Genomic DNA, 481,507 nt, shown 5'->3' on the forward strand with positions numbered 1-481,507 from the left:
TCTTAAGAAGTATTATAAGAATATGATTGAGGCGTCCTATATATGAATGTTTAATTGGCATATAAATCTTCATTTGCATTATGGTTGACACTTTTCTGATGCCCTGTTGGGTTTTTTTTTTGTTGATGTAATCGAATACTCGACGCCATCTATGGCAGGAACTGTTTCCGTTCTTTCCTTGGATTTAGTTCCTCCATTAAACTTTTGGTTCATTTGAGTTGTAGCTTTGTCTCAAAATAGGGCACACTATTCCTATAATGGGTGTCAGACACTTTAAGTCGGCACGGGATATATTTGCCCGCGTGTCTATGAAGGTACATCGAATTTATTTTCTAGCGGAAAAAGAAACTGTGCATTATAAAATTTAGTATAATTTTTCCATATCTATTGTTTGTATTTATAAAATTTAAACAACCGTTAATGGTAATGTTTTTGACAATATCGGATGGTAACCGTCCGGGTGCACGGACTTTTTCATGGTTAGTGAGCACACCTGTTGTTTATTGAAGAATTTGTACGCACGAGTTTTACGGGCCAATACTGTGGAATAAGAACTGTAAAGGATTTGTTTAAACTTTTTTTGTTAAGGAAATCACTTTAGTTTCAACAAAATTTACCCCTATGTCATGGCACGACTCAACGAAAACCAACGAAATCGTGCTGATGGGATGCTGCAAGCTGGAATGGCACAAAATACTGTAGCAAGACACTTTGGAGGTCATCGGAACACCATCCAGTCATTATGGAGACGTTTTCAACAATCAGAGGCGTGTTCAACAGAGGAAGCGCTCGCGAGCGCTCGCCAAAATTTGTGTTGCGGGTATAGGGAATTTTGGTGAGCGCTCGCGAGCGCTTGCTCTGTTGAACTCGCCTCTGGCAACACCCAGGATCGACCGCGCTCTGGGCGACCTCGTGTGACGTCACGTCAACAGGACAACCACATTAGACTTGTGCATCTGAGAAATCGTTTCCAGACCGCAAGTTTGACTGCCCGTAGCACTCCAGGGCTTCGACCAATTAGTCCGTGAACTGTGCGTAATCGTCTGCGCGAGCAAAACATCAGACCAAGACGTCCAGCGGTGCGCCCAGTACTGCTTCAACGTCATCGTATCGACAGACTAGCGTTGTGCACACGACATCTGCGATTCAGAATACAGGACAGGGCCAATATTCTGTTCACTGATGAATTCAGATTTTATTTGGATAGCAGTGACGGCCGTTGTAGGGTGTATCGTCGCGTTGGGGAGCGTTACCAGTACGCTTGTGTTGTGCAACGTCGACAATTTGGTGGAGGTAGCGTTATGGTGTGGGGTGGAATGTCAGCACGTGGAAGGACCCCTTTACAAATTGTCAATGGAAATCTCACCGGCGTACGCTATCGAGATGAAATTATTCAGCGTCATGTGATACCCTTTCATACAGAGACATCAAAATCACATCACTCTGCAGCAATTAATTAAGACAACGCAAGGCCACACGTTGCACGTGTAGTCAGGGACTTATTTGTTCAACAGAATGTCGATGTCTTGCCTTGGCCAGCTGTTTCCCCCGATTTGTCGCCGATCGAGCACGTCTGGGATGAAATGGAAAGACGTTTACGCCGTTTACCAAATCAGCCAGTGACATTGGTTGATTTAGACCAGACTTTAACCAACATCTGGAACAACATCCCTCAAGCATTTTTGAATACTTTAGTGGCATCAATGAGGCGTCGCTGTCAAGCATGCGTGAACGCAAATGGTGGTCACACGCGTTATTAATTTTGTTAATTCAATTTCAAATAACAGTAACTTTCGAGTGTGCTGAAATTGACGTTATTCGACGTTGACATTTTAAAATGTGTTATGAGATGTTGTTACGAATACATGTGTAGTATTACAAAAAATAAAATTTGTTCATTGTAATTTTTAAATGTTTTCTCATATATTAAATAATGCAGAGTTTCTTTTTTCCGCTAGTATATTTTCATTGAGAAACATGTTAGTACATGTTTGTACGTATATCTTATATTGATTTTTTTGGACCCCTTATCCATCTAAAAAAAATACTTCAATTTATATGTATAGAACTGAAGATTAATTTGGGGCTAGTATAGAGATGTCTGTCACAATCTCTACATATTGTTGTGAATTGATATATTTATTTTTTTATGAAAATTTAACGTCAATGTGCCTCCATAAACACAGGAGGTCTAAGTGTAGACTGGATTTTTCTTGTTCTAAAAATAAATCTAATTCCGATTAATAAGAACAGGGAACCCTATTTCGAAACAAAGCTTGAACAACTTAAATGTGCAATGTGTTTTCTCAACAAATGGTTGTAGAATGGACACCAATGACCCACTTGCATATTCATTTTTTTTTTTTTTTAGATTTTTTTAAATATTCAAATTAAGTATGCAGCTGCGCAGTTATATAAGTGATTAAAAAGCATTGTTCTGTACTTGTGTCCGCAATGTACATACAAAACAACATGTAAAACCTCATATTTATTGCTTTTTTATAATTTGATAACAGTTTTGGTCAGTAGTTGGTATTAACACGTCAGTTCAAGAAACGTTTACATGTTTTATTTGGTCTACAAGTGTACAAAATGGCTGGCATCCACCCGAAAAAAAAAATGATACGCTTTCTTTGGCCAAATGTACACAGACATTATAATCAGCCTGAACACGGTATTATAAATCACGGGTCGACTCAGATAACTTGTTGAGATGTTTGATTATGAGGATAATTGTTTATAAAGATATATAAATTTTCTTTATCGCTTTAATTCCTAGCATTTATTTATTTAAAACCTAACTTATTATACATACTATACTAACATATGGACCCTAGCCATTTTCTTTATGTTGGTTGCTTTGAAGCGCTCTATAGTTTACCGATGGTTTCTCCAGCTGCAATCACGTCGAAACACTCTGTCGCATCTCTCGGTCATTTCAAAGGGACTCATCGTTTCTATAGGTAACTTCAAAACGACCCCACGATGCATCCTTTACAACAAAGGTTAATCAAGCAATGCTCACGTAGACCAGTTGCTTCTACAATACTGATCTGCAAATCGCTGAACAAAATTGATTACCGAACTGCTAGTATTCTTGTCTTCTTGCGTTCACTTCGGTGTCTCAACTACAACTTTTCACAGAATCAAGATAGCTGCGTATTTATTCCTTTTGAGTATCAAGTGATATAAGACAGGCACGTAGTATCGTTTTTGAAAGTGGGGGGGGGGGCCAGACCCATCCAAAAAAACTTGACAAGCTAAAAAAAAACAAAAAAAAACGGGAAATTTAAAGTTTCCAAAAATCTTCAAAATCCTAATCCGTGGGGGGCGGGGGGGGGGGGGCTCAACTATGCTTCCAAAAAAATTCTTCCCTACTAAAAAATTTTTCCTCCAAATCATGAAATTCCTAATCCGTGGGGGGGGGGGGGGGGATGTAACTTCAATTTGACTACTCATTTCCTTATTTTCATATCAATTTTTTACTAACTTCCAAAAAAATGGGGGGGCCAACTCCATTATAATTCATTTTTTTATATGTAAATTATAAAAAATTTGTTGCTGCGACAAAAAGTGGGGGGGGCCGGGCCCCCCCTGCCCCCCCCCCCCCCCCCCTGATGCTACGTGCCTGTAAGATACTCGCTTTTATGAAAGAGGGCTTTAGCGACTTTAGGAAGTTTCTCGGTATTCACCATCCATTTTATTTACCATTTAATGAAATACCTACGCCTCCGTCTCAAGCGTCCTCGCTTGCATCCAGAAATTAAAATAAGAACTAGCATGGTATAAAAATTTTCTTATTTTACAATGATTGTTGATTATGAATATCTTTTTACAAAAAGATTTACACAAAAATGGTTATCTACCAGTTTCTTTACAAAATACACTGTCTCTACGCCATATTCAGGCTCTTTTTCTTCTCAATCACCTTCAATCCATTCTCCCACTTTGTTGTTAATTTCTTCGTGTAATGTACATATAAAATTGGTTCTATTTGTACAGTTACATCTCTTGTAAATTGCTCCATCGTGTTGCTTTCGGTACGAACCCTGTGTTTCATTTCTTCAGATCTGCGTCCAGTGAACAAAACAGGTTGAGTTTTCTTCCTCACTATTCTTCCGACTTCTGTATCATTGTCTTCATCCCTTGCCTTTGACTCCTCCTCTTCGTTTGTTCCACTAGAAGATCCCAATAATACTTCTTCCAGATTGCCAGGGTTTTGCAGTTCCCATTCACTCGGGCTGTCGTCTTCCTCCAAACTTGATGTCGTTATTGTCGATTCAGTAGACTTTATCCTTTCTGTAGGTTTCTTTATCGACTGGGAAGGACTTAACTTCTAGATCTGCTTCATTGTCTGTGGTGTTACAGTAGCTGCGTGTCTCTTCATGTGCTTCAGGAAACAGCTGTTCTTCTTAAAGTGAGGTCTACACGTCAGATATTTGTATCTCTGGCCGGAGCATAAGAAATCGTGATCTTCCCAAGGTCCGTTCACTGATTTGTCGCAGAAAGGACTTTCTCATGTTGCTTAGCTTTAGATATTAACTTTGTGTTAGCCTGAAAGCCTTTAGGATTGTAGATTATATTGTATAGACAGTCGATGTGGTCTGCTCTGTTTCATTCTAGGGGAAATGTCTGCATCTACAAACACATCGATGGATTTTTACTTTGGAAGCGTATTTCTCACGTCGTTGGGTGCCGTTATGCGAGATAAATGTGTCAATTTCCTTATTGTCTGGCCCAATTTTGGAAGTGTTTCTGTTGATTTCTTTCTTTGCTCTCTCAACTGAACCCTATATAACTCTGTCTGATTAGTAGGTCCAAAGCCCTTAAGAGTTCATTGTAGTCTCTACCTTATTCGCCAGCAAAATTGCTTAACATTCCCTGTGCGTTTTCCCTCAAAGAGACTGCAAAGTAGAGACCCTTTACCCAGTCCGTCTAAACACTTAAGGCTGTGCATGCCTCAAAGTGTGATTTGTTTAATCGAGCCACAAAGCGCTGCCGTCAGATGTCGTTGGCTTGATAGTGTTGGATGGCTTCTTATGAGAAGCATCGGTATTTTTATGTCCCCCTATATCCTCTTCTTTGGGTGCTAAAAGAGGTCGTTGAATCCTCACAATGTCAGGGGTCCTCAGTCCACTCGTGGACACGAGTGGACTCAGGACCCCTGACATTGTGAGGATGAGGTTGTTATTGCTTGACAGTAACTCTTGCTTCATTCTCTCTCATATCAATTCGGTTCTTAATACGAAGTCATGGCGATGTCGTTAAACTTAGATCCTCTGGATAATCAAGGTTTTCATTTGGTTAGATTCCCATCTTTTATATCTAATATCTGTTGGTCCTTCAGGCATACTCAGTAATTCCAGATTCGCTTTTTCCGAATATTATGATGTGCTGGAGTCGAGGTCTGTCGATAAATATCCTCCTGAAGTCTCGTCGAGTGTTCAAGCGTTGTCCTGCTAAGTTCGAGCTCCGCTTCAATTCTCTCTGTTTACTCATTAATGGTATCCAATGCCATTTTACACAATAAAATCACATTGTCAAGTTGTTCTCAATGTTTGATAAACAGGAATCATATAATTAAACGTGGTCCCACATTGGGCACCAATTTTGTAACGTGTCTGCCTGAACACGGTATTATAAATCACCTGTCCCTTCTACTTGCTGAGGTGATCGATTATGATGAAAATTGTTAGTTAAGATAAATAAATTTTCCTTATTGCTTTCTTTAGGTTTATTCATTCAAAACCTAACATAATATATGCATGTATATACACGCGTGCACACTGAAATATAGGCCCTAGCCGATCTCTTTATGATGGTCGCTTCAAAGCGCCTTATCACTTCCTTTGGGCTCTCCAGCTGCAGTCGCTTCGAAACACCCTGTCGTTTCTCTCGGTCATTTCAAAGTGAACCACACATTTCTGCATCAATGGATTGCAATTATAACAAGAGGCCCATTGGCCACATCGCTCACATGAGTGCTAAATGTGAAAAGTTTACAGAGAGACAGACAGACGGGCGACAGACAAAATGTGATGAGAAAAGCTCACTTGACCTTTTAGCTCAGGTGGGCTAAAACATAAAGAAGAGCTTATTTCGGTCTTTCATTAATGAAATCTTCTTTCAAAACAGATGCTTTAAATGTCCATTATATAAAAATTAGGGTGATTAATCCACCTCAAAAGACATGCATATCAATATGTATTTTTTTAAATAAAAAACATGAACTTGGATTTATGTTCCAAAACAACAGAGTCACCAAAAAACCGGTTTAACACACTAAAAACTCATAAGATCTAATATAAAGAGTGGTAGATCTAACTATGTCGATAAAAAAATATGTACAAACAAAATATAAAGCATATTCAAGAAAATGTCTTTTTAAAAGCATCTCGTTCGCCCAGTCTTTCCAGATATGATCGAGCGACCGGGTGGTTTTTGAGAAGTTGTCCCCCTTGCATTACGTTGGCCCACCACACGTTGTATCCCAGAACACAATCTGCTGCCGTGAATCTGTTAATGAATTAAAAAGAACAACAGTAAAAAGTTGAATTTTTTATGTTTAGCTCGGGCATCTCCATAAAATAAGGATTCACGACCCATGCACTCCGTCCTTTTAAGGATATAGGGGAGGATCGGATCAAAACCATTGGCTATAACGAAGCTGGAGATCGGGCGGGATGTAACTCTATATCAAATATACGCAAATTAAGTATTGACGCCATGTATGCGCAGATTTAGGGGGGTCTGAACTGGGGTCCGGATTCCCCCTGGAAAATTCATTTCTTTTAAGTTTACATTGTAAATTTCAAGAAAAAAATTACTAATTTAAAATATGAGGATAAGTTTGGTCAAAAATGTACTAATTCAAAATAGGAGGACAAGTTTGGTTTATCCACGGTCTAGATAGATACATGTACATCGACATACAGGTAATGTATCTATGATATGAATAATATCAGCGCCATAAGTATGTTAGTTTAGGCCACAAAAACTATATAAAAGCCTATACTCTGAATCTGATTAAGGGACTTTTTGTCCCGTCCTTATTCAGTCAAGTTATTTTTGTTTTCCAAAACGATGACATTAAATATCTTACTCGTCTCCACAAATAAACGTTCTGTCGCACAGAATCGTCTCAATGTGGCTGATGGCAACGTTAAACTTGGCCGCCATATTTTGGATTAGGTCGTTGTCCCTGTTTTCGAGCTCCACAAACATCCATTGGACAAACAACTGTTCTAGGATCTCATCTAAGGTGGCACAGCAGAAGAAAATGACACTACAGAGAAAAGGGAAATATAGGACAAAATAACAATTTAATATTCAGTTTGATTCGTCTGGATCACAGTAAAATTGGGCATATAAGCTTACTGGGGACGAAGCAACGAGAGATAGGCAGGAGCGCCTTTCCTAATCAAAAATTAATTTTGGAGCTAATGCTCCCACGTTTTTGTGAGAAAAATTTGCATTTGGCAGTTGAAAGTAAAGTTGAAATTCATATTGAAGAAACACAAAGTGACACTCCTTTCAACCTAGTTCAACAGTGTTTAAGAGACGAGGTTTGGAGTTTTGGGGGACTAAAATTAATTCAGCCAGAACTCTCAGTGTAAGCGCTATGAGAGCTGGACTAAACCAGAATAGAGCCAAGATACTTGGTGATTGGTCTTCGATCGAGTTGTTAACTCTACTATAAAATTATTTTGACAGATTAAAGACCTAGCTACGAAATCCCCCACCACCTCTTCTCCCAAGGGTAGTTTTTTTTTATTTGCGAACTCATTAATTATGCTGGGTGTATATATATGCAACCGAGAAAGTGGCGTCTTAAGAATAGAAGAGAGGCACAGAGAACAGAACAGAATCAAACAGAACAGGGGACAGGAGCACACGGAACATAACGGAATCATACAGAACAGAGCTTGTCTTACTTGAAATAGTCTGCTATGTTGTCTTTTTTTGGTAGAAGTTTCTGGTATAGCTCCGCCAAATACATACAAATGGCCCCTGATTCTATCAAAGGTTCTCTACCTTCAATCTCCAAAGCTGGCACGGTGCCAAGGGGATGGACAGTGTTCTTATAATGCTTCACTTTGGATTCGTCTGGATCCCGAGTATCGTATAATTCAAAATGCACATCCTTCGTAGCAGATAGTTCTGAAAAAATGCAATAAAAATTTTGTGTGTGCTTGTGAAATATTTAAATACAGGTAGTTGTATTTTCCATATATGTATCCATTTGAGGTATGGATATTATTTCTTGTTTTTTTTTTACTGAGATATTTATTCAACTGCTGTATTATAAATAAAAATATTGGAATTACAACTAGTACCTAAATACTCTATGGTTCTTTTTGGGAGGATAGGGTCTTAAAAATATGTGCCAAGCAATAGAAATTTGATGTCAAGACGGCGTAGCGACAATACATCAATTTGGTGGCAATCTCGGAAAAAGACCTTTTCTGGCCAAGAACACTTTACGATGGAAAGGGGTCAAAAGCTTCAGTTTTCCGGGGTTTATTTACTGCTTGTTTAACTAGAATATTAAAACTAAGGGACTAACTATCATGTACTTCTCACACACACAAATTGAGTTTTAAGATATACCGGTATATATATACAGCTTTTGAATATAAGAGACGTTTGATAGTAAATTGACTTTTGGGAAGAAATTACAAGAACAAAGAGAATATGTAACTACATGTATTACAATTTTGAAATAAAAAGAACAGATGAAAAATGTAGAATAGTTCGTGTTTTCCATTCGTAGGTAAAGTGTTTAAAACATAGTAGCAAGGAGAAATGTATTTATTAAAGGTATGATGACACGTGTGTCTATCGAACACGTGTTTTTGTTTATTTATATTTATACCGGAAACCAAATTTGATTGGTTTCTATAATAAGTATTTCACCTGTTATACAGGTATTTAAATTAGAGAGGCGCGACTTCTCGTGTGAAGTGAATAAAGAATTTAGCGCCATTCGAAGGCTCTCTCTCTTCGTGCAGTAAGACGTGGCCCCCACCCACACACCCTACTTGTTTTCGTGTATCATTTTATTGTAATTAACAATTTTTCTCATTATTGTAGAGAACTGAGGAGAACTGAAGATATTTGTCTATAACTTTATTCGAATAAACTGCACTCTTGAGAGCGCTTCTGTACCTACACACTGTGTTTATTTATTTTATAAATTATTTATGTTCGGTTGAGTGTAACGAATTAGAACATAAACGCTAAAATGACGTTGCGTTGAGTTTGTGGTTTCTGCGGGTCAATGAATAGAGGCAAGTTTGTAATGATGGCATTAACTTTAAAAAATTTACGATAATAAAAGGTACCCTGGTTTTCTTTCTGGTGATATTTCAATGGGTTATCTTTTTCCCAAGTTTCAACAATTTCCACACAGCCCTCGTATATATGTTCAAACAATTCTGATTGCAATTAAGGGCTTTATAAATAAAAACAACAACGTTTTACATCTATTTAAAGAAGATCCATCGACACTTTGGAGTCCTACATATAATAAAGGACGTATGGATATCGTTAATCAGAGTTTCTTATGACGGTCAATTTTCTTATCTTCGCCTGGTCAAAACTGACAACACCCAAACAATTCAAAGAATACTGTGGAATCGTTTAAATTCGCGGGTGCCAATTTTCGTAGATTTTGGGTTTTTTGCTCATTCGCTGGGATATGATTTCGTTGATACGTCGGTTTTTAGTTTCAGTAAGAAAACCAACATTCTCCAAACTTGTTTTCGACGAGAATGTAAATTCGTGAGGCAGGCTACGCACGATTACCTCAAACATTTAGCCACTATGAATTCTTATGATTCCACAGTAGTTAAGAACTTAAAAAAACCATGGTCATCCAGTAACTAATTCTTAGTCACTATATACAAACAACAAAGTTTCATATCTAATGAAAGAAAATTGTTGCTCTGAAAAGAGAGAGAGAGAGAGAGAGAGAGAGAGAGGTTATCTATAAAAAAGGAAAAACAACAAAAGGCAATTTTAGCCTTTTCTTTAATTTTTTTATAATTCTTAATCAAAATACCAGAAATATTTGGGAATTTGCATCTTCTAAATGTTTATTTCTAAATTCATTCAATTGATATACTTTTAACCTATTTTTGGTTTTAAGAATAAGTTAACACAATTTTGTTGTTTACCTGATGCTTTCGTAACATTGGTACCAAAAGTATTTTTAAAACTATATCTATTTTTACATCCAAAGACTTGATAGTATTTTAATGCTAAATGATTGAATAAATATGAGAGAGAGAGAGAGAGAGAGAGAGAGAGAGAGAGAGAGAGAGAGAGAGAGAGAGAGAGAGAGAGAGGTCAGTCAGTGTCCGGTTTTTATATGAAGAAAATTGTTTAAAACTGAAAGACAACACAGAGTAATACGTTAGCGATTTTATTATCACCGTGTGAAATGAACACCTTGGACATGACACATTTTGCCTTGTCACTGGCGTTGAGTGACTTTGATCTCTAAATTGACACTCAGTTTATATAAGTAATCCGTTAATTGAAGTAACTCTTTATATTTACTATTCTATTATTCTTTATTGTTAAACGGTGTTTTGTTGTCTTTAAGTAATTGTTGTTCAATTATTCGGCAGTTGGAGAGCGACGGTCAAGGCGCTCGTACCACCGACTCCCGACCTGGCGGAATATTGTAATAAGTTTGCGGAGTTTTTAATAAATCTTGTAATACGTATACCGACTGACTTGTACATTTCCCGTGGGTCACATTACTATTTAAAAATCTCCAAACGTCTGAAGAATTAATGAAAGCGCTATAACGTTTTACTCTGTGTTGTCTTTCATAAAAAAAAAAAGAATTTTCAAAAATACTTACCATGTACAAGCCATATACATCTGTTCGATCGAAAATTTGGAAAATAATACAAAGTCATCTTTGGTTTGTTCGTAGTTGTGGCCATTGTAACTCTTTATCAATAGCATATAAAGGCAGAGCGAGAGCGAGTGACAGTGAAAGTTAATCCAAAACCTCATAAACCACTGTAACTGGAGACATTTGTATGGAACGCCATAGCTGCCTTATGTGGCTATTTCATGTAAAGATGGTGCCTTTATTATATAATGCTGTGGTTATTTCATGTGAAGATGGTGCTTTATTATATGAAGATGGTGCTTTTTTATATGAAGATTGTGCTTTATTATATGAAGATGCTGCTTTTTTTATGTGAAGATGGTGCTTTATTATATAAATTTTGCTTACATGGGTTCAATATAATACATGTACCAATAAAAAATCCTTTGCAAGCTGACTTTATTATCTTCTTATTCATCTTAAGCATAGACAAACAGTTCCTACCGTTTAACACATTCATTTAAGGTTTAGAACTGGAATTTTTACTTAAACATTCAAAATGTAAACAAAGTTTTGTTTACATAGCAAAGAATTGTAAGCTCTCTAAAACTCGCATATAACTCAACGAATGACACTCACGATCAGATTTTGGTTACATATTAAGAATGCCTCACCAAAATATTGTAAAAATTAAAATCGGAAAAATAATTTTTGACCAAAATCGTGACCATGCATAGCCTTTTAATGTTTACAAGTAGTAATTTTTTATCAGTCTGCCTCACAGTAATCTTTAAAGGTTATCAAACTTAACTGTAGATCTGCTCATTGCTCTCAACTAGTAGGTACAGGTGATTTCGGTAGTTCAGTGCGTTCTTAATGTCAGTACTGGTGCGAAACACGATACACATTCATGCGCGGATCCAGAAAATTTTTCCAGGGGGGGGTCCGAAGGATAATTGTGTTTGCCAGGGGGGGTCCGAGGCATATTTTCGCGATAATTTTACTATGTAAATTCAATAAATTTTTATTTTCCAGGGGGGGTCGGGACCCCCCCGACCCCCCCCCCCCCCCCCCTCTAGATCCGCGCATGCACATTCACTATACACGACACACTTTCACCCTATGAGGCCTGTGAGCCTTATCGCTCACAAGACTTAGGATTTAATCAAAGTTTGTATACTTTACGCCATAAAATAAAAGCGTCAGTCCGCTAACATTTGATAATCCCTCTCACATGTCACTCATTTGCCAATGTGAGGATCGAACTTATAAAGCAAATTATCATTCGTATATTTATATACGTGTATTCTTTTTTTTTTATATAAAAAGTTTAAGAGACACAGATCATATATCAATTCAAAAACTTTATATATAAAATCTAAACTATTTCCGTATTTTTAAAAGAGGGTGATCATTTATTAATTGGCCATGATTTGATTTTTTTTTAAAGTCCAAATGTTTGCCTGTTTGTTTGCAAGTTAATTATGAAGACAACAACAACAAAAAGTTTTAGTAATTGTCACAAGTTTTTTGCACGGTATTTTCTACTAAGCATTTTTTCTGTAAGTAAACAGAGCAACAACCTTGTTTACATATATCAAAGGATTGTCATCTTTGTGTATCGACCAATAGAATTTTAAATGATCTTATCATTTTTGTTATATCTACATGTATATGTATAAACGTCTTGTATTTGGCTGTTTGGTGTTTTTTCTCCGGCATCACAAAATCCTACGAAATTACTCCAGTCTTGTTTAATATTATTCAAAATTACACTGTTGTTTTGAATTTGACATTTGTTCTAATCTTGTTTGACTCTTCCGCACCTGTTCACTGACCTCAAAGACGTATATACTGACCTACTTGGACTTCCTGTATACATAACCTGGTATATATGTGCTGATTACACATGGACAAGAATGTTGTGGACGCGACACACTTAATATCTCACGATACATATTCATCTTTAGAGGCCTGTGAGCCTTATCACTCACAAGACTGAGCAACAATGTCCAACTACATTTCACATGGGCAAGAATCTACAATCAGTCTGTTGTAGACGTGACACGCTTATATATCTCACGATGCCGATTCATCCTTAGATGCCCGTGAGCCGTATCGCTCACAAGCCTGAACAACAATGTCCAACTATGACAATGCAAAACATTTATTCAATAAAGTACATTATTTTAATTTAATACAAAAAGGGCATTGTGTACCTTTGCAGATGTACATTTAATTAATTTTAAAAGTTTTTTTAAATTCTGGATGTGGCAGCGCTAGTTTTGCAAACTTCAATTTCAATTCCACAGAATCATTTAAATTCTAAATTCCCTTTACACATAATATGAATACAAAAAAAATGCCAATGAAGGATCTCCCTGAATTCTGATTGCAGCTTCATACTTGCTTCAATTTGACGAAAGCTGCAGTGTTACATTCATATCTGTATCTATTAGAACTAGCAGAAAATGGGATAATTTTTACAGGTCCATACTTTTAAACGACCTAAATATGGCTTGTTAAACGGTGCAATTTTCGATCTTTTTCATTTGTTCTGTATAAATTTTTATTTGTATTTTAATTTTCTATTTCGTATTGTAACAGATTTCATTTGTATTGTATATTTTTCCTTAAATCTAAAAGATTGTTTATTTTGGTTTGTTACGAAGGATTTTATTAGTTTAATGTTATTCTTTATCGAACTGGGTAATGCTTAGGTGCCTGGAATCGGTTTTAGCTTTTTTAAAAGGTTAATTAGATACATGTACTACGATATTTTCAGTAGACCAATTTTAGTAGGAGTTTCAGCTGTGAATGGACCGAAAGTTTTTTGAACGATGTTTTTCATCCATTAGACATTATTAAGAAAATACAAATATCAGGAAACTCTTGTCTGTGATAGTGTTATTTTGTATTTACGTTGAAATTTGATTGGGTTATTATAAATAAAATTAGATATATTAACAAACAATAATCCAAACTATGACAATACTTGGTTAGGAACAGGTAATAAATACAAGTACTCCAAAATTTAATCCAATGAAATGAAATTATTGCCTCGTGAATATATATACGCAAATCATGTGCAGCATGCAGACTGGTATTTTATGGTTTATAAAAGTATTCAATCCATTAAATTACATCGTCGGAAACACATGCACCTCCCTTTAAATGATTCACCTTGATTAGATGTAAAAAATTAAATGTGAAATATTATGTAAAAGGAATATCAAGAGTACTTCACAGGGACTTACATGTATGTTTTAATTTAACTATGTTGGTACGAGATAAACTTTCGGGTTTCACATTTGATATATAACCACGTGACCTACCAACTTAATCAATATTCCAACGATGTCTAAATTTACTTTAAAAAATGTTTTTATAACTATCAGCTATAGAGATATCGAAAGTTATTTAAATGGTGGATTCAGTCAAAGTTTATTGAGCTAATGGGGGGGGGGGGGGGGGCGGCTAGCTCAGTGAGCATGGTGGGGGGGGGAGCTGTTGTTTGAATTCTTTATGGCCAAAAGGGGGATCACAATACAATCATGAATGCTCCACTGAAAACTCATTTGATACTCCAATTTTATAATATTTATGCCGTTACACATTTCGTACCTTTGATTATTTCATTGACCATTAATTGAAAATTTTGGTAAATTTTGCAAATACAATTCATTATCCCGAATTCAAGGGGATTTTCATATGATTTCCAATAGGCTTTCTGACACATTTCAAATTACATAGGCTAGCTCTTGCAATACGCTAAAATTGAAGTAAGTCCGGATATTGGCACTTTTCTCTCGTATGCCAAATTGACCCAACACCGCTTACATACTGGACCTTCGGAAATGAATGTCGATGTAGTGGTGGTGGGAGGGGGTATATCGGGGCTGACTGCAGCTTACCAGCTTCATAAAAAAGATTCATCGCTGCAGATTGTAGTGCTAGAGGCCAAAGGTAACGAACGTATCCGTTGTTACAAGTTGTCAACAACAAATTTCTGTGTGATGAAGTCAAATACTGAAATAGCTGCACTGCTGTACTGTAAACCTTACTTTATTGGGTTGTAAAAAGTCTAAAAAGAGAACGAGTGTCGATGGATGATCATGTATAATTTGCAAAATATTATTTTTTTCATAGGGAATGTTAATATTCAGCTTATGACGTATATACTAACTAGTATATATCTGCTTATACATAATTTAAAAAAGAAGAAATTTATGACTTTTGTTGAGCTGCAGCTGAGTTGCTGAATCTTAAATATTGCCATTACATCTTATTCAAAGATTAATATAACTATGATTCATGTTTCAGACAGGGTAGGAGGGCGCACACTAACCTTGCCATTGAAGACAGCGAACGGGACGGATAATTTTGACCTTGGAGGTCAATGGGTCGGAAGGTTAGAGGTTGTATTTTAAGTTAATTTTGACCTTGGAGCCTCCGAGGTCAATGGGTTGGAAGGTCAGAGGTCCTGTTTTAAGTTAATTTTTACTTCGGGGTTATAAATAGCCAGGTTCAATGGTCAGATCAAGGTCATTTAATTTATTTTGACCTTTTCATGTTATAGGTGTAATGGTATGGGAGAAATAATGATGGACCAGACCGGGATTCAAACCTGAATCTCTAGTCTGGTGCTTTACCAACTGAGCTATCTGGCACCGGTATTCGAACCGATCTGACTGTCACTTTCCTCCCCCCTTAAATGATCTTGGCCCTTGAAGATCACCCCAGGCTCTTCCCCTGGCAGGAGTTACAATTTAGATATATTTTTTGTAGTCGTATGTATTCCTTCGCCAGAGTTTGATTACAGCAGTAGCCACAGATTATCCAATCTAAAGATAGAATCAGTACTTGCGTAGACCTCATAGTCATATATTTATATTCACTTTCTTTCCCTCTATTAAATTGCATTAGTTGATTTGAGTGATATTTACGCATAACACAGAAGACACAGAAGACCCAATCACCAAATCTGGTGGGTATGAATACATTCAGTATTCCTTTAGTATTTCTCCAAGAACATGAACTGACTCTTCTCGCGACATCAAATGATATTATACTTACGCTGATTATTATTTCATCGATGTAAATATGTATTGATGGTTGAATGAATTCAATTGATTAATTTCTTAGTATACCAAAAGTAAATTCGTGAAATTACAGAAATAGAAATAAAATTGTGTTATTAGAATTTAAAATGCTTTGCACTATTTTTGTCAGCATAATTTGGCTGTTCCAATGGCTCTTCTGTTAATTTCGCATTACTCATTGAATAAGACAGAGCTTTTTAAAATAAATGTAATTAGTAGGAAGGTAATAAATGATTAAAAATGTAAATATAAGCATTAAATCATTATTTTTTTTAAGATATGGTCTCATAACTGCAACGGTGTGTGCATACAAATTATCATAACGCGCTAGTTCTTCAGTACTTCAGCTAAATATCATTCATAACTTAATGATCTTCATTTGTTGAGCTGCTCTCTTGGCCCTTAAATTTTAGTGATATTATTATTATTTGTTGTAAGTTAACAATTAACTTTGTTGTTTTATTATTACCACAGATGTCAGCCACACATTATGGCCATGTTAGAGGAGTTAGGACTATCCACCTGTGTCCAATACCTGGAGGGAAAGAAGTTCATGCAGCTGGGTAGTGACCAGATTGGGAGCTATAGCTCAGATATCCCCTCACTCTCACCCCTAGCACTCATAGACCTGCAGAGATTAATATACAAGGTTAGAAAAAAATATTAGAAAATGAAAACCACCACACTTCCATTTTTATAATATAATTTTTAACTCTGACACAGACATGTCTTTATAGGGCAACTTACTGCAACAATACCACTTAGAATTTGGTCAGCTAGTTATGTCTGCTCAAATTAGGAGGAAAAAAGATAAAAAATAAAAGTGGTGTGAAAATTAGTAAATCTTTCAAGTGTGATTTAAAGGGGGGGGGAGGGGGAAGCAAATGGTACATGCAATCTAATTAAAATTAGACTTGTAATTTCACTCCTCTATGATACGTTTCCTAGAGGAGCAGAATTACAAGTCTAATTTTAATTAGATTGATGGTACATGCAATAATAACCTTTAACACTGTGTACTCTTCATGGTCTGATTGTTTCTCATCAATTTTCTACATGTATATCATTACACTGAGGGAGTTTGTGGACTCAAAACTGTGGTTTGCAATGATGTATAACTCTTTAACCAATTTACTTGTTTGATAGGCCTATTGTTAAACACATTCTGTGCCTTATTAGTTCTAAATTTCACACTTTTATTCAGTTCTTAATTAGGTTTTAAGTAACATTTGTGAGATGAAAATTGACTGTATTGACAGCTGGAGTGGATGAGGAAGCAGGTGGACATCAGGGACCCCTACCAGAGTGACTATGGGGCAGAGTGGGACGCCATCACTATGGACTCTTTCTTGAAGAACCAGCTGTGGACAACAGGTTCAGTGAATAAACTTTCTTCAATGCATCTAATTTCTCAGTAAAGAGAGCTATGGATAAAAGACATTAGACCCTTCTGGGTCCCTAATTTGAGGGGCCAGTCTTTTTATCTTGTTTTCAAATGAAAGCTCCCGTAAATATAAACTAAATTTGACTTAATTTTATGGCAAGACAACAGATGTTATGATGAAACAGTATTCAATGTTGTGTACAAAGCTAGTTTTGCTCCCATTTCATTTTTCTTAAAAATAAGTTTTTGTTTTTGTAAATATTTCATGTAATATCAGCACGTGTGCATGTTTGTTACTCATATCTGCTTTGATGTGATCTTTGCTAGCTGCAAAAGAAACCATTGAGGCAGCCTGCCGCTGTATGTTTGGGGTGGAGGTGTCACAGATATCTGTGCTGTACTTCGTCAGCTACATGAGTGCCGCAGACAGCCTGAAAAGTCTCATAGAAGCCACCGAACACACCGCACAGGAGTATAAGATTGTGGTTGGCAAAATTAACGTTCATTTTAAAAGAGATAATAGTGCTTTGCTTTGTTAGCTACATTTGTGCATCAGACAGCCTTAAAAGTCTCATAGAAGTTATGAAACATGCTGCACAGGAATATAAGATTGTGATAGGAAAATTTGGCCTTCATTTAATGAAAAGTAGTGGTAGAAGTGTTCGTTGTGCTGGCATTAGGGATTGAACCTTGAGTAGATTGTCATGATCAATACTACCTCTTCTAGTAGCAGAATATAAATTACTGTTGATTAATACTTGTAAAAAAGAGTAATCATAACAACTGATTACAATTCTTCAATTTTTATAACTTATGCCTGATTGCTACATCAGACAAATAGTATAAATGAGGAATACAGATGTAATGTTGTATCTTTGTCATTGAAGGGTGGAGCCCAACAAGTCAGTCAGAAGCTGGCAGCTTGTTTGCCCCAGTCTTGTGTTCTCCTGGATCACCCAGTCCTAAAAATCACACAGGTGAACGGATTTCCCACTTATCACAAAAATTGTCAGCATCCTTGGAAAGTAGATAATCAAGCAACTCAGATAATGGGTTTTGTTAGCTCCTAATAATGTAAAGTACATGTACATATCTATATATCCTTGGTAATTATGGCAAATGTTATAAAGTTCTTTTGCAAGAACATGGAGGCACCATTTTCAGATACATGTATTAACTTTTGAGGGGAATAATGATAAAAAAAATAATCAAAGAGGATTAAAATATTGCAGCTAAATTATCAAGTTTCTGTGAAGAATGAATAATTTTTTTACAGAGAGACAATGGTGTGACTGTAATGACCGAGAATGGAGACATCTTCAGCTGTAACAGGCTTGTGCTTGCCACTCCCCCAAACATGACAAGTAAGCCCACACAAAGTTTGTTTGTCTCTCTGTGTAGATCAAATTTTGCACAAGGAGTTGGGCCAAGTTTTTTAGCCCAATTATTTCCACAAAAGTGTCTTGTTCAGTTTGGAGGAAAAATCCCTCTAGTTGTCTTTGTTAAATTATGATATTTATATTTTTATCATATACATGTATATGCATGTAGGATCAGAAGCAACAGTTATTATAGTAAATTTACTGTACTCCTATACCGGAATAGGATTTTTAAAATCCAATATTTAAAGAAAGTAATTTATAACTTTCAAAATTCACAGTTTCAGTGATGTTGTTTGATGTTCTGTAGATAAGATACAGTTTGATCCAGTGCTTCCCTCCAGCAGAAGAGAACTGATGAAGAGAATGCCAGCTGGAAACCTGACCAAAGTCATCATCACATATAAAGAAGTGAGTGGGAATGAAAATCTGGTAGATGGAAATTTCAGACTTTCATTTGTCTGCAGTTATTTTCAAGTTTTGATCATCATTTCTAGGCTTTTTGGAGAAAAGCTGGGATATCTGGAGAATTTGTCACCAATGGAGGCCCCAGTCTGAGTTCTGAGTGTGACCGAGGACCACTTTGTATAGTCTACGATGGCACTTCAGCCCAAGGAAATGCTGCCATTGTGGCATTTTTGGGAGGTGCACCAGCCATTCAGTGGAGAAATCAAAAGGTGGCATACCTTATCAAGTTTAATGTTGCACAGTTCTCAGCAAGGTTCAGTAACTCTTTAATTTGGGTATTCCTTGTCTATATTATTAATCTGTTTTAATTCTTTAAAAAATGCTGGAGTCTCATAAATGTCTTTTAGAGAATTAAGGTACATGTACCTGTGGTCATTTTAAATGACTGTGGCTCGGTATAGTCAAATGGTGAACATGTTAGAAGCTTGTGAGCTCATCCCTCTTTTCCCAATTTTTTATTACAAGTCAACGAGGCAATATGAATTTTATAACAAAGGGGGTCTAGGAAAATGCTAGTAAAATTTTGATAAAAAATTGTTCAAAATTCTTAGAGCTTACGGGGTCAGTGTTAGAGAGTTCAAGAGAAATATTTCATTGATAAAATATGAAGTAACAAAATCCCATGTACCGACTGGTTTGTCATTTACTGTTCACATGTATTTCAGAAAAGTTTACTTTTGAGTTGAATTAAAATTAAAAAGTTCTTTTTAGGATGAAAACAGAAAATCTGCAGTGTTGAAGTCCTTATCTGATTTTCTTGGACCAGAGGCTCTGAACTACCTGGACTATGCTGAAAAAGACTGGGGCCTGGAGCCCTACAGTGAGGGCAGCCCTGTGTGTTCAGTGGGGCCAGGGGCAATGGCATACTTTTCCAGGGGTCTTAGACTACCATTCCAAAGGTATGGAGATGAACAGAAAGGACAAACAACACTCTTCTGTAATAAAATTAAAAATCTACCTGTAAATAATAATCATAGTGTACCTAGTACATCCCATCTTCACAGTGTCAAGGGTTCTAATACAGGACTGTGGACCCTTGATGATGTGAGAATGACTTTCCACATGCAGTTATACATGTAGTTCAACCCTAAAATAAGTCGGACATGTAGATGTTATTTTTGATTTTCGATGTACAAATGAATAATTGGAATGTATGTGATATACAAATGAATAACACGGTGGAAATTTCTCAATAAATAGTAATCAGTGAACTTGTTTTTATCAAATTTGAGCCTGGTCAATTCATGATACAAAACTCTGGCCATCATAATAAAGCAGTAATGAAATGTGAACAGTTGCTTCATACTGTAGGTATTTTCTGCATAATGTAATAAAATAACAGTAGCAGAGTCTGTAGAATTTGATTTTGCTTCAAGTTCAGTATAACATTTTGGTGTTTAAGGATTCATTTTGCTGGGACAGAGTCCGCCACAGCTTGGTGCGGATACATGAGTGGAGCCGTCCAATCAGGAATGAGGGCCGCCAACGAGGTTCTCTTCCATCTGCGACCTCAGGCTTTGACTGCACAAGAACTTGCCATGACAGCTTATGGACCATCTACTCAACTGCTGCGAACGAAACGAAAACAGAGGTCAAGGACATTAATCAAGGTCACTCTTGGCATTGGATTTGTGGTTGCTGTGGTGATAGTAGGGAAACGAATTACTAACCTTGTTAATGAAAAGTAAATATTCTAATCATTATTTTTACTTTTTAGAGTTCTGGGCTTTATTTCATTTTTACATTTTTTTTCAAGTGCCATTTGTTTATTTTAAAGAGTCCCTATTTCTTTTCACCCCTCAGGTTTACAGATTCAGTTTCAAAAGTCATGATCATGTAAAATGGTGACTGTATCTTTGTGTTTGAATGATGTATCTGAAATTGATCTTGAGGTCTTGTGAATGTGATTGACCAGTCGATCAGGTAATGTGTGATTTACCATACCTTCCATGATTTAAATTCATGTAATAAAATGATGTAGTTGTACAGAATACCTGATTTAAAAAAATAGTGCCAAATCTTTTATTCTGTTGTGAAATAAACATGTCAATGTATGTAATACCATTCCAATTTTTCAAACCAAAAACTTCATCCATTTAAACCATCATAAGTTTTTTTAATATGACAATTATGGTTTTTTTTTTTTTTAATATGACAACCATGCACTTTTCTGTGTGCAAAACAAAGATGTACAATGATAATAACTATAAATTATTTACAACTAAATTTTCTCTTTTGAAATTTTGCACATATTTAATGGAAATGCATACACGTACAGATTATGGAAATTAAAAATGTTTTAGATCATATATTGTATACAAAAATCTGTTGTATGTTCTGTTTTCTTGTGCTGTCTACCATCTTGAAGTCAATCATTTTCTCTTGCTGCGAGTCGAACAGATGAAATATATTAAATGCTGAACCATATATAGTAATTGATACAATAATGTAATTTGTGTTGATTTAACTATGATTGTTTGTTTTTTAAATGGAGAATTAAATATGTTAATATATCGGTATTTGTATGCTATGTTCATACTGTAAATGCAAGTTGGTGAATAAATTAAATGAATTAAAACATTTTTTTTGAAATTGATGACTATATACTGTTGAATTATTAGAATTCATAGTGGCTCAATTTTTGAGGTAGCCCTTCCCCACGATTTACATCCTCAATGAAAACAAATTTAGAAAGACTCATCTTTGTTACTGAAATTGGAAACCAATGCATCCACGAAATTACATTCCCACAAATAAGTGAACAAGAGGCCCATGGGCCACATTGCTCACCTGAGCAACAATAGCCATTATAAAATCAGCTTAACGGAATAATATACCAAAAAAAATATTGACAATGTAATCTAACAGATCCTGTATATCAAAAATTCAATTTTTTCCCCAGGATATTCTGTTTATCATTGATCCCTTTTTGTCACAGTATAGCCATTTCACATATTGAGCATTACAGTTCTCAAGAAGATCAAAATCAACTGGGATATAAACCTACATCAAACTTGTGTCAGCCCAAGAATTGTCCAGAGGCCAAAGTCTAAACAATTTTAAAGAATCAAATATATGTCAAAATGCTTGCATATAAGTTACACCATGTATTATAACATTTGAACTTTGGTGAATTGAAACTGTTTTCTTTTGTAAAATTGGACCCTCCACCCCATGTGGCTCCATCCTACATGTACTCCTAAATAAAATATGATTTTGCTACCTGATGATACTTCACACAAGTAACAGCTTTTCTGGCCAGTCTTGATCTGTGTAGAAGATTTAAAAATAAAATTTCTCTTTATATTCCTATGTAAAAATTTGACCCCCCATTGTGGCCCCACCTTACCCCCTGGGACCATGATTTGAACAAACATAAATCTACACCATCTGAGGATGCTTCCACACAAGTATCAGCTTTTCTGGCCGAATGGTTTTTGAGAAGAAGATTTTTAAAGATTAACTCTATATACTTCTATGTAAAACTTTGACCCACCATTGTGGCCCCACCTTACCCCAGGGACCATGATTTGAACAAACTTGAATCTACACTATCTGAGGATGCTTCAACACAAGTTTCAGCTTTTCTGGTCAAATGATTTTTGAGAAGAAGATTTTTAAAGATTTATTCTATATACACTATGTAAAACTTTAACCCCCCATTGTGGCCCCACCTTACCCCAGGGACCATGATTTGAACAAACTTGAATCTACACTATCTGAGGATGCTTCAACACAAGTTTCAGCTTTTCTGGTCAAATGATTTTTGAGAAGAAGATTTTTAAAGATTTACTCTATATACTCCTATGTAAAACTTTAACCCCCCATTGTGGCCCCACCTTACCCCTGGGGACCATGATTTGAACAAACTTGAATCTACACTATCTGAAGATGCTTCCACACAAGTATCAGCTTTTCTGGCCAAATGGTTTTTGAGAAGAAGATTTTTAAAGATTAAATCTATATACGTCTATGTAAAACTTTGACCCACCATTGTGGCCCCACCTTACCCCCAGGGACCATGATTTGAACAAACTTGAATCTACACTATCTGAGAATGCTTCCACACAAGTATCAGAGTTTCTGGCCAAATGGTTTTTGAGAAGAAGATTTTTTAAAAATATCACCAAATTTTCAATAAATCCTAATTATTTCCCTTTACAGTAGGGCGTGGCCCTTTATTTTAAGAAACTTGAATCCCCTTTACCCAATGATGCTTTGTGCCAAGTTTGGTTGAATTTGGCCAAGTGGTACAGGAGAAGAAGTCGAAAGTGTTAAAAGTTTACAGACAGACAGACGGGCGCCGGACAATAAGTGATCAGAAAAGCTCACTTGAGCTTTCAGCTCAGGTGAGCTAAAAACCGTGATCCACGAAAACTGGCCCCAACGAATATACATGTAAATGATTACACAGTTGTACAAGTACTTTTAATTAGGCCAACCTAAGAATTTTTTCCCTAGGTACAAACAACATGTACCAGCCAACATTACATGACCCTGAACCAGAGCAAATATAGGTCAACATTAATTCCCTTGATCAACCAAATTTCTGTAAATTTTCTAGAATCCCTTTAATTTAACTTCCACCACATAAAAGAAATCCTTTGTCAGCCCAATTCTGTCCATTACACAGTATATAAATAAGTTTTGGTTTTGGATGGGCATGATAAAATTTCAAAATTGTATGAGCTTTTAATCAGAGTGAGCACAAACGCACATTCATTATGAACCGACAGTGTGTTGTCACCTTCTTTAGATAGGCTTCTTCAATTTGAGAGAAACACAAGAAAAATTTATTAGGGCCCCGCTCTGTAGGCGCCCTATAGTGATCAGTCTGTCCTTCCATCCTTCCTTCCATCCGCTGGTCCGAAATCTCGTCCGGAGAATATGGAGACTTTATAATTTGGACCAAGTCAATGTGAAGGATAAACCAGATATCTTTATCATCGGTTTTAGACTGTAAATCATTTTCCATTTTCTTAATCTTGCTCAGATTGAACAAAAAAGCCTGTATGTAAGGGGTAATGAGATAGAATTTGAAGTTTTATGCCAGCTGGAAAATTTCTAAGTTGAAGGTCAATGTGGAAGCAAAATTCTTTAAAATGCTTTTCATCCTTTGTCCATAATTTAAGCAGGCACATTGAGATGGTCACCATCTCAATGTTGTCTAGTTGTAGTACAGTACTACAACAAAATGATCATGTTGCATGTGATCCAAAAAGTTTGCCTTTAAAAGTAAAGTAGGAAGAAGCAAACAATGGTCTCTGTATTGGAGGTCTTTTTTATTGACAGTGAATGCTGCAAAGATTTAGATTATATTACTAAATGGACAAATAGGCAAGTAAAAAAAGCTCATACACATTGAAAACACAGCTACATATGATATCTAAACAACAATGAACACATTCTTATTACATGTACAAATACATATGTATGACCAATTACAATAAACAACACTTTTATATACCCTTAATTTCACGAAGAGAAAACTTGTCAGAAAACTCTTATTTTTCATCCAGAATTTGAATGACTAGAAATTGGACATGTGTGCAAGTCCTGAAAGGTTTGTTAGGAATCTAGATTTTCATTAAAAAAAAAGATGTCCCAACATTCTGCATTGAAAACAAAATCATGAACTGACAGTCTGACACCATTGTTGACAAGCCTCTCTTCCACCTACATTAATATGCATATTACAGGCCTTGTTTCTGAACAATCCAATATATACTTCCACTGAATTCATACCTTTGAAATTTTTTTAAAGATTTTTTTTAAATGGAATATTTCAGCCATCATTACATTTGTATAAATCTGCAAGTACACATACTGTGGAATCATTAAAATTCATGGGGGCCAATTTTCATGGATTGCTTATTTTACAGGTTCATTGGGATGTTATTTCATGTATTATTTTATAAGCCTACCTACATGAGAAATATGACTTTATAACAATAATTAATTTGTGGATGAATTCAATTCCTGGATGAGAGGTTCCCACGAATTCTACAAAAATCGAGCCACCATGAATTCTAATGAGTCCACAGTACCTGCTACATGTATATATCTCAAATCTTGTTTTTTTCTTTTATTGAGCCTTTTTCTTATCAAGGCACATGAGATCTATTTAGCTCCTACTAGTGCTACTACAGAAGAAAACTCTACATACATGTTAGTACAGTTATTACATTGGTACCAATACACGACAACAACAGTTGATTTGGGTTATTATATGTACAATATCCCTGAAAGATTATATTCAAAACACATTACATTGCATTTGGTCTCTACAAAGCACTTTGCATATCAAATGGCACTAAAAAAAAGTGCATACTCAACATTTAATAATATCTTTGTAACAAAATTCATAAAAGCATTTAAATTTGTTCATTACTTTGCAACAAAATCTTGCTCCCTTGGCCAATGCCTCTGAGTGGTTCTCTTTCATTCTATGAATTTATGAATTATGAAAGGAATAACATATAATCCCACTTCATTATTCCTATACATACTCAGTATGCTGTAGATTCCTTGTTTTATGCGAGTACTTAATTCCCCAATTAAACCTATTTCCAATAAAATGCAGATATATAAAATCATTAACGCCAAATTTTTATCATAGTTCCTTTAGTGTAGGTCTGTCAGAAAAAGTAAGGCGTGATTTTAAAATCTGCGAGATGTGATTCTCAAGATTTAACGATAATATTAATTCGTCTCATTTACTGTATGCTTGTTTTGTCAGATTTTCTACATACACTGTACTGGCACACTAAAGATGAATTCAGCAATATTACATGTAAAAAGAATAAACCATTTTTCACATTTATATTTTTAACAACCTACTGTACAGTAAAACTCGGTTATAGCGAAGTCCAAGGGACCAATTCATTTACTTCATTATATCTGTAATTCGTTATATCCGTATAACGAATCCATAATAATAGCTATGGCGAATTCACTATATACATGTTTTCTTTCACCAGACTGTAATTTTTACTAATAAAGGCTTAGAATAAAAATATATTACTTTGATACCTATAATGATCGGATTAGGAGTCGAAATATTTATATGAAAAGAAATTTATTCAAAATATTATGTAAAATAGTAGTGCAAACTTTATTAAAGTTTGAGCACTTGGTGCTATTAAAGAAACTCGTTATAAAAGTGTTAAATTTCGTTATTATTAACTTCAAAAGGACTCAAAATCAGTTCGCTATATCCGTAATCCGAATTCGTTATAACCGTAAAATTTTGCAAAGGTTTGTTAAGAATTTATTCGCTGTATCCGAGAATTCGCTATATCTGTGTTCGTACTAAACAAGTTTTACTGTATAAATAATCTCAATCAATTTTAACTAACAGAATGGATTTAAAAAACAAGAGGCCCATGGGCCACATCGCTCACCTGAACAGCAGTTCCTTGTAACATTACATTTCGTAGCATAATTATGCTTTTTCTATTTTAAACATTGAACCCCTTTCTGGGGACCCAGTTATGATCCGAGGTTTATGGTTGGCTTGAACAACATAAATAGTAACATAGGAATGAAAATGTGAAGCACTGCGGTGGGACCGCACGTACACAACCTGAAAAACTGAACATAACATTCCACTTCAAGAGGAATAACTCTCAGACTGTACAGAACACAAGAAAGATAACTCTTGGTTCCACTACATTAGAGTTTACACAATTTGAGGATCCTTGCATAGTAATCTCACAAACTGTAGCATTATAGTTCTCGAGAAAAACTTTTTAAAAACATTTTCAATATATCTTTCTATGTTAAACTTTGAACCCCTCTTGGGGCCACAGTATTAGTCCAGTGCTAAAGTTTTAATTATTTGGAATCTACATTATTTAAGGATGCTTGCCTAGTTATCTCACAAGCTGAAGCATTATAGTTCCCTAGAAAAAGATTTTTCAACATTTTCCCTCTATATTTCTATGCTAAACTTTGAACACCTCTTGGGGCCCCAGTATTAGATTGAGATCACGGCTTTTATAATTTCGAATCTACACTATTTGAGGGTGCTGACGTAGTTATCTGACAAATTGATGCATTGTAGTTCTCGAAAAGAAGATTTTTAAACATTTTCCATATATACCGGTACTTCTACATTTAACTTTAAACCCATCTTGGGTCTCTAGTATTAGTCCAGGGGTCACTATTTTAAAACTGTCGAACCTTCATTATCCAAGGTTGTATGCATGATAGTAATCTCACAAATTGAAGCATTGTAGTTCTCGAGAAGAAGATTTTTTAACATGTTACCTTTATATTTCTTTAATAAATTTTGACCCCATCTTGGGGCCCCAGTATTTGTTCGGGGGTCACGATTTTACCAATTAGGAATCTACATAAGCGAAGGATGCATGCATAGAAATTCCACAAACTAAAACATTGTAGTTCTTGAGAAGAACATTTTTAAACTTTTCCTTTATGTTTTTTAAAATGTTTAAATTTTGAACCCCTCTTGGTGCCCATCAATTGTCTGGGAGTTACAATTTTTTGAATCTACATTATTTAAGGATGTACATGTATGCATAGTAATATCCCAAACAGTTGCACTATAGTTCTTGAGAAGAAGATTTTAAAACATTTTCCTACATATGTTAAAATCTAAACCCCTACTGGGGCCCCACTTTTTGTTCGGGGGTCACGATTTTTACAATCTTCACTATGTATACAACCTTTTGTGTATGTATTGGCATTTTTGGTGAAGTGGTTCTTGAGAAGAAAATTTTTAAACATTTTTCATATGTAGTTCTATGTTAAACTTTGAACCCCGCCTGGGGCCCCAGTCTTGGTCCGAGGGTCACGATTTCTACAATTTAGAATCTTCATTATACATACAAGCTTTTGTGTAAATATTGGCATTTCTGGTGCAGTGGTTCTTGAGAAGAAAATTTTTAAACATTTTTCATATGTAGTTCTATGTTAAACTTTGAACCCCGCCTGGGGCCCCAGTCTTGGTCCGAGGGGCACGATTTTTACAATTTAAAATCTTCACTATATATACAAGCTTTTGTGTAAATATTGGCATTTCTGGTGCAGTGGTTCTTGAGAAGAAGATTTTTAAACATTTTCCTATGTATTTCTATGTTAAACTTTGAACCCCGCCTGGGGCCCCAGTTTTGGTCCGAGGATCATGATTTTTACAATTTAGAATCTTCACTATGTATACAAGCTTTTGTGTAAATATTGGCATTTCTGGTGCCGTGGTTCTTGAGAAGAAGATTTTTAAAAAATTTTCCTATGTATTTCTATGTTAAACTTTGAACCCCGCCTGGGGCCCCGGTTTTGGTCCGAGGGTCACCATTTTTACAATTTAGAATCTTCACTATATATACAAGTTTTTGTGTAAATATTGGCATTTCTGGTGCAGTGGTTCTTGAGAAGAACATTTTTTAAACATTTTCCATATGTTGTTCTATGTTAAACTTTGAACCCCGCCTGGGGCCCCAGTTTTGGTCCGAGGGTCACGATTTTTACAATTTAGAATCTTCACTATATATACAAGCTTTTGTGTAAATATTGGCATTTCTGGTGCAGTGGTTCTTGAGAAGAAGATTTTTTAAACATTTTCCTATGTATTTCTATGTTAAACTTTGAACCCCGCCTGGGGCCCCAGTTTTGGTCCGAGGGTCACGATTTTTACAATTTAGAATCTTCACTATATATACAAGCTTTTATGTAAATATTGGCATTTCTGGTGCCGTGGTTCTTGAGAAGAAGATTTTTAAAGACATGCACCCTAAACTTACTGTTTCGCAATTATCTCCCTTTTGAAAAGGGCTGTGCCCTTTCTTTTAACAATTTATAACCCCCTTTCCATAAGGATGCTTTGTACCAAATTTGGTTAAATTTGGCCCAGTGGTTTTTGAGAAGAAGTTGAAAATGTGAAAAGTTTACAGACGGACGGACAGACGGACGGACGGACGGACGGACGACGGACAACGGGTGATCAGAAAAGCTCACTTGAACCTTCGGTTCAGGTGAGCTAAAAACAAATTTACAATGTAGTTTGCAACTATGTCCAATTCTATTGCTGAAATTATATTTCCATTACCATAATTCTTAAGGTTTAAAAATTTTTAAGTGAAAAATGAAATTTTACTTGAATTTTCAGACACTGACATGTCCTGATAGCCATTTTTTCTTACAATCAACAAAAAAATCATATTTTGGGGTTTTGAAAACATGCACAAATATGAAAAACCATGCTGATGGGGATGAATATTACGAGTATCCATGACAACAAAACTGTACGAGAAAAAAAAATAACAATAACAGAAATAGTCATCTAAAGTAATCAATAACAACACAATTATATATAAATAACACTAAACAAAAACTAAAAACTCCATACGGACTGTATTGTGGGATTGCCTCTTCACATTTCTGAAAACGGCTAAAAAAAGGTACAGTAATTGTTGGCAAGATGCTGTTACTTACAGGTAGATTCTTCTTCAAAAGATTTGCTGAACAAATTTTTTCAATTTCCTTTATAATTTTTTACAAGAAGTCAGAAACGATGCCTGCTGTCCAATTCTATTTCATTTCGCAATACAATATTGTTTAAACTAGAAACGATGTTAATGTGCCATTTACATCACTCAACAGGAAGACAAAGAAAGTTTTTCCATCAAAACCTCAGTTCTCTGATGATTTGGGCACATGTATGAGTAATGACAAAAAAAATCATAACTGCCTGGATTTCATACTACCAGTAATACAAATAATTTTCTGGACAAGCAAATAATGGACACAAAGAAATAAATTTCATATGATTATGCAACAATTACAAATCATAAACAAGAAAAAATATTGATAAAAGAAAGTAATAAAATACTATACATGTAATATGCTTCAATGCTTTTAACAATATTTGACTTCAAGGAAGTTATTTCATACGGTCTAGGAAGCAAAAACACAGCCCGGAATAATCATAATGGCACCATTTAGAGAAGGAAAAAAAATCTACAGGTTAGTTTACACTCGTAGACACTATGCTGGTATTGCATTCTCCTTAACTGTTTGCTGTGTCTAGCTTGATTTCATTTTCTTGGGTCCTTTTCCGACGAGGGATTTGCAGACGTTCAGAAATCGGGCCAGGTATTTCTGGAGAACGGCATGCTGTCTTATCCCTGGGATCAGCAGAATCAAGTTCACTTTGTTAAAAAAAAATAAAAATCGGATCAACATTTCTCACAATCTTTTATTTGAAAAACTATTTTACAAACTGGTAGATGGAACAGATAATATTTATTTTGAATACTTTTTTTTTAAACTGAGGCTATTTCAATATGATCAAATTTATTTTAATAAATGTCAACAAAAAATCTCTTTAAAAGCAAAATGTATGTTGCATCTTCAATTTGTATCTGATGTTTAAAAACATGTAATCTTACCCAGGAAATAGGTCATACAAAGGTTGTCCATCCGACTGCCAAGCCAAGCCATAGCAACCAAGGTTCCCATGACGATTAGGAAATACTAGAACAGAGTGTATACATGTATTTTGAAAACTGGGACAATCAACCAAGTTTATTCTATTGTGTCTTCTTTTTTTTAATATATGTAACTCCTCTCTAATAAAAAGTTTTGAAAAGATTCATAAAGGAACTCTTTGCAAGTTTTGACGAGTTAAGGTCTAAATTTCTTACAATTTTTGGTTTTTCTGCCTTCAGTGAACTCATGGTGGTCTTGGCATTAGCGAAATGAGTCTTGGCATTCATAATGCGGCAGCAGATTTCCTGGTATTGCTCCTCTTGTTTTCTGGTCCTAAACAAAAAAATTATAACCATTTATTAAAGTAAACTTGAACCAGTATAAAAGTATATGTGTGCATTAGCTAGAACATTGATAGGATGTGTGCCTTTTCTTCAATCCTTTCAAAAAAAATTTACATTGCTAAAGTTTTCACTTTCAAATATATCATACTCTTGTGAGGCCTTTACCTTTTCAGCTAAACAACCCAGTCAGAAGACTTGATTATAATGCAGTAGATATAAATAAATGAACAAAAATAAAAGTGTCCAATGTGCTAAAACTGTTTACCATTTAGCGGTGACAACACTTGGTCCAATTATGGGTACCAGGAAATCGATCAGGCTGACAGCTAGTCCTATTAGAGCGAAGGTTGTAAGGACTGAGGGATCAAAGTACCATATCAGACTGTAAAAAAAACCCCAAAAACTGTAATAACTGCTGTTTGCAAAAGAGCAAATACTGTAAAAGAAGTAATTTTTTTTGATAAACCATAAAAGAAATCATTTCAAATCATGTTTATATACATTGGTGTATCTTTATTTGAATAGCTCTTATATTGAGTAAAAGTTCCCAAAAATCTTTTTCATGTTGTTTAACAATCAGAAATACTAAGACAAAGAAGTCAATGTGAATACTTTAATAGTGTAACATTTGCATGCCTCTATCTAGTATCTACCTCATGGTCAGAAGACTGCCTGGACAAATTTAAACGGTAACATAATCTTGAACATGTGTGATTAGCAAAAAAAAAAAAAAAAAAAAAACTTGTCAAAGATAATAACCCTTATAATATACTGTATATTCCTCTCCTCACTATTATCAAAATGCGACAATAAAAAAATGAAGAAACTTACGAAAAAATAAAGGTATTGACTCCAACTATGATGGCAGGATAATACGGTTTTTCCCAGTGCAAAAGTCCATTTAGTGGCAGCAGAACTTCCCTCCAGCCCTCTAAATCCCTTTTAATCTGTTGCAGATTATAACTTGGATTCTGAAAAACAATTATTCATATTAGGTCTGCAAGTTAAGGATTCAAATTCAAATAAAGTATTTACTACATGTATTAGCTAGGAGGTGATGATGTTTTGGGTAAAGGCAAGTCAAATTGACTATGGGGTAGTTATCTGGGTATTTTTTGCTGCCCTCACCCCTAAGTGTCACACCGTAAAACATATCACCTTAGAAGAAAACTAAAAAATAAATTGTAAACTAGAGGTACTGTGAGCAAGCTCACAATTGATACCCCCCGCTAAGAAAAAAATCAGAACGCGCGTATTTTTGCTATCATAGAAAATATTGGATGAATCTATTTCACTGTCTATTTTCTATAAATAACAACTGCTCTATTTTTTAAAACTGTTAATGCTAATAGGAGTAAACAAACCAATTTTTATCCTTTAATTCCATTTTAATTTATTATAAGTTAACTGTTGATGCATGAGGACATTTGCATCCTTCCGTTAACAACCATGACTCGAATCAAATGAAATCCACTTGTCAAGCAGCCATTTAATATTTAAACAATTTGAATTATTGGTATACTAGGTCCGATTTTTTCCGCAATTTTTTTTCCACATATTTTTCCCCCCAAAATTTCATCGGGGCAGGCCATTTTCAGAGAGACGGGGATGAGAATCTAAAAATAATTTTATGTGGCCTGAGAAGAGCAAGCTTTGTGTAAAATTTTAGCTTCTAATATTTCCATTAATACAATACATGACACAGAGAGAATTTAGCATTTTTGAAACAATGACCTTGAACTTCCTCAATTTACCTTGGGTAAAGGTCATGACACACCCTTTGGTCATAAGCAATCTTTGTGTGAAGTAAGAATGTTTCTCCTAAGAAAGATATGGACCGGACACAAATTTTGCATTTTTTCTGCCAGTGACCTTGACCTTGCCCAAATGACCTTGGGTCAAGGTCATGACACACCCTAAGGCCATAAGCAATCTTTGTGTGAAGTAAGAGCTTCCAATGTTTTTCCATAAGAAAGATATGGACCGGACACGAATTTTGCATTTTTTCTGCCAGTGACCTTACCCTTGCCCGAATGACCTTGGGTCAAGGTCATGACACACCCTTAGGTCATAAGCAATCTTTGTGTGTAGTAAGAAATTCCAATGTTTCTCCATAAGAAAGATATGGACCCGACACAAATTTTGCATTTTACCTTGACCTTGCCCGAATGACCTTGGGTCAAGGTCAAGACACACCCTTAGGCCATAAGCAATCTTTGTGTGAACTAAGAACTTCCAATGTTTTTCCACAAGAAAGATATGGACCGGACACGAATTTTGCATTTTTCTGCCAGTGACCTTAACCTTGCCCAAATGACCTTGGGTCAAGGTCATGACACACCCTAAGGTCATAAGCAATCTTTGTGTGAAGTAAGAACTTCCAATGTTTCTCCATAAGAAAGATATGGACAGGACACAAATTTTGCATTTTTTCTGCCAGTGACTGGAGGTTTTTAAAGGTAAAACCCCTGTTTACGAGATATCTATACTTACCTGCATCAACTTTTTGCATTTTCCCCGAGCTGCCTACGATCATGCCTGAACTTTTGAGACCACCCCTGTGGTATCATCTAGTGTTTACCCATAATGCACAAGCATACTTCCGTTTCAGTTTTGTGAGGGCCTACACAACTAGGACCCAATGAACAGGGGTGGGTGATGCAGGTAAGTATAGATATCTCGTAAACAGGGGTTTTACCTTTAAAAACCTCCAGTTTACATCAATATCTATACTTACCTGCATCAACTTTTTGCAGAATTTGTAGCAGAAATATTGGGCGGGATTACAATCACTATCATATAATAGTAAAATAAAGAATACACTCACCCAAAAAGATATTCTATTTTTGTTCTTTTTCTTTTGCCCATCTCGATGTATCAAGAACTGATGACTTGGCAAAGCGAGCTTCTCCTTGAGGAACATCTCTCATATAGAATGAAGTAAAGGTGTTTTCTGTTGCCCAATGAGCTGTCTGTAGAATTTCTTCTAGAGTTGCACCATTGAAAAGGGCCCATGAAGTTGCCAATCGTCTTGTATCATGTGCACGCACATGAGATAAGGTCTCACTGTTATGTTCATACACAAACTTTACTAGTGACACAATCCATCTTGAAATTGAATTCTTGGATGCTGGTTTTTGCGAGTCCGATTTGTAAGTCAAGAATAAACACTTTTCATCACCACGAGAAGACTCTGTCCTTTTTAGGTACATTTTAAGTGCTCTACAAGGACACAAAAGCAAGTCTCTACTGTCTGTTGCAAAGCTATTAAACTCTGGTATGAATATTGGTTTCCATGGCTTTCCTAATCTCTGAGTTTTGGCTAAAAACTGTATATTTGGTAATAAACGTATTCCATTCTGCTCAAGACGTAAATGTGACTCTCCAATTGAAAGAGCTTGAATTTCGCTTACTCTTGATGCTGTTGCCAGAGCCACAAGGAACACTGTCTTCCATGTAAGGTACTTCATATCGCATGAATTCATCGGTTCAAATGGGGAGTCACACAACTTCCAAAGAACAGTCGGCAAATCCCAATTTGGAAGTAATGGTCGTACATTAGGTTCAGAATTGTATATTCCTTTTATTAACTTTGACAGATCAGTGTTGTTACTGACAGAACTATTGCTCCAACCCTTATGCATAGATGCTATCGCTGACCTATAACCCATTAAAGTATTTGGCTTACAATTACGTTCTTCATGCAAATAGATGAAGAAGTCTGCTAAATCAGCTACAGTGGCCTCAACTGAATCCTTTTGGTTCTTGGCACACCATTCCTTGTAGATTCGTATTCTAGCATCATACATTTTTCTTGTTGACTGTCTTCGTGAGTTGAAGATAAATGACTTAGCTTTCTCAGAAAATCTATTCTCTGTTCTTTGTTGTTTGAAATTTTCCAAACCGCCAGATGCAGACTTTCTGGACTTGGATGAATGAACTGCCCTCTTCTTTGAGTCAACATGTCTCTTATTATTGGAAGTTCCCTTGGAATGTCGACCAATAGATGTAGTAGGTCTGGAAACCATGACTGTCTTGGTGAAAACGGAGCGATGAGGAGAAGAACACACGACTCCTGTTCCACTTTCCTGAGTACTTTCGGAATTAATATGGGAGGCGGAAATGCATATGCAAACATTCCTGTCCAATCTACAGCTAGCGCATCGCATTCCCATGCCAAGGGGTCTGGAAACGGAGAACAAAACACTGCCAGTTTCCGGTTTTCCCTTGTTGCGAATAAATCTATGTTTGGAGTGGGAAAAACTCGAAAAATCTGCTGAACTATTTCTTGGTTGAGACTCCATTCTGTCATCTTGGGAATTTGTCGCCCTCTGGACAACTGATCCGCTATTACATTCTTTTTCCCTGGAATGTGAGCTGCTTTGAGCTGTATCCCGAGAAGGTGACACCAATGCAGAATCCTCCATGTCATCACGCATAGGGCTGCAGACTTTGTCCCCCCTTGGCGATTGATGTAAGACACTACTGTTGAATTGTCTGTCCTCAGCAAGACTTGCCTGTGTTTGACATTGTCCCTGAAGTGATGAAGTGCATTCTCCACTGCACTGAGTTCCAACAGATTTATATGTGATGACTGTTCTATCACCGTCCATTTCCCCGACACATTGCGATCCTCTAGGTGGGCTCCCCACCCGTAAGTTGATGCATCCGTCCACAAGGTTAGGTCTGCTCTGAAGCTCAGAATAGACGTTCCTGCCAGAACATTCCCTCTCTCTATCCACCAGAGAAGATGTGGGATGAGGAAACTGTCCATTTGAATCAGATGATCCAGTTCGTCCACATGTGGACGCCACTGGGACAGAAGGCAGAACTGAATGGGACGCATCTTGAGTCTGGCAAGAGGTACCAAATCTATACAGGCTGCCATTAAACCAAGGATTCTGAGGAATGTACGTGCTGGGATAAAAGATTCCATAACCATGGTAGAAATTGCCCCAAACAGACTGAGAAAACGGTCCAAACTGGGGTAGACCATACCCTGTTGGAGGTTGAATAGTGCTCCAAGATAAGTTATCTGTTGCGTTGGCTGCAGAATTGACTTGGATTGATTTATTACCAGGCCCAAGTCCATCAGCAGAAACAAAGTTCTCCTTAGTTGATGAACTAATGTCATTCGATCTGCATTTTTGAGAAGCCAATCGTCCAGGTACATATAAATGGAAATCTGTTGACTTCTTAGATGTGCACCTATTGCCCCCATTAATTTCGTAAACACTCTTGGGGCTGTTGCTAGACCGAAGGGCATTGACCTGAATTGATAATGGATATTGTCTATGCAAAACCTGAGGTATTTCCTGTCTTCTGGATAAATTGGAACATGTAGATATGCATCCTTTAGATCTATTGATGCCACCCAGTCTCCTACATTCAGAGCCTGTATTACTGACCTTAGAGACTCCATCTTGAAATGTTGATTTTGGAGAAATATATTTAACGGTTTCAAATTGAGAATCGGACGGTAACCTCCGTCTCGTTTTGGAACAACAAAAAAGGTGCTGTAAAACCCCTGACCTTCCTGGGTCTTGGGAACAATCTCTATGGAATGCTTTTCTAATAAACTTTCTATTTCTTCTAAAATACATTGTCTTTGGACGACATCTTGTACATTTGTTATTCTTACTCCTGTATTTGGAGGGTGTTTTATGAACACAAGTTTGAGTCCTTCCTGGACTATTTTTAAAATCCAATCGTCGGATGTAATTTTCATCCACTCCCTGTGGTACGAAATGATCCGACAGCCTACTTTGGCTGATTTCTGCAACTCGAGTCGAGTCTCTAATTGATCCGTCAAAATTACTTTGGGGGATGAAACCCCAAACGATCTTGTGCAGAGCCACGAGTTTGACCTCTGAAGGAACCTCTTGAATTGAAATTTCGTCCTCTTCCTATAGTAGTCTTTTGATTCTTTTCTGCAGCAAACTTTCCCTTCTTTGCAAAGGATGACTGCTGTTCTTTCGGTTCCGAGGTGCCCACTGAATCATCTCTCTTTCTTTTCCTTGCAGAACTGAGGGCTGAACCATCTCTCTGCTTTGAACCCCTCAGGTGCTGTGTTTCTTTAGCATCGCGCATACTTTCTGCACTTGCGTGAAGAATATCAAAATACTTCCCACAAAAGAGCTTAGGATTCAGAGTTGTCTGTACAAGGAGTTTGTTTTCAGTTGCTTTGTTTTTAAAAGCCAAATCCTCAATGTGAATGGCTCTGCGGGCTGCAACTGCACCCACTAACATGCGGGAAGTAACATCAGCCATTGACTTGAACACCTGCATGAGTGCTTGTAGGGCCTCTGTCTTGTCCTCATCAGATACAACGTTATCAACGTAGGACGTAATTAGAGAGGCATATGTCAACTCTCTTAGAAGAAGTCGAGATCCTTGATCTATCTTCCATAACTCATTGTTGCGTGAATGCAACATAGGGTTGCGGAAACGGTAAGAATTTTTGTTTCCTTTTCTCCCTGTTGTAAAACTGCTGTCCTCAATGTTGTCATCAAGGCGCGGCGTTGTGCAGTACTTGTCAAAGTCGGAAGAAGCGACTCGGTATTTTTCATCATCTGATGCTTTATAAGTCCGAATCGCACCTTTTCGCTGGAATTCTTCATCAACATCTGTTAATGTGTTTAAAATGTACCCATCCATAGGCAAAGACTGTTGTGGGGTAGATGATTTTGTCCCAATCAAACGATTTGACATGTATGATTTGAAGTCTCGGCTCTGAGTTTCAGAGGCATCAACTGAGTTGATGTTCAGTTCTGTAGACACTTTTTTAACAAAATTTTTCCAGTCTACCATGCATGAACCATTAGAGTCTGTGTCATGCGTATGTACTGAACCCAAGACAGAGTTATCAAACTCTGAACGATTATCCTCGTGAACATCAATAACATCATCAAGTGAATTGCTTATGACTTGATCAGTTTCACCTCTGTGGCTTACCAGATCATCGTCATCCGATTCTCTGGAGCGTTGATCATCTGACGGTCGAAATCTATCGAACCTGTTACACGCCCTGTCTGAACGAACATCAGACGTAATAGCAATAGTCGGTTGTTTATTCGAATCCTGGACCAACTCTTTAATTCTAGCGTCAATCAACCTTTTCATGCAATTCTCTTGATATTGCTGCCATTGGGCTTCGAAATTCCCCAACACGAAAGGCGGAAAATTACCTACTTGAGGTGGGACTGAACCATGCGTCAAGTCGCCGCCATTTTGACTCATTTCTGTCGGAGAAAGAATTTCTGACGCAGCTACGTTTCCCGCAGAGGAAACTTGACTATCAGAACGATTGCCACTATTCCCCACAGAGGGAACTTCTGGATTTGGCAATGTAGCTGACTTTCTCCCCGCTTCAGATTTCTTTCGCTCGATCAACGTCCGTTTTTCCTCTGACCACTTACTGCAAACTTCGCATGGAAATGCTTCGTTGCAAACTCTGTGTCTATAGCACTCTGCGTGGTCATCCAAAACGGTCATTTCTCTATTACATTTTACGCAAATTTTAAATGAATCAGACATTTTAAGACCGCAGGCTTAAGAAATTTTAATCGAAGAAAAACACGCGGCTTTTCTTCTCGAATGCCCGAACAAAACTGAAACGGAAGTATGCTTGTGCATTATGGGTAAACACTAGATGATACCACAGGGGTGGTCTCAAAAGTTCAGGCATGATCGTAGGCAGCTCGGGGAAAATGCAAAAAGTTGATGCAGGTAAGTATAGATATTGATGTAAACCTTGGCCTTGCCCAAATGACCTTAGGTCAAGGTCATTACACACCCTTAGGTCATAAGCCATCTTTGTGTGAAGTAAGAACTTTCAATGTTTCTCCATAAGAAAGATATGGACCAGACACGATTGCACAGACGGACAGACAGGAAGGACGGACAGACGGACAAGGTGATTCCTATATACCCCCCCAAACTTTGTTTGCGGGGGGTATAAAAACCTTAACGACTGACATCTTTTCATAGTCAAGAGTACAGAAAATTTTATTATACTACTAGCTTAAGTAAGATAACAAGTTTCAACTCATTTATATCAGTTGTGAAGCCACAATTAAGCAGTATGATCTTCTAGTAATTAAGGTAATAATCCATACATCACAAAACAATCTGACGTAATTCACGCGTTATTACGTCTTGTCCGTGCCCGATCTAATTTAGTGCTCACATCAAAACGTGTATTTCAAAACAAAGAAATCAAGCTGACCTAGAAATTGATTCAAAACAAATCTAATAAAAATCCTGACATCTGCAATTAATTAGGCCTATTAATCAGCGAAATGAAAACATGACTGGGTTGTGTCGATTGCGTACTCGTTTTGAAATATAGACCGCTTACTTCAATGCATTTTAAGGTTGAATTAAATCCAAATCTTTGAACATTAATCCCTATATTTGTCCATAAACATCCAAAATGAAATCCTGACCGAGATCTATTCCAGTGCATAACGTTAAGGGAGATAAATACACAAGGGGAAATAATTTGACCTATATCATCTTTATCCTGTTCGCTTAGCTACGAGCATAGATATATTTTCCACAACATAATGTTTTTAGAATTAAAATCATACGCTGAAGAAAAGTTATTTCATTTTAAAAACAGTCTTTAAACCAGTAAAAAAGGGTTGAATAGACTGAATGGAGGTTTTGTCTTGAAGGCATATATCAGGTAGTTAGCATTATCCACGCGTGTGACTGCAATTTCTAGATACCGATCTCGATCCATAATACTTACCAGTTTCAAAAGAAACCAACTTTTGCAATTTAAATAATACAGATTAATCAACAGTTTGTTTAAATCATGTTTTCTATTTAACAATAATCTAAACATATTTTTTAGAGTGATGAAATAATAAACCTATGCACAATTTTATTTTTACGGATCTTTTTTCAAAATATATGTTTTGATGATTTTTACCAAAAATACGCCCATTGTGATCTTGATAAGGCCGGTCCTTTGGGAAGTTTTATTTCCAATTGATTATGGACGTTATGGGGTAAATGATATCAATATTTCAGAGAATTCTGTACGTAAATAAAATTAAATGAGCTTAAATTCGCTTTGAAAATTTATTTCATTTTATCTCATTTGTAAGCATATTTCTCTGTTTTTTTAATAAATAAGCAAGTGTTACATAATATTTTTTGTTTTGAAATAATAATTCTTTCCTTTTAAATAGGATGTAAGTCAAAAATTTATTTTGTGAAAGTCAAATTTCAGGCTTAGGCCTATATTCTTTATGTATGAAAAAGCGCCATTCTCCGCAATCGGTTCTATTTTTAGCAACTGCCCCAGCTTTAATAATACCGATGGACCAGCCAACTGAGTAAAATTTGATAAGAACATATCCTCATATACATGTTTGAAAAATATGAAAAAATTCTGTACAAGTTTTACTTTTCTAGTGGGGTATGGACCATTACTTAAGTTTGTCCCCATGTGATCCTTATTAATTCCAATTTTTTTCTGTAGCATAAATAAAAATTAATATGCCTTATCTTTTCCTTCATATCTTGAAATGAGACATGATTCTAGTTTACAGCATATTCACACATAACACAAATATATACACCCAGTCAGAACTTAAAAATTCCAAGTAATATAAAAGTTGTCAACAGTCAAATAAATCCAATATTAAAAGGAGATGTTCACAATTCAAGGTGCAAATCAAAAGTTATCTCATTACAAATTTACTGCACTCTTTAAGCCATTGATCCGCTCCTGACAGTAAGGAGCATATTTTTTTATCCTTCAGATAAGGAGTAAACAAATCAGTTACATAATTGAGTAATAATCAAATAGTCAGGATAAGTTAGATAAGAAGGCTGATTAAGATTCACATTAAGAGTGATAAGACAGGTATAGACAGAGTGTGAACATATTATAAATAATGTAGAATAAATGAAGGTATTATCAACATGACAGTTCACATTCTACTGGCTTTTAAGGCATTTACAAATTTTCTCAGTTCTCTAACATAATAGCAGACCTAATTGACTGCTAAATTGTATGACTTGGTGACATTTATTGCTTGAACTATGAATTTTGAAGGTTAGAACATTTTTTGTACATGTGGGCAAGGAAGTCTACTTTCACTTTAATTTTGGGTTGCATTATGCACAACTGCAATTTTTTATACTTGTATTTGATAACTTAATGCAGCAAAAAATCATATTTATTTCATCAGTTCTTTTAATTCACTTACGAAAGTCTGACAGTTTTGATGGTTAATAATGAGCTTTTTCATTATAATAAAATATTAACACGCACACTTTATCAAGAAGTCTAGAGAAGAAGGCCAAATGTGCAATCAAAATTGTTAGTCAAAAGCATAACAAGTTGATTATCAAATACTAAAAAACATGCGTGGAACTTATTGTCAGTAAAATTTAATTAGAACTTACCTCAGTTTCTGGATTAATAATTTCGTTCTCCATTTTTAACAGTGTTAAGAACCAGTTTCTGGCCACCAGTCAATTCGAATTCTAGTTATCTTGATCATGTTTTTTTCGTAAATATATAGAATTACTTTTAAGGTATAAAACTGACATATAAAGACATCCACTGATAAAAATTTGAATTATCTTTTGTTGAAAATAATCATAATGTTTGTTAATGCTTATAAATTGTATATAATATTTTTGTCCGAATCAATTATCTGCGACTTAGCCATCTAAATCAAATAATTTTGAAATAAAATTATAAATTAACCTTTTAAAAAATTTGCCAACTACAAAATATAAATGTTAAGATAAAACTGAATTTAATTTAATTAATTTGTAGTTGTTCTCGAAAACACGTTGCATCACGAGAACTTAAAATTAGGTCAACTACGAATTTTGTATATTCAAAACGATTGACAACACAGTCAATCATTTTTTTGAAAGAAATTGTGTGTACGATAGAAACAATGTCCTCAGTAAGTATCGAAGGTGTTTTAATAAGTTGAATGTATCCATTTTGTGTAGAAAGAAGAGTGATTTTCCCGTGAAATTCCCGAAACACTTCTATAGAACGCATTTGTATTTTAGACTTACTCACCCTGTCAAATATTGTAGGTACCTATCCTGTTAAGAATATTGAAGAGTATTTTGAAAATGGGATGATCTTAGTTGCATTTTATTATATATTTATATACATGCATTTATAAAAATTTAATGTCGATAATGGACGCAGGATGCCATATCTATCATGTCTATTATCCCCAGCTTAAAATTAAAAAAAATCTTAACTCTGGAAATGAGTGGAAAATGATGATTTTCGTCCATATTAACCAACAATGCATTCAAAGATATACAATTTTGTATATATATCATAATAAATGAAATACTTAAAATATATTAAAATTAATATTCTTGACAGCCAAATAGCTATTGTAGAGGGACAGATTCACATAACTCCATGGTCCAGAATTTCCTTATCATACCGTATGCACATGACTATTCAGTACTAAGCATGATATTTATTAATCACAATAATTGCCTATTTCTTCCCTATTATTCTGTTACCCACAATCCCCATTTCCCTGATTTATTGCAAAACATTCAAGTCTGAATAATGCATACAAGTTAAGTTAGATTTCCTCTGTCAATCTGCTGTGGTATTAAAATCTGTCAATAGTTCTAAGAAAATTCATTGTAAATAAATAAGTCATTAAAAGTTATTTGTCTGTGATTCATCGGGGATGCTATAGAAAGCAAAGTTGCTGTCTAATTGAAGAATGTAGGTGGGGCTAGCCCATATACATAACGTTAAAAGGCATTAAAAGTGTCTAAAATTTGGGTTACAAGTTTTAATAAGGACTTACTGCATTATCTCCACTAATTCTGCCATTAATTTGAAATAGGAGATACTGTTTACTATTGTTTTTACCAAGGAACAATAATTTTCTATAGTGTTAAGAGCTGTAACATCAAAACAAAGGACATGCATGTTAAACATATCCTGGTTTATTCTCTAATGTAATCCATGAATGATTCAATTTGTTTTGTTACTTTTTAACATGATGGGGCTTTATAGCACATAGATTTAACATTATAACTCTTTTTATCAATTGTCTTCAGTTAATTCAGGTGGAATAGTTGATAGTTAAAATGTTATGATATTTTTGTTTTGAAACCCAAGAAAAACAGTGTAGTTGAATATCTGATTTATATTCTCTTCATGTCAATTTTTTTTCAGTTCTCAAATGTAGAAAACCTTTCCCCACAAATCATTCGCCAAGTATCGAAAGAAATCGCTGATCTATGTAATGATCCTCCAGAGGGCATCAAGATATTTCCAAATGAAGAAGATATAACGGATATACAAGCTCAAATTGAAGGACCCTGTGAGTATTAAATAAACAAATAAAAATTGAAAATTCATTTTTGTATTCTGCTTGAAAAATTATGAATCAAGGTAATTAAAATTAGATCCTTCATGCTCCTAATTTTATATAAATATGGGAGCATGAAAGATCTAATTTTAATTAGATTGTTATTGAATGTTCTGAAAAAAAAATTAATAAATGGGATCTCATCACAATCAAACAATACATTGTGTATATATATTTTTAATGGAAAATTCAGAAATTTTGTAATCTGTACATATTTTGCAGCTGGAACTCCATACGCAGGTGGATTATTCCGCATGAAACTTGTTTTAGGAAAGAACTTTCCCTCAGAGCCCCCAAAAGGATTCTTCACTACAAAAATATTTCATCCAAACGTTGCAAGTAACGGTGAAATCTGTGTGAATACATTGAAAAAAGACTGGAAAGCAGAGTTGGGAATTAAACATGTGCTATTGGTATGGAATACTGTGTTAATATTTGGAAAAAAAATTAAATTGTGTTACCAAGAATCTGGGAAGTTCCTATGGATATTTAATGGCATTCATTTCAAAGTAATTCATTTTGCTAAGTATACTGAAAACCAAGGTTTCTTTGCAAAATGGAAAAAAAGCCAGAAAAATTATGGATAAATTATGAATTACAAATAAAATAAAATATTACCGTACTTGTTGATGTAGGAGATTTCATGAGAATGCATCAATAATTGTGCATAACATGGTGTACGTTTTATCAAATGGTTATACTATAATTACGTGCAGCGATTTTGTCCTGACTGGAGCTCTTTTATGCCACACCGCGCACAAACTCTGTCAAGCTTCCCCCATGTATCAAGAATTTTCCGGGAAAACATTTTTACAATTTAATTTTGCAAGTTAAATAACAACGGGGATAATAAATTGGTTTTTTTGGGGGGCAATTAAGCTTTTTAAACTACCAACATTATATTAAAATGTTGATAATTTTTAACAAACACAAGAGACATTAAAGGACTGAGTAGCAACAAGAAACATTTTCATGTGTGAATAAAAGTTGGTTTGCTGATTCACAGTACATGTATATTGTATTGGTTATCACAAAACAGGTTTTGACAGGCAGATCTTTAGAGCCAAGGTGTTTCGTTATAATATATATATTTTATTATTTTATCCATCACTGAACATTGGTTTTTGCAAACCAGGAATGGTACAGGTAAATTACTTCTGATTTTACATTAAGATGAATTCTACTTATCTAGTACTTGTGATTTTTAATCTTTCAACCATTTATTTTTCAGACCATTAAGTGTTTATTAATTGTACCAAATCCTGAATCTGCATTAAATGAAGAAGCAGGAAAGCTTTTATTGGAACAATATGAAGATTACTCCTCAAGAGCAAAGTTATACACAGAAATACATGCCAAACCTCCAAAGTAAGTGAATAACTTTAAGAATTTTTAAAAATTCTAAAGAATGGAATAAAATTGAATTTAACTCTCATCAGAATAGATGGCAGAAAATTAGGATTTGTCAAATCTTTGAATGAAGTGCAAATCATGTTGTTTTTTGAGTTTGTACAATGTTATGATCTGGAGAAACATTGCCTAAATATATATGTACTTTTGAGGTACATGTACATACCAAATCTGCAGACATACATTACAGAAATCCTTAAAAAGTTTAAGTTTTAAAATTGCATCTAATTCTTAGTACATGTACTTTAATGGTATTTGGTTAGATCCTAGTATAAGAATGCTATGAAAGTTGCTTAGAGACAATGAATTTTCATACAAAAATTACATTTTCACACTCTTTTCTTAGGAGCTTAAAGGATACTGCAGGAATACTGGAGGAGACCAGCAAAAATGGACAGGACGGACCAATGGCAAAGAAACATGCTGGTGATAAAAATGTGTTGGACAAAAAGAAAAAGGAAAAGAAGAAGGTGCTGAAGCGGTTATGACAGAAGACACTAGGGGTGTCCACATCTCAGAGACTTAAAATTATCACCCTCATCTTCATTACAGACTCATTGCAAGGTTGTCAGAAACAGCAAGCCTCATTTTCATGTAGTACATGATCTGGTTTTCAGATGTACAACCCTGGAGGGGTAGCAGCATGCCGGTGAATATTACTGTAATGTACATATATTTATGGTATTTAAAGGTGTAAATGAGCTACCCCCCAGGTGAGTGGAGGATGAATTTGTTCCATACCTGTAGACTAGTCTTTTTCTCTTCTTTTTTCTTTCTATATTCTTTTTAAAATAAGAGTGTTGTCAGCATCGGTTTTGTTCTTAGTCCTTCTGTTTTCTAAACTTTTTTTATTCTGACACATTTGGACCTCATATTATGAGAATGCTTGAAAGCTGTATCACAAAATTGGAAGAAAAAAAGATGAAATTTCCTTACTTCTTAAAAAAGAAGAATGCATGAATGTTATGTTCGAATGAAGTGCTTAAAGCACCTGAAGTTTCTTCTTGGGAAGATGCAAGCAAGCTATTTTCCTTTCCTTCATTGTGTATAAAGAATTTATTTATTTTATGAAAGTTATCAATTTTTATCTTTTATTCTTTATTTTACTCTTGCATGTGCTTTGTGAACATTTTTTGTGATATTTGTCCCAGAATCATGTAATATATGAAAAATATGTGTCAAATAAATGTCTTGAAAAAAGCTTTTTAAGATTTCTTTTATATACATTTTCATGAACAAAAATACTCCTGTCTCTTTTATCATATAAGTTTTTCAAGTGTGGTATATTGTACAAGACAACCAGTTTAACCTGCTTGAATTCCTAACATCATATGTGGTAACTACGTTAACAACAAATACTGTGGTTTCATTAATATTTGTAGGTATCAATTTTCGCGAATTCAGTGAAAATCAGAGTTACAAAGGGGTACACAAATTTGTGGCTATAATGATCCTATCAATACAAAACATTAGTAGAAATTGCACTTTTGTGAACATGAAATTCTGATGATCATTTTAACAATGAAATCGACGAAAATTGGTATTCAACGGATATTGATGATACCGAATTATGTGAAACGTGATTAGACAATCAAAAGTCAATCTTCATAACCATGCTTTACATTGTACTTGGATTGGTCAATTTAGAAAGAGAATAAGTATTACAAAAGGTACATGGATAAATGCAAAGATAAAAAAAAAAAATGACTTACACAAGGAATATACATGTATAGGAATTGCCTCTACATTTACAGTTTCTTTACAAGTAAAAAACCAAATGAACTGATGCATGTTTTTTAATGGTATTTTTTAGTGTGCTTACGATTGTGATGAAAATATCAAGTTTAAAGAAAAATAAACTTTTAAAGAATTTTGGTTCACAGATAATTGATTGAAAGTGGTTCTCCCAAAACAGCTAATTAATTGTTTCACTTCATATTGGAGAGGGGAGATTAGAAGCAAAAATCTACAAGGAGAGGTCATTTAAGTGCAAGGATCAATTTTACTTATTTGGCACATAGAGAGGTTGCAGTAAAAAAGTTTGTCCAAAATGTATTGACTGAAATTGCATGGTTGGAAGATGGTATTGTCTTGCTTTATGGTAAGCATTGTTGCTACCATTATGAGTTTGAGAAACAGCACAAGAAACTTGCATGTATATAAGGCCTGCAGACAACCTAAATTGATTAGCCTGTCTGTCCACCTGACGTCACTTGTCTGCAGAATATTTCTCTCTTTTTGGCCAAGAGTGCCTTTGCATAAAGTGGTGTACATTGACCTCGACCCAAGTTTCTGGGACAAAGTTCAAGCTTCAATAAGCAAGTCATTTATTAGTTTGATAGCTTAATCTCTTACAACTTTTTTGTTCAGTAGTCTGTTTATGCTAAGATAAGTTTTTCTTGCCAAAAGTGTATAAGATTCTGTACCATTTTCTCTTCTTCCAAGAATCATTACAATAACACAATAAAACAAACTGAAAATTGACACATGCAGTTAACTACATGGATTACCTCAGGGGATTGGGTTCATGGGAGAAACACATCTCAACTACCACTCCAGATATTGATAGCAGCTATTGGCTATTTGAAAGGTTGCTTTGAGATGACCCAGCTTGTAAGGGCTTGTAAGCATATTGTAGAGGAGCAGTTTTTCAAGTCTAATTTGGATTATGTTAGATTACGGTAACTGACAGATTTTGGATGAAGGGTGTGCAGTGATCTTGAACCAAGTTTCAAGATCAAAATTTATATCAGATCTCTTTGAAACCTTGAACTTATCTGGCTTATACTTTACATTGAGCATCTGTGGATAAAATTTACCTTGATCAAAGTTTCTATGTCAAAGGTGAAAGTCATACTAGATCTATTTGAAATCCAGTTTCCAACTACAATTTCTTTCTCCTTGACCCAATCTTGCTAAGAATTAACCATAACTAGACACCACTAAGATCTTGACCATCTCTAAGGACCCTGCATAAATAATGGAAGATAGGATAAAAAGCATTTCAGAGGATTTTGCTTTGACCTTGCCCTATGAATTTTTCAGTTGGCATCAAACTCAAGCTCATAACCTTTCACCAACAGGCATTTTTTGGTTTAATTAATAAAAATTAAGTCGATAGGAAATAATATACGGTCTAAAACAGGATTTTTATAGAGATCTACTATGACCTTTAAATTTGACCTTGAAACTTGGTTCAAGGTTGCTGCACACCTCTGTTCATATGACAAGCCTGTGTCAATAAGGTATTTACAAGATAGGGCTAAGGAGAGATATATGTTCTGAAAAAGCATGAAGGATCTCATATGACTTTGACCAAGTCATTCAAGGCATTTGTCTGGTTTTTGAGCTAGGACTTATAATGTAATCCATGTACATTTCGCTTGAAACCAGCGTCATTAGCTCACCTGAGCTGAAAACTCAAGTGAGATTTTCTGATCACTTTTTGTCTGGTGTCCATCCGTCCGTCTCTAAACTTTTTACATTTTTACTTCTTCTACTGAGCTGATTTCAACCCAACTTTGCACAAAGCATCCTTAGGTGAAGGATATTCAAGTTTGTTAAAATGAAGGGCCAAGCTTCCTTTCAAAGGGAGATCATTAAAAGTCATTAAAAATTTGTTAGTATTTTTCAAAAATCTTCACAAAAACCATTTGGCCAGAAAAGCTGAAAGTTGTTTTGAAGCACCCTCAGGTTGGGTAGATTCAAATTTGTTCAAATTATGATCCCAAGAGGAAGAAAGAGGCCACAATGTTATGGGGGGGGGGGGGGGTGTGAATGTTTACGTAGGAATATATAAAGAAAAATCTTTAGAAATCTTCTTCTTAAAAACTAATTGACCAGAAAAGCTATAACCAATATTGATGATTCTTTAAAATTGTTTAGAATTTGGCCCCTGGAAGTTCTTGAACCTCACAAGGAGTTCAAAATTTGATTTGGTTTATAATCAACATATAAACAGTTGTTTCAGATCTCGATAGAACTCCAATGCTCAATATGTGATATAACTGTAAAATCATCTGGTTACAGTGGGGCTAAAAGATAAACATATTAAGAATATGCAGTGGATTTTTTTTTACATAATTGAGATAATTCGTATACATATGACTCCATAAAGCTGATTTTATTGTCTATTGTTGCTCAGGTGAGCATTGAGGCCCATTGGCCTCTTGTTTTTCACTTCCTTTGGCACAAGAAATATATAGTTACGTCCTATTGACAGTCCAAGGCCTTGTTAAAATGGTTATATCAATAATCATTATTTTTGGACTGTAAATACATATAATGTTGTTCCAGACTTATTTCTCTACTGTATACATGTATAAGATCTAAATCTCTACATTATTGGTTTCTGTATGTAAACATTTTCTGGACCACAGCGTCAAATAGCTATGTAAACTGATTGTGATAAGCACTATGTATTATACTTAGAACAGCTTTTTGCCACTAAGTATACAACTCCAGTGGGCAATTGCAGAGAGAATGTAGGTTACGGAATCGGCCGAGGTTTGCCGGATGTCAACTCCCATAAACATTTTGGGTACTTTAGCACACCTTCAATACTTCAAAATTCCTTTAATTTTCTGACATTCTCTTCATACACCAAAATACTTGTATTAAATTTTCTAAGAATTATTTATTTGTATAATGAATACACAATGACTAAAAACCTGAACAAAAAAGTCATCAGTACAGAAAATGATACCCCCTATCAAATATGTAAATATACAACATAAAATATATATTATATATACATGTATATACTATATATATTTAAATTTTGTGCATTTATATGATGAAAATTTCTAATACATGTTTCGCTACATAATAATTAACATGTATATATTTCAAATATTTATGAATCATCCAGTTAAATTACAAAATAGAATCATATTTATAATAAGAAAATTGCAAAGGCATAGTGATACATCAAAACCAATGCCATGTTAACTGCACAACTAATATTATGTGATGAACAGATTTGAAAGGAAAAGCTACATCTTTTAATGATATGAACATCAATTAATTTGCAACTACCGGTAAAACATGCTATAACAAAACACAAAATACATGTACATCAGTGATACTCAACATAAATCTACGACAAAACTAAATTTGCTTAAATATTTCATGAAAGGAACATTGGTATGAATATATTTTTATCTTTGTTTCTCAAACTCACAAAAATTTGAACATTTTATCATAAATATAATTCAACAAGTCCGGCAGCGATAAATGGTCTGTAATGCGGTTCATTTTGCACTCTGCGGAATCTGCGGTAGTCCGAATTCATCTACAGGAACGTTTCCTTCCTTCATGCTCTCACCTCCTGGCTCACTGGTCGCCACACTTGGTAGGGCCACATCATCAAGGTAAGAGGAATCTTCATCGAGGGCCAAGTCATCACCCAGAGCATCTAACTCAGCTTCCAACTCATCATCGTCGACCTCGGGCATGCCATAACTTCTGCCCATTACTTCTTGTATTTCATTTGCCTGTTCCGTTAAATCTTCCAGATCATCTTGTAGATTTTCAATACTATCAATGTTTACATGCTTGTATGCCTTCTTGAATTCTTTCGCACCAATCTTCATAGCATCAACTGTTGTCTTGGTATCCTTCAGCGATTGGATAGCATAATTCTGTTGTTCTATGTTGAACGACTGCTGCATTAAGTTGTCTCTCTGGTTTTCGTACATCTTTTTCTGTTTCAAAATCCTCATCGCCTTTTGTTTTACCATATTTTTGGACGGCCCGTCCCTCATCTTCTTCATTTGATCTTTGTATTTTTTCAATTCTGCATCAAGTCTACCGATCTTTTTGTCAATCGATTCTCCTCTGCTGTCAATACTATTGACACAGTCAGTAAGATTTGGTGGTGGTTGTTTTTCTTTACCTCTTCCAAAAAGACGGTTCATCTTCGCTCAATAAGTTGGTACGTTTTCTCAACAAAAACAAATTGTCAGGTGAAATTGAGTCAAAAAATTCTTCCGGAAGTGGAGATTTCCAAACTTCCTAATAAATCTTGGTTATTTGTGTGTTTGTTTATTTTCATTCAACGTCAAATAAACGCATGGATAAAACAGTGCATGTGTTGTCTTTTGAAAAAGCATGTTAAATATGAATTGCTTGACGCCTCTTCAGCAAAGGAAGAAGGAAATAAGAGCAGATATAGCATCTGAACTCATAGTTTAAAATTACGGTATAAAAATTTTTAAACGTTTGAAAAATAATAATATATTTTTAAATCATTCTGGGATGTCAGATCTACATGGATCTCTTTGGATCAGTTGATGATGCGTGAACACAACCCCCATAGCAAAAGTACTCAAACTATATGTTTGCATTTCCACACCATATTTTTAGGGGGAGCTTTATTTTTCTTATGAGAAGAGAACATTGTCATATTTTTTACTTGATGTTGAAACCTTATGATCTTTGTAGATCACTTAATTTTAGTCAGTTATTCAATAAAGTATGTTTTTTGTTGTTGTAGAAGTGAGAATGCCAACAGAACAGTATAACTTGGAGGCTTCAGTCCTCAGAGATTTGCGGACTGGACTGAAAGGAGTATTCAATTCGGAACAATACTCTGATGTTACTCTGAAAGTAGAGAATGAGTGTTTCAAATGTCATCGAGTAATTCTAAGTGCCATGTCACCTTATTTCAGTCAGATGTTTTCTGCTGGAATGAAAGAAACTACAGAAAATACCATAGAAATTATAGGATTCCCTCCAAGTATTGTCAAAGACTGCCTACTATTTATATACTCTTTAGGAGACAAAACTGCACAACTTTGGAATACATGGGAAGAACTTCTTCACGCTTCCACATATTTCCAAATTGAGAGTTTGCAAGCTATATGTGAAACAGAGATCAGCACAACACAGTTGACTCTGGACTCTGTGTGTAACTTTTATGAAATATCTCAGCAAGATCCCTCTTACGTCTTGTTGAAAAGCAGCTGTGAAAAGTTCATCATAAAAAATTTTGTGCATTTAGCCTCATTAGAAGAATTTGGAACTTTCAGTGTGGAAACTTTCCTCTCTATCCTTGAGGATGAGAATCTCCAGGCGGAAGAATATTGGGTTGGGGTTGCTGTCCTTAACTACCTCACAGCAAGAAATGAAAAATTGGATGAAGAACAGGTATTGGAAATCCTATCAGCTGTTCATTTTCCAATGATTCATAAAGAACATGGTGCTCACCTGCAGGAACAATTCTTAGACTTGGTCAAATCTAAGTACGGTGAAATGGAAAAGGTGCAAAGGTGCATGGAAGAGATCATTTACGAGACAGAGAGTTACCATAGTGATCCATCTATGCAGATAGAGCGGATATCTAAACTGCGTTCTCCAAACAAAGAGTTGAACTTCATCACTATAGGAGCCACTAGGACTTTTATGATGGAGTCTGAAAAGCTGCAAATATTTGATGCTTATGGATTTCCTTTGGCGGAGCTTCCATTTAGCAAAATTTTCTGCAATTATGGAGAGTCCTATATTTTTATGGCCGATTATTTTGGCAATCTCTATGAATTTGACTTTTTGAATTTAAACTTGCAAAAGGTTGTAGACTGTGAATTTTTGCCCAGAAAACACATGGGAATGATTGCGTTAAGAGACAGTGTCTATGTATTTGGAGGAATTGACAATGTGACATGCACAGCAAGTGACAAAATCAACCAATATTGTTTTGCAGACAAATCGTGGAAAGAATGTGGGAAGCTTCAAGAAGGGGTCCAAGATGCCATTGCTATTAATTCCAATGATAAATTGTACATCTTTGGGGGGTTTAACGACAGTATGGACATTCTCTGTCAAAGCTTTCAGTGCTTTAATCCATCGACAGGGGAGACCACTCTAGTGAAGCATGAATGCAATGACTTGTTCACCAGAGAGCATGTACGGGTTGTAGGGTATGGAGATAAAATTTATGTTGTGAGTTTTGTAGATGGGAAGATTCACCATTTCAACCCTGAAAAATTGGAATTAGAAGAGTTTTATGAGTCTAGTTATGCAAAAGAATGCAAGGATGTTGTTAAGTACAAATCATCTCTGTTGTTTGTGGGAAGTCCAATTGAATCAAATGGAGTAGCTGCTTTAGATTTAGAAAATAAAGTAGAAACAGTGACATCCATTAAAATATATGTTCCAGCGGAGATGTACAGGTGCATGAAGATTGTTCAGTGGAAACCTATACGATTCTCAAGAGAAAATAATGAAGGAAGTGAAAATTCTATGGATGACTTTGTGTCAGACATAAGCAATGATGATGATGATAGTTTTAGTATCAATTCTTAATACCAGTACATGTATATTTCTGATTTTAGTCTTTGTAAAGCAGGAAATTGGAAGGCTTTTAAGTAGTCAATCATATTAATTTTATCAATAAAAAGAAATATTTATAGATCTTTGCTGGTTTAAAGTTTTTCTTAAATTTTCAAGACTTTGAAACTGGATTCCCATTAGTTATGTGATATGTAATAAATCAGTGCCACAATTATGAACTACCTGGTACTTTTATCTTGCTCTTAAAATTTTGAAAGCTGAGCATTTGTCAGAAATATACTTAAATAATATAGACATGAAGAATTGTTCTTTTTTGGAAGAAAAAAATACCAGTAAAAAGGGCAAAACAGCCAGTAAGAAAAATAGAAGTGAAATTTCCAGCAAATATGCACATTTCAACTTTATGCTTTACTTACTGTGCAAAGTTCTGTATATTCTGATCACTGGTTAAGAGGAAATGCACAGAAAACTATTCTTTTGTACATGTATCGGGGGTACCGGTATGTTCCATCATCAACCCAACTTTAAGAGCATGTACACATCATGTCTTTATCAACTACCATTTTTTAGTTTCAAGAAATTTTGCTCAGTATTTGAGAGAAGCTTCACTGACTGTTTTAGAAGTATATATTTGATATTGGCCAAGAAGGGCCCGGACTTCAAGAAAAATAAATTGGTATTCATGTAAATATTGTGTCCTTGTTATCGATATACAGTTTCATAAAATGCTGTGCAGCAGTACAACAGAGGGAAATTCTAAGATTGTTCAAGATATTACTGAGAAGTAGTTGTTAGGTTGTATTACAATCTCAAAGGGTGTACAATTATTTTTTCATAAGATATTTAAATATAAATGCTTTTTCGAAATATGCTCTTTATTTTCTCTGTGTAGAGAGGTACCGGTAATATGGATTTTCTGAAGCATAAATTTGAATGCTTTTTAAAGGTCATATGAAACGATTTTTAACACTATGATTTTCTTTCTTAAATATAAAGCTTGGTATAAACAAATGTTAAAATACGTGATGTAAAATTTCATTTTTTGAGAGAAAAAATACTGACGTGGTTGATTATTTTATAATTATACAAGTTTTTATATAAAATAGTATTTTTTTCTTTTCAAATGCTGCAAAATGACATGGATATTTGTATTCACAACATAGCTTTATAAGGCTATTGGGTCTTACTGACGTCATAAGCAAGGGAGGTAAGCCGCGTAAGTCAATGTTCCTATTCCCGATTAAGTGATTTTGATCAACTGTGGCGCTCACATTTTGCATAAAATATTCAAAAACAATGTCAGTCTTATTAAATAAACACTTATGAACTCATTCCCGTATATAACTCAATATGGTCAGGATATTGTTTCATATGACCTTTAACCAGGTTTTCCAAAGGAAAAATCTGGTTATTGAAATGGTGAAAATGGTGGGCGTGCGGGCATCTGCCAAAAGGGTAACCCTAATTGATAATTAATGAAAAAAATTTCAGCTGTTGAACTTGGTCATTTTCTCACAGAATATTGCATGAAGGGTACCCCCATAATATGGATAATTCCTCCTACAGTTTTCAAGATGGGTAGTTGTTGTTTTGCAGAACAATTGTACATATATCAGAGATGTGCATAGTATTGGGATTTTGATTTTTGATAATTATGAAAACAATACTGGCTGTTAAACTTGTTAATTTTTTCGCAAACAGATTAATTGTTCATTTAACAGAGAGGTGCATATTCCTTGAATTTAGCTTTTTAATAATTAATGAAAAAATGCTACCCATTGAACTTTTTTTGCAGTTAATTACATATAGGGCAATTCTTTTCTATGGATGGGTAGTGTTTATCAATTCAGGGTTTACAGGTGGATTATGGATACTGTTCACATAAAAGAAAACCCACTTTGCTGTCACAATGAGAGCTTTTCACTTGTTTACATTTAGAAGAAAAGCTGGTTTCAAGTTGCAAGAACATTAATGCAATAATGGTCTACTAAGATCATATTCTGATCACACTAGTTTCATGAATTCTTGGTCCTTGCATTTTAAAGATCCTCGACAATGCAATAATGGTCTACTAAGATCATATTCTGATCACACTAGTTTCATGAATTCTTGGTCCTTGCATTTTAAAGATCCTCGACCATCCGCGAGTTCTACTTTTTATGACGGTACCTCACAACATTGTGATTTTAACGCATTGTGAAACAGCTTATATTGCCAAAATTTGGTGTCTATCTCTGTGGCGCAATGGATCTAGATTCGACCTACCGACCCGCAGTTCCCAAGTTTGAATACAGCAGAGAGTTTTATTTTCATGAATAGCGGTAAAATTTAAAATAATTTTTTTTCCCCAAAATTGAATTTTTTTCTGTCATTTTCAAGTTGAGCACGTGCTACATTTCCACATCTTTAAATAATTTAGAAGAACGAGCTTGTATGCAGAACTTTTCCCAGGTGTGTGGAGGACCCTTTAATTGCATTTCAGTAATTTTTCATGGAATCAGGATAGTCAAAACTTTGACAATGTATGTTTAAAAAAGCATTAACTTTGCAACTAAAAGATGATAAACTTTATTCAAATGAATTTTCAATGATAATGTGCAATAATGGTATATACTTGCTAAAATCATAAAAATGAACTATTACACACCACAAAATTGGTGGTTCATGAAAATTCTCAAACTTTGTTGTAGCTCATTTTCAAAGTACACCAAGTACAGAATACATTAAATGTCGAATTGAAAGCTTGCAACTTTCACGGTGATGAGAATTTGTAATCTGCGAAACGTAAGACAAACACACAAAAAATCTTCAACGTGATGAACTCGAGCTTGACCGGCTGTATCGCCGCCTCTTGGCAGGGGACCGCGACCTTGATCTAGAGCGTCTTCTGGGTGGGGGGCTTCTTCTTCTTGGAGGGGGTGTCCTTAAAGTCAAAATGATAAAACACTCAATATCATGATCCAAAGTTACTTAATTCCAAAAAATTCAGATACAGTAGACAGATTTTAAAAGTAGTTTGTCTATAGATCATGATTGAATTGATGCTTACCTTCGCCTGTCTCTGTATCGTGGCGAGGCAGGTCGTCCCCATCTAGCTGGTGGCCCTCTGCGGGGTGGACTCCGACGTTGAGGTGCCCGTACAGGTCTAGCTGCCAGCACTGCACTTGCTGATATTTCTTGTCCATCAATTTGTCCTGTCATATTATAATGCATTGATATTTAGAATTAATGGATAATCAAGAAAAAATAATAAAACTCAGTTTGATGAATTGAAAAAAAAAAAATACCAATATGACCTTACTGAATGATTGATCAGTTTTTGTAAATAAATTGGCATGTCAGACAGAGGTGTTGGCATGAATATATCCTTTCAGTACCAGGTATTTTAAGTGAGAAAACATGTGAACATGCTTGTCACAATGACTGAACAGGCTTTAAAAAAATTGCTGTGACTTATTAACTTCCTTAGCAAGACTATAGCTACAAGAAATATTCACTATTGTATCATTACACACAGCCCTGCTACCAGAAATATTCCTCACAGTGGAATGAGGAGACAATACATTTCTCAACACATCAAAAGTATGATTTCCCTCAACAATTAATTTCATTTTCAAATTGAAAATTAATTACCTCCATCCATATACTTTACAGCCTTCTCCGCTTCCTCAGGCGATTCATACTCAATATATGCAAATAATTTACTAAAGTTTGAATGCACTCTGTCCATCGGCATATCTATGTTCTTTACGCTGCCATAGTTGGAGAATATCTCCATAATGTGATCCTTGTTTACATTCCGAGTCAGCTTCCCAACGTGAACTTTTGTTGGCTTTGGCTCTGGACTCTTCTTTCTTCTCTTTGGGGAACTAAGATCAAAGATCAGATTTGTTATTTTTCCATTATATTTTGTTCCAGGTTGATAAATTACTTTCATACTGGCAAGACTTTACAGTTGTATTTTTTCCCCCTTATAATATTAATCATTCATCAGCAAACTATAATATCTGGCATTAACTGGTTAACTTTCAACATAAAATCTGTTTCTTTCAAGGCATACTGAATTTTAACCACTACATTTAAAACTTAGTTAATTGATCTTAAATGTACAATGTTACAGAACTACTGGCAGACAACTGGTAACGATTTACTCACTCTGACTGCTGCCTTTTGGAGGCTTTCCCTCCCCGCCCCTTCTCACTTGCACTTGAAGACGAACGACTAGAACTGGAACTTCCAGACCTAGAGGAGCTGCTGTTGGAACTTCCACTGGAACTGCTGCTGGAGGAGGAGGAACCAGATCTACTTCGGGAACGTGAAGAACTGGATAGAAAGAAAAAATTCTTGGAAGTTGTATACATTTATCATTTACCTGTAAATCAGTACATCTCTTTGAAATTCCTTTACATAATATTTTAGGTGTTGAAAAAATTTAGCATTAAAAATGTAATATTAATACATTTTATCATGTAATGCACAATTGGCAATCAACATGTAATACAAATTATAAAATTTTTTTCAAATTCATTTTAATTATTCAAATAACATTTTACAGTCTTGCACCTAGCATTAATATCCATTCCTTTCCTGATTTGAAAAAGTTTCATACCTAGAGGACCCAGATCCACTGCTAGAGGAATTTTTCCTCTTTCTCTCCCTCCCCCGCTCTGATCCGCTCTTCTTCCTTTCCCTACTTTTGCTTTGACTTCGGACCCTATTATGATAAATCTCAAATATACATTCAAATAAGCAAAGCAGTATATAGCATATTAAAATTATGAAATGTATGTTTGTTCACTCTAAAATGCCTTTGCCTATAATGCAGTCAGCCCTAATTTCTGTTGGCCCAGAGTTTGTTTGCTCAAGGTCTGTTATTTAAAACATTGATTTTCAAAACAATTTCTCTCAGTATCATTTAAATAGGCCTACAACATCAAATATATAAAAATAAAACTGCATGCAATATATGAATCAACACATACCAGATTCTGACTGACATATGTAAATATGAAAAGAGTACAAAAAAAATGAAAAAGCTTTCAAAAGCAAAAGATATTCTAATAAATACACATTATATGGTATGTGTACATGTTTGGAGCTTACAAGGTAAGCACATGGGGCAAATGATGAATGCTGGAGAAAACGTACCCAGGAGAAAACGTACCCAGGAGAAAACGTACCCAATTTATAGGGTACGTTTTCTCCAGGAGAAAACGTACCCTATGAAAATAATAAATAATGTTTTTTACAGATATTCTTAAATGAAACAAAATAAAATATACCATGAACATTTGTATCATTTGTTGCTGTTGTTCTTATTAAATGCATACCGGTACAGTACAATAATTTGTAACATACACGAACATGGCCTGAGCATTTTAATTAGTCGACAATTAATCCACCATAAGCGGAACTGTTAAATAATTAGTTTTTATAGCAATCTCATTTCGAGAACTAAATGATGAGTATCTGCATGAAGAAGTCGATATCGCGTTTTTAATGCATTGAAATATGCATAATAGTAGCATTTGAAAATTATTTAAAAATATTAAAAACTATTAATTAGTATAATTATGATTTTCATAGGGTACGTTTTAGGAAAACGTACCCTGGGTACGTCTTCTCCTGGGTACATTTTCTCCCGGGTACGTTTTCTCCTGATACCCAAATGATAATTATAGCAAACAGACTAGGGGCAAACAAACTAAAGGAAAAGAAATAAGGACAAGAGGCATCAAGGGCTAACGCAAGAAAATACATTCTACAGTAATAGTAGGACATGTTTGATCAGTAGTAACTAGTATCAGGGACGTAGTATATACGTCCCTACTCCTATAGTAGTACATTGTATGCTCAAACTTAGCTAGGCTCTACAACTGTACAACTTCTTGTGAAAAGATTTGTAGTTAACCCCTTCAAACACATTGAACTATATTTTCTATAATTTATGTCACTGAAAGAACACTCTACAAATTTACACCTATTTTGTTTTATTTACGTCAAAACAATTTTTTTGTTTACGTATTTTCCCTATTGAGGAAATTCTAACTGTCAACAACAATAAATGCAACATCTAAATATCATTTACATAAAATAAAAGGGCACAATAGTTAACATTGAAACAAATATTTCAATAAAATGCCTAAATGTAAGGTAACTATACGGATGTTTGAGATATTTGTGGATTTACTTACATTTTCAAAGCAAAAAAGGTTTATACGACGCCGACAAATTCCTTCACGTTATAAAACGACAAATTTCATTGGTCAGTTTTATGGTCTCGGCCTAATCGACCAATCTACAACGAGAGTACAATAATCATATTACAAAGATGGCGACGTCCATAAGTAATTGTATCGACAAAAACAATGAACAGACTTTACATCTTATTTCGACGCAGTTCTTTCAAATGGTTCCTGTTAGACGGATCCAGTGGGGAGTATGCATTATACATTCATACGATCCTTTCATTTTGCTTTGAAATCTGAAGAAAATGCATTTTCTTTCAGATTAACAATGATTAAAGATGTTCATTTAAGCAGTGAATGCTTATTTTTGGATGTCGTCGGTCCTAAAACACGAAGGCTTTGAAGACAAAATGAGTACTGCGCTAACGCGTGGTGTGGTGATCCTGGCGATAGCCTGGCTACCGCATGAACTTGCTGACACGCGCGATGATCTAGCTGTGTCTGTTTTGTCATATATTAACTATTCTATCTGTGGCGGTAATCGCCAATAAACATCATATACAATACCCATAGACTTTTCTCTCTGCGGCATCACCAGCGATATACAGTAACAATTAGGGAGAGACCCTATATTGGGGCTGCAAGCAGGGTGCTTAGCGGGATATTTTGGCGGATTGTATTTGAATATTTGAGATGTAACTTAGTTAGGTTAGCTTTTCTTGTTTTTTTGCATGTTTTGCTTTGTGTAATAATAATTGATCCATCGTATGGCGGATTACCCGCTACATGTCAGACAGTTGTGAGTTTATATTCTCCTTGTTAGAAAGTATCGGTAGGTTCGGGAGAGATGTCTTGACAGCTTGGGTTAGGCTGCAGTCGGGGTTTTAAGAGGGACTGGGATGATTGGTTGGGATCAGGAATGTACTCCAGATAGTTTTGCTCCAGGTGTTTGTAACTTTGTAGTACACCCATGCCCTGTGGGGAGAGCGCCCAGTTTAATGTCACTCGGTGTGGGTAGGAGGAGAAGTCGCTGACTCGGGGAGCTTTGGGGGACCAGTCTCATGATGCACCGGGGTTTGAACAGTTCTATGCCTTGATCTGGGAGAGACCACGGATCCTTGAGGGGGTTGTTGACCGGATACGGGAAAACTTGTGCAGGTTCAGGGGAATGTGAATCAGGTACAGGGGGACCTCGGTACCATGAACCGCAGGGTCTATAGCCTAGGTCAGGACATTGGAGCTCTGCGGGGAGATATAAGCACACTAGAGTCTAGTGTGACGTCCCAGTTAGGCTCCAATGACAGGTATATGGGTACTCAGCTAAGTAATATTACCCAGATGTTAGCAGGCATGTTAGGGAGTGATAAGCCTCAGCTGCAGGAAGTCAGGGTAGCTGGTAATCAGCAGGCGGTAATGGGGAGGCCCTGTCCTCCAGGTCCAGTGCTGAACCTTTGCCTTCCTCCAGATCGAACTATGGTGTCTCAAACTAGTTACGCTTGCGTTACAGGTAAGCCCACTCCTCATCAATCAGTTTCATTGCCTCAAGGACAGCCTCATTTGTCATCGGGATACAGCGGTATGACATCGGTACCATTAAGTAATATTTGCTCAAACTCTATTTGTCCTGCGAAAATGCGGTTTATCCCGCAGTAACGGACCGAAGCTTGGGAATTCCAACATCCAATGTCAGCAAGTTCAGGCGGTAGCCAGACAATTTTTACCCGCTATCGCCAGGACCACCACAAATGAACATCTTTAATTTGAAAGAAAAATGCACTTTCTTTAGATTTGTTAATTTATATTCATACTGTTTTTTATTTGTATGAAGTATTTGTTTGTACATGGAACAGCTTCTGCGACCAAAAATATAGTGCCAGAAACTTTGTAGAGAATTTTTTTTTTTAACAAATAGATATATTTAATTTAAAGATTGTTTTCATAAGTACATAACAAATTGGTTATGTATTAATGTTTGAACCTTTCATTTAGTCTTACAATGATAAATACATGTATATTCCAAACATATATATTTGTGCTCATGGGTCGTGTATAGGCAGGGACATATATACTAACGGGATTGGCAAGTCCCCCTAAAGTCACGGTGTACATGATTTCATAGGTCATTTTTAACTTCATATATCTATGATGTAACCTGATACTAGTATATCGTTATAAAACTTTAAAAAAACTATCTTGAAATTATTCTATATGAACCGTGGATATTGGCCTAGGTAGCTCAGTGGTAGAGGTCCTGACTAGAGTTGCAGGGGTCCCGGGTTCAATTTGCAGTCCAGCCATATGTTTGAATTGTATTTATATGTTCATTCTTCCATTCCTATTACAATTGTAAATATCATGTACAATAAACATCTGTAATGGGATGGGAGAAATAATGATGGACCAGACCAGAATTTGAACACAGGCTCCTTGTATCTCTAATCGGGTGCTCTACCACCTAAGCTATCTGGCACCGGTATTCAAACAATTACTGTTTTTGAGAATGTTTAAGTTGAATTGTCAAGTACATGGTATTATTGTTTATTTTCCATTTGAATATTATCTTATTTATGGTGAATTGTGTTTGAAGGAAAAATCCCTTTGTCTTGGGAATATAGGGATTGAGGATCAACAAGCTGTGCTTGAGGCAACTGTCTCCAGCACCCTATGTAATAAGTACCCAACATCTCTAAGCTATCGGAGGGCGTTTGTGAAATACCTGATTCAAAAGGTAAGCATTTAAGAATGCATTGCAGTTTGATTTTATCCATACATCTTGTGAAGGAAAAATAAAACTGTTAAATTTTTAGCTAATTGAATGTCCCCTCTTGGCATTATTTGTTTGCAAGTAATTCTAGTTTCAATTAATGGGGTTGTGTTTCTGAACTATAATCTTTCAACACTTGTGTTTCAAAAAAGGGTCTTATTACAGACACTAAATACAACCTGAAATTGTTTTAGGTTTTGGTGAAAGGCAAGGGAAATTTAACAAATCTTCACTTTTCATAAAAAAATGAAACATTTTTCAACTAGAATCAATACGGCATGTTTCAGCTTGAGGACAGTGACGTTGAGCTCTGTGATGAGATCTACGAGTTGTACACCGATCTTCTTCAGGAAACGGAAGAAGAAGAGGACAGTCTCTGTTACAAGTCATACTTCTTGGTGAGGGGGAAAACTCCTATTTATGAGAAGCACAGGCTTTCATTCTCCCCATTTATTCTTCTTTCACGAAGTCCATCCTGCATGTACTTTAGGTGGTTTTTCCCCTGAAAATTGAGAATGGTTGGCAACTTGCTGCATATTATCTTATTGGAAAACTATAGATTAAATTTCATTTTTTTATTTAGCACAATAACATTTGATAAGATTGGTGCTTTAGTAAGGTAATGAGATTTACCGTATTTATTCATGGGGCTTTATAAAAGCTATTTAATGGTACATGTAGTTTGTTATTTTTTATGAAGGAATATAACTTATGTGTATTCTAGCCCAACAAGGAAATAGTGAATCTCCAAGAGTCTGTGCACATCATCTCACAGGGTACTACAGGACTTAGCACCTGGCAGGTACGTCAGTGGAAAATCCTGAATTCTGGGTGATTTTACTCAACTGCAGCTTCATCTGTTAACATGAATAAAGGCCATAAGTAATGGAATCATCAGCTGTTAAAAATGTTTTGTATTTTGAGCACCAGTACTTATTATTATTATTATATGTATTATTATATGTGTTATATAATGTTTATTCGAGATATATGTGTATAACTGAATAATTCTGACTTAACATGGAGAATTTTACATATACATACATGTATATATTAAATACTGATTTTTTTTTCAGGCTGCCCTGCATTTATCAGAATGGTGTTTTGAACAGGAATCTCTACTTAAAAACAAGTAAGGTGTCTTCTTTAACCACATGTGATACCTTAAACGGCAATTATGTACCCATTTACCCTCACTGCACTGTCTCAAGCCACATCAGTAAAAATTCACCCTGCATATATACAAAATGCATAATGATATTATCCTTTTTATCATGATTATCTCTTGCTAGATCGAAACGCATATTAAAAAAAAGTTCAATATGTATGATTATTGTATTACTAAAGGTTTTTATTTGGGGTGCAATATTTCAAGATTTGATGAAATATTTTGTAAACATGTGCTTCTTCAGGAATGTGTTGGAGCTTGGCAGTGGACTTGGTTTTCTTGGAGTAGCATTATGTAAACAGTGTAAGCTAGACTCCTTCACTTTTAGTGACTTTCATCCACAAGTCTTATTCCTTCTGATGAAAAACATTGAAATCAATTTCCTGAATGAACAATATTCTTTGGAATGTCCTACTTTTCTGGAAAACAGTGAGTGCAAAGACAGGAAAATGTTGAAAAAGATCAAAAGACAACTGAGTGTGAGCAAAGAATTGGTGATGGAGGATAGTTGTGAAATCATGCAGATCAGCTACAATTCCATGGTGTCATCAACAGACACCATGGAAAGGGAAGTTGATGAACAGGAAGTAGGTTCAGAGCAGGAAGAGGAAGTGAGTAACAGTAATGACCATTTCCTTTCCTCCAACTCCCATTGGTCACCACTGAACAATTCTAATGTATACACTCTGAACCACAGTGATTCAATCAGACTAATGAAGTTTAATTGGGAGTTCTGTAATCAGAAAGATTTGTGCGAGATTCAGCCAGATGTCATACTTGCTGCAGGTAAGGGGAATAACTCCGAATTTACTAATTCAATTTGCACTCTATTAAAAGGTAAAATACAAAGCAGTATTCATATGGTTCTTGAAACCCTTAAAAACCACAATTAAACATTACCCGGTATTTCAATTTTTTTTTGGAAAATGTGTTCTTTTGCAGTACTGGATCTTAAACTTCTTAATCTATAGTGGATAGCTGTGCATGCAGCTAAGTTATTTTGAAGGCAAAAAATTAAACAACCTATAATATTGTTTTGCAGATGTGGTTTATGATAAATCGATCATTCCATTCCTAGTACAGGTGTTGTATCAGTTTTTGTCAGGTACTTTTGGGTCTTGGCCGGTGGCATACATTGCCTCCACTGTAAGAAATGAAGACACAAGAGACCATTTTCTAGTGGCACTGGGTAAGAATTTTGAAGACAAACGATACATATCTTTGAAAAGAAATCACTGCTAAAATATTTGTTTATCCATTTACAATAAGTTTTCAATTTCATGGTTTTTTTTTACAGGCAATAAAGGGCTTCGGTATGAAATATTGGATCCACCCTCTGAAAAAATCTTTCATTATGATGACATCATTCCAATTGAAATATTGAGAGTATGGCACCCTAGTAATAAGACACTCTAAAATTGATATGTTTTTATCTATGTGCTCAAACATCCAGAAATATTTTCTTTATAAAAATCTGACATGTTTTTTAGTAGACAAGCTTTAGATCATAATGCTTGTTTGTTTTTTTTCTATCCTTCAGAGATATGATTTATTAACAGTTCATCAATAAGATTGATATTTGTAAACAACTTTGTGATATTGACTGTAATTAATTAGAATTATTTGGGGTTGTAAATTGATGCTGGCATTTGAACATATATACATATGAAAAAATAAAATCAAGAGCACTCAAGGATGATTTTCTTGATTCGACAGCTAGTTTCCATCACATGTATTCAAAGTCATATCAACATCATGAGAAATACATATAGAAGACAACAATTTTTTTTTTGTGCCAAGTTGATGTTCACAAAGATTTTTTATATTGAAAATTGCTAGTCATATTTGTTTATTTTTGTTGTTGTTGCCTTTTTTGAATATCGTTAAGTTTATATCTTTTCATTAGTACAGTGTATTAAGAATTTTAAAAGTCGCTGTTTATTAGGAATTTTTTATAAAATTTGTAATACTGCCTGTACATTTTGTATATGCATTATTTGGTAAATTCCAACTCTATGAGTCCAGAATGATAGTTAATTGGTCTACAAGATCATATTCAAACTTACAAGATATGTGTGTATTTAATTATCAAATTTGAGATTAAAGACAGTAAATATATCACTTATATTCCGAAATTTTTGAATACAAGTCTGTAAAATTGCCCTGACTCCTGAGTCTCATATTATTTTTCTGGCAGTTAACTTTATAAAATTATAATGGAAGTTTGATGCTGATGATTTTATTTTCTCAAGATTAGATAAAAAACAAAGGAATTAATTAAGTACTCGTGTTAAATATGGAATCTACAGCATATACATGTTGTATAATGAATTAGGCATACATGTACTTCAAAAAGTAAAATCTTACACTGAAGAGAAAGACCAAATCTTATACTTAAATCTCTTCACTAAAACAGTTTCTCTGACCCTATTACTTTAATATTTTGTTTTAGAAAATTAGACTTTTTCAATGGAATTAAGGATTCTGAAAAGAGAAAATTAATGTTGATGAGTGTTTTAGCCAAAGAACTTGTTAAATTAAATGATGAAAGCTTCTATATAATTTTATAATGCTAATAGATTCATTGTACTGTAATATATTTTACTTGTATCAACGGGCATACTTAGAAACTTGTAAATGGAGCAGGGATTTGAACTGAATTGTATTTTCTATGTGCTTAAATGCACATTTTAATTTTTTTCGTCTTATATTTAGATTAGCTTACCATATACAATATACATGTATGGAAGTGAAGAAAGATAAATCACTGTAATAAAATTTGCCACATTTTCTACAGTTTCTTTTTATTTTACTATCTGCATGTAACATGATGTAAATTACATGTAAATATAAGGGTAATGATTCAAGAATTGTTTTAGTTTAAGCTACATGATTCTTTGATATGATTTTTTAAAAATTATTGTGGAGTTCTTGAAATGACCCTGATACCTGTAAATGCATGTCAAAGACAGCATAGAAGGGATTCACCAGTTTTATATTACCAAACCCCATTTTCCAAAAAAAAAAATATTATTATTAATAATGATAATTAAAAAAATATTGAGTTTTATTTAGATCTTTTAATATTGAAAAGATGTTACGAACTGAACGTTATCTACAAAATATAACAAAGTAAAATTTTATTTTTATTGACGTCGGGTGTGATATTCCTAACGAAAATTCCCGCCAAAAGTCTAAAAAGCATGAAAGTAGGCTGTCATAGATGCTAGATGTTAAGAAATAGAGTAAAATTTCCCAGGTATTTAAATCCTAGATTATGTTTTATAAGTGACATTAAAAGGGCTTACATATTGCTTAATTTTTACACGAGATAATGACTTCACACGATGTGCATTCATTGCATTGCACTGAAAGTTAGAATGTAGCACTGTCGATGTTCGAACCACCACTATAGCGGGTCCTCATGTAGAGATTAAATTTAAATGTATGACAAGAATCGAAGCTGGATTATTATATTGTTGGGATTTCTATGAATTTATAAAACGCTGCAGCATTATACCTGTATAATTTTTATTTCTTTGTGTTATTTACTTGAATCAAGAATGTTTGGCTTTTTGAACGATTGTCATATAAACCACAGTCAATGAATGTAATTAATTATAAAAACACTCTAAAATGCATTGTGTATGGAACGAAAATGGACAGGAAATTATCCATAAATTTTGCTAGAAGCTGTATGAATGGGATGTTTTCAGTAACCCAAGCTCTGGTATGAAAAAAGCACCATTTGAACTGTTTGCACAATTGACCATATTTTTTTTTTATTTTTTTTTTATACACAAAAAGGGACTTTTATGCTTTATAAATATAAATGATTTTTTGTTTCATATTTCCTGTGGATATCTGAGAATGGCAAGAGATTCCTATTTCAAGGGAAGAATAACATATACTTTGGAATCATCATTGTTCATGTGGGACCAATGTTCATGGCTTTTGTGGAAAACCCTTGCCCATGAATGTATATGCAAACATTTGTTTAATACTATGGAATCATTAGATTTCGTGGTGGCTCAATTTTCGTTGAATTCATGGGTACCTCTCATCCACGAATTAACATCCTCCACGAATAAATAAATTAGGGTAATCAAGTCACATTTCCTTTGTAGGTTTTAGAGAATACACGATATAACCCAGTAAAATTTAAGCAATCCACGAAAATTGGCCCCCACGAAACAGTACTTAATTATTTTATCATGAACTAATTACCAATGAAATTATACACATGCACGTCCCCTTGAACTAGGAAAATTTTGGCTGACCACCCACAAATAAAAATGATTCCACAGTACAATGTAGTTACCAAATTTATAATATGAACTTAACTAGTAAAGTTTACATTTTATTATTTTTTTTATTTAAACATTTTTGGTAAGTCTTTATAGACTCTAAGCAATAATAATTTTTATGAATTTATGGGTTACATGTAGATAATCACGTTGAAAGTTATGCATATTGAAACAGTATGACTTTATTTATGTATTTTTTGAAAGTCAAGTCTCGACCAAAATCAGTACATGTATACAAATACAATTTTTTAATGACAATTGAATATAATTTTCATTCATTTCTGTCAATTGATTTGAACATGGAAAATAATAAAAAAATCAAACTCAATATTTATTCCATTTAAATTTTTTGTCCTTTTAAAAGTACTGTTTTAAAGTTAAATAAAAATATACTTGAAATGGGACAATTAAAGGCAATAATAATTTATTTCACTTGCTTTAAAATTGTTTACCTTAAAGGTAACCTGGAATTGATTTGAATTGATTTTTAAACTCTAGGTCAAGAACAAAACTAAGTGTTTGTCTGATAACTTGACAATTATCGAACATTTAGGTAGCAAAGTTGAAAATAATATTTCAATATGGATTTTGGGTAAATATTTGCTTTACACTTTTTGTAGAGATATGAAATTCTGAATGTAGTGGATGCCAAGTATCATCCACTCGATGAGGATGTGATTATCTTTTAAAAATCAGGAACGGTTAAGGTAAGAGCTCTGGCTAATTTTAGATGTTACAAATTTAGAAAGCAAACAAACAGGGTACTTCTTTTTTCAGGTATAATGTATGCAAAACGCACTTTTGAAAGAAAGATTTGTTTTTGAAATCATGGCCGTTGGTATTGATACATTGAAGTATTTGCACTATTGAGACTATCAAAATTCAGCAGTCTGTACTCTAGGTGCTACCTCTGTTGATAAAGAAGTGAAGTGTTCATTGAATGTATGAAAGTCAGACATGTATTTGCAAAGTACTTGTTGTTCTAAGATATCTTGGTAAAAAGAAAGAGCCCTTTACATTTGTCACCGCTTATCTTCAGGTAATACAAGTCTGACTGTTTAAAGAATTCCAGAAAGAATTTTTTTTTTATCCATGCCCAAGTCTGATATCCTTGAAGTTTGCACTGAACTGTGCCAGTCCAGCAGAATCTTGGGATGTTTTGCACTACTTTGGTAAATAAAAGGAGTAAGTTGTACAGGTAAGCAAATTATTAGTGCAGGGAAAAAAAACTTACCGGTACTTGTTCAGAAGAAATTGTTTAGATGAAAATAATTGCCATCATTGGTTAGGTTGTGCAAAGCTTGCCAAATTATTTAATACTGTTGTATATACTAGTACATGTATTGCAATGCAGTTTTCTCAAACAATCTTTATTGAAAGAAACTTGCGTGCTTGTACAATTTGTTGCTGGTGATTTAGTGTTGAAATGAAGAAGTAGCTATAATACTTGGTCAACACCACATGTACTTAAGATTTTTCTGGTGTATAAAAAAATTAAGAATGCAAGTAAATCAGTTGCATTTTTATACGTTTTGATTTTTATTAGATTTTTATGTGCCAGCAGTGATATTTACTAAGCAATAGCTCTTCTAAAGGATGCGTATAGTCATAGGTAGATTCAAATTTTGATATCTGAATGCTATTTAGTGACCAAGAGAAATGATGTAATTCAGAAAATAAATGTATGACCTACTGGTATTATGACCTTTTTAATTTGGAAGAGGAGGGGCGAGAGATGTGTTCTTATTTCTTTAACAATTAAGTGGCATATTGGTTAAACTATAGTTGGTGTGATGTATCTGCATTCAGATGTTTGCACATAAATATAAACAGTAAGTTATATTATTTATAAAGTTTTGACATTTTGCGTATATGTATTCTCTTGATTTCTACTTGATTTATTTGAAATGCCAAGACGGCAAAAACTAGACCAAGGTCCTTTTTTTCTTTTAAGACACATCAGAACTCAAGTTGCATGTATATTCCAAAGAAAGTGATAGGTTCATTTTAGAGTTGTCCATGTCCATTATTTGGAATGCAGATTTGTTGCAGCGCAGTGTTGAATGAAGGTGTTGAATGTGATGTTGAATGCCTTATCTTGTCAAACTAGGACTTTCACACTGTGGACCAACACCAGACTTTGTGGTCGCTTTAATTATATTGCTGATGCAGTCCTTAGACTCCTGCATCATGAAATATTCATGTGTGATTTAATTAACAGCAGGTATGATTGGGTCAGTCCAATTACCAATACCTGAAAGCATACCTGCATTCAGGTATGGCAGGTATTGAAATTGTCTTTTTCTCTTTGCTGCGTGTGCGTGTGGATGGCGATTTATGTCTTTTAACACCTGCTTGCTGGTATCTGAGAATATCTCTTCTTCACAACAAGAAACCTAGATTGTCTGTAATTGACTAAATTGAGTCTTCAATGGCTTGGGCTGTTTGCTTTAATGGAGTAGAGGTGTCGGAAAATGGTTCTGATTAGGTTGACTGACTGAGAGATGGCCATTTATGGAGGTTTAAGTTAGCCTCTCCAATTGTGTACCTCCTGTCAGTTGATAGAGCTTTGCCAATCTTTGAATGAATTATTGCCGGAGTTTTCATTCCTACATGTGGAAAGGAACATAACTTCTAATCAGGTAGAAGATGAATTTTGATTTGCTTTCTGATAAATATTGTTTTTTCTTAGCATATTACAACAATATGATTTTCATAAATCAATAGTAACAATTTTTGCATGAAATAATATGATTGTAAGAAAAAATAGGTTTTCCAAAATCTTTTGAAAAAGATGTGACAGTTACTTCCATTAATTCATTTGAATGAAATTTTGCTCTGAAATAAATATTATATTGTTGCACTCTCTCTCTCTCTCTCTCTCTCTCTCTCTCTCTCTCTCTCTCTCTCTCTCTCTCTCTCTCTCTCTCTCTCTCTCTCTCTCTCATATTTAGTTGTTAGTTGTTCCTGAAGCAAAACATTAAACAAGCTGAAATTGGATATAGAAAATGAATACTGTATATATCAGACAGAAAGAAATATAGATTGTTTATGCATGATTGTCAAAAGTTTCCGGAATAAATTAATTGATATAAACATCATACTGAGTGTCCATTTATGTGGATTTGGAACACTATGATAATTTGTCAAAATTGTTGGCCTTTGCCAGGCATAAAAACAGCAAATGTTAATATTTGGAAGTCATTGACTCAAGTTTTTAATAACATTGCATTTACCAGGCATGTTAATTAAGCAGGACTGTCAGTCGGATGCTTGAGGGTCATCTCATTGTAAAATCTCAGAAAGGTCTCAATTTCCTGCAAATATATCACATTCCTTCCTGTGATTCACACATTGATCTTTTTACTCTGGGCTTAGTGGGTAAAGGAAGAATAAATCTTCTGCCATTCTCTCTGCTTGTTTATCTAAGTAGACATGCATATATCATCACTGTTAATTTCTATGGAGATCATCATCAGAATCATACAGTTCTACAATTTAATGAAAAACAGGAAAAAGATTTATTTATTACAGTTCATTTCTGGAAGGAAATCGAGATCAGATTTATTGAATTTTCCCTTTGGTTTTAATGTAAAATTGTTGATAGTTGGATGACATTTAGTAATTTTTATTCGTGTTCAAAAGAATGTTGCATTGTGACTTGCCTAAAGGCTGCAGTATTAATGGGATGAAACAGCTTTGTACTTTGTGAGTTGGAAAATCTCTTCTTGAAATCAAAAAGCATTTAAATATCAAATAGTAGTAAGCCCACAGCATACTCCCCCCCCCCCCCCCCCTTCAATCCCCCCCCCCCCACCCCCACCCACCCAAACTCATAATACAAATGAAACAATCATTGAAAAAGAGATTCAAAGAAAAGGCAATCCCTCTAACCGACTTCATAAATACCTTAAATTTTAGAATTATCAATGCTTGTTAAAATTTTTCATTGTTCCCTGGATTGAAAGAGTAAAAATATACATGTACATATACCAGTATTTATATTCTTTCAGTTAGGACCAATATTTCATTTACTATATACTACAACAGTTGTAGCATAATATATGATATAACATTATTAAAATATAATGCAGTTGTTCGTGTGTTAAATCTTTTTCTCAGAAATTTGACAAAGTTTGGATTTGGTGAGCTTACAGAAATGGGCCCGTTTTAGGGATGATAATATGGTATGTATTTTATATCTTTAAATGAAAGCATTAGTTGTTGAGATACAGGATTTCCCTCGAACCTAGACTTAATTTTACAAAAAAGCCCACAAATTTATGACGAGGAAAGGAGATTTGCCTTTGACAAGATAAAATCAGTTAATGTTGCACTCTGCATTCTCTTGATCATCTTGAGATTGAAGGTGTATTCTTTGAGTCACAGGTGTGATATTGAAACTTATACAGTGGTATCTGAACAATGTACATCCAATTTTCTGTGACAAGGTGAGAATTTTCAAAGATAGATTATGATTATATGATAAAAATATTATGTTTCTGTCCATATTAAACTAAATGTGTGTGTTGTTTACATTTCAAATGATTTTCATATTTTTTCTTTATTCTGGTTTTGAGCAATGCTGGCAATTTTTAGCCAATGTATTCTGAACAATTGATCCACTATAAGTTTAGTACATGTAATATGAAACGAAGTATTGAAATGTGTACAATTCAGTAGGTTACAGATAAATACAGACAAAACTGAGGTTTTTGCCAAATTTTAAATGAGAAACCATGCATGTTCATAAATTGAACAACAGCTAGTATGTGGTATCTTCTTGACATATGGATTATTAGAAGCAAGATTTATGGTCAAGCAGTATATTATAGATTATGCCAGTATGCAGCAATCACTGGGTGATTCTGTGTCATGGCTGAAGAGCTGTGTTCACAATGGACGTATGAATTTAGTGGCATTTTACTTACCTAGTGCTGTAAAAGGAGAGAATCTGTCAGATAACAGTTTGTGTATATATATGTTATATATCTTCTTGTGTATCAGGCAAAATTTGAGCGAAATACCTGCAGATCACAATAAAGCTACCACTTTATAGCCATATAGTGCATGTACTGAGGTGAATTGAAGAGGCCTAGAACATTTTGTTTATAAAAATCAATGCATATGGACATTAGCTATATGATACTTTCACATTTCTCATATTAAATTGTTTTTCACTATTTTTGAACCTTACAAGTCTAAATCTGTCATGACTTACTTAAAAATGAAACAAATTTAGATGTTGTGGTATGAAATATAGATGAAAAATTAACACCACCCTAGGGCAGTCACTTTTTAGCTCTCCTGAGCTGAAACCTGGGCTTTTCTGATCACATTTTGTTTTGTCGTCTGTCTGTCTGTCTATAAACATTTTACATTTTTAACATCTTCTCAAGAACTACTTTGCCAATTTCAACCAAACTTGGCACAGATCACCCTTAGGCAAAGGATCTTGCCTTTTTTTCAAGGGGAGATAATTAGGAAATTTTGAGAAATTTTTCCAAAAATCTTCTCAAGAATCATTGGGCCAGAAAAGTGGAACTTGTGTGTGTGGAAGCATCCTCAGGTAGTGTAGATTCAAAGTTGTGAAAATCATGACCCTTCATGACATTCAAATGTCTCAAATTACCTCTATTTTTAGAAAACTTTGTCTTGTGTAATTCAAGATTAGGTGAAACTGTTTGCAAGTGTTGAAGGGTGAAAATATATGGGGCACAAAAAACCCCTTTATACAGTATTTCAGGGTAAGGGAATTGAGGTAATTATTTAATAGGGTATATATGAAGTACAAGCTCTGTGATCATTATGGTATATAACAGTGGGATAATCATTCTGTTTTCCTTCGTTTTTGTCCTTCATATTAATCAATAATGAAAAGGAAAGCTGTGACCTATGAGTAATAAAATATCAAAAGATGAAACATCTGTTTGTCTCTTCTTGTATTCAGTTTTGTATTTGATGGAAAATTGATTGATTTTCGGTATTTTTCATTATCACAGGGTTCATTTCTCCATTTCAATACAAACAGTTGATTTCATTGTGTTGAGCCTGATGTCTCTGAATAGCTAGGATTCCTTATCAGGCCATAAAATGCTTTAACAGTCATTTAAAATTGAATGGGAAACTTTTGAAATTGTTTTGCAAGACTGATTATTGACAGTCTTAGAAGCCCCTGTGTTTTATGTGGAATTTTCAATTTTATATTTGATCAATTTTTTTTAAGGTGATCTCTATTGGTAAACTGTTTGATAGGAGAATTTTGAAAGCAAACATAATCCCTGAAAATGACTTGCTGCTCATTGCATATATTGTGTCATGAGTGCATGGTAGAGTTTTGTACCAATTCTAATCTCTTTAGAAGGAAGATTGATTTGAAATTTAAGTCATATATTATGCCTGTTTTGCCCTGTATGAAATCGCCGAAAACAACCCCTCATAGATTCAGTCGAGTTTGTAGGTGGGAAATTACATTTGTAAGATGTTTATCATTGACTTTTTTTTAAATGAAAAGAAATGAATTATTGTGTATAGGTCAATAGATGTTGGTAAATTGTTCAATGTTCGTCATATTACATCTTGGGGTTGAAAACGAAATGAAACAGGTCGACATTTAATGGTCTGCATAAATGAGAATTATAACCGTTTAATGAGAAATTATATGCTTATTATCCTGTTTTGTGTGTGGATTATTACTGAAATATGATCTAGTTTTAAATATTTTGAGTGTATGCCCTCGATTGAGAAATAGGAGTTTGTCATGCTAACAAGTAGATGGTTCATTGCATGGTAACAATGATCATGCTATTTTGCCTGTCAAGGTGCAATTTCTTCATCATTAATTCATAGATTTCTGTTATATTGAGTACATAAAGCAAGCTGTATTTTTTTTGGCCAACAAGTAAAAGTGAATCAAATATCGCTAAACTTGCTTAGCTTTTGAAGTGTTGAAATTGTTTTGAAATTTCATGCCATTATGCAATGAAATATGACAAAGCCAGTTTCAAAAAAGCAAATGAATTATTTTAGTTTTGAAATTTAATATGATATGCTAGAAAAATTCTTATCATAGAAAATTGGCATTTTAAAATGGTTATTGCGATGTTAAATTAATAATTTTAATATGTGAAATGCTACTATCATATATCATCTTTTAAATTAACTGTGGTCCCAGCCAATCAGTGGGAACCTAGGAGAGACAGGTCTGTGTTTCTGTCCATAAAAATCACTTGTATGTAACTTTTCTTCTCTCCCCTTGGCCCAATATGACATTAACCTTAGTTACCCACAGAGTGCATTTAGATTAGAGGGTCTGCATTGACCTTGATCAAAGTTTCTAGGTCAAAGGTCAAGATCATAGCAAACAATGAATAATCTAGTGAAAAAAAAATTCTTTCCTTATGGATCAGTCTGGCTCATACTTCACCCACATAGTGTTTGTTCATGATAGAGTGTGCATTGACATTGAATTAAGTCTTAAGGTCAAGGCCATGGCCCTCTGTAAAATTCGTGTCTGGACCATTTTATCTTCCTTTGGTCCAATCTGGCTCATACTTTTCCCACACAGGTTTGTGAGAAAGGGTACATGTGAATGGATATTGAATCAAGTTTTAGATTCAATATCAGGGTCTTTGAATGTTTCTGTATACACTCAGGTTTCATACTTTCTCTTCCATAGGCCAAATCTGACTCACAAAGAGCTCTGTTGTATGAAGTGTTCTTGTACCAAGTTTCAAGGTCAAAGGTTATGGTCGAACAAAGTCCTTCAAAATTGTTTTCATTCTAATGTTCTTTACTTAGTCTAATGAACTCTTTAAAATGGTCTCAATCCCAATGATGTTAGCTTAACATGTTATTATATGTATCAGTAAATATTTCTATGATTGGTCACAGAAAAAATGTTTATACTTCATTATTAGTTTTGTCAAATCTGCCCTTTGAATTAACCTGACATAATAATGTTCCATGGCCATTTCTTTATAAGTAATATGGTTATTACATTTATAGATTTGAAATAATAAAAAAAAAATGAAATTAATGTGCCTGACAGAAGTATCTCTTTATGTTGCTGTTTAAGATAGACACATATACATCTTTGTGTCAACAGTGAACAGGGCAACATTGTCCTGGTATGCCTTGATTAATTTAAGAAAGTGGAGGTTTTGACACAGGCAATGGACAGAGCTCTCGTTAGGTGTCCTGGCACAAAATTAATGGAGAATTTGTTAACTATTTCACAGATATGAATAGATGTGTATCCCACAGAGTATTTGACTTGCAACACAGGTGGTTCAGAAAAAAAAGAATGGTGAGGAATTTGCTTGATATCTGACATGAAAATGAAACATTAAAGGAAGTTGCCACCCAAGATAGAGCAGTGAGGTAAAAGGAAAAAAAGAGGTGGCTTATGATAAATGTTGTTCAATTTTGCAAGAAAGTTTCAGATGGGAATCTAGAATGTATAGTAAACAGTAATTTCCATCCATTTGAGAGAGAAGATTTATTAAGCCATATATTCTAATGGAGTGATACTGATCTATTAAGTGATGTGTATTTTTTTTAACAGTAGCTAAGTACAGTCATATTTCTCACATATAGTTGATCAAGCCCTGATCTGACCTTGAGACATCAAGGTTTAAAATTGTTTGTTCTGCATGTTAATTTAGACCTTGAAGAAAATAATAAAAATTCATAATTTCTCCCTGCAGTCGAATTTCTGACCATTAAAGGTTAAATGCAGAGAAAATAAATCATATTAATAACCATACAGGCCTGTATCTCGGATATTTGGTTCACATTATTAAGGAATTTAATAGATATTATGATCTCCTGAATGATTGTAGTATTATGTTTAAAAGCATTATGCAATTTGATTTTTAAAAGAGATGGAAATAATTGTACATAGTGTATTTTGAATGAGATAGGTTTGGAATTCGGCTGTATGGAAAGAATTTTGCCAATAGACTTGTGAACAAGTCAGGTCTCTGCAAGAGTGGAACGGTTTTTGACCAAAAGAAGCCATTAAGGGGATTTTCCTTGGCAATTCAAATGGTTTGCACTTGAGTTGAGATATTTTTAAATGTTATTTAGACAGATGTAGTATTAATAGGAAAAGATTTCCCGTAATCCTTTCACTAAGTTTAGTAAGACTGAAATGTCTGTCCCCAAACTGTTGACTCTCTCTTTTTGTAAGATGACCCACTCTTACACCATTTCAGGTGGCCTCTAGTGTCATGGAAAAATCGTTTGTGTATACATACACTTTCCAATGTGTCATGTGTTTTATAATGGCTTTCCTTTCTAATCTGCTTATGCCATCGAGAGATCTGAGGCAAAGGGGTATTAGTCATATCTCTTTGATATGATGGCAAGAGATTTTTCATAAAAACCTTTTTTCAGATTAGACAATAAAAACTTTATAATAATGAAATGGAATAGAAATGGAGAGGTTTTGTTATATATTTGCGTTTTTAAATGACCTCTGATTTTAATAGCTGGATTAATCTAGGGTTGCAATCTTGACAAATGATTATCTGTGTATATAGGTAAAAGTGGGTAATTTACTTCCCTCAGTGGAAGGCATTTAAACTTATGATCATGCTGCAAGTTCAAATTGGAATGATTTTTTTTCACATTTGACGAAAGGCCACAAATTACATGGGTACAATCATTTAAATGGTTTTGTAACACTTTGACAAGGAATGGCAATGAAAAGTGACTGCACAAGGTGTCTTTACAGGACCTTTAGGTTTTTTACAATGGAGCCAAAACAATTGTCACGGCATACCGTGAGGAAAATTAAATAATTATTGTAAGCATAAACAAAAGAGTGTTTTGTTTGCCACGCGACAAATTTCTTTCTGACTTTCACCCTTCAATCCCTGGAAGTTCTAGAATAATGGAATAGACAATGGGTTTTGTTGTGGACAAGACTAATTTCTTTGATATTTCTTTTTCTTCCCCCCTGACTGTCTGATTGTGCATTTGACAAGTCACTGAGAACTGACGTTGAGATATTTACTGACTAGAAATATAAGTTTGATATTAAAAACTGTTCTTTGTGCAAGACACAGTAGTTTTTACTAGGGATTAATAAAGTTTTATTGAGTTTATTTGGACATTTAAACTGGAATCGGGAATCATTGAAAAGGGAGACTCTACAGTGGCCATATTAACAGAACCCTGGGCCCTTTTGATGCTTTGGATTATATATGTATGTGTGTCTTCTACCTATCAATCTGTCCTGGATCTGAGGAATTTAACCGTATTTGTTATGTGTTTTGGAATATACTAATTAAGGAAGAAAGTCCCTGGATTTAAATCATTCTGCTTATTTGGGTAAGTTGGTCCATAGTTTTTCTGGAAAGAAAATGAGTTAGCTGCTGCTAATTCTAAAATAAAGCAAACATTGTCCATGCCTGACCTGTTGATGTGAGATCCAACCTTGCAGAGTTCAATATCCTGCAATTCAAGAAGTATTGAAAACATACCGTAAATCTAAAGTTTCTGTCTCTAGTTTATCAAGGGATAATGTCTTGTTTCATCATTGCAGATACATGTATTGAAAACTTGTCCATATAATTGTGAATGGCATATTTAAGGACAGTCTTCCTCTTGCCCTAGGATAAAAAATAAAACCTTGAATGCCTTGTTTAGTGTCCTCTTGCAATGGAATTTTATAATTTGTGTTCTTAAAGCTTAAAAAAATACCCATAAATCTTTCATGTAAAAATCTTTAGAATGGAAATTGTAGTAGCTGAAAAAATCCTTGCTGTAGAGATATTGTTGATCCATCATATATATCAAATGGAATCCTGAATTATTAGCAACACGCTGGTTATTGACGGGTTGAATGCTTTACTACTGGGAATGGAAACATACTCATTTGTAAATCCGATGCAGACACCTGCAATGATCAGTCTCTGAGTCAGTACTTTAGGGGCCAACCTTGGGATTTCCAATGGATTTAGATACTGGGTATATGCTAGAGGGAATTCAAACTTGCTAATGTAATGTTTTTTTTAATTAGCTCACCTGAGCTGAAAGCTCAAGTGAGCTATTCTGATCACATTTTGTCCGTCGTCCGTCTGTCCGTCCGTCTGTCCGTCTGTCCGTCCGTCCGTCTGTCCGTCTGTCCGTCTGTAAACTTTTTACATTTTGAACTTCTTCTCTAAAACCGCTTATCCAATTTCAACCAAATTTGGCACAAAGCATCCTTATTGGAGGGCAAATATAAATTGCAGAAATAAAAGTCCGATCTGTATTCAAAGCGGAGAAAACCTTGAAACTGTAGAAAAAGGTGGGTGCATTTTTAAAAATCTTCTTCTCAAGAACTACCGAGGCAAATTCAACGTAGTTTAGCATAAATTATCCTTATGGGAAGGAAAATATAAATTGCAAAAATTAAGAGGTAATTTTGTTTCTAATCTGAGTTATTACGAAAATAATAATAAAGGAAAGGCGTGTTTCAATCAGTTTAATAGCTTCGGGTTCGGCATACGGTAAAATGATTCCGTACTTCTAAAACGAGGTTCTTTGTTTAAAGCAGCCATGACATTATACGAAAAAGGGTCGATCTGACTATGATGAATTTGCTTGTTGTGCAACAGTTCGCGTATGAAGGGAAATTTTTAAACATGCAAAATATATTGGTGCCGATTTTGTGAAGTAAATTGAGGCTAAATATTTCAATGCGTTGACAGTTTTCACACATGACGTTGGTGTTAGCTTGTTCTGATTTTCGTTTCGTTTTCATTATTTATGCTTTGTAACCTGGAAACTATCGTCTGTATTTCGTGATTTTTACGTATCAAATCAAACAGAGACTTCGGTAAATCAAACAGTTAACTGTTTTCCTGCGCAAATTAAGCAAAATCTGATGTAGGGGTACTGAAATACAATTCATTCTATCGGTAATTCTGCATTATCTTTTGCGTAATGGTAGATTAATGCAATAGCCTGAATAGGTTTTGTTGAGATGCTCGGCATTTTTCTCGAGTTTATTCAGTTTAAATAGAGTTTGATATCGCTGACGGAAATATGTAGGTATATACATGTATATATATGATTCATTTCGAAAAAATAAATTGTGTTCTTTATTTGTTTTACATGTAGTGCATGTTTCTTGTGTTTAATTGTTTACAATTTCTATTTACTAACCATATTTGAGTGTTAAGCTTCGAATTATAAGCAAGATACATAGATTTGCTCACAATTCTATGTTTGTACACAGATCTTAAAAACTAAAGATTAAAAAAAGTAAAAAAAAAATGTCAATATTTATTAAGAAAATTTTCAAGTCTGTTCTTCCAGAAACCAAATTTAACAACTTACTGTATTGTAAACTTAACCTTTTTAGCTCACCTGAGGGTGGGGCCACCATGAGGGGTCGAAGTTTAACATAGGAATATATAGAGTAAATCTTTAAAAATCTTCTTCTCAGAAACTAATCAGCCAGGAAAGCTGAACCTTGTGTGAAAGCATCATCAGGTAATGTAGATACACATTTGTGAAAATCATGACCCCCGGAGGTAGGGTGGGGCCACAATGAAGGATCGAAGTTTTACATAGGAATATATAGAGTAAATCTATAAAAATCTTCTTCTCAGAAACTAATCGGCCAGACACTTGACACTTGTGTGGAAGCATTCTCAGGTAGTGTAGATTCAAAGTTGTGAAAATTATGACCCCCGGGGGTAGGGTGGGGCCACAATGGGGGGTCAAAGTTTAACATATGAATGTATAAAGTAAATCTTAAAAAATCTCCTTCTCAGAAACTAATCGGCCAGGAAAGCTGACACTTGTGTGGAAGGATCCTCAGGTGGTGTCAATTCAAAGTTGTGAAAATCATGACCCCTGGGGTACGGTGGGGTCACAATGGTTGGTCGAAGTTTTACATAGGAATATATAGGGTAAATCTTTAAAGATCTTCTTCTCAGAAACTAATCGGCCAGGAAAGCTGACACTTGTGTGGAAGCATTCTCAGGTGGTGTCGATTCAAAGTTGTGAAAATCATGACCCCTGGGGTACGGTGGGGTCACAATGGTTGGTCGAAGGTTTACATAGGAATATATAGAGTAAATCTTTAAAGATCTTCTTCTCAGAAACTAATCGGCCAGGAAAGCTGAAACTTGTGTGAAAGCATCCTCAGGTAGTGTAGATTCATAGTTGTGAAAATCATGACCCCCGGGGGTAGGGTGGGGCCACAATGGGGGATCGAAGTTTAACATAGGAATATATAGAGTAAATCTTAAAAAATCTTCTTCTCAGAAACCAATCAGCCAGGAAAGCTGACACTTGTGTGGATGCATCCTCAGGTAGTGTAAATTCAAAGTTGTGAAAATCATGACCTCCGGGGGTAGGGTGGGGCCACAATGGGAGATCGAAGTTTAACATAGGAATATTTAGAGTAAATCTTTAAAAATCTTCTTCTCAGAAACTAATCAGCTGGCAATGCTGAAACTTGTTCGGAAGCATCCTCAGGTAGTGTAGATTCAAAGTTGTGAAAATAATAACCCCTTGGGGTAGAATGGGGCCACAATGGGAGGTCGATGTTTTACATAGGAATACACAGAGTAAATCTTTAAAAATCTTCTTCTCAGAAACTAATCAGCCAGGAAAGCTGAAACTTGTGTGAAAGCATCCTCAGGTAGTGTAGGTTCAAAGTTGTGAAAATCATGATCCCCAGGGGTAGGGTGGGGCCACAATGGGGGGTCAAAGTTTAACAAAGGAATATATAGGGTAAATCTTTAAAAATCTTCTCAGAAACTAATCAGCCAGATGATTCTTTATAATTGTTAAGACTTTGGCCCCAGGACAATTCTTTGGCCTCCCGAGAAGGTTCAGAGTTTGATGTACATTTATATCCCATATATAAACTATTGTTAAGGATCTTTTGGAGAACTGCAATACTCAACATATGATATGACTATAAAATCATCCTGTTAGAAAAGGGACTAATGATTATAAACATAAGAATATCCATGGGAAAATGGATTTTATTTATACAGGATCTACATGTATTATTGTACATTGTCCAGATAGTTTGTATTATGACTCCATTAAGCTGATTTTATCATACCTATTGTTCCTCAGGTGAGCGATGTGGCCCATGGGCCTCTTGTTTGAATTTTGTAATCTTTTTTAATCTTGTGCATTTTTACTTAGTACCAAGAATGCTTTAAATATTTGTATGAGAAATATTGATTCATGTTTTTTTCTTCATCACAATTTAGTTTACATCCTATGAAAACCTCTGGTACTGTAATTTCATGATCTTCAGTACAAAGCTAATTTTTCAAGTTGTTTTTGGTGTGATAGGGACAAATTGGATACAAAAAGGTTGAGTTTAAAGATTAGCATGTGAAGTGGAAAGCAAACATAGACGTTATATATAGAAACAATTTCTCTCGATCATTGTAAGGCATTGAAGACACACTGGTCCTAATGAAGTTCATTTTCAAAATGGAGTCAGTTTAAATGGTTTCACAGGGGTTAACATTCAATATTATTCCAATCTCAAATACTGTACAAAGAATGCTTTATTAAATGTTGGAATTCAGTAAGAGAACTGTTGAATTCATTATTGTTGTGCTAAAATATTGTATTGGTAAATATTATTGAAGGAAATTTTGCCTTTACAAAACCATGCTCTACAGATAAATATAAAATGGTGATTTAATTTTAGACAAATCAGAATGCTTTACTTTCTCTTGTTATAAAAAAGGACAGGAACGGTTTAATCGTGCATCGATTTTATGCTCAAAAAGTATCTAATAACTATCTGAGATCATGAATATTTCTTCAGTCATTTTGGAAAATTTTGAAAACAGTCTCTCTTTTGTTTTATTAACCAGGTTTTCCAACAGAAAGATCCGGTTATTAAAATGGTGAAAATGGCGGCGGGTGGGTGGGCGGCTGCCAAAAGGGTACCCTCATTGTACGGATAACTCCTCCTACAGTTTTCAAGATAGGAAGTTGTTCTTTTGCAGATCAATTGTACATATATCAGAGGTGTGCATATTGCTAGGATTTTGATTTCCAATAATTTATCAAAAAAATACCAGCTTTCGAACTGTCATTTTTTGGCAAAATACATGTATTGCATATAGGGTACCCTCATTGTACAGATAACTCCTCCTTCAGTTTTCAAGATAGGAAGTTGTTCTTTTGCAGATCAATTGTACATATATAAGAGGTGTGCATATTGCTAGAATTTTGATTTCCAATAATTTATGAAAAATATACCAGCTTTCGAACTTAGTCATTATTTGGCAAAATATTGCATACAGGGTACCCTCATTGTACGGATTACTCCTCCTACAGTTTTCAAGATACAAAGTTTTTCTTTTGCAGATCAATTGTACATATATCAGAGGTGTGCATATTTCTAGGATTTTGATTTCTGATTATTTATGAAAAAAATACCAGCTTTTGAACTTAGTCAATTTTTTGCAAAATATTGCATATAGGGTACTCCATTTCACAGGATACGGGTTGACATGGATTATGGATATACAGTTCACATAAAAGGAAACCTGGTTTGCTGTCACATTGACAGCTTTTCACTTGTGTGTAACATACTACATTTTACACTGATGTTGTGATGGCTTTATATCATTTACTGTAAACATGTTGAAACTTTTAGTTTTTCATATAACAAACTTCTCTAAAGAAACTTATTTCTGCTGGTGGTTGAGGTTGTATTTTCTATAGTCAAACAATGCGCGTTGGTATTAAATATGCTGATGCATGATGTACCACACTAAAGTTATGTTTTTTTACCATACGCACTGGGGGTTTTTACAAGGTTTTAAGCTTGCTGCGTAAATAGTGTAAGTTTCCCACATGCTAAAATAACCACATTTACAGTATTTGCCATCATCTGAAACTCGTGGCCAATTCAGATTATTGCAATTGGTCACTAAAGGTTTCAGAGGATAAGTACTTGTATTCAAGTGAGGGGTTATAATTGTGGAAGTAGGAAATTCTCAAAATGGGATATTTTTAGTACACTATTATGCTTTAATATGTGATGATCAATAGTTGCTGGAAAACTTGTTGAAAAAGCTATGAAAAACCACAGAAATTATATTTCTATTCATTAGAACAATTTAGTGGTAATAGAAGCCCCACTTATTAGGTCACTTACTTTGAATGATTTTTTGTTTTGAATGTGTCAAAAGTCCAATATTCGAAATGATGCTGAGAAGAAATAAGAAATAATGCAAAATCAAGAGATTAATCAAGAGATTATTGTTTTATTAATATTTCATGTTGTTTACAACTGTCTCCTACCACTCTTTGCCTCAATGTCTGATGAGTACAGGGCAATGACTGTTTATGCAAATAATAATTGTGATGACTTATCTGCACAAAAAAAGAGATTTCATCGATTTCCGAACGGTGTTTTCAAGTCATGAGGTACTGAATTTTCATGATTTACAAACAGTTGTAAATAACCTATAATTTCAATATAAACGAGAAATTGTGTGCACAAAATAAGATGCGGGAAATATGATAAGAAGAAACAACACGAAAATTATTAGGTCTTTTGTTGGAAACGGAAGACCTTAAGTGATACATATAAGGATTAATATTAGTACAACTCAGCTGAACTTTTTTCATCCTTCTTAACACCTAGCTCAAAAGACTAGGGTTTTTTCTCCTGTAGTCCAGAGAAGCATCATATATAATATTATTCTTTGGCTTTTTTTATTGCAGTATTCTTCAGTTTTGGGGGGGGGGGGTTTCACTGCAGCTTAAATGAAATGACCATTACTGATTAGAGAAGCAAAATGCTGCACTAACATTCTAACAATAGAAAAAAGGTATGTTTCTATGAAAATATACCTTTCCGGCTTAATTGTTGAATGATTCATTACATATTTGGAGTTTACCATCTCTGCAATATCTAAATGCCACGTCAATAATGCATTTCTTTACAATGTGTCTTTAAGTGAAAAGAATTTCTCAATTTTTTGATTGTTTACATGGGAATCAACAGTTGCAGTAGGAAGGTCTGTTTTATTTTCGTCAATAATAGGGTGTTAAGTAGTTGGAAACTATTTATAAAAAATAATACAAATTTTAAAGGCTGTCTTTATGAGAGTATTGGATTTAAACCATTAATAGTGCTGATGTATTTGAAGAGGGCAGTGAATTTCAATCAATATTGAACTAAAGATTATTTGAACAGCAGGCAATACTGCTCCCTCTGACACACACAAACGAAGTATATCTTTTGAAGGAGTCGTATCGCGGCAAGTGCAGGGTGGCTGTCTTCAAAAAGGGCCTTATTTACTAAGTTTCTGCTGGAATTTAAACATGAAAATCACACCCAAATTATAAAATTGAACAAATAATAGCTTTATTTACACAAGTTTGCTTTCCTATGACTTGGTTTCGGATGCATAGTTTAGTGAACTCTCTCTCTCTCTCTCTCTCTCTGATTTTCGATGTTTGATATATAGGTAAATAAACGGTAATTGTGTACAAAAAGAGATGGTGGGGGCCACAGAAGAACTCAACATGATAAAAACAAACACTGGACTTATTTACTGAAGAATTTTTCAATGGAAATCAATAGATAGAGGATCAAATGCCACAGTAATTACAAAGAAAATGAAGTCCCAAACTTATGGCATTGTTTTCTCGTGGGATGTTGCCTGGGAATAGGACACCAGGGTCCTTGAGAAACTGTGAATGTACATTCTTTTTTTTCTGTGCAAGTGCTTGACAGGGGGCACTATTTGTGTATGGATTGACACTTAATTGGATTTACTCCTTCTCGTTTCTGTCTCATTGACTTTTTCAGAGGTTACAAGTAAGTGTCAATTTGTGAACAGTTTTATTCTTTCCAGTGTCTGGAGATTTTGTTGAAACAAATCAAGGATTTAGTCTGAAATTTTTAACGAATTATTTAACATTTACCCAGTACATGTTGGAAAGGACTCTATAGCTTTCAATGTTTGTTTTAAACCATTTAAAGGGTATTATAAAAAGTACATACATGTAATACAGAAAAATTCCACCAACCCTTCTCTGCAGAGAAATACCACCTCGGAACAAAAACCCCCAGCCATGCATTATTGTTCAGGATAGTAATTATATATAGGAATGACAATGAAACAAGAGAAATAGCTTTAATTAAAGGTGTTTTTCTAAAAATCACTTCTATAAAATTAATTGAAGTAGACTGATAACGAACGATTTGATCAAAGGAAGCTCTATCCCTGAGTTAGCCATTAGGAGTGTCCTATTTATTTATTATAGAAAGTTTTATTAATTGGATGCACTAGATGACACACGGCACAAAATTTTTCAAAGATTTAGGAGAAGATGGAAAGAGGCTAATGGTGCTGACCTTGTATTAGTTAGCTCACCTTCATAGAGTTGGAAGGCTTTTATTGATTATTTTCAGTTAATGTTCCATTTTATTTCAAAGGTATATGAAAGATTTTACACAGTAATTATATTGTGAGGAGTATATATGCTGTTTTATTGAATACTGGCTCAGTAACTCCCCCCAAAAAATGAATTGTGAGATTTTGTTTAATTCTCAAAAAAAAAGTTATAAAAAATTTGATTTGAAAGCAAATTACCATATACATTTGTACATATAAGTCATCTCTATTGTCTATATTTTCATATTTTATGCTTCTGTTAGCCAACTTTTATTTGCAACAACTTTGTTTGCGACGACTTATTTTTGCAAGAAAGGTGTTGAAGGTTATCTAAAAATTTTAATATCAAGGACATTTGATGGCTGGTTCGTGGGGTATTAGCGATGGTGAGGCTGTTGCGAACCTCACTGAAAATTTCTTGCAAGCTAATAAAATTTGGTTTACAGTATTGAATTTTAGTAATATTAAAAGTAATTTTAAGTTTCCAGTTGTATTTTTTAAATTATTTAAATCTTGGTATTTTAAAAAAGTGCTTAAATTGCATTAATTGATTTAAGCAATGGAAGACTTTAAATTGTTTGAATTAGTGTTTGATATTTGATTTGTTATATTCTCTCTCAGTAATATTCCACATTTTGTACAGATAATTTAGTAGTATATGTACAGGAAATCCAGTATTGAATACATGAATGGACAAAACTGATTGATTGTTGTTTACGTTCCTTTCGAGAAAATTTGACTTCCAAAAATGTTCAGTCATCATTAGTGTTGGTTGAAAGCTTTATATTTTAGTAAACCAGTGATGGGTGCTTATATAAGAACATTAATAGGATCAGGGCTCTTTCTGCAACCCTGGGTATTGTGTTCCTTTTCTTTAATTTCATTTCGGTGAAATCAAAAAACTACAAACTAGTCTTATTAGTCAGCCTGTAGGCTGACTTATGAAGTTTGGATTAAACTTTAATTGTGCTTGCGTAAATTGGAATTTTGGGAAGGAATTAGACAGACAATATTAGAGAAATTCGAAGATACTATAAAACTGGTCAGTTTCTAGGTCAAACTGCACATCTACGTTTTGAAAGACTGCCCGTGGGTATCGTCTGCAGCCATGGGCCAGAGTCCACATGTTGATTTACAGTAAATCACACTTATAACAAAGTGCCAGGTACAGAGATTTTTCTTCGCTCAAAGCGTAACTTGTTATATCTGTCAACAAGTTTGCAACATGTAATATTATTATACTTACATGTTGTTCTGCCCCAATAAAAGTCGGACTCACAAGTGTCGGTGAAATCAGTTTATTTGGGAGACAGATAACCGTCTCAGACGACGGTAAAAAGCTGTAACAAAAAAAATGTAACAATCAATGACTGGTACAGGTTTCCATACAAAAAATATTAGGACAGAGTTTGCAATTAGATTATGAAACCTTACACATATGATTTAAACAGTTGAATTCAGTCTATTCATATGATAAACAGCAAGTTAAAGTAAATTAATCAACTGCAACTCGAAATTAAATGACCAGAAATATGATGGACAAAATGGCGCCCCATACACCGAGCACATGGTAAACATAAAATACAAGATTTCAAGAATATGCATCGCTTAGCATTACTGACATGAAACATACAGATAATTCACATAAAAATATGTTGAAATAACCTAGTTTACAAATGTCAAAAGACTTACACTGTGGATTACAAGCCTCGATACAGAGAATCAGAGTTGTGCATACATCGAGTATGGCGCGGTTTTCCAACATAAAAAATTAAGTCGTACGACAAATCTTTCGTAACAAAAAATAAAATGTACACGAAACATGACACTCCCCGTCTGATATATAAAATTATATCACACAAGATTTGAATACAATTTAGTACAGAAAACATTCAGTTCTCCAATAATAAAATGAGTTCCGTCACTGGTCTGACGTAAGAGGTGGTCTTGCCGTCCTTGCTGACACGTACTTCAACCTTGCGAACCAAGTTGTCCTTGCCAGGAAACGTTGCAGTAATGCGTCCAAGCGGCCAGTTGTTGCGATGGGTTTCGACATCCTTTAACAACACTATGTCACCAACACTAATGTTACGTTGACCATGATGCCACTTCTTACGCGCTTGCAAGGTATGCAGGTATTCCTTCTTCCATTTGTCCCAGAACATCTTGGCGAGGTGCTGTACTCTCTTCCACTGTACCTTGAAGAGGTCCTTAGCAGTTGTGTCGCATACAGCTTCGGTCGGTACATCCGTCTTCTGAGTAAGCAAAATGCTTGGGGTAAGGACAAAAGGCGAGTCTGGATCTGACGAAACGGCGGTAAGTGGGCGAGAATTTATGATCGCACTTGCCTCGGCCAGAAAGGTGGTAAGTACCTCGTGCGTAAGACCCTGTGCTGAATGATCCTTCAACATGTTGTCCAATATGCGCCGTGTCAACCCTATCATGCGCTCCCAAGCTCCACCCATATGGGATGCATGGGGCGGGTTGAAAATCCAGGTTGTTCCCCGAGAGTGCAGGAAATCCTTGACCTGACGATCTTCCACGTTGATTGCGTCGATCTGTAGAGGGTCGGTAGCGCCAACAAAGTTGGTTCCTCTGTCGGAACGGTACTCCTTTGCCTGTCCTCGTATGGCTGTAAAGCGCTTCAGGGCGTTGATGAAGGATGATGCGGACATCTCCTCTACTACCTCGACATGGACTGCGCGTGTCACCAGACATGTGAACAGTGCTGCCCATCGTTTGCCGTTGGCTGGAACTCCCCGAGTGCGACGAGTCACGACGTCCCAGGGCCCAAAGATATCTACTCCCACCGAAGTGAACGGTGGCTCTCCTGGCAGTATGCGGTCTGTAGGCAAGTCAGACATCTTCTGGGTTGCGAAGCTCCCACGTTGTCGCCGACAAGTAACACACTTGTGAATGAGGGACGAAACAAGGCGCTTGCAGCCGGTGACCCAGAACCCACAGGACCTGACCTTTCCCTCCGTAAAGTGGCGCCCTTGGTGTTGCACCAGTTGATGGTACTTGCGTACAAGTAAGGTCGCAATGTGATGCTTCCCCGGTATCAGTATAGGGTTCTTGCAGACAGTCGCATCGTTGAGATGTCTTAAGCGTCCACCAACTCTAACAATACCATCGTCGTCGAGGAACGGACTCAATGCAAGAATGCTGCTATTCTTCGGCAATGGTTGTTTGGACCTCAGACAGTAAATCTCCTCACAATAGACTTCTCTTTGCACTGTCTTGATAATGTAGTTTTCTGCTCTTTGAGAGTAGTCTATGGACTTCGGTAAAATCTGTGATTTACCTCCCTTTCTGCTTATGATGAATCGCTGGAGCAGGGCGATACCCTCGACCAATCTGTCCCAGCTGGAAAATCTCTCATATCTCTGAGTTCCAAGCATAGGTTCACACTCAGTCTTCAAACATACAGGTCTGACTTCTCTGTCTGACAGAGGTTCCTGTAGGGGAAACCCTTCTGCCTTGGTTTCGTCGTCAATGCGCTGCAGGTGAGTAGTTCCTCTAAGCCAAGCACACTCTCCAATGTCCTTAGGAACTACGCCTCTAGTGCCCTCGTCAGCAGGGTTGAGGTGTGTCGGCACAAAGTTCCACTGCGACGGCTCACTAAGGCTTCTGATTTTCTCGACCCTGTTGGAGACGTAAATAAAAAATCGTCTCTTATCATTGTGGATATACCCCAATACCACACGACTGTCGGAAAAATACTTCACCGAGTCGAACATTATGTCCATGTGATCCATGACTATCTGCGATATCTCAATGGCTAGAACAGCTGCACAAAGCTCTAAACGGGGTATGGTATGGCCTGATACTGGTGCCACTTTAGACTTCCCTAGTAGAAATCCAGTCATCGCAGAGCCATCTTCGTAGTACACCTTCATGTAAGAAACGGCAGCTATGGCTTTCTCTGACGCGTCCGCATATGTCCACAGTTCCTTTCTTACTGCCTTGCTAAGATGTACCACGGTTGTTCTGGGTATGTGGATCTTCTCCAACTCCTTCAGAGATGAACTCCACTCTTCCCAGCTTGCCAGAATATGGTCCGGCAGCGGCTCATCCCAGTCTGAGGTACAGGTCACTACGTCTCTAAGAATGAGTTTCCCGCTGATGATAACAGGTGAGAGAAAGCCTAATGGATCGAAGAGGCTGTTCACTGTCGACAGTACACCTCTGCGTGTTGTGGGCTTGTCATCAGTAGAGATGCGGAACTCGAACATATCACTCGACAAGTTCCATCGCATACCAAGACTCCGTTGCACGAGCTGGTCCTCATCAAGGTTCAGGTCGTAGATGTCCTGTGCTAAGTCTCGTGGCTCAAACGCCTTCATGACATCCGCGCTGTTTGATGCGAACTTGTGGAGCCTTAGGTTCCCGTATTGCTTCAATGCGTCCTGGGTTCTGCACATCAGGTCTACTGCTTCTTGGCTTGTTGAGCATGATGTCAGACCATCATCAACGTAGAAGTTCCTCTTGATGAACTCCTTGACATCAGGTCCATGGCTTTCCTCAGATAGTTCTGAGATCTTCCTGAGGCCCAGTGTCGCTATGGCCGGAGAAGGACTATTACCAAAAACGTGGACCTTCATTCGGAATTCTGTTAGTTCCGTTCCGATCTCGTTGTCCTTGTACCAAAGGAAGCTGAGAAAGTCTCTGTGCTCTTCTCTGACGGTGAAGCAGTGAAACATGTGCTGCACGTCTGCTACGACAGCAATCATCTCCTTCCTGAAACGAAGCAACACTCCAAGCAAGCTGTTGGTGAGGTTCGGGCCAGACAGCAGTTGGTCGTTCAAAGAGGTTCCCTTGAACTTCGCAGAGGAATCAAATACGCCCCGGATCTGGTGAGGTTTCTGAGGGTGGTAGACCCCGAAGAGAGGAAGAAACCACTGCTCCTGCGTTGACTTGGAAGTGGGTGCTTTCTCAGCATGATCGTTGTCGAACAGCTTTGTCATAAAGGTCGCAAAGTGTTCCTTCTTTACTGGATCTCTCTTGAGACTTGCGTCCAAGGCTCGTGCACGTCTCAATGCAACCTCATAGTTGTTTGGTAGTCGTAATCTTGGTTGGCGGAAGGGTAGGGGAGCTACCCACTTTCCATCCTCACCTATCAATAGTTCTTTGTTCATGATGTCCATAAACATCCTATCTTCCACTGATGATCCCACTTTGTTATCATCTGGTGTGCGTCTGAATAAGTGTTCATCAGATGAAGTGTCAGATACCCGTAATCTGTTTGTCACATCTCTGGTTGGAAGCTTCTCTCTCACGGATAAGTACTGGGCACATGGTTCAAGAATAGTTCCACGTCCGCTGTCCGTGATGAAGGTCTTGTACACATTCGCAGCTCTTGGTCTGTGTTGTCCAGACAAGCATGTGTCGCCGATGATCGTCCAACCAAGGGGTGACCTCTGTGCAAATGGTTCGTGGTCACGTCCTATGCGCTGCTCAAGAACATGGTGGACTTGAGGAAGGTCTCTTCCTATCAGCAACAGAATTTTTCTTGAAGCGTCAATGGGTAGGATGTCGCCGGCTATATCCCGCATGTGCTTGTGCTGAAGAGCAACGTCAGGTGTAGGGATCTCTTGGTAGTTGTTCGGTATTTCATCACACTCTAACGTGCACGGCAAGGGTAGTCTGGTCTCACCCCTGGCTGATTCAATATAGAGTCCTGAGGCAGTTCTCCCGAAGGTTGTCACTTGTCCAGAACATGACGTCATCAGGTAAGGTATTGTCTCTGTATTGATGTTCAGCAAGTCAAACAATTCCTTCTTAGCCAAGGTCTTGTTACTCTGGTCGTCAAGCATAGCATACAGAGAGACAGCTCTTCCATCATAGGTGACAGTCGCGGGAACAATTCTTGCACAAGATTTTCCCTTAAATTCCTTCCCTACTTCTGTGCAGTTGCTGTTTATGGTTGTGACGTGCTGTTCTTTTGTTACTTGCTGACGCCTAGGAGCCTCCTCCCCGCCATGAACTGATGAGGCCCTTCCAGTGGTAGGAGCTGGTGACGAATCAACATGGAGAGACGTAGTGTGGAACTCACTTCCGCATTCCTTGCACATGATGGCCTCTTTACAGTCTTGTTTCCTATGACTTGCGGAACAACACCGAAAACAGAGTCTGTGTTCACGGAGCAACTTCATACGTTCTTCAATAGGCTTGGCCTTAAACACTCGACAGTTATTGACACTGTGTTTAACACCCGGACCGGTGTGAATTATACACACATCAAGCTTCGGCTCGCTCAGATTTCCGGATCCTGTTGGTTGATACACTGTGGTTTTCTTCGTGTTCACTCTTCCCCTTGGAACGTTCATAGGCTGCTTTTCGTTGTGGTTAGCGTCAGTGTGATACGCAAAACTTGGGTCATTTTTCACTCTGCTCATCTCCTTCATGAAGTCAACAAACACACCAAAGGGTGGAAACACAGTCTGATGTTCAAGCTTGTACTTCATGGCTCTGTTGGTCCATTTCTCCTGCAGGCCATACGGAAGTTTTGAAATGATGGGTCTAATCCCTGAGGATGAGTCTAGATAGGCCAACATTGCACTGTACTTCGGATCCTCCTTCAAAAACTTCATCTCCATAAGAATGTCTGACAGATCGTAAAGTTTTTGATGATCTCTGTTGCCAAGCTTTGGGAAACTCAACAGTTTGGCTCTTACGGATGCTTCCACATGTTCTGGTGCACCATAGCGCTCATCCAACCTTTCCCAAAGTCTTCTTAGTCCTCTTGAGATGTCGAAGATGTTGGATGTCCTCATGCTTGTTGCGTGCTTCTTAGATTCCGGACCTAAGTACTTGATAAGAAGGTCCATCTGCTCGGAGTCCAAGACTTGAAGCTCATTCACTACACACATAAAGCTGTGTTTCCAGGCACTGTATGATTCTGGTCTATCGTCAAAGTGAGTAAGTCTGGAGAATAGCAAGTCCTTCCTCAGGAGGAATCGGGTAACATCAGTTACTTGTGGTCCCTGATCAGTCACAAGTGGTGATAAGGGGTGTGAGGCAGCCACATACGGTTGTGCGACAGGCACGTGAGGGTGTGCGGTAGGCACGTGAGGGTGTGCGGCAGGCACATGAGGCTGCGCGGCAGGCATGGATGGCTGTGCGGCAGGCACGTGAGGTTGTGCGGCAGGCACGTGAGGTTGTGCGGCAGGCACGTAAGGTTGTGCGGCAGGCACGTAAGGTTGTGCGGCAGGCACGTGAGGTTGTGCAGCAGGCACGTAAGGCTGTGCGGCAGGCACATGAGGCTGTGCGGCAGGCACGTGAGGTTGTGCGGCAGGCACGTAAGGTTGTGCGGCAGGCACGTGAGGTTGTGCGGAAGGCACATAAGGCTGTGCGGCAGGCACGTTGGGCTGTGGGGCAGGCACATAAGGCTGTGCAGTAGGCACGTACGGCTGTGCGGCACGCACATAAGGCTGTGCAGTAGGCACGTACGGTTGTGCGACAGGCACGGACGGCTGTGTGTCAGGAACCAAAGGCTGTGCTGCAGGTACATAGGGTTGTGCATCCGGGTCAAGTTGAGTCGGATCGGAAGTACCGGTCAGTAGTCCTGGCGATGCAGAAGGTTGACGTGGAGTGGATTGATCCTGTCCTGGTTTAAAGTTGCTGACTTCGCCTAAGGAACTCGTTCGTCTCTTCATAGGTGACATCTGTATCATGGTCGATTCAAAGGCTTGACAATCAGCTTCAGCTTCTGCAGCCTCTCTCTCGAGATGTAGCATTTCCATTGCAGCATCGAGTTCCACTCGTTGTTTCCTGAGCTCCAATTCTCTGGCGGTGTATGCCATCCTAGCCTTTGCTCGGCTTACATCAGCCCTCTTCTTCGCTAAGATGTCGGCAAAGGAGTCCTCATCCTGATAGTACTCTTCCTGATACTCCTCTTCATCTTGTGTGACGTACTGCCTCTTGCCATCAGTCGTCTGTGATTCCCGGGCATCCTCTGTAGGGTCAGGAGTGACCTGGGTGCCCTCTGTTGAGTCGGGAGTGATCTGCTCTGCTGAGGTAGACATCCTAGTCTTTTTACTGTTCTGCCCCAATAAAAGTCGGACTCACAAGTGTCGGTGAAATCAGTTTATTTGGGAGACAGATAACCGTCTCAGACGACGGTAAAAAGCTGTAACAAAAAAAATGTAACAATCAATGACTGGTACAGGTTTCCATACAAAAAATATTAGGACAGAGTTTGCAATTAGATTATGAAACCTTACACATATGATTTAAACAGTTGAATTCAGTCTATTCATATGATAAACAGCAAGTTAAAGTAAATTAATCAACTGCAACTCGAAATTAAATGACCAGAAATATGATGGACAAAATGGCGCCCCATACACCGAGCACATGGTAAACATAAAATACAAGATTTCAAGAATATGCATCGCTTAGCATTACTGACATGAAACATACAGATAATTCACATAAAAATATGTTGAAATAACCTAGTTTACAAATGTCAAAAGACTTACACTGTGGATTACAAGCCTCGATACAGAGAATCAGAGTTGTGCATACATCGAGTATGGCGCGGTTTTCCAACATAAAAAATTAAGTCGTACGACAAATCTTTCGTAACAAAAAATAAAATGTACACGAAACATGACACATGTAAAATACTGAAATCTGATTGGTTTAGACGTTCTATTACCCTCAGCATTAGCAACACACTTAGCAACGGGTAACACAACTAATTGTTACAGGTGCGTAAATTATGCGCGTACGGTTTGCCGTAGAATTCACTTCATTTCTATATAAAAGAGGTAAAATTCTCTTTAAAAATAAGACATTCAGTATAATAAAATAAGTAGTGCCTGTTTGGGAGGGTAACTGTTGAAATTGACACCCCTCAAAAACCATTGTCAACCTCCGCTTGGCGTGGGTTGACAATGGTTTTCTGGGGGTGTCAATTTCAACAGTTACCCTCCCAAACAGGCACTATTTATATAATGTCATGGGGAATGAAAATTACTTTGCAGTAATGGTTAATTCAATATAAGTGTGTTCATTATAACCGTGATTTACTGTATATCTTCCCGATTCTCTTAGTGAGATTGGAGAGAAAATATATCGGCAGTGGTTTGTGGCAGGACCATGAAATTCAGAGAGCAATATCTGCAAAGTTACAATTTTAAGTAGTAAGTAGATTTGCAGTCATACATTGTATATACAGGTACACTGCTGCAAGCTTGTTTCTGCACAAGTGCATATAGTCATAAAAATAAGAGTGCAAAACATACACTTGCATATTATTATTGTTTTGGAAACTATATAACTTGTTTTTTGATAGATTGTGTATTCACATTTGACCTAGAATTAATATTCCGCTGGCAGACTTTCTTAGCTTTATAAAATGCTAACCTTGTACTGTAGTTGCAGAAGATGAGATTTTGAGTATTAATTAAGGATGTTGTTAATAAACTCAATAATAGATAACTTTCATATCTTATTAAATATTTCTTTAAAAAGTGTTGCAATCTAAAGATTAAAAAGATCTCTGAAACTAGTTGTTAAAATCTTTGGAATTAGAGTGGAGATATCAATTCAAAAATGTATGCCAATGAATTAATTTCATTTGAAATGAATTTTTTTGAAAATCTTGTCTTATGAAAGGAAGCATGATATAGAACAAAGAAAATTAAAAAGAATTGTATATGAATGAATGCAATTTCTATTTGTTTAAATTATATAGTGTGTGAAAATGATAAATGCCAGTATTGTAAAGAAGATATTGTAGAATGGTATGAGACCATGTAAATAGTTATACACCTGATTAATAGTAAATAATCTACAATGTAACAATGTCTACAGACCATTTTCCCTTTCATAGGTTGAACTCTAAATATTTTAATGGATTAGTATAGGCATTTAAAAAGTCAGATAGATTGTTCTGTAAGTTAATTTGATGTTGCAAGGACTGAAAATCAGTAATCTCTCAATTATGTCTTAAATACCTGCTTATTTAGCATTAAGCTAATCCATGTCTTGAACTCTGCGGTAACCTCTCTTTAAAACTCCTGTCTCCAAAAAATAGTAAGCGTAATTTGAGCTCACTCGTTGACTTAATGGAAATTATGAGCTAAATGTTTACATTGGGCAGGTCTTATTTCTGATGTAACAGTTGGATTATGGCAGGTGTCTTTTGAAAGCTCCATTAATTTTTCATTTATTTTTTCCTCATGAAGTGAGAGAAATCATGTGTCTGTCCTTGGTCAAGGAATAAGAAGGTTAAATGAAAAGAAAGAAAAGAATACCACTTATCTGTTAAAAGAAGTAGATTTAAAAAAAGTTATGCAGTTTTGCCCCCCCCCCCCATATCTATTTACCCCAGTATCATAGATATTGATGTGATTTTGAATTATTGTTTCAGTTCACTGCTTTGAGCACTGCAGATGAAATATCTTTAATGAAAAAATTATTGTGTACAAACATCAGTTTAGTTTTACATGTATCACAGTTGGGTAAAAATATGAATTTCTGTGACATTACATTCAAACACTGCAACAATTAAAAGAAATAGAGGGGTAGGGGCATATTTATGTATTTCATGTTAATAATTATTGAAATAAATGTTCATATTATCAGCCTTATTATAGAATTTGCCATGCAAAATTAATACAAATAACTTTTCTACAAGTTTTAATTGAAGGATTACATTTTATGCAATAAGTCAGTCTGTCAAGAAGGCTGTGGGCTTTATGATTTTTAAACATTAATAGGATTGCTCTACATTCTGTGAATAAAGTCTTACATATAAAAGAGATAAATTTGCTGGGAAATATATTAAAAATTTATGCCGAAATTTATCTGTCCGTGTCACTTGATTAAATTTTTTCTTGGCCCTATCAGGCTGGTGAGGTTGTTGATAGTGATGGGCAGGGCCTACATATGTTGGAGATAAATGTCTTTATGATTCTGTATGTATTAACTGGGACTGTGTCACCCTTCAGGGTTAACTTGTAGTATTAGGTGTAACAGCTTGGTGCAGTGTTGGACTGTATTAGTACTGAAATCGTTTGACACTCTCACTTTTGGGATGGAATGGGGTTTTTTTTTTCATAGGAGAAAATTTTAAACTATGTATATCCGGTATTTAAGGTAAATTGTTATTATTTGCTGCAATTTTTATTGAAGAAATGGGTTTTATTTTTTCCCCATTATGTACAGTATTATTTAATAATTCATATGAGTAACTACCTTCACTCTTCAGATGTTAAACATGTATAAAGGGACAGGTATCTTTAGAGAAATCAATAGTGGGAATATGAAACACCAATATCTTGAGTGCATGCAGCCACAAGTTGAAAAGAAATTGATTTTGGGTTATTAATTTTCTCTTTCCAGATTATGAGACTAATAATGTTATCTGACTCTGTTTTAAAAACATGTTTTGTAATTACCTTTGCTTATGATTTGATATTACCTGTCCATCTAAGCTCCATCTTTGGCCTTTATTAAGTTTGATTTTTAGGAGTTCATTTCTGGGAAATCTGTTTGATTATTCCTCTTAAAATCTTTTGACTGCCATATTAAGCTGATAGACATTAGTTTTTTCTCTCCAAATTACTGCTAGATCTTTGCATCAGCTGTTTTCTGTTGTCTGGCTAAGACGACTCCAGTATTAAGCTAATGAATCCCTAGGGCAGACTTGATCATCCCTTGATTTCAAATAGATTACCAAAGCATCGCTAAGAATATTCTTGCAGACTTCAGCATATATAGTATTATTTGTGCTCTGTCAGCATCCGGAAAATACTTATTCCAGACTTAAGCATCTAAAATTCTAATTGCAGACTTAAGCAGTACTAAAACTTCATCATCACTAAAATTCTTGCTGCAAACTTCAACTTCACTAAAGTACATGTACTTATTACAGACATCATTATTATTTTCCAATGAAAAATTCTTCATGCAAACTTGGGCATCCAAGATATGATTTGTGTTGACTTATTTATGGGTTTTTTTCAGCATCACTAAAATTCTTTGTAACCAGACTTTAATATTATAAGTGTCAGTAAAATTCTTATTGCAGACCTCAGCAGCAGCACTATAGAATTAATATTAAAGACTTCAACATCACTGGTATTCTCATTGCAGACTTTAGCATCACTAGATGGATAGACCATGTCTGCAGCCTGTAGCAGGGCAAGTAGTCACACCACCTCCCTTCTGACACTGACCATGCCCCCTACCCTACTGCAGAGCCAGTCCCCTGATGCCACCACGCTGGAAAACTATGATATAGAAAGCGAGCTGCCAGAGAGCAATGAGTAAGTACATTGAAATTTATAATAAATTCCTGGAATGTACCATTCCAAGATGAGGTTTGAAGATAACTGAAATGATCATGTATAATTGGATGACAGTCAGACCTGAGATAGCTCAGTTTGGTAGACAACTGACAAGAGATTAAGGACCTGGGTTCGAATCCTGGTCTAGTCCATCATTTTTTTTTACCCTGTTACATTTGGTTCACTTGCCAACCCCTGGAACCGACAGGTTAACTCCTACCAGGGTGAAAAACCAGGGATGTTGATTTTGGAGGATAAAGATCATTAAAGGGGAAGAAATGTGACTGCAAGACCATTTCTATTGCAAGCACCAGGTAGCTCAGTTGCTAAAGCATGTGACAAGAGATTCAAAGGGGGGAAGGGGGTGGTTCAAATTCTGGTCTAGTCCATCATTATTTACCCCATCTTGTGTATACAGTATGAAAATAAACTTACCAGGTAATGTATATATAACATACCCCTTCCCACTTAAAAAAGAAAAAAAACTGAGAAAATAAACATTTATTAATAGAAAATGCCCATATATTGAAGAGATTTGAAAATAATGTTTTCTAGTGATTGTTACTCACAGTCATTGTAAGAAAGATAACTTTTTACAGCAAAAGGAGAAAAAGAACTACAAAATCTGTACGCTTTGCAAGGTAGTATTGATTTGAAGGGAGAGAACTTTAAATATCTTATAGCTAAGTAGACTGCTTGAACTACTCTTGGGTGATGTCTTTGATACTTGACACTGCATGGAACTGGTTAATATATTAAAGGTTGTACAACCCTCATAGCTCAGTGTATAAGCTTCTTATGTGAGGAAACAATGAACCTATAGAATTAAAAATCAATTTTTTTCTGTACTATGCAGTCTTCTAAATCTTATAAATGTTTTTTTCAAAAGATTTATCACTTAACAGGTAATTTTCAAGATATAAATAAAAATTTAAAAATTCAAATTTAAAAAGTGGTATATGTATAATTTATTATTACATGTAGCTAATTCTACATAATACTTTAAGATGGACTGTAGAATGTTAGCTATATATGAAAATTCCATGATAAAAACAGATGCACTTGGTAAAATTTGAACATTAAGTTCAAGCAGACTCCGTGTTTAAAAGCATTTTATAAGTATTTTTTTCATGTGTTTAGTAATGAAGGCCTGCAGTGTCATACTTTCTCTAATTATTGGTTCTATCCAGCACAAAATACTATGTTTATAGAAACAACATGACATCAAACATATATAGACACTAAATGAGAATGAACAACCTTCACATAGATGAGTTTATGAACACTGCTCTCTGAGGGATAAATTTGATGGTTTTGTAGAATTTTTTTTTTTTACCAGAGTGGTACATTTGTTCTTACTAACCATACAGTATGGCAAACTAAATTGGTTAATATGGTGAAAAATATCTTATTTGTACAATGCTTCTTTTTATTGAAGAATTATTTCAGAATTCATTGTATGTTGACTGTTGAGGTCTAATTTAACACTGTAAGGCAGTTCAAAGTTATTTCTTTGTTTAATGTCACCCACATGTTTTTAAGGCTTATAAGAAAAATATTTGTGTTTAATTAAAGCAATATGGGCTGTATTTTTTAGAATTTTATTTTGCTTCAAAAACCTGCTATTATGAATAGTCTACATGTAACGTAAACTTTTATGATAGACAAGATATGTAAAAAAAAAAAATAAATAATAATCAATTTTTGTCGGAGAAAAGATTTCTCTTCTAAGGAATATATAGCAGATCAATTTTTGTACAGGACGACAAAAAGTCAATTTTGCTCCAATTAAAGCTTTTTAACGACCTTTTCCACAAAAATATGGCTAACAGAAATTCAAAAACCATTATATTTTTTGTAATCTTAGAAGAAAATAACATTTTCGTAAAAAAAAAAAAAAAATTTCAACATAAAAATTGCAGCTCATATTGCTTTAAAAAATAAACAAATCTTTTTTCCCCAAAATTATCCTTCAAGTTTGGTTTACTTTTTGTAACTAAAAGAAATGCCATCTGTAGAGATACATAATATTTAAGAAGACTTATGGATTTTTATTGATTGCTCACTGGAATTGTTTTTATAATACACAAGACAGATAGTTCACTAATTTAAACTCAAAATATATTTTCATACTGTTAATTAATAAAAAATAACTTGTTTGAAAATTTTCATTTTCAGTTGACCAAAACTTTTCCAGGCTTTATACCCAAGTAGCAGTTAAAGCAATAAAAAACAATATGGTGACCAAATCCCTTTATGAAATAATGTCAGCTTTAAAGTAAGAATTAACATCAACCAGCCTAAAATGGGTACTGTGCAAAATATACATGTTCTTGAAATACCTTGAAGTTAGTAAAGCTGTATATATGCACATTTATTTATTGTCTCACAAAGAGATGAAAAACATGATTAACTGCTGACAACATTACCAAAGTTCCCCCAAGGAAGTTTCTTTGTTTAGAAATTTCTAGTTATGGACTATCAGCTTCTAACACTGATGAGAAAAAAAAATTGGAATGACTTTCACCATGCTGTTGCCAAGCTTCTTAATTAGGTGTCTTTTTAGAGCTTATACTACTGAGCAAGAGTATAGCCAAAGGGCCTAGCTTTGGCTTGATGTTGAACCAGTTCCTATTTTTGAAAAACATAATGAACATATTTTGATACATAGAAAAGGTTTTATGTCAGCATCTTATATATGAAGATTTAATAGGATTATTTTCATCATTTCTTATATTCCAAGATTAATGGTTCCGGCTTTTCTTTGAATAAAAAAAATGTTATTAACTAGCTTTTGGTGAAAGCGTTTCTTATTGCACAGATCTTGCATGATGTTCAATCCCTTATAATGAGGAATCTATAATTTATTCCTCCTTGTCCCTAGAACAGGGATTGGTTGTGATATTCTACAGCCCGAACCTTCTAAAAAGGCATCATGTTGATTTTGTGCTGAAGAAATCAAGACTATCTTCTTAATTATACCCCCGCTCCGAAGGGGGTATACTGTTTTACCCTTGTGTGTGTGTGTCTGTCTGTCCTTCTGTCCATAACAAAAAAATTTGCCGCATTTTTCTTAGCAACTATTCATCGCAGATGCTGGAAATTTTAACACACTCTTTGCTTAGGCATGCCATATGTTGGGATGTATTTTTGCACCAATTAAACGTCAACTTCCTGTTAAATGAAGACTTTATTCATTTCTTGCCTAAATTTTCAAACAAATTTCGTCAAAGATTTCTTAGCAACTATTTATTGCAGATGCTAGAAATGTTAACACACTATTTGTTAAAGCATGCCATATATTTCGGATATATTTTTGGACCAATCAGATGTCAACTTCCTATTAAATAATGACTTTATTTATGTCTTGCCTAAATTTTCAAACAAATTTTCGTCAAAGATTTCTTAGCAACTATTTATCGCAGATGCTTGAAATGTTTACACACTATTTATTTAAGCATGCCATATATTTCGGATATATTTTTGGACCAATCAGATGTCAACTTCCTATTAAATAACGACTTTGTTTATTTTTAGTCCAAATTTTCAAACAAATTTCGTCAAAGATTTCTCAGCAACTATTCATTGCAGCTAGATGCTGGAAATTTTAACATATTATTTGTTTAGGCATGCCATGCGTTAGGATCTATTTTCATAATTGGACATAAACTTCCTGTTAAGTGACGCCATCGTTTATTTTTAGCCTAAATTTTTAAACAAATTTTTGTCAAAGATTTCTCAGCAACTACATGTATTCATTGCAGATGCTTGAAATTTTAATACACTATTTGGTAAGGCGTCCCATACGTTAGGATCTATTTTTGTACCATTTGGATGCAACTTCCTGTTAAAAGTTGACTTTGCTTATCTTGTATAATCACATTAGTAAGGGTATTACTAGTGAGCATTGACTCTTGGATATTTTGTTGATTTATTTTTACAATCATTGTATCGGATTCGATGTCTATATTATTTTTCATTTGTTTTGTATAACCTAAGACATGGTTAAATGAAGTAAATTTTGATGTTGTTTAGAGTCATGCTTTTTTAATTATTACAGTTTATTTATGCAAGTCATTTTTTTCTATCACCAAGAACAGCTATGATCTCTTGGAGTTTCATTAATTAAATTATCTTATGTGACTCATGACAATATGAACAAAATCTTGTTTCTCTGACATTAGTAATTGCTTCTGCGGTGATGTAACATCCACTTCAATGGATTTTTTTTAAGGTGTGAGGAAGGGGAGGAGGCAGAGCCTGAACTCTACTGCTTTGAGGACTTCATTTCATATGACCTTCAGCCTCAACGACCTCCATTAGAGAGGACAATTAGTGTAAACCCAGAAGTCTATCATTCCCTGACAAGGTAAGAAATAAACATTTTTGCCTCAGAGTAAAATGCCAAACTTCTCACCAAGTTGTCTTCAAGCTGTTATACATACATGTATCTGTAGCAAAAATGTCACCAAAGGCATCTCTATAGCAATACTGTAACACAGGCCATCTCCATAGCAATACTGTAAACTAAGCCATCTCCATAGTGATATTGATTTAAGACAACCTCACAGCAAAACTTTCACCCAAATCATCAACCATAGCAGTATTTTTTCCATAGAGAACCCAATAACAATATTGTCTTCATAACAATTCTGTCAGCCAATACATATCTATTGCAAAACTGTAACTCAAGATATTTCTAAAGCAGCATTTTCACCAAAGACATATATGTATATCAAGAATGTCACATAAGATACATGTATCTCCATAACAATACTGGCACCTTAGACATCACCAAAGCAACATTTTTGCCCTATACTTTCCCATAGCAATACAGGCACCTTAGACCTTACCAAAGCAACAATAATTGGCCCTATAAATTCCCCATAGCAATACTGGCACCTTTGACATCCCAAAAGCAACATTTTTGCCCTATACTTTCCCATAGTAATACTGGCACCTTTGGCATCCTTAGACCTTACCAAAGCAACAATAATTGGCCCTATATATCTCCTTAGCAATACCGTCACCTTTGACACCCCAAAGCAACATTTTGACCCTACACATCTCCTTAGCAATACGGTCACCTTAGACATCCCAAAGCAACATTTTGACCCTATACATCTCCTTAGCAATACGGTCACCTTAGACATCCCAAAACAACACTTTGGACCTATACATTCCCCATAGCAATACTCGTACCTTAGACATCCCAAAGCAACATTTTGGCCCTATACATCTCCTTAGTAATACATGTACTGTCACCTTAGACATCCCAAAGCAGCATTTTGGCCCTATTCATCTCCATAGCAGTACTGTTACTTTGGACATTGCCATTGCAATACTGTCACCTAGAAATTTTCATAGCAGTAGTGTCATTCAAGATATCTTGAAAACGATGCAGACATTATATAAATAGTGCCTGTTTGGGAGGGTAACAGTTGAAATTGACACCCCGAGAAAACCATTGTCAACCGACGCGAAGCGGAGGTTGACAATGGTTTTCGAGGGGTGTCAATTTCAACTGTTATCCACCCAAACAGGCACTATTTATTTTGTTATACTGAATGTCTTTTTTAAAATTTTTAAGAAAATTTTACTGCTTTTATATAGGAATAATGTGAATTCTACAGCGAACCGTACGCGCATAATTTTCGCACATGTAACATTTTTTAATGTTACCCATTGCCAAGTGCGTTGCTAACGCTGAGGGTAATAGTAAATATTATTAACTGAGTCTTAACCAATCAGATTTCAGTATTTAACATGAAAGTATAACAAATCAAGCAATACCAGGCTACTGTACTCCAGATAGCAGTCTTGAAAACGTAAACTTTGATACAAAGGGCTTTATTAAGACTGATCCTATGCTAGAATTTGATTGATCCCTCGTTATACACAAAGGAAAGAGATATCAACATTGAACCAAATTTACATAGGTTTTGATAGCCATTTTGATGCATTTTAATATTTGCATGTTGATTTAATATTATTGACTGACCATATATGTTCAGTGTTAAAGAGAATAGCATGTCTCCAAATTGATAACAGAGACAACTTGTTTGTCATCCGGGCCTTTCATGACCATCAGGGCAGTTAATTTGACAAAGCAATCCTCTCTGTTATGAGCAGATAAGTGATAATTTACAGATCATAGAACCCTCTGACAAATTTGTAGGGAATCACCTTTTATGATTGGAGAAGCCAGGAAGAAATCATTATCATCGCTACAATTGCTGTTCCTCATCATATCTAAGACAAGTAATTCTCTGAAATGAGGAAGATCTCTATTGATTTTTAAAGTTGGTATCATGATATTCCATTACTGTTAATTAGCACACAGGACTTTCTTAATTGTGCACTTGGTATTTTACTGAATGGTAGAAAGAGAACCAAGGTACAGTTTGTAAGCTTGGTTCACATTATAGCAATTTTAGCATCATTATAGTTTATCTCTTTGATTCACTATGACGTACTGTTAGATAAAAAAATTCTTTGATAATTGTTCAACAAATTTAGTAAGACCAAAAAAAAACCAACCCATCCAATGTGTTCTTCAATTCTTCATGATATGTTTATAATAAGCAGACTTTTTGTAACTGTATATTGGAGAAGCTCCTGTTTTGTTTGCAGCAGCATTTCCCAATAACAGAATAAAGTCCAATTTTGACATTAGAAATCCACTCTGTTCTGTACAAGTAATAGATGAATGAAAGAATTTTTTGGGTCAATCCCTCTTCTCCTTTGATCAATAATTTCAATCTTGGTGACTTTTCTGAAAAGGGGGTGGGGGGGGGGGGGGGCAATGTCACATGTATATTCATAACTTACATTTGCTCAACTTACGCATTTATCAAATGCGTAGTTTTACATATCCCAATAAATCAGCTAGTTACCAGAGAAGCATAGATTTATAGTGGAAATTTGATAACTACCTATATTGCAATTAGAATGTTGTGAAGTTGCTTTTGCTTACGCATGGTTTGATGTTTGAAATCAGCAGTTTAATTTATAATGAACAAAGCTCCTTTTTTGTCTTCATTAATTCAAAAATTTGCTTTCCAAAGAGATTACATAAGCCTTTGGGTTTATTTACTCAGAAGAAGTGAGATACAGTGTTTTGCAATTTATGGAAGAATGTCAGTCTGATGTAGTGTGGTTGTTTTTTGTCTCTGAAGTCCCAGTTTTGTCTTCATTAGAAGATGGCACCAAAGAAATCAAAGAAACAAATAAGGGAACATTTTCTCTGAAGGAGTAGACCATTATCGGTTCCTTTTTATTCAAGCGTTTTTTTTTCTATTGAGACAACACCAGTTGATAAATCCACAAGCAGGTTATTTTGGTCCTTATTGGTCTAAAATACATATATATTCAAAAATGTAATGCTTAAAGTTTTTAGACATTGATTTTAAAGAATTATTTTGAACTGTGTGTAGGAAAAAAAAAACAAGGAAAACTAAGCATATCATCGCAATTACTTTTGACTTCAACCAATCATGAAGTGTGGATTTTGTACCATTAAGTTGCAGGAATAGAACTTTTATTCTCATTTTGCATTCATTTTCTGTGATCAAATGTAATTTGTGTTCTGTTTAGTTAAAGCAAACTGGAAGCATGTTCTTACCAAAAAATAAAAAAAGAGAGATATTGCTGAAGGGAGGTGTATCTTTAATGAGGATAGGGAAAAAATCCATAGCTGAATTATAAAATCTTTGCACATCAGAGCTTCCCAATTAGAGAAGTATAGGGTATTGCAAAAAGAGCACCTGTGACACTAGTCTTGTGGCCAACTGCTTTAATGATAGCCTTATGTAATTAGTATTGCTTAATATCCTTGGGCCAGAAACCAATTTTCTGATCCAATCAAGATTCAGCTCGTAGCTGTGAGGACTTTATTTTCCAAGATGAATGAATCTTCCTGCAAGAGTTCAGGCAAAGTTTACTCATGGGTTCTATATTTGCAATGCAATCAATCTCAAAAAGAGAAACCATTCAAGTTTCTACTTCACTTCATTTCAGTGGTCTTTGATGATGAACATTTTTGCCATAATAATGTGTATCCTGTTTTTAAACCAAACGCTGCAGAAGTTGTGGTCTTTGAACTAACTTTACCTTCAAGTGGTATAAACTTGGTCCCTGCTTTGTTGGTGAATGGTCCATATTATTCAATGCCTCAAGCCAAATCCTATTGTTTCACAAGGTTAAAAACAAATATCAGAAGTGTTCTAGGTGACAGATTGAAATTCAAATGTTAATCTGGCTTCCATATCTTTTACCATGGGAAAAATAAGTGGTGTATTGGTGCAAAAAGAAATTCGTTGAACATCCCAGATTGATGGTCATGCATCTTATGAACGGTCAAAATTGAAAAATGCAGGGAAAAAAGGAGGAGGGGTGATGTTGTAATAAACACTATGTGGGGGGTAACTTTGAAGAGCAGAGAAACCTTCAAGTGATAAGTGCAACTTCTTTTGCATGAAAAAGAGGTATTTATTGTTTTGGCAGTTAGTTGACAGTGCAATGAGGTAATTGCATTCTTATGTTCTTAAACATTGTGTTTATTTTGGAATTGTTGAAAAAGACAGCCCTCCCTTACAGATGGCTGGAAGTTTCCTCGGCTCGGGTTCATGGGCTGGCTTGTGGTCTACATCAGGGGGCCTGCACTCTGTCTCTTCAAATCGCTTCAAACATGCAAGTTGCATTTAAGCGCTTCAGATCCCAATCATAAATGACAGCTTTGATTAAAACTTATGTCCCCAAGGAAGCTCGGAAAACCTACGAAAAATCAGTGGGGAGGGGTGATATCAGTTCATCTCCACTTGTATGATATTGTTTACCAAAATAGCTGCAATGTTTCTGTTAATTTGTTTAATCTTAACATTTTTTCAGTAATTTTTGCCCCACACTTGCTTATGCTCCTGCCTGGTGCAAATTTATTTTTCAACAAAGAAATGCTGCAGAGGTTTATGAGCAATAAAGTTATTGAGAAATGCAGTATATGCAATCCATGGCCAGCTAAAAGCTATGTAGCTGCTGTTTGTCTTTTAAACCAATAGCATGTCTTTATATATGCATCATTAGACCACCTTAAAATTGATCCACACTGAACTGATGGTATATGTAGAAAGAAGAGAGACACAGGGGATAAGGTGCAGTATCGTCTAATTCAGAAATTTAATTTAAATTACATTTCTTATTTTTAAGAAATTTTTCATCATTTTTGTACTTGTAACAAAGTGTCATTAGACTTTACTGCCCTTAATGTTTATAAAACAAACAAACCAAGGAAAACATGTTTGAGTCCATTGGTTTCTACTTTAAGCTTTGTATTGTTTGTCATATAACTTTTTGAACAATACCAGATGGAAACACCGGTCAATAAAAGTTCAAGGTCAGAGTTATTGAAGGCTGAAGTCATATATCAAAATCTTTTATAATTGGCCTAAACACCATTTTCAATGCTTAAAAAATTTCATTCTGAAGATAAATTACAGATATTTTAATTTATATATTAAACCAGTATTAAGTATCTATGTTGTTAATTCATTGTGAAAAAACTGAAATTGAAATTAAGGGGCACCAACAATTAACAGTGACTAAGACCACCTAATGAAGGTGTTTTCAGACAACCCCAGAAACCCATCAAACGATGAGCCATCCAAATCTGCATCTTGAGAATTCAAAAATACATTTAAAAAATCCTTTGAGTTTCAGAATCTAGAAATCATAATTGCAAATGGCTAGACACATTGAGTATTGTGAAATATTTAGAATAGATTCTATGATCCCATGATTTTTGAACACATGCAAGGTTGTAACTCCAAAGTCTCTAGGGAAAAATCTGGCCCAGAGACTTTTAGACTTCTGCTTTGCATGACCATGCACTGTTTTTATTTTGCTGTCTGGAGAGTAGCAAATCATAATACTGGCATATATCAGACCATTAGCTAACTAGGCTAAGACTGTATGAACACTGGGGATACTTTTTCAATCCCTCTTCATCGTCTGCAATGAGTTCCTGGTATGTTTAATTAAATTGACCTGTTTTATACCATGCTTTGATTAAGTTTGTAAAATATATTACAATGGTTAATTCGTAATGGTGTATTAAGCAGTACTTGGAGACTTATGAAAAAATAATGTTTACTTCTCTAACGGCTCAAAGTGCAAATGCCATCAATTTAATGATTTATTTAGTATGCATTATAATGCCTTTGCAAAGCAAACATTTTTGTGAACTCTAGTAAAGTTGTTGCACGCAGACTTGCAAATTTGGCACCGATGTTTGGCTGAATCATGTAATGACTTTGTAATTCAATAATGGTTGTGGTCACCAAGCAGTGTCACTGTATCGAATGACACCTCCAGATGAAGATCCATACAACCAAGCCTCATCTGGTTGAAACCTTCCGGCTGATGAAGGTAACATGAGACAGTAGCGCCCACTTGGATATTGGGACTGGATGGTCATTGGTTGGATCTCAGGGCCACATCTTACTGTAGATCTTCCTTTGGGTTTTCTTTTTTTGGGTGACATCATTGTTTTAAATGTTTTCAAGAAGACTGTCACTATAGCAAATGGAACGTTAGAAGAAAAACCCAATGGAAATTCTCGATCATTAGAATGTTTTTTTCTTCTTTGATGTTAATCTTATTAATGACCTAGGATGGTAGACTGTTCAGTAATGTCACCTGCCTTTGAATAATTCAAATGTCTTCACAGTTCTTGTTTCTGTTCCATTTAGTCTTAACTACTCATCGTTAAAGAACATCTGCTAAAAGTACAACACCATTTTTAGCTTACTTCAATGCTGCTTCGAATGTATCCTTGCATTGGCATTTAGGTCACCTTCCAGTTTACTTTAAGGTACTCTGTGATATCATATTTGAATGGATTTACTTGCATTTATATATCAAAGCAGCTAATGAATGCCTTTATAATGCAAAGTGTGGTTGCATATCATCAGGTCTGTGTGCTGCATTCAAAAGTATGGGTATTACATCCATCTAGAATCCTTAATACCAATTTTCATTCGATTAGTACATTTGCACTTTAGTGTTCACTAAAGTCTTTCTCCTTTTTTTTAACAAATGCAACATCTAAAGGTAGTCATATGTCTGTGGTTTTCTATTCTAAGTACAGTAAAAGAAGCTTATATCTAAGCTTATTTCCATGAATTTGTTGAATTCACTGATAAATTTAGACAGGATTTAGTTAATGTGTTGAATTAGTATGATTTTTTTTTCGGGTTTTATTTTGTTCAATGAGCATCCATGCTTAGGGTATTAATCTGTGATCACAGTGTCAAACTTCTTATTCATAGTAAAAAGATACAAAGGAATTAAATAAAGCTTAATAAAACCGACACCCAATGAAACCAATGGTGACATATAAATGATGCTTCTTTTTTTTTAAGCATTAGTAATGATGCTTTTTTTTTTAAGCATTAGTATTATCAGAAAACAAATTATTGACTTTGAGCTAGACAGCATAATTTGTCAAGATTTTGTCTCATAACTTCAGAGCTTGATTAGAGACCCTGTTCAGATTGCAAACTTTCAAATTGCATAACAGTATTGATGGAGGAAAAAGTGCAATGCTGCTTTGTTTGAAAACTAGTCTGATCATATTTTGAAGAGATGAGTAATGTTGGCCTGGAGTCACTATCTGGGCTCTAACAAAGTTGCCAAACTTATTACTGAGCGATTGATTATGAAAATTAAGTATAAAGTTGATGAAACAATACTTAGTGAGAAGAGATATATGATGAAGTGTTTTTCATTGATCCAAAAATAAGTTTAATCAGTTCATATTAAACATATTAAGCTTGGCTGGGATATCTTAATGTGTCCCACAATAGCACAAAGAAGCCATGCCGTATCAGTTTTGATTCGTTCCATATATAGCCCACAATTCCTACTTGTTATGTAAGTATAAATCATCCCAGAGAAAGCTCATATTTGCATGGTATAAGTTGCAATTTGGCCAAAAATCTTAAATGGAGTTCCTTAATAAGAAGTTGATTTACGACTGGAAATGCGTAATCTTGGTCATGTGGTAACTGTCATATTACCATTGTATGTATTTCTTTGGGAGTAGCATGCTGTGTCTATAGATACAGAGGGTGTCCGCCAAAGTGGCGAAGCTCATCAATAGCTCAAGCACCACTCTGACGGATTCATTGAAGCCGATCAAAAGCCCAGATCAGATCGTAGCAGAGTTATTGGATATTGCAGCTTGAAGGAGACAAATGCTAGAGTTTAGCTCTGAACAGTCAGTTTCTGATTTGTCAGTGGAGGTGTGCGTAATTGTATAATTACACGACTGGCTTAAAGTTTGTCTATACTCATCGATGAACTGTTCATAATATTGTATCATGACTATGGCATCAACCCATTCTTAAGAAACAGGATTGAAACACCGGACTTTATTTAAGGATATCAACCTGACTTTTTAACTTCATTTATCAAACTATTTCTTGAATTTTGATCGTAACAAATTGAAAAAGCTGGCTGACTTGAAAGGTTTCAACATGAGTTTGCTGTGGCAAAAGTTGTACAAAAAGTGGAAAGCATGGAAAAGGGCCGAGTTGGCAGTGACCACAATGTTAATGAACATTCAAAATAAGAAGCAGAATTGTATTCAACAGCCTCAAAAGTCGTGAGTATTTTACAGTTTCAAGGTGTGTTTTTTTTCTTGTTTATTTAATGAATCAAACAGTGAAAGTTCTTAAGGCAGTTTGATCTCGATGCTTAACAAATTGACCATCAAATCTACGTTCAAATTTAAGTAAAATTCAAAATATTTTCAATTTAAAATTTGAATTTGAAGATTTTTTAAATTAAATACACAGAGCTCAAAGTGATAAATACAGCCTACAAATGGCCATGACCATCAAGCCGTCTTTTAAGAATTTTTTTAAAATTTTTTTTTATATTTTTTTTCAATTTTATTTGAAAGAAAGTAATTTGATTAGGGGAAAGAGGGAATTGAAAAATTGCATTGAAATGAAAACCACTAAATAGCGAAAAATATTTATTGTGAAACGCGTGTCCAAGCTGCTTAAATTATCAGACAATTTACAACTTCTGTAGTGTTCTTTGATCATGACCATAAAAGAAAGTAGTATTCACAATAAAGTGTCCAATTATGGCTACATTATTGCTGCCATCTCATTGTTCTGTTATTGCCTACACTGATGGCTATGCATTGTGTCTGCAGTCTGTAATTGAAAAGGCGTGACTGTGCTGGGAAACCGGGAATTCACATCAAAATATTTGCCGAGATTGAGTTGATGACACCCCCCCAAAAAAAGTTTTATATTATGAAAAAAGTAGACTGTATTATCTTCGCATGGAGACTTATTTATGGTTGATGACACCAAAAAAGAATAGCTTGATACTCTGAAAAAAAGATGGAGACAGTATCTTCACCAAGATTAATTTACATTCCATTTCTAAATCTGATTGCTGGATGCGCAATATCCCCTGCTATAATGATATATTAAATTAGAGATATCCTCTCCTCTTCCATACTTTAATTGTATCTCTGGACTTCATTTCTGCTCTCAGCTCAAAAGCTAAAAGACTAGAATTAGTTTTGTGTTGAAGTGGAACAGTGGGATTTCATTTTATCATCATTAGTATAAAACCAGTGGCGGGAGGGGCATGTTTAAAATGAAGTACTGGTGGCTAATTGGCATGCAACCATTTCTAGAAATTTTGCTGTGTTAAGAGTTTTGAGTAAAAGGTAAAAGAAATGTAATAAAGATGTACGATTTTAAAAATTTTATTCCCTCAAGAGGACATCTTTGCCTGTAGCATTAGTACTGAGACATAGTTTACTGTGAACGCAGCAGTCATTTACTGTGAGTGCAGTAACACGTAAATCTGGATGACTTGTTTACAGAGATGTTGACATCAGCTGAGGCATGTCACCGAGTCCTAATAACATTATCTCGAGGATGGATATCCATATAAGGCCAGTGACGTCAGTTTTACGATCTAACTCTAACTTCATGACAATGATCATGAAATGTATATATGCATGTGATAAATAAATAACGTTTCATAGAAACTTTGGGCATTGCACATGCATTTTGGTTTTTGATTTATAGTTTTTTATAGGAGGCATGACAAATGTTGATTAATGCTGTTTGATATCTGCAGCTGCAGATCTGAGGGTACAGGATTATTGACGTCATTTGGGTTACTCTGGTATAGAAATCGGCAAGATTACAAATGGACGATAGCACTGTGACGTAGTGATTGTATTTAGAAAAACAGAATGTTACATTGTTACACTATGTTGTTACAATAACATCACACCCTTATAAAAAATATAGGAATCTGGTATGAATAGATTGTATTACTTTGGGCCACACCAATATAATTTGTTGTTTGCCAGACCCTGCATGCTCTTATTTAAATAAAACTTTACAAGTAATATTATTATTAATTTCCTGCATCCAGGAAATTCTGTGATGTTTTCTGTTCTATTTCCGCTCTATTTTTTTCATATTTTAAATAGTTTTAATTTATAAATCAGACACAAGTAGAAGAAATATAACTGTCAGCTAAAATTTATTTATGCACCTCCTAAAAATTTTGGCTACAAAAAATAATAACTTTATTTTTTAATCACTTGCCCGCTCATACCCTTTTTTACTGAATGTCTGACGAACAAGAAATTATATTGGTGTGGCCTTTGGCAGAAAATCTGTTGATTTACAGAATTCTTAGAATCAGAAAATTGGGATGATCAGGTTTTTTTTTCAGATTTAAAGTTCAATGATAAAAAAATCACCAAAAATCATGTTGCGTATTTCAAACAAATACAATTATTAATCTTTAGGTCGTGCAGTTGATTTTTTCAAACATTTTAGCTATTTTATGTAATGGGCAAAAAACTTGAAGTACTTGGAGGAGATGGAAATACCAGACAAAAAGGCTATGTGTGTGTTAATTGTCAATTAAAAAGTTGTTAGTTTAACAATGAAAAATATTTTGTATGCAGTATAAGTGTGAAATTTGAGTTATGCTAAAGAAGAAAAAACATACATGTAGCCCATATTTTTTATGTTAAAAATTGAGATTGTGATTGTAAGTTTAAAGCAATATGAGCTGTGATTGTCATGTCTTAAATTTTAGATATAAAATTGCAATTTACTACTTAAATGCCCTAAAGGTGTTGTTCATAAATTTCTATTTATCTTCTTTTTTTGTGGGAAAAGCTATTAATCAACTAATTGAAGCAAATCTACATCATTGTCATCCTGTACCTGTACAAAAATTGTTGTTGTATTTTCCATTATACGAAGGAAATCTTGTAATAAAGTTTAGGCTTTGTTTGAGTTTTATTTGTCATAAATGTTGAGCTACATGCATAATAGCATGCTTTTTGAGCAAAATAAATTTCTGGGAAAAAATACAGTTCTAACTGCTTTAAAGAATTTCAGAGTACAAATCAGCAGAAAATAAGTTGATTATGAAAGATAGCATGACGTATAAAAAGTATATACTTGGTAATTCAGTAAATTTGGACAAAAGGTCCAGGCAGATTCGAACTTGTGATCTGGGGTTCACAAGTATGGTACTTTATCCACTGAGCACTGATGAAATACACCAAAATCAATTGATAAACAAACAGTTCACCAAAACATTTAAATCACCATCTCGTAATGTAGGCTCTAAATAAGTAAAAGTCTTGCTGTAGTGAGGTTCCTAAATACAAATTCTGTTTGGATTGTTAGCACTTTCAATGTCCTAGTGAGATTCAAAATTCATTTAATTTATGATGCTAAAATTTCACATACAATTGGTTATTCTCCCCTTTTTTTTTAAACGAGAGAGTTTTTTGAATGATAGTGCAATTATTGACCGGTTATTTAATTTATTTTTCATTATTAATTTTAATGTACAGTCTAGAGAAAAGGGTCAGTGGTGAAAACAAAAATGGAACTTGATCCAAGTCTATTTTTTAACCATTTGTATAGAATGTTTATAGATATTAAAAGGGTAGGATTCAGAAAATTGTCATGTGTTAATGAATAATTTAAAAATACACTAAAATAATCAATATACTCATATATTTTTTTAATATAAAAAGAAAAAGACCACACCCTGAAGAAAATTTTCAGATTCTGAATGTTATAAAAGTTTTCCAGTAATATGAATGTAAAAATATGGTATATGATATGGATATTCTGTCTTTCCTTCCAGCAAAATTTTCTCCAAGTTTTGGAACAAGGAATTAGAGACGGCAGTTCCAAAATAACTCAATAATAACTGTAATTTAGAAAATTTATTGTTACAGAATAGTTAAATGACACTCTGGCTACATACATGGTCAATTAAAATGGTTGCTGATATGAATTTTGTGCATTTATTCTTTATTTGCTGATCAGATTTCTTCAGTTCATTAGCCATCAAGAATCAAATATCTCTTGGGGGGTGTCAACGGCAATTAGGTGATTCGCTTATAAAAAAATTTATTGGAGGGATATTTCACCAATATTTTTAGATGAAATAATATATGTTTTGGGCTTACTCTTGTCTGTATGATGTGAATGCCCTAGGATTTATTTTTATAGGCATGAATTTTATGATTTACGGCAGCTGAGTCGCAGGGTCAATGTAGGGATTGGACCAAGGAATGGATACGAGTAGTTCGCAGTCAGATAAGGATAAAATTAATAAAGCAGCTGATCATATGATCAATGACCTTGGGAGCTAATGCCCCCCCCCCCCCCCCTCCCCCAAATGATAAGTTTTTCAAAATAGGTGAGGACAAAATTGTCAAAAATATACGTGTACTTATATATTTTAAAAAGGGAGATGTTATAATTAAAGGTTATGTATAATTATGCTTTTTTAATGAATTTTATCGGCAAAAGAATTTAGGAAAGCAACATGATGATTTTCTTGACTTTAAGCTCCTTAAATATTCTCAGCTGCTTGTCAAGCAACTCATTTTAGAAAATCATCTGCACAATAAATAATGAATATGGTCCTTCATTTTAAGCTTGATCCCTCAAATGAAATGAATTCTGAAAACGCTCTCTTTTTTTTTATTGGTATGATATAACAGTTACAATTTTTTTTTTGCAAATGAGAGCGACTGACTGATTGCACACAGAGATTAAAAGGATGTCTGAGGTTGAGAATGCATTAGGGGATTTAATGTGCTATCCGAGTCTGTAAAGTCTTTTGTTGATGGACTTAACATTACTCGGTCCGCAAGCTTCAGACTGAAGCAGTAACAGGTACTTGGCTACCTTTTTGAGGAATCAATGAACTCCTGATGAGTGTCCTTTTCTCCTAGGGTTTGCTTTAAACGACTGTCTAAGCCATTAGAGACATTAATTCATCAGTAATTTAGGTTTGCAGCAAATGTACTAATTGTTTCAGTTCATAGAATTTAATTTCCTCTTTCCAGTAGGATGATCATGGTATATAAGCATATTATATTGCATTTGTTTTAGGGGTAGAATTTTTAATCAGTATTTTCTGCCATTTTCGAAAAAAAATGTTGGTTTACAGAATTTTATAGGCAAAAACATGTCTGCCTTTTTTTTAAATTATGAACTTCAGAAATAGAACTTTAAAAGAAAAATTGTACAAAAAAAACATTGTGAACCTTATTATGCACTGGTTTTGTAAGAAAGTTTCTGTCCTTTAATGGATTTAGCGTTTATGCGATTTATTTTTTATCCTTTGAAATGTATGATTATATTTTGTTCATTATACATAAATAAATAGGTGGACAAAAATTATAGATTAGACATTTCCAATGTGAAATTTCATCTATGGACTTTATTTTTAGGGTTATAGTTGAAAACATAAATTTAATTAGTACATATTTTCAAAACATATTTCTGCCATTTATCTAGCTGCAGCTTTCAAGAGCATCTAAAAGTATATCTTAAAACTATCGATACAAAAATTTCTAACATATATAGTAGCTGGCAAGTTTTTCAGTTGCACCACTTTATAGATTTATAGTAATTACTTTTAGCCTGAAATAAACCCCCAACAGTAGCCCAAACCCACCCACACCCCCCTCCCCCATTCCTGACATTTCCATTTAATTTTTGATGTGAGAATTTAAAGTGATGTAAAAATGTTTTTTTTTACATTATATTTTATATTAATTAAAACATAATGGAATGGTGGACTGCATTGAAAAAAAATTAAATTCAACCACAAAGAGGAGTAGACAAATTGTTACTTTACATAGTTTTTAACAAAATTATGACAAGATCAGTTTTGCACCATTATTGGAGATCAAATAAAAAAAAATACAACTTACTTATTTCTTTGAGTTCTTGCTCTTTGATAATCACTACCAGTAACAGGAGGGAAACTCAACAAGGCAGAGCATGAGAGATAACTCTTATTGAAATATGTAGAGAAAGGCAAATGTTAAATATGAAAAAAAAAAATCAATGGTTTTGAAGTTAAATTTTCAGTTTTATAAGGTGTCTAAATCAATTTAAACATTATTGCCTACAGAATTTAATACTCAAACACAGAGTTAATTTCAGTGAAGGTGCAAATCTAAACATCTAATGTGAATTTCTGGCAATTAGTGCAAGAGCTCTTTCATTTTGTCCATGACCCAGTGTCATTGTATCATCATCAGTAGATCATATACTTCAGTAGAAATGTTATACCATTTACAGACACTTCCTTGAATTTTTTTTTTGGGGGGGTGGGGGTGGGGGGGTATTCTTATGTGACAGTTACCAGTATACAGCTATGCTAAAATATTGGAACATAATGCATAATGGCAGTCTATGTTACATTGGGCTGTATATCTGGTGAATGAATTGGACATGTGCGTAACTGTGAATATAATTGACACTGGTCATTGAAATGACACAATGAACAAGTGAGTATGAGTGTAAGTGTAATTTACATGTAGATGAAATAAGAAAAATTATACAGATGACTGTGATGTAAGTGTGACTGTGCCATGAATCTGCAGGTTGAGTGTAAGTACACCCAACTGATATTCACCTTGATATAACATTATAATTTAATATGTACCATAACCCAATATAATATTATTTAACAATTATACACATGTTTAACTCGTGATGAACTATAATTATTGATAAAACTTACTTACTGACTGACTGACTGACTGACACACACTGAACCCACACCTGAATCTACAGGTGAGAATGACATGGCGACAGTGTCACAGGTGAGAGTGAATAGACAGAAAATGAATAACTGGGTATGGCTTAATGGTATTAAATTAAAAAGTACCGTATTTTTCGAAAATTAGGTTGATACGGTTTATTGGGCGAAGGAGGCCGTTTTTAGCCAAAAAATAAAAAAAAGTATAAATAGGTTGACATTGAAGAATTGGTCGAAAAAATTACCGCTAGTTTTAATGAATAATTGGTTTAAACCAATAACGTTATCATATAGTAGCCTTTAATCTTATTTCACAGTTTTAAACAAAAGGGAAATAAAATGTATTTCTTGAAAACATCGTAAGAAAATGTCTGAAATTGTATCAAAATTTTCAAACCAATTAATTCAGTACGGCCGGTTTTAATTTAAGATCGTTTTTATTACTTCCCTGCCATGTGTACAAACTGGTGTTAACCGGGGGATAGTAACCTAGCCTGGAGGCATGACTATGGTAGCACATGCCACCCGTGTCTCTGTGTGACTTTTTACTGTGTATATACACACGAGTCAACCTCTGATCTTATTGAAGCCTGCGGGCATGAGTAGCATGTGCCGAGAGTTCAACTGTGTATAAACAAAGTAAGTGCTACCTAGACTGATTTCAGAGACACCTGGCTAAAATTTCATCGAAAGTTTTATGTTGAATATACAGAAAAAAACTTATTCATGTATTCTTTTATGAAAACAAATTGGTTTTTTTTTATTTCTACCCGACGATATTTCCCCCCCGTAATTACCCTTTGTACGGTTCTCATTTTACTTTTACCGCCCGAAATCGATTTCCTGTTTATCGTAAGCATACGATCAAAATGCATGACAGCATGTAATAATGATCGAAAGATGATTCAGTGAGTGATCTAAGTAAGAAATGTAAGAAGAAATGAATCTATTTACATTTAATTTTGTTTAAATGATAAATTACTACATTATATTGATTAAAATCCATACGATTTTTACATAGAAATTCAAGCAGTATTATAGTAAACACTCATGATTTTATTGGAGGGTTGCATACATTTTTGCAAAATTTCATATCAAATTTTCCAACCAAAAAAAAACCATAAATTGGGCGAAGCGATGAATAGGGCGAGGTCCACGTGTCTGGGAAAAAAAGTATCGACCTAATTTCCGAAAAATACGGTAAGTACAAGATGACAATATATATTCAGATTTGTATAATGTGACAATGAATCTAAGGATGTTGATGAATCTACAGGAGAATGTGACAAAGACAGTAAGACAGTAGATCTACAAGTCAGTGTGAGTAGACAGTTCTTTAGGTAGATGTGACTGGACAATTAGTCCACAGGTCACTGTAAATTCCTTATTGAACGCAAGGAATTGATATCCTCGAAAAATCGCAAGAAGCACATTGCGGGGATTTTAAAATCTTGCCTTAATTTTTTGGACTGATGTAGACTGTTAAGAAACATATTGGAAAATCGGTGATTGCGATTTTATATTCTTGCAATTTGATGCAAAACGATTGAATCATAGAATTAAGTACTCACATAAAATACAGTCAAACTTCGTTATCTCGAACTAGATGGGACTGTTTAAGAACTTCGAGATATCCAAGTTTTTGAGATATCGAGGGTAAAATACTTCAAAAAATGAGTGGTTGGGATTTACAAATCACTTTTATCTATTGTATTCGAGATAATCAATATCAAAGTTCAACTGTATTAGGAATTTACAGTGCTCAATAGTGCACATGAGAGTGTCATCAATAAATCTACATGTGAATGCTAATAGTCCATAGATTGACACATGAGTTGTCACTAGTCAGTATATCTACATGTGATGGATACAAGCCAATGGAGCAATTAACTGGTAAGTGATACTTAGTTTATCAGTCTACATGTAAGTGAGACTATAGACAATGAATCTATTGGTGGATGTGACAGAATAGATTTGACAGTTGTTGTGACTTCAGACTAAAATCATGTGGTGATGAAACATTAGGCAGCCCATTAGTTGAAGGTCGCTCAGATTTATTTTTAGAAGTCTTTGAAAAATTATCCTGATTTATGTTGAAATTGAAATTAGGAAGACATGCATATACTACAACATTTTGGGTCATCCTGGTGCTGTGTGGCAGAGTATAAATCCAAGTCCATGGAAAATTTGATTCCATGTGCTTTATATTTCATTAGATTCAGCGTCACTGGGATCTGCGATCAATTTTTATAGGTTTTGAGGGTGAAATTAGATTTGAAAGAAATGCATATTATGTTATAGGAAAGAGATAATGCTTGGGTAATTGTTGCAGTGCTGATAAGTGGATTTGGTTGCTATATTCAGTCTTATCTCAGAGATGCACTGGGTTATTCTTTGTTAATGTTGACATATATTCATGACTTTGATCAGGGTCATATAATACCAGTAAGTATTTTTTATGAAGGTTCTTGAAGTGCAGTCTCAACTCTCTGTATGAAGGAAACTTGCAATTTACATTTACTTTTATTAAAATGTCTTATTAATTGAACCTGTTCCGTTGGGAGTTTCACAAATGTGATATTATCATTTGAAAATGTTGACATTTATGATTGCATTGGTGCATATATTCCCCCTGAATGAGGGTTTGTATATAACCATGAACTCTTCAATACCTGTGCATGAACAGGAATGCTAATCTATAAGCAGTTGTTTTCAGCCAGTGTATCTCTAGCATGTCTATGGCATTAATTTATCTACTCGGGGTATTTCACATCTCTTTTACAACATTTTCCTCAAACTATAAATGGGAAATCAATGGAAACAGGAAAATTAAGCTTCCAGGGACATGTAAATCTTAATTTGTGGCAAAAAATTAAAGGAAGATTTTTATAGGTTACCGCTACAGTAGGGCGCATTCACATATTTGTAAACTGAAATTCATTATCATGAGAGAGAGAGAGAGAGAGAGAGAGAGAGAGAGAGGAGAGAGAGAGAGAATATTAAAGGAAGATTTTTAGAAAGCTAGGTTACCGCTACAGTAGGGCGCGTGCACATGTTTGTAAACTGAAATTCATTATCATGAGAGAGAGAGAGAGAGAGAGAGAGAGGTCCAATGTGTTCAGATTATAAGGTTAACAGAGGGTTATTTGAAAAATTGAAGCTGAGAATATCCACAAGGTGTATTTGAAATTCCTTTAAAAAAGGGGGGTGGGGATAATAATTATTGTACAGCATTGAAATATTAGCTAGATTTGTCAGATCATAGTTCAATATTGATGTCACAGTTTTACCGTCAACAGGCCAAGGTGACATGAAATAAATGTAAAATTTTTAGTACTGGTATTTGGTGGAAAATTGATTTTCTTTGATGTAGTTATTTTTCTGTTTGTGTCATTTGGTGTTTCAAACTGGGTTTGTCTGTTTTAAGTTTACCTTATATTGTCCTTAGGTATAGAAGTAATGGTTAGATGGTGATGAAGTGCTAGTATTTCAGTATCGTCATATTTTTGGGGGAACTATCAATTTGCAAAGTGTCAAGATAGCAGGCTTGGTTCTGATAGAGTTAAAACCATTTTGACAGTAGAAAGTGAACTATCATTTCCCCTGTTAAACATTTTATGAAAAGTCACTTAGAACATTTTCTTTTAAATTAATGGAAATGCAAAATTTTCTGCGGAATATAATTTTCATTAAATAAATGTATTTTTAGAGCAACAACTTTTAGAGCAATTAGTGGATGATTGAGATACATTATCTTTTATAGCCATTCAATAAAGTAATTCTGTTACTGAATTATCAGTCTAAATAAACCCTTTGCCATCAGCGTTTTTCTAGAGTAATCGGATTGATTTGCCGATTCTTTGATGATCTGCTGTTAGATGATGTAGGAGTTCACTGCCTCCTTGAGGTGCAGGGTATGCGAGTATAGTACATAAAATGATGTAGAGTCCCGTGTCGTCCTGATTTACGATCCTATACAGGCCACTGTTTAGTTCTGTCAATTCGGAATCAATACAAGCAACCAAAAAAATTATTTTTTTCTTTGGGAAGCTGTAAATTCTCGTCCTGTTTTTTTTTTTTACAAGGAACTTGTTAACACTTGACAATTCTTGATTTGTGCTTTCTTCAAGTTTCTGAGGGAATTTTCTCGAGGACAGTCTGTGTTGAGCAGGCCTGCATTTTATCGGAGTAAGTTGTAGGTCTTTTTGGATTTAAACAAAAAACTTCCATAGCAAGAGAAATGACCACTCTGCTGAATATACCATTACTTAGTCGGATAAGAACGTCTTTCAAGAGGGCTGTGCGGTAAGTGCATATGAACATTGACTTTATAAAAGAAACGAGCTTTTTATTTATTGATACAAATATTTAATTTTTTGCTGATTTAGCAGATTATGTTTTAGATGAGGGCGTTAACCATTACCTTTTTTTAATTTGAATAATATATTTTAGTCCAATTCCTTTGGTTTTGTGTCACAAAGGATTTCTTTTCTCTGCAATGCATAATTTTTTTTTTAAATAGATTGATTTGTTTTGTATGCAAGTGATCTTTATAGCAAAGCACTGGGAACAATAAATGATTTCTTAGTTTCATTGTGGGTTTCCTTTATTTTGATTACCATAGAGAATTAAATGATGCAAGGTAGTAATTTATTATTTCCTCTTTATATGCATTAAATTGGGCAAATGCTACTGTTGAATAACTATGAGTAAATGTCAAATGCAGTATGGAATGAAATAAAGTACATTAAAATAACTTTTAAAGGAAGAAAGATTCACATTTTGATTGGACTATGGTTTTTTGAAATTCAAATGTCGGCTACAACTGAAATTTGTTGTCTAAGCACAATTTAAGAATTGTGATTTCGTATTAGCTAATGTGACTTAATGTGCAGACCTTTTAACTTAAGTAGTCCATCATTTTAAAACAGTTTGACAGTTTATTCCGTTGTCATTGTTTTAGGGTTTGCCAGTGGAGTTCACTTAGTGGGTTCATTCCACTATGGGTACCACTTGAATAATCAGACTGGGACCACAAATTCCAAAGTTGTGTTCTATTTATGACTGGGTCTAATTTCCTTTGAGAATTTGGTTTTCACAGGCAATCAGTCTATAAAATATTTTGTTGCAATCCCTAGTCTAATTTCATGTTCTTGACACATTACGATATGGTTGATTTTTTTGATATTGATAATTAGACCGCTCCTCTCGTGGGAATCGACTTCACACCAATATGCACCTATCTGTGAAGTTATTGAATTTATTGATACCCTTTTTTCTCCTTCTTTCAACAAATTATGCCTTCCTCAAATGTTGGAAACTGTTATTTACCAAATGGAAACAAATAGGAAGGCGATTGGTCATTTGTGGCCTACGTGCTGAATCTCACTTTGGTGTCTGCGTCAAGGAGAGGTCAGAATTAGAGCATTGCCAAATCTCAAGTTCATTTATAGATCATCCATGGTACCAGCTTAAAGACCATGGACCTGAGCTCAGTCCATATGAAGCTTAAGGAGATGGCCAAAGTTTGTCCTGGCTGGTTGTTTGTTTGTAGTTGTAATAAATAAAATGATTAGAAAGTAATTAAAAAAAAGGATAATACTAAATTGCCCGTGGTTACATCAGTATTGGTTGAATACTGGTTTTTGTGGATTTCGCATTGTACAGTTGATCTATGAAATTAAATTTTATCGAAGTACAATATCTAATATCATCCTTATGATAGGATCATTGGTCACAAATTTACTGATTTTCACTATATCCACAAAAATTGATGACCCTGCATGAATAGAATTTCTGAAATAAAACCACAATAGGTATTGAAGAATTTTTCCCTACTGCCATTCTGGTGGCAACTTTGGACTTGAGAGTATTATATTGCATGTGATAGTGAAAATGAATATATAAGAAGATTTGGTAATCTAGAGTGAATCCCAACCACCTCATACCCTTAAATAACCCATTAGCATGGGGGTGTGTTGATACTTCAAAAACCATGCACTTTTGATACGGATGTTGCAAGGTTTATGGCTATTTGCAAAGGAACTGTGTAGGATTTGGCTTTGCGTCTTAATGCACAATTCCTTCCTTTATAAATTTGTCTGTAATTGGAAGTAGTAGAACTGATGACATCACTTGAAGCCTGTCCAAACACGTGCCTGAAGATTGGTGTTAGTGATGCAGTGGCGCTAACTTCCAGTCTGCCATTTCCCATTATCTGCTGTTTTTCTTTTTCCATGTGGAAGAGTAATTTTTCATAGACAAGGAACCAATGAACAGATCAGGGAAATCTAATTGTGTGCGTTTCATGATTGGAACTGCTTATAAAAACAGGCCCTAAATTTAGCCCAATTTATCCTGCTCATCACCAAGACGTGTCCCTCGGTGGGCCAACCACCAGACAAAATGATAGAAAAAACTGCCTTGTAATTGGGCTCTCCAAAAACCAAGATAAATCCCTGGGGTCTGTTGTCATCATGGTTGCTGTAAAATGATTGTTGTCAGCCTGTAGATCATTTGCTTTTGGAGGGGCAGGGAGGAGGAAACTGAACAGCTAAGAGTAGTTTAATGATAGAACTTTATGCAGAAGTAGGTGATAGGCCATTGTTCCTTTAATCCAGTTGCTGGCATTTCCTCTATTACTGTATTCCCCAGTTCTTCATTGTTATGTAACATGATCAACTTCTATCAACTTGTACATCACACATCTCCTTGGGATTCTGAAACAGCTACTTAATTTTTGAAATGACCCAAAGGAATCGAGTTCAGGCATGGAATTTGGACATTAACCTTCAATGTAACATTTCCAATTTAAAGTTGTTGGTTAACCTTAAATTGTGCAAATCTGACTCTGACTCTGACTCTGACTCTCTCTCTCTCTCTCTCTCTCTCTCTCTCTCTCTCTCTGTAATAGTCCTATTCTTAATAATTACAGTGTATATCAAGGCAGCAACATATATTTATATGTTAAGAAATAACATCAGAGGGCTAAAAAGTCAAATGAAAAGACTGTAATGTTTTTTTTTTAATTTAAAGGCGGAGTAATCGGGAGCTTCAGCGTTCAAAGACCCTTCCAATAATCCGATTATCTAGCGACAATGGAGAGGATACTGTGCTTGATGCAGGGAGCAGGTGTAACGATGACATTAGATGGATGTCACAGAGTCCAGTCAGCTCAGGTAAAGATCAGTCATCAACCTCACAATTTGAGTAGTCAGTAGCCCTAGCAGTACTTAGCCCCATCCCCTTTTGTACTTGAAAGGAAATAATTTTGCTTGCCAATGTTATGTGCTCTATAGAGCAAATATGTATGAAGAATGATGTGCCAATTTTTATGTCTAACATGAAATATGTAAGAAAATTTATATAAAATGCAAGAATTGTGCATTGTAAATCACACAATAATTTATTTATTTATAGACATATGTTACTATTTTAAAATTGACTCTGAAATTGATGTTCAGATTGATTTAAAGAAGAGAAGCTGTGAACCAAAAGGAAATATATTTCAGTACAAATCGGTTACTGAGAAAATCATATGAAAAATGATACCGGAGTAAATATCAGTATGTACTACAGAACATTGTTACAAAACTTGCGGTTGCACCGTGACAATCCGATAGCCAAACGTTCTTGACATTCAGAGAAAAAAATTGCCTAAACTTTGTATGGAAGCTTTTTTCTCTAAGACATAACTGATTGGAGGTCGTGAAATAAAGGAGAGCTATCAAAATCCGACAGATTTAGTAACCCCGATGTACGTAGGATTTTTTTTTAAAGCAATTATTTTAGGGCATAGAAGACTTGCAGTGGGCAGAAGAATAATGACTCTTTCTGAAATGCACTATTACACAGTTCAGTAATGAGATGTGTTCCAGTGCTTTATGGTTTTTCTATTGCCGAATTTGGAAGAAATTTCACAAAGTTGGCATCCCCGATAATTTTTTTTTTTAAGAACTTCCATACATTGCAAATGGATGCTTCGCTTCTTTTATAGTTCAGACTCCCACACAAGCCCTTTTTTATTTCATCTTTAGTAGGAGTCAATGAAAATTTGTAAGATTGAAGTGTTAAGAATACAAATATCTATGTTGGAGCTTGTACATATAGGCTGATAGCATAATTTTAATGTAAAGTAAAGGTGATAGGGGCTTTTTGGTTTTAATTCAAAATAAGTCTGAAAACTGTTATCTCTGTTTATGGCAGAATATTCAGGATCCTGTGGGAGTGAGGATGCTGGAAGCAGAAGAAGAAGGAGTCTGTCCAAACTCCAGAAGCAGGGAAGGGACAAGAGGAGAGAGGGCAACAACAAGGGGAACAACTCTAAGAGTATGTAGCATGATATCAATCTAAAATTGAGTTGTCTCCCTCTCTCTGTTCTCTTGGTATAGATGTTGTGGACAAGGCCATTGAACTGTGGTTTAGTACATATTAAACATCAAAATCAATAAAGCATAATTAAAGTAGTATTTCATTTGTTTCATGAAGATATTTTTTAAACTCGCCGCTCAGTAACAAGTTATTCTCTCGATGGTGAATTATTTAAATATTGTTTTATAATTTAAGTAGATCATTACGAAATAGAAATTATTTATCCAGAAAGAAAAATAATGAAAGGCAAATTCTCATCAAACTTAACGTAGTATATTTTTGGTATTGAGTACTAGTAGGAGGGGGCTTAAGGTTTATAGTTTCAATTAACAGTGCTCTTGCAGTGAAGTAAACATCTCTTGATGACGTCTGGACATTGTTTTGGAAGGTAGGCTTGGAACCGAAATGGATTTATTGGCATTCACAGAAAGAGTGCATAATACACAGAGACAAAAAAAACTACTACTACAACGTAATAACTAAAAATTGCCATCGATGGCTTTAGTGGTTTCTACGGCTATAGATAGGCATGATGCGCTTAGGAAATCACCATTTAATGGCTTTTCTAGCAGAATAACTAGAGTTGATTAATTCCTCTTTCACTTGTTTTTATGGAAGTCAACATGCACATATACTACGATGTCATCTTAGTAATTCGGTTATTCAGAACGTGGTAAACACAAATAAAGTTTTATTTTGAGACAAAAGGTGTTGACATATGAGCGCAATAAGGGTTGAGGATTGCGATCTCAATATAACCGTTCCTTTGCGTTGTTTTTCCCCTTATCATTCGTAGAAGGTGTGTATTGTCAATTTATTATCATAGGTTTGAAAGGAACGACATAACCTTATAAAAGAGTGACATTCAAGGTATTTCCGTCAAATCAAGCGGGTTCATGATGGTGATTATTTTCTTCCAATATGTACCCACAATATGTATTGTTTAAAGAAAACTGTGCTATTTTTTTGTGTTCATTATTGAGGTTATTTTTGTAACAGGAACTAAAAGTATATCCTTGTATATTTTCGCTCTCTCTCTCTCTCTCTCTCTCTCTCTCTCTCTCTCTCTCTCTCTCTCTATGGAGACCAGTCTGACATGTGATGGATTGATCAGGTGTTTTATAACAGAAGCGAAAGAGAAAATTTACTTTTATTAGGGAGCTTCAGACATCTTCTGCCCTTATCTAGTAAATCAGGCTAGAGAGCCATTGAAACGGCTCGCGATGGATCAATACAATCTTTTAAAAAGTTTTGGAACAGATCATGAAGATCGGGTTACCTCCGATCACTGTTTCAGGTAAAAAGCACAGATTTCATACGTGAAATGTGGGTGTTCTGAAATTGTTTATAGCCTAGCAAAGCAATAACACTCAGGTGAGCAAAGTGTCCTGGAGGCAATTTAACCTTCATATAATGTAATGTAGTGTGTATACTTTATCAAATATTTTTGCACCCATCAAATTCATAGCTGTCAGATTGCTTACTAGTTTTATGTCTTCACTTTTCATTCTCCCAACATTTGAGACAGAAGTTTTTATATATATCACATATGTGTTCCCTTTCGGGCTATCAATCCCTATCTGATCTTTTCTCATGGTTGACTGAATGAAATACCTACACCTATACATGTGTCATTTTCTTTAGAGACATTATGAACATATAGCAAAATGTCAATCATGAAGCATGTTGCATTCTCTCTCTCTCTCTCTCTCTCTCTCTCTCTCTCTCTCTCTCTCTTTCTCTCTCTCTCTCTCTCTCTCTCTCTCTCTCTCATTGAAGTAAATAATTAAAAATCCATGAAGATTTTTAGGGATACTTTAACCTACTCTTCATCAGTCCATTTTAATTCCATTTATGTACTTTTTTGCAACTTCATGATTGACTTGAGTAATTATCAGGTGTTTGAAAGAAGCAAGTCAAGGTCATTAGGTCACCTTGTGACTTTGCTATATATATATGATGATCAAAAACCATTGTTGCACTTATTGTTTATTTTAATCTCTTCTGGATTATAAGAATCTTCCATCTACTTTCTGTGGAGTAATGAGAGTTAATTGGGTTCAAGCGATCAAGGTTAGACATCTGATATTTGCACTGCCCATGTTGAAAGTGGAGTTTTGTTTCATCACGAACAATCACAGAAGTCTAAGAGAAATGTTACTTAAATATCAAAGTGCTATAGCATTGCTCATCACCATAGAACCATTTCATTTTGGCTTGTCGGATTGGTATAATCTGACATTAAAGAAAAAACAAATGCATGTACATGTACTTTAGTCCTTATCAAGTTCCCCAACTGACAGAGCTGCAGTATGCATCTAGCTTTTGTTTTCTGAACCTGCATAATCCATCAGTGAAATGAAGACCAGTGCAGTCCTTTGTCATTGAAATAGGACTTTTGAAATCAATAACAATATTTGGTATGTTCTCCATCTTTCTTTGAAAGACTGCACTCATTGTCTTCTGGTCCCATTACTGTAACAAATATTGACCTAGTTGGAAATCAATGACCAGACAATGCAATGTCTATGGAGAGGGCCCTTGTAGGTATCGATTTCTGCTGACTAATTTGATAGGTTTTCAATTTTGAAGTGGCAAGGTTTTCAGATAAAATGGATAAACGGTTCCTCCAATTTCAAGTCTCCTCCATGGAGAATTACACTACTCTGCCAACAAGTCTTTTTAAAAATTGAAAACTGGAGCTCTTGAGCATATACAGTTTTCTAAAATAGGAAATGTAACATTCAAAGACAAAAAAAAATAATCTAGAATACCCATTTAAGAGTCTCCTTACAAATCTTTTAAGAGTGGTAGCCAATTTCTTTATCCATGATAGATCATCATCAAAAAAAATTGCTTTTAACCATCTCATAAAGACTTGTAAGTGATAAAACACATGACACTATTGTAGCGATCATTAGCCTCCCTTTCTCCGGCAGCCCTCAGCTGGTGTCAGGCTTTATGTGGTCAGGACGGGAGGCCTGATGTCATTTAGGTTGATTCCGCGGGAGCCCAGTATTCTAGATGACATTGATTCTCTAAAACAGCGGGACAGCATTTCATCCCAGAACATTGCTCTGTTCCAGCTTTTTTTATTTTTTTTGTTTGTTTGGAAATTGGGTTTTTCTTTCCTTGTCTTTTTTTTTCCAACATTAATTTTTTGAAAAGGATAACAGGAAAGATAATTGAGGCAAGGAAATAGTGTATTCCCAGCTGTGACACATTTATGTATAATGGTATAGAATAAAAAGCATTTAGCTTTTCTCCTCCTACTGATGAAAACGGGCTTAAATTTGGTTTAATAGGATATTGAAAAGAATAGGCAGAAAAATTAAGATTCAATTTCCGATTTCCATTTAACAAGTTTTAAAATGGTTCTTGGAGATGTGAAAATTGTAGAAATTACTGGATTGTGTTTTATTTAGTAAGTGGTTAGGCAATGAATTCCAAAGGTAACCTTTTCAACCTTCCATTCAATTTCTGAAATGACTTTGGTGACAAGATTAAATTCACCTCCTGTTGTTCGGAGTTTGGCCTTTTGCCATCAGAAGATGAAATGACGGGTAAAGGAAATTCATGTCGCAACCTGACCATTTATCTTTGGAAAATTCATAAAAGATGATTTAATAAGGTTCCAATTTTGGAGAAAGAGAAAAAAGAGGGTACTGAAAAATAATGGTATTGGCTCCAAACCTTTTGCCGTGGTAATTGATATTCATAATTTGATCAGGTGTGAATTGAAATTAAGTTCTTAAAAAATTCCAGCTTAATTTTAGGTTAAGATTTAAATCTTCAAATATTTTATGCAGCTATATTACTGCTAACAAGCTCTATTAAGCAAGCAGTAAACAATATTTGTGTGTGACTTTAATATATGCATTTATTCAGAAATATCGATAGGAGATCAACTTTACATGAGCATAGATGTATTTTCTTGAGCTGAAGTACAAAATCAGGTTTTGTGTTTAAGGTACACAGACAATAGAATAGGGGGTGTTTCGTGAGGCTCCTTTTATTGCTTAGGGTGATAAAAGTCAATTTAAAACACCACAGGATTTTATGATGACTTCATAAATAAGTCAAGTAGACAAATACCTTCAAATATCAGTGGTTACTGATCAAGGGAGGAGGAAAAGATATTTCATCGAAGAAAACCAGTTATGCAACTGATTGAATATTGATTTTGGAGATAAATCTGATTTTTATGACATGTTCTAATGATGTTGATGGCAGTCATTGAGCTATAATCATTGATATCACATTGTGGAGGTTACAACACACATTACGAATGGGTTTGATAGATAAGTAGGTGTCGGGGACAAATTTGTTCTCTCAGTACTGCTGAATCTGGCAGATTTTTGGTTAATTAAATATAAATTGACTTTTTCTTTTTGGTGTGAAGAAGAGTGTACAGATTTTCCTTTTATTTTTGCTTTCACCAATGTTTTGTCTGGGGAAGGGAACAAAATCTGAATGAAGTGTCTCTTGATTGGGCCAGCAGACGGAATGGAGTCGTCTTCTGTAATCAAATTCTGACTGGGAGTCTGCTCGGGATACAGTTAAAGTGTCAAAAGGAGGAAGGTTTACTCCTACCACACAGGGAGGCACAAATTGGATTGGCTTTCCATAGTGTGAGATTTTAGCAGGTTTCTAAAAAGCTAGCTGCTTCATATATATATGAGACTGAAGGAATTTGCAGAGACTTGCTAGTTTGATATGCCTATTGTTTGCTTACTTGAAGGATTTAAATGTTAATTCTAATTGTTCCTTGTTAATCTCTTGTGATCTAAACAAGATTATGCAACAAAATAATGACTCAAGGAACAGGTAGTTTTTAATTCTGTGAAGGATTAATGGAAGTACGCCTTTTCTCAATATCAAGGGAGTAGCAGTCTCTTCATTTAATTTAGACATATTATTGGAAAGGGAGAGATTTTGTGAGTAATCTTCACAGAAAGCGATATAATTGATAATAATTGATTAAAATGGACTTGATACCTGCTCATGAATGTAGGTCTGTCCTTGTGGCCCCAGGTAATATCTCACCTGAAGTTAATGATTTCTCATTAAAGGTAGAGGGATCATTATGCTGGGCTGATGATTAGCTGTGCAAGGCATATAGATCGCTTTATTTCAGTGGAATGCCTCAATATAGATATATTTGGCCAGTGTATTAGTCTGTGAAGGACAAGTTTGGCAGCGTTGGTAAATTCTTTCCAAGCTTGTGTCGCATGAAGACAACGTTTTTATTATGGAGGACAGGGAATGATATAGCATGGAATATTGAGAATTTAAATTCATTGAGATCTATTGCAAATGACCTAAAGCACAACGATGGGTTTGTCTTTATCGAACTCTAAGAGGCGATCAAATTTTTTTCTGTGACATAGAAAAGTAATCCTGTATATTGTAGTGTGGACTTTGGAGGATAGATGTTTACCGAACAGCTTAGGAATTTAAAGTTGCCTCTCTTATTCAGAAGTTTAAAGGAACTTTTTGCCGTATTCATGTGAGCTGTTATTTATTTCTTATACCCCCATTTGTAAATAAAAGGGAAGACTGCCATATAGAAAGATATATGTCAAAACACCTGAAAGTTTTGGATGTGTTCAAGCCTAGTATATTGAGATGTGTATCGGAAGATCCATATTAGGAATTTACAGCCGATTAAACATGGAGATATGAAATATAGCTGTGGTTTTTACTTATATTCATCATATTAAAGCTCAGTTGTGATGTCTCGATCTGTATACTAAACAGAGTTGTTGATAGTTTGTCTGTGCCAGAAATGGAAACCATGCATGTTGATGAAAATTTCAAAGGTTATTTTATAATAAAATACCAGTAGTGATTTACCCATTTATTGCCAAAATGAAACTGCCAGTTTTCCTTTCACTGGTATTTTGTCTGTGAGTCATGGAAATACAGAAGTTTGCCAAGAGTGTTCTACACAGGAAAACGAAAACCGAGGATTTACGACGGACCGGCTCATGGAAACCAAGTAAAAAATCCACGCTGCGATTTTTGAGTAGAACTCGCAGTGAGCCAGAGAGAGAAGATGTGGGGATAGAGGAGGAGGAAACGGAGAGCTGGGTGGCGACTCTGCCAGACCTACCCCCCATGAGACCACGTAAGTCTCCGTTAATAATGCAAACCCTTGTCGTACCAGTAGGTCCTTAATGTACTCTACTTGGTTTCATGAGATACAAGCCCCTGTTCATAATGAAGACAAAAGTAATGTGTATCCCTTATTTTCTCCTTGTATTTGCCCATGTCTTATAAAATTTAGACCAAGTACCCTTCTCTCTCTCTCCAGTCTCCCCTCTTCCCCCCCCCCCCCTTTACACCCACTCAAAAAAAGTGAAAGTCATCTAATGACAGTGACGACAGTGACCCTTTAAGTTGATCTGTCTTCGACCATTCACATTCTGGAATTCTCTTTTTTGAAAATCAAGTGTATAGTTAGGTTTAAAGTTTCACATTTATCAAATGTAGATTGGTCTGCTGTATGTGTCACAAAGTTAAAGACTTTTCATTAGGCGAGGACAAGAGTTTTGTATGAACCTCTTTTGAAAGCTATATGCTTTAAAAACATATGTTCATTTCTTTTGACATACAGTTTTAAATGCTTTTTCTCGTGTTTTAACATCTTATTTGTCCAAGATAATCATATGAAGAAGTAAAATCAAAGACCTGTTCAAACAGTTTTAGTAGTCTATTAAATTATCATGCACATCGTGAATGAATCCATTTCCTTAGGACATACTGTTCAAACAAAATATTTTATATAGACTTTTTAGAAAGATATTAAACTTACAATCTGCCTCATAGGATATATACATGAATTTAATGAGGGGTCAAAACGTGTTTTGGTAAGGTGCCTAAAGTTTCAGTATTGACAACTTCAGTGTGTTCCTGAAAGTTTATGTAAACACAGATAAAACAAGCTCAGGCTTTCAATGGTAAGAATGAGATAGCAAAAAAAAGAAATCGGCCCAATTTTAAAAGTTGAACAAAAAAAATTAGAAGGGTGTCTGGATGAGACTGTCTTGAGTAGAACGCTATATGCTGATTATACATATTGAATAAACAATTGAGGAACTGACTGCTTATAAATCATCCTATATCATAATGAATAATTCACTGTCGAGTGGAAGAGTCCGTACAGCGCACTACGTCCGCTGAGGCTCCATTGAGCTGTCGCGGATCATAATGAAAGCATTCCACCGAGATCAAATTTAGCTAAAAATTCATTCAGCTCTGAAAGTTTTCGAGGTTTGATTTCCAATTTGAAGACTAAGTTGATAATGATCAAGATTTTTAATCAATTTTCCAAATCAGAATAGCGCAGAGATGTATTTGATCAATTTTTCACCAGCACTCCTCAGTGGCTGATAATTATGTAGACTCAAAAGGAAAAGATACAAATATGCAACTTGGATGCAATTCTTTTCTGATTCTTAATGAACAAAAAAAGTTTTATTTTGATGAAATATTGTATACAGCATATCAAGATAAGACTTAATTAATATTAATCAGGAATTATATGCATGTTAAAACTCAGCTGCCATTTTTAGGAGTTTTGTTCGATCATGGACTTTTATTTCTGAATAGTCCATCTCAGCTGTCTTGCTTATGGATTCTGCAGCTTCTTTTTTTAAATTTGGTGGACTGCCTGAAGAGAAAGGGAGGCCTCTAATAGCAGTAGGAGAGAAATTTGTGAAATGATGAATGGCACCTACTCTGACAAGCTGTGAGCACTGGGTCTCATTAATGAAGAGGTTGTAGGATTTTTTTTCCTCTTCTGCTGTATTGGAGACAAAAAAAAACTAATGTGTCCTGAATAATTGATGCGCTTCACCAATAACCAGAAAAAAAGTCTAGTTAAGTTGTTGGGGAAAGTCAGAAAGTTCAGAGACTTCAAGGCTTTTTTTTTTCATTTTGGGGATTCTAAAAATTCAATCTTAAATGTTTAATCATGTAGAGCAACTTATTTTAAATAAGCGTGTTTTGAAAGAGTTTGAAAATTTAGAAAGGTCATGATCTTTAGAGAGGAAAGATAATGGATGTTTTCCAGTTGCAATGTGAATATTGATTATTTTTTTTTCAGTGTGAATTGTGTTTTTCTTATCTTGCAAAGAAAAAATATTTCAATCAAAAAACATAAATGTTAAAAATTCATCGTATGGCATCTGTTTTTAATGTTCTGTATCAGAATGTGTGAAATTTGTTCACTTGGATCATGATTGAACTGCTCAGCATGATATTGGGGGGGGGGGGGGGGAACTTTGTTTTATATACGAACAGGAAATGGAAACGGCAAATCATTACGCAACTTTAATGTCACACCTAAATGTTAACAAGCTTTCATTCTTGTAAAACACAGAGAATATTAGGTAGAACATATTATAAGATAACTGCTTTACAATGTTTCCATCAATGGATATTTCGTTTGTAGAATCTGCGTAGTTTTTATGCATGATTGTGTTTATGGAAAACAACACAAATTTCTGTCTTTATGAATACCTTATCATGTTGAGTTGAATACAATATCTTTGAAGCTCTGTAGAGATATGCCCTTAATTAACTATTGAACAACTTCTGTTTGAATGGGGAGGATATGGCTGATCAGTAATTCTATAGTATTACTCCCACACCTTGTAAAACAAATCTCGTCTTGGATGGATCATTTTATGTTGTGTTTTGCGGTGAATTCCTGTTGATCCCTACTCTTAACACATGAATTCGCTGTCCAAATCACCATAAAAAAAACGGCACCAAGCAGACTGTCGTTAGTAGATAGCTGATTGATCTGTATAAAGTGCTCTTATAGGTATAAAGAGACGGACCTTACTCCCACTTTATGGTGTGAATATCTGTGATCTACAATATTATTACATTACCGAATTCTTTTGTAAAGAATTTGAAGCATTGGAATGTTGAGAGAAAAAATAATAAATGCACCTTTAATCTGTTAAACTCAATTTGCAGATAACACAGAAAATTTCCTTTTGATTTGATATTTTATGTAATGATATTGGGAAAAAAGTCAACAAAAGATGCTCTTGAAAATTTTTATCCATTTGCCAGAAATGAATGAGTTTTTGGCTAATTTTCTTAATAGGTTGAGACAGTTCTGATATCTCTTTATTGGACTAGATCTTGGGTATATTTACGTGGTTTTATTTCTCCCGTAGAGATTTGTAGGGGAAAGTAGTGGGCACATAAACTGTTTAAAAACTTATCTGTGTTAGAAATGGGACCAAATTTTGTGCTAAGGTCCTTGTGATGATATCAAGGGGCTGACTTATTTTTTCTGACAGATTTAGGGATCGCATGCCAAGTCCTAAGAAGAGGCTTAACATTTCTTCTTTTGTCAGCAAGTTTACATGTAACATCTCAGCACTTCTGCAATGTGTTGTACTAACAGTTTCATATTCATTCTCTCTCTCTCTCTCTCTCTCTCTCTCTCTCTCATTCTCTCTCTCTCTCTCTCTCTCTCTCTCTCTCTCTCTCTCTCTCTCTCTCTTATTTTGATTTACCCCCCAAAGTACAAAAAGCCTACTTCAGATCAAGGATCCACTTCTAAAGATGGCTCTTGAAAGTGATTTCTTCAAGAATAGAAATAACTCATAGTGAATGTGTACTTTGTAATTCTAGTAAGGCACATTAGAAAAGACTGGTGATGTAATTTAAGCAATCACCTAATTGATGACCTGATATTTCTGTCAAACCAGATGAACATTTATAGAAGGAACAAATTAGTTATTCCATATGAAAATATATAGATATATATGTATGCCTTCTATGATCAAGACTTGTAAGCTTGATCAAGACTTGTAAGCTTCATCAAAATACTTAATTAGTACAGTGATATTAGCACACAGATAATCAATACTTTGAAATCTGTTTAAATTGATAATTTCTTGGGGAATAAACTTTTCTGTCTGGAGATTGAAATGAATGAATTTGACCTTTTTTCATTTTACATTATAATCATTGGTATGTCTTGAAGATGACATATATTAACTCAAACTTCATTAAAAAAAATTGAAAGGTAAAAATGAAATATGAGAAGATTTTCTTTTTGTATATGTTTCAATTTGTTAGTGAACGTTTATTCATTGAAATGGTAAAGCATGATAGCTTATAGCAAATATTTTGATAAAAAATTACTGCTACAATCAGTGGAATTTGTATGTTTATAAAGGTGTGTTAAAAAGTTATGTAGATATGAAACTAGGTGGGAATCTCAGATCAATCTGTTCTCAAGACTGAATCGTTCAAAAATTGGAATTCATTCTTGGATCCATTCTTGAGTTTAAAATAGGTTCAAATTTTAAATCACTTGTTGAATCTTCACAGTGGCCATAAATATTTAGCATACCATCCAATAATAAACATGGTACGGTACATTATTGACATTTTATGTTGTCGATTTTTAAATTTTATTTTAGTTTTCTGTCAGTACCAAATAATTGTGCATTAATTGACATTAAAATAATTCTTAAAAACCATTAAATTCTTACTTTGTTTTAATACAGAAGTTAATGATTGAAGTATATATTATGTCATTGAATATAGGTACAAGTGTACTTAAAAACAATTACCGGTATTTCATAGATTTTTGTTTTTTGTAATAGTTTTTTACCATTTGCAAAATCAAAAGAGCTGGTTATTGAAGATGTAAAGTAAATGCAAATTCATGATAACGATAATGGGATAAAAATTGACTCTGGTTGCATAAGAGTTTCCATCAATTTAACAAAGGCCATTTTCTGTGACAGTGCGACTCCATTGATCTGACTATGTGTTAAATGCTCAGGATCCTTTGATACTTAATTAATGAAATACTTTCCTTGCTAGGTTTACTATTGTCAATCTGTGTATGATAGGCAAATCAATTAGTGCCCAAACTCTGATTATATCCATAGAGTATTGATGTACTCCAGAAATGTCCCTGGTAATCATAGATTTTGCATATATACTTCAATTTGTATGGATAATTAATTTGATGAGCCGTTGGACTGTCTCTAAGGTTTGAGATCATTAAAAGTTTGAATTTTCAACTTATTTTCACTGTAATCTAGATAAAACAGTTAAAAAATTGTACTTTTAATGATAATAATAAAATATGATAGATTTAAAGTGTCAAATAGAGCAGAGACATTTTTTATACCTGTCCAATAGAACTGTCAACGCAATTGTATCTTTGATTTATGAATTTTTAACCATTTGATATATATAGTATGATTAACACATTGAAAGATTTACATGTATGGTATAGTAAACATATTGAAAGTGAAACAATGCAAAAAGTTTTGTATTTCAGTCCCAGCAGATTTTTTTCTTTCCATAGGACATGGTTAAATAACAAGAACATATTGTTTATCACAAAACAATGCCTTGATAGGTGAATATTGAAGCTATGATTGACAGATTGGGCACAAGGTAAATTATGACGCGTGGCAACACTTTCTTCAGATCTGATTCAAGATAGCAATGTATACATCTGTTCCGAGGTTGTCGACTCTAGTTTAAAAATATGGATCACAGAGATTAAAGTTGTCACCTAGCAGAGGTGAGGCTGGAGAAAAATTGCAATGTCACAGTGATATTCCCATAGGAACTGAACGTTATTTTGAATGAACCTTGACTGAAGATAACATTTGCGAAAGCCTTAATTGGCGAGGGAGAGAAAAGGTTGGAGCCTTTTTATGAAGTGTTTTGTTTTGTAATTATGGGTGAAAAGTCATTTGGTTTTTACTGTGCTGTTGGACAAAATTATCTGTCTCCATGCAACGTCTGCAGTTTAAGGATTATAGATTGGAAAACAAGAGCTGGTTTAATGACTCTAAAGTAAATTTCATGAGTCGAGTAAACTAATAAGATTTCCATAATTATGTGGGTGTTGTACATTTTTTGTGAAAGTGCTGTGTCCTGTTTTGGGGACATAAAAATTTTAAAGAAGTGATTAAAAAGGCTACTAGTATGACCTTAAACAGGCAATGAGCAGCATGTAGCAAACAAATTAAAAAGCTCCAACAAGTGTGGTATTTATGTTTCAGATTTGTTTAAATAATGAAAGAAGATAAGATGTTTAAAGTTGGAATTTTCTGTTACAGATTTTTTGATTAGATTGGAACTTGTGTATTTCAGGGTCGGCGTGGAACTTTGAAGATGACACCGATTCTACGACTTCCTCAGAGACCATGACCAGCGTGTCTGATGACGGTTCTATAACGCCAAAATCCTCCACCCAGCTCTACTATACCACCCCACCCAAGGCTGTGAGTACTCGCTAGCATAGACCCCCCTCTGATAACATGTGTATCATTACAACAAAGTTCTTTACAGTGGTGACATCCATGACATTCAAACATGCAAGTCATATTAAGTCTTTTATTTCATGATCTGATGACATTTATGAAATACGGACAATCAAGAGTTGCATGGTTCTTCAGAATAAAAATATAAAGAAATCGTTATTGGTTTGAAATCAGCTATTATAATTTTGGGCCTTTTTAGATTTGCAAAAGGCACATTTCTATTTTTGGTTCAGTGAATCATTAAAGAAGATTTTCTTTTTTCCTGATCAGCTGTTCAGCTGTCAGTTAATTATTCTTATTAATTACGGAAATCCTTCCTAAAAAAGAAAAGAAAGGGTTAGTCATAGTAGTGAGTACGTGCTGGTCAGAAGCTATATAGCTAGAGCATGGCATGACTAAGAAATGCCAGCAATGTTTCTTATAGCCAGAGCATCTTCACGATCTCCCCATAGTCGTGACTTGATGGTGAATGTTTACATTGTGGATATCCATAGATTACAGTGTCAAGTCAGGCAAAAGAATGATCAGCCCCCCAAAAGAAACACTGATGGGATAAATGTATATATATATATATTTCTGTCTATCTCCCATGAAGTAGAAAAAAAAAGGTTCATGGAGGTTCATAGAGCACAGATATATTTTCAGATATCCGACTTTTTTCGCCCTGAGTATTGTAATCTTTGCTCATCATGAAGGGATCAGGGCTCTGTTTTGTGCACTTCATCGTGGTTTTTGGGGATGCACTTGATGGCATGTTTCATAAAATGATTGACATTCTCTAAATTAATGACGTATCGGCATAAAGGGATATGTGTGTTTTGTCCCTGATAATGCGGCCATGTAGTAAAGTTGTGATGAAAAGTGTTCACATTCTGTGAGATTTTGCGTTAAGGCGAGTGAAGTATGCACCTAATTCATACTAAGTGGATTTTTTCTCATTTTCAGAACATGGTCAGAAATCAAGATGAGAAGAGGTAAGAAAATTTTCTTCTCTCTGCCTTGTCAAATAGAAAAAAATACATGATTGTTATTGAGTATTTGTAAATACAGGAAAAATCTTTGGCTAAAAAATATGAGATAAGGAAATTTGTTAGGAGCTTTGTAATCTGAGAATCAGCTATATATTCTTTTCAATTTTAATGAAACCCATCTCAGATGAAATTCTAAGGTTTTAATTCTCTATCCTATTGAGATATAAAAAAAAATTATTTGCATAAAAACCTCCAAACCATGTGAAGCTATTCAAAGAAAATTAGTAGATATTGAATTCTTTGAGATTCTGCATAAATTTAGATTATTAAATGTACTTTACATTTAAAAATGTTTGCAAACTTTTGGATGACAAAAACAGAATAAATGTACTGTATTATTTTTACTCAAATTGTCTCTCTTCAAATAAGGATCAGTTTCTCATTCCATCTCACCATTGTTGAATCAGAGTTACTCCCCTTTTGTTAGCAGCCAATATGTTTTGGATCAAAGCTTATCAGAATTTAAATCATCAGTTTTCTTGGGGTGTTTATGGGCTCTCTTTAACACCTCATTGATTTGTAATGAGACATTCTGCTAATGTACCTCGATCTGCAGTTTTAACTTGCTTCAATGCACCACTTCCTTGGGGAACTCCTTGCAAAATTAAAGTTAACAAACTGTTATTGATGGCCGTCAAAGCCTTTTAGAGGGTACAAAAAATCATTTTGCATTAAGATTTGAGAAAAAAAAATTAATGAGTGCATGTGAAAAGATGTTTGCTAAAATTGATCTTCAAACTGTCAAAATTTAATTTTAAAGGTGAGGCACTAGGTAAGAGGGAGTCTTTAAAGGGGGGGGGGTTAATTTGTTCATTTATGATAAGTGCATAGATGTGTCAAACCATCTGCATGACTTGTCAACATACTCAGATATCTAGAAGTATACAGACATCGAGGTAAAACAAACACTTTCAAGACCATAGTGTCCCAACTTCATCGGCGACCCCCCTCCGGAGATATTAAATAGCTCACAGTTCATCTGAGTAAATAACACACTTGAGTGTGAACATTTGACAGTCTACATGTCTTTGATTTTCTCCTGGATTTAGATTGGAAGGTCCCGGTTCTTCGCTGTACAGAATTCCAAGAAGACTGAGTCAGAAGGATCGGATCCGCGAGGATTTGATGCACGACAGGCAGAGATCTGTGAGCTTAGACTGGTGAGTCTCCTCTTTACACTCAAACTCAGCTATCATAAACTTATAATGCTTAGATATGTCCCGAGCTCAGCTTTAGGCAGCAAGTAGTAAATTTAGGTTTCTAGTCAATGATAATGATATTTCTGAGAAACAATGCATCACCAAATAAAAAAAGTATGGATTAACCTGTTAAATTGGAATACTTAAATAGATATCATTCTGTCCTAAATCTAATATTTTGGTTTTTCTTCATAATTGTGTGTTACTATGCCAATGTTTATCGGAGGTTCGTACCCTTGTACAGAAATATAGCAGAACTTGTCAAATCGAACACAGTAGTTCTATTCCTGCATTCCAACCATACTCCTAATTCCAACTGTACTGGTACTATAGAATTCCTTTGCTGTGGTACCATTAGATTTGACACTGACTGTTCACTTCTTCAGAGAATCCGTGTTCTAGTGTGAGAGTGAATAGACAAGCATCACTGTAGATAAATGTATTTAGAAGGGAACTGTAAGGTTGATTTTCCCCTTATTGCAGACTATATATGGAAAAGAGAGAGAAAAAATTCAAAAAGTATTCCTTGATGTGTTTTCAAGCTTTAAATCTGCAACATTAAAATTCTATTCTCCCTACATACCAATAATCTGAGTTTAAACTTTGATCTTGAATTTTGTCAAATATTTTAATGGGGGCTTTGGAGTGGATCAGCGATATAAAAAGAGAACTTGTCAGCTACGCATGTAAATTGTAATGCTATGTTAAGAACTATGCAACAGCAATCACAAGAATTCATGGAAAAATTTCAATAATTTATTATGACTTATCATAATCCATAGAAAAAATCAAAAATTAATTTTGTTCCCATCATGTATGAAGAACTAAGTAACAAATATACCTATTCCCTGGATAAACAAGATACAGAAACCTTTTACCTGGGTAGATTAGCCAGGTAAAAAAGCATTCGAAATTGAAATTGTGATTGAGATGAAAAAACTCTCTCGGGCCTGTCCACGACAGATTTAGTTTCTGTAAGGGGTGACAGCGAGAGCATTAAACTCGGGGTGCAATATAAATTAAAGTTCGAAGCCTTATCAGAATTTAAAGATTAATGGAGAGAATTGAATTGAAGCTTTGTTAAATTCCTGGGCATTATTTTGCATGCACAATGCCAATATGGAAGACATATTCAAATTTGTTGATATTACGAGCAATGTGTCTCAGCACGTCTAGAGTATATACGTACGTCTATAACGTGCTTTTCTTGGGACAAGAGATAAATAAAGTCTTCTAGCCGGGGCTTACCTGGCCATAACAAAATATTATTAAAAGTCGTGAGCTGATCAGATCCTTTTCTATCTGTGAAATGAAAAGTTGTCGCTTGTTGGAAATTGATAAAAGGAGATGTTTATTTAAAGTCAGTTGTCATTATGTAAAGATGGGATTTTAATAAATTCAACGATTATGTGAGTATATAATTGTGAGGAAGTGTTGGATGAAATTATTGTAAGGTGTCTGGCAGAGCCTGTTTGAACATACAATTTTTTTTTTTATTATTGAAATAAGGTTCAGTGTTGCTCCTTAGGAATACTGAGGTGATCTGATATTAGAAAAGATAAGCTTCACTGCCAAGAGATATAACCCAAAGTGCAATTTTCATTATAAAAAGGTTATCTAAAAATTGCATGCTAACAAATTTGCACTTTTAATTACAACCAGACCCACTATGAAGGTGTTATTCCGAGCATCTTGGATTAGCTCTGTTCCCTCCGATTCAGAGAATCCCTTTGAAGTTGGCGCACTTTCCTCTCGAAAATCTCTGCACTCTGGCTTTTCAAAAAGTGTTCTGTTCATTGTTTCAAATCTGCTGTGATGGTCTTACAACGATGAAGTCTCTTTGTTTCAGTGGGGATGGAAGAACAATTAAAGTTTTCATGTCCAATGGGGAGGGACTTGTAATGGACGATGCACCCGGAGGCCTACCCCACAATAACACCGCACCTGTCCAGTTGAGGAACATGAATGGAATCAATTCTCCCAATCGATCATCTAGGATACTTACAAGTGCGTGAAATCTTTTTTTTAAATTTCGTTGACTCATTATTAACTGTGAATGTGAATTTATGCTTCAGTGTTTTTATCCAACTTAAGTTTGGGTAGATTGGTGTCAGTGATTTCAACTATGTTAATCCAATTAGAACTGCCTTTTTGGGGTGCGATTTAATCGTATTTATATATTGTCAAATAATTTCTGGGTGCTACAGTCATTCAGACCTAGAAGATGAGGTACCGTTTAGAAATTAGTAAGTTCTTGGATGTAATTTTCTTTAAATATTCCTTAATGAATACCAATATTTGATGTTTCAAAAAGTTTTCATTTGTTTATTTTAGCCACCCCAAAGAAGAGGGGATCTACTAGTAATTCCTCCAACAGTGATCCCGATAGTTTGTCTCCTAACAAAATGTACGATAAAAGAAAATCGGATAAGGACAAAAAGTCTGTTGATGTCAGTGGTATGTACAAGTCTTGTTTTTAAAATATTAGGAACTTCTGTTGAAGTATGATACTCAAATTGATCGTTTTGTAAGGGTTTGATATCTGCATGTACAAGCACAGATCTTGATTATTATAAGACAAAAATCCAATCCTTCTTTACAAAACGTGTCTCTCCCATAAAAGAACAAAAAGACCCTGGTCATCAAAAGGTTTTAAATAGTTATATAGGTAAGGTAATCCAAACGTTAAAACAAGATAATCTTTATCTGATGGTTTTATTAATCCTGGTCATTATCTTTTTGGGATACATACCCTTCCTAGAAGGGAGGGCTTGTAATCATGCATGCCCAGATCTTGATTCCCGGAGATTAGCAGAGATTATCACAAACATTGTAATCCCTGTTGGTCATTTCTTGAACAAATATGGCAAAATCAGTTTTTATGGAGGTGATAAAAGCCATCAAAGGGTTTAGAGCCCTCCCTTTGTCGCTACATTGACATGTTTTATGTTTGCCTTAGACCTTTAGTCTTCACACTCCCTTGTTTCGCACTGCCTAGAGGAATCCCCGTGACCAATCATGCAGTGTTAGATCACCAGGTAGTCCAATCATTGGCTCTCGAGGTAAATTCAAAATTCTGTCCCGAACAAAAGCATTGAATGGAGAACTTGTTGTTTTTTTTTCTTTGATCTGTGTAGGGAGGTGTTTGTGTCCTCATATTTTTCTGTCATATATTCAAGATGTCTTACTAATGAAGGTCATATGAGAAGGTATGTTTGATATGAAATTTATTGCATTGTAATATGTGTTTAAAAAAAGATTTTTAAAACGTGCGTCATTCTTTTGTGAAATTTAATAGCTATGAGTAATTTAAAGATATTTATCATTTGGTGATATTTGAAGGGTCTTGTACCCTTTTATTAGACTTTGTCTTGGCCTGATGTCACTTTAGTGCACAGTACATTGTGAGGGCCCCGGCCCTGCAATTAGGAAGTTGACACTGAAAAACATAATGCATTAATGTGCTAGTCATATAACTCATGATTTATCCCATATATATATCAATTGTCTTTGAATTCAAGGTGTAAAATTTCTTGTATACCTTTTCCCTAAAGGTTTTTTTTATGATAATGGTTCGTGGTTTGTACAGAAACATAATTATAGGACTTAATTTTGTATGGTAATCTAAGTGTCATGTCCAGTGATTTATAGGTGTATGTTTTCCTAATTGTCAATTATTAACCATTAAGATTACAAGAAAGTGTTAATAATGGTATCTGTCTAAAACATATACCAACGCTCTTCTTTTGTGTTTATCCATCGGACACTAAATTGTTAAGAGCTTTTATTTCTATGCTAGAAAGGAACCCATTTGGGGAGATGGACAATTATTAATTAAGTATTAATGAAGATGTGCATTAATTGTTAATGGAAATTGAAACACTACAGTGTGAAATAGAATGTGCATAAAATCATGTGGTGTATTGAATTTCTGTCTTAAGTAGGTCTCATCTTAGGTAGGTCTCAAAAATTGGTTAGTAAAAATGTTAGCTATTAATATGAAATATTTAAATTAAATGTTTTTTTTCCAGCTTTGTTTGAAGCAGTGGAACAACAGGACTTGGACTTGGTGAAGAATCTCCTGGAAGTAGATGGACTAAATATTAACAGGTAAAGGACCTCGGGCTCATTCATTAGAGGAAATCTTATTGAAGAGAGGTGCCTCAATCATTATTACCAGTAGGCCTTTGATAGGTCTGGTAGGGGTTTACACATAAGGCTGTATATTACAGGGGATGTTGACCTTATAGCTTTATGTATATGTAAGCACTATTAATAGGTCTTTTGTTTTTAATTCAAGAGATAGCATCAAACCACAGACAATAATCTTATGAGTGCAGTATGATATTGAACTAAATCTGATTAAAACTGCATGATGAAAATTAAAAAAAAAAAGAAGTCGTTAGTATAATTGGTTTGCCTGTAAATTTTGAAAAATTATCCAAGTTTATGGAGTTTAAACTATTTCTATTTTCGAATATTTATCTAAAGGAAAAAGTCTGCATGTCTCATAGGAATTCCAAGAGAAAGATTAATGAATGTCTAAACGGGAATTTCCTAGTAAATTGCTATAGCTTTGATTAAATTTTAAAGGGAAGTGGCCAGGGGATGTCACTGCAGTGTTGTTTGTTGCTAAGTTGCATAACTTTAATAGTATTTGATAAACTAAGCCCCCCATAAGGCCCTGTTTGACAGACCTTATACTCTAGGAATCGTAAACTATGGATAACTTTTATCTCGTGAAAAGTTTCGAGATTCCTAAGTATACATCTGTGCTAGAAAAATCGATAGTTTTAGATAAGATGTTGTTTAGAATGGAAGTAAAAATGTCAGATCAAACTTCTCTTCTTTGAGTTATGGTTCATATTTATATATGAAGTGTATCCGAGAAAAAAAACTCCACTACTTGTTAGAAGGGGAATTGAATTCTCCAACAAACACTTCAAAGTGAAGAGAGAGGGAGAGAGGAACAATAAACTGATATTGAATGTGAATTTTTTTTTTCACTCTGCTTAGTAACTTCATAATCATTGCAAGAGATCTTGACCAATTTTCAAGAGAATATTACCATAAATTCCTATTGTATTTGTTCTTCTGACATCATTTTGACTCCAATTTCATACATTTTTATCAAGGGTTAGAAGGGTTTTCATTATTATTCATTTTAAAGACGTTTGTTAAAAAATATTTCAGTTGTGAATTTTTAGTGAGAATCAAATAAAATGGTTCTCATTATTTATAATACTTCAATAAAAATTTTTAAATAGTTTTTTATGATCATTTTTCAGTGTGAATTCTGAGGGTCTGACCCCCCTGGATGTAGCTGTGATGACCAACAATATCCCTATGGCCAAGATGCTGCTGTTCAATGGCGCCAGGGAAAGCCCATTGTGTAAGCTCTTGCAATACTGATAATCCTCTGTAGATAAGTTAAAGGAGCCCACTGTCAAGTGATACAAGAGAATTCAGTAGCTATAGTATTTCATCTAGCTGCTCCTCCTCCTTAAATCTTGTCAAGAAATTCTCTTTTGTTTATCAAATAAAGCAAGGTTACCTCAAATATGTGCCAATTTTTAGCACAGATTCCTGCATTCTGTTGCTTGCTCAATATCAAGGCCGAGTTATGCATACCACGCGGGATTAAACTACATAGTTAATCATTTTGCCCTTAAAGATGATGGTGCCACTTCATCCTCAGCCATTGATGTCCTTGAGTAACAATTTCACAATACACAGCCTCTACAAGAGCTCACCAAGTGTTTTCAGATGAGCTATCGGTTTCATGAAAAATGAGAAATGAATTTGGCATACACTTCAATTGTTTTGTTTTGTTTGTCAATGCATGTGAAGTTTTGTGAGTTGGTATTTAGTCAGAGAATTAGAGCTGAATTCCCCCACTCCCTGCAACAGTGACTTCAGATCTATCTGATAGTAAAATTATATAGGAGAGTTTTGGGATATACTATTTGAAACACATCTGAGACAACTAATGATGGGCTTACTCAGACACTTTTCGTCTACAGTTTTAAAAGAGGACACACGCTCCGCCCGGCTCGATGCCTTGGTTTCTGATGCTGAGAAGAGGGTGGTGGATTTATCAGCAGCTATTCTAAATGCCTCCTCAGGAAGCAGCTCTATGTCCAACACACAACAAAAGGTCTGTTCTGTCATATTTAAACTTTTTAAAACCCCATTGTTTTAAAATTACATCATGAAGGAGATTTTTAATTAAAGTACATATTTATGAAAAACTATTTAAGAATACACAAGATATATCAGTCCAATCTCCAAAATACTAGGTTCCTTTTAATTAATTTTTGAAGTTATGTAGACCTTATGGCACTAGTCATATTGAGAAAAAAGATCATGGATTAAATAACAAACAATACTGTTATTTATAAAGGGACAAAAAAATTTGTGGAAAGGAATTTTAAATAGATACGGCACGGATATATGCCACCTGTACTCGAGCATTGTTCTTATTTGTCATAAATCATAAACCTTCATAAGGGGCTGAATAAGGACCCAGTGAAACGCAAGGGTGTAAGGAGGCTTTGTTAGTGGGAACCTGACACTAGAAGTAGCCAATGTAATGTTTTGATTGAATATTTTGTTAGGGGATTAAATAAGAAGGGATTTACTGGTAATCTTGTTGAGAAGCCCAGAAATGGATTGGCACAAGAGGTTTTTGGATTACGTATCTGGAGGCGGATTAATGGTCGTATTTTAGTCATGTTAAGGGCTAGATGACCAGTGAACTTCACAGTTGGTTTTCCCTTTGAATTGTGTCAAAATGTTTTATTTTATGTAAATGGAGAAATGTGGGGAATGTCATAAAAAGGAAGATGCCCTGTTAATTGATGTGAAAATGAACTCTGTTCCCTTTCATTATTTGAACAGGAAAATGAGAAACAGTTAAGTCACTGGGAATTTCGACACAAACTCCTAAAAAGAATGAAAGCAGGATACGACCATGCACGTAAGTCCAATTACAAAGTTATATAATTATGTAAACTGCATTTAAATTAATTTTACATAAAGAGAAAGAAACACTGAATCCCAATTAAGTTTTGTCATTTATTTATAATTGGTTTTAGAAAGTCATATATTTTATATAGTGATCTTATTTAGTTTGACTGAGTTGCATGTTAAGGTATAACATGTTATTATATGATTTGTGTGTTTGAACAGGTACTCCCGACCCCCCAAGCTATGTCAGCCTCACCGTGGCGAGCAGCTCTTCCTTACTAGTCAAGTTTGATGAACCTCTCAATCACAATGGCGCTGTGGTCACCCGTTATAAAGGTAAGGGAAACTTTCACATTAATGGGGAACTCAATTGTTGTGACTAAGAATTGGAAAGACTATGTCATTAAAAGACAAAATGTATTCAAAATTAACAGTGAAGTACTAAGTAGACGTCAGAGACACCTTTCACTTTCCAATGTTTTCTTCTTCTTCTTTTGAACATATAAAAATGAGTTATCTTTTTTTCTCCTGAAGTAATCAATAAGTAACTCGACATAAGAAACAGAAAACTGTACTAATGCATGAACAGATTTTTACAAAGTGATCATATCCAAAATTTTTTTTTATAAATTTGTGAGGAAAGCACTCAGTTAAGCCTTGCATGATGCCAACATTTTTATGGGAATAGAAAATATATGAACAAAAAACAACCATTAATTAATAATTAATTGGCTGAAACCATTTAGGTTCAGTATGTGCTATATTAATTGAACTGTTTACCTCTGTCTGTCTAAAATTAGCCAAAGTATACTAAAGATTAGGAGTCACGAGTGCACAAGTTGATCATTCCATCAGCACAGGTTTTATTGTAACATCTGAACCCTGAACCAAAAAAAAGCCAGCTGTAGAAAACTGCATGTGTTAATTAGAAAACATCAGCAGATCTCCCCAATGGTACAGTTAAGGGATGTGGTTTTAGCATCCTTTGAATTTTTGTGGCCATATGGATGTAAGAAATGAACAATGCACTTACAATTTATTTTTATGATGGATATATGACAAACTTACAGACAGACAGAAATTAAAAAAAAAAGTAAATAATGGGGATTGCAAGAACAAAATCAATAGGAATCTTTATCAGCAATTTGAAAACAAAGGAGTGGACAAAATAATCTGTAAATATTTTGAAAATTATAAATTATAGGATTGGAAATAAATGATCTGCTATTTGGAGTAATGGACAAATTATTGTCTGAATCAAATGAAGCAATTTACAAAACTGGTAGGCTTGTTGGTTCAATTATCAGAGATTGTAAATATGTTTATCCCTAAAATGAAACAAATTTTGCGCAGTGTTTTTATTTATTTTTTTCCTTGTAAACAAATTTAGTGTACTGATTAATTTTTATAAGCCCACTGGGATTACCTGCATTAATTATTTATTAAAGAACACTCTAATATACCTGAGTGGATGATGGCATTGCCAGTGTGTAAGAGAGAGAGAACAGAAATAAATGCAAAGAAGCATAGCCACAATGTCATTAAAATATTGCGCAATCTCTGCAACTGAATGGGAAGGAGAAAATAGCCGTCTATTTATTTATCCCAACCTGATACAAACACAACAGAATCCCGCACACTGTGGTGGGTTCCCCCCGTTGTCTGATCGCTGATGTAAACACAATCAAAACCTCTCGTAAAAAATCACAGTCTCTAAAGTCATCTTGCATGATTTTCATCAGTTGAAAGTAATTGCTGTTTATACTGCAGTGGAGGTATAGAATCGTCTCTTTCTTTCATTTTTTATTCTACAACATGCACCGGCGCTCTTAGTCAGCATTTCAGGGACCTGAGTAGATGATTACGAAGCAGTTATATAAATCACAGGTTTCTTGTTTAGAATAAAGGTAAAAGGTTCCTGTGCTTGTTCATTACAGTCGAGTGGAGCTGCTTCGATGACTTCATCCCACTGGCGGGGGAGGAGCTGGTGGAAGACATGAGACACTTGGAGCACGAAATCAAGGGCCTGGCCAAAGGCAACAAGTATTTCATACGGGTGGCCGCCTGCAACATGAAGGGATACAGTGGCTATACGGTCGCCAAACCTGCTTATGCTGTTCCTTCAAGTGAGCTACCTCCCTTGAAGCATTTTCTTTTACATTAATTTTTCTGAAAGTTTTGGGAGTATATATTTAAATTAAATTTATTTTTTTTTAGTGAAAAAGAATCTTGGCCTTTCGATTCACAAAAATTTAATGAATGATGTTTGAAATTGTTTTAGGTTGGAGGGACGTGGACAACTCCACTTTATCCAGAACAGAAGGAAAGCTGAAGTTATTAGACGAGCTCTTCTCTCAAGTAAAACATCTGCGGCCAGCAGATGCATCAGAATTAAAAGGTATCCTGACATGTTAGTCTGGTAACATCTGTATGAGATTTACTTCATTATTTAATATCGAATAAGTCTAGCCTTTTACTGTAATCCTCTTTGTTTTATTACAGATAATGTCGGAGACTCTCCACTACAAAGGAAGCGAAAAAGCTTAAAAAACCTCTTTACCTCTGCTCCAAAATTCTACAAATCATTAAAAAGGTATGACATTTGACAAGTGTTCCTTCAATTTCTCATATTCATCCCAAAAATCTAGGTGTAGAATGAAGTCTTTTAAAATATGTTCTGCTTACTGACAGTTTTCAAGCTCAATAAGTCAAAATTTAAATCGTGATACAAGTCCTCTCTCTATATTCAATTCAAAGTTAATTCCCATTCATTTTTTATTGATATTTGTATTATAGAGGAGTGTATCTTGCCTGTTTGTTGTACCATGGAGACAAAGTACTTGTGACCTCTGATGACCAACTTCCTGTCGTAGAGGTCGATGAAAATTTCTCCGGACCTTCAGTCAATGCAGACTTGCACTGGCTGATGAAGGTAAGATAGGAAAGGTTCACAGTAGTGTATCAGGACAAGGACATTTATTAAAACCACCAGCTACCGAGAGAATTTTGGATTGAAAGTATTTGAATATTTTTAGATATGTACATTATATGAAGGATTTGGTTGATAATTAGAATACTGATTCCATGTTGTCTCTCCTCAGATTTCCTGTACATGGGACGATGTGAAATCACTGCGTCAAGACATGGAGAAGAATACTAGTGCTGGCACGATGCACTTCAGATACAAACTTCTACAAGCTGTCTCAGTGCTACAGGTAACGTCAAGAAGATTTGTATGAAATTCGATCCTGTTTTTGTCATGTTTCCCTCGGGACAATCGAAGCTGTTAAGACAACTGGATATATCATTTATTGACAATTTAATCTACTTTGCAGGGAGCATTAGGAATTTATGATTTGGGCCAGTTCCATTTCAAGCCGCTGAAAGACTCCAATGGCTGCATTGTTTTAACCACTGTGTGTAACGTGAAGGATCCCAAGGCCGTTATCCTGAGTTCATCCAAGTGGGTGAGCTTCGCCAAGTTACTACGGCGATCTTCAGGCACGGGATCCGAACCCCAAGAATCTCTGGAGGTCCTAGTCAGTTCTGTCTCGGTGAGTACAAACCTAGGGACACAACTTTAACAAAGCTTACAGATGACACCAAGAAATCTTCAAGTGTTAAAGGGGAGTTTACAAGGGGATATATTCTTGATGCTTCCAATCTGTTTAATATTTATTTTTTTGAATCGGCCATACAGTTTTTTAAATGACTTTGTTTTATACTATTCAACAGGAAATGATTTTGTATCATCAAGTAAGCAGCATTCGCCTTGCGAAAGGCCTATACCTCGGCTACCTCAAACTTCAGGCGTCTCTAGAACTCAATCGAGTGTTGGTTCCCAAGAAAGCCCCAAATATTCTTCCCAACATCAAAGTGAGAGATTGTCCAAATGTCTCCAGGTACATTTGCTGTTTTCTGATTTTGTCCTCAATAGTAAACTAGTGAATTTGAAATATTTTTTCATTGGAATCTTAACCTACATGCACTGATAATTTGTTTAATGTGAGCACAACACTTAACATCAAAAGTACTTTAATTAAGATAATTGCAAGACAAATTTGAAATAAGAAACTTTGTAAAGAAGAAGTGAGAGAAAAATGATTAACATTAACAGCTCAGTGGCATAAACAATGAGAGAGCTTGTAATTTCTTAAGTGTATCCTTGTGTTGTAGGGAGGAATGGGAATGGCTGCAGTCATTGAATGCGGATCAACAAGTGGCTCCACCTACCCAAACACAGGAGGAATTCCGTAAACAGCTCGCTCAAGCCACTCAAAAACTCTTTAATATTCTAGGTAGGTTTGCTTTGTAAGTAATTATGACAGATGTATGTTAAATATGCTATCCATTTTTATGTTATGAATTGAAACATTTAGGCCATTCATGTGCCTGAATTATTTACAATTCAATTACAAAAACTAGGAAATAAGTTTTTCGTAGTGTCTAGGAGGAATTAAAGGTTTGTTGTGTTAGGATTTGTTTATAGTTTTATTAATTAATTGTTGTTTGTGTTACAGACATATCAGAGAACTTTGCTGCTAGTCACCGGATCTACGACGTGGAGGTGATCGAGTTCAGTAACGACGTGGCGTTTATCCTGATCCTGCCGCCAGTGGAGGAGGTTTGTCTGGTCCCCGGTCAGAACGACACCATGACGGAGAAAAAGGACCTCACACTGCTCCCTGTCCAAGTCTTTGAAATGAGTAAGTGGATTTTGGAATGTTCTCTTTTTTTACCATGAAATCAATAAGGTTTTTTTTTACAAAAAGGAAATTGTAAAGCAATTCATTTTTTTTTCCTGGACATCCCTGAGATTTTTTTTTTAGAAAGAAAATTTCCAAACGTAATTTGATGATTTAATTTCCTTCCCACAGTTCACATGTGCACCTACCAGACACAGCTCATCAACAGATACTCCAGACTGTCTTCAATACTGGAAATGGACCTCTGTCTTGCCCAACAAGTTCAGCGTGAGGTATAGCATCTTTGCAACTCAATTATTTCATCACAATCTGAAACTTATGAGTAAATGTGAGTCTTATGGATATAATTTCAATTGCTTTTTTTATAAGAACATTTTTTTTTTCGAAAGGCTTTCTCAACAGAAGAACTTGCACCTGCAAAAGAAAGAGTAGAGAAACTTTCCAACATACAAACCACAGTGGACAAGAACTGGAAATCCACACGGTGGATAATGGACATTATTACATATGCAAGAGACAAGAGTATGCGAGGAGGCATACTGATGAGTGAACTAACCTCACCACCCAAAGATGTGTTCAATTCTGAGCTGGAGAATCCCAGTGAAGATGGTCTGTTTGACAACAACAACTCACAGACTGGCTGTCAGTCTGTCGCCTGTGACTCAAACGAAATCAGTGTTGGAAAAGACAACATCAAAATTGCCAAATTCTACGATCCAAATGATGAAGAGCCAAAGACAAATGGACATGTTAAAAAAGAGACAGGTGAACCGAGTGGGCCAAACTCGGGTATTCTACAAGTGTACGCTGCTTACGACACAGGATTGTCTCGCGGCACTCGTGTGAGATTACATGTGACGGAGAAAACAACTTCAAGAGAAGTGATCAATCTGGTGGTGAGACAACTGAACAAAACAGTGACCCAGAAAGGGAAGACTGGTCCTCAGTACCGGGAGGACCAGTTAGACGAGTTTTGTCTGGTGGCCGTGATTGGTGCTCGCGAGAGAATTCTGAGGGACGACTACCAGCCTCTCCACCTTCAAAATCCCTGGACCAAAGGACGGCTTTATGTGCGAATGAAAAGTAACTTGCTGGCTGCCATTCAGCAAGGCCATGCTACAGAAGTGTGAACTAACAGTGCTTTATGATGGACCTACAATCAGTGGACACTAGCTTTACTGTCATGTGATCATTCCTCTTCTGATAAATGGGTCATGTTTTTCAAAATTTATCCATTCCAAAACTCACAAAAAATCAAGTCCATTGTCATTCATTAAATAATCACTATTCATTGAAATTAACTAGTCAGTACACACATTGGGTAAATTGTGTTTAAATTAATTTTTAACTAATTTATTAATGCAAATCATTTCTCTTTTTTACCAATGATATTGTATTTTTTTCATGGCATGATTTTTTTTTCTTAACTTATAAAATATATCATACCGTTTATCTTGAGAATCTCTTGTGTAGGGAAAAAGAAAAAACGTCTTCCAGAAATGGCATGTAGATGATGAAAATATTTTCTTCTTTTTAAGCATATTGTGCAATTTCCTATTTTAAAAATGGTGTTCAACTGAATTTCAAAAGAAAAAAAAAGTTAGGAATGTTATTTAATTTATAATTTTGTTTTTGTTCTTCATTGGTGTTGTGACTACTATTCTTAAATGTTTATTGTTATAAATATTTATTTTATTTTAACATGGTACTCAAAAATCCTGATCTTGACCTTTTATAAGTAAATCGAAAACCTAATTTAAACAATGTACAAATGAAGAACACTCCAATCCTTAAATGATACTATGAAACCAAGAAACAAGATTTTGACAAACCTTTTTTTCTGGGTCAGTTGGTCAATCCTGTCTGTGAGGTAGATGTGATAAGCCTACTGTGATATATTTATTTTGTACATCTTTTTTCTGTTGGCTTGTGTTTTGAAAACAGCTAATAAAAACCAAGAATATCAATATACAGGTGTTTCTCTCTTGTTGAGTATACCGTCATATATATGATGGGTCCATATTTGGATTCATCAGAATAGTCGGAAACATCAAAATTTTATCATTTATGGATCAAGGATGGAGCAGAAAGAGCAATGATAGTATGGAACTGAATGTACTGATGATTTAAAATTTTGGTCTTTCAATATTAATTAGCGATCTGTCTCTTCTTTTTATTAAGAAAGTGTAAACAGTTTATACGTTTCTGAAATTGCTCTAATAAAATCACGTGGCGAAAAAAATTACAACCTCCAAAATATAGTCACTGTGTATTTCATATCGGAACTATACAAAAGATAATCTTCTTTGGCATTCTGATGATGGAGTTCTATTCGCTTTTCGCTATTCACTATTCGAATGGCGAATATAATTCTGTGGTCGGTTCGCTATTCAAATTACCGTAAACATGCTAATAAACGTAAATTCAAAACTTCATATAAACTTTCCGTTTGAATTGGGAAAAAAAAACCAGTATTATAGTAAAAATTATTACTTGCTGACCTAACCTGAACATTGACATAATGAACACGACCAGTAAGAGGCTTAGCTAGACTGGCGAAAATGGGACATTTTGTATAATACAATTATAATTGGATATCTTTCAAGGGGCTGGCTAGCACCCTGTATCCAATATTTGGTCCTTCATATTAGGTGAGGATGGGGCCCCGGCAACGCCCAGTCAACTCTTATAAGGAAATCGATAAACGGGGCGTGAAGATTTCAGTTAATTAAGCTGTTTCTATAGAGTTAGTGTAAGTTTCCGTAAGAAATAGAGAAAATAATATTTGTAGATGTAAATACAGCAGATTTTATTCCCCGATACAGTAAATACTGTAAGGAGTGAACCAATTTTTATTTGCGGTGGCATTATTTCGGGATAAACTATATAGTGATAAAATGGTTCGTTGCAACAAAATTTTACATTAGGAAGTCTACATTAAAGATCTTGAACAAATTAGGGCATTAATAAATTGTTTTGCTGCGAGAACTATTCGTAACAACGTTGTTCTTCAAACCATAGTGAAACTTTCTCGCACGCGAATAAAGGTTGTTTTGTAGCTTTTCTTAAAACACAAGTAATTTAATGTCTTTAACAAGACACTATCCATGTCATATTTGCACGCCCAGAGATCCATTCATACTTCATACGATAATTGTAACAGTAAACAGTAAACAGTTGGCATCCGACAGTTGGCTACACCATGTGAAATTCCATAGCTGGTGAACACAGTTTTGTTTATTTGTTTGCAAAATCTCGACTTTTTTCATTTAAATATTTTTTTCTTAAAAAGGAAAAACAACAAATGGATTGCGTTTTTCTCATGTCCACTTTTGTTTTAAAATGATTAGATTCATGGTAGATTTTCATATTATTTTTTTTTAATGGGCTACTCATACTTTTTAGGGATATCCTCTTTAAAATGGTCAAAGCATGGGCTAAAGTAGAGAAATAATACGAATTATTTTGGCAATAATATCATTTTTGTCAGACTGCTTTTGCTAGCCTAGCTACTGATTTGAAATACCCTTGATACCAAATAATCAGATATAATTTTACATTTTGTATATATATTTTGCCACTAAGTTGTGAAATTTGATTTAGAATACCCTAAATTAATATGGCTCGCCAAATTCACAAAAATGAGCTAAACATAGTTCAAGTCGATAAACTTAATCTATTGGTTGTCTTTATATTGTTTGGGGACCGTAAACTTCACGAGGTTATTCTATATTTTGCATCTGTAAACCACAGTTTACGTGATAATCTATGTTTAAGAAGTGAAAACTACAATTAAAACAGAAAATAATCATATGCGATTGCAAAACATACTAATTTATCTGATAAATGTATACGGTTTCACGGTATTTAAACTATGGTTAACAACTCTAAACTAAAATTACGCATGAAAAATATACCGGTAGTTTCACGATTTGTGAAACTATGATTTACAAATCTTAACTATACTTACGATTGTAGATTATAGTTTTCAGTTGTGATTCTGTATTATTTAGCAAAATCTACTGAATTATAACCTAACATGATTATTTTTGCACGTAAGAAACATATTACAATAATGCAGAATAATCTTTTTCCATTTATATACGTTTTGTTCGCTGACTTGCGCTTCTGGTCCGAATAGTTTTGTGATCAACTTATCTAAGATCCCCACTTCCGGAGTCTAAAAGCAAAACGAGGCTACGAAAACGAAGAAAGTTTTCGATAAACTCATGGAAAGCCTTTATCGTAAAATGTTTAATGCTTTCTATCTGAGCGGAAGAAAATAAATTAGTTAGATCAATATTTTAGTTATAATATTGTTCAAATTTCTCGTCAGAGGAAGTGTATGGTAATGAATGAAACATCTGGGGACGACTGCATCTGCTGAGTGCTCGGTAGACGAGAGATGTAGGGTTTATGCGATTTAAATAAATCTAAATTGTTGTTATTTTTTATGCTTTAAACGACATTTTTTGTGTGTGTACCAACTAACTATATTGTAGGTTGTATCTGACAATCCTTTTTTTTTTCATTGTGAATGTTTAATGCAGTATTTTTAAACAACAATGATGGATTTCATTTCAGTTTAAAGAAAGAAGATAACTTCCTTGACATTTAAGTTATAACTTAAGTTATCATGGAAGACGAAACAAACTTTATGGAGTTTTCTGTGGTTGATGAATGTGGAAGTGATGAAGGAGATGATCCTGATGATGAAATACAGGTGCTTGACGAAATAGGTTCGTCAAATCCTTCAAAAGAAAGTGACTTATTTGCTGACATGGTAGTTTTGGATATAAGCACAAGTCCAACAAAGGAGCTTGAAGAGGTAACGGAGAAGTCTCGTAATTCCCACAGATCTGATCGATCTAATCGGTATAGAGACAAGAGAAGTCCTTACAGAGAGAGATCCAGCGGGGACAAGAGAAGCTCAAATAGGGAAAGTTCCAGAAAAGATGAAGAAAAAAGAAGTGATAGAAGACGAGACAGGAGTAGATCAAAGGATAGTAGACAAGACAGGAGTAGATCAAAGGATAAGAGACAAGACAGAAGTAGATCAAAGGACAGTCGATATAAATCAAGTTCAGACAGACGTAGATGCTCAAGAGAGAAAGAACAAGAGAAAAGTTCTAGTAGTAAAAGGAGCCAAATTACACCAACTAAGGAAGCATCCAAAAGAAGCCAGTCGTCAAAACAAACAGAAAAGAGGGATATCAAGAGTTCAATTACAAAATCCTCTTCAAAGGTGCATTCAAAAGAAAATCAGAAAACTGTTAAAGAGAAAGACAGCAAAGAAAAACTTGAAAAAGCTACAGTGGAAAAACCAGAAACAGATGGAGAGAGCGAAGGGGAAGGGATTTCAATAAGTACTGATGACAATATTTTTTCTGGAATACACGCCTCAGACATGAATAAATCCGACTTTGTTACTTTAACAGTGGTTGATGAAGATGATATTGAAGAAACAAATGCCAAAAAAATCCCTGAAAAGAAAACCACATCAAAGAGTTCAGATTCTTACCCAGCAAAATGTAGAAAGGCAGATGTGACAGAAAAGACTAAAACCCAGAGTCCTATAATCACAGCGAGTGATGATAAAAGGAAAACCCAACAATCGCAAAAAATCATGAAAACAGTAAATAAGCCTGCATCTAAAAACACTATACAAGAAAAGGAAAAGGCACCGTTGAAAATTACAAATAGATTGACTGAAATATTTAAACCTAAATCTGACTCTAATAAAGAGGTTGAGATGGTGGTGGTGGAAGATATTGATAAACTTGACAAGCCTTCACCCAAACCACGAGCCACATCTACATCCCAGCAGAGACCCGCCAAAGAAAACCCCAACAAATTTAAAGTTACTGAAGAGTTATTCACTGTGGAAAATGTTGAAGGTGCTGGAACAAGAAAAGTAACAAAAGAAGACCCAAACAAGTTCAAAGTCACTGAAGAGATGTTCTCTGTGGAAAATGTAAAAGATACTGGTAAGAGAAAACCAACAAAAGAAGATCCCAACAAGTTCAAAGTCACTGAAGAGTTATTCACTGTCGAAAATATGGACAAAGCCAACAGGGAAGTCAAAATCATTGGAGTTGATGATTTACTGCTGAAGAATGCAGAGAAGGAGGAGAGTAAAGATTCAAGTAACAAAAAAGAGACTTCTGCTTTAAAAGCTGAGGAATCAAAATCTGTAAATAAGGCACAAGTGGTTGTTGTAGAGGACAGTGCAAAGACAATAAATCCTCAGAAAAATCAAGGTGCTTCTCCTCCCTCACCAGTTCAAAGAAAATCTGTAAGAGAGGTTTCAAGTAAGGTAAATGTAACAGAGAAAGAATTGGCTGTGGAAGCCCAAAAGAAGACAGAGCAGGAGGTAAGCATTGTGAATGATGGCAATTCCCTTGAAAAGAAGGAAGAGAAAGCAATAACTACTGTGGAGATAAAGGATAAGGAATCTGAGAATTTGAAGAAAGACGACATTGTGAAATTGAAAGATAAGCCTCTGGAGAAAGAGCCTGAGAAAGAGACAAAATTGTTTGAGGTTCCTAGTATTGATGAAGAAGAAGGAAAAGAAATGGAAATTAGTATTATGGATGATTTAAATGTAGAATCTAAATCATCAGAAATATCAGGAGAAACTGATGAAGATGTTATTGAAGTGATATTCAGCAACGGTGAGGAAGAAGAAGAAATGCTTTTGAATTCTAAAACAGAATTTGAGGACAATTTTTCTAAAGGCACAGATCAATCTGACAATTCATTCTCAAGCAAACTGGCACAGGACCAAGAATCTTCCATTTCTTCTTCCACCAACAGAGAGCCACTGGCAAAAGGAAATGAGCAGATAGATGAAAATCAGGATTCTGATAGCCATAATAAAGACAAAATCCCTTCACCACAGATAGCAAATAATGAACAAAATGCAGTTCAAGAACAAGAATTTAAAGAGATTGAAAGCCCGATCGAACCTGATGATGTAATTGAAGATGGAATGGAAATCATTGTGTTATCGGACACAGAAGATGAAGATAGTTACCATGAACATGAAATGCAGTACAAAGATGAAGAAAACATTGACCATAATGATAATGAATATGCAGATACGCTTGCTGATGATAAAGACAAAGATGAAAGTACTGAGATTGAAAATACTGGTAGAGATGCAGAGGTAGACGGGTTCATAGAAGATGGTACAGAAATAACCATGGAAGATGAAGGATCTGGAATTGAAGCGGGGGATGAAGACAATCTAGGAGAAATTGATGAAGATGCTTTCCTTGCAATGATGCAGAGTGAGGGTCTGACTGTGGAAGATGCAGATGATGCAGAAGACGAGACCAGAGGAAATTCAGAACAAGTGGATGAAGCCACGGATTCAACACAATTAATTATAACCGTCAGCCAGACATCGGAAAAGAGGGATGTCAAGTCCAGCGGAGATTCCCAGGAAAAGTCAGAGTTAAAGTCGCCTATTGACAGAATTTCTTCAAATCTGGCAAAAATACGAAAAGAAATGGATAATGCATCCAAACAGTCCAAGTCAGGTAGCAAAGAAGGAAGCAGTCATGAGAAGGACGAGGCCAGAAGTTCTAGGGAGAGAAGTAAAGACAGAGGTTCACGTGAACCAAGCAAGGACAAGGAAGGACAAAACTCCAAATCAAGTGAAGGGGATCTCAGACAAGTTCTCAAAAACAAAAAATCCCAGGGCTCCAGAGATCTCAGGGATGTAATAAAAGAGAGAAAATCCAAGGAGATTGATGATGGAGAACCAGAACAATGCCTGAGTGAGGGTGAGTTTGTAAGAGGTTCTAGCTGTGATCTAGCTGTGAGCTTTTGTTGACATTCACTTCAGTTTACTTTTTCCTGTAATAGTGGTTGTAACATACTGTATATGGGTGTTAGAATGATTAGTATAATTGTTTATTTCAATTGTAGATTCACTTTTGGAAGTTGATGAATATTTTGAAGAAGGTAATTCCTTTTACTTAAACAGGTTTCAAAGCATATGGGAGTTAGATAAACGAAATACTGGCTGGTTAAAGAAGATCATTTGGTGCCCCTTTTTTGCAGTGTCCTAATATATGATTCATACAAATTGACCATTGCTGTCTAACTGAAATACAAAAATGTATCCATGTGTATATAGGATCTCTCATGATTTGTGATGGTACATGAATATGATCTTTTTTCATGAGTTGTGAGTATTCTATCCATGAACCCTGGCAAAGGGATAGAAAACACACAAGTTGGATAAAAATCATATATGCGATTGCAAATCATGAGAGATTTTTACTATCCCATGGTGTTACCATGTCCTTTGTAAAACTTTGATTTTTTCAATGAACAAAGTTCTGAGCCACATAACACATTTACTACAAGTTGTGAACAATTTTACCTCATTTTGGTTATACACGTACTTGTACAAGGGATAGAATAAGATTTACTTGCAACGTAGCTTGAAATGAATATAGTTATTATATACAAAAATAGCGTTTTATTTATATAATGCTGAATGAATTGATGACTTTGTAGAGGAGCTGGTGGAGATCGACACATTTTACGACGATTACCAGGAGAAGAAGCTGGAGACGGTGGTTATTGTAGACGAGACTTTGTTGCCCAAAGAGAAAGAACACTGGGGATTTGACACAGTGGGAGAAGGTATTTTTTTAACAGTGACTTGTAGTGGAGAAACAAATATATATCTGACAAGTTTGCAATAGATTTTCTCTTTATTTATCGGATAGGTATTTAGATCGCCTGTCATTTGAACTCTGCTAAAAATAGTTGGAAATTAAATGTACAGAATGTGTGCATGTTTTGACCATAAGCTTTACAAAATTAATAATGCAAGTTTTATATTTTGTTTCAGTTATGAGACTTCCAATGAAGATGACTAATGTATCGGTGGAAGATTTGGGGAGGGAGAGTGCTACATTTATGCTGGAGGCCTGTGATGCTTTCTTTGTAGACCTCAATAGCGGAGATGGGTAATTTTTTTCTACACATTACAAACTAATGTCTCGATCTGTTTTTATACTTCAGGCTCATTACCGGTAATTCTTGATTTGGTATGTGAAAGTTAAACAATTTTTTGATTTATACGTATATTTTGACAATATCCAAACCCTGAAAAGTAGAAGAGGATAGAAATTCTTTAAAAAAAATTTCAAAGGATGTTTGATAATCCACTCTACTATAAGACTTGTTTAAATTTTCTTTGATAAAGAGCGTTGTACATTGACAATTCGGAGCTGAAGACCATGCGACCCTTCATAATGATCGGTAAAATCGCCAAGTTCCTGAAGGAATGCCCACATGTTGATGTGGAGTGTGATAGAGCAATTTCCTTTCTGTTAGGTAAGGTTTTACAATTCACAAAAATGTTTTATTTGTTGTAAAATTCTGAATCCTGTCTATGAGAAGACTCACAATTGACAGTTATTTCTTTAAAGCTTTACCATAAAATGTAATATTAAAAAGGGAAAAATCATTAGATTAGTTGATGCAATATTGTATTGAGAAAACATTAGATATTCCCATGGCATAGCATTTATTGTTGTATTTTGTTTTACAGAGGAGAAGTTGAAGGCTGTCGGCATAAAGAAAAAGAGTACGTATGAGTGCATCCTGTTTAATTTTTGTTCTGTTCTGGTTTCATTTCAGGATATCCCGTTGATATGTTAAAGGAGTGTCAAAAGCCAAAGGTTTACATTAAAAGCTTGAACAGTCATCTTATCATTTATATCATTTTTCCATTTGTGTTTATTATTTTCAAGCTCATATTTTCATTTTATCATTTATTTCATTAATTCACCATTTCATTGTTCTTGTTTGTTCTTTTTAATTTGTGCATAATATAATTTTTGGGGCATTTTCAATAAATTTCAGTTAAATTAGTTTTAAAACTTTTGAAACTTTACAGTCCTTCATTTCTGTTCTAAAAATGTTTAGTGCAATGTTTATGTTTAAAGAAAAGTGTTTATACATGTATATATAATGAATGAATGCATAAACAATTTCCAAAGATAAAATACATGTATGTATTTTTGCTGTTTTTTTTAGTTAGGGCAACTTAATATTTTCGATATAGTGAACAGGGTATATTTATACTCTAAGAGTGTACCATATTCTTTTACATGTATATATATTTTTAATTGAATGTCCTGGTATTCTGATTGCACTGTGATCTTTGGATTTGAGATAGAACAGCGTACTGGTGATGTTCATTTTCTGATGGTCTGAATACTAATCAGTTCATACATTTATAAGAAGAATTAAAAGTGGGCAGTAATGGTGGAGGCAGAATTAATCAACAGTGCACAGCATTGTCTTACTTTACATACTCAGTCCTTTTCATGTTGGTTAGCACATAATGCAGTACAGTAATTTGGAATGTGGTATCCATTTCATCCTGCTTTATGCTGTTGAATTTCAGGAATTATTAACATTGAACAATTTTTTATTCATCGATTGTTTCTACGTGATGCAAAACCTGCTCTAACCAGAAGGATTCTTGCACAGACAGCCATTGAAGAAGAACCTACCAAGCTTCTTAAGAAGGTTTTGAAGATCTGCAAAGGAATGGTTAGCTGTTGTGACCATGATCAACAGAGTTTCAGATTACGAGGCGAAGCCTGGTTTACATGCAAGTCTTGCCAGATATTTTAAAAGTCTCGAGCAACATTTATCTGACTTGAATATACATGTACTTTCAGGTGGGAAAAAATATTTACTACTGGGAACATTTCATATTATGAAAGATCTGAGTTTAGTTTACAGGTTATGTTCTTCTTTATGTCTGGGGATTTTTGTTGGTATTGGATCATTTGAAAATTAAAGAATGAAATGCTCTCAAAAGATATTAGATGTAGTGAAGATTCAGGATCAAGCTATTAGAATTTGAGAATGTACCATGCAACTTCTGCAATTTCTTCAGGGAAGGAATCTCCACCCAAAAGATGTGAAGAAGTCTCTTGGTTTCCTCAGTTGCTGTACATGGAAAAACACTATGTTTTGATAATGTCCTGCCTGGTGGCTGGAGTGACACAATTAGAAGAATATTCTGATCTGCTGTAAATCAAGCACCATGATCTTCCATGGGGCTGTAGCTGTAATCTGTTGTTTGCAACTGTAAACTTGACAGAAAATGAGATTTTTCTTCACTTTAACGAAGAGTTTCACCTTTCTGATTTGGAACACAACAGAGCTTTATCAATATTGGCTCAATTTCTGTATTATTGACTAGAGTATCAAAGTTTTGTGCGTGAATAGCAGTATATCAAAGCTGTAAATGTGATAGGCCAGTGTAACCAAGTTCGACCCAGTCTACATCAGTTACCAGAAATAAGTTACAACTAGAAACAGTTCCTGTTCTGCTGATCTACAATTAGATGCTGTGTTTTCTTCAGATGATGCAAAAAAGGAGTTGGCAGCGTACTCTTAGTTATGAGTTGCAAAAGCACCTCCTTGCAATAGGCAAGACAAGTATCTTTATGAGTGATTTTTTGAAAGTGACCTAAGAGTCAAACATTAAAATCAAAACGCACACACATTATTATGCATATTTTGATTGCACTTAAGAATTTTGATAGTGTCTATACCACCTTTTAATGTTCAGTTTTTGATTACATGTATTTTCAGTTTGTGTTTTAAATAATAATGCACAGTTGTGTATGAGGTGCAATGGACAAGATGTAAATGTTTGCAGTACATGTATTGAAAACTTGCACTTTTTCTATCATGAAAGTTGTATGGAAGTTAATGGATGTATTGTTTTAGCAATACTAGCGAACAGGCGTCTGAATGCCACGGCTTCTCAGAGACACCATCGCTGCATACAGATAATGAGATTGTGAGCACGAACAAAAACACCAGCTTAAAGTGCACCATCCTGAATATATGGCCTGAAGCAAGACATTCGGAGGGAAGAAGAATTTGAAATAAAAACCAAAAAGGAAGCATTTTCCTCTATACGAAAGATTTCAGACCTGCTGCCTGGACATAAAAGACAGAAGATACACATATTCACTGAGGACTATCTTATGATACGTCAAATGAACAGTATGCAACAAAAAGAATTGCTGCAAAAGTTGAAGCCAGTCGGATTTTAGCATTTTAAAAGGTTTATATTCCCATGACCAAAAGGGTAGTTAGAGCCAGTTAGAAGATACAGTTTCCAGCAGGTTGATCTCTGAGGATCGTGATGTGACAGATGCCGCAGCCGAATGAACTGATGAAGCCATGCTTTTTAGTCCTCCTACTTGTAATGGGCTTAGATTATCAGTGATCCTGATAGTTGAACTTACGAAGATTTTGTGACTGCTCCATTGGTTGTTTAGGTTTTGTCTTGGAGAGTATTGGTAATTATGCCTTACCAACAAGATCAAGAATAGTTGCTGATTATAAAATGTCTAAAAATGTTCTCGATGTCTGGACTTGACATGAGATTTGCGGTTGCTCGCGTTGATTGAATTATTACAGACTGACCGAATAAAGAAACAGTTGGAAAAGAGAAACAGATTAAAGAGAAGATTTCACCAAATATTGATTTTTGCAACATTTGGATTTTGCCAATTTTGAAAAAAAGAGCCATTTGCAAAATTGGCGAAACCCAGCTCGAGCACTGTGATAAGACAGTGTTAGTATACCTTCCATTTCAACACCTTGAAATGCTTTTGACACATGAATTGGTGAGACAGTATGTTGTTTAGGAATGATCCTGTTTCTGAAAAAAAAAGATAGTTTAAGTACCAGTAGATTTTAGTAAAATGAGTTCACAGATGATCTTGATTAGAAGAAGCAGTTGATCGTGGAGTACCCTAGGGAGTGAAATGAAATATTCTGATGTGATCCTGATTCCTGAACTTGAGAAGCACTTGTACTTTGAACATCTTAAGATTCACAGTGAAATTTGTTCATTTGATCCTGATCCCAAACTATAGGAACAGTTATCCTTGGAATTCCCTGAGAGTCTTGGTGGAGTATCCAGAGATATAAAATCGAAATGGCTCCAGATGATACTGATCATTGAACTAGAGAAATTCATTTGAGCATATGTACCATTGTGAAATGAAAGAGATGATCCTAATCCCTGAACCTAAGCAGTTAATTGTCCAAGTACCTTAATGAATACATTGAAATGTTTTAGTTTGATTCTGATCTCTGATCAAGAGGAAATTTTCCAATGCAATGAACTGTGAGTTGTGAATTGAAATGTTCTCATTTGATCCTGATCCCTAAAACTCAAAACAATGGGCCTTGGAATACTATGGTGTTTGCAGTAAAATGTTTTGAACTCCAAGATGATCCTAATCCTTAAAATGGAGAAGGAGTTGTTTTTTGGAATAATCCAAGACATGATAGATGATCTCGATCCCAAAATTAGAGAAGAATTTAACCTGGAGTACCTAGAGGTCAGAAGTGAAATGATCGCAGTTGATCCCAATCCTTAACTAAGAATTAGAAGACTTTGAAATAGAAAAGCTCACTGGAGAAGCAGTTGTCTTTGATGTACCCTAATTGGGAAGTGAATAGGTGATCCTAATCCCTAAACCGAAGAAGCAAATGTTCTTGCTGGGCTGTAATATTTAAAGTGAAATGATCTCATTTGATCCTGATCCCTGGACGAGAGAAGCTATTTTCCTTGGAGTAACCTAAGGTGTAAAGGGATATCATCCCAAATGAACCTGATCCCTTAAGTTTTTTACCTAAAGGTATAGCAGCAGTTGTCTTTAGAGTACCCCAAATTATAAAAAATCCCAGATGATTCTTACACCTGAACCGGAGAAACAATAGACTTTGGATTTCCTTGGTTACAATTTTCAGATGATTGGACTCCTGAACTTGCGAAGCAAATTGAAGAAGCAATAACTGGCGGAATAAAAATGTAAAATGACTTGTTTTTACTTGTTCCTGATCCCTGAACTAGAGAGGCAATTGTCCATATATGCCTAAAGATGTCAAGTGATATGTGCTGTGATTTTATCTTGATTCCTGAATGGGAGAACCCGTTGTCCTTGGAAGTAACATAGGATGTGAAGTGAAATGATCCCAGGTGATCTTTAGCAGCAAGTGTCCTTGGAGTACCCCAAGGTATAAAGTGAAATGACCCACATGATCTTGAAGTCCAAACTACAGAAGCTTGAGGCACACTCTTATTCCTGACTTACTTTTTTATCAAGACAAAAAAAAAATCATCTCCTGGAATCTAAGCAGTGGAACCAAAGTTTGGAATTTTCCATTTTGTGAATGCAAACATTTATGATGATAATGCTTCTAAAACTTGCCATACTGTTACCTTGCAGTGTTTCTTTATTACTGGCTACTGTAAATTGTATGTATTCTCGGAAAACCATGACAGAAAAAGATGTAAATTGAACAGTTATCAATGCTATATTGTAGAGAAGTTGATGATCTTTTAAGAGGCAAAGAAATATGGAGGCAGAAATAATTTAAGCTGCAGAAGACAAAAGTAAATATTCTGGAAACCATGGTGTGACAGTATTCCAATGCAATTCAACAGAAAATATTGTTTTTGTCTATTTGTAATAACCATGATCCATGTAGCTCCAGAGTAGAAGATCTTCCTCATGGGTGATGAATCCTAATTAATGTCTATCCTGCTTTGAACCTTCCAGCCAGGATATATTATTTATGATAATGATGTGCTTCACTTCTAATCAGTGTTTGTCTGCCTTAAATTTAGACTGAACTATGTGTGATGACAGACCACGAAGGATCATTTGCTGAGTTGTATCATTTTAAAGGACCAAACAGTTTCAAAAAAAGTAAATAATGTTGAGATTGAGGATAGATTTCTGCTACCTGCGCACAGCTGAATTTTGCTTTCCAGTGCTTGGAAAGACCATTGATACTGGTAGTTCCGATCCATATATCCCAGTCTTCAAAACATGAGAGAGGGATGAGATGCCTGCAAGGGGACTATACTGATGTGGAGGAGAGTTGTCATCCTGTGTGATTTTTTTACAAGCAGAGAAATTGAAGCACCATTAAAAGACGTTACAGAAATTAAACAAAGTCTAATAGATGGATTGGTTACAGAGAAAGGTTTCAACTCCATAACGTTTGAAAGAGTGGAATGTAGTAATGTGTGCTGTTGGTTTATGCAAAAGTTGTATGCTAGAGTATGACTGTAGAAATGGTAAAAACTATGTTATAATGATGTAATGTCTTGAGATTTGTTGTTGCTCTAATGCATATTTGTTACTCAAGACAAATATTATTTTTTTTAGATCAAATCCCAAAGAGAGGATTGCTGTATATTCGTGGAATACCAAAGCATATATCTGAGGAGAAACTGGCTAATTCTCTTAAGGCTATCGAAGCCATTATACCCAAAAATCTCATGGATAAAAGAATAGGGTGAGTATTTCCGGTGCAGGGTTCCAAGTCTTGCCGAAAGTCCATAGATTTGGGGAATGTCAAATATGGTAAGTAGTCAACATAGCCAAGGAAAGGTGAAGAGAAACCAAAGCCAACAGGGTTTAAAAAACCAGAGAGATGGGGTTGAATAGTTCTGGAAAAGAACAGGACGGGTGTTGATGTTGAAGATCAAGGTCCAATTGGATGTCCAAAGAGCAGCCAGCAGTTCTGAGAAGTCTGAAACGAAGAGTTTATCTGCAGTCCTTGCTTCAATGGATGTCGGTTCACTTAGATACGAAGTGCAGGAGAGAAGACAGAAAAAAATCCCACTTGCCAGTTTTACTATTTCAGTTTGATAACAACAAGCCTGATCAAAATTTTGTTTTTGATGATTTTTGTGTTCACTGTTGTCTTCCTTTTCCAAGCAGATGATGTTGTATATATGTTTTGTAACATAACCATGCACAGTCTCTGCAAATTGAATCCAAACCACTGTTTGAAAACAGTTTACAGGAGGTGTCATTTTTTATTGGAAAAAAGTTTGCAATTTCATAAAAAAAAAAAGCCCAAAATAATACATGTACTTTGAATTACAAATTAAAAATGTAAAGCTACTATCCCAGGACTTCTTCAATGAGCTTCACTTCTACACACATTATATAATGCATGAGAGTTTATAAACCCTTGCAAACAATTGCCTTTTATGTAGTAGCAGGGAAGCAGTGTCTTTGAAGGTAACTCCAAGCATTCTGCTATATGTTCAAGATACCTGTATATTATTTTCCTCAGAATATTTTAGAAACAAAACATATAAACACATAATGTGTGTTTTTCACATGAAATGATAAACTATACACAATAACAGTTTTTAAAAAATCCAAATTTTCATACAGTACAGTTTAAAGTCATGATTGAAGGGAAGCATCAGATTTCCATTGATGAGGCCATTTATGATGAAACGGTGACTACAGAGGCTTGTCATTGTGCTTGATTCAATTGAAATCATTCAAAAGGTGTACATGCACATACAGTGACACTCACTTTGTAGGATCTTGTTGTGTCGTGAACTGCTTTTTGTCCTTGTCATGAAATACTAGTAAATGCCAATGCATACTGGTATTATGGAATCCTCTTCTGTACTGAATTGTATCATGTAAAAAAAAATAATCAGAATCTCTTTGCTTACATTAATCTATCATGGTTTTATGTTTATGTCTTGGGGGGGGGGGGGGGGGGGGGGAAACCCAATGCTTCGACTTTAAGCCTGTTTTGCTATATACAAAAGCTATCAATAAGGTGTATGAAGTGTTCCAGACTTTGAATTTATGGTTACCATAGTATCCGAGATCCCTGGTGTCTGTTGGAACCATTGAAATACTGGTGTTCACTGCATTGTACATGTAATGCATGTTATCAAAAATTAATTTGAAAACTGCAGACACAGTTGGAGTTACATTGAAGCATGAGTGAATTTGCATTTTCACCTGCACTCAAACTTAATTTAATATACGAACAATAAATACTACACATTCCATAAGCCAGGTTTTTATTTATACACGTGTATGAAAATGTTATCTTTAAGTGTGGATAGATTCTTGCTGGGGTGTAGATCTAAAAAAAAATTGGAATAAAATCAAACAAATTCTGTTTCCTCACCTGGACTTTTTATACATAGTGGTCCAAGGTTCTTTATGCCAGAAGATTGAAGGATTGTCTTTCATGAGAACTCATCATTTCAGACTATGGATAAGTTTTGGATTTCTAAAGTCTGATGGTGAATATTCCACAATATTTATCCATTTTATAGCATGGTGGTCACCAAACTGTAGGACAATTTGTGGCAGTACATATTCCTAAAGTATTCGTGGATCAAAAGAAGCAGCTAAATTTTAGACTGTATAGTTAATTAACTTGTATTTGTATAATTGACAAACATTTTAACACACTTAATGATGATTTGTACTAAACTCAGTTCATTTGTAGGTTTCAGGAAATATATATGCCTAGATTAACATTTACCATTGTTTATTCACTCCACATACTTGTTTTATTTGTGTATGGTTTATAAGATATATTCAAAGCATGTCACTGATATACTTGTACATTTCATTTTAAAAACATTATAATAAGGGTTATAAAATTCTGGTGAATTTCAACCAACAGAATGTTGATTACTAAAAGCAGAGAAGAATGTTGAAAATTGCATTATTTGTACTTCATTGACAGGTTTGCTATGGTGGTCTACAACACGACAGAGGAAGTGAAGAAGTTCCTAGCCACGCTGAAGATCTTTGACAAGACCTGCATCAGCTACCAGGAAATTGCCAAGAAACGTAAAGGTATGGTAGGTTTTCCAAACTGTTTGAAAACTTAAACTACCATCGTCGGTGACCCACGTGTGATTCACATCGATTCTCTCCATCATCACATTTGAGGAAACTTGTGGACTCAAAACTGCGGTTTGCGACGATGTTATTTCTTTTTAAGATGCACCCCGATAGCAATTTTTCTGATTTATTAAATAGAAAAAGTCACCAATGATGAGCTTTTTCAGAAGTTATTGTGCTAAATTAGTGCAATATGCAGTGTTATTTTGTGATTGATGGCTTGATCTGTTCTGTATGTTGCAGGACTCTTCAGAGAGCTACAGGAGCATCCAGAGGCAAAGGAAGCTCTGCTGGATGGAGACACACAGCTGCAAGTGCATAAACGACAGGTTGAAGCACGGAAGAGACTGATGGCCATACAGGAGCAAATCATGAAGAAAAACAAAGAAAAGGTCAAGAAAACACGGAACAAAAAGCTACAGAAACAGAGGGAGCGTCAGAAGGAGAAAGAATTACGAAGTCTGATGATGAGAGCAAAGAAGATAATGGAAGAAGAAGGCCTGGAGGAAAACCTGGAGATTGTCACAGATACATTTCCAGGGAAGTACAACAAGGGAAGAAGTATGGAAGAGCATGAGCAGCTCAGGAGTCCTCTGAAAAACGCAGAGCTCAAGACGGCAACATGGATTGTTCCGATAGAGGGCAGTGTAAGAGATGCAGACTACAACAGACTGAGGAGAGAGGTTCTGGACGAGCTGAAAGATGATATCAGTAATGGTAGATTTAAGCACCAAAATCATCTTGAGGATGCTATAAGGAAGGGTATAGAGGCGAAGAGGAAAGCAGAGGCCAGAATTAGGCTGACCAGATGGGGCAGTGGGGGAGTAGGGGGTGTGGTACAGACATCTCAACCAGGTGGGACAGGGGAGGTGTATTCCATCAATCAGTTCAAAGAGGATTTTAGGAAGACCAGAGTCATGGTTCAAGGAGTTCCAATGCCAGATTCTAGTCTGCCCAACATGGTGCCAGATAGTATTGAAATTATGATTCCAGTCCAAGAGGGTTCTCTTCCCATGCAGGGTATGCAAGGTCAAACACATATGATGCCCATAGGAAGTCAGGTTTTGCCTGCTCCTCTCCAAATGGTGCCCAGACCTGACATTTCAAGCAGCCAGGTTCCTATAAGCAGCATTCCTGGTGTTCCAACTCTGGCTTCTGTGCAACAACCATTTCCCCTCTCACAAGCTCCACAGATGACAATGGCCTCTGTCCAGCAACCATATCTGCAATCACAGGCTCCACACATGACAATGACTTCTGTCCAGCAACCATATCCACAATCACAGGCTCCACAGATGACAATGACTTCTGTCCAGCAACCATATCCACAATCACAGGCTCCACAGATGACAATGACTTCTGTCCAGCAGGCTCCACAGATGACAAATATCTCTGTCAATCAAGCATTTCCACAACTACAGGCCCCATACATTCAAAATTTTCAACACCATCCTCCCAGGCCACCTGTGAGTAACTATGTTCAGACAACTAGGGCTCCAATGCCTGTTCCTTCAACCATTGGACAACAGGTTCCCATAATGCAGGGAATGCAGCAAGGAGGAGTGGCCATGCAACCTCGTGGTGTAGGAGGCACACTGCAAAGACCCCCAACTGGACTCCCAATGCCAGGGTTATCACAGCCAGGACTTGTAGGTTATCCAGGCTCCAGGCTCCCTGGTGCAGTTCCACCTGGTAACATTGCTCCTCGGCCTGTTCCAATCAGCAATCCTCCGGGCACAGTTCCTAGGGCACCTGTTCCACAGGCACCTATTCCAAGGGCCCCAGTCCCAGTTGTTAACCCTGTAACACCATCTGTCATTCAATCCCAACCAGTTCTGTATAAACCTCCCACATCTAATGCACCAACTGCTGGTCCGACAAATCCAACAAAGAAACCTGTGGATGATGCACAGAACAGAAATAATTCCCAGCAAGAAAAGTCAAACAAGGATGATAGAGTTTCAGACACACAATCCAGATCCAAGGGAAGAGAAAATGCACCAGCAATTAAGATTAACGTCGGAAGTCAATTCTCCAGGAAGTCAATGCAGATTCTGAAGCGAAAGAATGAAGACATTGATGGAATGCCAATGTCAGAGGGAAATTCAGCTAAGAAATCAAAAACAGATGAAGTAGGACCGAAATCAATTTTAAAGAAAGATGAGCAACAAGGGAAGATTGACATGTTTGAAACAGAGGCAGGGAATTCTAAAAGCAGTGGATGCAAAACCACTCCCAGCCAGTCCAGTGAGTCTCAGTTTAAAAGGAAAGGGAATCTCATCAGTGTTCCAATTCAGCAGGGAACCGTTCAGCAGCAGAGGACTACATCAAAGCCAGCACAGCAACAGGAGGTTGGCAAGAAGATTCAAGTTTTACAGAACAGGATAGCTCAGAAATTCCCATCAGCCGTTTCCAAAAAGGCCTCAGAAGAGCCTCCTCAAGAGGACACAGAACATGGCAACGTGTCTCCTCAAACTCTGTCCTACCTGAGATCTCACCAAGTGAGCCAGCAGAAAACATCCTATTCTTCCAGTGAATCAGAGGATGACTCGACAGATTTCATGCAGAGGCTGAAGGGCCCGGAGGGCCTCATGTCACTGATGGATGTGGATGTGTCTGGTGTTCAGCCCAGCGGTCAGGGCATTCAGGACATGCTCAAGAAATGGGACTATCTGGCTGAGAAGCAGAAACTTCAGAGAGAAAAAGAGAAACTAGCAAGAAAAGGTACATGTAATATAATGTCTTTCGAATATTTCTTGTTTATTAAAAAATGTTAAGTCTTTCAGATATATGTATGGTTTGGTAAAAAAAATGTTATATACTACGGTATAATTTCTTGTTTTTTTTTTCAGAGGCAAAACTGAAGAAGTTCATGGAGAAAGCACCCATTCTTGTATGTATTAACATTTTGTCACTAATTTTTTTGTTTGAATAAAAATGTTGATACTGTTTGATAATAATACTGTAATAATCTGGGTTTTATTTTCATTAGATGCAAGAATATGAAGAAAATGAGAGAAAAAGGTATGTTTTATCAGTTGGTAGTAAACTTTGTATTCAGTTGTTGCACGCACTGCATAAAGCACTGTAAACTATTTGATATTTTAAAAAGATGTTTATATCAATTTAATCTATAGACAAGAGAAGAGGAGAGCCCAGGAGAATGATCCTTTAATAAAACTGTTACAGTCAGCTCTTGAAGCTGCTCAGGAAAAGGCAAATAAGAGGTAAATGTAACCAAGTCATGGTCTATGTCACTAGCTATGCAGTTCATTCATTTACATATTCATTTAATGTCTATATTATCATAAATATCATTATACATGTATTATCATCAAAAAGAATTGTTGTATGTAAATTATGTTAAGAAATACTTGTACATGTATTGCATATGAAGTTGTATTGATTCAAATGGAAATTTTAAAAAAGAGACACGTAATTCAAACTTTCTTTTGCAATCTTGTGTACCATACTAGCTGTATACGAGAAGTATTCTCCATGTTCTTAATTGTGAGGGGGTGAGTTATAAACTGCTATTTATCCTCTCTGTAGACGCTCGCCCTCACCGGTCCTCACAGACAACGAGGAGGAGGACATGTCCTTGTCTGAGGATGAGGAGAAAACCTCAGCCAGCGGAGAGTTCATCATCGACTATGGACACAGGTCTCTGACTGGACAAAAAGGTAAAGGAGGAGTTGATGAATGGCTGAAAAATATCATAAATTTACCTACATGTATAAGTTTGCAATTTTATGCAATAGATATAGATTTAATAAGTAGTAATTACAGTATGTATGGCTTGGTGGTGGGTATGTATAGCAGTGTGATGGAAATATTACATTGTGGTCATGGAGAAACGTTATTTAGATATTGTTTTGACATTTAGATAAGCCACAGAAATTGACAAGGAGGCAGAGAAGAGAAAGGAGAATGGATCAGAAAAAAGCAGAAATGGAGTACAGAAAAAAGATGGAGGTATTTATGGAGCATTTTATGTAAAGAAATCTTAAAAGAAAATTGGTGTAGTTTTTGTTGTTGAATTTTTTGGTTTTTCTATTTTTAGAGTGAAAAAGGCCAGAAGTCAACAAGGTAAAATTTTAAAGATTTTTAGTATATGTTGAAATGCAACTATTGAGCTAATTTAATCTTATATTACCCAAATAGTATGCTTTATCATTCACAATCATCTGTGTTATAGCAAGATAGCTGTTCTATCACTTCTATGTGTATTTATCATCCGAAAATGTTTTAAAATCTTTGTATTTTAAAGTGAGAAAGACTCCAGAGATGAATTGACAGACATGCTGAAATCTTCCTTAAAAGCTGTGCAAGATCATCTCGAGTAAGTTGTTCAGGTGTTTGCACTATCACAATCTAGATTTTTTCCTTAATTTAATAATGGGGAATTGACAATGCATTATTCAATATTGCAGTGAAATGAAGAAACAGAAGCCTCAGTCCCAGCAGGAGCAGGCATCCCAGAATCCATTCCTGCAGGACCTAATGTCTCGAGTCCACACTCACATTCAAGCTCAACAAGGCGGAGGCGGCACTTCTACAGCTCAACCGGGCCCACAGCCTGGAGCCGCTACATCATCAGGACTTCCCCAGAAATCATTCACTCAGACTTCAACTGTCACCAGTATGGAAGCTGGATCCAGGGGGCCGGGAACCAGCTGGGCCTCTCAGATGCAGCCCCAACATGGAGGACCCGTTTCCATCACTCCTTATGTACCTTTGTCTAGCAGTGTGTCCAACTTGCCCTCTAATACATTTGAATATGGCCATAGCAGTAAGAGTGTACAGCCAAGCTGGGCTGGAGGATATGGAGGCGATTTCAGGGCTGAAGTGTCATCTGCTGCTCAGGATCAAATGGGGGAAAAGCCTGTTCAGGAGAGGACAGAGGTGTTTGATTATGGGCACAAGTCAAAATCTGAAACAAAAGGGAATCCCCCAGCTTCTACAAAAGGTAAGAAATAGACATTTTGTTTAAATGGTATAAACGATTTTGCTTTTATTTGGACTGCAAAATATTTCAATGGATTTATCTTGTAGACACTGCAACTGCATCCTCTACCCAGCCACAGTCCCAGACTGACATCCACAGCTTGACGATTGAGAGCATCAGTGAAATTTTACAGGTGGCCAAAACCCTACAAGCTTCACAGGCCAAAATTAAGGATACCATAGGAAAACCAAACACCACTGCACAACAGCAGAAGGTTACTCAGGAAAACTTGAAGAGGAACAGTGTTGGTGAACTTCTGAAAAACATCTCACAGAGTGGCGGTAACAGTTCACAAAGCAATAAAGGTCCCGGGAACAAGAGTGTGTCTGGCCAGGCTTCCTCTGGTCCTACTGGGACTAGAATGCACTTCCATGGAAATCAAGGGAAAAATCAAAAAGCTCCATATGTCGGACATCAAGGGAATCAGAACAATTTACAATCAAACAATGCTGCACCACAGCAGAACAGAGAGAAGTCGGAGTCCCCGCCTGTAGAGATGTTTCTGGGAATGGAGGGATCCAGGTATGAGCGACAGAAACAAAGAGAAGAGGAAGAAAGGCGAAAGAGGATGGAGAAAAATTCACCTGTTGGAAACTTTGGCAGGCAGCAAAGTAGGGGAAATAATAGTTCCTCTCTTCAGGGAGTGGGAAGAGGATCGGCTCTCCCTGGTGGACGGTCGTCTTCTTCATCATTTGGTTCAGGGCAACGGAATTCCAACCAATCGGCTTTTGGATCAGGTGGTTCACATTCACAGCAACATTCCCAACAGCAGAACAGGCAAGGTCATAATCAAAACAGACAAGGGCAGAACACAATGAATATGTCCAGTCATAACACAATGAATAGACCAGGACAAAACACAATAGGTGGTTTTGGTCAAAACACAATGAACAGACCAGGGCAAAACATGAATAGACAAGGGCAAAACAATATGGGTGGAAGAGGGCAAAACATGATGAATAGACCAGGGAATAATGCAATGGGTGGGTCAAGTCAAAACACAATGAATAGACCTGGGCAAAACAGTCAAATCAGCCCTGGACAAATGCAAAGTAGGCCTGGGCAACCACAGCAACAAAGATACCCGGGTATGTCCCAGTCATCCATGCAGAGTAAAAGAGATGCCGAGTCTATAACAGAACTGATGACGGAGAATGAACTTCAGTCCTGGGAGAACCTGCAGAGACAACTACGGCAGTCCTACCTGGAGGATCAGATATCTGGACCCACAATGTCTGCCTACGACCAGCGACTGAAGCAGAGCAATCAGCAGGCTGCATCTTCACAAAACCAACCCCAGGCTGGTTCTCTTGACTGGTTCCAGCAATCCAAACAACTACAAATGCAGGACAGACTGAGAAGACAGGCAGCTCCAAAGGGAATCCTCAAAGGAGGTAGGATGCTAGCTTTAGCTTACTGTTCTACAGTCTAATCAAAATTAGATGTTAGATCCGCTCGCTTATGTGAAGCAAGTAATCGAGCAGATCTAACATCTAATTTAAATTAAATTGACTGTTCTACTAGTTCTTTTTATATGGTAAAGGTAAAGAATTAAAGATTCATGAAAATGAAAGGAGTCTTTTTATTTTGTATAGTAAAACATGTTTTAAAGATCAACAGCATTTCTTGCTGATTTCAGTGTACATGTGTATTTTAATTGAATTCTGAATCTCTATTTTAGCACCAACTAAAGCAAGTAAGATTTGGGCAGAAGAAGACATGGAGTTCCATTCAACATCTCAACAAGTAGCAAACTGGGGTCAAGGTGCTAAGTCCTTCAACCAGGGCAACAAGGGACCTAACTCCACTCTAGTGCATTATGCTAATTCAGACTCGGACTGACTGAAATAACTGGAAATTTCCAGTGATTTAATTAAATGGGTTGTTTTTAATTTCAAAGTGAGGTTACCATAACGTTGAAGAGAAACATGAAAGTGTTTGAAGATCTTACTGTATGATTTTTGAATTTACATGTGAAAATCAGTTTTGTACATACTGGTAATTCTTTTTAGCATGGGTCTTAATTTACATGTATTTTTTTTCTAAAGAATACAAGATGAGCAAAAGATTTTGTAAATATGTATGAAATAGATAAAATGTTGTGAAATTAATTTTATACAGAAGTGAAATTGATTTTAATAATGCCTAACACCCTGTATTTGTGCCATTTTCATATTTAATCATGTGAAAAATTCTTGTTGAGTTTTCCGGGCTCTTGATTTGTTACCGATATACATTTGTTGATTTTATTGTTAGTTTATTTGAATTTTTCATAGAGGTTTCCCTTATCTTTGGAACATTTAGATGAATTAGCCACCAGAAAATACAGTAATATCACTATAAGATGCATGTGATCTAGTTTCTGAAGGAAAAAAACCTGATAATTGATTATTATCTTTATTATCCGTGCAATTAATTTGCATTAAAATCATCCGTCTAAGATTTGTTGTAAATTGAATGTTTTAAATAAAAGATATAAATATGAACATTTGACTTTTTATCATCAATTGTGATTAGCAAGAGTATTAATGTATTAATAATACGGTCAATAGCTTTTAGTCTTTGAATTATGGTCAATCATTTTTGAATTTGTTTTTTCTATGTACATGGTTGAAAACATGGCTATAGTTGGTTGATAAACCTGAAAAAATTGGTTATACTGTCAGTGGCTTTTGGTCTTTAAATTATGGTCAATCGTTTTGAATTTTTTTTTTTTTGGATACATTGTTGAAAAACTTGGCTAGTTGGTTGATGAACCTTAATACTGAAAGAATGGGTTTTACATTTTGACTATTTCTTATATACATTGTACTGCTAAAACTGCCAATTCCTATGGTTTCTTTTACTCTGGCCTCTGGATCATGAAGAAATTTCAGACTTAAGGGTGTTGTTTACTCAGGGTTTGAGATCTCAAATTCGGATTGTTATAAAGTTTAATATAATCAGTAAAATTTGTTCTAAACACAAACAGTATTTATGAAATGAATTATTATTGGCAAATCATTCGATATTTTTTCTTTATTATGGAATTAGGCTCAAACAAAAATTGACTATTAGCCAAACAGAGGAAATTCGGACTAAATTTTGAAGATTTTGTTTTTAGCTAAAAAAATGTTGGCAGTACTCTAATAGTAAAAGATAGGATGTTATATTTCAGCATATGTAATTTTGCATATTTTCTGTTGGTTTTACCTCACTTATTCATTAAAATAATCTTTTGGCACGAATTGCAATAATATTGAAAAATGCTTAAAAATGATAAAAGACACCATATCTCAAAATTTTGATCATTGACCTTATATAAATTTTATGCCAACAGAATAAGGTTAATATAAGTAGTTTAATACCATATATGTTTTTGTATTATCATCATTCAATTTTTTGTAAAATTGGATTTAAAATAGGTAGGGATTTGAAAACTGATAGAGGAAATTCGGACTGGAATATTTTCTAAAATTGTTGTAGAAATATTAATGCTTTGTGATTATTTAGTGCCACTACCATTCATAAACTGTATTTTATTTTTTAAAGTGTTTTATTATTTGTAGTATTTTTACAATTAAGAAAATCTCAATCGTAGTGTAAAATTTTATGGGATTTTTCTTGATTTTCCAAAAAATACGCAATGGCCATTAACTCGAAAAGTAGGTCATTGACCTACTTTTCTGAAAGTGAAAAATAAAACTACAAGCAAAGGTCTATAACACACAATAGATGGTTTTTCATTATCATCAGTGGATTTTTTTTTCATTTTGAGTAAAGGTCATCCTTAAGTCAAAACTTCAGTCGGTCATAAAATGATTGTTTGATATCATAATATGACAATTGAAATTTGTAATTAACAGCATTATATTAAGACACTTTTGATAGCCTATGAATTATGTCCGAAATTTTATTCAAGAGACACTGTGACAGTATACAATTTTAGACTTAAGTCTAAGATTCTTTCATGATCCTGGAGCCTGTATGTACAAAGACTGAACCTCCAGGATTTTGATGATGAACCTTTGTTATAATGTCTAAAAAATTTACTACATCGTATTCATTAATTGTACTGACTGTTGTCATCCCAAAATGTTTGATTTTTTTCACTAAAAATATATAAAAGTCAAAATTTCTCTCCTCTTGGTTTTGACTGGGTGAAACTGAAGTCAAGATCATAGCAGATACCAGTAAAAATCTGTTAGCATGATGTTTATGATTTAAAATTATGTTCATGTTCACATACTGAAGGAATATCAGCTCTCCAAAGATATATATGCTTGTTCACTTCTTTAAAAAAAGAATAATCGGCAATAAACAACCTATCGAAGATTTTAAAAGAAAACCACCCATTCCCCTGAAAAAAAAAAAATTAGTGGCAGCGGTGGGATTCGAACCCACGCCTCATTGAGACTGGTGCCTAAAACCAGCGCCTTAGACCACTCGGCCACGCTACCTTGCAATAATGGTTTTTAAATGTTATATATAAAGTGTACTGTGATTGGTGACCCCGGCAATCGTTTACTTTCGGAACTCTCCCGAAGATGTGCCAAGGACGTGTTTACGACAGATTTGCAGTCGGAGTATTCTGAAAGTTGGAAAAGAAGGAACAGTGACAGCTGAAAACTTGAGGTTTGTGAAGTCCATTCCCTTTCAATTGTTTATAGGAATGACTCTCATTTTGCTGGTCTCATTTTTAACACGTTTAATTAACACGCGGGTACAACGAAAACAAAAAAATCATATATGATATATTGTAAAGGCTGGTGTAATATTTTTATGTGGGATTTTCCCATGTTTACAACAATAGACCCAACGAATGTAACGTTAGAGGGGTTATTTATGGAGTGTCAAAACTTTAATTAAACGTATTTTATATATTTTATTATTTCTTTGTGTTCAGGAAAAAAAACCACAGAGGAAACTTGCATACTTGGCGAGGTGTGGACTCAGCATGAACAAAAATCGTCTCTTATTTGGAATTCCAAACGACAGAAATTGCTTCGTTGCAATTTTTACATTACATCTCAAAGTGGATAGAGTTCTCAATTTTTGAAAGACTAGAGAGTTAAGTGTTAACAATGTCGCATTCAATTTCATCCACCGACGATGAATTTGGAGACATTGTTTTGTTTCCACTTACCTTCAGTGATGATGAAGAAGAACAAGAAGATTTAACCGAAAGTTCAAACGATGCCTCTGATGAGAGGGAATCGGAGAATGAAGTGGAGGAGATCAAACCGAAAGCTCATATGACATTGCGACAGAGGCGACTCTCAAAGTCTTACGCCCCTCTCGCCAATTTGAAATTGAAAGTAAAACCAGGCCAGTCTCGTGCACAGAACCACTGGATTATGGCCATCAAAAAGGCAAGAGACCTTTCTGATCCCTGGGCTAGCTTTCATATTGAGGACATTAAAACTGAATTCTGCATTAGACATCGATACAACCCTCACAAAAAGACGTGGACCAAGGATGAAGTTCAGGTCAAAATGATGCAGAAGGTATCTTTTATAACTTTGCCTTGATTGTTTCTTTTTTTTTTTCTTTATTGTTTCAGTTTGAATTATTGAGAATTAAATGAGTTGTCGAAATACTTACTACCGGTATTTAATGACAAAAGAGAGATAATTTAAAAAAATATTTTACATGCATTTTAAATTAGCTTTGCGACATATTTATCGATTGTTTTTTTTGTTTTTTTAGCCCTTTAATAGAGGTGCAATGAGACAATGCTTCAGGCTGTAAGTATAGAGATTATTATTTTATGTACCGGTATATAAAATTTATTTTCCTATTTTATTAATTATTGGTACATCAAAATGAGTTACAGCTATCGCAAAATTGCCTATATACTTGTCACATTAATTTCCAATCATTTACATTGAAATGCTAATTAAGAAAAATCAAATTAAATATGTAAAGCCTGGGGAGCATTTCATTGTTGGCTGATGTGCAGTTCTTGTGAGATAGGATTTGCCAATTCTGGTGACAAGGAGCTGTTTTTGATGTTGCTTGTTGCTTATGTGAGAGAGAGAGAGAGAGAGAGAGAGAGAGAGAGAGAGAGAGAGAGAGAGAGAGAGAGAGAGAGAGAGATAGAGCGAGATTGTTTTCATCTCACCAAATAGATAGGTGAAAGGATGTAAGCATTTCTTTGAAAAAATGTTTTATATCAGTTAAATTGGTCATATCATTGTGTCAAGTCAAAAGTATTATAACTCTTAGGACTGTTCATTTTATACCTGACACAGGGATGTTTTTTTTTCTTTACAAGGAAATAGATGATGCATGTGCATGCATGCACATAATGATTTACAAGCCAATACAATGTTTCCTGATTTCATACAACATGAATCAAGGAATACACATAGCTCTGCTTTTAAGGTCTTTTGATGATAAAATATTGAAGTTAGAATGCACAGAATCTCGGATTTTGAAACCATCTTTTTAATGTTACACAGATCAAAATTTTAAGGTGGCCTTTGAAGACAATTTATATACTGGCATTGAAAAAAAGAATCCATAAAAGTTGGGTATAAATCATTGGAAGTTGCAGCCTTGCCAAGTTGTGACATTCACCTAGTTGATAGATGTTCCATTTTGGCAAACTTTCAGCTCTGGACCAACTTGATATTGATAGATTTAAGAGAGAGAGAGAGAGAGAGAGAGAGAGAGAGAGAGAGAGAGGAGAGAGAGAGAGAGCATTCCTTTCAGAATCAGCCAATATTGTTCAGGAACTAATTCAAAATGTCTTTAATAAATAATTCAAAGGTGCATGCCAACTTGAGATTTGGATACATGTGAAAGAAATTGTTTTTAATTTTTTGATTGCAATCCTGTACCTTGTTCAAATGAAAAGTTCATAAATATCCAGGAAATTTTATATGGCTTTCTTCAGTGTCATAAAATTTAAATGTGACTTGTCTGATCATGGCTTTTTAGTTTTTAAAACAAATTCTGACTGTAGTAACACAAGGATTCATGCATTAATTTATACATGTATCATCATCTACTTCTATAACAGTTTCTTGAACAAGTCTAAAAATGCTTGGTATGCAAAGTTGCTACAAGTTAAAGTTTTACCGGGTACTAAGTAAGTATTCGAGAACTTTACCTTACTTAGTTTAAAGAGGTGCTCAGTAATAATAAGTAGTTTTCAGTTTTGCAATAACATTTACAATCAGTATCCCTGTATGTACACATAAATGACCTAAAAAAAAATCGGACCTTTTAACATGGTTATCATAATAGCTGAGAATACCAGTGTGTAAATAAGTTTACAAATCAACCTTTGTAAACTGAAATCTATTTTCCCTCTTAAATCCTAATTAGGATCACAGTTTAATCTTTTTGTATGTAATCCCATCTGAAAATTGTTTAAGTGTGTATGTATTCAGGTGTATTTATATTTACAAAAAATACAGGTATATAAAGGTACATCTATAGCATTATATTGGCAGCAGGGTCTTTTTCGATCATTAATACCAGTAATATAAAATTTAGTGTTTATAGTCTTTTAGAATGCAGAATATATTAAGGTAAAAGAATGATTAGTTTTGGTGTTTTTTTTTTAAATCAATACCCTTTGATTTTTTCTTTTGCCTTGGACTTTTGATATATTCATGCTGGTATCTCTCAAAATACTGTGTGTATTTATAACTCTAAAGTTGTTTCATTTATATGGTGGTATACTGACTTATTTTCAGCTGACATTAAATTGGTCCCAGTTTGTTTTGAAGTGAATATTGTTGTATGAAGAACAACTCCCACTCTTTTGTGGATTTTTGGATGCTGGTAATATTACTATGCAATAGCTTTTTAGCTTGTTTCCTTTTGTATTTTTTTTTATTTTGATATCATTGAGTGATAGAAATTTTCACAGCAATAGCATTACATACAAGACACCAGAATGTAATACTAATAAAAAATTCAAACAATTTATTCTTCCCGTCGCTCTAAAAGATTAAAAAGATATTGGATTGTTGTGTTGTGTATATAGGGCAGATATTGAGAGAGAGAGAGAGAGAGAGAGAGAGAGAGAGAGAGAGAGAGAGAGAGAGATTTTTATTGTCAATACAAAATTACTTTAATTCAGTCAGTCACTTGAGGTTGCAAATATTTTACAGTGTGATGTGTGTAGATAGCTCTCCTTAACAAAGAACCTATATATACATACACCGAGGAAAGCACACATACACTGATGTGTCTTTTGTTGATTCTGTGAAGTGCAGTCAGTGCAAAAAACAACCACAGTGGTTAATCATAACAAACAACGCACTTCCCTATGTTTACGTGTTTTGCTTTTTTACACAGTCGATTGTTTTTTGTATTTGATGATGTCAGAGCCTCGTTGACAAGAGTGACTTCTTCTTCAATGCATATATAGGGTTTTTGTTTTCAGTGCAAGATTTCCAATTGACTATTGTTATGGTGGGGCGTTAGAATGAATTGTCACTCTCATGATGATATATTAATTAATTGATAAAAGTAAATTTAGTGATGACTCTCTTTTATATCTGAATTAATTTATGACTTCGTAACTGGAAGAAGAAAAAAATTAGTTCAATTGCTATAAAAATTTTTGCTGCAGGTCTGTAGCTCCCGCTCTGAAGAAATTCTAATGAATAATCAAAATTTTTTCAGGAAACGGAGCTACAGACCTCCAGCTATAAAAATGAATGGATTGAATATTCTAGATCTTCCTATTCTTCAAATGCTATTATTAAACATAAGATTAAGATATGGATCAGTTGAAAGGGATTGAAAGAAAATCTAAACCACCTAAGTACATGTATATGATTCAGTTGTTTGGAGACTGTTATTCAGCCAGTAGCATTCTATAAAGCATATAAATGCATGCTCAGAAAATCTCTGGATGCATGCTGCATAGTGCTGTCACAAATGGTTTAATTTGCTGCACCTGTGCAGCTTGGAAACTTTACCATGTAATATCATATACATGTACTGAAGTACATTTCTATACGTGTACCTAAATCTGTGATACCTACCAGTAGTTTCCCCATCTGTTTACAAAATAATAGAGGAGATTGACCTCCATATATCTACTATAGGATTACCCGGTACATGTTCTGTTTTCCCAAATTGATTTTTTATTATCTCAGACCCTCTTGTAATTTGTTGTGAAACTAAAGGATAAACTTCTATCTATTGCCTGTCAGTCTGGTATACAAGAGTTTTCATGCACAATTAGTCTTTATAGTTCAAGTTCAGTATAAAGGTCTTTGACCAGTTTGGGGCCTTTTGATAAACAGCCCGCAAGTCCAAGACAGTAATCTTATTATCCAAGAACTGGCACCTTGACTAAGTGTAATAATGCCAAGCGTCACGTCGACCAGGCATCGCTGTATATAACAGTCAACAGTAAACAAGTTCGGGTGACCCTGTTACTCAGGATATAGGTAACAGGTGAGATAGATAGGCCCCTGCTTACCTGATTTGTATACATACATATACTGCTGTCAGATAGATTGCCTAGTCTTACAGCATAGGGTTTGGGACATGGGATTTGCGAGCTGTTCCAATTGCATATTGATGACCAATTGTTCAGCGGTTTTTTTAGTTCTTGCTGAAAGGGGCCTTCTGGGATGTTTTTTTTAATGATGCAAAGCTGTTTTGTCTAGTTTGTGTATTGATTCATAAGATGAATCTCAGTGCAAAACAGAGTCCAATTATTTCTGTTTTTGATGGATCACATTCATTACAAATATGTTGGTGTCAAATAACAAGTTATAATCAGTTTTCCTGATAATTTAATGTATGCATTGGGGTCAAAACAGAATACATGGATTAACATTATATGGGTAATTTCCTGTGACCAGCTAGTATTTTGCTGAATAAACAATGTGTTGGTTTTAAACAGTAAATATATTAAGCATGCGTCCTTTTCATGACCTCGTGTTACAAGCAAATTTAGTCAACCGATTCACTCACCAAGATTGATGGTTATAGCTATATAGTAGATCCAATGGAACGATCCATTTATATACAGGGTCATGGTCATTAGAATCTGCAAAACTAGAACTAACGGTATTTGAAAGTGTTGATGCATGCAAGTTTTAAAAATAATACATGTAGCCAAACATCAAAAGAATAATGCATTTGTTCACTCGGGGATAGCCTTCATCAGAAGAAAAAATACACAGACAGCTGCTGGCATTATTATCAGGGTGTCATCTATATCACTCGGTGTATATTAAAGCTTAGAACTGCATTGTTTGCATGTTTAGTTGTTTTCAGTCTGTGTATTTCTGTGCTTTCAGCAAGAAGATATCCACATTTTCCCGCAGCGGCGACTGGAGCCATGCACAGAATTACGTTGCTAAGCGATACATCGAGAAGGTGGATCGAGACGTGTACTTCCAAGATGTCCGTCTGCAGATGGATGCCAAAGTGTGGGGGGAGGAGTACAACCGACACAACCCTCCAAAGAAGGTTCAATCAGAGTTCTTATGTTGGTTAAAATTTAGTTTTGCACGTGGATGAAACTTACCTGTTGTGATAGACAAAAAATATCATACAAATTTTTTTTTTAAAGATATGTTTTAGCTTTGGGGCCATTAGGAAGGTGGGATGGAGCACCTTGAGATATTAATGTGGATGAAAGTACATCATTTTCAAAACATTATCATCATTTCAAATTTTTCAAATGGTTAAAGTGTTTTATGATAACATACATTAAAAAATTAGTAAAATTTGAAATGACTCTAGTGGGTCTCAAACTCATGACTTGCAGCTCAGTAACTTACTGACACCTTTACTCATTGCACTACGCTGTTCGACAATATTTTTCTGAACTTTATTTTATATTTTGAAAGGAAGTACATCATAGCGTTCCTATCCCTTCTTAAGATACTCAATGACATAACATTTTAGATATTTTAGACAATTATTACTGTCAGATCTACCGATAAAAGAGTTTCCTTATTGAAAGAGAAGAAAGAGAAAAAAGAAAACTTGTAAATAACTTCTTTTGTTTTTGCACTATTTTCATTGACCTTTGTGTTGTGTTATGCAGGTGGACATTTTCCAGATGTATATTTTGGAGTTCAAGGACAGGCCTGGGGAGCCCCTGTATCACCTGGAACACTTCATCGAGGGCGAGTACATCAAGTACAACTCAAACTCGGGCTTTGTGGACGAAAATCTAAGATACACTCCCCAGGTTAGTTTCAATGATGTCATGATCATAATTTATGTTTGCCGATATATATTCACTATTAAAGATAAAACTGGAAAGTATTGCTGACTAATGACGTACTATTACTGATAATGCAAAAAGCTTGATTTAAAGTTTTTTCTTACAAATTTCAAACATTGATATCTAAAACACCATGAATATATTAAATATATAAAGCCCTATCACTTTTTATCATGCAATAATTATGCCTTGAATTCTCATATATCAGGAAGTGTTTTTCTGATCCCATCTAGTTTGAGATATGATTAGGTTGTAAATTTACCAATATAACAGTACATGTACCAAATTTTGATTTAAATTGATATTATATTTCCAGGCTTTCAGTCACTTCACCTTTGAGAGATCGGCTCACAACCTGATTGTTGTGGACATCCAGGGGGTGGGGGATCTGTACACTGACCCACAGATCCACACGGTTGGGTCTTGTGAATACGGGGACGGAAACCTTGGGGCCAAAGGCATGGCCCTGTTCTTCCACTCCCACATCTGTAATGACATCTGCAACAGCCTCAATCTGACCGAGTTTGACTTGTCTCCCAGAGAAATTGCAACTCATAAGGACTTCTTAAGAGCCCAGGTTTTTACTACCGTAATCCGGTGAATATAATACGCAGTAGTGTACAATACGCACCCCCCACTTTGTGACTGAAAATGATGAAAAAAAGCTTGTGGGGATGTATAATACGCATCAAAAAAATTGACCAAACGGTTATCCTTAGTATCAACAAAGCAGTTATACTTTGTATGCACGCTCAACTTCATCGCGGGAATACGCTACCGGAAATAAGAAAAACCAATATTTTCTTAGATACGGATTTATTGTAACTAATACATCGCGGTAATATCTTTAATTCATAATCAATGTTTTAAAAAGACCTAGTATTAAATATTCTACCGTGAATAAAATCAACTACTTTTAACAAGCGTTATATAATTGTTTAGTCATTACAATCCATGTGAAGTGAAAAACGGACAATGTACAGGTATGGAGATAACGGACGATGATGATCAAAGTGATCAATTAGAGGCCTGGAACTTAATAAAATATGTGCACAAATAGTTGTGTTGTGTATAGTACACTTATAGCCTAAGGGGAGTGTCTGAGATACCCAAGGTGTCAAGCGTTAGCGGAGGGGGAGCACAACTGTTTCAATGGCTTCAATTAACGGAATAGGTTATAGAATTATTTATATTCATAATCATTTGCAATAAATCAGTTAGCATTACATGAAAATGGTTAAAAATGAGCCAAATGATGTGTAAGCTGTTTTCAAAGATCGGTTACAAATAGCACGTGGCCATCCAAGTCCGCATTCTATTAATAACATCTGTAATGGCGGCGTACACGGAGATAAAGAATAGGCAGTTCAAATTAATGTTTAAAGGCCATTTTGAAACAGTTTATTTATTAACAGACTCCAAGTATACATTTTCTTTAATTACATGCCTCAACAATGATTTCATAAGGGTTAAATAATAATATATATGTGATGATGAAGGAATGTTACGATGTATAGCGGGGTATCGGTCCTGTCTGTGAACAGCATAGGTAATACGGCAGTATAATACCCCGTGCTTCAGCTAGGGAAAAAATATGTCCAAATCCTATAGGGATGTATAATACGCACCCCTTTCTCACGGTAAAAAATGCAGGGAAAAAAGTGCGTATTATATTCACCGGATTACGGTACTTAAATTCTTTAAACTCTTAAAGGGTACCTGCAGTGCCGGTCAATTTTTGATATAATGGAGATCTATGTGTAAAAACATCATCCTGAAAATTTTACAGCGATCGCATAAGTAGTTTTCGAGATATTTGGGAAAACCCCGATTTCACACCTGAACGAGTTTTGAATCAAGCCGATTTGGCGCGAGATGAACTGTGACGTCACGGGGTCAACGCCGCTGTATGAGAAACAGGAATATCGTATGAAAACTGTTCGTTTTCTTGCATTGTTTTATCAATATATGAACAATTTTTTCTGTTGTTTTATTTCCTTATCAACCCTGGATGACTAATTATACTGTTGTTTGAGTTTAACCTGTATTTTATCGAACAAAAATGCCGAATTCGGATAATTGTTTGCTTCATGAATTTCGTCAAATGTGTAACACATTTTTACATATTAATGCACACCATATGTAGCAAAATGACAATTATTCAAAGCATTATTGTTATAAGAAACATATTTTGTTAATATTGTCATTCTTTCGAATGATTTCTCAGTGATATTATTAACTGATTAATAATATTGATAATACATAATGATATTTCGTAAAAGGTAACTCGGGGTCTATTCCTCGTATAAGGCATAAAATTACAAATGATGTCGCCTGATTATTCAATAATATTGATATCGGATCAATAAAAATCAAAATAGTGTGCATTCTTTAACAAACACACACGGGATTATTAACGGATCAAGGCGAAAGTCCAAGATGGCTGCATGATTAAGTCTGTCTCATATTCTTTTAAAAATACGATAATGGAATTTAATTTTACATTTATTTACATCCTTTGATGAATTGTAACTTTGGTCATTATTAAAGTGATTAGATAAGTAACAATAAAGGCATTTACTTCGAACATTAGTTTTACTATTTAATAGTATCATGCATGATTCTTTAATCACTGATTGACGGACTATACACGTTTTAACTGACGAATGCTTGATTTTACACAGTCTTATTTATTTTTCTGTTTTATCTTTTAACAATTGAGAAGCTAATTATACACAAATCAATTTACCAGTCTAGAGGTGTGAAACTCTCTCTTTGTTCACCAGACTCGTGTACCTTGTGTATACATACCCCAGATACACGTGTGTCTGGAGCAGTGGCTTCGTTAGTTTACCTGTTTACCTGTGTCATTGTCTCGGATCACTCGTGTGTGAAAGATATTATGTAATCAAAAAATGAATAATGAACATAAATCAGCCCATGTAAGCGTTTTAAGATATCGTATTCATCGGTAAAAAGGCGACGAGAATAACAACTTTTAAAATCCTTAAAAAAGAAATCTGATTGTAATTAAATAATAACGGATACAAATTTCTAGATCTACAATACTTAAAATAACAAGATACGTCAAAACATCAGACCTATATCAATCATTTTGGCTTAAAAATCGAATTTAATTTGTATAGCTTTGTAAGGAAATTTCCCTCCCGTTGACCTCGTGACGTCACTTCCGCTGAAGCCTCGTTATCGCCTAATTCTGTTTTCTATTGATTAGATTTCCCAAAGCAGGTAAAAATAGCCACTTTGAAGAGGCGTAACTCCGTTATTTTTGCACCGATTTCGATGCGGTTTTTTGCATTAAATTTTGGTAAATAAACTCTTTAACATATGTTTCACATCGGCTGGGCTGCAGGTACCCTTTAAGTTTTTTTTTTTGTACTTGATTAATTCTTGATGAAATCTTGTTATGTGATTAAACCTATCATTCAAGAATCATTCCACAACAGGAGAAAATTAGGCCAAGTGTTTAGCCAGATATACATTTGCTGATACATGTATAAGGACATTTTGAACAATTATGTATTGTAGAGAAAGTCCATCATGCAGACCAAAGTTCGAGGAGAAATTGAACAGTGTCTGTCCCTATCTCCCTCATCTGAGAAGATCGACATCACAAGATTCCTGGACTACCAGAGGACCTGTTCCACTGGGGTCAGTGATGGTCACACCCCCACAGACCTGGACAGCCCAAGCATGGACGACGAGGAACCCATGTCTGTAGACAGCCCCAGTCCCTCAGGGGTCCCGTACGGGGTCCGCTTTAGGTCACCAAGTGACACTGATAGCCAGTCATCCATGACCAAAGAGGTGAGTGATGCAGTATTTGAACAACAAAAAGATGAGTCAGTGTGATTTTGTAATAATAAATTTTGCCAATTACAGGTATTTAGATGTTTTAAACTTGTGCAAGAAACAAATTTCAATGTATTTGATGTTTTGGCTTTTCGTAGTATAAGATTAGATGAGACCAACTTTTTATTATGATATTTGTTGTTTGGCTGAATTTTTGTGTGTAGAGAATGTAAATTGTATTAATTGTGATTGTAAAGGGATGCAGAAGTAGCAAGGAAAGGTCCCCTATATACGAGGTAGAAAATGGCATGAAGGAATTGTTTTTTGTGATGATAGTGAATTTAACAATGATTTTTTCACTGAGTACATTGGAATGAATTTTAATTACCTCATCTTGTAGCAATGTCATGAGTCATATTTGTTTGAAAACAATAAAAATATAACCTTCATGTATCGATAATTTTGATCTGGTGTGACATCTTACAACACTAACATTAATATATAAACAAATCAGTCCCAACTTTTCAAACCTATCCACCCAATGAGTGAAATCATGAATGAACATGGAAAATAAAAATTAGAAAGGAATTTTTTTTTTTTCAAAATCTTTTTTCGTCATCTACACAATCAAAAGTCTGAAAAATCGAATCTTGTAGATTTCAATGGCCGATATTGTTTTTCTGTGGCAGACCCGCGCTTTATTGAATTTTTTGATTGACAGTTACTGTTACCCATGCTTTGCATGTTCAGAAATGAAACTTTTTTAGAGGAAAATTAACAGGCAGATGGATCATATAGCTATTGCTCATTAATAGTTTGTGTTTTAAATCCTCATAAATATCAAATGGATGTAGAATCAAGATAGAGGGGTGGGGTATGCAAAGATTAAATTGCATTTACAAGCATTTACAAGTTACAACATGTTTCAATATATCCACAGCCAGATGATCAGGTAGTATGAACAAACACATTGATAAAACTTTCTTTCCCTAGTCATAGCTTGTATCCAGCCATAGAAAAGAAATAAAACTTAATTTCCTTTGAAAAGCCGGCTAATATTCATTTCATATTCTTGTTTTTGCACAATTTCTTACTTTTTCTGAGTCATATTTAGCAATTTCATTAGTACCATCACATGAAACTTAAAAATGCGACAGTCTACAAAATTTGAAATCTGTTGTGTATTAAAGTTTATCATCTGTTATCATACAATCTGACAAATCTCTCTGATGCTTTTCTTGAACCAACTAGAGGACGACTAACCGCTCCCACTTTCGATTTGACCACCACCAACTAACACTCACTTACCACTTACCCACCTTACACACACTGGTAATGTATCTGGCGTATACATATGTAGTACATTCCACAACTATGTTCTTTCATATATTGATGAATATGTTATATGTTCCTTAATAGAATCTTTAGTGGTAGTCAACCCTATATGCACTTCTCAAAGTATTATACATGTATTATAATCAGTAATTTTTAAAGACTTGATGCCTCAGTAGATGTTTTGTTTGCCTGTGAATTGGTATTTCTATCATGACTGAAATTTTTCTCATCCGATTCCTAGTATTTCTGAATGAGGGAAATTTGTGTTTTGCATGTATTTATTATGTAGATACACATATTTGTCAGAGTTGTTGAGAAATTCAATGAAAATAGTACATTTTAAAATTATAAACTGTTTATGAAGATATGAAAAAAAATGTGAAGAGAATTGATAACCAATTCCTGGCATAAACTACCAAAAATCTGTTTTATCCCTTAAGTTTTTGTTATAATAAAATGAAGATGTTAAATAACAAGGAACCATTCGAGTTACTGGTAGTAAGACCAGTTACTGAAATGAACACAAATGGCTTTGCAATTTCTCCTCAGCTATAAGTATTTTTAAAGTTATCAGTACAGTGACTTTTACATATTATATATATTAAGGACCTTTGCTCTTCTGTAGGAGGAGGAGGAGGCATTCAACAGGATGGCTGGATCACAGAACGCCCGACCCTCCTGTGTGGCCCTCGAGAAAGACTTCCGCAAACTGATGAACCACAAGATCGGGGACTCCATTCTAGGAAAGGTAAGGCAAAGAATACTCTAAAAATCTGTGAAGACCAAGCAATATGGTATAGGTAGGTGGTACAAGTTACCAGGTTATATTACATGTATCAGCTTCTTGAATAGTAGTAAATAAATAAAGATGTATAAGAATGATATGAAGGAGAGGGCTTCCCAAGTTGTTTTTGCTCTCAGCAACTAAGATGTGAAATATCTTTAAACCATCAGAAATATGATGAAAATCATGTCTTGATTGTTGTTAACGAGAAACATTGGGCCCCAAGGATTAGTATTCCTTTCATGACATGAGAATTTTTGAGAAAAAAAATCTTTCTTTTTTTTGATCCAGGTTCACCATGAAATGGCAAAGTACCATGAGGTCGGGCGATTTGTATTGGGTGATTCCAAGGATGAAAAGTTAATTGATTGGGAGTCGGCCATCTTTCATGAGGAGCACGCAGCAGAACTTGGGGAGCTGGAGGCCATGGTGACAATGGCTAAGCTGTATCTGGGTCAGGATAGGGAAGTACTGGTCAACTGTGTGGTAGAGGTACGTCGAAAGCTGAACTTTTATTTCCACTTGTCTGGAAATTGAACATTTAAGAATTGAAGATTTAGTGTTTTATCTTCTATATGTTTTGGTTTACCTTTTCAGCCATCTGATGAGCACACTAATCGTGGGGTCGATTTTATGGTGGAAGCAGCAGAGGCAGGGGACCGAGGAGCCATGGTCTACATGGGCCGCGCTTTTGAGACAGGCGTTGGGCTTGGTACCCTAAGGTAGGAAAATATCCAATTTATCCTATTTTAAAGGTCTTGACATATTATTATATTATAAATATATTATATTACACATATATTATGTATATTTACATTACACTACATGATATACATGTAACTGGCAATGGAGGATTGAATAGGGTACTTGGCCCCCTCTCAAGTTAGGCCCTGGGTCCCTTTTACAGAATGATATTGAGGCCATATCTTTTACACATAAAATCTTTCTGTACAATTCATACTTATTCTTTGCTTTATATCAATTATGCATTTTCTTAGTTCTTGATTACTTGGGAAAGGTTTCAGGGTTTCTGGGCATTTTTAAAAGGGGATATTATTTATAAGAGGATACATATAGTTAGAATCAAGTGAGGTTGTGTCTGATTTCTTCACCATTAAAAATTTGACATGATTTTAAATTACTATTGTGAGAATTGTGGATCTTATAATCTATATCATTCCTTCATTTTGATAGAAAATAATGGCTGCTTATTAAATGGTTTGATTTTTGTTGTGAAAGTATTGTTTGAAATGGCATACATTGAATTGACTGATGATTTTTTCTTTTGTCTGTATCTTTGTTTTGCTAATTGGTTCATGTCGTCCACATATGTTTATAATTATATTGATTCTGATATTTTGCTGCTTTCAGTCGGGATGGCCAATGTAGGGGCTATTCTGATAATAGCTAAATCAACCATCAACTTATTAATAGTGAATTTTCTAAGCTATCATTGCTAATAGATGAGGTTACAATGTACAATGTACTAGAATATTGCTTACAGCATGAAAATGAAAATATTTTTTTTCCCTGGATTTGTACTGTCATACATATAATTTGTCAATCTGTTCATTCCTGTGTCATATTATTCCAGTCAATTAATAAAAAACAGAGACAAAAATGCAAAATAAATGATAATTATGTGTAAAAAAAATAGTATACCAACTGATTGCCAGTACCGGTAATAATGAACCTTTACGACATAACCTTTCAGTGAATAGACAAATCTGAACCTTGCATTTATGATAAATGTGTAAGACCGACAGACTATAATGATGAACTTATATGACACGTGGCCTGTCTATGAATCAACAGGTCAGTTTCCTGGGAGGATTCTGTTTACTGGTATGAGCAGGCAGTGAAGACACAAGACCATGATGAAGGAGGGCAGTTTGACTGCACCATCAACGACCCCTCCTACACGCTGATGGCCAAACAGGCAGAGATGTACAGACAGGGGGGACACGGTCTAGATAAGGACCCCCAGAGAGCAGGTATGTGGGAGACCTTTGTATAAGATGGAGAGGAGATATATACAAGGGGAAGAAAAGGTCTAGATTAGGACTGTTACCATAAATGGGATCTCACTGTATGTGAGAGATGTTAGAAATGTGTATGAAAGGGCAGGGTTATAACATTTTTAAAGGCTTGTGTTATTTGATTTGAATTCGAAAATAAATATATAACAAATTTGAAGTCAGGGAGTGTTTTAAAAACCTATTTGGGTGGGTTTTATCAAAGCAGTTTGAAAAGGAATTTTCAATAGAATAGAATATTGGAGTGATTGTGAATTAGTGATGGCAGGATCTCTCATGTTCTCATTTCTGTTGACTAAAATATATGTACTAAATATGAATTTGCTTAATATCTTGTAGGAGATTTATATAATGAGGCAGCAGAGGCTGCTATGGAAGCCATGAAGGGGCGTCTTGCCAACAAGTACTTCGCCTTGGCTGAAGAGGCATATGGCGAAATGGAGGAAGAAGAGGTAGAGACCACTGGATAGTGGAACTGTGAAGAGGGGGCCCCACAAGGGGCAATGATGCTACAATATATACTTATGAAGAGGGGGCCCCAAAAAGGGGGATCAAGTTCTGGAGAGAAATAAACTCGGCGATGCTGGAATATGTACATGTGCATGTATATATAGGTTGTAGACAGATTTGTATTGACACCTTAAAAAGGATCTCATTTACTAATGAAAAAAAAACCATTGATGCAACTTGCTGTTTTATTATGTCTATTAGTTTATATTCCTGAAATTGTGATTCCTCACTGTATATCTGCAATGCTGCTTTGAAAGAAATTATGCATAGCAAAAAGTGAAAAGAAACCAACCCAATGTTGTAAGTTAATGCTTAGGAGTGGAAATTCACCCTAGTGTTGAGATTATTGCTATAATGCTCTCTATGTTACCAGGTATAATAATCTGCTCTTAGTTTACTCTTTCATGTTTGCATATAAATTTGAATGTTTTTTATAGCAAAACCCTTAACAAGCAAAGTTATTCTTATGGTTTATTACCATATTGATTTTTTCTATACAATTTGATATGTGTATTATTGTGTTGAGTTTATGTACATTATGTCTTTAATGTTGGTGTTTGCCTGTAAAAAAAAAAATTACCTCTTGTGCTCCATTGAAAATTTTTTTCAAGTCTTATATAGGCCTATGTGTGAAAAAAATGTTAAAGCTGACAAAAACCAGAATACAATATTTTTAAACTCATATTTATGCAAATTTTCAATATGTAGTAACCCAAGAAATGTAGTTTTCATAAAGATGTGGCTTCATTGGATAAGTGGATGTTGAAATAAGAGCAAGACTTCAAAAGTCACATACTGTAGATACAAATACCTCTATACATGCTACCAACTTGTTGGAATTGTTAAAGGTTGGTTGCAAGGTTTTTTTTTCAAATTAAGTTACAATGTCTGATCACTGTTCTTTGGATGTTGTTTGAGAAAGATGTCATAATTATGCTGAATATTTTTTATGGAAAATACAGATATTCATAAAAACCTTTTTAATTTTTTAGCTCACCTGAGCCAAAGGCTCAAGTGAGCTTTTCTGATCACAATTTGTCCGTTGTCTGTCGTTGTCGTCGTTGTCGTTGTCGTTGTTGTCGTTGTTAACTTTTCACATTTTCATCTTCTTCTCAAGAACCACTGGGCAGATTTCAACCAAATTTGGCACAAAGCACCACTAGGTGAAGGGGATTCAAGTTTGTTCAAATGAAGTGCCACGCCCTTTTTAAAGGGGAGATAATTGAGAATTATTAAAAATTTGTTGGTATTTTTCAAAAATCTTCTTCTCAAAAATTATTCAGCCGGAAAAGCTTAAACTTGTGTGGAGGCATCCTCAGGTAGTGTAGATTCACGTTTGTTCAAATCATGGTCCCTGGGGGTAGGGAGGGGCCACAAGAGGGGGATCAAGTTTTACATAGGAATATATAGAGAAAATCTTTAAAAATCTTCTTCTCAAAAACGATCAGGCCAGAAAAGCTCAAATTAAAATGGGAGCATCCTCAGGTAGTGTAGATTCAAGTTTGTTCAAATCATGGTTCCCGGGGGTAGGGTGGGGCCACAATTGGGGGATCAAGTTGTACATAGGAATATATGGAGAAAATCTTTAAAAATCTTCTTCTCAAAAACTATTAGGCCAGAAAAGCTCAAATTTAAATGGAAGCATCCTCAGGAAGTGTAGATTCAAAATTGTTCAAATCATGGTCCCCGGGGGTAGGGTGGGGCCACAATTGGGGGATCAAGTTTAACATAGGAATATATAGAGAAAATCTTTAAGAATCTTCTTCTCAAAAACTATTTTGCCAGAAAAGCTCAAATTAAATTGGAAGCATGCTCAGGAAATGTTGATTTAAGTTTGTTCAAATCATGGTCCCCGGGGGTAGGATGGGGCCACAATTGGGGGATCAAGTTTTACATAGGAATATATAGAGAAAATCTTTAAAAATCTTCTTCTCAAAAACTACTAGGCCAGGAAAGCTCAACTTTGAGTGGAAGCATCGGCAGGTAGTGTAGATTCAAGTTTGTTTAAATCATGGTCCCCGGGGGTAGGGTGGGGCCACAATAGGGGGATCATGTTTTTAAAAGGAATATATAGAGAAAATCTTTAAAAATCCTCTTCTCAAAAACTATTTTGCCAGAAAAGCTCAAATTAAAATGGAAGCATCCTCAGGTAGTGTAGATTTAAGTCTGTTCAAATCATGATCCCCGGGGGTAGGGTGCGGCCACAATTGGGGGATCAGGTTTTACATAGGAATATATATAGAGAAAATCTTTAAAAATCTTATTCTCAAAATCTATTAGGCCAGATAAGCTCAAATTAAAATGGAAGCATCCTCAGGTAGTGTAGATTCACGTTTCTTTTAATCATAGTCCCTGGGGGTAGGGTGGGGCCACAATTGGGGGATCAATTTTACATAAGAGTATATAGAGAAAATCTTTTAAAAAATTTCTTTTAATAACTATTTGGCCAAAAAATCTCAAATTGGCATGTAACCATCCTCAGATAATGTAGATTCAAGATTGTTCAAATCATGGTCCCTGGGGGTAGGGCGGGGCCACAATGGGGGATACATTTTTATATATAGAGAAAATCTTTAAAAGTCTTCTTCTCAAACGTATTAGACCAGGAAAGCCCAAATTTGAGTGGAGGCATCCCCAGATCATATAGATTCAAGTTTGTTTAAATAATAGTCCAAGGGTAGGGTGAGGCCACAATGGGGGATGAATTTTACTTAGGAATATATAGAGAAAATCTTTCAAAATCTTCTTTTTAAAGACTATTTGGCCAGAAAAGCTTAAACTTGTGTAGAGGCATCCTCGGGTAGTGTAAATTCAAGTTTGCAAAATCACTAGTGGTAGGGCGGGACCGTGATGGCGGTTTGAATTTTTACAAAGGAATATATAGAGAAAATCTTTAAAAATATTCTGGGAAAGTTTTTGGTCCAAAACTCAGTACTTAGTGTGAAAGCACAGATTATGAGATTAAAGTTAGATTTAAGTTTGATGAAACCATGATTCCCTAGAGAATAATGGGGCCACGAAATGGAGGGGGGGGGGTATATAGGAATAGAGAAAAATCTTAGAGGTACAACAACAAAAGGGGCTTGGTATTTACCAAAAAATAAGAGGTGGATAAAAATTGGCAGATTTTCAATTTTTTTTAGCAAGATCTACTGTACTTAGTTGTCAAGATATTTTGATACTGTAATGCTAATTTGATCAGAATTAAGGCAATTGTTGCTCAGGTGAGCAATGTGGCCCCTGGGCCTCTTGTTTTTTCTTAATTGATGTTTTTAAAAGAACCTCGTAATTTTTTTATTCTTTTTTTTTTAATGTTAGTCATTGTTTGGAGGGAAAATATGCACATTTCCTGTAATATTTGTATGTTTAATTGATAAAAGTTTGCTTCGAAGATATTGTGAACATATGCAAGTGACAGTTTACACCATAAATGAGGGTACATTGTATTTAATTTTTTATTGCAGAAGACTTTGTATTTGTTTTGAACATATTTTATTGATTAAACAAAAGGATTAGAAACAAGTTCTAACACTGTACAAGTTCCTCTCCTTAAATTTAGCAATAGTTGTCGTGCATATGAATTTAGAACAAAAGAAAATATAATATTGATATACACAAAGAAATATTATTTAAGTGTCAAGGATTCGTATATAAACTTTTGTACAGAAGAGAAAAATTTTTTTTTATTAGTAAAGGTAGTTTGTTGTTGCCATATAAAAGTAAATTAGTATCAATATTGACTAAATCTAACATAAACAATTGATCAAACATGGTGTTTCTCGCTCTAGAGTAGTTTTAACAAGAAAAAAAGAATTGATACACATCTTCTGTTTGACCACATAAACACAACGGATTATTTATAATATTACGTTCACAAAGATCATAGTTTATTACACAGTTATGTCTCAGCTTTGTATAAATAATGTTGATACAGCGTTTACCAAAAGAAAAATAAATAGGGGGTTTTGTAACAGTAGGCATATGTTTGCAAAACAAATTCAGTGAGGTGGCTGTTCTGGCTTCTATATTTAGTGAATTCCATTGACAGCATTAAGTACAACGCAGCTGTACCTTACAGTAAATTCTACATATGCCAATATCATTTACTAGTGCTTACAAGAAGGTTTAAGCTTGCATACCGTAATACAAGAGGTTTACAAGTACTGCAGTAGGCAACTTTGAAATCTTCATTACGTTTGATTATGCCAATATACTTTTAAGTTGTAATAATAACATTGATTTTACAGAGTATGAAAAGAGAGAGTGCTAATTACTAGTCATAAATATCTTCTTTTTTTTTTGCTGTAGATCAGAGGTCGTGTTCATTAAATTTTGTACATACTAATTATGTATTTTTTGTTTTTCGCTCATAAATGTAATCAATAGGGATATGTGTTCAAAACTTATATGCATCACAGAGCTCATGAAGAATGTATTAGTTGATTCAACCTTATTATATTTGTGAGAAATTTCATATGCTAGCCTCTTTGCTTGATGGTATTATCTAATTTAGCCTGTCTTTTTAATAACAAAAGTTCTATTTTTAAATTTATACTTTAACAAAGTCCCTATTTTTTTTTTAATGGATGATAATTGTTCTGTGCATATTACGGTAAAAATTAGAGGCAAGTAATATTCATTGGTAACTGGACATTGTCTGTCAATTTTATGCATGAACCGTGATACTTTAAATTCCTTATTTTACGCGAGTACTTAATTCCGCTATTTTGTATCAAATCGAGAGAATATAAATTCGCGAGCACCAACTTTTTGTTATGATTTCCTTTAGTTCAAACAATCTGGAAAATAAAAGCGAGATTTTAAAATCTGCGAGGGTTGCTTCTCGCGATTTTATGCGGAAATATTATTTCCTTGCGTTTAATTAGGAATTTACAGTAGTGTATTGTTGGTACTTGTTTTATTTTCCTGCTTGGGAGCCCGGGTTTTTTATATCTGTGATTAAATTTTTTCCATTTGTTGTGATTTTCAATTTCATTTTCAACGTCAAGGAATACTCCATTGTATGATTTTATAAATATGTGCATTATAACTTTACACTTTTCAAAGCAATTTCTCTCAGAAAGTCAGCTATTTTTTTATAATCTTTTTTTTTGTCAGTTTTGTTGCAGTGGTGGTTTTAGTGCTTTTGTCATGATGTTAAAAAGAAATGGATATTGTCATTATTAGTCAATGGTGTGAAACCATTCTTTGTGACTTGTTTTATTTCAAATGCACCTATCACAAAAACCAGTGGGTCTAAATTGTCATGTTAATGTACATTTTTTCCTTGATGGGTTGATTATCTGCTGAAAAATCAGGGAAAATGTACATGAATTATGCATATGATTAGGATATGATCCCTACTGATTCTTTTCTTTCTAAATCAGCTTTTAGTTATCAAATTTGAAATCATATCAGGAATTTGTCAATTAGTTAAGTTAACCCCATACGAACTTTTCAGCTCAGCTTTGCTTAAAGAAAATACATGCAGTCATTCCATTCAAATAAACACTTGTTGAAATACTGTAATAATCTTTTTATTATGAAATGTATTTGAATTCATTTAAATTTTTTTTTTTAGTGTATTGTGCAAATCATGTAAATAATTATAGACTTCTTCAGGTTTAAGTCTTTGATAATTAAACTGATTGGTTTATTAGTTGTTAAAATATCATATGATTGTTTAATTTATGTCATCCACTAAGTATTTAATCTTGATAATTTTCATCTTGTTTAAGAATTGATAAATTCCATCACGATACATGTGTATGTAAAGATGTTTTGTTTTGAAGCAGTTGTTTGACTTTATTTCAATAAAGTTCTTAAAAAGAAATTGAAGGGTTTGACTATTTTTCATTTATCAGATATCTTGGGGAAAATAGTAAATAGTTCCGCACCTAAACATATATTGTGGTTTGGCAAGTACTCTTTTGGTAATTCCAAACCCCCTAATTATACCCGCACTCTGGAGGAGCAAATTTTCGTTGCATTTTTCCGAGCAACAATTAATCACAGACGCTTAAAATTTGAACACGGTTTTTGTTTTGCATGCCGTAAGATGGGATACTATTTTTAACAAATTTGATTTAAACTTCCTGTTAAATGTTGACATTGCTTACTATTAATATTAACATCAGAGTAGGGGTGTAACTTGTAAACATTGGCTCACAGATAAATCTGGTTTATTCAATGTTCAAATGGCAATGACCCCCTCCTCCTTCAAGATAAAAAATCTTTTGATTACTTATGATGCAAAAGTAGGAAGGGCAGATGCTCCAGGGTCCTTCCTAACCCCGTTCGTGATTAAAGTAAAGAATATACATGTATCTTATACATGTTTTGACAAAATCCATTTCAGGGGAATCAATGACTGAAGGTCAGATAATGAACTCTGGCTCAATACAAGTGTGTTGGTCAGACTGGATTAAATACTTGCACAACTTATTGGGATAACTCAGTTGGTAGAGCACCTCTCTAGACAATTCAGGGGGCCCATGTACGAATCCTCGTCTGGTCTGTCATTCTTTTTCCCATCCCATTACGCATGTACTGGTAATGAGCCTCGTGGTTTGTAAAAATTGAATAACAAACACTTATAAAAACACAAGTAATTTTACATCATGGATGTACATATTTTATTTGAAAAAGAGTACATAGTGTAAATTCAAATAGGTGATTTAGCCATTAAAAAATAGACATTGAAACAAAACACATAGATCTATGTGTGCTGGTCTGGTTTTTAATCATAACTGCTCAGGAAAAAGAACATTGTTCAGCAAAGCATTGTCACAGGGAATTAAAGGTTACATGGTCCATAAAAAGTAATGAAGTATAAAAAGGACTAAAAATCCTTGAAAGACAGTGGTTTCACTATTTAAGAAATTTTCAAGCCAGAAATGGAGCTCTCCAAGGACTGAAAATAAAAAAAGAGTATAAAGTAAATATTTTAATCAATTTTTATCTTTAATTCATTTACAAATAGACCATGACAAATTAAAAAGATTAACATGCAAATATTTAAATATTTTTTTTCTTCATGACAAAAAATTAAATTCTACAACTCTTTCAGTTCTTAACAGTGTTTGCAACTTATTTTATATAACTGAGTAGACATTGAAAATAACATATTATTGTTTGGAAAATGCTAACATTTCCAAAATTTTAAGGTTCCTAATAGACATGTACCTTGACATCCCAAATAATCATTTGTCCGTCCTTTCCTGTTGTACAGAACTTGTTGCAGTTATCCTTAGTACCTGAGTAAATAGACACTTGCCTGCAAAAAAAAAAAAAAGGTAGCAAGGTAAATGTAGGTAAACATGTAGACGTGTACTCAAATATACTGTGAGGTAATGAATGTACTATTATTATACAAAATTAAAAGTGTTGTCTTGAAATTACCAACTGCCTGATAAAGAATCCTTAAAAAGATTCAATCCCAATTTAAAACTGAATACATGTACATGATGAAAAAGCTACTAAAGGTTTTAAAGAAAATTACACAATCAGTTATTACAAAATTGTGTTCTCTTACGTGATTGTATTTTGGTGCTTGGTTTTCAGTTCAGTGGATGAGTCTGCCGTGGCCTTCTTGTCCAAGTTTCGGAAACGGTTCATAGCACTGAAAATATTGAGAATCACCCACATGATAACATCTGATGAATTCTTGTGTATGGCACAAAAAAAGAAGAGAGAGAACATTGGGGGGGGGGGGGGGGGGGAGAATAAATAAAAAGACATGTTATAAACTAGACTTATTTTCAGCTTTACAGAGATACACCCTATGACTTTGTTCTTAAAATCTGGAACTGATATATCTTAATGTTCAGTGAATTCCTCTGGCTCAGAAGTTATAATGATAAAGGGTCACAACCTATAATAAGTTTAATTACCTCATAGTTCCCGCTTCCTTCTCTTGAGGAATGTCAAGGTCACTGACGAAGGTCACATTTCCGTCATCGCTGTACCGGAACAACTTGGGGACACAGTCATGTCCCTGTTATCAAAAAAAAAAAAAGTCAATACAGGTATAATCTGAAAATAACTGATCAATACCTTTCCCTTCTGGAACAGACTAAAATGTTAAGTGATTATGCCAAACAAAAAAATATGTTTGTTTACTGTTACATGCTGAAAAAAAATAGGGTCGGTAGGTAGGATTTTTTTTTTTATTTTATTATTTTTTTTTTTTACACAACTTCAGAAACGTCACGTACATGAAATTATTGAGACAACTCGAATATATCCCTTATCCTTTCTAAGTGACAAATTTTGACGAAAATTGGCCTAAACATTGAAGAATCCAAAACAAATAATTAAACAAAGTAATTATTATATTGAAAGTTAATTAAATATTTTGTTTACGACGGTAGATAAACAAGTCAGTGGTCGGGGTACCTGGCCCAGGCATAACTTGAACATCCCATTTCAAAGTGTCCGTAGAATTACAGTTAATGATAAAAGAAATCAAATTAAATATGTTCATTTTGCTATATTTTGCAACTAACTTTTGATTACGTTTCACTAATTTTCGAGCTGAAATACGGATATGGTACAAATATATTTACCAAGCTATAGAAATATGACGACATTACATTGAATTTTGACCTCAAGACGGCACAGCGAATAAACATCAAACTGGTGGAAATCTCAGAAGAAGACCTTTAAGGCCACGCAATTCCTTAAACCAAAATTATACGATAACCAGGGATACAGAGCTTCAGTTCATCATATTTTTTTCACTGCTTGTTTAACTAGAATTAAGACAAATAGACTAAATATCAAGTATTGTTTACCACTTACTGTTGTCAACAGTTCTAAAAAAAAAACAAGCAGGAGACATTCACAGTAATTTGATTTTAGGGTAAACAGAACTCAAAATAAAAATCAAGAATGAGAGAAAATGTAAATAATGACATCTTGAAATCAAAACAAAAGATGAGAAATAAAAAATAATTCTTATTTTCGGTCGTTTGTAAGGTGTTTAAACACAGAAGCAATGAGAAGCATTAAAATGACGTTGCGAGAAGTTTGCTGTTGCGCTGGGTCACTGGATGCAGGCACGTTGATCCACTTACCAATAATGATCTATTCATGCCATGGAAAAGAAACTTTTTACATTGATAAACTCTATTCTGATTTACATTTTGGTGAAATTTCAAGGGTTTATCTCTTTTCCTAAATGAATAAGAGAAAATGTCTCAATAATTTCCGAACAACCCTCTGAAACTGATAATACAAAACGGTTTTTCTTTGTGTCTTGCTTATTTTTGTTTGCCATATGCACCCCTGCGAATGTTATTGTCATTTAAATTTTGGACCACATGGTTTTATATGACCCTTTCACTTTCGCAATAAAAATCATGCCTCGTATTTATAGTATATTTTATAGAATCTAGGTACTTGTAATCAAATATAAAATCTAGAGGTTTATTGATTTTAAACTTTATCTTCATTGGTGGATAAAATGTGTTCTAGAAATAAATAAGACAATACAAAAAAATAGTTTATGTCTGCTGTTGCAACAATTAACATGCTTAGTAGAGATCTCCCCTGAGGATTAATTTTCGATTTGCGCCTGACCTAGTAATAGTATCAATAGTGCAACAGACTATATATTTTTATGCAGAATGTTCCTTGAAAATGGCTCGATATGCTAAGTTTTTATACAAAACAGACACCCATTATTTTTTTAAAAACATGATATTGCACACCAGAAGCATTAAACATGGCCATGATCGAAATGTGCAAAAATGGATTTAAAATGATTTTGGAGGATAATTTTAGGGAAATAAATGCAAGAAATTGATAAGATAACACCACGGATGTCTGGTGTTTAATAGCGGTTGGATAGCGAAATAAAGAAAATCTAGAAAACTCATTGCCATCCTGTTGCTTAGCTCGCTACGCTCACGAAGCTTACTGGTAGGATTTTGCCTGTTTCTCATTTATTTTCAAGAAATTGATAAAATCGCCGACTCCTGGGGTCAAAATTATTTTGCCTCCATGTTGTTTGCCTCGTACTTCAAAATCAGGAACCTTTTCATTTCCCCCATGTTATCGATCGAACACCTGGATAAATGTCATATTATTCGGCAATACCAATATCAACTGCATTTGCTTTATGTGTACGCATTCTTCAAACTGCAGAGAACATGTGGACGTAGATATTGACGCCATGTTTTTTTCACTTTCGATTTCGATTTCAAACGCTTGACAGATTAAGATGAATATAAAAGTTAAACGAACCCACGTGTGACTTCCGGATTTCTAACGATGGATAAAAACAATTAGGGTCGGCGATTAAATATAGGGTCGGTCGGGTAACCGTAAACAAACATATTTTTTTGTTAGGCCTTACACAGAGTTTAAAGAGATTTGATTACAAAAATAACTTAAGTTGAAATATTTTGATACTGCTTGTGTTTGAAGTTAAACAAGTATACATGTATATAAAAAGCTATCTTGTGCATTTAAGAAAATCTCTTCAAAATTTTTTTGTCTGAATTTCAACTCTATAATAAGGAGGGGACTATATTATGGAAATGCTCAGCCTATTGAATCACTTACTGCTGCCACAATGCTGTGAGGTCCAATCCAGGTGAGACTCAACATAGGCAAAAAGGCTCCCTTCAGAACTGCTAATCTGAAGAAAAAGAAATTCTTTTAAAATTCCAATCAAAGTACATATATACCGGTACAGTGAATACCGTATTTACTCGCCTATAAGTATTGTTCGCCTATAAGTCGGTTGTCTTTTTTCAAGTTTATTTACAAGATTTTGCCATTAACCCTCTTATAAGTCGGGTATCTTTTTCAGGATAATCAGTCTATAAATTCTCAATCAAATTAGCACATTTTATCAAGCAAGACTATATTCTAGATAAAATGTATTGGTGTTTGACCCCTCTGTTATCATTTCTAGATGCATTTTAAAAGTGTTGTGTTCAGTTAAGACATCTATCCTGGAATAATAACTTTCGATTTTGGACGCCATTTTTTTTTATTAATACACTTGGTATTAGCTCTAAAACTATTTAAAATACTGTTGAAAATAAAATTATAGTGATTTTGATCCCCTGTTGACTGATTAAGATAGTATAGCCCCTTTTAAAACTGGTGTGTTAGCTTGTGTTGTTTTAAATTAGGTGACATGCCACCTACAGCCACCAATATAGCTATTATCACCTCAGGTGAAATTAATTATGAATAATTATAAAACGATCTTTATTTTTTTTAAACAGACCAGCATTTATTTCAGTGTTTAATTTTTAAGTATTCAACAGAAATTACTGTTCTGTAATCCCACTGTCTAGATCGCTTGTAGACGCCATGTTTTTTAATAGTTTTCTGTAAACAGAGTTATCTTTCTTGAAATTTGTAACTTTCGATTTTGGACGCCATTATTTTTTTTAACACTCATTACAACTTAATTATAGCTCAAAAACTAGTTTAAATGCTACTGGAAATAAAATGACAGGTATTTTATCCCATACTGACCGATTAGGGTTGGTAATTAGCCCCTTACACTCAGTGTTGGCTTGTATTGTCCCTAGTACAGTTATACCTACAGCTAATATCACCTCAGGCGTAAATAATTGCCTGCTTAAATAAAAGATCCTATCAAATAAACCCTGTTTATATTTTTAAGAAATACAGTTGAAACTTTCAATGCATTTATTAATGTGTTTATCTTTTTAGTAATTAAAATATTAACATGTCAAGTATAGGGATCACAAGTCAAAAGTTGGAAGCTAATTGGCACCCAAAAACGAAGTTTTACCCAGTGGAAAAATTTTCTGATTGTATGTCATGCCTATAAGTCGGACCCCTACTTTTTGTTCAAATTTCTACTCCCAAAATACCGACTTATAAGCGGGAATATACGGTAGATCATACATATATATCGGAGGCATTTATATGGCTGATTAACAATACAAAATTTCACATTTTTACAGTCTTATTTCTTGCACTTTTATTTACAAAGTTATATGAATGCATGGAGAACTTACTGCTGGTTGTTGGCTCCATTCACTACACTGATGCTGGAATCATGTCCAACAAAGGCCAGCAACTCTCCACTGGCTGAGAAAGAGACATCTTGAACCCATCCACCTGAAAATTGTAAAAAAAAACTCCAGTTTTTAATTTCTTTTGAAAACAATTCCCTGCCTATCGAGCTCCACTGTCCATTTCCAAAGTCACGTTTCCCTTTTAGTGTTTCATCATATCAAAAATTGTTTGTATATAGTGAAGTAGAAAAATCATGAATGTACAAGTTATTGAATTTAACTTGAAAAATAAATTCATCCAAAATTTTTTTTTTTTCATAATTTACCTCCTCCATTGGACACCTCAAACATGCAGTTGGCAAAAGGCATCTTAGCTCCCCAGCAGGTTGATGTGGGTTTGCTTTCAATCTCCTTTATGTAAGCAGAGAAAATCCTGAAATCAAAATCGTAAATTATAAAACATGAAATATATGGGGCAGATATGTTTTTGTAAATGTATCAAGACTATAGCATTATTCTAATATTTATTGACATACTCTCAAAACTTATCATGGCAGAAAAGTTAAGAAATTTAAAAGGTACATTAACCAGGGGTGTTAAACTTTGTTAATTTCAAACGGTGAATTTACAGCTTTGGATGATGCAAATGTGACTAACTTACCTTGCTTTAAAATCAGAAGATCCAGCAGCAATCAGGACATTGTTTGGATGCCAGTCCAAGCTGTAAATGCATGTGGATAATACAATGCCTTAGTTTTATTGAAATATTTTTTGTTTACAAACAATTCAAATGGTGAAACTTTCCCTGCATATTTTGTTTAAACCTAAAATGTGTTTTAGTGACTTTTTTTTTTTTTAGATGGAAAAGTAAGTACAAGTACTTCCTTTCAATTTCTTAATTCCATGTAGTAGAGTGCATCAAGTGATTTCAGTGCTCCAAGCTTTTGTGGACCATGATGAAATTTTGCAGATTAATTTTTTCTCAAAATCTTGAATTGTCATTAAAATGCACATACAATTTGATAAAAACCATTCTTTTTCTTAATATTTTCATAGTAGCAATAATTTATGCAGATTGAAATCTGTCTCTCATATGAAAGAGATGCTCCACCTAGACTCCCATAAGAAGTTAAATTTAAATTCATACCAGGTGATGGTGGACCTAATGGGCTTCTTGATGTGCTTGCTGACCCACCAATGGTTCTCCTCCTCAAAGTAACAAATGGAGACCAGCCTGGAACCACTGCCCACGGCAAATTTATCACCTGTAAAAGATAATCAAACAACATCAAAATTATAAGTCTTGTGAAACAGTGTTACCAACACATAGAGTACATGTATTACCTGGTTCTTAGTCTCTAAATAAGAAAAACCTTGCAGTTGAAAACCTCATTTTAAATTTCTTTGATTGTATCTAATCATCATACAGGTTCTAGAAGAATGATTACTGGTACCTTACAGACAGATGAGGTAAATGTATTACTGTTGCATTTTTTATTTAATATGAAAAATACCATTATTTAAATAATTTAATGGGATTGTGTCCAAGGTTTGGCCTTACCATTTGGTGACCACTTGACACAAGAAGCTGCCCGGTTGATCCTCAGAATGACCAGGCATGGCTTCCAAGCCCCACTCTGGAACTCCCAAACATAGGCATTTCTATCCTGTATATAAACACATGGAAGTTATTGTATGTAGAATATCAATTTTTATATTTAGTTACAGAATTTTTCCATCCCTCAATTTAACAATAATGACAATAATAATACAAAATTGATTAATAATAAGTTAAAACTGACTTTTACAGCTGCCTGTTTTATATACAAGTATAAACTGGGTCTGGGTAAAGTTCAGAGCCACAAAGCTTTCTAATATTAGTACTTCCTTATAGTTGAATTTTATGCCAACGGTGAAGAGAAAGTAAAAAGTTTGTCCTTCCTTTTATGGAATTTAAATGCAATAGCTGTTATTTAGGGGAATAGTTGACAAAAGTCTCATATGTAACCAATATATCATAAAATGTATCACGCTAACTTTTCTGGCCAATCATATTGTGCCTTTACTATCAGGATTGTATTATGAATGTATGGTAATATACTCACAGCTCCACTGGTAACAATCCTATTGTGCTGGGGTTCCCAGTCTATTCCTGTGACCCGCTGACCGTGTTCAGACAAGGTAGCAGTCTGATCATAACCACCTGAGGTCTTCTTGTAAATTTCAATGTTATGATCATTCTTGGATATTGCTATCTCTGAAAGTTGTAAGAAAAATATGTACCGAAGGAAATGAATAAACTTAGCATTTGAAATTAGCCAAGTATGCCAGTGTTTAATCAATCTTACCATCGCCCTTCCCATTCCATGCATGGCAAGTGATGGGGGTTATACCAAAACTGTATGCAGACATTTTTTCAATCCTGAAATAGAAAATGGCAATAATTTAAGCAAATTGCATATACACTTAAAATCATTTATCAAAATGATACACTACAACATATCAAAAGTAAGTTTATGCACGTGGAGGGGCTATATTCGAGAAATCTTAAAATGGTCTTCAAGGAAATGAAATATATCCGAGGAAATTCGTTTGTTTACTGCCAAATTGCTATACTATGGTCAAAATGATAAACAAGAAAGTTATTCCATCTGCTTCTCAAACAAGTATAAATTAATCTTACTAATTCGTGGACTCTGGTCAGTCGACACGAATGTATCTCAAACTCTTTTCTTTATCCTGCCCGTCGTCCTCCTTTCTTCCTCAAATCAAATCTGAGCAGGAAGTGGGGACGTACTAAAGACCTGAAATACTAATGACCTGAAAGACCTGAAAGACCTGAAATTTTATATAAATGATACTTTTCTAAGATTTTTATCAAATAAAATTACTTGTGGGGGTTTAAATCATATTTCCAGGTATAATTTTGTTTAAAAAATATCATAATGACCAGTTATTCATGCAGAAATATGAAAGACCTGAGAATTTGAATTGACCTGAAAATTTCAAATGACCTGAAATTGTATATAATTGATACATTTCTATGTTCTGTATCAATATTAATGTCTATTTGTAAATTTTTATCATATTTCCAGGTATATAAGTGTTAAAATATATCATACTGATCAATTATTTATGCAGGAGTACGAAAGACCTTAAAATTTAAATTGACCTGAAAATTTGAGCTGACCTGAAATTATATATAATTGATACATTTCTAAGTTCTGTGTCAGTTTTAATGTCTATTTGTGAGTTTTTAATCATATTTCCAGGTATATAAATTAAGTGTTAAAATATATCATACTGATCAATTATTTACGCAGGAATACAAAAGACCTGAAAATCTGGGCTGACCTGAAATTATATATAATTGACACATTTCTATATGTTCTGTATCAGTTTTAATGTTTATTTGTGAGTTTTTATTTTTATTTCCAGGTATATAAGTGTTAAAATATATTATTTACACAGGAATATGAAAAACCTGAATATTTGAATTGACCTGAAAATTTGGGCTGACCTGAAATTTTGTGATGGTGTAGTTGTGTAGGTCATCTAACAGCCCATGTTTCGGTTTGATATATTTTAACACATATATACCTGGAAATATGATAAAAACTCAACAATAGACATTAAAATTGACACAGAACAAAGAAATGTATCAATCATTTAAAATTTCAGGTCATTTGAAATTTTCAGGTCAATTCAAATTTTCAGGTCTTTCACATTTCTGCTTGAATAACCGATCATTATGATATTTTTTTAAACAAAATTATACCTGGAAATATGATTTAAACCCCCACAAAGTGATTTCATTTGACCAAAATCTTATAAAAGTATCATTTATATCAATTATAAAAATTTCAGGTCATTTGAAATTTTCAGGTCAATTCAAATTTTCAGGTCTTTCATATTTCTGCTTGAATAACTGATCATTATGATATTTTTTTAAACAAAATAATACCTGGAAATATGATTTAAACCCCCACAAAGTAATTTCATTTGACCAAAATCTTATAAAAGTATCATTTATATCAATTATATAAAATTTCAGGTCAATTCAAATTTTCAGGTCTTTCATATTTCTGCGTAAATAACAGCTCATTATAATATTTTTCAACACAATTGGAAATATGATGTAAACCCCCACAAAGTAATTTCATTAGACCAAAATCTTATAAAAGTATCATTTATATCAATTATATAAAATTTCAGGTCATTTAAATTTTCAGGTCAATTCAAATTTTCAGGTCTTTCACATTTCTGCTTGAATAACTGATCATTATGATATTTTTTTAAACAAAATTATACCTGGAAATATGATTTAAACCCCCACAAAGTAATTTCATTTGACCAAAATCTTATAAAAGTATCATCTATATCAATTATATAAAATTTCAGGTCATTTGAAATTTTCAGGTCTTTCATATTTCTGCTTGAATAACTGATCATTATGATATTTTTTTAAACAAAATTATACCTGGAAATATGATTTAAACCCCCACAAAATAAATTCATTTGACTAAAATCTTATAAAAGTATCATTTATATAAAATTTCAGGTCTTTCAGGTCTTTCAGGTCATTAGTAATTCAGGTCTTTAGTATGTTCCCAGGAAGTGAACCGATAGTGCACGCCCTCTTGACTCATATACGAAAATAATTTCCCAAATTCACAGTAAAAACCAGTTAAAACTTTTTTCTTTCGATTGAAATATCAAATCATTTAATAACAATATTTGTTGCATAATATGCTTCAGTGAGAGTAGCACTGGTTTTGAAGGAAGCGTGCTTGATTAATACGAAACTAATTTTAACTAAAGTGAAAGTTTAAAACTACTTTCGGCTTCCTTGTGTTGATATGTACACAAAACACACAAGTCTGAAGTCGTGTTTAAGACAGAACTGCGTATCCGCATATTGAACGCATAAAATGCTCAAAATATTTTTCGGTTTAACGTTAGTTCTGCTGTTGAATGTGGTTGGATTCAATTGTAACGATGATGATTCGGGAGTTATTTTACCAAGCATGTGCGAAGGTATATGTAGAAATGTAGTTTCTCTTTGTCCTTTTAACAATATATTTAAGTATATATTCTCAAAGACTTTTTCAGCGAATGTTTTTCTTCTTTGAATATTAAGCATGCTATTTATTATTCGATGAAGTTAATAATAGAATGCGCGGCACAAGTTCTTAATCTTAAGCACTGATGTTGACTGGAGGAATAAGATGTTAAAGACAATACTGTACATAAAGATACACTAAATTCATAAAATAATGATATATGTCACAATGATTGACATATCATATTAGATTAATCGGGGTTTTTTTAAATCGAAGAATTTTGGCCATATCAATTTTATTTAAATTTATTATGCAAAATAGCCTTTATAGCTAGCTATACACTTGGCAGTTATTGATTGGTTGATTCCTGAAACATACTTCCTTTTATTCAGATGTTCAGGAACTAAGTTCTTTTGGTTTTTAAAAAAGATATTAAAAATTTTTTAAATTATATTTCCTAATTACATCCGTAAATTCTTGAAATTTTAATCACAATGTATTTATTTCATTTATTTTATTAGCATGTAATTCACCATCTTCACAACGTCAAGGTTTTGTGATTACGGAACTCCACACAAACCCTATCTGCACAACGTGTGGAGTTCCGTAATCACAAAACCTTGACGTTGTGAAGATGGTAATTCACATGCTAAAAAAATAAATGAAAAACAAATACTTTAATCTTTATTTTAGTGTGTAAGTTTTTTGTCACTGAACTGCAAAGCAGATTAGATGAAACTGGAAAGACCAAAGAAACTTTGCATGTTGGTCATGGATTAGACAAGAAAAAGAAGATTGTGTATAATAAGTCGTAAGTTTAATAGAAAAGTTTAAAAGTATATATATAAATGAAGTACACTTATTAGAAATAAATTAACAGTGCACTGTCATGTAAATTAATACTAATAATTAAGTAATATGATATCTGATATTGGCATTGTTTATATATATATTGTACTTTAATTTTCACAATTTTCTTTGTAAATTTTCCTTAAGAGAATTGAGACTGACAGAGGCACTCACTGATCCACATGTTTGTGATAAAATCCTGGAATACAATGTTCACAAGGAAAGGTCAGGGAGCAATAGGTTTGCCAAAGGTCGTAGTGAAACGATGGAAACATTACATGGATTAGTGTAAGTTAAAAGTTTTCAGAGATATCATAGGGCAACTCAAGGAAAAAAATGTTAAGTCCCTTCTTCTAATCTCTTTCTAAAAAAAGTGCAAGAGAGAGAGAGAGAGAGAGAGAGAGAGAGAGAGAGAGAGAGAGAGAGAGAGATGGTGTCATTTTCATAAATCATTTAACATTTTAATATTTACTCTTAGGTTTATTTTCATTGTTTAAAATATTTTTTCTATAGGAATGTTAGAAAAAAAACAGGCTCATAATTGCTTAATCCCCCCCCCCAAAAAAAAACCAATGGAAAATTAATAGTGTATGAAACCTGGACTATTTTACCCTTACAGAAATAAAGGAGTAAAAGTGGAGTTAGGAATTCCTCATGAACTGTGGGATGCACCCTCTGCTGAGGTGACAGATATGCAAAGAAAGGTGAAATATTCCAAAAATTTACAGATAATTTTTGACTGCATAAACACATTAAATAAGTGCACCAAGAAAATGTAAAAAATCTTATAATTAAATTAAATACGGTAGGTAAAGTAAAACTTACCTGTAAATCTCTATCAATGACACTTAATCTATCTCTTGTTTGAATTCTTATGACAGTGTTTCAAAATGGCGGAGGAGTATGAAGATGAGATAGAAGACTGGTATTTCAACCAGCAGGACAAGGATCTGATGACATATCTGTGTGCTAACCGTGCCCTCCGCAAGGATGACAAAAGTGAGATTTTTCTTTCGGAAAATGTTCACCTCCCTATTTTCCTACCAGCTACTCAAATGAGAATTCATTCAACATAAATTTATATATCCACCTTTATCAATAAAATGTGTTGAACTATTGTGATATTCAGAGAAAATTTGACATTTGTGTTTTTCGCTTCTTTTAATATGTTAATTTTCATCAAATGGAGTATTCAAGAATCAGATTTGCTTGCAGATCAACATAAAACTTTTTTTTTTTAGTACATGTATGTGTAAAGTTTTCCTCTTTTATTCATAGAATGCTTAACAGAGAAGTATGAACTCAAAGGAGAAAGAGAAAAAGTTGACACCGATGAAAAAACTGCAAGGAAAAAGAATAAAAGTAAGTGATACAAAGATTTCAAAGGTTTTTCACCTCCATGAGCCTTTCTTTAGAGATACAGACATGCATGTATGTTTGAAACATGGACAACTCATTTTTATTTCAGAGAAATCAAAGGGAGAAGAAGGAGACAAGGATACAAAAGATGAATTATGATGATATCTCCATAGTGATGACCTATGGCATTGATGTTTGACCCCCCCCCACTAATTGTCATTCTATTGACCTTCATTTTCTTATTTTTACAACCTTTACTTATCTGTTGAAGCGTATAGTCAAGTTCTTAATGTTAGTGCAGTAAACACAAGACTGATACTGTAGATACTTAATTAAATGCAAGGAATTAATATACGCACAAAGTCGTGAGAAGCAGCTCTCACAGATTTAATAAAAAAAAAATTTTATTTGTTTGACAGTTTTGAACTATACAATACTATTCCCAAAAAGTTCTGTGCTTGCAATTTTATATTTGCACAAATGATACAAAACGTTGGAGTTGCAGAATTTAGAACCTGTGTAAAATAGGGAATCTCCATTAATGCATAACTACTTAAGGGGGTGTTGGACATCTGTCAATATTAATTTGGATTAAAGTACATTGTAATTAAATACTTTCACTGGTTTGAATTTCCAAATTTTGCAATATTTACCGTAATCCGGTGAATATAATACGCACTTTTTTTCCCAGCATTTTTTACAGTGAGAAAGGGGTGCATATTATACATCCCTATAAGATGTGTTTGTGAAACACTTACGACCCCTCCCTGGGAAACATCCACAAAGAAAATGAACGTAAGCTGCAATATTTGGGATTTTTCTAAGTCCAAGGGGCATAACTCTGTCAAAAATGGCTCAATCATACCCAATATCGAACTTTATCATGATAAACTTGTAAACCAAATTTCATTTTAATATGTTCATCCTCTGTGAAGAAAATGAATGGAAGGGGGGCATAAAAATATGTTTTAAAAATTTTGGAAAGGTAAAAATTTTATAATCCCCAATGGGATTTGGACTTATGACTTACAGATCTGTAGTGAACTTTCCAACACTCAGCACAACACTGTTAGAAAACAATTTTGGGAAAGAAATTATTTATAAAATCATACTTGATTTTATAGTTTATTTTAATAAATAATAGGTTACAACATGGAAGTGTCCCATACGACCTTAATTTCATTTTTGCTTGCATGTATGAAGTATGGATAAAGATTACATGGTGCAATTTATTCTACCTGTTTCAATATTTCATATTCCCTTTTCAACTGAATGAGACTGATAATATATGTACATTTGTGTGGTGTTTTTTTTTTGGTAAATCAACAAATACACATAAAAAGAATGCTAATTGTATATTATATTTAATTTATAAAATATGATTTTGGTTTTTGTGAATAATTATGTTGCACTTCTAAATGCTGGTGCTAATGTAATTCAGGTCACAGTTTACTGATACAAATATTTGTTCATCTGTTCATATTTGTGCATTTGTTCATATTTTTCAAACAATAATATCCAAACATCCTAGAGAAATCTCATTAAAAGAGCTGTGTTTTTTCATGTTGGTCATCTGTTTTTAAATATTTGACTTTTTTGCTCCAATGCAGATTAAATCTATTGTTATGTCTGTAGATTTTTCATCAACCAATTTTGCTTCTAGATGTATATGCAAGTCAAATCAAAATCTTTAGTAAAAAAGGCTGATAAGAATATATGTGGTCAAATTCTATGTTTTTATAAAAAATAAATATTTCAACAGGAATATTCTTTACCTAATTGTTTCTTAAATGAAATTGAAAAAGTCTTTTTAATTTCCATTTCATAACAAAATGCACACTGTGAAATAAAAATACTGGTGCAAGGATGAAGAGCATGCCAATATTTGCAAGAACTGTATAGTAAGAATAATGGGTACAGCAAGTAACATCTGCTTTCTTAGTAGATCATCTTGTGGCAAGGGTATCATTCTGATTACTAACCATGGTCTGTGAGTACATGTACTACATGTACTAAGAACAAGGTACTGCATGTACTAGAAACAAAGTACTGTGTAAATGGAAATGACAGATTAATGATATTTTCATTTGCAAATATGTTTCGTTATATGAACCTACAGAATAGCGAAAACGTTCAATTCTGTATATTGACATTCGGTGTATATATCCCCTTATGTTTGCATAAGAAATCTGCGACGTTCAATTTTCTATGAATACATGCGCCATGAGCACAAATTAGATCCTCTCGCTTACTCGTTACACAAATGTAGCAAGTAAACGAGCAGATCTAACACCTAATTTTAATTAGATTCCAAATACTGACACAATCTTTACTCTGAAGCTTTAATGTATTTTTTGGTTCTTTTATTAGCAACAAGAGTATACTCAATCATATGGCACCATTGGCTCAATACAGTTCACACAACAGTATAATTTATTATTCAGATAGAGATAAAATTACCAAGAACTTGTAACGGATATCAGCAAACAAATCAAACTAGCTATGCAATGTAATAACAATGTAAATGAACTCTGTTGCACTAAAATTAGAGACATTCAATTGTAAAGAATCAAGTAATATAAGACGTATCCAACATATCAAGTACATATATATATAATAACAAACTTGTTAATTTCCAAGAACTTCATAACATATAATAAATAAAAAATCTACAAACTTCAATAAAAGATATATATTCAGCAAGTACTGCAAGTTTAATTTTCAACCAGAACCTGAATACAAGTATATAAGTTAATACAGTTTTATGATTTCCATAATGCTATCAATTTTTGGCAATAGCGAAAAATCCCTTGACTAATCATGGCCATTGGCCACCTCTATAATTTGTTTTACTCTCTTAAAAACTGGGTGGAGCATGATAAAAATAAAGCCTGCTTAACAATTAAGTTGCCTGTTTTTATTCAAAATTTAGATTACGGTAATTAGTTATAATGCATCAAGACATTTCAATTAAATAAAAAAGACTTAGTTTTCATTCATTTACCGCAAATGTGTTGAAAAGGCAAATGAAAATTACAAAATATAACAGTGTTAAAATTTAAAGGTTTGAAGGATATTGAAAAAGAAATTCCTGTAAAAAGGGCAGGAAGAGGTATACTGAATCAAAATATTTGAAACAAAAAAAAAAGAAACAAGTTGCAAGAAACTTAACAAAGGGAGAAATAAAATTGGAAATGAAAATGTTATGCCGTACGTAGTAAATATAAACGATATGGACCCAATAACATATCATATACTAAAATATTGTTTAAATTCACTTTATAAATGTAAAAAATATACACCCAGATATCATACATGAAATGTGATTATGTATAACCTCAAATTACATGTTAATTGCTAAGTAATAATTCACATATTGACTGTTTTTCCCTGTTTCTAACTAGATGTTCATATACATTAGAAATTGTACAAAAAGACATGTTGCAGCATCATTTCATGCATATCAGTACTGACTAGGTTAAATCTATGTTCTGAAATCTATTTTTTGTAAATAAATTATTGCTGGAAGATCACAAATAGCCAAGGATAAGAGGTAGCTGGGTCTAAGCTGTGGGAAGGCCATAACATCAGCAGACGACATTGGTCACATGACTCACAGGGTTCACGAACAGGTTTACAGCTCAAGGACTGTAAGCTTATGAATTAAGGGCTTAAGGAGGGAGGAAAAGAACTGTACCGAAGTTTTGTACATACCGTTACATGTATGTACAACACCTATTCACCAAATAATATGATAAAATATATAAAAAAGATATAAGAAGAGGTTAGCTCAAGCAAAAAGATGGTGTTATATTATTAACCCAAGTTAAACTGCTACAGAGTTTTGTAAATATGCAGATATGATTTTTTTTTAAACCCATTTTTTAAAAATCATCATTTGCTTTAGGTGGGAGGGTATGGGGGGATTCACCAAACTTAAGCTCAAGCAGAAGAAACAAGTTTTCCCTCATTCAGCCTTGTTGCAGTTCAGTGCAGCAATCGCTGATGTTACACGAAAATAAATAAGTACACTTTGCGTAGGATTGAAAGAGTCATTATCATGCTGGTGTAGTTTTGTCTTCTGGATGATGAGGATTGTAGCCATTGAACAAAGGAATTACTAGATCATCCATGTTAGGCAGCACAATGGTTCTCTGCAAGAAAGCAAGGCACTTCATTTGAACAAAAACGATTGAATGATCTTCTTCATACATGTAGAGCTCTATCAATTCAACCCCCTCCACATTTTCAATTATCATCGATTCTTTCAACGAAATTACCTGGAACTCCACGGACAACTTCCTCTCAATCCAGTCTGTGATATGGGTCACTGTGACCTGTCGAGCACCAACTTTAGGTTTTGCTACAAGGGTTAATTTGGGATTTCCTCTAAATCCATACCTGATTTGAAAAATAAATAAATTTTAAATTCCAATTCATGTAGGCACTTGAGGACTTACGATGACTGCTACATGAAATCAGAAAAAAAGATTCTATTACAATGAATGAAACTTCAACAATTTAACTTATCCATTGTCCCCTGAAAACTGGTCCCTCCTAAGAATAGTTGTATCTTAAGAGTATAGGCAGAAATTAAAAAAAATTCCAATAAAACTTTCACCCCTGAAAACATACACTGGCTGCATCTTCAAATATCATTGGTAAGAACTATAAATTCCCCTCATTAAAATACAAGCCATCATTTGATGTCAGAATTGTCCTTGAAGTGCTAACTATGAACGGCCAGCAAAAAGATTGTAAATTTGCAGACAAGGACTTAAAAAGTCTAAAAATAAATAGATCAGCCTCATACCAGAGCCTGTCGGTGGGTGGGAATGGAACATTCAGTGCCAGCTCTCCAGACAGGAAGTGAACCTCTACAGTGAGAACTATGGGAGTGTTAGAGACCCCCTCCATGGCTTTCTTAATGTACTTCAGATCCATGGCTGACTGGACATACTTGGACTGGGTAAACTTGTCTAGGAGTCGCATGAACTTCTGCCCTGATTTCCCACTACTGTAATGAGGAAATTGAAACATATTGGATCATGCTGTAAAATTACCTGATTGAAACACATTAAAATTTCATTGACTAATAGCTGGTACATTGAAAAGTTGTGTCAGATGCTTTTCTTTTAATGAAAATCATTTCAATCTGGCATTAAACTTTTGGTTTCTCATGATTAAACGACATGAATTGTAAAATGGTTAACAACAAAGATACCTAATTTCCTACTCAATCTTAAAACATGCATTCAGTATTATACAAAGCATTGTAAGCCATTTTTATTGCAAATTCTCCTCTCTGTCAAGACTCAAGAAACATTCTAAGTTTTTTATTCACTGCTTTTCTTAATGTATCAGCACTTGCTGTCTCAGAAAAATTCCTCCTCCTCCTTTCTTTTGAATGTACAATATCTCAAATTGTTGAATTTCCAAGTTTTATAAAACATTAAAAAACTAAAGGAGTTGAGTGACACTGACCTCTCTTCCTCCCCTGCGGCTTCCTCTTCTTCATCTGTGGAGGACTCAGCGCTGTCTTCCGCATCTTCATTAGTGATTGCCAATCTGAGACCAATGGAAGATTTACAAAGCATTATACTTTGATCATCACAGATTATTAAATAATAGTACTATTTCAGCAATTTGGTCTCCAGGCATAAAAAAAATAAAGGAAGCTTCTTGAAGAGACCAAAAAGACAAAATCAAGATTCTTTCTAGATTTTTTTTTTATGAATTTATGAATCAGTATAAAATTTTTTCCCTTTCAATCAGTTTTTTTAGTCAATGGTTTTAAATAGGGACGTCAATTTTTCTCGGTTAGCTTAGTCGATTAATCAGAGGCTTTAGTCCAGAGATAGTCGAGTACTCTTATGATTTAAGCGGATTTGAAACTGTGAGTCTTTTTTTAATCAAATAATGTTACTGCCACATTGATCTCATCTTAAATAAAGAACATTTAAAAATTTATGATAACATATACTAGATGTATTTGATTTATAATAAATTGGAAAATATTTTATCTAAATATCCGTTAGAGAATGTTCCGGCTTTTCCTTTGTTCTCATGACTCTTACATATAATGGAGCTCCGTATCATCTTAGGCAAATCAAATGTGACCTGTTCCACGGTACTAAGTCAATGTCCTTGCCCAATCAACAATCCAAGTTTAATGATTAATATAAAAACAAATGCCTTAAGATAATTATCAATATGATTAAAGTTTTGATTATACAAACATCTAATCCAATAAATAACTAATTAAAAGAAACTCAAATTGTTCTCATGTAATGGTATATGTCTGTCTGAGTAAATCAAAAGAGATTAATTATAAGCCGCTTCAAAAATACACAAGGGACATCCATGGAAAAGAGCTTAACTTACAGATCAAACATGTTGATAAAAGAAAAATTGTTATAAACATTCATTTTTTAAATTCTGTTTACTTTCTTACTAGTAATCGACTAAGAAAATTTTAGTCGATGATCAGTGTGACCGAACGATAGTCAAGTACTCAAGTACTCGTTGACATCCTTAGTTTTAAACATGCTGGCTCCAGACAGGAAAGTCTTTTGATACACTAGCCAACAACTACAGTAGTTCCAAAATTACTGTCATCTCTAGATACTTAAGGTGATATGGGACGCCTCCAAATTGTGATGTACTTCCTATTGAAAAACACACTCATTTTTTCTTTTCCAAAATGTTACCTAACAACGTAGCACAATAGGTATGAGCGTAACCTACTGATTTTAAGTCATGACTTCGAACCTGGGACTTTTATAATTATTATCTTTCAAAAAATTTCAAAAAAAATAATTTTAAGTTTGAAAATTATAAAGCGGTGAAAGTTTATTGATTATAATGTACTGTTATCCACAGTAATATTGACAGGTGTCCAAATCCCATATACCGCTTTAACTAGTAAACAAAACCAAAGAGTTCATAATCAAATCTAAAAATCTTTTAAACAAAATTTACATGTAAAAAATGTATGTGAAAGAAATACAATTACTTTTTAGTCTTGACTTTTTCTACTTTGTCTTTGCCAGCCACTGGGTCCTTGAGCTTCATTAGATTCGCCTTTGTCTCAATTGTCATCCTCGCACCACCCCCATAGTTCACTGCTAGGTCAATCCAAAATCCATTCTCATCAAAGTAAGGTCTAGATGCCTTCCGAATGACAGGCATTTCATTACCCAGCACAACTTCAGTGATATTCAATCCTTCAATAAAATATGGAATCTGAAAAGAAAATACATTGTGAAATCCCTTATTTCAAAGAAGACATCAAAGTATTGATTATGGAACCACCTCTTCATCTTCAAATTACGATGCTCCTGATTGAAAGCAAGGCATAATTTTGATACAACATTGTTAAAAAATGCATTAGACAAATTTTCTACTAACATGAATGGTATCCAGTTTCTTTTGAAGTTTCTCCATGACCTTCTGAGACCAATTAGGCAGTCTGAGGAAATCCCAGAAGCACCGGCTAACGAAAGCATTGAACCACAGCAGTTGCTCATCGCAGTCTATCAGTTGATGATTCCGCGAATGCATGGTGGCAAATCTGTCATACATTTCTCCAGGCATGAGTCGACTCATGTAGCGAACAAAACTCTCCATCTCTTGTTCTGGGCTCAGAATGCTCTCCTTTTCGCTGGCGGGAGATGAACAAGTGGAAGACACTGAATCTGTTGACCCTTGACGCTTGTGTGAGAAGCTGTCCACCGAACCTTGACGCTTGTTAGACAAGCTATCACCTTGAGAATTTGAGCCACTCTGCTGAACCAGTTTCTTGGAAGTTTCATAAAATTTTCGAATTTGCCCAATTGGGTTCTTCATGGGGGTTCCATCAGCTGCAGCTACGAGTCTCTTAAACCAAGTTTCTTTGTCACGACTAGTTCTAGCAAATAAATACACTACATCCTCGTCACACTTCTCCTCCGTTATCAGCTCAAATCCAGAGTCTACATCCAAAGTTTCTGAATCCTTGGCCTTTATTTTCTTTCCAGCAGTGGCAAATGCAATCTTAATTGGATACTTTTTGCTCCAAAGCCTTTTAGTGACTAGCTCAGGTGGCATTAGAGAAATACTGCTTCCTTTTATGTCAAAATGCCTCTGATGGATAAACTCCTTGACGATGTGTTTCTCTTCATCCCACAATGCTCTCCTTGGGATGTTTGTTTTGGGTCTCCTAAGACGCAGTGTGGTCCCTTCCAGTAGAACTTGTACTGGATGAGTATTGTTGATATGGTGGTTGAAAGGATCATATTCTCCGATTTCATTCATCCAACCCTACAGCATCAAAATAATTCTTTCATAAGGGAGGAGATAGGGTTTTACATGTACAAAATTGGATGAAAACTTTAACAGATTAACATATTCAATATCAACATGTTCTGTACATGTACTTTCATCAAAATATTAAATAAATACTAATTTCTGTGAATTTTGTTGATTTATTGAAATGCGATTTCTCAGACCAGCTTCTGGTAAGACCATCTAGATCATACTTGCCAACCTCCAACATGTGAAAATCTGGTCATGACCAGATTTGGAAATAAAAAATCTGGTCATAGCGCGTAACGACATTCACGACATATTTTCCATGCATTTCATAGGTATATACAATAGAAATATGTGTTAAAACTTATGTGTAATACTTTATTGCAAAGAAGCATTTTAACTAATAGTTGCTGATTTAGAATTTTGTAAAATGATCTGACACATAAAATGGTAAGTTGTGTTCAGCTAAAAAAAACATGCAAAATGAGTTTCTGCTACATTAACCTTGCTTTTGAACTCTGTAAATGATGGCATGAAAGTTGTAAGTGACTTGGAAGACTTTTGTGTATTAAAAAGCATTTTATACATGACTTAGCGTTTTTGAATGTTTAGTCAGATCATTTTGGGCAAAAAATCCAATATTCAAATGTGCGTTACATAGAACACAAAAGCCTCGTTTTGTACTCGATTATTTTGTTTTACCAATGGGAATTCATTTTCCCAGATATGTTGATAGGTACAAAAATATCGTTTTCTTTTTGTTGGTTTTGATTCCGCTGGCCCCGGTGAAGACCTTTTCTTATTGGAAGCCATCACACTTAATGATTTAAACCTTCGCTTAGTCAAAACAAGTTAACAACTCACGATAATAATTACACTTAATGTGTCTGTTAATCCAAGCTCAGCTTGGGTTCATAACTGGATGTCAAACGCGCAACGTAATTTACGAACCAAATCCGGAAATCGGGAGATTTTCGGGTTGTTCGACAAAAATCGGGTGAAAAGCATGACCCGCCGGGTCATAAAAAATAATCGGGTGAAGGGTTGAAAAATCGGGTGTGACCCGACGAAATCGGGTCAGTTGGCAAGTATGATCTAGATTTATATGTAAATTTTCTTTTAAAATTTTCATGTCTCAGATTTCCACCCCTCTGCTTACCTTATATACTCCATCTACAAATTTAGCTTCTTTCATATTGGGCAGTATGAAAGGTGGCAGTTTATCCAGTGGGACAATCTCTGGTTTGTCTCTCTGTCGGGGGGGCTGAGTGATCCAGATGTAAATCTTCCACCCTAGTGAAGACATCATCACCCCAAACACAACTCCCGATAAATATGCAGGGAGGGGCAGTATCCAGTAACAAATTAAACAACCAATACCTGGCAAAAAAGATAATATGCATATCAATTAAAAAAAATCAGACAAATATATTTTCATGCTATGTGTTTTAAATTGTGAGAAAATAAATCTCCATCAAAATACTCACATATACATGTATGCATATACATTTAAACAGCTAATTATTATATTTTGAATATCGGGATTCGAATTCATTTTTTGATCATATTTTTAACGCTAATAAGTGTATTCTCGACAAATAAAGAGATTATTTGGAAATTCTAATTTTTCGTTCTCTTTTGAGAAAACAAATCTTATTTATGATTTTACCATTGTAATGAAGTTAGAGCAGTATGAAATAAATCCCTTCATAGCACTTAAATTGGCAGTGTCATTTATCCATTTATTATAGATGATCCCGGAGGGAAGAATATGACAAATATTGCTTCTGCTGAGACAATGACACCACTAGGACTTGATACATAATTGATATCATAGTACACACAAAACTTATCACTGTAATGCCATTAACCAAATCAATTACAACCATTAGACTCAGATTCTAATAATAATTTCATTTGCTGCATGTGACGATTCAGGCACCACTATCAAAGCTGAATTCAATACCTGTAATCAATTTACGCCACGGGACAAGGCTTGTCTCGTTTTTCTTCTCGGCACTTGGGCTCTGATTAGATCCTGCCTCGCCTGATGCAGTGACAGTTTGATAAAGAGAGTTAGCACTAGAGTTTTCTTGAGTATTGACGTTTTCTATTGTCTCTGCGACTACATCTGCACGAGCCTTCAGATTTGACATCGACACCATTCCAGTGGTGACATTGGACTTGGTACGACGAATCTTCTGTTGAAGTGAAACGTTACGGAAACGGAGTTCCGGAAGGGACTGAACTCCAGTGAAATCTTCCAAGGGTTCAGCGACATCATGAAAGTAGTCGTCAACTAACTGAATGTCATCCACAGTTTCCCTGATTTTGGGACTAGTCTCGTCTTCTGCATCCGAAAACTTCTCACATGTAAAATCCTCCTTTTTCTTGACAAAAGACAGCAAGTCAGCATTGTCTATGCTTCTTTGCTTAATAGTTGTGACTTTGGGAGGAGATGAACTTTCAGTTTCAGCTTCTGGTTTAAGTTCCTTTGAAATGTCTTCCAATTTTTCCGACACCTTTTTACGCACAACAACAGATATATCTGACAAGTTCTGCTTCCATTTGGAAAACTTGTCTTCCTCCTTCAGCTTTGGTCCAGTTTGCGGCCTGGGTGGAGCACGTCCCTCTGCCGCTCGCCCGAGTACTTTGTTTTCTTCATTTACTCGACGGTTTTCTGACACTTTTTTATCGAGCTCTCCTGTCATAGAGGTCAAAAGGTCCTCATCCTCCTCTCGGTCCTCCAGTGACTTCAAGCTGAAATTCATGGAGTTATTCTTCGGTGGGGGAGGGCGCCCCGGTCCTGATTCACGCTTGCTCATCCTTTTGTCACATCACAGGCTACTCTGCAAATACAAAGCACAAATATTCATAGAAATGCATGTCTTACTTGGCTATAGTGTTACACGAATAAATCTTATCTGCTAGTGTCTGGTCTGGCTGGTTAATCAATATTAAAGCATTCCAACCTGTTACATCTCTTTCAATGGTGGTAATAAATCTACTTGACAATGCAGTATATAAATATATCTCAAGTTTCTTACTACCGTCCGGTTATACTATCATCTCACACTGCTGAAAAACAGACAATTTTAATCAACAAATAGAATCTTCAACATGTAAAAGTCTTGATGACAAAGTACTTCATCCACTGCCTGTTTCAAGTTGTCTATTTAACATCAGTGGGATTCAGTTTGCTAAAGTACCGGGGTACTGCTTAAACACTCATATTTACAAAGAGTTTCCTTATTTTTTAAACGTTAAACTTTAGTTACCAAGCCAATTCAAAAGGCTACAACTGCCGGTCCATATTCGTGTGAATTATTGTCCTCTTTGGTTTTGTAATTTTTTTATGCAGAAAATCCAAACAAAACATCATATTTTCCTTGATATGAGCAACAGAAGCCTTAATTATTGTCCACATTTAATGACATGAAGAGTACCGTAGAATGGTTCACTGATACAGGAATACATATGACTCAAAAGGGCAAAAATCATGCATATGATCAAGTACATCATGAAGGTATTCAATTCCTCAAAATGTCAAATAACTATGCATATGATCAAGCAAGCAAGACTGTATAAACTAACTATCTGCAATACTGGTTCCTGTTTATCGAAATTCAAGTCTTGTTAATGGTACCAGTAATCATTTTTTATGTTTCATTATCCTCACTAAATAATCAATAGATTATGCACACCTGCATGCATGCATTCAATTAAAAAAAAACAAACTTCAAAGTTTTCACCATGTCTTTCAAAAGGCAACTGACATAAAGGATGCACAAATGCAATCTTATATAAGCATTTATTTATAGGAATAATATTATGAAAATAATATATTTTCAAATGTATTTTGTCAAGACAAGAAATTGAGTTACATTCAATTGCAAAAAGTCAGAGTAACACAGTTTAAATGAATAACAATTTTGTTGCCTCTTGACGGCCCTTAACTGAATAACAAATTGAGCTCAAACTGAAAAAATAAAGGATTTTTTTTAATCAAAGAATAAATATTTTACTGGTCCATCTGTACATGTCACACTTGTTGATACTTGATCCCCTCTTTGAGTTAATGAGCCACCAATCACAAATATTTGTATGATTTGTTTATTTTTGATGTCGGATATCTAAAGCTGATCTTGCTTTTTTTTTTTAACTTCCCAGTTGTGTCTATTGCAACTCAAGTACCATAGAGACTAAGATGGGTAAAAATACAAATTGAAAAGTGTATTTCAGTATTACACAACGTACTAGTGTAGCCGATAATTTTACAAAAGAAATGTTATTAAAAAATATATTTACATAATAAATCATTTGAATATTTTACATAATAATTTTTTTTGAATACAATGGACTGAGTTATGAATTGATTATTAGGCAATAAATCACATGGAAGGGGTGGGTGAATAGGAATTGATATTTTGTCAGCAAGTTTAAGGTACCTCAAAACATCAAGGCTTACTGGTACTGTACCAGTTATCGGCTAAACCGAGATTTCGGGTTTATAGCATGCAACTATCTGAAATTTTTTAATTCAGTCATCTGTTTCGAATAAAGAAAAGTAAGTTTGCTTGAATATAATTTTACCATGAGCTTAAATGATCATTGTTTACTGCTGATTTACATCTTTGCACTTTCAGCAGTGGTGGAAGTGACGTAATAAGTTAAAAATACAATATGACCTCTTTGTGATACGTTATCATATATCTTTTTTGATTTGACATGTAATATCAATACATACTACAAGTAGAAATTATTATATATTGAATAATGTACAATTTTGTGTGTTACCGTACGTACTGTAACAAAAGAATTTTATGAGATTTTTTTATGTATCATAACCCCTATGACCTTTAGTCAGACCCCAAAAGGGGCATAATTCAAATTACAATATGCAGAGTATAAAATCAACATGTACAGAGATTTCACTATGTTATTATCGTGAAGCCGATAACTGGTACAGTAAATCGTGAAAACTCTGCAAATACAAGATGTTCTGAGTTCCTAATAATGATATAATCTAAAGAAGGAAATCAGCATTTAAAGTATGTCAAGTTTTATCCAAAAATAAAAAGAAATATTTCTGGATAAAACTTTTAGCCGATAACTGGTACACTGCCAGTATACTTTTCTGACATTATGTCACAAGATGGCGATTTAAATATTTTTTTTTAATTTGCCTGAATCCATCGTTTTTCGTTGAATGTCATCATAGCTCAGTGGTTAAAGTATCAGGCTTGTGCACCACACATTACAAGTTCAATTCCACGAGGAGATTTTGTTCATAATTACTTAATCAATTTTTGAAAATCATATTTATTTAAAATCCAAAACTGCATTTTTTGTTGTTACCTTTTTGACTTGTATACTTCTTATATATTATTATATCTCCCAGGATCAAGTATCGGTAATTTTCATGATGGAAACTGTTTTGAGGTGTTGTGAACCACCTTAAAGTGAAGGGGAGTATACAGAAATTAGAACTGATATTAAGTAGAAGGGATATTGAATTGATGGACATGACCATATTAAATGGAAAGCGAATATTGAATTGATAGCTGGTCAATTTCAAAAGTGGAAAGGAAATATAAACTATTTCATTCTAGTAAGCAGCTTATATGCTCTGGGCCAGTAAATTTTAAGATTGTATCAAAGGCCAAATAATGAGTCTGACCTTGCAGTGCAAATTCATCCCAATAACACATACCTAGCTAAATGAGTTATAAGAGGGTAGCATTGTATTCTTATCAAGTACAACAATTATATGCAGGTCTTTATTAATGTAAACAAGATTTTGTTGAATACAGTACTCATGTAAAAGTTTGTTCTGTTTGTACATCCACAAATCAGTTTAATATAATTAAAGCAATTAATATAAAGAAAATCCAAAATTTGACAACCATATAAATCAAATATTATCTTAACCCACTTACTTTACAAACTTACAGCCTATCCAGTCTACTTACACTAAGTACATACCAATATCTTGAGTAAATAAGGAAATAGATCAAATCAACAATATGATACCGTCATAACATTACCCTCGGTGTGTTTATCAATAACTAAGTGAATGATTATCAGGTTATATCATACAATGTCCTGCTATAGTTATTTCCTCGGTATATGAATAACCATTATATAGTACCTTAATTCATGTCAAAAATTCAATGCTGAAAAAAGTAGCCATCTATGATTTCATGCTTATAGCTAATACATGTACTTACCTTGATCATTTACCTTCCAGATTACTTTATCATATAACGCATGATATATGCCCCCTTTACTTGGTCTAGTAGGACTATTGTCACAATAGGATGGGTATTCTATACACGTATTATCATTCTGACTTCTGAAACTTGTCCCATTCAATTCAACACATATTGATTTTCTACAGGTCTTCTGCATATTTTTGTACAGTCATCAATTGTGTCACGAGTATGGGAAAAATCAAGGCTTTTCTACGCAATCTGACTATGGAGCTTTGTGAGTGAACATGTTCTTAATAAATCCGCAAAAAGTAAAAAAGACTAAAAATATTAAAAACAAAAACGCCTTCAGACAAGAAAAATATCATTTCCCTGCATTGAAATTGGACTTTTCAAAACCAACCAACCAGAAGAGCAAATTTTGCAATGGCTCTGAGGCTATATAAAACTTCACTGGTAAATAATTACCATTTTATCCCGAGATTTATTACTTGGATAACTGGGATTTCTATTCCGTAATGCAAATTTGATGAAATGCACAGGATTACTGCTATACTAGACACAATTCAGAAAGGAAAGGAAAAGCCCATAGCATCAGATGTGGACTAGCTCACTAAGCTCAAACCATAGGGCTACAAACAATTCCTTGACTCCATTGATATTATTATACAGCTGGGCTGCTGGATAAGGGCTAACAAAAATTAAGGCATGCAAAGTTACAAATGTTTAAAAAAATATAAGCCAACTTTCAGAAATACTTCTGGTAGCAAGGATAAACAGGATAAAGTACCCATCAATATTTTAGTAAAATTGAGAATTGCTGTATACATATGAAGGTATGTGAGTGTTGCTAAAATTCTTCAAATTATTTTGAATGATTATCATAAGTTAGAAGAATGGCTCGTGTTGAAATTGGTATTCATTATGTAGGCCTCTAATGTTAAATACAATAGAATCAGCAATCGGAACACCTTGGATGTCTCACACACTCAACAATCATATCCAAAAATCATGTTAGATGCAAAACTTGCAGATATGACTATTGGGGTTAACTTCACACAGTGAAATTGCAAGTTACAGACGGGAGGTAGAATAACATGAAAAGTAAGTGATTGAACGTAATAAACTATACACCAGTAAATTACTGTTTATGACAAGTAAAGCTGCAACATGCATATGGTATAAATTGCCAACTCTTTGCAGGGAATTAGCTAGGGGGTGTAAAAAGCTGAAAAATCATGAAAATGGGTGAAATATAAATGGGTCAAAGTCTCAAAAAAACCACTACCGATATGTAGAAAATTTTACATGGCGTGTCTAGTAATTTTCCTCAGAAATTGGTGTTAGGCCTTATAAGGAGTTTAAATTAAAAGTATTCATGCTGAATAGAAGCTACAGAAGGTCTTGTTACAAAGTTCCAAATACACACATATTGTATAATTCTTGGGTACAAGTGATGTGTTTAAGAAAAAAAACTGTTTGGTCACACCTTAAGTAATTTTATCAAAACAGATCAAAATTGCTTATGTTACAAAGACCTAAGGTCATTGAATTGGCCCATATTATTGAAGCTGATTGTCTTTTCTGTCTTTCATCTGGACTCTGTAGCAATGAATTGTTGGCTATTACAGTAAACTACATGATTTTTAAATCAAATATGAGTAACTTTTTTTTTTTACGAAATTTTATCTTTCTCATCTTTTTTACAACAAGTATGTAGCCAAAAATGTCAAAAAATGAGCGAACATAGAACCTGAAATTTTCTTATACAAATAACAAAATATTTCCTTCTCTGAAGATAAGGACAAAAAATATCATTGACAAGAAAAAATTAGCTGATTAGCCAATCTTAACTTTCTTTGACAAAAAAAAAATGTAAAACAACATTTCTTTAATTGCCAACCCAAACCCCATCCCCAATCTTTGAGTTGCTGATATGGATAAACATATCTAATTTGATACTCATGATTTATCTTAAATCCCATATTACTACCCAAACCCATAATGGTGGTAGTCCTTAACCAATGGATACCATTATACCGAGCGCAGCGAGAGGCGGGCGAAGCCCGCCTCGCGAAGCGAGGATTAATGGTAACACGTATATATAAGAAAATCAGTGAAAAATGAAAGTTGAATCAGGGGTACTAAGGCCAAAAAAATTTTCTTCCAGCCCTGGGCGCCGCCATATTGGAAGCCATTTTGTTTTTTAAAAGTTAGTTCGATCACTGATTGACTGTTACTTATCGATGTTTATTGCAGCTAAACTCAATTAAGATTTTCCAGTGTTTCAATAGAAGGTAATTTGAATCAAAAGAAATAAAAGAGGACAACAGATAAGTTTTAATAGTGCTTCAATCAAGAAACACGACTAGTTTTATGTATGTCTTATCAAATTATCAGATGGAAAATAAAAACATTAACATCAATAACTGATCTTTTAGATACTGAATAAAGTATTCAATTTTATTATCGCGGCATTTATATGAAATAAATTGATAAACAATGAAATAAGAAATAAAAAAAAGTTCGGAATAACGTAACTCTTCGGCTATTTCCGAAGACAAGACGTGTACGTTTTACGTCTGTAACATGACGTCATAATGTAGACTGAGCACGCGACGTTTGGTTTAACTAGCCTTGGCTGATGATTTGAGTAGGCAACCAGGCGGATCCTACTGTGTGCGTTTCAAATGAATTTTTTTCAACAAAAATCAATCTGCACTGTGTTAAATCTGCGCTCGGTCCAACGGTCACACCGTTTACATATTAAATGTTATATTGTTAATTTATTAAAGAACAAAAACAGGTGTCAAGTAATAAAGTTCATGGACCAAATGATAAATTATGCAATGAACTAACATACACTAACTCACTACATACTATATTAGTCTTCTCAAAAAGGGAACAAGTTGAGGGGATATATATAATAAATGTTAATGAAATTAAAAACACTTGCTTTAGAGTGCAATTGCACAACTAAAGGTTTGTAGTTCAACTATTTATACGTTTAACGATACGCGAACAATCATCTTACTGCACTGATTATGCAAAATCGTTTACACTTGGTGCTTTTATAGGCTAGTTGTGGACATAAGATAGAGCAACCAACAAAAATGAAGGACAATCCTTATTCTGTCAACTATAACCTATTTTTTTACCCTGTTCCAATACTCATTAAAATTCTTTTAGCTTATATTATTTTCATTTTCACTCTCTTCACAATCATTAGAATGGCATGTTCAAACTGTTACAAAATTTTATACTTAGTTTATAGAGCCCGAAATTAATCATCTGGAATTTTCTACTTGTTAACAATATGCTGTTTCATTTTTTTTCTGGAACGCAAACATTGCATTATAAATTGTCCGTGCTAAAGTAATCCTCGAATCAATAAAAGTGGATTAAGTCTAAAATAAGTTACCTGTCAAATACGTTTATGCCTTTTCACGTGTTAAAATCACGTGCCAATGGTACGGTCTACTGTGTAAGCAGGATTTTACTTGGTCTACGATACTTTCTGTTTGTGATCTATTTTAAGAAGACGTGCGCAGCAAATAAAAAACAGACCAATGAGATTTCAAAACGTATTTTTCTTCAAGAAGAAAAAATAAGCATTAGTATTGAAATACTTAAAATTTGGATTAAAATATGTGCAGCAGATAAATAGTATAATATACTTTAAATTTTCAATAATTTGTTTCGCAACCTTAGTTGACCTTTGGATTTCAACCAATCAAAATGCAGATTATTTTTGTACGGAATATTCATTTTCAAGGGAAGGAAGCATGAAAGGATAACAGCATCATCCACTTTGTTTACTATGTTTACGTAGCTTTGCTTTTATAATTAGAGATGATACCGCGAAAGAAAACAAGAAGACATGTGTAAAATCTTTCTCAAGCTTACTGGAGTGTTTTTATTAAGCCTTATAGGTTTAATAACAGTGGCAAAAACACTACAGGTAATGTTTAACATGTATGTATTCACATGTACTGATCAGCTGGTTCAGTGGTTCAGATTGTATTTCATCATTTTATATCTCTTGCATTTTACATGTATCATAGGTGATGTAGTTTTACTGAATGATTATTGTTTTTATCATGTAGATGACTTCATTGACTGTCCTTAAGAAACTGACAGTGGTTTAATTTATTGTTCAATATGAATGTGACAATATCAGCTGATCAGCATGTCTCATAAGCAAATATTGAAATACTAAAATTACAAAGAAGACGGGTTCTTGCTATATGTTTTAAAAAGCTAATTGTCTGTGTTTGCAATTCAATTCAGTCTGTTTTGTGATCTTTACAGTTCTTCAGTTAATATTGATAAAATTAAAGTATTAATGAAGAAATCAAGAATCTTATGATTCAATTTCAATAATATTGTACTTCTTTGGCAGATATATGTATTGTCATAGAGCAAGGACAACTGTAAACTGGGACAGGCTATAAATATTTATCATACAATGGATTAATCAGTGCTTTGTCTATGTAATACATATACCCGTTACATCATTCATTACATCACAAATTTAAATGATGATATACAATTTGTATCTTTAGAATATATTATTATATCAATTTTTTTATACACTGAGTCTCACTGTAAATAATGAATTATTTCCTGACAGCCAAATAAGTTGAGAAAGAATAATACACTGTTTCTGTTATATATTATAAGCTATAATGCATTTTTAAGTTGCAGGAATGCCTTGTTATATGTTAAGGCAGCTTACTACATGTACATCATGACCCACAGTATTGAGTATACTTTTTACAACCCTACATCACGAGATGGCAATTTAAATATTTTGTCACATTATTTGATGGATCATTTGTTTTGGTAGAATATTAGCATAGCTCAGTGGTTATAACATCAGGCTTGTGCATGAACTACAGAACACAAGTTTGAATCTGCCTGGAGCTTTGTTCATATTTACTGAATCATTATTCAATCTTGGAAATCTTATTTTGTGGACTTTGTATATGCTGTTGCCTATTTCACTTCAGTTTTATACCTCTAATGCATTAGACTATCTTTCATAATTAGGCACTTTTCTGCTAATTTGAGAAACTTTTCATGGTGCAGTGAGCCACCATTAAATGGCTCAATTTTTCACATGGATTTGAAAAAAAAGAAGCATGACACAAAATCTGTTAGCAGCAACAAATGAACCAGGCACGCAATATAAAATGTTTTTTTTAGCTACTACTAACAGTGTACATATTTAAAATTTTATGTTCAATCTTAGATGACCATTATGTTGTTCTATTTTTATGCTGAAAGCACATTTAAATTTGAATGCAAGCAAAATGTACTCGGCATCAGAATGAATTCAAAATGTTTTTTGTGTCTTTAGGAAAAAATTAAATGAAATAGAAGTGCATTATATAAAATAATAAGCAATAAAAAAATTAAAATAAGAATAAGGATGTTTTCTAAATGTCTTCTTACTTTTACAAAAAGTTAATTTTAGATGTCTTAAAAGTTATGTCTAAGTCCCTTTTAATATACCAGTATTTCTGATTTTAATTCTTAAATAACAATTATATAGTCAAGATCTAAAAATATCTTTAAACAGTTATTACGTTATTATCCAATTGATAGCTGGTGCATCAGTAACGGTATATTTTTCATAGGTTGATTTATATATTGTTTATACCTGTCAGTTATTGTTTAGGTATATTTAGTAAAAAATCAATTTACTGTTTCCATCTAGATGAATAATCAGGTTTCAGATGGATTAATTATTGAACATTGATCAGGCAAATGCATGTATCAGAATTAATTAATTTTGATACAGGGAAGGAAGTTCAAAATTTTTTTATTGTTGTTGTTTTTATTTGACTATGAACAAAATACAAAATTTTAAAAAAAAAATTGTGAGAAAAAAAATAGAAACATATGATGATTATAGTTCTTCAATATTTTAATTACAAGAACCCAAGGTGAAAAATAATAGACATACCATAAAACCTATGTTATGTATTTCTGAAATGGAAATCTATCTCAAAATTATGATGAATATTTGTATCTGCATGAACATGTTTTCTTGCTTATTTAACTACAACTACTTCAATTACTTTCATGTTTATATTTCTACATATTTTATAGAAATTTCAGTGTATGTCACATCATTGCTTTTCAAATTCCAATTTTTAATTTCATCTGTAGATCAACTGTCGATCATTTCTCCTGCGCATTGCATGCCATTAAACTCTTACATCTAGTGATCTACTTCTATCCAATTTCTTTCACAAAGATATTCATGCCTGTATGCATATTCAGATTTTACCAATATGTGGAATCATTGACATGGGGCACTTTAAAGCAAGTTATCAGAGTTTATTGCACTATTAAGTCAATGACTTTTTTAAAGATATTTTCTTTCGGAGATAAAGTATTCATTAGTGTGACCTTGTTCATGGTCCACTGACTTTCAAAAACACACAATGTGTTTATATTCTTATATTCATTTTATCTGTCAATGAATATTTCAGTTATTCTGATTTTCTGCTGAAAGGAAAACAAACAAAAAATCCACACCTGTTATATTTCTTTGGGTCATTGATCTTATAGTGTTGACTCGGGGAGTCTATGTTAGGACACAGATCATACTCTTAAATCGATTGGTACACATTTTGCATTACATGTAGCACATTTACTGTGTACACAGAGGCCTCAAATTTTAGTGGGCTAACCATACAGGTTGTAACAGATGTTTTAAAACATGTCAAACATCGTAGCATCTGGGTTTTTTTTTCTTTAGTTTACCTTTTCAGGTTTATTTAGAATTGTTTCTAGAAATTTCTTCTCCTGTTCTATTATCAGAGACTGGGTAACACATATAGTGAGGCCTCCGTTATCTGTCTCTCATTATCAATATTGTATTCTAGACTTTTCCTAAATCTTTTTTGATTTTATTAATAACTATCTCTGAATGCATGGCAAAAAGAGAAGAAAAACACCAAATGATATGAGATATGTTTTCCTTAGTAACATTTTCTTTTGGACATTGATTGGGGTATGCTTTTACACATGAATTCAGCATACGTACAGCAAAACCATTTTGTTTATTTCCTGACATCTGAGTTAAATGTGTTAGATATTAATGTTGATAATCTTGTATATCTTGTAGCACAGTCCTGTGTCTGTCCATGAGTCGCTGATCTACGTGTCTACACTGAGTGGGACCTTCCATGCAGTCAGCAAGTCCACGGGCAAGATAGTGTGGTCGCTGGATGAAGGCAAGTTTACTTAATTAACAGTGGTATACTAATGAGTCTCATTTTATAACAGTTGATACACTCTTAATCTGGTTTCAAAAGCATGTTATAATTATTAGGAAAAAAAATATGAGCAACCATTGCTTTTAGAAATTGATCATTGCAAACCAGTTTGTAACTGTTGTAGGAGGAAATGATATTTTAAGAAATGACTCCTTGCTCTTGGAAATTAATTTTTGCACAATGGTTTGTGAACCTAGTCATTTTTTTTTTTGCAAAATATTGCATCAATCTTGTATAGGTTACATTTATCCATGAATACTGTTCACACAAAAGAAAACCCCGTTTGCTGTCACATTGACAGTTTTTATCTTGTTTTTATTGATCAGTAGAATCCAGGATTAACACAACATAAGTCAGACAGAGCTAAAATATATAAAGACATCATCACTGCTAGATTGTGTTATTTGTTTGAAGAAATTGATTGAATAATTCTTAATTAAGCCTTTTGTTTTTCAGAACCAGTGCTCAAAGTTCCTACAGCTGTAGGGTAAGTAAATATTAGTGTGAGAAATGACAAAAAAATTCTGCACTAGTTTTATTTATCACTTGGCAAATATGCATTATGAGGCATATGTCGCATATACAGTCCGTGTTAATGACTTGCACACTGTGATTTCAGACGACTGAGTTTCCTCCCCGACCCCAAGGACGGGAGCCTGTATGCGCTGAGTGATGGAAGAGAGGGGATTAAGAAGCTGCCCTTCACTATCCCCCAGCTGGTCACTGCCTCACCTTGTAAGAGCAATGAAGGGATGTTATACACAGGTAAGGGAGAGTAACTTGCGTGTAGTATACAACTAATTTTCCAAATTTTAAAAAATTGGTAGTCCTGATGAGCTTAAATGTTTTCTGAGTTAAATTGAAAGAAGAAAAAATAGTGTTTTAAATGATTGATAATGAAACAACATCTGGTACCTAACATTTATGAAGCCATCAATTAATTTTACCAAATTTATTATTTTATAAAATAATTTATTTAATATTTTACAATTGTACCAGGACACAAGAAGGACACCTGGATAGCCATTGATGTGACCACCGGAGCCAAAATGCAGACCCTGTCCAGCGACGGGACTCAGAAGATGTGTCCGTCCAGTGCTGAGAAGGTCATTTACATCGGCCGCACGGAATACACCATCAACATGTTCGACAGTAAAACCGGGTCAAAAAGGTATGGAAATTATGGATGTTATTCTGTCGAATTTGATTGGATCATTAGCTAGTAGAACAAGAAGCCTCATGACTCTTTTAATGTTTTGCAGATGGAATGCTACATTTATGGACTATTCATCCCATGTAGGAGAAGTCAAGGAATATGGTTAGAAAAATTAATATTTTGTGTAAATGGAAGTGATTATACTCTAAAAAGTTTCTCTTTGTCAAGTTTATAAAGTGCGTTTTTTTTTTCTATTTGAAATTTATTTTTGCAGAGTTGCGGCATTTCACTGCTAGTTCAACCGGAACTGCTGTAACCCTGGACAACAAATCAGGTATGATGATATAGCCTGCTTTGTAATCAACCTAGACAAGAGTTTTTCTTAAAAGAACTGACTCAGCATATCATATATACTCATTACTGTGATGTGTAACAGTAGGCAGTTATAATTATAGATTTGGATAAGCCCAAACAATCTGGACACATGTTCACTGAATGTAAATGAATTAATGATAAGTTAATCTGTATACTATTAGTCAAGAGTTTCCTCAGGTGAATTCTGTACACCCAGAGGCCACAGGGTTGAATTGAATGCAACTTGTGGTTGATACATTCTCATTAAAATAAATATGTTAGTACAGTATGTATTTTCCAAACCATTATAGGGGATGTGCTGTGGTACACAGATTTCCGCTCACCAGTGGTAGCCATGTACACCATGGACCATGATGGCCTACAGAAGGTCCCTTTTACCAGTTTTGCCCCTGAGACTTTGGACCACCTCACAGGGCAACTGTCTTCAGAACACTGGAGAAACAAGTTTCTGCTGCATGGGAAACAGCAAGTCTTTTTGTAAGAACAATGAAAAGAATTCATTATGATGCTACATTCATGGACAAAGTTTGAAATTTATTTGAAGTGTTATTTTTAAGTGAAATGAAAAACTGTCATCAGTGATACATATTTACCTGTAATTTTTATGGATAAGGAATTTATTTTTTAGCCCTACTTTGTATGTTGGTGAATATGAACATGGCTTTTTTGCCACCAATTCTCTGGTGGATGAAACTACAGTCACAGTTGCTGTAAGTATTTATTATCGAATTATTTCTAAAACCTGTGTGGAAAAAAGGGGAAAAAATATTGTATTGAAAATAATGCATACATTTGAGCATGGTCATTTGTAATGCATTGTATGCATTTGATAACCTTGAGAGTGACAATCAACATTTTTTTTAAAATTTCATTAAGGGAAATAACTTTGCTCATTTGATGTGCAAGAAATGCAACCTGTCATAATATGTTTATCAAAATCACTCTGACAAAATGTAGCATTTGTTGATATATGTATGCATTGTATTTTGCAGCCTAAAAATCAAGGTCCCTTATTGCTGGAAGGACCTGGCATATCTAACCTACCACAGGATGTAAAGCAGGGAACAGACCATCAGGAGCCGGGGACCCATAGAGACGCCATCACCGCCCACACTGTCCGGCGGCCAGAGATCATGATACTGGGTATGCTTACAATCAGTATAAGATTTTCACTGTTTTTAGGTTTACTTAAGGCCAAAATCAGAAGTTCAATGTTCATGCCTCACAAAAAATACATTTACAGACAAGAAATATATTTACAGACGTAGTCAAGGACCCCCCCCCCCCCCCCAGTGATTAAAGTTGATCAAAATTTGATTATTTATACATGTGCTGGTAGGGCAGCCAATTTTTTCCCCCCATTTAGGTTTTAACAAGGATGTTGTAACAAAAGCATGAGATAATTAACGAACAGCAAAAATGGTGATGATGTTTCCAACAATAGGCCTAGTAGATATGTATCAATCTCATATCTTGATTTAGTCATTACATTAATTTTGAAACTTAATTAAGTAAAACAATTAATATTTTTTTAATAATTGTTCAATTTATAAAATATTAAGTTTGAAAGAAATGTATAGAATCAAGCTGTAAAAAGAAAATGAAGAAAAAACATGAAACAGAATAAAAAATTATTGAACACCATTCAACCCCCAAATGTTTAGAATAGGGGCAGTCTTATTTACTGTCCAGTACTTAATGGATTTCATGAATTTGCATATATATTCAAGGCAAATACACAACCTAAAAACCTGTGACAACTATTAATTGTTAGATTACATTATATGATATACGTTGTAGGTTACCACGAGGTGCCAGACAAAGCCATGTCAAGGTTCTCGCCCGCCTTCCAAATCGAGGACCGCTCCAGGGAGGAGATAGTGATCCCCCCAAACTTCAGTGAGGAGGGGGGTCACAGTAACGCCACAGTGTCCGCCGCAGACAACAGCATGGTCATGAAGTACCTGAGCTCTGACGTCAAGTTCACCATCACTGTGGCCCTGTCCCTCATTACCATTGTGGCTGTTGTTTACTATTTCCCAAAGGTAAGTGTTATTCATTTCATTACTGTGATATCTTGTGTCAAATGGTCATAGTATTTATTGATTGTAATAAGAATCAAGCCATCATTAAAGATACATGTGTATACTTTGTTACAAATTTATGGAAAGCTGACTAATTGATTCAGTTTTCAAAGAGAAAACAAAATTTTGTGAGGGTTATGCATTGTTTAACTTGTACCTGGATTTTGTATTATTGACTGTTGTTTTCTTTATTAAGAGAACGGAGCAGTCCATAAAGATCATGCTGCAGAAGCAGATAGAGGAACAAAGAGAGAGGGACAAACAACAGCAGTCTGCCCAGACCTCTCTCCAGGGGAGGCCATCGTCCTCTGAACTCTATGAGGGTAAGGTTAAAGGTCAAGGGTTAGGCTATAGGTTAAAGGTCAAGAAAAAGTAGTGAAAAATTATAGCAAATAACATCTTTGACAGGAAAGAGATTGTTAACAACTTCCATAATTGAATTTTTTAAATGCATTATTATGTCTGAAGATAAATTCATGGTTTTCATATATAGATATCTGAACTAAGTTGTAAAGAAAGATTAAATGGGTACCGGTACTAATATTGTGAATGTGTACACTTTCATTTAATAAAGATTTTCTTTCTGTTAGCTGTGCCAGATGGTCACTACCAAGTTGGAAAAATCTTCTATAATCCAAAATGTGTGTTAGGCCATGGCTGTGAGGGAACAATAGTGTACAGGTAAGACTCTTCTCCAAAATTCAAATTGATTTCTTATATCACATTTCCTCAGTCTTTGATTATCTAAAGAATTTGAAGAATTTTGGCTTTATCTTCATTAAATGAAGCTAGATTTTGCTTTTCTGAATCTTGTATGTTGTCTAAACTTTATGGCAGTTTATCAAAGATGATATCAAAATTTCTAAATTGAATTTTTAGGGGCAGATTTGACAACCGAGATGTAGCAGTGAAACGTCTGCTACCGGAGTGCTTTACATTTGCTGACAGAGAAGTGGAACTGCTGAGAGAATCCGATCAACATTCCAATGTCATCCGATACTTTTGCACGGTAAAGTGAATTTTTTTCAGTGTAAATAAAAAAAATTGACCCTATCCTTCATGCAATAAATGCAAAATAATGAGAATGGAATTCAGGATCTTTTTCAAAATTGAATTAAATTACTGTGGAATCATCTTTGTTCTTGGCGGACCAATGTTTGTGGCCTTTGTTGGTAACCCTCACCCATGAATACCATCCTCACGAATCTGTACACAATCATTTGTTTAATATTTATTAAAATTATCCTGATTACACTACATATGATAATAAGTCCCCACGAACCACGAAAATTTTGGCTCCCCATGAACATTGACCCCCACGAATAAAAATGATTGAACAGTACATATTTTGAGCCAGTCATGTTTTTTTTGTTGTTTTTTTCAAGGAAATAGAAAATATATCTTAAATGTTTTGTTTATTGAACAGGAGGCAGACAGTCAATTTAGATACATAGCGCTGGAACTGTGTTTAGCCACAGTTCAGGATCTCATCACGGGGAAGACACAATACACATACAAAATGGACGCCATTGATATCTTATTTCAGGCCATGTCTGGGATCTCTTATTTACACTCATTAGACATTGGTAAGCAGACACTTTCAAACTTTGGTATGTTCATGAAATAAAGTGTTTCAAAGTTTCTCATTGGTCAGGAAGGCGATCATTCAAATCAAGCAGTGTTTTATTTGTTGGTTTATCATTGGCTGTGCTGTCCATTTCTAACATACCAGTAAACATTCTGTATGCCAATAAACAGTGTATGTGTTAATGCTGAACTTTATATATTTTAAACTGTCTGTCCATAAACCTCGGCATTAGTTTGTTAAAAATTGCATGTACATTGTAGGTTTACATGTCGGTAGTCATAAAACAAATTTAGTAAAATTTTATGTAGATTTCAGGTAGTAAATACTTTGCTTATCTTTGCAGTTCATAGAGATATAAAACCACACAATGTTTTGCTGTCTCAGCCAGACTCTAAAGGTCAGATCCGGGTCATGATATCTGACTTTGGTCTCTGTAAGAAGCTGGCTGCAGGTCGGATATCATTTTCACGAAGATCCGGAGCTGCCGGCACAGAGGGATGGATTGCTCCGGAAATGTTGGATGAAGAACAGAGGACGGTAAGCATGCAGTGATCATTGTTACTAGAGTGTTAGTGGTAAAGAGTTATGTTTTAGTTGTTCTTCATGTGATATTAATTACTTTACATTTTTAAGCAAAGCTTTAAGATAATGTCAAGATTATGATTGTGTGAAGATTTTTAGTTCATTGATTATGGAGATCAAAAGGACATAGACAGCGTCACCCAAAATCTTTGCTCAAATTTGATTCACTAGATCTGTATTCATTCATACAAGTTTTACTGTATCTTGTTTCACACCACCTATGTTATTAGATTAAGAGCCTTGTTATTAACAAGATGTTTTTAAAAATATTTATAAAAAGCCTTCTGTGAATGAAATATCACACAGTAAAATTATATTAATGTTGGGAACACCTAGCTGTGAAATATTATAGTTAGTTAAACTGTATTCATCAAATACAGGTGTTGATTTGAACAAAATGATTGAAATAGAGAGAATACTGTGGATGAAGGCTAGACATGTGATAACTATATACATGTAATTGGTTTTGCATATGTAATACAGCTAAAATCCATTAGCACCATTGTTAATTATTATGCTTGTTATTATTGAGTAACACTATCCTTGCTCTAATTCAAAATGAACTCACTTATTTCTGTTGAAGGCCTATCCTTGACAGAAGTAGAGTGAATACATGTACAGCCTAATCCGGATATATTGAAATTAAGGGGGCCAATAAAATTATTTCAATATATTCATAATTCAACATAAGCGAAATCGACTGACATGAAGCCTCCATTTTGTAAAAGTTCAATCCTGATCCTAAATAAAGAAGAACAAACCCGGACAAATGAATTTGATCATCGCTTATCTAATGGATACAAGCATTAAACATGGAATAATAGTATTTGAAAGTTTAATTGAAAAAGTAAAAGACAATCTTCAACCTCATTATAATTCCCTGATCGCATTCAATTACGTTTTGGGTAACTATAATCAAACTTAAATGCTTCATCACTGCTGAACGCTGCTTGTAAATTATTGTCAGCATACTCGAGTTAATCCCAAAATCCTTAGCTATTTCAGATTTAGGCTTTGTTTTCTTATCAATAATCATAATTAGTTTGTATTTAGTGCCCAAAGATAAAGTCCCATTTTAGGCCTAGCCTCAATACGTCCGTATGTACTTGAAAAGAAATAATTCAACAGTGAATGCATTTTATTTTGTAAAAGCAGTATAAAAACACATTAGGTGAGAACTTATCAATTCACACCTTTGTATATCAACCGGTCAGTCAGGCATAATTACTGTCACCAACCACCAGGGAGCATTTCAATATAACCGTTATAAAAACAACTCATCACCTTTAGGGACCGATCAGGGGCATCAAAATAAGCGATTTTTTCAAAATATCAGATTTCATTATTACCGTTTATATTTTAATGCAAAGAAATTAAGAGGCTAAAACTGGGGATTTATATTTATTTGAAAATAAGTGTAAATTCAAAATAAGCGACTTCAATTTAAGTGGAGTAAGCTGTACATGTATCTAATTAAAGAAATACAAAGAAAACATCCAAATTTACTCACCATTTACCCTTACCCTGTGAGTTTTGTGAGGGAAAACCCCACATTTTTATGAAAATGAAAAAAAATTGTCATATACCAAAGGGGTGGATTTAATCAAATAGGACATGAAGTACATAATGCAATGCACTTTTTAAAGTCCTTAGAACTGAGCCAAATAATTTCTTTTTCAGACCTGTGCTGTAGACATATTCTCAGTAGGGTGCGTGTTTTATTACGTGCTGACGAAGGGGAAGCATCCGTTTGGAGACTCGCTGAGGAGACAGGCGAACATTCTGTCGGGGGATCACAGCCTGGACGGTCTGCCCATGACAGGTACTGACCGTGTTAAGTACTCACACACACACACACACATAAACCCAGCACTAGCGCCTACATGTAAAGCCAGGACTAGCTCTTGTAAACTTAAGCATTTGGGCCAAAAAGTGTTACAGATGAATCTCCACATTTGGATCATAAGTACATTGTATCTCAGAAACTTTATGTCGAAGCGAGAGGGAAGTTGCAACCAATTTCTTTTTGTGTTTAAACCATCTGTATTGAGAGTCTTGTGTTATCTTGAAGTTTTACCACAATTTGTTCCCACAGATTTTAAGCTAACAAGTTTTGACTGTTCCTGTATTGTAATCAATTTCATTATTAATTACGTGTTCAATGTGTTGGTCTCAATTACTTATTTCAGAGGGATATCTAAGAAGAAATCTCATTGAGAAAATGATTAGCTATGACCCTAGTGAGAGGCCAACAGCAAAAACGGTGCTACAGCATCCCTTCTTTTGGAGCAGGGAAAGACAACTCATGTTTTTTCAGGTACATTAAATACATGTACCTTTTATCCATCGTATTAATGATTCTTCACAGATTGGAGAACTATTAATGAAAATACATTAATGCAGGTGCATGTGTGTTAAAATGATTTAATACATTTATTTTTGATCAGGATGTTAGTGACAGAATTGAAAAAGAGGCTGCAGAGAGTGATGTTGTGCAGCACTTGGAACGTGGGGGTCTGGAGGTGGTCAAGTTTGATTGGAGGAGACATATCACTGTGGAACTTCAAAATGGTACGATATACGACCAGTAAATTTTATTAAACGCATGAACATGTTGAGATTGTCATTTGGATACGTGTATGCTCAATAATCTCTGCAGATATGATTAACAATAATAAACTGAGTGTGTTACAACTTTGTATACAAGAAGGAAAACATTGTTTAAAATTGGTTCTTTAAAAGGGTTAGATGAACTGTGACAAATCCTATCTATGGTACTGCATGCTGTCTAGAGTTTTTCTTGTTGAACATGTATACATGCACACAGGCAATATAATAATAGAAAGTGCATTTATTTATAAGACTTACATAATTATGTTCAGTACATGTTCATGTATATGAATATCTGTTGTTGTAGATCTGAGGAAGTTTAGAACATACAAAGGACAAAATGTGAGAGATTTATTGAGAGCTCTGAGGAACAAGGTATGAGGGTATCAGTGAAATTTATAGAAAGTAACTGTTTTATTTCTGAGCATATTTTAATATATGAAATTAGATACCAACAAGAATCTTTAATACTTAACAGTATTTAATTATGACCTGAAAATGTGTTGATTTTGACACAAGGTCATTTGTGCAAGTTCATGGTCACTCACAAAAAATGCATAATTGCAGATTTTGCCATATCTTGTAATGGAAACTGATAAGAAGTTAAAACTTGACACAAAGATTGTGAACTGAAAATATGGCCTGACCTTGAACTTTGATCATTTTATGCAAGTTTAAGGTCACTGGAAGAAAAATAGTGCATCCATAACTTTCCCAAATTGAAATACTCAAAATAATTGTTTACTACAATTTTTCACTTCATATCCTTATATTTGTGACACAATTTAATCTTAAAGTGAAATTATATGCTTCCCATATTGAAACTGCCATTACCAATTCATTACATTATATGCTTGCCCAAAATTTTCTGTTTTCATTCCATTAGCAAAGTATATTTCTGTGCAGTACAGCAAAATTTTTTTTTTTTAATGTTTGGAGGTATCATTTGTACGGTAAGCTTGCTCACAGTACCTTTATGTACATTGGTTATACAAGATAATATCTTGGGAAATAAAGTAGAGAGTATGCAGTAGATTTAAATATATTCTAAAGACTAACTTTGTGAAGGCCTTCGCTGTTGTCATTTACTCATGAAGTTTTTTGTTCTACAGAAACACCACTATAGGGAACTGCCAGAGGAAGTGAAGAATTCATTGGGAGCAGTGCCCGACCAGTTTGTGTGTTACTTTACCTCCCGTTTCCCCAAACTCCTCACCCACACGTACTATGCCATGATGTGCTGCAAACAGGAGCGGGTTTTTCATCAATACTATAACATGGAGGAGAGCTGAATTATGTATAGCAAAGAAAAGTTTTGCTTTTGTAAAAAGGTTTATGTCTCATATTGGAAAAATTTTCACAATCGTCATTCCAGATTCTAAGACTTTTTTTTGTTATCTTATTACTGATGCAGCTTTTTAATGTATTCAAATTTTGCTCTTTTCCATTTTTTGTGTGAATATTTTGTTGCAGGTAGGGCATTTTGTTACCATGTCATTTTCATTTGAATTTCTGGATTTTGCACATCTTTTGTGACTCTTTCCGATTTTTTGAATTTTGTACAGATTGAGGGAGATTTTCATTTTTGAACAATTTAATTTGTAACCATATTGTAAAAAGAGCTCATTTTGTTTTCTGTGTTTCTTCATTATCAAAACCATTGCGTAGGTTTTCATTTGGTTTATGTTGCACATTTTTTTTCATACTCCAGTTGACAATGCATAGCTCAAGTATTTGCGAAGTGACATTATACCCATTTTTTTCAAAAGAAACTTCATAAAATCATTGTTACATGTTTAATATACGAGTATTTTAAGATACAAGATATGTGTAGCGTTGCCTTATTTTATAGGAACCCTACACAAACTACAGTGTTTGTTACATTATTGAAAGAATACTTTTCAGAATTAGGCAATTATATTGAAGTGTCATGTGATCGGATAGTTGAGATTTGATTGGGTGACGGTAATGCTTTCGGAATCATTGTTACGCATCATTAAAAGATGTCTCTGTTGTTTAAATGTACATATTAAGTTATTTTTTAAAAAAAAAACCTAATTATCATTAATTGTGTTTTGTGATCATTTTATGCATAATGCACATGTTTGAATTTCCTGGCGCAGTAGTTTTAATCTCAAATGTAAATGTATATATGTTTACAGGATTTTAAAAAGTCAATTAACGTACTTCTCATTTTAAAGTTACACTTACTGAGTGTACTGTCAAACAATGTTAGTTTAGAGTACTGGTACTGAGTCCTTGTTGTTACCAGTTTGCCATCTTTTTATTTTTGTTGTGTGTAAATTATCTCGTGTATGCAAGTGCATTTATTTTAAAAGATGCAATTCATCTGACAGTTACTTTTTTTTATGAACACTGCGGATATATTAAGGAAAAGTTTGTAATCCTTATGAAATGCTTAATTAATCAAAACCATCTGCTTATTTCAAACATGTAATAAGCGGAAATACATGTAAGCTTGGGATGTTTGTCACAGGATTAAGATACAGCCACTGCTGTAGGCCGTATCTGTCTATCAATATGTGTGCATATCTTAATTCTGCTTTTAATCGGTGCATATATTCCTTGCTTTTCTTTGTTTTTCTCAGTTTCGTTGTTGTATCTGTTGAGATTTCTAAAAATATGTTGTATTTAAATCATCACATAGACAGTAAGATCAAATCACTAGCTTTGGTTTAGAATAAGATTTAATATTCTAGCTTTAAAGATATTTGATTCATATTATATACCATTGTACTTTTTCTCTGAGAAATCTAAAGTGTGCTGCAGTGTGCATTTGGTGGAATTTTACTAATGAAAGAATCATCAAACATTGTATAAATTATAATTTTAATTTAAGTAGACTAGAGTTTGTTTTTTTTTGCAATATTTTTCCTAGTCTTACATTCCTTCCAAAAATGATAGTAATATATGCATGTAGATATTTATTTTGGTCCATTCATGTGCGTGCAAGATGAAATATGTTTATGTCATGAATGCAAGTTTTTGAATAATGTTTCCATGAATAAGTGTTTCTTCAAAAGTAAATCCGATTAAAACTTCATTTTTAGATTATTTTTAAAAGGAGGTTGTGTGGATTTTGACATCATTAATTTTACATGTACAAGTTAACAAAACTACATACATATTGTAATTTTTCTTTACAAATTTTGACTTGGCACTTTCATTCCTCAAAACCATTGCATTGATATTTTATCATCCCTATCATCAAACTTACAATGGCAGTTGTTTCATAATGATGTATTTTATGTTGGAGAGAGAGCTGAGTTTTTATTGTGAGTGTGTAGAATTGTAAAAATGACTGTGCGTAAACTGTTATAAAGTATGTTTATATATATTTTTTAATATATTGAAATAAAGGATGAAAAATGGTAAACTTATCCTTTTTATATGTGGTTTAATGGTATATCTTATTATTTTTATGTAAACACTAATTAGTGTGTGTGTAGAACGACACAACCAGATCTCAGATAAAAAAAAAAAATAAAGTTGATTGATGCATCTTTCATGAAATACCCCCATATAAGTAGCAAACAATTAAAATACCAAGTTTGATGCTTAAAAAAATTGTCAATGTTTTGTAGGCAAAAAAGCCTGGGATGCAAGAATTTCTTTTTAATATCTGAATAGGAATACATATCAGGTGGCTTTGCAGGCCATGCACATAGTTGTAGGTCTTGCAGATGTGTAATAGGATCCAAGATCATTGTCAAAGTGGATACTGGCTCTGAAAATGGTCCAAAGGTTGAAGACCTTTAACAACACTTATGAGATCTCAGATAAGTAAACTATACTCTTTAAAATTATATTGCATTTCTTATTTAGCTTTTCCTATATTTCAAAGCCTTTCATAATACTCCTTGTAATCCAATCCAAATACACAGAAAACTTGACACAAATTTGTCATTTTGTCCAATTTGTCATTACACTGTTAATGAAAGAAGGCCATGACAATTTTCCATTTACTGGTAGTTAATTTTTTTAAACATGTACAGTATATTTGGCATCTTGTACATTATTCCTCGTGTTTCTTTCAGTGATTAAATTCATTCTGATAAAATATTGCAATTTAAAATCCATTCTCATTACGGTAATTTTTCATTATAATAACAACGAAATTAATGTATTTAGCTTTAAGCTTTTAATGTCACCTGAATGTGATACAACAACAAAAAATCATAATAAAATAAAACGAGACATGCAAATCCAAACAGAAAAAAATGCACATTGTGTGAAATGAATTCATAATTTTATTTCGTCATGTATATACATGAACATATATCTCCCAGACTGACTGAGCACCATGTCTTGATACCTGTCATTTGAACACACAGCCAAACCATGTTTAAGTAATTTTAGAACTAACAAGGAAATTATTGGTTTAACCAACTTTATGGGAAAAAAAATGTTGATCTCGTATATCCGATTATTTCACTCAAACAGAAGCATGCAGCTTTATATTAATGAGTACACGCACCATCCCCAAAGCAAGACAGGAAATATTTTAATTATTAGGGCCATAATTTTTTACCAGGTAATACATGTATGTCGTTATTACGGTACATTCTTTATTTTCATGCATGTAAACATCCTAGATGTATTTTTTTTTCAAAGTGAAAATCATATTTGTAGACTTTCTAATTTAAAATGTTAAATTTTTAGAGATTGAATTCTTCTTATTAAAGCAAGTCTTCTACTTTCATTCTGGTTAGCCTCAGGGTTTAAAAGCAGCAAAGTTTATTAAAAAAACAGTAACAATGTCTTTCTCATCAATGCCTATACCACTCTCACTCGTAAAAAACTTAATGGATTTAGCAGTGTAGGTCAAGTACCTACCATTGTTTAAAAAAAATCAAAAACTTTCATTAATTACAATATTTTAAAGGAAATGAAAATTAACACAAGAACATACAAGCTGCAGTCGCTCAATAAAAACTTTCAAATCGAAGCTTACAGTTCAATAAAGTTAAATTGATTCTTAATTACGCACTAGCCGACTTCTCTTACATTTTAATAATTAGCACATACAGTTGTACGTGACAAAAGGGCAGTTTCCCTTACTTAAAATGGACAAAATTTGTAACATTTAAGGTAATTAGTCATAAATAATCAAAGCATTGAATAACAGCTCTATATAGATATAAATATCAAAAATTCCATTAACTCCTATTGGTAGTTTTTGAAAAAAATTATGACGTCTGAGATACATCCAGCATTTTTAATCAAATCTTCCAGCTTGCATGTGTCAGACACAAAATATACATGAATAATGAATTAAAATGGCAATAATTTGTAGAATTCAGGGGATACTAATAAAACAATTCAATTTAGACTGCTTATAAATTCGCAGTCTTGGTAAAGAAATCTGTTTTTCTAGAACATTTTTGGTAAAAATATGAACAGTACACATACTAAACATTTAATGGCATTTGCAGAATATGAACACGTGAGAGAAGAGTTCAAATTGGGAGATTGTGTGAACATATGCAATAGGAGGTCGATTTTAGGGGTTTGGGGGGAAAAAATTGCAGATCTGCAAATTATACCTATCCCCTAAGAGAGAGCCAAGTACTAGACTACCGGTTATGCATTTGCACATGACTGCTAGTGATATAATAAGCTCTGCCTCTTAAATAATTTGCATGAATCGGTACAGTATACATGTATATCTGTGTGCATTGTGTGGGAAGGTTTTCCTTCAGTCATAAGTGGTTTTGTGTGGTGTTACGTGATATGTCTACACCGTTATTTTTGGGCTATGACATTTTAAGTTCCTGCACTTCTTTGCCTTACGTTTGTCTTAAGATACAGTACTCATCAACTCCTTTACAGTTATATACTCATTAACTTCTCTATATATACAGATATTATGGTGAATACTGGTACCTGAACTTAATTAGGGCAAATAATTAGAACATTTTCCTACGGATTTAGCATTTTTTCATTCATTTTAATGATATGTTTTGCAAGAAAGCTAGGGGTTGAAAAGATAAGATTTACAATCAAATGATTATAATGACCAAAACACACTTAAACTCTTACTGCACATCATTTTAAATGATGGACATCATAAAGCTCTGAAATGCTCTTTCAATAATTGGCAACAGACAAGAAATTGCAAAAGTTCATGGTAAAAAAAGGTCATACATGTGTTGAATCCATTGATTTAGAATGTTCATAAATACTAAACTCTATTTAATAAGCATGATAAGTAAATGTGTGAAATTAATAAGCTAATTAATCAATGATGTAATTTTTAATTGCTATATGAAACTGATAAAAATCTGCAATAATTATTTCAAAATAAAATACTATAACAGAGAGTTAATATTGAAAATAACATTTGTTGTATGACTAGGAAATAACAAGTATATTTCTGTAAATGAACACTCAATAATTAATCTCTATTCATAAAAAGAAAATAGAAACAATTTTGTAAATAAATTGCTATTCAAAAAAAAATCATTTGCCAACATATAAATAATTGACAATTTTTAAAGACTTAATTAATTCATAGGCAAGATTATAACATGCATACTTATCAACAAACACCACTAATTCTAAATTTTTACATTGTACTTGAAGCACATAGATATAGCTAATATCTAATCAAAGACATAAAAGAATTTATCTTAAGGTCAGATATTGTTTCATGATGACTGGCAATGGTAAAGCATTTATATGCTTGATGAAGTCTTTTCCTTTGCAGCTTTTGCTGACTGTATTTCTCACTACTCTCCGACAAATCTGTCGAAGAAGTGGCGGCCTCTGGTATTCTGAATTCAACAGGGTCAAAATTTGAGTGTCCAGTTCTCCATCCATCAGTAACGCTCTGTGAACACTCTTGATTTCCGAAGTGGGTAGTCCTGCACACAAAATTAAACGAACAATTTCAATATTTTTACTCTTGGCTGCCCAGAAAAGCGGGGTTTGCTGAGCCATGATGGACACTTTCGGACCTTCCAGATTGCTTCCATGCAAGATCAGAGTCTTGGTGATGATTGAACTTACTCGGTAGGTCAAGGCAGTGAGAAGAGGGGTGTAATTAAAACGGTCAGTTTTGTTAACACTAGCACCATTTGAGATGAGATACTCCACAAGATCTGGCATTTGCTGTCGAGAAGCTACCCACAATGCTGTGTGACCATTATTGTCCACTGCATCCAAATCGGCTCCTGCATTCACTAGAGCCACCACACCTTCTAGAAAATGCATTCTGCAAGCTGTGATAATGGGTGGTTCAATACGATTCAGATGATCTTTGCTGCATATGTTCAACTTCAATTTTCTGCTTTTCTCGCTATGCCTCATTAACAAGCCAAAAATGTCGAAGTGTCGCTTGTAGAGCGACAGTGACAGTACTGTTGCTCCTTTCACAAGAACATTGAAATCCACGTCTGGATGGGAAAGCAGAATATTCCTAACTAACTGAGTTTCTCCTGAAATGACCGCCATGTACAAATCAAACACCAGATGCGATTGATTGTACTCATTTATGGCCTGAAAAGAAGTGCACAGAAGATTATCCATCCCCCTGTCACTAGATCTCTGCATTTTTACCGGCATAATATCCTCTACTCCACTACACTTTTGCAAAAATGAAAATTGTGGAATAAATTGATTTTGCAGCCTCTGAATAAAATGTATCCGATTAACTGCTCAGTCTACAGAACCACGCCGCAGGAGATTCTTTCAACATATTAAATTCATTATCACCTTTGGTGCATGTTGACAACCGCTCTCACTATCGGTCCCCTGTGGTTATCGACGGATCAGGAAAGACGCAAACGGATATATTTAAACTGTCAGATGGATCATGTCTGAAGACGTACGTCACTTCATTTTGTTATGTTATTAAAGGAACAAGTGGTGTAAACTTAATGCAGATACAGTTTGGCATAAAACACTCCTTCCTTTAAGTCTTACTATCTGAGAATTGTTTAAGTTGCGTTTTGCGTCAATATCTCGTTGTTAACTATGTTTACATGTATTGATATTTGACGAGGTTGAAGTAGTGACACTTCCGTATTTTCGGATAAAATGTAACACAGATTTCCATTGGACAAAAAATAATTCATCCAATCAAAAAACCCCTCTCTTGTAATATTTGGGGTTGTCGTAACATACCTAAACAAAGTGAAAAATGCCGACTTGTTTGAGAGCTAAGTGTGTAGTTGTAGGTATGTTGGATTTAGATACATGCATTTTATATTACGTACTGCCAATAGATCTTTCGTTTTCCGTTTGGTTGAGAACATTTTTGCGAATTTCTTTAACGCAATGTTGATAAGTGCTTTTATACAATTGCATATAACCATGATAACCGCACTTTATCAGGTTGGGACCACTCTCCCAAATGGGATATAATAGTCCGTTTGGGATATAATAGCCCAAATGGGATATAAATTTTAAGTGCAAAAAATAAAAAAAATTGATTTTGAAATTTTTGATATAAATCCGCATTAGAATAGATGAAATACAACAACTTTTGGTAAACAACTTTTTCTGTAGCTGTACTATTACTGAGATTGATCCCTCAGTTTATCCAAAACTTCTTGGGGATCAATCTTACAAACTATAGAAATATAAGAAAACTTCTTAACCAAAAGTTGTTGCATTTTATTCACATTAATGCGGAATTATTTCAAAAATTTTAAAATAAAAAAAATATTTTTTTGCATTTCAAATTTATATCCCATTTGGGCTATTATATCCCAAACGGGCTATTATATCCCATTTGGGAGAGTGGTCCCAACCTGTTTATGATGTATTTAGTTACAATGTACAATAATAAGCTAAACATACTTTCCAATTGATAAAGGCCATTGACTGAAAACTATTCTGTACCGTTAATCACAGTTAACAATTCTTAAACTATACCACTGGTAAAATTGTTAACTATAGCTTTAATATGATTGAGAGTTGCAAAATTTCACAGAAAACTGAGTGTTTACAATGTAATACTGTACTGGCGTGCGACCAGTTCTTGCCGAGTACCATTTCTCGCCAGTACATTGTGACGTCACAATTTTATGTGTTGATAAAATGACGTCAAAATGTACTGGCGAGAAATGGTACTGGGCGAGAACTGGTCGCACGCCAGTATATCTTACAAAAATCATGTTTTCTTATTCTGTGTTTTTCAAATGTAAAGCAATGTTAATTTTATATTTGTAAATATTGTACCCTAAAATTAATTTGTATGAACAATGCTGTAAACTATAATAGACTTATAGTTAAAAGTCGTTAACAATTAAACTTTATCAGATAAATATAAGAAATATTTGTTTTCATGGTTAACTGATAAGTTACTGTTGTGAAAACTTAATTATTATGGCACACTAAATTCACAAAATTGAGCTATAAAACATAGCTTCACCGTTGATAAACTTAAGTTTATTCAATTTCAACTATAGTATATAGTTTACAAAGTTAAGCATTATCTAGCTATAACTAACGTCAGATTGATTAAAAAACTATCCATTTGTAAATTTTTAAACAATATCTAACAGATGTAAACTATACAAATATTAATCAAAGTTTAATTATCTGTCTGAAAGACTGTAAAGAAATGTTAACATTAATAGATTTTGCTGATAAATAAATCCCAACACCTGTAAACTAATATGATATTTTATAAATTTTGATCTATTATAGTTACAAGTTGTGAAACAATATTTTTCAGGTTAACGATTGTAAACTATATATTTTAAAGATAAATTGTGACTTACATTTTTTCAATATTAGTTTATTACCATAAACTTACAATCACAATCATAATCTATGAAGTTTACAGTTGTAAAATGTAGAATATGAATCTAAAAGTATTTTAACTGAATAAGATTTTCTATTTAATTCTCAGAAATTTATGCACAAAATTATTACCTAACTATAGTTTGATAATAAACTAAAGGTTAAAGTTGTGAAATATATTAAATGTTTCACTGAAAATTGTTTATAGATCTTTAAATTAATACATAATCAGATTATTATAGTCATTCTGTCATTAATCTGTGTCTTTGAATTGTTAAACCCTGTTTATCACATTTTTATAAGTTCTGTGCCTTTAATGTTTATTTAGTAACTATAATTTATGAACCATACAAATTTATTAATTATTATACCTGTCCATGAAATAGTGCAGAGCATACATTGACTTTACCTCATTTGTGATAAAATTATTTCTTTTTATGGATGAGGAAATAAATTATAAGCTGTTCGTAATGTAATTATTACTAAACTTAAATATACTTTAAATCAACACTCTATCACCACAGAAATAGATAATTTTTTATTGCGGGGGGGGGGGGGGGGGGGGGGGGGTATGAAAATTTACGTTTATATATTTTTGTATGACGCTTAACTTTTAATATGTTTCCCCTAAAGTACTCAAATAAATTTCGAGTTTAAGATCTCAATCATCATCTCAAATTTGCCCATTTAAAAAGAGTGTAGCAGTTTGAATTGTTTTAAAATACAAATGTACTAAATTTGTGGTCTGCAGTGACTCGTTTAATATATCCAAATCAGAATTAACTTATTTGAACGAATCTGTGATTAGAAAACCAGAAGTCAGTTACATAACACATACCACACATGTACGTCAGAAGTGAATAACCATATGTGTACTATATAGGATACAACTTGAACTCTGTGTACCGATACACCTGTTTAATGTGGAAATATAACCCACCTACAAGGATCTGACTGTTTCCTTATCAACACAGTACTTACCACTTAGCGGTACTTGTAGAAGGAATTTAGCTGTAATTGTTCCACAGTCCAATTTTATGACCATTGAACCTTCAAACACGTGTGCATCTGTACATGAACAGACAGCAAATGAACTCTATCTGGACCTGGGTTTTTTTCATCAACGTTTTTATTTACTCTGGGGGGAAAAAAGTTTATATATATTAACAATAATCTAGCAAACTTACTTCAGAATACATGTATGTGCGTGTTATTTATATTCACTCAATCTAAAAAATGATTGACAACTTTACCAATACTTAAGATGGAAGAAGTTCAAGTTACTCTGATGACAATCTGAATTGTCAACCCAAATATTTCCATCAAGCTACAGATCGGCAGCTAATAATCAGATCATGTTATTTACCCAGCTGAGGTTGGTGCAACAGTGACAAAACATGTGTTACTTTTTTTGCCTTATGTGAAGATCAAATTTTGACATAAGATGTGTAAACATTTGACTAGTTCCCTTAAGTAACAGCAAATTGTACTTATAAACTAATGCATTTGTCTTTTGTTTGTCTTGTGTAGGGGACTCCACAGTTGGGAAGAGTGCCCTCTGTCAGGCCTTCCATAGTGATGGCTCACATTTTCCAAAGAACTACACCATGGTAACCAAACAATATCATACCATTGTATCATTTATCGAACAATAATTTGATTATGGTATATAAATTGTATTTCGATCCTCTCATCGGTGTAAATCACGGCCAGTATGTACGATCCTCTCCCATAAGGGGAGGGCTCTGTGGACTCTGGACTGTGGCTCGAGACAATGATCTCTAAATTACCGTACAAAGAAACAAGCATTTGTATTGAATATGATTATCACATGATTAGCTATTTTTAATCCATCAACTTTGTATTATCTAAATAGATATGTCTCTTATTAATAATTCAGATGATTTACATGATCATAATATGATTAAGGTGAAAGTCTGCATGTGACAATTTTGTGGCATTTTATTTTAATAGACCACAGGAGTAGAGCTACTGGTCAAACATGTGAACATTCCTGATTCAAAAGACAGTGTGGTAAGTACTTGCGAATCACAAAATTAAATATTAACACCCCAGTGACATGTAAGCACTGTAGTCGCAAGCAAGATTATCTTTCCAATTTTAATTTGAAAAGAAGAAAATGTTGGTTATTTGAAATTTATATTAGTTTTTTAATATAATTCATTAGTTCACATGTTTTTTCTGTAAATTAATATCTCTTTCATGTGAAAGTTTTAAAAAATAAATATATAGTCTTAAATATTGATCCATGGCATGGTATTAGAAGATATATGGAGATAAAAGTTAATTATATTAAAACTTCAAAGCATAAACTATTGCAATATCATTTTACACACAGATACATGTATTATAAAGTTCATAGTTATCCATTTTCATATACCTGGCTGGTCATGGCTTATTATACTAGGAACAAACAGTACTGGTAATTTAATCTCGGTCCACTCCAATCCTCTAGAAAACAACACCAGTACATGTACTGGTATATTGACATGCAGATACTGTACATGAAATACAATCTTTATAACACCTACTGGTAGCTGTAGTAGTGTATACACAGTTATTTTGGCCTTTTGTAATTTTTTCCCTTTCTACACTTGCAAATAGTTTTCATCCAGACACAATTGTGATTAAAGAGAGATAATTTGAGACCTGGGAATTTGCCAAGTCTTTAATTCGTCAGCTGACAACGGTCAGCTGACAACGAGGGTGAAAAGGGCGAAAATTAAAATGAGGGCGAATATTTCCCTGTTTACAGAATGCTCTTTGTTTTCAGGAACTGTATATGTATGACTCTGCTGGTAAAGAAATTTTTGCCGAGCATGTTCAAAACTTTGTAAGTATACTTGTGCAGCTCTAAATGGTTATTTCTCTCTTGTATAGTAAATGCAGATGAATAAATGTCAATAACTGAAAGTTGAATAAACTTTTAACCAATGACGTATTCAATTTTACTACACATGTTACATGCTGTGGTTTCATTAATATTCAAGGGTATCAATTTTCATGGATAAATGAAAATCACAGTTTCAAGGATACGTAAATTTGTGGCCAATGACCTTATCAATACAAAATTCTAATAGAGATTGCACTTCAATGAACACTTAATTTCGTGGATCAATTTCATAACGGAATCCACGAAAATTGGTATTCATTGAATATTGATGAAACCACAGTAGTCATTTGAACTTCATTGATAAAACAGGGAAAGAAATGAATGTTGTATGACTTTTGAATTTGTTTTCTCATTTAGTGGGAACAACCATCTGTTGTCATGGTAGTGTATGATGTCACGAGTGAAACATCATTCTCCAGTTGCGCTAAGTGGTTGGAGCGGGTGAAATCTCAGAAACCTGAAGTACAGATACCAGGTAGTGTAAACTCACTGTCAAAAAACAGATTACTCAAAAAATATATGAGCAACATATCTGAACAGAAAATATAAGACATTGAACACATGTATACTGTACTTTAGCACTCCAAAATCTGAGACATGGCATATTTTTATATTTTTGCATTTTCACACACAAATCTGTCAAATATTGGCAACATATTTTCAGTGAGAATAATATTTAAAATTGTTGCACCTGAATGTTCGATATTTTGTCTATTAATTGACATGTACAGATGCATGAGCAGATCTAGCTTGAGAATGGGGGTGGGTCAGTTAGAACCCTCCCTGGAAAATTCAAAATCCAAGCTGATTAAATTTACATTGTAAAATTAACACACACACCCTGAAAACAAAAGTATAAAGGTACATGTATACCCCCTCTATACCTGACATTTTTTGTTTATTGAAGGAGTATTGGTAGCAAATAAGATTGATTTGGACGAGAGACGAGTTATCAGTCCTAAGGCAGGAATGGAGTTTGCAGAGAGCAACGGACTCAAATACTTTGAATGCTCAGCTGTAAGTTTACAGGAAATATAGGAAATGCTTTTCTTTTGTTCAAAATCACTGTTGATAACCAAAGTTTTTGAATTCTCAGCTGTTAGTTTTATGAAAATAAAGTTTCAACTGAATTTAGCCAATGAAGTTATTTAATAGCTGTACGTTTAAATTATCAATACCAGAGCTTGGAAAAATGAGCTGCTTATCAAATTCTTGGAATGTTGTAAACCAGCAATAACCCATCAGTAAAAATGATTTAAATCATGATGTCCATGCATAAAGATATAATTTACTAGTACATTTAGTAACAGACTCTTTTTCTTTTTCAGAAAGAAATGCAGAACATTGATGCCTCTTTCTACTACCTGGCTAACGAGTTTCACAAGTTATACCAAGACCGACTAGAGACATTCAAATCCCTGTCATAACCTTAATGTATTTGATGTCAGTTAAACATTCCGTCCATATTACTGTACAATATATATATGCTTTTAAAAGATATTTCTGTTTATTTGTTTTTGAATCTATAAAAAAAAAAAATAGATTAAGAACATGGTGCCTTGCAAGTGTTTTAAATGTGTTTACAATGCCTGTCTTTTAAACAGGTCCTGCAGTCGAACTTTTATCTAATATGTACATTCACATACTAAACTTGGAATTCTATTCAAAGAAATCACTAACTCATTTTAGTGGATGCGCCTTGTTCTCTGCATGTGCAGCGATGATCCTGCACAGCCTCCTAGTGCATGTATCTCAGCTTTATTTACATACTGAGCTACATATTTTGACTTCCACCCCTACCTGCGTATGTGCTGCCCATGTTACTGACTCATTTTAGTGGATGCGCCTTGTTCTCTGCATGCGCAGCGATGATCCCGCACAGCCTCCTAGCGCTGCGTGACTGAGGCGCTTCGTGTACGTTGGCAACGCCGGATCATTTTCTTAAATCATTTGAAATATTGCATCGACTTTTTAATGTTTTTGGCATTAAAAATATAACATTACATTCTCAATGCAGTCAAGGAAACATGTATTTTTTGGTAAGGGGGCGGGGGCCAATGGTAATTATATCAATTGTTTTCATAAGACTAAATCAAAAATGAACAGGAATTTTTTTTGGTATTTTAACTAGCACTCTAATGGCTATAGCTGCAGGTCTGTAGCTACCGTTACGTTATTAAAAATTTCAGATGGACAACCTGAAATCTCCAGTTTCGTTCGCTTTTTTTTTAAAGTTGCATATTTCTATACAAATATTTGATTCCAAAATATTCCCCAGATATTTTACTACAGATAATGTGACTTTACTTGATATTCTTTTAAACACCATTACCTGCCCTGTGAGATGAAGTGGTGCAGTTTGTTGACATGTAAAAAGGCGACCCTCAATCTGGAAGTGACTTAATTTCAGAGGTCGGTTAGCGTTTAAGAGAAAGTCTGAGGCAAATAAAGAGACGATGCCAGAAGAATTGCCTGAAGAATTTAATGGTACTAATTATTTCCACAAAATTATTTTGGGAATAAGATGAATTGATCATTCCAAAACTATCACAATATTTTGTGTGCCGTTAATTTTGAACTGTTAAATATGTATGGAACAAGCTCCCTGGTCGTCCATCAGATTTTTTTTTCAGATCAGGAGTTACAAACCTGCAGCTATAGTGGCTACTAAACCGATTAAAATCAGGTCCTTGTATTTGATCTACTCAATACACTTATGTGTAGTAGTGATCTGCATAATGGATCCAAAGATCTGAATTACCTGGCAATCAGATTGAAATGACTGCAAGTACATTGCTCAATCCATTAAATTCATTCAATTTTAATGGAAAAATTGCTTTATTGTTTATAACTGTTTACATAAAATATTTTAATTTATAAACAAATTCACATTTCATCATTAACAAACATAAAACAATTCAGTAAATGAGTAACCAACTACAAATGCATGAGAAAAATACTTGCATAAGAATAGTACATCTTTAATGAACATGTATATACATATAAAGAACATTTTTAAAATGTCCTTCCTCGGGTACGTTTACATAAGAGATATATATATATATATATATGTATATATATAGGATAGAGAATACTTTACATTCCTGCAATTAGTTCTCCGATTCTGTTGTTTTGAATCAAATAGCAAAAATATGAAGCCACAAAAACTGAATATTTTGTAATATTTCATATACAGGTACAGTAGTTTACATCTGTTAAAAAAATAAGAGCATCAATAATTTTAAAATGGGTGAGGGGTGCTTCTCACATTTTTATGCGAAGTTGCAGATATACTTTGTGTTTCACTGGGAATCTACTGTAATGTCTAACATACAAATAACTGCTAAAACCTACTTTGATTTTTAATGATTTTTGATTTTTGATCAGGGATCCAAACAGTTATCACCATAAAACCTAGAATTAAAAATAAATGAGATTGGCGAAAAGCCCCTGATCATACTTGGTCTTAAATTTACAATACGCTAAATTGACACGACAATTATAAAGAATATGAAATTATTTGCATTTTCATGTTGCAACAATACTTTATACATCTATGAACTGCATAAAATGGGACTAGAAAACACACTTTTAAACTAAGTAATATTATACATGTATATTGTCAAAATACAGCTAATATCTATGCACTATCAAAAAAGCCATTTATAATTCTAGGCATGCAATCTAATATAGTAATGGAACAGAAATATACTACTGAAAAATACAAATATCTATAATAAACAATATGCATTAATAAGCAAGCACAGGAAGGTTATATAAAGTCTCATTTTAGGAAATTTTTCAGTGTTACAAACAAACAAAAATGACATTGAATGTCGTATTCATGCAAGTCTACCTCATTTACTAGTTGATTAAAATTTATGCTCAGGCAAACAAGAAATTTTTATAATCTAAAACTTGCAAATAAAAATGGCTTGTGAACATGAAATTTGAGTTCTTTAAAATATAGAGATTTTATTACCATGCAAGATGTCCATATGTAAGGGAGGGAGTAAAAAATGTAACTTTTTTTTTATCCGAAATCTCCTTTTATCCAAGTTCCTTAAAAATGAGTATTACTAATAAATGTACCGGTACTGTAAAACATATATGCCACTTTCCCTAAATAATGTTTAACCATTAAACACAATTCTTGGATGTAATTTAATGCTAAAAAAAATAAATTGTGAACATTTAGACCAGTAATTATGTTAGAAATAAGACAACTTTCATCAATTCTTATATCTCAAAAACTCCCATGCCTCCTTAAATTTAGTGCCTGAAACAATTTCTATTAAAGTTGTCTAGAACTTAATATCATTTTACTCCAGAAAACTGGTGACTTTTGACCTGGTGACTTTCAACAAGGTCATTAAGTCACTTGCCACACATATTTGACATGTACTTTGCAAACAGACTGTTCAAACAATAAATGTATGGTTCAACAACATTAAAACAAAAAAGTAATGCCTACTTTAAAAGGGGAAATTAAGGTAGTTTTTCATGCAGTATGACCAAATTACAATAATAATTTACTTTTTTTTTATTTTGTATTAGTATTTTGTCATATTCAATATCTGGTGATTAGTAAATCTCAACTGAAGTGCATATATACTGTCATGCGGATAGGCAAATACTAAGCTGCTATCAATGCAATTTCAAGTTGCAATGATTATAAATACAAAACAGTCAGTTTTGATATGTTCATCTTATTCCCTCCCTCCAACACAGAATCAAAAAAAAATTGTACAAAAAAATATTATGCATGTGATAACGTACACTAAAAATGTTAAACAAATATACATGTACTAATATTTCTTGAATTCAAGAACATTAATACATCAAAAGCCCTCTAAAAAGCAGAATAGCAAACAACATCAAATAAAGAATAACTGAACATTAATTTATAAGGCAATGGATTAATCAAATACATCTTATGAAAAATAATAAATAGTCAACGCATCTTTTACATGCATATGTGTATTTACATGTATATCATTTTAAAAATCAATAACTGATTTTACTTGTTAAAAAAACTATACAAATACATTAATTTACGAAAATTTTACAATTCAGTCTTTATTAGGACAGCTAGAAAATAGCATCAATTATATTATTCATAATAATTAAAGTATACTAATTACCTTTTATTTGCCATTTATAATTATAATCACAATGCTAAATTCAATAATTTTGATTTTCAATCTTTAAATTAAGTCTTTCACACCTCAAAAAATACACTAACACATCCAGTAGACAGAATTAACCTGACCTTTTTAAAAGTTTAATACATGCAACTAGCAGTACCTGATGATAAAAGTGATGGAATGTACAAGTCTCTGTAAGGGTTCAAAACTAAATGGCCTCTCGTAGGAATGTGGCGAGACTGAGAGGATCTAATCAATCTTTTATATAAATTTCACCTCAAAGTATCTTTCAACCAGAGTTCAGAAAACACGTTTGCCCGACAGAGTATTGCAATCATTTTCTTCTTTTTCTTTTTTTTGCAATGTCCACTATTTAACATTTACAGCAATATTTCACACCCAAAAACCCTTATGTCTTTGGTCAGAAATTTGTAAGCATTGAACATAAATACAAGGCCATATATACAGACGAAAAAAAAACCCACAAAAAAACACAACAAAAAATCAAGTGTCAGAGGTAGCAATTTCAGTCATACTGGACAATGATAGAAGAACCTAGTAGAATTGCATGGCGAGTTTCTGGTCACGGTTCCTTGGATTTCTCAGGCGGTAAGAAACTCCAATCCATGGAGGAGAGAAGTTCCTCGTGCTCATCAATCAGACTCTTTATCATGTCATCACACCTGTGGGAGAAATTCTCCTTTTATTCCTTTTAAAATAATCAGTTCAATCTGCTTAATACAGTTAAACCTTATTATCTTGAATTCCACTTAATAGGGCTCTATGGCCGGGCCAGTTTTAGACTGTATTGATCTCCTTTAGAACAAGAGCTCTACATAGAAATATAGGAAAATACCAAAATTTCAAAGGTAAAATATACAGATTTTTTTTCTTTATTGAATAACAGTTTATGCTAAACAATTCATATTTTAGGTAGATTTGATGACTAATTCTTTTAACCTCCTTCGCCAAAAAAAACTTTTGAGATATCCATGGATTCACAATATCAAGGTAAAACTATAAAAGAGTAAATAGTTTTGGACTTCAAAATCATTTCAATATATCAATGGTATTTGAGATATCGGTGTTTGGGATATTAAGGTTCAACTGTATATATATACTGCAAGAAAAGCTTAATACATTGTCATATCATGATCAGATCAGTGTGATGTAAAAAGAAAGCATGTGTCTAATGCTGAACTAATGAATTTCCAGTTGTATTCAATATCCAGTTGCATGAATTATGGATAAACACCCCCCCCCCCCCCCCCACCCCCCAACCCCCCGGTTTTCTATCTTTATACAAATTTAACCAATAAATGACACAGCACCTTGTGTACTTTTGGCTGCATTTTGCAAGTGCTTGGAATGACGTATGTTAACTTTGTACATTTTAAATGATTCCTAATTCCTGATTTGTGACTGAAAAGTGGTGAAGCGGCCTAAAATATGAATATAGTTCTAACAAAAATGAATTGGTTGTTTTCCCCCCTAAAATAAGAAAAACTGCTTACTTTTGTACAGTTTCTCTGTTGTCATCACACATTTTGATGGAGTCGAGTGAGGCCCCACCATACATAGATAACAGCATGCTGGCATGTCCACTGCTTCTGGAGTCCTGTCTTGTCATTCCCTCCTACAAAGTGAACACAGAAACAGTGCAAACCAGTCAAAAGGAATAACAGTCTATATCTACCCATGTTTACATCCCTAGCTGTTGTGTAAAAGAAATTACAGTCAAACTTGTATCAAGCATCCACCTTCAGTGACCATCATAAAGAATGGGAACCTTAAAAAAATCTATTCTTAAAAAAGTTCCATATTCACGATTTTATATTCTCGCGATTTGATACAAAACAGTGGGATCACAGAATTAATACTTGCATTATATAAGGAATTTACAGTAAACATGTGTATACTTACAGCCATCTGGACTAGACTCCATATCTCAGACTGCCTCTGTTTGTGAGCCTGGAGAAGTCTTTGTGTGGTGCCATCAATTTGTTCACGGCACTGCTGAATGCTGGGTAATAACTGGAACAGCTCGTGCTTACAGGCACAGATTTTACTGAAAGGGAGATTCAAAAGTGAATATCAATTAGAAGAAATACTTGTAAGAGAAAATTAAATGCTACTGAATTATAGAGTAAATATGAAGAAAGTTCAGATCAGAAAAGCTTACTAGCTAAAAACCTGAAAGGATCTTGTGTACTATACTGAATGTTTAGAGCAATATTGATTTCCTGCCATTACCCAAGATGCGTGTAGAGGTCTTGTAGACTCTGGTCACGAGTGTATATACACTTGACCACCAGTTTCACCATGGGCTTATGGTCCTTGTATTCTTCTCGGCCACCTATACGTTACAAAAAAAATGCAGTGAAAATTATCTCAAAGACAAAGTTATTGTATAATTCCAAGGTACCATTTATTACATGTAACAAACAAATTTCTGTAAGTTGGACTTGAGTTTCTACAGAAATAATGTGATTATCAATAGTAAATTATAATGGAAGTGATGCAGTCACAAATGATTTTGCCAAAATGACCTTTTCAGTCATTGAATGATAAAGAATTTGAAAAATAAGTACCAAATTATGCTCTGTAAGACTACACTGAATTTTTACACAACATGCTCTCACCTTTTCCTGCTTGTCTCATTTCCTGATACAACTCAGTACATCTTTTGGCACTATCAAGCAGAATAAAACAAAAATGAGCCAGAAATTAAGAAAAATTCACCCAATATGAGGTTTGAACTCAATTCTTCAGCATTTTAGATCTGAAAACCATTACCACAAGAATACATATCTTCACAAGGTTAAAGAAAAAGAAGTTACTTTGAAAAAAAAAGGAGCAGATTAGAGACCCTGGGAGCTAGATGATAAATGCCTTATTAGCAAAATATACAGAATTGCATTTTCTCAATCCAAGTAAAAGTTTAGATGTTTGAACTTGCATGCTTTCCAGATTTTCCAAAACCTCGTGTTGTTTGGTGCGGGCGAATGGACTTTTCTGTAATTCTAAGATCTTGGTCTGCAACGCCAGGGACTGTTGATGAAGAGTCTGCACATTTTCCCTCTGAAATCATTGTCCAAAAAAAAAAATTCACTCTGTATATATACAATATACACCTTGACTAAACATAAATTGAATGGATACAATTTTACAGTAATAATCAGAAACAGAAAAAAAAAAAAAAAAAGACGAGACACTACCAGACTGTGGTACAGCTTCATTTCTTCTCCTACTTTCTTCCATTTTGCAACAACCTTTTCTGCACCTATTATTCCAAACCATCATAATTTATATATAAGGAAGGTGTACAAAGGAATACAAGTGCTTACTTGACAGAGGAATAGAGATATGAGAGAGAGAGAGAGAGAGAGAGAGAGAGAGAGAGAGAGAGAGAGAGAGAGAGAGAGAGAAGAAATTCAACATACTGATTCCTCCATCTCTACTCTGAATACCATACAATTCCAAGTCATGTTGAAGACTGAATAGAAAAACAAATTAATTAGCAAAGTTAATTCAAATAATGTGTTTTTCGTGAAAAGCAGAATTGAGAAAAATAGCTTTAAACTGTACTTGCCATTCCTCAAAGTAATCTAACTTGGACACAAGATGCTCACAATTGCTAACCATTTTCTTTTCTCGTTTGGCAAAATCATTGTGTGTTCTTAGCATGCTCAACCTGAAGAACAAAACACAATATGCTAAAGTACAACTTTTTAAAAAGACCACTTTGGTACATGTTGATGACATCTAAATGAAAATGAACTATTTATTCATACAACATATACTTAAATACTGGAAGTCAAATTTTTTATCTTTTAAGCATTTCCTTACTTTTTACAACCATGGAAATGGTTGCATGATTGCCTGGTACATAATCCTTAGATTAATTTAGTTTCCTCATTCTGATCCAACTGACTAATCCTTTCCCTTTAATCTAATATTTACGATACATTTACTTACATTGCTGCCCTTTGACTCTGAATCAGTCTCCTGAAATCTACGACTTGTTGGTTACAGAAATATACAGCTTCTGCCCAGGCTTTCTTTTGTTCCTACAAATTAACACAGCACATTTGTTATGCATGCACATGGAACTGATGATAATTCAATTTTGAATCATTTTTAGTGATTTATAACACTTTAACAGGAAAGTCATGGTGAGGTTTCATTGATGTCTGCTATATACATGTTATAATTACTGTGGATTTTGATGTTGAGTCAATCCACAAAATTAAATGTTCATTGAAGTTTAATTTCTAATATTAATGTACTGTATTGATATGATTATTCATAGCCACAATTTTACGCATCCTTGACATCAATTTTCACTTACCGTAATTCTTACAAATTGATGCCCACAGATTTTTTATGAAACCAGTACAGTACCTGAAATGGTAGAACTATAGTGGGCTCCTTGAAGATGCCCTGGACGTTGGTGGGTATTGGCTTTTGTATTTGAGTTCCTCCTCCTTGATTCTCTCCCTTGGCAAACAGAAACACAACCCAGTCCTCTTCACCCTGTGAAATTGAAATACGGATGCAATGCACAGGCATTTTAAATAAAGTTTACTACACTCCAAAAAGGTGGGTAGGTTTTTGGTCACATTTAATCAATTACCAGTAAATAAACCTAATGAATGTATCTCCAAAATTCTTATGTATTAATTCAGTGTTTCTGCTAACAAGTAAAAAAAAAAAAAATATATATATATATATATATATATATATATATATATATATATATATATATATATATATATATATATATATATATATATATATATATATATATATATTAAATATGAAAAATTCAAATCCCAAAACTTAATATTCCAATGTATACCTGTAATCTTTAAAAAACTTACGGGAGCAGTCCAACACTGATGAGCACCAAGGTTTGGGTCGGGTGATGCCCCACTAGCCAATAGAATGTCTTGATCTTCAACTTTGACCCCTGTCTCTTTCTCAATCTTTTCTTGTAGCTCTTGTATGGAGTAGTTTTCCACCAGGGGATAAGAGAGGAGTTGGTTACATGGTACATACAGAATATGGAGGATCTGCAAAAATGTAAAATGGTAAAAAAAACCTCAGAGAATATATAAAAAGACTAAAAAGATTAATCTTTGTCATATATGGTAAAGTACACACATTTTAAAAACATGAACATGTATATGTAGCATTAATTGCAGTGCTTCATTGAACATTTGTTCAAAGTTGTGAACCTACGACAGTAAACAAAATGATGCAGATGAATAATAATGTTTGTACAGTTTTTTGTTTATTCTTCTTTGGTAAAATACAACTCCTAAGAAAGGATTGTGTAAGTATACTTTTCACAGCAATCATGTGAGGATTATTCACATCATACAAAATTTGCGAAACATTTAATGATTCTGCATGATAACTACCGGTATTTGGATCTAACCTTGACATTCAGCATTGTGTCAAGGACACGGAAGCAGTGCGGCCTCCCATCCCGCCCTCCTCCTCTTAACTGTGAGTCCCACCTCAGCATCAGACTCAACCACTGCTCAAAGTAGGCCTGCATACTTCTATACTCAACAATATACAAGATATTGCACAGAAAAAATATATATATACTGTATACAAAAGCTCATGGATACAAACAATGCTTATATACAAGAGTTCATGAAAATGAAGTAAAGTTGTCTGAGGATAAAATAATCATAAGTTTGATAATCATTATAATCAATATTTGGAGCTCAAAATTCAAAAACTTTTGATACCAGTAATTCAAAAATCAAAATCCAATGTTACCTGCAGAGGTGTGTGGGTGTGAGAATTTTCTGAGAAAACACCACCTCCCCGTCAGAGTTATAAAACCCAGTGATGTCATCTTGTGATTTCTGGTAGACTTCTTTATGCCTACAAAGACAATACGAATTGTGAATGCATTTCCAAGAGGTTGATTGAAATACAACACCCAGTTGAATACTGGTAAAGTGGAAATGTGTGGCAAGTAGAAATTTTGGTGAATTTAACAATAACTACAGATTTGTGAAGAATTATTTATTACATGTGGGTGTGAGGATGTGAGCAGAGATAAACACATGCATATGTACATCTTCCATAATTCTAATCCAAAATTTATCATTGCTTTTGCCAATTAATGGAAATAAGGTTTATCAATTGCTATGCTCTTTGGTGTGGCCACATTGAGTCATGTAGATCTGTTTGACTTTGGATTTCATGGAGGACCTTGGTTTCTTTTGACCTTGACTTTTAAGTCATTGAGTTTCTTTCTTTTGTACTTCAAAACTTAGGAGGAAGATTAAAAGTTTTAGAACACAATATGAAGATACTGATCAGAGATCGATTGAAAGCAATACTGTGAACATTTGTATTCCTGGGGGTCAATGTTCGTGGGTAGCCAAAATTTTCCTGGTTCGTGAGGACATAATTTTGTCGGTAGCAAGCCCTGTTTTGTAAATAAATACTAAAAAATTATATATAGGTTCGTGGGGATGTAAATTCTTGTACAAAGGTTACCCACAAAAGCCACAAACATTGGTCCCCCACGAACAATGATGATTCCACAGCATATGTGTATCATACGAAATCTTTTTAATATCCCCAAGATTAACAAACAAGAGGCCCATGGGGCCACATCGCTCACATGAGCAACAATGGGCGTTCAAAAGATATTGTGCCATATGGCCCTCGGTAGAATAACAAAAAAAATAAATATTGTAAAGTTTTCAAATTTTACCCTTATTTTTGCATACACGTAATCTTTGACATTGTACCTTCATGAAATACTGTTTTACACAGAATAAGGAAATCCTACGCAAGATATAGAACTAAATATTTGGTAGGGGTACACTGTTATATAACTTCTAATTCCCTGTATTTTTGTTCTGCCCCCCTCCCCCACTTAATAAAGTGATCAAAATATATGAGAGCATATAGGTACATTTTCTCAACTACTTACTAGTTATTGTATTTTTTTTTAAATATAATAGTTATTGTATTTTATCAAAAAATCCTACATGTATATATGTGAAGAAGAAAATTGCACCTCAATGCACTCAATTTCTCAAATTAAAAATATTCAACAATTTAATTTGTCTTCTCCATTATAATTGAATGACTGTTGTTTACCTCGCGTAAACTTGTTACTTTTATAACTTTACTCACACTTGATTGATGAATACACTGGAATGAAAAATGTTGTCACGTGACATGTTAAAGAGCTATAAAAATCAATGTTACCGTATTGACAGGCACATCACTCTAATTTACTATGGCCTATGCACCCATTATTTTCATTTTTATTCAAAAATAACAAAAGGCTACAAACCAGGATAATTTTCCGCTATAATATTTTCTTAGGAATAGCGATAATTCTTTTATCCCCGCAACAGAAATGTGTCAGAACTATGGAAACTGTTTTAACGATGTCGTTTTTATTTACTCACATTTCACATTATTCATTGTATAAAGAGGGGGCCCCAGAGAGTAGTTATATACAGCATATCATTCTTTAATTTTTTTGGTGTACAAGTATTTGACATACTCTAATTCATATAGAATTTTTAATGATCAACCAAAATTTCAGTGTCAATAATAGAATTATATGCAAGATGAGCTCAAAAATTTGCTAGGTTTGAGTCATATTTTGTTCATAATAGTTTAATACATTCAGCTTAAGATTTTTAACTTGGCATTTCCTATTCGGCATTTAAAATGGAAAAAAATGAATGGCCTCAGATCTGTGTACAAACATAGAATTGTGAGCAAATCTCTGTATCTTACTTATAATTCGAAGCTTAACACTCAAATATGGTAAGTAAATAGAAATTGTAAACAATTAAACACAAGAAACATGCACTACAACAAATAAAGAACACAATTTATTTTTCAAAATGAATCATATACATGTATATACCTACATATTTCCGTCAGCGATATTAAACTCTATTTAAACTGAATAAACTCGAGAAAATGCCGAGCATCTCAACAAAACATATTGCATTATTCTACCATTACGCAAAAGATGATACCGAATTACCGATAGCCTAAATGAATTGCATATTAGTTTTTTCTTAATACATCAGATGTTGCTTAATTTGCGCAGGTAAACAGTAAACTGTTTGATTTACCGAAGTCTCTGTTTGATTTGATACCTAAAAATCAGGAAATACAAGCGACAGTTCCCAGGTTAACGCAAAGCATAAATGAAAACGAAACGAAAATCAAAAGCTAACACCACCGTCATATGTGAAAACTGTCAACGCATTGAAATATTTAGCCTCAATTTACTTCACAAAATCGGCACCAATGTATTTTGCATGTTTCAAAGATTCCCTTCGTACACGAACTGTTGCACAACAAACAAATTCATTATTGTCAGATCGACCCGTTTATCATATAGCGTCGGGGCAAAATAAAAGCTGGGGCGGATCGGCAATCGTCAATTCCAATTACGAATTATTTAGCAGCAATATTTACAGCGAATACAAATATACTGGTCAGTAAATATCTTGAAATTTTAATGAGATTGGCAGATTAATAACTGTCAATCTTTTGTTCTGTCCTTGTCGGTCATGCCTACCCATTTTACCAAGACTCATGGATGCTATAAATTGCTTGAAACACGCCTTTTCTTTCTTGTTATTTTCGTAATAACTCAGATTTGAAACAGAATTAGCCCATAATTTTTGCAATTTATATTTCCTTCCCGTAAGGATTATTCATGCTAAATTACGTTGAATTTGCCTCAGTAGTTCTTGAGAAGAAGATTTTTTAAAATGCACCCCCCTTTTTTTTCTTTTTTTTTTTTTACAGTTTTGAGGTTTTCTCAGCTTTCAATGAAAATTTTTCTTTCATTTCTGCAATTTATATTCATCTTTCCATAAGAATGCTTTGAGCCAAATTTGGTTGAGTTTGGTTAATTGGTTTTAGAGAAGTTCAAAATGTGACAAGTTTACAGACGGACGGACGGATGGACGAACAGACAGACGACGGACAAAATGTGATCAGAATAGCTCACTTGAGCTTTCAGCTCAGGTGAGATAAAAACACAAGTAAGGTTTACCTCGACCTGTGGCATATTAGCCTTACCAAGTAACTGGAGGGACATGAGGCAAGAATGGACGGAATCCTGTGATACACTCAAACACCACGGTACCAAACGACCAGTAGTCTACAGTACATGTGTACTTCTGGCTGGCAAACAGCTCTGGGGCCTGTGCAAACATTTGGAGATTACTGCATAAAATGTGCTTGAACTAGCTGTGCAAGAAATTTCAGTGAGGGAGTTTGATTTTCAGTGAGGTTACAGATGACAGGGGTTTATAATAGGGATGATGTTGTTTGGAGAGACTTACAAGATACTGCATGGTTCCAACAAATGATGTACACATGCTGCTCTGGTCTAATTCCTTGGCATAACCTAAATCTATCACCTTGTATACAGTCTACAAGGCAGAAAAAGACAACATATAAGGAACATTGATACACTGCAGTAAAAATTGGTACTGTACCAAAGAACCTCAAATCATAAGCGAGGCAAACTTATACATAAGGATCCATACAACTATAAGAGAAAGCAAGAGGCCCATAAGTAACAAAAATGTCCTACTCTGACAAAAAAACTGTAACAAACTAATACAAATTCATACAAAATGCTCCCCCAAATAGTGGCCTATCTCTGACTTTATTGGTTACATTCTGATTTTACCATCTGATTTTCAAAATTGTAAAAATATCAAGTATCCATTATACATGTACCTAAAAAACATTTATAGGCTAAAAGTTACTATAAAAAACACCAACATTTAAGGCACGTAGCATGGGGGGGGGGGGGGGGGGGGGGGGGGAGGGGCTGGTCCCCCAACTTTTTCTCGCAGCAAAAATTTTTCTTAAATATTGAATTATCATGGAGTCCCCCCCCCCCCCCCCCACTTTTTTGGGAGTATGTAAAAAATTGAAAAAATTGGAATGGAAAATGAGAGAAGTCGAAGTTAAAGAAGATATACTACGACCAGCCCCCCCCCCCCCCCCCCATTAGGAATTTGAAAATTTTGAGAAATTGACTTCTCATTCTTTTTTTTTTTCTTTGTTAACATTTTTTTGGATGAGTCTGGGGCCCCCCCCCCCCCCCCACTTTCAAAATTGATGCTACGTGCCTGCATTCCTCCCCCTAATAGTTCCTCTGACCCTCAGGGATTACATCATTTATCCAAGGAATTTTTAATGGAAATATCAACTTAAATATAATATTAAGCATGTCTCAGTTTCATGGCCTGGGATCATATACCGGTAATGTAATGCAACTTTCTTTGCATGCAAGAAATTTTCACGAAATTTGCGATAGCCTCCTTGTCACAAACATTTCTCAACATGAACCAGTCCTTGCCCTATGATTGTAATTATGTTACAACACAGATGTAGATGAGATTTATCTCCTATATTTCACAAAATAAAGTCGTTGCGAATAAAATTTGCCTTACAGTAGCTTAACTCTGTTTGCCTACCTGCTCTTCAGTGGGATGTAGCACGATGTTCTCAGGCTTGAGGTCTCTGTGTATGATTCTCTTTTTGTGGAGGTACTCTACAGCGGAAGCAATATCTCTCACCAGACATCTGATGTCATACTGCTTCAGCCCTACACAGTTCTCTGGCTTGTTCAGCACCTATCAATCAATGGAATCCATAATTAAACAATCAAACACTCATCAAGTATCAAATTAAACAAATAAAGGTTCTCCTGAAACTGTGAGCTTGCAGTCATCAAGCATTATTTGAACTCTGCCTTACTTTGCGCAGATCCCCACCAGAACAATATTCCATGGCCAGCAATGGCATCTCCCCTACGTGGACATTCAGTTCCGGGGGGACATCTTTAGCTGCTATGACGTTGGGGTGGTCCAAGCGTTTCATAATATCCACCTCCAGAGTCCAGCGTTCTTTGTGTTTTTGGTTCATTTCGCTCTGTACTCGACATTTTTTCAGGGCTATGAAGTCGTCCCTACTCTGAAAAATTATTAAGGAGACATTTAATTATGAAGGCAAATTTTATAAGAATTAAAAAACAGTGCTGTTCAATTTTAGACAAAATTTGTTTATTTATTAAACTTACTTCATGTTTCCAAAGAACAACCTGACCAAAACCCCCAGAGCCTAATATTTTCACCTCGATCCATTCACCTCTCTGCTCTGGCTGTGGATGAGCCATTTTTACTCTCTTAAGCTATAAAATTAAAAAAATAATTATATAATAATAAAATTACTATCGGTATTAGTAATAGGAAAACGATTTTTTTTCTTTTAAAAAGTAAAAATTCCAAGCACTTTGAAAAAGGGTATAAATTCATTTAATTGCTAAACAAAAATCATTACAGTCTAAATTAAATCCCAAGATTCTTCTGATCAATTTTTTTAATCATTGCATTTTATATAAAACATAAAGGTAAATGTTCATCGAAACTGAATATAACTAATCTTTAACTATAGTCTGTTCCAAGTTATTGCTTCTATCGCTTTTTGATGATTTTTAATAAAATTACACATACCTGTGATAGAAATACAGTTGAAATCGTTAAAAAGGAATATATCCAAGATATCTTCATTGAACAATTATCCCTTTCCACTCAGAAAATTTCACAGGAATGAAAACAGATTCCTTACGGAGATTTATAATGGGGAATGTTTACATCTTCTCTCTATTCGGAATACACTCGGAATACATCGCGCAATTTTTTAACGTTATCATCAGGGCTTATTAATGGCTGTTGCAATGCAAAATCTCCGTAGACTTTCAATTTCGGGATGTGTATTTAAACCTGAGACGGTATAGGGGGCGTTTCAAAACAGATAATCTGGACATTTTTTATTGTAGTGGATGAACATAGTTTGAGCACAAAGGTATTTACTATTTAATATTGAAATATCAAGCAAAAAGTGGTGGAAGCAAAAACTCGGGACAGAGTTTAATACTGTACATACAGTTATTGTAAACATACAATGGTGTTCTTAATATATTCACTGGGCCTTTGCCAATTATTGTAACTGCATGTGTTTTTGTCAATAAAATATTTGTATTTGTATATCCGTGCAAGTATACTCTGAAGCATATACATATATATTATGGAAATAAACTGAAAGCCAAATATCTTACACCTAGCTATAATCTCAGTGAGATTTGTTGATCGAGATAAAAAAAAATGTGTAGACAATCACATGCATGCATATCTTCTGAAACAGTTTAAGTAAAAAATTTTTAGTCTCACTTTATTTCTCCGAGATTAAACTTTAATAACCAAACTATAATCTCTGTATGCATAGTTAATATTGCAATTTATCAAAAGGATTTAAGAATGAGTTTCAATCCAGTTTAAGTTTTTAAAAATTTATGAAAATATAAATCAATTTTCCCTACCTTTCCCCACAAAAAAAAATAATAATAATCAGGTCACTTTTATAGTTTTGCTGTTTAAATTTTTACATAATTTCTAATACTTAGATCGAGTTTCTTTTTGAAATTGAGGGTGTTAACTGAGAACAGAATTGTGTTCCTTACGTCAAAAACGATTCAAGTCACAACTAGTAAAATTGTTTTCTTAGAAATCTATGTACTACTACTGAATAATACAAAATGTCTACCAATATATGAGTTGATAGCCTAAGGTTTTGGCAAAATTCTTTATATTCATAATAAAAGCATAAAAGAAAAAAGATTTTTTTTTTTAAAGAATCATAGTTTAGTATTCGCACTTTTCACATCTAAAAAAGTTACAACTTCAGTTATGATTTTTTTTTCATTCAACTTTCAGTATGACATGGGGCCAATATGGGGGAAAATTGAACAAAACGCACGTAAACATTTATACTGGTAAACTAAACGCAAGAGATTGTAAAGATAAAGTTTTTGATCGGTTATGACAGTTCCATTGTTTACAAATAAACGATTTGCTCTGTTGCACGTTTACATTATCTATGTAAGTAATGTGTATAAAAATCATGGAATTAACAGTTCATACCTTTCCAAGACATCACTATCCAGTTAGCCATCACTTTACAGTGAATATCGGAATGTTTCTAGAATCATTATGCGGTAAATGTGTCATGTGGGGTCTTACTAAATGAAGGGTGGGACACTGAGTATAATTTTAAAAAAAATACTACACATGTTTGTTACTGGTAACCGTATTGATAAATTTTATCATTTTGAAGGAATATTGAACTTATCTTGCATAATTTGAAATTTTTAAAATTTTTGATTATTTATTAGAATTTAAGTCTCCAATATTTATAAGTCAGGCCCGGACTGTTTTGTTGCTTTTAGACTAACCTAGAAGACAGAGGATTTCCGAATTGGGTATTCCCCTTTTCACATTGAAAATACCACAGACCCATACAGTTAACATCTTGGTGAGTTTCATCTTATCCATTCATTAATTCAATCGGCTACAGAATGCCTTGTGTCAAATCTGTTTTTAACATCGAACGTGTTTAATCGTCATTTTAATTTTCACAGGAGAACTTATGATGTAAAATGTGGTTTTGGTCACTGTTGGTAGAACTGTCAAACTTATTATTTTGTTCTTTACGTGTTTTTATTAAATAAAATTGCTCTATAAGTTCAGAGATCAGTAAATTTTGAGGCCAGAAAGTCCGTTCATCCAAAAAAGTGGCTAATTACATGTAAAATTGAAATTCATGAAAGACTCCTTGACTTGAGTTGATCAACATTTAATTTCCACCCAAAAGTAGGGGGCCTACTGAGTTACTGTGATAGTCACAGCAAAGTCTGATGATCTGCACCAAAGGTTCTATACTCTAGCTGTACATATACCAGTATACCAGAATCTTATGGTCCCACCAATGTAAAGACTGTCTCCTATAAAACACATGTATAATAGCTGGCATGCCTGTGTCTGCTATATAGGATATCTGTCTCCCATATTAATCTACTCATTTAGAGTACAATAAGGCCTGACTCTTCAAATCTTATGGTGGTTCTACAGGAATAGGTTGTAGAAACTATGACATCACATTATTACAACATCAGACTCAGAGGCCTATTATATTCAGCAGAGCGGGTGCTCATGTTTGCTAAAACTCATATATCTGTAGCATACATTTTGGTGAGTGTCTGCTCTGCAGAAAAGGTCTCTGTTAATTGTTGAATTGTTGTTTCAGTCGGCATTTTATGTGTTACAATACATTATTAGACCATGGAAACTAATGTAATGAACTAGCAGACTCACCTTAACAGTAGGACACTGATTGGTACATATCACACCTTGGACTGAGTCTTATATATAATATATATATGATGCAGTCTTACAATCATAAAAGTAACTGTTCCATAGAATGTACTGTACACTTTGATTATCTCCCATCTATAATCTGCAGATTTACTTTTAGATTGAACTGCTAGACACTTTTTACCTGAACAAGATTCATTTCAGTGAAAACATATGCTATAAACCAACTTTCACCGTTCACAGCAAAATATATTCGCGATGACTATATACATTGTATATATAGGAGGTTTTGGCAAACCTCGCCAAAAATTCTTGCACGCGAATAAAAATTGGTGTGTACAGTATGCTAACACATCTACTCATTACCTAGCTCTTTACTAACTTTATTCATGTAATAGCATTCAAAAACTTTAAGTTAACAACATGCACACATAAACTGTGATAAAGAAAGTTACTAGTAAGTAACTTTCATTTTACAAATTTTTAATATTAACAAGGGTTTCTTTATTCCTAACTGACCATTGGTTAACCTAGAAGAATCACAAAACCGTCAGATTAACGTCCAATGGATAGAATTATAATTTGAGTAATATTGGTTTTTAAATTGATTCTTATTAACTTACATAACAAATATTTGGACACGATGATTAAAGATGTAATAAAAACAACTACATTTATCCTAATACATGTAATACTACATGTAATACCATTGATTATAGAGAGATTATAGTATTATACTGTTCCTTGTTTTAAAGGTACATGTATATTAATAATCTGATAAAATCCTCAGTTGAGAACAACACATCTAATGCTGTGATTTTTTAAGGAAGACATTTATATTTTTTCCAGTCTAAGTTTAAAAGTTTAACAAATTTAAAATTTGAAGCTCAGATGTAAGATTTGCATCTCTCTCTCTCTCTCTCTCTCTCTCTCTCTCTCTCTCTCTCTCTCTCTCTCTATACAAAATATATATATAGATACATGTACATGTACTGTGTACTGGTATTTATGAATAATTGTGTAATTATTTATTCTTTATATGTACCTAGCTATTTAGATCAAATTGTAATTATGAACAATGGCCAAAGAATTGTAGAACTAAGATTTGTTTTTATTGGAATATGTACAGGAACTTATATAATTCTCAAGTTAATAATTAGGACAATTAAGATTGTTGATAGCATATTTTAAGAATTAAATTAGGGAAATAGGATTTATATATCAGATCCTCCACCCTGAATTAATGAAGCAAGTTAGTTTGATACTGATAGCAGGCACATTCGTTATCTATCTGGTGACCAGGAAATAGATTGTAAATTTATAAACGGTGTATATATGTGTCGATCAATACACTCTACATCTATTTTTGAGTGTTATACATATTAATTCTTCTAACTGATGAAAAACAATGTTGTAAAGTAGATCTTAATACAGGAAATTTAAATTGATTTGAACTTGGTTTATATAGCTGCAGGTCTGTTGCTCAGGGTCTGAAAAAATTAGGATGGATGACTAGGTGACATCCATCCGAATTTTTTCAGACAGGGAGATACAGACCTGCAGTGTAATTCTGAAATATTTACGCATTTCTCACTTGATGATAATTATTATTTGATAGTTGTCAGTTGGTTGCAGGGTCATTATATATGTATAAACTTAAGCATCGTGACTTAAAGCATTAACAACACACGATATCACTGAGTTGCAGATCTAAAAGACCAGTCACATAATTTAAAAAATTAAGATTAGAAAACACAATACAACCAATTGCATATTGGTTTGTTAAACTTTTGTGACATCCTTTATATTTTTTAGAACAACTAGGACAAAGAAAGTTTCATATAAAATAATTATTGATAAAAAAAAAAATGTTTTTATATATTTAGAAGCAACTGATCTATACAAATTTAGTATAGGGAAGTTTCGACTTTATATAGATCCACAAAGTGGTTATGAAAAGCATAAACTATCCCAACCCTGTTTATATATGTGTGTAGGGTACACGCATGTATATTGAGTTTCTATTAAGTAAATGAACTAAATTAATATTATTAATGCATTACGGTTCACTGTTTTATTATATTATTTCACTTTATTCTAAGACTACCGGTGTCATATAATATTTTGATACCGCGAAATATTGAACCCGGGTTCAATATATTATGCGATATTATGAACCCGGGTTCAAAATATCGCTGTGATATATTGAACCCCCCCATAAAATATTGAACCCCGGGTTCAAAATATTATGGCCGCGATATTTTGAAACCCTCTCGAATTTTCATTGCTCTTGGAGAGGGGTTTCAAAATATTATGGCCGCGATATATTGAACCCCCTACTGTTTCCAATTTCCTTTGGAGAGGGGGTTCAAAATATTATGGCCGCGATATATTGAACCCCCTACCTATTTCCAATTCCCTTTGGAGAGGGGGATCAAAATATTATGGACGTGATATATTGAACCCCCTACTGTTTCCAATTTCCTTTGGAGAGGGGGTTCAAAATATTATGGCCGCGATATATTGAACCCCCTACCTATTTCCAATTCCCTTTGGAGAGGGGGTTCAAAATATTATGGCCGGGACATTTTGAACCCCCCTGAAGCCATTAAATTTTGAAACCCCTAGATCTCCAATAGCCAGTGATAAGAAAGGCTTTCAATATATATCGCAGCCATAACATTTTGAACCCCCTCTCCAAAAGCAATGAAAAATAGAGAGGGGTTCAAAATATCGCGGCCATAATTTTTTGAACCCCCTCTCCAATGGGAGTTGGAAAAAGGTAGGGGGTTCAATATATCGCAGCCATAATATTTTGAACCCCCTCTCCAATACCAATGAAAAATAGAGGGGGTTCAAAATATCTCGGCCATAATATTTTGAACCCTCTATCCAATGGGAATTGGAAAAAGGTAGGGGGTTCAATATATCGCAGCCATAATATTTTGAACCCCCTCTCCAATACCAATGAAAAATAGAGGGGGGTTCAAAATATCGCGGCCATAAAATATTGAACCTGGGTTCAATATTTTATGGGGGGGTTCAATATATCGCAGCGATATTTTGAACCCGGGTTCAATATATCGCGGGGTTCAAAATATTATATGACACCGGTAATAATGCAAATGTGCAGTCAACACATTTTAACTTTAATAGTTCTTTGTTATTTACCGGGAGTTGTTATAGAGTGAAAGCTTTTATATATATATCAAGTATATGAATCATCAATAAATCTTGGTTTTTCATTTTTAAAAGGTCAATTTATGTATTAATTCTCTGCAAGAAAATCAATTTTAAATGTAAATTGATTCTCTTGCATCACAATCGTCTTTTCGTTGTGGTTGTAAAACTACTCCAAGAAAGAAGAGCAGTATTTGTAACAAAATTTTTCTCTTGCTTTTTTTTTCATAGAAAAAAAAGAATTAATTATAAGTTTGATTTTTTCATTAATTTCAGCACTGGATCTACTAGGACACAAGCATCTTTGATTATGGCATTTGCACAGCCAACCAAAAAAGGATCTTGGTTGGAAGAAAAAATTCTTGGGTCAGGAGGATTTGGTCAAGTTGTTCTGTGGAAGAATGAGGTAAAACTACCATACTACTGAATGAATATGAGGATGTAAGCATAATTGAATATTCCTTAAAATATTAAAAACATTACTTGGACTCTTGAGGGTACTGGCACTGTACCAGTTATCGGCTAAAATTTTACGTTTTCTTTTCGTATTTCCTTATTTCTTGATATTTTTGGATAACACTTGACATACTTAAAATGGTGAACTCCTTATTTATCGATCCATCTGTTAAATTATATCATTATTTAGAACCCAAAACATCTTGTTTTTATGCTTTTTAGCACGCCCCAAATTTGCAGAGTTTTCACGATTTACTGTACCAGTTATCGGCTTTGTGATAATAACATAGAAAAAACCCCTGTACATGTCGATTTATACTCTGCAAAATGTCATTTGAATTATGCCCCTTGTGGAGTCAGACTAAAGGTCATAGGGGTTATGATACAATACAAAACTCATCAAATTATTCATTTGTAATATAATCATATGGTAATACACAAAATCGTAGACTATTCAATACATAATTGTGGAATCAGGCATTCAACTGCGCTATGAATCTCTTGGAATTTAGTGAATTCCTTTTGTTTATGAATGTTATATGTATTGATATTAATAACGTATCACAAAGAGATAATATTTTATTTTTAACTTATTACATCACTTCCCCCACTGCTGAAAGTGCAAAGATGTAAATCAGCGGTAAACACTGATCGTTTAAGTTCATGTTTTCAAGAAAGTTTTCAAGCAAACTTACTTTTCTTTTTCGAAACAGACGACTGAATTAAAAAATCTTGGATAATTGTGTGCTATTAACCAAAACTCTCAGTTTAGCCGATAACTGGTCTTAGCCGATAACTGGTACAGAACCAGCATATTTTTTATGATTTCCAAACATATTTATGATAAAATTTGTCAAATTAATCAGACTTTATGATTAATCATTGAGTCATACAAGGACTTAAACTACTTTGCTTGGTAACAAATTATTTGCTTCAAAATTTGTATTTTGGTGATATTTTGTGGTCAATAACAGATTAAAGAATTAGGGTAATTTGGTAAAAACTTGTAATAATCTTCAAAAAGCATTACTACTAAATGAGTATAACAGACTTATTGAAAATCTGATGATGAAAATAACTGAAAAGAATATCCTCTTTTACGAAGCATTTAAAATTTGTTAAAAATTGCATACAAGATTGATTTTTCCTGTAGGACACAGGAGAATATGTTGCTGTGAAAAAATGTCGTGTTCAGAGTGAAATGACACCAAAGCACCGTGAGCGATGGAAACTGGAGGTGGACATCATGCAGCGGCTTAGCCACCCCAATGTTATAGCCGCGAAGGATGTGCCACCAGAAATTAATGTGATGGCAGGGGAACTCCCACTGCTAGCCATGGAGTATTGCTCAAAAGGAGATCTACGCAAGGTAACAGATAAAACTGAATTGAAAGACTTTTATTACCAATTTGATAAAAAAATTTGGTAAGAATTTAAATAACAATTTTTGGTAAAAATTTCAGACAAAAAGGGAAAAAATGATCATCTTGGAAACATGTTTGATTAGTCATTTCATGATTATTAATTTAAAGTAACACTATTAGTACAAACTTTTTTAGCTCACCGAGACGAAGTCAGGGGGAGCTTATGCTATACCCTCGGCGTCGGCGTCGGTGTCGGCGTCGGCGTCGGCGTCCGGACCTGGTTAAAGTTTTTGTTGCAGGTCCTGTATCTAAGCTATTACTTGTTCCATCTTCACCAAACTTGCATGGATGATGCATCTGGACCTACTTATGGACTTGAAAGACTTGGATGTTGAATCTGAGTCCTAAATTTCAGATGCTGAAGGAGGTTAAGGTTGTTGGACCAGGTTAAAGTTTTTGTTGCAGGTGCCCTTTGATAGCAATATCTAAGTTACTGCAGGTCCGTACTTCACCAAACTTGCATGGATGGTGTGTCTTATGATACTGATGCACCCAACAGGCTTGAGTGCTGAATCTGAGCTATAGGTTTCGGATGCTGGAGGAGGTTAAGGTTTTTGGAGCAGGTTAAAGTTTTTGTTGCAGGTGCCCTTTGATAGCAATATTATAAGTTACTGATCGTCCGTACTTCACCAAACTTGCATTGATGGTGTGTCTTATGATACTGATGCACCAGGCAGGCTTGGATGCTGAATCTGAGCTATAGGTTACAGATGCTGAAGGAGGTTAAGGTTTTTAGAGCTGGTTAAATTTTTTGTTGCAGGTGCCCTCTGATGATATCTTAGTTACTACTTGTCCTAACTTCACCAGACTTTCATGGATGGTGCATCTTATGATACTGATGCACCTGACGGGCTTGAATGCTGAGTCTGAGCCATAGGTTTCAGATGCTGGATATGGTTATGTTTTTTGGAACAGGTCACATGTTTAATAGATAATAGTACTATTTCAAACTTGCATAGTTGATTAAACTGTAATATGAATGAATCACAGAGGAAGCTTCAGATGCAGAGCTTGATCTCCATTATCAAGGATGCTAAAAAATATATCTTAGTTATTACAGGTCCTAACTTCACCAAACTTGAATGGATGGTGTGTCTTTATGATACAGATGCACCTGACAGGCATGGATGTTGACTCTGAGCCATAGGTTGCGGATGCTAGAGCAGGCTGGAGCAGGTTAAGGTTTTAATTGCTCTTGCCCTCTGATGATGATATCTTAGTTATTACTGGTCTGAACTTCACCAAACTTGCATGGAGATGCGTCTTATGTATACTGATGCACCTGACCTGATGCTGAATCTGAGCCATAGGTTTCGGATGCTGGATGAGGTTTAGTTTTTTTGGAACAGTTCACATGTTTGATAGATGATAGCTTGCATAGTTGATTTAACTTTATTATAAATGAAACACAGAGGTTGCTTCAGATGCAGAGCCTGATCTCCATTATCAAGGATGCTAAAGAAATCTCCTACCTCACTCAAACCTGCTCGATAGATAGATGTGTTCGTTGATAAATGATATACATGATTCATATGATATAGTATTGTATGGTTTAAAGCAATATTGTTTAATATGATACAATATAATATCATATGTAATATTATAAAAAGTTATATGATACGATATGATATTGTATCAATTTTTTTGATATTTTATGTTATGATATTGTAACATGATATCGTTATGTATAGTATTGTATATTATGATACAATATTGTATAATGTTATTTTGTATTATTAATTTATTATTAACCGGGTTTTCCAACGGAAAAATCCGGTTATTGAAATGGTGAAAATGGCGGGCGGGCAGGCGGGCGGATGGGCGGGCGGCTGCCAAAAGGGTACCCTCATTGTACGGATAACTCCTCCTACAGTTTTCAAGATAGGAAGTTGTTCTTTTGCAGATCAATTGTACATATATCAGAGGTGTGCATATTGCTAGGATTTCGATTTACGATAATTTATCGAAAAAATACCAGCTTTTGAACTTAGTCATTTTTTGGCAAAATATTGCATATAGGGAACCCTCATTGTACTGATAAATCCTCCTACAGTTCTCAAGATAGGAAGTTGTTCTTTCGCAGATCAATTGTTCATATATCAGAGATGTGCATATTGCTAGGATTTTGATTTCCGATAATTTATCGAAAAAATACCAGCTTTTGAACTTAGTCATTTTTTGGCAAAATATTGCATATAGGGTACCCTCATTGTACGGATAACTCCTCCTACAGTTCTCAAGATAGGAAGTTGTTTTTTTGCAGATCATTTGTACATATATCAGAGGTGTGCATATTGCTAGCATTTTGATTTCTGATAATTTATGAAAAAAATACTAGCTTTTGAACTTAGTCATTTTTTTGGCAAAATGTTGCATATACATGTAGGGTACTCCATTTCACTGAATAAGGGTTGACATGGATTATGGATACAGTTTAAATAAAAGAAAACCCGGTTTGCTGTCACATTGACAGCTTTTCACTTGTTTTATCACATGATACTATTACATAAGGTATTGCAAAATATAATATTGTATCCTATGATATAATATTGTATATTCTATAATATTGTATCATACGGTATTGTATAATATGATATTATGTTTCTGTAATTTAGAATTATATCACATGAAATTGTATAATATGATACGTAACTGTAATATTATATAATATTGTATCATACGATATTGTATATTGTTATACTTTCATGTTAAATACTGAAATCTGATTGGTTAAGACGCAGTTAATAATATTTACTATTACCCTCAGCGTTAGCAACGCACTTGGCAACGGGTAACATTAAAAAATATTACATGTGCAAAAATTATGCGCGTACGGTTCGCTGTAGAATTCACGTTATTCCTATATAAAAGCAGTAAAATTTTTTTAAAAATTTTAAAAAAGACATTCAGTATAACAAAATAAATAGTGCCTGTTTGGGAGGATAACAGTTGAATTTGACACCCCTCGAAAACCATTGTCAACCTCCGCTTCGCGTCGGTTGACAATGGTTTTCTCGGGGTGTCAATTTCAACTGTTACCCTCCCAAACAGGCACTATTTATATAATATGATATTGGTTTATAATATGATATATTATCACATCACATGAAATGTATCGTATGATATTGTAAAATATATTATTGTATCATATGATACAATATGTATAATATATATATTTTACTTTATCACATAATATTGTATCATTTGATATGATGCAATGTTGTATCAAATTATATTGTATCATATGATACAAAATCATATTATGTTTCAAAAATGATACATTTTCATACAATATCATACTACATTATACAATATAATATCATATCTTTCAATGTAATGATGTATTGTGTATTGTTATACTTTCATGTTAAATACTGAAATCTGATTGGTTAAGACGCAGTTAATAATATTTACTATTACCCTCAGCGTTAGCAACGCACTTGGCAACGGGTAACATTAAAAAATGTTACATGCGCGAAAATTATGCGCGTACGGTTCGCTGTAGAATTCACGTTATTCCTATATAAAAGCAGTAAAATTTTCTTAAAAATTTTAAAAAAGACATTCAGTATAACAAAATAAATAGTGCCTGTTTGGGAGGATAACAGTTGAAATTGACACCCCTCGAAAACCATTGTCAACCTCCGCTTCGCGTCGGTTGACAATGGTTTTCTCGGGGTGTCAATTTCAACTGTTACCCTCCCAAACAGGCACTATTTATATAATATGATATTGTAATATAATACGATATTGTTTTATATATTATGATATTGTATTATGTGATCAAATACAATAGCGTATAACACAATACTATTACTTATTAGGTTAGTAACTGACTCACTACGGAAATATATTGGGTTGATCAATCTCATAGATGGCGAGGCGAAGCCGAGCCGTCTATGAGATTGATCAACCCAATATATTTCCGTAGTGAGTCAGTAACTAACATAATAAGTGTTTTGTGTTTCCCGAGGACTATCAAGCGACATATTTACAAATAGCGATGATCATGGCACAGCCATGTACAAGGTGCCTAACATCTCGTACAATTTAACTCATTTACGTTAAACTCTTCAAAATTTTCCATCTCACCTTTCAAATACTCTTTAAAAATCCTTGCTTCACCCATGTTTACCTACAATGTTTTGTTGCTATTCAATTGTAAATGTTTTCTCCCTTTCCTCTGCAGAGATAGCAAATTTCGACGCTGTCATTTTGTTCTGCTCCAGACAAAACAATGTGACGTCAATATTCTAAGGGCAACTACTCTAATTTTAAAGAATTTCAAAGGGCAACTACTCCAAATACTTTAAGAACTTACGGCATGCGGTTTATGTATTTAATACTATGAAATGTCGAAATGAGTAAGCGAAGCGTCGACCAATGACGGCCATATTGCCTAATATTATTTCTCACAGAACAAATATAGAGATATATGAGGCAATCACGTGCTATGTTTAAACCAATGAAAATGTGACGTTTCAGTCCAAGGGAAAACAAAATGTCATATCATACGTTACAATATCATATCTCATCATTGTTTATTATGGTATTTTATTGTATTATATGATATATGTTGTAAATATGATAGGATGCAATATTTAATTTCATATTATTGTATTGATTAACATATGAACATATGATTATCATACAATTTTTTAACAGATGATATATGATATTGTGTCAAAACAGAATCCATGAATATCCAAGATCATAAAGTATGATTTTCATTTAATATGATAAAAGTGGTCTCATAAAGGTGAAGTCTCATAAGGGTGATGTCTCGTCTCGGTGAGCTTTGTAATCTGTGATTACCTATGTTTTTATTTGCAGGTGCTTAATAAGCCTGAAAATTGTGTTGGACTAAAAGAATATGAAATCAGGTGTCTAGTGAAAGACATTGCTTCAGCCATTGAATATCTACATGGGAAACGTATCATCCACAGAGACTTAAAACCAGAAAATATTGTTCTTACAGTGCAAGAGGACCAGGTAAGCCTCCTCCTCCTCCTCCTCCTCCTCCTCCTCCTCCTCCTCCTCCTCCTCCTCCTCCTCCTCCTCCTCCTCCTCCTCCTCCTCCTCCTCCTCCTCCTCCTCCTCCTCCTCCTCCTCCTCCTCCTCCTCCTCCTCCTCCTTTCTTTTCATCCTGTTTTTCCAACTTCTTTCTGTTGTCTTAATTTTCTCTCCTCCTTTGCAGATGCCTAATTGGCCTATATAGTAGTCCTCATTTTCTTCAGAAGAGATATCAGTGTAATTCAAAAGATTGTTTACTTTACTGTCCATAAGTGTCTTTTATTTTATTTTTTAGACAGTATACAAATTGATAGACCTGGGATATGCCAAGGAACTGGATCAGGGTAGTGTTTGCACCTCCTTTGTTGGAACTCTTCAGTACTTAGTAAGTTAAATAACTCATATTTAATTGAAATAATCAATATATATAATGGAGTACTTGTCTTAACAATATATATTTCACATATTTTGCCAGGCCCCAGAGCTGTTTGCGAGCCAGAAGTACACGTGTACTGTAGACTACTGGTCGTTTGGTACCGTCGTGTTTGAGTGTATCACAGGATTCCGTCCATTCTTGCCACAAGTTCCTCCTGTCACTTGGTAAGGCAAAATTGTTTGAATGAATTACTCAATTATAAACAATAGATACAAGCAGAGATGGAACATTTTGAGAGGGTTTGAAGGTTTGAAAGATTGAGAGTCCAATTGTAAATCTCTGTTTTGTTATTTTAAATATCAGGCATAGAGAAGTCTGCAAGAAATCACCAGAAGACATCACAGCATTCTACAATTCAGAAGGAGTGGTGAAATTTTCCAAGAAAATCCTCACACCAACTCACTTATGCAGGTAAAGTATGTGTTAATGCATGCTTGCTGCTATTCTTACCATTTGAGGACATGAGACATTTTGACACTTCGTGAAATGCTTGTTTGTATTATATGCAGACATACATGAATGCCCTAAGTCTCAATATACCAGTAGATAATAATAAAGATATAAAGAATTTGAAAGTATTTTATATACGGTACATATTAAAAAATCCTATGCAAGAAAATGGAGAGATTGAGAGATCCCTATTTATTTGATTAATCAACTGCAGCAGAGAAATGTTTCCTTTCTTTGCAGAAGTATGCAAGCTTACTTTGAACAGTGGTTAAGACTGATGTTGCGATGGGACCCTAAGGCAAGAGGAGGGGGGCTCTCCGAGGGCAGACCACAATGCTTTAAAATTCTGGACACAGTGCTTGGCATTAAAGTTAGTTTGTCATTATTGTGCACCACGCATCATAAATTTACGTCTAATTTTCTGCCCGAATTTGATCAATATATTTGACCTGGGAAATAGTAGGGCATGATCAAAATGATTTTATCTTATAGAAGATTCGGTATAAAATTTAAAACATAGAGATTTTATATTTATTTGAATCTTATGGATCACCATTTTGTGAATTATCATAATTTAGTTTCTTTCAATCTATTTTACAGGTAGTTCACATTTTGTATGTCGCCAACAATCAACTATTATCCTACCCACTGGCAGACAATTATTCCATGCAAGCACTACAACAAAACATTGAAAAGGAGACAGGGGTCAAAGTTGAGGATCAAGACATTCTATTGGCTAGTGGGGCATCACCAGACCCAAACCTTGGTGCCAACCAGTGCTGGACTGCTCCAGTATGCAATTCATATTTTTTTCTTCTAAAGTTGTCCTTTGTTTCCAATTTTGTCTGATTTAGAAGGTGTATGTAATTGTAAGGTATATGTAGAGAGGGAAAATTGATACATATAAATATAACAGCATGATGAAAAAATGATGATAATCGTGATTTTAGCTGTACAGGCACATGACATTAAATATTAAATGTATCCCCTCTACGTAATAATACACAAGGTACCGTCAGTTATAAGCTTAGGTGTTTAAGGACTGACAGGAAAACGGAAATGTTTGCAAAATAATTTTACTGATGAGTTTTAAGTAAAGATTCCACCTGATGTGACAGTTTTACATAAACCCAAGATGGCGGTGATGTGTACCTTGTCTATGATTAGGTAGAGGGTATATATTTTTGATTATGATAAAAATATATATAAATGTCAGGTGCTAGCATGTGGTTGAAAACTGTAGTGTAGGCATCTAAGCATGCCAGCTTAAGGAATTTTAAAGTTGTATGTAAGTACATGTATCAGTAAATAAAGATTTCAATCTTTTTTTTAGAAGTTTTTTGTAAGAATTAAAGAAACAGTTAATATATGTACATACAATAGACAGTGATCCTTTGAATGTTTCCCACTTTGCAGGGAGAGGAGGACTGGGTGGTGTTCTTATTCATCAAGGGAGAGAACCAGGCCGTGAAAAGTCAATATAACAAACCGCTTCCTGTGAATGTACAGAACATTGTGAAAGATTCCAAAACAGCACTGCCATATAATGTATGTACAGGCAATACCATACAGTGGAATAACACATGTTTTTATGTGACTGCTTAAAGAATGTCATGTAAATTGATGGTGGCCAAAAGTTGTAATCTGTAGTATGCAAAATGATTATATTAAATGTCAAAATTTGAACAGATTACTTCAAATAATAATGAATCATTCATTTTTGTACTTGGAATGTGTAATATTGTCTCATATTTAATATGTTTAAATTATAAACAAGGATTTTGCTAATGCATGGTTATATTTCTGTTTTCACAGGAACAGAAGAGGGCGTGGGCAGAAGCTGTATATTTCTGTAATCAACAAGTTGTAGATTTCAGGAGACTGATTCAGAGTCAACGGGCAGCAATGTAAGTAAATGTTGTACATATACCTGTACAGTGTATGTAAAAATGTAGGTTAGAATCAATGGGGAAAAACTATGTCAAGATATCAGTATAATTTAACAAAACAAAAAACATAACTACAGAAAGTATGATGTTTAAAATGTATATTTACATGTAATAAAGTTAGAAATCAAGGGGAAAGATTCAAGGAACCCTGTCAAAATAACAGCGTCAAATTTAAAGAATGAAAACATATAGTTACCTGGTATAAATTCAGGATTTCCCCAATTGATTAAAATGGACTCTATGTACATTGTATACCGGTATAAATCTATTAAAGTTTGGAAGCAAAAAAATTAAATTTTGTTAAAATGACTGTATGAATAATTTTTTTAATAATTGATTTTTTTAATCATTACCTGCCTGACTTCTGGTGCTTGAATAGGTTGAGTTTACTACGAAAGAATTACAGTTTTGTGAAGATGAAAAACAACATGGTCAGTAGCTGTGATCACTTGCTGTCAAAGATGCAGTATTTTAACGAATGGTGAGATGTGTTCTAAATCATTCACGAAGAACTTGTGCATACATTTCTTAAGTCTGTGTGCATGCACAGTTACTTGTGCATTAAGGGATATTTATTAACCGGGGGTGGGGGGTATGAGTTTGAGAGGGTTATCTGGGGCTGATGTATCTTCATATGAAAGGACTGTGGCATTTTGTACTTTCAGCTTGGACCATGACCTAAGTTTATATGAAATCCAGAAATCCACCAGAATGCAATGTAAGTGGATGTGGATTCATTTGGTTCCATTTCATTTTGGTTGTTGATCATTGTAGATCCTAAAATAAAGATAAAATCAAACAAATTACATGTATATCTTTATGCAATGAATATTTCAAAAAAATGTTGTTTAACCATGTTCTTCATTGGGCGTGTCTGTAGTTTTTAAGCTGAAACTTAATTGATAAATAAAATACAGACCGAATGAGTTAAATACTGGTGTTTTTTTTTTTAAATCATGCAGATGCAGAAGGGGTGGTTGCAAAATGGAAGAGAGTTGGACAAGAAATAGAAATTCACAGAAATCTTGTAAGATCTCTCTCTCTCTTTCTCTCTCTCTCTCTCTCTCTCTCTCTCTCTCTCTCTGTGAAGTTTAGATGGCTGATAATGTTACATATGTGTTTATTTTTTTATGTTTTAGAAAGAAAAAGTGACAAGGTTGGAGCAACAGTCTGTAGCACTTCAGACCAAAATCATTGAATTACAGAAAAGTCCTTTTGCTTGTGCCAAACAGAATGATGTTCTAGAAGATTCGTAAGTTGTGATGTAATCTTACGTACAAATACGTGTACCAGAACCTCTTTTTAAAAGATCTTGCATTTCTGATAACAAAATTAAATCTAACTTTGAAGAAAATTTTATATTACCCCAATGGATATTAAATGATATGATATTAAAGGAATAGTGGCACTTGAAATGGAGATTTTATTTTCTGATAATTCCTATCAAAATTGGTAACATTGGGACCAATGCCCCATATATCTGGGACAATCCTCAAAGTTTCGTATGATAATCCCTTAATTTCTGGAAATTGATCATCCCTTGAGTTTAGAATACAAATCCTTTGAGTTATGTATATTGATCCCTTGAGTTATATACCAGTACATGAATACTGATGCCTTGATTTAATTATACTTATCCCTTAATTTTTGTACACTGGTCCCTAGCTTGAGTTCTGTATACTGATCCCTTGAGTTTCAGTTTTGTATACTGATCCTCTGATTTCATTTATTACAGGGAGAAAAAAGCTATAGCTTTATACCATGACATGAGACAGGCTGGCAAAAGTAAGAAAAAATTATCAAGATTAGAACTGTACTTAGAAATATACAAGCTGAAGGGATTATCAGTATTTCTAATATTTGTCACAATTTTCTATTGTCCAGTATATTGTGATCATCTTTACTTTACAAAACATGAATATGGCAAAATATGTATGACAAGGTATATGGTATATCAAATGTTTAAAATGACTAAGTTACCCATACAAAAACATAACCAATTCACAAATTTTTACTAAATGTAAAAAAGTACTGGATAAATGATGGCATTCCTAATTGTTTATTATCTGGAACAAATTTTGAAGGTTAAGGAAAAAAATGGCTGCTAATAAACATATAATTGCACCTACTGATGGTATATCAAAATTACAGTATTGTTGGCACTTATTTTGACCATGGAATGGTTTTATGCCCCAGTATTTGATGGTTAATTTAAAATACAAATTTGAAGCCAAGATCAGAAATGATTATGTTGAATATACATAAATATGATATTGCTTTCAAAATAAGGGTAAGCATAAAAGCTTTTGAAATTAGGTGTTGGGTGTTAATTTGATGTACCTGTAAGCAACATCTTTGCTAGCCAAAGGTTTATGATCGACTCTGCTCCTGTACAACTCTTGGAGTGGATCGTAAACCCTTGGCTAGTGAAGATGTGTAAGAGACTGTAAACATTTTTTTTATATACATCATTGAAACTGTTACAGATGGGAGCTCGAGAGATATTTACAAGGACCATACCTCCATGGTTCAAATTGTTGTCAAATGTCTCATCACCCGTGACAAAAGTCTAGAGGATCTCTTCACACACTTAAGGTAAGGTAAAGAAGAAAACCCTGGTCCCCCACACATGTGATCAATTATTACCATTTCATATAGTTTCAATGCGATTAGAAACCATTTTTTAGAGTATTTTTTGATGAATCCATGCACAGGGTCATTGTATCCGCTATGACATATAAATAAATAATACACAAGGGAAGAATCGAAAGTAGGACACAATTTGAAAACAATGTCAAGAAACAACTTACTTGACAAAAGTTACGCAAATCCTCCTACATAATGTTGCAAATGTTGTCAAAACACACGAGAGTTTTTGGATGGCGAAAGTATGGAGTTATCTTTTCTTAAGCGAAGAGATTGAATGTCTGCAGCAGACAGCGGTTTTAATGGGATAAAAACGCTTTTTACCGAGTTTATTAGGAATATTTCAGTGTGAACGTGTGTTTTGACAACTACGATGGCCCTGTGATCCATGTTAAAAAGAGACTCACCATAATGGAGTTCAATTCTGTAAATAAGTCTGATAGTACATTTATACTAGAAGTATATGAATTTGCATTGCAAAAATGTCCAACCTATATGTAATGAAGACTTTCATCCAAAGATCTGCACACTAAGATTTCTATGCAAGGTTGAGACTCTTGTGTAGTATTTAAATGTCAATGTGGGAATCTAGAGGTACATATATGATTTTGATTTGGTTTGTAATTTGCTTCTTATGTAAATAGCAGTGTGTTTTTGCTTGCAGGAAAATCTGTGCCTGCAAACATGAGCTCTTCCAGTTATTACCCAGCATTCAACAGTGTTGTGAACAGATAACAGAGGCCACGCAAAAACTTCTCCAGGCTCACAAACAGAGGCAGTCAGATATATGGAGTCTAGTCCAGATGGCTGTAAGAGCAAGTTTGTTGTAACATTTCTAAAATTTAGTGATATAATTGGAAAGAATTTCATATTGCAATGTTGTGTGCAGTGGCTGCAGATCCATGAACACAATAAACTTATAAACTATTTTTATATGTTTCATACGTCATTCTAAAACCTCCACCTACCAAAAAATTACATAAAACAATAAAAAAACACTATAAATTATTTTTAAAGATATTAACAAATACATGTAATGTAAGACATGTTTGTTAGGATTTGTAAAAGTGTTTGATGTGTAATTGATTACATTCATCAAAAAATTTTAATTCCCAGTGAAATTTTTGTAAGGTTATATAATTATTTAATTTAACTTTATTTGAAACAACAAAATCAAATCCTCATGAAAACTATTTTACGAATCAAGAGCAAGACTTTATCCCCTTAAAAATCTCTGCTTTTTGTAAGCAATGTCACAACATGGTATTTAATTTTGCAGGTTCAGTCTGAAATTTCAAGACAGGATTCCAAGGGAAGTAGCTCCAATAACTCATGGAGTGTATCGTCATACGAGTCCATGAAAGTATGTGATGATAATAGGGAAACTGTCAAAAAGTAAGTCATTTATATATTACACTTACTCAGTTAATAAACTGTCATGGTTATTTACATGTAGGCTACCATGATTAGATAAATATGTGTACAATTTTATGAGTTATGTAATTGCTGAAAGCGACATTTTAGAGCTAATGGTGATCAAGTTACATAATACTTTTATCCAGGGTTGATGACATGATAGTCAGTGTAATGAGAGAGCAAGAGGAGCATTTGTCCATGATGGATTGGAGCTTCCTTCCTCCTGCAAAAGAGAGTTCATCGTGATTGTGTTTTAGCATTGCTCAAACGAACTGAACATTCCAGAGACAGAAAACATTTTATTGGGGAAGTGCAATAAAACTTTGTTCTACATACTGGAAAAATAAGAGACATGAACTTTGATGGATGAATTGTTTCAGATTTTTATTATTCAAGTTGGTCTAAAATTCTTGACACATAATGAGAGGAAGATCTTCACATGATGACAACTGATTTAGAACTGCTTGGATCTCATTTTGAAATGATCGAGGCTTTTGGAGGGCCTTGGAATTAAAGAGTTGTGATGATACATGAAGATAAATACATTTATCTTTAGAACTTTGTCTAACTTGCTTTTATCTAAATGTACTCTTGGCTCATGAAAAACGAGTTGGGTCCATCTTTTTTTAACTTGATGTACATGTATTTTATATTAGTCTTGAAGCTTAAATTCAGGAGATAAATGGCTACAGTGTGAGAAAGTTGAATTGATTGTAACTGTCTAAAAATTAACTCATATCATGTTCAGGGGAGAGTCCTGGACCTTAACTTATTGTTTAATAACTCTCTATTTTAGGTTTGTATGTGATGAATTATTATGACGTCATATAATGCAGTAATAACATTACTCAGTGATACATGTACTTCTATTAGATACTTTTTGCAATATTTGTTAATTATTGTCATTAATCTCATGTAATTGAGATTCGAGATCTGTATTATGTTTGATTTGTGAGGTTTTACTACTACTACTACATGTGTATTGATTAGATTGCTTAACTGTGTAAAGGCTGTAAATTTTCCAAACTAAAGAAACTATCGAGGTCAATTTTTCCTTTATCATCCATTTAGGTGTGACATGTAAAATTTAAGATATTACTTTTATGAGAGGCAAAAATGAATCATAATTTTCATCCTTTTCTATCCCAGGGTTAGGAATAAGAACAGCTTTCTCAGGAAACAGTTTAGTTATGCTCTCCTTTGAAGAAAGGAGGGCATACCGGTATTGCTTTGCTGCTGACCATATGTTTGTCTGTTGGTCGGTCAACCAACAATTTCCATTCAGAGGTTGCACATACTGAAATGAAATTTGATATACAGATTTATCATAATAATTTCTAAGTCAAATTATGGGTATGATCGAGCCATTCTTGACAGAAGCGTGTCCCTTGGACATAGAAAAATTCCAATTATTTCCCAAGGAATAAGAGGCATAAGTGTTTCACTAATATCTCTTGTTTACATATGATTTCTATACTGTTTTGTATTTCCTGGTCACATACTTGCATCAAGCTTGTGCCGTAAAATCCCTTTGCTGTGAACAGTGCATTAATTGAATTTCAAGATCAAATATGACAATTTAACACATCTGCTGTTTGCAGCCTTAAATTGATTGTAGTTTTTTTTAATAACTATTGATGCTCATTGAATTAAAACTGAACTAAAAATCTACAAAACATTTTTTTCTCATATAATAAATATGCATGCGATATGTGGGCCATTGGAAGGGATATAGACACAAAATCTGCCAAATCAACCCATCTATGAACCTGAAATCCTTTTTATATGCCTCATGTGGATTTTTCCTCATATTCTGTTTGTTATTAAAAACATGAAATGGCCGTTTCAAGTATTATGTGACTGAAACAAGAACCCCAATTCCTTGCATTAATTGTTTATTGTATATACATAGTGGTGAGCTATACACTCGATTTGTACAACTGAATTTTATTGTATTAAGCCATGGACAATGTGTCTCATGATTACATACCCCCACCCCACATGAAGTAATAATTTTACAGCAGACTTACATGCAAAAAAAGAAATGAACTGTGATACTCTGTAGCTTTGTTAGGGATTGTAGTTAATGGTGCTTTTTGTGTGCATTGTTCATGTTCTGATTATGAAATATTCACCAGAAATACTGTATACAAAAGGCGTAATGATAATAAATAAATATATTAAATATTTGTCCATTTTGATTATTTTTTAATTTATGTAGTTATAGATAAGAATTATAACAGTAATTTCATAAAACATTCTGTTTTTGTCAGTACATTTACTGTAAAAACCAACTTTTATTAGCGACAACTTTATTTGGTGATTTTGATAAACATAAGGTAGCTGGTTCTTGGCGACTATTTTTCGCGATTAAGCTTTATTCCCACTTGAAATGCCATTGCATCCATACAGCAAAGACTGATTGGCAGCAAGAAATATTCGCAATGAGGAGGCACTCGCAAATATTTCTTGCAGGCGAATAAATGATGGTTTACAATACATGTATATGTATTTGCCATATGAATGTAGCAAGCTAGTGAACTTATAGCCCCTAAAACCAGTACATTGTGGTGATCATTCACCTTTACATGATTTACTAAAAGGCTTATCGTCCTCAAGGTAATAGCCAATAATGCAGTGAACTTGGTAACCATATGTTTTAAAATGCAATAGGAATTGTTTAATTCTCATAGCCTGCAAACTTAGTTTGACAGTTGACTGTCCAGCAGATGATATCGATATTGGTTTGCAAATATGAACTAGTCTGTTGACCTAAAAAATTCTGGTTGCATATCAGTATTTAGATAATGATTACTGTAGAACTTATGAGACAATTTATCTAATATAATAGTATAATTCAACTGATTTTACAAAGTTTTAATTTTTTATCATTGCAAACACATTTTGTATGAAAAAAGTTTTTTTTATACATACACATTTATAAGCGAACAAATTCTTGCAATATTGTAATACATAGCATTTCCTAGTGTTAACTATTATGGCCTCACTCTGCAGGTGCCCTATAGGGATCAGTCAACTGTCCATTCATCTGTCAGACATTACTTTTTCAGGACTATTTCTCTCCCCTTGGCCCAATCTTGCTCATACTTCACCCACAGTGCCTTTGAAGGGAGGTTTCTAGGTCTCAAGTTAGGGTCACATCAGAATTATATCACCTGAAAAATTCCTTGTGTAGATCATAAATTCTCTCCCTTTGGCTTGTACTTCCCAAACAGAGAGCCTTTGGTCACAGGGTGTGAATGAACAAAATTTAAAGAACAAAGGCTAAGGTCATGGGAGAATTAAGTGTAAAATCATTGTCCAGTTATATTCCGCGCCTTGGCTAAATTCATCTCATTCCACCAACAGAATGCCTTTGGTCAATGGGTGTGCAGTGACCCTGAACCACATTTCTAGGTTAAAGGTCAAGGTTATACCAGTTCAATAAAAAAATCCTTGTCCACAACAATGCTTTCTCCCCTTTGCCCTAACTGGTTCATACCGTTACTTCAAATAAAGAGCATTTTTTAGTAAATGGTTTCCAGCGACCTTGAGCTACCTTTTTAGGTCAAATTTGAATGCATGCTGTCCTATATTAAATCTCTTTAAAACCTTGTGTTGGGCTATATAACTTTTAATCTTGTTCAGTTTTAACTAAAAGACTGCGTTTATGTCAAGAGACTATAATCGACCTTGAATTAAAGTTCTAAGTTAAATGCAAAAATACTTATCTCAGGGTTAAGGTCAAAGCAAAGTCCTCTAAAATGTGTTTTATCTTTATGACCTTTATTTAAGCGGAGTCCTTTGAGATGGCAATCATCAAATAACAATGATGACTAGTTTTTCTTTAGAGGACTATAGGGATAAGATTGAAGAAATTCAAAAGATATGCATAACATTTATTTCTTCAACATAATTCAGAATTAGACATAATTACAATATAATGACTAAAGCACCATATAAACGCCTCTTAAAAATAAAATCAGTACCGGTAATCATTCGTATACATTTATATATATATACAATGTAAATATACAACATCACACAAGATGCCATTTGAATTCAGTTCAGTAATACATAAACCAATTGTCATTAAATCTCTTTTACCATAAATATGATCATGACATTTAATCTTTTCACATACTTGTATACTATAGATTCTAAAAAAAAATGAATCAATTAAAATTAAAAACAGGCCCTGAAATGATTTAATCTGGTAATATCACAGACACTTTTGATTGTCAAGCTTTGTCCATTACATAAATCTAGCTTCTCCCATCATCAATTCCTCCGATTCTACTCCACCTTCTTAGTCTTCATCGCATTTTGGTAAATGACAAAGGACCACAAGGCCAGAGAGGCTGTAAACAGTGCCTGTAAGACCGTCACGAAGGTGGGTCGGTAGCCCGGGGCGCCATAGAAACCATAGTGACACAAGGCAACATCACCTACCAAGGTCATCAGGCATCTCACCACCTCATACTTGGGAGCAGAAGGACTGTAATATACAATGTTTATTAAGTTATTTCTCTCTCTCCTCTCTCTCTCTCCCTCTTGTTCTCTCTCCTCTCTCTCTCTCTCTCTCTCTCTCTCTCTCTCTCATGTACCTCACTCTTAATTGCTATTTATAGCACATTCATATATTCTGTACTGTAATGAAAGCAAAATTATCCCTCAACCCCACCTTTCCATGAATACAGGCATGTTATTACAATATCAAATAACAAAGCGAAAGAAATTTGAATGCCTCAGGGGACCCTTAAGATCTTGTTTATAAGCCATGCTGCATCTTTTAGAAGTATGACAGTTAATTATATCTCATTTTACAGAATGTTTCAAAGTTTGTCATAGATATCAATAACCACAAGAATTCATGTTAATGTTTTACATAAAAAGTTCATATCAATTTTTACGTTGTTAAATGAATTTATCTGAAGAAGCAAAAGAAGGTCAACAGGAATATGAACATGTTTATGTATTTTAACACTCTCTACTTACTCATTATCAAAAATCCTCCCAAAGCAAGTCAGGCAAAACCCAATATGGAGGACAAAGAGAAGAACAGACAACTGTGAGAATCCCTATTTAAAAAAAAAAAAATTACATCTTTTTAAAAAAAAATTTTGAGTGCATGTACACAGCTGTTTACTGAAGATGGAATAATTTTTCTATAGGTGTGTACAAAAGTCTTACTGCTCTCCTAGCAGCCACTTCTTGGAAGTAGAGGAGTTCCAGTGTGAAATGGACCATGCTGTACAGACTGAGCCAGCCAGGGAGCTTCACATGGTACTGGGGACAGGGCGCCTTAACCTGCAACAATCAAACCATTTGCAAGTTGATTTTATTTTACAATAACTATATATAAAAGCTTCAAAAGGTTGTTATTACATGTACTGATAAATAGGAAAAAATTCATGATTAAATTATCACATTTCTATCAAATATAAGCAATAAATTAATCAGAGCCATTAATGATGGCTGTATTGGGGACGGCGTTCCAGGCCTCCAGGACCCACTGGCAGACGGTGCTGTACGATGCCCTTCTCATCTGTCCCGTTGCGGTGAAGCTCTTCTCTTCAATCGTCATCCAGTTCTCCCAGATTACTCGAAGTTCTGCCTTGAAACATCATTTGACAGAGATGTCAAAGGGCTGCAGCAACTTAATAAGTATACCAGGGATAACAGCCGGAACACTGCCAGTAGCACGGATCGGTTGTTTTGTGACGTCGCTGATGTACACCCGCAATGAGTCAAGGACCAGGAGGCTCTTCGACTTCCAAAGATTTACGAAATATCCAGATAGCCACAAGCCCATCACGTCATTGTCCATCCAGCCTTTCTCGTTCTGGTGAACAATTATATCTGATGGGAATTTTACTGTAATCGCAGTCTTTTGCTTGAAGATGACCATGGGGGTATTCTTTTACCACTGGCTGTGCAACCCAATACAATGGTAAAGCTGGCTTTCCCGTGACCCATTGTTTAAATGGATGTCAAATTTTAAAGGAACTTCATCCATGTTGATGATCTGTTCGCTGCCTAAGTTCAACTTCTTAGTCTAGTGACTCTAGTCTGAGCTTCGGCTTGGAATGCGGATATCTTCTCTTCGTGATCCTCTGGAAGGGCCTGGGACAGGGTGGTGCGTTGTCTGATGGCGAGATTCTTTCTTTTCATGAACTGGAAACACCAGGATACTGTGCCTTGGAAATCCTTGATCTTCATCTCTTCTGCCATTGCAAGCTCTTTCAGTCGAATTTAAACGATGTTCAGGGCTCTGCAAGCTCCATGACGAAAGTTTCAAGCTTGTCTTCTAGATCTGGCCAGTGTGGTGCGTGTCTGCAGAAGGCTTTCTGGGACTTCTTTGTCTGTCATAGGGCATCTTTGTTTTTCTCGTTAATGCCAAACTTTCTTTGAGCTGCCAGGTTCCCTCCATTTTCCTCTGCATACTCCGTAACTTGCAGCTTGAATCAAGCGGTGTAAGATCTTGATTGTACTGGGGGCATGGTGACCCTGATGGCAGTGTGCTGCCTTTTTTAAACGATTCATTGGATTGAAATTTCCTCCACTGTCCCCACTGTCAAAACACCCGAGATGGAAAAACGACTAATGATTGATTCCTTTGTTTTTTATCCCACTTGCTGATTGGTTTAAACAAAAACATGTAAATTGTATTTGATTAATTGTTTGTTTCATAAATGATATCTTACCAATAATTGAAGAAAAAATCATATTAAGAATAAATCATAAACATGTACATTTGAACATGTATGTACCTGTATTCCTAACATATTTGATATCCAGAATTTCAATTACATTAAATATATACTACGTACTCTCTGCTCCAACTATAAGTACTAGCTTAATTTTTAAATAACTTATGATCATATCATATTACAGAACAATTTTTTATTGTTCATAGTAAATGCACTGGTTATCTCTATACACAAATCAGTTTTACCATTATGCTGGGTGATTTGAATTATAATTTATGATAACCAATCTTTTGATGTCAAATCCTTAAATATCTATTCACTATTTCACTAAAAAAAACAAAACAGTGCACATTTATAATACCAGGAATTGCAAAATTTGTTATATCACAGTCTTCCGCAATATTATTTTCTATTTGGTTTCGTTTTCTTTTTTTACTATGCAACAATAGTTTCCTGGTTTCATACATGATTGCTTGGTTCATATAATGGATATGGAAAAAGAAAGACATTCTTTTGATTTGGATTGTAAAGAAAATATCACATATATCTTACTGGATTGTAAAGAAAATATCAAGTAGATTTCATTATTAATGATGTTAAAACAAAAATTATCAATGTGACAACTATCAAACAATAGTTCAAACAGATGAAAACAAATTTAACCTTTCATAATAAACAATGGATAAAAGCAGTAGGTTTTGTGTTTTACTCTACAGGATGATACCATGTCGTAAATGAATCAGTGTTGAATGAGAAAGCAAGTGTTTATTTAAATACACACTACACACATACCTCGGGAATGTCTTTGATGTCCCCTGTTCTTGGCTTGCCTGGGCCCCATCCTGGCCCACAAAATAGGACACAAAATTTATTTTTCCATCCTTCCATCTCCCTAAATCTCTCTATCATGTACTTGAGGTATCCAAACTATCAAGATAGAGTCACAAAAAATATTAATAAATACATGTATTCTATTAGCTGCAATAATTTTTCAAATGGAACAAGTTTCACCACAACTTCAATTCAATTTTCAGTGCAGCAGAGTCAATCTTTCTCTCATCAGTATGTTATGATTATTAGAATATGTAACTTGCAAAATATTTGGAACATATGGATTAAGCTTTTGGGTATACAAACCTGAATGACATTGGGTTCAAATGTGTTGATTGGGTGAACTAACCCATATACAACTTCCTCCTCCTCTGCTTGAAAGGTCCCTATCAAAATTGATAAATGATGCAAATATGGACAAATTTATAAATTGATTAGCAGCTTGATATAAAATTTATTCCAATTCACTGTGTGCTTTGTCATTGTATTCACTGTTCTCTCCTTGCAAGGCTCAGATAACCTTTCGCTGCAAATTATATTTCTCCTTACAAACCAATTCTTTCATGTCTTTTGTATATTTTGCAAGGAACCAATTTATTAAGGTATTCTTTTGTCAGTAAAAATTTTAAAGTATTCACACTGCTGTTTCAGACAGAGAAATGGAAGAAGAAAGAGAGAAGGATAGAAAGAAAGATTACAATTTTCATTAAAAGAATACCAAAGATTCGATCCCATATGATGAGAAAACCGGCATAGTTTTTGTCTATACAATATGGATTTCTCCCATGATGCACTCTGTGGTGACTAGGGGTGTTCAATATGTACTCCAAAGGACCCAAAGATTTTATATACTAAAAAAAAAAAAGAAAACAATACTCAATAATGGAAGATACTTGAAAGGGGTGAATGAAACAACATAAAATGATGATGTTTTTCTTTAGATCAATTTCTTTTTACGATTAATAAAGTTTTCTTACTTGGGTGTGAATCCAGAACTGGTACAAGATGTTCAATTCATTGTGAGCCATAAAGACTGAGGGTGGAATGAATAATGCAAGAGGAAGATAAAACACCTAAAAGAAATTCTTGACATCTTAAGTCTTTGATTACCAATTTAAATCATGTTCATAACTTTCTTTGAAAAAATGATTCTTGGGTACTTAGTCTATTATGCTTAAATATATAAAGAACCAGAAATAAAATTATTATAACTAAGGAATCATTAAAATTCATGGTGGCTCAATTTTCATGGCATTTCTGGGTAGCCCTCCCCCAACAAATTTACATCCTTGACATTAACAAAAAATTTAGAAAGAGATGTATTTCTTACTAAAACTGAAAATCGTCCCATCCACAAAATTATAGCCCCACGAATAAGCAAAAAATCCACAATTAATCCACAAAAATTGGCCCCCATGAATTCAAATGAATACACATTAACTGGCTTTTGAAAGCAGAGTTTCTGACACCTTACCCAGGAAGTATAAATCTGAAGCACAGACTGCCTGAGTGCTGTCGTCAGGTTGTAGTACTCAGAACTGTGGTGTACCTGATGGGCAGCCCACATAAAGTTGACCTCTAGTGGTGAGAGAAAGCAAAGAAACTCTACCATAGAAATATCATGCATTTGTGTCTTCATTAAAAGTATTTCCACGTGATAAGTAGATTACAATGAACTTGCAAACCATGTGCCATTCTGTGAAACCAGTAATATCCAAGGTCCACCCCGAACAAGCAAAGCCACCATGTCCAAGCCGAGTTCCAAGGTAGCTCATAAAGACGGTAGTTGTCATGCACCCAAATGTACCCAGTGATACCAATGGATTTTGTCAGTAACCTTTTAATAAGACATATATAATAACCTTTCTGGTCATATTTATAATATTGAATGAATAAACTGTAAAAGAGGTTATTTACGTGTGGGGGAAATTTACACTTGTTATGCAGTAAGCTTAAAATCGCGGAAAATATCCCGCGAGTATGGGAAAAAAATTTAAACTTTAGAGTAATAAATCAGGCATCCGCATATTTAATACCCACACGTATTGTTTGACCAAATTTTTTTAGAAAACACGTCCTTAACCACCAGCGTAAATAACCAATTTTACATTACAGTACCAGTACAACAAACTCTTGTTCTGTTAAATAGGGATTGATAACCAAGCTGTCAAATAGTTTTGGAATACTTGCATTGGGAGTCGAGAGTACTGGCCAGCTCCAATTGATGTTGCTCCATCATTGAATCTGTTTACCTTATCTTTCTTGTACCACATGACAGCCATTTCAAGGAAAATGCACATAAAGAAAAATGGCACAGCCTAAAAATTAAATTTGAAAATAAGAAATTTGTCAATTTTAAAGTACTGAATTATCTTTACCATTTCAAAACAGTGTTTGTATGAAATGAGTACAACTTGTAGTTACAAACTATATGTAAAGATTATGGGAACTCTTTTTATTGAAATCGTTTAAATTGCTTTCTCAACATGGAAATACATTGTAGTCTCAAAGTGGTTTAAAAGGGGGGGGGCATCATTTGAAAATTGACAATGCCGACAATTGCATGCATGTCACTTTTTTGTGAAAACACTTTTCTTTTACTTTTACTTTCTTGTCTTCTGAGAATTGTATTGGTAATTCTGTAAACACTTATAAAACAGTGGTAAACCAGCTGATAAAGCGGATTGGGGGGTCTGCATTTTAGAATTATAATGTTATAAATAATACCGAGCGCAGCGAGAGGCGGGCGAAGCCCGCCTCGCGAAGCGAGGATTAATGGTAACACGTATATATAAGAAAATCAGTGAAAAATGAAAGTTGAATCAGGGGTACTAAGGCCAAAAAAAATTTCTTCCAGCCCTGGGCGCCGCCATATTGGCAGCCATTTTGTTTTTAAAAAGTTAGTTCGATCATTGATTGACTGGCACTTATCGATGTTTATTGCCCCTAAATTCGATTAAATAAGTTCCAGTGTTTCAATAGAAGGTAATTTGAATTAAAAGAAATTAAAAAGGAAACCAGATAAGTTTCAATAGCGCTTCAATTATGAAACACGACTTGTTCTATGTATGTCTTATCAAAATATCAGATGGAAAATAAAAACATTAACGTCAAGGAACTGATCTTTTTGATACTGAATAAAGTATTCAATTTTATTATATTGGCATTCATATGAATTAAATTGATGAACAATAAAAGAAGAAATTTAAAAAAATCGGAATCACGTAACTCTCTTCGGTTATTTCCGAAGACAAAACTTGAACGTTATACGTCTGAAATATGACGTCATAATGTAGACTGAGCACGCGACGTTTAGTTTAACTTTGACGAATGATTTGAGTAGACAACCATGCTAGCGGATCCTACTTTTTGCGTTTTAAATAGATTTTATCTGCACTGTGCTAAATCTGCGCTCGGTCCAACGGTCACACCGTTTACATATTAAAATGACAGCTTAAATTCTTACATCATTGATGTATGTTGGAACATCTTCAACATCTTTGAACGAAGTTTCGTTAGCCGACACAATGTAAAACAAACGTCGGACGCCTGTGAAGAAGGGGACTTTGATCGGACTAGACATTTTCTCAAGTAGGATGTAAATACCATCCTCCTAAATACAAAACCATAAACGGATACCTAAAATGTTCCGGAAACTTGTGCAGTACTGCTACATGTACCTTGTACAGCCTTGCGATGTCTTGTTATTCTAATAAACTCCATTAAAAAAAACAACAACAAACTACGAAACTGACTATTTATATTTTATTTTATGACTAACAGGTAAAAGTGTGCCCCCCAAAAATGCGAAGTAAATAAAACAGGACTGCATTGAGATTATGTTTTTTATGTTGATTATTTTATGTTATTTGCATTTATTGTTTACTTCACCCTTGCTCATCTTTTCAACTTAGATAATTTATTTACTGGATAAAACAATCTGATCCAAGTTTCACAATTAATTTTTCGCCATATATAATGAGACATTTGACCTGAAGAAGTGAATGTTCTCTATGAAATTGTTTCACAGAATCAATAGACGTCTGATATGAGAAAAACGACAACCAAAATATTTTGTTTTTATAATTGTATTAGCGTATTAAACATCATGTTTTGAAAGTACTATTATTCAGAAACAACAAACAGTACAAACATGAATATAAATAATATAAATCTCAAGATTTATGCACACACATCAAACTTGTCAAATGAATTCTTTCTTAGAAAGGACCACACAAAAACACAAATAACAACTTACATTATGCAAATGAAATGACATGTAATCGTAACCCCCTCCCCCCCCCCCCCCAAAAAAAATGATTTCCCAAATGTCAGGTATCACTTTTGAAATGTTCGACTTTCCCCGGCTGTGGTACTAAGCCGTATGGTTTTAGATGGTATAGTAAGTAGTCCATCAGGTACATGTCTGAGGGAGACATGTAGTGGAACGAAATACTGTAGTCGCTGCAACAACCCAAACCCTGGAAAAAAACAAGGATTGAAACGGATATAACGGTGAATTGGACATTGCAATCTGCTTTTGTAATAGGAACCGTTTCAATGTATTTGCGCATTTATCGATAGGAATATTATGGGATGAAAAAAAAACAAAAAAAAAACAGAAACTTACTCAATGTTACAAAACTGACACCTGGAGTTAACTACGGAAACGATTTATTCGATTTGCATTTGATCATTTGCATATAATAATATAGAGATGTACATGACAAGCTCCTGGGTTTAAATATTGTATATCATATACAAAATTATCTTCCAATATCTTTTTCATCATTCAACTTTATAGAAATATAAACAAATTTTTATACCTTTCGGGGTTTGTGAGCACTGTACTTATAAAACCAATCTGGGTGATGCCCTTCTAAATGAGCGATAGGGACAAATGGATGAAATGTTTCTTTGCCAAAAACATCGAGTGATTCCCCAGCTGTGATGCCCAATTTCATCATACACCTCCCTATTTCAGCGTCCTCAGCCCCGCCATCTTGCCTGCAGATGAACGGATTGGCGCCACCGTCTACCATAAACTTTTCAAGACTAGCTCGACTTAAAACGTAACCCGCCCCACCACTGAAGTAACCTTGCTTGATGAGGGGTGTGAACTTATGTCCGAAGAACACGAGAGAATTCGGGCTGTGATGAGACAAAAAGTATCTGAGATTCTCAACAATGATGTATGTGTCATCGTCTGCTTTTAGAAACCAGTCAAACTGGTTCCGGTAGTGTTGGTAGCAATATTTGAAGGCCTGTATTGTTTTACCGGTCAGGTGTTCACGACCTTCAGAGACTTTCAGTCCGACTGTTGGAAACGAGTCATTGGTTACACTACTGAAAAATATCACTTTGTTGCACCTTTTCCCCCAAGTTTTTTTCACAGCCGTTGCCTTTTTGTCCAGGTTTTTGGGTGCAGTCATTACCCAGCACAACACACGAACTTTTTTACTAAGTTCTTTAGCAACATCCTCGTTCACATCTACAATTCAGAGAATTAACAAGTCTTTTAATACCGGGTATTTCCAACTTAGTATTTTTCTTTTTATTAGTATTATAATAATAAACAATATGGAAAATATTATAAATGATGATACTTGATCTTATCAGAATGCGGGTAACTTGGTGCCGAGTAACCAGGATATTTAAGGTCGTTTCTGTTTTCCATTACATGCAATTATAACTTTTGCAACTTTTTTTAATCGTTCTTCTTTCGGATTATATAAATTAAGTATGCAATGATAAGTAGTACTTTGAAAGAAATTTAAGAAATACTAAGTGTAAAGACTGACGTCGATCATGCAAACAGATTTGAGTTTGGTATGGAGAAGTCAAATTTGTGTTTACCGTTTAATGACAACTAGTTTTATAAAAAAAAAAAAAACCAGTTAATAGTATGCTGTTTGCATGAATTTGTAAATCGTGACATAAATAAATTTGAATTAAAATACAGCTAGGAAGAGGGTGTAGAGCTTGACTATCAAGGTATATAGGCTTACATTTATATGTCTCATTGATCAATTGTTTAGAAGATGAACTAACCGCTGTGTTTATGATGGTCCAGCTCGATGGGACCCCCGAGTCCTCTAAACTCCTCGTAATCCAAAACTTCGTCTCCATCAAAAGGAACATCTCCTTGAAAGAAAATTGGCCGAAAGATAATGTCAGTTGTTCATTTGTACCATTTAAGGTTGAAAATATTGTACAAAAGGACACGTATATCAAATAACCTAGATAATTATAACACACCTCTGCACAGTATGCTTTCTTAACTTATATGATGAATGTAGATAATAAACAATCACTTGCCACCCCCTCTCCTCTATGATATACATTACAAAACCAAATTCGTGCAAAGGGTAAATTTAATGCGCGAGTAAACATATACAATGTCATGTAGATAGAGATTAGGGGGATCGTGAACCCCCACCCCCCTCGGAAATTTCTTACTTCTTAAATTCACATAGTTAAGCTGAAAATAAGCTTCGGGCTCCTCTTACAAACAAATTATCCCTTGGATCGACCCCGTAAAAATTCTTGGACCGCGCAAGATAGCTCTTATAATGCTAGCAAACATTAAACAGAGTTAAATGGTTAAATTGAGAATGATCCTCAATCAACAGATCAACGATTGCACCTGTATACCTGTTTACTTATGACCCCGCCCACCATTTACAGTAAGAATCTAGACCGACATCATCGTCATACCTTCATACATTAACGTGTTCATTGACATCATGAACATGGACAGGCTGAATGTGGTACACACGAGAGCAAACAGAAATCCCACCCTCGGTCTGTTATTGACAGTCAGTTCCGCCTCCATCTTATAATCGCACAGGTGGGTAGGGAAGTCCAATTAGTCCAGGTTATTCCACACTTCAACACAATTTAAATACAGATACAGATTATTTAATTCCGCAACGGGGTGGGTAATGTTACAGAAGTCAACGTCATATTCCGCTCCCAGTGCGACAATATGCCAAAAGTTTCAAGAAAACGCCATCATAATAAATTTTCGATGTCTTTCACGTTACACCCTGTAATGGTGTTTTGTGTTTACCTCGTGGAGATTTCATGGTTCAAAACGTAATCTGCGAGTCACCCGTGTCAGACATGGCTTTAAATCCTACAGGTTTCTTCCTTTCTATAAAGATTTAATCTAGGGACTTCATCTACACTATGGTGTCTACCTGTTGAAGTCGGTAGTCGATCGTTACAATGCACCCATAAATAACTTAATTACACTATGGATCAATACTCAGCCACTACTGCCAGTTCTTGTATTTAGTGGCGTTGATTCGTACAGGTGCTTTTGGTTTAACCCTCCCCAGCCCTCTCCGCCTTACCACGTACAACAAGTGGAGTGATATAATTATATATACAAAGTGGAAATAAAATGTATTACAGTGTATACATGTATAAACTCAAAATTTTCTGCATTTCATCAGCTCAAAATGCAAAGCGTACTATATCATATATGGCCTCGCTATGTCCGCTAAATAATAAAACATGCTTGTATTGTATAGAAATTTTCATTCATCGATTTATTCCCTGAATAATACAGAGAGGATATTGTTAAATCTGCAAGTAGACAGAAGATAAAATTGGTCGAAGCTTCCAAAAGCTCTGTTGTTAGAGTCCAGAACAAATTTTAGGCAGGGTTAAATGTTTTGGGGGCTTGTCGAGCTGGACATTTATGCATCTGACTTAAGATTTCAACATTACATCATTAGAGATATTAGTAATTGCCCGAGAGAGTCAATCATTTACACATTTTCCTTTCATGAATCCGTTCATTCGTACTTCTGGCGTTAAAAACAGTATGCAAATAAATTCAAACATACCTATCTTGTTTCAAACTCCGAAATTCAGTAATGTAAATTTGCATTTGCTTGTTATTGTTGTTATTGCTTCTATTTTGAGTTACTTCTCTTAATTCACGTGTTTGGAGTTCTTTATAAAATAATTATTCCATTTAACTCTGTACATATCGGTTTACAATGCTTTATCAGGTGAAGACAGTATATTCAAGAGAACGTATACATGTACATATAATTAAGTACTTGCTGATAAGATAAGACTATACATGATACCGGATGTTAATAGTGTATCGATAAACCTTTATCAGATAAGAAACATGCAAATTAGGTTTTGTTTTTGTTGGTCGATACAAATGCCCCAGTTTAAATACATAAAGTATTACAACCACGATGAGTATGTATGTTTACTAAAAAGGTTAATTTTTTTTGGTTAGCTAGTTGACTAAAAATGATGTTGAAGATGATTTCACGCGATACCAGTAGAACCATTTTAACAAGAGCTTGGACTTCGGGTAGTTGCGTCAAACAGCCATGTGACGCACGCCTGTCTATTTCATTGTTGGCCACTCAGCCAGCCATGGCTCTTTGAAATAAACAAGATTTGTCTTGCTTTTGAGCGAAGACTATGCAGTCGGTGCATATTTCGATTGAAACCAGCGTCATTTTATAATTAACTTGTTTTGACGCAAGAAATAGATAGTAACGTCCTACCGAATGTCCAAGGCCTTGTTACAATGGTTCTAATTGTTCTTAAAATGATATCCATAAAATATAATACATGTACCTGGTAAAAAGACTTTGCTGTACATGCACTTTTATTGTTCATGTATTGTGATACAGTGCATTTTTTATCCATAGAAATAAAATCGGTTTTGAAGCATTTGTTTCCAAACTTAGACACTTCACTCATATTTTTGGAAGACGCAATTGAACAATAAAAAGAGAAAAATTATTTTTCTTTCAAATGAAAACATTAAAAAATGTTGGAGTTTCAACTCTTTTGAAAAATGGTATAATAATTGCTCATTAAAATACTAACAAGAAAAAATACAACGCATTTTTTTTCAAATACTACGAAATATAGTGCGCGGTGAAGTTAATTACACCTTCAAACATAGTGGATTTAAACATCATTGTGGTTAGTTTGAACGAAAGGCACTATCTCCGAGTCATTAACATGTGTTTTGTGGGTTTTTTGATTGCTTGTTTTTAATACTAAAGTATAGAACACATTATTTAAAGGCTGTCAAGAAAATTTCATAATTGATTATTCATAATATAGGATGAGATTCTAAACATTTTGTATTTTAAGGAGGATGCATAGTTAACGGAATCCTTCGGTTTTATTATTTTATACAGAAGAGTACTGCTTTACAAGCAGATGAATTCAATGTTATCGCGCGGGTGAGTTATAAATATTTGTTTCCCTCTTCTTTGTAGAAATGTCTTTCCACAAATTTATTTAAAAATTAAATTTGTTAAAGTTGTCATAACAACAAATTTAATTTTTAAATAAATTTGTGGAAAGACAGAAAGTAGAACCATTTTAGAAAGACCTTAGACTTTCGGTAATTATCTATTTCTTGCATCGAAAAAAGTTTAAAATAACGCTGGTTTCAAGTGAACATGCACAGACTGCTAGTCTTCGCTCAAAAGCCAGACAAATCTTGTTGATTTCAAAGAGCCATGCTGAGTGGCTAGCAATGAAATAGACAGGCCTACGTCACATTGCTCTTTGACACAACTATCCGAAGTCCAAGCTCTTGTTAAAATGGTTCTATACCAACTAATCAACGCAATCTGATTAAAATCAGATCTTTGTAACGCTCCCAAATTCTGATAGTCGTGAACAAAGATCTGACTTTGTGTAGCGACATCAGAATTTGTCGGAGCGGATCAAAGATCTGATTTTAATCAGAATGCCAATCAACGGTGCATAGATTTATATTATGTTAAAAATGAACAACTGTAACAAGAGACAACTGAAATATAAATGACATGTACTCATAAATTCTTGAGCAGCATTATTTATATACAATATATGAGTACTTGAAAGCGCATATATCATGTTTGAACAATTACATAATATATAGTTCTTATTTAAGTATTTTTATAACCCCGAAGTTTAATGATAATTTCAGAGCATATAGGCTGGTATTTAAACTTCATGTAGTCATTATACAGAATAAAAAACATTATGACTTTTGTATTTTGTTCTGGTCATGCTTATAAATGTACAAAAAATTATTATACATGCTTCTGTATATACATGTTGATCAAGGGCTATATAATTTTGCCTTTGTATTCTTTGTTTTTGACATATGAAAAGTAAAAAGCATTTTGAAATCTAAAAATGTTTTATAACCAAGACAGGCTTCCAGAATTATAACCAAGAGAAATCATGTTTCTACGTGATAAAAATTCTAGTTCATATCAGAAAAAAACCCCACGAAACGAACGTTTCCGAGGGCAAACATTTTTAGGTCACTGTGCTTATTACACATCCAGAGTTATAACAAAGAGATATCATGCCTCTATGTGATAAATTTTAAAAAAAGAAAACCACAAAACGAACATTTCAGAGGACAAATTTTTTTGGGTCTGTGATAATTATACATCATGTTTTATAACCAAGACAGACTTCCAGAATTATAATTAAGAAATATCATGCTTTTATGTGAAAAATTCCAGTATTTATTCGAAAAAGAAACCCACGAACCTCAAAATTTTAGAAAGCCAATTTTTTTTTAGCACTGTGCTTATCATACATCATTTGAATCATGAAGTAAAACTGTTTGTAAACTCAGTCGCCGCTGAATTGTATTCTAGAACTTGAATGTAAGGATGATAGCGTCATGTTGTAAAATTTTGAAAATACTGGGTGGATGTTGTAAATACAAAATTTTATCATGATGTAAATTTTGTATTTACACCCAACCAGTAAGTTCAAAAAATTTACAACAAGACAATAGTCCTAATGGTTTGATTGAAACCAACTTAAAATAGGATTTCATATGTTATATCCAAACAAATCGTTCGTAAGTGGCAATCGAAAGAAATAAAATTAATTTCATTCGTAATAAAAATCGCACCAAATTTCCGGCATATAAAATAGGACTGATTTCATTCGTAATAAAAATCGCGCCAACTTTCCGGCATATACTAGTTCTTTAAGCGCATCGTATTGTATAATCTTGCTAGGAACTTAAAATTGAACCGATTTTCATGCAAACCACGTAAAGAACAGACATACTCCGAGTTTTGTGACATCTGAAAACGACTTTTGATGAAGAAAAGATGCCATTATGATTATATTAGCATTTATTTGTATATGAGGTTAGAAAGGAGTATGCATTAATATTATTATATATAACTGGAGTTTTTGTTTGCCGGTGTTATGTAACCCCCCCCCCCCCCCAAAAAAAAAAAAAAAAAAAATTATAAAACCATATGATTTGCATTATTCTGATCAAGAAACATTGGTGCTCTCTGTAATATCATAATACCCTACTTATTCGCGCTGTAATTTGGTGAAAAATAAAAAAAAAAAGAACTGGTAGGAAAGATAAAAAAAAAAGGATTAAATTTTTATAGGTTTTATCTAAATCTGTGGTTATTTAAATGAATATACGACAAAATAATAATATTAAAATCATAAGCACTTTGGCAATATAAACACCATCTCCGCAACAGACCTAACTATCAATACAAAAAAAACCCACCACACACGCAAAACCACAAAAGTGCGTTGTAAAACAACCCTTTCAATATTAAAGAGCAACTTTTAAATCAACAACCAAACAACCACTTCAGTCAAAACATTACCAGTCAGTGAATCAATGAAGAAGATATTCGTGGACATTTAATATGTTAAATAAACTCATCTTGCTTTCAATCAAAGTCATGTGTCTGAGAGACAACTGAAACTTATCCTTTTAAAGAAGTTATGTGTCCGCGGGAAAAAAACCCACAATTTGGAGAACATTACGTGATGTTCATTCTATATTTAATCAAATATACCTTGCATGCAATATCGTATGGCACACCGAAATAAAAGACTGATACTCATCAGGTGACCGTTAAAACCCATGGACCTCTTGTTTTTATCATCATACAAATACCACTCAACGTTAATTTACACCCGCGAGTTTGGTAAACCATGGACTTTTTTCAGTAAGTCTGCATTTTGATATCATTAGAGATACGTAGACATACTAGAACCATTTTAACAAAAGCTTGGACTTTGGGTAGTACGTCAAACAGCAATGTGACGTAGGCCTATCTATTTCATTGCTGGCTACTCATTCATGCTCTTTGAAATCAACAAGATTTGTCTGGCTTTCGAGCGAAGACGACAAAATCTATGTATATTTCACTCGAAGCAAGCGTCATTTTTAACTTCTCTTGACGCAAGAAGATGAGAGTTACATCCTACCGAAAGTCCAAGGTCTTGTTAAAATGGTTCTTATCGTAAGTAAGAACATCTCCATCTTTTTTTTATTTTGTTTCCTAAAAGACATTCCTTGTCTTAGGTGTAATTGTTGAAAATAAAATGTATGATTTATCTGAATAACGCCTTTTTAATATACTACCACATGCCGACCGTAGCTGCATGTTGAAAATAGACAAATTAATCTTGCTGGACTGAAAAGAAGGGGAATGTCTTAGAAATGTTTTTATCATCATACGTCTTAGACTTGTCTTAGAACTGAACCTACGAATTCAAACAGTAGATTTACGAAGATTTACGAAGAATTCATCAGAGAGAGAGAGAGAGAGAGAGAGAGAGAGAGAGAGAGAGAGAGAGAACACCATCAAAATAAGACGATAACGATCTCGTATAACGTAAGTGTATGGTTTTCGATATTTATTTTTACATCTATGCATTTCATTGTTCATGCTTAGATTATTAACTGTTTATCAAACTTACGTTTGAAATTCTCGCAATTGAAGAGTTATGAGCAAGAATTATTAAATTCATTTTCAAAATTTTGTTTACTGTATTCCACATTTCTACTCTCTCTATTCTTTAACACGACAAATCAAATTTTGCACATCTGATATTTAAAAAAAATCCACATTTTCCAGCAAGAAGTCATTTGACAACAATTATGACAACCAGTATGATAAATTGCTTAAATCAGAATTGAGATTAAACAAATAGCATATGAAGGGAGGAGGTTTGTTTTTGTAAAATATGACCGTTAAAACAATAAAAATTCACTTGATTTTTTACTTTAATAAACCAAAATATGCAATTTGTTTGTTGTTTTAAATCTGAATAACAAATCTACTTCCTCTTAAATTTCAAATAAATGTTTGAAAGAAATCTCAAAGAGCATATTTTTTATGCATACCCTACATCATTATAGACAGAGTAGCTTTAATTCTGTCATTCAAAAAACACTGATGAAAATGAATAACATGTCACCACAGCACGTTCTTGTACATAAACACTGACAGGTGACGGAAAAATAAAACCAAACGCACGGATGATCTTGATTTAACCAGCATTGCCAGGAACTTCATGTTATGTTTTAATAGACTCTGATATGTAAATCAAAACACTTCCAAAGGCATTTCTGAAAATTGAGGCACGTTAAGAAATATTGTTTTGAATAATTTTTACAGAGAAAAAATATGCGATAACCTATATTTGTCAAAAATAATGCAATGTGTAATATATCTCTCTTTTAATTTTAGCAGTCCGAACTTAATGGACTCCAATGGTGCAAAAAATATATAAATTCAACATGCATGTTCCATCAGCTGTCCACAGCCAGCTGTTTATTTTCATTATTTATGATGTCTCTCATATTCCATATTTACTAGAAGACGGTATGAACTTGTATAAGTGGTCCATACAGCAATTGTTACGTGATTGTACTTATAATGCGAACGCAATGGAAAACAATGAAAAACTGCGTTATTTATTGACCAAAATAAAAATCAAAACATGGTGTTCATAGAACTATATATTTATTTTTAAATCTTACGTAGAATGTTGCATATTTCTAAGCATATATGAATTGCAGTTGCACGAAAAGAAGTGCATATTCATTTTTCACGGAAGTTTTTGCTCCCTGAGATTTATGGAACTATACTTATTTTGGGTGTGAAATGACAACAGCAGTCTTGTAAATTGTCTGCCAAAAAGGTTTTTGTTATCCGAATTATTAAAATTCTGAGACAAAAAGCACACTTCTTCTTTAGTTTGGTACGTGGTTTGCATTGAAAATTTGTATTTTTCTATTTGTCGTTGTGTCTGCTCTAATCTTTGAGATTTTCAGTTTCTCGTCAGTTCATCCTTTCTTTTCCCGCGCTTTTTAGTTGCTGTTATTGATAAGATCCTCCTCATATGTTTTGACACATGACCTTTCACACAACCCAATTTCTTCAACACTGAACCATCACTGGCAGTTTTTCTACGTTGACATTTCTATGTTGCTGTGACTCTTCTACTTTGTATCCTAGGTTCTAGTAGCTTGTGGTCTGAATCAATTTTGTTCTGTATATTTCTACTACTATCATATTATATAAGATCTGTCTATTTTTCTTGTCACACTTGTATTGTTTATCATATTTGTAGTCCATTAAGTGATGTCCAATTTTTTTTCTCTGTAAGTTATGCTTTATATGGGGGAACATGAACCCCTTTCAATGTAATTGTGAGCACATAACACAAAAATGCTCTTTTTTCCCTTTAACTCTTCCTATTAAGATTTCTCTCACTGTATTGTCCCTCCGAACATGGGAATTCATGTCTCCCATCAGTCTTAGTATGTCTTCAGATGGTGTGTTACTCCAGAGTTGTGTGCAGAATAATGCTGTATTGTATTTGTTGTTGCGTTACACCTATTGACAGATGTGTGATCTTATCGGAATCCGAGTTCTAAGAATTTATCATAGGAAGTATCATAAAATTTTATACTTAAGAATATATCTCGAGTATCTTTGAAAAATAACATATAAGTGAATAATCGTCAATGTTTTTTAGTCAAGACATAAACGACACAAAAGATTTAAGATAAAAGAAACATATTTTTCAAGAATAAAAATGATATGTTCATGTATGTTATGCAAAAACATTATTGTGCTTTTATTAAACCTGAAATATTTCATAGATATGATAGCGCACAATCAGCAAAAATAATGTATATTTAACTGTCATAAAAAAATTCCGAAAATTAATGACACAAGGTCTGCAATGAATAAAAGTTTTACTTTCTTTTAAAACATTGTTGCATTGACTCATACATAATGAAGAATAAATGAAGAAATTTATCTTTAAAAATAAAGTAGATTTTTAAAAATCCTGAAACATTTCATAATATTATATAAGAAATAATGGTGGTCCTTGCATATCTGACTGTCACGGGAATTTTTCAGAAAATTCATGACACAAGTTATGCATAGATTGAATAAAGTTTCACTTGCTAGAAGAATATATTTGAAAACATTCTTGCACTTGACCCATACATATTGCGAAAATGAGAAAAATGTTCACAATGATAGAATTTATCTTTTAACAAGATGAACAAACGTTCTTAAGGAGGCCGATTTGGGTTTTTTTGCGGAAAAACTACAATAGCACAACTCTCTATTTTTTAACCATATGTAATTTAAACCAACTCTAGTTTATTTGCGAAGGTTCATGAAAATCGACCGTCTGGTTCTTTTTAGGGACCATCTCAAAATAGAGGTACATTTACTATATATAGGAATATATAGGAAACTGTCATTTTCCGCACATCAAAGCAGTTAAAACTAGTGGGTATTGTTTTGTTTTTTTACAAAAAAAACACATGTCTCCCCTTCTCACCAAGGATTGTTATGTGGGGCAAATTAAACAATTGAAAAAGAATGATGTCAGCTATATGTTACCCAGACAAAATTATATTATTTTTTTCTTAATTTAACCTTCAGTAAAACAAGGTCAAGGGCAAATATTATTCAATAGTACACCTAAGTGTATTATTATTGTTCTTTGTTTAAAGTTTGAAGTCCTTCTGTCAAAGTATATTCAGGAGTTAAACAATGAAGTTCTTTCTAATATGACCTTGAAATAAAAATTCTAGGTCAAGGTCAAATTTTTTTGGTAAGGTTCAACTAGGTTATATACCATCTATCCATGATACAAGTTAAAAGTCTGTATGTTAAAGGAGTCTAGTGTTATGGTCCAGACAATATTTTTTATGAAAAGCTTGACCTTGAAGAACAAAATAGGTCAAGGTCAAAACTTTTGGTGGCGTGCACTCCTTCTCAATACCATCTACCTATGTTCCAAGTTTGAAGTCTTAATGTCAAAGGGTATTAAAGTTATGACCCAGACAAAATTTTATTATTTTTTTCTGAATTTGACCTTCAGTAAAAGAAGGTCAAGGTAAATTTTTTTCAATAGTACACCTAAGTGTATTATTATTGTTCTTTGTTTAAAGTTTGAAGTCCTTCTGTCAAAGTATATTCAGGAGTTGAACAATGAAGTTTTTTCTAATATGACCTTGAAATAAAAATTCTAGGTCAAGGTCAAAAATTTTGGTAAGGTTCAACTAGGTTATATACCATCTATCCATGATACAAGTTAAAAGTATGTATGTTAAAGGAGTCTTGTGTTATGGTCCAGACAATATTTTTTATGAAAAGCTTGACCTTGAAAAACAAAATAGGTCAAGGTCAAAACTTTTGGTGGCGTGCACTCCTTCTCAATACCATCTACTTATGTTCAAAGTTTGAAGTCTTAATGTCAAAGGGTATTTAAGTTACGGCCTGGACAAATTTGGATGAAGAAGAATAAGAAGAATAGGAAGAAGAAGAAGAAGAAGAAAGTCGACAAAAACAATATGTCTCCCCTTTGAAAGGGGAGACATAAAAATACTACAATAGCTTTTTTTCTCAAATTGTTATATATGATAAGTAATATCATTTCCTACCTTATATGTAAAAAACACAAAATTCTACCGTCTGGTTTTTAGTGGGGGCCATCTCAAAATATTAAAATGCACCAAATTTTGCTATATATTTGGATCATCACGAATGATGATTGGTATAATGGATTCATTCCAAAAATAAGGAAAATGTCCTCGAGGATAGCATCATTCTGTATATAAAATTTCAACAGCGTACAATTTTTACTTTTTCTTTTATGTTATTTCTTATAACGTACTCCTACAAAGCTTCATTTTATCATAACGTCATAAAAGCGCAATAGCAATGCTCCCCTACCGCACAACGTAAAAATCGTGTAAAAAATAAAAATTTCCTTTTAAAATCTAAATATTTTTATCTGTATTTTGTTTATTGTGTTCAATTTTATAAATGATATCGAAAAAAATTCATAAGAAGTATAAATCAACTATATTATATTAGAATGCGCAAAAACATGCGCAATGCAAACTAAAGTCGGCCTCCTTAAATTAAACGATATTAAAATAAACAGTAAAAAATTTGATACTTTTTATTGATTAACATAAATATTCATTCTCTGAATTGAGTTCTTGTTTATTTCGAGTTACGACAAAGCAATAGTGCAGTTAGTGATTAATACTGAAGTATCACTTCAAATTCTTTCAGCGTCCGTTTTATCATAAGTAGCTGTAGATAACATGAGTGGTTCTAATTAATGATAATGACATTTTTTAATATAGTTTCAACTTGAATCATTAGACAGAAATATATATTGTCTGCAAATAAACCCATAAATATTTCGTTGATACCAAGGACATGATTTACTAGTTGTAAAGTGGTGAACAACCAAGGGAAACTATGACATCGGTTTAATTGGTTTGTCCATATATCTTTCTATTTGTATATTTTCCATTTAAGGGTCATTTGTTCTATATTTAGCTGTAACTCGGCTAAACGCGGGCGATATTATAATAAGAGTAATCTCAATGATCTACTGCAGTCTTTACTAATGATGTTTACAGTTAAACGATTGCACCAAGGGTAATAAGTTTCACCACAATTTTCACTATGTTCCTGCTTAAAGGCTATCAAAGTCAGAGTGAGAGGATCAGATCTTTTCGAAACATGCAAGGCACACATAGACGAAAATAAGTTGCTGCTTACCTAGCCGAGACTATCTTAAATTTCCATCCATCTGCACTTGAAAAAGTCTTGCTAGCTTTTTTTTTATTCGTGTAATAACCGTCATTTTTATCGAAATAAAATGAAGTAATTGAAAGAACAAAACGTTAATTGTGTATTATTTCCGTAATACTGAATCTCTGCATTATAACTAAGTCGCTTAAAGAAGAACATGCACATGTCCGGTAAGCTAGGGATAGTACTCATAAACATTTGTAAATTGTTTGCAAAATCACACTTTTTAAACAAAATAAAAGAAAAAAACCGATTAACAGCCCAAATTAAAAAAAAAAACCATCAAATTTTTAACAAATGTAAATCCAAGCCGCAATAAGTTTATGACATCTATGGATACCTGACAAATACACCTGTTTAATTTCACATAAAAGATTGAGAAATAGAAGTGGACATATATGTAAACAGATGGTACATGTATGTGCAAGACAATTCAAATTGTATTGAAGAAAAATAATGCAGACAAATACTATCAGTAATGTACAGAAATAATAATGCAGAAACAGATCGTATTCCGTAATAACATGTTTTTCTTTGCTCTGCACGCAATTCGAACAAGTTATTTACAAATAAGCTATGCATGTCAGTCTCGTTATTAAAGATTTTAAAATACACGAACTTGAAAACCATTGCTCCTGCACAGAAGCCCCTCCGGAAAAAAAATGATGCATCAGAAACTCTCTTTCGAGATTCGAGATTTGAATTTCAGTATTTTCAAATCTCGAATGAGCATTCTGGGCTTTCGTATAAGACCTCTTCCCATTCAAGTGAAGGGAATGACATGTAATTGTTAACTGGGATTTCACAAAGCGTATGTTTTTGTTTTATTTGTGTCTTTTTGGTAAACCCAATACGCACACTTGCATAGATTATAGAAAAAACCCATTAAACTTATTGCATTTATAAAAAAAGAAGATTTTAATCATTAAGAAAAGTAGTAAATGACTTAAGAAATCTTTAAAAGGCAACTTTCAAAGTGAAAACTATTTTTTTTCTTTTTACTTGTTTTCCTCTTTTATAAAGAAGACACGTAAACGTTTGTTACATTGATCATTATTTTCCAAAAAGATTTTTTTTAATGAAATGCTTAATATTTCTGAATAAATTGAGAATCATAAGTCACGAAATTGTATTATTTACATGTACATTTGCAGATGTTTAAACAAAAACAAATGAAATCAGATCCACGAACCACTGCACTGATAAAAACATTAAAAACCTAACTTTTTGTATGATAAAAAATGCCTGGAACGAAAACCTTGATAGCAAAAAATAAATGAAAATCTGAATCACTTTTTATGCGAAATTTGCTGGTGAAATAAAAAAAACAATGAAAATTACTGAAATGAAAGGGACAGAAATTAACTAACCTCTTTTCTTAAAAGAACATTTGATAACAGTTAAACGATAAATTAACGATAATGTTACCTAATGAGGCAGAGCAAAAAGCACTTATGAAGAAACACAATAGTACTTATTGTATCGTGCTAGTAACCTTATGATAAAAATATATCATGTTTGGTGTTACCATGTAATAAATTTCCGTATAATCGTGTTTCATTTATATAACTCAAACAAAATTTTGTTGCTGAATATGAAATTTTATGATAAATTGAACATGACTTTTTTTTTTAACAATTAGAATAATAAACAAATATTTAAAAATTATCTAACCTCGTGAAATAAATTTCATATTTAACAAAAATTAACGAATGTCCTGTTTATCAAATTTTCTTGGTTTCTATTTTTGCTCTAGTCTTTTTTCTTTACAGCCACGTGCGTGGTGATCATAGGTCAGTAAGAATTATATGATAAAAATGAGATAAAATCAATTATTTTTATTTCAAATTTTTCCTACTATGGAGAGAGATTACGGTCGCATCTATTCATATAAACACACTATTATTGTATCAAGGATTTTGGAATAGGCTTTTTAGATTTACTGATCATTTGTCCTCTACCTCTTTAATTTAACAGTTATTGTTCAACAAATGTAATAATCATTTCCCCCGGCAAGACATAACGTGACAGCAATTATAAGCTACGATAGAATGAATGATAGCAAGGACTATGATTGAACAAAATTATGACGAAAAACTTGAAAGAAGAATTTGGGGGAGGGCTGAGGGGTAAACTATGACTTTAAAGGCATTCAGATTTTTCTCTAAACCAAAACCTATTAAAAATGTTTTTAAATAATCTATCTTCTTTACTACTGCATTTAATTGTCTTTTTCTGTGGATTCTTGCAGGACAGGTTTTCGTTGCGTACGCACTTTATATCATTATAGACAGTCTAGCTGAAAATATCTGTCATTCAGAAAAACAAGGATGAAAATAAATGAGATAACACCACAACAAGTTATTGTGTTTAAATACTGACAGGTGACGAAAAATTCATTAAACCGAACACACGTACGGCCCTCATTTAATAGGTATGGACAGGAAGTCTATTGTAAGTTAATAGAGACTTTGATATGTAAACCAAAAGACTTTTAAAGGCATTTCGGACAATTGCAAGAGAACTGGATGCACAATTTTAAATAATGCATACAAATTATATACATATTCTAGTATACACTGTCAGTTTAATATGTCAAAACGGCACAAAACATGATTTATCATTAGTACAATTTTACACTTTCTGGACTTCACATACACCATAATTGTTGTTCGGCTTATATTTAATTATAAAAGTGGCATATTTGTAAAGAGATTTTAATGTAAGATTTAGGAGAGTATAAGCGCTTCCGAGTGACCACCATCATATCATGAAAAAGCACATTTACATAAAAAGCTCTAACTTCACTTGATTTAACCTCGACAAAACACGAAAAAAACATATTAACATGACAACGCATTTTTACATGTAATAACCACCTAATGATATAATAAAGTATCCTGACAGTTGGAATAACTACAGCACAAAAAGCATTATCTTCTTATAAAAATAATCACAGTTTAACAGAATAAAGTACCAAATAATCATGAATTAATCATGTACAGCATAAACCAGCAGAACCGTCACATGAATTAACCACGATATAATATAATAAAGAACCCCTTTCACGTGAAATATCCATAACATGCAACTAAAAATATCTTATCATGATTAACTACAAAGGGTAGGTGTGGCGTATTTGGTAACGCACTTTTTTATACAGGAGTTTGTTAACATTAACGCTAACCATAACTCTATTTGAAAAAATGTGTGGTTTTTTTTTTACAAAGTGTGTTGACTTGATCCCAAAAGTCACGCAAATTGGAAAAAAAATTCATAGTGCGTAATTTTTAAGGTGCTTTGTAAAAGGCGTACCACACTCCATAAAACTTAGAAAAAAAACCTTTACATACATGTATATATAGCAGAAAGGAGACTTTTGTCTCTTTTATGCATTTGATTTTTTGGGTCACTGTTAGAATCTTTCAATACTGACATGGTGGGAAATGGTCATGTCTTTTTTAAATTTATATTTGTTGCGTAAAATATATTTTGCATTCATGCATTCTTTTTCATTTTGTCGCACAGTTCAAAGTTTGTGCTCTAATTGGCACTGTACTTGAAAAAATGAAGAACATCCAATAGATATTAGTACCATATACATAAATACATTAATTCAGTGATTACTTCTCCTATGTCTCTATTAAGAAAATACTCCTGGATTCATTTTAGAATGCAAGACATGTTGACCTCTCCATCTACGTTACATACTGTACAATTAAAAATTCTTTAATTTTATCTTAACCTCCTAACCACAACCGTTATATATGTAAAAGACAACAAGGAAAGCACATTATTTTAAATGAATTTATGTATCCAATTTTTAATCATTTATTCCAGAGTATCGTGTCAAAAATAATCGCAAGATTTATATCTGAAGATTTCTTCAGGTAACACTTTTCACGTTTTTGTTTAGATAGTACAACTGCATGGGAGAAGTGCATATTCATTTTTCACGGAGGTGTTTCCCCAGTAGATTTATGGAACAAAACCATATATTTTGGTGTAAAATGACAGCATCTACCAAGTAAATTGTCTGCCAAAATTTGTTTTGTCTCCAAAAATATTTAAGTTATGGCTGACTGTTGAGTCTCGTACGTGGCTTGCATTGAAAACATTGTTTTACATCATTTGAGATTTTCACACAATTTATCTATCTTCTGGGAATTTACTATCAAAATTTCAATTTAACTAGATATGTATTATTTCATTTTTATTCAACTATTCCAACTTTATTCCTTTTTTTATTTTGTGAAATATCACTTGTGTTGAAATTTAAAAATAAAAATATAGATATAAATCAATGTCAAGACTTAACAAAAAGTTTTCCATTTATATTCGTTTAAAATGATGATTGATAACTTTTTTTATGTCTATATATCTTGCTCTTAATTAATCCGTAATTTGTTTTTTACTGCCGTATTTGAATAAAATTTGACTTTTTTTGCCAACTGCTCTCTTGATTTTTGTCACCTTATTGAATAATTGAGTCATCAATCAAAATCCAGGAGAGAAAATAAAACATTTCTGCTGCATTGTTGCCAAAAAATACATTAACTTTCAATTTGAACAGAAGATCAATCACAGCTTGTCATTGTATATTTTGAAATTTCTTAATTTGAGAGAGCAAATTTCTTACTCAGAATAACTTGCCAATCAATTACACCATCATGACAAGTAGGAAAAAAAATCTAAATTGTAAGTATTGTTTAATTTTTGTTTCTAAAGGTATTTTATTCCTAAAAACTGTTTAGTAAAGTTTAGGTACGCTATTGCCTATTGATTCAAAATCGAACGTACCGAGAAACCCTGTTTGAGATCAAAGATATTGTGTATGTATGTTGTTTATAAAATATTTGGGTATATTTTGAATATCTCTATCATAAGCTGAAGGTTTTGTAAAAATTGTACAACTTCTATACTACTAACCAAAAATAATGGCCCAACATTTTTTAATGTCACAGAGCGCTTGAAAAGGATCGTGTGACAAGTTATGCAATAAATAACATTTTTACTGGCTAGAAGACAATGTTTAGCATTCTTGTACACTGACCCAAACATAATGGCGAAAAATGAGGGGGGGGGGGGGGGGGGGAGAAGAATATGCTAAAGGTGAAAGTTTCAGAATTTTCGTTTTTATCCAGCTTAAGGTTAACAAACTTTCGTCACTTAAAGAAATTAATTAAGATTTATTCTTTTTCATAATGAATCTTATTTTCGAATCAGACTTCTGTATCATTCCCCTATTCTTAAAAGACATTAGAAATCTCGAGCAATGCAAGATGTAAAAAAAAAAAACTGCGTGCTCCTGCAATAGTGCTGACAGTATATCATTCCCAAATCTTCACACGCAAAGTCCATTTTGCTAAATCAAGCCGCAAGTTACATAAATAGTACTAATTAATGATAAAGACCTTTGTTGGTGTAGATGCCGCTTCAATTATTTTCAACAAACATTGCAATTATTATCAGCAAATAAACCCATGAATATTCTGTTGATGCCCCAGAAATGATTTACTAGTACTTAAAGTCAAGTGTTCAACAATAAAGAAACACGAAACACTGGTATTGTTGGTTTGTCCATATATCTTTTCCCATGTCGACTTTTATAATATTTTTTTTTGGCTCTAGGTCACGTGTTCTATAATTATTTGCCACTCGGCAAATGCGGGCAATGCCATAATGAAGGTAATCTCAATTTTCTACGGTAGTATTTGCTAATGACTATTGCATCTAAAGCATAACATCTAAAGTAGTAGGGTTTATCACAACTTTCATTGTGTTCCTTTATTAAAGACAGAGCCGTAGTGCAAAATTTATGTCTTATAATATTTGCTTGGTTTTTTTTGCTGTTCTTTGACAGAATATTTAAAATATAATTTATTAATATAGAATAATTTAAAAGCAAGAATGTTTTTGTAGTTTGAATTTGTGCAACTCCTTTTATCAGAATTAGCTAAACCAAATTGATATAATTTACTACTGTGTAGTTTTGCTTTTTAATTTTTTTTTATCGAAATTTGAAACAAAAAGAGTGAATTGTTGCATGAAAGCATGCACGCTGTTTATCTCTTCTTATCAAAAATTAATGATTTAATGTTATTAGTCATGCGTATGTGTTCTAAGAATTATTTGAAAATTCACTTGAAATATTTTTAAATCTCTTATAACTACATGTATTATGAGAGAACGAAACAGTGATGGTATTAAAGATTTACCAAACTATGCCACTTTTTAATTATTATTTATTATAAGTAAACAAGTTCTCAAAACATTGGAGAGAGACAACTAGAGAAACATCTTCACAAGTTAAGTGTTTTTGATTCGCTCCGTTACTCACAAATCAGAAACCCTTGATTTGGGAAGACGTCGAAGAAAAGGTGTATGATGTTTCAGCGAGGGGATGAGGATGAATTCCAATCGATCAATTCACCAATATGGTCTAAAAATTACACATCTTTCTATATCCCATCTAAAGAGATGCCACAAGTCAACAACCACTTTAATGCCATATTAACAGTACGGAGAAAAACTTCTTTAAATAACATTATTTCCTTGTCTGAACAACTCTTAACGAAATCTCAATCACTCGGTATTCTGGGTTGTTATATTTATTATTAGATAGATGTATGTAAGTATTCTCTCCTTGTGCTTACATTTTCGTGTAATTTTTAAGTGGAGTGAGATCTTTTTAACATGAAGACGGGAAAATGACCTGCTTTGTCAATAATCTCTTTTGTTATTATTTTCTTTTTTGATTATATTTTTTAATTATTTTTCTTTATTACTTTCTAAAGTTTTTTTTTTAATGAGAAGGGGGGGGGGGGGTATCATGTTGGCCAATACCTTTTCATGTCTGATTAAAAGACAATTAAACTATCAACTTTTCCCTCTCTTTTTTTAGACCGTCTTTGGCATAGTGTTAAAATGCTTTTATTTAAAAAAAAAAGTAATTCAGTTTTTCTTTTGGTCGTTTTGTTCCAAGCTCCGATTCCACTGACCTGTAGAAAGGGGGTCAACAATTAACTTATTAATATTTAGACCGCTGAACTGCCGTAACTGACAAAAGCAAGGATGGAAATGATTTTTTTGTCACGAAGATGATCATTTAAATTTCAAAACAGAAGTTCTTTTAAAAAGCACTTGGAAATTTAAACAAAAAGACACATAATTGTTAAGACCTATCATTAATGATAAATAGTTTCATAATTTTGTTTATAAACAAATTATGAAACTATGAAAGTCACAGAAACTTTTTTAAATCAATGTTTAAAACATGTGAAATCAAATCACATTTTCTCCATGACCTATGGACATTTGTAATGGCTGACATTATCTTTCATGGTTTGGATTATGTATATCATGCTGTTAATTCATGTAATTATACTTCATCATTAAATCTTTTACACAAGTACCTCTGCGTCCAATCGCCAATACTGTGTCAGTATATTATATCATACATTATCAGGGAAATTTCTTAAACACTTTTGTTGGTATGGAGATTAATTCAAACGGCAAGATTATGTATACATAATGGTAATTTTTTTTTTACAAAAATGCGAAATGCTCAGCAACAATTCTCTCTCTCTCTCTCTCTCTCTCTCTCTACCTCTCAGTGCACTCATTCTTAGTTGCTATTGTCATTTATCCTGGTGACCTGTTTTATACGAGTTATTGTTTGAATTTGTTGATCGTCAGTAGTCGTAAATCTGTCGTAAACTTTTAAACATTTTCATTTTTTTTTCTGAAATAATTAGACAATTTTAATAAAGTGCATAATGCAAAATTGTCAGAAGAAAGGAAAAAATACATACCCTTCCAGCCCTATAAATGTTGGGTAACAACGATAAAGTTTAATGAATACGATTTTTAAAAAAATCGACTCTATTCCTAAGCATCCAGCAGACAAATTAATTAAAGCACGATTATGACAATTATGATAAGCAAGGTCATTGAAAGCCAGTATAATTATCATTAATTTCTTTTAAAAATTTCTCCTCTTATTTTGTGTACTAAAAATTTGATTTTGAATAGAAACTTTTCATCTCCTTAGTAACACAGGTTTTTTTTAATGCTTGGCAAGTTTATTAGTACAGTTAAAATGCATCATGTTTACAAAATCTTATTTTCTACCCCTTGACAACTAGCAAACAAACCAAGTGCATAGTTAGGATGAGCAAAGGGATCTTTACCAAAATTGAGAAATTCACCACCCCATATATAAGGGGTTCTGGTGGTTAAAAAATGTTTAACATGGAGCAAGTTGAATTCTGTGTGGTGTACTTGTACGATTATGTAAATCATGAATGTATTTGAGTGGCCATACAGAAGATACAGGTTTCATATTTCTTCTCAATTGATCTAAAATTCTCTTTTAGAAACCTTCTGTTTCTGTTTTCGAACGAGCGTTCTCTTGCTCAGGAATCTAATATCTATTCGATTCCCAACAATGATATTTGCAAAACAGTTTTGAGCTATTTATTCCGTGCATAGAAGTTCCAGTTTAGCAAAAAAGAAACCTTTTCTTTTTAACGGTAAATAACCATGCAATGTCAATGACAAAATTCTGAGGCATACTTTTTTTCTTTTATTACATGCAAATCATTCATGCTCAAAGTAAAAAAAAAAAGGTACAAGTCAGAAAACTTCAAAATTAGCCAGCCAGTAGCATTCCTATATCAGAATATTTTCAATAAAACATAGGTATAAAGAATAAAGTGCTGGTGTATGTGGTAAAAATATGTAAAATGAGCCCCTCTCCCTTCCCCTACCCCCCCCCCCCCCCCAAAAAAAAAATGGTAAATCAGTAAATGAAAATATATAGTAACTACAAGTTATGATAATATAATGGTCTAACTGAGAACTACTAGTAGTTCCTGTTGGATGCTCTGAGAGCTTGTAGCCCAAACAGGGAGACTACAAAAGTAGACAGTTGTCTATTGATTTCCCATCTTCTATTATAGACATAATATAGGTAAAATAATGTAAAGAAGTTAATTTAAATGTACCAAAATTGCTAAACAACACTTTGAAATATATAATTACATAAATATATTGTTTAAGTTTAGTCTTTGGTGTACTTGCAAGCCCAGTGGCACAACACTTGACAAAAATAAGGATGCAAAGCACTTCAAAAAGTAAACCTACAGAATTGTCCACAAAATGAAATCTTGTGTACCAACTGAGTACACTGAGACTGCCTAAAAATGCATTACTGCTTAACAGACAATCACCCTTGACTAGTACATGCAAGAAGTATTGTCCACACTTATAAAAAAATGTGTTGAATTGGAAAAACTCGGATAAATCTACCCCTACAAAACTTCATCATAAGGTGTGATGGAACGATAAATCTCTGTAACCATCTAGTAGTTGTACTATAAAAATATCTAGTTCCAATATGTAAACATCTAGTTGTACTATGTGAACATCTGGTTGTCAGTAGTAGTACTATATAACATTCTATAACTGTGTTGTCAGTGTGCAACCTTTAAAGTTCTATGAAATCTGCATTTGGAATTGAGTAAAGAACTAAACAGTGCATGTAGCTCTATTGCCAATATTCCCAATAAGTGTTCAGTGGAATGTCACACAAATAGAATGTAAGAATGTCATTTCAGCTTGGATTCTTAAAGTCTTGTATTAAAATCACATCCTCGATATAGACAGTTGACTGAATCAAATATTGCACAACTTGAAAGAATGTCATTTCAACTTGAGTTCTTGTAGTCTTTGCACAATCAAATGTACATCCTCATTCTTCAATAATGAACATAGTCAACTGTATGTAACAGAGTAAGACTGTTGAGCAGTGCTTTGAATCAAGTCTTAACGTTATAACTGTGTGTAACAGCAGTTCACATTACTGGAATGAAACAGTGATAAACACTCCCCATTTGCACCAAAGTCAACAACAATCACACTGAAAGCACAAATAGAATGGAAAGATAAGAAAAATTTAATGGTACCCAAAAAGTTTAAATTTCCATTTAACATGTATATATAAGTACAAGTTAACCATGTGATCCCTATATTATTATAATTACTCCAAAACTCATATCTGCACTATAAAAATGACCTACTGGTAATTTATAACTTTGCAAATTTATATTCAATGGTGAACTCCCTGTTTCGACAAAATTCATTTAACTTTGATCTGTAGAGTGAATGCATGCATTGAGAGAATTCAGAGTTTGCAGTCAATGTTATCAAACCCAACATCAGTACACCAGTACTTACACAAAAGAGTTCCTTCTTTAATGGACAAGGAAGGAGGTGTCAAGTTGAGAATGCTGCACTTGTCTTTTAGCAACCTTGTGCTTTCTTTGTTGCGGAACATTAATGGGGTGATGTCTGAAACTGGTGCGAGCCAGCCACTCAATCTGTTGTTAGATAAGAGTAACATGGGTAGAATGAATATCATTCAATTAATTAAACTTCTCACTACAGTCAAACATGGTTGCAGTGAATATGGTTACAACAAATTCACACTACTGTGAAGTCAGTTTTCTTCTCTATAGTCTAGAAACCAATTATAAACTTAACAGTTTCAATGAATTACACTTGTTACAAAATAAAATTGATTGTCCCCGACACTTCTCCTTTGCATTTTTACTCCATAGAATTTTGAAATGATCTCTTTTCAAAGTAGACTCTATATCCAAGCTTAAACAACTATGAACTTACACATCTACTGCTACATATCTATGTATTTCATACTACATTATTTATTACTTACTGTGTGGGTGGGTTGCGGGACTGTAGGCAATTCCCTGCGATCTTCCGACTTATTGATTGCACTTGTCAGTTTGTACTGTAAACCAAAACCAAATGATATAGAGAAATATTTTTTTAACACTGCATTTTTTCATTTTTATGTTGCTATAATAATCAAAATCCTCCAACAACCAAATAATGTATGACAATAGTAAAGGAGAGAAAGGTCTACAGAGATCTGCAGGATTTGATCATGATTACTTAGTGTATACATGATTACTTAGTGTATACATGATTACTTATAGTGTATACAATCATGTCAAGAAATGATCACAAATCTCAGAATGTCTTACATAGTCATTCATGTGCGCTTTCCATGCATGACGGAAGGAGACAAAAGATGACTGTTGCTGTAGGACACAATAAAGCACAGAGTGAAAGAATGAAACAGGTCTGGGATAGAAAGATTGAATCAGGTAAAGGAGTGAGAGGACAATAAAGATGGAAGTGAAACCAAGATCCAAAAATAATGAAGTTGAAGTTAACAATTGTTTTTCCCTACAATTCAATTCTTTATTTACCAATTAAGGGCCCTCAAGGGGCAACAAGAAGATTGTACATACAACATCCAATGTACATAAAACCTACAACCAGAGTGATAATTGTCAAACTTAAAAAAAAAACAACAACATGATTCTGTCCTTATGAATATATTCACCATAGACCTAAACAATTCCTCTGAGTAACAGAAGAAAAAGGGACCCCCCCCCCGAATTTGCATTGTTATGCAAACATATACCGCTAAAAGACATATTGTATTGTATATACATTTTACCTTTTCCAAGTAAAGCTTGTTACAAGTTCGAGGTATTATTAATATGTGGTTGAATATTCCAACAACAATAAATTTATGATGTTATGTAATGAATCTGACTTACACTAGATTTGATGTGGAGTTCCAGCAACACATCGTACCACTGACTCTCGTTCTCACGATTAGACGAGGCATCGATGCAGCGCTGAATAATATATAGAAATTTATATAAGTTTGTAAATATAATTATAGAAAGCTGTATAGCAAGTATTTCAAATTGTTTATCTAACAAGTAAATATGTATTTTAATCAGAAATCAGACATATTTATACATTATGAAAAATATGCAACATCAGAAACCTAACCTCCGGCTCCCTACTCCGATGCGGACATTTTTTTCTTTTCTTTTATTTATCTATTTTTTTTATTTGGTTTTCTTTTATATAATTAAATTGATATTATGAGTATTTGTATTATTATTCTTTTATTAATATAGTATGAAGACATATTCTCGAAACTTGATAAAATAAACCACTTGAAAAATCCATCATGGCGACCCTCTTCTTCATTAGACAGAAATATAGAAAATCGCTCGCCAGTCATTTAAAGAATGCTTTTGTAAACAAATGATCTTAGATCTTGAGAGCCTTTACCCTCTTTGACGAGCTGTAGCTCTTTCTTTCGGATGATCGCTCTCTTTTCATAGTGATTTTCTCTGATTTTTGCGCTCTGTGTGAATACACGTCTGATTGCCACCGATCAAATTCAGTAACTAACGCGGAAACCACAACGCAACGAATATATATACCTACAGTGATGACGTTACCCATAACGACGTCGTACCATGGATACCGAAGATATTCGTAGGCTACATATTTTACATACCTTGTACTTTAGGATAATGTGTATCAAAAATAATCACAAAAGCCTCATCAAAATGACGTCATAATGCTTGTCGCGTTTGGTTTGGCGCACTTTGTTTTGGTACGACAAAATACCCAATGATTTGTGACAATTTTCTTTTAAAACCGATATGAATTGAATCTCTTTTTCTTTTGGGGGGGGGGGGGGGGTAGAGGTATGGTGTGGTGGGGGTTCCAAACATCATTTTTAACCACGCTGAATATTGTTTATATTAGGTTATATATGCATTTATGACCATTTTTTCATGTTACGAAGAAAACAAGCAACAATGGCAGCAAAAACTTTGTCCTGAGTGACAAATGTGGCATCTTGGAAATGTCTGTCCGTTGACTGCTTTATCACTCCTTCTAAATCATGAAACTCACAAATCAACGAGACACTAACATACAGCTACGTGTATTGCATTTAAACATATTACAGGTTTTGTCAAAACGCGTCATGTACAATTTTTTAAACAAATCTAATTTTTTACTGTTAATTAAGCACAGTGTTAACTCTAATGATATTTATTAATAACTACTAGCATTTAAATGAATTTATCTAAAAATTAATGTTGTTGTTGTTTGTTGTTTTTAAACTACATGTATGGTTATGTGCATACATGTATATATGCATGTGCAAAATAAATTCCCCATATTTTACCTTGTCGTTAGCATTCCTGGAATTTTTGCCAATCATAATATTATTGTAATAAAACTGAAATAAAAAAATGCCCACATCAAATCAATTATTGATGCATTTCATATAAACTTTCATAGACAGAATATCTTGTTTGAAAAAATATGAAAAAAAAAAATACTAAGAAAAACCATTTTAGGCGAATTTATACTGAGATTCATATTATTCATTTTGATTCATGATATTTGCAAGTTTTGACATTTTAAAAAGTAAGATTATTTATGTAAGGAAATGGTGACACCTACAAAAATTTACAAACGCGTGTCATTTAATATCATATTTGTTAAACAAGAAAAGTGTGATATTTTACAGAATTTTAATCCTATTTCTTAACTTTTAGGAGTCGCTGATTTATTTTCTGACAGGATCCTCATAATATGATTGTAAATCTACGTCTAGTGCAATAGAATTATGCACAAATCAACGCATGTCTCCGTACGTGATCTGAATCATGATATGCTTGTTAGGAAAAAAAATAAAATTTTCAAAGAAAGAGAATTAAAAATAACTTTAATTTCTTAGGATCGTGTATTTGATAATTTTTTTAAAAAGAAACTTTGTTATATTTTGCATTAATATTTTGATAGGTGAAATAACTATATGTAGTCTGTCGATTTTCTTTAAATCTTTTAATTGATTTATTTTAAATATTTCAAGGAAGCTTTGGAGTCATGCATATTTCTGTAAGGAACTGGATGCACTGGCGTCGGAAGCAAATTGAATGTGGTGGGGGAGGGGGGGGGTGGGGGGGGGGGGGAGTAATCATCTTTCCGGCCATAACATTTTTTCCCCGAAATCATGAAAATCCTAATCCGGGGTGGGTGGGGGGGGGGGGGGGGAGAGAAGGTATACCAAACAAAAAAATCATACCTACCAAATTTTCTTTTTTCAAAAATAACGAAATTCCTAATCCGTGGGGGGAGGGGGGGGGGGGGGGCTGGTATGCCTTTGACTCCAACTTCTCAATCTTTCAAACGTACATTACGGAACAATTATGTTTCCTGCGAAAAAAGTGTGTGTGGCCGGGGGGGGGGGGGGGGCTGAACCCTGTATTCTGCTATGTACCTAATGGTTAGGTCTAACTTAGCAAAAAAAATTGGGGGGGGGGCTAATTCTTTAATTGCTTGAACGTGATGTTACATGTTTGTAAATTCAACGCGAATTATGTACTTTTATGTGTTTGCTACCACATCAACGTACGTGAACCATAGAAGTAAGTATATAACTGTTAAAATTATTCTCTTTTTATAAAGATTTGTGAAACTTTCAAATTTTAAAGCTGAAATATTTTGATTCTTTTTTTCCTTAGTTTTTTTTTCTTAGTATATGGTCCCAAAAATATTTTAAGGTATACATAATAGTAACAGGTAATTTGAACCTTCTGGCATCCTTAAATACTTCTGTTTGTCCCTTTTATCTCTCTCTCTCTCTCTCTCTCTTTCTCTCTCTCTCTCTCTCTCTGCACCATAGCAATGTATGACAACAGCTTGTCTACCATGGATATATATATATATATCACGCAAAACGTACTTCTATCTGTTCATAGAATCTTATCTGAAGAAGATTTTATTCACATGTAATGTGCCTTTATTTTGTCTATGTGAAATTAAAGCACAAAAAAAATATGCTCTTGAAATGTTGGACTGTGTCTTTAGAATTGATTCATTTACATTATGCTTATAAATTACAATAAAATCTACTTTTCCTTACAAAGGAATATACATAAAAGCTACTACGCTTTATTTCATCCTGGAAATTAATATATGCATGACTTTAAATCTCTTTTTTTTCGTGCAAAAATTAATAAAATGAATATCATTGTCATTTTTTTTTATAAGAGTTATGTTCAGCATTTTACAAATGAATTTGATATTACAAAGTCATCCCCAAACTCTCTCAAAATGGCTTTAAAATGCATTCGAAACTTTGACCTTCACTTTACTCAGTATATGCGTATTTGTCGTACCAGCTCCCTTGGACACAGAACTGGCCTTATCCACAATTATAGAGATTCGAACCCATGACCTCATCCTTCATGCGCTCTTTCACCGTGCCATCCCTTGAGGGAGAGATAAAACTGGCTGATCCCATCAACGTTATTTAGAAGAAACTGATCACAGGTGCCTGACGTTGTATACATTTCTTTAAATAAAATCATCCCCTGTACTGCAATTATTTTTACTGAAGTACAGGGGTAATTTTATCGTTTAAAGATTTTTGTTTATTATCGGAAGCCTGTAAAACTGATACAGTAACACACTGTTATAGCATCTTTTTGACTAGACTGGATGCTTTAGACGATAATCAATTAATAAATTGTATTTAAACTCGAGCTATGAAAAATAAAGATTTGATGGAGCAATTTACGTAAAGCGTTGTCAATCGTAAAGAAAAGGTGGACGAGTTAAAAGAACAAAAACAAACCGTTCGGTTAAATAACATTATCATAAGCGAGTGAGGTTTATCCGTCGACTGACATTAATAATTAGATCATAATTCATTACGACTGAAGAAGAAATCGGCACGTTAGGCCGTGTGGTACATTTGCATGCATTACCTCCTTCTTTTAATCTTATTTTTTCAGTTTGTCACGGTTTTTGCCCGTTCTTCTACCTTCATGTCAGGTGTCATCACAGCTTTCTGAAACTTGCGCATCTTTTCGGATTTGTTTCCAGTCTCGTGAAATAAACAAGGGGGGAAAATTGGAAAAGCTACACATTGATAAAACTTTTTAAAAAGAGGACCTGGCATTTGCATTGGAAATAAACAAGGAATCGGTGACATTAGCGAAACTAAGAAGATATTTATGTGGAATTGACATTCCTGCTTTTTCTAAGCAGGAAGATGTCTGTTTCCATATCCAGACGACTCCAGAGGTCTTTGTTTGTGGCGGGATGTTTTATGTTCTGCTTTTGTTTCTTGTTTTTGGATAGATATTCCAGGCTTGTAAGAGGTAAGGGATATGAAACTAATTATAAAAAAATTCAACTGCATTATCCAATATCAATTAAATAACATGTATAAAATATTGACCTCTTTCGTCTTTTACCAAAATCAGCTACCTTTGTAATCTTGGATTTACTGGCGATTAACAAAATATATTATAATGAATACTAGGAATTAATTAAACAATAAAATGCTTTCTTTGCACGGTGATTCATTCGACATTGCAGAAAAAATACATAACCCGCGTTAGCGGGTTATGTTATTTTTTTCTAGCGGGTTATGTATTTTTTCTGCAATGTCGCTACCTTCATATCCCGAATGAATCACCAAAGAGAGCATTTTATTGTTTATATTAACATCTTTCTTTTAGCTAATTGATAAATTGATAATGAAAAGTAAGTAAATTTTACTAAATTACTGTTAATGAACGTAAGTACATTAGCTAATAGAAACAGCAAAATCGTCTCCTGTGAGACTTTGATTCTGACATCGTCATGTCATGAATATTTCGTGCAGTCCGTGATTTTTCCTAGGTCGTTGTAGGTTTGGACCAATCGATAAACAGGGCATGTCAATATCTGTCCTGTCATTTTCTTGTCAGCTTCAGACGCTGTAGATTTCGACCAATCGATAAACGGGGCGTGTAGATTTCAGTCTGGCTGTTTCTATAATATAATAAAATAATATGCAACATATATCTAGATTAGATATGTATTAAAAATAAGGTTTTAAATTTTATGTAAAAAATGAACGAATGCAACGGTTTTTTTTAAAAACTTTATAATTAACTTTATTATTCCTTAATTAGTTTTATGAAATAGAAAAGGAATTTTAATATTTTCAGATGAAATTGACATGAATGGCGTTGTTGAAATGGATAGCTTCAGAGGATCAGGTAAAACTTTAATATCGTTACATAATAGATGAAAAAAGGGTCACTCATTATCATTTTATTTTCTCTGTGATATCTTCAAACACCTTCTGATTTATGACTCATAATTAAACACATCTGGTTGACTTCAGAGGTAATTTACTACCTAAATGTGCTTCATTTGATTACACCATTAAAAATTTAGCAATTCTAATTAGTGATGCAGACATAATACAAGTTCCCTTATTGCGATTTTGCGCCCACTTAATTTCAAAACATGAGACGTTTTTGTATGCATTGTGTTGTTTAATTTTAAAGAACTGCGCTACAAGCACTTTTAATCCATTTTTAACGCGCACTAATTGGGTGAACTTTGGTAAATACGTTCATTAATCAAATGTACGGAATGGTAGTTTGGAGCATAAAAGAAAATAAGTGAACTAAAGTAAATACATGTAACGTAATTGTGCGTTTAAATTGGCCAAAATTACGACGTACTTTACGTTTGTTTAATCCTGCAAAACAAAATTTCTCCTGATACTCTCAACTTATATTATCTTTTAATTGTGGATTTGGGTTTTTTATTGCTTCATTTTTAAAGATAATCAAAGATTTTAAACATTCGAATGATAAAAAAAAAAACCCCAACATAATTGAGAAGTTACTTGACAAGTTGTACAATAATATTGAATAAATCATCTGGCTAGACTCTTATGCTTGTCTCCTTCATTATCATTACAAATCGGAGTCATTACCTTTCAATTCGAAATGTCATCGTTTGCATAAATCACTGTATGATATGATGCACTTTTACTAAATAATTCAACGATTTGAACTCTTAATCGTGTAATTCTCTTAGTGATGAATTTTACCTCGAGACATTAGAAAAGGTAAAATAGTAGAAATGAAGAAGAAAATGTTTTTATAAACAAAATAAACATCTGAACTTTTCCATAGTGAAACTATATTGTATTGTGAATGAAATGGCTGTTAAGATTTTTGTGATGGCCAACGGGGGAAAAATCCAATGGCTTAATCTACGTGTGAACTGAATGGCCATGTGAATTTAAAAGCGGGTAAAATAAAGCAATTCATGGGGGAAAAAACTGCACTAAAACTGAATTAAATGCAAAATGATACCTTGGTAGATTCCATGCAGTAATAATACAAGAAAAACCCTATGAACAACTTATAATTCCTGCAAAAGAATAGAAAGTAGTGAGAATGGTTGTTAAAATAAATGTTCACAAAATAAATGAGATACACTTAGATTAAGACTACCCAATCAGCGTTCATGACTTAGAGTGTTTTATGTTATTTTTCAGATATCAACGAAGTAATAGCCAACGAACTGTCCAGTAAAGTTCGAATACTGTGCTGGATAATGACAACTCCTGAAAACTTGGAAAAGAAGGCGGCGGCAGTGAAAAACACATGGGCGAAACGATGCAACAAAGCCCTGTTCTTCAGCAGCGAAACGAACGCTTCTTTCCCAACTATAGGACTGAATACCACCGAGGGAAGGCAGCATTTGACTGCCAAGACTGTGCAAGCTTTCCGGTATTGTTACGAACATTATGGAGACCAGTTTGACTGGTTTCTCAAAGCAGACGATGACACGTACATCATAGTGGAGAACTTACGGTATTTCCTCTCTCATCATGATCCGAATTCTTTGGAATATTTCGGACACAAGTTTAAGGTGATTGTGAAACAGGGATATTTCAGTGGAGGAGCCGGATATATACTGAGTAGAAAGAGTCTGGAAGTGTTTGTGACTAAAGGCCTTTCGGGTGTCGTGAAGTGTAGACAAGATGGCGGGGCTGAGGATGCCGAGATTGGTATATGCATGGAGAACCTCGGTATTAAGGCGGGAGATTCTCAAGACATTTATGGCAAAGAGACATTCCATCCTTTCAATCCCACTGCACACCTAAGAGGATTTTATCCTCCTTGGTTTTACAATAATGCAGCAAACTACCCACAGAAGGTACAAGCAAACAATTAAGAGAAAGAGTATCCATTGAAAACATGTCATATCATGATCAAATCATGTTCATATGGAATCATTGATAATCGTGGTGATTTAATTTTGTTAATTGGTTTCCCTCTCCAACAAATTAAAGTCGTCAACAAATTATAAAATTTGATCTATATGTATATTATTTATTGCATAAGAATGGATCAACGGAAAACGTACGTCCCCATGAACTTGTAAAAGAACTTAATATTCACGAAAATTAGTCCTCATGAATTTAAATGATCCCACAGTACAATTATCTTTCTTTATATTTGCTTTGAATCCACTAGAAAACCGTTTCCTCCATCGTCTTGAGCCAAGGTCCGGAGTCCGCATACTAGTATAGCTCTCTTCTCCAGATGGGAGAGAATCGTCTATACGAGTTTATGCTTGCGCCGGGTACCCCGGCCACCGATTTGTTAATCTACCGTTGTAAACAAAATATTAAACATTTTTTTAAATATTACTTTCTTTAATTATTTGTTATGGTTTCTTCAATGTTCATGCCAATTTTCACCATAATTCTTCACTTAGAAATGGAAATATCCGTGTTGTCTCAATAATTTCCGAACAACCCTCGTATATTGGCCATAATATTCAACCATAAATAATTGTTTGCTTTGCCCGACTCGATGTCAATGATTCCCTTTTTTGCGCATCAATGTTTCAAATTCAAATATGTTTTTAAACAGGTTGACATTTATTTTGATATACCGCAAGTGAAAACATTTCACGTGAATTACTTGTTCTTTCAAGTACCTCGCAGAGATTACACCTTCGACTCTAGTTTGGCCTGTTCTTGAATTTCATATATATGCATTTATTTCAGAATCAAACTCTTCGAGAACTAATGTTGAATACGATTGCCCCCCCCCCCCCCTCCATTTTTATATAGTGCGGCCTTTTACCTAGCGAAGATGCAAACAATGGCGAGGATGTGCTCAGAATTCAATACATGTACAGTTTTAAATGATTGTTATATATATATAATGCTGATCTTTTTTAAAATTTATCTTCGCCAGGGTCTTGGATGCTGCAGCGATTACAGTATATCGTTCCATTACATGACGCCAAATGACATGTACGCCATGGAGTATCTCGTTTACCATCTTCGTCCGTACGGACTTGTACAGGATGTGCGTAAAACACGGACGTTCAGAATGGAAAACATGGCTAGCTAGTGTTCAGCGTATACCCAGGCCTTCCTAGATCTGCTGTCAGCCATCGTTTCGATGTGAAAGAATCAGTTGTCACGACAACATAATCATGCTGTAATTTAAAAATATACTTGGTGGCAGTTGTAATTACGTAAAATAACATTCAATGTCATCATTTAGAATTACAACAAGACACGAGTTTGATCTTCTCTCTTGGTGGAGAAATCTTTTTTAATAGAAAAAAATATATGCTTCATTGACACTGTATCAGTGCCGAATTTTGTACAAATGGTTCTACCTAGATGTACATGTGTGACGTAGCATTCATCGAACACCTTCCTTATAATGCTTCATCTTAAACACAATGGAATGGATTTACCAGTGAAAAAGCGTGATCAGCAATCGTTCGAAAATGTGGGTTGGTGGTTATTAGCTACCTGAATCAATTTACCTATCTGAATAAGGAGGATCTTAATAGATAAACCTTATTTACAAAAAATGTTGTCGGATAAAATCCATGCATTTGTTTTATTGCCTTTTTTTTATATATAACTTTTATATTTTTTGAATGAATTTTAGATTAAAATAAAAAGGTACATGATAAGAACGATTTTGTTGTTTACACGTTAATAAGGTATCATTTCCTATAGACCAAAGCCTTTTGGCCATTGCAAGGATGCTCAGACCATATATTCATTGCAAGGATGAACCTACCGGGTTCTTGATTGACTGTTGTTTTTTGTCCCTTCAAGATTATTTTACTCGAATAGAACCGTGTATAATTCCAGTCAGAGACTTGTTTCCGGCGTTTTTGACCAAGATCTGGGGAAGCTTTCTTGCTCCAGAACGAACAAAAACTCTTGGCGTCAACTGATTTTCAAGGGAAGATTTGCATGTCGACTGACGTTGATGTCGATGAAATCGGTAAAAAATCCCTGGCCAATCTTTTATTGTGCACTTACTGTGGTTCAGGCCATTTATAGTAATTTTACCAAAATGAAGTCTTTATCAAACACAGAGCAAACCTCTACCAACTGACTAACCTACTGTTAGAAACAATTAAATTCTTAAAAAAGAGATTTGATTACTTGGAGAAATTATTTGTGAAAGGACTTTCACCAATGTTGGGTACGTGACCTAAGCATGCCTTGTATCCCCCCCCCCTTTTTTTTTTGGCGCAGCAATGATTCGTCTATAATTCAATGAGATTTCGTCTGCTAAACATTTCGAGTTTTCTCGGTAAGATGAAACGTCTCTCTCGATCTCGTTTCTTGAAAAGAACATAAACCTTTGTTGATTTTTAATTGTACAACAACTTGTTGATTAAATAATCAATCAATTTGATATCAATTGATTAATTTGAGAGAACAAACGCTATCTTTTCCGGTGATTATTTTTTGGGACAAGACAACACTCAAACGTCACAGCTACTTATAACAAAGCACGTCAGTATATACAACACTCGGCATAATGATAACAATAGTGTTGTGTTGTGCATGTACTATGCCTATATTATAAATAGTAGTCAGGGTTTGATACATAGTGCACTCGCCTCCGGCTCGTGCACCATGTATCAAACCCTGACTACTATTTAGGCATAGTACATGCACAACACAACACTATTATATAATTGTAAAACTGAAGAACTTTACACAGGTACTAAACGGTTTATTTCAAAGACATTGTTGGTGATTTGAAAAATTGATTGACATCGCATAGTAAACACGAAACAGTTATATGAATCTACCAGATAATGGTAAAAAAGAGAAATATATACATTGTATTACAGAGTTATTTCATCATTCACATTATCGTATGAAAATCACAACAAGTTACAGATAATTGGTAATATTTCGGTACATTTATAAATATTTTACAAGCTTTGGCATCAAATGATATGTAAAGTAACCATATGTTGTAGAAGGATGGAGGAAAGAGGTTAAACGATCCTACCAATGATGTCGATTTCACCTTTACGTAATATTTGTTTAAAAAGGTCAAGGTCATGTTAATTGACGTCTTTCCTCAATTCCTTACAGTCAGGATTGACTTCATACGTTAGGAAATCTCTTGCAATAACAATGGTTACAAAATACATTTTTTCTGTATTTTCAAAGAGCTTATATAATTGTACTCCTACTACATTGCATTTGATGAGCATAAAAATAATACAAACAATAGTACACGCATCAGACTTTCTACAAAGCCTTTTATAAAAGGTCATGGAAGACTTGTGTTATTACAGTAAATGAAAACAAAAAATGAAAGTATCAAAATCACAATCCGTCTAAAGTTGTTATATAATGCATTGCTTTAACACATACATGTAGCACTATAGTTCATCGCACGCACACACGTTCAAATCAAGTGAATAATGCTATCTCTAACACAACTGCTGGATGCAACATTAATGAAAAAGGAGAGAAGACAAGGTCAATATTATCTATAGAAAATAACACAGTAAAACTCCCATCATTAAAGAGAAGGCTGTTGCTATGGACAACGAAATGCGTGGCGCGGAATTGCATCCGTCTGCATCACATTCGCAGTACTCCATCTTGATTTTGTAGGTCCCTGTCCTCTTGAAACAACCTACCACATTGTTCAAAGTTGTGGCGCACTGGCGTATAGTTCTTTCATCTTTATCCACTAAACAAAATCAAAAGAAAATGGAGTCTTTGAATTGTACATAGACAACGGGGAATAACTAAAAGTTTGCATTAAAAAATACAACCAGCCAAAGTTACTGGACTTTTGTTTTTCCTTTTTTTTTTATGATAAAGTACCCCATCACGAGCCATTTTTTAGGGCAATAAAGTTTTTTTTTATATTAAATTATGTACAGTACTAGTATTTGAGAAAAAAAAATGCATGTTTGTCATGTAAAAATTCTGAACTTTTAGAAATACAAAAGGCTCGAGACAGTGCCAATATCAACGTTTTGAATCAAAATTAAGGTGGCTCACTAAACCTTGAAATATTTTCTCAAATCAGCAGAAAATTACTTGATTAAGATAGATATCATAATATTTCAGTCCAATAGGCAAAATAATGTGCAATTTTGGATGAAAAATTACATTTTCGAAAACTTAATTCAGTAAACATGAACAAAAGCTCCAGGCGGATTCGCACTCATGATCTGCGGTTCATAGAGCCCAATACTTTAACCACTAAGCTACGACGTTATACACCCCAAATGAACTATATAAACAGTTTAACAAATTAAATCGCCATCTTGTGACATAATGTCTTTTAAAAAAGTGGAAGTCTAGGTGTAGTGAGGTACCTTAATAGTGTTATTTTTTGTTTTAATTTGTGTTTGAATTAAATAAGACGGAATAAGTATTAATTAGTGTTCTCGACTCAAACAAGATAATATTAATTAATTCAATTCAATATTAAATTAACACAAAGTATTTTTAGCTGCAAAATAGGGAATCTACTTTTGACAGATGTTTTATTTTTAAAATTTTATTTTTAACATAATTTTTTTTTTTTTGAAAATTCAAAAATTAGAGTTAAACCATGTCTAAAAGTCTATAAAATTCATTTATTCTTATCATTTTTGAAAGATTATTATCCTTAAGTTTTTTTTAAACTTACTGTAAATAGCAATGCATGTCTTATACCTTTCATAAAAAAAGCTATTTACTGTTTATTAGTAAGAGGTTAATATGTTTAAGTACGTATTCAATACTCATAGTTTCTAAAATGCAATATTTGGCCTGTTTAGGATAAACATGATTCATTGATTTATTAAGAAATGCTGATTAACAATTTCCAGCTAACTAGTTGTTTTGTGAGATAATAAAAAAGAGAAATGCAAGTTTACATGAATTATACGATACATAATAGAATCAATAAATATCAGTTTTCAAGAAATGCCAAATATCTATTTAAAAAATACGTATACGCAGTAAATAAACGGTTGGCAAAATGAGAAAATAACAAAAAAGATACCCCTACCCAATTCATATACCCACCACCCTTTCGATAAATAAACCACCCCCCAAACTCACCCTCTTGCTGAATCTTTCTACATCTTGCGCTGGCGTCTGAGCAGTTTTTATAATACTGTGGCATGGACATCAGCGATGCTGGGGAGTTCTTACATTTGTCAGCTATATTCGGGTCAGGGTCTCTCGAGTTACACTCGAAGCATTCAATGGCACTGGCTGTAAAACACAAATTATAAAGATGTTTATATATTGAAATACTAGAAGTGGATGATTGGATTTTTAAGAAACATTCTATCATTGTATGTTTTAGAATTTTTTTTATTTGAAAAAATCGTGTCTTCTGTCCCCATTTATTTATGTTAGAAAATAATTCTGAAACATACGACAGAAACTACTCATTTTAAATATAATTGAATTGGCTGGCGTTGCATGTCGTTCTTCGATCGATTGTCCCCTTCAAATCCTCCTTCTCAAAACACCGTGTCAGAGGAAGTATCCTTCACAGAGGTCGAACAATGCACGTGCTGCATTTTTGGGGCACACAAGCAGTAAAATGCCGGAGAAAAAAAAAGAATATATCGACCTCTCCACCGACAAGTGTGTTCTATATGTACATAAATGTGAATTGTACTCACCCTTTTGAAATAAAAACGTGAAACACAAAGTCACTAGGGCGAGGAGCGAAAGTTGTAGGTACTTTACGTCCATTTTGTAAGTTAATCCGAGTGTTGTGAGATGATGCTCCGGCGTAAGAAGAAGCGTTTCCGCATCAGCGTGAGAGGGGTCCCAAGAGGGGAATCAAGTTGATATATTCAGAGGCCGAACAAGGATTGCAGACAATTATTCAGACACTATTGATTAATTCAGTCATAATTGCATATTGCTTTGTGTAAATGGGATCACCAATCGTTTTTGAATGAGATGGTCCTGATTAAAAATTCAAGGTCGTAATAAGCATTTTTTCTGCATCTGCATATTTCAAAAACAGTATTTGCAACCGTTTGATTACTATTGTGGAACGATGTCTCTAAAATAAAAAAAATTGTCAAAAATATAAGAACCCGGTATCTTTATTATTGAACTCATTTTGAGGTAAATTCATTTTGTTTGAGTATCATCCATTCCATTTCTGAGGCTCAAAGTAAAATCCCTCTTGGTTTATGAAAACAAGACATTTTATGTCAGAAAATTGACTTTATTCAAATAAGCAAAAAAAACAAAAAAAAAACAAAACAGGCAAGAGCAACCAATATCAACTTATTTTACATCAAACTTTTCTTTGGTTTGATTTTAGGCCCTATGAAAGTATATAGACTTTAAACGTATATGAACAAAAATTTAAGGGTGATATTAATATCTTAACTCACCAATTGGAAAGCAGTATTATCACAGTTGTTGTTTGACAACAGTTTCACCAAATCTCTGATTGGAATATCATATACATAGTACAAGTACATAGTTTGAAACACTATCTAAAGACTAAAACTTTCAGTTGAATCTAATATATTCAAATTTATGCTTCTTTTTGTAGAAAATGAATATGAGAGAGAGAGAGAGAGAGAGAGAGAGAAATTCCAGACTTTCCTATCCTTTATTCATTTATAGGCACGGTATGAGATGGAATGGAACTGTTAGCATAAATATTGAAAATAAATACTTATCAAATACCTACTGAAAGATAAGTATACACTGTGTGTGTGTGTGTGTGTGGGGGGGGGGGGGGGGGTAGGGCTACTGAGAATTAAAAGGAAAAGTGTGATGCTCTGGAAAGAAATTCACTGCGGCAAAACCAACCAATCAAAAAGAAATTGTTAAAAAAAGCAACAAAATGCTTCTAAGTTGAAATACACAATATTGATGCTTTGTATACTGGCAAACAAAATAAAGGATTTATGCAAAAGCACTATGTTTGTTGACTTGTCATTTAGTAATACTGATGAAAATTGGTCTGCATATACTGAACACATAAAATGTAGTACTGTTGTGCTGTATAAATAATTAAATATATATCAAAAGTGTAAAAAAGTAATTTTGGTACAAAAAAAAATCTATTTTCTTTTGAACACAGACTGGTACGGTAATTCCATGATTTCATTAACATCAAGTTTGATTTCAATATCAGTGAAAGAGAGAAGGGGAAAATACTTGAAACATGATTTTTTAAAAAAGAAATATATGGTATTTGTGATGAATAAAAAAGCATGGTATAATACATTTACATGTAATACTGTGAACACACACTCAAAAAATCAAAAAAACTTTTTTGTGAAAATTTCTTTAAAAAAATTTCATGCATTTCTTACACAAATTTAAGTTTTGATTGGAAACACGAAAATAAATGATAAATGCATTGGAATGTACAAATCCTCCGTGAAAACCAAAATAAATGATTTCATGCAAAAAGTTTTCCAAACCAAATATTACTGTTTGGAGTAGATACCCCAGGAGCAAAAGAACAAACAGCTGAATTCCTTAAACAGATAAGGTGGGACTTTTAAATGCAGTTTATGTACAAGTATAATAATCACAAATTAAGTGTCAGATCTACCGGGTTTGACCCTAAGTACAGGGGAGATCACTCTCACTAACTAATTAAGATTAGACTTGATAATCCACTCCTCTAACAGCATCTCGTACAGGGTCACCTAAGGTTATGAGCAATCTTTCAAGTAATGAAGTATGATAAAGTTTTTAACTCAAAAAATTTCACAAATCAGATTCAAACTTCTACATATACATGTACATGTATAAAAGCTCTAAAGCTAGCTGTATCTCTAACGGGTCTAATGCTATGTTGTCTATTTTAAAGAGATTCTATTTTTTTTTTTGTGAAGACACCTTGGGCATGAACCATAAATGCCAGGATTTTTTTTCTGTGAAAAAAAACCCTCATGTCTGAACTACCCTACAAAATTTTGGCAGTGGTAATTTTCAATGGCTGTACAGGATGTTGTTAAGAACTTGTATCACAGAGGAGCAGACTTACAAGTCTAATGCTTATCATAATGTCACTGACAGTCAGACACTTTCTTTATGTTCAGAACTTGTAGTTTCTCTTCGTCTGAGAGACTACTTTGACTGGACATGATGACCTCATTGTCATCTTCATCACATTCATCCACGCTCATTTGAGAGAGTGGCTGAGATCCTCCCGTGTCCTCTTCACGGGCAGTCTTCTTCTGGTCACAGTCTTGGCATATGTCTGATCCAATATCCCTTTGAAGCATTTTGGCTAGGTCCTTGCGGTGAATTTCTTTCAGAAGAGTTGACAAAAAATGGGAATCTTCAGTAGATATCAACGACCTTCCTTGAAGAAGTCGTATTAATTCCTGTGGGTTCTTCAACTCATCCAGAGTTTTTTTCTTGAACCAATTTTCAGTCTGGAGGATTAGCTTTATTGAGGAAAGGTCCTCCAAAGTTAGGTGTGATGCTATATTTTTTAGCGTCCTAGTGTAAGGACTAATGGTGAGAAATGAAGATCTTACAGCCATTCCGTGTGACAACACGTGCAACATTCCTGCAATGATAATTAAATGCCGTTTTAAACATAAATATTCTGGAAAATGCATTTATTTGTAGTTGTAGGAGTTTTCATGTACCGGTAATATTTATTAAAATACATTTCCTTATAACATCAAGCCTCTTCTAGATGATCCATCAACAGAGTAAGATGATATAAAAATTATATGTTTTGGGGAAATACTAAAACATTTGCAATAAAAATAGTTTTGAATTATGAAGTGTTGTATTTTTTTTATGTATCTGAATTAAGGAAATATCCATCATTTGACAAACAATTTTCTTTCAATTTGTTAATAGTTAACCTTTTAAAAATGATTTCACAAAAACACAAAAAAACATTCTTTAACAATGGCACCGCAAAGCGGAGCATCATCTCGCGACATGACTTGTTGTAGGGGAAAATGCATTATTTAGGAAAATACATGTAAATTTTTCAGATCAAAATTTATCAGATCAAAATAAATATGACACAAGTATTTCTAAAAACCACTTTGAGTTCATAATATCTATTTTATCCTAATCCCCAAGCTTTGTGGTGTATAATTGGGGGAAGGGGGGGTTACAAGTTGCACCGTTTTCCTATTCCTAGCAGAAACTCAACACATGTACACATATGCTTAAAAGTAAAATAATTTTGATTCATTAAGTGACATTCATTTTTATAGAAGCATACATAAACGGTCTGTTTACACTATGAAACGTAGCTGAAGAGCTAGATCTGTAGTTTGCTCTGATCTGACTTTTTTTTATAGCAGCATGTCGGTGCGCAGAGCGCTTTAAGAACCAGTGCAGTTGGGAAAAAGAATGAGCTAAACCAACAGATTTATCAAGAGTTTTTTTTGTCTATGTTCCATAATGCTCTTTAATGTTTTCACATGCTATGCCAAATATGGCTGACATTTAACTCGTAATTTACGGTGCTTTTTTTATACACTAGCAAGAGCCATACTTTAATGTCATATCGATCCAATTATGGGCTAATTTTGCATGCATGTTCAGCAGTGTTCAGTAAGTATGAGTAGGGAGGAAATAAAAAAAATAGGACATTTTAAACTAAATAAAAAAGAATAAAAAGAAAAAAGTAAACAGTTAAAAAATGTTTATGTCTCTGGGATAACGTATGTAATTACAATGCAAAAATAAACAAATAAAAAAAATTACGAACCAGGAAAAAATAAGGTACATAATTGATATAAATAAATACTTGTATTTGACCAAATTAAACACAAATTATATTTCACAGACTGACAATTCTCTCCAGATAATCTCTCTTTCTCTCTCTCATTCTTTGAAGTTTGTTGATAACTAAATAACACTATTAAAGTTGACAATGATGCAAGGTACGTGGAATTCTTGCTGCGTTCGCCACAACGGTAGCACCGTAAAACGTACATTTATCAGTAAAATAAAAATTTATAATTATAGCATTCGAGTTGTCTGTTCATTGTTTCAAGCATTCAATGCAGCATGCATAACCTATCCAAACAGTTAATTACATATCCAAAACCACCAAAATTTTAATTGCAGATTACCTCATATAAATCTTCTTTAGACAGAAGAAGTAATGACTGTAAGTGTAATTCTTTCTTCAACTTGTTTACCAGTTTTAAGTTTCACGTGCAATTTGGAATAATTTATACATGTGCAAAATTCACAAAACGATGAAAGAAATAAACAGTCAATAAATGATTTTTTGTTTAAATCATATATATAAAATAACATGTTCAAGAATTAAATGATGTTTTTTACTTCTATCAATAAATTTGAATCCTATATTTGACACATAAAAGGGAAACTATTTCTTTTAAGTTCGTTTTGGCGAAAACATTGCTAACACTGTAAATAAGGCGGGTCGCTTGAACATGTTGAATGGATACAGACAGGCACAAACAAATAAGATTTAAATCGATCCTATTGGTAATTTTTCATTGAACGGATGCGCATGCCATAAAGTCTCTCTGTTTTGTCAAATGGATTTAAGAATAACACTGTGTTGATCTTTATATTTTGAAGCAGGGAAAATATTTCAAAGAAAAAAAACATTACAATGGCAGATGAATTATTCACCAAGAGACTTCCAATTCTGTTTAAATCGCCGGATCGCGAGGACAGGTAAATTAACCATTTATTCGAATTTCCTCTGACGTTTGACTGCTATCAATTCAATAATTTCAATATCGTTATAATCGTTTGGATGAATGATATATACATGTACATTTGCATGTACGTATATAGTGTACATATGATACTGAAATCAAAGAAATAAACTGAAGAAAGGAATGCTGGAGAAAACGTACCCAGGAGAAAACGTACCCGGGTACGTTTTCTCCAAGAGAAAACGTACCCTATGAAAATAATAAATAATGGTTTTCATAGATATTCTTTAATGCAACAAAATAAAATATATGATGAACATTTGTATCATTTGTTGCTGTTGTTTTTAAATGCATAGTCACGTTCTTAAATTATTAAGACAATCATTTGTAACATACACATACACGAACATGGCCTGAGCAGTTTAATTAGTCGACAATTAATCCACCATAAACGAAACCGTTAAACTGTTAATTAAATAGTTTTCATTGCATTCTCATTTGGAGAACTAAATGATGAGTATCTCAAGAATTCGATATCGCGTTTTATTTAAACATTTTTTTGAAAATTATCTATAAAACAAAGTTGTTTAATAAAACCAAGTCCAGGTCTTTTAAATATTTATTTGATTCATATATATGGAAACTACTAAGAGATGTAACATTAAACAGTCTATTTGCGACGCCACTGACATGTATAATGTGTGGAGAGTGAATATTTCAACCTCCTGCGCGGGGAGACAATACATAATATTACATATATAATAATAACTGCTCAGGTATTTAATTGATTATCACTAATAATTAAAATCTGGGGATCTCGTATAGAGAAACTCAAATCGGTAAGGCTACCGATAAATGGATAATTAGATGAAGTAGACTGATAACACTTTATGACAGGTCATTATTTCGTACTAAAATAAAAGTTGCTACAATTATATTATAAAGATACTATTCATAAAATGAATATATATCTATACATCCATGCATTGAAATATGCATTAAAGTAGCATTTGAAAATTTTTAATATGTCCAACCCCTTTAAAATTATAAAGTATTAAATTCATATATCTAAAAAATTCTTATATTTATTATGCAAAATAGTATTTAAAAGTATTAAAAACTATTAAGTAGTATAATTATGATTTTCATAGGGTACGTTTTCTCTTGGAGAAAACGTACCCGGGGGTACGTTTTCTCTTGGAGAAAACGTACCCGGGTACGTTTTCTCCTGGAGAAAACGTACCCTAGAGATTGGGTAATTTTTCTCCAGGGTACGTTTTCTCCTGGGTACGTTTTCTCCTGATACCGAAGAAAGGTTTAAGCAGTTAAGTGTTGTACAAATACAGGAATTAATGACAGTGGCAAACATATACATCTGTCAAAATGTAAGCTAATAGGAATAAAATGACTTCATCTGTAGATAATATGTCTTTTAGGTGTGACTGTTGGGGGGTGAGCAGAGCAGGTCAATCTACATGAATCTCGTATCATTGTCAACTACATTCCATGCATTGGCTTGCCCCACTCTAAAACAATATCCTTTCGATTTATTATACCCTAACCCAGAATCCAAAGACAATAATGTAGGCCTATATATGTAAACTATGTACATTTATCTATTTCACATTTCAGGCGAGAACATGTCACATTGAAGATGGAACTACAGACAATATCCTCTCCTCTGCACAAAAAGGTGTGTTTACAGATACAAAGTACCTTGGCTACCTTTGGCTAATATAGGATGCAATATAAAAAATGCCATTTAATTAGCAATATATACATGAATTTAATTCATTGAATTAACACATATCTGTATGCAAGTGCAATGGAGTGCACTTTATTATTTTTTATTCATGAATTGTGTGGCAGTGAGACTGTGAGAGAGATGAAGATTTATTCAATTAAGGGTTCTCCACACACCAAGCATGTCTTTGACTTATAAATAAACAAAAAAATCAATTTTGGGGGGAAAATCAATTTTTTAAATTGTACGACTATTCATGAAAATAAAAGTCCTTGTGATATTCGAACTCAGAACCTGCAGAATGGTAGATTGAAGCTACATCCATTGCACCACAGAGATAGATAACAAATGTTGGTGATATAAACCATTTCACGATAAAAGTCATATTTTCTGTGGCCAGAAGGGAATGTGATTTTCATGGGTGAATAAATTAATTACCGGTATACATGTTATATACAAATATTGCTGTTTTATAGGTTAAAAACAAATCATTTTCTACCCAAGAAGGACAATATTGTACTTTGAGGATAACTGATTTATTGTACTGATTAGGACCCCCTCCTCCCTTCCCCAAAAGCAGAGTTCCCGAAACGCACTGGTCCACCGGGGATCCCCGGTAAAATTTGAATGGGTCTGGTAAAATCTAAATTTAATCGGTCAAAATGTCCGATAAATTTTACAGACCGGCACTGTATTAAAAGAACAATTTACGGGACAGAAAGTCTAAAACTTTTGATTATTTATTTCAGAGATAATTTAGTAAATTTTGAATATTTACAGGACAATTGTCCGACAGAATTTGGACTGGTTTCGGGAACTCTGCCAAAGCAATAATTGGTTTATCATATGAATTAGTGACAACTTGATCTAGACATATCAAATTGAATGTTCATCAAGTTAAGAAAAACTTCTCATCTTTATTTAGTTTATGTCTGCTTGTGTTAATGTGTATTGAAATGCCTGCTTTGATTTTTGTAGGAGCTAGTGGTCAGACTCACAGATGAGAGGGATTTATTCTTCTTGTACACACTGAAATTGGGTGAAGAAGATTTCCAAAGGTATGTTTTTCAATGAGAATAGCTATGTATCATATGCTGAAGGAATCACCAATATGAACTCTTTTGTTACCAGTAGTACGTAGTAGTAAAAACATGATTTTCCCTCAATCCTTTTAAGGCAAAGTGCATTTAAAGTACCTATAAATCCCATGTAGAAATTATCCTGTTTTCCTTGTCTTTTTCAGCCTGAAAACCCAACAGGGATTATTGGTGGACTTTGCCCAGTTCCCCCAGAAGTTCATAGACCTATTAGACATGTGTCTAAGGGAAGAACACAAAGAATTTCCCAAGTAAGAACAGTAAGACTGATGATCCACATGCTTATGGACTGTTTGACAACTTGGGGAAAATTTTTGGTCTTATAAATAGTTTGTGTCATATTCTAATGGGTTTATTCCAGGAAATCTCACCAATGGTATAAATGTTGACAGGGTTATTTTGGCCCTGTGTTATTTTCGCCCTTCTATACTTGCAAACGGTTTCGCCTCGTCTTAAATTCACCCAGACACACTTGTGTATTAAAGATAATTTGAGACATTGGAAGCCACCCAGACTTAAAACTGCCTGCTGACAACAAAGGCAAAATGGGCAAAAGTAAAACTGGGGCAAATATTTCCGTGCATACAGTCCATTGTTGGCATGGGTCAATGATAAACTGAAACAATATTGATGACATGCATTGCCTTCCTGTTCACTTTTATTTCTCTGTAAAAGCTATGAAGTGTCACTTTTGCAAGAGATGGTTTTATTGAAGGACAAGAAATAATGAAATAGAATGTATGTGAGATGGGACATGAAGTTCCAATAATGAGTTTATGAACACAACATTTTTCATCTAAGAGAATTATGAACCTGGTTTTTGAAAAAAATTGATTTCAGTGATGTACATGTATTTGAACTCATTCATCACTTGTTTTTGGTTTCTCCTTGCAGATTCATCCTTCATTTTATCTCCCAGGGTTCTTTGAATGGAGAGCGTACAACCTGCACATTGAATGTAATAGAAACAAACCCATTCAAGCACCTGACTCACCTCAGTCTGAAATTTATACCTGGAACAGATTCAGATATTAAGAAATACCTGGCAGATTGTTTGAAACAGTTTAAGGTAAAAAATGAATGAAGAGAAAATCCCTTTCCCCAAAGGTAAAAAATACCCCTAAAATAATAATACAATATATCCAATGTAATTTTTCCTCTCAGTTAATTAAGATATGAACTCAATGTCTACCCAATTTATACGAGTATAACCTGGTTTGGGCAGTTTACGCTTTATAATCCGCAAAGCCAATTATAAAAAAAAATTGTACATTACCTCAACCAAGGTAATACGCACATAACTTGGGTAGATATTGAGGTCATTCCTTATAATTTAATTTTATATAATTTTTTGTGCAAATTGAATGACTGTGTATTTTACTTTTTAAAATGATATTAATCTGTTCAAAATTCAAACGTAACGTCAATCTGATTAGTACGTTTTTGACATTGGTGCATTGTGACGCATCCTGTGATGTGGAAACAAGGTTATACAAATTTAACTAAATTTTTCTATTCAATCAAATGCCGCGTTTCAACCAGAATTAAATTATTTATTTATCTTCTTGAGATTTTACCAAAAATCTAACTGTACCATGTTTCAATTTCAGGACACCAATTCTTTACTGCAACAAAGACTAGAGCACACAGACACAAATTTAAATCAGAAACTTCAGCAGACAACAGAGGTAGGGGTTAAATGAATGTGTTAATTAATTCTTATTGTTGTAATTATAGTTAATTAATTGTTGTAATTACAGTTTGTCTCAAGAAGTAAGATGGAAATATTTCAGTTGAATTCTGATGGAACTTCCAACTTTTGTTGACAAATTATAGAGTGTTTTGTTTCAAGAACTATGGATTATTTAAAATCTCTTTTTTTCCCTCCACATTTAAAAAGGCATTGAGCAGCAAGACCATAGAACTTGACCATCTAAAAGCAGAATGGACGGCTAAAATGAACGACTTGGCAGCCAAGCATAAACATGAAATGGCAACAGAAAAGGAAAAGGCCATTCAGGTAAACAAAATCACACTCATGTCTGTGTTGAAAAAAGAATACCTTCATACTTTGAAGATGTATTTCTTGTAGAAATGAACTTATTTTTCCCCTTTTGATTTCCAGATGCAGGGCAGTTATCAGCAGAGACAAGAAAGGGAAAGAAAAGACATGGAGCAAGCTCACATGAAGATCGTCAAGCAGATGGAGTCCAGACTGTATGAGATGGAGGGGGTCAATAAGGTACTGTGTAGGATTGAAAGTGAATCTTCGATCAATGAAAATGTATTGCTTCAGAACACAGGCAGTAGTTATTGACTTTATGTGCATACATATACCTATGGTTCATGTATAGGTGTAGGAGTTCAGTTTTAATAATATTTATGAGGAATATGTTTACTAATAATGAATGCTTCATAATTAACAGCCGGCAATTAATAGTGTTTTCACTCTGAAAAGGGGCTTTGTTATTATTTTTTGGGTATTTATTTGGCAGGATTTAACAGACAGAAAATACAAATCAGAGTCCTCAATCCGTGAACTCAAGTCCAAGCTCTCCACTCTGGAAGAGGAGCACATGCGGGTCAAGCAGGAACTACAGGGACTGAGGAAACAGAACTCCTCCCTGGACGGGGAGTACCACGAGAAAGAGAAGCTCATCCATCAGCTGACCACCAGGGTCGCCGTCCTTGAGCAGGAGGTCAAGGACAAAGAGATGGTCATCAATAAGTCCACTGATCTGCTCAGTTCAGAGCAGGAAAGGAAGGTAGGTTTATAGCAGTGTTTGCTGAAAACCATTGTTTTTTTACCTGGTGACAAGTGTTCTCAATCTATATGTCGTGATTGTATAGTGGTCTTTGAGTCAGATAGAACGAAAACACATCTGAACGCTTTGACTGGTTTATCTAAACTGATTTGAACATAAACATAATTATTGTAACGTTACCATGACGTCATATTATGATGACGTCATAATAGCAATGTCTCACAACGTCACATGCACCTTGACGTCATGTAAGATATTTCCCAACACTATATGATGAAAATCGTTTATACTTTTGAGAAATAATTACCTCCTACTTCATTTACTAAAGATTTTTGGAAATTTAATCATGCAGCGTATTTAAAAATTTTCCCTTTGTTAAAGGTCCGACTGGAAGAAGAATTAGAGTATAAGCAGAAAGAGAATTACAAACTGGAAAACAAAGTGAAAGCTATGTCAGACGAACTTATGAAAGGGAATGAGATCATCAAAAAGCTCCAGGGGGAGATTAAAAACTACCATGCTAAGGTTGGTTAATCAGGAAAAAAAAAATCTTTGAAAATTAATTACAGAAAATAGTAAATTAAAGTGTTTCCAATAGCACCAGATTGATAGATGTATATTTTTAGAAAAGAAACTTAGAATAAATAGAAAAAATTCCTCACATAAAGTAGGCAACAACTGCTAATATTCTGGCACCCATGCTGAGTATATGCAAAGAATCTTCTTAAATTTAAAAGGTGAAACTAAGGAGTCAGATCGCAAATGAGCAAGAGAAGTTGCTGGGTGAAAAAGACCAGGAGCTAGAAAGGCTGCGACAGGAACTGGCCAGCACAAAGGACAGCCTGAGGCAGAAGGAAGACGAGGTAAATATTAAATGAATGGCTGGAGGGTTAAAAATATTCAGTAAATCATTTCCTGTAAATGGTTTCAGGATTTAGAATATTGATTAATAGAAGATGGTTTATAAAGGAGACAATGTTGCCTGTGATTTGCAGAAGTATTGTTAATTATTTTTTTTAGTCTTGCAGTGGGATGAAAATTAATGCAGACTGAATTAAAATGAACATTATGAAGGATATTCTTGAATTCTAAGCAAATGCTTAGTGTGAATTACCGTATTGAATTTTTTTTTATTTTTCTGTTGTAGAGCAAGAAGCTGTCAGATAACTTGGAAACTACAGTTCAGAAATTAGAAGAAAGTCGTCAACTGTTAAAAACTAATGAAAATGGTAAGTTTTGATAAAACTCGTAAGCCAAAACATTTTTTCAGTTTACCGTAATACTAGTATTTGTGCTGTGAATGTTTATATTTTAAACTTTTAAAAAATCACAAGATTTTTAAATATCTTCCAGTTATACAGTGGTTGAACAAACAGATCACAGAGACCCAGTTAACACAGCAGAGAGTGGGAACATTCGAGAACCCAGGAGCTACCTCAAACTTCAGACCCTCAAGTTCTGCACTGGTAAGCCATTAAAAATAGACAGCTAAACAAAATTTCAACCTGAGCACTTGCCAAAACTCCTAATCCATGCAACTCAAATTTTGGCGAACCTTCAGGAGTGCCAACTACTAAACAGGCCTCTGAATTTAGTATTTCAAATTTGACTGGTACATGTACTTAAAACACCTGATTTTTGATTTGACAAAAAAAGTTGTATAAAAATCTTATCTTTTCGATCTTGCTATAATTTGTGTAGATGACAGTGTGACAATGGACAGCTTTAGCATGTTTTGGTTTATTTCAGCATAATTACAGCACTTCCAGTTATGGCTCTATGAACTCCCACACTGAGGGACCAGGGTCAGGTGTCGGCATCCCAAGGACATACCCCAATACTCACAGACAGCCCCAGGTAACCTATTCCTTGCACTCATCAATACCACACAGAGGAAAGACCTTCATGAATTATGCTTTAGTTGATGCGCTAACATTTTGAATGATTGACTATTTAACTCATTGTAGTGATATATTGTGAGAATATGCATACTGAATATAATATTGATTAAGGCATTTTAGGGCAGTAGGAATATGTATATTCATAGAGGGAGAAATTCTCTAAACTTGTTGTTTAGTGATTAGGTTTTGACAGTGGATTTATTAACATAGTTACTAGTAGATTTCTTATGAATTGGTGATAAAATACCTGGTACTCAGTAGCTGGGAATTAATGTTTATGTACAAATCTTGTGTCGTTTTGTCCAATACATTTATAGTGTATTTTAATGAGTTTTTATATTGCTGTGTTATCAGGTTCAGTATAACCCTGGACAGCCTCGACGGACGGGACTACCCCAGCCCATGTCCAGGGCCTCACACCCACCTTCAATCCCGGAAGAATCCCGACCTAAATCCTCACAGTCATCAGCTATCACAGGGCTCTCAGGGGGAGACAAAGAAAAGTAAGTAATCATTTTAAAAAGTACTATAGCAGGATTATAATACATGTATCTTGCAGTTATCCAGCATGTTTAGATTCTTTTAATTTTATGTTTTTTTGACTTGGTTAATATTAAGGGATAAATTCCTTCCTGAAATGTATGGTTAATAATCTTGGAAAGCAAATATATATTTTTTTAAATTAATATATTTTTATGGTGAAATTCCTTCATCAAATGACTGGAAAATAATTTTATTAATGGATCCTTGTGGAAAAAAGACAATTTCCTCTCTTAATATGTTTAAAATGAAAAAATACAAACTACATATCTATATTAAAATGAATGAATGTGTTTCTTTGTGATTGACATCTAATCAATCTGTTGGTTTTGCAGTGACCCACCGCTTGATCCCAAATATCTCCAGAAAAGAGAAGAGCCGATACACCTTCGTGGGTTAGGAGGTCGCATGGAGTCTCCCCCTATCATACAGACCTCGGCGTTCCCTCCTGTACATGCCACCAGGGTGGGGCAGCACTCTATGGCCCCCAAGACTGGTCAGCCTCCTCTAGCATCAGCATATTTCCCTGGACAAAAAATGTCATGACATCCATATGGAGGAATTTTTAAAACATTGTATGGTTCATCATCCAGGGAGTTGTAAACTGCACACAACACTGCTGGCAAAGCACACTCCAGGGAGTATTCCAGTTCCAGCTTCCCGAATCCAAGTCCATGATCAAAGATCCAGAAATGGAAACACATTTAATCCCTGATTAAATTCTATATATCATGCTATAGAAAATCGCAATATACTACGTTTTTTTTTATTAGCTCACCTGAACCGAAGGTTCAAGTGAGCTTTTCTGATCACCCGTTGTCCGTCCGTCCGTCTGTCTGTCCGTCCGTCTGTAAACTTTTCACATTTTCAACTTCTTCTCAAAAACCACTGGGCCAAATTTAACCAAATTTGGTACAAAGCATCCTTATGGAAAGGGGGTTATAAATTGTTAAAATAAAGAGCACAGCCCTTTTCAAAAGGGAGATAATTGCGAAACAGTAAGTTTAGGGTGCATGTCTTTAAAAATCTTCTTCTCAAGAACCACGGCACCAGAAATGCCAATATTTACACAAAAGCTTGTATATATAGTGAAGATTCTAAATTGTAAAAATCGTGACCCTCGGACCAAAACTGGGGCCCCAGGCGGGGTTCAAAGTTTAACATAGAAATACATAGGAAAATGTTTAAAAAATGTTCTTCTCAAGAACCACTGCACCAGAAATGCCAATATTTACACAAAAACTTGTATATATAGTGAAGATTCTAAATTGTAAAAATCGTGACCCTCGGACCAAAACTGGGGCCCCAGGCGGGGTTCAAAGTTTAACATAGAACAACATATGGAAAATGTTTTAAAAATGTTCTTCTCAAGAACCACTGCACCAGAAATGCCAATATTTACACAAAAACTTGTATATATAGTGAAGATTCTAAATTGTAAAAATCGTGACCCTCGGACCAAGACTGGGGCCCCAGGCGGGGTTCAAAGTTTAACATAGAAATACCTTAGGAAAATGTTTAAAAAATCTTCTTCTCAAGAACCACTGCACCAGAAATGCCAATATTTACACAAAAGCTTGTATACATAGTGAAGATTCTAAATTGTGAAAATGGTGACCCTCGGACCAAAACTGGGGCCCCAGGCGGGGTTCAAATTTAACATTGAAATACATAGGAAAATGTTTAAAAATCTTTTTCTCAAGAACCACTGCACCAGAAATGCCAATATTTACACAAAAGCTTGTATATTTAGTGAAAATTTTAAATTGTAAAAATGGTGCCCCTCGGACCAAGACTGGGGCCCCAGGCGGGGTTCAAAGTTTAACATAGAAATACCTTAGGAAAATGTTTAAAAAATCTTCTTCTCAAGAACCACTGCACCAGAAATGCCAATATTTACACAAAAGCTTGTATATTTAGTGAAAATTTTAAATTGTAAAAATGGTGCCCCTCGGACCAAGACTGGGGCCCCAGGCGGGGTTCAAAGTTTAACATAGAAATACCTTAGGAAAATGTTTAAAAATTTTCTTCTCAAGAACCACTTCACCAAAAGTGCCAATACATACACAAAAGGTTGTATACATAGTGAAGATTGTAAAAATCGTGACCCCCGAACAAAAAGTGGGGCCCCAGTAGGGGTTTAGATTTTAACATATGTAGGAAAATGTTTTAAAATCTTCTTCTCAAGAACTATAGTGCAACCGTTTGGGATATTACTATGCATACATGTACATCCTTAAATAATGTAGATTCAAAAAATTGTAACTCCCGGACAATTGATGGGCATCAAGAGGGGTTCAAAATTTAAACATTTTAAAAAACATAAAGGAAAAGTTTAAAAATTTTCTTCTCAAGAACTACAATGTTTTAGTTTGTGGAATTTCTATGCATGCATCCTTCGATTATGTAGATTCCTAATTGGTAAAATCGTGACCCCCGGACCAATACTGGGGCCCCAAGATGGGGTCAAAATTTATTAAAGAAATATAAAGATAACATGTTAAAAAATCTTCTTCTCGAGAACTACAATGCTTCAATTTGTGAGATTACTATCATGCATACAACCTTGGATAATGAAGGTTCGACAGTTTTAAAATAGTGACCCCTGGACTAATACTAGAGACCCAAGATGGGTTTAAAGTTAAATGTAGAAGTACCGGTATATATGGAAAATGTTTAAAAATCTTCTTTTCGAGAACTACAATGCATCAATTTGTCAGATAACTACGTCAGCACCCTCAAATAGTGTAGATTCGAAATTATAAAAGCCGTGATCTCAATCTAATACTGGGGCCCCAAGAGGTGTTCAAAGTTTAGCATAGAAATATAGAGGGAAAATGTTGAAAAATCTTTTTCTAGAGAACTATAATGCTTCAGCTTGTGAGATAACTAGGCAAGCATCCTTAAATAATGTAGATTCCAAATAATTAAAACTTTATCACTGGACTAACACTGTGGCCCCAAGAGGGGTTCAAAGTTTAACATAGAAAGATATATTGAAAATGTTTTTAAAAAGTTTTTCTCGAGAACTATAATGCTACAGTTTGTGAGATTACTATGCAAGGATCCTCAAATTGTGTAAACTCTAATGTAGTGGAACCAAGAGTTATCTTTCTTGTGTTCTGTACAGTCTGAGAGTTATTCCTCTTGAAGTGGAACTCTGCTATGTTCAGTTTTTCAGGTTGTGTACGTGCGGTCCCACCGCAGTGCTTCACATTTTCATTCCTATGTTACTATTTATGTTGTTCAAGCCAACCATAAACCTCGGACCATAACTGGGTCCCCAGAAAGGGGTTCAATGTTTAAAATAGAAAAAGCATATGCTACGAAATGTAATATTACAAGGAACTGCTGTTCAGGTGAGTGATGTGGCCCATGGGCCTCTTGTTAGTATTTTGGTACCCACCTACTTAGTGTTAAAAATTAAGTAGTTGAAGGATAATGATTTTGTTGACTTTTGATTGGCCCTTTATGTTCACTGTGGGTTATTGTTTTGTTGTTGGTGATGATGCTATTTTTTGTACCTTAAATGTTATAGCAAATTCATGAATTGATCCACATTTTATTTCACTTCTCATGAAAGATAAAAGATCTATGAAGGTTGTTTAGAAATTATTTATTGTTATAGTGCTCCGAGCAAGAACTTTTACAGATCTGTTTATATGAAACCGCAATAAAATATTCTAGTGAAAATTACTTCTCTGTTATTTCTTTTGAAAATATGCAACTGAAAGTAATACTAATAGAAGCTTAGTATACTTGTTAAATCATTTACCGGTACTCCATCTGTTTGCTGACCAGATATCAATTCCATTTGGCCATATTCCCATCCACATGACCTATTAACCTCGTGTCAGTTCCCTGTCTCCCTCCATATGACTTGCTGACCTTATACCTTATTCCTGCTATATCTTACCTCTTGTTAATCTGTAAGGAAATCATTGGCTAACAGCAGTCATGTGGAGACCATGTATATTCCATACATAGTCAGTACAAAATATTCCTCACATTGAGCATTACGACATCATTCTTAGAGCATTGTGATGTCGGGTTTTGTTCCCAAATTGAAACTTTGTTATAAAACATTTTTGTTTTGTTCATTATTTGCCATTTATACAAAGGTGGTCGGTAGGATATAATTGTTACATGGTTTGTAGTTAACCTGATATGGTTTATAAGAGGTCCGTAACCCTTGCCCATAAGCTTTGGCAAATATCAATTCCATAACCTCCTCCTAACTGTGACCTACTGACCAGATATCAATTCCATATCCCCCTCATTGTGACCTACTGACCTGATATCAATTCCATATTTCCCTTCTAATGGCTTACTGACCAGATTTTAATGCCATATCATCCTCCTACTGATCTACTCACAAGATATATGTAGATTGCTTTCCCTTGGACAAAATGTTGCTCTCAAAATGCCAACAAACAAGGAAAATTTTGGTTTCCTACAAACATTGACCCACACAAATATAAATATACGATTCCACAGAATACTGGTAATGTGCACAAAATTCATTGTTACTGTATGTTTGATACTTGCTATGTTATTAAATGTGCATTTATAGAGAATCCATGAATAAGAAAACAAGAATAGTCAACTCTTTGGTTACAGTGTTTAATCAAGTAACATCAACAAATGTTAAAAGAGTTCTAGTCTACTGAATATACATATATATACAGTTGAAGTACTGCAAAAAATGTACATTACTTAGATGTTACGTGCCGAACTTAACCTATCACTTTAAAAGAAGTCAAAAGTATAGTAAATATATGAAAGCACTGTTGTAGAGACAGACCCAATGTCACCTCTATACAATATATATATATTAATAGGGCTATTATGAACGAATGATTATGTATCAGTATCAACAAAAGAGGTATATATGTAAAATAGCACTAATGAGTGATAAATAATAGAATTTGAATGACAGTGTTAATAATATAAAGGCTATTACCATATACTTGAACATAGATCTCATTCCTAATTACACACAGTCAAATTGAAATACCCATTTATTGTACTACCGTACATACATAATCCAAATGAAAATAATTATCTGTTTTTCACACATACACTAATAAATTAGCTATTGCACCTTTCAATATCTATTGCACAATATTAAAGCTTCTAGCTGTTTCAATGTTATAAAGGTAAAAAAACTAAATCATGTCCAAGAAAGATAGCTTCCTGATATTTTTGCTTCTCTTGCTTTCAAGGGTCATAACTTTAAGGACTTGTTAAGGCTGAAGGAGTAGAATTATGCATGGACCCAATATCTGTACATTCAGTAAGCTTTAATTGCACTCTAGACCGAACAGAATTTCTTTTCAAAACAATTTCTTTCATTATATGAAATAGCCTTTTGTTAAAATTAAATTACGGTAGTTGCAGTCAGAAAAGGGCGCAATGCCATTTTTGTAAAAAAAAAATTTGACATCCTTCTTTTGGTCTCGATTTATACCAAAAAATAAATTCTAATCATGGTGGGGAGAAAACAAAATACAATTGAGCAATTTCTTTCTCCCAATATCAATATATTTTCTTTTTTAGGCAAACTATATAATGTCCCAGGTATTCAAAATTTTAGAAGCAATGATATCTGAAGCAATACAAATGGAAAAAAAACTAGTGGGTATTGTTTTTTTATACAAAAAAACACATGTCTCCCCTTCTCCCAAAGGATTGCAATATGGGGCAAATTTAATTAGTGAAAAAGAGTGAAGTCAGCTATATGTAAGATATCATCCATATATGATACAAGTCATTATTGTAAGGAATATTTTCACGATAATTGACCCTGAGAACCAAAAAGGTCAAGGTCAAAATGTTGGGTTTAGTTCACTTTTTCGCTAGATCGTCAAACTATGTTTTAAGTTTAAAGTCTCTCTGTCAAAGAATTTTGAAGTTATGGTCTGGAAAAAAATGAACTTATTTCTTAATTTGGCCTTGAGTTACGAGTCTGGTCAAGGTAAAAAAAAAAATTAACAATATGTCTCATGGTATTTTAGTTCTTTGTTTACAGTTTGAAGTCCTTCTGTCGAAGTATATTTTAATTAAGGACGAGAATGTTTATTCTTATTTGACCCTGAAAAAAATATGAGGCCTAGGTCAAATATTTTGGTGGGTTCCATCTAAGTTACTTACTATCTATCTGTGATACAAGTTAAAAGTCTGTAAGTTTAAGGAATCTCATATTATGATTCGTAGAATATTTTTTAGAAAATGAATTAACTTGAGACACAAGATTGGTCAAGGTCAAAAATTATGGAGGCGTGCACTCCTTCTCAATACCATCTACCTATGTTCCAAGTTTGAAGCCTTAATGTAAAAAAGTATCTAAGTTACCACTTAGACAAAATTTAATTATTTTTTCTTAATTTGACCTTGAGTAAAACAAGGTCAAGGTCAAATATTAATCAATAGTACACCTCAGTGTATCATTATTGTTCTTTGTGTAAAGTTTGAAGTCCTTCTGTCAAAGAATATTTAGGAGGTGAACAATGAAGTTTTTTCTAATTTAACCTTGAAATAAATTTTTTAGATCAAGGTCAAAAATTTTATTAAGGTTCAACTGGACTATATCCATCTATCTATGATACAAGTTAAAAGATTGTATGATTAAGGAGTCGTGTGTTATAGTCCGGACTATATTTTTTATAAAACGCTTGACCTTGAAAAAAAATAGGTCAAGGTCAAAAATTCTGGTGGCGTGCACTTCTTCTCAATACCATCTACCTATGTTCCAACTTTGAAGTCTTAATGTCAAAAGGTATTTAAAATTACGACCCAGACAAAATTTAATTATTTTTTCTCAATTTGACCTTGAGTAAAACAAGGTCAAGGTCAAATATTAATCAATAGTACACCTCAGTGTATTATTATTGTTCTTTGTGTAAAGTTTGAAGTCCTTCTGTCAAAGAATATTTAGGAGGTGAACAATGAAGTTTTTTCTGATTTGACCTTGAAATAAAATTTTAAGGTCAAGGTCAAAAATTTTGGTAAGGTTCAACTGGACTACATACTATCTATCTATGATACAAGTTAAAAGTTTGTATGTTAAAGGAGTCTTGTGTTATAGTCCAAACTCTTTTTTTTATAAAACGCTTGACCTTGAAAAAGAAACTAGGTCAAGGTCAAAACTTTTGGTTGCGAGCACTCCTTCTTAATACCATCTACCTATGTTCCAAGTTTGAAGTCTTAATGTCAAAGGGTATTTAAGTTACGGCCTGGACAAATTTGGATGAAGAAGAAGAAGAAGAAAAAGAAAGTCGACAAAAACAATATGTCTCCCCTTTGAAAGGGGAGACATAATAATTAAATACAGTGTGTCTTTAAAATTTTCGAAAAAATTTGCACTATCAGACTCTACAGATAGTACAATGTAATTCTTAGCAGGAGCAGCTAGCCATTCCCAATTGATACAGCAAAGCATAGACTGTAGACTTGATACAGCACCTCCTCATAATTTATAATGCTGCAAGTGATTAATTAAGTCTTCAAATAACCCAGGAGTCAATATGTTATGTACTATATTTCAGTAAGTTGGCCCAGAGCAAAAGGAGAGCTTTGACAGCCTTTGAAAAATATAGCAAAGGTGATACATTAGAGACGGTTGTATATACACTAAAAGAAATCAGAATGATCGAAAACCAATTGAATGAAAGAAATATAATAATCAAAAAATGGTACATGCATGCATGTGATAAAAAAAAGTATATAAATTGTGGAAAAATTCTTCCAGCTGAAATTTACTGGTTTAATTGTTATCAATTATTAAGTAATTTTTTCAAAAATAAAATCCACCTAGATACACAAAAACTACTTATTAAGTACTGATGTATAATTATATGATGTTAATTTACAAATCTTACCACTCACAATATAATTGCTGATTTCTACAAAATGGAATCAATCAGAATTGAACAGACCATACAGACATGAATGAATAAATTCAGGTTGCACTGTATATCATAGAGTAAAGAGTTTCAACTGTGTAACAAGCTCTTTGATTGGCCAGAGCAAGTCGGGTAATATTTTGAGCATCTAGCTTGTATTATGTATTTGCCAAGCACTGCAGCCTGCATGCATACTTGGAAGGTATCAATACACCATATGCATAAATGAGAACAGAATGCTGTTTGAATATCTTTCTGTCAGCAATATTCCGACAGAACTTCTGTACACTCTTAAATACCGATATATCCTCAAAAGACTTAAGTTTATTTTCTTAGTACAAGAATGGTAAGTTGATGTGCAATATCATACTTATATAATTTCTGCTGTAAATTGGAATCCCCTTAGCTATAATATCAATTTTAACCATGTATATTTTATACTGGATCATTACAAATCATATATGTTTAACTAATTTAAATTACATGTAACTAAAAACATAAACAAACTGAATCTTCAACTAAAACCAGTATCCCTTTTTATTTCTTTCCACCAAATATGGCTATGAAAAAGAAGAAAAACTTGGCTACAACTTTTCGGACCTAATATCCACATCTCAAATTATACATCAATTTTTTAAAACAATATGATTTTGATGCTTCCAATTCAAATAAAATTTATGGGCTTTTTCATATTCATAATAGATACATGTACACGTTCATGCATGAAAGGAAAGGCGGAACTGTTTATTAAATTGACACAATAAACTCTGGGTTAACGAAAGAAAATCCTGCAAATTCTGTCTGATCCAAGTTCATTATGAACAGTTTATCTGTAGGCGTAAGTTTCGGGGCCTCGCTGGTAAACTCTCGATCAAAATTGCTGACATCTTTACGGCTTTTCTGTAAATTGAAAATAACGCAGTTTATTAGATTTTAACATTGAAAACGACAATGCCAGAATTGCTTATGGGTCAGAACGATATAAACTGAGCCCATGCATGCAATAGGCAGTTTTATTGACCTAAAAAGCCAGTCTGCTCCAGACAGATTATTACATTATATCAAATCATAGGTATAACTATCAATAGTTTAGGGGGCAATCATACGAATAAATATGAAATAGAGCAGTTCATTGCTTTCCCAAATGGGAAAACTTATATTAAGGTAGCTTACCTCAAAGAATGGGGATCCATAAATAACCAATGTGTTTGTTGAATAACCAATCAGAATCATTTGAACTCTTGCACAGTGTACGACATTTATAGATAATTTTGTTGCAAACTATCAAGTCTTAATCTCTTGGGGGAGGGGATATTAAGAGAATATAATTGAACTACAATAAAACCAGTTCTACTGGTACTAGGTACTGCTGGAGATAAGTGTATTCACTTCGTATCATCCATATTTCATCAATAGGTATAACCAACTGAAGTTACATATATGTATACCGGTACTTGCAATATTACACGATTTCACACTTATGACCCCTGGGGTACTTTAAAATACCCAACCTGCCCCGGTTTGTTAATAGGGCCTATCTGTAAAATTTTTACAAGGAATTGTTGAGAATGTTTGTGGAAGTGAGCCCCCAAAACTTTGTTCGTTAGACAACATCTGTGTTTGTGCAAACCAAGTTTTTATAGTTGTTTTAAAAAAAGTTAAATAATAAATACATATTGTATATAACATATTTCTGATTTTAATTTTTTTTTTTATATCTTGCTTCCTTAAAAAAGATGACAATTTTAAGGAACACTTTAACGTGAATTTTAGCTGTATGTTTTAAATGTATTTATTAATAAAGACATGTCTCATATAAGTACATGTATAAATACATGAGAACTAGAAAATGTTTTAGACAAGCTCACATACAATATAGATGGTTGCCAATTATCATGCAGCGATAGTAAACACAGAATTAGTTCTCATACATCTTATTCATGACAAAATGGAAACAGTTTTAAAAAATCAATTTTACTGTCATTTCACCGTCCATAAAAAAGGCTTTTACTATTTTTTCCATACAGTAACCATTTCAATTTATAGTTAAGAGTTGTTCAATTCAACTTAAGAAAAAAGATATTTATACATTGTACATATACACTCCCTACATTCTTTTCCATGCAGTCTTTTCTCTCTTCTAGGACTGGTTGTTTCTTTTGCCCTGGTTTAACCATGCATCCACAGCATATAAGTACTTGTATAGAGTCTCCCATTAATTGCAATGAGATGTGGCTTTTATCCATGTTTTCTATTCCCAAACCTTGTGGAGATATGAATTCTATACAACATATGTGTGTTCAATCCAATCTGCAAGGCTCTATTGCAAATACAAAATGAACAAGACGGATGTATGTTTCTCATCACAAACCTCAGGAGTTTTCCGTTTTAAAAATACAGTTCAACTTTGATATCTCAAATATCAATATCTCAAATACCATTAATATATCGAAGTGAGCTTGAGTTGAGAACCATAGTTTCTTTGTTTATCTTTATCACCGGTACCTATATCTCAAATTCTTGAGTGTCTCAAACACTTTTCTCAGTTCTAATGAGTTTTATATTAAATGGGGTTTCGCTGTATTCCTGGTATACCGGTATCTTTAAATTCTCAACAACAGTCTTTTAATATCTATATATATTCAGGGTAGTTATACAAAATAAAATATATTGATGTAAAATTTGAAGAGATCTAAGGTAAAAAATTACCAGTAATTTATTGAAATTACTAGCTGAGTTAAAGAATAATTAATAACAACTTACAATGAGCACGATGAAAGAAATTCTAAGAATTAATTTTTATCATATGTATATCATATATATCTTTAGGGGACATGAAAGTCGTTATAGTTGTTTTATAAAAAAAAACTTGGGTGGCAAAACCGAATGACTAGGCATGAAAAACAAACTAAAAATCTTTTTCATAAGTTTTTCATAAGGTTGCTTTAATAATGGTCAACAAACAGTGGAGCAGACAACAAGATTTAACAGTTAATATAATAAATGATCTCTGAAAAAAAAAGTGAAATATTCTTTCTTAAAAAGAAACAAGTGAAAAAAAAACCCCATATCTTTTAAGAGCTCATTTTTTCCACAATACAAAAAGTTGGTGGGAGGTTTCTTAATATAAGACTAATTTGGATACTTTCAGTAAAGGTATCAGAATCTTTCAAAACATGTTTTGGGAACAAAATGAGGTTACAAAATAAATACATGTAAAGTTTTAAAAATCCAGAAACTTTTTCAAAAAGTTTCAGTACATGAAAATGTTCATGACAAGTGTATATGAAAAAGACACAAATTATAACTGAATTTGGGGTTGTATACATAAGTCTTCTTGTACAAAACATAAACATTTTTTGATTAAATAATTATGCTGCAATTAAAAAAAAATCAGCAGTATGACAAAATAAACATGAAGACTTCCAAAAATAATTTCCCCGATAAATAAAAAAAAAAAAATTTTCATTACAGAAAAAAAGAACACTTTTTTTCTTTCTTATCAAATTGAAAAAACCCCCAAATTAAACAAACTGGTTTGAATCAGGAGTGAATTATTGATTTTACAGCAGTATAATGCCAGTGTCCTACAAAGTGAGGTAACCTTTAACTTCTCTAAATGCGTACCAGTAATATAAAATGGATATGGCCTATTTTTAAATTCCATTCTAAAGGATTTCCAATCGCTCTAACTGATCTTTCAACCTATGATTGCTCAATCAAGTACCGATAGTACTGCCTGCAGTTCTCCTTTTGCCCCTTGTTAATTTTGCCTACGGTAATTACTCTTACTGACATCAATATAATAAATAAATGTTATATCTCTTTCATCTTTCACTACCCCCATGATGTTATATGCTTATATTAGAATGTAGGTTATCACGCTACGACAGAAAGGACTTAGGAAACAGCACGTAAATTGTACATGTATTTGAAGAAAAATTTAGAAAATGACAATCACCTTTTTTACTTGGATTAATTATTGCCATTTAACAACTGGTCTGTGTTTACAATATGATGCAATATTGAGCACGCTATGGAAACAGCACATACATTCTATGTGCAAGCGTGAACGGGAAGCTAATTTTTTTGGTGCAAGATAATTCAAATATTTTGGCAATTTCTTGGAGGTGAAATATTGTACTGTGAGGGTAGCTAAATCATTGTGTTGACTCTAAAAACTGCAGCAATTGTATATTATTTGTTTAATTCAACCAGCAAATATGAGGGCAAATCATTTAATGGGGGTAAAAATAAGCGGGGGAAAAAGAATCACAGTACAGTAAAACTCGGTTATAGCGAAGTCCAAGGGACCAATGGATTTACTTCGTTATATCCGTAATTCGTTATATCCGTTTAACGAATTCATAGTAATTACTAAAACGAATTCACTATTAACATGTCTTCTTTTGCAAGACTACAATTTTTGCTAATTGAGGCTTAAAATAAAAAATACATTCCTTTGATACCTTTAATAATCAGATTAAAAAATGGAAAATTTTCATGAAAATAAATTCATTCAAACTATTATGTTAAATGGTAGTGCAAACTTTCTAAACAGTAAAGAAATTTGTTATAAAAGTGTTAAATTTCATTATTATTCACCTCTACGGGGCTCAAAATCAGTTGGCTTTATCCGAGAATTCGCTATATCCAAGTTCGTACTAAACGAGTTTTACTGTATGTGGTAATCTCTGTTTCCTTTGATCCATTCCAGGTACAATACCTCTATTTAATATAATATTTAATAACCTTGGAGCTGAATGCATGGAGTCATTAGAGAGAGAGAAAGAGAGAAACAAAAGGATAAGACCAAAAAATCATCATCAATCTCCCAAATTTATCACCAGTCTCTGATAGAATTTTTTGGATGTAAAGTTCATATTACCGCTATTTGCTTGATCAATTATTCATAAAGTTTTTTAAGAAATATGGGAATAAAAATGAGCAAAGTAGTATCATTAACAAGATGTTTGCTTCGATCAATTTTTTAACAGCTTGCTTGTCAGCTTGTCTAACACCTTTTCAATATGCATGTTTTTTTCATGTGTTTTTTTCTGTTCAGCATGCTTGCTAAATAATGAATGTAGTTCTAGATCTGAAACCATGACCAGTAACAATGTAAAATGGCAAGATGTTACAAAGAAAAAAAAATATTGCAAAAGCCAACAAAACAATAACAATTGATGGTTTTTGAGCATGTTTCCCTCCCCTTTCAATATTCTTTAAAAAATGGAACACAAGTTGGCATTTCCAAGACCCCTCTATAAATTCACCATCACAATTAAGTTATGCCATTCTTGTTGAAACTTGGCAGCAGTCTCTGGTCTATTTAGTGAGCAAGCAAACAGATTTTGTTCCATAGCTTCAAGCCAAAGCTTGATCAACATAATAAAACATAACAGTTGAATCTACAACTACTTGATCATTGCATGGGTTTACATTTCTCCCATTTTGGTTCATGAACAGTTAGCAAAACAGGTTCTCTCTGTTTTCTACCCAATAGAACTACATATTTGCTTCCTCTTGGCTAAATGAATATTTAATTGATTGATTAATTAATTGAGACATGAAATAAATAAGACAGCTCGAAACAACCTACGAGAACCGGTTAATAAATGAACCACTGCCGTATTGCATGGATTACATGGTGTGTTTTTAAAATCATACATGTACAAAATGAGACTATATATATTTAGACAAATAGATTATAACTCTTTGAAATTAAATCTCAGTGTTGTTATATACTTAAGGAAACAGACAGACAAGCGTGTATATAAATACATGTATATGTACATACAAATGTCATCCATCTACCAGAAAAATATCATATACACATATCATAGTTGCACCTTTATCTATAGTGCGTGAAAAAATCATCTCATTATGGTTTAGAAATTAAAGAAGAAAATCCCATGGCCATGCTTTAAAATTTCAGTTGTAACAAAAGTATAAAATGTAATGCACAGTTTCCATAAGCAAGAAAATAAGTTAAGAGGTTATTTTTTACATAGAAGAGAATATAAATTTTCTTTTACATGCACTGAAAATGAAAAAGTAGACCGTCTGTCTTTGGTTTTTAATAAACTAACTCACTTAATTTAATAAACCTGACCTAACAGATATTCAGATGAAAATGTGCTACAAACTTTGAGGTGGGGGTGAGGGGTTAAAGTATAGCATTTGGCTTCATAACACTAATGGAATATAAATCAGCACAGAAATAACTAATATAAATTTTTCAAATTTGAAATCGAACCAGTTCTTACAAAAAAGTGATTTATCAGCCAAAAATAACATTCAAACAAGGTCATTACATTAAAATACCCTATTTTCATGAGTTTTCAAAAAAAAAAAAAAAAAAAAATACCGGTACTGTAATCAAAATTTCCTGAAAAGATTACACATAAGTTACAGTAACTGTATTAATTTTCTAAACATACACTTTCATATTTGTTCTCTAAATACAAACACACATACACTAACCACCAAAATTAATGTCAAGGTCATTTGCACATGTGAATCATCTCTAAACAACAGCAATGTGCATGTTTACACACACAAACTACACACATGTATACATCAATCACACAAAACATCTCTTGACATTTTTAGTTCATTCATTTTGATTGCATATGCACATAACAATGATAAAAAAAAATCTCATTGGAAAATTTCAGAGTGAAATATATCTGAGGTGACTATTTTCCCTTCGAAATTCCATGTTTCTTTCCGACTACGATTGTTTCCCCCTTGAATGTTCTTGAAAGAAAGGGGAAAAGATGCTATTTCCGATTTTGCTGCAAATTTTTTTTCTGTTTAAAATGTCCACTACCCAATTACATGTTAGAGAAACCTCCGGCGAGCTATAATGAAGTGTTTTCAGTATGGGCAAAATCAGTAAAGAAAGGATTGACGTATGTAAATTCTCGGAATGCATTCTCATCTATGTTCATAATAACAACACTGTCAGTTGGCGTGTTTTTCAGTTTTGCTGCAGTGAACATCTTGTCAAAATTTTCAGCCTTTCTTGGGTTACTCTGTAAAAAGCAAAATTAAAAGAAACGAATACATAAAAAACCAGGAAAATAACGAAAAAAATAGAAAATAAGAAAGAAAGAAAAATACAACAAAACATTTAATATCTACGCTGCAAATTATCAATAGAAGTTTAACTCAAAATGCACCATCACCCATTTGCAATGATCATACATTTGAGAAATAAAATCTTTACAATTCATGGTGTAAACCCATGAATTTGTCTTGTATTTATGAAGTTTTGAAAATATGAACATTTTCCAAGATTTCTTTATCACTGCTATCATAATGCATTGAAAGCTTTTTTATGCTGGTGTTGCTTGTGTAATAATTTCCTGAGGCAGACATAAATATGTCTTAACCTAAATACAGTACAACCTCTGACCTACCCTACCCACCTACATGTACCCCTCCAAATATCCAAAAGAGCAAGAATACAATAATGTATCTACACTTGCTTACACTTGTCAATAATACAATGTATACACAATTTCATTCTGTATATCTTCCATTAAGAGCCTTTTCATTTCTAGCATACAAAGCTGAATCAGTTTGTTTGACTTGTCAACTTTCCTTCAACTCATAACCCCCCCCCCCCCCCACCTTATAAAAAAAGAGGTCAATGTCTACATTTCGAACTTAACACTGATCTTTTTTTAACTTTTCAAAAAAATGCATCATCTATGTTATTTAACTTTAAAACTTTCAAAAAGGCAGAATTTTGTTCACCAACAAAAGTAGCATACTGCAGTTTTCCTAGCTCTCGATCTACATTAACAAAGAAACTTAGCCTTCGAATGCCAGAATAAGTGTCATCAATGGGCATTGTAACTCTCACTTTAACTCAACTTAAGAGATAACAAATCTGAACATGAAACATATAGTTTAGAAAATATTGAGAGTTCATAGAAAAAGTGTAGTGGAAAAGATGTGTATTTGTGTATCTACTACTTCAAGGCAAGGTGAGGATATCTAGATATCCCAGATATCACTATACATTGGTGCCATCTAACATGTAGATATCAGCACATTGATATCTGTATACCATTTACTTACAGAAATCCGGGCTTTTGCCTTGATAATAATATAAATTCTGAATAATATGTTTGCAAAAATAATATTTCAACATGCAAAATATTATGAAATACAGAAATGAAATCGAAATGAAAGTTTCCTTTTTCCAAAACAAAACAAAACTTCCTGCAAACCCGAACATTCCAATGGCTATGAATAAATACATGAACATATAGCTTTCATATGATGAACATTTCAACAATTCAACAGAATTATCTAGAGCTCCAGACTATTTTATAAACCCAAGTTTTAAATATGATGCCTTTCCCCCACCCATATTATACAAAAGCTTTACATGAATGCAGGTGTTTTTTATCTCCTGTAATTGAAAAGGGCATTTCTCTTTCCTATCACAGAAAGTGAAGGAAATGGCTTATCCCTGATTATATTCAAAATGTCATTTATCTTTTAAATCCACCCACAGCTGTCCCATAACTAAAAATAAAAGCTTTGGTAAAAAAAAAGTACACATTAATTCCTTTGTGTACCCCCCTCCACCCAATTTTCACCAAGATCCTGTACCGTATATAAAAATGTCCCACCTTCATAAAAAAAAAACAAACAAACTTTTGAATCTCCAGTGCATTTGTAAAGTACATTTGTTCCGGTAGTTTAGGATGGAAGTGACAAGGAGAAAATAACCTTGGGAAAGATGTGTTCAAAATCGAGAGAGAAGAAATTAGTCTTTTGGGACGCAATTAATACTCTCTTATTTTGTTTGACTCTACTGCACTCTCTCATTCTACATGCACTTGGTTTCAGACTTCTCAGTTTTTTAATCTTGCGCATTAGACGTGATACTGTCAGATCATTTTATCACAGCAAGTTTTAATAGCTGACTTAACACTTTCAAGATTAAAGAAAGAATTTTTTTTTTGGCAAACTCACATAAGAAGCCAATAACATTATCCCCCCCCCCCCGCCCCCCCGCCCCCCCCCCCCCCCCCCCAAAATAAAAAAATGAACAAAAAAATTGATTAATGAAATTTGATAAAGTACTCACATAAGAAGCCAATTACACTATACCCCCCCCCCCCCTAAAAAAAAAATTAATTAAAAAATGAACAAAAAAATTGATAGATAAAGTATTCACTGAATTGATACTTTTTCTCATAAATCATGATCCAATTTTTGAATCAATTCAGTCATAGTATTATATTAAGTTAACTTTACAAAACATGATGTGGAAGTGTCATACCAGGGCAGAATAAGCCAATCCCAAATTAAATGACACCAAATTTTTGATCCAATGCTAAGACTGATCTACATCAACTTTTTCCATTCTTTTTATTAATAGAAATCAGTGCAAAACTTTCGAATTACCACTCTCCCACCCTAATCTTTCTTAATAAAAAGGTCTAGGCTTTCATTATTATATAGGAGAAAGAGAACTGTTTTGCATAAGAACTCTTGAGACATTATTTTGTTAATATTTTCAATCTTCAGGAATGTTTAACACAATATACAAAATTCATTATAAGAAATCACTGTTTCCTTCTATTTTAATTTGGGTGGTATTTCTCAAATAAGTTTTAATTCAAACAGTATTTTGATAGGGAAATTAATTTCGCTGATATAAATCATCGAGTTCAGTTGTAAAAACAATGCCCAAGATTCCGATCCATCGATTTAGAAGGAGCATTATACCTCCATAAAACACCCTATACTACAATCTCGTATTCCCCTGACATCTGCAATAAAGCTATTTAGCCTTGCCCCCTCGTAATTCAATTAGTGACGACAAAGCAGAGAGAAAGATTATATATATGAATGTATAAGACAAAGAATCAGTAAGCCATGCTGCCATTAGTCAAGCTGGTGGTGTGTAGATATACATGTATATTAAAAGTTGATAAATATATGACATATATAAGAATATTGAGGTTAATGAATTAAAGAGTTAAAAAAAAATATCCCATGTGAAAAAAAATAAGGATAAGTACCTGTTTTGGCTTTAAGATGAAAGAGGAAAAGATGAAAGAGAAAGGTAAAATATATTGAGGTGAAATTATTAATTGAAAGGTATGAGAAAACAGTTACTGGTATACGTTACATGTGGAAACAGAACAAAGAAAAGAGAAATTGATATGATAAATAGTATTTAACTATATATCAAATGAAATGATAGGAAACTAAAGCTTAAGAATAAGAAGAAACTAAAAAGAAAATCATTTAGTACTTTGTAAATGAAAAGAAATTAAAAATAACAAAACATTAAATTAGTACATGAAGAATATTGGTGAATCCCGACTGCAGGTTTGTCTTCAAGTTTCACTGACAAATTAACACAACAATCATTATCAATTAATTGTTTATTGCTCAATCAGTTGGCAATGAACTTTTTTTTCCCCAACCTTGTTACATATAAGAAAACGGTTTTTAAATGAAGAAACACAATCGAAAATTTCATAACTGGAAATTGCATTTAAAACCTAAAACAGAGGTTTAAAAAAAAAACAAATGATTGATGCCTGCTGTGCAAAGAGGTCATGACCTTGAATATATGACCTTGAAGTACAAAATGTACAAAATCTTTTTTCACCTCATTTAATTCAGGTTTTTATATGACAAGTATTTGTGTTCTTATTGACATGACTGATGCAGACAGAGACTTACAAACAGATGAACAAAATCCAACAAGGATCAAAATTTTGTGGATAGTGTTTTGATAGCAGCTTTACAGGTTTTATGTGAAGAGGAAAAAAGTAATCAAGTAGCATTTTTAAAAAAAAAATGGACTATTTTTGCATGGAATGGGAAGGTAAACCAGGTACGAACCAGAAAGATAACACACGTTACGATCTTTTCCCCGAGTGTAACTAAAACACCGGAAACGTAACTATTTTAGGATATCTCATTGCGAACAAATATTGACCTCATGGTGTGATAAGACAATCCCCTTGAAAAAAAAAATCATTTAAACAAACGATTTTAATAAAAAAAAAAAAATGAATATATCACAGCCATTGTTTAATCAATGTCAAAGCCCATAGCTTCAGTAATTAAAATCAATGACGGTTCCAGATAACACACCAAAAGTGATTTTTTCTCATTTAAAGACAGACACGAGAATTGATTTATTGCCATTTTCCCCTGTGGAGGAATTTTATTTAAATCTGGTGACTGAGTTAAGTCTCCTTACAGAACGTTCTAGATAAACCATGCATGTGTTCTTATCGCAGAAATTAAAAAAAATATCTAGAAGGGAATGCTTGAAGTTGACATTTTTTATAAAGATAAAATGTCTGCCATGCATGACAGGTTAACGTTACTTCCAAACAACAGTGTGACAAAAATTACATTCCACAAACAGTTACAATGATTACAATTACAATATGTAACAATAATTACATTCAAATTACTGTTACAGGCAACAGAGAAAGACAATGAAGGAAGAAGTAGTACTACATTATTGACCAGACAGGCGACAGTACAGTACATGCCTCTAATGGTACTTACAATTTTGGGTTTATAAGGCGGCTGGACTTCGCGCTGCTCGATTTTGTCCCACATGATTCGTTTGAAGAAGGCATGATCTTTGATGTCTCTCTCAGCATTAGGTCCACACCCTAGCCTCTTGGTGGGATTTTTTGTTAAGAGCTTGAAATAAAAACGTAACAATGTTATACAATCAGGCAATGAAATCATAATTCAAAAGGTGTTTTTTTTTTTTTTTTTTTTTTAAAGTGCAGTTCATGAATAAGTTATAACAAAGTAGTACCTAGCATATAAATCACATTATTTGCTTTAACAACAATTAAAAACACTATTCTATAGCAGAAATAAATCTCTAAAAAGGTTTTAGTTATGGTGATCAAGCGAAGCCTTAATTGGCTTTTACCCCAAACTTTGAAAAACTGCAGATCACTTTCATCAGAAAACTCTGGATAAAAGGTTGCAACAGTAAAATGTTGTTGTAGAACCTTCCACAAATTCCACGGTATAAATGTAGTCAGTGAAAATAACTCTAGCTGTTTCATCAAAAATTCTTTAAGAATTCTCTCAAAAATAAAAAATTTTGAAATTCAAAATTGCAAAAAAAATATATTTAGATCTGAAAATGAGCATATAAAATTACATCAGGTGTCTGTATGATGCAAAAATATACATGCATGTAGTTGTAAATTTGCACATCACAGGAAAACTAAAATTACTCTGTAAACTCAAGTATAGCATGTTGAAAGGCAGACATTTAGATATAAATGCAGTTATCACAAGTAACCCCTCCCTATTTCAATGCGGGACCCTCATAATAACTCCGATATAAATAAAATCAAAAGGAATTATCAAATGCCGACAGTGATGAATCGTTGTTCTTACTGCTTTACACATGGAAACAGCTTCTTTGGACATAGACTTTGGATAGGAGACATTGTGATCTGTGATGGAAGCAAACAACTCTTCTTCATCCTCCCCATCAAATGGAGGCTAAAATGAATAAACAAAAAAAAAATGTTGACAATAGTTCCTTACATGATTCAAAGTTCACTGTAATAGTACATCGATTTGACTACTGAAAGCTTGAAAAGTGAAAATTGCTGGCCTTTAATACTGCAATGATAGAAAGCATGAAAAAATTCAGTGCAAACATGAAAATATTCAGTGCTGTGCAGTACTACTTGATCTGCATATCTAAAATAATCATTTCTGCACTGCCTTTAGATATTATCCATGCTTAATTAGATAATCAAATTGAGTTATTTGAGGTTTTTCAACTATACGACATAGAAATATTGGCATTTGTAGCCCAAATAGGTTTCCCTCTTCTATCACATTACAACCAAAGCTACACAGCTATATATATGATTACTTCCCAAGTCCAAAGAGCACGTCCCTGACTACTGCACAATTACTCTAAATTACAATCAAATTCTTGGCTGGTCTGTTAACCTTTCGGAATGAACAGCAAACAACCCTTTATTTGTCTCGACGCTGTCCTGTTATGGTCAATAATGGCGGATTCTCACCCCCAGCAGACAATGCGGATGGGGTCATTAAAGCATCACAGACTTTCCAAGCCTTCCAGTAAACACCAGAACTCTATCCCATTAAGCCAGGAACCCATTCCAAGGGCACATTTAAACAAATTTGTGTGATCAAAGCCTCTTGATTGATAAAGATGGTGACCTTTTATTGTCCATTCTTCTACCACCCCCATCCCACTTTTTTCATTGAAAGTGAATTACACATAATACCATTTTAGAGCTACCAGCATTTTTTCACTCCAATATATGAAAAAAATCAGGTCTATCACCCTGGTACTCTTGATTTGTGAATGAGGTACAGTCAAACTTCATTATCTCAAACCAGATGGGACTGTTTAAAAACCTCGAGTATTCCAGACATAAATGGTAAAATACTTTAAAAATAAGTGGTTGGGACATACAAATCACTTCGACATATCTATTGTATTGAGATATCAGTGTTTGTGATATCAAAGTTCAACTGTATATCTATGCAATATTTTGTGTTCAAACACTACCGTGGTGTGTCAATTTGTACCATACCTGTCCTGCCAACATTTCATAGAGGAGGACTCCATAGGCCCACCAATCCACTGACTTTCCATATGGCTGATAAAGGACTATCTGTGAAAAACATTTTATACATATTATCTATCAATGCATATGGGAATAGTGTAAACTTATTGCAACTAATGGTTTTTGAAATTTTCACATAGTTTTATAACATTAATATTGCTCTTCTAAATAGGATGTGAACCAAAACTGAAGAGTATGTTTTAATGAAACTCTGAACATGAAAAATAGGCTTCTTTCCTAATTCCTGAGATCATAATTAGCATTTAAAGGGACTTAGACACGATTTGAGATCAAAAATTTTATTTTTATTTTTTATGTATAAAATGGTTTACTGGTGCATTTTAAATGATTGACCAAAATATTGAATGTTAAAGTCAAGTTACAAGCGAGATACAGAGGTAAGAATTGGTTGTAATGTAAACAAAGCTCGAGTCTTATAGTTGTTTACAAAAAATGTATTGTAGAGAATTACCATTTCTTAGACAAAATGACATGTAAAAACAATTTAAACTAATTCAGTATCTTCATAAATACCATTATAACTAAAAGAAAGGTACATTTGATTGAAACTTACACCAATACAACACATATGTAAAAATGACAATATTCAAGCTTTGTTTACAAAACAAAGAATTATGAACTCTGTAACTTGCTTATAACTTGATATTTGACTCTCAAATTTTGACATAGCATTATAAACTTATATATTTATCAGTATAAACATTGAAAATGGAAAAATAAAATTTGAAAATTTTAACTCAAATCGTGTCCAAGTCCCTTTAAGTGTTAATGAAATATCAACCAAAAAAAAAAGAAGTCATTTTATATCACTAATCAACAAAATTTTATTCAGGTGAAAATTAAAAAATAATTTAGGTCTAAGTATCAATAAATAGTACTGATAGTTTTTTTTCTATTAACTTCTCTGGGGCTAGTTTTGTTAATTGGATATATATTACATCCCTGCTTGGCAATTATACTGTTATTGTCCTTATTTTACAACAATTTAAATATGTATAAATCATATATTGCAAGGGCCATTCATCTAAGAACCTACTTCTTAAGGTATTCACAAAGCATTATTTATCCATGGTCATACCTCTAAGGCAATTCACTAATCATTATTTATCATAACCCTACCCCTTGGGTAATTTACTGATAATTACTTATCTATGACTTTATCATCTGGGCAGTTTACTTAATTATTATTTATTTATGGCCCTACTTCTGGGGCAATGCCCAACCTCTAAAGCAATATTTACTGGTCATAGGCCCTACCTCTGGGGCAATGTAATCTGGGGTTCCACAGAATGTTCTGGTTGTCTTGTCATTGTAAATGCCTTCCTTACACATCCCAAAGTCTGCTATCTTAATGTGGCCATCAGAGTCCAGCATCACATTGTCTAGCTTTAGATCTCTGCAATTATTCAAAAAGGTCTTATTGACTATCCATTGCTTTTCAAGATATGGTAAAATCCTACCATCACCTCTTTTATCAACAAATATCAGTTGCATGCCTATTCATAATTCTAAGAATTGCTTTGGTTATATTTCCTTTTTTTTTATTACCTTTACATGAATCTTCAAACAAAATCAAACCTGTAAATGGTTCCTTGACTATGTAGATAAAACAATCCTATAGCAATTTCAGCTGCATAGAATCTGTATTGGAATAAAATATACATATCATATAAAGTTCACGTATAGACAACATCATGACATAGACCAGTATGCAGGCTTGGGGCAAATTACATTGTAAAGTAATGCATTACATTACCATTACTTCATTAATTTGGGCATTAAATTACCATTACCATTACTTGATTTTCTTGAAGTAATGCATTACATTACCATTACATGAGTAAAGTAATGCATTACCATTACCATTACTTTTTTTTTTAAAGTAAAGCTAATAAAGAGTTTTTGCAAATGTTTCAAATATACAACACTCTTTAACATATCTACAGCTTCATGCTCAGTATCAGGTTCAAATTTAATGAATAAACAAGAGTCATTCTTTATTTGCTCAATATATAATCATATTGTGGCAATATGAACAAACATATTACATAAGTAAAATGATATTTATAGACATTTGGCATGATACAATATCAGATATGAAATAGAGACACAGGATAACATGCGTAACAAAAAACAATTTATGACATAATGTTGCGGTTTTTAAAAGCTAAATTTAGATATATCCCCAGATTACACAAATCTTTATAATTTTATAAAGGGTGCATCTTTTAAATGCATCCATCTTCCGGCCTATACTAAATAAATATATAATATTGGAAGTGATATTGATTTTCATCATGGATGGACAGTGCATTCATTTTGCTTTTATTATTTATTTCAACTTTGAGCAATAAGCTCATCAGCATTAAACATATTAATAAGATTTATAAACATATGCGAGGCACGCAAAATGCGAAGCCAGTAGGCTTCAGAGTCTCTGCAGAGCGTGCACTCTCACTATGGAGAACAACATACAGCTTTCATATATGTTTACATCATATAAGATATTGTGAGATACAATAGATATATATATAATACTGAAATTATGATTTACCAATTGTAATAGAAAAAAAAAATTCTATAATTTTAACTAGAGCAATGAAGCTTTTAAAGGTGCATGTCTGTCTCCTATTCTATTGTGACATAGCGAAGGGAAGGGGATTGGGGTATTTAGCACTTCTTATAACAATAGATTGTTTTGATACTTAGATTATCCTGGGGGCATAGTGTGTTGTTGACACATTTCTTATTGAAGTGCAAACTAATTGGAGTAAATTGTTTAAATGAATAAAAACTCTTAATAACAACACTCTTTAAAATGTTATGAAATTGTGCTGTTATTTTTAGTAATATAAACAATTCAAAAATGAATTTTAAAAAACCTTTTTTAATAAGACATGTACAATTAAAACATTTTTTTCTTTATTAGAATTATTTCTTTCTTCTTTAAAAATAAATTTAATCAAATTCAATTTCAACTATTCATTTATTCATCACATTTTAAAAAGTGAACATGCATAAATATGCATAGTAATGCAAAGTAATGCCATGTAATGCCAGCATTACACTAGATTTTGAAAAGTAATGCATTACATTAGCATTACTTGTAATGCTAATTTTGAGGCATTACACATTACTAGCATTACTTTGAAAACATGTAATGCATTGCAATGCATTACCATTACATTTAGCATTACCCCAAGCCTGCCAGTATGATATATCATTATAATTAGGAGACAGGTGTGGACATATCAGATGAGATATCAAGTGAGATATCAGATATCAAATTAGATATCGAATATCAAATGAGATATCAGATGACTCTCTCTCTCTCTTACGCAGCCACTGGTTCTTTGAATTTCCCTTCCTGCTGAATTCTGTACATGAGATCTCCACCATTGACATACTCCATGACAAAGTACAGGCGATCCTGAAAAAAAGTTGTTAGCATTATTAACGACAAGGTATTTATTCAACAAAACAACTTGTTATTTTTTTTTTCCCATTAGCATTTTTTCTGTCAATTTTGAAGTCTTAAACAAATTAAAAGAGACAATACAATTTTCTTGTGAGTAGTCAGTTTTACAATTTTTTGGGTTTTTTTCTACTTCCTTTTTATCAAGGGTTATCCTTTTTTCAAGTGCATTGTACTTTCTCAATACAAAATTGTTTGCATTACTCATGTTTTTAACTTTTGTCTTGGAAAATTCCAACAAGAATGCATATCTACTTTTTCTCTGTTTTTAAAATTTGGATTTAGATTCTTGCAAAAAAATAAAAACCTTAGAAATTTCTCACTTCTCGATAAACAAGAAAACTGCTGCAAAATAAAGCAACTAGAGTTTATATAGATTACATTTGTAGGCATCCTGAAGATTTAATAAAGTAATAACTGTGTCTATATGACGAAATTTGTACAAAAAGTTGCTAGCTTTCATGAAGTACATGTTTTGAAAATGCCTCCCCTATTTCCTACCCTCATTCAAACCAACCCTCTCCCCCCCTCCCCCCAATTTTTTTTTGTATTCTTGCCTTTGCTTGAGGTTCAGTAGAAATGAATCCCGGCTTTTTCTTATTGGGCTTTTATAGATTTAGCCTGTCAGTAACAGATAGGAAACAGACCACATTTCTCATGTTACTACATTGGTACCCCCTGGATAAATGTCTGGTATTTTTTGTGCTCACATCAATTCTAAACCAAATTCATCTTCCTATGCTCAGCAGGTCTGGATCAATTACGGGGCTCTCAGACCACTGACAAATATGGTTTACACCATGAATTAACAATCAACCAATAGACACCGCGATTAAAACAGAAATATGGACATTTTTACGAATCAGATTGATTCACAAGAATATTTACGGGCCTGCTCTAATGGTCACAGCTAGTGGAAGCCAAAAAAGGGAGAGAGATAAAGGGAGAGAGAGAAAAAATCCTTACCATGGTTTGAAAGCACGAATGTAATTGGACAAGGAATGGTGGTTTGTTGGGTAGAGCCAGGACACGCTTTTCAATCATCGTGCATTCCACATCATCATCCTGGATGATCACGTCTTTCTTCAAGATTTTGATGGCGTAGAGCTCTTCTGATCCTTTCATTTCTGCTAAGACTACCTGATATTATGGACAAGAAAAATTGAATTAAACCTAATTGAATAAATAACTCAACATTTGTAACTTTAAGAATTAAAGAAAATGTTATCATTCTAGCCCAAGAATTAAAGTTTGTTCCATCTGACTATATACAGAAAACAATTTTGTTTTTTTTTCAGTATGTAATGGTTGAAATATTGAATTAAAATAAAAATTCACCCTAAAGCTGAATTTTGTAATGACAAAATTTATCAAAAGTGGATTGTACTGTATATCCTTATCGACAAGTTAATTTACAGCAAACATGGACTGTACCACTAAATATCGATGATTCCTTCCACACAGGCCTGATATCTCTATGTAAATCAGATGTAAATGACAATCTATTATTGGCATTGCTCTCCTAACACTAACCAAATTAAAACAAATTCTATTAATTACCATATTAATGAAACTAAAACCACTGCAAACTCAAAACAACCTCTTTGCAATTACGCAGACAACAGATCAATTATCAAATTACAATGTGTTCAAATTGATTTTGATTAGGAGGATTCATCTCTTGCAAAATTTCCAACCGAGCCAACTCAGGTGTTCAACATGACAGAGATTAATCTCACGTCAAAAATCTGCACATCTACAATAACAGTGGTGCATTCCTAGAGATGTGTTGTTGGATCACACTCAAGTCGTGCTCACTTCACAGAATGACACGAGTCTGAGATCAATAATGTCACTGGTCGGTCAGCTTGATACCAAAATTTAAGCTCTATCCAATAATTCATCACTTAATCGAAACTCATTTCACAGTTAATCTTGATTTAACCGTATAATTTCTAGTATCCAGAAATGCTCCAAACAGTTTTAAGTATGTGACACAAGTTTATAGTATTAGTTTTGAAATAATAAGTTTAAATTCTTAATTAACATCATTTATAATTATCCAATGGAACTGACAGGCAAAAAAAAAAGGTTCTTTCAGACTCGGATTTTAACATATTTTCTTATTCTACTACAGATATTGCTAATATCATTATCAAAGAGATGATTATTCTCCAATATACCATGAATGTCGTCAGTAAATTATCAGATCAGAGAAACCTAATAGCCTTGCACTGATCATAAAAGTATAACTTCAAAATGTAATTTTTTAAAACCATGTCAATTTTATGCATTAGTTCCAATCAATACAATGTATATCTCTTCAAAAGCTTTATGTGGCTTTTTCAGTGACCTCCCTAACACATTTGCACTGCATGCTTAAACATTAAAAAATTAAAAGATGTGTAGTATTAATATTCGTATTGAATTACTCTTAAAATTTAAATGATGTGACCTTGACCTCAGATCAGAATTTTGATATTCATGCATCGGACAACCTTGGATATTTCCCCATGGTCACGTATCAATTATTGTCCAAATGTAAATAAAACTTGTTTTAAAAGAAACAGGTTTTCCCCTTGCTTAATCATACGAAAAAATAAGTGAAATAGTTAAAAATGTAGAAAATAAAGCAAATTAATAAAGTGTAAAACTATTTCACCATGGGTCGGACAATATTTACCAAGCATCGGACAGCTATACAGTATAGATTAAAAATAACAACATTTTCTGGTTTTAATGCAAAAATACAAAGGTTTAGAACAATAAATAAATTCAATAGCTATTCAGATTTCTTTAAATGTAAATCCTTAAATCTAAAGTCAAGAATTTAGATTAGTGCTTCTGTTTAAAGGAATATTTATCGTGAGGGGTTCTTTATCGTGCCAGCACCAACAGGAACTTTGGATTTAAAAAGCTGTGTCCGTAAAACTCAAATTTTAAGTTGTCTGAGGAAAATATTTATATCAATAATTTTTTTAATTTTAATTTTACTTTACATTTAAAGTATATCAAAAGGAATGGGCACAAAACACCCTTATTATTAGAAGAAATCATGTATTGAAAACTGTCCAATGAATGGTTAATTTGTGTCCAATCCAAGGTGAAATGAACATATGGAGCAAAAATGATCTTTACATTAATTGTTCAAATTTCTTGGACTTATTTCAATCAAATTTTGTTTCAAAAGTTACTTCTTTCTAATTATTTTAGGCAGGAAGTGCATTCAATCAAATGCACAACATTCAAATAATGCTTTTGTGTAAAATTTTTCGTAACTGAATTTCCAGTGATGGCCACAGTATTTGATGCAATTGGTTAACTCACCCTATACACTTTACTTAATTCACACGTGGAAAAGTGGAAGACAGATAAATGGAAAACTGAAAGGACATACTGACTAAAAAAACTATCCAGTTGTTTCGTTGAACTGCTATAGATTATAAAATTTAAAAAAATACATTGCAAGTACAGGAGGAGAAGAGGTCATCTTTCGATAAATATGGTCTAAATAATTACTTGATTCATTTAAATTTTCACTGCAGCGCTATCAAAACTGTCAATATCTGTCCAACGGATGACTTCTCTGCTGGTTGAATCTATGAATCTAGGGAGCATTACGCAATCAAGTGAGAACTGCGATAAACGCAATTCCAAATTGATTCAGTGAAACCAAAAAAATCATTACCACGACTACATGTGAAGTCACAGCTAATGCGGATCATCACTTATCATGGCCAGGAAAACTTTCAGATTGCAAACCCCAACTGAGAAAATATATTTAAAACGGATACAAATAACAATGAAAAAAAATGATGAAAGGATGTGTTTTTTGCCCTGGTATGTCTTGATATATGTTATGAGCTAAAGATAAAAAAAAATTTCAGATTTGCAATGTCATACAAACCATTCATATATTAATTTTGTCTTTTCTAAAAATACAAAGAAAACGAGGTACCCAATAATATAGGGTAACTCTTGTTCTCTGTAATGATATCAAACTGGGAAATCATAATGAGAAAAAGCTAATATCTTATTGTTCAAATACCTTTGGTGATTACCTAACTGTAATTGTTTACATACTAAATCTCATTATACGTGATTGTGGTTTCCGAAAATAAACAGATACTACTTATTACAAAAAAACAGTTTTGTTCGCAGCTGGCAGAAAAGGGTTCATTATTTCAATTTTGTCTTGATATAGTGGCTTGCATTCACAAATAACTCAAATAATCTACTAATTGATGCTGATGACTCCTACTACATTAAACATATACCTATATGCCTCAGTAAATACCATACATTTGTATTTAGATTCCAAATGAACTGATGGCAAAGACATTTAAACAAAATTGCAATTATTTTTGGTTGATTATTTGTAGTTAGGATGACAATTTCAAATAAAGCTGCAAGACATACATTAATTATCTTTTATTTAAACAATATTTTGATTCTACAAGATTGAATCATTATGCATAGACGAACAAATTTAACATAGTCTATACATGTATGTCTAAAAATGTTTGTCTTATTGTTCAATAAGTAGTCCTCTAATTGGAATACCATTTCATAAATGATTTTTTTTTCTTCATTTCAGTACAGGGAAACTGGGTGATGTGATGGTAGCATATGAAATACTAATCATTGCAAACTATATGTTGTACCTTTCCAAAACTGCCTTTTCCTAATACGGTCAGGAAGTTAAAATCGGTTGCTCTAACGGTGTCTTGTTTGCTGCCAGTTCCTCGAGACACGTCAACATGTTGGGGTGGAGGTTTCTGTGAAAATAAACACCATTTTCAAATACAAAACATTTCACAAGGGTCAAAGAAAAATGATCTTTTCATATACGGGAGGTAACTCTTACAAAAATTTAAAACAATTTATTACACTCCTTTAAAAGATTGTTAAAAGTCGAATTTTTGTTAGATATTGCTCTATAAATGTGCTGAAATTGCATTGATTTTTAATGATGATTTGTAAACCTCAACACATCACTTCAAAAATATATTGTGATTTTGCAGTCTATATATTGAAAGTAAAATTCTGTAAATTTCTTCTTTGAATTTTTATAAAATTTCAGGACTTGACAAAGGATTAAATGCTACACTAAAATACATGTATTAAAAATGCTGTTATATTTGTTAGAAGCAATAACAATAAAAGTGGTAAATCAAAAGTTATATTAAAGACATCTTTTAAGACATATTGGCTGTAATCTGTGGTTGGAAATTTAACGTCTTTGATGTTGTTAATTTTTCTTTGGAGGGAATTTTGGTCAGTGAGTGATATTTACGATATACACAAGTAAATAAGTAAGATTAAAGTGGAATATGTGTATACTTTCAGACGAGTGGGAGTGCATCATGCACAGGTTTATATAAAAAGAGATTTTTTAAATATATACATGTTAACTATATATACATAAGAATATATGTATAGCCATTAATGGTTTGGGCCATTTACCTGAATGTCAACATTTGACTGAAAGAAAAAAGTGAATTTTAAACATTCAACTCATGAATTGAATAAATGTACAATAAAACGCAATAATTTGGTTATACCAAGGAAAAAAAACTAACTATCCCAACCCGCTCCCTTATTTCATTCTTTGATTAATGAAATGAACTCTCCAGAATATCATTTCAGATATCCTTTCCACCCCGTCTGTCTTCTTATTCTCTACTGTTAAAGAACCTACTGGTACTGAGTTTTCCTAAGGTCACTTGTGGTGATTGCCTCTAGCTCTGTTAAAGGGGAAGGAAACCAAGAAATGTTGTACAATAAATCAATTATCATCTACTATAATCGTAAATCATATTTATTTTCATTAAAACCCCGGAAACAATTAATAAATCAACAAAATCAATTGCTTAATTTAAATTTCCCGCCGCTATGGGAGCTACCATTGAACTTTAATCTATGACATCACACCATCTATTCGAGTTTGTTTTATCAACATAGCATCAATATAAGCAAATCATGTATTTACTCTAAATGACAAGTTTGGAAACATTATCAATTTGAGACAGTTCTTTTACTGTTGACTTTCCACTAAATTATAAACCAACGTCAAACGAAGCCATGTTCGTTGAATTCAGAAATCTGAATATGGAGAATAGTGTCAGAAGAATCTCTGCATAGTTGTCAAGAATAGGCGGTGTGATGTCAAAATAATTAATTTTTAATACAAAAGAGTTCTACATTATGTCAGCCTCTAGTAAATACAATTTCTCTAACCTCAAACCTGCATTATTAAAAGCTTAATTATGTAGTTTATTTTCAAAACCGCATGACTACATGTGATAATTTAAACCACTTTATTAATATAAATAAAGTATGTTTTCGACTTTCCTTCCCCTTTACAGTACCTACCAGTAGAGACTTCCGAAGGTCATTAAAGGTGGCTATTGCCTCTAGCTCTGGTAAAGAGTCTACCATACAGATTTTCTTTAGGTCATTAATGATTGCTCTGTTACAGGCTTGGGGTAATGCTAAATGTAATGGTAATGCATTGCAATGCATTACATGTTTTCAAAGTAATGCTAGTAATGTGTAATGCCTCAAAATTAGCATTACAAGTAATGCTAATGTAATGCATTACTTTTCAAAATCTAGTGTAATGCTGGCATTACATGGCATTACTTTGCATTACTATGCATATTTATGCATGTTCACTTTTAAAAATGTGATGAATAAATGAATAGTTGAAATTGAATTTGATTAAATTTATTTTTAAAGAAGAAAGAAATAATTCTAATAAAGAAAAAAATGTTTTAATTGTACATGTCTTATTAAAAAAGGTTTTTTAAAATTCATTTTTGAATTGTTTATATTACTAAAAATAACAGCACAATTTCATAACATTTTAAAGAGTGTTGTTATTAAGAGTTTTTATTCATTTAAACAATTTACTCCAATTAGTTTGCACTTCAATAAGAAATGTGTCAACAACACACTATGCCCCCAGGATAATCTAAGTATCAAAACAATCTATTGTTATAAGAAGTGCTAAATACCCCAATCCCCTTCCCTTCGCTATTACAATTGGTAAATCATAATTTCAGTATTATATATATATCTATTGTATCTCACAATATCTTATATGATGTAAACATATATGAAAGCTGTATGTTGTTCTCCATAGCGAGAGTGCACGCTCTGCAGAGACTCTGAAGCCTACTGGCTTCGCATTTTGCGTGCCTCGCATATGTTTATAAATGTTATTAATATGTTTAATGCTGATGAGCTTATTGCTCAAAGTTGAAATAAATAATAAAAGCAAAATGAATGCACTGTCCATCCATGATGAAAATCAATATCACTTCCAATATTATATATTTATTTAGTATAGGCCGGAAGATGGATGCATTTAAAAGATGAACCCTTTATAAAATTATAAAGATTTGTGTAATCTGGGGATATATCTAAATTTAGCTTTTAAAAACCGCAACATTATTTCATAAATTGTTTTTTGTTACGCATGTTATCCTGTGTCTCTATTTCATATCTGATATTGTATCATGCCAAATGTCTATAAATATCATTTTACTTATGTAATATGTTTGTTCATATTGCCACAATATGATTATATATTGAGCAAATAAAGAATGACTCTTGTTTATTCATTAAATTTGAACCTGATACTGAGCATGAAGCTGTAGATATGTTAAAGAGTGTTGTATATTTGAAACATTTGCAAAAACTCTTTATTAGCTTTACTTTAAAAAAAAAAGTAATGGTAATGGTAATGCATTACTTTACTCATGTAATGGTAATGTAATGCATTACTTCAAGAAAATCAAGTAATGGTAATGGTAATTTAATGCCCAAATTAATGAAGTAATGGTAATGTAATGCATTACTTTACAATGTAATTTGCCCCAAGCCTGCTCTGTTAAAGTACCTACCAGTGGAGATTTTTTAAGGCCTTTAATGGTGGCTATTGCCAATCACTCTGTTATAGAAATTATCGGTAGACTTTTCCTAAGATTATCAATGATGGCTATATCTCAAGCTCTGTCATAGAACCCACCGGTAGACTTTTCCTAAGGTTATTTATGATAGCTATATCTAAAGCTCTGTTATAGAACCCATCGGTAGACTTTTCCTAAGGTCATTAATGATGGCTACGTCTCCAGCTCTGTTATAGAACTTACCCGTAAACTTTTCCTAAGGTTATTAATGATGGCTATGTCTTTAGCTCTGTTATAGAACCCACCGGCAGACTTTTCCTAAGGTCATTAATGATGGCTATGTCTCTAGCTCCCTTATAGAACTTACCCGTAGACTTTTCCTAAGGTCATTAATGATGGCTATGTCTTTAGCTCTGTTATAGATCTTACCCGTAGACTTTTCCTAAGGTCATTAATGATGGCTATGTCTTTAGCTCTGTTATAGAAATTACCGGTAGACTATTCCTAAGGTCATTAATGATGGCTATGTCTCTAGCTCCGTTATAGAACTTACCGGTAGACTATTCCTAAGGTCATTAATGATGGCTGTGTCTTTAGCTCCGTTATAGAACTTACCGGTAGACTTTTCCTAAGGTCATTAATGATGGCTATGTCTCTAGTTCCGTTATAGAACTTACCGGTAGATTTTTCCTAAGGTCATTCATGTTGGCTATTGCATCGTCAGTCACAGGGATGCCGTAAAATTCTCCCTCCTCCTGGTTCAGGAGTTTGTACCAGTCATCTTGGTTCTCTTTGAGGAGCTCTGAGATCCCAAAGGACAGCGATCCCATGAAGTCATTCCGGGACGTCCTGTCCCAATCCCAGATCTCAATGGAAAGTCTTTTGGAATGGTCATCAGCGGAAAGGTCGCTAAAAACAGCACAATTAAGTCAAGTTAATTTAGGAGAGGAACTTGTAAGTTGCAAGAACTTGTTTCCAATCCTTTTGTGTTATTTACACAATAAAATATGTTCAAATCAATCAATTAAGTCACATTACTGTATTAGGTAAAGGAGTTTTTCAGATCAATATGATTCTAGAATTTTTTTTCTTTTGAAAGGATGGGAAGGGGTGATTAGATTGGCTGTATTTATTCAAAACTGCAAAATTATGCATATGAAAATCCCTTTCATTATGCAACTGGTTTGACTTATGTCATCAAAAGTGCTCTTACTGTAAGACAATCTTATTTTGACTGTAACAAGTATATTATCTAGTATTTCTAAATATAGACAAAAATAATTATGAAAAATTCAATTTGTTTCTATTTCTAAGCTAATAAAAAATTATTACAATAACACGAGCAAAACCTTTTTTCAAAAATAAAAATTGTTATATTTCTTTTTTTTTTTTGGTTATGAAAAAATCCTTTTACATTCTCAATCTGTCATCACCTTTGATCAGTCAAAAATGCATTAATGATTATCCATATAGCTATTAGATGTACTAGCAACCCATTCCATTACACTGCTTTCTGGACTGTCAAGCAAGAAGAACCAGGCGTAATCTAAATCGCTACCCTGGACATTGTCTCAACATATCAGACACTGAGCTGTCATCCAATTTCAGGTTTGACTTGATCAGGAAATATGCATTAAGGTGAGGACTGACACGACAAAAATATAGATCAAAAGAGAGGCTAATTTGACATGAAGAGAAAAAGTATCTAGCAGGGAAAAAAAAAACCACCAGGTTTTTTTTTAAAACGAGAAAAACTAGTTAGATTTTAAACTCTACTTTAACTGAGATTAACGTAAAAAAAAAAAAAAAAGAAAAGAAGAAGAGACAATCATTGATTTTAACACTTAATTGGTAAAATGAAAAATTACGTAATATTACATTATATAATAAAGTAAACACTTTGCCATACCACGTGTACTGATGGTATAATCGAGAGTAACTGAGTGATTCATCAGTACATACATGGTTATAATGTGTTGTTCATGTCAATTTCGCCACATAAGCCAAGTTCATCATCGTTTTCATTTTCTTTTTACTGTTCATAAAGACTCAATTTTCGTAGAAAAAATATCTACTTGCCCAAACTGAGATGGATTTATGTCATAATTTTTAATTAAAAAAAGAAATTGCGTTAAGTTAATATTTATATGAGTGAAAACTTTAATAAGAGAAGCCTATTCATAAGACTAATCATTTCTATCAATCATAAAATCTATCTGCCAGCAGGGAAGAGCTATATATGATGTACAAATGAATAATGCAAATGACAAAGACAGCAAAAAAATATGGGTCTTCAAAAATTCATGGGAAGTCGGTCATTAACAAAATTATCTAACATGCATCTAAATTATTTATTCTTCAGAATAATTAGTTATTAATAAATGGTTTGTTTCGAGCCTTATATTCTTCATCAAACCAGTTGCCTATCTTTTTTAAGGTTATTGAAACAACATCAATTCAAGACTTAATTGAATAAATATTGAAATTGACCATACAATATAAACCAACAAATAAAAATAATATTCATAGCTTCAGGACTGCCAAGATGCAAAAAAAAAAGATGGCCTTTTTAAAAAACAGAATTGATTAAAGACATAGCCAGTTTCTGATCGATGACCAATCATCACCAAATGTTCAGAGAGCCTGATATAAGTGTACTACACAAACCCATCACAGACAAAACAAATTACTATGCATCATGGCTGTTGGGCCTGATGGGGATTTTATAGCATTTTACTCAACTAATGAGAAGGGATCTCTGCATAGGGAGAAAAATTTATCCAGCCATGTTTGTCGATCGCCTCTTGCGATGCACTGTGGCCATTATTACGTGACCCTAAGCATCAGTTTGTGTAAACTGGTTCCCAAGATGGACGATTTTTTTGACCGATTACTTGGCTAAACCCTTACCCTGCGTTGATTAAAGCTAGTTTAATGCTGTGTAAGGTCATCATTCAACCATTAATTATGATTCACCATTAATCCTCTTTCACTCACTGTCTTAAGATCGGGTGATGAACTTACAATGTGAAAGTTTCGTTCCACACAGGATTTAAGGTAGCTTTGATGGTCTTGGTTTTCTTTTTTGTTTTGTTGTTGTCATCCGGAATTAATTTCACTTTAACATAAGGATCTGCTAGTCCATTTGGATCCATTGGTATTAAATTCTTTCCTTCTATAACTGAAACCAAAATTCAATTTTTTTTTTAAAAATTCACAGTTGAACTTTAATATCTCGAACACTGATATCTTGAATACAATGGATATGTCAAAGTGATTTCTAAGTCCAAACCACTTAATATCTTTAAAGTATTTTACCCTCGAAAACTCAGATATCTCAAACCACCTAGTTTGAGATAATGAAGTTTGACTGAATTTGTATATTTACATACAAATCAGAAAGATTTTTAGATTATTTACCATCTCAAAGTAGAGTTTTGCAGACGTAACTTTGTACAGCGTGATTACTGTGCGATGTAATTCATAAACTATCACCTTACATTGTATAAACTGAATTTACAGTTTATTGTAGTAATTTTTAACATTGGACTAAATCAATTAAACAACTCTGTATAATGAACTTAATATTGACTGTAGTTTTGAGCTACAAATCTTACAGTATATGGACATCTTATTGTTGATGGAAGTGATGTTGAGCTCTGAGCTGGACTTGCTTTGTACGGAGAGCTTGGTGGTCTTGAGCTATGAGCTTATTTAATATTTCTTATGATTTTGAGTTTTGAACTTACTTTGTATGGTGAGCTTATTGTTGACAGTGGTGGTTTTGAGCTACGAACCTACTTTGTATGGGAGCTTATCGTTGACAATGGTAGTTTTGAGCTATGGACTTAGTACTTGTTATGGCTTTGAGCTATGGACTTACTTTGAATGGTCTGCTTATTGTTGACAGTTGTTGGTTTTGAGCCATGGTCTTAGTTAAACTGATGGTTATGAGTTATGGACATACTTAGTATGCTGAGCTTATCGATGACAGTTGTTGGTTTTGAGCTCTGAACTTACTTTGTATGGTGAGCTTGGTGTTTGTGGTGATTTTGAGCTACTGACTTACTTTGTATGCTGAACTTGGTGTTGACAGTGGTGATTTTGAGCTATGGACTTACTTTGCATAGTGAGCTTATTGTTGACAGTGGTAATTTTGAGCTATGAACTTATTTTATAAGGTGAGTTTATTGTTGACAGTGGTGATTTTGCGCTATGGACTAACTTGGTATTGACAGTGGTGGTTTTGAGCTGTGGACTTACTTTGTATGGTGAGCTTATTGTTGACAGTGGTGGTTTGAGCTATGGGCTTACTTTGTATGGTGAGCTTATTGTTGACTGTGGTGATTTTGAGCTATGGACTTACTTTAAATGGTGAGCTTATTGTTGACAGTGGTGGTTTTGAGCTATGGACTTATTTTATATGGTGAGCTTGGTGTTGAGAGTGGTGGTTTTGAGCTATGGACTTACTTTGTATGGTGAGCTTATTGTTGACAGTGGTGATTTTGAGCTTTATTCGGCCTCGCCTTTCTGTGTGATCTATACCACAGAGCTTTGGAACATTCTTCTCACATTTCTTGTGAACATTCATGTCACATGCTGAAATAAAAAAAATAATTTTTTGTAGATTTCATTAAACTAAAACATTTCATAAGAAATAAAATCAATGCCATACAAAAAGTTTCAGGTTTTTGCATACATACTATGGAATACAGAAATTCTCCTAGTTAGGATTAAATTATACAAGAAATAAGATTGTAAAACTAAAAATAAAGGGTGTTGAAAACCCAAAAAGGAAACAGCTAGCATAATACTAGTTGCTGACAATTCCACAACACGCACCTCAAATATCAGATGTAAAAACAGCTTCTGCGAATAAAAGGTGTTAGACTGATTGTTGTTGACTGAACAAATAAATGAGATCAATTTTTTTTAGTCTGAATTCTTTTTGCATCTATAACTTATAGTTACAGTACATGTTTCAGAAAAGTCATCTTTAGATCACAGGTGTCAGAACTGGCGGGGGCTTGGCCTTTCCATTTTCTTTTGCAAAGATAGACATAATTCTAATAAATGAATGAATCAATCAATCATGTGTTTTAACCCAGGAAAAAAAATTGACCTGATCGGAATCATTCTAAAAGTACTTTTAAAATTTACACTGCACTGCAGTTAACCTAATGGATTTTCCTTTATATTCATTGCTTGTAAAGATTTTGGATAAGTCAGCCCCTATTCCCAACTTTGAATTTGCTTTCGATGAATTTGTAGATAAGAATATATTTGTGAATGAAAATGCACCTCACACACTTATAGACTAATTAATTATAAGCCATGTCGGCCACCAGACTAATTAATGATTATTGGCTAGAAAAGGTTGTGAAAATATCACATTAAACACATTGGGAACTGTCTACAAGGGTGCCTAATATGTCCAAATCACATTAGCCACAAAAGGAAATAGATAATTATAGTGTATTTACAGTCCAAAGTCTTTATTTGCCATCTTCCTCTGACAGAGTGTCACAAAATTGAATGAGAGCTTCTAATCTGTGAAACAGAAGTAAAGTAACTGATGACTGGAATTGAGAATTTCTAGCTCTATAAGATCTCTAAAACGAAACATGTTGACTCAGAATCACATATAGTACTCTTAATTCAGTGTTACAGAATCGGATGTGACTACTCTTGCCTAGGAAAAGCACTTGTATGTAAATATAACCAATTTCCTTTTTCATCAATTTTTATCAATAATAGATATTTTTAAAATTTTCTTTTCAAACACACACGACTTTTCTTGCCTGGAAAAGTACTTGTATCTTGATGGTCTCAATTTCCTTAATATTATAATCGATATGATAAAATTTTAAATATTCCCTTCCTCTGTTATATAAATGGGGCTGCACGCGCAACAAAGCGCAGATGTCAATGGATAAGATGGGACACAATTTTTGGGGAAGGAATCTCAATGTCAAATGTCCAACACATTTAAAAAATGACACTACATTTGTAAAAAATGTTAAAAACTTTCAAATGACTATGCAAAAACATCCAAATACCCCCTTTTCACTGCACTTTTACATCAAATCAATTCTTTGCCTCTTTCAGTTTTACATGAGACAAAATTAAAAATTGCCTGGTAATCAATCACTGTACCATGATAAAAAAAAGAAAGATTAAAAGAAAAAAGAAAACCTCAAACCAACATCAAAAGCCAACATATATTGTACATTGTTGGCTTCCGTATTAATAAAGCCTATGTATCTTTGAGGGCCATGCGACGCAGGCCCAGGCATGCAAAGTCATAGAGAGATATATCTTATCATCATTCACCGTCTCGCTAACAAATCTCAAACGAGAATGGCTCTATGAAAAAATTGACATTAATGATGACCTACGGTCTTGTTAAAAAAAAAATATATCAAAGAAGCGTCCAAAACAGGAGGCATCTGAGACAGATACAAATACCAGTAAGAATAACGTAAACAATTACAAGAAGCATCCAAGCATGCAAATAATGATGATGGCGAGTGTATAAGATATGTGCTCGCTGCAAAATTGATACAATTGATTCCGCATTAATACCAGAGTATCCTGCTTAACACAAATAGCTTTAATTACTAGTCAATAATTCATGAGAAAGCAGGGGAGATAATGATACTCTCTGGAGAAAGGAAAGTGTTTTATTTTCCCCCGTACATCACGTAAGAGATTGGTTTCATGATTCTATCCAATAATGGCTACTTATTCTCAATCTAAATCAGTGATTCTTGGGTCCCCCCTCTTTCAATGCCTTAATAAAACTTATTCTCAATATCAATAGAATGAGATTATATGTTTTAGTACTTGGTTCATCTTCATACTTAAAAAGATCCGTCATTTTGTAAAAATAAGAAACATAAAATAATAGTTAATATGTCATGAATACTGTTGATTCCCAATTAAAAGCGAGGAATTAATATCCGCGTAAAATCATGAGAAGCATCCTTCGCGGATTTTAAAATCTCGCCGTTATTTTCTGAGAGTTGAAAACTAAAAGACATTAGAAGAAAAGTACCACATTTGCAATTTTATATTCTTGTGATTTTATACAAACCAGTGTGATCGCGATATTAAGTACTCGCGTAATATAAGGAATTTACAGTATTAGTTGAACAGGAACACCCAAAAAATTATTAAAATTATCAAAATTATTTAATAAGGCAATATTATTTGTAAAGGTAAAATTTCATGTAAAGTCCAACTTTTTTCATCTAAAGTACTTAAAAACAAATTTTACCCATCCACCCCCCTTTTCTGAGCATTTATCTGGATATTTCAGGTGTATTACTGCTGATATCTTGTGCAGTGAAGGTAGCATGGGAAATTATTATCATGTCAAATTTCTCATTTATTTAATTACCATGTAAAGTGAAATTTCATCCATTATACTCTCCATCAAGGAAAGTTTTATTTCCTATTATGTAATCAACCACCAGCTGTTGACCCTGTTGCGGTCAACGTATACTGTAATGTAATTACATTGACGCTCTCACTTATATTTATGTTCACAGTTTTGTTGTAGATAACGTGCAAGATTATTATTCATTGATGACAATTTTGATGAACATGCAAAACTCAATATACTTTTAATATCCTGTTATGTGTTACTGCTTTCATAAAAAATATTTAAAGGCATAGAATTTTTGTTGAATAATCCATTGTTCAACTTCAAAATGACAATAAATATATGACCTACATTTGTTTATTGTTTTAATGTTTAAAGGAATAAATATAACTTAACTATAAAGATATTACTTTTAATTGCTGCTGCTTTGGATCAAATTCACAAATTTTTAAAGTATTTACTTATTTAAAAGCACTAGACATAAGGGACCATGACAAGCTTAGAAACAATTTGAATATGAATTTTTAAATATTCAAAAAATAATAATAAAAAAAAGCTGTTAGCCATTTCTCTCTAAACCATTAACCTTCATCTGCAACAAAATTGCATCCTGTGAGCAATCAGCAATCAATTATGTATACACTGTCAAATAAAAGAACTTGGCAATAAAACAATACATTATTTTTAGTAATGATGAATTTAAAAGTGTTTGGAATACAAGAGAACATTGATGAGCAATTTTGCCAGACACTAAAGCTCGAATAGTAAAGTTGTCCTATAAAAGTTGATTGTACGAGTATTTGATGAGGAAGTCATTTTGTTTAAAAACGAAAAAGCAAGTTAACGTTAAGAAGAAATCAGCGAGAAATTGACTTCCTTTTTCTCTTTATCATAAACTACACCATTTGCCTATATGCAGTTCGGATATAAATCCTTCATTGTCAGATATGTCTGGGAACATTCTTCTTCTCTATAGTCTTAAATTGTCTGCTTGGAAAATAATAAAACTCATGCAGCCATTCTCGATTTTACTTTGGGAAGATGTACAGTTCTAAGGAGTTTTGCTCCAACGCATCTGTAACCCATGTTCATTAACTTTTGAATAAACTTGCATTGAACCTGTTTTAAAACTGTTTAGATTTCTACCATATTTTAACAATGAACTTTCATGTTAGTCTGGGAAATCAGACACCTAAACTTAGCAACACCTGTGCAGAGTTTATAAGCTGCCAGGTGAAAAGAAAATGAGCATTTTTTTCATTAATTTAGCAGCTTACACAATTTTTCTTTGAATTGCAAAAGATCTACGTCTCTGAGGTAACAGTTTATGGTGAATAAAGTAAACAACAGCTAACATCATGCAGTTTACATTAAAAGTTCCTGAATGCAGACATTCTTTTTCAAAGAAACTTTCATCTACCAAAGGTAAGCTATACCAAAGATGATAAGAAAATTGTTCCCCATTGCAACGAACTGATTGTTATCTTATCTTTGATTTTGCATGAGTTAGAGTTAAATATTTACATGCAATCCATCTTTCAAATAACAAAGTCCAAACCTATACTGCATTTTTTAACTAAATTGTAACTATATTAACAAAGATAATATCTTTAACTTTACATTAGACAAAGTACTGTAAAATACTTTTAAAATGTCCAGTAATCAGATCCATTCACACTTAAATTTCTGTATAAACTAAATAAATATTTGATTCATTATTTGTTTCAGCTTTTAAGACATTTACTTTCAATCAGCCCTTTCGTTACCAAATGAAGTTCCACCCTACAATCTGCCATTTTTAAATCTTCCACAAACCCCCTCTTAATTTTCTTATCTTCTCCCTTGCAGCTCAGCTGGGAAAATATTATTTACTGTAAATAACTTTGATACCAATGCAAAATTTCTTTTTTGATTTATATATTTAGTATATAAGCCAACATCAACACTATGAAATTTAGCAGGCAAAGGGTAAAATAAAACTTAACACTAAAGCCAATATGAACATACCATTTCATGAACATTATTTATTCTTTATCAAAAGACTGATCTCATAACCTTTTGCAACTATCCAACCCTTACAAACTATGTACTGGCAAGAAGCATCGTTTTAAATTTAACACCTTAATGCCTTTATATAACACCAGTCATACAAGAGTGCAAATTTTCATCAATGATTGATAGTTTATTTATGGCATCCCAAAATTTGTTCCCCCCCCCCCATTCAATGAAACATTTAGATTCAACAGAACCATCACCATTATATGCTTTCAAAAAAGTCCACTGCCCTACAATTGAGCCTCATGATTGATACTGTATACAGGGAAATATTCGCCCCAATTATATTTTCGCCTCTTTTGCCCTTATTGTCAGCGGGTGAATTCAAATGTCTCTAAGTACCAATCTTTAAACGTAACTTTGTACGGGCAAATTCAAGATGGGACGAAACCATTTGCAAGTGAAGAAGGATGAAAATAACACGGGGCGAAAATAACCCTGTATACAGTAATGACCATCAAGAGGACATCTGACATACATCTACATAATGTGAGTCCGAGCTTCCCAAGCAATAGCTTACCATCACACTTGAGTCCTTGGTGTAACAGTCCATACAGAAGCGACCCACAGTGATCACAGAAGGTTGGACTTCCATAGCTGTGTGTTTTGAATTTATGTAAGTTGGTGGCCTAAAAAACAACATAAAAATTATACGAATCGTTAATACAATGTTATCGTATTTCTTAAAAACATAACTTTTTAAATTTTTGAACTGGTATCAGAAACAAGTACCAACTATACCATTACAGAAAATATTTATGACCTTCACCTAACTACTTGACCTTCGTGAAGAAGTGACCTTTGACTTTTACAGCTTCGCTCACATATATTAAGAGCATATAACAGTCATAAAATGTTCCTATTTTGGTAAATTGTCCAAATGAAAATTAATTGGCACAAAAGAAATACATCTTTAAAGGATTTTAAAAATTCATCAATCTCTAGCAATAAAACAAACAGGTTTGTTATGTATTCAATTTACTATGGAAAGCACAGCAGATGAATATAGCTTTATTGGGAAAAAATCAAAGTCGTACATCTCAAGAGTACCGTAAGGGTTAGCTAACAATGAGCTCATCCATCTCACGAAACCCATCACGATTTAGGATTCAGGATTTGGAGGCAAATTCCTCTAGGGAAGCAAGAGAAGTTAATACCTCTCCACTCCACAGAGCGTGGATTAACCACACAGCCGATATGCCTGGGCACAAATGGCATTACACAATCACAATATCATACGCTTCTCATCACAGGAAGACCTATAAAAGTTGTCATTCATAACCAGTGCTCAATTACGTGACCCATGTGAAAAGCTCATCTCTTCAATTTTTGTCGTTGAGCACAGCAATGCACGGAGACAGCTCAATTAACATTGCTGTAATGAAACATGCAAACAGTTTGACAATAGGCAAGCCAATTGGATAAAGTAAGAAAGAGAGCCCCAATTGACTTGAACACAAAAAAAGAAGAAGAATTGATAATAAAAGATGTATAGAATTTGGTTCTCGCTTCTGAGCACTGTAATCAAGGAAATTGCCACAAATAGCATTGTGTCACAGATTCTTGGCCGTCTGAAGGTACAGCCCATCTAGACAGAAGACGTAATTCATTCAATTACAGCCATGATCGGTTAGATGAATGATGATGGGTGCTAAACAAACATCTACTGACCCACACTCCAAATTAATCATAGATTGGCTGCATACAGCCAGGGTATACAACACAAAGTACCAGATGATATATATATGTGACCGAGGCTAGGCAAACTATGGGAGGTTCACTTCAGGCAAATTTTTGGATGTTCTAATAGCATCAATTGATTCCACTAAATGGATCATTTTTCCTATAATCATATAGGTTCCCTATATTAATATCAAAGTGATCAGAAAAAGGACAAAGATCAAGATTACAGACTATCTTCTCAGCAAAAGGACTAATTTTATAGATGATCAGTATCTATTGCAACATCCACTATCAGCAGTTTAAGATTGTCATTAACATTAAATTCTGTTTGGTACCATAAAAAGTGGCCCTCTAGAAGCACTTGCATTGCTATGCAAGGTTAACTCAAAAACAAAAGTTTATCATACAAGTGAAATTGTACTCTATGCTAAACTGAGGAACTTCAATGCACAAATGTAGTAATTCTTTATTGTACCAAAGAAATTGTTCTAAATGCATTCTTAGCCCTGCGCTATTGTTATTAAAATATGCTGTGTTCTCTGATTGCAAGGAGAAAATGGTGTGAGTTATCAAAACTGATTATTTTCAAAAGCTGCTTTTTGATATCACCTTGACTTTTTGACTGCAAGGCTAGAACTGGAACCTGGCTGCTATAATAATCTGTTTTATGACTGGTTAGCTGCCCCTTTGAAGCACGTCATAAATTCTTTCCTTATCCACAAATGACCACAATCAAGACACATATTTAGCCGATGCCATCAATAATTAATTTTAACAAATAATATATGACCCCTGTCTTTATTGAACTCTGATCAATCTGGATAAGAAAAAATTCTCTTTGCAAACCAGCTTAAATTGCCGGGCTCACAATTTGACTTTAGTCTGGATTTTGATAGATCAGTTTCCAGTGATGTCTAGCATTCATTTTTTTTTTTTTTTTTTTACCGTGAATTTCCCACAAGATAAGCATTTTGCCTAAAATACTGTTACCTTTTATGTGGGCGGAGCTAATTACAGTAACAGACACCACATGCTGAAGATATACTCTTTCATCTAATAACTCCACACAACAACTTTTTAGAAAAACGATTCCTTTGCACTTTGAAGCTTCAACAAAATGCATCAAGAAAAAAACAAAGAAAATCACAATGTAATCTTTAAACATTCTTTTGGCAAAAGTCAGACATATCAACAAGTGTAGACTAGAAGGGGATTAGCATTTGGCTCAGGTATTTGTGAAGGTCTGGTTGATGATTTCAAGACTAGAATATACAACGTACCCTATATGTAAAAAATTGTCCTCACTTTGCAAATACATGAATATGTACACGTCAGTTTCAATGAAAGCACCTGCATCATCTGTATAGTGTGAGGAGAACTATCTACTGTTCAAGCGTTCTAAAATAAAACCTGGCTTCTCTTGTTTATTCTTCTGTATGTATCTATTAACCAAATTTTTCTCTAAAATTCTTATTTACATCACAGGTTATTTTTTGGGATGGGAGAAACATCCGACGAAATTCAATTTTATCTCACTGCATTTTATCAAATCAAATTACTTGTTCATCTCTTCTGAAAACCAGAAAAACCATGCAGTAATTTCCCATTCATAACCCCTGTGACTCAGTGCATTTATCAAAACTCCTCAAATCTCTGATGGATCTCGGAAAGATGATTGAGTGCATCTTCTTTTAAATTTTTGTACTTTTGATACATTCGATTAGTAACGTAATATCTCCGGACACAGATTGTACAGAAGACAAACTGCCTCACCATACCAAACATTATTAATTGGTGTTTACTTGACAAGAGTGTAATTCTATAATTTGTCACCGAGTACGATTGATTCAAATCAGTCACATTTACATCATATGTTCCAGCAAATTACGCATAACTCAATTAAACCTGCAATTTGGTTAGCAACCAGAGGGAAAGAACAACCTTTATCTGTTATGTGGCTTAACCATAAAACATGTCTATCTCTGAAGAGAAGCCAGTAATTAGTACTGATCTATCATGCACCCCGGTCCACCAGGTGCGTAACATACAAGCAAATTGATAACTCAATCAAACGTGACTACCACAATCAGTCCAAATCTTACTGTCAACACACATGCATGCATGTTATCAGCAATTGGGTTATTCGGTGTACAGAGAAATATGCCGATTGGATCTACCTTGCTGGGTGTATATCGGAATATATCAATGAAGGGCCGCTAGTTTTCTCAAAGTTTCATGTGACATATTATTTAACACCCAGTTTTCTAGTCTTATTCCTGAAGCGTGAAATTTGTCTCCTGCTGTGAATAAAATCCTATTTGCAGAAATTGAAAAAAATGAAAAACAAAAATGAGCCTGTCTGACTGATAAAATCTCCAAAATGTAAATTTAATCTCTATCATGCCCCGTTTTTTCTGCAGGACATGTAACCAATATCCTACAAGATGTGCAATGCATATTGCAATTTTCTTTGTTATCAGGTTAAAAAATTCCAGGAGTATAAGTATTCCAATGAATAAAAATTTGTTTCCTGGTGATTTTTTTTTCAGGTGTCTCTCAATGTATTTTTACATTGTTGTGTGCAATGGGATTTCTTCAGTACCTGTATTTTTGACCAGGTCATGACATTGCTGCCCACTATCACACAACCTTTGATGCCATGGCTCTCTCCAAAGAGAAATCCATATTCATCCTGGCCATTATGGACATTTTTGGGGGTAAATTATTGATGGACTTCAAGATAACTGTAAAATGGAGCATTTAAGAGAGATGGGAAATGGCTGAAGCCAAGAGTTTTCGGTAAAAATTCTGCAAATTGCAAGCTCGTCAACAGTGTTACTATTCTCCACGCAAAATGAACGTAAGTTGACAAAAGGAATCCTTGATATCAATCAATGTCACATAATGTTTGAATATTATCTGAATGCAACACTCTGAAACAAAATAAACAGACTAGTGTGCAATCAATACAGCTTTTATCTTCTAATCATTGCCAAGCGAATCTTCATCTTTACTGGGCATTTACGGCATGGAAGTTAAGTACATAGTTCAATACGGGGAATTGTTCCCACAGTGTGTATACTGTTTTCTGATGAAAAGGTGTTGACAACCTGCATACAATAACTTCTTCCAGGGGAATAGTAATAAGACTATTCTTGTGGCTAGTTATTTCCCAGCATGCCAATTCCAATTCATGAGGACCAAAAAAAAATTCATTCATTACAATAAGAGGACACATTTCTGAGCATGAGGACACTGCAGCTATGTCCCACTTTTCATAGTGCACAGAGCACTCCTTACTGTTTGACTGATCTCCACTCAATCAGTGAGGAATCAAAAGATAACAATACCATTTCCTGTGTGTTTTCTCTAAATGCATTGGTTTATTTCAGTAAGAACAACCGGAGAATGATTAACAGGGAATGCAAAGAAAAGGAAGACACATGTTGAACTTGGTACGAAACTCAAACAAACAAGCTGTGTGATAACCTGTTCAAGCCATACCATCCCCCCGTCCCTCTGAAGTTACCACGTAAAACACTGATAACTCTTACACCTACACCAATACCTTATGATAACAAAGAGAAAGAGAGGGAGAGAGAAAAAAATAAAGACAAGAGGGAGATGAGGCGACAGATGGAGAGATAGGTGGAGGAGAGACAGACAGAAAAAAGAAATCTTCATTTTGATGTTCCATCAAAAAAGGGCGAGTGAAAGGCTGCAAAGAGACGAAAAGATTGAAGAGGATGAGATCTGCTGATAAAATGGTTAGAAGTCAGGCTTTGTGAAATGCAGACAGTGGCAGACGTCATTTTAATCTCCGACTTCCTTTTCACATTGACTCACCAACATTTGTCCATTTATCACAGTTCAGATTCAATATTTCTTTCTCAAAGTTTCGCTGATTAATACCACTGTGCATATGATTTTCCTCAATCTCAATGATTTTACAACACCAGGATATCAATTTAGTACCATTCATAATGTTGCCAGAGGTAATCGAAGTGAATTGAATTTGGTACGTTGAAAAGATATAAATAAAAACAAAAAAAACCAAAAACCATTTTTTGCCACTACTGATGCAGAACTTGTGTGTGGAGCTTCTGGTATTTAGCGACTGAGGGATTTCAAAGACTCTCAATGATATTCCAGTAACACACTGTTGTTTATAAAAGGTCAGATCCATGGTGGTATTGCACACATCAATGTGTTAAAGTAATTTGATGCTGTCGCTCAGTTAATAGGCATTGTATAATCGAGCTCATCAAATGCAATCACTTCTCCCATTTACATGCAGGAACTGTCACTTTACGATGTTACAAAGTCTGGGGGTCAGACTAACCATTTAAAACACTTGATCAAGATAAAAACTTAATCTTTTCATCAAGAAGTCAAAATACCCTGCACATTACACAGGCATCAGTGTTTACTCTGCTTCTGTTTAACATATCATCCCCTGAGATAGGCTCAAAGACTGATCAAAAGAATAAACTCTGTTTCCCACAATTCTAGACAGCTGTGCATTGAAGGATTCAAACCCATAACCAGTGAAACAAAGTTGTATTCAGAAGGCTTATCAATTGCACAATCAACCGCCCAGAGATGTTAAAACAAGCCAGGTTTTAATTCCATGATTATCTTGAGCTGTACATAAAAATGAAAGGGGAAAACTGCAAGGTTCCAGCACCTGTGTACACCAGCCTGCGAAAAAATAAATTGCTTGCACATTCCACGTATAAAAACAATGCCCTGCTCTCAGAAGACTGAATTTGCCATTATAGTAGCAACATAGTATTTTTCCCTGTGTTATTTTGGCTGCAGTAACCATGATACAGTTGGTTGCAATTAGATTGCTGACAGTCTGTTTTATTTGCACAGCTCCTTACTGTAACCATTTTGTGGAGCAGAATGCAAACAACTCCCTTGCCATGTTTTATCGGCTCTAATATCAAAGTTATATCATTGACACTGCAGAATATATAGATATTAATACATATTAAATATGGTTATTTTCCCTCCAGTGACAAGCATCTGATGAAGTTAACAGCTTGTCAATATGTCAATATAAAACTCAATAAAGTTTGCAAAGCATACCTGTGGGTTGTTTTTTTCGTTATTGAATGTAAATAACAACTTTATGCTTTATTCAAGAGGTTTAGTAAATCAATATAAAATCTTGATAAAAATCAAGGATTTCAGAAGGGTTAAAACTGCCTCATGCATTGTTAGGAAATGCATCCCATGTTCATGAAAAAAAACCCCCATCCCATTTCATAAATTGAACTTCATAACATCATTAAAACTTTCATAGCCATCATCATAATTAGTACACTTCAGACTAAGTTTAATAATTTACTCAATAAGACAACTTGCTTTAAAATCTTCAAAAAAAATACATGTGTCTCGTGTAAATTAACAACTGTTCCATGGTTTTATGATTCAGATTGCATTAGCCTGTTTAGGTGTTATCGATAATAAAACAAAAGGACAAGTCATAGGTTTTAAAACTTGAAATGTCTTCTCTAAAGATACTTATGATCTAAAGCATTAGATAAAATGTACAAAGCAAAGTGAAAATAACTTATACATTTACATATAAATCCAATTCCACTTTCCAAATCATATGTTCACTGATGTGTTTCCAAGCTACTATGGCAATTTCCATTTACAAGATGAAAGTTGAAAATATCAAATTTAATGAGAGCAAACCAAAATAAAGTTAAATTTCTCATCCATAAAATACACTCTAATGCATAAAATTGGACGAGAAACAATAAACAGCAATATTTCACAGAAAGCAATGAACAGAAATAGATCCAGGAAAAAGGCCAAAAAAAATATGAAAAACTACCATTCACATTTAGGCAGATTTACATGCATGTTCAAAAACAAGTTCAACAGTTGATATTTATGATGCAGATGAGGTCTTTGAAAAATGAGGACAAGACAGAAACCTAATCCAATAATGCACATCTCTAATAGAGGCAGGGAGATTAATCTTTGGGACTAGACACAATTACCCTAATGCAATGTTACAATGTGCCAGGAAAAAACCATATACTGCTATGTTCACACATATTAACTAATCTTTCAATCTAACTTGAGAAGCTGGCTGTCATTTCTTGCAGGTAATGTAAAGGAATTGAACAGACAGTCAGAGTCCTTCGTTGATGAATGATCATTGCTAGCCGAGACATCATCGACCAACGATATTTAGCTTCAGTCTGGATTCTGGATGTTCTTCTCAGACGTGACCTTCAAACTGTAACCGAGTTGTCGGCCTGTCCCTGCTTGTACAGAGGGCAACCCACACATTGCTGTCGGAGGATATATTTTTCTACATACCCATACCTCAAACAGACAATTTTCAATACTTGGTTACTTGGTTTGAGTCCAGACTTACGGGTTTATTGCAAGATCTTCCAATATCTGTTGACTTTTTGCTTAAATTCTATGGAAACTTCAAACCCTCTCTCATCCATGTGACAAAAGATTGACAGATTTATCCTGCAAATGTATAATTTTCCTTCTCTTTCTTTAGATACACTTGATTACATACCCCAGGTACATCTCTTATTTCAGTCATAAACTTAAATCAACAGCTTAAACTAGACTGTGTTCATCTTGAACTTTAACACACTTCAAACATTGCTGCATTGCAATAACCAACTTCATGTAATGCATCATGAAGTTAAATATGCCTCATGCACCAGTATTTGTTTACTTCCATAGTACATGCACTTGTCTGTATATATATATATAAACTTAATACTGGCCTTATACAAGTCGCCTCTTTTGAATACATGTACAACAATTTCCAGGGCTTTTAATATGATCTCAAGCACAGATTTGGCAATAAAAATTAAGCAAAATGGATGAATTTCGCCAATTTTTCGGAACCTTTTGAAGAGGATCAAAGGTCAATGGGTATGACAATAAAATCCATTTGAACAACATAAAAGCCTCATATTTTTCTGGAGGGCTCTAGCTACACAAGGGCCAATAAATTCAGTATATAAATGTGGAAATGATAAAAACATATCAATTGGATCAGAAGTACTGTACTTTATTATACATAATTGATGGTATTTCACCAGTCAAACAGTATTGGCTGTGCAATTCATGTTCAAGGCTTTTTAATTTGATCTGAAAAACTGTGGTCAAGTGCATCATTAACATTTAAAAACTGGCACAACATAGATCCTATATCATTTATCTCTATTGGAAATATCCATAAACTTGTATTATGAGTGCAACATATTGAACCATAAAACTAAAATAAACTGAAACAACTGAATAGAAAACTTGGCAGAAAAGTTCATGTCATGGCGACAGACTTGATTAAAAGACGTGTTTATATACTTCCGAGTCCCCAACACTTATTGCAATGTAATTTTCCCTCCAGACAATTTCAGGGTTTGAATGTGCAATATTCTCTGTGTGTGGTGGAAGGGTTCCGTGCGATATAGAAAACTAACGAATCGTATTACCGGTAAATACATTTGAGTAACAATGGGATATAAACCATTAAATATCCTCATCAATACACTTTCGAGGACTGACAGTTATGAGATGCGAAGAGTAATACGCGAACATAAACTCTTGTGTGTGGTATTTTTTGGACACTAAAACACCAGTCTTCACCCCTTCCCTCACACTTTACTCTAGTACCACTACGAGACATGGGTAATATATAAGGTCAATGTTGCTCTTTGCAGCATGACCAAAGGTAAATTGCAACCATGATGAAGACTGATGGGTCTGAAGAAAAAAAATGCAACGATGTATTGTCCTCCGCTACTTCAATGAAAATGTTCTACCATTCCTGTCGACAACACAGGCGAAATTGATGCCACACAGGATTACCGAAGGCCAGTCATGCTATTTCTACCATAAATGAATGTTTAAGTGTCAGGCAAGATGCAGATGAAGTCGGTGGGCAGACCACACTTAACATGCAAATTCAGGCAGATATAAGCCTTCTTTTACTAGGTGATAATACCCTATCAATCATAAGATACGGAATTATGAACTGAGATGGACCATATTTTAGACGTCCCTTGAAACCTGTAATGCTGTTACATAGGCATGAGATTGATTCTCAGTTGTCAGTCTGGTAGGTCTCAAGTCATAAACAGGCTATGCTAACAATATGACCATCATTTGACTCCCTGTAACATTTCCATCCCATTGCTAATTGTCCTAATGACCTGTCGAATGCTTCAAAAGGAAATGTTCTTAGGGTTACAGCGAGGTAAAATGAGCCGATGCAATAGCCAAAGGGGATGTTCCTGGGTATTAGGCCGGCAAATGGTTATTTCCCAAACTCCATTACATCTAAATAATCTAATAGATCTGACCTTGAGATATATAAATGTTTGATATAAGGTGTGTCCTTTTGAATTTTTATATAAAGAGAACAACCTTATGAGATTAGTTTTTTTAACACTTTAAGCTTTATAAAGTTCAAAGACTGCAGAATGTACTTGTACTTATGAGTTGAAAATCTCCATATATTGTTAAAAATTTTAACATTCTGAGATTATTTTCAGGATAAATGAAGATTGGCAGTGGTAAAATTGTCCATAAAACTTAAAATTGTCCACAAAAACTTTAAATTAGCATTGCTTATTAGCAAAACTGTGTTACACATGCCTCAGATACCTTAATAATTCAACTATAAAAAACATATTTAGTAACAGTACATAGGTTATTCACATAGTCATCAAAACAAAGAAATTTTTATTTCTGCATTCATTAAGTTCTCTTACATTCAAATTAAAAACACAACTTGACAACGAAACATATAAAAGGGCAATATAAACCTTCAAGAATTAACATTTTTCCTAGTAGAATTAATTTCTTTGTGTGTTACTATTTTTAAACACTAATTGATGTCAAAAAATCATGAAACTGTGATGATTTACACATACTCATGAATCGCTTGGAACAAAAATCCCCCCCCCCCCCAAAAAAAAATGGAGAAAAAATAAATCATCAGGTTGATGAAGAATGGCAGAGATTAACTTTTTACAAAACTTGTAGAATCTATTTTTTGAATTGTCCTTGTCCTTGTGGTATTCAAGCTTGGGACCTGCAGATTGGTAGATTGAAGCTACACCCATTGCGCCAGAAATGGACACCAAATTTTGGCAATATAAACTGTTTCACAATGCGTTCAAATCACCATGTTGTGACGTACTGTCATAAAAAGGAGAAGTCAGGGGGGTGTTGAGGATCCTTAATGTTGATGATACAGGGAAACAGTGCAGAGACATGATATTCACAATGAGATGAAAGCTAAGAGAAAACTGTCAAAACTTGTTGGTTTGCATGTCCTTACTTGGAACAGGAGTGACAATAACTGAAAATTACTTAGTCTTGGAACTTTTTAAACAACCATTATGAACATAAATGTAAAAGAAATCCCCAACATAAAAAACTCAGTGAAAGAGAATATCTAAAAAATGCTGTTCTCTTTTATAAAGCCACTTTATTGCAGCCTAATAACTATGTCAATGTAGAAATAGTCATTTTTTGTGAGTCAGATTCCTCATTGGCTTTAATCTTCCATAATATGCTAAATATCTTTATCAATCACTTCATTTTCACCATTTTTCCCCAAATTGCCTAATGGATAATTGAATTATCTATCTTACTTTCCTCAAATTAAGACGGGGCTATTGTATCAACGCCATGTAAATTCCTTTGATTGCTTTGGTTCTTGTAGTAAAACATACCCTAGAAAAAACCCATCTTGGATTGCAATGAAGTTGATAAACAATTCTTAAGAGATGTTGAAGAAAAAAAGGCCTCCAATGTATACTTAATAAAAGATCAGACATCAAGGCAATAATAGTTCTTATGAAAGGGCTGAATGAAAAAAAATGATACATGCAAAACATGATGCTGATTGAGAAATCAATAGACTTCATGAAACCATTAATTATCTAATCTGTTATCATATGACAGGAAACCTGATTGGAACAAAAGGCATCAAAAGTCAACTGTCGGAAAAATATAGAATAAAGCTTTTAAAGTTTTTTTTTTTTTAAAGTTTCATTTTTTGGAAAACTACAAAGTCTATTGACCAAGGGTTTCATACACATAGTGAACAACCGTTGGTGATAATGAACGCTATCACCCTGCACACAAACTATATTCACCAATATAATTATGATATAATAAAATCAATATCCATAAGTATACACAAAATACCAGTTAATCTCTTAAACATAAAATGATGACTGATATAAACAGTAAACTTTTTCTAAAAAAAACAACCATCAATTTTATGACATATAAAAAAGCATAACATGCCTTGCTGTGTCATCAATTTTGCCACCCAAACTGAGACTCTTTGTTAAAGTTTCGTGATCGAGTTACCGTTATCTCACAATGATTTTTTGCTCATTTACTACCAATAGGTTATGGAATCTGGCAAGTTGTCCCCAGTTTTATCCAACTGCCCAATGAGAAATCAATATTCTGTGTGAAATAATAGTATCTTGTCTCCTTTTCCTCCTCCCACTCCTGTGGTAAAGTTTACCATTTATTAATACCCTAGCTACAAGCAATCATAGCCTCACTCCTTGTCAGAACAAACATCAACAATTGTTGCTTCTCCACCCCCCCCCCTTTTTTTTTTTAAAATAAAGGATACAATTTTGTGTGAATAAATGAAAGACTTACAAAAAGCCAAAAATCTGGATAATTTGTATAGATAGTTGGAAGGCTAATCTGTTAATAGGGTTTGGTCCTGATTACAGTAGAAGTAAATTGTTTCACTGTGCCTTTTATAGACAGGCGTACAGAGAAGGTCTTTGATGTTTAAACCCTGATACTTTGGAATAAATTTTCTATTGATTTCTGCAGCAACTGATTCAGATTGATGTTGTATCAACAGATTTATCTCAAATACATATGCTTCTGATTGGTACAATTACATGATCGTCACTACTGATAACTGTCTTTTATGGAGCAAAGCAATCCTATAATGTTCATGCATGGAACCCCTTTCATTTCCATTAAACTGATTGTTTTGCATACGCTTCTACTAAATTCTGCATTTATTTTTAATTTTTTTTTGGTTTACTCCTATTAAATGTATCCTTCAAGAGAAATATTAAGTCCAGTACCAAAAATTTAGCCAATGACCTTTGATAATAAGATTGCTAGTAGGTCTTCGTAGATTTAACCCTATTTGAAACTGTTCATGGAATACATATTCACAGCCATTTTTGTTTGGGACGGTCTGACTACACTTGAGGACAAGTATTAAATCCATTTGCACCTTCTCTTAACATGGTGAGAAACAAAATCTATCAAACCAAGAGTTGGATTGCTTTCTTTGCAGCAACGCAGGTGCTAAAAGCAGACGTTTAAAATTTACATCTTTATAAAAAAATGCTTCATGATGGAAAATCAGCTCTCTCAAGAGAACGTCACTCCTGCCTGAGCATGCTCAGATCACAGAACACCATCTTCTGACACAGTGACAGGAAAACGTAAATTTCCCTGGATGATAATTTTTCGTATTGATTTCAGCTACCGAGACAATTGCCGGATTCACTAATCTAGTCAACTCAGGAACTTTGCAGTTGACTGTACAGAACCATTTTTTTTATTTTTTTGTTCCTATCCAAATATCAGCATATTGTTTTCCAGTACATAGCCTCTTCCATTATATTATCTGCTCAATAGCATATAACATAAATAATTTCATAATGGCTGGGGTATCTTATTGCATTTCCTTAATCAATCAAAATGACTGGGAATTGCTTGACAATCAATATTAAATATCAAATATCATTCCCATGATAAAGATGGGCTTTTGTTTCTCAGCCGGTATCTCCTTTCTTACTTTGTAATGAATAAGTTTAATTACTCGGAGATCTATTACTTTTCCTCGGGAAACACCGGGAAGGATGCCTCTCCTGTCTCTAAATCTTGGACCAGCTCTCCAATAGCCCGCATTATCTTCCAATTAAATTGTCAGTGTCACTTTTCCCTCAGCATTGACTATTGTGACAATGAATTACTCTGGGCTATTGAAAGAAACAGTATTAAGGCCCTGTTTCAGTTATGCCTTACTGGTGTTTGCAATCATCAAATTTGTTTCAAAATTAAAGACCTTTAAAATACAATGTTCATGTAATTAACTTGCAGTATGTCAATACATATTTAGATCTTTTTGGCAATAAAGCGTACCATGTACTTTTATCAAGTATGTAATGGCTTGTTCTGCTGTACGTTGCACAGATGAAGGCAGAATGAATATGTTACAGTTTAAACACTAACAGAATGTGTTCACAAATGACACATTTTACAAATTTTATAAAACATATATCAAGACTGCATTTTATTTCAAATTCTACTACAGTTATTGCTGAGATCAAAGAATTGCCGCAGACATCATTTTCCAATATACCAAGAAGGTCATCAGTAAATTATCAGAGAAGAAATACTTAAAAGCCATGCACAGATCATGAAAGTATAACTTCAGAACGCAAGTTTTAAAAACAAGTCATTTTTTGTTTTATAAGTTCTAGTCAAAATGATATGCATTGTCTCAAATGTTTATTTTGAAGAGCTCTATGTGGCTGTTCCAAGGACCTCCCTCACACATTTGAACTTGGTGTTTTTACATAAAATTAATAACTTTATAATGTAAAAGTTCAAAGATATTTTGAATAAATGAAGTGTATAAAATATCTGACGAAAAAATATGTCATCTGCATGTCATTCCAATCGGTATCCGGTGATCGATACATATGTAAACTACCGTTGGGGTTACATGGAACAGCCATCACAATGACCTAAATCATCTCTCTATAGTAGAAACGATCATTGGATATTCTTAGCTGTTAGTAGAATAGAAATAAAGTTTTTGTTTTCGTGAATGTTGCAGAATAGCCTCCTCCATCTCAAAATGTTGTTTGAAATGTTGTTTGAAATATATAAGCTTCGGCTAACAACTCAGGTTTTATTTTTCAAATCAACATTTCTCGATTTCGGAGATTATTCTTCAACATTCATGAAAAACTTGTACTGGTCCTTAAATAACACTGTTAATCACACATATTGCCCATATAAACAATAAAACCAGTATTGTGTTATTCAATGTAAAACACATACTACAGTGCATCATTGTGAAAAACTTCCTTATTACTAACGGAAATACTAAAGGAAATAAATGTGCAGTCTCAACTTTGAGCCTACCAACAACTCGACAATTCCAAAAATAACCTTGCAAGAAGGACAAAACATGACCCCAAAAGATGTGTGCATGCTACGAAATGACTTTTCATGTAAATTTCATGTTAATTCACTGTTTTAATTTGACAATGAAAAATATTTCACTTGCGATGAAGTATCTAGGTCATAATCCTGAATATACAACAGTACATATAAAAGCCCTGTGTTTATTCATCTTACCATCAAAATATATCAACCAAAATATATTAAGACTGGCTTTTCAAACTTCTTTCACACAATGGTATCATTAGAGGACAACTTAGTGGCTGGACAGGGAAGTGAACTTAAGACCCATGTATATCAGGAGTTCTACTACAGAACAATGATGAAGATAAACCATGGCATAAAAACACTGACGAAAAAACAAATAAACAAGATTGAGCAATTCCTGCTAAACACTAACCAACAAACTTGCTCATCCTAATTCTTATGAGTAATCAAATCATAACGGGTTAAAATCCCCGCATGTTGGATCATTTCTCCCATCTGTAAATTTTTCAACTTCCTGCATGTTACTTTTAATCCAAATGCAGATTTAACTGCTTCTAGCTATGCCATTTAACCCCACCAATATACCTGGGCAGCATATATCCTGAGGCAAAAGAAGTCTAGAGCTTATCTAGCTACGTTCAGCAAAGACAATAAATTATTACATTAATTCATTTGTGGTTTATTTTTATAATATATTTTTTTTTTACCATATTTTTTTTTATTTTATAGTTTTACATTTTTCATCATATTTTTTTTAACAAAGCCCAAATAAATACGTCTGTATGAGTATCTAATTTGTAAAAATGTGGTAAAGTGGACTAGGCGTCTTTTACATATCCTATACAGTCACAGCTATCATACAGCTTTCTGGGAATCATTAATTTTTGGTTTTGCTAAGATTTTTGAAAAGACAATGACACCGAAAAGAAGGAAAATGACCTTCAAAATAGACATCATTATAAGACATCTCCTACTACCAGTAATCTAGAAAAGAGTGAGGATAACATTGAGTTTAAATAAAGTAGGAAGTAGGGACCCACCAAAGCACTGTACAGAGCCTGTATTGTCTTAAAGGTGTCTTATTCTGCAAGTCTACAACCAATAGCAATTGAACAAATTTCACACTGTTCAGTCTTAAAAGCAACCAATCCCTTGGGAAGAGAAAAAGGAAGGAATCCACTCTTACAGAGAACTTCAACTTTTTTCCCCCAACAATTCTACCGTAATTGCTTTTAAACATGTGTATTGTTAGAAGTTGCAGTCAAAATTTCATTTGGAGAAAAATCACACCATAAGAAAAAAAAACCCCGTCTGACCATTATGTTTCTCTTTTTCCATCAGTAACGTAATTATTTACATATATTTTAAAACTCAATATACTCCAAAGAATTGAGTGCCTAATAACTTCATTACAGAGAGGAAAGAAATCAGCATCACCAGTTCTAACCAATTACCCAAGGGTCAAACAAAACCTTAATAACAAGTGACAAAAGTGAGATTGCTTCTGAAGTGAATAGAAATGAAACGTCGAGTCAAATGGAGACTTCTTTCCACACTTATGCTCAAAACTCCATGAGAGAGAGAGAGAGAGAGAGAGAGAGAGAGAGAGATTCCAATTTCAAGCCTTTTCTAAAATATGAAGACAGTTTATTACAAAGATTAACCCTTGCCCTTATTTGTTCAAGGTAAGCAAAAAAGGACTAACTGGCGAATAGCTTAATGCCCTGCATCCGTCAATGCAAAGTAATATTTCTTTCCCCTTTTCCCCCCTGAAAAGTACATCTGTTTTGCAGACTGTGTACTGATAGGTATCTTGTCATAGATGAGTGCAGACACATATGCCAGAGAGATGATATCCCTTTGAGAAGAAGAAAAAAAATGCTTGGCCAAGATATCCATGGTGGCATGCAGGTAACAGGAATCTAGAAATTCTATCTGCATGCTATGTAAATCACAGGAATCGAGATATTCTATTTGCTATGCAAATCTGCAGCCAAGGACAAGAACATGTTTTTTGGGATTTTTTTTCTCTAAAAAAAAAAATCAGTTGAATATCTGTCTAAAAATTTAAGAACTTCTCTTCTCAGAAAACCTTGACCTTAAAATCAAGTGACAAGGTCAGGTGAATATTTCTTTATACGGGTTTTTTCTCGTCCATACAAATTCTGTCAGAAAATAATAAGTAGAGCCTATGAAAATAAGTTTTTCCTCAGCTCTTCAAATGTGATTTGTTGAACTGTCAATTCAGAATTTTGAACAGAAGCAGCTCTTGAAACCTCAAAGGAGATGTGAAGTTACTGGCCACCTGCATCATATCAGAACCATGACAGAGTTTGCATTCACAACATAAAGTTTAGATGTAGATACGAAATAAAAAAAAATTCTGAGAAATTCAACAGAATGTTTCCGTTCCAAGAATTCTTCAGTTCTGGAGCCACTAGGAGACATAGAAATATGTACTTACATCAGAGTCAGGACCCTTGTCTGCCCCAGGACAGGAAAAGGAGACAAATTCATGACACCTTTTGTGTACCACGAAACTGCAAACTGCAAGAAAAAAGAGGCAAGTTGATGTTACCGTCAATCCTGATATACATATGCATTTAATAAAAAAAAATTCATTTATCTTCATTTTCTCATCCTTGTTAGACATAAAGACTTTATTTGAAATTTATTTCTGACCATGTTCCATAAATAGTAGATACATGTTACAACTGCCCGTTTTACGACATTGTTTTTCTTCCTATAACAGTCATGATCTTTTACTTGTCCTTGACATTGCACAGGCACTCGCTCACCTATGGGCAAATATTGATGGTTTCACCTTTTCCTATCAAACATCAGAATATCAACAAATTTCTACATCTCTCTCAATACCTGAAGTCCATTGCAGAAATGGTTTATGACAAATTATGCCGGCATCTAAAGCACCAAAAATCACCAATTTCAAACTTCATAATCATTTCTTCAAAACAGCTCTTCCTTTTCTCTCTTTCTCTCTCATATTATAGGTAATATTTCTCCTCAATCAGAAATATAATTAATTGTAAATCAATGGAGGTCTCAAAAACAACAACCACTAGTTCTCTCATCATATTTGCAGAAACACACCTCAGAAGGCAATCCAGTTCACCAATTAATTGTCTCCAATCATTCAACAAATATTACCCAAAATTGTGAGCATTCTATGCTTTTTTTCTTTCAGACATGTGAGAAAATAAGAAAAGTAAAAGAAAAAAGAACACTACAAGAAATTTTGAAATCAATACTGACAAGTCAAATCTGCTTGCAATTGCTGTCTTGGTCTATAATGATGGCAGTTTCAGATTGAATGTCAAAAGCAAAGCTTAATTTTGTGCTGTCCACTTTACTAGTTAGCTCGCTTTGTTTTTCCATTTTTCTGTCACAGACAAATGTTTAGCGGATTCTAAAGTGACTTTCCTCCTGGCATAAGGACCACTCCTTTGAGAGCAACTATTTGAATTTTGTTATGGTATTTGCAACAAGAAAACACACCAGTTTGAACTGTCTCTCTTTACCAGAATGCGTACTTTCAAATACAGTTGAACTTCGATATCTCGAACACCGATATCTCAAATACAATGGATATGTCGAAGTGATTTGTTAGTACCAACCACTTATTTTTTAAGTATTTTATCCTCAATATCTCGAATACTCTGATTTCTCGAAGTTTTTAAATAGTCCCACCTAGTTTCGATATAACGAAGTTTGACTGTATATTTCTTCAATCTATTTGTTCAAACCATAACAATAACATATTCTATGCTAAACCAACCATTTGAAAGACTCAGCCAATATCTTGTATAGCAATCAATAGTGCACAGTCTTTTTTAAAATCATTTTTCCTTGAAACTTTATAACAGACAATATCAAAGTGCCCTCTTTTATCAATCAAGTAAAACATTATTTTTTCTTACATAAAAAATACCAATTCCTAAGGCATACTACATAATATGCTTGAAACTAAATGTATTAGAATTTCAAAGATCCATGACAATTAACAAAGTCCTCTAGGAGAGATCTCCAGCTCACATTGAAAAAATAACCCCCTCATTTACCAATATAATCTGAGATAATTTGATTACCTTCTGATACAAAGAGCAGCTGTGTCAGTTGTGTCTGTATTAAAAATGATACTGGTTATTTCTCTTAGATGATGGAAAGATTACCAAAAAACAAGCTCTATGTCATCACAGAACAAGCTATTAGCAAACAACTAAAAGTCCTCATCTTTAACTATAGTAATACTCATCAGCTTTGGAAACAAGAAGGGGCAAGAGCATTGACACCTCTCTCTCTCTCTCTCTCTCTCTCTCTCTCTGTCTCTCCCCCCTCTCTCTCTCTCTCTCTCTCTCTCTCTCTCTCTCTCTCTCTCTCTCTCTCTCTCTCTCATACCTGAATTATTTTTATGTAGATTAAACCTGAATAATTGAAAATCATTCTTCTTTTATATCATTTAATCTCATAATATGCAAATCAAATTTTGTATTATTTACAGGGTTTTTGCACGATTTTAAGCTGGCTATGAAATTCTTATTCACCTTTTCTTGATAAGAAGAATATAATTAGAATATTTATTACTTCCACTAATTTCCTGTAACATTAATTTCATTTCGTCCATGAACCATAACGGCTGATAAAATAGTGTAGGAAAAGTGAGATTGAAATGCGGTCTCAAAACACCAGTAAAAATAGGTAATTTCTATAGATTTAAAAGAATGATTGACAACAATTTCTGAGGACATATTTTATGTAGAGCTAATATGAAACCTGCTCTACTCTGAATTGTAGGTTTCAATCCTTTAGACATTTAAAATTATTAATGTTTTTTCAGAAGGGGATCTTTTTTCTGTTCCATAAACATTTTATTTTTCTGAAAAACAATTGACAAACATCTCTTAAACATATGCAGTTGTTGACAACATCTTTTTTTTCTTAATGTAACCATCTCATTTAAGTCACATTGAATCAAATATGTGCAGGGTATAGGTATTATCAAATTTTACTGCAACACTTAAAGATGGAATATAGAAATAAAGCATGAAGCTATGTATTACATATTAATTATCATTTTGTGTGTGTGTGTGTGTGGAGGGGGGGGGGGGGGGTATTTTAATGCACACTACAGGTATATCAAACATGGGCTCATTCTCCCACACGTGTCAAAAAGAACACCCTCACAGGAGACAGCATAATTTTCAGAAAACACTGGAATTGCCTGATATACAAGATATGATATTTGCCACATTCAAACAGCACAGTCAAATTTACTACACTTTTATCTATCTTGCTTCCCTTTTCAAATTGTGAGGTTTTATAAACATGGATGTTGACACTTAGCGACTACACACAGAGATCTGTGTTCTGGATTTCCTATTTTTCCTTCCTGGATTTTAGCGTATCAGTAGCAACTTCATCAAAGCTTACTCTGAAGCCTTTCACAGTTAAAATAATACAGCCCTTGCTTAAAAAAAAATAATTCGCAACCTCCACCCTCCCACCAGGTGACCCTCTATCTTGTTTCTATGATCTCTCTCTCTCTCTCTCTCTCTCTCTCTCTTTCTCTCTCTCATATGAATGAACTGGAATCCTAAGAAGTACTGTCATTATGAAACAATAACTCTTTGTTCTCTTGTTCATCAGTACATCAGCAAAGTAATGCACCAAGTCAATACCAGTTTTAATAGAATATTGTAAATATCAGTATCAGAATGCCTCCCATCTGACACAGAATTTCACTTGCCATCCCTCCCCATAAAGATCAAGATAGCACTGGGAATATATGGGGTATACATATCACTGTTTACCAACATTTAGCCTCGTAAACTGTTTAAATTGAGGTGATAGCGCTGAGAGAAGAATTCCAGACATCCAGACTATAGAAAGAGTATTATTGCAATGTCATCTTTCCCCAAAACACAAAACCAGCAAATACATCATACATACTTAGGAGCTGACACGAGACAATTGTTACGAGTTACAACATTTTGTCCTGCAGCTAATCAGCTATTACACTGATTACTACTGTTTAACGAGTTTGGCGTGTCACTGGTGCTTTATTAATTATTAATTGACCTGTGAATGCGTATCGGAATATAGCTGCACCATGATTGCTACTTTTCACCTATATACCTATGTAATAGCAGCTTTTTATTACTTTCAGTACAACAAAACACTATGTGCTCATGACATCAGACCCTTCCCCTGTGTTTTTCCATTGGCAAGAAGTTTAATGAATGACGCACCTGATATAAAAAAAAAACACCAAGGGAGAATTCACCACAATATGTCTTATTTATTATTGTCCCAAACACATTCAGACAATGAAATATACAGGAAACAAATAAAGCCTGCGTGATCTAGGACCCAGAATTTCTTCTACTTATCGCAAGATGCCCATTTAATGCATTCCTATCTTTTTTAACATACTTCCACATTCATGATAAAATATTCAGTGCTGCAACAACAGCATATTTTCCTTTTTGATAAGTTGAAAGATAATATTATTAAAAAATTTGAACAAGATAACATTTTTAATCAAAGGCATTCAATAATTGTATCAAATGGTATAATTATTTAATCTGTGCCAAGAGTGAGTGGGTCATTGAGAAAAAAATTGTACTCAAATGCAAAGGTTACATTCCTCAATGTAACAATAATCAGGCTATGTCAAAATTTGAAAGCCATGTTCCATCAATTATTACATAAAAAGAGAGAGAGAGACATTCTTTTCTATCTCAACCACTTCTCACAGAGAAAATTTAAATTTTATAGAAATGACAGGGATTAAACTATATCTCCTTACACAGTTCCCTAATTAAATAAAACTATTTCAATTCAGTTGGTGACAAATCACAAGGAGAACCATTTCAATATCTTTTTTTTATTTTCTAAGATACTATTATCTGATTTAGAATCTTGACACATAAACGTGGGCTTTAAAATGACAAAATTACAATACTAGTTGGACATGGTTTTTAAACAGATGAGTCTAAGAAGAATGAGAAGACATTTAAAAGCAACAAAAATAGAATTGAATTCCACGAACTATGTGGGTGTGTGTGCGAGAATGCTCATTCACTACTGCATCAATTTATATTATCATGGTGACATCTGTCTACAATTTTATTTTCTCATTTGGGGGAATTAAGTGTCTTTTCATATGTTATACAATCATGATAGTATTTTCTTAAAATCTGACACAATGAAAAAAAATTACAGTCATTGCCAACCCTCCCTTTGCTGTGTTTGACAGCACAGAAGAGTTACTCCCCTTGAAAACACAGTGCTCTCTTTTATATTCCAATGTAAACACTGGTGGTTTGTACTGCCGAGAGAAATATGTGCAGCTTATTAAGACTGCAAAACTATGTGTTCTAATTTGAAGCAAAATAATTTGAATCTTTATCTTTGATCTTTTAGAACCAGGGGGTACGAAACAATATTAAGATGCAAATCCCAACTCGCGTGAAAACTCGAATGTTTTGTATGAAATGCAAAATCTCTTACCTTGACACTGAAATCCTTGCTTTCCAAATCCCCTAGAAGAGAAAAAAAACACAACTATACGACTGCTTTATAAAATCATAAATGAAATTTGTCATGAAACTCAACCTTAGGTAAAGCTGTCAACGCGAACTTGCACTCCCGCAAAAAAGTGATGCCAAATATTCACATACCAAATAAAATCCTTGCAGTGGCTACAGAATGTCGGCTGCTTAAAAAACCTGGGAACAAATTTGTGGTTTTTCACTTCAAAAACATTTTTTTGTCTTAAAGCTCCCCGCCTGTGCACACCTTTCGATACTGCCTCTTCCCCGTTATCAGCCATTTTGACTGAAAGCTCTAGTGTGTCAGATTGCTTGAGATCGCTTGATGCGGGGCCGCGCACGACATCGAACAAATGTTATTTTTTTTATGCATGAGTGCGTTTCCAAAAATGGAAAAGCTACACACGCGGTCAGCACTTGACATTTGGTATATGCGCGGATCCAAACACTATTGTATATTTATTCGCTTTTTGTGGATTTAATTAAAGTCCCTTTCGCTTTATTAATCTTCTTCATGGATTTAACATTACATATTTTAGAAAAATGGGGGGAGGAGGGTATGAATGAATATTTATAAAAACTAAATTACCACTGATAGTTTAAAAAATTAAAAACAAGAAAGAATGAATTCATTGTAAAAGACAATTTATGTCACTTTCATATTTAATAAAAAAAAAAAAATGAAGTGCTTAGGACCCCCTCCCCTCCCCCCCCCCCCCAAAAAAAACCCCAAAAAACATTGTCCTTTTTAATTTTAAAAGTAAAAATGCAGGTTGTAACAATTTTAAGTACTTGTTCCAGTATGGTACATACATGTAAAATTTCAAGTAAATTGTTGCTTGTTCTTGAACGAGAATGACAACTTAATTGTGCCTGTCTACTACCCATGCATGCAATAGATCAACTAAATTAAAATGTGATTATTTCTATTTAGTAAATAAGTAAAGGATACAATAAGATTCAAGTAAACCAACTTAAATTTGTGTGAAATAAAAAAATGTCTACTAGAAAATTTCTATTCTAAAATTGTTTATGACAAACATTCCACGTCTAATAAAATTGTTCTGATATTGGACCACCTACTAGGATAATAATTAAGTTTCTGTTTGCTATTACCTTGACTTTTGATCTACCGGAAAAACTTGGTTTAATGTCACTGCACACCCCTTAGACACACTCTTTTGGGTGAAGTCTAAACCAGATTGGCCAAAAATAAAAATTATGGTTTGGATATTGGTTTCCATAGATTTGATATGACCTTCGCCTTTGACCTAGAAACTTTGTTCAAGGTCACTGCACACTTTTTACCCAAAGACACTCTGAAGGTGAGGTAGAGGTTCAGAAATATTAACATAACTGTGTTTTCATATTTACATTAAATAAATGCAACTGTCAAACATTACACGCATGTAGTAATCATTGTGTCGTCATCAAAAATTCACGTAGAAATAAACTTTTTGCTATTCTGAAGTTTCATAAAGGGAAATACACTTGCAAATGTAAATATTTATCATTATACTATAAGGTAAACTTTAATTAGAGAAACAAGGCCTGTGTACCAAATGCAATATGGCTCTTAGTCAAAATATCATTTCCCCCTTTATCTAAAATTTTTTTGTTTTACTTTTGCTTTATTGATCTTGCTGTCAAAATCAATACATGTGAAACGACTATGAGGTTACTCTGACCAAGGAGTGGAGGAAGAGACAAAGTTCATATAGGAGAGTGAATGATATATGTAAGGACCTTGTGTTAATAACATATTATCAATACCAAGCATGCTTTTGTAATATATTCAAGTGGACAAGAGGGGTCACTAAAATTGATCCACTTTACTCAAAATGCATCCACTATTACAACCACCAGAACTATTTTCCATAGAGTTACATGTCCACAATTATTCTGAATAATCTTGGTAAAATAACCATCAAAAATATCAAGTAACTTTTAATGGTACTCCAAAACTTTAAAGCATTTACCTAACAAGCAGAACATGTGTATGTATTTTTTTTTAAATCCAGCTTTACTACAAATGTACTACTTCACTTTAACCCTGCATTACTTTTATAGTGAAATACATGAACTTGGACTCACTTGCCCCAAAATGCATCTTCTAGCGACAATTGTAATCTCTCTTTTCAAGAAATTTCAACACAAGAAAAACCAAAAGATCCTTGTTCAGTTGTTAAAAGATTTAATGACATTTTTTATACATTATGGCCCATTAGAATCCAGCTTGAGGCTAGATTAACATTAAATGTTACAACATTTCTGGGTTTTTTAAAAACATCTACAATTAATATATATAATACATGATTTTTACAAAATAATAACTATCTATAATGAGATTTTGTGACAATAAAACAAAAAACAAAAACAAATGGTGATTATTTTTTTTTTGTTCCTAGTAGGATCAGCAATAACTGCAAATGTCTTGCAAAAGTCTGGATGTTCAGTATGGGGGATATGCTACTGAAACCAGTAGATTAGTCTTCAAAAATGTTTTTAAAACATTATTCATTAAAAAATATATGATATCTATTTTTTACCCCAATGAAAGTGAAATCACACACATTACAACCAGTACAAACATGTAAGTGAGCAATTTATAACTTTCCCTACTGAATGGGTTGTCTTCCCTGATGCAAAAACAAAATTTTGACCTAGGATGGTGCATTTTGGGAATAATATCAATGGTTGCATACTAATCTGGTTGGCAATCAGAAAAATAGATATCTATCTGCTTACAATCTATTAAAGTGAACAAATTGTTTAAAAGATCTCTATTCAAATGATGTGATGGAATAAAGGTTACTGGTACATGTACATGTATATGATATATTGTTGTGACTGAAATCTTACATTTTAATATACTTTTTTTTTTCTTAATGAATTTGCCATTTGGATAAAAAACAGAACTTTTTTGTTCAAAATACCTTGTTCATGTCCAAGAATATAAATGAAGACACAAATACATGTATATTGTGAAAAAGGCAATATCAATAGTTGCAGTTAGGGTAAATAGGCATCCCCTGACTGAATGAAAGCAGTTAAATTTCGTAAGTGTGTTTGTGTAAAAAGACCTGGTGGGTTTGGGGCTTGTACATGTATGATGATTAAGATGAAGTGAGGTAAAAATATCTGTAAAACATACAATATGCACTAGAAATAAACGTACACTGCCACAACAAAATCTAAGATCTATTCTTTGATGTATGTACAATATGTATATATATATATGTCTCAATAAATCACAAAGCACTGGCAAATGATGAAGAAAACACAAAGTAACACATGATTGAAAAAGACTGATATGTGTTTGACCAAAAAATAAAAAACATTATTTTTTTTTCAGGATATAAATGAGTGTACAGTTGTCATGAAAAAACAAGTCACCACAACAAAACAAACATGAGTTTAAAATCATGTTCATCGTAGTACATGTACATGTGTTTGTACTTGTTTATGATGGACACACAATTTCTACGGTGCTTTGCACATTATCATTGACATCTTAAAATATATATCTATAACTACATGTACCGGTAAACAACACAACGGTCCTGTGGGATCATTAGGATTCTGGGTGGATCAATTTCTTTGGGATTCATGGGATTCATGGGTACCTCTTACCTACGAATTTACATCCTCAACAAATTCATCATTTTTTTTATTCATGCAAATTCATGATATTACCTCCCCATGAAAAACAATGATTCCTCGGTATACTATACTTAATCACATTTCTTACATTAAATATAAGTAAAGATTCAGGTTTTTATCTGAACAGCAAAATGAGGGATGCTTTTCTAAGTTAACATATAACCAGATCAGTTTCATCACCTTTCACACACATGAATTTTGTATCAAAGAAAAATTCACTAGATATCGACACACTTTTTATGCATAACAAAAAAGAAGTTGAAAAAAAAAAAAGGAAATCAAGAAATGTGCATCTAATGAAACAACTAACAAGTGAGGGCATAGAAATAAACTGAAAAACAAACTTACAGTACTTGGATTTTCTCATGACATCAAACTGAGGTATAGATTACATAATGTGAATGTAATTTGATGTTGAAAACAATTCAAAAGTGTTATCAAGTAAAATTTACGAATGGACCGTTTTCACTTTTATTGACTGACTCAAATCTTGAAGAAGAAATGTTTTATAATATCCATAAGTGGTTGTTTTAAAAAGTGCAATTCGTGTAGGTGAACCTTTTCAAGAAATTACCAATACTTGTTTTTTTCTGAACAAAGAAAAAAGTTAATAATACTAAATGGTATAAACGCAAAGAAGAAAGAAAATTTGCTGAGATGCTAGAATTGGCCATTTTAAGTCTAGAAGAAATAACACCCTAACATTTTTTTTTATCTAAAACTCTGACATACAAGTACATTCACCCCTGTGATACTCTTCCAAAAAATTGTGATGCATCACACGTGTACTATAAGGTGGGTGTGGTTTAGAACTTGTCTGCATTACACTGTATAAAATAAGTAAAACAAATAAATATCTGACATGATAAACTCGCAGGAAAATGGACTGGTATATATTGATATATATATATATGTACACACAACCTTCAACATGTAAATGCTCTTACTGCATTGAAACAAAAAAACTTATATAAAAATCTATGAAAATGAAGTAGTTGATATAATTAATGTTTTTTGATTTGAAATGTTAATACAAACTCTGAGTGACTAGAAATGAGAATTCATAATTTTACAACAAAACAAAAATAAAATTTTGTGATAAATGGTCAGAGCCACCAACAGAATTTGAAGCTCTTAAATACAAAATCTTGTTTAGTTAATACCATAACATTTCAGACCTTAAGCAGAAAGTATTTTTTTTTAAATTGGTGCCTCTGTCCAGGATACTACTTTGACCCTGTAAGGTTGCAATTTAAAACATTGAAGTGGTGGCTCCTGAGTAGCTGCTGCCAATGGTTTATAAGGAATGCAAATCAAACTCTTAGCAATATTTGAAATAGCACAGCTGTTTGAAAAGTTGAACATTAATTCTATACACATTTAAAAATATGATGATAAAAGACTCACTTGCTTTTTAAAGCAGTCGAAGTTTGTGTCCTTGTTAAAACCATAATAAACTTAGAGATAACATTCATTTCTACCATTAGCTCTAAATTTTCATTACAAACATATAAAAAGCTAGCATTTGATCAAACTAAAAGCACCACTACACAATGTCAGCAAGATCGGCCTTATCACATACTGTTCACAAGAGGTTAACAAACACTTATTTATCTGAAATGAAGTGGCATGACACAAAAAAACATAATGCCACAAAACTTCCCAAACAAAGATGCTTGTCAAAATAAACGAGCGACGAATGATATTCGTTAACAAAATTGCAACACCGGATTTATCGCTGCATCGTTTTTTTTTCAATAAGTGCACTCATAAATGGCACCAAATAGTTATCCCCTTTTTTCCCTGCGATGGATTTCAACAAGAAAGGGGGCTTTTTTATTAGATGTTGCCATGGTATTCTTTAAGACAACAGAGCATTGTCTGGAGGTCAGTCAGGTCATCTTGACCTTTGACCTTATTCATTCTCCACCTCACTCACTATTCTTGATTATGTTTGTAATTTCGGTGATTTTTTCCGCCTCATCCAGCTTCACGCTTTTGTTCAGCTGTAACATAATACCCCCCAGTGTCTTTTTCACTCGCAGGGCTGTCAGCCTGGCCCCGGGGTTGTGACTCCAACACTCCCTCATCAGGCGGGCCATCATTTTTAAGTACTGTAAGAATGAAAACAAGTTTTTGATAGCAATACACGTCATACTGGTATTACATGAACCAGTATAACAAAAAAAAAGACTTATTCTTTCCTCTTAAAAATCAAGTTGTATGCTGTGACATATACTCATTATTGATCAAATCAAAATAAAAAATACTCAACATTATTTTCACCATCCACAAAAAAAAGAAAAGAATGAACCCCAAGCACATTTAATTACTTACTGCCCAACCATTATCCTAATTAAATACTATATTTTATCACCACTGGTCCATTTTAAATACAACTGCACAAATACTTTGTAAAACAATTTTTTTTTTAAAATGTACATGTATACAGTCAATAGCATGGAAACATTGCAGGAAAAACTTTGAAAATATATCAGCACATCAAGTGTTTACCTCATTAGACGACCATCTGTTGGGAAATCCTGGCCTCATCTTGTCCACACAGACGATCTTCTTCATGGCCTCGTAGCTAGGATCAGTATTCGCAGGAATGGTCTCAAAGTATGGAGGTTGGTAATCATCAGCAATTCCTACAATTTTAAATAAATAGTTAATCCATAACAAATAAAAGGTGTTTTTATATACATGCATCAAAATAACAATACACATTTACATGACAAGATTCTTGTAGATTAATTTTTCATTGAGATCATTATGTAATGAATACTTGAAATTCATCTCATTGCTAAACACAAACTTATTAAAGAGGTTTAAAACCTACTCCAGAATTATATAAGTAAAATCAAACAAATGATGTTTTAGAACCATTTTAACAAGACCTTGGACCTTTGGTTGGACGAAGCTATCTATATCTTGCGTCAAAACAAATTAAAAATGACGCGATTTCAAGCGAAATATGCACCGATTGCGTAGTCTTAGCTCAAAAGCCAGACAAATCTTGTTGATTTCAAACAGCAATGGCTGAATGGCTAGCAATGAAATAGACAGGCCTACGTCACATTGCTGTTTGACACAATTACCCAGAGTCCAAGCTCTTGTTAAAATGGTTCTAAATCTGAAATTTGACAGGTAGGCATCTGACTCAATATTTCCCCTATTTTAACCTTCAAAGCAATAATTCAAATAATACCTTCATATTGAAATGTCATATCAAAATACATTAGCCCCAACAAAAATATAATTTTTAAAACAGTGCCCATAAACAACAAGCTTAAAAGTGCAACCATTCTCAATTGATTGCTTCATTAACAAATTGTACCATTAGAAATGCATCTCCTTGCAATCTCCCACAACACCAGCCCGAAGGCATAGATATCAGCTTGTTTGTAGGCATCGAAATGGTCTCTGCGGGTTGAGCTATCTAGCAGTTCTGGAGCCATGTAACGTTTGGTTCCTTGTCTGGAGGTTGGGGGCAAGTCTACTTCATTAGACTCGCTGAAAAACAGAAAATTAAATTCATTTCAAAAATTCATTGTTATAATGCCAGTTCGACATTAGTCATCAACTAAAAGCCCTCTCCTTTTTTTAAATACACCAGGCCATAAAAAATTCAGTTAACATTTTCCCTTAAGATGATCACATATAGTATCAAATTACATGATTTTAAAAATAATACACAGTTTGATTTTTTTTTTAATTATGAAAATATTTACCATTTTACAATACATTAAATACACAGATGAAAACTTAGCTGCAGGTCTGTAGCTCCCGGTCTGAAAAAATTCGGATTGACGACCTTGGAGTTAGGCCTAAGAAAAAAAATTGTTTGTTTCCGCTTTCCCGAACGACCTTAGCTTTTACCCCCCGACTCAAAACTTTTTTAGAGGATTTTTGATGGAAAAACCTTTATTTATCCGATTTGGAAAAAAATTACTCAAAATTTTGGTCACAAAAAACTCTTCTCACATCAGTGTAACTCAAACGTTTTGTTTCAAAATGGCTGTATGTTTCCATTTGTTGTAGATTTTAATAATGCTCTCATCGTTGGCAGAGGAAGTATCTGATATATAATATCATTTTTGTGTTTTCTTAAGACCAGCTTAATAGTCAAGAATGATATTAAAAGTATTTCTCATTTTATACCATTCAGCAGTGTCAGTATCTAACCGGCATGTATGGATACTGCAATATTAAAGGGAAAAAAAATATTTGAAAAAATAAAAAAAAATTCCGACCGACCGACCCTACTTTTTTTCAGCATGAAAGTGGAAACAAACCATATTTTTTGTTAGGCCTTACAGTGCCACCCATTGAAAAAATTGTGTATTTATTGCGCACAAAAACTTGCGCTAATTTTGAACTGATAAACCTTATTTATAGGAAAAGTCTGTGAATACAAACTTGCTCTAAACAAAACAAAACTTGCCTAACACTTTCACCGAAGCACTCTACTGACCTTGGAAAATCAATATGTTAAATTTACATTGAGATCAAGAGTCGCCATTTTCACATGTAAACAAACTATATCACTTCACTTTACGGGGCATCTGATGGTGTTTAAAAGACTATCAGAGGCAAGTAAAGAGACAATTTAATGGTACTAATTGTTTTCATAGAATTTCCGTATAAATAAGGTTAATCAGTCCAAAACTAGTGCACGTTTTTGGGCACAATAAATACATGTGTGTATATACATTTTTTTCAATGGGTGGCACTGTAGCATCCGAATTTTTTTTCAGACCCGGAGCTACAAACCTGCAGCTAATGAAAACTTATTTATAACATGCATACTGACCTGACAAATCTAACAGCAAGGCCCAGGTCAGCTATACAACAACTGCCATCAGCCTTCACCAAAATGTTTCTGGACTTGATGTCCCTGTGAGCCATCGCTGGTTTTCCTGGAAAAAAAAGCTTTATAACAAATCCTCTATCAACTTTAGGTTAATCATTTTGTTTCCTTGTACTCTTCAAAGTATCAAAGCAATTAAACTTAAATAAAATTTTACATAAATCTTCATATGAATCATCAAACAAGAATGTAAATAATGCCTTCTTCACCCTGTGCTCGAACAAATCAACACTTATAACCCTAAGCCGTTTTTTTCTCTGTACAAATATCTTGCTCAATAAGATTCTGCGGCTTTACCTTTTGTACCAAATATTTCTGAGTGTAGATGGCCGAGGCCACAAGCTGCACTGTGACACATCTTGAGCATGTCCTCCACATCGAGCACGTTTGTCTGGAGGAAGTCGTAAAGCGAGCCATTCTCGTGATACTCGGTGATCAGAAACAGCTGAGTCCAGGACCCCGTCCCCTTGATGTCTGAGGCAATGTACCCTGGGTACAGAAAATGAGTGGCCTCGTGAAATGAGCATCGCTTTATTTTTTTTAAATCATTTATGATATTGATATTCATTGATCATTGCCACAAATCTTAACTTATTTCATATAAATCATGAATTTGTTTTTTTTCCCTGTGCTTTATCAACATTTACCTATAAAAATCCCCAGCAATATAAAAGTACATTTGTAACCATTCACTCTTTTTGAATCAAAATTTTAAAAGAAAGAAGAAAGGAAGCAAACTCTGTAATTTTAAACAGCTCAATAAAATCAAAATGAATTCACTTCAACTTCTTTTTATGTTCATGTACCCATGTCACTGATGAAAAAAAAAAACCAGTACATGAATTTACTCTTCTATCTTAGTTCTAAAAATTATATTTTCCATTGCTATGTAATACTACTCACCCAGGATCCCATCATGTCTGAGCAACACTGACTGGTAAAGCTCTGTTTCTCTTGCCCAGCTACTCTCCTCTGTCGTAAAAAATATCTTAACGGCCACTTCCTCCTCTCTCCAGAGTCCTTTCCAAACCTCTCCGAACCGCCCTTTCCCTAGACTCTTCACCAAGTGAATGTTTCTGGCTATTGTTCTCTGAATCTAATGTCAAAATAATCAGAACATGAATACATACAGTAAAACACAGTTATAGCGAACACGCTTATAATGAATTGAATTCCCCACGACTCTATTTCATGTTGTAAACTTGACGGATTACACTTATAACGAAGTAAAATTGCCCGTCCCTGGGACTTCGTGATAAGCGTGTTTTACTGTACTTTACTTTTTTTTCCAAAAAGTTATTCAATACTTGTTAACCCAAGGATATCAAGCCTTTACCTACAAATTACAACCTGACTATTAGTAATACACTAACAGGAGAAGGGAAGCTTGAAAACTCCAGGGCTCTATAATAATGTTAAAACATAATGATCTTCCAAGTGAGTCAGCAGTTATTTTTTTTAGATAAAAGTATATTTTTATCAAAGGTCCAACTTTGAACAAGATTTTTCTTTGCTTTCCGTTAGATTCATATTTATTTAATCGTTTTCCCCATTCTTGCCTTTCTGACCTTCTGTAATTTAAGTTTGGTTTCAAAAGACTTACTATCAAAGTTAATATGGTTATTAACTAGTATACTAGTATATCAGGTTCCCTACCAGTGTGGGGGGTCCAGATCCACAGCCAGAGGACTGGTCAATCAGCCCCTTTGTGGAGTCCGACATGAACGAATCACTCTGGTCCTCTTGATCCCGCATGAATGGCTCTTTTTTGTTATTTTCTCTCTTTCTATACCTACGAAGTACCAGTAATAAAGATCATTCAATATTAATGTACGGAAGAATAAAGAATAGATTCCATTAGTCCACCCTTCCCTTCCTCCTAAAATATTTTTCTGGGAGTTGCTTATTGAGCACTTACATGGTCTTACATGTTTATAATTCATTACATGAACACAGTACCAGATAGTCTTGATTAAACAACCAAAATGAATATAGATATGATTTTACAATAGCCTACAGCTAATAACTTACTATGGAATCATAAAAGATTGTGGATACCGTACTCAAATTGCTGATTTTTTGGGTCTCCTCGTCTTTCAACTTTAAAAATGATTCCAAATAACTAAATAGAGTTAATCAAAATATATGTACCATTACTTACCTTATATATAGTAGAGAGACAACCAATAGAAATATTACGAGACAGGAGGAAATGGACAAGATCATAACCAGCTGTGTGGGGTTTATCATCTCATCCTGTTCAACATGCACTGAAAAAAAAAGAAATATATTTTGAATGAGGTTTTTTTTGCCACTTTCCTACACTCTGAAAGTCTGCATTTCTTAATCAAGTTTTCACACACCAAATTGCAAGCCAAGATATGATTTGCATTGTGATCAGTTATGAAGGTTATGGATAGGATGTTGGGTTATTTTGTGGCTTTTTTTGTGAGGAAGGGGTTTACTGGAAAACTGTATGTGGGCTGACAATCAATAGAAACAGATAGGCTAATTATCTTTGATGACAGAATAACTATCAAAATGTCTTAATGCCCTAACTCAGCTACAAGAAATAATGTTTCACAGAGACCTAGGCTTACCAGAATTCAGGGTGTTGTTATGTTCCACATATAAAGGATCCAGGAAGTCGTTGCAGTAATCTTCATCATTACAACACTCTACCGTACGGGGCAAGCGGTGAGGAACCAAATGGCCTTTACACTAACAAAAAATTTATCAATCATTTTCATCATTTCAGGGCACCAATTATCCACCACAGATATAAGTTAAAAAATGTATCAATCATTTTTATCATTTCAAGGCACCAATTATCCACCACAGATATAAGTTTCTGAATATTCTACATTACAAGTATAAAATCCTTTAAGCTGACTTTAATATCACATATACAGCAAATTTTGAATTTTTAACAAATAAATATCATGACGTGCGAATTGCTTGAATTTTATGTATTCTAAAAAGAAAAAAGATGATATGCATGAAATATTTCTAATCATATTTGAGCATCGTGAAATTATTTCTGTTACCTGAAGTATGCTGTTTTCTTCCTCGGACATACACCCCTTACTAATGATTTCCACTTGCTCACCATTTTCCACCACTAATCTTAGTCCAGTGAAGCACTGGAACTTTGCGATGCATGTGTCATTGACTGCATTAGGATGGCATGGGGAGCATCTGCACTTCAATACTCCTTCACCTGACAAGAATAAACAGTTTGTCATTTTATGATTTGTAATTAATTTGTGCACATCAACGCCTTAACAATTTGTTAGTAATGCAGTAACCTTAATCCATTCATAAATCCTTGAATGTCTTTTAAATGACCTTTCTATAATACAAGAATTTAAACATGTGTAACATGCAAGTCATCTATCAAATGTACCGGTAATGCTTTGTAATGGGATGGAAGAAAAATCAAAATGTCAGACCAGACTTAAATATGAACTTTCTTGTCAGGTGCTCTACCCACTAAGCTATCTGGTGCTGGTATTCAAACCAGTCTGTCTGTCACATTCCTCCCTCCTTAATGGATCTTCAAACTTGAAGATCAACCCAGGCTCTTTCCCCTGGCAGGAGTTAAGCTGTCATTTCTAGGGGTTGGCATAGCACCAAATGTAACAGGATGGGAGTTCAGGAATGTAATAAACCCTGAATCTCTGAATTTCTAGTCAGGTGCTCTACCCACTGAGATATCATTATCATATCTGGTGCCGATATTCGAACCAGTCTGACCATCACAGCTTCATTATTGTTGTCAAATCTAACTTATGAACAAATCCAAATTAATATTTTCAACTGTCTTATGTCAACCTACGATATGAAACACACGATACACATATCCCGTTGTATAAGTAGGCAATAATTTTGTTGATAAGGGTTACACATGTCTATATAACAGTAAGCCAAGGTGCAGTACTATCCATACGTTGTTTCGTAAAATACTTACCAATGACAATCAAGACGTTAATATCTTAAAGCGTGAATATAAATACTGATTTCTTAAACTGAATGAAATTTAGTTATTAAAAAAAATATGTATTGGTCTTTGTTTACAGAAGTAACGTTAGAGCATGACAGGGGATAAATTCGTCAAAATTTCAGTTGTGTTGTCAATTGTACTCAATTTGTCAAATCAAACTCATAAATTGTAATAACTTTGTTCATACTTACAACTAGATAAGAACAAAAGTAATGTAATAAATAAAATTATGACGTTCAAGTCTCGAAGTCGCCAAACTCGAACCGCCATATTTATTTCGTTAACAACCTTGACATTGGCTGTTCCATTTTCCTCCCTGATATTTCAGTAAGGCGTACAGAGAAACGTCGCGTTAGGTGGGTTTAGTTTTAATGGTCGTGGTCATTTTAAGACTGTATCGATCTCTTTTTTTAAAAAGAGCTCTGTATAAAAGCAAAGGAGAATATCAAAATTTAAAAGGCAAAATATGAGAATTTCTTCTGTACTGCTAATATTTATTAACAAATCATATCTTGAAATTTAATATGTTGACCACCCAGCCGATCCTTTCAAGAAATAGTAAAATGTATTTTTTGCCCTTTCCGCTGCCCAAATTAAGTACGAGTTTTCACGGACTTGTAGAAAGCGGATAAAGTACAAAAAATGCTTACCAACAGGTTGGAATGGTCTGTTTGGAAACTTTGATCCAAATAGCTAACTTATATATAGCTTTACTACTATACATACATGTCAGTATAAAAACAAATCGAAAAACACTGTATCTTTTATATATTAACTTCATTAAGTTTTTTTGTTTTGTTTTTTTTTGGGGGGGGGGGTATTTTTACTCCGTTAATTTTATTTTTTAGTAACATAAGTAGTGCATAAATAATGATTTTCGTTGGAAAACAAAATTAGTAAAAGTTGCTTTTTAAAATTTGGAAAATATATTTCACATTTTAAGATTATTCAGAATTGTTTTTCTAAGTACTATAGCTACTAGAAGAATTTGCGTATATGAATGATATATATTTATTTCATTCTGTTATTAATTTAGTTTGAGGTAAAACAAATGAAATTAACGAATAAATAAGGCTAAAGTTTCTATATCATGTGATATTAATTTATTGACAATGAAAATTAGATTCCATAAATATTGATAAAAAATCAATAATTTATCAAGGAAAAAACGTTTTACTATTGAATACGCATATCGTAGTATAAGGTGGTATATTTAGCTCTACCATTGAAAAAGGAATTAAACGTTTTTTAGTGTCTAGTATCCATAACAGGCACTCGTTTCTGGTAAAATTTGCCTCATAGTATAGGCATAATGTTATAAAGTTATTGTTGTACTATATAGGGTAAAACTTTTATTACAGAAAAAAACATCGGTGTTGTCTTTGTATGATGAAAACTATGGTCTACTTCTTCAGAAAAATCATAAAACATAAACGAAAAAACGTCAATTTTTTTTTTTAATTCCAGGAACGCCAATGTTTACTCGATGGCCCACAGAAATGTTTATGAAGTTTACATGCTCTCTCTCTCTCTCTCTCTCTCTCTCTCTCTCTCTCTCTCTCTCTCTCTGTTTGTGTGATGTCATGTAATCCATACCAAGGAAGTAAATTACTAATCTCGTGAAGTCTCGTTTAAATCTTGCATTCCAATGTCTTTCGTATGAACTTTGTCCATTGCACAGGTAAATAATTAAGTATTTTATAATAAGGAAAGAACAAATTACAAAATCAAATGTGTAATAAACTGTATATGGCTTTGAATGATAAAACTGAGGTAGTATAACTTTCGGAGCGACTACGTTCGAAATCAACTATTTTAAAGTAACAGGTGCTCGTACATGAACGTGCCCATACATGTACTCCGCTCCATAATATAAGGAAAACGTGTCTCTGTGAATAGAAACTGCGACAGAGACGCTGTATTTAAGTAATTTTCAATGAACATACGATGTGTAAAGAAATAAAATTTTAAAAATGATTAACAAAAATATGGAATGGGGTTGAATATGTATGACTGTAGGTAGGTGTTCAAGTTCCGTAGTGGACAATGCACTCGCTTCCCACCGCTGCGACCCGTATTCGACCCCCGTGATCGACAATGGTTGTGTATGTGATAGGGTACGGCGGTCGCCCGCTTGGACACGTGGGTACACTCTGGGTACTCCGGCTTCTTCCCACAACAATGACCCCCTCGCGCTGACATCCGTGTCAACGAGAGATATTAATATAAGTTGTAGAACTTGTTTATCAATCGTTGTAAAATAAATAAAGCTCAATTCAATTCATGTATACATGTGGAACAGCTCAAATGGTAAATGGTTAAAGAAGAACATGTTGGGGGAAAATATTATTTCGGTTTTTATAGTGTCAAGGTGTCTTCTTCTTCTTTTTTTAAATATAAAGCAAGGTTTAAGCATGATAGCAAGATAAATTTTAAAGTGGAAACACTATATCAGACAACTGAAATCTATGATATATATTACCGGTAAACAAATTTTCTCAGCTTCAAGAATAAAAACTTGCTGTAAACCAGCAGACAACATGGGTTGAGAAGGTGCAAAAAAAAAAAAGACAGAGAGAAGGGCCCAGTAATAATTGCTATTTCATTCCATATGATAAAATAATAAAACTGTTGAGAAATTTTTCCCTTTGCTGTTTAAACCACAGATTAATAAAGTTTTTGTAGATGTAATTCTATTGTATTTTCAAAGAAATAGAATTTAAACTGGCCGGGTTTTATAAATCATTGGGGTGTTCATTTGTGGTTAAAAAAAAACCTTTTGATTTGAGCCACCAAGAATTTTTAATCGTTCTTGGTACAAAAATACAATATATATATTTCCAAATTTTTACTCTGTTCTGGATGACTTGCATCACCCATGCTATTGTTAACTGTAGAACTTTATTTCAAAAAACGATCATTACAGATGGCATTTTCCAAATCCCAAATACCATTCACAGCCCAGCACTATTTGGTGTGTGGCACTGAAGACTGTGAGAAAAACTGCCAGTTTTACTGCAATGATTGTCACCAACCAATGTGTGAACAATGCAGAGATGAACATCAGAAGAGTCCAGATACCAGGAATCATGAAGTGGTCCCTTACCAACAACGCAAAAGACAACTTCCTGAAGTTAAATGCCAAATCCATGTAAACCGATATTTAGACATGCTTTGTGAGCAATGTCAAGTTCCAGTTTGTTCCAAATGTGTAATAAAAGACCATGGCGGGCACACATTTATAGATTTAGAAACAGTGTATGCAGAAAAATGTGCCATTTGTCTGAATGAAATCAATAAAATTGAAGATTATTTCCTCCCAACTTCACAGGATTTGCTTAAATCCACAAAAACAGATTCTACAGAAATAAAGAAGATTATGGAGAGCATACGCACATCCATGAGGGCCGAAGCAGAGTCTCTTAAAAGTATGGTGGATGCCATGACATCAGATAATATAAAACAAGTCAATGAACAAGAAAAGTCTCTCCTTCAGCTATTAAAATCCCAAGACAAAAAGTATAATGATTACATTTCTTATCTGAACGAACTTGTCAAAAAGTGGCATGGCTACCTTTCTTCTAAAAATCTTCAAATCCTTAAGAACGAAATTACAAAGAATCTTGAAATAGACCCCATACCAGAGACCACCAAACCAGTCCCTCCAGTGTTTACTGCTGGTCAATACAGCAAGGAGGATGTCACCAAACTAGTGGGTGGAGTAACTGTTCCAGATATAAAACCAGAGGTCAGAGAAATAAAACCCATGGAGAGTCTCGCTACACAATTGAAACCTACAGAGAAACAGAGGAAACAAGACAGGGAGAAATTTGACATGAAACCAACACTGTCTCTGTCTTCCTCTGTCACCAAGGTCAGGGAGTACAAAGTACCAGGTGTTAACGATGTATATCATATATCACTAGGTAAATCAGGCATACTCTGGGTCAGTGATGATAAAGGTAACCTTGTCCAAATAGATTTACAGGGGAATCAGCTACAGAAGATACAAACCAGTGGTGAATTTCAAGGCTACCACACAGTCACACAGGACGGGGATCGGATCTTTACTGACAAAGAGAACAAAGTCATCAATAGGATAACAGTGGATAATATAATCACTGAATTCATTAAAACAGGAGACTGGAAACCATTCAGCATATACTCCTCTCACATCAACGGGGACATACTGGTGGGGATGATAAAGGATGGAGAGGCTAAAGCCACCAGGTACAACAAGACAGGAGAAGAAATACAGAACATACAGAGGGACAACAAAGGACAGGATCTGTATTACTATCCACACTACATCACAGAAAACATCAACGGTGATATCTGTACATCAGACTTAACCAAACATGCTGTAGTGGTAGTAAATAAATCAGGACAACACAGGTTCTCCTACACAGGTCAGGGGTCAGAGTTTAATCCCTTTGGTATCTGTACTGATCTCCTCGGTCACATCATTGTTTGTAATGGTATCGGTCATACAGTTGACATCCTGGATCAGGATGGTCAGTTCTTGTCTCTACTACTCACTCATGAACAACAAGAAATGATAGGTCCTAGTAGTCTGTGTGTGGATGATGAGAACAATCTCCATGTGGGAAAAAATCTTAGTAACAAAGTGACAGTGTACAAGTATCTACAGTGATCATTATCTGGTTCTGATAATGTGCTAGAATGAACTAATATATTGTTAATAAACTGGATTTTGTGTGATAACTTATTTTAATAGTTGCAATTTATATTATAAGTTATTGTGTATTCATTTTTTTTATTTCATAAAAGCAGAGTACAAATTACTGGCACTGTCAAGCTTCTGTGATGATATACTAGTGATATAAGCTTAGAATTCTAGTACATGTACATTAAAAAAAAAATTAACAAAATATTCTTGGTGGGCAGGAAAAGATTCATCAAAAGTGAAACAACATATTCTTGCTTTTTGTGCAAACATTATATACTTTAGCTGTCTTTTATATTACTGGTACTGTTATACTGGCCAGATGCAAACTTGTTGAATAATAAAGGCCAATTTGACCTACTCTTCAGTTACTGCAATCTTTCTACCGATAAGTGAGACAATGGTTTCCAGATTTCCCCTTCTCACCTTCATATGTTCCTTTATTTATTTATTGATTAATTATTGTTATGAATTCTGATTTTTTTTATTTATCAAAACAAAGCTTAAGGTCAAATTCTGAAGTTTGTTAAGGTGCACAGACTTTCTTATAAGAGAGATAACCCCGTAAGTAATGACTTAATCATTCCATTTCATAGATTTTTTTTAAATCGTAACAAACTTTTAAGTGTGATGAGGTTTTGCAAGTATTTTAAAAGGAATTGTCATGTTGTAAGTTTTGTATTTATTGCCACCCGGTAATTTCAAATTTTACAACATGACATTGTTATTGATTTCTGCAACTATGATTTCCATTCACTTCACAAAAATGAATAAGAGATAATGAGCCTAAAGTTTTCTAACCAATCGGATCAGCCTGTCCGGCCAGTTTGATTGAACATTATTAATTACACGTACAAGAAATTTTGGAATATACTCTGAATTCTGATTAATTAAGTCCCCGGGACAGAGGACTACAAAAATTTAACTTGTAGCATAACATCAAATCGAAGGCAGACTGTTATAAATAAATTTTTATTTTGTTTCTTATGTCTTAATTAATGGAGTTGGAAAGCTGAATAACGCTGGATAAACGATTTATCGATAACAAAGTTTTTAATAATTAAAGGGACATGGTCACGATTTTGGTAAAATTTTATTTTTCTGTTTTTATTATTTACAATGCTTTATGAATGCATTTCTAATGATCAAATGAAATTTGGATGCCCGTCGATGAGTTTTAAGCAAGATATAGGGTTCACAATTCTTCGTCATGTAAACAAGGCTCGTGCCCTGTTTTTGTTTACATAGGTTCAATATACCAGTAAAAAATCTTTTTCAAGATGATTTGTCTATATTCTTATTCTTTTTAAGCCTAAATAGACAGTTCCTAACCATAAAAACATTCATTTTAGGTCTAAAACTGGAATTTTCACTTCAACATTCAAAAAGTAAACAAAAGCTTTGTTTACATAAGGAATTGTAAGCTCTGAAACTCGCTTATAACTCAACAAATAACACTCAAATTTTGGTTGCCAATTTAAAATGCCTTACTGAAGCATTATAAACATTAAAATCGAAAAAATAATTTTTGACCAAAATCGTGACCATGCCCCTTTAAGTTAATTAGGCCACATGTATTTCTTAACAGACAGATTCTTTAATTAATGAAAATTAAACATTACTACATGTACCATAAAAAACATTCGACAGCAGTGATGTTTATTGATTAGTCTCATTATATTTTCTCGTGGAAATTGACAAGAGGGAAACCAATTTCCTTTATTTCTTTGAAATATAAAAAATGTAACAATTTTATCAATTCTGAAATTTTTTAACAGCCTTATAAAAACTTTCAGCTAGTATACGTATAGCATCGGGGAGGCCGCCCCCCCCCCCCCCACCCCACCCCATGGAGTAAGAATTTGAATATTGCCATATATACCATTCTTGTTTAAAGTAATTCATTCGAGTTTTACATTACTGTCCCCTACCCTTCCGACGGATAAGGATTTCTTAGATTGGCGTACTTTTTTGCATTTTGCATGTCAAGAATTTCAGGTACGTCGATCTGCCCCCTCCCCTAACTTTCAAAACGATGCTACGTGCCATCCTGGTGTTTTTGTTTTCAGGTAGTTTCTGGACGATCCAAAGTCCCTGACCTGGTAGATTTTTCATGTTTAGCTAACCTGGCGTATTAGAGAGGACGCTATTTTGATAATCTTATACTTTTGTTAATAAACACAATAGTTAGAGCAAACATTATTGTAGAAATGCTAATAGAGATTGCATGCACTTTTTGATATTTATTTGATATACTTTAGTACGATTTTATTTTTTCTGCAATCACTCTCTTCATGGTTTATAGAACAAAATTAAACGACCATTAACGACCCAAAGTAAAACATGATAATTTCCTTTATAAGGTCATACTGGTGTGCTTGTGTGATTTAATGACGCTTTTGTCACAATCTTAAACACAGAGATGTTTACTGTAATACAGGAATAGTTGCTGAAAATACAACAGAACAAAGGTGTGAAATTTTATTTATGTCGAAACGCCACAAAAAGTTATGGAAGCCTGGTGACTAAAACGCCACAACGAAATCGATTAACACTATACAACAAATTCATTTAGTATTTCCTTTATTTCTTTGAAAAATATAAAATGTAAAACAATTTCATCAATTCTGGAATTTTATAACAACCTTATAAAAACTTTCAACAGGTTTACGTAGCATCGGGGGAGGCCCAGACTTTACCCCATTTCATTTGTAACTAGTAACAAGGCACTGATTTCTGGTGACAAAAGTAACATAACCTATGTCAAAACTGTTTATTTTCTTTCCGCTGGATGGTTCAGTTTCATCTAGAAACAATGATTGTATAACAGCTATATTCAAATCAAAGCCTTGTTTTAAAACAGCTTCAGCAATTATTATATTTTTAAAATTCTTTGACATGTAGTTGAGCTTGAGTTTGAAAGCATTTCTGATTAATTACAAAAATATGTAAATGGCCAGATTCATTGCTGAATTTAGTTTACATAATTATATTACCCAGTAGTTTGAAAAATTGAGCTGACAATTAATGTTATTCGTTGATATAAAAGTTGAAAGTGAATTACATAATAAAATACATGTACCTGATATTGGTAAGCTAGTCTGAAAGCAAAAATATGAAGTTATAGTCACCTAATAAGAAACTTTGACTTACACTATACTAAGTAATAATTTCAGTACTGTTAATTTCTGTTTGTAGGTTGTCAATATCAGCTGTTGTGATGTCGTACCTACAGAATCCTCAACCAATGACCCCACCTTGGTAATCAAAAGACACAGTGTTGTAAAGAAAAGGGTCAGAGCAAGAGAGGTATGGGCCATTGAAAACAAGAAACAGTGACTCGTAATCAGTTCAGTTGGAAACACTACTTTGTATCAGGAGTTAGTTCAATCATTTGAACTTCTAGTGGGATTCTTTTTTGATAATTACATACAATTACATATTTTACTATGTCTTTATCATAATGCATTATTTTCCATGCACAAAAATGATTTTAATATGTGAGGATTTATAAACTGTAGAATATTTGAAAGGTATGAATGTTTTTTTTCCCTTTGTTTTAATTATGCATTATTGTGTGCAATTCTTCAATAAATCATGATCTGTATGTAAAGTCTTCATTTATACTGGTTTAAAAAGGGACATGAATGTATTATTATATATTCTTAACAAATATTTTTACATTACAAATATGAAGATACGTAAACAGTAAAATCAGTTATGGTGAGGACCCACATTCCAGTGGATTTACCTTGCTATAATTTTCTATAAATGTATCTGTACAACAAATTCATATAAACAGATTGCAAATTTGGTATATTTGTTACGAAAATGAATTCGTGCATCTGCACATTCGGGATTTGGCTTCATGTGTACAGAATGTTTTGAGATCTTAAATAGGAGAGATTAGAAGCACTCTTGCAAGGATCACAAAGTTAGTGTAGTAAAGAGGGTTACGGGCACGTACACAGAGGAAGAGAAGAAAGAATTTCAGAAATTCCAGAAATCTTGGGCGCGAAAAGAACCATATGCATGGAACCGCCCTCTACTTTGTACAAAAAGAAAAAAAGAGTCTCCTAAGCGAACAAACCAGGGAGTAAGGGAGATGCTGGCAACAACAAGCCTCCTACCAAACAAGTCACAGAAACGGCTTGCTCACAACCAGAAGAGATCCAACAACAAGAGGAAGCTGCCATCATCGTCCCACCAGCCGTAGATCCTCTTCCAACAGCCACACAGGAAGTTTCACCACCCTCTAGATCTGAGGCCCCAAGCATTCCGGCTAAGGATCCAGAACTGGCCGTCACTTCTGCCAGGAGACGACATATGTCATTCTCTTCATCTAGTTCATTGTCATCCAGTTCATCATCATCATCCAGCTCATCATTCAGTTCCAGTTCATCTTCTGATAATTCCTCTGCTCCAACAACATTTTCCAAATCTAAAGACCCTCTGCTAGAAATCTCTGAAGCCATCACCACCCGGTACACCATTGACGAAGTGCCTGCACCCACCTACACCCCAACAGAAAAAACGAAGTTCCATTAAGAATCTTAGCACAGTGTCAAAACAAAATGAATCATTCTAAACGTGGGAGGAAAGAAATTTGAGACAAGCCATAGGCGTCGGAACCGGGGGGGGGGGCGGGGGGGCTAGGGGGGGCTTAGCCCCCCCCCCCCCCCCCACTTTTTTTGCAAAGTTATACCTAACCATTAGAAACATAGCATGATAGAGGGTTCAGCCCCCCCCCCCCCACACTTTTTTTTCGCAGGAAAGATTTTTGTTGCTAAATTTACCTTGAAAGATTGAGAAGTTGGATTCAGAAGCATACTCGCCGACGCCAGTGCAAGCATCCCAATACTTACCTCAGTGCCAACTGGTTTATTGGCCGACATGGTTGCACCTGGAGCCCCAGTGAAGGCTTGCAGTACTGAAGGCGTTTTTTGTTATTTCATTGACAGAAATCCCTGATTCTTCGACTTCATCCTTGATTTCCTTAGAGATCCAAGTGGCTTTCACAAAATTGTACCAACAAACCGCCAGGTCCTCGGTTATCAGACAAATTCATGTTGAGGCGGAATATTACTGACTTCCTGAGTTCTGCTATATCACTGTGAAGAAGAGCCTGTCCGCATTGTGGGACGACTAAAGTGAACATTATTAATCTGATAATGTCATTTACATGTGGAACGGTTTGTAAATTATTAATATTGTGTATGAATTTTATATTTAATTTTCTATACTTTGTTGATGAATTGTTCAATTGTTGTTACATGTGATATTGTTTTGTTATAATGAATTACTATGAACAGATGAATGAATATTGAACAAACCATCATAAATTGTGTTCTATGAGAAAAATTCACTTACCAAAAGTTTAATAATGAGTCCCATTTGGGAGACCCACAAGTTGCAAATAACATCCCGGGTTTATAAGATAAAGCCCAACATTGGTATAATATAATTTATATAAGCGGGATACATGATATTAAAATTGCCCTCTTGTGACGTAGTGTCTTAAAAAGTATAAGTATGGGTCTAGTGAGGTACCTTAAAGGGGCATGGTCATGATTTTTTTTTCAAATTCTATCTTTATGTTTTTGTTATTTATAATGCTTTAAAAATGCATTTCTAATGATCGAATAAAACTTGAGAGTCATTCGTAGAGTTATAAGCAAGATACAGGGCTCACGATTCTTTGTCATGTAAACAAGGTTCGTGCCCTGTTTTTGTTTACATAGGTTCAATATACCAGTAAAAAATATTTTTCTAGCCTATTTGTCCATCTTTTCATTTATTTTAAACATATATAAACAGTTTCTAACATTTTACACATTCGTTTTAGGTTTAATACTGAAATTTTTAATTCAACGCTCAAAATATAAACATGCAAACACTAAATGTTTACATGGCAAAGAATTTCAAGCTCTGTAACTCATTTATATCTCAACAAATGACACTCAAATTTTCGGTTGCCTTAAAAAAATGCCTTTCTGAAGCATTGTAAATATTAAAATCGGAAAAATAATTTTTGTCCAAAATCGTGACCATGCCCCTTTAACAAATCTTTTTTAACATGGTCCCCGGGAGTAGGGTGGGGCCACAATGGTAAGAATGTATAGAGAAAATTTATAAAAAATCTTCTTCTCAAAAAATAATTGGCCAGAAAAGCTTAATTATAAACTTGTGTGGAGACATCCTCAGGTAGTGTAGATTTAATTTTGTTCAAATCATGGTCCCGGGGGGGGGGGGGGGGGTAGGGGGGTCACAATGGGGGTATGGATTTTTACATAAGAATGTATAGAGAAAATATTTAAAAATCTTCTCAGAAATTATTTGACCAGAAAAGCCAAAACTTGTGTGGAAGCCTCATCAGACAGTGTAGATTCAAATTTGTTCAAATCATGGTCCCTGGGGGTAGGGCGGGGCCAAAATGGGGTGATGAATTTCTACATAGGAATATATAGAGAAAATCTTCTTCTCAAAAAATATTAGGCCAGAAAAGCTGAAATCGGAGTGGAAGCATCCTCAGATAATGCAGATTCAAGTTCTTTAAATCATGGTCCCTGGGGGTAGGGCGGGGCCACAATGGGGGATGAATGTTAACATATGAATATATAGAGAAAATCTTTAAAAATATTCTGGGAAAGTTTTCATTCCAAAAAGCAGTAACTTGTGTGAAAGCACGGGTTGTGCAGATTAAAGTTTAATCAAACCATGATTCCCTAGAAAAAAGTGGGGCCATAAAGTGTTTTTTTTGTTTTTTTTGTGGGAGGGGGGGTATATAGGAATAGAGAAAAATCTTCTTACAGGTACAACAACAAAAGGGGCTTGATATTTACCAAAAAAATATGTGGATAGAAATTGCTAGATTTAAAAGTTTATGTTAGCAAGATTTACTGTACTTAATTGTCAAGACATTTTGATTTGGATAATATAATGCCTATTTGATCAGAGTTAAGGCAATTGTTGCTTAGGCGAGCAATGTGGCCCCTGGGCCTCTTGTTTAAGCATTACTGCTCCATTTAAATTACTCCTCTTTGCTAAACAAGAGGCATATGGGCCACATCATTCACTTACTATTGCAAACTAGTTTTACTGTATAAAACACAAAACAGTGACTCTTTAAAATTTTGATTATTTCATTTACATGTACTTCACAAACATGGAAGAATGTGGGGGAAGGGGCCAGCTTTTAAAAGATTTCCTCAGAAGAAGGGGAAGTATACATGTGTACTTAGTGGCTTTAAATTTTCCAACATAGAAAGAGACAAATCAACATCCTATTTATTTCGCAATCTAATTAAAATGAGACTTGTAAATCCTCTCTTCTACGATACACTATACAAGATTTATTTGGCTGTAAAATACCTAGTATTCAACAGTCACTATGGCCAGAAACCCTTTGATATTAATACAATAATTTAACCCATTTAATGCCTGGTGTCTAGCTGCAGGTCTGTAAAAATTCAGATGGACGACCTAGGTTCTTCCAGATTGTCCATTCGAAATTTGTCGGAGCTACAGAACTACAGCTAGACTTTTGCCATATTCAATGTGACAGCATTGACCTAATGCAGCAGTGCATAAGAACCAATACATCTATCTTTTCTTAATATATATTTGTGAGTACGGTAGTTGGTATTCAAATGCAATACAAGTTTGTATTTCAGTAACCTCATGAACAACCAAAGCTGTGTTTGTTGTTATAGCTAATTCATTAGGGATCATTGTTATGTCTTAAAGCATTCTTGCCCTATTTGTGTTACTCCACTTTGCAAAACAAGAGGCCTATGGTCCACATCACTCACCTGAGCAAATCTTTCTTGACCAAGTATACTACTGTATAAAACACAATACAGTTATTCTTTAAAATTTTGATTATTTCATTTACATGTACTCCACAAGTATGGCAGAATGTGGGGAAGGGGCCAGCTTTTAAAAGATTGCCCTTTTCTGATACATGTATTTTAAATTTGTAACATCAAAATCTACAGAACACCACCCGACGACTGTTCCAATACGTAAGATATTAGAGTGTGTGTATGTAATGCCAATGTATGATGATTTCAGATTGTGTTTGTATTGTCAGAAACCGTTGATTTTAATTTTATCCTCATTTATTTAGCAATGAAACAAGTGCCTCTGCATTCTTCAGAACAAAACAGTTGGTTTACATCCATTTCTTATGATGAACTTTGACCTCTCATTGGGGTTCAATCATTAATGGGTATATTCATACATGTGCAAATTGATTGAAACTGGTAGGTTTCTGATTCGATTTTGTCCGTGGCTGTATAAATATATCTGGATTTCATCAGGAGAAGTGGAAATATACATGTGTACTTAGTGGCTTTAAATTTTCCAGCATATAAAGAGACAAATCAACATCCTTTTTAAAGTCATTGGACCACACGTCTTTCATAGTTTCGGGATCGGTGTGTATTTCTCCGTTTTTTAAACATTCGTCAGAAAACACATTTCTTCTTTCTGGTCCTAAACGCTTAATATAGTTCCAAGACTTGTTAAAGTCATAAGTTTGCACAACTGATGACTCGATATCGATAGATAATTCGGTTCTGTACTTTCTTTCATAAAAACGGATTCTTTTGTCAAGAGTGTTTTGGGCCACTTTGTAATCATGACGAAGGACTCTTTTTGTGCCTTTATCTTTTGATTCACATTTTAAATATTGTTTTTCCTTGTTACGCATGTTTTTCCACAAGTCGGTAAGTTCATCATTCCATTATGGTTTGTGGAAACGCAATTTCTTTCTACCTTTGACCAGTCATATTTTGGAATTGTTTCGGCCATCTCCCCGATAATTGTATCACAAAAGTCGTCGTAGACCTTGTCGATTTGGTCTTGTATTTCTCGACACATCTGTGTTTTGGAAATGAGATCTAGAATTGCATTGCGGGTTCTTTCTGTGTTCATAAAATTTGCGGGAATGCGTCGTAGGTTGTAACGCTTTTTTATCCCTATTTTGTTTTCATTTACAGGAGGATTGCAAGTATGTAAAGGTACCTTAAGTTCGAATGTTATTGTTGTGTGGTCTGGTGATTTACTCTTCTCCCCCAGAAAGTTTGTTAAATTGTATCGCTCAACTATGCCATTAAAACTTATTATTATTAAAACATCATTACGCAGCATTGTTAAGGCGTCCCGATGCTAAAATACGGCTGGAAAACGATATTATTTGATTCATGGCAAAAATAATTTTACCAGGAGCATTTCTTTAAATCTATGTTATATTTATTGACATCGATGTTAAGGTAATGGTCCATACCCCACTAGATAAATAAAATGCGTACAGAATTTTTTCATATTTTTCAAACATGTATCTGAGGATATCTTCTCATCAAATTTTACCCTGTTGGGTGGTCCATCGGTATTATAAGAGCTAGGGTCGTTGCTAAAAATAGAACCGATTGCAGAAAATGGCGCTTTTTCATACATAGAGAATATAAGCCTAAGCCTGAAATTTGAATTTCACAAAATCATTTTTTGACTTATATCCTATGTAAAAAAAAAGGAATTATTATTTCAAATCAAAAAATTTTATGTTACACTTGCTTATTTATCAAAAAAAGATAAATCCGCATACAAATGAGATAAAATGAAATAAATTTTCAAAGAGAATTTAAGCTCTTATAATTTTATTTACGTACAGAATTCTCTAAAATTTTGATATTATTTAAACTTTAACGCCCTTAATCAACTGGAAATAAATTTACCCAAGGGACCGGCCTTTTCAGGATCACAATGGGCGTATTTTGGGTAAAAATCATTAAAATATATATTTTGAAAAAAGATCCGTAAAATTTAAATTGTGCATAGGTTTATTATTTCATCATTCTAAAAAATATGTTAAAATTATTGTTAATTAGAAAACATGATTTAAACAAACTGTTGATTAATCTGTATTATTTAAACCGCAAAAGATTGTATCTTTGGATATCGGTAAGTATTATGGATCGAGATCGGTATTTAGAAATTGCAGTCACACGCGTGGATAATGCTAACTACCTGAAATGCCTTTAAGACAGAACCTCTATTCAACCTTTTTTAATGGTTTTAAAGACTGTTCTTAAAATGAAATAACTTTTCTTCAGCGCATGATTTTAATTCTAAAAACATTTTTTGTTGTTGAAAATATATCTATGCTCGTTGCTAAGCGAATATAGGATAAAGATGAAATAAGTCAAATTATTTCCCCTTGTGTATTTATCTCCCTTATTTATGCACTGGAATATATATAGATCTCGATCAGGATTTCATTTTGGATGTTTATGGACTTTCAATCAGGAATTAATGTTCAAAGAATTGGATTAAGTTCAGCCTTGTAATGAATTGATGTTTATGCAGGACAAAAGTAAGCGGTCTATATTTTCAAAACGAGTACTCAATCGACACGACCAAGTCAAATTTTCATTTCGCTGAGTAATAGGCTAATTGATTGCAGTTTTCAGGATTTTTAATAGATTTGTTTTGAATTAATTTCTAGATCAGCTTGATTTTTTTGTTTTGAAACACATGTACACCGTAGCGTTAGGTTTCGATTAGATCGGGCACGGAAAAAACGTAATAACGCGTGAATTACGTCAGACGTTGTTTTGTGACGTATGGATAATTACCTTAAACATTATATTTGATGCATTTTTGTGACGTCATATGTACTTCGTAATCACGTGACAGGCGAATCCTAATATTGCAAATGATCTAGTTAAAACGCATCGGCGCAGGTGATTAATGACATTAAATCATACATATTTTTAAGAAAAATCCTTTGTTAAGTCATAAACTTTGAAGTTCTTGCTTGGGAAAGAAATAGATATTTCGTTTATAGAAGATATTGTTGAAACATTCCACAAAATCATCAAAATAATGCACATTTTTACTAATCAAAAGCGATTTACAAAAAATTTGGGTAAATCCGCAGGTTTCCGCAGCACGATTCACATTGGTATTTATATTCTCTACCAATTTTACGTAAAATATTTTAAAATTGTGTTGATCTTTCACCTGCGCCAAGCTGGTTTTACATGCATTAAAATTTCTTCATTCAGTTGTTTACACGTAGCAGGGAGAGTCTCCAAACCACTAGTTTATAAATAGTCTTTTACTTAAAACGAAGCTTTAAAACTGCCGATTATTTGATACTGGTTTTTAATATGAATGAATTCTGTACGTCTAGAATTAACTGCAGCATCTATATAAAAGAAACATGCGGTATTATACTGGTTTGATATAATTCACTTTGAACGTTAAGATACATTCCCTAAAAACTATCGACAGGAATGCAGATCGTGACGTCAAAGTTAATTATGACGTCATATCGTATGAAGTACAGAAAGCCTTAACATGCCCGCGTACTTCTTATTCGGAAGTTTACGCAAAGTGGGAAAATATCATGAGGGACGAAACTGAGTTGAGAGAGACGTGTATCCTGTCGATTGGTATGTTGCTGTTCGATTGAAGGATTCAATATCTTGTTCATGAATATCTATATCATCGGGGCTGCTGAACTTGGTTTTCATTTACTTTGAGTTTGGTTCATTAATATAATATTATACATGTATCTGGTTCGTTTATATTTTGAGTAAAGTTATTTTCATATCATATTAAGAAATTAGGTAAGTTTAATTCTTAATGTAGAGGTCAAATTCAAACTATTAAAACCCAACGTCAAGTACTCATATATAAAAGGCCTAAATATAATACTCCGCACTGACCTGGTACTCAACAAGTATAAAATGTACTAGCTAATGAGTCAAATATTTTTCATGCATGGTAGAATGCAGATGTACTGTCATAAACTAACATACACCGTGTATACATGTGTTTTTTGTATATTTATATGAAATTTATAAACGTGTGTGCATATGTGCTTGTGGGTGTGATAAAGCACGAATTTGTTCATTACAAAGAGATATGAAACATACGTTTAATTTCCAGATTAGGAAGCAGAATTTATGTTGTATGTTGTGCCTATTTAAAAGGACTTGGACACGATTTGGCTTAAAATTTTCAAATTTTATTTTTCCATTTTCAATGTTTATACTGAGAAATATAGAAGTTTTTAATGCTATGTCAAAATTTGAAAGTCAAATATCAAGTTAAAAGCAAGATACAGAGTTCATAATTCTTTGTTTTATAAACAAAGCTCGAATATTGTCATTTTTTACATATGTGTTGTATTGGTGTAATTTTCAATCAAATGTATCTTTCTTTTGTTGTTACTAGTATTTATGAAGATATTGAGTTAGTTTAAATTGTTTTTTACCTGTCATTTTGTCTAAAAAATGGTAAATCTCGACATTACATATTTTGTAAACAACTATAAGGCTCGAGCTTTGTTTACATAACAATCAATTCTTACCTCTGTATCTTGCTTGTAACTTGACTTTTACGTTCAATATTTTGGTCAATCATTTAAAATGCACCAGTAAACCATTTTATGTATAAAAATTTTAAAAAAAAGTAAATTTTTGATCTCAAATCGTCTCCAAGTCCCTTTAATCCCTGAATATAAAAATGAATGATATTATGTTTCGACTGTGTGTATTTTCGAGAATATGCGAGTTTCCCCGTTTTTTTCCCTTCCTTTGTGCGTATGTTAGAGAGGGGGCATTATGATCTGTGGCAACGCACTTTGAAAAAATTGAGTTAAAATTGGGACCAAATCAACGCACTTTGGAGTAAATGTTTCAAATCGGAAAAAGAAATACGCTTTGTTATAAATTAAGTACAGTGACATTGAAAAAAACGAGCGGGTCAAACAATAAATGTCTCCAATTGTCTGTTAAAGAATCTATAAGTGTTTCAACATAAACCCTCTTTTCAAATTCTAATCAAATAAATCCCTTTATTATAAAAAATATTACATGTACGTTGACAAACATTGAATTATTTTTAATTTAGAATAAGCATTATGGTGAAGGTTGTTTCTCTCACTGATTCTCTAAAAGATCATATTGTTTTTGATAACCATAACTAACCTATCCCTTTTTCACATCATGTTTGTTTATATTATAATAGGAAAGAAGAAGTGGAATACACTTGAAGGGTGTCAGTTATTTCAAGAACACTGTCTAAAGTTCTTAGTAGAAGGTACAGCGAATCTGACAACACAGCTCTGATATGATAAATTTTAAAATGTGTCATTATGAAAATGTATGAAATAATGTCATTATTTTGATTGTAGATAACTTTTGAGTCACATGCGTTGAGCAACTTTTTCCACAAAAGGAAATATAAAGTTTTCCTTTGATTTGCTACGTTTATGGTGATGAAAATTCATTGGATGTACCACTTAATGGGCTTGCAAGTCACTCCACTTCTCGTCCAGTACACATGATGTACTCACAGAAAGGACATAAACCCTAATTACACAAAAGTATTTGCTTAGAAAATGCAAAAATTAACATGGACTGAATCCTACCATATGTATTATATGACAGTGTTGATGTATTGGTAACTGAATTGGTGACTCTTAATAAATCATACACATTTGTTTAAAATTTTTGTTTGTTTATTTTTTTCCTCCCTACCTCGTAGGTTTTAAATTTTCATGTGATGTTAAACGTAGAATTAATTTTAAACAGCCTAAGCACATGAAATTGAAGCCTTTTGAAATATGTTATACATGATCTCCCTTACCAATAAATGAATTGTATAATTTTCGTTTGTGGCAAAGCCCAATTTACCAGATAAGAAGTAAATTTGCTGCATACACAAAAAAGGAAAATGCAGTTGCTAAGCGATGCAGTTTATGTCATATTCTATTTTTCAAGTTAGCTAAGAATGCATTGGGTTCTTTTTAAAATATATCCCATTAAGCTAAACAAGGTTAAAACATCCTTTATTGTATTTAATATTATATATTATTTCGACTAAACCCTGAGCAATTTTTTTTTCAGTGTGTGTTGATATCGACGATTTCAACGTGCTTTGTAAAAAAAAAATTCAAAGTGCGTTGACTTGGTCCCAAAATTACCGCACTTTGAATTTTTTTTTCAAAGTGCGTAATTTTTCAAAGTGCGTTGTAACAGGTTCCGAGAGTTAATTTTGGATCACCAATTGGCAAATATACATGTACAATCATTTACAAACGTGTACAAACTGTACTGGAACCTTATTATAGGATAAAGAGCATAGTTTTCAATGCTTGTTAATGAAAATAATTACTCGATTAGTGTATTCTTCTGAAACAAACAAAGGGTTGGATGGCCATTTTTATACTAAATTAATCTCCTAAAGAAGAAGAGCTCTGTATAAAGATATAGGAAAATAGCTGAAATATGTGGATTTTTCTTTACTAAATGATACCAGCTAGTAGTATCTATCATATCTGAAAATTTAAGGAAGATCTGATGGCTAATTTTTGTTGACCACCCAGCCTCCTCAACTTCACTTGCCTTTAATTTAGTGAAAGACGGGGTGCGCAAACATTTGAGAGAAATGTTCCGATCAGATTATCGGATGGCCTCGACAGTTTTGCGCTGATATGAAGGTAGGTCGATAGTTGTGAGACGTCGCATTGTAAACTCTTGTTTGTGTCTTTAGGGATAAGCATGTCGAAGCAAATAACATTTGGTTTAACTGTGTTGATAATCACAACAAACAATTTAGGTAAGCATATTAGTTTGTTTGAATAATTTGATTCAAATGAGAATTTTGTCTGTATTTAACACAAAATTTCAAAGCTGCATAGTCTGATTTTTTTGGGGCAAAAAACCAAAACAAAACAAAAACAAAAACAAAACAAAACATAAAACCCCAAACCAATCTGCATCATGGGAACGTCTAGAAAAGTTAACCGTTTGGTTTCGTCTCCCGAATGATTAGGTTTATTCAACCTGCATAACATGCAGTGTTATGCATCCATCGTAACAAAGCAAACTTCCGAATTACTAGTGAACAAAATGTACACATGGGTTTTTTTTTATTTGCCAAGACATTATAGCGATGCCAAAGTCGTTATACAAATATAGCTGCCTTGACGTCAAGGGGAAATTATGATATGAGGTGAAATAACGCGGTACCCTCTTGTGTCGTTTGTTTTTAAAACAAATTTTGTGCATCATTATTTTCATTAAAATGCGGCTTAATTGACCGGAAAAATTCTGCAATATCTTTTATTGTACATACACTTAGCATAGTCATTGTTTTAAACCGTTCACAAAATTTGATATAAAATCAGACCAGCTTTAAAGTTAGTCTTTTCAGAATTGGTGTAGTTTTCAATTTATTGTGAATATGCACAATAAGAATATTAGAAATTCATTGTTGGCGTGTATATATATATATATATATATATATATATATATATATATATATATATATATATATATATATATATATATATATATTAAACACGATTGCGTATGTTATATGTAAAATAGCCAAACTATGGTAATTCTAACGCTAAGTAAAATTTAGTTATACCAAAAGAAACAATGTTATAAAACAAACAATGGATTACTAAACACGGCGAAGTTTGCTAAATTAGGAAATCAACTTCCCCATTGACACGCAAGCCCTAATTAGAAACGTTCACCTTTATTTAGGAAAGGATAGAAAGCTACCGAGTATATAGTATGTAGTGTGTGTGTGTAGTATAATAGTGGTCAGGAAATCGCCATAGAAAATCTAACATCTAAGTAATCTAATATATAAATACGGAGGAACAATAATAGTTAAACGAGGGCTTAGTCTTCCCCTCCCCAAAGACGATTAAAAGTAAAAGTGGAGTGACAATACCATCCAAAGTTTGATTTTATTAAATGTACCACCCTACCTCACAGCTAATTGGTACTTTTTTGGGATATATATATATATATATATATATATATATATATATATATATATATATATATATATATATATATATATATATATATATATATATATATATATATATATATATATCTATCAAGTAATAATTTTCACCCGTTCGTAGAAATTTCTCTGGTCAAAATTTAAATAATTAAAGGTCAAAGATCAATTACTGATACATGACCAACAATTTACTAACTGAAATTATTATCTAAAGAAATCGCTAAAATCTAGATAGAAAGCTACCGAGTATATAGTATGTAGTGTGTGTGTGTAGTATAATAGTGGTCAGGAAATCGCCATAGAAAATCTAACATCTAAGTAATCTAATATATAAATACGGAGGAACAATAATAGTTAAACGAGGGCTTAGTCTTCCCCTCCCCAAAGACGATTAAAAGTAAAAGTGGAGTGACAATACCATCCAAAGTTTGATTTTATTAAATGTACCACCCTACCTCACAGCTAATTGGTACTTTTTTGGGATATATATATATATATATATATATATATATATATATATATATATATATATATATATATATATATATATATATATATCAAGTAATAATTTTCACCCGTTCGTAGAAATTTCTCTGGTCAAAATTTAAATAATTAAAGGTCAAAGATCAATTACTGATACATGACCAACAATTTACTAACTGAAATTATTATCTAAAGAAATCGCTAAAATCGGACAAAACTGTTCAAAGAAGAGTGTACAATGAAGGAAAAATGCGAAAAATACGTCCTATCACCAAGTATGTGAATTCACGAAACTATAAATGTATATTATAAGACAAGTGTTAAAACATAAATTTGCATCGGACATTTAGACAACAATTACTATTATTTCAATAAAATATCGTAATTTGAATTTTTGATTATGAAGAATAAGAATGTTTGACAACAAAGTAAAGAAAACATTAAAAAACCTTCAATTAAAAAAAAATATTTGACTTGGGAAAACTCTACGACCGGACAACATTTTTTGAAGAGGGCGATATCTTTAATGAAAAAAAAACTTTCAGCTGTTAGGCATGCCGGTGTTATATAGTGCCTTTTCACCCTAGCCATCTTTCCCCCCGGAAAATGGCTATATAGCAGTTTTCCCCCCACGAAAAGCTGACTATATAGTGGGAATTTTCCCCTTTTTATAGCTAGATTACCCCTACGGAAAACCTACTATATAGTGGATTTTCCCCTTTTTTACATTCCGGTCACGTTTATGGCGGATCATTCGTGGCAATAATTTGCAATAACTGATATGATATTAATTTCTCATAATAAAGGATAATTATGGCATTTATTTAAAATAAATTTTTCACCCCTGAAATGAACAATAAATTGTTTCACCCCTGAAATGAACAAACCTTCATGACATTCATGTGTCATCATCATTTATTTCACCTTTTGTTACCACCTTTTTGGAACACCTTTTACACGAATTTCTGAATACCTCGAATCTTTTTCATCTAATTGATGCTTATCTACAGTTTTGACTTTGACGTTATGAACACGTCAGAACACGTTTGAGTGAAAATACGCCGCTTTGGAACTTTTCCCATATATAACCATCTATGTATAAGCTCCTCCCAGAAAACTTACTGACCAATCTTGACTTAATTTTGTAGAGGAAGGAATAAGAAATGAAAATGTATTATACTCCCTTTGTCCAAAAGGCTATCAATTTTAAATTAATACCGTTAGAATTGAAGATCTTAAATACTATTATATATTTCTTCTTCTTAGTATTAAACGAGAGACAGGGTGCAATGATACGATGAGAAACTGAAATGTTTCACTTTGATTGATGGGGTTCTAAATAATGGGTAGGGGGTATTATAATTGATTAAGTATTAAAGGCATGTGTATAGTTAGTATTTACAATTTTGTTTTAAAGTTACGCATATTCATATTTTTAAGCACATTTTTTACGAAACGCGAGGTTTTATGATGTAAACATTTTTTTTAAGAAAATAAAATGGCTTCACAACCAGAACAAAGTCAGTATCTATGTTGGTTACATTGTAAAATGTGAAATGGAGCCTGAACGAACCTTATGTATATAATATCATTTACTAATTGCTAATTTTTCCGCCTTTTAGTTTGCAACGTGATTTATAAATATACAGTTTTGAAAACGATGCCATATAAAACAAGATATACGATTCACTTACCTAAAAATCTTATCATACTATTTGTTTCATATTTTTGCAATAAAGATTTACTTGTGTACCATATTATTTCTTCGAACAATGAAACAAGGGTAATTAAAAAAGCAAAAAAAACCCACAAAAAAACCCACAAAAAAAACAAACAAACTTGCACATCTTTTGTGATGAGCTGGCTTGTTTTAAATATAAGCTTGTTCTTCTAACCAATTTACAAGTAAAAAAAAAAATCGTATATCAAATGCGCTTAGGTTTGTAATTGATTTATTTCTCTAGTTATTTATTATATCATTAGTCATCTTATGAATTGATTAAATGTTTTGAAGAATAATGAATTTACCCGCGTACCTTAAAAAATTTTGCTCGTAAATTAAAAAAAAGCAAGCAGAATTAAACGTAATTTTCAACAATTTTGATAAAGAAATAGATGGGTGAGTGTGTCTTTTTAAATGATGTTTTTAATTTAAAATGACCGTAAACATATGTTCATGTGGTCATCTATAGTTTTTTTTTTAGATTTGAGGCCCTTAAAATACACTATTCTCTATTCTTTATAATTGTATTTCAAACATCGGGCTCGGAAACAACAAAGGCCCCTACCCTGGGGGCAAAAATTTTCAGTGTCATCTACTAGTTGTATACCACTACCACTGTGAAAATTTGGTTAAGTGGTCATTTCTAGAATTTGAGATTCGGGTCCCCATTTATACAACAATATTCAATAATTATATTAAGGGTTTTAAACATCGGGCACTGAAACATCAAGGGCCCCTACACTGAATGCTGACATTTTTTAGAGTCATCTACAAGTGGTAAACCACTGCCACTGTGAAAATATGGTGATATGTTCATCTCTAGTTTATGAGATATTGGACCCTATAGAATATGCACTATAATTATTATAAAAGGATTTTAAAAATCGGGCTCTGAATCATCGGAAACAAAATTTCTCTAAAACATAAGTTTAGCCTGGATAAAATTTGCACAAACAGACTGACAGACTGATAGATTTATCAAAAAATTCTTAAAACATTTTCACATACAATTTCAGAACACAGAATTATGCATGTAAGTGTATATCTTGTAAAACCAAGTACTTTTTCAATTAATTACCTAAATTAAGTTCTATGTGTAATTCAATTACACATGTGTAATTCAATTACACATTTTTAATTTTCAGCATTGTCTGTAAAAATAATAAATCGGCAAAACGAAACTTAAACTGTACAGATGAATGCAGATATATGCAACCGGGGAGCGTAGAAACATCGATTTTAATCTTTACTGGATTTCCATAAATATTTTTTTATAAAATCTGAACCACCGGGGGAAGGCTACTATATAGTAGCTTTTCCGGGGGGGGGGGGGGGGGGGGGGGGCTACTATGGGGGAAAAACTGCTATACAACACCGGACCATTAAAATCGAAAAATAAGCGACCTTTTCATTAACGTCGACAATATATAAGCATGAGAGAAACTGTCATATTCAAGCATGATTTACAAGTATAACTATCTCTAACAGTTACATGAATAGTCTCTTATAGTGGAGTGACCAAGATAGAGTCTCTTGATGAAATGATGAATTTCAAGTGTGCAGCTACTTGTATTTACCATATTATATCTTACACATATGATTCTTCTAGAAACTCGAGTGTTATGATAGAGCAGGAAGTCCTTTTCTTAAAAATGAAATGACCTAAATTTTCCTGTTAGTAAGATTTGCAAACTTAACATTTTTTTTGGTCTTTACTTTTCTTCCTTGATTTTACATGGCGTTTTTGAAATTAGAATCATACAGTACGTACTACATAGAATTGTAACGTGTCTGTGGCATTTTATAAATGCACATATGTATTTGTAAATGGAACAAACGTACCTTTACTCGTACATTTACAGTGTACATGTACATTTATTGTAGACCTGAAGCATGCTAACACTCAACATGGTCAGCACTCATAAAACCAATCCATATTTTCTAACATGCCAGATTGAACTCTAAATAATGAAAATAAAACACCAAATGAGATTCACAACAGATTTATTCGTTTTCATGTATTGTAATCCACCCCTTCTGTGGCGTTATTTGGTCTTGGCTTCAAGACAATAAGTAAAATTTGTGTAAATAAAGTAATTGTAAATTACATGATAATTTTACAATGGAAATGCCATTAGTGCATTGACACCTAATGGGTATGGTCAAATCATTGTCTAAAAAATTCAACAATTTTCAAGCAACCAACTGTGCAAATTTATTCTTTCCGGTTAACGGCAAAGAAAATATTTGCAACATAAAAAATTAGCAATTGGCTCAAAAACAATATTACAACTTCAACAATTGCAATCAATATAAATGCAAAACACCAACTTGGTCAACTCAGATTCCGGTAAACGGCAACCCGAGACAAAAATTGTTCAACTTCAAATTGTCATTATCAAATAATTTCAACTGCACACCAACTGTGCACAAGTAGATCGAAAAAACACGCGCATTCATCTGGCATGAAGACAGGAACAACAAGAAGCACATTCTTCAAAATGCAATTTTCATGAAGTGGTGGGTTTTCTAGTCGCGACTCCTTAGTTGATCTTTAGTCAATTAAAAATTTGTGAAGGTTAACCAATACTGATTCTGTGAACCTTTTTCCCACCAATGATTTCATGAAGCTCGTCCTGAAATACAAAGTTCAATACGCAGTAAAATTCTTATATTTGAACAAATCAAAGGGGTAATAAGGGTGGGAGGGGAAAATATTTTTCTCACAACTATTTCATGTGCATCCCGGTTGCTGCCTTTTTCAAAAAGGAAGTTCGTTCAACGTAAACAAAAACTGTACAAATGTCCGGAATAAAAAATTCCAGAATAATTAAAAAACTTAGCTTCACTCTAAAATAAATTGATTTATCTTTTAATCAATAAATCTTAGTATATACATGCATAACGTTTGTATTGATTGACGATTGTTCAAAGCCGTATAACACAAACACATTATATAGTGTAGATAATGATTATAATCTTTTTTACACACTTAAAGCCAATATAGGGCAAATGTTTCAACGTTTAGAAGAAGTTTTATACGTTTCAATACAATTAATATAATTGATTTGCAATCCAAATCAGTAAAATTGACTTATAAAACTGATTATTGCTGATATAGTACTAAATTAATTTTCAAGGAAGCCAACTCCAAATAAGTAAAATTGACTTATAAAACTGATTATTGCTAAGATAATACTGAATTTATTTTTAAGGAAGCCAATTTTGGTAAAACTCTTTATTTTTGTTGCCATTGTATACTTTGGGGTTTTAAACATGGATAGTAGGAAATTAAATAAACTACATGTACCATCCCTCTGGGTCACAGCAGAGTTATTGTATGTCCTGTGTACAAAAATTCCGTCGTTGCATGAGTAAGATAGATATTTTGTTTGAAATTCTTTACGAACATTGAAAAACTGCATACCACTGATTTGACTCGAATAGGCTCAATTGCTTTCAAATAATTACACCCATTCTCTAAGTTATACGACTGAAATGTATATAAAAGCACTAAAAAAAACCAACGACACAAACAATAAAGTAAAATTTTGTCAAATTTTCGGGACGGTCCGTACAAAATGAAAATTACATATGGAAGGAGAAAAACATCTACTATAAACTAGCACTAAACTAGATTATAAATTACAGTGTATATTAAAAATTTAATATATTTATATATACATGCATATAATTATATATATATATTCTTTATAGCTACATGTATAATAAAATGGTTGTGGTTTTCAAAAAACCCAATGGCAGGTTTCAAGCGCCCCAAAATCTTTATGGACAAAGTTGTAAGAACCAAACTAACGAACCCGCTACCTAATGGTGGCCTTAAAACTTGTTCTGACACCAGATGTCTGTTGTTCAAACACAGCTCTGATGCAGACAGCTTTTCTAGACCCATTAGTGACCGGACTTCCAAATTCTTTGCAAATACTTCTTGCCGCACTGACAACTGTATATATCTCATCAATTGCAAATGTTGTCAGTAACCATATTTAAGGGAACAGGAGACGGCCATAGGGGCATCAGTATCCATCGTTCCACCATCAAAACTAAGAAAATTAAAGAACTCGTCAGGGAACATTTTAACTTAGATTGTCACAAATGGGAGGACATGATGGTTTTGGTTATTTATCAACCCTGATTAGACAGATGCGGAGAAAAAAAAACAAAGAAAAGTTTTTGATGCATGGAATGAAGTCATTCCGCCCTGACGGCATGAACAAATTAAATGACTTCACCAAAAATTAAATCAGCTAATTAATTCGTTCGCGTTTTCTTTCAGCACTCATGCTCAGACCGTCTGCTGCGTAGGACTTGAGTTTTATTTCTTGGGCCTCTGATCTCAAATACAAAGGTGTAGGTGCCACGTTTTAATCCAGTGTTTTTTTTTATTATTTTGATTTTAGTTTATTGCTACTTTTGTAGATTTTTTTCCTTTTATATGTAGATTTTATTCTGTTGTCCTGAAGAAGGCAAAAGTCGTCCCGAAAATTTGACAATATTTTACTTTATTGTTCGTGTCGATGGTTGTTTTTGTGCTTTTTTATAACTCATGTTGTAACCGTGTATATTTGAGATCAGACACGTCTTTTTTATATATATATATATATATATATATATATATATATATATATATATATATATATATATATATATATATATATATATATATATATATATATATATATATATATATATATGTGGAAATATTCGTCCCCGTTTTATTTTCGCCCCTTTCGCCTTCGTTTTCAGCGGGAGAATTAAAGAATGAAAATAAAGCATTTGGAAGTGTAGAAGGGCGAAAATAACACTGTATAAGTATATATGTATATTTATGTGTTTATCTGTGTGGGTGTGTGTTTGTGTGTGATATTTTTTAATCATAAAGTCTGATTTGAAATCACTGATGTGATAAACAGTATGATCTGAATCTCTAAATGTATTACAGTCCACTCAAAGGTAACATGTACGCCGCCATGGAAAAAAGTACACCGCGGCTGTTACATGTTCAACAAGAATCTGTCCACATGGTACGATGCTCAGCAGGTCTGTCAAAGAAATGGGGGCTACCTGGCGTCCATGTCTAGCAAAGCAGAGACGGTAAGGAGTATTCTTAGAACGCTTCAATCAAATATTCGTAGTGTGAGTATTTCGCATTATTTTTTCGAATTTTAATCAGGAAAAACTAGACAAGTTGTTATTAAGGAGAATGTAGGTATTATTCACGTTGTTGTGTCACTGAATATCTTTTGCATTAAACAAGATATAAATATGGTGTTATTTATTTTACAAAGAAACAGGTCAGTAAGATTTTGCCGTCAAGATCATTGTAAGAAATAGAAGTAAAATTTTACTTCCATAAGAGTTTTTTTCTGTAAGGTAGATTTCAAAAAGAAATTAAAGTCTATTTTCTACGATTACCAGAATTAAAAAATCGTCCAATGATTCTCCGACTTTTTTGTGATCGGCTTCGGCCGATCACTATTGTGTCCATATGAGGCATCCGGCAAATGCTTCCATGTGCGCACACATTCCGCTTGCATAAGTAGTTCTTATAAAAACTTGAAGTTTGGTTTAGTATTTATATAACATTTTACTCAGTTTTATTTCAATTTATTTACCTTAAGATATGCAAACATAAATAAAATACAGTTCGACCTGTTAATTCAAAAATGCACATTTTGTCTCACGCGTAAAAATTTCGATCGAAAGTTCCATTCATTAATGCAGTTGACCTCGATGAACTGACCTCAATCATAAGAAGATGCTCCATGAACTGACCTCGATCCATTGATGTTGCATAATAGTAGCTAGAAAGACTGCTTGATTTATAAACAAGGTTACGTTATAATGCGACCTCAACAGCAAGTTACAAGTTGCTGTCCCTTAAAAAAGGACTGCAATACGTGGACCATTTGCATGTGTTTCCAACAAAAACGTGAAAGACTTAAAATTATCACAGATTCCACCGACTCTAGTCCCCTGCTTTTAACCACTAAATTTGTACGTTGTATTACGTATATATATGTATAGTTGACTTTTAATCTCAGAATTTAAAGGGTTCATACTTCTAAAATAATTATGATCTATATTAATGAAGATTGCATGTATAGTATCAGGCAATCGGCGAATTTTAATTTTTGCGCACACATTACGCTTCGCACTACTTTGTTACATGTAACTACGTTATGCAGTGACAGCTATACTATAAATGTGTAAATCAATTTCATATTTTGATGCATCTTTCTTGAGATTTAAACTTTTATACAGTGACATAATTATTCAATCATCTATTATATACAGTCAGATAATTATTCAATCATACTTAAATGCTTAAATAATTCTAATCGGGAAGTACTCTAGCCTCGCCTTCTATAAAAGTAAAGCTACATGTGTATTCGGAAAACAACAAAACATTATAAATTATGCTATTTGATGCATGTTGTAGTTTCGGCATAACATTACCTTATTTCATTATACTGACAGTTCATATCACATGCCGATTATTTCTTTAAAAGGATTACTTTGTTTCTGTAATGTTTACCGACAACTTTACAATTACAGCGCCTTTGAACTTAAATATGGCATGGAATCCCGATCCCGATTCAGATAAACCTGTGCTTGCCTGGTTCCCTGAGCTACCCATTACGCACAGGAACCAGGCTAGCTCATGCGCAGGCTGAATTTTCCCCATAGCATCCGGTTTAACCTCGCTTATATATTTTCGCGTGGACCTCAGGGTCATTCAATGTTTTTCAGTCGCATTAAATTATTTTAATACAACTCTTTCTTTGTATACGTGTTAATGCTCTTTTAGAGCCTGAAGAAGAAGATACATTAACATTTAATAATTACGTTAAAAATATAAAACTAGACAAGGAGTTTACGAACGGCTTTCCCCAAATCTATTTCAAAATTAAATTTGTTGGCAGTTTATAATGATGAAATTTTGGTGTACAAATTCAAAATATTCTATATGTTTTTAAAAATGCAGTACTTTTTAAATTTTTTTTTTTTTTTTTTACATCAAACTGATCATGTTGAATGCTTCTTGTTATCAATATATCATTATTGCCGATCATTCTTTTAAAAGGAATACTTGTTTCTGCCTTCGCAGGTAAAGTTTTAAAATACCAAAGACCGGAGTAATGCTAACTCGAAGTGAAAGTTGTTGAAAAAGGGCATCGCTAGATGATCGAATACCGTTTTAGAGTCCCAAAAAATAACAGAAAACACGCTTTAAACAATCGAAAAGCTTGATATACTGCAAGATCAGAGTCTAATGTGTTGAATAAAACCATGAATAGTCTGCTTCTTAACAATCTGATTAAAATCAGATCCTTTGATCCGCTCACTTAGATCGCTACTCTAGTGTAGCGATCTAAGTGAGCGGATCAAAGGATTTGATTTTAATCAGATTGGCTTCTTAACAGCCATTCTTCGTCACTTTACAAATCGCGGATAGTTTGTTAAAAAGAATCCTATGTCCAGTTAGACCGTAAAGGAACACAATATCAACACAATTTTGGGCATACATAACGTTCAGACATTTATATCATTAAAACATAACAAATGTATTGATTACACAAGTACAAAGGTCAACAAATGAAATCCGAACTTTTCGTGACCAAGGAAGAGTTGTTGTTGACATTTCGAGTAGACTCCCTTTTTATTCAATACAAAGCCAGTACATCGCTAAACATTAATTTACTTCCAACGATATAAAACAAAGTATTATTTATGTCTGCTAAGTCATTTTACTTTGTTGTTAGAAATAGTTGGTCCAGAAAATTCAGGTGATGACGAGACCTAAGTAAACGTCGGTCATTTTGCGAACTCATTTATGGCCAACTACTGTAAGTTCTGCGAATGTTTGCTGAACAACTGCTGTATTATCTGTTTGTAGTTGCGGATATTGCTGAACAACTGCTGTATTATCTGTTTGTAGTTGCGGATATTGCTGAACGACTGCTGTATTATCTGTTTGTAGTTGCGGATATTGCTGAACAACTGCTGTATTATCTGTTTGTAGTTGCGGATATTGCTGAACGACTGCTGTATTATCTGTTTGTAGTTGCGGATATTGCTGAACGACTGCTGTATTATCTGTTTGTAGTTGCGGATATTGCTGAACAACTGCTGTATTATCTGTTTGTAGTTGCGGATATTGCTGAACGACTGCTGTATTATCTGTTTGTAGTTGCGGATATTGCTGAACAACTGCTGTATTATCTGTTTGTAGTTGCGGATATTGCTGAACGACTGCTGTATTATCTGTTTGTAGTTGCGGATATTGCTGAACGACTGCTGTATTATCTGTTTGTAGTTGCGGATATTGCTGAACAACTGCTGTATTATCTGTTTGTAGTGCGGGTATTGCTGAATACAACGGTATAATCTGTTTGTAGGTGCGGGTATTGCTTAATACAACTGTATAATCTGTTTGTAGGTCAGGGTATTATTGAACATCCACCCCCTGATCCGGGATGAGTACACGAAACACTGGTGGTTGGGGCTGTCCCTAAATAAAACAATCGCCACGTGGAAGTGGGAGGACGGGAGTGATCTCCAAAACAGTGTCATGTAAGAAGGGGGGGGGGGCGGGAAACTGCATTCTCGTTGCAGTGCGGGACGCGGGTCTATTGTATCACGTCACTGTTTCAAAACTCTTTTATTGGTCATTGCAAATCTCTGTGATCTGAAAATCTTTACAAAATGTTTAAAGGGACTTAGACACGATTTGAGATCAAAAATTTTATTTTTATTTTTTATGTATAAAATGGTTTACTGGTGCATTTTAAATGATTGACCAAAATATTGAATGTTAAAGTCAAGTTACAAGCGAGATACAGAGGTAAGAATTGGTTGTAATGTAAACAAAGCTCGAGTCTTATAGTTGTTTACAAAAAATGTATTGTAGAGAATTACCATTTCTTAGACAAAATGACATGTAAAAACAATTTAAACTAATTCAGTATCTTCATAAATACCATTATAAACAAAAGAAAGGTACATTTGATTGAAACTTAAACCAATACAACACATATGTAAAAATGACAATATTCAAGCTTTGTTTACAAAACAAAGAATTATGAACTCTGTAACTTGCTTATAACTTGATATTTGACTCTCAAATTTTGACATAGCATTATAAACTTATATATTTATCAGTATAAACATTGAAAATGGAAAAATAAAATTTGAAAATTTTAACTCAAATTGTGTCCAAGTCCCTTTAAAAGTGGATACAACCTATTATAGACTGTTCCAAGCTACTGTTTCCATCAATTTTTGATGATTTTTAATAAAAGTACACATACCTGTGAAAGAAATACAATTGAAATCGACGAAAGGGAATATATCAAAGATATCTTCATTGAACACTTATCCCCTTTCAGTCATAAAATTTCACAGGAACGAAAACAATTTTCTTACGGAGATTTATAATGGGAAATGTTTACATCCTCCATTCGGAAGAACTCGGGATACCTCGCGCAATTTTTTAACGTTATCATCCGGGCTTATTAATGGCTGATGCAATGCAAAATCTCCGTACACTTTCAATTTTGGGATGTGTATTGAAACCTGAAGTTGTAGAGGGGGCGTTTCAAAACAGATAATCTGGACATTTTTCATATTAGTGAATGAACGTAGTTTGAGCACAAAGGTATTTACTACTATTGAAATATCAAGCAAAAAGTGGTGGAAGCAAAAACTCGGGATATCAGTAAAATAATCAGTATATATACATACAGTTTTAAACTTTTACTTAACCATTTTGTCATGTGACCCTTGTTTTTTTTTTCAAGTTTATTGTTTTTTTACGTGTATGTTTGGCATATATATGTATGTTACAGTGCCTGGAAACCCGGAGAGCCTAACAAATCCCTGAAAGACGAACAGTGTGGAGAGATGAACATACAGGGCAGGCTAAACGACCAGAAGTGTGACTCCCTCAACCCTTTCATCTGCGAGCAATACCCTCGTAAGTAGTTATCTTGATGATTGTTTAGACTACTCTTCAATGTTACATGTATACAAATACAAAAATTTCTTCTTAGAATTATCGTGCAATGTAAGAAAATAATTATTTATAGAAGATCTGGTTTATTTTATCAGCGACCTTGCCGCCACCTTCCACAACAACAGTGGCGACAACTGCGAAAGACCCAGAAACCGTCGTGCCTAATTCCACCACTATAAATCCAGTGCACACAGTAAAAACAAATAAAGCAGACATAAATGTAGAAAAAACCCAATGCGACCCTGTGGAAGAGTACGATACATCTTGGCCAAGTGTATCCGAAGGAGAGGTTGTCAGCCGCCCTTGCAAGACTGGAACCGGTACAATTCTTTTACAGCATAGTAATTATTATTATTTATTTATAGATTTCAATGTATTGACAGTCATACATTTACAATTAAGCAGTGACTATCTATTATTTCTTAAGAAATCTGATTGTATTTCATAAAAAAATTATAATTTCATAAAAAGACTATCACGATATAACTTAGTTTATATGCCGGTATCCATTCGTCCGCGTGTCTTGTATTATACATTTGACGTGACTATGCATTGAATATTTCCTGATCGAGGAAAACTTAAACAACTTTGAAAGCACGCTTTTCACGGACTTCCACGAGGTGATCCCAGACTTCCAAGTAGTTGTAGTAACCATGGTGATGACCACATACATGAAAGAATTGGCTGTTCCTTTTCTGTAGCGTGTTGATCAACAATAACGATACGTATTTTCAGTCACCTTTTAATGATAATTGAGAAAGAATTCGAGATATATTATTAGCATAAACAATAAACTGGTTTTTTTGTTTGGTGCAGACTAAAATATACATAACCTGCATACGACACCAAAAAAACCTCTTTACTAATATTTTTCAAATAATTTCGATGTATATTGATACAGGGTTTGCAACGTGCACTTGCAATGAGAAAACATCAGAATGGAAAGTAATTTCTAATATTGACGACTTTCCGCGTGTATCAAAAGATGTAAGAACTACATGTATAACACATTTTATTCATATATAGACGTCTGTAATAAAGCGTTTTAATTGTCATCAAACCGAATGTTTTTCAGATTAAGAGAATCGTTCTCAAGACACTGAGTACGTCAGAGGAGATGTGTCACAACTATCGGCGGATCTAGTGGACGCGGTACAGGCAGGAGCGGGAGATCGGTGACGGACATCGTCACCACAGCCCGGGTCCTCAGGTCTATTTCGGAGGAATTCTGAACGGTAGCTCGGATTAAAGATTTATTTCAATCTCACGTAGCAAAGCTATTAATAAGAAACCTCTTTATGCCCCTGCCAAAAAATTACCGGGGGCGTATAGTTTTACCCCAAGTGTGATAATTCTTGACAGAGTTATGTCCCTTGACCTTAGAAAACGAGGAAATTCCAGTTCCCTTGAACTTTGAAAAAATAGGAAATTTTCAGTTTCCGTAGATGTTATATATAAAGTTAAAATTGCATATAGCAGGGAGAAAACCCTACATTAGCATTCTCAAATAGTGTAGATTCGAAATTATAAAAGCCGTGACCCTCAATCTAATACTGGGCCCGAAGAGGTGTTCAAAGTTTAGCATAGAAATATAGAGGGAAACTGTTTAAAAATCTTTTTCTAGGGAACTATAATGCTTCAGCTTGTGAGATTACTATGCAAGCATCCTTAACTAATGTAGATTCCAAATAAATAAAGCTTTAGCACTGGACTAATACTGGGGCCCCAAGGGGTTCAAAGTTTAACCTAGAAAGATATATTGAAAATGTTTTTAAAAGTTTTTCTCGAGAACTATAATGCTACAATTTGTGAGATTACTGTGCAAGGATCCTCAAATTGTGTAAACTCTAATGTAGTGGAACCAAAAGTTATCTTTCTTGATGTTGTTCTGTACAGTCTGAGAGTTATTCCTCTTGATGTGGAACTCTTCTACGTTCATTTTTTCAGGCTTTGTACGTGCGGTCCCGCCACAGTGCTACACATTTTCATTCCTATGTTACTATTTATGTTGTTAAAGCCAACTATAAACCTCGGACCAATACTGCGGCCCCATAAAGGGGTTCAATGTTTAAAAATAGAAAAAAACATATGCTACGAAATAGAATGCCACAAGGAACTGCTGTTCAGGTGAGCGATGTGGCCCATGGGCCTCTTGTTTGTATTTCCTCGTGATAAAGAGTTCCAATAAAAATTATTAAAATCATTTTTAAATGATTTAGAATTTGTATTTATTGCATTTGTAAACCTAGATGGCCGAGTGGTTAGAGCGGTGGCCGCACACTACTACAGTCTATCCCATGTTATTGCTTCCATCACTTTTTTAATGATTTTTAATAAAAGTACACAAACATGTGAAAGAAGTACAGTTGAATCGATGAAATGGAAATAATCAAAGATATCTTCATTGACAAATTGTCCCTTTTCACTCATAAAAGTTTACACGAACGAAAACAAATTTCTTACGGACATTTATAAGGGGAATGTTTATATCTTTTCTCCATTCGGAAGTACTCGGGACACCTCGCGCAATTTTTCAACGTTATAATCTGGGCTTTATAATGGCTGATGCAATGCAAAATCCTCGTAGACTTTCTATTTTGTATTGAAACTAGAAGCAGTAGAGGGGGCGTTTCAAAACAGATAATTTTATCTGGACATTTTTCATATTAGTGGATGAACGTAGTTTGAGCACAAAGGTATTTATTATTATCGAAATATCAAGCGAAAAGTGGCGGAAGCAAAAACTCGGGACAGAGTATAGGATTGTAAGTTCCATGGGTCGTGAGTTCAAACACCAGCCCCGGTTGTATATATCAAGATATCGTATACTTATAGAAAATATACCCTTTTCCGCCCTGTGTGATATAAACAGAAATTTCGCCTACCCGTGTAATATAAACCCTAGGGGTGTGATTAAGATTCTTCTCGCATTATCACCGGTGTGAGATCGGTTTGTCCAATGTGAGACAGCAGTGTGAGATTTTTCTGTCTTACACTGTGTATTACTACGCCGCCGCTTTAAAACGTAAACAAACGTTGTCTGCTGTAGGGAAATGCAAAATGATTGATTGGGATTATTCATTCAATAATTGCTTTGCTTAGTTAATTAAATTTATCATATTTGTATTGATAAAACTGCCGTGTGCTCTCATTTTGATTTGCACTATTTGAAGCACGCGGAGGGATAAACCGACAGTAATTATTAAAAGCTGCTTGGTCCGATTTTATATCCAATTTTATGCACGCTTTTAAACGATGGTTATGCTAAGTATATGTATAATAATTCTAGTCAATTAAGCCAAATTTCAATAAAGAAAAATACGTACAAAATTTGCTAACAAACAAACGACATAAAAGGGTACCGCGTTATTTCGCCTCATGTTAAATTTTACCCCTGACGACGAAACGGGTATGGTTGTATTACGACTTTGACATCGCATTAAATAAAGAACGAAATAATCAGACAAGTTACAATTAACATGTGTACGTTTTTGTTCGCTAATATTTCTGAAGTTTGGTTTCTTTACAATCGATGCATAGCATGCTGGTTGAATAACCCCAATCATTCGGGGGACGAAACCAAACGGTGTCCTTTTCTAAAAACTCCCGTGATGCACTTTGGTTTGTTTTTTCGTTTGCCCAAAAGAAATTATTTTTATTTACTTTGGATATTTCTTACTTTGAAAGGAGACTGATTCTGCTGGTGTAAATAGGAGAAAGTCCATAACTTTCTAAGATAATTGGTTTGTATGGAAAAAAAATTTAATTAAAACTGTAATAACAAAAAAATCGGACCAAGCAGCTTTAAACTGTATTATCATCATTCAGTTTTTTGTAAAATTTATTCAAAAATTGGTAGGGATTTGAAAACTGATAGAGGATATTCGGACTGGAATATTAAAATTGTGAATGAAAACTTAATGCTTTGTGTCTGTTTAGTAGCACTGCCATTCATAAACTGTATTTCATTTTTAAAAGAATTTAGCAATTTGTATTATTTTCACAATTAAGAAAATCTCACTCATAGTGTATATTTTCTAGAGATTTTTCTGAAATTTTCAAAAAATATTCAATGACAATTAACTCAAAAAGTAGGTCATTGACATTAATTTTTTATATTCCAATTCTTTAATGTTCGGGTTCGATATTCTGCATAACAGTTCATCGTTTTCACAATTTCCACAAACCGGTAGGGGACGTGTATTGCCTATGCAATACTCTCAGAATGCTTGTTATATTATGCTGTGGTTCTATCATGTGAACATGGTGCTTTATTATATTATGCTGTGGTTATTTCATGTGAAGATGGTGCTTTATTATGTTATGCTGTGATTATTTCATATGAAGATGGTGCTTTATTATATTATGCTGTGGTAATTTCATGTGAAGATGGTGTTTTATTATATGAAGATTGTGCTTTATTATATGAACTGTCTCTTCTGAATTCTTATTAGAATTATGAAATCCAAAAACTTGTTCTCATCTTTTTCTCAAACACTTTGGAATAAAATTGAACGATTGTTGCATTTTACTTTCCTCTGTCGTAAAAGACAAGTTAACTTGAAAACTTTATAAAGGTATTCTACTTGCAGTCACTTGTTTATGGATACAGGTAAATGCATGAAGGAATATTTTACAATCACACATTAATTACCAGATTAAGCATCTTCTCTAGCGAAGGGTTTCTGATCCGCGGCGCTCCTCACGGACCCTTGGCATATCGTGCTATCAAAAGTTGGGTTTTTTTTTCATCACGTGATCTAATATCCTATTTTTAAATCGGCCAAGTAATGAAAGATGCCGTACTCTAGACGTGCCTGGTGCAGAAATGACAGTCTATTGATATTGACAATTTGGAAGACCGTTTTAATGCTCAGTGTATTCAGTAAATAGGAATAATGTGAAATGCTACATATATCGAATTCATTCGAAGGGTATAAGACTAGGGGAGGTAAATCCCCAATCTACGAGTGCATGTTTCTGTTGAAACACTATCAGGTGTACATGTACTTATTATTGCACCATTGAATGATACATGCATTATAAAGGCTTAAACAGAAAGGCTAGAAAATGCCCCCTTCCTTGGAAACATCCACTAGGAAAATGAACAGAAACTGCAAATAATTAGATTTTTTAAGTCCGAGGGGCATAACTCTGTCAAAAATTGCACGATCGTACCCGAAATAAAACTTGACCTAGATATTACCATGATAAATCTGTACACCAAATTTCATATCAATATGTGCAACCTCTGCGAAGAAAATGAACGGAAACTCCAAATAATTTGATTTTTTTAAGTCTGAGGGGCATAACTCTGTCAAAAATTGCACGATTGTACCCAAAATCAAACTTGACTTAGATATTATCATGATAAATCTGTACAGCAAATATTTTATCTCAATACGAACAACCTCTGTGAAGAAAATGAACGGAAACTATTGGTGGACCGACCGACAAACAGACGGACAGCAGCAAAGCAATATGCCCTCCCATCTGCGAAGGGGGCATAATAAGGGTTTTGAGCTATTCGTGTTAGAGACACTAGTGAATAAACAGTACGTGAATAGCGGCGCATATCAAAACCCTTGGCTAGCAAAGATGCAGTATAAGCTGTGGAGAAAATTGTCCCTCTTTTGAATTAAATGAGTTAATCTTGACCTAATGATAACCAACACAAAAGAATTGTAGAAATACAGATAGAATCACAAAGAGGTACATGTACGCGGAATTTTTTTTTTATCAACATTTACTTAGCATTGAGTTTGTAATACACATGTACATGTATATCATCTGTTATAAACATGCATCATTTTAGTCCCCTACCGGTTTCACCGGAGAGGACTATAGCTTTCCTCTGCGTCAGTCAGTCCGTCTGTCCCACTTCAGTTTTCCACACCTTTTTTCTTTATGCGTTTGAGGAATAATATGAAATTTGCTCAACAGCTTCAAAATGTCAAACTACAGATCAAGTTTACACTTTTGTAGCGTCTGGTTGACATATTTTCGAGAAAATTAATTTTTTATATTCCAATTTTTTAATGTTCGGGTTCGATATTCTGCATAACAGTTCATCGTTTTCACAATTTAAAATTACGAGATTGATTCTGAAAGGAGAAGATCGTACATTGCTTGCCAAATGAATCCCCCCGCAACTAGGATGTGTAAACGACTTATGAACACCAATTATATAAAAGAGTCTTACATTTTAAGGTGTGCATCAGTACATGTATAATATAGAATTGCAGTTTCTGACCATAACCAAACATACGTTTATACTTTTTTTCTGAGTTTCATTTCTATAATAATTTTCTTAACATTACAACGTGATCTCAAATAACCCCTGACTGTGCTAGCGCTATAATTGTTATTTGACATTATTTTTACTGGGCAAGAAAATAATATATTTTTGACTGTTGTATATAGAGGATTTACAATATTTTTCAAATTAATTCTATTATACATGTATAATTTTTTTAAAAAATGTTTTACCTAAAAGGAAGTTAACCCGCAGAAATTAACAAAAAAAATCCACTATGATTCGAACACCCTCTCAGCTGGAGGGGAATGTCAACCCTCCTGCTATTACAAAGAGCTACGTTGACAGGATTAAGTATTTCAATTAGTAGTTGAACATATAGATATTCATCATATGTTCATCACTGATTAATTCATTCCTAGTGTGATCGTATTACGGGCGGTCACGGGGTTGTAGCTGGCTGGTGGATCGGTGAATGAATGGGTGTGTTAGAATGGTTTTTCGGGTTTGTGTGAGTAAGTGAGCATTTCAACTTAACTTATAGCACGAATTGAATTAATTACTTTTACGACAACGCCCAGAAAAACTACATTAGCAAAACTCTTTTTTAAAACCATTTGTAATTTCTTTTTAGTGGCCATCTCAAAATGCAGGTACATTTACTACAGGAATATATATGTAACAGAGACAATTATTGCCTCTGTTGGGATTTTTGAACCCGGGTCCTCTGGCACGCCAGTCCAGCACTCTACCAATCGAGCTAAAGGGTTAACCCACTAGCCAGAGCTATATAGTAGGAATGCCATATACCTGACTCTACCACATTGTCCCCCTCCAAGGAAAGTGCCGTCCCTGACTCTCCTGAAGTGCCAGCACCCATGGGACGAAGTACTAGAGACAATCTCTCTCACCCGCCAGAGAATACCCAGGTCCCAACGTGGGCGCCAAATGAAGAAGCGTTACAATTGGGCGTTGTACCAAGAATAATAATACTAATGGTTCGAATTTTATATTCTGTTTTAAATCTTCACGTTCATATGCAACATTACTAAATCTTATGCATTTTTATACATTTAGAGATATATCATATATATGCACCTCCATAATATTTAGGTAACAACATATTGTAATACCTGATTGTGGATCAGGGTCCACTTCAAATAATTATTACAAATGCTGTTAATCAAATCAGGATCTGTATTAAGTCATGCCAGAAGTCGTATTGAGTTGTATATCTCAGACATATAATGTCCACCTCTCCTGAGCTCGACAAAAACTACCCCTCACCAGAAAACTACCTGCCATGCACCGCGCGAAAATTCTCCCAGCCAATCAACAACCAGAATTAAATATAGAACTGGTCATTTGCTATTTTTATTCTAAGGGATAACACATATTACACAACTTTTTAAAATGAATTATTTTATTACTGTAATGATAAACGTAAATTTGTATAGCTGAAATAAAAAAGGCATAAAATAATAATATGTACAAAATTCAACACTATCACATATAGGATATTGTCATTGTCCGCTCTTCGAAGCAAATTATAGCGATTTTCTTCAAATTGTAATTTGTGATTGGTAATATTATTTTCTACATTATATGTAAGAAATGCTTAATTCTATCGTCTGGTTTTTAGCGGGGATTATCTCAAAATATCGAAATGCACCAAATGTTGACATATTCTTGGGGTATTACAAAAGGAGATAGGTACAGTTACTATGGATTTATTAAAAAAATTCGTAAAGTAAGAGTAGCATTATTCTTTGTATGAAATTTCAAAGGCGTGCGATTTTATAATTAGGTTTTTAAAGTTTCGCGTTTATTCGCGAAAAAATATTTTTTTTACCTACGAAAATGATCTCAACTGGCTTTCGTAGTATCCCTTTCCATCGTATTGTTTTGTTTAATAAAGCAATTGCGTGGCCTGAATATGTCTTCTGTTGAGATTTCCACCAATTTCATGTGTATTTACTGCGCCGTCTTGACGCCAAATTTCAATATACCGTCTTTTTCAGATTTCTATTACTTGGTAGATATATCTATACCATATCCGTATTTTAAATCGAACACTAGGGAAATAAATAGCAAAATGAACATAAATAATTTGATTTCTTTATCATAAACTGTAAGTCTTAGGACACTTAGAAAGTAGATACTAACGTTTTTTAATCTCCGAGTTTATGCATGCGCCGGGTACCCTGACCACAGACATGTTTATATACCGTCGTAAACAAAATATTAAATATTTTTTATATCAGTTTTTTAAATTATCTGTTAGGATTTCTTAAATGTTTATGCCAATTCGGAATAAATAAGGAGATACCGGTATGCTGTTCTTTGAATGAAATATCCGTAAATGGGTCGTCTGATATTAACTATTTCCAAAAATCTGAGAAACTTTAAAATTCTAAAAGACAAATTGTAATGATCTGCAAATCTGGAGGACAGCTATTTTTATTTCCATACTTTCCTGAAGAAATAAATGATGATGTAAAATAGGTTCCTTTAGTGATTGGTTTTCTGCATTCTCTCAACACCCCTTCCTTGTCACTAAAGAAGAATGACATAGTTCTGGATAACCTGGTACAAATTATGAGTCAATGAAATAGCACTTACAGCTTACAACTTCCTTTACTTTGACTGCCGTCTAAAAATCCTGACACATGTGTACTAAATACATAGAAACTGCCATTACCGTTGTAGGTAGAGATGACAAACTCGCGAACGAGAAGTACACCATTTACATGTACAAACGTTATTAAATGCATACTTATATTTGTATTCTCTGCCTGTCCGTTTAAGCAATAGTCTGGTAGCATGCTCAGTTCGTACATTTTGGTTTCTGCTCCCCTTCCCTTCCGGAATATATCTGTATAAATTGATAAACATCAATAAATATGACAACCTTTATACAACAAAATATACACCAATTTCAGTATTCATGACCATCGTTGTTATTATTCATATAAAACGTCTGCAAAACATGTAAGGACTCGATACAAGTCATAAGATTAAAACATTTCAAAATTAATCTTTCATGAAAACTAATCAAACAATATTGATAAAAACATCTGCAATGTACCTACATGCACTAGGCCCATTACTAGTATTACAAGTCCTGGCGATCGTAAACAGCGAATTTTCAAACGTGATGCTAATCGTGGTAGTTATTTCGTTGTAAATATGATGAATGTAGTAAACTGGGGCTATGGTGGAGCAACAATGTAGGCATTTGATACCAATCAGATGAAAATTTAGGCAAGATAGCAACGCGATAGTTTTTTATTTCATTTGCTACGAAGCGAATAAGTATAGACTGAAAAAGAGCGAAAAAGCGCAAAAATGCGTAAATATGCTTCCCAAAAGGTTTCAATAGCTAGCACGCCTTTCTGGATAGCGTAATAGCACTTTAATAGTGCGAAATATGCGTTACGTACAGCTCCTTCTCTACAAGTGTAGTATCGCAAATTACGAGTTGAAAAATCTTTCTTTTATTCAAATTAATCGTCTATCAAAATCCTCAAGAAAATTGCTTTTATGATATTCATTTCACAATTCAAAGTATTCATACTATTGGGAACATTTTCAATTCATTTCTGTGTAAAAGTATGCAAATTTAATCCCATATTGAGCCCCAATTGAATAGCTTGTGGGTGGAGTATCCATTGTTTAAACAGACTAGGAACTTTTAATATCAACCATTTTTAAAATGCTTTTTATCTGTAATCACATGATTTGTGTTAATTAAATTTCGAGCCCACATTTAGATTTAGAACATACAAAAAATGTACGGCTATAGCTAGGGGCTACCGTAAATCATATATAGTTGTGGGATGTTACAAGTTCTCATAATACGGGTACAAATTCAGTCCAGTAAATTGAACATCTTTGTACCACATGTGTATAATTATATAGTGTCCAATCATACTGATTTCAAAAGTTATATATATATCCTTCATAATAATCAGATGCTTTTCTCGTGTAACTATCCTATCAATAAAAAAAGCCAATATATAAATAAATTCATTTCTCTGACCGCCAGTGATTTAGACACAAATAAGCTTAACTTTTTCGAACTAACTTGCTTCAATACCAACTTCACAATTCAGATTAAAGTTTTCATTTTCTGTTTTTCAAAAAAAAAAAAGAGAAAGATTTCTACGTCAAAGCTTTGCACCACTATTTAAATTCTGATGGATTATGGTTAGGTACATGTATTACCAAAATGCTTTAACGGAAAGCGTTAGATAACGTTTTGTTATATGTCTTTTTAGACGGTGGCTATAAATAGCCACGGTCTATTGCTACGGTCCTGACCGGAAGAGTATTTCTCACGGGGACCCTAGCGGATAACGAACGATAACTCTGTTAGGTATGCAGTGTCACACGCAATGTTTTATCTATGTGTCGATTTCAGTATGATAACTAATTTTAATCTTATCAGATATTTTAAGCATTATAGCTGCTAATCATTTTGTACATATATTTAAATAATTTATGAAATTGTGTTTTATTTTAAATGAGCCGTTACCCTGTCTGCTTACGCGGTATCGATAATTTATGCACCAACTGCCAGTTGTGACGTTAAACTCTGTATCAGGACTGTATAAACTATATCACTGCGATAATTGGCTAAAAGATCTCACAATAATCGCTTCTTGTTTTTTTTATGATGTAAACAATTGTCAGAAACACACACAATTTAAAAAGGTTTGCCATTTCATATTTCAGCAAGTATGCTTCATCGATAATTTCATTCATTTTCAACGCATTAATTTTAGTTGAGGAAGAATATTTATTTTTTTGTAACTTATTCTAAAGAATTCACAACAGATACTGATAATGAATATTAGATAAATTACATTTTATTGAACTTCACCCGATCAATGGCACACTTTCTTCTACAAGTGTTCATGTGTTCTTTAAACAAACAAAAAACTTGAAATTTACGATACAAATGTGTTTAATTTTGGACTATCCTGTGATTTACCTAATTTTGTAACCCACTCAGTCTGTAGGAACATTAATATCATTACAGGCACCTCAATATTCATCAGACAATATTTACTAAGATTTACTTTACTTCCTACTGACTTTCTCTCAAACACGCTAATCGATCGACCTCGTATTGTAAAATTCACGTGCAAATCAAGTCGCCATTTTACATGTACATGTATAAACAAAAAACATTTTACGATGTTTCAAAGATTTTCAGTTCAGATTTTTTGTAAGCAAATAAGGGATTAAAGACATGCTGTAAAACGTCTTATGGATTTCACGGCGTATCAGCTCGTGTATCTCTAATTTGCAGCAAACCTAGCTTTTTTGTGAGAAAAAAAACAATCGGTTCAACTCATGCAATATTCCATATACATTTATGGTACATTGTGAACGGTAATGTAGGATATGATAATTTTGTTCACTTAACAGTTTCTGACGAATTTTTCACACTAAACTGAAATAACGCAATTTGATGAGCGAAGTACAATCTGTGACTTTAATCCATATGCACCCGTCTCTGCTATTAAAGAACCTTTCTTTGGTTTTGGGGGATTTTTTTCGCAAACATATAACATTATATTATTTACACATGTACGTAAATATCACCCCTTTTGTTCTCAAATAATTTTTATCTCGCGAGTACAACTCTATTATGAGCTTTCTTCGACATCAATTTTGTTTCCATTTACAAATAGGCGTGCCTATATATAAATGCGCCAGTTTGTTGCGACTCGCAATCGAAATAATTGCATCACTCAACGAAATGCTACATCGGCCGTAGCGTATACATCCATGCTATATTTGCGTTAAATAATGAAATATGAATGTGCTTCATAGATGACTGTAGTATTCTGCTGAGCTACAGAACTATAGCTTTCCGGAATTTCATGGATTTGCGGACCGTACATCTATTGTATAGACTATAGTACATGCAAAGAATAAAATGAAATTTATATACACAGCTGTACGGTCAGAAAAACATGCGTTTAACTTGGATTTTGCTTGTTTGATGTTTTTTTATAACTAATTTTGAATAATTAATCTATATTTCTTGTAAGTTTACTAGAAAAGTTTAATGTTGCAAGTAAATTATGCGTGTTTAAGTGTACTGAGAAGAGATAAAATATACATGTGACTTTCCCAAATTCTATCAAATGATTTGAATAAATCTATAGCTAAATATAATTAGACAAATGTACTTTAAAACGTTGATAAATGAAACTGCCGCGACTGAACATTGTATAATATTTTTTCTCAAATTTTAATTCACTTTCATTGTGAGCAAATGGAAATAATCCACTACAGTCGAAGATAAAATATTGATTGACTCTTCTGTTTCATGATGACGTGCATTCCAAAAGCAATACCAGTTTTATCAAACAGGTTCTTGTAAACCATTCCGTTTTCTGTACACCTAAATGTATAACTGACTATGAGGACAAAAGCAAGTGTGATGGTCCACAAGCAAGTGTGATGATGCAACTTTTTCCCTGTGAAGAAACTGAGGGAAAATGCTGTCGAGAGGGACAATTAACATACTACATGTATGCCCAAATAGTTAGTAAAAACCTGATAAGTATTTTATCATACTAAAGCTTTATTTGTTCTCGTTACTTTGAGAAATCTACAATATCTTTAAAGCACAAAAGTCCAATCCACACTTTTCAAAAGTTGTTCCCCTTTGCAGGGTCAACCCCAAGGTCAAAAAAGAAAAAAAACCAAAATTCCCCTTCTTTATACAATCAAATAGTTTGGCGTACTGTGATGAAATCGCTTTGGATTTGATTTATTCATTCAATATATATGTGGTGGCAACCCACATATTATCGTTTTACTAACAGCGTGCCAGTTTGCTTGTCGGGCCGTGCTAAAATTTTGTATGCCGATTATTATATTCCTCACCGATTGGTTGTTCGGTTTCATCGATGTGAATGCTAATTTGCATATCAAACACAAAATCAAGAAACGCAATGACCAATGACATTACATGATGTTTTGGTAGTAAATATCAACAAGTGGACAGTCAAAAGCTTGTTGTTAGTTCAATTTATTTCTTTACGTTTTTAACTTCGTTAATATCCGATAGTTTCCGTAATATTTGATTTACTTCAAGACTGGTTATTTCATGCAAGAGCGCTTCCGCTCCCAGTATAAATAGATTTACCGGGGAGTATTCGATTCATGCGACGGTCGTTAAACAAGTAAAAACAGTGGATGACGTTTACATTGTCCATCTTCCCCTTTCTAGCGTTTTGTTACCGATATGAAAATTGATGAAACAGAATGTAACTGTTAGTACCATATGCAGAAGACCCCGTCAAGGTGGTCCGAGTAAAATGCTGTAGGCATACTACTGGAAATCACTTATTTCTAGGCATATATATTTAATACATTTAACAAACATCAAGCTTTGGACTGTCCACGTGTTGATATTCACTACCCAAAAAATCATGTAATGTCATTGGTCAGTGCGTTTCTGGGTTCTGTGCTTGATATGCAAATAAGTATTAAATTCAATGAAATCGAACAACCAATCGATGAGTAATATGATAACCAGCGTACAAAATTTTAGCACGGCCCGACAAGCAAACTGGCACGCTGTTAGTAAAACGATAATATTTAATGAGTCATTCTGGGGCAATCAAAATACATTTGTGTAGTACATGTATTACCGAAAACGGAGTTTTAATATGAACTGATATAGATACAAACATATAGATACAAACATATAGATACAAACTTCTATACTACAAAGGCTACTGTGATAAATCCATGGATTTTCCCCAAAAGATGACGATAAAGAGACACAACATTTGTAAAGTGTGGATAGTAAACACAACTACGATTTCCACAGAATTATCCATGTAATTAATTCACGACCAGTTGTGCTAGTACATGTATGAGACGCTGGCTGTGGATTTTCGGCAACAATAATTTACATACATGTAATATGCCACTTTGAAACGGCGCCACCGTCTAACAGTACTTTCGGTACTTTGATTTAAATTGGGGTTACAACTCCTATTTTTCACGTTATGAGTTGCGACTTTTGAAAAGTGTTCACAATGACATACAAGTTAGATGAGCTCACTTTTGATCTAAGTCTCACTTTTATCAAAGGAAGATATAGTGGAAAAGTGAGACTGAGATCGAAAGTGAGCTCGTCTAACTTTTATGGCCCCCAGGCCTGATTGCCTTACGCTGCCTTTTCACGTTTGCACTTTAGAAAGGCGTTTAAAATACGTTGTTTTGGGCTACTTTAATTTTCAATAGCTGAAATTTGGAAAATTTCTATTTTTTTTTTTATACCGATTTAATATGAATATTTACAGGTGTTTTGTCAGTTTTCGTTTAAAAGAAGGATTGTGTTAGAAATATGTAATAATGTCTATTTAAAAAAGTAAATTATTCATCATACAATATTTTTTTTGAAATGATATAAAATTTGTTTTTGTGATTATCTGTTGAAATCAAACAATAATTCATCAGGAAAAATATGTTACCCTTCAATTAGCTGCAGGTCTGTAGCGCAATTTTTTGTGTGCCGAAAATTGCAGGATGTTTTTTTTTTTTACTATGGGGGGCACTGTAGCTCCCAGATCGTCCATCTGATTTTTTCAGACCGGGGGCTACAGACCTGCAGCTACCCATCAATGTGCATACTGTAATATGAGGTGGTATATCCACCGTTGAAACTGAAAAAAAAAACCATGTTTTTAAAGTCCACTAAAAATATAGTCTACTTCTTCAGCGGAATCACAAAACATAAAAAAGATTTAAAGTTTTTTCAGACACGCTTTAAATACGTATATTGGAAAACTTCTTGGTATAATGTACAAACTAG

At 33.9% G+C, this 481,507-nt stretch overlaps 31 protein-coding genes, 1 non-coding gene and 1 pseudogene across 48 annotated transcripts; 15 read left to right on the top strand and 18 right to left on the bottom strand.

The window, feature by feature from the left end:
• Window positions 1–3,685: 3,685 nt before the first annotated feature.
• On the bottom strand, window positions 3,686–5,171 carry LOC128165911 (uncharacterized; annotated as a pseudogene).
• Window positions 5,172–5,788: 617 nt separating this feature from the next.
• LOC128167025 (uncharacterized) lies at window positions 5,789–11,036 on the bottom strand. Its single transcript, XM_052832514.1, has 4 exons — window positions 10,874–11,036; window positions 7,935–8,160; window positions 7,103–7,285; window positions 5,789–6,516 (listed from the first exon to the last, which is right to left on the bottom strand). Exons 1-4 carry the CDS (start codon window positions 10,956–10,958, stop codon window positions 6,369–6,371), a joined length of 642 nt encoding a protein of 213 aa, XP_052688474.1. The 5' UTR covers window positions 10,959–11,036; the 3' UTR covers window positions 5,789–6,368.
• Window positions 11,037–14,662: 3,626 nt separating this feature from the next.
• Window positions 14,663–21,763, top strand: LOC128164970 (probable flavin-containing monoamine oxidase A). The gene is made up of 11 exons (XM_052829102.1): window positions 14,663–14,815; window positions 15,173–15,260; window positions 16,426–16,600; window positions 17,211–17,325; window positions 17,663–17,820; window positions 18,223–18,312; window positions 18,612–18,699; window positions 19,025–19,125; window positions 19,212–19,391; window positions 19,894–20,081; window positions 20,585–21,763. Exons 1-11 carry the CDS (start codon window positions 14,707–14,709, stop codon window positions 20,868–20,870), a joined length of 1,578 nt encoding a protein of 525 aa, XP_052685062.1. The 5' UTR covers window positions 14,663–14,706; the 3' UTR covers window positions 20,871–21,763.
• A 2,680-nt stretch (window positions 21,764–24,443) lies between these two features.
• On the bottom strand, window positions 24,444–41,468 carry LOC128164972 (ADP-ribosylation factor-like protein 6-interacting protein 1). The gene is made up of 6 exons (XM_052829104.1): window positions 41,403–41,468; window positions 31,809–31,948; window positions 31,243–31,359; window positions 30,849–30,966; window positions 30,594–30,678; window positions 24,444–30,353 (listed from the first exon to the last, which is right to left on the bottom strand). The coding sequence occupies exons 1-6, from the start codon at window positions 41,433–41,435 to the stop codon at window positions 30,229–30,231; spliced, it is 618 nt and encodes a 205-aa protein (XP_052685064.1). The 5' UTR covers window positions 41,436–41,468; the 3' UTR covers window positions 24,444–30,228.
• A 304-nt stretch (window positions 41,469–41,772) lies between these two features.
• On the top strand, window positions 41,773–45,989 carry LOC128164971 (ubiquitin-conjugating enzyme E2 S-like). The gene is made up of 5 exons (XM_052829103.1): window positions 41,773–41,917; window positions 43,180–43,327; window positions 43,598–43,788; window positions 44,607–44,743; window positions 45,132–45,989. Exons 1-5 carry the CDS (start codon window positions 41,909–41,911, stop codon window positions 45,271–45,273), a joined length of 627 nt encoding a protein of 208 aa, XP_052685063.1. The 5' UTR covers window positions 41,773–41,908; the 3' UTR covers window positions 45,274–45,989.
• A 3,909-nt stretch (window positions 45,990–49,898) lies between these two features.
• Window positions 49,899–50,806, bottom strand: LOC128167059 (charged multivesicular body protein 5-like). Its single transcript, XM_052832565.1, has one exon. It carries the CDS (start codon window positions 50,701–50,703, stop codon window positions 50,038–50,040), a length of 666 nt encoding a protein of 221 aa, XP_052688525.1. The 5' UTR covers window positions 50,704–50,806; the 3' UTR covers window positions 49,899–50,037.
• A 32-nt stretch (window positions 50,807–50,838) lies between these two features.
• Window positions 50,839–53,928, top strand: LOC128167058 (kelch-like protein 6). The gene is made up of 2 exons (XM_052832564.1): window positions 50,839–50,987; window positions 51,282–53,928. The coding sequence occupies exon 2, from the start codon at window positions 51,290–51,292 to the stop codon at window positions 53,087–53,089; it is 1,800 nt and encodes a 599-aa protein (XP_052688524.1). The 5' UTR covers window positions 50,839–50,987; window positions 51,282–51,289; the 3' UTR covers window positions 53,090–53,928.
• A 1,701-nt stretch (window positions 53,929–55,629) lies between these two features.
• On the bottom strand, window positions 55,630–59,375 carry LOC128167308 (RNA-binding protein with serine-rich domain 1-B-like). The gene is made up of 6 exons (XM_052832950.1): window positions 59,272–59,375; window positions 57,687–57,791; window positions 57,233–57,400; window positions 56,711–56,946; window positions 56,127–56,271; window positions 55,630–56,000 (listed from the first exon to the last, which is right to left on the bottom strand). Coding segments are annotated over exons 1-6 (771 nt in total). The 5' UTR covers window positions 59,274–59,375; the 3' UTR covers window positions 55,630–55,885.
• A 12-nt stretch (window positions 59,376–59,387) lies between these two features.
• On the top strand, window positions 59,388–65,989 carry LOC128167307 (protein-lysine N-methyltransferase EEF2KMT-like). Its single transcript, XM_052832948.1, has 8 exons — window positions 59,388–59,516; window positions 61,853–61,993; window positions 62,317–62,427; window positions 62,754–62,831; window positions 63,106–63,161; window positions 63,442–63,983; window positions 64,240–64,386; window positions 64,495–65,989. Exons 1-8 carry the CDS (start codon window positions 59,409–59,411, stop codon window positions 64,611–64,613), a joined length of 1,302 nt encoding a protein of 433 aa, XP_052688908.1. The 5' UTR covers window positions 59,388–59,408; the 3' UTR covers window positions 64,614–65,989.
• A 397-nt stretch (window positions 65,990–66,386) lies between these two features.
• Window positions 66,387–153,929, top strand: LOC128167614 (ankyrin repeat and fibronectin type-III domain-containing protein 1-like). Of its 9 annotated transcripts, XM_052833424.1 has the most exons (29): window positions 66,387–66,456; window positions 68,125–68,211; window positions 68,544–68,702; window positions 98,017–98,189; window positions 98,810–98,851; window positions 102,445–102,579; window positions 124,392–124,534; window positions 125,562–125,684; window positions 137,886–138,016; window positions 139,001–139,029; window positions 140,136–140,246; window positions 142,135–142,292; window positions 142,620–142,742; window positions 144,317–144,395; window positions 145,574–145,677; window positions 146,309–146,442; window positions 147,186–147,264; window positions 147,477–147,590; window positions 149,192–149,380; window positions 149,536–149,652; window positions 149,757–149,847; window positions 150,051–150,186; window positions 150,356–150,469; window positions 150,590–150,808; window positions 150,990–151,156; window positions 151,431–151,552; window positions 151,775–151,960; window positions 152,132–152,232; window positions 152,350–153,929. In XM_052833424.1, exons 4-29 carry the CDS (start codon window positions 98,044–98,046, stop codon window positions 153,088–153,090), a joined length of 3,834 nt encoding a protein of 1,277 aa, XP_052689384.1. In that variant the 5' UTR covers window positions 66,387–66,456; window positions 68,125–68,211; window positions 68,544–68,702; window positions 98,017–98,043; the 3' UTR covers window positions 153,091–153,929. The 9 variants fall into 9 exon arrangements, with proteins under 9 accessions (XP_052689384.1, XP_052689386.1, XP_052689390.1 ...); XM_052833426.1 differs by lacking the exon at window positions 68,544–68,702; XM_052833430.1 differs by lacking the exon at window positions 98,810–98,851 and having other exon boundaries at window positions 66,388–66,456.
• Window positions 87,191–94,520, bottom strand: LOC128165912 (uncharacterized). The gene is made up of 4 exons (XM_052830853.1): window positions 94,392–94,520; window positions 93,252–94,039; window positions 87,601–92,894; window positions 87,191–87,248 (listed from the first exon to the last, which is right to left on the bottom strand). Exons 2-3 carry the CDS (start codon window positions 93,933–93,935, stop codon window positions 87,801–87,803), a joined length of 5,778 nt encoding a protein of 1,925 aa, XP_052686813.1. The 5' UTR covers window positions 93,936–94,039; window positions 94,392–94,520; the 3' UTR covers window positions 87,191–87,248; window positions 87,601–87,800.
• A 2,217-nt stretch (window positions 153,930–156,146) lies between the features above and the next one.
• Window positions 156,147–177,225, top strand: LOC128165545 (uncharacterized). Its single transcript, XM_052830188.1, has 20 exons — window positions 156,147–156,367; window positions 156,545–159,750; window positions 159,896–159,931; window positions 160,493–160,621; window positions 160,833–160,950; window positions 161,190–161,320; window positions 161,538–161,573; window positions 167,215–167,344; window positions 169,571–169,683; window positions 169,975–172,455; window positions 172,584–172,624; window positions 172,724–172,755; window positions 172,869–172,958; window positions 173,284–173,414; window positions 173,618–173,706; window positions 173,795–173,820; window positions 174,002–174,073; window positions 174,165–174,700; window positions 174,787–176,133; window positions 176,421–177,225. The coding sequence occupies exons 2-20, from the start codon at window positions 156,597–156,599 to the stop codon at window positions 176,579–176,581; spliced, it is 8,853 nt and encodes a 2,950-aa protein (XP_052686148.1). The 5' UTR covers window positions 156,147–156,367; window positions 156,545–156,596; the 3' UTR covers window positions 176,582–177,225.
• A 1,872-nt stretch (window positions 177,226–179,097) lies between these two features.
• Trnal-uag (transfer RNA leucine (anticodon UAG)) lies at window positions 179,098–179,178 on the bottom strand. The gene has a single exon. It is a non-coding gene; the product is annotated as a tRNA-Leu (tRNA).
• A 102-nt stretch (window positions 179,179–179,280) lies between these two features.
• LOC128166876 (eukaryotic elongation factor 2 kinase-like) lies at window positions 179,281–195,402 on the top strand. Of its 3 annotated transcripts, none has more exons than XM_052832311.1 (13): window positions 179,281–179,353; window positions 179,625–180,225; window positions 180,428–180,465; window positions 185,002–185,173; window positions 185,757–185,903; window positions 186,256–186,516; window positions 189,489–189,767; window positions 190,010–190,048; window positions 191,713–191,835; window positions 192,163–192,363; window positions 192,469–192,593; window positions 193,687–193,865; window positions 194,247–195,402. In XM_052832311.1, the coding sequence occupies exons 2-13, from the start codon at window positions 179,803–179,805 to the stop codon at window positions 194,375–194,377; spliced, it is 2,118 nt and encodes a 705-aa protein (XP_052688271.1). In that variant the 5' UTR covers window positions 179,281–179,353; window positions 179,625–179,802; the 3' UTR covers window positions 194,378–195,402. The 3 variants fall into 3 exon arrangements, with proteins under 3 accessions (XP_052688271.1, XP_052688272.1, XP_052688273.1); XM_052832312.1 differs by lacking the exon at window positions 190,010–190,048 and adding an exon at window positions 190,693–190,704; XM_052832313.1 differs by lacking the exon at window positions 190,010–190,048.
• A 5,623-nt stretch (window positions 195,403–201,025) lies between these two features.
• Window positions 201,026–209,216, bottom strand: LOC128168327 (actin-related protein 2/3 complex subunit 1A-like). The gene is made up of 13 exons (XM_052834558.1): window positions 209,112–209,216; window positions 208,777–208,850; window positions 208,534–208,685; window positions 207,990–208,095; window positions 207,576–207,693; window positions 207,090–207,149; window positions 206,755–206,861; window positions 206,429–206,531; window positions 204,987–205,062; window positions 202,310–202,413; window positions 201,952–202,038; window positions 201,603–201,693; window positions 201,026–201,330 (listed from the first exon to the last, which is right to left on the bottom strand). The coding sequence occupies exons 2-13, from the start codon at window positions 208,838–208,840 to the stop codon at window positions 201,292–201,294; spliced, it is 1,107 nt and encodes a 368-aa protein (XP_052690518.1). The 5' UTR covers window positions 208,841–208,850; window positions 209,112–209,216; the 3' UTR covers window positions 201,026–201,291.
• A 2,071-nt stretch (window positions 209,217–211,287) lies between these two features.
• LOC128165865 (protein canopy 4-like) lies at window positions 211,288–215,464 on the top strand. The gene is made up of 7 exons (XM_052830770.1): window positions 211,288–211,465; window positions 212,185–212,302; window positions 212,488–212,628; window positions 212,960–213,044; window positions 213,222–213,339; window positions 213,619–213,702; window positions 213,809–215,464. Exons 1-7 carry the CDS (start codon window positions 211,360–211,362, stop codon window positions 213,856–213,858), a joined length of 702 nt encoding a protein of 233 aa, XP_052686730.1. The 5' UTR covers window positions 211,288–211,359; the 3' UTR covers window positions 213,859–215,464.
• A 563-nt stretch (window positions 215,465–216,027) lies between these two features.
• Window positions 216,028–231,740, bottom strand: LOC128165864 (testis-expressed protein 2-like). The gene is made up of 9 exons (XM_052830769.1): window positions 231,625–231,740; window positions 223,958–224,840; window positions 223,151–223,371; window positions 221,110–222,000; window positions 220,715–220,944; window positions 219,184–219,267; window positions 218,513–218,716; window positions 217,980–218,100; window positions 216,028–217,853 (listed from the first exon to the last, which is right to left on the bottom strand). Exons 2-9 carry the CDS (start codon window positions 224,814–224,816, stop codon window positions 217,758–217,760), a joined length of 2,706 nt encoding a protein of 901 aa, XP_052686729.1. The 5' UTR covers window positions 224,817–224,840; window positions 231,625–231,740; the 3' UTR covers window positions 216,028–217,757.
• Window positions 231,741–231,975: 235 nt separating this feature from the next.
• LOC128166813 (serine/threonine-protein kinase/endoribonuclease IRE1-like) lies at window positions 231,976–247,287 on the top strand. The gene is made up of 21 exons (XM_052832201.1): window positions 231,976–232,164; window positions 235,345–235,453; window positions 235,952–235,982; window positions 236,115–236,260; window positions 236,495–236,666; window positions 236,758–236,813; window positions 236,926–236,985; window positions 237,317–237,503; window positions 237,655–237,736; window positions 238,019–238,169; window positions 238,827–239,071; window positions 239,307–239,433; window positions 239,701–239,791; window positions 239,990–240,119; window positions 240,537–240,696; window positions 241,042–241,235; window positions 242,961–243,102; window positions 243,470–243,597; window positions 243,728–243,851; window positions 244,198–244,265; window positions 245,003–247,287. The coding sequence occupies exons 1-21, from the start codon at window positions 232,084–232,086 to the stop codon at window positions 245,180–245,182; spliced, it is 2,664 nt and encodes an 887-aa protein (XP_052688161.1). The 5' UTR covers window positions 231,976–232,083; the 3' UTR covers window positions 245,183–247,287.
• A 750-nt stretch (window positions 247,288–248,037) lies between these two features.
• LOC128166536 (histone-lysine N-methyltransferase EHMT1-like) lies at window positions 248,038–251,913 on the bottom strand. Its single transcript, XM_052831774.1, has one exon. It carries the CDS (start codon window positions 251,475–251,477, stop codon window positions 250,539–250,541), a length of 939 nt encoding a protein of 312 aa, XP_052687734.1. The 5' UTR covers window positions 251,478–251,913; the 3' UTR covers window positions 248,038–250,538.
• A 53-nt stretch (window positions 251,914–251,966) lies between these two features.
• LOC128166537 (intraflagellar transport protein 27 homolog) lies at window positions 251,967–258,119 on the top strand. Its single transcript, XM_052831775.1, has 7 exons — window positions 251,967–252,091; window positions 255,195–255,274; window positions 255,639–255,698; window positions 256,459–256,518; window positions 256,936–257,053; window positions 257,486–257,595; window positions 257,907–258,119. The coding sequence occupies exons 1-7, from the start codon at window positions 252,055–252,057 to the stop codon at window positions 258,003–258,005; spliced, it is 564 nt and encodes a 187-aa protein (XP_052687735.1). The 5' UTR covers window positions 251,967–252,054; the 3' UTR covers window positions 258,006–258,119.
• Window positions 258,120–260,723: 2,604 nt separating this feature from the next.
• On the bottom strand, window positions 260,724–274,806 carry LOC128165598 (inhibitor of nuclear factor kappa-B kinase subunit alpha-like). 2 transcript variants are annotated; one of them, XM_052830292.1, is made up of 20 exons: window positions 274,748–274,806; window positions 272,848–272,958; window positions 272,526–272,741; window positions 272,243–272,401; window positions 271,094–271,183; window positions 270,828–270,952; window positions 267,522–267,629; window positions 267,169–267,295; window positions 266,609–266,800; window positions 266,130–266,261; window positions 265,704–265,795; window positions 265,318–265,419; window positions 265,169–265,221; window positions 264,944–265,008; window positions 264,685–264,806; window positions 264,368–264,417; window positions 263,979–264,081; window positions 263,649–263,793; window positions 263,240–263,361; window positions 260,724–262,408 (listed from the first exon to the last, which is right to left on the bottom strand). In XM_052830292.1, exons 2-20 carry the CDS (start codon window positions 272,941–272,943, stop codon window positions 262,309–262,311), a joined length of 2,199 nt encoding a protein of 732 aa, XP_052686252.1. In that variant the 5' UTR covers window positions 272,944–272,958; window positions 274,748–274,806; the 3' UTR covers window positions 260,724–262,308. The 2 variants fall into 2 exon arrangements, with proteins under 2 accessions (XP_052686252.1, XP_052686251.1); XM_052830291.1 differs by lacking the exon at window positions 274,748–274,806 and adding an exon at window positions 273,281–274,109.
• A 306-nt stretch (window positions 274,807–275,112) lies between these two features.
• On the top strand, window positions 275,113–295,136 carry LOC128165600 (inhibitor of nuclear factor kappa-B kinase subunit alpha-like). Its single transcript, XM_052830293.1, has 20 exons — window positions 275,113–275,138; window positions 279,434–279,563; window positions 280,767–280,982; window positions 285,871–286,029; window positions 286,346–286,435; window positions 286,526–286,650; window positions 286,790–286,897; window positions 287,177–287,306; window positions 287,537–287,728; window positions 288,353–288,484; window positions 288,752–288,843; window positions 289,265–289,366; window positions 289,551–289,603; window positions 289,848–289,912; window positions 290,025–290,137; window positions 290,621–290,670; window positions 291,372–291,480; window positions 292,196–292,340; window positions 292,811–292,926; window positions 293,094–295,136. The coding sequence occupies exons 2-20, from the start codon at window positions 279,468–279,470 to the stop codon at window positions 293,191–293,193; spliced, it is 2,193 nt and encodes a 730-aa protein (XP_052686253.1). The 5' UTR covers window positions 275,113–275,138; window positions 279,434–279,467; the 3' UTR covers window positions 293,194–295,136.
• Window positions 295,137–296,829: 1,693 nt separating this feature from the next.
• Window positions 296,830–304,088, bottom strand: LOC128168136 (alkylglycerol monooxygenase-like). The gene is made up of 11 exons (XM_052834241.1): window positions 303,958–304,088; window positions 302,682–302,809; window positions 302,177–302,328; window positions 301,966–302,069; window positions 301,469–301,564; window positions 301,210–301,342; window positions 300,798–300,877; window positions 300,453–300,587; window positions 298,141–298,257; window positions 297,946–298,028; window positions 296,830–297,445 (listed from the first exon to the last, which is right to left on the bottom strand). The coding sequence occupies exons 1-11, from the start codon at window positions 304,072–304,074 to the stop codon at window positions 297,244–297,246; spliced, it is 1,347 nt and encodes a 448-aa protein (XP_052690201.1). The 5' UTR covers window positions 304,075–304,088; the 3' UTR covers window positions 296,830–297,243.
• A 184-nt stretch (window positions 304,089–304,272) lies between these two features.
• Window positions 304,273–308,437, bottom strand: LOC128168215 (glycoprotein-N-acetylgalactosamine 3-beta-galactosyltransferase 1-like). 3 transcript variants are annotated; one of them, XM_052834397.1, is made up of 5 exons: window positions 308,348–308,437; window positions 307,209–307,379; window positions 306,543–306,635; window positions 305,318–305,982; window positions 304,273–304,972 (listed from the first exon to the last, which is right to left on the bottom strand). In XM_052834397.1, the coding sequence occupies exons 2-5, from the start codon at window positions 307,324–307,326 to the stop codon at window positions 304,823–304,825; spliced, it is 1,026 nt and encodes a 341-aa protein (XP_052690357.1). In that variant the 5' UTR covers window positions 307,327–307,379; window positions 308,348–308,437; the 3' UTR covers window positions 304,273–304,822. The 3 variants fall into 3 exon arrangements, with proteins under 3 accessions (XP_052690357.1, XP_052690355.1, XP_052690354.1); XM_052834395.1 differs by lacking the exon at window positions 308,348–308,437 and adding an exon at window positions 307,564–307,766; XM_052834394.1 differs by lacking the exon at window positions 308,348–308,437 and having other exon boundaries at window positions 304,274–304,972; window positions 307,209–307,765.
• A 20,232-nt stretch (window positions 308,438–328,669) lies between these two features.
• Window positions 328,670–330,724, bottom strand: LOC128164625 (uncharacterized). The gene is made up of 4 exons (XM_052828565.1): window positions 330,608–330,724; window positions 330,079–330,159; window positions 329,163–329,237; window positions 328,670–328,806 (listed from the first exon to the last, which is right to left on the bottom strand). The coding sequence occupies exons 1-4, from the start codon at window positions 330,656–330,658 to the stop codon at window positions 328,681–328,683; spliced, it is 333 nt and encodes a 110-aa protein (XP_052684525.1). The 5' UTR covers window positions 330,659–330,724; the 3' UTR covers window positions 328,670–328,680.
• Window positions 330,725–334,069: 3,345 nt separating this feature from the next.
• LOC128167374 (glycoprotein-N-acetylgalactosamine 3-beta-galactosyltransferase 1-like) lies at window positions 334,070–338,760 on the top strand. Its single transcript, XM_052833066.1, has 4 exons — window positions 334,070–334,509; window positions 335,347–335,397; window positions 336,699–337,363; window positions 338,416–338,760. Exons 1-4 carry the CDS (start codon window positions 334,401–334,403, stop codon window positions 338,572–338,574), a joined length of 984 nt encoding a protein of 327 aa, XP_052689026.1. The 5' UTR covers window positions 334,070–334,400; the 3' UTR covers window positions 338,575–338,760.
• Window positions 338,761–340,194: 1,434 nt separating this feature from the next.
• On the bottom strand, window positions 340,195–343,303 carry LOC128166385 (uncharacterized). Its single transcript, XM_052831508.1, has 3 exons — window positions 343,145–343,303; window positions 342,570–342,725; window positions 340,195–341,199 (listed from the first exon to the last, which is right to left on the bottom strand). The coding sequence occupies exons 1-3, from the start codon at window positions 343,215–343,217 to the stop codon at window positions 340,994–340,996; spliced, it is 435 nt and encodes a 144-aa protein (XP_052687468.1). The 5' UTR covers window positions 343,218–343,303; the 3' UTR covers window positions 340,195–340,993.
• Window positions 343,304–345,267: 1,964 nt separating this feature from the next.
• On the bottom strand, window positions 345,268–347,685 carry LOC128168333 (uncharacterized). Its single transcript, XM_052834566.1, has 2 exons — window positions 347,564–347,685; window positions 345,268–346,026 (listed from the first exon to the last, which is right to left on the bottom strand). The coding sequence occupies exon 2, from the start codon at window positions 346,022–346,024 to the stop codon at window positions 345,518–345,520; it is 507 nt and encodes a 168-aa protein (XP_052690526.1). The 5' UTR covers window positions 346,025–346,026; window positions 347,564–347,685; the 3' UTR covers window positions 345,268–345,517.
• Window positions 347,686–347,877: 192 nt separating this feature from the next.
• On the top strand, window positions 347,878–356,941 carry LOC128168020 (spindle assembly abnormal protein 6 homolog). Of its 2 annotated transcripts, XM_052834077.1 has the most exons (17): window positions 347,878–347,948; window positions 348,045–348,143; window positions 349,760–349,820; window positions 350,850–350,929; window positions 351,115–351,219; window positions 351,863–352,037; window positions 352,579–352,656; window positions 352,869–352,988; window positions 353,094–353,210; window positions 353,464–353,733; window positions 354,115–354,258; window positions 354,471–354,596; window positions 354,881–354,962; window positions 355,087–355,199; window positions 355,483–355,590; window positions 355,989–356,137; window positions 356,510–356,941. In XM_052834077.1, the coding sequence occupies exons 2-17, from the start codon at window positions 348,079–348,081 to the stop codon at window positions 356,718–356,720; spliced, it is 2,004 nt and encodes a 667-aa protein (XP_052690037.1). In that variant the 5' UTR covers window positions 347,878–347,948; window positions 348,045–348,078; the 3' UTR covers window positions 356,721–356,941. The 2 variants fall into 2 exon arrangements, with proteins under 2 accessions (XP_052690037.1, XP_052690036.1); XM_052834076.1 differs by lacking the exon at window positions 347,878–347,948 and having other exon boundaries at window positions 347,955–348,143.
• A 3,842-nt stretch (window positions 356,942–360,783) lies between these two features.
• On the bottom strand, window positions 360,784–421,433 carry LOC128164592 (calcium-dependent protein kinase C-like). 3 transcript variants are annotated; one of them, XM_052828524.1, is made up of 17 exons: window positions 421,216–421,433; window positions 421,046–421,077; window positions 415,980–416,062; window positions 399,105–399,213; window positions 393,613–393,741; window positions 392,167–392,323; window positions 389,820–390,051; window positions 386,693–386,710; window positions 385,891–386,004; window positions 382,193–382,366; window positions 381,090–381,181; window positions 379,330–379,392; window positions 379,009–379,147; window positions 377,698–377,778; window positions 376,511–376,618; window positions 375,650–375,790; window positions 360,784–364,978 (listed from the first exon to the last, which is right to left on the bottom strand). In XM_052828524.1, exons 1-17 carry the CDS (start codon window positions 421,365–421,367, stop codon window positions 364,826–364,828), a joined length of 1,977 nt encoding a protein of 658 aa, XP_052684484.1. In that variant the 5' UTR covers window positions 421,368–421,433; the 3' UTR covers window positions 360,784–364,825. The 3 variants fall into 3 exon arrangements, with proteins under 3 accessions (XP_052684484.1, XP_052684482.1, XP_052684483.1); XM_052828522.1 differs by lacking the exon at window positions 360,784–364,978 and adding an exon at window positions 365,920–371,118 and having other exon boundaries at window positions 421,216–421,432; XM_052828523.1 differs by lacking the exons at window positions 360,784–364,978; window positions 386,693–386,710 and adding an exon at window positions 365,920–371,118.
• Window positions 421,434–424,696: 3,263 nt separating this feature from the next.
• LOC128166203 (bone morphogenetic protein receptor type-1B-like) lies at window positions 424,697–433,938 on the bottom strand. The gene is made up of 11 exons (XM_052831207.1): window positions 433,817–433,938; window positions 432,670–432,842; window positions 432,223–432,343; window positions 431,784–431,892; window positions 431,279–431,414; window positions 430,526–430,718; window positions 429,920–430,111; window positions 429,566–429,671; window positions 428,090–428,265; window positions 427,264–427,400; window positions 424,697–426,863 (listed from the first exon to the last, which is right to left on the bottom strand). Exons 1-11 carry the CDS (start codon window positions 433,893–433,895, stop codon window positions 426,681–426,683), a joined length of 1,605 nt encoding a protein of 534 aa, XP_052687167.1. The 5' UTR covers window positions 433,896–433,938; the 3' UTR covers window positions 424,697–426,680.
• Window positions 433,939–435,217: 1,279 nt separating this feature from the next.
• Window positions 435,218–438,388, top strand: LOC128166202 (uncharacterized). Its single transcript, XM_052831206.1, has 2 exons — window positions 435,218–435,306; window positions 436,552–438,388. Exon 2 carries the CDS (start codon window positions 436,552–436,554, stop codon window positions 438,277–438,279), a length of 1,728 nt encoding a protein of 575 aa, XP_052687166.1. The 5' UTR covers window positions 435,218–435,306; the 3' UTR covers window positions 438,280–438,388.
• Window positions 438,389–461,380: 22,992 nt separating this feature from the next.
• Window positions 461,381–467,579, top strand: LOC128165913 (C-type mannose receptor 2-like). The gene is made up of 5 exons (XM_052830854.1): window positions 461,381–461,476; window positions 464,826–464,959; window positions 466,234–466,361; window positions 466,496–466,720; window positions 467,482–467,579. Exons 1-5 carry the CDS (start codon window positions 461,381–461,383, stop codon window positions 467,577–467,579), a joined length of 681 nt encoding a protein of 226 aa, XP_052686814.1.
• Window positions 467,580–481,507: the final 13,928 nt, after the last annotated feature.

This window comes from Crassostrea angulata, chromosome 10 (genome assembly GCF_025612915.1).
Source record: "Crassostrea angulata isolate pt1a10 chromosome 10, ASM2561291v2, whole genome shotgun sequence".
Taxonomy (NCBI): Eukaryota; Metazoa; Mollusca; class Bivalvia; order Ostreida; family Ostreidae; genus Magallana; species Magallana angulata.

What these genes read in the sequence shown, in the direction of transcription:
- LOC128167025 (XM_052832514.1), bottom strand. Translation starts at nt 10,958, where the DNA reads ATGGCCACAACTACGAACAAACCAAAGATGACTTTGTATTATTTTCCA. An exon ending in AACATAGCAGACTATTTCAA is followed by an intron (nt 7,286 to 7,934) that starts GTAAGACAAGCT and finishes TTTTCTCTGTAG; the next exon opens with TGTCATTTTCTTCTGCTGTG. An exon ending in ACGTTTATTTGTGGAGACGA is followed by an intron (nt 6,517 to 7,102) that starts GTAAGATATTTA and finishes ATTCATTAACAG; the next exon opens with ATTCACGGCAGCAGATTGTG.
- LOC128164970 (XM_052829102.1), top strand. Translation starts at nt 14,707, where the DNA reads ATGAATGTCGATGTAGTGGTGGTGGGAGGGGGTATATCGGGGCTGACT. An exon ending in GAACCAGCTGTGGACAACAG is followed by an intron (nt 17,326 to 17,662) that starts GTTCAGTGAATA and finishes GATCTTTGCTAG; the next exon opens with CTGCAAAAGAAACCATTGAG. An exon ending in CAGTCCTAAAAATCACACAG is followed by an intron (nt 18,313 to 18,611) that starts GTGAACGGATTT and finishes ATTTTTTTACAG; the next exon opens with AGAGACAATGGTGTGACTGT.
- LOC128164972 (XM_052829104.1), bottom strand. Translation starts at nt 41,435, where the DNA reads ATGGAGAACGAAATTATTAATCCAGAAACTGAG. An exon ending in AGTGTTGTCACCGCTAAATG is followed by an intron (nt 30,967 to 31,242) that starts GTAAACAGTTTT and finishes TTTTTTGTTTAG; the next exon opens with GACCAGAAAACAAGAGGAGC. An exon ending in TTGTATGACCTATTTCCTGG is followed by an intron (nt 30,354 to 30,593) that starts GTAAGATTACAT and finishes TTTTTAACAAAG; the next exon opens with TGAACTTGATTCTGCTGATC.
- LOC128164971 (XM_052829103.1), top strand. An exon ending in AGCTCAAATTGAAGGACCCT is followed by an intron (nt 43,328 to 43,597) that starts GTGAGTATTAAA and finishes CATATTTTGCAG; the next exon opens with CTGGAACTCCATACGCAGGT. An exon ending in ATACATGCCAAACCTCCAAA is followed by an intron (nt 44,744 to 45,131) that starts GTAAGTGAATAA and finishes CTCTTTTCTTAG; the next exon opens with GAGCTTAAAGGATACTGCAG.
- LOC128167059 (XM_052832565.1), bottom strand. Translation starts at nt 50,703, where the DNA reads ATGAACCGTCTTTTTGGAAGAGGTAAAGAAAAACAACCACCACCAAAT.
- LOC128167058 (XM_052832564.1), top strand. Translation starts at nt 51,290, where the DNA reads ATGCCAACAGAACAGTATAACTTGGAGGCTTCAGTCCTCAGAGATTTG.
- LOC128167308 (XM_052832950.1), bottom strand. An exon ending in AGTGGATCTGGGTCCTCTAG is followed by an intron (nt 57,401 to 57,686) that starts GTATGAAACTTT and finishes CTTTCTATCCAG; the next exon opens with TTCTTCACGTTCCCGAAGTA. An exon ending in CGATACAGAGACAGGCGAAG is followed by an intron (nt 56,001 to 56,126) that starts GTAAGCATCAAT and finishes TTTGACTTTAAG; the next exon opens with GACACCCCCTCCAAGAAGAA.
- LOC128167307 (XM_052832948.1), top strand. Translation starts at nt 59,409, where the DNA reads ATGGCGACGTCCATAAGTAATTGTATCGACAAAAACAATGAACAGACT. An exon ending in TGAAATACCTGATTCAAAAG is followed by an intron (nt 61,994 to 62,316) that starts GTAAGCATTTAA and finishes GGCATGTTTCAG; the next exon opens with CTTGAGGACAGTGACGTTGA. An exon ending in AGATGTCATACTTGCTGCAG is followed by an intron (nt 63,984 to 64,239) that starts GTAAGGGGAATA and finishes ATTGTTTTGCAG; the next exon opens with ATGTGGTTTATGATAAATCG.
- LOC128165912 (XM_052830853.1), bottom strand. Translation starts at nt 93,935, where the DNA reads ATGTCTACCTCAGCAGAGCAGATCACTCCCGACTCAACAGAGGGCACC. An exon ending in TGCCTGCCGCACAGCCTTAT is followed by an intron (nt 92,895 to 93,251) that starts GTGCCTTCCGCA and finishes GTGACTGATCAG; the next exon opens with GGACCACAAGTAACTGATGT.
- LOC128167614 (XM_052833424.1), top strand. Translation starts at nt 98,044, where the DNA reads ATGTCTGCAGCCTGTAGCAGGGCAAGTAGTCACACCACCTCCCTTCTG. An exon ending in ATACCACCCCACCCAAGGCT is followed by an intron (nt 138,017 to 139,000) that starts GTGAGTACTCGC and finishes TCTCATTTTCAG; the next exon opens with AACATGGTCAGAAATCAAGA. An exon ending in CCCAACAAGTTCAGCGTGAG is followed by an intron (nt 152,233 to 152,349) that starts GTATAGCATCTT and finishes TTTTTTCGAAAG; the next exon opens with GCTTTCTCAACAGAAGAACT.
- LOC128165545 (XM_052830188.1), top strand. Translation starts at nt 156,597, where the DNA reads ATGGAAGACGAAACAAACTTTATGGAGTTTTCTGTGGTTGATGAATGT. An exon ending in GACCTCAATAGCGGAGATGG is followed by an intron (nt 160,951 to 161,189) that starts GTAATTTTTTTC and finishes TCTTTGATAAAG; the next exon opens with AGCGTTGTACATTGACAATT. An exon ending in TGTCGGCATAAAGAAAAAGA is followed by an intron (nt 161,574 to 167,214) that starts GTACGTATGAGT and finishes TATTTTTTTTAG; the next exon opens with ATCAAATCCCAAAGAGAGGA.
- LOC128166876 (XM_052832311.1), top strand. Translation starts at nt 179,803, where the DNA reads ATGTCGCATTCAATTTCATCCACCGACGATGAATTTGGAGACATTGTT. An exon ending in GACACAACCCTCCAAAGAAG is followed by an intron (nt 185,174 to 185,756) that starts GTTCAATCAGAG and finishes TGTGTTATGCAG; the next exon opens with GTGGACATTTTCCAGATGTA. An exon ending in TAAGGACCCCCAGAGAGCAG is followed by an intron (nt 193,866 to 194,246) that starts GTATGTGGGAGA and finishes AATATCTTGTAG; the next exon opens with GAGATTTATATAATGAGGCA.
- LOC128168327 (XM_052834558.1), bottom strand. Translation starts at nt 208,840, where the DNA reads ATGTCTGCATACAGTTTTGGTATAACCCCCATCACTTGCCATGCATGG. An exon ending in TGAGGTGTCCAATGGAGGAG is followed by an intron (nt 206,532 to 206,754) that starts GTAAATTATGAA and finishes TACAATTTTCAG; the next exon opens with GTGGATGGGTTCAAGATGTC. An exon ending in AATGGAGCCAACAACCAGCA is followed by an intron (nt 205,063 to 206,428) that starts GTAAGTTCTCCA and finishes CTTTTTCTTCAG; the next exon opens with ATTAGCAGTTCTGAAGGGAG.
- LOC128165865 (XM_052830770.1), top strand. Translation starts at nt 211,360, where the DNA reads ATGCTCAAAATATTTTTCGGTTTAACGTTAGTTCTGCTGTTGAATGTG. An exon ending in TTTACCAAGCATGTGCGAAG is followed by an intron (nt 211,466 to 212,184) that starts GTATATGTAGAA and finishes TCTTTATTTTAG; the next exon opens with TGTGTAAGTTTTTTGTCACT. An exon ending in CCTCCGCAAGGATGACAAAA is followed by an intron (nt 213,340 to 213,618) that starts GTGAGATTTTTC and finishes TTTTATTCATAG; the next exon opens with AATGCTTAACAGAGAAGTAT.
- LOC128165864 (XM_052830769.1), bottom strand. Translation starts at nt 224,816, where the DNA reads ATGAGCAAGCGTGAATCAGGACCGGGGCGCCCTCCCCCACCGAAGAAT. An exon ending in GTGGCGTAAATTGATTACAG is followed by an intron (nt 223,372 to 223,957) that starts GTATTGAATTCA and finishes CTTTTTTGCCAG; the next exon opens with GTATTGGTTGTTTAATTTGT. An exon ending in AGAAACTGGATACCATTCAT is followed by an intron (nt 220,945 to 221,109) that starts GTTAGTAGAAAA and finishes TTTTCTTTTCAG; the next exon opens with ATTCCATATTTTATTGAAGG.
- LOC128166813 (XM_052832201.1), top strand. Translation starts at nt 232,084, where the DNA reads ATGTGTAAAATCTTTCTCAAGCTTACTGGAGTGTTTTTATTAAGCCTT. An exon ending in AGTGTGGTCGCTGGATGAAG is followed by an intron (nt 235,454 to 235,951) that starts GCAAGTTTACTT and finishes TTTGTTTTTCAG; the next exon opens with AACCAGTGCTCAAAGTTCCT. An exon ending in TGAAGGGATGTTATACACAG is followed by an intron (nt 236,261 to 236,494) that starts GTAAGGGAGAGT and finishes CAATTGTACCAG; the next exon opens with GACACAAGAAGGACACCTGG.
- LOC128166536 (XM_052831774.1), bottom strand. Translation starts at nt 251,477, where the DNA reads ATGCCGGTAAAAATGCAGAGATCTAGTGACAGGGGGATGGATAATCTT.
- LOC128166537 (XM_052831775.1), top strand. Translation starts at nt 252,055, where the DNA reads ATGCCGACTTGTTTGAGAGCTAAGTGTGTAGTTGTAG. An exon ending in AGCTAAGTGTGTAGTTGTAG is followed by an intron (nt 252,092 to 255,194) that starts GTATGTTGGATT and finishes TGTCTTGTGTAG; the next exon opens with GGGACTCCACAGTTGGGAAG. An exon ending in CCGAGCATGTTCAAAACTTT is followed by an intron (nt 256,519 to 256,935) that starts GTAAGTATACTT and finishes TTTCTCATTTAG; the next exon opens with TGGGAACAACCATCTGTTGT.
- LOC128165598 (XM_052830291.1), bottom strand. Translation starts at nt 273,337, where the DNA reads ATGAAGATATCTTGGATATATTCCTTTTTAACGATTTCAACTGTATTT. An exon ending in CAACTGTATTTCTATCACAG is followed by an intron (nt 272,959 to 273,280) that starts GTATGTGTAATT and finishes TTAATTTTATAG; the next exon opens with CTTAAGAGAGTAAAAATGGC. An exon ending in CTATAGTTCTACCATTTCAG is followed by an intron (nt 265,796 to 266,129) that starts GTACTGTACTGG and finishes GTTAATTTGTAG; the next exon opens with GAACAAAAGAAAGCCTGGGC.
- LOC128165600 (XM_052830293.1), top strand. Translation starts at nt 279,468, where the DNA reads ATGGCATTTGCACAGCCAACCAAAAAAGGATCTTGGTTGGAAGAAAAA. An exon ending in TTGTTCTGTGGAAGAATGAG is followed by an intron (nt 279,564 to 280,766) that starts GTAAAACTACCA and finishes TTTTTCCTGTAG; the next exon opens with GACACAGGAGAATATGTTGC. An exon ending in CAAGTTCCTCCTGTCACTTG is followed by an intron (nt 286,651 to 286,789) that starts GTAAGGCAAAAT and finishes TTTAAATATCAG; the next exon opens with GCATAGAGAAGTCTGCAAGA.
- LOC128168136 (XM_052834241.1), bottom strand. Translation starts at nt 304,074, where the DNA reads ATGTCTAGTCCGATCAAAGTCCCCTTCTTCACAGGCGTCCGACGTTTG. An exon ending in CATATGGGATCGAATCTTTG is followed by an intron (nt 300,878 to 301,209) that starts GTATTCTTTTAA and finishes CAATTTTGATAG; the next exon opens with GGACCTTTCAAGCAGAGGAG. An exon ending in AAGTGGCTGCTAGGAGAGCA is followed by an intron (nt 298,029 to 298,140) that starts GTAAGACTTTTG and finishes TTTTTTAAATAG; the next exon opens with GGATTCTCACAGTTGTCTGT.
- LOC128168215 (XM_052834397.1), bottom strand. Translation starts at nt 307,326, where the DNA reads ATGGAGGCGGAACTGACTGTCAATAACAGACCGAGGGTGGGATTTCTG. An exon ending in GGACCATCATAAACACAGCG is followed by an intron (nt 305,983 to 306,542) that starts GTTAGTTCATCT and finishes TCTGAATTGTAG; the next exon opens with ATGTGAACGAGGATGTTGCT. An exon ending in GTGCTCACAAACCCCGAAAG is followed by an intron (nt 304,973 to 305,317) that starts GTATAAAAATTT and finishes GTTTTTTTCCAG; the next exon opens with GGTTTGGGTTGTTGCAGCGA.
- LOC128164625 (XM_052828565.1), bottom strand. Translation starts at nt 330,658, where the DNA reads ATGAAAAGAGAGCGATCATCCGAAAGAAAGAGCTACAGCTCGTCAAAG. An exon ending in GCTACAGCTCGTCAAAGAGG is followed by an intron (nt 330,160 to 330,607) that starts GTAAAGGCTCTC and finishes TATATTATTCAG; the next exon opens with CGCTGCATCGATGCCTCGTC. An exon ending in AACTCCACATCAAATCTAGT is followed by an intron (nt 329,238 to 330,078) that starts GTAAGTCAGATT and finishes TTTGGTTTACAG; the next exon opens with TACAAACTGACAAGTGCAAT.
- LOC128167374 (XM_052833066.1), top strand. Translation starts at nt 334,401, where the DNA reads ATGTCTGTTTCCATATCCAGACGACTCCAGAGGTCTTTGTTTGTGGCG. An exon ending in ATATTCCAGGCTTGTAAGAG is followed by an intron (nt 334,510 to 335,346) that starts GTAAGGGATATG and finishes TAATATTTTCAG; the next exon opens with ATGAAATTGACATGAATGGC. An exon ending in CAGCAAACTACCCACAGAAG is followed by an intron (nt 337,364 to 338,415) that starts GTACAAGCAAAC and finishes TATCTTCGCCAG; the next exon opens with GGTCTTGGATGCTGCAGCGA.
- LOC128166385 (XM_052831508.1), bottom strand. Translation starts at nt 343,217, where the DNA reads ATGGACGTAAAGTACCTACAACTTTCGCTCCTCGCCCTAGTGACTTTG. An exon ending in CACGTTTTTATTTCAAAAGG is followed by an intron (nt 342,726 to 343,144) that starts GTGAGTACAATT and finishes TGTGTTTTACAG; the next exon opens with CCAGTGCCATTGAATGCTTC. An exon ending in TAGAAAGATTCAGCAAGAGG is followed by an intron (nt 341,200 to 342,569) that starts GTGAGTTTGGGG and finishes GATTTTGTTTAG; the next exon opens with TGGATAAAGATGAAAGAACT.
- LOC128168333 (XM_052834566.1), bottom strand. Translation starts at nt 346,024, where the DNA reads ATGTTGCACGTGTTGTCACACGGAATGGCTGTAAGATCTTCATTTCTC.
- LOC128168020 (XM_052834077.1), top strand. Translation starts at nt 348,079, where the DNA reads ATGGCAGATGAATTATTCACCAAGAGACTTCCAATTCTGTTTAAATCG. An exon ending in GAACACAAAGAATTTCCCAA is followed by an intron (nt 351,220 to 351,862) that starts GTAAGAACAGTA and finishes TTCTCCTTGCAG; the next exon opens with ATTCATCCTTCATTTTATCT. An exon ending in ATTGTTTGAAACAGTTTAAG is followed by an intron (nt 352,038 to 352,578) that starts GTAAAAAATGAA and finishes TTTCAATTTCAG; the next exon opens with GACACCAATTCTTTACTGCA.
- LOC128164592 (XM_052828522.1), bottom strand. Translation starts at nt 421,367, where the DNA reads ATGGCTGATAACGGGGAAGAGGCAGTATCGAAAGGTGTGCACAGGCGG. An exon ending in CACTGCAAGGATTTTATTTG is followed by an intron (nt 421,078 to 421,215) that starts GTATGTGAATAT and finishes TTTCTCTTCTAG; the next exon opens with GGGATTTGGAAAGCAAGGAT. An exon ending in TTCAAAGAACCAGTGGCTGC is followed by an intron (nt 379,393 to 381,089) that starts GTAAGAGAGAGA and finishes ATTCCAATACAG; the next exon opens with ATTCTATGCAGCTGAAATTG.
- LOC128166203 (XM_052831207.1), bottom strand. Translation starts at nt 433,895, where the DNA reads ATGGCGGTTCGAGTTTGGCGACTTCGAGACTTGAACGTCATAATTTTA. An exon ending in CAGACATGATGGGATCCTGG is followed by an intron (nt 430,112 to 430,525) that starts GTGAGTAGTATT and finishes TTCTGTACCCAG; the next exon opens with GGTACATTGCCTCAGACATC. An exon ending in AGAAATATTTGGTACAAAAG is followed by an intron (nt 429,672 to 429,919) that starts GTAAAGCCGCAG and finishes TTTTTTTTCCAG; the next exon opens with GAAAACCAGCGATGGCTCAC.
- LOC128166202 (XM_052831206.1), top strand. Translation starts at nt 436,552, where the DNA reads ATGGCATTTTCCAAATCCCAAATACCATTCACAGCCCAGCACTATTTG.
- LOC128165913 (XM_052830854.1), top strand. Translation starts at nt 461,381, where the DNA reads ATGTTCAACAAGAATCTGTCCACATGGTACGATGCTCAGCAGGTCTGT. An exon ending in TGTCTAGCAAAGCAGAGACG is followed by an intron (nt 461,477 to 464,825) that starts GTAAGGAGTATT and finishes ATCTGTTTGTAG; the next exon opens with GTCAGGGTATTATTGAACAT. An exon ending in GATCTCCAAAACAGTGTCAT is followed by an intron (nt 464,960 to 466,233) that starts GTAAGAAGGGGG and finishes TGTATGTTACAG; the next exon opens with TGCCTGGAAACCCGGAGAGC.